This window comes from Ambystoma mexicanum, chromosome 8 (assembly GCF_040938575.1).
Source record: "Ambystoma mexicanum isolate Mex_15411 chromosome 8, UKY_AmexF1_1, whole genome shotgun sequence".
Lineage (NCBI taxonomy): Eukaryota > Metazoa > Chordata > Amphibia > Caudata > Ambystomatidae > Ambystoma > Ambystoma mexicanum.
In genome coordinates this window covers 445,965,019-446,541,734 of record NC_090929.1, presented here as the reverse complement: position 1 = coordinate 446,541,734, position 576,716 = coordinate 445,965,019, and the positions used below count along the sequence as shown (strand labels likewise).

At 47.2% G+C, this 576,716-nt stretch overlaps 1 protein-coding gene across 2 annotated transcripts; it reads left to right on the top strand.

Moving 5' to 3' along the window:
• Positions 1–158,675: 158,675 nt before the first annotated feature.
• SPSB1 (splA/ryanodine receptor domain and SOCS box containing 1) lies at positions 158,676–538,589 on the top strand. 2 transcript variants are annotated; one of them, XM_069610025.1, is made up of 3 exons: positions 158,676–159,077; positions 417,493–418,320; positions 536,831–538,589. In XM_069610025.1, exons 2-3 carry the CDS (start codon positions 417,627–417,629, stop codon positions 536,956–536,958), a joined length of 822 nt encoding a protein of 273 aa, XP_069466126.1. In that variant the 5' UTR covers positions 158,676–159,077; positions 417,493–417,626; the 3' UTR covers positions 536,959–538,589. The 2 variants fall into 2 exon arrangements, with proteins under 2 accessions (XP_069466126.1, XP_069466127.1); XM_069610026.1 differs by having other exon boundaries at positions 158,742–159,016.
• Positions 538,590–576,716: the final 38,127 nt, after the last annotated feature.

Below are 576,716 nucleotides of genomic sequence, written 5' to 3'. Positions count from 1 at the left end.
CCAAGTACTTTCTCCAGACATTTTCGCTCTCAACTTGTATAGGTACGTATCACACTCCTTTGGGCAGAGGGTGTTGAGCACTGGTACACATGAGATTTCTTGCACTGTGTGGTAAGAGATTGGTGATGGCGTGTTTGAACTAAACTGTGGTTGGTCTGTTTTTCTTAATGGATAATAGTTTCACTGCTATGTTTGGTGTGCCTCACAAGTAAATACTGGGAGAGGAGGAAGAGGGAGGTGGAGGTATTGAGCCAGTTACTTACTGGTAATCTTCATTACACCTAGTCCTACTCTTTCTCGCCACTTTACTTGCAACTTTACTTGCAACCCGCCTTGCCCACCCTGGTATGGGGTGAAAAACTGCCATGATGTGTTAGGAGGTATTGAACTGACACTTTGTAGGGCGCTGGCACTGTTATACTCTTAGAGGAGAGAGCTGGGGCATCATACATACCAACATTTTGAAGCACCTGAGAGCATATGTCTCAACCTTTTCCATCATCAGGGCAGTAGAAAAGAGAGCGATTTCATTTTGATGGGTGAGAGCCCATTGACGTACAAAGAGCCCATTGGTGTGCAAAGAGCCCATTGACGTGCAAAGAGCTTAGCGGGTGAGTGACCAGACTCCAAAGCGGCTGTCAACTGCCCAAAGTGTGTGAGTTGAGAGGTATGAGGGAGGGAGATTTTGTCACAGGAAGTGGGCAAAATGAATTTTCCAATAGGCTTGCATTGGCATTAAAATTATTTTAGGTGTGAGAAAGGGAAAAATAGCAATATTTTTTTATAAATAATTGCATGCCTCCCTCCTAAATCCGGAGGGTTGCATAGATGCCAACATTTTCCCACAGCTGGGAGGGATATTTTGTAACAGAAATTGGGAGAATACAGATTTTCCATACTAACATAACAGAAAGTCATGATTCTATCAAAGACACAGAGGCGAAGGATTATGCTCAAATCTACTCTTTACCTCTCAAGCAGCATTGTTCAAACAAAAATATAACATCACACAATTCAAAGAAAAATGACAACATCAAAGAAAACAGTGTTCGTGTAGTTTGCACTTGACAGGGTGTTAACTTCATGTAATATTTCACTCCAATCACGCTTTAACCTTCGTTGCCTTGGCCTCTGTCAGACTAAACTCCTCCTCTTTCCTTTGCTGTCATTGCCAACTACAAACTATGTGCCCCAACTGGTCAACGCTGCAACTTTAAACCATGCACATCCTGCTGTCTCAAAAGCCCACCGGCTTGCCTCTACACCAGCAGGGTAATATGAATAAGGCAACAACGCTAAGTGGAAGTCAGCTACCGGACAGGCAATTACAACCTAGCTAGTCGCTGCACCTAGTCTGAATGTCCATACTGCCACATACGACCTTGCACCTAGCGACTGCTTGGGTGGCATAATCTGTGTCTTTAATAGAATCATGACTTTCTGTTACATTAGAATGGAAAATCTGTATTCTAAGTCGAGATCGGAGGCTCGGATTATGCTCGTTTTAAAGCTTACTTACCACCAACGAGGACATATGATCAATCGGTTTCAAAGAAAAAATATTAAAAACGGATATGTTCGACCAGTATGCCGCCTTCATGATGTCTTCTAGCTGCGCTCCCATGCCAAATTCCTTGGAAGCCATAGTGCCTCTAACTGAATGGGTGCCGTCCCCCCATGCCCTTGAGGTTGATGCCTGCCTGCTGCATGCACCAGCGAACCCATCTGGCTAGCGTTGCAGATGAAACTGTGCTGAAGTGCTTCCACAGGGCGATAAACAGCTGGACTTCCCCCGGGTGGCCTAAACCACTTGGTCATAGTCTCATAAGCTGCTTGTCATGAATCCTCATTACCGCCCCCTTTGGACCTCTTGTTCCATTCAACAGCTTCCCAACATGGCGGGCGCCGCTCCTTAATCAACGGTATAGTTACTAGCCAGCCTAGATAAGCGCCCCGCCCCTGCGGATTGGCGCGTGTCAATGCGCTCACAATTCCTTACTAAGTGTTGTTCCTTGCGCTTGCTCCTAGGATTGTGCCTTCCTTGCTCTCCGTGGCTGAGTCTGTCTATCTTCACGGCTCTCCTTCCAAGACTACTATTGCAGTGGCCCTCAGACCGCTTACCTCCACCCAGGACTCCCGGAGCATATCAGACATCGACTGCAGCTGCTACTCACTACTTCTGCGGTCCTCCATTCCGGACTGCCCTTGCGGTCCCCCTCGGACTGCTTGCCTCCACCCAGGACTCCCGGAACATGCCGGACATCCACTGCGGCTGCGAATCACATTTCTACGGCCCTCCAACCAGGACTGCTCCTGCGGTTGCCCTCCGACCACTTACATCCACTCAGGAATTCCGGAACCTTCCGGACATTGACAGTGTGGCGTCCGAAGAAGCCCGTCCTTACCTCCACGAAACCCACACCTGCAAGAAACCCGGGCAGCCAGACCCATCAAGAAAGAAGCTTACAAAGCCGAAACAGGTGGTCCCTCAATCAAGTCGTGACAGTTTGACATGCCATTTGTCTGACAAGACAGCAGAGATGGATCCTTCCATGCAGGATCTCTTACGAGGAATGCAAGAACTCTCCACGGAGGTACAGAATCTTAAGGCAGAGAATGCTGCCTTGAAGCAACTGGTCCTGACCCGAGATTCAATCTATCAGGACAGCGCTTCCACAGGTGGAGTAGTGGATAAGTACGATGGTTCCCCTAAGATGATCTGCCCATTCCTGGATTCATGTCTGGTGCACTTCACATTTAAGCCATACTACTTTTCCACCCCTAGAGCGAAGGTGGGGTTTGTCATCGCACATCTCACCGGCAATGCCCTGGCCTGGGCTACACCATTGGTCTCAGGAGGAGATCCCTTGTTAGACAATTACAACGGGTTCATCCAGGCCTTTAAAGAGATGTTTGATCGCCCTGACCAGGTGTATACTGCACAAGAAAGGCTGTTAGAGTTTCGCCAAGGATCTCAGGATATGTTATCCTATGTCACCAGATTTAAACAACTTGCCAAGGAAGCTGAATGGTCTAACGAGGCATGCTTTACCCTGTTTCGTCGTGGCCTTAATGATGAAGTAAAGGATGAACTAGCTAGAATAGCTCGTCCAAGCTCCTTCCTGGCCCTTATGGATTTGTCCCTGCAAATTGATTTCAGAATCCAAGAAAGAAAGTCAGAAAGAAAAAGGACCAAAAGTTCCCCTCCCAAGATGTCTTTGTTGGCTCCAATATCAAAGGAAACCCCTATTACTGAACCAGAACCCATGCAACTGGGAGCGATGAGAGGTCCCATTTCAAATCAGGAGAGAAGCCGCAGATTTGACAGTGGGTTGTGCATGTACTGTGCTTCAGACAAACATCTGGTTAGGAACTGTCCCATAGCACCACCAAGGCGTTCGGGAAACGCCAGCTCCCAATCCTGAATGGAGCCCAGTTTCGGGAGAACAAGGACTGCTCCATCCCCCTGATCCTGGATCTTTCATCAAGATGCAACCTGGTAGTCCTTTAGATCACTCTTCTCTCTTTATTTGGAGCACCTCAGGCAGTTTTGGCTTTGGTTGATTGTGGTGCTATGGGCATATTTATGGACGATCAGTGGGCATCCAGACACGGTATACCCAGAGAACAAAAGGATATCATTCAGACAGTCAAAGGGATTGATGGCTCCCCTCTGTCTTCGGGTCCAATCACCCAACAAACCAGGAAAATCATACTTTCAATCCACAACCACCAGGAAAGCTTGCAGTTCGACATAATCAGAGTTGCCAACTATCCAGTGGTCCTGGGCAAGCCCTGGTTAAAGAAGCATAATCCATACATCAACTGGGCTGCCGGCTCTCTGTTTTTGGGCTCTGAATATTGTCTATCGCACTGTTTGACGTCTACCACCAACCCAGACCCATCCAAGGTGGACAAGAGAACTGACTCTTCTCTTACCATCTCTAATATCAATCATGTACCTGAGATTTACCAGCAGTTCTCTGATGTCTTTTCCTTGGCCATTGTTCAAACCCTGCCTCCACGTAGGCCAGAAGATTGCACCATCAATACTGAAGAAAATGCTATAATTCCCTTTGGCAGGATGTTTATTCTGTCAGTACCCGAAAAGAAGGCCTTAAGAGAATATCTGGATACCAACCTCACTAACGGCACCATCCGTCCTTCCAAGTCTCCTGCGGGGGCATCCTTGTTTTTTGTACCCAAGAAAGACACCAAGGAGCTACGGCCCTGTCTAGACTACAGGGGTCTAAACCAATGTACCCGAAAGGACAGATACCCCTTACCACTAATATCTGATATTCTGGAAGCACTCAGAGGCGCTGTGATTTTCACCAAGCTGGATTTGAGAGGAGCCTACCATCCAGTCTGAATAAAGGAAGCCAACGAATGGAAGACTGCCTTTTGAACTCCATTCGGACACTTTGAGTATTTGGTCATGCCCTTTGGCCTAGCCAACGCCCCGGCTGTGTTTCAGCGATTCATGGATCTGGTTTCTCGGATATGTTGTTCCTCTTTGTTATTGTGCATCTGGATGAAATTTTGGTGTACTCCAGGAACTCAACACAACATCAAGATCATGTCACCGCGTCTTACAACGACTCAGAGAACATCACCTATTGGCCAAACCAGAGAAATGCACCTTCCATGTTTCTACGGTACGCTACTTAGGATTTGTTCTGAACGCCCAAAAGGTGGCTATGGACCCTGCCAAAATTGAAGCTATCACATCCTGGCCAGTTCTCTGCTCTGTAAAACAAGTTCAATCCTTCCTGGGCCTTGCAACCCTTTACAGGAAGTTCATACCTTCCTTTTCAGCCATCGTTCAACCAATCGTGAAACTGCTCAAGAAGAATACGCCCTTTCTATGGACTCCTTCTCAAGAAGCCGCTTTTGTAAAACTTAAGGAGATGTATACTCAAGCACCCATTTTGATAAAACCTGATGTAAAAAAAACCTTTCTGGTAGAGACTGACGCCTCTGAATATGCGATAGGCGATGTTTTGAAACACCAAGCCCAAGATGGGCTCGAACATCCTGTGGTTTACGTATCCCGGACCTTGCTCCCATGCGAAACTCACTATTCAGTGCTAGAGAAGGAACTGCTTGCCATTCGTCAAGCCTTTAAAGACTGGCGTCATCTCCTCCTGGATACGGCTCATCCAGTACAAGTGTGAACAGATCCCAGGAATTTACAAGTCCTTCAATCCATGGAGTGCAGAAACAGCCGACAAGCACGATAGGCCTTCTTCTTTGCTCAATACCAATTCCAGATTACTCACATTCCAGGGAACTCAAATGTCATCTCAGACTCCTTATCCAGACGTCCTGACTGCCCTTTTCAGGAAAGGGCCAACCTACCTAAAATGTTCCCCAGCACTGTGTTCATCGCTAAAGCATCTGACATCTTGGAAGCCATAAAGAATGAAACTACAACCTCAGACCTTAGGAAGGAATTCCTAGGACTCAATTCCTGGGGTCTCGGGTACAAGGATGGGTTCCTTTTTCGGGATTCCCAACTAGTCATACCTACATAGTCATTACAGGAACGTATATTACACCTATGCCATGGCACCTATTACTCTGAACATCGTGGAGTCAGTGGTACTCTTGTTTCCATTCAAAGAAACTTCTGGTGGCCCAAGATGCTGAAAGATGTTCAGTTGTATGTCCGGACATGTGCTGTCTGCAGTCAGAACAAGACAGATAAAAAGAGACCTGCAGGACTGCTCCTCCAACCTGCTCCTCCTTCCCGACCCTGGGAAGTCAGAGCAATGGATTTCATTGTTGATCTTCCCCCTTCCAGAGGTCATACAGCCATAATGGTAACCATCGATCTCTTTTCCCACATGGCTCACTTCACACTGTTAGCAAAATTGCCTTCTGTCCCCGAAATGGCCGAACTCTTTGTAAAACACATATTCTGACTACATGGACTGCCATCTAGACTCATCTCTGATTGTGGACCTCAGTACATCTCTAAGTTTTGGAAAAACCTCTGTAAAGTGTTGGGAATTCAGCGGGCGCTTTCATCCGGATACCATCCCCAAACCAATAGTATCACGGAGCGGGTAAACCAGACCCTTGAACAATATCTACTCTGCTTTTCCACCAAGGTTCAGGATGATTGGTCTGTTCTCATTCCAGTCGCAGAATTCACCTACAATAACTCTGAGCACTCCTCGATAAAGACCAGTCCCTTCTTTTGCAACCTAGAGTTTCATCCATCTGTGCTTCCTTCGGTGCTTCCCTCTCCTAGTCCTGTTCCTTCTGTTGATTCCTGGACTGGTCAGCTGGTATTAGTTCACCAAGAGGCCCTGAACCATTTATTCTTGGATAGGGAAGATATTAGAAGGTTTGCAGGTACTAAGAGACACCCTGCTCCAGACTATGATGTTGGGGACAAGGTTTGGTTATCCTCCCGATATTTGCCCAGACACTTAAGACCCAACAAGCTGGCACCCCGTTACTATGGCCCTTTCGTTGTATCCAAGAAAATCAACCCAGTGGCCTATCAACCTCGTTTGCCTCCAACGTGGAATAGGATCCATCCTATCTTCCATACTTCCCTGTTAAAACCTTATCACAGCTCTACCAAGAATGCCCCCCGTCGTCCTCCTCTACTTGTCCAAGGTCAGATTGAGTATGAAGTATCCCGAATCTGCGATTCCAGGTACAGAAGAGGACATTTGCAATACTTAGTAGAATGGAAAGGTTACCCACCCAGTGAACGAACCTGGGAACCAGTCTCCAATCGTAATGCCTCTAGATTGCTTCGATGGTTACATCGGTTTCATCCTGGCAAACCAGGGGGAACGAGGCTTCGGAAGCGGCATACAGTCATGAATCCTCGTTACCTCCCCCTTTGGACCTCTTGGTCCATTCAACAGCGTACCAGAAGGTGCCCAACACCCTCCCAACATGGCGGGCGCCGCTCCTTGATCAACGGTATTGTTACTAGCCAGCCTAGATAAGCGCCCTGCCCCTGCAGATCGGCGCTTGTCAATGTGCTCACAATTCTTTACTCGAGTGTTTTTCCTTGCGCTCGCTCCGAGGATTGTGCCTTCCTTTCTTTCCGTGGCCGAGTCTGTCTATCTTCACGGCCCTCCTTCCAGGACTACTATTGCGGTTGCCCTCGGACCACTTACCTCCACCCAGGACTCCGGAGCATATCGGACATCCACTGCGGCCGCGACTCACTACTTCCGCGGTCCTCCATTCCGTACTGCTCTTGCAGCCCCCCTCAGACCACTTACATCCACCCAGGAATTCCGGAACCTTCCGGACATTGACAGTGTGGCGTCCGAAGAAGCCCGTCCTTACCTCCACAAAACCCGCACCTGCAAGAAACGCGGGCAGCCAGACCATCAAGAAAGAAGCTTACAAAGCCGAAAAAGGTGAGCCCTCAATCAAGTTGTGACACTGCTAAGTATTTGACCAGACAGAGCTCTGGCTGCTCGCTGCTCTAAGGATGCCGGATACGTCATTGACTTGATCCCCGTCTTTGTTCTTTTGTTAACGTGGAAGGTTACTCCGCCAGGAGAAAGGGATTAATGGCTGACGTCCAAGGCCCTTACATCCGCGACTCTCTTGCAAGAAATGAGGCATAATAAGGTTGTCAGTTTAGCCGACAGGGCTTTCTGTGAAAGGACCTCATTCTCAGGCCAGGAATGAAACAGCTTGAGAACCACGCTGACATCCCACAAGCAGGAGTACTTGGGCACTGGGGGTTTCAGTAATCTCACTCCCCTAAGTAATCTACATGCCAAGGCATGTTCCCCAATTGGGAGCCCCTCAACACGGGCATGTCCTGCTGATACTGACTGACCTAGGTGTGTTTATGGTCTGATAAGCTTTGCCTTGTGCCGCCAAGGCAGCCAAGAAATTGACCATGTGGACTACATCTGTTCTAGAGGGATGTACGTACCTTGCCAGACACTAGCTACGCCATTGTCCCCAAGTGACCCTGTACACCTTCTTGGTTCCTCCAGCCTAGGACTCTCCAATGAACCATTCAGTCCGTCTTGAAAGCCCTGGCAGTGCCCACAGGTCTCTGGAAAACGTCCATGCTATCAGGCTCAGGCTGCCTGACTGCACCAGCAGGCCTAGTTTATCTTGTTCCGGGGAAGCTGCAGGGGAAACTTGCAGGACATTTCTAGGAAGCCTGGGAACCAGGCTTGACCTCTCCAGTCTGGTACTATTAGCACTAGCCTTGCTTTCTGCCTTCTTGCTTGTGCCAGTGTCTTGCTATCATGATGAATGGCAGGAATGCATATCCTGTGTCGGGGCCCCAGTTCTGGGGGAAAGCTTCCGTCGCTGTCGCTTCTGGGTTTGGTCTCCAGCTGTAGAAGCGCAGGAGCTGCTTGTTCAGTTTGAATGCGAAAAGGTCCATCCCGCAGGGACCCCAGTGGCCCATGATTTCCTGAAAAAACGCCCGGTTCAGCCGCCAATTGCTGGAGTCCCTCGGGTATCCTGAGTCCCAGTCGGTGGCCTGATCCTGCAGCCCCAACAGGTATTCTGCTGTCACACTTATGTTGGTCCGCAGGCGTAAGTGCCAGAAATCTTTTGCTAGCCCCACCAGCATTCTGGACTTCATGCCGCCTAGGCGATTGATATACAGGATGGCTGAGATGTTGTCCAACTTGAGCAATACACAGCAATGTGCTCGCTCCTGAGTCCAGCATCTCACTGCAAAGGAGTCCACCAGAGACTCCAGACAGTTGATATGCAAGCTGAGCTCCTTCTCCAACCACCTGCCCCTGTTTGTCATCTCCCTGCAACGGGCTCCCCAGCCCCAACAGCTAACTAGGTCTGGGGAGGATCCAAAAATCGCTCTCCTGTCCAAGCTTCCATGTGGTAATACCACCAGGACAATTTCGTCCTCGCTTTCAGGGAGAGCGGTACCTTCGGATTGTATGAGAGTCCCCAGGGAGGTGCTGAATTTTCAGATGTTGCAGTGCACGGTAGTGGAGATGTCCTGGGAACATCACCTGTATTGATGAGGCGCGCTGCCCCACTAACCTCACCAGTTCCCTCAATGAGATCAAATTCTTCTGCATGCACACCTTCATCTCCTTCTTGATCATATTGCCCTTTGCCAGAGGAAGACTTAGCATCCCCTGAAATGAGTCCACGACAAAGCCTAGAAACTCCATCTACTGAGACTGAACGACGTGCGATTTCTCGCAGTTTATAAGGAATCCCAGTTCCTGCAGTAGCGTGGTTGTTTTGCCCGCTTGCTCCTGTAACAGTTGCTTGACATGGCACATCAAGCACAGATCGTCCAGGTAGGCAATGAGCCAGATGCATTGCTCCCTGAGACTGGTGATCACCGGCTTCAAGATTTTGATGAAACACCAAAGTGCTTACATGAACACGAAAGGGTGAACTCCCATCTCTGACCCTGGCAAAAAAATTGCAGTAAGCTGCGAAAAAAAATCAGTGCTATGGGCACTGAGAGATAGACATCCTTCAGATCTATGTAGGCTAGCCAATCTCTCTTTTGGAGAATGTCCCGCAGAGTTGAATCCCTTCCATTTTGAAGTGTTGGTACACTAAGAATGTGTCCCGTGCCCTGAGATTTATTACCTGACGATGCTTGAGCTACTGCTGTACCAAAAACATATTGCTCGCAAAGATTTGCTGCTCGGCCACCACTGGCGCAATGGGCCGCTTACACTGCAGCAGCTTGATCTCTGCCCCTAAAAGGTGCTCGCCTTCTTCTGAAAAGACTATGGGCCTTGGTAGTTGCGCCTGCACTAGTTGCTGACAAAAATTCTAAACGGAAGCCGTGCACTGTCTCTAAAACCTATCCGTCTGTGGGGAGTTCCTGCCATTTCTCTAAGCATTGCACTATTCTGCCCCCTACAGGAGGAACTGCGCTTGTAGGCTTGCTGTGTGATGCTGGCACTGCTTTCACCTGCGGTAACGGGTTGCTACTTGCTGCCAAGTCTTCAGCCTCTTCCTCTCCCTCTGCCCTGAGAAGAGAAGAAAGGGTTAGGCCTTCGCTCATCCTTCTCTCGCCAGTTGGCTCTTCCGGAACCGGCCTGTTCGATGTTGAGCGGCTGGCCAAGCGGCCCCTACCTCTGCCAGCCTTCCCAAAAACCGTACTGCCGAACACCTTCTTTAGCAAAGCTTCCGCCTTATCCAGTGCCACGTAGGTGTCAGCAAATTTGCTCATGTCCTTAAAGAAAGCATCTCCAAAAAGCTTTCCTTTGGTGGAAGCAGCCGCTTCAGAAGAGGCAAGTTCCCCCATTTTCGGGTCGATCTTCACTAGGATCGATCTTCTCCGCTCCATGGCTAGAGCGCAGTTTGCATTCCCTTGCAAACATATTGCTCGCTGCGCGCAGCACACTAAGACGCTCGGGTCTACCGGTTGTTGATGCGCCTTAGCCTCTTCAGCGAGCTGCAAGATCCTGGTGAGCAGTCCGACCAGAACTAGGCTCTTTTCCTGGCATGAACACCAGGACCTGTTGATGCCCTTCTTCATGTTTTTCCCATAACGGCCCAAGAAAGCGAGCATGCACTGATCGATGACTGGGTTGTCCGCTATTTTGTCAGCCAGATGCAGCCTGGGGCATTTGGCTCAGAGCTTATTTCTTGTCTAGTGGAGTGTGCATGCATTTAGTTAGGTAAGTCGCAATCTTCACTGACCTGGGCTGCACTGAACTGCCAGGGTTCCCACTCATCCCCCTGTTCATCATCTCTGGCCATTTTTTTTTTCAATGCTTTGCATGACTTTGCTGTGCCAGATGATGATTCTTCCCTCTCTGCCACACTACGATCAGAGGGATCCGACCAGCTATCCTCCTCATGCTCGCTTGAGCTGGACAGTTCGTCATTGTGACCTCTGCCCCTTCTGTCCCATGACCTCACTCTTTTGGAACTGTAGTGCGAGGCGAGCCCTGTGGGGTCTGGGCACTACAGGCCCTGCAAGCTTTGGTTCTTCCCCCTTTGATTGAACCTAACCTAGGCTCCCAGGGGATGTGTCCCCTCAACTCCTCCAGGCCTTATAACAGGGCTACAAATGTCCGCCACCACGCTCAGCTGCCTGCTGAAAGGCCCTAAACCAATGCAGATGGCCTGCTGGAGAACACGTCCCATAGAGGGTTGCAGCCTTGGGCTAGTGCGCCGCCTATCTGACTCCTCGCTGGAGTTATGCTCTCTCCTACTCATTGTGTAGTAGGGTGCTGGCGGTAGCAAATAGAGTGGGCTGTGGATAACTGCAGGTGATACCTGGGCCTGCCCCCATTCAACTGTGTTTGCGGCTCTGGGTACTGCTGACAGCAGATGAAAATGAATTCTTGGAACTGCGCCCGTTCAAGCACTTGCGATTGCACCCGTTCGTCGATGTGACTGGTGAACACTGAGGTCAGACTGCTTGTATATACTGAAGTGCTGTGCCTTCTGTTATCTAGTGGCTGGACCGGCTGTTGGCCAGCAGATGGCGATGCAGTGATGCCGCCGCTGTGCGCTTGCAAGGCGGGCAGGAGAATTCCGAAGTTCACTTATTGCCGACACCCCGCATCGGGGCTCGTCCCGACATACTGCACAGTCATAAGCCCCATCGTATCCACATTCCATTCTCAATCCCTTCTTCCCTTAGTGACCCCCCCCCCCCCCACCACCACCCATAACCAAAGGAGAAGTAGGACCAGTTGGCTGAGTGGAAATGAAATTGCCAAAGCAAACTTTATTAAACGTACATAAAGTGAGAAGTCATCTTACAGCTGTTCCGTTTCTCTGCCACGCCTCAGGATTCTGCGTTGAGCGTGGCATCCTAATCCCCTTAGCCCCCTTAAGATCCACGCGGACCCATCCAGGGCCGTTCCTCCCTAACTGTCCCTCTCTACCCATGGCCATTAACATGTTTCTTCTTTTCATTTATCTTTTTCCACTTCTTTCACTTAAATTTTTTCACTTTACTTTTTTCCACTTTACTTTTTCCACTTACATGTTCCCCCCTTAATTTCCGACTTTGCTTTCCCACTTACACTTTCTTTCCACTTTACTCTTCCCCCTTTCCCTTTTCCAATTGTACTCTTTCTTTCCCACAAAGGTTCTCCTGTCCATCTTCCCTTTTCTTTACTTGAATCTTCCCCAGCCAGCACTTTCCCCATCTTCATCCCCTTCCCAGCTCCTAAATGTCCTCCCCTAACCGTCCCAATCCCCACTCCTCATTGGCCCAAATCCCACTGCAATTCAATATCCCCATTCTTTACATTTCTAATTCTTTTCTTAATGCTGATCCCTTCTGTTCCCCAATTTCTTCCTATCCCAGCCATTTTCTGTCCCTCCTTCCCAGGTTTCAAACCACATTCCCTCCCTACCCCCAATTGTTGAATCGCCATTACTTCCCAGAGCCCCATTCTCCCCTAAACCCCTTTGTTCATCTCCCCTGATTCAGATTCCTTGTTTTTTCTCATTCTCCTTCTGCTACGCTCCGAACTCCCCCCCCCCCCCCCCGTTGGGGTTGGAAGGTCTTCCAAGCCCCCTTCCCCTCCCCTTTACCTGGGCTCTCCCATGAGTCTAATACGCCTGGGTGCCATTTATTCTAAGCTGATGGCTGTGCAGTCCACTTGCGGTATCTGCCAGTGCTTTCTTTAGGGATCCACTAGGTAACATCCGCTGGGCCAGTCTGAAAGAAAAACATATATTACATAGCTACAACCAGGAAAAGGGGCGGGTGGGAGGGCGTCACAAACAAAAGCAGGACCCAAAGAAGCTGCCCCTACTCGCCAGCCCCCTTTATATAGGGGGCTCCTTGGCCGCGGCTTTGCCCAGCATTGCCCCCCTGATGGTGCCCCATTCCCACTAACGCCCACCTCCCCAGGGCGGTAGGTTTAAAGGTCCTGTCCCATCCCCCTTTACCCTGGGCTGAGCCAAGTGGAGGCGTTGGCTTTAAGGGTGGCCCTGCCGAGGACCATTTTACAATGGCCCGGGAGCCTGGCAGACTGCTTGAGGCGCTTTGTGCGAGGAGGCGTGATAACTGATCGGACAGACAGAAGTGCGCCAAAAGTTCGGAACTGTGCACACCATCGCGCTTTTTGTGTGTTGTGTGCATTTTACCCCCTGTCTGCTGGGCTTATGCGTTGATAGTAGCGCCGGAACCCCAAGGTCCCGTCGAGCTCTGACTAGCTATAACTGCAGAGCTGCTCTGGCTCGGGTGCGCTGTGCTGCAGGCACCCCACCAAATGCCCTCAGTGAAACGACTTTGCTTAGTCAAGCCACCTTGTGTGAATGTAAAACGCTATCAAGTGCAAGCTGCAGAACACTTATTTTGGGTGTTGTTGTTTTGCCTTGAATTGAGTGATGTTATATTTTTGTTTGAACAATCTTGCTCAAGAAGTAAAGAGTAGAGTTGAGCATAATCCGAGCCTTTGGTTTTGACATAGAATTGAATTTTCCCATTGGAGTGAACTACATACTTGCCAACATTGTGTGACCAAAAAGAAGTGTGAATTTTCAAGTTTCAACAATAATAATTAGCATAACAATGACATCACAGGAAATTAAAACACATGGCCTTTGACCTAATGGCATCACAATAAATGACAACACCTGACATATGGACATGAACAGATCACAGATTGAGACTGGCATGGTCTAACCCTGATGCTCTGTCTCATTGTAGAGATCCCATTACCAAATGAGTGACCTGTGAGCACTCTGGCTAACGTTTAATATGTATTAATGATATTTCATAGTACGCTTTCAGTATAATGTGCTAGCAAGAAGCAGAATAAAGTGGGAACTGCATGTATGCTTGACGAGGGCCACTCTGGATCTTGCAACCACTTCAAGTTTGGCTTATTCAGATTTTGATGAAACCTATAGTGATAACCTGACAAAACCTGCACAGAAAAAAATCTCAGAGCTGGAAGGCACTATCCTAGTTGTTGTGAAGGAATCATGCAGTGATGCACAGACAACAGACTTACTGTTCAAACCAAATGTATTTATTAACTTAAATGTCAGGATGGTTGAAGGCCTAACTTGCCCTATACTAATGTGGGATTGCCCTACCTTAACAAAACTAAGGAACGTCTGAGTCAAAGAGTTCAACAGAAAAGTCTGTCTGTGTCCAAAACCTATCCCTGCCCTCACGGCTACAACTAACAAATGTGTAGGGATGTCAAAAATGTCAAAAGAAATAGTGTTCAACTCAAAACTCAAAGATCTGAGCTTCTTCGAGCTCACACTTTACTTTCAGCTCCCCCTTCCCCTAGCACAGGAATGTTCCATGACAAAGGGTCACAATTACCTTTTGCCAGTTCAAGGTGTTGTAGTTCAAAAATCACTTCTTGAGATTCCCTTCCCCAAGCTTCAAGCAATACAGTCAAAGTAACACAGTTCAAAACAAAAGGGGTCTTGAGACTCTGTTCTCAAGACGACAAGTATGACCCCTTTAAGTCTCAGGGTTCCCTTCCCCAAGACTTCAACTCCGCCATTTATACTTGTTGCAGTCTTTCCCAGAAGTCTCAACAAAAACACTAGGTCAGCCTGACCATCCCTCTGGCTCCCTTTGCCAGTTCATATGCAGTGGTTTCATTATGCTGTTGTTCTGTGTCCTCATATTTCACCATTCAAGGCTCTCTCGCCTAGGCGCAGTTGTTAGACCACACGGTCCACCCATTTCAGGTCGTGCAACAAGGGCCCTGGGACTCCTCAGCACATGCACAGGTTCCTTGGCACCTGCTCATTTGCACCAAGCAACCTTAACTTAGTTCTTTTTGTCAGCATCTTGGCTGTATAGTCTTGCCCTCTGTTGGGTCCTTATTAGCCTAGGGGTCCTGCCACCACGTGTCACATAGCTCCTGCCAAACTGTGGCCTTGTCGCACTTCAATTACTCATCAAAGTCACTGTGTGGCTCCCTTTAGCCTTCATATATTTTAACTTCAGGTTTTAGGTTTAATCCTTGTGTAACATACATTTAGTGTTGTTTATTTTCAGTTCAATATTCAATGTGTTTCGATGTTGCTTAAATTGTAAGATTTCATTCAGTACGGTATTTAATATTCACTTATTTGCTTCAAGGTTACGTTTTCATTTAGTTCGGTATTCAATACACAGGCCCTCCTGACACTAACCGGCCTCTCACAAGTCCTTCTGGCAGTTCCTGCGACTTCCTCTGGCTCCCTGAATTCTGGAAAACAGCCGACGCGAGATTGACTTGCCTGCCATGTGCTTCTCTCTCTGCCTGCTGGCTCGAAGGCTGTTTCCTTAACGCAAGCGGCATCCTCTTAACACCAGGCTTCACCTCATCATTTCCTGCTGCTCATACCTGGAGAGGGAAGCTCCCAGACCTGGGGAAAACATACAGCCCACTTTCTTCAGGTCCCACAAATCCTTTGGGATGATTGTCGCCGTGTCTGGCTTTGTCTACCATCCCACCACAGCTGCCTCCTTATAAGGGTTGACTGCTTCTTCCCCTTTCGCTCTCCCTCCTATCTGGCTGATTTGCTTTTATACACTTGCAGCCCCTTGACAGGTTGCAGGTGTGATTGTCCACATAGGCCTACCTGACCACAATTAAAGGGACATGCCTGACCCTCACAAATCCTGGCAGGCATCTTCTTCGTCCCAGTACTGTGAAGTGTTATATGTGGAAGATTGATGGGAACTGGCTTATAATAAACCATAAAGGTTGGGGGAGGGTTAGGCTGGACGTCAACAGGAAAAGGGGGCTACCATGTCTCGCCCAAGGGTACTCCACTCCCAGACCTCAATGACCCTCCACCCAAGTGATCCTCCCTCGCTTCTACACCCCCTGGGTCAGGATCCAAGAGCGGTGGCCTTTCCCTGGCCACCTGCTCAGAAGACCCAAGGGAAACAGGAGTGAGAATACACTCAGGTTTCTCACATACCCTTCGCCAATGTGGGTTGGACCAGGGGTGCTTCACACGAAATCCGTGAGAGGAAGTCCACGTTACCTTGCTCTCAGCCTTTCCGGTGTTCAACTGTGAGGCAATACGGCTGAAGGTCCAAGAGCCACTGCATTACCTGAGGACTCCTTCTCCTGACTAATCAAAACCAGAGGAGAGTGGTCTGTCACCAATCGAAACCTGCATCCTAAGAGGTAATACTTTAGATAAATGACGGCCCATTTGTTTGCCAATGCCTCTAGCTCATTGACTGAATAGTTATTTTCTCTCGGGAAGAGCTTTCTGCTGATGTATAGAATGGGATGTTCAAGCCCATCATAGTGTTGTGACAGAACAGCTCCTACTCCCATTAAAAAAAGCATCAGTTTGGAGGATGAATTCTTTGGCGAAGTCGGCCACACCCAAAACGGGGCTCAGACATAGGGCTTGTTTCAAGGTCATATAACAAATTTCATCCTCTTTTTTTCCCCCACCTGATATTCCTGGGCTCAGCATTTTTAAGTTTGTCAGTCTGGATGTTTCACTAGAGAAATTTGGAATACATCTGCGGTGTGACCCGATTAGTCCCAAATAGGCCCTCCGGTCTTTCTTAGTTTATGGAGGGGGGTATCCAGGACGGCTCTTACCTGCTCCTGCTGTGCTTGGACTGTGCCATAACCCACAACAAAAAATTAATATTTTATGGCCGACTGAGTCAGCTTGGACTTTCTGGGATTAGCAGTCAACCCCACTTTTCTCAATACTGTCATGATGGTATAGGTGTGGTACAAATGTTCTTCCCATGTCTTGCTATGTATCACAATGTCATTTATATAGGCTCTGCAAAACTGACTACACTTGTAAGAATTTATCCATGAGTCTCTGGAACGTTGCAGGAGCACCATGTAGCCCAAAAGGTAGGATCTTGAAATGAAACAACCCTATGGGAGTGACAAAGGCTTTTTTTTCTTTATCAGGCCCATGCGAAGGAACTTGCCAATATACCTTTGTGTTATCAAGTGGTGAAAGGTAGACAGCATTACCCAGCCCGCCTATTAGATTGTCAATACAAGGCATGGAGTAAGCATCAAAGGCAGTGATAGCATTTAGTTTATGAATAACTATACAGAATCTCCAACTTCCATCAGGCTTTGCCACCAACACAATGGGGGAGGACAAAGCGCTACTAGAATGTTCAATGATGTTAGCTTCTAGCATGGTTTTGGCTTCCTGCATTATGGTTTATTTTATAGCCTCAGGTAACCAATATGGTTTCAGTTGTACCACTTTACCTACAGGAGTGTGGATATGGTGATAAATACCAAGTACTCTTCCAGGTTCTTCTCAAAATACATCAGCATACTGCCTTATGAGCTCCTATAGATCTTGTTTCTGATTGTTTTTGAGGTCAGATGAAATTAGGGCCTAACTCTCTATGGGCCTCATTACGACCCTGGCGCTAAGGGGTCTGCGCCAGCGTTAGCTGCGCCGACCCCTTACCGCCAACTACGAGTTCCCGGAGCGCCATGGTCATTTTTCCGCCCGCTTTTTGCGGGCGGAAAAATCCATGGCGCTCTGGGACCTTGGTGTTAATTACGCCACCGTAATTTACGGTGGCGTAATTAACTCCTTCCCCACTCCCATTATACCCTATGGGGCCGAAATGGGAATGGGGAAGGGTAAATGGGTCAATGGGGACTTACCGCCCCGCCGACCTCGGAATGGGGCGGTAAGTCCGCCATCCGCCATGGCGTAAAGGGACTTTGCGCCATGGCGGAAAAGTCCGCCGATGGCGGAAAAAATCCGCCAGGGTCGTAATGAGGGCCTATGTCTTCTGGCAGGAGACAAGATAATACTATGGCTGGAGACTGTGGGATTTTCTTTCCACTCTTTTAATACATTTATATGATAGATTTGTGTTTTAAGGTGGCGGTCTGGTTGTGAACTCTTATAATTATATGGACCCGACTGCTCTGTTACTTCGTATGGTCCATGCCACTTGGACACAAGCTTATTTTCCGAAGTGGGCAGCAAGACGAGTACCTTTTTGACAAGGATCTGAGGGAAACCTTTTTATCGTAAGAGGTCTTTTGTTGTTCTTGCACCTTAACCATGTGAGCCTGCACCAAAGACCTTACAAGTGTCATGTGTTCTTTTAACCTATTCACAGGGCCTCATTACACGGATGGCGGTGGACCAAGGTGCTACTAGCACCTTGGTCCATGCTGGTAAAATACCGGCACCGCCTTGGTGGAAAGGAGAATTGCCGCCCTATTCCAAGGTTGGTGGGCGGTAATTCCCCCTTCCCCCATTGCCCTTCCCCATTCCCATTTTTGCCCCATAGGGCTCTATGGGAATGGGGAAGGCGCTAAATACGGTGCCGCAAATTGCGGTACCGTAATTAGCTCCCTGGTCCCTTTGCGGGTTGGTTTTTAATGCCTGCAAAAAGCAGGCGTTAAATTCGCCAACCCGCAAAGGGACCTCGTAGTAAGGCGGTAAGGATTTACTGGTACCGGTAAAATACCGGTACCGGTAAACCCTTACCGCCTACTGTATGTGAAAGGGGAATTGCAGCCTTCTCTCTCTCCTCCCAAGTTTCTCTCAACATATCCAGGACATCCCGTGGTTCTTCTTCACAATGGATTTAAATTGGGGAGAATCCTGTTGCGGCCTGAGGGGTTTTCCTAACTGCAAACAAGGTTGTATACGAATTATTCGAACTACAATTGTTCGGTGAATTGTGCAAAGGTCAATTGTAATTCAAATTGTGAAGGTCAATTGTTACATATATGCGGGGGGAAACCCCTGCAACCCCCGTTATATATACAACTATATATTTATACATATATATATATATATATATATATATATATATATATATATATATATATAAAACCAAACCAATATATATATATGGTCAATTGTGCAAAGGTCAATTCGGATCCTTGACTTTCGGTCAATTAGGTAATTGTAAAATGTTCGAACAATTTGGGTAATACCGCAAACAAGGCCCAGGGTATCATTTGATCTGAGTTTTTACCATCTTTTTCAACTAACCTTCTGAGTATGGTCTTAGGAGTCTTATTAAATCTTTCCACTAGGCCATCTGTCTGGGGATGATACACTGATGTTCTGAGGGTGGCAATGGGTAATAGTTCTTTAACTTCCCCCATAAGTTTGCTCATGAAAGTAGAGCCCTGATCCATCAATATCTTCTTTGGTAACCCCACTCAGGAGAAGAAAGGGAGCAGGTGTTTCAGGATATGCTGTGTCATGTTGGCTCTCAGAGGAAAGGCCTCGGGATAACGTGTGGCATACTCTACAATAACTAGAATGTATTTATTCCCCAGTTTTAAAGTTTCTAGGGAACCCACAATATTCATACCAATCAGAGAAAAGGGAGCCTCAATTATTGCTAATGGTTTTAAGGGGACTTGTGACAGTATATGTGTGCTAGTTTTCTGGCAGACTGTGCATGCTTGAAAAAAGGTTTTAATATCAGCGTGAATTCTGGCCCAATAAAATGTATTTGTTATATGTGCTTGAGTCTTAGACTGCCCCAGATGGTCTCCTGTCAGATGGGAATGGGCTATCTTTCAGACCACCCGGTTGTGACTCTTAGGATCACTAATTGGGTTTCTACTTGTCCTTCCGAGGTGGTATCTCTTCTATAAAGGAGCCCATGTTTCAGAAAGAAAAAAAGGTCCCCCATTTCCATGACCCTCTGGTTCTGATAGCCCTTGCACAAAGGCTCCAGCCAACATTTCTTTGAGGAAAAGCTAAGTCAGGAAGGGCCTCAGGCTCTTCCTCCATAGATTTCCTATGTTCAGCTTTGGGATGAACATCAGATGTCCCACCAGCCTCTCCAAAGCCTCGAGTTCCCCTGTCGGTGCTTTCCTCCCCAGACTTTTCTTTAAACTCTGGGAACACTACTCTCTGAAGCACCCCCTGGGCCACCTTATCCCCTTGGTGAATCTGAAATGGATCCTTTCTGTGATTTTGTAACAGGACCTTAACATCACCTCCGAAGTTGAGGTCTATTACTCACACCAATACATCAATTCCAAATCTCCATGCTAATCCTGCCTTGGTGGCCAGCCTAATGTATGTATCAGGGGGCGGAATGAATATAAATCGCTTCTAGTTTGTTACCATGGACACTAAAAATAAACAATGTATTCAATGATTCAAAATAATTTATAAAAAACAATTGGGGTGCAGGGGAGGTATAACTACCCTGGCATGAGACAGTAATCACAAATGTAAAGATATGAGCCCAATCTATGGGCCCTCCTGTCCCCTGCACTCTGAATTGCCAGTTGGCTGGTTTTCTGAAATGATTTAAACATAAATATTGTAAGTATATTATCACTCTTAGGTATAGTGCAATGTTGAAAAAAGTTCAAAACAAATCTTTCCTTTTTCTCTTTTATTATCATGTGTTTGGATCCCAGACATTTTATGTGCAGTCTTTAAAAAATCTTGCTCTATGCATTTCGGGGACCCATCCCCCTTCTTCAGGAGCTAAATTTAACATTAAATAAAAATTCAATTTACTCAAATGAACTCTCTTTAGTAAACAATATCAAAATCCACCACCATACCACATGAGTAACCACCAATTATGTGCCAAGGGTTCACATTCTAATATTTATAGAGTCAGAGAAAGTAACCAGTGTGTTGTTAGATTGCATCTTAATTATTTGGACACATATGGAGCTTTCAAATTTAAATTCAGGGGAAACCTGAGCATAACTGACTTTGGGCCTCATTACGACCCAGGCGGTAAGTTACCGCCTGGGCCGTGACTTTACCACCATGACGTAAACTACGTTTACGCCATGGTGGTTGGCGGACTTACCGCCCCATTCCGACCTTGGCGGGGCGGTAAGTCCCCAATCCCCATTTACCCTTCCCCATTCCCATTTTTGCCCCATAGGGCATAATGGGAGTGGGGAAGGCGTTAATTACGCCACCGTAAATTACGGTGGCGTAATTAACTCCATGGTCCCTTAGCGCCATGGATTTTAACACCTGCTAAAAGCAGGTGTTAAGTCAGCCATGGCGCTAAGGGACCTCGTACTCAGGCGGTAAGGGTCGGCGCTGTTTACGGCGCCGTAAACCCCTTACCGCCTGAGTTGTAATGAGGCCCTTTATCTCTTTTATGGGGGACATCTATAGCCTTTCCGACCACACTCGAATGGCTCTATTCCACACTTGGGCAGTTTCGAGTGACGTAATTCATGCAGTGCTCGCTATTTTCTGTCCGTGTGTGCACATACCTATTCACAGTATTCATGTGTGGTGTTCTGTATGGTACATCTTTTCTAATTCAACTGGTAATGAAAATGGGCTTGTGTGGAACAACTGCAGAGGAAGAGTGAAACCCTGTAACTACATCTTCTATACCTCTAACGTCTAGATTCTCAAGCCGACCTTAAATGAGGTCACCACGAACCCCCGAAAAGATTACCTGAAGGTCCGCTGCCAACTTGGCAGGACCCATATTTTGTGCTTGGTATCCATGATTGTAAGTCTATTCAAAGGGGACATGGAATTATGTTCAAGAGTCATGAGCTTCCAGTGTTTGGGATATCCGTGTACTGGTTCGTAACGTATAAGGATGTGTGCTCCTTTCTTACCTCTTAGGTTAAAGGCCGTTTCCTGATTGTGAATTCGCGTTTCAATACATATCCAAACACCAATGGGAGGGATACCATGTATACCATGATATTATCTATAACATGACCCCTCATAAAAAAATTGTCTATCTTCATGTCGAAAAGCCAGTGGCAATCTTACAGTGGTTTTGTGACTCTGCATTTGAGTTCTTTTCATCCTTAATGTTGGCCCTATTGCAAAATAGAGCCACTCAGATTGTATATATACTTTAGATTATAACTATTTTATTAGACAGATCTCCTAATAATATTAATTGTGCATTCCGCAGTAAACCTGAAAACTAGCCTAACCTTCCACAGGTCATATATTCAATTATAAGTGTAATCCTTAGCTATAATGTAAGAAATCTGTTTGTATACTGTGTGTATTTAATACTTCACTCACCATGGTAGTCAACTGAAGTGTGTAAAACCAAGAAATATTGGACCTCATATGAATAAATATCGTAACAGGCTATATGTATAGCATTAGGGTAACCTGGATATTCTGAGTACAGATTCATAACTGGCTGTAATTCATACAGCCAGTGTACATCGCCTCCTAGTTTCCATCTTTACACTTATACAGAGACTGTAGTTAGTGACCACATCATTGTACTGTCCCATAGGCATCATGAGTTATGTACTGTATTTCCACAGTTATTCAGTTATAAAGTCCATAACATAAAACAAAAAACAAATTGCACTATACTTAAGAGTGAAAATATACTTAAAATATTTCTGTATAAATCATTTCAGAAAGCCAGTCAGCTGGCAATACGGTGTGCAGGGGACGAGAAGGCCCATAGAATGGGCTCACATCTTTACATTTGTGATTACTATCTTGTGTCAGGATAGTTATACCTCCCCATGTCATGTTGATAAACCTCTAGACTGCAAAGAAGATTCAGGGAAATTTATTTTTAAACTTGAAAAAATCATTAGAAGAGAAATATCATTGAAACTCCATGCAACCACACTAGTTGAGTACTATAAATCACAAAAAATACCACAAGGTTTGAGGGTCTACTTTAGACCCACGTTGTGTAAGGAGAGGGTAGACTTTGTTAAAAAGTGGGACCAGATATTGAACAAGTGTTCATTAGACTTAATACTTCTTACAATAGAAGAATTGTCCAAGTCACTTAACTCTATTGGTACAGAGATGTCAGATTTAAAAACTCAATTAAGCACAATTTAAACTGAAACAGAACGTCAAACATTAATATTCGAGATAAACCTCAAACTTGCATCATATCAACAAGATATTGAACAGAGGAAACTAAGGAAATTCAAAAGGAGCACATTCAATTATTTAAAAGACATAGTAAACACCTGGCAAGGGTTCTTTGCACAAAGATCACAAAACAGGTTGCCACCCCTAGACCAGGCAGGTCAGGTTCAGATAAAAACAGTAATAATAGTTCTGAAGAAAGTACCCAAGGAGGGAAACCTGGGGACATAAGATCGCCAAGGAGAGGATCACCCTCAAATGTTAGTCAATAGCCAGGGCCATCAGTGCCAACCACGTTGCCAAATCTATCTATTGCTATTCCTTTTTTAGAAAAAAAAACAAGGAGAGGAAAAGAGACTAACTAGAAAAAGAAACAAATAAATTCAAAGGACAATATTGTTGTCAATATTTAAAGTTTTGACAGAAGGACAACTCTCAGTTCTGAACAAAGGTGTATGGTCTGTTCCTACAGCTAAGACTACATTGTTTGGGGAGAAAATCAATTTACATACATTTCTTTGAAAGATTTGGCTAAGGCTTTTCTTTAATACTCAATCATTCACAGAAGAATTTCCCACTGATTACCAAAATCTGGAACTACGCCCTACGAGTTATTTTGATCCATCTATCCAAAATTCCGTCTTGAATATGTTTGAACAGAAGGTAGTCATGGAGCTGGATAAGATCAATTACTATAAAAAAGTCCTATTCAATATGAAGAATATCAAACTTACACAAGTTGAAAGATTAGCGCCAAAGATGACGAACTTACAATAAAACCGGCAGGTAAGGGTGGCACTATAGTTGCAATGGATTCAACTTTTTATCAGGACAGTTGTCTGGAGCTACTGAGAGAATAAGAAACCTATATCTTGTTAGACCATGATCCAATAGTTGAAGTTAAAGGACTTATTCAAACTATTGTAGACAAGGCGTTTGAGAATGACTGGATTACAGATAAAACAAAGAGGTTCCTTCTGAATTGATTTCCAATTACTCCAGTCTTTTAGGGTCTCCCTAAAATACACAAACCTAGTACAACACCTCCTCTGAGACCTATAGTGGCGGGGACACAAAGTGTCTTTGACTCATTATCTATCTATGTCGACAGAATCTTGCAACCTTTAGTCCAGAAAATTCCCACTTACTTGCATGACACTACAGACTTTCTGAAAAGCATTGGTAAGATAGATAACCTTAACCAGGATTGCATCCTTTTTTCATTGGATGTAAGTAGCTTATATACTTCAATCCCTCACAACGAAGGCATAGAAGCCATAGAAGCCATAGAGTGGATGTTATTGAACTCTGAAAATGTGAAAGCCAACAAAGTGTTCATTATCGAACTAGTCACCATTATTCTAATGAATAACTACTTAAGATTTCAAGGTTACTTCTATGACCAAGCTTCAGGAACATTAATGGGGTCAGCAATGGCATATGCACATATCTTTATGTTTTGGTTTGAACAAACATTGATACTGGACAAACCAGAATGGAAGGAGAAGATTGTAGTTTGGAAGCATTGCATAGAGAATATATTTAGAATTTGGAAAGGCAGTAAACAAGAATTACATTTTCTTTAACAACTAAATGAACTACATTCCCATATTAAATTCAGCATTGAAATTGATGAACCATTTTACATTTTCTGGATGTGAGATTGACCTTGAAAGATAACATGTTGGTCACAACTGCGTATGAGAAACCGACAAATGTCAAGAGTCTATTAGATTATGCTAGCTTCCAACCTAGAGTGATGACTAACAGCCTTCCATGTAGTCAAATGCTAAGACTCAAGAGAATCATTACGGACCCAGAAACATTCAATTCTGAATGTCAAAATCGAAAGGACGGGTTCAGGAAGAGAGGCTACCCAGATGAAATATTAAGGGATGCGTCCAATAGAACTGAACCCACAGCTAGAGAATCTTTATTGAAGGTTTGTCACAAAGCAACAGAAACGCCTTTATTATATATATCCAAATACTCAAGGCAGAGTTTTCAGATAAACAGAAGTCTGAAGAAGAATTGAAAGAGCCTTCAACATGACCCGCAGCTGCAAAGAATATTCTCCAAACCTCCAATGATGGCCTACAGACGAGGCATTAACCTTAGGGATCACTTAGTAAGAGCTGAAAGGATAACGAAGGATAGACATATGACACTAAATACTCGCAACAAGGGCACCTCTTCCTGCTCAGGTTGTTAGAATTGCAATAATGTGATGAAGGAACAAACAGACACCCACATATAGGTAAGGAGATTAAAATCAAAGACTATTCTACATGTATGACATCAGGGGTCATCTACATTATCAAATGCCCATATGTATTGCTCTCCCCTGAAAAGTGGACGGAACAACCATACATCACCAGTGCAATTATAGAGCAAATACTTCAACCCATAAACAGACAGACACAATAACTCACAGCCACGCACTCTTTAGAAGATAATCAGCTCTTTATTCAAAGATTACAAGTACATAGAAATAACTCATAAAACTAACATGGACATAGATCACAGAAGAAGTAAAGAAGTCAAAAGAAATACATCACTGTGAGCGTAATCGAAGTCCTCATCTCATCCAGAAGCGGCTGGAAGACTCCGGGGGCAGCCAGGCCGAGAATGCCACAGCTCACAGGAAGGCCAGACGGAGCGTCCTTCTCTGGCTGAAGTCTCACCTGACCCCCTCTGGGTTTCCGCATATATAGGAACTCCACAAAGGGGAGTTAATTCTCGAACCTTTTGGAAATGCACCTGCGCAGTTGAGGAACAGCCGTCGGTTGCCAGCTGGGTCAATCGAGAGCTCCCCCCAAGGAACGCAGTGCCTCCTTGCTCTAAAAACATGCTCCATGGAGAACAGTAGCACGTCATAACAACATGAGCTTTTCCCAGCAGAAATGGCCTTGACTGCATACCAAGTTTGAAAAAACATGTTTGTCTCAGCACTGTGAATCTAACACTTCAGCAAAATGTGTGCAGCCTTTCAATGCGGAGTGAAGTAAATATCCAACATGGCTCCGAGCGCTCCCAGAATGCATTGCGCACCCGCGCCATTTTGATCCAAGCATAAATCAAGCAGAACAATTCCACCCTTTGGAGATTTATCTTCCGTAGCCAGGTGGCACTGGAACTGGTCTCTGAAACCTACGAAATGTTAAAACTAAATCAGGAACACATTGAAGGCAACAACAACAAGGAATTATAATAGACAGAATAATAAAAATGCAAGCAAAAATATAACTTAGTGTACCCCCAATATCAAGTATCCATGAAAATAACCAATCCCACCAGTTTTTATTACGATCTTGAGACACTTGAGAAATGAGATCCCTCAAACCTCGAATATGACTTTCAATGGAACGTGAGTGGTCACTCAAATTGAAGCAACACATACCTTCAAAGGCATTACACCCTAAATTATGTTTCAGCAATAGATAATCAACAGCAGCTCTGTTCTGCAAAGTAGCTTTTCTAATAACTTGACTATCCAGGAGTAATTTTTCTAAAGCTTGCGAAGAATGATTAAGACTTTTTACTACTAAACACGCTAATTTCATCAAAGATTTGTAACCTCGAGCAGCTAAACCCCAAACACCTACTAATGGAAGGGCTAATGCTAAAACCTCAGCTTCTGATAGCAAATGTACATGTGAATCACAGTCAGGAGATAGTCCCATAGATTGAAAGGTTGACCTTTTACCTCGAGTTATCGCTGAGTGTAAGGGAAACATCATTAGTCCTAATCGAGTCAAAGCACATGGGCCTCCAGAAATGTTAGCTGGAATATAAGTATATGTAATGTTACCACATGAAAAGAGCTATCCTGTTGGAAGTTTCACATGATTCAAATGACTAGCAGTTATCACTGTATGATTGCAAGACATGGTGTTATTTACACTGGTGCATTTGCGTGACATTCGCGAACACAGTCTCCTCTCGAATGTATTATGATTGTATTGATCGGTCAACTCTATTTGTCTGCATTTACCAATTTCTTGTGCTTTGCAGGTCATAATATAACACACATCACCTTGGGTTACGTTGTACGTAATCACACGTGTCAAATTTCTCCACTTCTTGTCGGTTTCTTGGCAGAACCTGCTGTACTCGTAGACTGAAAAAGATTGTCTAATGTCTGAGTCTTGAACTAAAGAATCATTGTGTGATGCCGAAAATATGCTTTAAAACTGCAACAGGCGTCGGCACCGCTACTAAACATGTAGTCAATAAAGCTTCAGCATTGGGCACATCAGTTAAACAAAAGTGTGATATATTCAGAACTTGCTGTGCTAAATAGATCCACATATTTTCTTCTTGAGTTATCATAGGAGAGTGTTTCCTCCGTCCTACAAAGGGCTCCTGCACAACTGGCATCAAGGTTGTTTTCACTTGCTCCTGATGTGTTTGTTGTAATTCACAGATCCATGTCTTCGGTCTGGCGGGCTTGTCGGCACTGGCATAGGGTTGCTTGGGGACATCATTATTCATCACTATCAGTATCCCCTTGATCACTGGCACTGATGTGACATTTTTTGCTGGTGACAGAAGACTGTCTAACCCTTCCAAATGGAGTCCATTTAGTGCCACAGTCACACCAACCAGACCCAGGATCTACAAAGCAAACCCAGAAAAGAGATATCAGTGTTGCACATCACTCTCTTGGGTAACATTTCTCTGTGGGTACATATTGCCATTTCCTTCTACCAGGCTCTATTACTAAAACCATTTGATCTTTGCCTGATGCAATGACATCTGCTGGCACTGGTGGACCACTTGGCTGTTCCACCCACACCTTTGCACCCGGTACCATGCTGTCTGAAGAGCCAAAACCGCGATCCTCACGGGTAGTTAACACTGTAGGAGGCTCCCCTTTCTTAATCATGGACAACTTAATGGGAATGACTATCAATTGGGCCACTCGATCACCCTTGTGGATTGATAACAATTGATCCCCACTATTCATTAGGATGACTTTAATCTCGCCTTGGTAATCAGCATCAATTACCCCTCCCAACACTTGAACTCCCTTCAATGCTAGGCCAGATCTAGGGGCAATCCATCCGATATGCTCTGGGGGAATCTGTACACCAATCCCTGTTTCAATGACAACTATTCCTCTTGGATCTAATCTGATTTCTTCATTAGAGTGCAAGTCTACCCCTGCTGACTCTGGAGTTGCTCGATAGGGAGCTAAAGGACCTGGTGTAATTTCCCAGTATAACAATGTTTCTCTGACTGAATTGGGTTGAACCTGCAAATTTGGAGTCATTAATCGCATCAAAGGAGTTCCATGTTCATACACAGGCCTGTTGTTCAACACTTGCACCGCTTCAAACACACGATCACGCCAGCCTGCCAAACTGCCGTCTCCAGATTTGCGCAACTGTTCTTTCAGTAACCCATTCATTCGTTCAATTAGCCCTGCTGCAGCTGAGTGGTAGGGAATGTGATAGACCCACTCAAAGCTCTTTTACTGACAAAATTCCTGTACTAATTTGCCTTTGAAATGTGACCCATTGTCACTTTGAATCTGCAAAGGCATTCCATAATGTAATATGATCTGATCTAACAACCTGATGATTTTCAATTGGGTTGCACGTTTGCACGGCAAAACCATCAAATATCCCGAGTAGGTATCCACAATAGTGCATGCATACTGACAACCTCTGCTGATTGGCATAGAACCGATATAATCAATCTGCCAAATTTGACCTGGTAATTTTCCTCTTCTCAATGTGCCTCGAACAATTTGAGGTATAGGTCTATGCAATTGGTGTTGGCACACAGGACACTGCAAAATAATGGTTTTCACTGCTTCTAAAGGAAGACTGATGCCTTGAGCTTGTGCCCACCTGATAGTAGCCTTTTCTCCAGGGTGCCCACATTTTTGATGGGCCCATTTGGCCAAACCCTCCATATCGTCCTCCCGAGCCTCTGCATCCACTGAGGCAATCTTGGTGTGTTCATCTGCAACAGAATTAAACCAACGTTCTAATGAATCTGTGGCACAATGCGCGTCCACATGATATACAGTGACTTCACTTTGTAATAACATTTCTGCAATATCTTGCCACAGTTCTTTTCCCCACAACTCTTTTGAATGAATCTTCCATCCATTCTTTTGCCAAGTTGGCAACCACACTGCCAATCCATTCGCCACTGACCATGAATCTCTGTACACATAACATTGACCAGGGGTCTCTTGTTTCAATGCTTGGTAAACTGCGTAAAGTTCTGCGAACTGACTGCTCTTTCCTTTCCCTGTCGTTGTCAACATCTTTTTGGTTTTGGGATTGTACGACACTGCTTTCCAGTACCGCTTAGTTCCCACGTATTGGGCTGAACCATCCGTGAACCAAGCATGCTCTGTTTGTTCCACTGTCAAATCACTGTAAGGTACTCCCCATTTCACGGGAGGCTCACGTTTTTCTGAGGGCGGTATGTAATCTGAGGGCGGTATGTTGGCTACTTGCTCATGTAATTTTGCCACTCCACCCTTTCCTGATTTGGCTCTGTCTTGAATGTACCATTTCCATTTAATTATGCTGGCTTCTTGAGCATGTCCTATTCTATGTGTTTTAGGAGAGCTCAGTACCGATTGCATGATTGGTATTTCTGGCCTCATCAATACATCATGGCCCACCGTCATTTGCTCGGTATCAACAAGAGCCCAATAACATGCCAGCAATTGTTTCTCAAACGGAGTATATGAGTTACCAGCATCGGGCAACTTACGACTCCAAAACCCTAATGGCACATGTTTCCTGTCCTGTTTCTGCCACACACTCCAGTTAGCATAATTGTCTTGCACAGACACATCTAATTCCACTTCGCCTTCCTTCAAGGGCCATAAATCAAGCACCTGCTGCACGGTGTCTTTCGCCATCTCAAAGGCTCTCTGCTGCTCTTCCCCCCACTGAAACTCATATTTCTTTCGTGTCATCTTGTAGAGGGGGGCCAATATCTCCCCTAAATGGGGAATGTGTTGTCTCCAAAACCCAAACAGTCCTATAAACTGCTGAGCTTGCTTTTTGTTTGTTGGAGTGGTGAATTCAAGTATTTTCTGTCGAGCTTTTGGCACCATTTCTCGATGCCCATGATGCCACTGAATCCCTAGAAATATCACTGTTTCAGCTGGACCTTGAATTTTACTCGGATTAATCTCCCACCCTTCCTTTTTCAATCCTTCCATAAGGGCATCTAACTGACTTTGCACGGTGTGATCATCCTTGCCCTGAATCAAAATGTCATCAATGTAATGAGAGATTTGTATGTCAGGTTTACACGGTATCTTGTTTAAGTGCTCTGCCACCAGCCTGTGACAGATAGTCAGACTGTGCAAAGTGTACTGACGTCCACCCCACATAAATGCAAACTGCTCTTGACACTCTTCAGCAATTGGCACAGAGAAAAATGCATTAGCTAAATCGATCACTGCATACCAAGTCCCCTCAAACTTTTGGACATTCTCAATCAAGGTAATGGCATCTGGGACTGCGGGCACTAAGGGAGGAGTATGCTTATTCAACTCCCTGTAATCCACCGCCATCCTCCACGACCCATTCCCCTTTGTAATGGGCCAGAGCGGATTGTTCCATGCGGTGGTAATAGGGCGTAATACACCCGCCTCCACGTACTCTTTGATGGTGTCTGAAATGTCCTTGTGCCCCCCAGGAATGCGGTATTGTTTCATTGCTACCCGCTTGGTTGCTATTGGCACTTGCACTGGGGGCATCTTCAATTTGCCTACAGTAATGGGGGTACAAATCAATGCACTCACCCCAAACTGGTACATTTTACTGCCAAGTCCCAAGGTTAGCCCTTCCAAAATGTCAAAGCCAATTATATACTCAGGTATCGGGACAATCAACACTAGGTTTTTCTGCCTCTTTATTTTGCCTATTTTCATCTCCACTCGCGTTTGCACTGCGGGGGTCTCCTTTCCCCCTAAACCTGTGATCGTAAACTGTTTGCCTTTAAATCGTGTCAGATTACCATGAATCAAAGAGGCCTCCGCCCCGGTGTCTATCAATGCTCGCACCCCTTGTGTATTTCCTGGCGCCCAAAAAATCTTAACATCAACATGAGGCCGTCTATCCACTTTTATTCGGGCAGACGCTGTCGGAACTTGGCCGAAGCCCTAGTCAAATTTCGAATGAGTGTGACTTGACTCCGCCTCTAGCATTGCACTCACCACCTTTCTCAAATCAGCGTATGTCGGCTGGTACGGGGAAAAGGTGTCCCCATAGACCCTTCATCTTGTTCTTCTGCAGGGGGAGCAGAAGGTGAGGCATCCCCCTGTGGTGTGGTGACTACTTGTTTCTTAACCTGTTTATAGCACTCTTTTGCTGCAAGTCCTTGTTTTTTGTATAATTCATACATTACTCTGGTTTCAATGCCATACATTTCTTCATGTGGCACACCATCTTTTAACAAAGCCAAAAACATGTCTTTTAAGGACACGTGGGAGTCTCTGCTATCTTGCCTCCTGCCTTCAGTTCTTCTCTCACTATGTCCCTCTCTCTCCCGTGGCATGTTATCGCTCTTGTCCCACTCCCCCAAATCTGCAAGTTGCCTAATGGCATCTGCTACCTCATCAGTAGCCTTGTCCGTCATACCTACGAGCAAAGTCATAATGATACTTTGTATGCGGGTGGTGCAGTTCTAATCACCATGTTGTGAGTTGAAACTGAGAGCGGCACGGCTCCCATGTGATCAGGAGCATCTATGTGAATCGCCTCTTTCATAGCATGCTCCCTGACTTTTTGAATTGCTTCTCTCAATGTATACCACTTCGTTTCTTCACTAGGCCAGTCTGTGGTAATGGGGTATTTACGGTTACATGCTTGGGCTATCAGGTGCAACAAAGACACCTGCTTATCTTGACCATTTGCATCAGGGGGCGGTCCTGCTCTTAAGACCTCCTGTACATTGGTGTCAATTGGCAGGGGTAAAAAACGCGGTGAATCAGTAGAATCTACCAACAACCCTGCAGAGCCCCCATCTAGCAATCTCACCATCCATGTCTATAAAGCTTCCCTTGATTTTTGCCTCAACGGGTAATAATTTCCCCAACCTCCTGTTGTGTGTAATCTTCCAACGTGGTTAAATCTACCATACCACCACCAGGATTCTGCGGGTGTGGTCCGGCTCGCCGCCTTCTAACAGGCTTCGCCGCCACTGTTTTCTGTTTCACCTCTGGTTTGGGGTCCGACTAATCTGCAGAACTACTTTCTAGACTGGTCGAATCAAAAATATCTCCATCCCACTTGTCTGGATCCCAGTCTGCGCCAGCGTTAGCGATTACAGTTGCCACCTTTCTTTTGTTGACCCCTCCCCGTCTTTTCCTATACTTATAACAAGCTACTCTGACTGCTGCCCTCTCGGCCACCGCCTGATATGTGTCGGCCTTATCTTTAAACAGTTTCATTTGAATCTGCTGCATTAACGCAGTCTGCCGTTCTGCAGCCAGCTCTCTCTCTAATCGCAAAACCTCATTTTTTATGTCCAAATTCCTTTTATGTATTTTCCTATAAGCATGCAAAAGAACCCAACCTCACCTGCCTAATGCCACACATTCTTTACCACGTTCTACTGAAACTTGTTGCAAGCATGCAATTACATAAGCCGGATCCGCATCCCCCAATCCTTGATCCCAAGTCTCACTTAGCCCGGCACCACAGGCCCATGCCTGAGCCAACTTATCATATGGGGCCTCATTACGACCCAGGCGGTAAGTTACCACCTGGGCCGTGACTTTACCACCATGGTGTAAACTACGTTTACGCCATGGTGGTTGGCGGACTTACCGCCCCATTCCGACCTTGGCGGGGCGGTAAGTCCCCAATCCCCATTTACCCTTCCCCATTCCCATTTTTGCCCCATAGGGCATAATGGGAGTGGGGAAGGCGTTAATTACGCCACCGTAAATTACGGTGGCGTAATTAACTCCATGGTCCCTTAGCGCCATGGATTGATTTTAACACCTGCTAAAAGCAGGTGTTAAGTCCGCCATGGCGCTAAGGGACCTCCTACTCAGGCGGTAAGGGTCGGCGCTGTTTACACCGCCGTAAAACCCTTTCCGCCTGAGTGGTAATGAGGCCCATGCACTCTTAGTCCACCCTGGAATAGTAACATCAGAGCATTCACCGCCACCGGGAAAACTCTTTTTCCTGAACAAACTATTAATTACTGCAAAATGGTACAAAACCTCTTTATATCTATATATATGTTTTTCTCACAGCAATCACTCCCACAAGCACGCACACACCAGCAAGGAAAGAGAAAAAAAAACAGCTTAACACAGTTCAACACTCACTGCCAAATTACTTTCGCTTGCAAGATAACCGAAGCCTATCTATGTTCAAACAGATTCTTGAATATTTGGAACACTTCATCACAAATAACCCTGCTCACAGCGCCATAATGTATTGCTCTCCCCTGAAAAGTGCACGGAACAACCATAAATCACCAATGCAATTATAGAGCAAATACTTCAACCCATAAACAGACAGACACAATAACTCACAGCCATGCACTCTTTAGAAGATAATTAGCTCTTTACGGCTATTTATTCAAAGATTACAAGTACATAGAAATAACTCATAAAACTAATATGGACATAGATCACAGAAGAAGTAAAGAAATCAAAGGAAATACATCACTGTGAGCGTAATCGAAGTCCTCATCTCGCCCAGAAGCGTCTGGAAGACTCCGGGGGCAGCCAGGCCGAGAGTGCCACAGCTCACAGGAAGGCCAGACGGAGCGTCCTTCTCTGGCTGAAGTCTCACCTGACCCCCTCTGGGTTTCCGCATATATAGGAACTCCACAAAGGGGAGTTAATTCTCGAACCTTCTGGAATTGCACCTGCGCAGTTGAGGAACAGCCGTCGGTTGCCAGCTGAGTCAATCGAGAGCTCCCCCCAAGGAACGCAGGGCCTCCCTGCTCTAAAAACATGCTCCATGGAGAACAGTAGCAAGTCATAACAACATGAGCTTTTCCCAGCAGAAATGGCTTTGACTGCATACCAAGTTTGAAAAAACATGTTTGTCTCAGCACTGTGAATCTAACACTTCAGCAAAATGTGTGCAGCCTTTCACTGCGGAGTGAAGTAAATATCCAACATGGCTCCGATCGCTCCCAGAATGCAATGCGCGCCCGCGCCATTTTGATCGAAGCATAAATCAAGCAGAACACCATATGGCCTATTCTATGTAGGACAAACAGGAAGGATGGCAGGAGAACGATGGACAGAGCATAAATCTAATGTCCGTATGGGCAACATGAAGTCCCCAGTTACCAGACATTTCAAAGATAAACGCCCCACAATTGCACATATGCAATTTAAAATAGTGGAAGTGGTACAACCAATTTCAAGAGGAGGAGTCTACAGTACTCATCTTCTCCAAAGAGAAATGCTTGGGATTCACTTACTGGGCATGATCCACCCGAAAGGAATGAATGAAGAATTAAGCCTCAATTGCTTTTTGTAAAACAGTCAGCCAAAATATGTACATGATCAAGAATATTTGACAAGTTTGTGAGTAACACATCTTATTGTGTATTAGTGACTACCTGTAAATTAAAATGGAGGGATTCCACACTGCAGTCCTGCCTATATTGATGTGTTACTCAATTCAGAGTATAGTATACTTGATATTAGGAGGTGACCACAGAGGTTATTGAGATGCATACATGTGTTGGGTGTTATAGATTTCTAAGCTGAATAACTGTGGAAATACAGTACAGGAATCTAGATGCCTATGGGATATTACAATGAAGTGGTCATTAACCATAGCCTGCGCATAACTGTAAGAATAGAAACTAGGAGGAATGTATATTGTCTGTGTTAATTACAGTGATCATCTGTGAGATGCACACTTTTTTTATGTTATGGACTTTATAACTGAATAACTGGAAATACAGTATATAAATCATGATGCCTCTGGGGCAGCACAATGATATGGTCACTAACTACAGTTTCTATATAAGCGAGATGCACACATTTGTCATATGGTATCTACTTTAGAACTGAATAACTGTGGAAATACAGTACATAAATCATGATGGATATGGGACAGTACAATTATTTGGTCACTAACTACAGTCTCTGTATAAGTATAAAGATGGAAACTAGAAGGAAATGTACATTGGCTGTATGAATTACATTGGTCATATGTGCTTAGGGTTACTATCCAGGTTACCCTAACGCTATACATATACCCTGTTATGATATTTATTCATATGAGGTCTGATATTTCTTAGTTTTCACACTTCAGTTGACTATCATGGTGAGTGAAGTATTAAATACACACAATATAGGAACAGATTTCTTAAAGTATAGGTAAGGACTACACTTATAATTGAATATATGACCTGTAGAAGGTTAGGCTAGTTTTCAGGTTTACTGCGGAATGCACAATTAATATTAGTAGGAGATATGTCTAATAAAATAGTTATAACCTAAAGTATATATACACATCTGAGTGGCTCTATTTGTCTTTCACAAAACCATTGTGAGATGGCCGCCGGCTATTCGACACTAAGATAGGCCATTTTTTTCTGAGCAGTCATGTTAGCAGTCATGTGATAGAGACGGCTGCATAACTTCACATTTTACATGGTTTCCCTCCCATTGGTGGTTGGATACGTATTGAATCCCGAGTTCACAATCAGGAAACAGCCTTTAAGCTAAGAGGTAAAAAATAACCGCACATCCTTATATGTTACGAAACAGTACGCAGATACACCAAACACTGGAAGCTCATGACTCTTAAACATAATTCCATGTCCCTCTTGACTAGACTTACAATCACGGATACCAAGCACGGAATACAGATCCTACCAAAGTAGCAGTGGACTGACAGCCAATATTTTTGGGGTTTGCGATTACCTCAATTAAAGTAGGCTTGACAATCTAAGTCCGTACATAGACGTTACAGGTATAGAAGATGTAGTTACAGAGTTTCACTCTTTCTCTGCAGTTGTTCCACACAAGGACGTTTTCATTACGAGTTGAATTAGAAAAATATGTACCATACAGTACAACACCCATAAAAACTGTAAATAGGTATGTGGACACACGGACAGAAAATTGATATAGAGGGCACTGCATGAATTACGTCACTCTAAACTGCCTAAGGGTTGAATAGAACCCCTCAGGTGTGGTCAGAAAGGATATGGATGTCCCCCATCAAAGAGATAAAGTCACGGTTATGCTCAGATTTTCCCTAAGTTTAAAGTTGAAAGTACCATAGGTGTCCAAATGATTAAGATGCGATTTAACATCACACTGGTTAGTGACTCTGAATCTGTAAATATTAGAATGTGAACCTGTAGCACACAATTGGTGGTTACTAATACGGTATGGTGGTGGATATTGATGGTGTTTACTATAGTGAGTTCATGTGAGTAAATTGAATTATGATTTCATATTAAATTTAGCTCCTGAAGAAGTGGAATGGGTCCCCGAAAACACGTAGAGCAATATTCTTTGAAGACTGTACATAAAATATCCGGGATCCCGTTGAATAATTATAAAAGAGAAAAAGAAAAGATTTGTTTTTAACTTTTTTGAGCATTGCACTATACCTAAGAGTGAAAATATACTTACAATATTTCTGTTTAAATCATTTCAGAAAGCCAGTCAGCTGGCAATACAGTATACAGGGGATGATAGGGCCCATAGATTGGGCTCACATAATTACATTTGGAATCAATATCAAGTCAGTGGGTATCAATCTTCTTTCACCTGGAGGAATTGTTTCATCCCCACTACTACAGACATCAAACTCAATAAAGCCCCTAGTAGCTACAGAGGAGTATGATGCACTGGCACCTAGTTTTTCAAACTGTAGGGTCCCCCACCTTGTATCGGTTGAGCCGCATCCCTCTCTTGACACCATTTGTGAAGGCATCACAAAGTAAGACACAGACTACAGACTTAAAGTACAAACAAAAGATATTTATTAACTTAAATGCCAGGATGGTTGAAGGCCTAACTTGCCCTATACTAAGGTGGGATTTCCCTACCTGAACGAAACTAAGGAAAACCTGAGTGAAGAAGTTCAACGGACAAGTCTGTCTGTGTCCAAAACCTATCCTTGCACTCACAACTACAACTAACAAACGTGTAGGGATGTCGTAGTCAAAAGATATAGTGTTCAACTGAAAGTTCTGAGCTTCTTCCAGATGACAGCTTACTTTCAGCTGCCCCTTCCCCAAGCACAAGAAAGTTCCATGAAAAAGGCTAATGGTTACCTTTCTCCAGTTCAAGGTGTTGCAGTTCAAAAATCACATCTTGGGATTCCCTTCCCGAAGCTTCAAGCAACACAAGTTCAAAGTAACACAGTTCAAAACAAAAGGGGTCTTGAGACTCTTTTCTCAAGACAAGTATGGCCCCTATAAGTCTCAGGGTTCCCTTCCTGTTTTGCTTCATAAGTGCATAGAAATAATTTAACAGCCCTAGCACACAGAATGAATAAATTGTGTATGCTGATAGGCAATTACTCACACAAAACACTCACCTAGAATGTAAAATGGCTCTTTATGGCCGTTTATTCTCAATCAGCATACATAACAAAATAATGCATTAACGAAAATAAATGAATGATTAGTAAATGGTTTTAAATACTTCACAGTTGAGGTCACTGCAGAACACCTCCTCATCTTAGACAGCATCACTCTTAAGCTCGGAATAAAGGCCAGGCACAAGAGATTCTCCCAGCAACGCTAATGGAAAGCCGTGCGTCCACACATGCTTGAAGCTTTTTCTGTCTGACTGCTTTCGGTGTGCGACGTTTTAAACATCACACAATTACGTAATGGCATTTTCCAGAACTTTCTAGCTTTCCACCTGTTGCCAATCCCCATGGATCCTCAGCCAAATGACCCGTGGCAACCTCAAGCGGTAAACTCTTCGCAAAATTCCTCCAACATCTGGAATCCAAGAGAACAGCCAATCCCACTAGTTCCCAGTGTGGTATGATGTTACTTACTTTGTCAAATCCTTGAAATTTTGGATGTGGTTTTGCACAGACTGCAAAACCACAGTCTGTGCAAAAATTGTCCCTCAAGTTAAAACACGTTCCTTCAAATGTGGTACAACCTAAATTATGTTTCAATAACAAATAATCAATAGCAGCACCATTCTTGGCTATCTAGAAGCAATTATTCTATGGCTTGAAAGGTACGATTTAACCCTTTCACTACTAAGCATTCTAACTTAATCAAAGATGTTTAGCCCCTAGCAGCTAATCCCCCAAACTCCCACAAATGACTATGCAAGAGCTAAGACTCTGGTTTCTGATAGCAGGTGTACATTTGAATCACAGTAAAAACTGATCGTTGGATTCTATGTAGTGCTGGCTTCAAAGGAAAGATGTATAGTTACAAACATTTGTCTCAAAGTTGAAGCAGGTGTTGGCATTGCTACCAGACATATAGTCAGCAGATCATTTGCGCTGTGAACCTCAGTTAAACAGAAGTACATAATATTTGAAACCTTTTGTGCAAGGTATGCCCACATGTTTGTGCATACATCAGTGGATATCTTGGGCGTGCTAAAAACGTATCTCCTACATCCAGTGTTAAGGTTCCTTGAGCTTGTACTTGGCGTTTCCTCAACGCTTTGTGAATTCTGTTCTTCGTGACTGCTTTGGTTGATGTGTCAGCGTTGGCATCAAGCGACCTCCGATCATCATTACTCAACGTCATCAGATTTGCATTTGTTGGATGCGCAAAAACAACATCTTGTGTTTGTTGCAGTGTGTCGTTTGACCCTTCCAAATGGTGTCCATTCAGTAGTACAATTACACCAGCCAGGCACAAATTCTAACAAGCAAACCCAGAAAAGGCATATCCGTGTTGATAATCACTCTCGTAAGTAACATTTGTTTGCAGGTAGGTAATTAAATTTCTTTTGACCAGGCTCCATCACCATAACTACTTGGTCCCTGCCTGACGCTATGACATCTGCGGGTACGGGTGGGCCACTTGGTTTCTCTATCCACACCTTTGCACCCGGTACCATATGATCTGATGAGCCAGAACCATGGTCCCCATGAGTAGTTAACACTCTAGGGGGCTACCCCTTTCTGATTATGGACAATTCTACAGGTATGACAATCAGCTTGGCTATCCTGCCTCCTACATGAATAGGCAGTATTTGGTCTTGACTGTTCATTAAAATGACTTTAATTTCTCCCTGATAATCAGCATCTATAACTCCTCTCATTACTTGATTGCCCTTCAATGCTAATCAAGATCTGGGGGCAATCAATTCCATGTGTTCTGGTGGAATATGTACTCAAATCCCAGTTTCAATTACTATTATACCTCTGGGTTCTAATCAGATCTCTTGGTGAGAATACAAGTCTACCCTTGTAGATTCTGGGGTTGTGCTTCATGGAGCTAAAGCACCTGGTATTATCTCCCAGCATAATAGAGTCTCTACTGCTGAATGAGGTGGCATCTGTAATGCAGGTGTTACCATTTGCATTAAGGGTGTTTCGTTTTCAGTCAATGGTCTGCTGCTGAGAATTTGTACAACATCAAACACACAATCACGCCAGCCTGTCAGACTACCATTGCCTGATTTGCACAACTGTTCTTTCAGAAAACCATTCATTCTTTCAATCAAATCCAATGCTTCGGGGTGTTATGGCACATACTAGAACCACTCAATGTTTTTCTCCTGACAATATACTTCAATCAACGTGCCTTTAAAATGTGAGCCATTGTCACTCCGAATTTGCAAGGGCACGCTGTAATACAAGGTAATTTGATCTAACAATTTAATAGTGTTCCTTTGTGTGGCTCTCTTTGATGACAGTACCATCAAATATCCAGAATATGTGTCCACAATTGTGCATGCATACTGACAACCTTTACTAATTAGCATAGGACTGATATAATCGATCTGCCAGATTTGCCCCGGCAACTTGCCTCTTCATAAAGTACCCTGGACAATGTGAGGGGTGGGTCTATGCTGCTGATGTTGACGCACAGGACATGGCAAAAACACTGTTTTCACTACTTCTGGAGGGATACTAATCGCTCGAGCTTGTGCCCACCTAGAAGTAGCTTTCTCTCCCATGTGTCCACATTTCTGGTGCGCCCACTTGGCCAAACCCTCAAAATCGCCCTCCCGAGCCTCTGCATCCACAGGGAAAGTCTTGGTGTGTTTGTCTACAACAGAATTGAAACAGTGTTCTAATGAGTCAGTAGTACAGTGCGCACATCCACATGATACACTGTTACTTCACTTTGTGTTGTGATAGCATTTCCCAGATATCTAGCCACAGTTCCTTTCCACACAATTCTTTGCAATTAATTTTCCACAATTTCTTTTGCCATATTGGTAGCCACACACTAGCCCATTAGCCACTGACCCTGAATTTGTGTTCAAATGACATTGACCAGGTATTTCTTGTTTCAAAGCTTGATACACAACATAAAGCTCTGCAAACTGGCTGCTCTTTCCTTAACCTGATGTTCTTAGGATCTTTTTGTGTCTTGGGATTGTATGACACCACTTTCCAGTAACGCTCTGTTATGTAAGGAAGGCATGGCATCAACAGTAAGACAGACACAAGTGATCACAGTTCAAGGGTGTTTATTGAACTTCAATAAATGTGTACGATAAACGCCTATCTAAATCTAAATCTAGAAATGGGAGCAAGCTATGACTATCAAATAATAATAACGCAGACCTAGTGGTGTCTTGTCAAAATAAAAGGGCCTATACTAAAAAACCTATTGCCAATCCTTAACTCTAAATACAAATAGTGAGGGAAATAATGTTATGAAAAAGAAAGAAGTGTTCAAAATGATGTCAGGTTTTCAGGCCATTGGCTTCCCTTCCCCACGTTTTTAGTACAGAATAAGGTGGTTCACTCGAGCATAGCACTGTCTCTGGCTTCGTTAACACAAGGTTACAGTTCACTCATCAGCATTAGGGTCTCAGGAGCACTAGTCTCCTTGCTTCTCAAAAGTCTCTTCACTCAAAGGGCCTGATGCAACCAAATAGATAACAAGTTCTTTTCCTTTCTGGATTTTCACAAGACTTCACATTGGGTGGTTCATTTTCCACCACAGACACCCCTCAGCCGGGCTCAGATCTTATTAGCATAGTTTCCGCACAGGCTTCACTCTGCCGGGCTCGAGCCTGTCTTTCACCTTTCACTTTATTGCACAATGTTCGTAGATTCTTCCTTTTCACGTGACTCACAGTTCACCCCGGACCCCCCTCTGCCAGGCTCAGATGCCTTCTACACAGTTAGTCTCCCTCAGCCGGGCTCAGACCACTGTCAATTTTTCATCAAGTATCGAAGACTTTTGAATGTGCACAGGGTTTGGCTTGACCCGTTGCAGGACCACTTTGATTTCCCAATTCTCTTTCTCTTAAAGTTTGCACCCTTTTGGTTGGATACCTAACAGTGTCATATCTAACTTCCAATTTCGTACTTATCATCAAACACAAGTGTCAACATACAATATATTACCCACCTCGAGACTTGATTGTTCCCTGGAGCTTGAGATTGTTCTACTTGAAGACTAATGAGGTTCCTCCTAGGGATCCCTTCACTACCCGCTCCAAGAGTGGGACATAAAGGAGCCCCCAGGGAAAATCCCCAATGGGGGGGAAAAAAACCCTGTGCTGGGCTGCTAGGGTTCATAGAATCCTGAGAACTGTTTGGATGATGTGCCTCAGCCACAAGGTCGTTGGTAAGTCATCAGTAGGACAGGAAACTGAGAGTGACAATATAAAAGGTAATAAACTAGTCAATACTTGACAGTAGAAAGGATAGGAAATGAGAATAGGGTGAAACAAGGATTACCTTGATGTTATTCGGCCAATCCTAAATGTAAGAGAAAAGCGGGTAGAGGCTCACTCCTAATCTTAATGAGCTAAAGAAGGATAAGATTATTAATCTTTGAAGTTTGTGCAAATAGTTTTGTCTAGAAACACTAAAATCGCTTCTCTTACCGCCTGAACCAATAACCCGAAGGAAAATCCCTTTCCGGTACTTCCGGGTAGAATCTCCTACTTCTTCTTGTGCAGTGGCTAGAATCAGAAGTGCTACGGGGAAAATAGGACATGTACAATGATAAAGAGTAACCAGAGAATGGTTCTCAAAACTAAAGGGATGTAAGAATAAGTATGTTGCAACGCACCTAAACGAGCCTCTGAAGAGACCAGTGTAGTCAGCACTAACAGAACCCGTAATGGTGGAAAGACAATCAGCTGGAAGCCCGGTTGGTTCAACTAAGAAGAAACAAAGGACAGCACGAGCTATTAGAGATAACAGTGTTAAGCACTAAGAAGTGAGGAAAGTAAGTAGTAGGATCAGATTGAAATCTAACACAAATTTACAGAGCGTACCGCCACTCAGGAAGAGAGAAGCAATGCGCATTGCCACAGGTTGAATGTCCGGATATGCTGTGCGGAAGCCTGGGGGCGTGGCCAACAATCTGTTGAAATCCGGCAAAAACGCTAGAGCATTGCAGCTTGTTCCACAACCACCCAGAACAGCTTGCGCAGCATAAGAGAATCGGTATACAGAACCGATAACCAAATTAGGTGTAACAAACAGAGACTTTCCAATTAGCACATACATGATGCCGGACCACTCTGTCTATGGTATCATATTGAATTTTTTTTTAAAACAATTTTTATTATTTTTTAACAACAATACAACCAAACTCGCAGTACGGTTAACATTATTACAATATTGTATTTCTTTAATAACATATACTGCTCCCTTTACCCCCCCCCCTCCCGAGCCTATTCTTCCACACCTTCTGTTCCTGCGCCTTGCAGGTGGAGTCTTTCATCCGAATTCTCTACTGAGTCGTGATCACTCGACCCGTCATGCATGAGCCCAAATATCATAGCTACTAGATACTTATAAGCTATCAAGGTTTATGCTTCCTCCTCCCCACCCGAGTTACTTGTCTCCTGCCATACTTCAGTTTCAGCTCCTGACCACTTTTGTATGTCTTTCCACCACACTTCTACTATCGGATCATGGCATGCCTTCCAGTTCATAGCAACTCTACGTTTCGCAAGTATATAGCCAGGTCTTTAAGTTTACTGACGTGCTTCAATTTATGTGGTCTGGGAAACCCTCCTATCAGGCACGCCCACGCAAATTCTATCATTAGCTTAACCCCTTTTGTGTTCAGCCTATCCGCCACTCCCCTCCAGAAAGTGTCAATCACTGGGCACGCCCAGAACATGCGCACCATCCCAGCATTATTCTTGTTACATTTGGGGCATGCTTGCTACCCTGCATTTGCAAATGTAGCTATTCTTTGGGGCGTCATGTAAGCTCTGTGGGAGATCTACAACTGTATCTGCTGCAACCTGGCATTTCTTGACACCTTCTTATGATATCTTTGGGCTCTCTCCCACATCCCATCTGCCATAGGGGTGCCCACCTCTTCTTCCCATTCCTGTCGTAATCGCATTGGTTTTTTCTCCACTTTGGACATAACCATCTCATATAGTCTGGATATCTCATGTCCTCCCTTTGCTATGTCGTATATAACCTCTAGGGTGGCATCCGGTTGGCCTTCCAGTATTATCTCTGACCACGTTTCTGTAACCTGCCACACCACCCTGTGGTACGAAATATACTGTCCCCTGTGTAATCCGGTTTCCTCTACCAAAGTCTCAAAATCTATAATCTTCCCATCTTGCCATACATCCCCCAGGGTTGCTATCCCAGCTGGTTCCCAGTGCTTCCTGATATTTTTCATTAGTTGGGCGTCTTTTCCCACCAGTGCCACATGTGGCACCTGCGGGGAGCATGGGGAAGGGCTCTCCATTACCCGACAGGCCCTGTGCCATATGTCCCATCTCATCAACATCATTTTCGGGCACTCTTTCATATTCTCTCTGGGCAGCCACATCATTTCTTTTAGAAAAAACGGTGCGCATTCTGTTCTAAACAGCCTAGATTCCGAGGTCGTTTCTTCCGATAACCATTTTGCTACATATTGCAATTGACTCGCTAAGTAATAGACCTCGTAGTTTGGCAGTTTTATCCCTCCTTTCTCATGCGTATTCTGTAGCTTCCAGAAGGCTATTCTATTTCTAGTCCCACTCCATAGGAAAACTCTACATATGCAATGTTATCGGGCAAAGAATCGTTTTGGGATCAGATGCGGTATATTACTAAAGTAATGCAATAGTCTGGGTAAGACCACCATTTTTAACATTGACCCTCTTCCCATCATCGCCAAAGGAAGCTTTGCCCAGAACTTCATGCTGCTCTCGATACCCTTGACCGCCCTCTCTATGTTGTGCAAGTGCTCTGCCTCCACCGTATGGTAGATGTCTATTCCAAGGTACCTAAACATGTCCACCTCCCACGGTATTGGCAATACTGGCAAGTGCTCTAGCGGGTTCCCCTTATATCTGCCCAGCGGGTACCCTCATGACTGTTTAGGATTTACTGCTATGCCGGACAGGAACGCAAATTGTTCCATCACCTCCAGCACATATTGGAGGTTTTCTTCAGGGTATTTCAAGTACAACAGTATGTCGTCTACATACAGAGAAATTAAATGTGGCTCTGCTTTAATGGTGATATCTATCACATTATACTGTTGTCTTAGGTATATTGCTAGTGGCTCTAGAGCTAAAATATATAACATTGGGGACCATGGGCAATCCCGTCTAGATCCCCTGCTAAGATGCCACCTCTCCGAGATTATTGCTCCTGTTTTCACCCTGGCTAGAGGCGCGCTATATAACAATTGGGCCCATTTGAGGTATGCTGGCCCTATCCCATAGCTGGTCAAGGCAGCCATCATCCAGGGCCATTTTATTGAATCAATAGCTTGTATTGAATCCAGTGATACGATTGCCATCTCTCCCTCTTCTTCATTTGCATACTCAATGACTCGATGGAGCCGCCTCGTAATATTCCTGCCTGGGACGTACCCAGTCTGGTCAGGGTGTATGAGTTTGGTGATAATTCTTCTCATCCTATTTGCTAGAACCGCTGTGAGTATTTTGCTATCCTGATTTAGCATTGAAAATGGTCTTTATGATCCACAATCCTTGGCTGGCTTATTAGGTTTCCGGAATGGTATAATTATTGCCTCTCGCAGGGACTCTGGGAGCTTACCCTTGTCATACGCCTCATTTAGCATAGCCAACAGCGGGGGAAGCACCTTGTCTTTATATTTTTTGTAAAATGTTCTTGGGAGTCCATCGGCTCCGGGGGTCTCGTTTGTGGGTGCTGCACCACTACCTCCTCCAATTCTTTCAGGGTGATCTTCTCGTTCTTCTGAACTAATCTGTGGCAGACCTATGTCTTCTAGCCTTTCATGTATTCTCCCACGATCACTCCCCACTTGATCGTCATATAGGTTTCGGTAAAATTCTACAAATTCTTGATTAAGCGCTTCTTGGGTGTCAGCCGTACTCCCATCATCTCTAGCAATCGTCCTGATTGTGGGTCTGGGGGGGTTCATTTTTATAGAGCCATGCCAGCATTATTCCTGGTTTATCCCCTCCCGCATGCACTCTCTCTACGTACTTCCTATAATTCAGATTAAACAGTCTCTCCCAGCATCCCACACATTTTTGCTTCAGCCCCAGTATCTCTACATTCTCTTCCTCGTGGTACCACCCCTTCCCAGCGCTTTCTACAACTCGTCCTCAGCCTCTTGTAATTCAGCCACTATCCCCCCTTGCAGCCCTTTGGATTTCGCTATGGCCATTCCCCTTAGTACTAATTTAAAGGCCTCCCACAGCACACCAGCGGATTCCACACTACCAGTATTGATTTCAAAGTAGCTTACTATGTCGTCTTGCAGGCTTTCTCTAAATATAGTATCTCTCAGCGCCTCAGCATGGAGGCACCAAGTTGGTATCCTTGTTCTCGGGGGTTGATGTTGCCATTCCAGTATCAACGGTGAGTGGTCCGATAGGACCCTCGCTTTGTATTCTGTAAGTGTTACCTCCGACATTAGTTCATGCGTGACAAACATGTAATCCAGCCTAGTGTGCAAATTTTGTGGGGCTGAATATTGGGACTATTGTCTCTCTGACATGTGTTGCGCTCTCCATGCATCTCCAAACCACAGGTCCATCAGCAGTGTCTGCAGCGCTCTGGCCGCTGGCGCAGGTCTATCTATTTTATTATCCGATCTATTGATTCTCGGATTCAGCGCGCAATTAAAGTCTTCTCCCCAGACCACTGCCCCTCCCAGCCACCTACCCATCTTACTATACAGAGACCTAAAATACGCCGCTGTATCTTGGTTCGGGGCATATGTGTTAATAATACTTATTTCTCTGTTTTCCACCAGCCCTCTTATCATTACCATCCTTCAGTCCTCTGCCATCGTGGATTGTAGCAATTGGAAAGGGACATGCAGCACCACCCATGTGATCACACCTCTGGCATAGGCCGAATATGTGGCGCCTACCATAGTTCCCCTCCATTTTTTTTAATCACTTCTAACTTATCGCGCGTGAGGTGTGTTTCCTGTATCAATGCTATATCTATTTTTTGACTGCGCAGGTACATCATAACCTTGTTCCTCTTCAGGTAGCTATTGAGCCCTCTTACGTTCCACTTAGCAATTCTGAGTTTTCCCATTATTTATCAATCTGTCTCTCACCCACCTACCGGTGAAGTTTCTATTCAAAACATTTATTCCCGCGTGTAGACTCATATAGGCTCGGTCCCCAACTCCAAACAACACACTCAACTCCCCAACACCCGCCCCACCCTCCCTTTTCCCATCCCCTTCCCGAACTTGCCCAAACACAATATCTACCCCTCCACCACTTCCCAGCCCTCCCAACTGTTGCCCAGCTCCATCCCTGGATCTCAGGCACCCCCGCATCTAGCCCTTAACCTGACAGCACGCGTGCTCGGGGCTCAGCGGGGTGATTCAGCCCTAGCAGATTTTCCCCTCACTCTATTTACTGGGGGGTAGGTCACGTCCCGTTTGCACCTCCTGCATTAGTAATCACATTGGAATATTAATATCAATATTTAACAGTGCCATCTATATTCCAGTCCAGTATGTCCAGCATCACCCATCTTGAGCAATCAATGTCATGCCACAAGGTAGCCCCCATTATATCTCTTTCGCGGCAACGCATAGCATTGTCACACATCACTTATCTTGTGCCTCTCGTCTCTGATACTCTTCAACGTCCAAGAGTCTTGCAGGATACAGAAGTATGTATTTAAGGCCAGCTGTGCGTAGTCTCCTCTTCACAGCTACAAATCCGTATCGTTGCCTTTGTACTTGCATGGTATAGTCGGGGTATGCAGTTATGGTCGCTGCCGCTCTTTTTATCATCCTTCCTTTCCTGAAGAACTCCAGGATCTTCTCTCGGTCTCTATAGTTAAGGATTTTCGCTGTGATCGCTCAGGGCGGGTCTCTGGTTGCGGCCTTCGCATCAGGGCTCTATGTGCGCGCTCAACTGGAAATCCTTGAGAGAGCTTGCCGGCCCCAATCTCCTGCATAATCATGCTTTCCGCGTAGTCCGTTGGGTCTTGGCCTTCCTCTCCTTCTGGAAGGCCCACCACACGTATGTTATTACGTCTGGCTCTTCCTTCGGCTTCTCCTGCTCGGTTCTCTAGGTTCGATACTTGCTGCTTTAGTATGTGGGCCTCTTTAGCATTGCTGGTGCTGGTTTCTGCGTTGGTTTTCACCGCACTTTCCAGACTAGTCGTCCTCTCCATTAGCGCCCTCATGTCTTGCCGCAATAGATTGATCTCTATGCCCATTGCGTCTATTTTGGTCTCCAGCGCCACTTTCAAGTCTGCCATTGTTGCCCCCCACGAAGTTTTCAGTTCTGTGATAGCAGCCAGAATCGCCTGGTCATCTCTCAAGGGGGCAACTTCCGCTGACCTGCTGGTGGGGGTCTGTGCCAGGGTGGTTGGGGTCTTAGAGAATATATCTATCATTTATTGTTTAGCCTTCGCTTTACCTCCTCTGACCGACATTATCCCACTCTTGGTGGAGTAATTGCAAGTCGCCAGCACCTGGGCCTTGCCCTGGAACCAAAGTCAGTATGGCTTTATGTGGTGTGTTTACCAGATTTTGGTCTCTGCCCCTCCGATGTCCGCCCGCACTGATATGTCCGTGGGGATTGTGCACGATGCGTGCCCACTTGCTCCTCCATCACATACAGCACCTTTCACCAGCAGTGTTTGTGTGTCTGGCCTCCACGCCCCAGCATGCGTTATGTTTGTTTTTGGACTATAGATACCGAACTTCGGGTGGGAGCGGGCGCCATCTTGTTTGAATCTCCACAGTTTTCCGCTGCTTTACTTCACGGCGATGCTTTGATACACGTAGGCCGCATTGTGCGCTGATCTGCCAGACCACCGGAGCATATTAGCTACGATCCTTGTTACAGCCGTTTACTTGCATCCAGGTCCCCTCCAATGTTTCAGATCCGCTTTTATTGGGCGAGCGACGCCGTTCCACGATGTGCCAATGCAGCTGTCCTAATGCTCACCCCTTTGTTCTCACATGAGCGCCATTTTGTATCTTTCGCTGACCGAAGCTTGCTATCTTCCTTAGCTCATAATACTGCACTTCGTGCACAGTTAGCGCCAGCTCCACGACCTCCATATGCCTCTCATATTCCAATAAGGCAGCACTCGGCAGGCTGAAAGTATGTTTTTTGGTCGGATCAGCGTCGGATCAGCAGGAGCTCATAGGGATCACGTCCTAACCTGTGGCCATGTAGCCACGCCCCGAGGTATCATATTTTAGCTTCAAAGTTCATTCACTCATCTGCTGTCTTAATAATCTTCTTTATATAATGTTGCCGCTAGTAACCTTGATTTCCACACAGACCGGTCTGGTATCAGTCTCCCCAACTCACCGGCTGTGCTGACTTCACTGGTGCCAAGAGCATTACCACAGCAGCAAACGCTTCTCCCCACCTTGACTATCGACGCGGGAGAGCCCCAGGTACCTTTGACACACAATGCAGGATTCTTTAGCTTTAATTCCAGGTTTTTACGTTTCCTACTTTTGAAGGCTCATGAAAGATGTGGTCTGTCAGTGAAAAGGTCAAGGGTATTTCCCTCGCAGTCCTCTTCAGTCTTCCACCTTGTATTAAACTGCCATCTTGGAACTGCTTCTTCCTCATGTGCTTGTCTTGCTCAGAGTGTGCTTTCGTGCTACGCCTTTTATCTGTGTGGGGAAGTGTGATGGAAGTCAGGTGTGTGCAATTATCAGTAATTGCCTGACCCTGCCTGACCATTGTAGTAGGACATGTGAGGTAAACGGCTCGAGTGTTAGTCTGTATTCCCTCACAGTGAGTTGTCGGTGAGAAAGTGTTCGTGTTGGGAAAGAGGTGGGGGTTGAGTCCCTACGTATCCCACCGGTTAGGATGGGGTAAAAGTGTTACAGGGAAGGAGATACTGCATCTCGCTGTGCGGTGTCCCACCTCCACTCCCGAAGAACCCCATCTAGGTGATCCTCCTGCACTTGTCCACCCCCAGGAACTGCATCCAGAAGCGATAGCTGTGTCCTGGCCACCTGGATGACAGAAACCCGGGTACTAGTGGGTGAGACACCTTCAGGTTTCTCACAGTTCCTACTCTAAGGAAGTCATGGTGTCAACAGTAAGACAGAGAAAAATGACCACTTTTCAAGGGTGTTTATTGAATTTTCACAAGGGTGAGATAAACGTCTATCTAAATCTAAAGATGGGAGCAAGCTACGACCATCAAATAATAATAATGCAGTCCTAGTGGACTCTTGTCAAATTAAAAGGGGCTATAATAAAAAACCTATTGCCAATCCTTACTCCTAATTTACAAATAATGTGGGTTCAAATTCATGAAAAAAAAGAAGTGTTCATAAAATGATAAGTCAGGATGTTCGGGCCGTTGGCCTCCCTTCCCCACCTTTTCAGCACTTGACAAGGCCATTCACTCGAGCAATGCACACATTCTGACTTCTGTGGCATGAGGGTACAGTTCCATTTTCACAGATCAAGACCTTCTGTGTCCAAGCCTATTTACTTCTTGCAAGTCTCTTGCCTCAGAGGGCCTGCTATACAAAAACAACACGAAAACATTATTTTCTTTTTCCAGTATTCAATTTGGGTGTTCACCCTGGATCCCCCTCAGCCAGGCTCAGATCCCTTTCAAACTTAGTTCAGATAATTCTTTCTCGAGTGACTCGCAGTTCACCCTGCACTCCCCTCAGCTGGGCTCAGATCCCTTTCATTCACTCAATTAGTCTCCTTGAGAACCAAATGTGGAGTACTTTAAACTATCAAAGACTTTCGAATGTGCACAGAGTTTAGCTCGGCCCATTGAATGACCACTTTGATCTCAATACTCCCTTTCTCACACTCCGCATCAATTGGATACCTAAAAGTGACTTTTCGAATGAGCACCCACATGGCGTCGGACCACTCTGTGTATGGTAACTTTTCTTGGCCTCCCAAAGTTCAATTATAAAGTTTAACTACTCCTTTTGCTTTCCAATTATGTCTGGTCGCTCTTTGCAAACGCCCCAGACACTGTTCTTTTTGTACAATGTTGCTGCTTGCAATCTCGGTTCAAAACACAAGCTGGTTTGGTATCAGTATTTTCGACTCACCGGCTGTTTTGTCTTTTCTGATGCTGCTTTGTTGTAGGAGCCAAGGATAGTACCATGGTGGAAATCACTCCTCCCATGCTTTGATTATCGATGAGGGAGAGCCCCGGGTGCCTCCGACATACTGTGCAGGTTTGATAGGCCTTAGTTCCTGGTCTTCGGTTTCTTACTTTCCAAGGCTTACGAAAGTAACGGTCTTTAGAGGTCACAGGTACTTCCCCACCCTTGCGACTCTCTCAGGTCTCACCGTCTTTCTCTTTGTATTAAACTGCCATCTTGGAGCTGCTGTTTTCGCGTGTAGTTTGCCTCGCTCAGAATGTGCTTTCGTGCTCTGCCTTTTGTCCGTGTGGGGAAGTGTGATGGAAGTCAGGTGTGTGTAATAATCCGTAATTGCTTGACCTTGCCTGTCTATGGTGTTGGGACATGTGAGGTATACGCCTCTGGTGTTAGTCCGTTGTCGCTCATGGTGAACTGCCTGTGAGAAAGTGTTTGTGTCGAAGAAGGGGGCGGGGGTGTTGAATTCCTAGGTATTGTACCTGGTAGGATGAGGAAAAGGTGTTATTGGGAAGGGGATACCGCGTCTCACCCTCTGGTGTCCCACTTCCACTCCCCGAGGACCCCTCATCCAGGTGATCCCTCTGCACTGGTCCACCCCCAGGAACTGGATCCAAAAGCGTTGACCTTGTCCTGGTCACCTGAATGACAGATCCCCGGGGAATAGCGGGTGAGACACCTTCAGGTTTCTCACACTACATAACGGGCTGAGCCATCGGTGAACCAAGCATGTTCTGTCTCTTCTACTGTCGAAACCCCATAAGGTACTCCACATGTCACTGGAGACTAACACACTTCTGTCACTTCCTGCGATATGTAGAGTACAGGTGGCATACTAGCCACTTGCTCATGTAATTCGGCAACTACGCCGTTCCTGATTTTGCTCTGTCTTGGATATACCATTTCCATTTGATTATACTGGCTTCTTGAGCGTGTCCTATCCTGTGTGTTTTAGGAGAGCTCAACACCCACTGCAGAATCATGATTTCGTGCCTGAACAGTGCATCATGACCCTGTCATTTGTTCAGTATCAACAAGAGCCCAATAGCATGCTAGCAATTGCTTCTCAAACAGAGTGTTTCCATCACCAGCCTTAGGTAATTTGTGACTCCAAAATCCCAAAGGAACCTGCTTTTTGTCCTGCTTCTGCCATAAGCTCCAGTTAGCATAATTCTCTTGCATTGGTACATTCAGTTTTACTTCTCCTGTCTTCAAAGGCCACAAATCAAGCACATGGTGCACCGTGTCTTTTGCCAAATCAAATGCTCTTTGCTGCTCCTCGCCCCACTCAAATTCATACTTCTTTTTCATTACTGTGTAAAGTGGTGCCAATATTTGCCCTAAATGTGCTATGTGCTGTCTCCAAAACACAAACAGCCCTATGAACTGCTGAACTTGTTTCTTCTTCACAGGTGTGGTAAACGCAAGTATCTTTTGTCGTGCTTTCAGCACCATCTGACGATGCCCATTATGCCACTGAATTCCCCAAAATACCACAGTCTCAGCTTGCTCTTGAATTTTGTTAGTGTTAATCTCCCAGGCTTCCTTTTTGAATCCCTCAATGATTACTTCCAACTGATTTTGCACACGTCGCTCATCCTTGCCCTGGACCAGAATATCATCAATGTAATGTAAGATTTGTATGTCAGGGTTGCATGGTATCTTACCTAAGTGTTCTGCCATCAGCCGGTGACAGAGGGTTGGTCTATGTAAGCACCCAATAGGCAATCTAGTGAAGGTGTACTGACGCCCACCCCATGAAAATGAAAACTGCTCCTGGCACTCGGCAAGAGAAAAAAGCATTTTCCAAATCTAACACAGCATACCAGGTTTCCTCAAACCTCTGTATACTCTAAATCAAAGTGACGGTGTCTGGGACTGCAGGGACTAAAGCATTAGTATCTTTGTTAATTTCTATATAATCCACAATCATTTCCCATCTCCCATCCCTTTTTCACAGGGCAGACCGGATTATTCCAAGCAGTAGAGACTGGGCGTAATACTCCTGCCTCTACATATTCTTTAATGGTGTCTAAAATGTCCTTATGACCCTTATGAACGCGGTATTGCTTTATAGACACGCGCTTCCTGGCCAAAGGCACGTGCACCGGAGGGATTTTCAATTTGCCTACAATAACTGGGGTACAAGTCAATGCATTGCTCCCAGTCCTAAAGTCAACCCTTCCAGAATGTCAAAACGGATTATGTATTCTGGTATCAGAACAATCCACACTTGATATTTCTGCTTTGACAAATTGCCTATCTTCCTTTCCACCCTTGTCTGTACCGCTGGTGTTTCCTTCTCCCCAGTTTGAGAAACCTGAGTGTATTCTCCCAGTAAAACCTAGAGAATCCCTTATTCAGGTGGCCAGGACACAGCCATTGCTGCTGGATCCAGTTCCTGGGGGTGGACCAGTGAGCGAGGATTGCCTGGGTAAGGGAACCCAGGGTTGGGCTCAGGGAATACCCCAGGTAAGACACGATATGTTACTGGGGAAGAAGACGAGGATGGAGAGATCCCTGAGAACTTTGTGGACTGTGCCACAGTTTGCCCCCTTTCTCCTATAAAATCTCCCGTATTAAAATCTACCAAACAAACCCCATCTAGAAAATTCCCTAAGAACACAAACCCTACTAGAGTTGAAAACCACAGCTCCCAGAAACCCTGCTTTCTCGCTTTCTATCCGAAAACTCTCAACCATTCTTTTTCATGTCCTTCTGATTATTCTTTTCCGAACACTCAGTCTACCCTGGCAAAATACTACCGATCCCAGAATCCCCTGTGTTCATTTCATGATCATAGGTATTCCTGTATGCCTCATGAACCCCAATGATTCTGTCCTTCTGATTATCATTTTGCAAACCCCCCATCAAATGTAACCAAATGCTATCATTCTCCTAAACCCTACAAACCCTACCCTTTTGAGATTCCCACAAACCCCAATACGAGGATGTTTCCTCCATGTAACAGCCTTTCCCGTCCAACCCTGTAGGATACCAGGAACTCTATCACCATCTTTTTCTGACACAAATATTTTTTACTGTCATAACACCAGGACCATTTACCTGACATGTCCCAATACAAGGGTCATGCCGAGTCAGGCAATTAACCCAGACCACACACACCTGACATCCCTTCCTTTTCCCCACAGGGATAAATGATGGAGCAACATAGCGCAATACGAGCAAGGCGAGTACAGCAGACAGCACGACGAGACGCCTATCGTGCAGCAGTTTAAGAGAAGGAGAAAGGCGGCAGGAACCGAGAGGATGGCGAGGAGAGAAGTGACCTTCCCCTTTTTGTCCCAGGGCAACAGAACGTTTGTGGAAGAGAGCCTAAGACCACGAACAATAGCACAAGTGTCCTGCAGCAGATGTCAAGGGTACACGAAGCAAGCCTATGCCGATAAGCAGGAGCGAGGTAAGCTCCTGATCCCGTGGTACTGGCCTTGACTCCAGAGAAGCCAAAAGCCAAGAGGTTCATCACAGCCAGTGAGTCAAGGGGAGAATCGATAAGAACCGGGCTGTGTTGAGTGAGAACCGCAAAGTGGCAAGTTTTGAACCAAAGCAATGAACTGTAAAAAGTGTGAAGAGGTGACCAGCTGCAGAGGGAAACCACGTGGGTGCAAAAGGAAAAGACTCTGGTTGAGCCCTATATGCGAGAAACTACAGTTACCAAAAGGCCATAGGAGGGCCAGAGAAATAGGTCAAAGTGGTCATACAGATGGTCAAGCAAAATCCCTGTATAATCGAAAGATTTTGTTCTACAAGCAGTGTGAGAGAAAGGGGGTGAAGCCATCACCCAAGCAAAAGACATTGAGAAATTGAGGGAGAAGAAATCCTGCAAAAGGCAAGGGGGGTCTGAGCTTGACCGAGGGAGATCGAGGGGAGAAGCCAACACCCAAGAAGATAAAGAGATGGGGAGTCTGAGCCCGACTAAAGGAGATCCAGGGGTGAAGCTGTGAAGCTGTCACCCAAAGTTGATTGAGAAAGGAACTGTGTTACATTTTGAAATATGAAACATAAAGGGTCAGCGCCCAGAAGAGGAGGACCCAGGGGTGAACCCAGTACCCTATCTGAACTGTGGATTACAATTGAGAAAGGCCAGCATCCACAAGAGGGGGGCCCAGGGCAAATCATTATCACCCTAACAAACCTTTATTTGGTTAAAGGAACTTTTGTTTTTGTTAGTTGAACACATCACGTGGGTCTGGGCAGTTCTTTGAGGGCGGGTAGGCGCGTGGCGGGATAGCCGGCTGCAGAGGTACGGGGGCTTGGTTGGCTAGGCATTTGTGGGTAAGACCTAAGGCTTTCAATGAAATTCTCTGTTTGACCGGTAGCTAGTGTAGGTTGGATCTAGATTCCGAGATGTGGTGGTTTCGCGGGATGTTTAAGGCCGCTCTGACGGCGTTATTCTGGGCTATTTGCAGTTTGTTCATGTTCTCTTGGCTAGTTCCTTGGTAGAGGGTGCCGTAGAGGCCCGAAAGCGTACTGTGCTCCAGGTCTCATGCTGGAGAGGCACAAGAGTGCACTGTGCTCTAAGTCTCGTGCTGGAGAGGACCGAGACCGTACTACGCTCAATGCTCCCATCTTACCCTGTATACAAAACGTGGGGAAGGGAGACCCAGGCTACTGCATCCTGACCTATTATTTTAGAACACTTCTTTCTTTTCTTGAGAACAATCCCACACCCCTTTTTGTATTAGTTGTGAAGTTTGGCAATAGGTTTCTTAGTATAGTCCCTTTTATTTTGGCACAACATCACTAGGACTGACCTATTTTTCATTTGATGGTTGATGCTTGCTCCCATCTTAGATTTAGGTTTAGATTAGGCGTTTTTCCAACCTGCATAAAGCATTCATTGTTCAATAAACACCCTTGAACTTTGATCACTTGTGTCGACCTTTAAATCTTGAAGGATTTCCATGACTGAATGGGGCCTTCTCACCGGTGTCTATCAAAGCTCAGACCTGTTGTGTGTTTCCAGGTTTCCAAAATATGTTAACATTAACATAAGGTTGTCTGTCAACTTTTATACAAGCAGACGCTGCCTGGGTTTGGCAATAATCCTGGTCAAATTTGAAATGAGTGTATCCATACTCAGACTCTAACATTGCACTCACCACATTTCTCAAATAAGCATATGTTGGCTGGTACTGGGAAGGGATCCCCATAGACCCTTCTCCCTGCTCCTCCTCAGGAGGTGCTGAAGGTGAAGTGTCCCTTTTTTGCTTCGTCACCACCTGTCTCTTAACTTGTTTATAGCGCTCTTTCCCAGCAAGCCCTCTCTTTTTATACAATTTATACATTTCTCTGGTTTCAATACCCTCAATCTCCTCTCATGGCACACCATCTTTCAACAATACCAAAAACATGTCCTTTCTTGACACTCTGGAGTCCCTACTATCTTGTTGTGACAGTTTAAATGCCTGGTCTCCCTTTGCTCCCCCTTCTGTCGAACTCTCCTCACCTGAACCTGAACTACCGGAATTGCTGTCGGGGTCCTGCAGACGCCGTCGAAGTAGATAATCCTTCTCCTTTTTCCAATGAGCTTGCTTGTCAAGGAGGGAGGCCACCGTGACCTCTGAAGAGAACAGCTGTCCGAGGACCTCCCTTCCGGAACCAAGCCTAAATAGGGGAAAAAACCCTGAATGGGGAAAAACCCTTGGACTCCTCTGGTTTGTAGCACGGAAGGCTTAGTTCCAGCAGAAAGTAGACTTTCAGATGGGTAGGAGGTAGGTAGTAGACTGGATCCGTATGCGTAACTGAAGGCAACACTGCAGCGGAACAGAGGAGTCCTGTCGTGGGAGCCGGAACACCCACCAGCCAAGGGCGCAAGCGGGGCGAGGACCGCAGGAGAGGTAAGCAAAGGAGAAAGGCGCCAGTTAAGTAGCGGAGAGAGAAAAGAAAAGCGCAGGGAAAGGGGCGGCACCTATCTGCGGGGACGGGGCCGCAAGAGAAGAGAAACAGAAACCGCCGAGGCGCGGCGGCAGCAGAGAAAACTGGAGGGGAGAGAAAGTAAGAAGAACACTCGCTGGAGGGCGCGAGTGACTGAAGCCTGGACAGAGCGAGGCAGGAGCGAAGAAACCCGGAAGAGCGAGAGCTTCCAAAGGAGAGTTGCAACGCAGGGACTGCTGGGCCGGGAGAGAAGATATACTCCCAGCGGCCCCGCGCTACAAGGAGGAAAAAGTAACGGACACAAAGGAGGGACTAGTACCTCCCGTACCTACGTCCCAAAACCCAGCGCGGAAGAAACCGCCAGTCGGAACGCCTGCGGGTGACACTTGTCTCCTGCCGTCTGTTCTTCTTCACTTCGCCCCTCTCTCCCTCTGGGTCTGTCCTCTCCTTTGTCCCATTCACCCAGATCTGCCAATTTCTGAATAGCATCTACTACTTCATCAGTTGGCTTCCCAGTCATGCCCACTAACAAAGTCATAATGACACTTTTATATGCAGGTGGGGCAGCTCTTATGATCATATTTGTGGTTGATACTGACAATGGCACCACCACCATATGTACTGGTTCATCTACATGAACTGATTCTTGCATATGTTCTCTAATTTTTCTGAACTACCTCATTCAATGTATACGGTTACACGCCTGGGCTGTTCGGTGCAATAGAGATACCTGCAAAGCACGGCTATTTGCATCTGGAGGAGGCCCAGCCCACAATGCTTCTTGTATATTAGTGTCACTGGAGAGAGTCAGGAAGCATGGGAATCTGTGGAATCTACTAGCAGGCCCTCAGCACCTCCATCATACATTTGCACCATCCAGGTGATTAAAGGCTCCCCTAACTTCTGCCTCAGTCGAATAATAATCTCACCAACTTCCTGCTGTGTGTAATCTTCTAGTATGGTAAAATCTACAACACCTCCTGCCGGATTATGTGGATTTGGGCCAGACCTGTGCCTAGTTACTGGTTTAGCAGTTACAGCCTTTTCATCCCATTTTAATTCAGATACTGCATCCCCCTGTGGGCTGCACTCTGAATCAGTTGAATTCCAGATATCACCATCCGATTTATCAGGATCTCAATCTGCCCATGTGGTGGCAATCACCGCCACAACTTTCCTTTTATTGACACTGCCACAGTGCTTCCTATATTTATATCGAGGAACTCTGACAGCAGCCCTTTCAGCAATTTACTGATATTTATGTGCTTTGTCATGCCAGATTTTCAATTGTAGTTGTTGCATGCGTGAAATGTGCTTTTCAGCTGCTAACTCATTTTCCAGGTGGAATACATCTGCCTCCATTCCCACATTTCTCTGATGCATTTTTCTGTAAGCATTCAACAGAATCCACCCTCGCCTCCCCAGAGCAGTGAATTCCTTTCCCTTCTGCACTGGAACCTGATGTAAACACAACACTACCTCTACGGGCCCTGCCATGCCCAAACCTTCCGCCCATGGCTCGCACAGCCCAGTACTGCAAGGCCATTCCTTTTCCAACTTATCATACGGGCTCTCAGCACAGCCAGCAATAACAAGACTAAAGCAATACCCACCAGCGGAGATCCCCTTATCTCTCTTCTTAAACAGGATATTCATATTTACAATAATTTACAATGGTCTATGCACAATAAGGTATTTACCGCAGCATGAGCACAGTCACACAAAGCGCACACACACAAACTGCCAATTAACAAAGCCAGGCTCTCACTTCAAAGAAAAAGAAAAAAATGTGCAACATAAATCTTGCCTTTTAACGTACAAGCCCAGAATCCTGGATGCCTGGAATTTTACAGTACAATGCAGCCCAATGTTCGTGACGCCATATGTTTTGCTTCAAAAGCGCATGGAAATAATTTAACAGCCCCAGCACACAGAATGAAGAAATTGTATATGTTGAGAGGCAATAACTCACACAAAACGTTCAGCTAGAATGTAAAATGGGTCTTCATGGCCGTTTATTCTCAATCGTCATACATAGCAAAATAAATGCAATAAAGAAAATAAATGAATGCTTAGTAAATGGCTTATAAATACTTGACGGTTGAGGTCACTGCCGAACACCTCCTCATTTTAGCTAGCATCACTGATAAGCTCAAAAAACAGGTCAGGCACAAGAGATTATCCCGGCAATAGGAATGGAAAGCCGTGTGTCCACAATCTCTTCCCATGTCATGGGAGCACGAAACACAGCATAACTTTCCTTCGGCTCCTGCAACGTTATTAGGTGTCAACCGGCACCTTTCTTCAAAACAATCTTTGAAGCAATGTATAATAAAATAAGCAGTGAGCCTCGCTGAAAAACGTGTTTGCCAGTGAAACAGGGTTCAAACTTCACATTAAATGCAGATCTCACTGAGGAAGAAAGTTTCAATTACTGCTCTGAGCGCACCCACAATGTATTTCACATAGACTCCATGTTTTAGTCAAAAACATTACAATTCAAAAGCATTACACTTCCCCAAGACTTCCCCTCCATCACTTGTACGTGTTACAGTCTTTTCCAAAAAGTCTCTACAAAAACACTAGGGCCCTCATTACGACCCTGGCGTTAACCAATGGTGCTATTAGCGCCATGGTTAATGCCAGTAATTTACCGGATCCGCCATGGTAACATGGGGAATTACCACCCCATTCCAAGGTTGGCGGGGAGGTAATTCCCCATTTACCATTGGCCCTTCCCCATTCCCATTTTTGCCCCATAGGGCTCAATGGGAGTGGGGAAGGCGGTAATTACGGTACCACAAAATGTGGTACCGTAATCACCTTCAAGGTCCCTTTGCGGGTCCTTACCTTAACGGCTGGTACAGACCAGCCGTTAAGGTCGGGACCCGCAAAGGGACCCCGTAATCAGGTGTTAAGAGATTACCGGTACCCTTACCGATGCCGGTAATCCCTTAACATTAGTGTCGTAATGAGGGCCTAGGTCAACCTGACCCTCCTTCTGGCTCCCTTCGCCAGTTAATTTGTAGTGGTTTCATTAGGCTGTTGCTCTGTGTGCTTATATTTCACCATTCAGGGCTATCTGGTCTAGGCACAGATGTAGACCACACGGTCCAACCATTACAGGTCGTGCAACCAGGGCCCTGGGAGTCCTCAGCACATGCACAGGTTCCTCAGCACTTGCTCCAGTGCACCAAGTTACCTTCACTTAGTTCCATAGGTCGGCCTCTTTTCTGTGTGTATAGTCCTGCCCTCTGTTGTCTCTTTCTTATTAGCTTTGGGGTCCTGCCACCACGTGTCACACACCTCCTGTCAAGCTGTGGCCTTGTGGCACTGCAATTACTCATCAAAGTCACTGCGCATCTTTATAAGCATGGCGGTCCGGGAACTACGGTACCGGTAAGCATGCCTTTACTGTAGTTCCCGGACCGCCATACTACGAGCTGTGCTCACAGGTGCCTGTCAGCCTGCCAGGTCTGGCCTGGCGGGCAGAGCAGCACCCGCAAGTGCAGCATGTTGGATGCACCGGCACCGTCCTTAACCGGCACCTGGCGATGCAGGAATTACCAGGTCCGGCAATGTCGGAATTACCTGGTAATTTCTCATTGAAGGGTGCCGGTAAAAATTCAACTCCGGCGGCAGTCGTGCCTTTTTTACAGGCACGGCTAATGACATGCTTATAATGAGGCCCACTGTGTGGTTCAATTTAGCCTTGATGTATTTTAACTTCGGGTTTTAGGTTAAATCCTTGTGTAAGATACATTTAGCATTGTTTATTTTCAGTTTAATATTCAATGTGCTTTGTGTTGCTTCATTTGTAAGATCTCATTCAGTTTGGTATTTAATATGCACTTATTTGCTTCAAGGTTAAGTTTTCATTTAGTTTGTTTTTCAACATGTTTTATATGCACTCCTTTCCTTTGTGGTTAAGTTGTCATTTAGTTGGTATTCAACATGCATTTATTTGTATCAAAGGTATGTTTTCATTTAGTTTGGTATTGCCTCATCAAGAGTTTGGTAGTAGCCCTTAAATGCAGTTGTAATGGTTTTACCACTGAATTTACCTTTCCCCCTAATATCGAGTCTGGTGTGTTTACCCCCAGCTCAGAGATGGGCCTAAACACACCGGAAAAATGCCAATTTATGGCGCAATTACTGCTGGCAGTGTTACATGTGGTAATTGTGCTGAACATTGCCCATTGGGTCTAATGGACACAAAGGGGAATGGGGAGTAACATTTAGCACCAAACCCGTCATCCAGCAGTAATACCGCCGGACGGGTGGGCGCTAACGCAAATAAAGTTGGGCAGTATCCCAGTCGGGATACCGCCCAACTCGCAATGAGGGCTAAAGACAGCTATTCACTTGTGGCCTTTGGGGAGTGCCCCGGAGCTTAAATGTCATCCTGACACTCACCGACCTCCCACAAGTTCTCCCGGTGGTTCCCGCGACTTCCTCTGGCTCCCGGAAGTCGATAAACCACCCAGCGCGAGCTCTGCTTGTCTGCCGTGTGCTCCTCTCTCTGCATGACGGCTCAAAGGCTGTTTCCTAAATGCAGGTGGCATCCTCGCAACACCAGGCTCCTCCTCAGCAGCTCTTGCTGCTCATACTTTCAGGGAGGCTCCCAGACCCGGGTAAAACATACAGCCCACTCTCTTTGGGTCCCACAAGTCCTTCCGGATGATTGCCGCCATCACAGCTCTATCTCCGGTCCCACCACAGCTGGCTCCTCATAAGGGTCGCTAGCTGCTTCCCTTTTCGCTCTCCATCTTAACTGGCTGATTTCCTTTTATATTCCTGCAGCCCCTTGACAGGCTGGAGGTGTGATTTTCCACTGATCCCTGCCAGAAAACAATTAAAGGGACATGCCTGACCTTCACAAATCATGGCAGGCATCTTCTTTGTCCCAATACTGTCAAGTGTTATATGTGGAAGATTGAGGAAACTGGCTTATTATAGTCCATAAAGGTTGGAGGAGGGTTCGATTGATTGTCAACAGGAAAAGAGGGGATACCATGTCTCGCCCAAGGGTACCCCACTCCCAGTCCTCAAGGACCCTCCACCGAGGTGATCCTCCCTCGCTTCTCCACACCTGGGGTCAGGATCCAAGAGCGATAGCCGTTCCCTGGCCACCTGCGCAGAGGACCCAAGGGGAGTAGGAGTGAGAATGCCCTCAGGTTTCTCACATTGTCCACTGTAGCTGAGCAGTATTTATTTCTGCAGTCAACATGCGGAGAGGCAAACACCAGAGTTCATGGGTGACAACTTCGTAAATGTATTAGTGGGGCTTAAGCAGTAACATGAAATCACTAAAAGCTAGGGGCGTGCCGGGAGACTTTATATTGTATAAGCTGCCAGGGAATTTGCTCCAGCCAGTCAATTTTGCATGAATGCAAGCTTTATACCCATATGCAATCATCCCATGTTTGAACGTCTGGCAAGCACCCTGTCCCCATTACCTTTTTTTCAGCCTTCCATGAACTCCACCATTCCTTCCCCACTTTCTATCCTCGGGATGGTCCACACATTTGGAAACAAAAATGTGAAAAACATTTTCAGTGTTCAACAGCCATATTTTTTGGCTTTGCCATTGCTACACTAAAGTCTTGTTTTGAGTGAGTTGTTTTAATACTGTCTATTGCAAACTGAATCAGCTTCTATGGACTTCCACATAAGACATGGGGGGGTCATTATGAGTTTGGAGGTAGCCATGCCGCTATTTGCGGCATGGCTGCCTCCAAACTCGGGTCCGGGTTCCCTGAATGCAGACTTACCGGGTCATTCCAACCTTGGAGGACCCGGTAAGTCCCCATTCAGGGAACCCATCCCCATTCCCATTCGAGACCCCATAGGGCTCAATGGGAATGGGGAGGGAGCTAACAGCGGGCCCGTTGTTAGCTCCTTGGTCTGCTAGCAGGACCCGCTATGGGCACCTGGTTTACTAGGCGCCCTTTGCGGGTCCCGCAAACAGACTTGTAATAGGGCGGTAAGGGGTTCACGGTGCTGGCATCATTGCCGGTGCTGTTAACCCCTTACCGCCCAGCTCGTAATGACCCCCATAGTTTGTGTAAATCACGCATTTTGGTTAAGTTTTGAAGCTGGGATTTGAACCCAACCTGCAATTTTTGCCAATGGCTACATGTCTAAGCATAGTAAATAGATGGGGAATACTGGGTTGGATATGCATAGGTACCAGATCTACAAGACAGCTGCACATCTATATGGAAGCTGAGATTTACCCCTAAATCTCTGCAGATTAAGAACATGAAGACTATAGCTTCCTAATGTGTGCGCTTATCTAGCAAACATTTAACAACTGGTAGATGGTGTGAATACAAATTCAATTTTTTAATTCAATGTCCAAATATTCTCTTTGAATATTCTTGTTTGCCTTTGCCGTCACGTGTTTTGATCCTCAGTCGTTTTCAAGGAGTGGCTATGCACAATAGGTGAATATACAAAGTAAAATAATAAAAAATGAAAAAAGCAACAATAAATAAAAAATATCCAATGCACAATCAGATTGGATTCCATTAACAATAAGCAATCATTGTTTGGTCGACATTACCATTTGTCCATAACAGTTGATTCAAATTTTGTCAGACGAATTTGAGGAAGGACGACAAAATAATATGTACATGAAATTAGAACATTGTCAAAAGCAAAATAATAAAGTATAAATTAAACAAACCTCACAACATGCTGCTATTGATATATTACAAGGGTACATCACTAATGTGTTAATTCCCATAACATTGCGAAATACTCTCAGCTGACAGCACTACGGAGCATTCCACAAGAGCGCAGGTATTTTATTTTTTATTTTATTTTGTGATAGCCTCAACAAAGTTGTTATGGCAAATCTATGCCGTTCTATACACTAAAATCAGCCATGCCAACCAAAAATGTGGTTTTACTTGAGAAACCCACATCTGCTGCACCTGATACGCTACGTAACGTTGAAGTGTGTCCTATACAGACTGGTTAAGAAAAAAAACACGCTGCCCGATCTAAATCTGTGGGCGCCGACATCAGGGATTTTTGGCCCCTAAAAAAAAAGGAAATGTCGTCCGGCACAGCTGACAGCTTTCCTGCACTGGCCGACATCACAATGGAAATGAGTGAACATCCCCAAAAGCCCAAAGCAAAAGGTAATCTCTCCACTCAGATTTCCGACGAGGACCTGCTATTGTATCAAACGCAGGCCGAGCCACAGAAATGTCTGCATACAGCCTCTTTGCTATCTCCCGCTACGAGGCCCGCGATGGTACACGCTGCAAATAACCCAGACTTACCAAAACTCTATTCACAAGATCTCAATGCCTCGCCAAATAATGGTGCCATCAGACTCAGCCTTTGGGAAAGCTGACATGCTCAAATGGTGAAGTGGGTAAACTTGATTTAAACAATAGTGAGCCTTGTACGAGTATAATAGACCACTCGTTAACAAATGTTGTGACTGAAACACAATTTGACATTGCTGATCCAAATGACTTTAACCTGTCCCATTCTCCAATAATGTACCAGCCTTCAATTAACCATGTGTTAAACTCGACAGTTTCAACAGATGTGTCATTCATTCGACCCACCCCGAGACCATCATTTGGGTTTAAAAGTACAAAAATACTGGTTTATGAGATATCTCTTGCTGCCATGAACAATGCCATTTTCGGTCTCACAAAAATGTACGAGCACCTTGAGACCAAGACCGACCTTAACAAATGGCCTTAAAAATAATCCATTTTGACCAAGTTTTCTCTGAATTAAACCAAATTAATTTAAGATTGCAGGCTATTCAAAATAATCAACCTTGTCACTGCCAAAACACTGCTTCAAGTGAAGCACCTAGATTATCTAAATTGACTCTCGGACGGTAACAAATGTAATACCTAGAATGTGAACATGGCCAAAATTGACTCTATTGTGCTAGAAGAGGTCTCAAGTGTGAACACTGAACCATGTTTAACTATTTTGACCAATAGAAATAGTGAATCAAACATATATCCAACATGCATACCGGTGGAAAGGTCGATCAGCAATGCCATTGGAAATAATAATAATGTTGATGAGGATTTCGTATCTAATGAAATAGAAACCGATCTGGTCTTCGAAGTATTTAAAACCTGCAAAGGATGGAAAACAAAATTTAGACGAAATAATGGTAATTGCGGTGAACCTAAAAAACCTAAGAAACTAATGAAACTAGGCCGCTAATGAAAAATCTAAAGCCTTTACTCAAATCAACAATAGCAAAAAAAAAAATTGTAAATGGATTAACTACTCCACCGCGTTCCAAACCCAGTGGATCTATACATAACAAAAAGAACTTGCTCCAGCAGGCGAGTATACGAACAGCTTGCAGCAAAACCTCTATTCCTACCTTGAATGCTCTTGAAACTGATCATCAGAAGGATATAGATCAGTATACCGAAACAAATGACCTAATGAACCTCTCTACTTATTCTGTTACATCATTACAGCTAAGTGGTGATGCCCAAAAAGTTGATCTGGAAGCATCATCAAATTTGCTTGACTTGGTGATTTTAAACCAAAGTGGGGATAACGATGATTTCCTAACCTTGGAACAAAAATGAATGCTTCTCCTAAATAAGAGGAAATACAAAAATGTCAATACACAAGGATAAAAATCAGAAGAAAGAAGGAAGATCCGACCTGAGCATAGAAAGTTCGAACTTAAAACCTCAAGCGCACCAAACACTCCATCTCTAAAAACAAAACAAGATGTTAATCCTAGTCTAAGGTCATCTAATATGTTAAACATGAGAATGTGTGAAAGAAATTAAAAATATCCCTACCCAAATATGTCAACATGAATGGCTGTTTTCAGGACTATTCCTGAACTAAAGGACATCCAGCCACATGATATTGAGATGATTTACATACATAGGAATAGAAGGATGGATACTGTGACTCTAACCATACCTTCGTACCTTCGCTCCTAGTAAAACAAATAATATGGGCCAGAAAGAAAGAAACTAATTGATCAATGTTTTGACATCTACTTAAAGCAAATGTTCCAAAAAATAATAATAATAATAAATGAACATCCTAAAGAGCATACTCATAGCAAGGAACAACAAGATGCGAGAGGTAATCCCAAAGCACTATTGATAAGAAAACGTGGATCTGGTCATTTAAAAAGAGAAGTGTTCTTTGAAGATGAATTAGAGCCAAAAGTTTAAACAAAATGGTCTTGGCTGCAAAGAGCCCTGAAAACAACTAAACATGGGAACAATGATTAATGTTTAATAGAACAAAATCCACAAACAATGAGAATTGCAGTATGGAATACAAGGAGCTTTTGACATCTCATGGTGCGAGAACAAATCGACAAATTAAAATATACACTCTATTATTGTTCTAAGAAACTTGGATAACATCAGAACCTACTTGGCCAAACTACAAACTATGCTGGACACCAGCCATAAAACAACAGAAAGTAATGCCAATTGGTGGGCTACTAGCAGCTTTGAAAATAGATTTTCCTGGAATTATTACAATCTGGTCAAATCTGCACCTGTGTATCAAGTTGCTAAAGCTTAAAATCGATGACCCTACACAACCTATGGCTCCTATATCTGCAATCCTCAAAGTATACTGGAACCCTGCAGCTATATCGGAGGAAGATTTCCATGAGTATGTCAACAGTCTGCTAGATGAAATAGACACTGAACCCTGTGTTAGCATGACAACTATCGTGGGAGACTTAAATACACGATGTATAAACCTAAATGGCACACCTAAAACAGCTAGGGCTAGAAAATGTATAAGACTAATGGAAGACAGAAATATGAAGATGCTAAACATTAACATCGAAGGGGATATACTGCCTCAACCTAAATGGAAAAAAATGTATAGACAGGCCATTCTTCACTATGCCTTTATAACAACTGGCAGTTTAGACATGGTCACTAAATTCACCATAATTCCGACAGAACTCAGCAACCATTACATACTAGATATAACATGCAGTTCTGGGACTAGACAACAAAGGGAGCATCATAAGTTCCCACTAGCAATCTCACAAAGTAGAACTAGAATAAAATGGACAGAGCACAAACTAAAAAGGTTGACTGAAACACTGCCAGGTTATAGAGACTTAAAAACATGGTCAGAAGTCCAACAGAACGACTATATTAAGGCCTTATCTTTATTTACTCAAACGACTGATATAAACAACTATCCTTTATTATCAACCAAAATATCTAAATGATTTAACTATCAGTAGAAAAAAACACAAACGAGGCGAGATATAAGGAATATTATTGCTACCAATGATGAGGAATATAAGACAAAACGTGCTAACATCAACACTAAATACCAAACCTTCCTAATTCAGTATAACAGCCTAAAAATACATAAGGATAATGAGAAAATGCTAGAGGCAATAGTCTCTAAATCCGGAGCACAGATTTGGAAGCTCTTGAAAGAGAGTTCGAAAACTGAGTGCTCCTCATATCTCACAAACATCATTGGTGAGCAAGAATGGATAAAGCATTTCAATGAACTATTCATGGATGTCAAGCTACCTAATGAAAATATCACACGCTGTAAAAACTTAAAAGAAGACTTAAAGATAAATCTAGCCAATATACAAATTCAGATTAAGAAACGAAGTAGTTCCCGCACGCCAGGACCTAATGGCCTTTCCAATGCGGCCCTAAAAAGCACACCCGGAACAATGGTCTGCAATTCTCCTTGAAATGTTCTCCAAAATTGCCCAAACAGGATTGATACCATCGCCGTTGAAACAGTCAATACTGATCCCGATATTTAAAAAAGGAGATTGAAAACATCCTGGAACAATGTATGCAAGACTGATACTTAGGGACTCATCAAAATGGCTAACGGAAAATAATCTCCTGGATCCTAATCAATCTGGATTTGTCTCAGGAGTAGGAACCTCACCAAATCTTCTGATATTATCTGTGCTTAAACATCATGTGATAAAAAAGAAATATCCCCTATACATAGCCTTTATAGACTATAAGCAAGCATTCGATTCCATATCTCAAATTGTATTATGGAATAAATTTAAATCTGCAGGCTGCCTGCTGCACTTGCTAAGTTTTTTGCAACAATTCTATTTGAATACATCAATCCGAATTAAATTGAATAGCGATGGTCTGCTGTCACAATCCATACTTACTAACATTGGCCTAAAACAAGGCTGCATATGATCCGCCATGCTATTCAATGTTTACATTTGTGACATTGGGAAACATCTGGAGACAATAAGATCCTTTCCACCGAAAATCAGCAAGTGCCCTGTTGGGAGACTGCTCTATGCGGACGAACTTACAGTGGCTGATCAGACTCCTATAGGACTGCAAAGATTATCATCTGGTCTGAAATCACATGCAAGAGAAAACAATTTGGTAATAAACACATCCAAATCAAACATAATGATAATGCAGGGAAACAAAATAGCAATAAATAAACAAGGTCACTATTGGTCGATAGAGAAAGAAACGCTTGAAACTATTTCTGAATATGAATATCTATGTGTAAATATAAATAATAGCAATTTGGATATGCCTTATAAAGAGGAATTGAAGCACAAAGCTAAAATGCTTTGTTCACAAGCCAAATTGATACAGCGGAAATACGGAAAATGTACATGCTTACATGCAAGGACATTCAAAAAACAGATAGCTATCCCAGTCTTGTCATATGGTGTGCAGTGTAACACAGCTGAGTGTCAGCCAAACTGGGACTACATTGAGGGCCTCTTTTGGAGGCCCATACTTAGGTTACCTAAAAGCTTTCCTGTTGCAATAAATTAGGCCTCATATCGCTAAAAGCAGTAGTTGCTTGGAATGCACTTCTGTTATATGGTAAATGTCTTAACCAGGAACAGTACAAATCAACTCTAGTCCCTATTATATCACAGGCACTTGAAACCCAAGGAAACAAGATGATACATTAATGGAAAGAATGCTGCATAGAAGTCATGGCGAAAGCCAATATAGATGATTATTTGTTAACCATGAATCCAAATTGTGTCAAGCAAAAACTATGGTTTCATGACTGGGGTATCATTCGGACACAATGTGAGAAATATAAAATCAGTAAAACTGGAATATTTGTTCATAAAAAGTACAATGATGTACCTAGATATCTGCAAAAGTCTCCAGATACGAATATCAAACCAGTATTATGAGATTACGTTTTAACTTGTGGCCGCTAGAGCAGTTTTAGATAAGAGATGCAAGGAGGAAGTGATATCCCCTACTTGTAGATTTTATGGGATAGACTGATGAAATGAAACGTTGCAACATGTGGTTGTGAGCTGCAAATCGTTATCCAAATTAAGACATGAATTCTTTTTTATGTTCTTTCGAAATTATAGAATCCTATCTCCCAATGAAATGTGGGCCATAATATTGAATGCACAATATGTATCTTTAAATATTGCTGTAATTAAATACTTGCAAAAGCTAAAAATGCAAAAGAGCTGAAAACTGGACCATATTGGGGAACATCTTAAATGAAACTCTGTTTTTATGTATAATGTGTTTTTTAAAAAGAATGTGTAAAAGTAGGAGGAATACTTTTGAAGTTTATTATATGTAAATAATACTTTGTACTGTATGTAAATATATCTTTTGTATAAATGCTTGTAATCAATATTTGCAAGTTGTAATTGCAACTAAATGAAATTTAAAAAAAATGCAGTGTGTTTGTTAATAAACTCTTTCCATTCTTCTACAGTTCTGCTGAAGATTCAGATTAAAGAAAGACATTCAAGTCATGCCCGGAATTCAATTCATATTTCAAACAACGTAATTTGCAGATCATTTTTGATTCTGCTTTTCTTAGCATCAGTTTCTGGTCACCCCCTCAGATTCCAGTTTGGACTTTGGATAAACCTATGAAAAGGATATCATCTTTATTGTCCAATTAGTGTTTACTTTACCAATTGACCGCCAGAGGCAGTTTATTGTCTTGTGAATTGAGACTTGATAGATGTTCACGGATCCGGAGATAGATGTTCAAGGATCCGGATATGTAATTCTCAGATTGTGCTACCAATATAAAGGCATTTGCATACGCAAATGATAGCAAATATCACACATGTTGATCTGCAATTTATCAGATCTTTAATTTGGATTAGTGTACCTCTCACAATTTGCTTGATTATCCCTTTCACCCGCCTCCTCCTCCTCCTCACCTGAATGTCCGTCTTCGGACGATTCGTCCGTGGGAATGTCTCTTCTTTCTCTCCAAGCTGGTGCAGGCTTTCTATTGAGGAATTTAGGATGGGCTCTTCCGGAGGCCACCCTGCCTTATGCAACTGCTCGGCAGTGGGGACCTCCAGGGAGACCACCCCACAAGCAGGGAAAAGCTTTGCCAAAAAACCCTGTTAGGTAGAACAATGTTTGCTGAGTCCGGAGATTACTGAATGGATTTGATGAAGTAGTAAAGTGATGGAAGTCTTGTTTGTAGAGAACTGCAAAGACCAGCATGCACTGATGTGATCTTCGTTCCGTTAAGGTATTGTGGTGTAAGGTGATCCAACATAGGATTGAGAGGTCCGACGGGAGGGCGGAGATAAGGAAAGTAAGTACCAATCCCAGGAGGAAACCAGGCTCCAGGCACGTCTCTGGGTCCGGAACGTGACTACCTCGGCTGCAAGGGATGCCCGCGGGATGCGCAGAAAGTTGCTCGGACACTCGAGAGGCAAAGTGAAACCAACGGGGAGGAGGCATTCCGAGGAGCGGAACAAAAGGATAGCAGGGAACAGGGAGAAAGCAAGGGAGGAAGGAAGGAAGTAAGGACAGGGGCACAAGAGTACGAGGAATAGCACTTGGACAGCATGTAAAGCCGAAAGCAAGGAGAGTTGCAATGCGCTGTCGAAAACTGCCGACGCACATAAATACATGTCACAATCAGGAAGTAAAAACACTAGAGTGCTGCATCCGCTTCAGCCGTGTAATGATACGGTTCAACCCTTCCTCCATTGATTCCACAACTTCCAGGGTCTGCGGATCATGGCAGTACCATCATGGTGCACATATTGAGTGGTGTCCGGGTGTGCATGTTTGCACATAGAACAGTTGCCACAATTATAAAAGCCTTGTGTACGAAATTTCAACCACTTCCTAGATCTAAACAAATGACTCATTTAGAGATGCTGATAATATATCGCTAGACAAATGATTGCCATGAATAGATGTTATTGCATTGATAATTTGAAATAAAGAACAGTAAGAACACGCATCAGGGTGAGCCTTCGTCCTCAGGTTATACTGTATTTTCAGATTTAAATAAGTCTTGTAAATGTTTAGGATTATTTGTCACATGAACTTATGCAATCGACATCTCTCACAACTATCTGTGTATTTCATAATGTTATGGGAATTTACAGATTAGTGATGTTCCCTTGAATTATATCACTAGCACTATGTAATAAGGTTTGTTCAATGTATACTTTAATATTTAGCTTTTTCCAATGTTCTAATTTCATGTATATATTATTTTGTCATCCGTCCTCAAATTCGTCTTGACAGAATTTGAATCAACTGTTATGGAAAAATGGTAATGTTGACCAAACAATGATTGCTTATTGTTAATGGAATCCAATCTGATTGTGCATTGGATATTTTTTATTTATTTTTGCTTTTTTCATTTTTGATTCTTTTACTTTGTATATTGACCTATTGTGCATAGCCATGCCTTGAAAATGACCAAGGGTCAAACATTTGTCAGCAAAAGCAAACAGGAATATTCAAAGAGAATATTTGGACATTGAATTAAAAAATTGAATTTGTATTCACACCATCTACCAGTTATATGTTTTCTAGATAAGCACACACAGTAGGAAGCTATATTCTTTATGTACCTATCTAAGCAGCTCTATTTCGTTCTGATGTGTTAATTTTTCACTTTCTTGGGCTAACATATTTTGCTTTTTAGAGATGACTTTAAAAAGTACAGAAATCGCAACAATTAACAACACATTTATAGAAACATTGTGAGCTAAAGGAATATGATTGTAGCTTGTGTTTCTCTATCCACAAATGAAAGACAGAAGGCAGGCCTGGTGTCTGTGCATTGAAGCCTGGGAAAGTTTGTATTTGTGGCTGCAAATGGTAGGAAAGACTTTGCTCGAGGAGCGCCTGCCTTCAAGTCAGCGGTGGCAGTCATTACCCATGAGTCTACATGTCTACAGTTTTACCCATGCTCATCCTTGTTTTTGAAAGCCATAAGCCATCTTTGCTTATTCCTGGAGAGGAGAAAAAAGGTTATCAAGAAAGAGAGAGAAAGAGAAAAAGAGAGAAAGAAAGAGAAAGTAAAAAAGGGAGAGGGAGGAAGAGGGAGGTAGGGAGAGAGTGAGAGAGAGTGAGAGAGAGAGGAAGAGAGAAACAGAGAGAGAGACAGAGAGAAAGACACAGAGAGAGACACACAGAGCGAGACCCTTTTCACACCAGGGCTGACCGGATCCTGGACCTTCCAAAAAACCAGAAAACAACAAAGAAAAATAAAATAAAAAATGGACAAAAGAAAAAACAAGAAAAAATTAAAACATTTAAGAAGTAAATTACATTTAAAAAGCTTCCAAATCTGTGCTCCGGATTTAGAGACTATTGCCTCTAGCATTTTCTCATTATCCTTCTGTATTTGTAGGCTGTTATACTGAATTAGGAAGGTTTGGTATTTAGTGTTGATGTTAGCACTTTTTGTCTTATATTCCTCATCATTGGTACTGCACACCACCCTGGCATGGATCCTCAAATGTCTCTCTTTTGGCTATGCCCTTACTAAAATGTTCCTAGTCTCGGGTGCTCTTAGGACATCCGAGAGATGCACCCAATATCTAACTCCTTTATAAGGACGTCGAGAGGAGTACATAACACCACCTCATACGGACCTTTAAACCTGGGGCTGATCAGTTCCCCAGATAATAATGGCCCAGTATGGGCAATGCTGTGGATGGAACCATGATCTCGCTTTCTACAGGGGTGGTCACTATTTCTGCCCCCCTTTACCGTGTCCCACTACCGCCCCTGGGGGCTTCCTTCCTGTCCCCTGGTCAATTATTAATGACCCATCACCATATAAAATGTCTCCATGAGCTGTTCATCAGAGTGAGAAAATAAATAAAACTCCTGTAAATAAACCGGAGTTGCTAAAACAGGGGCCGTGCAAATAACTTAAAGGGATAGCCCAGTCAAAAATTTTATTTAAAAAATAGATAGGCAACATTAAAAAAAAAATACTAGCACTTTTTTTTTTAAACTTCCTATGTAAAATATTGAGCTATTCAATTTTAAGGAAAAGGCACCCAGCGGTAGCTTTTGTTTACTACAGCTGGCTGGCTTTTCCTTCATTAGTGCCGCAAAAGCAAAAGCCAGCACAGGCGGGCATCCATTTCACAAAATGGATGCGCCCATGTGCTTTCTTTTGCGAATTTTGAGCTTGAATAGCTCAAAATGTTACATAGGAAGTTTTTTAAAAAAAAGTGCTAGTATTTTTTTTTAATGTTGCCTATCTATTTTATAAATAAAAGTTTTTACTGGACTATCCCTTTAAGTCCTCAAATTATCTAGTAATTTTGTCAGTCCATTAAAATGTACTTTGAAGTCCTCTGTCCTTCCCTGAAACTTTGTAACAGTGGCCTTGTGTAGACTGCGTAGTATAGGATCCATGCCCTACAAAAATTAACCTAAACCCAAAAAACTGCTACATTTCCTTCACAGTACTGGGCCTAGGGGCGGTGCGTACTGCCGCCGCCCTATCCGATAATTTTTTTTTTTTCCCCATTACAAAAATGAGTTGTCCCAAGTATAGTCCCTCCTGTTGGCAGTATTGTAGCTTCTTTTTATCCGCCTTGTCCCCTTTGTGAGCCAGCAATTTCGTGACGCAACGCAATCCCTCCTGCACTGATGATCCTTTTCACTACATACGAACCGATCATCCACATACTGGATGATTTGTGCTAAGCACCTTGCTTCAATGTAATCTGTACAGGGGTCACAGCTCTTAGTAACCCAACATTGTGTGGATTAACAGTCCATAATTGTGCTGGCACATATCACATGTCCTCCTCAAAAATAAACACATCTGAGTTACTACTGCCATCAGGGGGCACTGTAACTCCCTATACTTCACCATGATATCACAGGGGATGCAGATTCCCAAAATAATCCACCCATTTTGTTCACTGTCCTCAAATAACTCCTTATCGGTCATTTCCTTTAATTCTACTGTCGACTTTATACATAATATTGTGTGCCACTCGCACCCGTCCTGGTCTGTTCCAATCAGGACTACTCTTTTTTCGGACACTACTAGTCCTTGCAAATCTAATGACAATATTGTCCCTACCACCATCTCTGGTGGCACCATGAGTCGGAAAATAAAACCTGTAGGCACTCGCCAACACTTTGTCACAATTTGAGGCACTGCATTTACTAATGCCTTAATACCATAACAAAAAATATATCTGGGACCACAGGAACCGCATGGACTACTGACTCCCTTGCTATTGCATTGATTATTACCATTGCTCGAGCTACACAAATCCCTGGAGTGGAACACACTATCCCTTGATCTGTTTAGTTTAGTTTAGTTTATTATTTGATAATGCGCTCCAGACCCAGGGGTAGCCGGGCGCAGTAGTTACAAGAATACTTAGGCTTAGGTTTCATACATACAGAGGATACATACAGTAGATGACTGATACATTTCTGAGCAGATCCCTACCCAACAAGTTCACAGGGGAACTCTCTGAATATAACAAGGGCTCTTACTACTTCCCCTCCTACTTTTATATCCAGCTCCTCAGTCTATGGAACTCTAGAACGCTAGAAATAGCCCCAGAGACTCCCTGCATGGAAAGAATTTTTACCTGATAATGGAAAGTTCCCTTCCATGATGCATGATTTAGTCGCACCTGAATCTACCATAAATAAAAATTGCCTGTTTTCTATTTCCTCTTCCACCAAGGGCACCTCTTCAGGGTGTGCGGTTATCAATAGGATTGGACATGCACGTGCTTTCTGTGGGCTGTCCTAATCAGAATATGTATTTGTCCTGTGGAATGAAAAAGGGAAGCCCCGTCATTGTAACTCCTTGGAATGGGGCGCCTGTTCCCCCTGCCATCCTGTTAAACTGTGTTCCCTCACCATGCTGTAGTTGTTGCCCATGTTGCCCTTGCCTGTCGGCTCCATAAGGGGACTGATTTTGACCCTCTCGGCCAAATTGCTGTTGTCTTCTTCCTTGAGGCCCTTGGTATCCCTGTCCTGAAGGTGAAGGCCCATACTTAAATCGCACCCCAGTCCTTTTCCTGCACTCCCTTGCTAAATGCCCCCACCACACCAGCACTGTGATGGTCCCAATCCTCCTCCCAGAGGCCCTATCCTCATAAAGCCTCCTGCTCTTGCTCCTTGAAATCCTCCTTTTCCCCTTGGTGCTCCTTCATACTGCCACTGTGGGTTGAGGTACTGCCCCCTCACACCCCTTTGTCCCTGTCTTCCTTCGCCCCATAGTGCGGCAATTGTGGAATTCCAAATTTGTTGAGTATCTCCTGTCCTTTCCCCCTGAGCCGGTGCCTTCACCGGTGCTTGAATGACAACTTTATTTAGTTTCTTTTCCACTAGTTTTGCCTCATTAATTTGCCGCTTCTGGACTGTCTCCCTGTCCTGCTTCTTGATTTTCTTACAATTGTGGACTATTATACTTTGTATCTCTGCCCACCCTTTGGCTTCAATTCCCATAATTTTATCTAGTGCCTTCTGGACCTCTTTTGAAAAATGGTACTGTCTCAACTCTCCACATTTCCTGTAACTTACGAATAAACCTAACTGGGTCCTCATCATCATCCATTGTGCACTGAATTAAAGAATGTAAGTCAGGGGTATCTGGGTACATCCTTTGGAGGGCATTCCATACCCTTGCCCTTACCTCATCAAAGGCTACTCCATCATGTTCATTATCTGCAGGACTTACCCCAGCCCTTGTCCATATGTCCCCAGCCTGGTCCCCAACTATGGTGACCAGTAAACTCTTAAAGTATCCTACTGCTAAGGCTACCCCTGCTGTTTGTTTTTCAAATTCATAGATCCATTTACTAGCTCTGTCTATAAGCTGGGGGAGAGCTTTAATCAAATTGTTTCTGTCCTTTTGAGGCCATGGCACATACTGTGTTATCCCTACATCTTTATGTTTCAGAGGCATCTGCATATCTATTTTGTTTTCTACCCCTTTAGTATTCTTCTGATCTTGTAGTACCATGATTAAATCTGGTCTATTTCTTGGTCTGTCGCTCCTCACTGCCTCTTGTGGCAGGGATGGGTTTCTCACTGCCTCCTCTCCTTGATCTCCTCCTTGCCCTGCCTCTTCATTATTTCTACCACCTTGATCTTCCCCTCCGTTATCCCTTGCTTGTTCTACTTCTTGTCCCAGGACTGTCCATACACTCTGCCCATCAGCTTTTTCAACACAAACATTTCTTATTGCCCCAGGGTTTAACCTGAACAAAAAATCTCCTGACTTCCAATCCCCTGTTTTCTGCACCGGTACCCTTATTTCTGGTGCTACTTCTTCAGGCGCTTGTAACCTGACCAACCTTTCCTGCAATGCTCTTAGCTCATTGTCAATGTCTACTTGTGGACCCTCTGGGTACACTAATGCTATGGGCATATTAGAGCTTGTGGGTGAGTTATATGGAGGTGTAAAAGGCTCTCAAGTCCCCCCCTTAGTTGCTAATCCTGATAATCCTGTTGAGACTCTCCCCACCTCTGGAGGTTTATAAACTGGGTTTTTATACACTACTGCAGGTTTAGGCGTTACGGGGTATATACCCTTACATTGGATCTCTTTTTCACCTTCCTGATCTCCTACATCCTCAACTAATTCACAGAGATCTAGAATCTCTTCTCTTTTTTGGGACTTGTTCCCTTCATATGTTGCTGCTACAAAGATGGACATTTTTTCTAGCATGTTTCTTTTATGGGAGCCCTGCTCTGGCCAGGAACGGGACGTCTCGACTTCCTTTGTTTCTAATATCAATTGTTTATTTATTCTGTCACAACACAGTGGCAGAGCCCTATGCATGTGTTTTATTGGAGTTCCTTCCTCCATAATATTGCACGCGTCCCTAATGCTTCACTTTAACCCTACTGCTATGTTGTATGTGCTTCAATAATACAGATTAACACACTTTTCCCCCACCCACTTTTACACTTTCACCACTTTGATTTCACACATACACACACACACTGCATCTTATCCACCTTCCTTCCTTCCTTTTTTACCACAAACGACCGCACGAGAAAATATAAAAGACTAATATCCAGGCTCATTCCTCATATGCAGAGCCACTACGTAATACCACTTATTGCTTTTATCGTCATAAAAAGAATACTGTGTGGTACTACCTTCTCAACCTGTATAGTGGCTGAGGATCCCTTACCTCCCAGTCCTTATAAGCTGGGGATCCCTTTCCTTTCCTTTCCATTATAAAAAGTAGAAAAACAGAAATACGTGACAATTTCAATACATGACTCACTTATCACTAAAAGTCCTATTTTATACTTCATCACCAATACTACAACACCAAAAGTCCTATTCCACCTATTCCACTGACCTTGTACAAGCATATCACCATAATATCACCCACATCACCAAATCACCCACATCACCATTATCACCACTATCATCCTATCACCCTATCACCCTATCACATACATGTTCCCATGTTGTCATCACCTCCAAGAGTATACCCACGTGGGCATTGTTCACTTGAGTTTCCCTCTGTTACAAAGTCCCCATGCCGGTCGTTCTGGAGCCATGCCCTGCTCCAGTGAGCAGAAAGGATTTCTTTTAAAATTGCTTCTACTAAAGTTGCTCAGGATACATGGGTTTTTTAAGTTAGGAGTTGGATCACTACAGTTGGGCGCGGCTGACCTGCTTGGGGCTTCACAAAGCACAGGGGAAGAAACTAAGTATCACGTCGGAGTCACCACTGAAAGCGAGCCCCATTTTACAGCGGCGCACCCCTAAAATACAGAGGACCCATAATCACCATAAACCAGAATAAATACACCCCTCTAGGGAATCAAATGTCATGAGGCTGTCTTGCAGGTGATGACAAGACATTAATCTTTACAGATCATGAGGAATGTGGAAATGGCAGAGGACTCTGCCATTTGAGGCCAGCATTCTGTCGTCGTCGCTGGCTCCCTCCAAAATCCTCTGGATACTTTGCTGTGCCTGGCACTTAAATACCCTTCACTTGGTCACTGGATACCAGCAGAGCTCCTCCAAACTTGTTCTTCTTGCCATACAAGGGATGTTTGCAGAGGCTCCACTGTCGCATCGTCATGTTCCCTACTTAACATTAATGCTGTATTAGCAGAATACTTGCAGGCCGATTCATGGAATAATTAGCGCGGCGCAAGTGGGCAAAAACGTGCGAATCGCAGTGGAATAGCGAAAATCGCAGTGCAATTGCGAAAATCGCACGAAAAGCAGCCCACGTCGATTCATGGAAGGCCGTGCGCGAGAAAACCAGCGGATGTGCGATAAAAAAGTGCGCGGCGCACGTTGGCGCACAGGCCATCTAACAGCGTGCGCCAGGTCACAGCGAAAATCGCACAGGCCACAGCGAAATTCGCACATAGCGCGGCGCACGCAACAAAAGTAGGCGGAACACGGGCATAACACTCGGAATGGGGAACAACTTGCCAAAACGTGGGCGTCACGGGGGAAGTACAGGGCACAAGTGCGCGGAACGCCCACACGCTCGCCTACAACACGTATTCATGGAATGGAATAGGGCAAAAAAGCGGCGCTCAAACCAGCGCACAGGCACAAACATGACCGCCACAAGAAAGCAGGCGGTAGCGTCTCTGCGGCTGTAAGAAATGTGCGCCAAAAGGTGCGCCAACAAATAGCACCTATATACTGCCATGATGAATGTCCCATACTGTGGCCCTCCAGGAAAAATGACGTGCAAAGGGGTACCCACAAACACGGACACCCGCTGACAAAAAATACGTGTGCGTGTATACCGGGGTGCGCGGGAAGTCTAACACGCGATTTCAGCAGGGTACGTGCATCACAGGGGTTCGCGTGAAGTTATTCACGCGATCGGGCCTGGGGGAGCGGGCTACGTGTATTTCAGGGGTTCGCGTGAAGTTTCACACGCGATCGGGTCTGGGGGAGCGGGCTACGTGTATTACAGGGGTTCGCGTGAAGTTCCTCACGCGATCGGGCCTGGGGGAGCGTGCTACGTGTATATCAGGGGTTCGCGTGAAGTTTCACACGCGATTGGGCCTGGGGGAGCGGGCTACGTGTATTACAGGGGTTCGCGTGAAGTTCCTCACGCGATCGGGCCTGGGGTAGCGGGCTACGTGTATATCAGGGGTTCGCGTGAAGTTCCTCACGCGATCGGGCCTGGGGGAGCGTGCTACGTGTATATCAGGGGTTCGCGTGAAGTTTCACACGCGATCGGGCCTGGGGGAGCGGGCTACGTGTATTACAGGGGTTCGCGTGAAGTTCCTCACGCGATCGGGCCTGGGGGAGCGGGCTACGTGTATATCAGGGGTTCGCGTGAAGTTTCACATGCGATCGGGCCTGGGGGAGCGGGCTACGTGTATTACAGGGGTTCGCGTGAAGTTCCTCACGCGATCGGGCCTGGGGGAGCGGGCTACGTGTATTACAGGGGTTCGCGGGAAGTTCCACACGCGAATAGCCTGGGGGCGCGTGTATTCCAGGGGTGCGCGGGAAGTTCCACACGCGAATAGCCTGGGCGCGTGTATTTCAGGGGTGCGTGGGAAGTTCCACACGCGAATAGGCTGGGCGCGTGTATTTCAGGGGTACGCGGGAAGTTCCACACGCGAATAGCCTGGGGGCGCGTGTATTCCAGGGGTGCGCGGGAAGTTCCACACGCGAATAGCCTGGGCGCGTGTATTTCAGGGGTGTGCGGGAAGTTCCACACGCGAATAGCCTGGGCGCGTGTATTTCAGGGGTGTGCGGGAAGTTCCACACGCGAATAGCCTGGGCGCGTGTATTTCAGGGGTGCGCGGGAAGTTCCACACGCGAATAGCCTGGGCGCGTGTATTTCAGGGGTGCGCAGGAAGTTCCACACGCGAATAGCCTGGGCGCGTGTATTTCAGGGGTGCGCGGGAAGTTCCACACGCGAATAGCCTGGGGGCGCGTGTATTTCAGGGGTGCGCGGGAAGTTCCACACGCGAATAGCCTGGGCGCGTGTATTTCAGGGGTGTGCGGGAAGTTCCACACGCGAATAGCCTGGGGGCGCGTGTATTTCAGGGGTGCGCGGGAAGTTCCACACGCGAATAGCCTGGGCGCGTGTATATCAGGGGTGCGCGGGAAGTTCCACATGTGATTTGACAGTGTGGGTCCTCCAAGGTGTACCCTGTACACCCTCCACGGCCCCTGCAGGCAGCCCACACCACAGGGGACTACCCTGCATCCCTGGTCATGTCCCGCAGGCAGCCCACCCACCATGGGCATGCCCCCCAGCAAAGGCACATGTCTCCTTGAACTAATGACCACCAACTCATGTCCCCTTGCACCCCCACCCCCCAGCACTGTGGGGCACCTGCCAGCAGGCCCCCACCCATGTCCAACTCATGTCCCCCACCACCCCCACCCCCCAGCACTGTGGGGCACCTGCCAGCAGGCCCCCACCCATGTCCAACTCATGTCTCCCACCACCCCCACCCCCCAGCCACCAGGGTCACCCTCCACCAGGCCCCCACTCATGTCTCCCACCACCCCCACCCCCCAGCCACCAGGGGCACCCTCCACCAGGCCCCCACTCATGTCTCCCATCACCCCCAACCCCAGCAGTGCAGGGGCACCCTCCACCAGGCCCCCACTCATGTCTCCCACCACCCCCACCCCCCAGCCACCAGGGGCACCCTCCACCAGGCCCCCACTCATGTCTCCCATCACCCCCACACCCCAGCAGTGCAGGGTCACCCTCCACCAGGCCCTCACTCATGTCTCCCACCACCCCCACCCCCCAGCCACCAGGGTCACCCTCCACCAGGCCCCCACTCATGTCTCCCACCACCCCCACCCCCCAGCCACCAGGGGCACCCTCCACCAGGCCCCCACTCATGTCTCCCATCACCCCCACCCCCAGCCACCAGGGTCACCCTCCACCAGGCCCCCACTCATGTCTCCCACCACCCCCACCCCCCAGCCACCAGGGGCACCCTCCACCAGGCCCCCACTCATGTCACCCACCACCCCCACACCCCAGCAGTGCAGGGGCACCCTCACCAGGCCCCCACTCATGTCTCCCACCACCCCCACACCCCAGCAGTGCAGGGTCACCCTCCACCAGGCCCCCACTCATGTCTCCCACCACCCCCACACCCCAGCAGTGCAGGGTCACCCTCCACCAGGCCCTCACTCATGTCTCCCACCACCCCCACACCCCAGCAGTGCAGGGGCAGCCTCCACCAGGCCCCCACTCATGTCTCCCATCACCCCCACACCCCAGCCACCAGGGTCACCCTCCACCAGGCCCCCACTCATGTCTCCCACCACCCCCACCCCCCAGCCACCAGGGTCACCCTCCACCAGGCCCCCACTCATGTCTCCCACCGCCCCCACCCCCCAGCCACCAGGGGCACCCTCCACCAGGCCCCCACTCATGTCTCCCATCACCCCCACCCCCCAGCCACCAGGGTCACCCTCCACCAGGCCCCCACTCATGTCTCCCACCACCCCCACCCCCCAGCCACCAGGGGCACCCTCCACCAGGCCCCCACTCATGTCTCCCACCACCCCCACACCCCAGCAGTGCAGGGTCACCCTCCACCAGGCCCCCACTCATGTCTCCCACCACCCCCACCCCCCAGCCACCAGGGTCACCCTCCACCAGGCCCCCACTCATGTCTCCCACCACCCCCACCCCCCAGCCACCATGGGCACCCTCCACCAGGCCCCCACTCATGTCTCCCATCACCCCCACACCCCAGCAGTGCAGGGTCACCCTCCACCAGGCCCCCACTCATGTCTCCCACCACCCCCACCCCCCAGCCACCAGGGTCACCCTCCACCAGGCCCCCACTCATGTCTCCCACCACCCCCACCCCCCAGCCACCAGGGGCACCCTCCACCAGGCCCCCACTCATGTCTCCCATCACCCCCACCCCCCAGCCACCAGGGTCACCCTCCACCAGGCCCCCACTCATGTCTCCCACCACCCCCACCCCCCAGCCACCAGGGGCACCCTCCACCAGGCCCCCACTCATGTCACCCACCACCCCCACACCCCAGCAGTGCAGGGGCACCCTCCACCAGGCCCCCACTCATGTCTCCCACCACCCCCACACCCCAGCAGTGCAGGGTCACCCTCCACCAGGCCCCCACTCATGTCTCCCACCACCCCCACACCCCAGCAGTGCAGGGTCACCCTCCACCAGGCCCCCACTCATGTCTCCCACCACCCCCACACCCCAGCAGTGCAGGGGCAGCCTCCACCAGGCCCCCACTCATGTCTCCCATCACCCCCACACCCCAGCCACCAGGGTCACCCTCCACCAGGCCCCCACTCATGTCTCCCACCACCCCCACCCCCCAGCCACCAGGGTCACCCTCCACCAGGCCCCCACTCATGTCTCCCACCACCCCCACCCCCCAGCCACCAGGGGCACCCTCCACCAGGCCCCCACTCATGTCTCCCATCACCCCCACCCCCCAGCCACCAGGGTCACCCTCCACCAGGCCCCCACTCATGTCTCCCACCACCCCCACCCCCCAGCCACCAGGGGCACCCTCCACCAGGCCCCCACTCATGTCTCCCACCACCCCCACACCCCAGCAGTGCAGGGTCACCCTCCACCAGGCCCCCTCTCATGTCTCCCACCACCCCCACCCCCCAGCCACCAGGGTCACCCTCCACCAGGCCCCCACTCATGTCTCCCACCACCCCCACCCCCCAGCCACCAGGGGCACCCTCCACCAGGCCCCCACTCATGTCTCCCATCACCCCCACACCCCAGCAGTGCAGGGTCACCCTCCACCAGGCCCCCACTCATGTCTCCCACCACCCCCACCCCCCAGCCACCAGGGTCACCCTCCACCAGGCCCCCACTCATGTCTCCCACCACCCCCACCCCCCAGCCACCAGGGGCACCCTCCACCAGGCCCCCACTCATGTCTCCCATCACCCCCACCCCCCAGCCACCAGGGTCACCCTCCACCAGGCCCCCACTCATGTCTCCCACCACCCCCACCCCCCAGCCACCAGGGGCACCCTCCACCAGGCCCCCACTCATGTCACCCACCACCCCCACACCCCAGCAGTGCAGGGGCACCCTCCACCAGGCCCCCACTCATGTCTCCCACCACCCCCACACCCCAGCAGTGCAGGGTCACCCTCCACCAGGCCCCCACTCATGTCTCCCACCACCCCCACACCCCAGCAGTGCAGGGTCACCCTCCACCAGGCCCCCACTCATGTCTCCCACCACCCCCACACCCCAGCTGTGCAGGGGCAGCCTCCACCAGGCCCCCACTCATGTCTCCCATCACCCCCACACCCCAGCCACCAGGGTCACCCTCCACCAGGCCCCCACTCATGTCTCCCACCACCCCCACCCCCCAGCCACCAGGGTCACCCTCCACCAGGCCCCCACTCATGTCTCCCACCACCCCCACCCCCCAGCCACCAGGGGCACCCTCCACCAGGCCCCCACTCATGTCTCCCATTACCCCCACCCCCCAGCCACCAGGGTCACCCTCCACCAGGCCCCCACTCATGTCTCCCACCACCCCCACCCCCCAGCCACCAGGGGCACCCTCCACCAGGCCCCCACTCATGTCTCCCACCACCCCCACACCCCAGCAGTGCAGGGTCACCCTCCACCAGGCCCCCTCTCATGTCTCCCACCACCCCCACCCCCCAGCCACCAGGGTCACCCTCCACCAGGCCCCCACTCATGTCTCCCACCACCCCCACCCCCCAGCCACCAGGGGCACCCTCCACCAGGCCCCCACTCATGTCTCCCATCACCCCCACACCCCAGCAGTGCAGGGTCACCCTCCACCAGGCCCCCACTCATGTCTCCCACCACCCCCACACCCCAGCAGTGCAGGGTCACCCTCCACCAGGCCCCCACTCATGTCTCCCACCACCCCCACACCCCAGCAGTGCAGGGGCACCCTCTACCAGGCCCCCACTCATGTCACCCACCACCCCCACACCCCAGCAGTGCAGGGTCACCCTCCACCAGGCCCGCACTCATGTCACCCACCACCCCCACACCCCAGCAGTGCAGGGGCACCCTCCACCAGGCCCCCACTCATGTCACCCACCACCCCCACACCCCAGCAGTGCAGGGTCACCCTCCACCAGGCCCCCACTCATGTCACCCACCACCCCCACACCCCAGCAGTGCAGGGGCACCCTCCACCAGGCCCCCACTCATGTCACCCACCACCCCCACCCCCCAGCCACCAGGGGCACCCTCCACCAGGCCCCCACTCATGTCTCCCACCACCCCCACACCCCAGCAGTGCAGGGTCACCCTCCACCAGGCCCCCACTCATGTCTCCCACCACCCCCACCCCCCCAGCACTGTGGGGCACCTGCCAGCAGGCCCCCACCCATGTCCAATCCATGCCCCCCACTCATGTCTCCCATCACCCCCACACCCCAGCAGTGCAGGGTCACCCTCCACCAGGCCCCCACTCATGTCTCCCACCACCCCCACACCCCAGCAGTGCAGGGTCACCCTCCACCAGGCCCCCACTCATGTCTCCCACCACCCCCACACCCCAGCAGTGCAGGGTCACCCTCCACCAGGCCCCCACTCATGTCTCCCACCACCCCCACACCCCAGCAGTGCAGGGGCACCCTCTACCAGGCCCCCACTCATGTCACCCACCACCCCCACACCCCAGCAGTGCAGGGTCACCCTCCACCAGGCCCGCACTCATGTCACCCACCACCCCCACACCCCAGCAGTGCAGGGGCACCCTCCACCAGGCCCCCACTCATGTCACCCACCACCCCCACACCCCAGCAGTGCAGGGTCACCCTCCACCAGGCCCCCACTCATGTCACCCACCACCCCCACACCCCAGCAGTGCAGGGGCACCCTCCACCAGGCCCCCACTCATGTCACCCACCACCCCCACCCCCCAGCCACCAGGGGCACCCTCCACCAGGCCCCCACTCATGTCTCCCACCACCCCCACACCCCAGCAGTGCAGGGTCACCCTCCACCAGGCCCCCACTCATGTCTCCCACCACCCCCACCCCCCCAGCACTGTGGGGCATCTGCCAGCAGGCCCCCACCCATGTCCAATCCATGCCCCCCTGCACCTGGGTCCCAACATTCCCCAATCATGTCCGTAATGCCCATCCTCCCCTGCCAAAAGGCCCAACCAACTATCACACCCACCCACATATCAAAGGCAATTACATGTTACAACCCCAATTTAAATAATGCAATTGAACACATGTCTGTCACACACAATGGCTGCAAGTGAATGACAAAACACCCAACATGACATGCCTGAAAGCAATGAGATGATACGACACATTGAAGATTAAAAAAATAATATGTATTGAACAGCAAGTAGAATGGAAATGAAATAAGAAAAAACACAAAGCAAATCAAACAAAACAAGATGAATGTCCAAGAGAATAATCTGAAAAATTAAAATAAGCCAATGAAGAACCATGAAGATCATCCTGGGTCCATGAGCCCAACCAAATTAAACCTAACTATGACTACTAACTAAAAACTGAACTATATACAAAAAAGTGGTGCATTGTCCAATCGCAACCAAAAGAAAAATCAAAAAAACAAAAGAAACCTAACCCTAACTATACAACTATATACAAAGGCAGCGGGCTATTCGGACGGCTCACTGGTTGTTGTCATGGGCCAGGGCATCATCGAACTCCTGGTCAATGGCTTGGAGGCGGGCATGTTCCCTGGCCCCGAGGTCCCGCAGGGATAACGCAGTGTCAAGCTCAAACTCCCTGCGAAGACCCTCGAGGCACTCAGCCCGCCTAAGCGCCCTCCGCATGGAGTCCTCCGCCCTGACCATCGTGAGCCGTTCCTCCTCTGCCCGCTGCCGCTCCGCACCTATCCGCTGGCACAACCGCTCCCACACGGAAGCCACTCCCATTCCAGGGTTCTCCTGCCCTCCGGCCGATGCCTGCACCCCTGATGTTGATGGCCCCGAGCCATGATGCCTCCCACGTTGAGCCTGCTGCTGCCTCCGACGCAACTGCCTGTGCCAGCACGACGGCATCCAGGCTGATGGAAACCACCGACGCCGTCGTGCACGTGCCCTGCCCGATGATGCCGTCACATCCTCCATCTGCTGGGGTCCAGTTGCTCTGGTGTCCACCCCTGCTGGATCTCTGACTCCCGACTGTGGCAGGGATGGGATCCCCACCGAGCTGGCTGCATTGGTCGGGGCAGGTCCACAGGGGGCCCTGGTGGCATCTGGGCTGGAAGACGACAAGGAGAACGACTGGTGGATAGCCTGCACAGAGGAGGAGAGGGCCGCCACATTGGCCAACACATGCAGGAAACCCCCGAACATGGCCTATCCCAATTGGGCCACGTCGGCACGGTGCACTTCGTGATGACGTGCGTGCTCCTCCCGGGAAGCACGCACGGCATCACGAATCTCAGCCGTGCGCATCGTGACCCCAATCAGGACCTTCTCCGCACGGCCAGGGGTTCCCACGTCCGCAGGTGGAGGGGAGTCAGGTGACATGGACATCCCCTCTACCTGCGGACAGGCCTGGGACGGGGCATCCCTGCTGGTGCATGGTGGTGCACTCACAGGGTCAGGGACAGCGACATGCACAGGCCCCTCCACGGTGACCTGTGCTGCCTCCTGCCCCTGGCCCTGGACTGCACCACTTGCACCAGCAGGGATGCCCCCACCAGGCCCCATGTGTGCCCCAGTGGCGGCCTCCTCCTCCTCTGTACAAACCACCAACCTGGATGGCTCCTCACCGTCTCCCACCATAGCAGGCCCCTGTGGGGGCTCACCCACCCCTTCCGCTGCAGCCGTGGGGGCATCCCCGCCGCCTTGCTCCACAGCGCCGTCTCCGCCCTCTTCTTCACTAGCCGCTGCGTAGAGGGAGACAAAGAACACAAGCATCAGGGCACTGTACAATGGTCCCCTAGACAGGAAGCAATAGCAGATGAGCACCACTGTCAAAGTACACTTCCATCATGTCCCTCCACAACACATGGGTCAGTCCAGGCAAAACACACACAGTAACAGGCATGGTGCATGCCATGGACATTTCCATGCATGTCCAATGGACTCTTGAAACATTCAATGATATGTAACTCACATGCATCATGGCTCATGCCCATCACATGCACACACTTCACCTCAGTCACATCCATCTGGCCCCAAACACACCAAACACAGCGGATACAAGGGTAATTTGGCTGCTTTACTGAATCTGTGCATTGTCACACACATGTGTCATGCATCCATGGCATGCACAAGTCACAGACACGCAGGTCAGGCACACAGACATGGCTACCATATATGTACCTGGCATCAGCACCCATCCCTCACCCCCACCCATGTCCAGGTACAGAGACTGGCATGCTCTCATGTTCAAAATCTGCATAGGTCTCCCCATGCGGCATTTCAACACATGCAACAACCATGTGCATCACACATTACTGGTCGCACATGCATTACCATGATGTCCCTGCACACATACATGCATACATGGCCTATGGCACACATACAGGCAAGTATCATAGAACCAGCACACCGCAACATGCCCTGTCTCACACAGTAATGCATGGACACTTACCGCTCAACTCCAGACGGGCCTCCCTCTCAAGGATCTGGGCGTGGAGCGCTGGGCGTACGCGTTCCAGGACCCTCATCTGGATGGAACTCATGCGGCCCCGGCCCCCCTCCACGAGGCGCCGGGCCTTCACAAGGGTCCTGGACCTCAAGTCCTCCCAGCGCTTCTTGATCTTCAGGACGTCGCGGGTTGCCACCCCCTCCGCGTTGATGGCAACCACACAGTCGGCCCAGATCGTCTGCCGTCCTTCCTTGCTGGCGCGGGACGATCCATAGAGGGCATCATACTGCCCCAGGACATGCTCCACCAGGACACCAACTTCGGTGACAGTGAAGCTGGTGCCCCTCTGCCCCTCTGGCCTGGGGTTGCCACTGGTGCCAGATGTGGAAGTGCCCGACATGGCAACCCCAGAGGCAGGTGTGGGTGGGCAACTGGGTCCTGGGGCTGGGCTGTGGAGCGATGTAATCCCAGTCGGGAGTCTTCAGTTCCAGCAGGGGTGGACACAGCAACTGGACCCCTGCAGATGGCTGATGTGCAGGCACCAAATGGCAGGGCACGGTGGCAGCAGGCAGGCAGGCAGGCAGGCAGCAGCAGATGGCACGTGGGAGGCTGCTCGGGGCACTGGGGGGCAGTAACTTGGCCTTCTGGGCAGGAGCGTGGGCTTCCGTGTGTTTTCGCGTGGCCAGCTTGATACGGAGTGATTTGGCACGTGAAAATCCTGCACGTCAGCGTGAAATCCGAGGAAAGGCCCTTAGCGCGTAAGCGCGTCAGCACGCATACGCGATTCTATTGGACCAGAGTCCCTCAGCGCGTAAGCGCGTCTGTGACGTGACCCGCACGGGTGTTCCCCACTCAGCACGTGATGACGGGGCACACGTGGAGATACTGCACGTCAGAGTGTCATCGCGTGTAATTGGACAAAAGTGCGCGTACACGCGATTGGCCTATGTACGTGTATTTAATGGGTGCGCGGGCACTTACACACGCAAGTACGTCAGCGAACCTGTATCCCGTGGTGCGTGTGAATTTCCACACGCTATTGGACTGGGAACTGGATTCCAGGGGTGCGCGGGTCACAGGCTCGCCTAGAACACGCGCAAAGCATACATTTGCGGACTTTAACAATAACAAGCTCAGACGGCAGGATGAACATACCGTTCCTAGCAGCAGTGGCAGTGGGCTACCAAAGGAGGAGGAGGAGGATAGTCAGGGCCAGAATATTCACACCCAGAACCAGCCTTTTCGGGATGCCTGATGACCAGGTGTATGGGAGGTACAGGTTTCCACCACACATCATACTGGACCTGGTGAGTGAGTGGGAGGATGACCTCACATCACCCACCCTGTGCTCCCAAGCACTCAGCCCCCTGGAGAAGGTCCTCAATGTACTGCACTTCTTAGCCACTGGATCATTTCAGCGGACAAGTGCCATAGTGGGTGGGGTGTCACAGGCCACCCAGTCACGCTGCCTACACCAGGTCTTGAACATCATCACTGCACGCCCATCAGTCCGCAGGCACATATACCTGCCCAGAACACCTGCAGAAAGGCATGCTGCCGCCCTGGATTTTTACGCTGTGGCACGATTCCCCAAAGTGCTAGGTGCCATCGACTGCACCCATGTGGCTCTACGTCCCCCCAGGGCATCTGAGCACATCTATAGGAACCGCAAGCACTGGCATTCCATCAACGTGCAGGTAGCATGTAATGCCAAGGGAATCATCACCTCAGTATATGCCAACTATCCCGGCTCCACCCACGACAGCTTCATTTACCGAATGTCCACCCTAAGCCGGGACCTAGAAGCTGGGCGGCATGGCGATACATGGCTGCTTGGTGAGTATGTATGCCACTGCACATGCATGCATGTTGGATACTGAGCAAGGTCACAACCCCACCAATGATACCAATCACCACCTCCACAGGGGACAGTGCCTACCCTCTCAGCCCCCACATGATGACGCCAATTCGGAACCCCACCACGCCACCCCAGGTAAGATATAACACAGCCCACATTACAACCAGGGGCATAGTGGAGCGCACATTCGGAGTGCTAAAGTCACGCTTTCGCTCCCTTGACCGTTCTGGCGGGCAGCTGTTATACGCTCCCCCAGTAGTGTGCAGGATCATAGTGGCAGCATGTGTCCTGCACAACGTTGCAACACGCCGGGGCCTGGCCGTGGACATGGTGGTGGCCCCACGTCCCCAACCACATGCACAGCCGCTGCGCATGGGAGGGGAAAGTGCACGGGGGGAGGCAGCCCGTACACAGCTAGTGGCTAATTACTTCACATAGAAATCACACCCCTGTGGAGTGCACACTGCCCTGGCACATTCCATCTGACAATCAATGATGACTCAACCTGACACTGATCCTGAATGTCTGGAGAATGAACCGGGAATACCATGTCAGCCTGAGATTGTTCACCTGGAAGTGTCACAATGTGTGCATCCCTACCCACACAGACACCACCAATGCAGTTTTGTGAAGTTACACATTGAAGCAGCTAAAATGAATACCCACTTGCAAAATGCAACAAGAGGACAGTGCCATGTCAGCCAACCCAACCCCAGCACCGCCACACGACACACCGTGCCATGTCATGCTAATTGCAGGTAAACAAAGTAATCCCCACAACATGACATCAGTCTCACTATGTACAGTGGCACTATTAGAAACCTGCAACACCTGAAATGCTCACAGCAATGCCGGACCAACAACATACTTGAGCACGTAGTACCATTAACATGACATCACAAATGTTACATATTAGTAGTCTCACCACCTGGAAATGCCTGCACTCCCACCACTACCAACTGTGCAGTGTTGTCGCCATGTAGAGTTGTAGGTGCACTGCTGCCAACATGGTCCCCATCTCCAGACTAGAGGTCCTTGTGTGGACATGAGGAAGGGACCTGCAAATTGGGAGGTAGACACAGAAGAAGAGTTACACATCAATGCAACATGCAGTGTACAACACAACAGCAATATGCACTATGAATGTATACACAGTATTGACTACAGACTGGCCACACAGCTCATGGGAGTCCAACGTCACTGTGTAATTCACTGTCACTTGGGCACACCCTTTGCAAGCCCATGGAAACGGGAAGCAGGAGGGGTGTGTGTGACTCAAACCCAAGCATCTGAACCAAATACATTACAAGCCTGCATGTGCCCAGCCACAATGCAGCGTATGCCCACAGGAACCACGGAAGCCAACAGATCGTCCCAAAAAAATTGGGAATAAAAGAAATCAAAATAAAAATAAAAATAAGAAACAATCAAAAATGGCCATTGATGGGCCCGGGGGGTTGGGGAGGCCACCCAGGAGGTCAGAGGACAGGATGCACACCAGAACCCACCTGCGTGGATCCTGGGAAGATAAAACACCTCCATGGGCTCATGGCCCACACGGCTACCCTATTGTGGGAGTATCACTGCTGTCGCTATTATCACCCTGTGCAGCTGCATCCGGAGGTGGTTGCACTATGGGAGGCAGCCCACGCAAGGCCCTAGTCTGCTCCTCCATGGCTGCAAGCATGCGGGTGTGGTAGGTCTGGTTCTGGAGGATGAGTGTGCGGAGGTCCCCATGCAACAACTCACGGGATTCCCGGACCTCTGCCCTCGTTGCCTGCATCTCAGCTGAGAGCGTACGGGTGAGACGCTCCAGCTGCTGTTCTGTCCTTTGGTGTGTTGAAGCCTCAAGCTCAACAAGAGTCGTCCTGAGGTGAAGGAGCTCCTGCCTCAGGGCTTCCCTGTGGCCCTGGGACTCAATGGAGATGGCCTCCTGCAGAGTCGCCAGTGCCGCCCGCCTGTCCCTGTTGGACCCCAACATGTCCTCCCTGTGTGACTGGCAGATGGAGTCGGTTGCTCCATCAGCCTTTCTGGGGGGACAATGGAAGTGGCCACCCTATCCATGGCCTGAGCCATCATCTCGGATGATGCAGCCTGTTGGGTTGCCATACCGTAAATGGATTGCTCCCATGCGGTATTGCAGGGTGGCGTACGGCCACCACGTCGGCGGGCACCACACCTGTCTGGGGCAAGGCGAACTGCGCCTTGCTGTGCCGGCACTGCCTGAGGCTGCAGGACTGCATTCCCCCTCTGATCTGCTGGCCCAGGAACAGGATCAGATGTCGCGGAGTGTGACCCTGCATCCGTAACGACCGAAGGCGTAGCTGCCAACACTGACATCCCCATGGAGGGTCCTGACCCTGGTGCAGGTGGGTGAGACAGAACAGAATCCCTCCCTGGAACACTCACCTGCGACGGCACGTAGGTCTCATCCGAATCAACACCTGAGTACAGCTCGGGGGAGGTGCAGCCAGAGACACCCCTTGAGAGCACGACCTGCAGCACTTGTGGGTTCTCCCCCACCACCACACCACGTCCCTCACTGGTGGTTGGTCGGCCCTCGGACCCCTCCTGGGTCTGCACCATCTCCACAACCCCAGCAGTATCAGGTGCGTCTTCCCCTGCAAAGACATGAAAACAAAGAAATGGAAACAGGCATTAGCACCATGGCACACAATGAGGGCTGAGAAGCAAGAGAACCAGTACTTGATTGACACATGTCCCACATGACTAAAACCCTCCCATGCATGCACCCTCACTGCGTATGAAGTGCAGGCAAAAGGCACACACTGATGACACCAAGATGGAAGATGAACACATTTTCTGCATGCTGCCTGGCAGTGGCATCACACATTGGCCTGTGATTGCCAGGTGAAACACACATGCCATCACACAGATGGCATGTACCATCGCTATTGAGTGAAGATGGAGAGGAGGGCAGCACCTATTCATTCAGTCCAGTTCCCGCATGTAATTGCTTTTCTAATTCTAACAGGTCAGATTTTTCACCTGGAGCTGCCAGTCTGAAATGGTCCAATTGCACAGGGACATGTGTGTACAAATGATATCCAGGTAACAAAGTCACTCCACTTTACCATACCCATGTCAGACATGTGAGTAGTGGACAGCGACATGCCTAGTGAAAGTGGTGGAATGCAAACAAACTGACTGAATGAACAGTGAAAAATAAGCAAATATGTTGTGGCAAGGTGACACTTCAAGGGCAACTGGCGTGCAGTTGGGCTAGATGTCTACTGTTGGCAGAAGGGATACTGCTATGGCCAAATGCAGCTGCGCAGGAAGGATTGCATGAAGCACATGGCTGACCCATACGACTCAGGTGCACACACTCTCACCTGGCACACAAACAGAAGCCCTCACACACACACCATGCACATGGATGACACACACATGCATGTGCACTCACCGGACAATGCCTCGTAATCAGCCAGATCTCCCACGCCTTGGATCTGTTCCTCCGTGACGTAGGTCCCAGCGACTGACTCATGTGGAGTGAGTTCCATGTCTACTACTGGAGACCCACCTCCAGTCACTAGAGTTGCGGCATGACTTGAGGCCAGCTTACTCTTTGCCCTGCGCTTTAGGTCATTCCAGCGCTTATAGCAATCATTGGCTGTGCGCCTCACAATTCCAAGGGCACTTACGATGTCCGCAACGGTCTGCCAGTGTGCCTGGCGTTGTGCAGGTGTGGTCTTGGATCCTGCAACAATGACCATCTTGTTGTCATGTCCGGACACATACTCGACAAGTGCATTCAGTTCGTCATCCGTGAAGCTGGGCTTCCTGGACGGGCCGGACTGTGTAGCCGTGTCTGGGGCATCAGCCTGTGCCGGACGAGCACTCTTCCTCTTCCGCTTGGAAGGTGGTGGTGATCCTGAGTGTCCTGCGCCGCTCTGGACACTAGGGGCAGGAGCCCTGGTGGACTCTGTATCAGGAGTGTGGGATTGCACACTCAGCATGGGAGTTGGTGCAGGCATTGGCTCTAGTGTGATGGTGTCAGGGGGAATGTCAGCAGCATGGACTAGGACCGACACTGTCCTGGCTGGGTGTGTGAGGGCTGGGGTGGATGGAGCCGCAGCTGCCCCTGCAGCCTCTCCGCCCTGCCTCCTTGGTGCAGCAGATGACCTTGCTGCCCCAGATCCACGTGGCATGATGGCATCAACGTGCACCAGCGCACGTGTCGTAGCCCTGCTGACCTGGAAGTCAGCCATGGAGTCAGCCAGGTCTGGTGCCACAATGGGCTGGTCCAACAAGGGCTGAGCATGGATGGTGTCAGCCACATCAGCCTCAATGGGAGGGGGGGGGGGGGATTATGGGTGCCCGTGACTGGTCCTCCACACATGGGGGGACAGGCTCACCCTGCAAGTTACGACCACGTCCCCTACCGGATCCACCACGGCCACCACTTGTGGCTCTTCCACCTTTGCCACCCTTACGGAATCCTCGCCTCCCAGCCATGGCACTGATGTTAATGTGCGTATGGGAGTGGATGTAGACTATTGTCCTGGGCAATTGGGGGTCAAAGGGGTTGGGTACCAGATGGTAATTGTACCCTAGTGCTCTAGCAAGGCTGAATGTAACCCCTGGCGAAAGATGACGGGTCACGCAACGCACAGGAGGCCCAAAAAAGGGAGATGACGTGCACGCAACCCCTCCTAGACCACGTGTGCAGAAAGAAAAACCTGCACTACGCTGTGGCACCCAGAAACACAAGAATGAACGTATGCGTGTCACACGCAGCCTAGAATGACCTCTGAAGGGGTAGGCTACACACGGGGCAAGCACAGATGTTAGATACGTGCGTGACTCACCGTCTGCCTGGTAAACGAGCGTGTAAAAGGAGCACGTTTGGTTGGCAACACCCCCGCCAAAAGAAGATTTGTACGCTGTCTGAGGAGACAGGACAACCGTAGAAGGGAACACTGTTTGAGGGAACAGGCCCAGGTAAACCAGTAAAAGCGAAAGAAGAGAAAAAGCTGTCAGAGGTAACAGGGAATACGAACTTGAAACGCCGTGAAGTAAATCGCGTGTGAAACGACAAGAAGTACAGAATTCACCCACTCGCTCTCCACGAAAAGCACGTACAAGGAAGTGGTGTTCTACGCGTACCTTTTATACAGGCCCACACGTCCAGCGTCACTTACGCGGCGTGTACGCGCTAGGGCCATTTCCACCAATTACACGCTTTGTCACTTCTGCGTGTAGGGACATTTCCTCCAATTACACGCTTTGTCACTATCAAGCGATAGAATGCATGCGAGAAGTTCTCCTGGAATATGATTCTCAGGATCGCGTTCCACATAACTTCATCTTGGAACTTATGGCCATAGCTCTCAACAAAAATTATTTTGAATTTAATGGCCAGTTTTTCTTACAAGTAAAAGGTACGGCTATGGGGGCTGCTTTTGCGCCGAGCCTAGCGATTCTCTTTATGTTCAAATTTGAAACTCGTCACATTCTATCTTCCACCAATCCCTTCCGCTATTCTATAACCAAATGGAAGAGATATATCGATGACATCATATTTATTTGGACAGGCACCAAAGCCGAGCTAATACTCTTCTTTGATTGGTTGAATAACGTTGATCCTAATATCAAGTTCACCATGGAGTCTAGCAATATTCAGATCCCTTTTCTAGACTTAATAATTAAAGATGATTTTGGAAAATTGAAGTGTTCGCTTTTCCGTAAAACCACAGCCCGTAATACTCTCCTACATTACTCCAGCAATCACCCTCGACATATTAGGGATAATCTACCCTATGGCCAGTTTCTCCGGATCCGGCGAAACTGTTCCGAGTTATTTGATTATTATGAACAAGCAGATAAGCTTAGTAGTCGCCTTAGAGACAGAGGTTATCCTAAACGATTGATCACACAAGCGTACAAAAGGGCTCGGTTTACTGACCGTGACAATTTGCTCACGCCCAAACAAAATTCCAATTCAGTACTGGATAAGAACAATTCACAGATGACATGTGTATTGACCCATGGGCCTCAGACCTTCGAGATTAAAAAACTCATCTCGAAATACTGGCCCATTGTCAAAATAAATCTGCCAGATACACCTCCTCCCCGCTTTGCTTTCAAGAGGGGCAGCAATATTCGTGACAAACTTGTGCACTCTTCCCTTAAGAAAGCCGCCCCCAGAATAGGACTGTGGGACCTGAGGACCACCACAGGGCATTTCCCTTGTGGATCTTGCTCTGTCTGTCAATTCACCAGGAAAATGAAGGAGTTCAAAATTGGGCCAAAAACATGGACATTTACCACTATGACAAACTGCAAAACCGCACATGTGGTATACTGCATCCAATGCCCGTGTGGCCTTCGGTATGTTGGTCAAACTTCACGACCGGTACATATTAGAATATCAGAACATCGATCTAGAATCAGGTGTAAAACACTTACCGCACCCCTAGTAAGTCACTACATTGAGCTACAGCACTCTGCTAATGACATATTATGGTGGATTCTGGATGTGGTCAAAAATACGCCCAACATAACCCACTGCCTCCTACAGAAGGAGGCTCGATGGATCCATCGCTTATCCACTCACATTAATGGACTTAATGAGGATTTCAGTCCAATTTAACATGTTTTGGCTTCCATCCCACACCTGGGTTTTGCCTTGCGGGCGGCTGCCTCCTTCCAGCAGCATGTGTTCTGCTCCCCAGCCGGACGCTTCTCCGCAGGCTTCTGTCTGCTTTCCGGCGCGGCAGCTTCTCTTAGTTGACGTTACAGAGGCCGCTGTCATGGCGCCCTTTTGTATCCACCCAAGTGAGTGACATGCAGGTGGGGCAGCTCTCAGCCTATCCACACATCTTATTTTTAGGCCCAATGAAATGGCGAGTTAGGCCTCCTGCCCTCTTTAGGCTATATGAACATTCGTGCTCGCTTTGCAGAGTGTTGCGAGAGGGTTTCAAGAAAGGCTGTTCCCCTCGTACATCTGCATTATACTTTGGTCAAGTCGTTATAGGTAAGACGCGATTTTCTCGTGGGTTCTTTCCTAAACACAGTTTAGTGTTTACTGCATATATCCGTCCATTCTTCTAACACGATTTCTCGTGGGTTCTTTCTTAAACACAGTTTAGTGTTTACAGTATATATCTGTCCATCCTTCTAACACTATTCATCATTTTCTATTTTTCAGAGGCTGTACACCTTTTATGCCAGTGATATGGGACCACACTAGGCTACCCGACGCATGTGCTCTCCGCACTATATACTCCACAGACTGCACCTTTCAACTGTGCATGCTATCTAGTTACAGGATTTAATCCACATGTGAGTACATACCTCTACACTCCTCTCCCCATTTGTATAACCTCTATTTGTACTTTTCTTCACTTTTATTCTGATAAGTTCCCCCTTCCATTTCAGTTGTTGTTTTTTCCAATGTGAGTCCTGACCCGATGCAGTTACACCAAGGGCCCTGTTGGTTCCGCTCTTCAGGCATTACTGTTGTGGGCCCCTGAGCCCGTTTTCACGCCTGTATTTCTAACTTATCCACAGCCTACAAAATTGAGGTAATTGATTTCCTAATTTATTCTCTTTTAAACAACAAGGGCAACTTTACTCAAATTTTGGAGTTCGCTCCCATTATGCTTTTAAATTTAATTCCATTTTCTTTCATGTCTGCTTCCCCACAGGGTTAAACTGTTGTGAGGTTCTTTCGCCCTGAGGAAGGCAACTTTCAACTATGTAAAGAAACTATGGCCAGACAGGCGGCATTTCAGCCGAAACGTTGTTGTGATGATGTCAACCTTGATTTTTCTTGAAATATTTTTTTGACACCTACACGTAGGCAGACCTGTCATTAGGAATATTGGAGTTAGAGTTTGAGAGGATACGGTTGTTCTGTGTAGAGAAGGAAGAACTTTTTACCTTAAGAACCGTCCATATATCTTCTCTCCACAAGTACTCCATTCCTTTTTTATTTCTTCTTTGTGACTTTACAACAAAGAAGAACCTATTTTAAAAAATATTTTTTTCTGTTTCTCATAAAAAGAATAATTGATTGTTTTCTGTTCTTTAAACAAAATTGTGAATTACAACTGTGAGTGTTTTAACAATTTCTGTTATACTTCTTTGTTATTACAACCTTTATGCTCATCAGGATTTTCTTTGTCTAAATAATAAACATTTCAAATAACTTTCTAGAAATTTGCCCTTTTTGTTTTCAGAGAATTTCATAAAAATGCATGATACCAGAGTTTGGTACTTTTTTGAACAATTTAATCATGTTGATTTTGATTCATAGCAGTAAGGGATCTACGGTGTTATTTTGGTCTTTTGTCCCCTCCTTTTCTGCTCATGGGGCAAATCCCCCCCCTCTTTCTTTGTTTGCACTTCTGCGTGTAGGGACATTTCCTCCAATTACACGCTTTGTCACTTCTGCGTGTAGGGACATTTCCTCCAATTACACGCTTTGTCACTTCTGCGTGTAGGGCCATTTCCACCAATCACACGCGATGAGACTCTGACGTGCAGTCTTTCCACGTGTGCTCTGTCATCACGTGCTGTGTGGGAAACACCCGTGCGGGTCACGTCACAGACGCGCTTACGCGCTGAGGGCCTTTGGTCCAATAGAATCGCGTATGCGTGCTGACGCGCTTACGCGCTAAGGGCCTTTCCTCGATTTTCACGCTGACGTGCAGGATTTTCGCGTGCCAAATCACTCCGTACCAAGCTGGCCACGCGTAAGCACACGGAAGACCACGCTCCTGCACAGAAGGCCGAACTACTGCCCCCCAGAGCCCCGAGCATGCTCCCACCTACCATCTGCTGCTGCCTGACTGCCTGCTGCCCACGTGCACTGCCATTTGCTGCCTGCACATCAGCCAGGGGTGCTGTTGCTGTGACCACCCCTGCTGGTACCGAAGACTCCCGACTGGAATTCCATCGCTCCACAGCCCAGCCCCAGGACCCAGTTGCCCACCCACTCCTGCCTCTGGGGTTGTCATGTCGGGGCAAACACCATCTGTGACCACTGACAACCCCCGGCCAGAGAGGCAGAGGGGCACCAGCTTCAGTGCCACCGAAGTTGGTGTCCTGGTGGAGCAAGTCCTGGGGCAGTATGATGCCCTCTTCGGAAGTTCCCGCGCCGACAAGGAAGGACGGACTCGGATCTGGACTGACATCGTGACTGCCATCAACGCGGAGGGGGTGGCAGTCCGGGACTTACAACATGTCAGGAAGCGCTGGGAGGACTTCAGGTCCAGGACCCTGAACAAGGCCCGGCGCCTCTTGAAGGCAGCGGATGCCAAGGGGCGCCGGGGCCACTTGTCGGAAGAACAGATGGGGGTCCTGGAACGCATATCCCCAGCGGTCCACGTCCAGGTCCTGGAGAAGCAGACCCGTCTGGAGTCGAGCGGTGAGTGTACATGCATCCTGATTGTGAGCAGTGCGTGTGGTGATTATTCGGTATTGTGCAGGTTGCACATCTGTTTGTATGGGGTCGAGTATGGGTGGGGGTGTACATGGCCGTGGGGCTGACACATGCGAGGGCTGTAATGTGTGAGACATGGATGGTGCTTGTGTGTGTAGGCTTGCATGGCAAATGCAGTTGTGCGTGCACACATGTTTGTATGTATGTGTATGTAAGTAGACATGTCCGTGATGTCACACATGTATGTTGTATTGGGCTGCATGTATGAGCACTGTGTACATGTGCATGTGTGTGTATTTGACAAGGGTGCAACAGTGATGCAACATGGATGCATGTGACTGCGGTATGTGTAAGCCTGATTGGCAGATGTGACATGGATGCCCGTCTGAACAGTGCGACACTTGGCCGAGGTGTACACATGCATGCAAGTGTGGTGGTGTGTGTACATGTGTGGTGCACTTCCTGTGTTGCATGTGATGTCTGGGTCACCTTTGGCTGCTCATGCTGTTGTATGTGTATGGATGGTGGTGGCAGTTGCGATATGGCTGTGGTATGGCTCATGTGTGCGAGTTGCAATGACATGTGTGTTGGGGATTGTGATGACATGTCTGAGGTTTGCCAATGCCACTCATGTGCAACTGTCATGTGTGTATGTGTCCATTGTACAGTGCCCTGATGCCTGTGTTTTGTTTCTCCCTGTGTGCAGCGTCAACTGATGAAGAGGGCGGAGAAGGTGCTGTGGAGCACAGCGGCGGGGATCCGACCGCCAGCCGGAGATGCAAGGCCCGGCTCCCCTCCCGTGTTGTCATCTCGTCGGGGAGTGAGGAGTCCGGTGCCGCGTCCCAGGCCGCAGCTGCCGGGGGGAGGTCCAAGAGGCGGAGGTTGGAGTTGGACTCCTCGGCAGCAGAAGGGGCAGCTGGGACCCCACAGGGCCCAACAGGGGAAGATGGCACGGAGTCATCCAGGTTGGTGGGGGGTCTGGTGGAGGAGGAGGCCGTGCAAGCACCAGAGACGGGGTCTGGAGGTGGGGATCCCACTGGTGCTAGTGGTGCAGTCCAGGACCAGGGACAGGAGGCAGCACAGGCCGCCGCGGAGGTGCCTGTGTGCAATCCTGTCCCCGATCCTGTCCCTGCATCATCTTGCACCAGCAGGGATGCCTACGTCCAGACCCGTTTCCAGGCAGGGGATGAGCTGACGTCAACTGGCCTTCCTCTGCCTGCGGACGTGGCTATCCAAGTCCGGGTTGAGCCTGTCCTGGCTGGTGTGGCGTTGCGTCAACGGGCCATGCGAGGTGACCTGCAGTCTTTTCATGGAGAGACTGCACGTCATCTCGAATGGCTCGTTGACCACGTCAGCCTGCTGGGACAGGTCACCCAGGCCGGATTCCTCCGTCTGATGGGGCTTGCTCCGACCCCCTCCTCAACTGGACCCCCTACGCGCCAGTCGTCCTCTGTGCCATCTTCCCACCCATCAGTCACCTGGGTGCCCTGTGGAGCTGCCTCTGACGGTGCGGCCAGGCTGGTGGAGGAGGCATCCCTGCCACAGTCGGGAGTCGGTGGTCCAGCAGGGGTGGCCACATCAACAAGTGCACCCCAGCCGGCGGAGGATGTGCAGGCAGCAGGAGGCAGTGCACGGGCAGAGGCAGAGCAGCAGCAGCAGCAAGATGGTGGGAGCCATGAAGGCTCGGGGCTTTCGACATCGGAGGGGCAGGCATCGGCCGGAGGGCAGGGGGACCCAGGACAGAGAGTGTCTTCCGTGTGGCAGCGGTTGGGCCACGCCATAGGTGCGGAGCGGCGGCGGGCGGAAGAGGCGCGGCTCACAATGGTCAGGGCGGAGAACTCCATGCGGAGGGCCCTGAGGCGGGCCGAGTGCCTCGAGGCAATTCGCAGGGGGTTGGAGGAGGACACAGCGTCGTCCCTGCGGACCCTCGGGGCCATGGAACTGGACCGCCTCCGGGACATCGAACAGGAGTTCGATGATGCCCTGGCCCGGGACACCACAGAGTGAGCCGCTGGACTTGCCCGCCGCCTTTGTATATAGTTCTTTAGTTTTAGGTTTCCTTTCTTTCGTATTATGATTTGGAGTCGACGGACACTGCTCCACTTTTTGTATATAGTTGATTTTTAGGTAGATTTTTTAGTAGGTTTTCTTTGTTCAGTTGGGCTCATGGACCCTTGTTATTTTTGTACATAGTTCTTTATTGCATGGAGATTTTTTTACATTTGACTTTGGACAAAATTTTTTTCTATTTGGATTTCAAGTTTCATTTTTTCATACGGACATGCAGCTTACTTTTTTCTCATTCACATTGTAGTTAGTTTTCTTTCTTTAGCATTCTTATTTTTTTTCAATACAATTTTGTTTGCATACTTCACTGTGTGGTATCATCTCATTGGTTTCATGCATGTCATGTTGTGTGTTTTCCCATTCAATTGCAACCATTGTGTGTGACGGACATGGCTTCATTAGCTTCATGAACATTGGGGGTGTAACATGTGATTTCCATTTCCATGTGGGTGAATGGGTTACTTGGTAGGGCTTTTTGGCTGTGGAGGCTGACCATTACGCACATGATTGGGGATTGTGAGATCCTGGTGGGGGCTGCCCATGGTGGCAGGGCGGTGGGGGGTGGTGGGAGACATGATTGGGGGCCTGGTGGAGGATGCCCCTGGTGGCTGGGGGGTGGGGGTGGTGGGAGACATGAGTGGGGGCCTGGTGGAGGGTGCCCCTGCACTGCTGGGGGGTGGGGGTGCAGGGGGACATGAGTGGGGGCCTGGTGGAGGGTGACCCTGGATGCTGGGGGGTGGGGGTGGTGGGAGACATGATTGGGGGCCTGGTGGAGGATGCCCCTGGTGGCTGGGGGGTGGGGGTGGTGGGAGACATGAGTGGGGGCCTGGTGGAGGGTGCCCCTGGTGGCTGGGGGGTGGGGGTGGTGGGAGACATGAGTGGGGGCCTGGTGGAGGGTGCCCATGCACTGCTGGGGGGTGGGGTGCAGGGGGACATGGGTGGGGGCCTGGTGGAGGCTGCCCCTGGTGGCTGGGGGGTGGGGGTGGTGGGAGACATGAGTGGGGGCCTGGCGGAGGGTGCCCCTGGTGGCTGGGGGGTTGGGGTGGTGGGAGACATGAGTGGGGGCCTGGTGGAGGGTGCCCCTGCACTGCTGGGGGGTGGGGGTGCAGGGGACATGAGTGGGGGCCTGGTGGAGGGTGCCCCTGGTGGCTGGGGGGTGGGGGTGGTGGGAGACATGAGTGGGGGCCTGGTGGAGGGTGCCCCTGCACTGCTGGGGGGTGGGGGTGCAGGGGGACATGAGTGGGGGCCTGGTGGAGGGTGACCCTGGATGCTGGGGGGTGGGGGTGGTGGGAGACATGAGTGGGGGCCTGGTGGAGGGTGCCCCTGGTGGCTGGGGTGGTGGGAGACATGAGTGGGGGCCTGGTGGAGGGTGCCCCTGCACTGCTGGGGGGTGGGGGTGCAGGGGACATGAGTGGGGGCCTGGTGGAGGGTGCCCCTGGTGGCTGGGGGGTGGGGGTGGTGGGAGACATGAGTGGGGGCCTGGTGGAGGGTGCCCCTGGTGGCTGGGGGGTGGGGGTGGTGGGAGACATGAGTGGGGGCCTGGTGGAGGGTGCCCCTGCACTGCTTGGGGGTGGGGTGGTGGGAGACATGAGTGGGGGCCTGGTGGAGGGTGCCCCTGCACTGCTTGGGGGTGGGGTGGTGGGAGACATGTGTGGGGGCCTGGTGGAGGGTGCCCCTGCACTGCTTGGGGGTGGGGTGGTGGGAGACATGAGTGGGGGCCTGGTGGAGGGTGCCCCTGCACTGCTGGGGGGTGGGGGTGCAGGGGGACATGAGTGGGGGCCTGGTGGGGGCTGCCCATGGTGGCTGGGGGGTGGGGGTGGTGGGAGACATTAGTGGGGGCCTGGTGGAGGATGCCCCTGGTGGCTGGGGGGTGGGGGTGGTGGGAGACATGAGTGGGGGCCTGGTGGAGGGTGCCCCTGGTGGCTGGGGGGTGGGGGTGGTGGGAGACATGAGTGGGGGCCTGGTGGAGGGTGCCCATGCACTGCTGGGGGGTGGGGGTGCAGGGGGACATGGGTGGGGGCCTGGTGGAGGCTGCCCCTGGTGGCTGGGGGGTGGGGGTGGTGGGAGACATGAGTGGGGGCCTGGTGGAGGGTGCCCCTGGTGGCTGGGGGGTGGGGGTGGTGGGAGACATGAGTGGGGGCCTGGTGGAGGGTGCCCCTGCACTGCTGGGGGGTGGGGGTGCAGGGGGACATGAGTGGGGGCCTGGTGGAGGGTGACCCTGGATGCTGGGGGGTGGGGGTGGTGGGAGACATGATTGGGGGCCTGGTGGAGGATGCCCCTGGTGGCTGGGGGGTGGGGGTGGTGGGAGACATGAGTGGGGGCCTGGTGGAGGGTGCCCCTGGTGGCTGGGGGGTGGGGGTGGTGGGAGACATGAGTGGGGGCCTGGTGGAGGGTGCCCATGCACTGCTGGGGGGTGGGGGTGCAGGGGGACATGAGTGGGGGCCTGGTGGAGGGTGACCCTGGATGCTGGGGGGTGGGGGTGGTGGGAGACATGATTGGGGGCCTGGTGGAGGATGCCCCTGGTGGCTGGGGGGTGGGGGTGGTGGGAGACATGAGTGGGGGCCTGGTGGAGGGTGCCCCTGGTGGCTGGGGGGTGGGGGTGGTGGGAGACATGAGTGGGGGCCTGGTGGAGGGTGCCCATGCACTGCTGGGGGGTGGGGGTGCAGGGGGACATGAGTGGGGGCCTGGTGGAGGCTGCCCCTGGTGGCTGGGGGGTGGGGGTGGTGGGAGACATTAGTGGGGGCCTGGTGGAGGGTACCCCTGGTGGCTGGGTGGTGGGGGTGGTGGGAGACATGAGTGGGGGTCTGGTGGAGGGTGCCCCTGGTGGCTGGGGGGTGGGGGTGGTGGGAGACATGAGTGGGGGCCTGGTGGAGGGTGCCCCTGGTGGCTGGGGGGTGGGGGTGCAGGGGGACATGAGTGGGGGCCTGGTGGGGGCTGCCCATGGTGGCTGGGGGGTGGGGGTGGTGGGAGACATTAGTGGGGGCCTGGTGGAGGATGCCCCTGGTGGCTGGGGGGTGGGGGTGGTGGGAGACATGAGTGGGGGCCTGGTGGAGGGTGCCCCTGGTGGCTGGGGGGTGGGGGTGGTGGGAGACATGAGTGGGGGCCTGGTGGAGGGTGCCCATGCACTGCTGGTGGGTGGGGGTGCAGGGGGACATGGGTGGGGGCCTGGTGGAGGCTGCCCCTGGTGGCTGGGGGGTGGGGGTGGTGGGAGACATGAGTGGGGGCCTGGTGGAGGGTGCCCCTGCACTGCTTGGGGGTGGGGTGGTGGGAGACATGTGTGGGGGCCTGGTGGAGGGTGCCCCTGCACTGCTTGGGGGTGGGGTGGTGGGAGACATGAGTGGGGGCCTGGTGGAGGGTGCCCCTGCACTGCTGGGGGGTGGGGGTGCAGGGGGACATGAGTGGGGGCCTGGTGGGGGCTGCCCATGGTGGCTGGGGGGTGGGGGTGGTGGGAGACATTAGTGGGGGCCTGGTGGAGGATGCCCCTGGTGGCTGGGGGGTGGGGGTGGTGGGAGACATGAGTGGGGGCCTGGTGGAGGGTGCCCCTGGTGGCTGGGGGGTGGGGGTGGTGGGAGACATGAGTGGGGGCCTGGTGGAGGGTGCCCCTGCACTGCTTGGGGGTGGGGTGGTGGGAGACATGAGTGGGGGCCTGGTGGAGGGTGCCCCTGCACTGCTTGGGGGTGGGGTGGTGGGTGACATGTGTGGGGGCCTGGTGGAGGGTGCCCCTGCACTGCTTGGGGGTGGGGTGGTGGGAGACATGAGTGGGGGCCTGGTGGAGGGTGCCCCTGCACTGCTGGGGGGTGGGGGTGCAGGTGGACATGAGTGGGGGCCTGGTGGGGGCTGCCCATGGTGGCTGGGGGGTGGGGGTGGTGGGAGACATTAGTGGGGGCCTGGTGGAGGATGCCCCTGGTGGCTGGGGGGTGGGGGTGGTGGGAGACATGAGTGGGGGCCTGGTGGAGGGTGCCCCTGGTGGCTGGGGGGTGGGGGTGGTGGGAGACATGAGTGGGGGCCTGGTGGAGGGTGCCCATGCACTGCTGGGGGGTGGGGGTGCAGGGGGACATGGGTGGGGGCCTGGTGGAGGCTGCCCCTGGTGGCTGGGGGGTGGGGGTGGTGGGAGACATGAGTGGGGGCCTGGTGGAGGGTGCCCCTGGTGGCTGGGGGGTGGGGGTGGTGGGAGACATGAGTGGGGGCCTGGTGGAGGGTGCCCCTGCACTGCTGGGGGGTGGGGGTGCAGGGGGACATGAGTGGGGGCCTGGTGGAGGGTGACCCTGGATGCTGGGGGGTGGGGGTGATGGGAGACATGATTGGGGGCCTGGTGGAGGATGCCCCTGGTGGCTGGGGGGTGGGGGTGGTGGGAGACATGAGTGGGGGCCTGGTGGAGGGTGCCCCTGGTGGCTGGGGGGTGGGGGTGGTGGGAGACATGAGTGGGGGCCTGGTGGAGGGTGCCCATGCACTGCTGGGGGGTGGGGGTGCAGGGGGACATGAGTGGGGGCCTGGTGGAGGGTGACCCTGGATGCTGGGGGGTGGGGGTGGTGGGAGACATGATTGGGGGCCTGGTGGAGGATGCCCCTGGTGGCTGGGGGGTGGGGGTGGTGGGAGACATGAGTGGGGGCCTGGTGGAGGGTGCCCCTGGTGGCTGGGGGTGGGGGTGGTGGGAGACATGAGTGGGGGCCTGGTGGAGGGTGCCCATGCACTGCTGGGGGGTGGGGGTGCACGAGGACATGAGTGGGGGCCTGGTGGAGGCTGCCCCTGGTGGCTGGGGGGTGGGGGTGGTGGGAGACATGAGTGGGGGTCTGGTGGAGGGTGCCCCTGGTGGCTGGGGGGTGGGGGTGGTGGGAGACATGAGTGGGGGCCTGGTGGAGGGTGCCCCTGGTGGCTGGGGGGTGGGGGTGCAGGGGGACATGAGTGGGGGCCTGGTGGGGGCTGCCCATGGTGGCTGGGGGGTGGGGGTGGTGGGAGACATTAGTGGGGGCCTGGTGGAGGATGCCCCTGGTGGCTGTGGGGTGGGGGTGGTGGGAGACATGAGTGGGGGCCTGGTGGAGGGTGCCCCTGGTGGCTGGGGGGTGGGGGTGGTGGGAGACATGAGTGGGGGCCTGGTGGAGGGTGCCCATGCATTGCTGGGGGGTGGGGGTGCAGGGGAACATGGGTGGGGGCCTGGTGGAGGCTGCCCCTGGTGGCTGGGGGGTGGGGGTGGTGGGAGACATGAGTGGGGGCCTGGTGGAGGGTGCCCCTGCACTGCTTGGGGGTGGGGTGGTGGGAGACATGTTTGGGGGCCTGGTGGAGGGTGCCCCTGCACTGCTTGGGGGTGGGGTGGTGGGAGACATGAGTGGGGGCCTGGTGGAGGGTGCCCCTGCACTGCTGGGGGGTGGGGGTGCAGGGGGACATGAGTGGGGGCCTGGTGGGGGCTGCCCATGGTGGCTGGGGGGTGGGGGTGGTGGGAGACATTAGTGGGGACCTGGTGGAGGGTGCCCCTGGTGGCTGGGTGGTGGGGGTGGTGGGAGACATGAGTGGGGGTCTGGTGGAGGGTGCCCCTGGTGGCTGGGGGGTGGGGGTAGTGGGAGACATGAGTGGGGGCCTGGTGGAGGGTGCCCCTGGTGGCTGGGGGGTGGGGGTGGTGGGAGACATTAGTGGGGGCCTGGTGGAGGGTGCCCCTGGTGGCTGGGTGGTGGGGGTGGTGGGAGACATGAGTGGGGGTCTGGTGGAGGGTGCCCCTGGTGGCTGGGGGGTGGGGGTGGTGGGAGACATGAGTGGGGGCCTGGTGGAGGGTGCCCCTGGTGGCTGGGGGGTGGGGGTGCAGGGGGACATGAGTGGGGGCCTGGTGGGGGCTGCCCATGGTGGCTGGGGGGTGGGGGTGGTGGGAGACATTAGTGGGGGCCTGGTGGAGGATGCCCCTGGTGGCTGTGGGGTGGGGGTGGTGGGAGACATGAGTGGGGGCCTGGTGGAGGGTGCCCCTGGTGGCTGGGGGGTGGGGGTGGTGGGAGACATGAGTGGGGGCCTGGTGGAGGGTGCCCATGCACTGCTGGGGGGTGGGGGTGCAGGGGAACATGGGTGGGGGCCTGGTGGAGGCTGCCCCTGGTGGCTGGGGGGTGGGGGTGGTGGGAGACATGAGTGGGGGCCTGGTGGAGGGTGCCCCTGCACTGCTTGGGGGTGGGGTGGTGGGAGACATGTTTGGGGGCCTGGTGGAGGGTGCCCCTGCACTGCTTGGGGGTGGGGTGGTGGGAGACATGAGTGGGGGCCTGGTGGAGGGTGCCCCTGCACTGCTGGGGGGTGGGGGTGCAGGGGGACATGAGTGGGGGCCTGGTGGGGGCTGCCCATGGTGGCTGGGGGGTGCGGGTGGTGGGAGACATTAGTGGGGGCCTGGTGGAGGGTGCCCCTGGTGGCTGGGTGGTGGGGGTGGTGGGAGACATGAGTGGGGGTCTGGTGGAGGGTGCCCCTGGTGGCTGGGGGGTGGGGGTGGTGGGAGACATGAGTGGGGGCCTGGTGGAGGCTGCCCCTGCACTGCTGGGGGGTGGGGGTGGTGGGAGACATGCATTGTTGATCAGTAGTGCAAGGTGACATGTGGGTTGGCTGGGGGGCATGCCCATGGTGGATGGGCTGCCTGCGGGACATGAGCAGGGGTGCAGGGTAGTCCCCCGTGGTGTGGGCTGCCTGCAGGGGCCGTGGAGGTTGTGGAGCATACACCTGGGAGGACCCACACGGCCAATTCACGTGTAGTACTCCCCAGAACCCCTGAAATACACATACCCTGCAGAAATCGCGTGTGGAACTTCCCGCGCACCCCTGGAATACACATACCATGCTGAAATCGCGTGTGGAACTTCCCGCGCACCCCTGGAATACACGTACCCTGCTTGCACGGGGCCAATCGCGTGTGGAACTTCCCGCGCACCCCTGGAATACACGTACCCTGCTTGCACGGGGCCAATCACGTGAGAGACTTCACGCGAACCCCTGAAATACACGTAGCCCGCTCCCCCGGCCCGATCGCGTGAGAAAGTTCACGCGAACCCCTGTAATACACGTAGCCCGCTCCCCCAGGCCCGATCGCGTGAGAAACTTCACGCAAACCCCTGAAATACACGTAGCCCGCTCCCCCAGGCCCGATCGCGTGAGAAACTTCACGCGAACCCCTGAAATACACGTAGCCCGCTCCCCCAGGCCCGATTGCGTGAGAAAGTTCACGCGAACCCCTGTAATACACGTAGCCCGCTCCCCCAGGCCCGATCGCGTGTGGAACTTCCCGCGCACCCCTGAAATACACATACCTTGCTCGCACTGGGCCAATCGCGTGTGGAACTTCCCGCGCACCCCTGAAATACACGTTCCCCGCTTGGCGTTTGCTGTTTGCCAGCCCGGTGAACTGGTCCAGGGTTAGCGCAGCCCTTTGCGATGATTTAGCGATTTTGATGGCTTTTCCTTGCGCGAGGGCGTTCTTCGGGGCGTTACTGGCGCTGCTGCAGGGTCGCTGCGATTCTCTGCGCCACGGCTGGTTTGGGAGCCTAAAATCCATGAATACGCTGTGCGCGGAAATCGGTTTTAGCGCACGTGCCTGGCGCAGTCAATCGCATGCGGACACTCTGCGCCAGCCGCTTGCGACACTTTTCTGCGAAATTCTATGAATTACCCTCTTAGTCGCTCTTGTTCAGCAAAATTTACTATGTTATAAACATTCATACATAAACACATCTTCTCGCCATTCTCTCAGCACTTACTCCATAAAATTATATTTGATGTGGTCCAATAATTCCTACAGAAAAACACTTTTCTACTACTGTGTTGTGCTGAATCCTTTTTTCCCATAGTATTCTGTCGTGCTTTGAATCAACCTTTGTTCAACCACTCCGTTTCCTCTTCCAGCCTTACTCAGTGACGCAACACTGCACACGGGCTCTGCAATCTATTATTATTATTATTATTATTATTATTAGTGCAAGCACATTCCTCTTTGGCAGAGAGCCTGCTTTTTACCGTGTGTTTTGAACAAAGCTATTTTACAATGTACAACAGTTTTTCAAATTAATTCAGCTACATAGTTGTTTGTACTTAGATTTCAATCCTAATAATCTTTATTTAGTGACTGCTACGCTTGTGTGTGATTCATTTTGCATGAAAAAGCTTTCTCAGTGCTATAGTGCTTAGAAGTCTTGACTAATTGTCTTGACTAATTGTAAAACGCTTGGGGGGTGCAGGGAGGGCTAGCCAAAGCCGCCCGCTCTTCCCCAACAGATTCCCTGGAATGAAGTCAAAAGAACCCTTAATTAGAAAATCAGAGGCATGCCTCTGCTATTGACACTTTAAAAAAGCACCCTTATACGCATCAACTTCCCTGAAAACAAGGAGACTTTACTAAGTGCTACCAAAGGGGCTTGAAGGCTGACTGCCCCAGTCTCTTGAGCCCCAGAGCATTTGTTATTGGTGGGACACAAAACATATGGGCCCACATAATCCAGTGTTTATACCAAAGTTATCATGTATTAATGATACTTCATCATGGCACAGTATACTCAGCATCAGTAGCAGTAGAATGGGTCTCTGCAGAGACTAGGCTGTGCAGCCACTTCAAGTTTGGCTTATTCAGATTTCATTATTTTCATTTTTGCAATGTGTTTTTCAAATATGTTTGACTTTGCCTACCACTGAAGCTTTCTAAAATACACAACTGATCAGATTGCACAAGATGTTGGCATGTTTTAAATGACTTGGAACCAGAGTGCGCGCCTGACCTTCTTTTTCTACTTAATGTTACAGGAGACCCGGGCTCCAGAGGCAGCAGCACCGGGGCTATTATGCCCCCACTTTGGAGAGCCATATTCATGGTTTTCCCCCCTCCCCCAATTGTGGGTAAGATTTGTGTTTGGAGGGGAGTTGGTTCCTGGTCTCCTGAATGAAACACTTGTGCCATCACTACAATAACCAGAATCCTTTGAGACTGAAATTGAAAAAAGTAATTAGCAACACCTGAAAAGGAACACAGCTAACACAGCCTCCCTGATGAGAGTTTGAGACTTGAAAGTACTTGGAGGAGTAGAATTAACTATTGTGCTTTGGAACTGTAGCAGTTGGGATTTAACCCTGGTAATTTTTGAACATTGTTGGGACTATTTGCATCTGGGATTCAGCCCGGTTATTATTTTTTGGAACTGTGTTGGGATTCAACCCTGTTATTACTTACATCAGGATTAAATGACTTGGAACCAGAGTGCGCGCCTGACCTTCTTTTTCTACTTAATGTTACAGGAGACCCGGGCTCCAGAGGCAGCAGCACCGGGGCTATTATGCCCCCACTTTGGAGAGCCATATTCATGGTTTTCCCCCCTCCCCCAATTGTGGGTAAGATTTGTGTTTGGAGGGGAGTTGGTTCCTGGTCTCCTGAATGAAACACTTGTGCCATCACTACAATAACCAGAATCCTTTGAGACTGAAATTGAAAAAAGTAATTAGCAACACCTGAAAAGGAACACAGCTAACACAGCCTCCCTGATGAGAGTTTGAGACTTGAAAGTACTTGGAGGAGTAGAATTAGCTATTGTGCTTTGGAACTGTAGCAGTTGGGATTTAACCCTGGTAATTTTTGAACATTGTTGGGACTATTTGCATCTGGGATTCAGCCCTGTTATTATTTTTTGGAACTGTGTTGGGATTCAACCCTGTTATTACTTACATCAGGATTAAATGACTTGGAACCAGAGTGCGCGCCTGACCTTCTTTTTCTACTTAATGTTTTAAATGTATGATTTTTAATGTTCGTTAACACCAATTTCAATTACCTAAATTCACAGACTCTCATCCCACAGAGCAGGCAATCAACGTCTCCTGGAGCTCTTTACCAAGTACTTCTGCAGTGCACTGCCCCACTGAGGCCAGCACTGATGGCCTACTCATTCTGGCTGGCGCAGGCTATACAGTGGTGAACCGCTCGGCCACTTGCCTTCCCGGTGGTGACCTGACCTCAGTTATGCCAAGAGTGCAGATCAGATTCACAATGCTTTAAGCTATGGCAATGGACCTGAGCTCATCAATCAAAATAATCACTTACCAGCCAGCTGCCCGTTAAACACACAGAATGATAAATGCGTTGCATCATCTGTCCTGGGCCCAGCAACCTGAGACTCACATAAGTTAAATGTCACTCTAACAAACAGTAGGATCTGACACCCAAATCTGTAGGCGGCAGGAATGCATAAAAAGCAAGTAGCCTACTGTCTAAGTCGGTAGGGTTGGCAAGTATGGAATTGGGGTTACAAATATTTTAGGAGGGAGACAGTACAAAATAGCACCCTTTTTGAAGAAAAGGGTGTCTACCCAGCGACCGACATGGCAAACACGAGGACCCCATACACTGGGCCCATTCCATGTAAGTACATCCATGTCCACTAGAAGATGGCTGCCATTTTTTTGCCGGAGGCAGAGTGCCTCATTTGTGTAACCCGGACCCCTCCTTACAGCCTGATTGGCTGCTCATCATCTATTATGACCAATCGAGGTAGCCGGCCCCTGCTCCAAGGCCCACTCTAAGGCCTTTGTCTCTGTCTGGCCTGTCCAGCCTGGATGGCGTGCTGTGCCACAACCCCTCCCCCCATGTCCCTCTCCCTCACCTCTTCACCCTTCTGCAACGCTGGTGGCTCTCTTTTAACTGCCTTCTTGCAGCCTATGTGCCATCCTGCAGCGTCTCGAGCACTGCAGCTGCAGATACATAGCTTCCTTGCATGCTTTCCTTCTGACTACTTTTAACGTGAACGGAGGGTTGAATTAGGAGGTAATCAACACCATTGGGATTTTCTTTCATATGTGTACTCTCTGGACACCTGAACTGTGGTGTGCTTCTACATCCTTGCAGCCACCATCCATTACTACATAAGCATTCTCCCACTTTCCTTTCTACTACCCACATCTGCTCACTATCCATTCCTCTCTTCCCCTTATCTTCCCTCCCTCCTTATTCCCTTCCATTATGTCACAGCACTTGCACTATCTGTATGTCGTCAGGCCTAGTACGGTAGTTCTGTTCCATGTTCTGTCCGTTGTTTGTTTGTTATCACTGTCTTCGCTCTTCCATGTTTGTACCATTGTTTTGACTTAGCACGTGTCTGAATGACTCTAGGCCTAGTAAGATTGTTGCCTCAGCTGCATTTACCCTTGGCCCCTCCCCTACCTTGAAGCACTTGTAGCTCTTCTCTTGTGTATCAGCGCTATACAAATCACTCTGTCTGTGCTACCTCCCCCCCTCCAGCCGCTCCACGTTTTTACCCTATTTTGTGAAAGGCACTTTGAAAAACGAAGGATGGTCGTCAGACCTGAAAGAGTTATCTACACTGTTATATGTTTCATATGCACTTGTTTCCTGTACCTTACTGCCCTGAGCAGACTTCTAATCATTCTGAATTTCAAGGGCTCTGAATGACTGTTTGTGTTTTTTCCCAGTTTCCCCTCCTCATTGAGCGCTTTGAAACACCTGTAGAATTGTGTATAGGCGCTATATAAATAAGCAATACCAGTACCAATACCAAAAAAATCAGGAGTCTCCCGCCGAAATCGGGAGGATTGCCATGTATGGGAGAATGGATTCCTGAAGTGAAGGTTGGGACCGCACAAGTAAGTACTCTGTCACGAGGAAGAATAGGACTAGGAATATGAAGACTACCAGTAAGTAACCAGCTCATTACTGGGAAATATTTACAACCCTCCAGTTAATAAAAACATCCACCAGCTTCTATCGGAGTTCTGGGCTGTCTGAAAGATAGCATTTCCGTCTTTTCAGTTTTAAAATGTTAATAGGTTTTTCATTCAGCATGACATAAGTTGTCAGGTGATTGTTTCTAACATTTTATACAATGATTTCTGGCTCGTGTGCTTCTTCCAGAATTTGTCCATATATCTTACCCTTTGTCCAGAATTCGTCACCATAAATTGGGTGTTTTTTCCACAACTTTTATAGTGACTATAATTTACATTGCTACCAGGTTTGCCACCTTATGTGGAGGTAAAGTACTGATTTTCCATACTAGTGTTATAGAAAGTCAAGATTCTATTAAAGACACAGAGGCAAAGGATTATGCTCTTCTTTCTTTACTTCAGTCTCCAGTAGCATTATAAAAACCAATAATAAACATAAATCAACACAAAAAAGAAACTACATTTTCCAATAAAATAGTCTTTTTTGTAGTCCATTTATGATAGGTTATGTATTGGAACATGTGATAATTTCAACTAATCTCCTCTCTACAAGTTCATAACCTCAGCTTGCTTTCCTTGTCCTTCCTCTTTCTTTGTCTGTCTCGAAAATTTTAAATTGTACACCCCACCCAGGAGATGCTGAAACGTAAGGATTTCTTCCTCCTAACTTTCTCAGGATCCCGCTGCCTTAGTCTCTGTTCCTGTCAAATAATCAAATAACAAGGCAGAGGCTAGATATGATAGGGTGGGCAATCGTTTGAACACAATTCCTTGTAACACATTATTGCAGAAACATTACATCAATATATCAATTACAATTCAGATAACGATTGATTGGGTGGGATGATCCTTCGCCTCTGTGTCATTAATAGAATCTTGACTTTCTATAACGCTAGTGTGGAAAATCGGTGGTATTCTATGTAAGACCGGAGGCTCGGATTATGCTTGTTCAAAGCTTACTCACCACCAACATAGACACCTGATCTATCGGTCGAAAGTAAAAGTCCTTGAACGTTGACTCATTCGACCAGTCGGCTGCTTTTAAAATGTCGTCTAAACTTGTTCCTGCGTAATATGCTTTATACACCATTGCTCCTCTAATTGAATGAGCCCCATATGCCCGATGTCAATACCCGCCTGTAGCATATTCCATTTAACCTTCCTAGACAGGGTTGCCACAGACACTGCAGGGAATGGTCTCTTTAAAGCAATCAACAATTGAGTTACCCATGACTGTCTGTCATATCTTCATAAGTCTTCAGACAACGTACCGAACATAGCTTTGGTTGATCTGGGAAAGCCATGCATGAAATGGTTTTGATACCTGCCTTAGTTCTCTTGTTAGCATAAAACGTGACCCCTGAGGGGCTGAATGATTTTCGGTCCACTTCTAATGTTCTAACGTCCGACAGCTGTTTACATGATATGAGCCAAAGCAGGGTAACGTGTTTTGCTGATAATGCCTGCCTCGAAAGCTGATCATTGTCTGGCCAGTTAATAAATAAATTCAGGATTATATTAACATCCAATTTTTGCGAGTACTGGGCATTGGTGGCTTCAACAGCCTTACCCCTCTAAGGAGTCTGCATACTAGCGTGTGTTCCCCTACTGCATGCCCTCTATCTTAGGGTGTCTAGCTGATATGGCTGATCTACAGGTATTCACTGAGCTTCATTGGGACCACCAGGACATTACAAGTCCCGACAGATCGAGAGGTCAGGTGCCGGCAAATGTTAATCCCCATTCCCTTGGAGCCCCATAGGTCTAACATGTCAGCCCGCAGGGTTGTAGTGTGGTGGTCAACATATTGCAGACCGCCACACTCCTAATGACCCCCACTTTCCTTTATGCTTTACCCTGAGCCGCCAAGGCCTTGAGAAAATTAATTACCCAAATTATATTTGCTCTAGAGTGATGTATGTGCCGTGCAACACACCAGCTATTCTATCGTGACCCAGCTGACCTGTAGGCCTTCCTGGTACCTGGTGTCCTTGCCTCTTTGATGCCTCTTTGATGAATTTCTCAGCATCTCCCGAAAGTCCTGGCCTCTGCCAGGCTCTCCGGAAACCGCCCAAGCTATCAGTCTCTGGTTGCCCTCTTCTATCAGGGGATGAATCTCGCCCGTTGGACCCTGAATTTTCGCTCTGAATTGCGGCAGTAGTAGTGGCTTGTCAATTGATCATTCTTGCAAGTCCGGGAAACATACCTGACTCTTCTAGTCTGGGGTCACCAGAACTAAGAACTAAACTTGCATGCTGTCTTCTGATCTGAGCTACCATTCTCTGAATCATTGCGAACGGTGGTCATTTGTACTCTCTCTCCAATCCCCACTTCTGATGAAAGGCGCCTGTCTGTTCCGCTGCTGGTTCTGGTCTCCATCTGAAAAAACACGTAAGATAAGTATTCAGCCTGGATACGAAGAGATCTGTCCTGCATGGACCCCTCAGATTCATTAGGGTCTGAAATATTGCCCCGTCTAGTTGCCAATCACTGGTGTCTCCCAAGTGTCTCAAATTTCAGCCTGCCACCTCACTCTGCAGACCTGGGAGATATTCTGCTGTCACACTGATCCTGTTCTGTAGGCACACGTGCCAAAAATCTTTCACTACCCCTTCTAGCATCCTGTACTTTGTCCCGCTCAACCTTTTTATGCATCGTACTGCAGAGACGTTGCTCATTTTCAGTAACACACAACAGTTCACTCTGTCTTGGGTCCAACACCTCACCGCAAAGGATCCCACCATTAACTCTAGTCAGTTGATGTGGAGCTCTAGCACCTTCTCTGACTACCTGCCTTGCATTGTCATCTCCCAGCAACGGGCTCCTCAGCTCCATCGGCTGGTGTCTGAGTCTATGATGGTGTCTGGGGATGAGTCAAATATCGCTCTCCCGTTCCAATCTCCATGTGCTCTGTCCTCGCCTCCGTGGAGATTGATACTCTCTGTTCATAAGATAAACCTCTCCGGAGGTGTTGAATATTTAGGCATTGCAGTGCCTTGTAATGTAGCGGCGTGGGAAAAAACGTCTGAATGGATGAGGCCAGTCTCCCTACTATCCTGGCCAGCTCTCTGAACGAGATATCTTCCCTCGCTAATAATGTCCTGATCTCTTTTCTGATCAAATTCACCTTTGTTATCAGCAATCTGAGTGTGGCCGCTCTCGTGTCTATCACAAAACCTAGAATCTTGAGCAACTGGATCGGCTCCCATTTGGATTTTTCCCATTTTATTAGGAATCCCAAGCACTGCGGCAATTCAGGTGCTACCTTTGCCTGCTGTTCTAAGATTACTTTGTCCTGTCCCATCAGACAGATATCGTCTAAATATACTATCAGCCTGATACCCTGCTCTCTCAGGGAACTCACTACCATTCTCATCAGTTTCGTAAAACACCAGGTGCTGATGCCAGACCGAACGGGAGACACATGAACTCCCACTTTTGCCCTCTCCACCAGAATTGGAGGAACCTTTGATGCTCATTCGTGATTAGGATCGTTAGATAGGCATCTTTGAGGTCTATCATCACTAGCCAATCTCCAGTTTGTAGCACGTCCCTTAGGAGATGGATTCCTTCCATCTTGAAATGTCTGCAAATTATGAATGCATTTAGTTTTCTCATGTTTATCACTGGTCTGGTTTTCCGTTTGCCCTTTACTAAGAATATATTGCTTATAAAACCAGCTGAGGAGTTTGGCGCCCCTTGTGATAGCCTTCTTTCGTTCTAAATCTAAGATCTCTTTGTCCAACATAGCTCCGTCTTCTGTGCTGAATACTATAGGTCTTGGGTAATCTGTTTGAACTTGGGTGTGACCGAATTCTAGTTGGAAACCCTGTACAGTCTGTTTGACCCATGCATCTTCTGATAACTCTTTCCACTTCTCCGAGAATCTTGCTGTCCTCCTCCTACCTCTGGGGTCCCAGGCCCTGCTCACCATATCAGCGCTGTCTGGCCCAGTTGCACCTGCATTTGTTTGCTTGCCTCTGTTGCTGCCTCTTAAGCCTCTTCCTCTACCCCTTCCTCTCCATCGAAAGAAGGGGTTGGGTCTGCGCTCCTCCTGATCTCTCCAGTTGCTCTGGCTATTATAATTGGGCCTTTCTGGCGAGTAGCAGCTGGCCGAGCAGGCCCTGCCTCTGCCAGCCTTTCCAAAAACCTTTGGCCAAACAGCCTTCGCAATGAGGTCTGAGCTTTGTCAATAGCGGCATAAGTATTAGTGAATTTCACCATCTCTTTTATGAAGGCATCCCCAAAGAGCTTGCCTTTTGTATCCGACGCTGACTCTGAGGTGGCCAGCTCCCCCATCTTGGGATCTATCTTAACTAAGATATACCTCCTCCTTTCTATTGTCAGTGTGCTGTTGGCATTGCTGAGTAAGCATTTTGCCCTATGTGCACATCCAGACAAAATTTCAGGGGTCCACTTATTGTTCCGGCTGTTTCACCTCCTTTCATTGATGTCTGGTGTTCTGCAACACGGTCTGGCACATGTGGCCTGGGGCACTACGCCCAGAGTTTGCTCATAGCTTCATTTGACAGAGGATTACGAATCCTTTTCTTAATGTAATTGACAGTCTTGGTGGGGGACTCCCACTCCGTCGACCTGGGACGTATGAGAGAGTCTGAGTCGAACACCTCGCCCAGCTCTTCTTCCTCCCTTTGCCTTTTTGTTTTCTTGTCAGCCTTATGCTTTCTTGTAAGACTCGGGATGATAACTCTCGCTCCACAGAGCTTTCCTCTGATGGTAAGTCCAACTCCCCATTGTCCACTCCCTCCGAAGTGGACTCTTCGTGTGTATAATATCTGCCCTTTTGCCCCTATGACCTCACTCTTCTCTCACCACTTCTCTTTTTTCGTTGTGTGCCCGGGGGTTCTGGCTGCTGCAGGCCTTACAGACTTTCTTTCTTCGTCCTTGCCCCGCATGACTTATGTCTGGGGCCTATGACCTCAGGGCTTGCATCCCTTGGGAGAACGTGATCAGGTCCTCCACCAAGCTCCTTCCCTGGCATAATGATCCCAAGCCTGCACTCAGTACTCTTTGTACTGCCTGCCCCCTGCTGGGTTCTGCCCACTTTCTGCTTTTATGGGGCTCCACATAATCATTGCTGGAGCTGTGCATTTTGATACTCTGGCGGGTCTCTGCAGGAATCTTGGGCCTGCCCCCATCAGTAAGCAGCTATGTGGGTCTGGGGTGATTTTAACCAGTGCTGTGCACTCCGAAGAATGTCAAGTACTGACTTTTCCCTGCCTTCACTGCAGGTGACTTGTAAGCTGACACTAACAGTAACAGTGTCCTATGAAGTCGAGCCACTAGATGGAGCTGTCTCACCTGTTGGGGGCCGTCCCGGATCACCGGGCAGCCCCGTACTCGGGTCGGGTGGCACCCGACAGCCTAGACACTTGGCGGCGCCCATGCCGCATACTCAGGGGTGGGGGCTCATCCCACCCGCTCCGAGACACCGGAGCTCCACACACGTGGCCAGGTCCACCTGGCCACCGCGGCCCCGGCTCAGGGGGCACCCAGGCCGGGGTCGCTCCCCAACCCGCCTCACATGGTTGGGGGACCCACAGGGACGGCGTTGCCCGGCAGGGGCACCGTCCGGACGGCGTTGCCCGGCAGGGGCACCGTCCTTAAGCTGGGCCCCGTCCGTGGGCCCAGCACCAACAGCGTAGCACCAGCCTGGTGCCGAAGGAACGACGCTGGAGCCAGGATGGGAGTGACTGGCCAGCCGGAAGCGGCTGGCTTCTTTTATTATGTTGGTCACGTGGCTACTGCCACGTGACCCATTACAACATCCTGGGAGCTACCATGCTCCCAGGAGGGGTTCACATGCAACACCACTCCATTTTTTAATAAACAACAAAACAAAACACATCCCGCTAACTACCCACTACTACTCCTACAACCACTCTACTAATACACCCTTTATTAACCTGGGTGAGTGGTTTCACTATTGCTGAACGCCGCCCTTGTTGATCCCCCCTGGCACCATTTAAAGCATGGCCACAATATGCAGGATCACAGCTTCCCACCGCCACTTGAATGGGCCGTTTTAAGCACGTCCAGGGTCTGCAGGATCCCAGTCTTCATGGGGGTGGCTACTGAGTCCACATTAAGCAACTGCGGGTCTGCAGGAGACCAGTCCGGCATCATCCATGGGCAGCTCTTCAGGACAGCTCAGTTCACAACTTAGGGCCGGCAAAGCCGCACCTGGGAAAGCCCAGGGGCCACATCGGCCAAGTCCAGAGTCAGAGGGCAAACCCGCCCTTTCGCACCTCCCCTTTCACATGGGGGTTGCTGGCGTTGTGTTTGGCCAGTATCACAGCAGCCACTTCGCTGCTCTCTGCCCGGGGTGGTGGAGGGGCCGACGGCTTCCCTTCTTTGTTGCGGCAGAGCCGCACCTTCCTCCTCACAGCGGGGCGGCACCGGTCTTATTTCGTTCGCGGGCCCAGTTGGAGTCGGGCCCGCACCCGTTTTCCCATGCGGCGATGTGCGCCGCTCTTCATTGTGGCAGGGCAGAGACCATCGCGTGCGGCTCCTGACAGTGGGGGGAAATGCAGCTCCCACCCCCGGATGGGTAACGTGCGGGGCTCGCACACAGGCCGCCTCCCTTTGTTCTCCTCATTTGCAGGCCCCGTTGGAATCGGGCCTGCGACATCATCCCCTTTTTTTTTTTTTTTTTCCGCGCGCGGGCCCAACTGGTTTTGGGCCCGCCTCATGTGTCCCTCTTCTGCGGGCCGATGGGGGCAGCCGCGCTGTGGTGGGCGGCCAGCTGGCATGCTGGGGGAGGGGCCGCTCACCTCTCCATCCGGCGACACCGCGTGTGCTGGTCCTCCACTGCACCGCTCGCGGGCGCCCTCTCCCTTCCTGTTGGTGGTGGGGGAGGGGTGCAGCCACCCACGCGGCCTACGCCGCAAACATCTTCCGTCTCCCTCGGGGGACGGGCGGGCCGCTCGCCCACCATGTTTTCCTTGCGGGCCCAGCTGGTGTTGGGCCCGCCTCCTTCTCCGTGCGGCCGACGCCGCAGGACACCGTCACTCCCCTCTCGGGGGGGGGAAACGGCCACCCTCGATATGCGGCCGATGCCGCTGGCATTCCAGTCCCCACGGGACAGGGGGGGACGTCTTCTGCCCTCCTGATGGTGGTGGGGGCCGATTGCCTTCGTCCCGCGGCCGATGCCGCGGACCTCCTCCATCTCCCTCAGGGGACGGGCAGGCAGCTCGCCCCCATGTGCACATCGCAGGCCCAGTTGGAGGTGGGTCTGCCACGGCACTTCTTCTCGGCGGGCCCAGGTATAGAAGGGCCCGCCACACCATGATGTCCTCCGGGCACACGGGGCCCGTTCCTTCGTCGCCATTGTTGGGGGCCGTCCCGGATCACCGGGCAGCCCCGTACTCGGGTCGGGTGGCACCCGACAGCCTAGACACTTGGCGGCGCCCATGCCGCATACTCAGGGGTGGGGGCTCATCCCACCCGCTCCGGGACACCGGAGCTCCACACACGTGGCCAGGTCCACCTGGCCACCGCGGCCCCGGCTCTGGGGGCACCCAGGCCGGGGTCGCACCCCCAACCCGCCTCACATGGTTGGGGGACCCACAGGGACGGCGTTGCCCGGCAGGGGCACCGTCCGGACGGCGTTGCCCGGCAGGGGCACCGTCCTTAAGCTGGGCCCCGTCCGTGGGCCCAGCACCAACAGCGTAGCACCAGCCTGGTGCCGAAGGAACGACGCTGGAGCCAGGATGGGAGTGACTGGCCAGCCGGAAGCGGCTGGCTTCTTTTATTATGTTGGTCACGTGGCTACTGCCACGTGACCCATTACAACATCCTGGGAGCTACCATGCTCCCAGGAGGGGTTCACATGCAACATCACCTTATAAGGTTGATCTTCGATAGCCTCACGGCATGTTACTTGCTTGATCACTGTGGCTCCCAGTGCCTCTTTATGCTATTTCTGAGCTTTTCCTACTTGATGACTTTTTAATTACTTTTAAATTCCTGTCCTCGCCCACGCTGATCACTATTGCACACCACCGGATGTCTCTCACGTAAGTGACACAGAAGAGGCGCCGGAATCAAGAGGCTGTCGTGCTGCTTTGCCTTCCGCAAGAGAGCGTCCTCTGCAGAGCTGAGTCTTGCAGCGCTGAACCCTTTCAAAGGCCCGTTGCGCCTGCAGACCCTTCGGGCTACACAGCGATGTTTTGTCAATTGCCTCGCCGTGCCTCTGTAAACTGCGCGCGTGCAGTGCTTTAAGTGGGATAAGAAATTGAGGGGGGCCCTCATTTGGGGGAGTGGCTTGCCTGATGGGCGTGGCCTAAAACCTGAAGGCGTGGTCTAACGAAAAGCATGTAAAAATGAACAGAGGTGGTCTTGTCTACACAACTAAGCGCATACTGCAACACTGCTGGTACAACCAAATCGTGTGGTCCTGGGCAAATCATTTAATTGCACTGTTGAGGGTGAGGCTTTTTAAAAAGAGAGAAAGTTGACTGCTTAAAATACAAGCAGTCCTTGTATTCGAAATTAAGTGTGGCGCATGCTAACATTCATATCTTGTCTGGGTGTGGTCAGACGTTTGCATCAGGGAATCTTTGTAGATTCAACACATGAACGGATTTGCAAAATGGGCAGGGCTGGCACAAGGACAACCTGTTGAGTTTTGTTAGTTTGAGTGCTAGCACAGGTGCAAGTATAGTCAGAGCCAAGAGCAGCCACGTTTCGTCATTGGGACAATTAGCAATGCAGAGGCAATCACCCAATTTCTCGTTTTAGTGGCAACGAGAAGTTAGGTATTGTGGTGGTGCTTACAAAAGTGCAAAAACGGACTCTTACCCAATGAGAAACACAACTGCTGAGCAAGGACCAGGGAAGGGTCAACCACGGCAATGGCTGCATCCTTAACTGTGTGAAACGCTGTAAATTTAAAAATGCATAATTATGTCAAAAGGGCGAATTACCGGCGGGGCCACTCAACACTGCCTGAAGCAATCCTCACTCACCTCCAGCCGCGATATCAGTGAGCTCCTCCTCTGCCCCCACCCCTTGCCGTCATGGGGTTAATGGGTCAAACATTAACACCCTTTTGTCTCCACCCCTGTTGTGCCTGTTGCTCTCAGCACAGGGAGTGGAGACAAAGGGGTATTAATGGTGGGTGGAGACCCTGAGCTGTGACTAAAACAAGTGTCAGCCAGCCCCAGCTTCGCGCAAATTTGAGCGAAGCTGTGACTGCCCTGCACTTGTGTCAGTCACAGCTGCCTGACTTTTTGACGGCGCGCTCATCTCCCGTCGCGGCTGTGGCGTGACGGGACAATGACACATCGTCAAGTGGCGGGACCGGAGGGCCCTGGCAGGGCCCCGGCTCCGCCTCACTTTTTGGAGACTGCCGGGGCCCGGCCCCGGCAGGCCCCGGCCCACTTTAAGCACTGCGCGCGTGCCTTGCCAATCAATATCACCAAATAACATAAAACAAACACTTCCATACCCACACAGTAATGAGAGTAAAATATAATAGTACTTAAGTGCTACGCAATCAGCAAAGATACTGGAAGGACAAGGAAAGGAAGCTGAGGTTATGGACTAGTAGAGAGGAGATTGGTGGAAATGATCACCTATTCCAATAGATAACCAATCATAAATGGTCTACAAAAATTAACGACACAAAGGCAAAGGATTATGCTCTACTCTTCTCTTTACTTCTCGAGCAGCTTTGTTAAACAAAACAACTGTCAAGAACACAATACCATAAAACTACAATAACCATATAAAACAAGTCCTTTTGTAGTATTCACTTGATACGGTAAAGAAGTCCATGCACCCATGCCCTCTTATCACAGTGCACCTGAGGCTAGTCTACCCCTGACTGTGGTCCTCTTCCTCTTTCTTTCACTGCCATCAATTTAACTTGGCGTGCCGACTAGAAAATGGTTCAAACCAAATTAACTTATCCTGCTACCTCACAAGCCTGCCAGCTTGGCCTCCGCACCTGCATGAAAAACAAGAACATAACACCAGTTACTGAAGGCTAGAATACTGGGCTAGCAATTGCAAACCAGAAAACTGTTGCGCTACAACACACATACGCCCACGAGCACCTCTACACGATTGCCTTTGTGGGATAATCCTTCGCCTCCGCGTCTTTAATAAAATCATGACTTTCTGTAACGATAGTATGGAAAATCTGAATTCTATGTGAAGATTGGGGGCTTGGATTATGCTTGTTTAAACCTTACTTACCACCAAGGTTGACACTTGCTCAATTGGCCTGAAATAGAAGGTCTTAAAGACTGATTTGTTAGACCAGTTGGCTGCCTTCATAATGTCTTCCAGGCACGCTCTTACGCTGAATGCTTTAGAGGCCATAACCCCTCGGACTGACTGGGCTCTGTAAGCCTCGATATTGATGCCTGCCTGCTGCATGCACCCCCACACCTATCTATCCAGAGTGGCCGCGGACACAGCTTTAAAAGGCTTCCATAAAACCAGCAGCAACCGGGACTGATCCTGCGGTCTAAACATAGCTGTCATAGCTTCGTAAATCACTGAGTCACTGCCTTAATCCCGATTTTAGTCCTCAAGGTGAGGTGAAAGGTCACCCCTGAAGGCAATAAAGAGTTGTTGTCCACTTCCAAGGCTGTGACGTCTGACATCCACTTACAAAAAATGGGGCAAACAGGGTCGCAAGTTTAGCCAAAAGGGCTTTGCGCAGGTTCTCATTCGCTGGCCATGGCTGGAAAAGTTGCAGGACTAGGTTCACATCCCACATTTGGGAGTACTTAGGCATTGGAGGCTTCAAGACTCTCAATCCTTTGAGCAGTCTGCACACCAGAGGATGCTCTCCAATAGAGAGATGTCCTACATGCTCGTTCCCTGCTGCGAAGGCCGAGGGTGCAGTGTTGACCGTTCTGTATACTTTGCCTTGCACCGACAATGCGGCTAAGAAATTTACAACATGGACTACATCTGCTCTAGCTGATTGTAATGTGTGTGCAAAAATGTGCTAAAAACATGGCGCCTGTGCGCAGCCATTTTGGACATTCACTTCCAAACCGCAATGAAAGTCTACGTTGTGAGCTCAGTTAGCAGACATGAGTTCTGCAACAGGTGCGATATTATATTATGAAGCAGGTGAGCTCAATGTGGAGGGTAGCTGTTGTATTGTTCGCTCAAGGATGAGCCAAAAAGGGAGTCAGAGCTATGCAGGTGCAGTGGTAAGGGGTGCTGGGAACAAGTGCACGGGAGACGAGCTGGGTTTTTCCACTTCTTTCTGGATTTTTCCACTCTTTGCTTCCCATGCTTGCTGTCTGTCCTTCGGCCTGGGGCAGTTTTCAACCCATGAGGGGCAGGGATTTGTCCCCCATAAGAGGAGAGGTATTCCTCATGAGAAATCATAGAATTGGAACAATGGGTGATGAAGTCTCGCTAATAGGGAGGACGCTCCACTCCAGACCCCGTTAGCACGTGTGATCTCTCTGCCTAGCTGCCTTGGGATTGGGTAGTGTCGTAGTGGCCGAGATGACTTTTTCTCCTTCAACTGCACTAACGCTGATGTAGAACTTGTTTGTAACAATCCATGTCTGTGTGTCTATGTATAAACAATTGCATTTATTCCAATAGTATTTTGTATGTTTATACTTTGTATGAATAAAAGGGCATGTAAAGAGCCCATTATATTCCAATTGTTGGTCTAAGTGTGTATCATTGCCTCCCTGAGACCAAGAACTTTTGCTCTTTGTAACAAAGTGAGTGGTACTAGGGTCCTTACACGTGCCAGAAAAGCAAAACATAATGGCGCTGTGAGGAGGGTCTTTGTGCTGATATTGATGTCAAAGAACTAGACGAATTTGGAGCTTGGACTTAAAAAGGCAATTTTCTTTTGTGTTTGTGAAGAGAGTGGGTGTGTTTTAAGGTATTGTTGATAGGGATGTTAAATATTCATTGACATCATAAGTTCCCTATTTAGAAAAAAAGGAAGTTCTGCAGGCAGAGACTGTCCTGAAATGACGATCCCAGGGTGGACGAGTCCATATGACAAATTGGTACAGACTTGGGCGTGTGGCGCAGGTTTGAGTGAGACCCGGGATACGAGTATAGGATGGGTGAGTCCGGCCGAGGCGGCGGGTTGCCTGCAACAGGTACCTGTGGAAAAGGGAAAGTAGTGTTCAGCTTTAAGTAGATGAGATTAGATTTTGTTGCATGCATTCAGGAGGGTGCATCAACAGAATGTAGAATTGTAGGCGAGTGTCCTAAGACTGGAAAAGAAACTGGTTGCCGAGAAACAGATTGCGTTATTGCAGCAACTTCAAATGAAGTTGTATCATGACAAGGCGGATAAATATCAAGCAGTAGCCGAGCAAGCTGCTGTAAGAGTTGCCCGATACAAATATCGAAAGAGTGAGGGAGGGTAAATACCCTTAAGGGAGCAACAGTGGGTTCCTCCGCAGGGGTTGATTGGGACCCCGACCAATGGGACAGAGATGTATTCGACAGTACTAGTTCAGAGAGTGGGTTGGAGAGGGAAGTGCCGTCCAAACCAGAACATGGTCGGAAAGAGGTGACTGTTATACCAGTCATGTCTAGGTAAGCTGGGCAAAATCCGAACAATCCAGGAGGTGGTTTAGTGGATTTGACAACATTAGAGGATTATTCTCAACAGGAGGTTGGGGAAATAATTAACCGGTTGAAACAGAGGGCTGGTGAACCTCTGTTAACCTGGATGGTCAGATTATATAACAGAGGTGCAACAGGTCTTCTTGTGGACACGACGGATGCCTCAAGATTTCTGCCATTGTCACAGGAAATCCATATTCAGGAGGTATTGCGTGCAGGGCCACCTCATGAAGATGACGGGAGAGAACCGCAAGTGTCCTTGCTACAGTTAGCTGCTCAAGGGTCTAATGGCATGTATCTGATTACATCGGATTGGCCTAACGAGGTGAAGAAATGGTACACATTGAGAGAGGCAATTCAGAAGATTAGGGAGCAGGCCATGAAAGAAGCCATCCATGTTGAGGATCCCGAATATATCGTGGGAGTAACATAATCGGTCTCAGCCCGAAATACAATAATTCGCACTGCTCCTCCGGCATATAAAAATGTCATTATGACTCTGCTGGTGGGGGATTATCAGTAAAATAACAATTGAGGTGGTGGATGCTATCAGACAGTTGACCTAGGGGAGTGGGACAAGACAGAAGAGAGGCCCTGTGAGAGAGAGAGAGAAAGAGAGAGAGAGAGAGAGAGAGAGAGAAAGAGAGAGAGAGAGAGAGAGAGAGAGACAGAGAGAGAGAGAGAGAGAGAGAGAGAGAGAGAGAGAGAGAGAAAGAGAGGGGGGGCGCAGTGATAGACAGACCCCTGTAAAGAGTTTTGATAGCCGAGACTCTCGTGTGTCCAGAAAAAATATGTTGTTGGCGCTACTAAAAGATGGAGTTCCACGAGAAGACATAATCGAAACCCGAGAAATGTACCAGCTTATAAAAAGTGAGGGCTTGAAGGAAAGGAGTGGTACAAACAAGTGAAAAGGCAGGATGTGAATAAGCCGAAAGGGGGACAAGGTCCCTTCTGCGCCACCTGAGGAAGAGGCGGATGAAGAGTCCATGGGGACGTCTTCACCATATCAGCTGACCTATGCTGATTTACAAAAGGTTGTGAGTGCGATGTTGGCGACAGAGTCCAAATACACGCAATCAAAATACGAATAGGATTGTTGTCAAACTCTGGTAGAGTCTGCCTGAATTAAGGTAGATATACGGCCTCATGTGAATGTGAAATTATTTTGGCAATCGGGGAATACGCAAGAGGTTTGTGCCTTAACTGATACCGGGGCAGAGGCCTCATTGATTCATGGGAATCCTTCGAGATTTAGTGGCAGGCATTTTATTATTACTGGATTGGGAGGGAAAAGTGACCCCCGCAGTCCAAACCAGAGTTGACATGAAAATTGGTCATTTGAAAGGAATAAAAACCAAATATCGATTTTTCACATACCTGAATACATTATTGGCTTTGATATTCTGGAGGGTTTGACACTAGGATTGGGAGGTAAAACCTATCAGTTTGGGGGTGAGTGCATTGACGTGTACCCCCGTCATTGCAGAAAAGTTTTAAAAGCCCCCGTGCAGATTCCCTTCGCTACAAAACAGGTATATATGAAAATATATCATATTCCCGGGGGGCAGAAGGAGATTACAGACATGATTAAGGGATATGTTGAAGCAGGCGTGCTACCTCCTGTAACCACGGCTTGGAACAATCCGGTCTGGCTGGTTAAGAAGCCGGACGGGAGCTATAGGATGACTGTAGATTATTGTGGGTTGAATAAGTACACTCCTTCATTAATACCCGCAGTTCCAGATGCGGTTACCTTGGTTGAAAATGTGCAGAAGTTCAAAGGAACTTGGTACGCGGTGATAGATTTGACAAATGCATTTTTCACCGTACCGATTGCAGAAGAATGTCAAGAACAGTTTGCATTTTCTTGGAATGGGAGGCAGTATATGTTTCAACGTTTGCCCATGGGGTACATGCATAGTCCAACAATCGGTCACTAGCTGGTGGCAGAACATTTGGATAAAATTCCGTGCAAACCTGATGTACAGATTTTGCACTATATCAATGACATTTTAATACAGGGAAAGGATGAGCAGGGTGTGCGGATGCACCTAGACATCATTATCGAGGGACTGAGGAAAGAAGGATCGGATATTAATGAGACAAAAACCCAAGGTCCAGCGGAGACTGTGATTTTTCAGGGAATTCAGTGGCATAATGGCCATCGTGAGATGGTGCCAAAGGCTAAACAAAAGATCTTTGAATTTTCTACACCTAGGAATAAGAAACAAGCTCAACAGGCCATAGGGTTGTTTGGGTTCTGGAGACAGCATATACCACATTCGGGGCAGATTTTTGCATCTCTCTACAAAGTGACAAAGAAGAAATCTAACTACGAGTGGGGAGAGGAGCAAGAGAAAGCATTTCATTTAGCAAAAGATACTATACAGAGAGTGCTCGACTTATGGCCATTGAAGGCAGGGGAAGTGCAATTAAATGTGTCTGTACAGGAAAACTATGCCAATTGGAGTTTGTGGCAGAAACAGGACAGAAAGCGTGTTCCTTAGGGATTTTGGAGTCGTACATTACCCGAAGCTGGTGACCGAGACACTCCCTTTGTAAAGCAGTTGTTGGCATGCTATTGGGCTCTTGTGGATACAGAGCAAATGACGGTGGGTCACGATGTATTGATCTGACCGGAAATTCCGATCATGCAGTGGGTACTGAGCTCTCCTAAAACACATTGAATAGGACATGCTAGCATCATTAAACGGAAGTGGTACATTCAAGATCGTGCCAAAACGGGAAAGGGTGGAATTGCAAAATTGCATGACCAAGTGGTTGGTGTTCCATTGGTTAATTTGGAACCCTCAGAGGGGGCTGAAGTTAGTGAGTCTCCTGTAAAATGGGGGGTCCCGTATGGAGAGTTGACAAGTGAACAAACTGAACATGCTTGGTTCACTGATGGTTCATCCAAATATTTGGGGAATGAGCAACACTGGAAAGCAGTGGCGTTCAATCCCAAAATGAAGAAAATATTGACCACATCAGGGAAAGGGAAGAGTAGTCAATTTGTAGAATCGTATGCAGTGTATCAGGCATTGAAGAAGGAAGTGCCTGGTTGTTGTTATGTATACACAGACTCCTGGTCTGTCGCAAATAGACTAGCTGTTTGGCTGCCCAGATGGCAGAAGAATGGATGCAAGATTCATGCAAAAGAGGTATGGGGAAAAGAGCTGTGGCAAGATATTGCCGAAATGTTGATGCATAGTACAGTAACCGTGTATCATGTAGACGCTCATTGCACAATAGACTCATTCGAACGTTGATTCAATTCTGTTGCAGATGAACATGCCAACATTTCAGTCATGGACACGAGGTCTGAGGAAGATGATCTGGAAGGGATTGCTAAATGGGCACACCAGAAAAGTGGGCATCTTAGAGAAAGCGCTACTATCAGGTCGGCACAAAATCGAGGAATAAGCATTCCTTTAGAAATGGTGAAAACAATGATTTTGCAATGTCGAGTGTGTCAGCATCAGAAACAGAGATCTATTCGTCATGTAATTCGGGGTACATTGAAACAAGGTAAATTACCTGGACAAGTTTGGCAGATCGATTATATCGGTCTGATGCCAATTAGCTGAGGATGTCAATATGCGTGTACGATTGTGGACACATATTCTGGATACTTGATGGTGTTGCCATGCAAGAGAGCCACGCAATTGAATACTATTACGTTGTAAGATCAAGAGGCTGTGTACTATTGAAAACCTTTTACAGATTCAAAGTGACAATTGGCCACATTTTAAAGGAAAATTGATTCAGGACTATTGTCAGGAAACGGGCGTTGAATGGATCTTTCATGTCCCGTATCACCCCAAGGCTTCAGGATTGACTGAGAGAATGAATGGCTTGTTGAAAGAACAGTTGTGGAAAACTGGTGAAGGTAATATGAAAGGGTGGCGTGAGCGTGTTTTGGATGCGGTGCAAATATTGAATAACAGACCAATTGCCAATGGTGAGACTCCATTAATGCGTATGTTAATGCCAGCCTTACGACTGAAGCCAAACAGAGCGTTTGAAACATTGAGGTACTGGGAAATGTTACCTGGGGCTCTAACTCCCTATCGAGCCACACCAGAGTCTGCACAGATAGATTTACATGCGAGGGAGGAGATTAGAATTGAGCCCAGAGGAATCAGTGTTATTGACACAGGAATTGGAGTGCAAATTCCATCGGAGCATATGGGATTAATTGCCCTTAGATCTGGATTAGCATTGAGAAGAATCCAGGTATTGGGAAGGATTGTTGAGGCCGACGATCAAGGAGAGATAAAAGTAATCCTAATCAATAGTGGAGAGAACGTGTTACTTATCCATAAAGGTGATAGGGTGGCACAATTCATTATTGTACCTTTAAAGTTGTCTATGGTGAGAAAGGGAGAGCCACCCACTGCGGTAACTACACATGGGGATAAGGGTTTTGGTTCATCAGACAGAATGGTTCCTGGAGCAAAGGTTTGGGTTGAAAAACATAATGGTCCGCCGGTTCCGGCAGATGTGATTGCAGCAGGAGAGGATCAAGTTGTTCTTGTAATGGAACCAGGGAAGAGAAAATGGAGTCATGTTTCCGCTGGCAAATGTTATTTACGTGAGTGATGTACTTCATTGATATCTTGTTTTTTCCAGATTTTTTTCTTCCAGATCCTGTGTGTGATGTTTATACTTGTGGATTTGTGTGGAGCGCATTCGGGAGGGTCTGGGGAAATGCGAGAAGAGGTGGCAAATGTCTCTATCCTGCAACTGGATTCGAGAATCTGGATAACGACTGACAGCTGTAATGTCACCACATTGCCTGAGGCCGCATTAATTGCGTTGTATCATGGCTTCTTGAGGAAAAGGCGTGGACATGGGCGCAATGTTTTTCCCCCTTCTGTGACGGCTGTGTCTTTTGTGTGCTATAGATATGCTGTGATTGTTGAGCAGCCTGACAATATATGGGTCTTTCTGGCCCGTCGTGTGTTGAATATCTCACACTTTTGCTTGGCTGATGTTCACAATGCTGCAAACTTGATTTCAACGTGTCTGGTGGGCGTGCCAACGCCGGCCCCTGTGTTGAGGTACATTTTAGGAGTACTTCATAATGATTCTCTTATGGAGGATTCTGACGTCAGAGGCTCTTTTTCTGTCTATGAGTACTGTAAATGTTGTGCTGACACTGATCACAGATGGAGAAATATGACATGTACTGTGACTTAGGATATTGCTCCTGCTGATGTTTGTTATTTGATGACTTGTGATCTCCAGCATATTGGCAAATGTCAACAATTGGACTTGAATGATGATCGGGGAGGCACTGATTTTGAAAGCCGTTTGTGTACTCAATCTAAGAATGCTTGTGTTAATGTCTCTAATACAATGTTATGTAATTTTACTATTTTTGACTGCCGTCATCTGAGCCATGTGAAACTTTCTACAGGTTGGTTGTTCTCCTGTGGTAACTTCACATATTCATATATTCCTGCTGACATTTCTAGTGGTCCTTGTGCCTTCACATGTCTTAGTTTGATCATGTTTCCTTGGCAGCCTGCTATTTGTAGCTCTATGCGTGCTTTTTATCAGATTAGCTTGTGCCCTGACTGTGATTCGAATATGCGTTTGTTGTCTGAAACTGAGGTTTTGGCGCTTGCAGTTTCCTTGGTCGGTGTTTGGGGTTTAGCTCCTGGAGGCTATAAATCCTTAATGAAGTTAGCTTGTGTGGTAGTGAAAGGGCTTAATGAAACTTCTCAAGCGTTGACAAAGCTGTTAGACAACAGACATTTTAGAAAGGCTATTTTACAGAATAGGGTTGCTATTAAATATTTGTTTTTGAAACATAATTTGGGTTGCAATGCCGTGGAAGGGATGCGCTGTTTTGATTTGGAAGATCATTCCCGTTCGATTGTGAAACACATTGGTGGGTTAAGGGACCTCATTTCTCAAGTCACTCAAGATCAGGTCGGGAGCTGGAGGGATCAAGTATTTTCATAGATTCTGGGGGCATTTCGTTATATTTTTGTTTGGGTTTTTGCTGTACTTATTGTTTTAAATGTTGTTGTTGCATTTCCTGCATCCAGAATTTAGTGGGGATGTTTTGTCAGTTTCAGAATCCGTCTTTTGTTTCATTGAGATATGGCAGTTGATTGTCCAAAGGGTGGAGTATAATGCGTGTGCGAAAATAAGCTAAAAACATGGCGCCTGTGAACAGCCATTTTGGACATTCACTTCCAAACCGCAATGAAAGTCTACGTTGTGAGCTCAGTTAGCAGACATGAGTTCTGCAACAGGTGCAATATTATATTATGAAGCAGATGAGCTCAATGTGGAGGGTAGCTGTTGTATTGTTCGCTCAAGGATGAGCCAAAAAGGCAGTCAGTGCTATGCAGGTGCAGTGATAAGGGGTCCTGGGAACAAGTGCACGGGAGACGAGCTGGGTTTTTCCACTTCTTTCTGGATTGTTCCACTCTTTGCTTCCCATGCTTGCTGTCTGTCCTTCGGCCTGGGGCAGTTTGCAACCCATGAGGGGCGGGGATTTGTCCCCCATAAGAGGAGTGGTATTCCTGATGAGAAATCAGAGAATTGGAACAATGGGTGATGAAGTCTCGCTAAGAGGGAGGACGCTCCACTCCAGACCCCGTTAGCACGTGTGATCTCTCTGCCTAGCTGCCTTGGGATTGGGTAGTGTCGTAGTTGCCGAGATTAAGTTTTCTCCTTCAACTGCACTAACGCTGATGTAAAACTTGTTTGTAACAATCCTTGTCTGTGTGTCTATGTATAACCAATTGCATTTATTCCATTAGTATTTTGTATGTTTATACTTTGTATGAATAAAAGGGACTGTAAAGAGCCAATTATATTCCAATTGTTGGTCTAAGTGTGTATTATTGCCTCCCTGAGACCAAGAACTGTTGGTCTGTGTAATAAGGTGAGTGGTTCTAGGGTCATTACACGTGCCAGAAAAGCAAAACACAATGGCGCTGTGAGCAGGGTCTTTGTGCTGATATTGATGTCAAAGAACTAGACGAATTTGGAGCTTGGACTTAGAAAGGCTATTTTATTTTGTGTTTGTGAAGAGAGTGGGTGTGTTTTAAGATATTGTTGATAGGGACGTTAAATATTCATTGCCATCATGAGTTCCCTATTTAGAAAAAATGGAAGCTCTGCAGGCAGAGACTGTCCTGAAATGACGATCCCAGGGTGGACAAGTCCATATGACAAATTGGCACAGATTTGGGCGTGTGGCGCAGGTTTGAGTGAGACCCGGGATACAAGTATAGGATGGGCGAGTGCGGCCGAGGTGGCGGGTTGCCTGCAACAGGTACCTGTGGAAAAGGGGAAGTAGTGTTCAGCTTTAAGTAGATGAGGTTGGATTTTGTTGCATGCATTCAGGAGGGTGCATCAACAGAATGTAGAATTGTAGGTGAGTGTCCTAAGACTGGAAAAGAAACTGGTTGCCGAGAAACAGATTGAGTTAATGCAGCAACTTCAAATGAAGTTGTATCATGACAAGGCGGATAAATATCAAGCAGTAGCCGAGCAAGCTGCTGTAAGAGTCGCCCGATACAAATATTGAAAGAGAAGAGGGAGGGTAAATACCCTTAAGGTAGCAACAGTGGGTTCCTCCGCAGGGGTTGATTGGGACCCCGACCAATGGGACAGAGATGTATTCGACAGTACTAGTTCAGAGAGTGGGTTGGAGAGGGAAGTGCCGTCCGAACCAGAACCTGGTCGGAAAGAGGTGACTGTTAAACCAGTCATGTGTAGGCAAGCTGGGCCAAATCAGAATAATCCAGGAGGTGGGTTTGTGGATTTGACAACATTAGAGGATTACTCTCAATAGGAGGTTGGGGAAATAATTAACCGGTTGAAACAGAGGGCTGGTGAGCCTCTGTTAACTTGGATGGTCAGATTATACAACAGAGGTGTAGCAGGTCTTCTTGGGAACACGACGGACGCCTCAAGATTTTTGCCATTGTCACAGGAAACCCATATTCAGGAGGTATTGCATGCAGGGCCACCTCATGATGATGACGGGAGAGAACCGCAAGTGTTGTTGTTACAGTTAGCTGCTCAAGGGTCTAATGGCAAGTATCTGATTACATCGGACTGGCCTAGCGAGGAGAAGAAATGGTACACATTGAGAGAGGCAATTCCGAAGCTTAGGGAGCATGCCATGAAAGAAGCCATCCATGTTGAGGATCCCGAACATATGGGGGTAGTAGCATAATCGGTCTTAGCCCGAAATACAATAATTCAAACTGCTCCTCCAGCATACACAAATGTCATTGTGACTCTGTTGGTGAGGATTACCAGTAAAATAACAATTGAGGTGGTGGATGCTATCAGACAGTTGGTAGACCTAGGGGAGTGGGACCAGACAGAAGAGAGACCCTGTGAGAGAGAGAGAGAGAGAGAGAGAGAGAGAGAGAGAGAGAGAGAGAGAGAGGGGGGGGGGCGCAATGATAGACAGACCCCTGTAAAGAGTTTTGATAACCGAGACTCTCATGTGTCCAGAAAAGATGTGTTGTTGGCGCTACTAAAAGATGGAGTTCCACGAGAAGACATTGATGGAATCGAAAGCCGAGAAATGTATCAGCTTATAAAAAGTGAGCGCTTGAAGGAAAGGAGTGGTAAAAACAAGGCAGGATGTGAATAAGACAAAGGGGGACAAGGTCCCTTCTGCGCCACCTGAGGAGGAGGCGGATGAAGAGTCTATGGGGAAGTCTTCACCATATCAGCTGACCTATGCTGATTTACGAAAAGTTTTGAGTGCGATGTTGGTGACATAGTCCAAATACACGCATTCAAAATACTAATAGGATTGTGGTCAAACTCTGGTAGCGTCTGCCCGAATTAAGGTAGACAGACGGCCCCATGTGAATGTGGAGTTATTCGGGCAATCTGGGAATACGCAAGAGGTTTGTGCCTTAACTGATACCGGGGCAGAGGCCTCATTGATTCATGGGAATCCTTCGAGATTTAATGGCAGGCATTTCACTATTACTGGATTGGGAGGGAAAAGTGACCCCCACAGTCCAAACCAGAGTTGACATGAAAATTGGTCATTTGAAAAGGAATAAAAACCAAATATCTATTTTTCACATACCTGAATACATTATTGGCTTTGATATTCTGGAGGGTTTGACACTAGGATTGCGAGGTAAAAACTATCAGTTTGGGGGTGAGTGCATTGACATGTACCCCCGTCATTGCAGAAAAGTTTTAAAAGCCCCCGTGCAGGTTCCCTTCGCTACAAAACAGGTATATATGAAAAAATATCATATTCCTGGGGGGCAGAAGGAGATTACAGACATGATTAAGGGATATGTTAAAGCAGGCGTGCTACCTCCTGTAACCACGGCTTGGAACAATCCGGTCTGGCTGGTTAAGAAGCCGGACGGGAGCTATAGGATGACTGTAGATTATTGTGAGTTGAATAAGTTTGGGGGTGAGTGCATTGACGTGTACCCCCGTCATTGCGGAAAAATTGAAAAAGCCCCCTCTGCAGGTTCCCTTAGCTACAAAACGGGTATATATGAAAAAATATCATATTCATGGGGGCAGAAGGAGATTACAGACATGATTAAGGGATTGTCATGAGCACTGCTCCCGAGAAGCCAAGTCAAGCCAGGCATCCCCGGAAGCAGGCTCACGACCCTCGTCCCCGGCTCCAGCAAACCGCTATTGGGGCCCTTTGGACCATGTCCTGGCGCCTCTGGCGCCAGGCTCATAAGGAACCTCAGTCCCGGCGCCAGGGGCGCCGGGCTCATAATTCTTGCAAAGGTGCTTGGGGGGACCTACCTGTAGCAGACCATGCTGCATACTCACCTTTGCAAATGCTGGCAGGATGAAGTCCCCAGCCTTCTGCTGGGAGGAACTATTCCCTGAACTGGGACTACTTTCTTACCTGGGTGGGGCTGGTGCCACTCCTTAGCTCTGGAACACAGGAACTCTTTTACCTGGGCGAGGCTGAGGAAGAAGACACCCAATCACTCCAACACTATTTAAACCACACCCGATTGGGAAAACGTGCTTCGTGTTATTCTGCATCTGCAGCAGGACGCTCACCGAGTCAGCTCCAGCATTCCAGTGACATCTCCAGCTTCAGCTCAGCAACCTGTGGAAGAAAGACACGAGAACTATACTTACCATCCAGGAATCCAGACACCGGCAGAACCTGCAAGCAAAAGAAACATAAGGTTAGCAAGTTGCAACACGTTCGCAGCCACGCTCGCTTACCTGATCCATCTGTGCTTTCACGGATTCTTCGCGGCCTTCTCTTCAGCAGCCTAACGGCACCTGTAAAGACAAAGAACATTGTTAAGTAAGAATCGGGTGAAGGCGGCCGCATTTACTTTTCTTACCTGCTTTTGTGCGCGTATTAGGATCTCTTCAACCGCAGCAGCCCGGCACCTGAAAACAAGAAAAGACATTATTTAAGTGCCATTAAAGACTGCAAGAAAGCCTAACACTTACGTGTTTCCCCCACGTGCATCCGCGACTGGGAAAACGCCCGCAACATCTCAAGACCTGAAAACAGAAAACCAGGGACATTATTGAGGTGTCATTGAAATTCCCATACCTACGTACAACCGCATGTGTTGCGCTCTCAGGACCACGCCCTCAGCATCCAGGCACCTGAAAAAGACAATGCAAAGACTTCATTAAAGGTGCCCATCTCTTCAAGACTATAAACTCTTTATACCTACTGGCATACGCTCGTGCAGTAACGGCGGCATCACCTTTTGGCATCTCAGCACCTGTGCCACTTCTAAGGCCACAAAAGACTTTGAGGATCTCCAGTGACGTAACTGGAAGCCACGCACCCCTGCATAAGTCGCAGGATGGAGAGCCCAGTATTTATACGCCTAAGGTGAGAGATCACCAGGACATTGGACTTTCGGAGAGTTGGCGATTAGTGAGGAGGAAGTCCAGCCAAACGGTTATTAACCCTTTTTCCTTCCGCCTGCAGAAACCTTACCCTGCAAGCCAGACGGTCAATAAGAGGAAGCCCAGTCCAGAGAGTCATCCGAGCTCTACGCTTCTCAATTGAAGAGACTATAACAGTTCAGCCGGGACCAGCGCCTCCGTGGGAATCAGGTGAGCTTTACAGGGATATGTTGAAGCAGGCGTGCTACCTCCTGTAACCACGGCTTGGAACAATCCAGTCTGGCTGGTTAAGAAGCCAGAGGGGAGCTATAGGATGACTGTAGATTATTGTGAGTTGAATAAGTACACTCCTTCATTAATACCCGTAGTTCCAGATGCAGTTACCTTGGTTGAAAATGTGCAGAAGTTCAAAGGAACTTGGTACATGGTGATAGAATTGGCAAATGCATTTTTCACTGTACCGATTGCAGAAGAATGTCAAGAGCAGTTTGCATTTTCATGGAATGGGAGGCAGTATATGTTTCAACGTTTGCCCATGGGGTACATGCATAGTCTGACAATCGGTCACTGGCTGGTGGCAGAACATTTGGATAAAATTCCGTGCAAACCTGATGTACAGATTTTGCACTATATCAATGACATTTTAATACAGGGAAAGGATGAGCAGAGTGTGTGGATGCACCTAGACATCATTATCGAGGGACTGAGGAAAGAAGGATGGGGTATTAATGTGACAGAAACCCAAGGTCCAGCGGAGACTGTGATTTTTCAGGGAATTCAGCGGCATAATGGCCATCGTGAGATGGTGCCAAAGGCTAAACAAAAGATCCTTGAATTTTCTACAACTATGAATAAGAGACAAGCTCAACAGACCATAGGGTTGTTTTGGTTCTGAAGACAGCATATACCACATTTGGGGCAGATTCATGTGCCTCTCTACAAAGTGACACAGAAGAAATGTAACTACGAGTGGGGAGAGGAGCAAGAGAAAGCATTTCAGTTAGCAAAAGATACTATACATAGAGTGCTCGACTTATGGCCATTGAGGGCAGGGGAAGTGCAATTAAATGTGTCTGTACAGGAAAACTATGCCAATTGGAGTTTGTGGCAAAAACAGGACAGAAAGCGTGTTCCTTAGGGATTTTGGAGTCGTACGTTACCCGAAGCTGGTGACCGAGACACTCCCTTTGTAAAGCAGTTGTTGGCATGCTATTGGGCTCTTGTGGATACAGAGCAAATGATGGTGGGTCACAATGTATTGATCTGACCGGAAATTCCGATCATGCAGTGGGTACTGAGCTCTCCTAAAACACATTGAATAGGACATGCTAGCATCGTTAAACGGAAGTGGTACATTCAAGATCGTGCCAAAGCGGGAAAGGGTGGAATTGCAAAATTGCATGACCAAGTGGTTGGTGTTCCGTTGGTTGATTTGGAACCTCAGAGGGGGCTGAGGTTAGTGAGTCTCCTGTAAAATGGGGGTCCCATATGGAGAGTTGACAAGTGAACAAACTGAACATGCTTGGTTCACTGATGGTTCAGCCAAATATGTGGGGTTTGAGCGACACTGGAAAGCAGTGGCGTTCAATCCCAAAATGAAGAAAATATTGACCACATCAGGGAAAGGGAAGAGTAGTCAATTTGCAGAATTGTATGCAGTGTAAAAGGCATTGAAGCAGGAAGTGCCTGGTTGTTGTTATGTATACACAGACTCATGGTCTGTCACGAATAGACTAGCTGTTTGGCCCAGATGGCAGAAGAATGGATGCAAGATTCATGCAAAAGAGGTTTGGGGAAAAGAGCTGTGGCAAGATAGTGCCGAAATTTTGATGCATAGTACAGTAACAGTGTATCATGTAGACGCTCATTGCACAATAGACTCATTGGAACATTGATTCAATTCTGTTGCAGATGAACATGCCAACATTTTAGTCATGGACACAAGGTCTGAGGAAGATGATCTGGAAGGGATTGCTAAGTGGGCACACCAGAAAAGAAATGGTGAAAACAATGATTTTGCAATGTCCAGTGTGTCAGCATCAGAAACAGAGATCTATTCGTCATGTAATTCGGGGTACATTGAAACAAGGTAAATTACCTGGACAAGTTTGGCAGATCGATTATATCGGTCTGATGCCAATTAGCTGAGGATGTCAATATGCGTGTATGATTGTGGACACATATTCTGGATACTTGATGGTGTTGCCATGCAAGAGAGCCACAAAATTGAATACTATTTAGTTGTAAGATCAAGAGGCTGTGTACTATTGAATACCTTTTACAGATTCAAAGTGACAATTGGTCACATTTTAAAGGAAAATTGATTCAGGTTTAGTGTCAGAAAAAGGGCGTTGAATGGATCTTTCATGTCCCGTATCACCCCAAGGCTTCGGGATTGATTGAGAGAATGAATGGCTTGTTGAAAGAACAATTGCAGAAAACTGGTGAAGGTAATCTGAAAGGGTGGCGTGAGCGTGTTTTGGATGTGGTGAAAATATTGAATAACAGACCAATTGCCAATGGTGAGACTCCATTAATACGTATGTTAATGCCAGCCTTGCGAATTAAGCCAAACAGAGCGTTTGAAACATTGATGTACTGGGAAATGTCACCTGGGGCTCTAACTCCCTATCGAGCCACACCAGAGTCTGCACAGATAGATTTACATTTGAGGGAGGAGATTAGAATTGAGCCCAGAGGAATCAGTGTTATTGACACAAGGATTGGAGTGCAAATTCCATTGGAGCATATGGGATTAATTGCCCTTAGATCTGGATTAGCATTGAGAAGAATCCAGGTATTGGGAGAGATTGTTGAGGCCCACGATCAAGGAGAGATAAAAGTAATCCTAATCAATAGTGAAGAGAACGTGTTACTAACCATAAAGATGATAGGGTGGCACACTTCATTATTGTACCTGTAAAGTGGTCTATGGTGAGAAAGGGAGAGCCACCCACTGTGGTAACTACACGTGGGGATAAGGGTTTTGGTTCATCAGACAGAATGGTTCCAGGAGCAAAGGTTTGGGTTGAAAAACATAGTGGTCCGCCGGTTCCGGCAGATGTGATTGCAGCAGGAGAGGATCAAGTTGTTCTTGTAATGGAACCCGGGAAGAGAAAATGGAGTCATGTTTCCGCTGGAAAATGTTATTTACGTGAGTGATGTACTTCATTGATATCTTGTTTTTTCCAGATTTCTTTTTCTTCCAGATCCTATGTGTGATGTTTGTGCTTGTGGATTTGTGTGGAGCGCATTCGGGAGGGTCCGGGGACATGTGAGAAGAGGTGGCAAATGTCTCTATCCTGCAACCGGATTCGAAAATCTGGATAATGACTGACAGCTTTAATGTCACCACATTGCCTGAGGCCGCATTAATTGCGTTGTATCGTGGCTTCTTGAGGAAACGACGTGGACCTAGGCGAAATGTTTTGCCCCCTTCTGTGACGGCTGTGTCTTTTGTGTGGTATGGATATGTTGTGATTGTCGAGCAGCCTGACAATATATGGGTCTTTCTGGCCCGTCGTGTGTTGAATATCTCACACCTTTGCTTGGCTGATGTTCACAATGCTGCAAACTTGATTTCAACGTGTCTGGTGGGCGTGCCAATGCCGGCCCCTGTTTTGCGGCACATTTTAGGAGTACTTCATAATGATTCTCTTATAGAGGATTCTGAAGTTAGAGGCTCTTTTTCTGTTTATGAGTACTGCAAATGTTGTGCTGACACTGATCACAGAAGGAGAAATATGACATTTATTGTCACTTAGGATATTGCTCCTGCTGATGTTTGCTATTTGATGACTTGTGATCTCCAGCATTTTGGCAAATGTCAACAATTGGACTTGAATGATGATCGGGGAGGCACTGATTTTGTAAGCCGTTTGTGTACTCGATCTAAGAATCTAAGATCTAAGAATGCTTGTGTTAATGTCTCTAATACAATGTTCTGTAATTTTACTATTTTGACTGCCAGTCATCTGAGCCATGTGAAACTTTCTACAGATTGGTCATTCTCCTGTGGTAACTTCACATATTCATATATTCCTGCTGACATTTCTGGTGGTCCTTGTGCCTTCACATGTCTTAGTTTGATCATGTTTCCTTGGCAGCCTGCTATTTGTAGCTCTGTGCATGCTGTTTATCATATTGGCTTGTGCCCTGACTGTGATTCGAATGTGCATTTGTTGTCTGAAACTGAGGTTTTGGCGCTTGCAATTTCCTTGGTCGGTGTTTGGAGTTTAGCTGCTAGGGGCTATACATCCTTAATGAATTAAGCTTGTGTGGTAGTGAAAGGGCTTAATGAAACTTCTGAAGCGTTGACAAAGCTGTTAGACAACAGGCATTTTTGAAAGGCTATTTTACAGAATAGGGTTGCTATTAAATATTTGTTTTTGAAACATAATTTGGGTTGCAATGCCGTGGAAGGGATGTGTTGATTTAGAAGATCATTCCCGTTCGATTGTGAAACACATTGGCGGGTTAAGGGACCTAATTTCTCAAGTCACTCAAGATCAGGATGGGAGCTGGTAGGATCAAGTATTTTCATGGATTCTGGGGGCATTGCATTATATTTTAGTTTGGGTTTTTGCTGTACTTATTGTTTTAAATGTTGTTGCATTTCCTGCATCCAGAATTTAGTGGGGTTGTTTCATCAGTTTCAGAATCTGTCTTTTGTTTCATTCGGATATGGCAGTTGATTGTCCAAAGGGTGGAGTGTAATGCGTGTGCGAAAATAAGCTAAAAACATGGTGCCGGTTTGCTGCCATTTTGTTCATTGACTTCCAAACCGCAATGAAAGTCTACGTTTCTGTGAGCAAGTTAGCAGACATGAGTTCTGCAACGGGTGCAATGTTATATTATGAAGCAGATGAGCTCACTGTGGAGGATAGCTGTTGTATTGTTCCGTCAAGGACGAACCAAGAAGGGAGTCAGAGCTATGAAGGTTCAGGGATAAGGAGTGCTGGGAATGAGCGCGCGGGAGACAAGCAGGGATTTTCTACTTCTGTCTGGATTTTTCCACTCTTTGCTTCCCATGCTTGCTGTCTGTCCTTCGGCCGGGGGCAGTTTGCAACCAATGAAAGGTGAGGATTTGTCCCCCATAAGAGGAGAGGTATTCCTGATGAGAAATCAGAGAATTGGAACCCCAGGTGAGGAAGTCTCGCTGAGAGGGAGGACGGTCCGCTCCAAACCTCGTTAGCATGTGTGATCCTTTTGCCTAGCTGCCTTGGGACTGGGTAGTGTTGTAGATGCCGAGATTAAGTTTTATCCTTAACTGCCCTAACAGTGATATAGATCTTGTTTGTAACTATCCTTGTCTGTGTGTCTATTTATAACCAATTGCATTTATTCCAATAGTTATTCACATGCTTATACTTTGTATGAATAAAAGGGCCTGTAAAGAGTTGATTATATATGTTGGTCTAAGTGTGTATAATTGCCTCTCTGAGTCCAAGAACATTTTGTCTGTGTAATGAGGTGAGTGTTCTAGTGTCATTACACGTGAAAAAAAGCAAAACATGGATGCACGTCCCAAGCCAAGCACCACCTACACCATCTCTCCCAGGCGACTCTATAGGCTTTCTTAGTCCCTGGGGCCCGGAATTCTACAATAAACTGTTCAGCCTCTCCCGAGATCCCTGGGAGAGACCAGGCTCCCTGGAAACCGCCCATGCTATCAGAATCAAGTTGTCTGCCTGAACCAGCAGGTGCAACTCCCCTGCTGGACCCCACAGTAGGACAGAAACCACAAAGCCGAATGGGCTGCCAACAGGACAATTCTACCAGGCTGGGAAACTAGGCTTGCCCTCTCCAGTCTGGAGTGATTTGCAGTACACTCGCTTTCTGCCTCCTCACTTGAGCCAGCGTTTGCGCTATCATCATGAATGGCGGGATGCCATACTCTGTGCCCGGCCTCCATGCTTGCAGGAAAGCACCTGTCGCTGCTGCTTCCGGGTCTGGCCTCCAGCTGAAAAAATGCTGGAGCTGCCTGTTTAGCCTGGAGGCAAACAGTTCTGTCTGGCAGGGCCCCTCTGGGCCATGATCTCTAGGAACACTGCTCGATCAAGCTGCCACTCGCTGAAGTCCCTGAGGTATCTCGATTTCCAATCGACCACCTGATTCTGCAGCCCGAGGAGATACTCTGCTGTCACGCTGACGTTGTTCTGCAGGCACAGGTGCCAGAAGTCTTTTGATAGCTCTGCTAGCATCCTGGACCTCGTCTCCCCCCAGCCGATTGATGTAGCGAACTGCAGAGACATTCTCCATCTAGAGTAGTACACAGCACTTTACTTTGTTCTGCGGAGTGCAAACCGCCACAGGAGCTCCGTGGGCCCGAATTGCAGATCGGCCCTTGTGGTGTCTGTGCAGCCGATGTCTCCGTGCTCGGCATCCATCGTCCCCCACCTGTCTTTACCCCCTTCTTGTACCACCTCAGGGACACCGAGAGGGGGAAGGGTGGAGGACCACCTCAGATGTCCGTCCCGGACGGATCCTCTGCCTGCCGAAGTTATGCTCTGTAGTTGTTTATTCTCAACTTGCGCCACCTCCTTAGAGGCCAGTCAGTTGCAGCATACCGGATCCCGCAGTTGAGATGCCGGGCCTCCGTCGCCATCCCCATGAGGGCCGGGTGAACCCGGGCTCCTGCAGTTCGCTGTTCTCCGCCCGCCGCCCACCACCAGGATCAGGTGTGGAGTTGTCCCTCACGGCTCCAGAGCGGCTGCGTTCGCGGGTCGGTGCCTTCTACCTGCACCACCCGTGCTGTGCTGCACATCAGGCTGCGGCCCGCGTTCACCATCCACCGCAAGGCCGCTTCAGTGTTGACTCACCCCGCGCAACATAGGATGCTGCGGTGGGGCTCAGATGGCCCTGATTGTCCTCGATATTTCTGTAGAAGTATGCAGGGGTAATCATTTCTCCGCCGACCAGTAGTTATTCAAGTTTTATAGCAATAAACAGGATATTTAATTAAGATTATAGCAGCCCTGGCGGATAGCAGAACTTCACGTCTGCATTCACCGGCTGCTAGCCTCCCCCCCCCTTTTGCTCCTTCTTAATGCTGCATATTGGGGAAAGGGAGGGGCAGATACAATGAATTTTGCCTGTCACATTTTTTCCAACCTCACGTACCTTTTAAAACAATTTGATTTCCAACCCCCTATTCCCTTAATAGTTGTCTCCGTAAGCATGCCTGCTCCTGCTGCTGACCTGGTGGCTCCGACCTAGCAGTAGTACAGGTGATAAACAAGGGATGCACGCACAGTGGTAGGGTGCTACGCTTACTAGGCATAAACACAGGCGAAACACATCCCTGGGGTGCACAACATAGCGGCTAATGCTCTCTCTCGTTTACAGTTCAGGAAATTCTGAGAGATGGATCCAAATGCAAGCAAGACAATAACCCCATTCAGACAACAACTGTGGGATGCAATTGGGAAGATCTGACCACCCTCGTCAGTACAGCCCTCGCTCCAAATATGGCAAACAGGTCCAAAGACTGCTTGGACACATTTATTAAGTTCAGGGAAGGACTGCAAGGGGATCAGGGAAGGGTATCAGTGCGATCCTTTATCGGGTGGGCTTGTCGCACGCACAAGACCAGAGCGTGGGCTGCATACCACTTGGTAGCAATAGCACATTACCATAGGTTAGGGAGAATGACCGATCCAACTAAGGAGCATTATGTTATGTTAGCAATGAGGGGATGGGCCGACAAACAGGGAGGAAAGAGGATGTGAGACAACCCATAGACCTTATAAAACTGCAGGACATGCTCAGAGGCCTGGGGGAATATGTAGAGACAGCTTTGAAACCTGCATGTTTGGAGCAGCTTTTTCCCTGGTATTCTTCGGGGCATTTAGAATCAGCAAACTGGTACCATGCAACAAAGAAGGTGGGGGGACTAGGCTTCCTCAAGATGGATTATGTAACAGTGTCAGGAGAAACAGTACAGCTGCTCCTAAGAAGGTCAGAAACTGACCAGATGGGAAAAGGAAAGGTGATACTGTTACATTGCGTTAAGGGCAGCCCTTGCTGACTGGTGTGCTGCCACACAGCATATTTATCATGGAGACCCCTCAGCAGCGTGGGGGACCGCTTTTAGTTCATGCACAAAGCTCAGCATTGAGCAGGTTTCAATTTAAAGAGGTGATGGATTTGGTGTTGAAACACATAGGGGCAACCAAAGGGGTCTTCGGCAACCACTCTTCTAGGATCGGAGCTGCCACGTCACCAGCAGGAGCAGGCATGCCTATAGAAACTATTACGAGAATAGGGGGCTGGAAATCAAACTGTTTTAAGGGGTATGTGATAGGACAAAGTATATTGTATATCCCCCTCACTTTCCCAGATATGCAGCACCAAGAAGGAGCAGAAAAACAGTGTGGGTAGTAGGCAACTCATTTGGGACGAGGGCCAGGACAAGGTGGAGAACAGAAAGGGAGCAAATGACCACAAGACACTTCCAGGTCCAATGGTGGGGAATTCCAGGGATGAAATGGGCACAGATGGAAGATCATGTTGAGAGGCTATTACAGAGGTACCCCAAACCTGAGGTACCCCAACACCTGGGCGGCAATGATCTTACAAGCCTGGTGAGAGGAATGTTGCTGAGAGAAATGATGGGAGCCTTGCAGAGTTTGGGCGCCCACTCGGCAGACACAGAAATTATGTGGCCAGAGATTATACTAAGGAAAACGTGGAGGGGGGAAGAGTCACCTCCAGCTATCGAGAAGTCTTGACGGAGGCTGAATGGAGCAATGGCCATGGGGTTCACTCAGATCCGCCATGGGTTGATCAATCTAAAGTCACCAGAATACTATGAGCGCAATGGGGTGCATCTGTCAAAGAGTGACATGGATCTTTTCTTTTGGAACATCAGCACAAAATTGATGGAATTATGATATTGCAACGACAGGGAGGCAACGATGGGCTTTGACCCATCTGTGGTGTGGCGGTATGTAAGCGACCAGTTGAACTGTAAATACCATAAAACGAGCTTGGTAAGAATCAGGAGGCATTTTTGCTCCTCCTGGGATCAGCCCCTTCTGAGGACCAGCAGTGAGGGGGCTTGAGGAAAGTAAGAGAGCTCAGCTTCCCCTGTCATAAACGGCACTGCTCCAGCCCAAGATCTCCTGCTAGGGCTGGTGGATTGAGGACTGACTCTGACAATTCTGTAAAAAGTTATAAAGAAGGTGCAGGTATGGGAGGCATATAAAATATGTTATGATCCAGAAAGTGGCCAAGTGTCCAGGTTATGGCAGTGACGTCGATGGGGCAAAGCCCCCCTTAAGTAGGCACAAATGTAGCCGTGCCTTGGCCCACTGAAGGATATTGGTGGGCTGATGCCCATGAAAACAGGTGGCTAGCCCATGAAAATGTGGGGGGTGGGTGTCTAAGCTCATGAAAATGGGCTGCAAGCCCGGGAAAATACAAAGGACTGGGTGAGGGGGGCAGGCTGCCAGCCAGAGGGCTTTTGTCCTCTCTACGGATAAAAGGGCAGTGGCAGATATCCTCTTTGGCGGCTGGCCCGCCATGCGACCCACATCAGGGAGATGTTTTTCCTCCCACCCACACCACATGGAAAGAATTTCGGCAAGGAATGTAGATGTAGCAACAACCATTGCAGTCGCAGGGCGGTATGTAAGCGACCAGTTGGACTGTAAAGACTATAAAATGAGCTTGGTAACAATCAGGAAGGGTTTTCGCTCCTCCCGGGTTCAGCCCCTTCTGAGGCCCAGCAGTGAGGGGATTTGAGGAAAGGAAGAGAGCTCAGCTTCCCCCATCATAAACAACACTCCTCCAGCCCAGGATCTCCTGCGAGGGAAGGCGGATCGAGGACATTTGCATGGGATGCACAGACGGTAGCCAGCTCTGATTAGGATGTGAGCCGTGACAGGCGATATCACTCAATTTTGCTCTGGCACTGAGCTTGCGTTGCCGGCAATGAGGGAACAGGCAGTAATGTTGAGCACAAGTATGCAGGCGAGCACCGGAACTCTGAATCCTGTCATGCCCGCCTGTGGACTTCCATGGAGCCTGCCCCCTGATGCTGCTCTCAGGCGTCAGAGCTCTGGAGCTCCGTTGTGCCCCAGAATGACAGAAAGCGGTTAATGTACTGTGCTGCACTGCTTGTGAAACACTTTGTTGCAGGCAGGGGAGTTGCTAGGTCTGGAAAAGACCCGGGGCTATGCTGATGTCGGAACTGTTGGGACTGGGGGCTAGCTAGTCTTTTGGCTGTAGCTCCTGAGATTCTATCCGGGGCTACAACCAAAAGATCAGGGGCTATAGCCCCCTTAGCCCTCCCCTAGCAACGCCCCTGGTTGCAGGCAACTAAGCTGTAAAGCACACTCACACGCAGTTCAATTATTCAAGTAAAGAAAAACAAGATGCACTTAGCTGCTGCTCGAGCAGCAAAGAAAGAGGAAGAGGACCAGCCAGTTAGGGGTGGTCTAGCAACAGGTACACTGTGATTGGAGGGCAAGGTCACATGGACTTTTTCTCCCTAACAAAAGAAAACTACAAAAGGACTTTTTTTTACATGGCTATTGTAGTTTTTTGGTATTGTGTAGTTGACAGTTGTTTTGGTTAACAAAGCTGCTCGAGAAGTAAAAAAAAGAGTAGAGCATAATCCGAGCCTCCGGTCTTCACATAGAATACAGATTTTCAACACATTCGTTACAAAAAGTCATGATTCTATTAAAGACTTGCAGGCAAAAGATTATGCTCAACTCAACTCTTTACTTCTCGAGCAGCCAACCAATTATATTCACATAAACCAAATGAAATACAATTTCCATGAACATAAAGGAAATTTGAAGTTTGCGTTCTATTGGTTAAACAGTAACACATGATCTCAACTGTTCAATCATGTCTAAACATTCCAATATAAGCATCGCCTTCATCCTTATATCTTCCTCTTCCTGAAGCTGATCGACAACTGAACTTGCGTCCCAACCTGTAAACGCCTGAACTCTCTTGATCCTGTTGCTCATTCTTCATGTAACCACTGGTTTGGACTCTGTACCTGTCGAAACAATATATAACAACAATGACATAACTATACCAGGATGAGTGGGCAATCGTTAAAATACAACAGTCATATGCATTGATGAAAAACATTACATAATTAACAACATATCTTCAGTCATGTCTCAATTTTGCGATTCAAAGGGTGGAATAATCCTTTGCCTCCAAGTCTTTATAGAATCATGACTTTCTGTAATAAATGTGTTGAAAACATGTATTCTATGTCAAGACTGGGAGGCTCGGATTATGCTCGTTTAAAGCTTACTTACCACCAACGCAGCTACTTGATCTATTGGCTTAAAATAAAAGTCTTTCAAAGTTTTCTCATTCAACCAATCTGTTGCCTTCAAGATATCCTCCAGGCGTGCTCCCATCTTAAAATCTGTGGATGCCATTGCCCACCTAGTCGAGTGTGCGCCAACTGTTCCACGTCAATCAATGCCCGTTTGATCCATGCACCATTTTACCCATCTAGCTAACGTATCTGACGCTACAGCTCTAAAAGTTTTCCTCGCTACTATCAAAAGTTGAGATTCTCCCGGGGGTCTAAATTGCTCTCCCATGCTTCGTAAGCTTTAAAGCACCTGACTGGACATAACCTCGGTCTCTCTGGAAAGGCAGCATAATCTACCATCCTGATCCCTGTTTTTGTCCTTTTTTCTATGTAGAATGTAACACCCGTAGGTGAAAAAGATTTTCTGTCTACCTCCAAAACTTTGACTTCTGACACCCTCTTGCATGAAATCAGGCACAGTAGAGTGGTCAGTTTTGCCCAAAGTGCTTTCTGGGATAAATTTACGTTATCCGGCCATGCTTCAAACATTTTAAGCACAATACTCACGTCCCACATCCGCAAATATTTCGGCGTTGGGGGTCTCATGCACCTAACTCCTTTTAATAATCTACAAATCAAGGGGTGCTCACCCACGGGTTTACCCTCAACGTATTCATGACCAGCCGATATCGCCGACCGACATGTGTTGATCGCTCTGTACGCTCTGGACTGCGCCGCCTGATTAGCTAAGAAGTTCACCACATAAATTACATCTGTTTGAACGGGATGCATATCCCTCTTCATGCACCAACTATTCCACTTACACCATGCGACTGGGTAAGCCTTCCCGGTACCCGGGGCCCAGGATTCTCTGATGAACTCCTGAGCTTCCCCCAAAAGGCCTGATTTGGCCCAGAATCTCTTGAATTCGCCCAGGCTATCAGGCTCAATTTCCCTGTCTGAACGAGTGGGTGATGCTGCCCTGCAGGGCCCAGTACTATGTCCTGTCTGAGCGGCAGATGAATTGGAGTGTTGTAGATGGCATTTCCAGTAAGTCCGGGAACCAAGCCTGACCTCTCCAATCTGGTGTCACAAGCACTACTCTCGCTCTCTGTCTCCTGACCTGAGCCAGCGTTCACGCTATCATAGCGAACGGCAGGAACGCGTATTATGTTGCTGTTCCCCAAACCTGGAGAAAGGCATCCGTCGCCCACGCTTCTAGGTCTGGTCTCCAACTGTAAAACTTGCCAGCTTCCTGTTCAATCTCGAAGCGAACAGGTCCGTCTGACATGGCCCCCTCCGTCTCATGATCTCTTTGAAAACTGATTCGTCCAGCTGCCAATCGCTGCAGTCCTTCAGGTATCTCGAATTCCAGTCCGCTATCTGGTTCTGTGCACCTGGTAAGTGTTCTGCTGTTCTGCTGACTCTCCTTTGAAGGCATAGATGCCAGAAGTCCTAGGTGAACTCTGCTAGCATCTTGGATCTTGTCCCCCCCAGTCGGTTGATGTACCTGACCGCAGAGACATTGTCCATTTTGAGGAGTATGACGCATCTTGCACCTTCTTGTGTCCAGCAGCGGACTGCAAATTAACCTGCTAGCAGTTCGAGACAATTGATATTAAGGGCTAGCTCCTCTTCTGACCACCTTCCCGCGGTAGACTCCCCAGCCCCATCGACTGGCGTCCGACTCTATCACGAGGTCCGGGAGAAGCCAAATAATGCCCTGCCATTCCAGGCCTCCATGTGGTGGTACCACCACTCTAACTCCGTCCTCGCCTCCTGTGAGATCGGGACTTCCTGATTGTACAACAGGCCCTGTTTGATATGTTCTATCTTCAGTCGTTGTAATGCTCGGTAGTGGAGCGGTCCTGGGAAAATGGCCTGAATCGAGGATGACAGTCACCCTACCAGTCTGGCTATCCCTCTCAAGGATATCATCTCTCTCACCATCATGCTCTTTATGTCCCTTTTTATAGATTTCACTTTCTCTAACTGTAACCTGAGCGTTCCCTGGACCGTTTTGAGAATGAATCCCAGGAATTCCATTGACTGGGATGGGACTAGTTCCGATTCCTCCCAGTTTATCAAGAATCCCAGTTGCTGTAACAAGTCTGTCGTCATTTTGACCTGTTTACATATACGTTCCCAGTCCTGGCACATGATGCATATATCGTCCAGGTAAATAATCATTCTGACCCCCTGCTCTCTGAGGTGTTCCACTACTGGCTTCATCAATTTGGTAAAGCACCAGGGGCTGAGGCCAGCCCGAATGGGAGACATACAAACTCCCATCTCTGATCCCTCCAGATGAACTGCAGTAGCTGACGCTGACTTCGGTGTATAGGTACCATGGGGTACGCATCTCTGAGATCTGTCCGAGCCAGCCAGTCTCCCTTCTGGAGTATGTCCCTCATTAGGTGAATTCCTTCCATCTTGAAGTGTCTGTACACCAAAAAAGAGTTCAGTGCACTGAGGTTGATCACAGACCTGACCTTGCATTTTCGCTTCACTAAAAACATGTTGCTTACGAATCCTTGCTGGTTTCCTACTGCCGGACTGATGGCCTTTTTTAGTCTCCGCTGTTCTATCTCGCTGTCTAGCAATACCTCGTCTTCTCTGCTGAACCTGATTGTACTGGTTCCTGCCAGAATTCAAAGAGAAAACCTTGAATTGCCTGCAAGACCCAGGTATCCGAGGATATTGTTAACCATCTTTGCATATAAAGTGCCACTCTCCCCCGAACCCCCACTGGAGGAATCCCTGCGTCTAGCACCCCTTCTCTCACCTGTATTATTTTGCTGCTGTTGCCTGCTGCTGCCTCTCCAGCCTCTGCCCCTGCCCCTTCCCCTCGAGGGGAAAAAAGGGTATGCTTGTCGATCTTCTTGTTCCCTTCATTAAGCTCTGTGTCCGGAGGACATGTAGTAGGGGTACCGTCTGGCCGAGCAGCCCTTACCTCTGCCAGCCCTGTTGAAAACCTTCCTCCCAAAGATATTCTTCAGGGAGGCATGTGCTTTGTCCAGTGTGTCGTATGTGTTGGCGAACCTTGCCATGTCCTTGATAAATGTCTTGCCAAATAGTTTGCCCTTGGCTGTTTCTGATGGTGCCAGTTCTCTTAACATAGAGTCTATCTTCACGAGTATAGACCGTCCCCTCTCCGATGCGATTGAGCTATTTGCATTGCCCAGTAGGCAGATTGCCCTTTGAGCCCAACCTGAGAGGATCTCTGGGTCGATAGCTTATTTTCTCTGTTTAGATTCCTCTGCCAGTTGCGATATTTTTGTGATGGGTCCCACCACATCTAGGAGTTTATCCTGGTACGACCTCCATGAGCGATCAATGCCTTTTTTGATGTACTTGCCGTACCTTCCCATGGATTTATAGTCATTGCATCGAAATCTTTACATCTAATACCTTTCCATCTAAAGCATTTGCATCGAAAAATGAGCATCAAATGCATTTATTTTCTTTTTTTGGGGGGAAGGCTCCCAAACCCCCGTTTTTTAACCTTTAAAACCCACCACAATACTAATTAACCCTTTAACACCCCAAAAAATCAATTCAATGCATTTTTCTCGATGCAAATGGCTTGATGCAAATGCATTCCATGAAAAGGCATTAGATGCAAAGACCAGATACCCTTCCCATGAAAATCAGCATGCGCTCATCAATTTTGGGTGTTTCCACTTCCTCATCTGGAACTTTGGGCCTAAGGCATTCTGCCCTCATCTTACTTCTGGCTTCTTTACCCAGGGGGGCCCTGAGTCTTCTTTTTAGATAGGCTGTAATGTTCTCTGGGGGCACCACTCCGATGACCTTGGGTGCACCAAGGCATCCGGGTCGAATTCGTCTCCTTAGGGCTCCACAGGCCTGCTCTTCTTGTTTCTGTGCCTTCTGGCATCACTTGATGATGAGTCCTCGGACTCTGGAAAGCTCCTATCCCCTGTTTCTTCACTGCTGATGCAGTCTGCTTCAGGGGTATCCTCTGAGCTATCTTGGCTGTATCTGGCCCTCGACCTTGCCTTCCTCTTGCCACCTTTGTTTTTATGTGGTGAACCCAGGGGGGAGGGAGTCTGGGTGCTACGTACCCAGCAGGATTTTTCCTTCCCCCTGTGCATCTTCAAACTTCTCTCCTCAATTCTGCCATACCCTGAGAGAAAGCTATGAGGTCTTCCATGATACCCCTGCCCTCATTTGAGGGGCCCCTGCCAGCACTCATCCCTTTCTGAACTGCTTGTCTCATTCTGATGCCACTCACATGGGGACCCTCTGAGTCCCCTTTTGAGTACTCCCCGCTCATGCCTGTGCTGGGATTTTAAAACTCTTAATGTGCAGTTTGCCTGGGCTGTCCCCATCAAAATGTTCTCCAATGTAGCTAGGCAGGTCTATTACAATTCACAAGTCTTACTTTGGCTGTGCCCGTCTGTACAAGGAGCTGTTCAAGTGACTGGGGTCTTTCCGCCGGTTCCCTGCAGCTTCTGTCAGTTTTCCCTGGGACTGTGCCTGTCTGCGCTTCTCCTGTATCAAGCAGTCTATTTTTAAATGATTGTGGTGCGCCTTCACCACCAGCAGATGGCGTGTTAATGTGACCGGCTCTGAGTTCTGCACTTGTTTGCCTCTTTGCAACTGACTACTGTTTTATAGTTCAACCTTATTAAGCCCCACAGGATTTCGTTCTGCTTTTCACTCTCTCTTTCTCACACACCGAAGATTTTCCGAAGCGCCGGAACCTCTAACGGTCCCGTCGCGCACTTCCGTGTGGCACTGCCCTCTAACCCTGGAGCCTTCAACCCGTCACGTTATCTACCTGCGGATCTGTTCCGAAAAGCCCTGATCGAGCAGCACGCGGGCTCTCTCTCTCGGTCTCTATACTGTATAACATCTACAATGATCATTGCATTACACAGAAAATATTGGAATTCAAAATGTTACTTATCTCAGCTGCTCGAGCAGCAAAGAAAGAGGAAGATATAAGGATGAAGGGGATGTTTATTTTGGACTGTTTAGACATAGCTCTCAACCATTTGTGTCACATAGGCGGGTGAAAACACCCGATTTTATTTTTGGCGGGTGAGAGGCCCATTCAAATGAATGGGCATGCAGGAGGCTTGGCGGGTGAGTCAGCTGTTTAGAAGGCGGGTGACACCCGCCAAAAGCGTGTGAGTTGAGAGCTATGGTTTAGACGTGATTGGACAGTTGAGATCATGTGTTACCATACTTGCCAACATTCTGTTACCAAAAAGATGTAGGATTTTTGAAGTTTCAAAAATTAAAAATTCCCATGACAATGACATCACGGGAAAATACATAACATACTTTGTTGGCACCATTGAAGTATTCTAAAATAAACAACCCATCAAACAGCACATTATGGAAAGATGTTCAAATGTTAAAAATGTATAATTCTGAATGGTAACTTAACACCAAATTCAATTACCTTACTTCACAGAAGGTAATTACACAGAGCTGGTGGGCAACGTTTGCCACTGCTCTGTAGCAGCAGCCCAGGCAGTGCATATTTATAGCAAGTTGAACACTGAATGACATGGTGACTGATAGTCTGATAGGCAGATGTTGTGTGAAGGTGTTACACTCTGCCACTTGCCTTCGCTGGTGGTTCACCTAAGGGTTGTCCTGGCCAGAGTGCAGGACAGTCAAGTAACTGTCAGGTCAGTGGATTGGCCTGAGCCCAATCAAAGTAATCACCTACCAGTCAACTGTACAGGCAGACTGATTTAATGTATTGCATGCTTTGTCCTGGAGCTTGCCTTATAGTCACATAAATTACTTGCCACTATAAAAAGCAGTAGGATCTGTCACTGAAATCTGTAGGCAGTAGGACTTCTTAAAAAGCAGTAGCCTACTGCCTAAATGTGTAGAGTTGGCAAATATGACTGTTACTGTTTAACCAATAGAATGCAAACTTCAAATTTCTATTATGTTCACGGATATTGTAGTTCATTTGACAGTTTGGTTTAATATAATTGGATACTGCCCGAGAAGTAAAGAGTTGAGTTGAGCATAATACAGATTTTCCACACATTCGTTACAGAAAGTCATGATTCTATTAAAGACTCGGAGGCGAAAGATTATGCTCTCACTTCTCTTTACTAACTCGAGCAGCAACCATATAAACAATATAAACATGGAAAACCCATAAAACTACAAAGTCCAAAAAACCCAGTAATTTTGTAGTTCGTTTTCCATAGGATAAGCAGAAACCATGTGATCCCTTCTTCCAATCAGTGTCACTTCTTCCCTATAACATCCCGCAACTCTGAAGTCCTTCCTCTTTCTTTCGCTGCACCGACAAACTCGTGCCCCAACCGGTAGACGACTTGTTTCGGCCAAATTTTTCAAACTGTCGCTTTCTGTTCCGTTCCTGAAACAAACGTAGATCGTTAGAAATTCCTTCATAGACGGGTGGGCAATCGCATAGCAATACCATTACAAAGCAAGACAACAAATTGCATATTTTCAACAAATTGCATTATTACAGCAAGATAAAATTACATACACCGTAGCGATTGAAATTGGGTGGAATAATCTTTCGCCTCCGAGTCTTTAATAGAATCATGACTTTCTGTAACGAATGTGTGGAAAATCTGTATTCTATGTCAAGACTCGGAGGCTCAGATTATGCTCGTTTAAAGCTTACCTACCACCAACGATGCTACTCGCTCCACTAGTCTAAAATAGAAACTCTTAAAGGTCTCCTCGTTAGACCAGTCTGCCGCCTTTAGGACATCTTCCAAACGAGCCCCTGCCAGAAAGGCGGACGATGCCATAGCACCCTGTGTAGAGTGTGCCCCGAACTGTTGTACGTCTATTCCTGCCTCGGCCATGCACCACTTCACCCATCTAGCTAAGGTGGCTGATGCTACTGCTCTAAAAGGCTTCCTAATTGCTATTAGTAACTGGTTCACGCCCGCGGGCCTCACTTCATCTGCTTTGCGTTCGTACGCTTTCAAACACCTAACTGGGCACAGTTTAGGCTTGTCTGGGAAGGCCATGTATTCTACAGACTTAATATTTGTCTTAGTTCTCCTTGTTATAAAAAATATTACTCCTGAAGGGGAAAAAGACTTACTGTTTGTGTCTAACGCTCTCACGTCCGAGACTCTTTTACAGGAAATGAGGCACAGAAGGGTAGTCAATTTAGCCCATAGTGCCTTCCGGGACAAGAATTCATTGTCCGGCCAACTCTGGAACATTCTTAGAACTATGCTCACATCCCACAAACGAGTATACTTGGAAGCTGGGGGTTTCATACACTTAATGCCTTTCAGAAGCCTACATACCAAGGGATGCTCCCCTACTGGCTTGTGATCTATGTACGCATGGCCTGCTGAAATTGCTGACCTATAATTAATAATGGTCCTGTAGGCCTTTGCCTGTGCTGCCTGTGCAGCCAGAAAGTTCACTATGTGTATCACATCTGTATATACGGGATCAACCTGTCTCTCCAGACACCAATCACTCCATCTATGCCATGCCACTCTCTATGCCTTGCCTGTCGATGGAGCCCAAGACTCTCTGATGAATTCCTGAGCTGTGCCTGAAAGTCCTGGCTTAGACCAGTTCTCCCTGAAATCGCCCAAGCCAGAAGGCTTAGCTTCCCTGACCTGACTAACGGGTGAATCTCTCCTGCCGGATTCAGCAGAATGTTCTCTCTGGTCGGCAGCCGAATAGGGGCTTCGAACGACAGTTCCAGAAGGTCCGGGAACCAAGCTTGGCCTCTCCAATCTGGTGTTATCAGAATCACTGTTGCTAACTGACGTCTGACCTGTGCCACTGTGCGTGCTATCAAGGAGAATGGGGGAAAACCGTATCCCCTTGCTGGTCCCCAGACCTGGAGAAAGGCGTCCGTTGCTGTCGCTTCCGGATCCGGTCTCCAACTGTAAAATCTGGGAAGCTTCCTGTTCAACCTGGAAGCAAAGAGATCCGTCTGACATGGACCTCTGTGGGGCATTAGCTCCTGGAAGACTGAGTCGTCCAGTTGCCGTCGCTGGAGTCCTTCAGGTGTCTTGAATTCCAATCTGCTATCAGATTGAGCTCCCCCGGCAAATGTTCTGCTCTCACGTTTATCCCCTTTTGGAGACAGGTCTGCCAAAACTCCTTGGCCATCTCCGTCAGCTTCTGTGACCTTGTTCCGTCCAGTCGATTGATATATCTGACTGCCGAAACGTTGTCCATTTTTTAAGAGAATGGACGATTTCGCCGCATTCTGTGTCCAGCACCGAATCGCGAAGGAACCCGCTAGAAGTTCCAGGCAATTGATGTGGAGACCCAGTTCCTCTCTCGACCATCTCCTCCCTGTCGACTGGTCTCCGCATCTGGCTCCCCATCCCCAGCGGCTGGCGTCGGACTCTATCACTAGGTCCGGGGAAGAGCCAAATATTGCCCTGCCATTCCAGGCTTCCATGTGGCAGAACCACCATTCTAGCTCGAGTCTCGCTTCTTGTGATAGTTTCACTTTCTGTTCGTAAGAAAACCCTTTCCTGAGATGACTGATCTTCAACCTCTGTAGCGCCCTGTAATGCAGGGGGCCTGGAAATATCGCCTGTATCGATGACGACAGACGTCCTATAAGTCTCGCTATTTCCCGCAGAGAAACTTCCTGTTTCGCCAACATGATCTTGATTTCCTTTTTTACTGAATTTACTTTGGTCAGGGGTAACCTGAGAGTGCCTTGTGCTGTCTCTAAGTTGAACCCCAGAAATTCCAGATCCTGAATAGGCTCTAGCTGTGACTTCTCCCAATTTATCAGGAACCCCAGCTGTTGTAATAACCCCGTGGTTAACTGGACCTGTCGAACTAGAACTTCTCTGTCCTGGCACATTAGACATATGTCGTCCAGGTAGATAATTAACCTGATCCCCTGTTCTCTCAGGCGTGTCACTATGGGTTTCAAGAGTTTGGTGAAACACCATGGCGCCGATGCTAGCCCGAAGGGAAGACATTTGAATTCCCACTTCTGTCCCTTCCAAAGGAACTGAAGAAGTTTTGTCTGTTCTGGCCAGATAGGAACCGTCAGATACGCATCCCTGAGGTCTATCCTTGCTAGCCAGTCTCCCTGTTGGAGAACATCTCTTAGAAGGTGGATGCCTTCCATTTTGAAATGCCTGTACACTAGAAAGAAATTTAAACCCCTCAGGTTTATCACTGGGCTCACTTTGTGTCTTTTCTTGACTATAAACAGATTGCTTATAAAGCCCCCTGGTCTCTTTGAGGCTGGACCAATCGCATTCTTTGCCTTTAGCAGATCCACCTCCCTGTCTAGCAGGGCCTCGTCTTCTCTGCTGAAATGTATCTTTCTTGGTCGTACTACTTGATATGGCTCCCGCCAGAATTCTAACTGAAACCCTCTTACGGTCTGTCTTATCCAGGCGTCTGAGGACAACTCTTCCCATATTTCTACATATCGTCTCACTCTCCCCCCTACTGGAGGAATATTTGTATTTGACCTTGCTAGCGCTTTCGCATCTCTCACCTGGGGGACTCTGGTGGTGTTGCCTTCCGTTGTTCCTCCAACCCCTGCCCCTGCCTCTTCCCCTAGAAGGGAAGAAGGGGTTGGACCTTCGATCTTCTTGTTTCCAATTTCTGTCCTTGTAGGGACCTCTGTACTGGCCACGGCTGGACGAGCGGCCCCTTCCTCCTCCAGCCTTGTCGAAAACTCTTCGACCGAAAATCTTCTTCAGGGAAGATTGGGCCCTGTCCATCGACACATAAGTACTGGCGAATTTTGCCATGTCCTTGATAAACAAATCCCCGAAGAGTTTGCCCTTCGCGGCTGTGGCCTGCTCGGAGGTCGCCATCTCCCCTAGTCTGGAGTCCAGTTTCATTAGGATCGACCTTCTCCTTTCGGTCGCCAACGCTGTATTCGCGTTACCGAGCAGGCAGAAAATTCTCTGAGCCCAGCCAGATATAATCCCTGGATCCATGGGCTCCTTCTTGGCCTTTGCTTCCTCGGCCAGTTGCCAGATCTTGGTGATTGGCCCTAGCATATCTAGTACCTTGTCCTGACAGGACCGGCAGGATCTGTCGATGCCCTTCTTTACGTCCCTGCCGTACCGGCCTAGGAACGTCAAGATCCTCTCATCGATCTCCGGGGTCTCCGCTACTCCGTCCGGGACCCTTGGTCTTGGGCATTCGGATTTCAGTTTGGACCTGGCCTGTTTGCTTAACGGTGTCCGCAGGCGCCTTCTAAGGTATTCTGCGATCTTCTCCGGCGGGTCCCATTCGTTGGACCTGGGGTGGATAAGATCGTCGGGATCGAACTCTCCCTTGAGCAGATCCTCTTCCTCCCTCCTGCCTTTTTTCGTAGGACGGCTTCCCTCCTCCTCCGGGGAGGTTTGGTCTTCTGAGGAGGTGTAAAATTCGGACCTCGAGCTGCTCCTACAATAGTCGTCGTCCGACTCGCTCGAGCTAGAGACCTTTCTGTGGGATCTCGCCTTCCTTTTCCCCGATTTGTGGGGTGAACCCGGGGGGGTCTGGGCGCTACGGTCCCTGCGGGTTTTGTGTTTGCTTCCCCCTCTCTTTTTGCGAGCCTTACCCTGGGACAGATCCGCCAGGCTATGCAAAATGCCCCTCTCTTCCCGGGGTCTTTCGGCACTCTGCAGAATCTGCACCACCTCGGTCATACGGCGCCCGCTGACATGGGGCTCGTCCGAGTCGTCGGTGTAGTCGCTCATGTTTTGGTGCCTCTGTAACACTGTTAAGGTGCCTTGCAGTTTGCTTGGGGTGCCCCCGTCAAGATATGTACTGGTAGCTAGGCGAGACCTCGTGGTAATAACAGTCTTACCTGGGACTGAGCCCGTCAAGCAGAGGATAGCCTCTGTTCACCTCCTCCCCAGTGGCAGAATGAGGGGTATTGATTTTGTGCTGTTTCCCAGCTTACAATTTTCTGAGCAGGTTTGTAGCCTGCGATATCAACTTCGGCCACTAGGTGGCATTCCAGTCTAGGCACAGAGCCGTGCCTTTTCAGTCCACACACGGTTGTCCATTTGGAAGACGGAGTTTGGTGTTTTTGAAAGTCGGGCTTGGGATATTATCTCTGACGAGCTCCATGAGACTCTGCTGGTACTTTTTTCCTAATACGTAAGTTCGCAACGGCGCCGGAACTCCTGAGGTCCCGTCGCGCCGTTGCGAACTTCCGTGCCTGTAGCGCCCCTTAGAGGGGAACCGACGCCGGAACGAGAGTCCTGTCGCGTCTTCTTCGCGGATATGCTCCGCCAATCCTACGCGCTCGCCTGCAAACGTGCACGTTATTAGTTTGTTAACAATACAGTATCAAAGTCAACATTATCAATAAAATATAAAGGTGCTGCTCGAGCAGCAAAGAAAGAGGAAGGACTTCAGAGTTGCGGGATGTTATAGGGAAGAAGTGACACTGATTGGAAGAAGGGATCACATGGTTTCTGCTTATCCTATGGAAAACGAACTACAAAATTACTGGGTTTTTTGGACTTTGTAGTTTTATGGGTTTTCCATGTTTATATTGTTTATATGGTTGCTGCTCGAGTTGGTAAAGAGAAGTGAGAGCATAATCTGAGCCTCCGAGTCTTGACATAGAATCCGAGCCTCCGAGTCTTCATATAGAACCCAATGGTACTCCATCTTGTATTGCTCCAGTAAGTGTATCCATGGTAACCTGTAATTATTAGCCTTCTTCTATTTCGACATCTCACGGTTCCGAAAAGCTACGTTGTTGGTCCGTCTTCTGTTTCACGTGTATAGTGATTGACCGTTGCATTGGCCTACGATCTCTTTTTCTGTCATTGGAGGGCGGGCTACCTTTATAGCGCATGTCTACACATGAAGGTAGTTTTAGTTCACAGGGAGTTGGTTATCGCAAACCACCGCTATTTGAGCACATGACACAAACTGGGGCGGAGTCGAACTAATAGCTCGCTATTTGAGCACGTGATCGAAAAGGGTTGGGTTTTTTATTGAGTGACAGTTGCGAAGGGTCGCGTTCTCCCCTCTGTGCATTCAGATCCTGTACGGTGCCGCTAACCCCGTGGTGTCGGGAGAGTAAAAAGGCATTTCTTACGGAGCTTGAACTGCCCCACCGCTTGACATGGAGCCGGGACGAAGAAGGTGAGGAGGTCTCAACGGTCTGCTGCTCTGGCCGGGCCTAAGGAAGAGTGGGGGCAAGAAGGTGGGTGACGCTAAACCGCTACCTTCAATGGTGAACGCGTCCGTTACCCTGACTAACGGCAGTAGGGGAACGGGTAGTGGGCGAACGAAAGGAAGTTTAGGGGTAGGGGGTGTGTAGGCGAGGGGGAGACGTGTGTTTAGACATGTTGATGAGAGACGAGTTGAATGTTCGGTTAACAGGTGAGGCGGTGGGTTGGCAGGTAAAGCTATCTTTTGGGGGAGAAGTAGGTGTAGGGTCAGCTGGTGGTGGAGTGCTGTAGTGTGGATGTATGAGGGACGGGAAACCCCAGACCTACTGAAGAGTGTAAACGGGGTTAATAGACATGGGCAGAGTGGCCTATACGCTGACAGATGCAGTAAGAACTTGAGGTGTGTGCAGTTGAGGAAGCTATACAGCGTGTTAAAGCGAGGACAAGAGTGAGGTGTCTGAGGTTCAACGAGGTAACCGTCTCTTTTTTGGTGTCTTGCGAGAGCTATCATGCCGTGTAGCATGGAGGGTTACGTTTGCTTGGGGCTGGAAGCAGCTGAAGTGGTCTCATTGTACGAGCAACTGTGCTGAGGGTAGAAGAAATAAGCTTGCCGAGATAATGCTATTGAGTGACCTATGTGAAGAGGGGGGAATGCCGATATCTCGTCTACAAACTCTACGTTTGAAGGTATTTGAAAATGTAGAGACCGCTAACGCCCCGATCGGGAGGGGTAGGGGGACAAGAGTAAGTCGATCTAGATTGCTAGAAACCGGCTGCGTGCACACTCAGATAAACATTGATGTGTTCGTGTAGCAGCGTCTATTTCTACTGGGTGTAACCAGTGATGGGTGTGCTTAGTAAACTTTGCGTTCATGTCATGGTCCTGCAAGAAGTTGTCAAGGATGTTTGGTTTGGTGTTTCGAAGGTTAGTTTGCAGCAGGGCTTTTAAGTCCCCATAACTAAGCAACCAGCACAACTTTTCCTCAGCATAAAAGCCTCAAACCATGCGCATGAGACTCGTGCTAGTTTAAAAGGGAACACACTGTACATTGGCCACTAACAAGGATGTAAGCTGAGTGTCCAGAATTTGCTGTGTGTAATACAGCAGTCTTACGTCCGTACGTTCTGGTAATGCAAGTGTGGTTTATTTTTAGACTGAATTTCTTTGTAGGGTTGATTTGTTCCTGGGCCACAGCATTCCCCACGTGCGCAGCATGATGTTGCTGGGCACCTTTCTATGCTCCTTGATATTTTCTCAAGGATGCACACTTGGTATCTTCCTAGCCATTGTCGTGTTTAAGGAAATCCTTGGGGTATGGCAATCATCTAGGAGACCAGAACCACGTGGGAGGATTGTAAGAATGGGATGTCGCTAATCAGATAGGGAAAATATCTTATATGCATGCAAGAATAGGCCTATCTTTTTATGACATTAGGGGTGCTGTGTAACACATTTTTGTCATTTATATATTGCTGTTCCCCATTTGTATATCCTCAATGCACTTTGTGGTTGGAATGCCTTCGGGGACCCAAGTCAAGGTAGGGGAAAGTTCTAAGAGGAGGCTTAAGATGCTTTTGTGAATTTGATCGAGATTAGGATTTGAGGGCTAGCTAGGCTCCAGTAAACAACTCAAGAGGTCAGGCAAGTGGGCGGGTGCTGCGGTAGGTCACGACAGAGCTTGTGAAGGAGATTCAATGTGTTCAGCTAGACTGAATTTTGTCATAGGTTGTTTTCTAATGGCAGAGGTGTTGAGGCAAGTCTGGTGTTTCAGTGCAAAACCGTTGTGACCAGCTAGACCGAATTTGACAGTCTAGCTGCGTTCTAGAGTGTGAATGGATAGCAGTGCCTGCTGTGGATGTCCACCCTCAATGTTCCTGTGTCAACCAATATTACACTCGTAGACTTTTGGGCACTATGGACAGCCTACCCTACTAGTCTACCAAATATAATAGATTGGGTGACGTAGAACATCTTATAGGAGGGACAAACAGGCTACCATAGAAACTAGGTTAATAGTATTGAGTGCAATAGACAAGTTACCTTTAAAGTCTAACTACATATCACCCGTGTTCTTCAAACGCTAACCAAAGCAGTCTAATAAGCACAGAGACATGGATATCTGCTTGTGACTACTGTGATACAATGCCTAAATTAAGCCGTTATATGTGCAATGGAGGGTCACCAACGTATATCGAGGTATTAGAGAGGGAGGCCGCATTGAGGTTTAAGAGAACTCGGCTGGGACCAAACACCCAGATTTAAGAGAACACAGCTGGGAAGATGCATCTAAATTCACTAGACGGCTAGGAAAAAGTACCCAGCATTGGCGATCACAGCAGTGGAAACTCATCCATCCAGATTTAAGATAGCATAGCAGGCAAAAGCACCCAGACTTGTGAACTCAGCAGTGGAAACGCACCTAGATTCAAGGTAACCCAGCAGGCAAAAAGCACCTAGACCTAAGAACACAGCAGTGGAAACGCACCCAGATTCTAGATAACGCAGCAGGAAAAATGCACCTAGAATCAACACAACACAGCCACGAAAATTCATTTAGATTTAAGAGAACACAGGCAGAAAGCATCTAGATGAAAGAGGGCACAACAGTGGAGATGTACCTAGATTCCAGAGGCACAGGAGGTAAAATGCAACCCAGATTTAAGATGAGTGATGAAACTGCACCTAGTTTCAAGAGACGCAGCTGGGTAAAATTCCACCTAGAATTTAAGATATCAAGCGGGGAGAATTAATTTGTAAGTGATACACACCCATAGGCCTCAGAGCGCAAAAGTGGGGGAAGGAAACAGACTGGGGGAGGATAGATAAAGCCAAGCTGAAAGAGGGTCTTCACTGATTTCTTATAGATCGTCGGAGGAAGATGCTCTAATATTCATCAGGAGTGCGTTAATGCCCTGGATGCGTGAATGTCCTAGGATTAAGAGGGCCCAGTAGGACGTATGGACCTAATGGGAGAAACAACTAGGTTTGAAACACTGCGGTAAAGGGAGAGATGCCTAGATTAGAGATGCTCCAGTAATTCGGTGAAACGCCTAGAAAATGAAAAACGACAGCAGTGGTAAAAGCCCCTAGATTGAGACACAGTAGCAGTGGGAGAGATGCCTACATTTGAGACCATTGCAGTGGGAAAAGCACCTAGATTTGAGACGCAGCAGCAATGGGCAAAACACCTACATTTGAGGCATACTGAAGTACAGCATAGCAGTAGGGGGGAAAGCTAATTACTAGCTAACGGGTAGGTGGACTGTTATAGTAGGTAATAAGAGGGGTGGGGCTTTACTGAAGTACAGTAATGGCTGTACTCCCCACCCAGACTGCACCTACCCAATCTGTCCCTGCTGGTTGACTGGCAAGCATGGGCTGGGGCTGCTTACTCAGGAGCTGCCCCTTTGCCTTGTGGCCCTTAGCAGAGGCTGCCATGAGGTGTTGATTTGAAGGGGTCAAAACAGCCCCCTCAGAGGGTGGTGGGCGGGGATGGAGGCAAAGATGTGCAGGGAGCTGCAGATGGCTGGGAGCGGTGCAGAAAGCACTGGAGAGCGTGAGATTGGGCAATTTAAGGTTTTTTAATCTACTGCACATGGATCACTGAGGCCAGACAACATTAGACTGCTGGTGCAAGTGGCGCTTGGCAGTAGCAAAGGGGCTAGACTCTCGTCCACTTAGTTGGCAATCGGTGGCCAAATCGAAGGTTGGAGGATGGAGGCAGGGATGCGCAGGTAGCTGCAGGTGGCGATGAGGAAGACGGATCTATATATTTGCTAGTCATCCCTCGCTTTTACCCCGTTGCTCTCACCACTTGGTTGGCTGGCAGTTCTCTCTTCTTTTTCTTGTACCTTCCTTGAATTCTCCTTTTTATCTTTAAATACAGATATTGATTACCTTTTTTCCCTAGACTTTGCATGGTTGGGACCAACACCCTCTTTTTTGCACTGTTTATGGACTTCTGATCAGTGATGGATCTTCTGTCTCTTTGATGGGGTGGTGAGGGGGTTATATCCTGCACTTTAGTGTGTGTCACTCGCAATCAAAACCTGATGCTATCCAAATGAGTATGACTTGTGATTTGCAAATGTTTAGTGTTGAGTAGCACGGCCAGTGTTCAATATGTTCTCAAAGTTTGCAGTTTTGAATCCCAGTCTTGTCCATTTGTGAAATATTAAAATTCATGGTCTGCATTATGCTCTGAAAATACTTACATTGGTCCTAATCTTTCCCCGCCCTTTCTCGTAGGTGATTTCAGGGCTGGCTGGACGTAGTAGGGCCCATTTTGAAATTTGCACCCTCGTACTGTTCATTCGGCTGTGTGGTGCATATATTATGTGTATATATTATAATGGAAATGAATCTTGCACACCCCAAGCAGTTGATTTATTTGTGTTCATCATTGAAGGTGCATAACTTGAGTGCTACCATTAACTAAAAACTCCAAGCATATTCGCTGCCCCACACCAAAGAGGGCACTTGTGTACGAGCGCAATATAAATAAAATATCATATCAAAGCAGGGACAAGAACACTTGAAAGAGGTGTTTGTCCAGCAAAGGCTCCTTCACATGCCTTCTTGGCAAATATGTACAGATCACCCTTACTTAGGGGCTTTGTTTTGTGGCAAAATCCTAGATAAAGCAATGAAGGAAGGGGGAGAGTTTACTGAAGAATGCAATTCGTTTTTTTGCAACTTTGAAAGGGCAGTAGGTGGGGTTGAAGCTTCTGTGTAGGGCAGTGGTATTCAATCCTTATTATGCTGAACCCGCCAAGAGTAAAAATATTGTTGCCGGTCACCCTCAATAGATATATCTTCTTGCTTTTTACGATTAAAAGCAGTCGCTGCTTTCCCTTTTTGAAGAGCCTTGCGTCCCCTCTGGATATCCTTCAGTTTGAAGACAACTGGAAGGGCCGCAATGCTCGTGACTCTTTAGAAACCTGGTCCGAGAGCATTTTTGTTTGCGGGGGGGGGGGGCAGTGTTAGGGGGGTGTTGTAGAGCAAAACTGGGCACAAGTTGTAATGGGAAGGGAGGATGTGGGCGCATGGTTAAATTTGTTGGCTTAGCTATTGAGATCTAACAATGGAAGTTTGCAGCTGAAGGGAGCATGTTTGTGCTACGTAAAGAATCAAAACAAACATACTACAGAACTCTGAAATGGTGAGTGGTTGTCTGATTTGGATGGTGGAATAACAAGTGATGTTGGACTTGGGTTTCCAGAGTTTGAAATTGAGGGCAGCTGGGAGCTATTTAGCTCCTGCTTTTTGCCTAAAAGACTGGTTGGCATAATGCGAACATCTACCAGGAGCTACTTTTGACTCCCCAGGTCCACTGATCTTTAGCAAACATACCTATGTGAATTTTGACTCTGTGTTTGGGCAATCTATAAATAAAGATTAGGACACATCTAGGGCTGGGTGATATGGACCAAAAGTCATACCTTGATATTTTGTTTCTGAATGGTGACATACGATCTATATCTAGATAGTTTGTGGGTTACATTTTTAGTTGTAAGCCAACTACATGTGAGATGTCACAAACAACTTTTCTTTATAAGACATTGATCAAAATAAAGTGCAAATCCAGGATTCCACTTCACTATCAAAATGTAAATAACAAATTGTAGTGAATGCAGTTTGTGTGTGTGTCTCAATATATTGTCTTATCCTATTTCGATTTTGATAATTTTTTTTGCTAGCAAAAGTAGCAGTTCTATGAAGAGGCTCTATGAAGAGGTTCTGTACAGACATAACACAATCATTAATTGTGGAAAATGAATGATCCTGTTGGTTGCGGTTACGCCGTAACCTGGCGTGGTGCAGTTCGTTGCAGTGTAACTATCTCGGAAATCGTGCATCCTTGGGCCTTGAAACTTGTTTTGTTCCTTAACCGGTGCCTATATGAGGAACAAAACTTCTTTCCCTTCCCGGTGAACATGGAAAAGTTTCACATGATGCGGCAACAATATGGAACCTTTTGGAATGCTACCTGCCTTTACCTTCGACTCACAGGTCCATTCGCCTCGAATACATTTCCCTTCCCAGTGACCATGGTTTATTGCTTTATCGGCAGGCCACAAACCCACTTCTGCTGAAATACAGGGTGAAAAAGGGGTGGGGTGTCCAAATGTTGGGTAGCCAGTAAGGATCTTAAAAGGTATCTATGCAAAATTTGGTGTAGATGGTGAAACGTTGTGAAATTTTATAAGGAACAATGCTTTGCTAGGCCACAAACACATTTTGACTTGTATATATCCATTCACATATTCCAGCCAAGTCACATATTCCACAACGTCATCTAGTAGCAATCGCTGGAAGTAGACTTCGAGTTCTGAGCCACAACAGCAAGCCATTGTGGGTATGCAGCTGAAATGCAAACTTTCTTCTGGAATTTCTTTGTGTAAGAGGGCAGTGCTACTTTATACATATCTTAATCAACCCAAGGCAGACATTTGCAAGGCTGCCAGGACTACATACCTGGTTTCACCCTTATTGGTTAATCAATGCAGTATAGTCCTGACATCATTGTGGTTCGGGTAAAAGGTTTTTTCAAACCTTTTTAAACCCGTCATACGTGTCATAGACGCATCTATACAACATTTAAAGCAAAAGGTCATGAATAATAGACAAAATGTTTGCTGCTTATGTGGAACTTATATTTTTCAACCGCCTCGTTCCCCAGTGGTAGCTCCTAGCAAATGCTGGCTACCCAGGAGCAAGAAAATATAAAGGGTGCCTGGCGGAGTCCTGATATGCCCAGGAGGGTACCTGTATGTAAAAAAACTTTTAATCAGGGTGAGAGATCCTCAGACAGCTGTCAGGTGTTCAAGCTACATGGGACATGGGATTGAACAAGGTGCGACCCAGGTCTGTGGTAGGTCCGGGGGTGCTAAACACAAAAAGTGTACACAACACTATCTACAAAAACATATATACAGGGGTTGTGCCACAAGACATCGACACGGAAGTGTTTCGGCCAGACTGGGCTGGGTAAGAGCCGAGGTGGTAGTGGCCTTCATCAGGATGGTTGCTTGATAGCGGTGCTGTCTGTACAGGTATCGTCTGCAGTGATGCAGCGGGGACGCTATGCTGGGAGTCCTGTCATGGGTGCTGGACTCTTGGATGCATGTCTGCCTATGACATGTCAGGCCTCGTGCAAAACGGGTCACTGATGCTACTTAATACAGCCTTTGTTTTCAAGGAGCGATTGCAGTGGCAGGCGAATGCGCTCCTCGCGGCAATGGATTCTTAAATCCATTGCCGTGAGGAGCGCTTTCGCCTGTCACTGCAATACCTGTACAGACAGCACCGCTATTAAGCAATCATCCTGATGAAGGCCACTACCACCTCGGGCTCTTACCCAGCCCAGTCTGGCCGAAAAACTTCCGTGTCGATGTCTTGTGGCACAACCCCTGTATTTATGTTTTTGTAGATGGTGTTGTGTACACTTTTTGTGTTTAGCACCCCCAGACCTACCACAGTCCTGGGTCGCACCTTCTTCAATCCCATGTCACTATTCACTTGTATTGCATACTTGTGCACCGCTGTGGAAACAGCTCCTCAACAAACAATGAGGACGATACTCACCGGTATTTTCCTGTGAAAAGAAATGTCTGTCCAAATAAACTGTCGCGCTTAGCGAAGTCCTGTAAATGTTTAAATATATTCATCTGTGCAAAATCGTTTTTGAAGACCAAATAAAATGGCTTCAAAACCTAACAGCTGTCTGAGGATCTCTCACCCTGATTAAAAGTTTTTTACACATGGATACCCAGGAGCTACATTTAGCTCCTGCTAATCAAAATGTAATTTCGGTCCCTGGGTTTCGGTGATTAATGCAGTGATTCGTTTTGAATAATGCACACTGTTTTATTGGTCTCTAACCTTTTTAGTGAAGCTTTTTCTTGCAGATGGAGGACTGATACAGGGTTCGAAATTGCTGGGAGATATTTAGCTCCTGCTTCTAGCCTAGGAGGGCCTAGTTGTCGTGAAACTGCTACCAGGAGCTACTTTTAGCTTCCTAGTTTAACTGGTGCCTTACAAACATTTAGTACCCATTTAGATGTCCTGGATCAAACCTAATGTGTAAAGTAAAGGTTTACCTCTCCTGTAGAAATAAAATGTGTGGTATGCTGTACAATTGCTCTTGTTTTTCCAGCAGTAGCTCCTGCCAACTGGGTGCTTCCCGATGCCCAAGAGCTGGTTTCAGCTCCTGCTTGCTGAAACATATTTTGAACCCTGCATATTGGGTGATGTCTGTGACAGGATGAGGCTGTTGGCCACTAAGGAATCACGTCTGAATACAGTTGATGTAACCCATCATAAATCCAGAAACGTCTGACAAAAGTACTTCTGCTCTGCAAAAGTACTGAGATGAGTAGTGGATATGCCTTCTCAGTGCTACACTACTAATAAAAAAGCAGTGGTCCCAATCCTAAATGTGAAATGGGCACAGCCTGACATGTATACCTCCTTCAGTGCGTTTGGTAACATGGGCAAAATGGCAGGCTATACTGTTCAGGAGGGTTGACCTGGCACAATGTAACAGACAATAGTATGGTGGTACAGAATAAAATGTGAACCAAGATTCCATCAAAATAGGAACTTGCATAAAACTAACAATGCACACAACCAATGAAACACAAATAACCCACCCTTGTACAGGAAACAAAAATGTAGACTGAGAGCAAGGGGCAGCTCTTTGGGCAAAGGTATGGGGTGCATGCATCATGTGAACCACAAATGTAAGTACTTTCAAGTGTCTTCAGGTAGTTGTGGTGTTTTCCCTAGGGTCTGTTTAGGCATTCCAGGGGAACAGGACCACTGCAAATAACTTGTCGTGGTGGTTAGAGGGGTGTGCCGGGCTTCTTGGTGATTTCATGTAGCAGAGCAGTTTGAGTCACACCGTTCTCTGGTCCAGGTGACTTGGGAGACATGGCTTTCTGTTGATCTAGCTGGCCTTCGAGATGGGTCGATTCAGCAAGAAAATCATGCTTGTGCTGGGTCGAGTCAGCATTTGAGATGAGTGAGTCGATGGCTTCCTGTTGGTGGCAGTTCGTTTGGTGTAGTTGGTGCTCATGTTACTGCAAGTTGGGTGCTATCACAGCGATTTGCAGTTCACTGCGTTGAGTCTGCATGAAGATCGCTTGAAGGTAAGAGTAAAGACTGGAGGGGCGTGTCTGTACTTCTGAGGAGAGGCACAGGACCCCAGCCAAGATTCTCTATTCGGTAGCTATGGTCGAGCAATCAAGGCCTAGATTCTCAGGAGGTGATGCGGGCTGGTTCTTAAGTACAGTGTAGTCCCCAAGCACCCACAAAGGAAGGTCCCCACACTGCATCGGTTAAAACAGTCTTTATATAATTAATATTCAAAGGTATATACGCTATCACGATAGCGCACTGTGTGCTCAGAAAATCAACAATGGTAAATATATACAGTTCTAAAGTGGTACCACAACGATTATTAGATCTCATTAAAGTGCATTAACTATACTGTAAAAATGTCACACAGATCATTACAAAGGAAACCAGCAGTAGAGCGAGGAAGGAAAGCAAGATGGTTGAACAATTGGCAGAATGCTGGCCCCGTACCACTAGACACCATTCTGTGTGGAGATTCCCCCCCACCTGGGCAACCTGTAAGATAAAGATACAAACCAGTCCATATATTGACAATAGACTTCCCAATAGTTGGGCAACCCCAAAGTACCTGGCGCTGTAGCGTTCCTCGTCAGGGAATTGATGGCCCTTCTTGAGTGCCCTACCTTTAAGGCGGAGTTGCGGGTCGTCGAACGTCCGACGGAGAACTGGTTGAGCTATGACAGTGAAGTGGCAGCTTCTTTCCTAGCAGTGCTTGTTGACTGGGAAGCGTAAACGTCTTGCAAGGAAAGAGGCTTGCGGGGTACCTTGGTGTCGATAGTTCTGGACCTCAGAGTTTAAAGAACTGTGGCCCAGCAAGGGTGTCAAGTCGGCGTCTCTGTGGTCTTTGGGTGGCGGGAAACCCACCAGGATGCTCCTCGGCCCGGCCTACTCCAGCAGGATACAGCGGCGATGATGCAGACGAGAGCGTCCTTGGATCAAATGAAGTTCTTAGGCAAATGGGAGCATGGTGGCTCTGGTCGGCGACGGCGGTCATAGACCGTGTCAGACAACAGTCCGGGTGCTTCTCTGTGATTCCGTGGCGGTCCCCGTCTCGGGTCGGCAGCCTGTCGAAGGTCTGTTTACCAGGGAGCTTTGGCAAAGATCAGCTGCTGCACGATGGTCCCTCGTAGCTCAGGAAGAGGGCGCCTTACCAGGTCCTCTGGGTCAGTCCTTGGAGACACAGCAGCTTTCAGATTGTGAAGGAGAGCAACAGCAATTCTTCTCGTCCAGCTGGGCTTCAAGGTCAAGCGTCAGTTTCACTTCAGTTACTCTTCGTAGTTTGGACTTCAGCTCTGAACACGATTCCTAGCAGTGGGAGGTCCCCAGATATACGGTTGATCTCCCATTCCGCTGGGTCACACTCAAGCATCCAATCGCTACGAAGAGCATTCATGCAGGCCGGCATCCATTCGGGTGTATAGTGCATTCAGTGCCATTCATCACTTCTCTCCAGACACTCGCAACAAGTTATGTGTATTGGGACAAGTATTGAGCCATTCAACACTCCACACTACATTCATACCGGTTTCGGGCAGGGCTGTCTCAGTCATTGTGTTATACACCAGATACTAGACACCCACAACAAAGAATGCATATTAGTCACACTCCATTCACCCAGGTCCCACCCACAGGCGTGCCCACAACATACGGTCGTTGGGAAGGCTCCAGCCAGTCTGGTCAGCACTTCCCCCACACTACCATATATGGAACTTCCACCCAACAGCCAGTCAGGGGGAAGGGACAGAGTCACGGCTTCCCGGGACTTCGGGAAGATTAAGGTAACCGGCGATGGAAGGCAAGAGGCCATAGGGGCCATTTTGTCTCCATCAGGAATCTACCGATTCCAATGACAGGGCCTGGGCATACCAAAATGGAGGACACTCGGGGCACCAGTGAATTCAGCACAGAGCTGCCACCAGCCAGTACCCTGATCTGTGGGTCACACACAGGTGCCCAAAAACATACACTAGGGGCACAGGGTTGTACCCCCTCCCATGAGTGCCATAAAGGTATCCCATGGGTCTGTTCACCAAAACCAAAGGAGAGAGCTGCACCGCCAGGAGTCCCACATGAACTCCTGCGCAGAAAACACGACAGAACACACGATAAAAAGCAGTAAAGGACAATGATACTGAGGCGCTGTCCCTCCGATGCATTTCCAGCATCACAGTAAGCACTTAGATGATCGTAGAGTGCTGAAAGCAGCACAACTGGTCCTGTTGTCACTGTGGGGAAGGCCCTGCTTTTTTGGGCCAGATCTCACATTGTAGTTGTGGGTATACCGAAGTCAGCCAGCAATTTACCCAAACCTTTCATGAATGTGTCACCTCACCAAGCTGACTGACTAAAACCTACAAATGCTTGTGGCTGCAAATTATTTAACCTCCTTAGCCTCCATGTCATAACCAGACATGGCTTATATTTACAACGGCACAAAGCTACTGGAGCTCACAACTTGAACCAGAGGTACAGATGATGATGCCCATCTCTGCCTGTTGGAACTTGTGTACCAACAGCTGTTCATCAGTGCGCATGTGACATTCGAACTTGCCTTGCTAGCACTGCACGTTAGGCGCAAGGAATGTCCAGTGACAGAAACCTGAAAGTTACATGGGTGCATTTTGCTCTTGACTTTCAGTCCTAATGTGATGTGGCTTTGGGAAAAAAAATCTGCCCGTTATTTGTTGGCCTTGCTGTGCTTGGCTCTGCAAGAAGGGGAAGTTTGTAGGATATGCGAGGCTAGGGTGACACACGTGGATCCACATCTCGTTTCTGATTACACCAAAATCACAGACGCATATTGGCAATCAATTTGGGGTTGTGAGCGTAGTGACTAATTTGAGCTTAAACATGGCAAGATTAAAGTCTGTCCTAACCACTGGGTCTGTGTTGACCATATGTGGAAGATCCTGTGTAAGGTGGGGGAAGGGGTAGGGGATCAACACATGTTTGGTAAAGGAACATTCACTCCCCTCCATGAGTGAGTTAGTATGTATCTCTGGGTACACAATTGACTGTTAGATTGGTTGTATGGAGTCTGATACACGCTGGTCTTTTTCAGTGTTCTTTATTGGAGGGCTCTGTGGGTTCCCAATGCACACATTTTATATGACAGTATTTTGTTGAGGACACTAAGATCCAAAGTCTGTTTTGGCTTTGGAGAAACTCTATTACTCCAAGGGTTGCTTGAGCAAGGAAATAGTTTCCCATGTTTTTATTGCAGTTCAGTGTGCATTTGTCTAGCTATTACTACTAGCAAATGTTCCAAGTGGCTGCATAAGTCTCTGGGTTTACTACTACAGATCTTGGTGAGCACAGTTCTTACCTCTAGCTTGAACAATCTAAACTGTTCATGGTGGTGCAACTTCAACCATCGCTTTATAGCCGTTGATGATCCTGCTCGAGTTGATCCTAAAGAAACTTTTTTTTTTTTCCTGGAAGAAACATTGCTTTGCAGCTCGGACTTGCGTGTGTGCAGCTTCATCAGGAAGAAGTACGTGCATTTCTCACGGAGTCCGGCGACGAGTCCAGTCTGCACCAGTCTCTACTCTGTTCTTGCGAGGAGCTGCACTTCGAGTCGCAGTCCAGTCCTGTTTCTATTCTGACTACCTTAAAAGGACTTGCCGGCATGGCGCGGAGTCCGGCGATGAGTCCAGTCCGCGCCTGTGACATAGCCGCTTTACCTCAGCTCAGCTTCCACTCAGCCCCGATGACGCTAACAGCAGAAGGGCCCCAGACTCGAAAGAAAACTCCAACAGCGACGAATGCTCATCCATGGACAGCGATGAAAGCAGCAGCTGGAACAAAGGTAAGCAAAACCGCTAGTCGAGCTTTGCTCGCATCGCTTACCTTACCAGCGGCTCTATCAGAGGCTCACTTAGTACAGCCTTCCGTCTGCCAAACACCTAATCCATGTCCTGAAGCTCTGAGACGTGAACCATAAACGAAGAGCAACCACTCATCCGTTTCTGTTCTAATGACTGTCCCCTGCACACAATTTCAGACACTGCCACCGCAGTAAACCTACTTGTGAATCAAATCCACCAGGGAAGGCACGGGGGGCTAGTACCGTCGCTGAGCCAGGAGCAGCTCGATGTTTCCGACGGTGATGTCCCAGAAGCCCCTGTGTCTGTGGTCTCCCATCTTGTCTTTGCTGACACTCCGCTGCCTCTTCAACCAACTAATAATGCTGGTGAAGATCTGGCAGCTCATACTGTCAGCCCGCTTTTTGCTGTGCCAGTGCTCCTTACGTTGAGCACCCCTGCGGCTGCAGCTCAGTCGAGCACGGACACATGATGTGACCTTTCGAGTCACCCAGTTCATTCAATGTCTGATGCACCAGCAGCTCAACCCTTTCAGCCAATACAACTCCTGTGCTACATCAACCACGTCGCCTCTCCCTTTACGGTGAGCGACGACGAACTACTAAACTTACCAAATGATGAGGCAGTGCAATGTTCCTTAACTTGTGTTCATGATGTGAATCAAACAGTACCACCTGCACAGTCGAAATCACCTGTAGTGGTTCTCCCAAAAAACTTGCTACAAAGCCTGCATCCTTTAAGACCTGTGTCCAGCCACCTTACTTCCTGCCTTCACTCCCCTTGGCAGCGACGATTGCGGAGCGTCCAACAGACCGAGATCACGCGTACCCTCAAAGCGAACGCCTCCTTGAAAAAACTCACAATCTACCAACGCTTTTAGGAGGACAACCAGCAAAAGAGCGCGATGAAAATTCCACGCTATATCATACACCCGAGTTCTCGGGCCAAGGAAACCGTAGCGGCTATGCATGTCAAGCGCCAGAGGAATCAGTTCCGCCGAGAGCTTCGATCGGACACTCCTCAAATTTGCACCTGCTCGCAGCATCACAAAAGCCATCCGGCCTGGATTCTAGTTCTTTTGCTAGGGCAAGACGCTTACAACGAATTGCGGAAATAAAGTTAAATCCTCAACATTTCCCAAAACCCCAAGACAAGTAAGCTGCCGAAGCAAGCACTCCACTCCCCCTTAAACAAGTCTTTTCATGGTGAATCCCCACCGTCTAATCTACCACAAACTCTTGTCTCCCATTAATTCAAAGTTTCATCTGGATTGCTCCATCTCGTCTTCAAATGAACAAGACGCAACTTCTGCAAAAACCTTGTATGCGAGCATCCCAATTGAAGCTATCACGCAAATTCATAACCATGTTCTTGCGGCAACCGCAGTCGCGCTGGCACCTTTTACCAAACTATACAAAGCCCTACAAGGTCAAATATCTGATCAAGGAGCGATAATTCAGAACATGGATCAAAAAATAGATGATTTTAATCTTTTTACAGTCTTTCCTCAAACACAAATGGAAAAAAATGCCGACCAGTCAACAAGATGGCAAGAGCGTCTAGGCGACTTGGCCGCAAGACACCATTGTCAAAACGATACACTTACAGAAGGCCTGTTAGACGCTGTGAAATGGATGAGAAACGCTAATCCGAACATACAATTGCATGCAACTCCATCTTGTACAAAAAGCACCTTACCTGTTTCAAATGACGACGTACAACTGCTAAATGAGTCAAACCTTGCGGCAACCAGCGCGATTTCCTCTTCAAAATCTGATACTCTAGTTTTAGTACCAACGCAATCTGAATGAGCCATCCATCAAGACATACGATCAATGCTGACCCTCCAGGAAATGATGCCCACCCCTCTGATGGGAGCCGCAGCGACCTCAGAGGAACCACTTGGTCAAGCGAGTTTTCAACCGACCTCATTTAATATATTCAGCGGCCCTGCCAAAACTATTGCCACAACTAAAACAATCAAGAAAGGCCCTAACCTTGTCAAAAAGAAATGCACTGACAGTGGACAAAAGGAATCGCAACAAAAAAATACACGTCAATGTAAAAAAATTCATAAGAATTTTGACTACACCAAAAAAACCTGGTTTGTTTGAGCGTAAAACTGCCCACCCACAAACAACCTCTCTACAAACTCAAGTGCCTGCTCAACCAAAAGGTCAGAACAAAGTCTTGTTTAAACAAACGGCAAAACGCCGACATATAGACTCGGACATCCAGAGTCTGGACAGCTCGGCTGAAGATATCTCTGTAGATCTATGTAATTTATCCACATATTCAATTGGAACCGAAACAAACCACGCCGCCTCTCATGAAGCCATTCCAACAAATGCTTTTGACAAATCGGCAGAGAGGTCAATCACCCTGAATGAAAACCTGCACAAACGACGTTCTCGAGAAGCTCCCAAAAAAGGAAACTTCAAATGTCGCAAAGTTCTCGTTTTCACCTGTTAGCTCAAAGCTAACAATGAACCAGAGGAAAATTGACCTACATTTTCGTACTAGAGCACATGGCGATACTACCTCAAAACTCGCACCAAGTTCATGGAAACTCCGACTCCAGAACTTTCAATCAGATGAACATGAATTAAATCTGAACAGAGCTAATGTTCTAAAACTATTTGCGTGCGTTCCTCAACTCCGGACAATAACGACCGACCTAAAAATTGAGTATGCAACAGAAAAATCCACCGACCAAGTGCTGCTACATATAACCTCCAGGTGCTGTGAAAAATATCTTACTTCAAGCAGTCGAAGAGCTGCTCGTCTTTGGATTCGACATCACTTTGGAACCTGTCTTGAAAAATCAAAAAAGGAATCCTGACCGGGAAGACAAATGCAAATAAATCTGAGAGTAATACCTGTCGGACGTCCCTACGGAAGTCTTTATCGTTTCCACATAGATCTCGAAACGACTTGGACCGCAAAGCTGTAAGTGATGGAAGCAGACCTGCAGCCAACCGAAGAAACGACCAAAATCATTAACAATGAGTCACACGGATGAAGCTCAGTCTGATTTCCTTGAAGACCCGTGGCTTCTTGCATTTGTTCAATAATTTTGCAGAACCTTTAGACGAGGTCTTCATAATCTGCCTCCAAGAAACATGGCTTCGCAAAGCGCCCACCAGAGACTGATTCAGTATTTTCTTGAACCCTGCAAAAAAAAACCTCCAAAGGTCGTCCCTTTTCAGGTTTAATAACTCTGGTGAAAATTTATAATTGGATGACCCCTATTGCTGCAGTCAATCCGAATCCCTTTGTGCAGGCGACGATTATTCGATGTGACACGACGATGTCTAAGACCCACAGTCACCTACTTGTAATCAACAGCTATTGGAACCCAGCAATGATCTCCTACAGATTTCATTGCCTCCATAAAAACTCTGACGCCTTCCTGAATTATATCGACCGATCAGTGATTATATGTGGCGATCTGAACTGCAGCTGGTATTGATTTAAATCTTCAAACCATGGAAAACAACTAGATACCTGAATCTGAAGTATCTGAACGAGGTCAACTTTGGTCTCGAGCACTTGCCTTGCGTAACTGTCAGATGGTCAACGGTAACACAAAGGGCGACCAACCCTGCAAGACAACTTGGAAGCGACTCCAATGCAGAAATACTTTAGACTACATTTGGGTCTCTCAATCTATTCGAAAGGGTGGAGTCACTCGAGGTAGTCCCGAAGGCTGCAAGTGATCATGACATGCTATGTTTATCACTAGATCACAAAACCTTCCCTCAGCCTGAGACATACGAAGCACCTCTGTCAATAAATGCTGCAGGAAATCGGCTAAAAACCAACGGCCCGCAAATCCTGAAACTAGGCTCTGGTCTTGCTGACTCCAACGATGTTGAATATGTTCTGATGCTCGCCGTGTTCTTGCCAAAATATTCTAACTCAAGTTTATACGGCCATAGCACAAAACATATATTCGGCAATGAAATCGCTGCAGCAAAAAAATCACTAAGGAAAGATCTACGGTTGATGATAAAGTCTCAGTGCGATCAAAAAGTCATACAGAAGGACATAAAAGATCGATCGCCAGGCCTATAGAAATTGGCTCAAATCTCACTCTGTGATAATCGAACAAGACAGAGCTGAAATTATGCTAAAGTTAATAATCACCAAAAACACATGCGATATATGGGCTTTATTAAATAAATGAACTACAAAAACAATTCCAAACATGTCAAATGAAATTCCCAGCTCGAAGTGGGTTGATTACTTTACAAAGGCATATGAACAGCCGCTTCAAGACCCACAAGTCCTTTCGTCCAACTCTTCTAAAGTTTGGGATATAACACCTTCCCATGAAGATCTAGAACTGGCAATTCAAAAACTAAAGAATTCAAGAGCAGGCGGTCCAGACCAAATTTCCAACATCACGCTAAAAAAATATAAGCATCACTGGGCCAAATTTATGGAAAGTCTGTTTCGTCAAATTTCAATGTCAAGAAAAACGCCTGCTTCATGGGCCAAGGCTATAGTGGTACCATAAGAAGGGAAGCTGAGATGACCCTTCGAACTATCGGCCCATTGCCCTGCTGGATACGATGGGAAAAATATTCAGATCGCTTCTCCGACTGAAGCTGACGGCATGGGCAGCCAAGGAAAAACAGACTGTCGACAAACAGGTTTCGTCGCACAAGTTGGTGTTGACGTAAACCTCACCCTACTAACCATTTTAAAATTAGAAGCCTTAAGAGCAAAGAAAAAAATCTTTTTCGCATTTGTCGACCTTAGACAAGCGTTTGATGCAATAAACCGTGGAAACCTCTGGGCTAAATTACGAGGGTGGAACTGTCCAGCTCAAATTCTTGACCCCCCTCATAGCTCTGCATACTAACACTAACATACAAGTGAAAGTGAATTCTCAAGGTGTACTGACAGAGCCAATTCCTATGCACAAAGGAGTCAAGCAAGGATGTCCACTTGCCGCCGAACTATTCAAATTATTCATCTCTGATCTACCAAACTGGCTGGAACCTGCCCAGTTCTTCTCCAGATAAATGGAACTTCCATTAAATGCCTCGTATACGCTGACGACATCGTGCTGATTGCTCTAACTCAGACCGGCCTGCAACATCTATTCGTCAGTTTGAACGAGTATTTAAAGGCCAATGATCTGCAACTTAATATAGAAAAAACGAAGATCATGTGCATTGGAAAAAGTATATCGAGAAAAGACAAACTTTAAATGGGCAATTGAAAAAGCGCAGTTAAGTACCGTAACATCTATTCGATACCTGGGCATCATGGTTAACAATTCCCTTTGGAAATCTGCATGGTCAAGCGACCTATTGGAAAGAGCAGACAAATTATGTCTACAAGGAGCAAAAATCAACAAAGACTTTGGGAAATTCTCAATAGCGCCATTAACAACATTTTACCTGCAGAAGTTCATCCCCACCATAACCTTTGGTGGGGCGACAGGGTGGAATCTTGATCATTCCCTGTGGCAGCAGCTCGAAGGGAGGTTCTGGAGACGAGCATTGGGTCTTCCCAAATATATCTCAACGGTAACTTTGAGATACGAACGGACACAGAATTCTCTCTATATGACAATATTATGGCAATCTTTATCGCTTCTGAGGAAAACATTACTCGGATCACGAATTCCACCATACGAAATCCTTGCAAATGACAACGAATATCCACACTCGAGCTTACTTCAAACATGGAAGTCTAAAATAAAAACCATTGTGGAAGCCGGCAATATATCTACTGACGAGCTGATCGATCGACATCAGCATGCAAAAAAAAAAACTTGAAATCTGGGACTGGATATCAACCTACGAGCTCGGAGCAACTTGTAAAGCTACTCTCCCAGACCTGAAGAGTATGCTGAAACTACACTCCCTACCGAAGTATCTCACAACTTGTCCTTCACGCTACCATAGGAATCAATTTCTGAAATTCAGACTGAATGTTCTGGACACCAGAGAATCACTGTGGCGACACCGATCTAAAACCACTTCTTCTGACAAATGCAGGTTTTGCAACTCAGGCGAAGTGGAATCATTAAAACATCTAATAACAGCTTGTACTCGGCTTACAATTCCCCGAGAATTACATCTGCGCTCCTATAAACCCATCTTGTATGACGCAGATGAGTGGTGGGAAACGGTTGCGACTGGGAGAAACATCAAGCTCACATGCAGCATAATCAACTTCTTAGATGCGATATTGAGCACAGATCAAACATGAGGAAATGAACCAAGACTTTATTATGTGCGAGGAAAGAGGGACCAGAAATAAAGGGGAAAAGAAAACTGTCTCTTCAAACAGCGGGGAGCTGAGCACGCTAATTTAGCTTTGACTGGAGCATAATAGCTAAATTTTGAGTTATCGTAACAAGTTTGATACTTATCGAACTGTAGTTTTACAATAAAATTTTTTAAAAAATAAACTTCAACCAAGGCTCCTGTAATGGCCTCACTACTGAATAGACATAACAATTTGGGCTAAAGGCAATGTATTTATTTCCTTTAAGTATAAACAAGAACCACCTCAGGGTCTGTTACTGTACAATAGTGTTTGTTTGTACAGTGATAGAATTTAGTGAACGCTCGGTTACAAATATATTGGACAAAATCAAGTTGCTTCTGCTTACACCTATGACTACTCGTACCCAAACGGGGTTTCAGATGGTTCCCAGAATGGATCAAATAGATTGGTATACTTGTCACTACAGATGTATGTCGACAACCATTTGGCTGTGGCTGATTCTGCTTAAGCCCGTCTTGAGTGTTGGGGTACCCTTCCACTTTCTTATTGGTCGCATATCCATTGTAAAGATGGTAATCCTTCCCAAATTTCTATTTTTTTTTAATGTACCAATTGGGCCACCTAACGTATATTTCAATAGACTTAAGTACAAGGTTAAGCAGATTAATTGGGCCTGCAAACTTGACAGTTGTGTGGAAGATATCACTGGCCATCTTGAGGAAGGTGCCTTAGCTGGTCCAGATTTGGAAACGTACTATCAGATTGCTCAGACCAGTAATTTAAACACTGGTATGGCACAGCACCTTATGCACAACAGATGGCACTGGGAAGGGCTATAGTAGCCCCCTACAGACTCACTGCTTGCCGGTGGGAAAACTGTGCATACAGAGACATAAGATGCATACAGTGCACACATAATTAGGTGCTGTACAATTGCTCCGAGAGAAACACGACCATCCAAGGCCATTACCTACAAGCGTTATGTTTAATAACATTTAGGGACTTGACAGTTCGTTAGACATTCGAATTTGTAGGATATTGGCTGCAATCTGTAGTCCCAATATTGGTGATTGGTTTTGAGTGTTTGGATTTATCTCGTTGGCTGAGCAATAGGGGAGGTATAACACTCGAACAAATGTATTATAGGGTTAAAGGGGACTTGAGAACCAGATTTGGAGAAGATTCGAGTTACATATGCTCGTACATTAAGATAGTCTCCGTGAATTATACACACTTACATTTTAAATTTGTCCAACCAAAGGTCACCCGGTAAAGGGTAAAAAATGCGGCCCGACTTGGGAGCATGTCCAAGTTGCAAGACATTAGATGCCGTCTTTTTGCATATGGCACAGAGTTGCAGTTTATTAGATGCAGGTCTGGAGTCATCTTGCTGCTGATTGGGCGGTGCCTTTAACTCTGAGGTTTCTGCAATGCTTAACTTGTGATGCACCAAAACAATGCCATAGATTTATTTTTTTGGGCACTGCACGATTGATTACTAAGACGTATATACATTTGTTGTGGTCGCAACATACCCCTAACGGTGGAATGGTGGTTGAGAGATCTTGTGTGGTGTAATGAGCAAGAAGATGCATATAGAGAATTTCCTGTTCCTGTATCTCAACCTTAGATTACTGGCCTTTACTTGGTTCTTCTCTAGGGGACTCTGGTGTCTCTGAATAACCATTGATGCTATTGGTTGTATTGAGTGTACTATGAAGATGCATGGGAGACGGATTGCTATAAAAACAAACTGTCTTCAATTAATGTCCTTTTAGTGAATATTCCTGTACATTGCTTGCAGTTAAATATTGACGTTGTGCATATATTTTCTACTCCATTGTCGGACTGGCACTGACGCACGTACACTCTGTAGTAGTGTTCCTATTGTGGTTTCACATAGATCTTGTTAACTCTTGGATTAGATTAGATATTTCTCACCCTAACAGTACTTTCTATTGTTTACTGTAAACTGAAATGTTGCTTATGTTGTAACTGTTTGCCTGTAAAAGATGCTATCTATGATGTTGGACACTAAAACAGTTTTTAAAAAAATGGAACCAAGTAACATCAATGAAGTCTTCTAAAAATTTGAGTAATGGCAATGGAGTTAAAACCATAAATTTTCAATACCAGAGTTCATGCATATAAGAAATAAGGGTATTAAGGAAAAAACAGTTGATTAATACTTGTAGTTCTTTTAAACAGAATTGGGAAATTCATGCCAGAAAATCTTTGGTGCAGACAAACCAGTGCTCCAGAAAAATTATCAACTTTTATCTTTGAAAAGATAATACACAGGAGGAGGAAATGGGGATATGCTAGTAGCAAGTGTAATCATTGTTTATGCTGTATTTATGTAAAAGCAATATAAGAAATTATATGGATTTATGGCCACATTTACAGTAATTAGATAATTTACAAATCAATTCCGTTATTTGTTCATGTCACTTAATCCGTTAGCACAACATTTTTCAATACGACACACAAGCAATCCAATTCCACCAAGACATTGATTTATCCAAACCCTTTCAGTTGGATGAAATGAAAACAAATGAAGTTTAGGGGAAGTAATTTCAGCAATGTCAATATTGTACAATGGTCCAACAATTGGGTTGTATAGATTGTTGTGTTTTGACTTTAAAGGTTTTTTTGCAAGGATAGCCAAACTTTCTTCCAAGATCCTAAAACGTATCTAGAACTAAAAATAGAATGTTTGAAATCTGTTTGGTTCTTTACAGGACCAACAAAGAACCTTGGAATTCGTTTTGGGGGCAATATAGCACAGAGGCTGCTACCTTAACTCAAACCATATTTGTTTTCTATCTGGGTTAGGGACGATGAAACTGCTACTACTTGGACATTTCTGATTTGTCAAATTGATCAGTCTTTGCTGTCTTGTGATGTTGCTGTCTTGTGATTAATTTATCAGATGCAGCCCCAGGTAAGTTGCATACATGCCTGTTGTACTACTTAAAATTGCACCCTCTATTGGACATTATACCTGTGGGCACTGCACGGTTTGCCAATTTACTATCAAAACTACTAAGTTTGTCTTTGAAGGAAAGACTTGGCCATTCCATCAGGTTTGTAGTTGTAATACATCCACCATCTTAGTGTTGGTGGTGGTTTCTTTTGTGTGCGCAAAATGCTATGTAGGCAAAACTAAGACCTGTGCAGATTTGAATAAATTAACATTGATCCTCTATTTGTAATGGGATACTAACAGCACTGCTAGTAGCACATTATTGCGACACAACCTAGCCAGAATGAAACAGAAAGGCTAGTTAAAAAAAAAAAAAAAAAAACAGACATCAGAGGCAGTTCGATCGATGACAAACTAGTGAAACTGAGAACAATTTGGAATTTGAGTTTCCATGTTGAGGGTCTTCATGGTCAGTTGGGAGGACTGCATGTACTGGTATCAAATGGATACAACATTGACTTTTTCCCCTCGGATAGGGAGGTTGTGAGTCTCTTTTTTTTTTTTTTTTCCTTTTTGATTCCCTTGATCTTTAGAATAATTTTGCCGTTCCTGTTGTTCGGGGGTCAATAACGCTGGGACAAAGGAAAAAGCTTTACATGAAAGTAGTATTTACCTGCATGTAATGCTCTAGTCCTTGCACGTCAAGCCACCACATCTAATTATGTGATGAGACTTGCTCACACGTCAAAGTATGGCGACTGGAGGTACTGATACGTTCATTACAGAATTGGCATGGCAGTGTCATGTTACGTAACAGGTTTGACATGACCATACACCAATGTAATATGGCAATTATAGGTGCCGACGTATTCATTGGACAATTGCTGCATTGATTCTATCAGAGGGACCCTTCCACTGCAAGGATGGCAAGCATGTTTTCCCTCGGAATTAAGAGTAGTGAGCACACCTGAAGGATCCATCAAACTATTACTATAGTGTACCTGCCATTTTTCCAGGCAGTAAATCCCAGTAATTGGACGAACGCTGACGAGTGCAGAGTCATGGGCAAATAAACAGCAACATGTCCCTTGTAAAAAGCATGAGGTAAATGATTCTACTTTTTTTTTGTTTTACAATACCCACAAGTCGCTTTGGTAAAATGACTACATTGTTTCAGCTTGTAGACAATTAAGCTGACGAAAGACTGAACACCCCAATAGGCGTTCTGAGGTACTGACTATATTGTACAGTAGTTGCACTTTTCTGCCATATGGAGTCTGCTCCTATCTCGAGTTAATATGCTGTTGTAGTATTGGCCCTGATGAAGAGGCTTCTGATGCTTTCTTGAAACTAGTACCCCAACACTTACGTTTGTAGAAACGATCTGATTGTACACCCATGTAATGGGTCAACATTGATGTCTCTTTACTAGTTGGCCGTGGGGTGTTATGTGAATTAATGTATGTATTGAATAGCACTTGATGTACTTTCTAAAGGGTTCTATGTAATTTCATCAGCAGTTGTTATTTTGATGGGTTTGTTTTATGAAGATTTAACAGAAAACATTTATTTTTCGGGGAGTTGCCCCATCCCCTATTGTGTTTTTAACTATTCCCGATCCTCCACTCCTTGTACACTTTCCCAAACTCCCTATATATTGAGTTGTTTTAGTAAAAATGTTTTTAACCCTTTGAAAAAACGACTGTCGATGAAGACGTTGTACCTTCTAAAGAAGTATTGAGACTTTAATCCACTTAGTGGAATATGTCTGCATTAAGTATGCTTATGCAACGGCATTACCATACACATTGAGTCTTCGAGTGTATTACATATTCAAAAGGGACACTAGTTGGACTGACTACACGATTGGTAGTGCGCGTTATGCCACGTGAGCTAGAATAATTTAAAAATGATTTTTGTAGTTTATCACACAATACAAAGACTTTGTTATTCAGTCACTTTCCCTGGTCTTCATATTATGGTTTCTGGTGTGCGTATATATGTACTAGCTAAAATTATACAGCTACTTCCATTAAAGGAACAGTAGAGGATAGACCGGTGACTGCATATTTCTTCGTGTGCTGCATGCTAACACCAAAGGCTTCAGGATTGCATTTATTTGTCACGCACCCAAGCCCACAGGAACCGGGCCGCACATCAACACAAGGACATTTCAGTGGTCGGGACATGAACCAAGGATCAATTAAGAAATTACTTCTTTTTTATTTATTTATTTATTATTCGTTTTCAGAAGAGAAGTTGTTTTTTTTCCTGGCCTAGGTCCGTGGGCAAGATGTTCAAGCCTGAGCCATTTGAACTGTAAAGCACCAACCATTCCCCCTTGCTCTGTTAACAAAGGTTAACTAGGCGTTGGGTATTACTGCAGCACAGGGGTCTGCACGGTTCTTATTGCTCAAGACTGTTTGAGGCAAGAAGGTGCATTGCCATAGAGGCCCTTGTGGGTCAAGGTGGTTACCTAATATACTGTTGCAGCCACTGTCAACCAGTGTTGTTCTTTCCTAGCACATGAGATGTGCTCTCTGCTCAGGATATTGGTGACAATCCTTGCTGCCTTATTTTGTATCTGATCTTATGGATGCAATCTTTACTAGCACCACTTAGGAGTGCATTACGATGGTCTACTCTGGCCTTAATGCTGGCCCTGACCAGGGTTTCACAATTCTTGTGCGTCACAAAGGGTTTAATTTGCCTCCACACCAGTGTTACTGGGATTTCTTATCAGCTCTATCCACATGTTCATCTGCTCCAAGGTAAACCTCTAAGAAGACACAAAGGGTCTTCACCTTATCCAACACTGGGATACAACTGCTTAACATGAAGGCTGGAGTATTTAGGACCCAGTTTTGCCCTGGCCTGGGTTGATCCAAAGATCAGTTCGGTTTTAGCACTATTTAAGCACATCCAGTTTGCCATCCATTCACTCCATCAGCCGTTCAATATCCTCGGCGTAGTTGGTAAACTGTATCCCCCCTTTTTACTTGTTGGTTAGATGGGTCTGATGTATACATTAAACCGGGCCGGCAACAAGCATCCACCCTGTAGAACTTTGTGCTTGTTCAGAAGTGGCGTTTCCCAATACTGTGGACCTTCTGTTCCTCAGGACATCCCCTAAACACTAGCATCACAGGCAACTGTTCAACAGGCATTCATGATTTAACAAGCCAAATGCTGCCGACTGGTCTATCAAGACTAGCAGCCCGATCTTGCTTCTGTCCAAGGTTGTGTTTGGAGATCCAACACGTCACTTTCTGTCTTGTGGTTTGTCCGATTGTCTTGGATGTAGTATACCTGAACATTCTAGATGTTCCTGTAGCAGCGATCTTGTCCACTATCTTCAGGAGAAAGGGGGTGTTGGTAATGGGTCTCAGATTGGTTGCTTCCTTAGGATTCAGGACAGGTTTTTTTTATCAGCGGGGTAACCATGACTACTTTGTGTCACAGACCAATTTGTGGATACAGAATTCTTTGACCAATTGTACAAGGAAAGGGATGAAAGGTTTTGTTGCCCCCCCCCCCCAAATTCTTGGACAGAAAGACTTAGCCCGGGCAAGAGGTGGGGTGCATATTGTGTGCTCTCCATCTCTTCCATAGTGACAGGTTTGAACTGGAACTTGGCTATTTCTTTGCTTTACGTAACCTCCAGCGTTTCATACATACGAGCCAACATCCAACTGTTGGCTGGTTTAAGGATTGAGATACTGGGTTTCTATGTATACCTCTGCGCATATATTTATACAGTATTCGTATAGTTCAATCTTGCAACATTTCATTTTTTAAACGTAGGTAAATGATTTCAGTTCAGGGTTTTTCATTTTATCTATATTATTGTAAGTTTTATTGACATTCTGTCAATGGTATAGTTTTATACATTAGTAAAGATTTATTTTTTTTCGGCTTGATGCTATTATAAACAGTGTTTAACATTGAGAGTTCATGTTAACTTGGTGCCAACATCATTCCGCAAGGAGGCACGTTCATTTGTTTCACCCTTGCCTGGGCTTTCTCAAGGCACTGATCATTTTTTACTTGTACATACTGAATCATATTGAACAAGTTTCAATCATTTCAGTACAATATCCAGAAAGGAAATATTTTGTTCAGTTTCAATAAGTCCATTGACAATATTCTTGTTCATAGTTCATGAAGGAACATATTTCCGTAGGGCTGGGGTCTTGGGGGCAAAGGAGAGAAAGATGGGGTGGGGGGGTTTAGTTAGTCTGCAAACTGTTGGTGTTTTAGGAAGGATTCATCAGCAGTTCACGTTACTGTCAGTTTCTTACAGGCTAGCGAGTTTCTCCCCTTATTCCGGTCAGTGTGTTCCACTGCCCTGGGTTCTTGTTATGTGAAGATACTGCCCTGTTGTGCAGTCCATCTTCTGTGTTACACTGGTTAGGCTTCATGGGATGGGATTAGTTATGTCCCTATTCCTAAAAGTAGAGGTTGTTTGTGTGGTTAGTATAACCGTATTGCTAGTATGGGATATTTTAGGTGCTGATATATAGATATATATTGAAACTTCTACATCAAGTAGGGAAAAACACGCAAGAGGAAGAACAGACGGGGGAGCAGAGGCCAAGGCAAATCAAAAAAAGGACAATCGGGAGCCCCGCAGAGAGACTGTGGCAAGACCAAAAAACAAACGGTAATGACGACTCAAAATTCTCAAGTTGTCAACCTATCGGAGAAAACACCAATTGATATAGAAATTAAAGTTTTGTCTAAAGGGCTATCTTTCTGTCTAACCTCCAATTTTGATTATGCCCAATGTAGAGTGGACTTGCATCTGTTTGTTAGAAAAACCAGATTGACCAATTTTTTGCCAATATAAACAACACTGAAACCTCCAGTAATACAGGATCTGAAGTACCCTCGGAATTAATCATTAGATATACCAACACTATGTACCTTAACATCATTACAAGAAGATGAGGACGCGACTGAACCCAATCCAGCTGAATAAGAATGGAGTTCAAACATACCGGAGAATCTATCCACAAGCCTGCCAGCACCTAGTCCTCTAAGGAAAAAATCAAAATTTATCCGTCCAACCAGCAATATGGCACACATAGATTTCTTTGAGAACTTAATCATATACGATTTGAAAAAAAATGGCCTCCACGAATTAGAAAATGAATCCCAATGTAACCTCAGAAGAACGTGCAGCAATAAACAACTTGAAACAAGATAAGTCAATTGTCATCCGCTCTTCGGATAAAAGAGGAAACATTGTTATTCTAAAGACATACGATTACAAACTGGAGGCCATGCGTCAACTTGAACAAACTATGAAAAGTTACCTGCAGATCCATACAAAACAGAATGACTTAACTGTCAAACTGGCATGCAATGGGATTAACTACACAAGAAATGACATTTCTAGTAAAAGATTTTCCAATTTTACCAATCATACACTTTATACCCAAAATCCACAAATGTATGAGCAGGCCAATAGTTGCATCAATTGATTCTTTGCTTGAAAACACATCAAAATATCTGGATCAATTTCTCCTTCCGTTTGTTCAAACATTGCCATCCTATATCAAAGACATGTCAGACTTTCTTCAGCAAATTGACCAGATGCCATGAAAATCAGGATATTTGCTTATAAAACGGGATATTTCCTTATAAACGTGCATTGAACATCAAGAAGGCATGGAAGCTGTCAGAAGGTACTTATCCACCAGATCATTAAGCTGCAGAGACCATTCCCAGATGCTACTGGACCTGCTCCTTTGTCTCTCTCACAATGCCTTTGTTTGATGGGCAACATTATAAGCAACTATGTGGAACTGCTATGGGTACAACAGTGGCACCTACGTATGCAAACCTTTTGATGGGAAGCTGGGAAGTAAAACTGTTTGCCGAAGAAACCCTGCATATATACACCAACAAGGTGGCCCTATGGCGTTGCTACATTGACAACCTATTTATAATATGGGAAGGCAGTGACACAGAATATGTTTCTTCAATGTTTCGAATGCACAGGACAGCAATCTCAAATTCACAGAGCAACACGATTCAACAGAAGTGGTATTAATTACAACGGAAACTTACTGCAAACCGACCAGCACTAATTCTTTACTTCACACAGAAAATGCACATCCAAGATGTCTAAAGAATAGTATACCGTATGGTGAATTTTTGAGAATGAAAAGAAATTGCAGTGATAACAAAACATTTGTAGAGAATGCAATTACAACAGCAGCCAATTTTGCGGCAAGAGGCTACAAAAAGTGGACAAACAGCGCATTCATTGTGCCAAATAAACTCAAAGACATCTTAAGAAAAAACAAAGTGAAAAGCAAACTGAAATCACAGGAAACCAAATATGAAAATATACGTTTATTGCAACCTATAATAACGGAGCTAAAGAAATTCAGAAAATCCTTGCCAAACATTGGTTTTTGCTACAGAGAGATCCGGATATCAAAAAATGCTTTCAGACTAATGCCAGTGTGACATTCAGGAAAGCAAAATCATTACAATCAGTTATCGCAAAGTCTCTTCTTAACCCCTTTACAATCTACAACTCAATGGTTGGCGAGCAATCAAGTCAGTTTTTATAAATGCATAAAATGCAAGGCTTGCAAATATGGGGTATCCCTCAAACATTACATACATCCACGAACTCAGAGGAAAGTAACAATTACCAAACACATCACTTGTTCAACAACTTACGTTATCTTTGCAATTACATGTGATTGCAATCTTTGGTATATTGGAAGCACTAAGTAAGAAGTGAAACTTCGTGTGTTGCAACACCTCTGAGCCATCAAAAATGGAGTTCCATCTTACCCCCTTGCAAAGCATTTAGAAGAAAAACACTATGGGGACATATAATCTTTAAAATACTTCGGAATAGACCGGATTTCCCCACACCCGAAAGGTGGTAATCGGGAACGAAGACTGAGACAAACCGAATGCAAATGCATCATTGATTACCACACCAAAAACCCGGGAGGCCACAACAAAGATGAGGAACTCTATACCTTTGTGGGGGATTAGAACACTCTGTGAATAAACTGTTGTAACATATCAATTATCCCATGCTTGGAAATATGAAACTATAATACCATTTCTAGAATTTGATACTTTTCAGCACATTTTTCGTATATACTTTTTACATACTGTTTAATAAGTGAGGCGCTTTGTTAACATATTGCACTACATGAAATAATCACAGGTTTCTTTTTTCAACATTGAATAGTCCATTTTTAAATTCCCTTTTTTGGATTTGGGAGGTAGAATAACTATGGAATTGTAAAAATCTGGCACTTCCAAACATCTGTGCTTTTAATCCCCAATTAATCAAAGGATTGTCTAATGAGATTGATCAAACATATTGTACATTTTATTTGATATTTTTACATGGGAATTTGCCAAATCTATTGTGTATTTTATTGATATTTTTATATGGGAATTTAATGTACTATGGAATGCACAAATCGTATGTTATTGTATTGGTAAGCACTATGCACTTTACTGAGGTTGTTACAAACAATAGAGCTCCATTTTGCACAAATATTTATTTGGGAAGATAGACTAATATATCGGCCCAACTAATGTGATATCAATCATAATGGCATGTTGTACTTTTCTGAAGATCAATAAGTTACAAACTGCATGATATGTTGTATAACCATAATTTTGTTTTGAATTTGTAAGCACTATGCACTTTATCAACATAATTATATGGCAAAAACGAATATATGTGAATCCCAACGAGTTTGTGTCATCTGCAACAGATATTTATGTGAGCACTATGCACTTTAAGAACATCCGCATATGGCAAAAACGATTAACTAGTGAATTCAAATGGAACCAAGTGTAAAAAATGTATATATTGATGTGTAATGGTCCTTATATTGTGAGCACCATGCACTTTATCAAATGCACCAGGCACCTTAGTAACACTAATGGGATATTAACATTGATGTGTAACTGCTTTTACATTGTGAGCACTAGACACTTTATTAAAGCACTAGGCACCTTAGTAAAACTAATGTGATATGACCATAACGTTGACTTAATCCTAATGTGACATAAGGCATGCATTGGTAAAGACAGAATTAACAAAGATACTTTGCTGTTTATATTAGACATGTTCTTACCTCCAAATGGGTGCGTAATGTATAAATAGAGCAATAATATCTATCATGGCACCCATGTAAACAGGGAATGGCTTTAAATACACTGTTAAATGGAAAGTAAAGGACATCATTTGTAAAATAAGAGAAACCGGTCTTCTATGTTCACAATCTGACGAAGCACGTAAGGGTGAAACATGTATTTGTGCTCTCCTGACCTGCTTGTCCACTGTGTTTTGCAAAATAAAGGATGTTTGACGGAGATCTGCATCTGGCTGATTTCTATCTGTGAGGAGAGTGCCGCCTAAAAAGCCTTAACCAGCTTTTACCTTTCTTTGTTTTCGATATATATACTATTCCCTTGTATTTACGTAATTTTCCCCGTTTTTAATTTTCGGGGTGGTGGTGGTCGAGTTTCACCAGTGCATCTTCTTGCTGAAGTAGTCCTGTGTACCACGATCCAGAATTTTGGTGATACCTGTATTTTGCGCCTGTTATCTTGTTTTTAATTTAGTTTTGCCTATGTTGATATAGGTTGGTGACTATTTTCACCTGGTTTGTGCGCCTATTTTAGTAGTCCGCTTTCTCACCCATCAAATTTTGAGCAATCAACCAACGTGTATTCCCCATTGGTGTTTATAGTATAGCCAGGTGCTGTTTTTATGGTGTAGGTGATACCAATTTTGAGTGAGGTATATCCATTTTCTACAGTTATCAGACGGCAGTCAAATGCTACATGTTAACCCTGACGTTGTTACGATTCCGCAGGCCTCATACAAACTCAAGTTGTTTAAATTTCCTGGTTTTTATGACCGTGCTTGTGAATCATGCATTCCGCATAGACCCGGTTTCGTTTATACGTGACATCAAGCTGCACTGCTAATTTCCATGCGGATTGGTTTGGTTGTACGCGACATTAAGCTGCACTGCTATTGCATAGCCGTTATGTGCGCCTGTGCTGATTGGTTTTGTTTGATTGTGACATAATGTATTGCTATTGCATTACAATTTTTGTGCGCCCATGCTTTTGTTAGTCTAATCCGAAGGTGAACATATTTTGCTTAGTATGTTCTAGTACATGGGCATTATCAAATTGTATTCATTGTCTATTGCCGCGGTTGGCATTAGGTTATATTATAACATTTACACTTGACGTTTCGTTCATGCTTAACTATTGGGGGTTCCCACTGTAGAACAACTTCTGCTACCCTAGAAGTGTCCTATTGCAATGTGAATTAGTCACAATCCGTCACGTGTTGGAGGCATTTTAGTCATGTGATTGTGCCGTCATTGGCCTTACGTTGTTGAGGTTAGCTATAAACATGTTTTCAAGGGATCTGTTGAACACGTAATGTTAAGTAGGGAGTTCTAATAACACATTGTGTTTATTACATTCCTATCACGTTTTGAGGCATATTGGTCATGTGATTAAGTTTCTCAAGGTCTCACGTTGTTTTGGTTTATGAACAACGTTATTTTGTTCTGCATCTTCACTCTTTAAATGAAAGTGCAATGTTATATGGCTTGGTCTTACTGTTACTGGCTGTTTTTCTTTTTTTTTTGTTGGGGTGGGGGGACAGTCCGGTGAGTTTTAGTCTAATTTATATAAATTGGCATGGTAGGGGCTTCTCATAATGCCAGCAAGTTAGTCCAATGAGCTGCCTCTTTGATGTCAGGTTAAGTCGGTTAATTGACCTCCAGGCAATACTTGCATATGTTCATATATTTTTTGCAGGAAGTGGTGCATTTCTGTATCCGTGTTCAGGCCATCTGTTATAGTTCTTAAATCACAAATTAGTCTACATCTGTTGCCAGCATTTCTCTCGTTCTCCCATCCTTTCATGCTCGCTTATATATGCTTTTCTCCAAAGAATTTGATATTCTCTTTATTTGGATGGTTTAGGTTCCAATGTTCTGAGAGCAGATGGGGTTGTCTGTTCTTGTAATTGTTCCATGGTGTTCTGATTCCTATCTTTAATTCACGGATGGTACAGCCAACATATATTTTGTTACAAATACAGATTACATAAATTACAAATGTAGTCCGCAGTTTATACATTTATTATGACTTTTCATCCATTGGCAGTTTTATAACTTTGTGTTATTCAATGCATATTTACACATGCTACAATATGTGCATTTGAAGAAGCCCTGGAGTTGTTTGCCAGTAAGGATATTGGTCTGGAATTTTCGTCTGTCTCACTTCATAAAGCTTGGGCTTAGTTTTGCATGTAGGGTTGGTGCTCTAGTGTAGATTATGTGGTATCTCATATGTATTCTTAGATCCTAGTCTAATTTTAGGAGGTGCTGCTTCTTTTGAAAGATCTTACAAATTAGTGTTTCCTGTACATTGTGTGATCATTCTTATTGTATCGGGTTGCTTTGGTCCCTGTTTTTATTATTTTTTATTTTGGTTTGGGGTAGTCTGCTTTGTTCCCACGGTCTACTTTATGTTTTGCTTTTTCTATATACTTTTTTTGTATCCTCTTGATTCAAACCTTTCATTGATGGGTTTCCATTACGTTCTGTATGTGTTCAGTTGGCTACAGTTTTCTTCTCGCTCTTGTGAATTCGCTAATTGGTATGTTTTGTATGGTCTTGCGAAGATGGCAGCTGTCTCCCTGTAGAGTTGCATTTACTTAGTTTTTTTGCAGGATGTTCTGGTTTCCAATTTGCCATCTTCTATGTATATGTAGGGGTCCAGGAATGTTACTTCTGGCTTACTGGCTTCTATTGTGAATTCTAAGCCGAAATTGTTCTATTGAGTGATTAGAATTCCATCACTTCAGTATCGTTTCTATTCCATATGATGATGTAGTCTATGTATCACTGCCATTTTACTATTTTGTGTGATATGTTGGGTCAAATTCTACTCTTCAAATTCACCTACAAAAAAGTTTTGCCATGGGTGGCACTAAGCAGGTGCCCATGGTTTGCCCTTTGTTTGCTGGCATATGGTTTCATTGAATATGAAGTTGATTTTCTAGTACAAATTTCACCAGTTTCTTGATCATTTCTATGTGTACAGTAAGTGTGATGCAGATATATTTTGATAGTCAATCGTTTTGATGGCCAGATTGTGTACAATGCTCTTACACCCATTGTAACTAGCATATAATCATTCTGTTTGGTACTGTTCAGAATTTCTAGCATGTGCATTGTGTCCCGTGTAAGATTTAAGCTTTTCTACTTCTGGTCTTATGATCTTATCAATACATTTTTTGAGAAATGTTTGGCAACCCACCGTATTCCGCTTACTATAGGTCTCACATCAGGCAGTTGGTCATATTCCTTGTGCATTTTGGTTAGGAAATATATGGTGGGGATTTTTGGTTTGGTGTTCCTCCGCTGTAATTGTTTCTTATGCCGTTTGTTAGTGATAGTAGCTCCTTGATGCTATGGTTTATACAAATTATTTTGAACTATTGTAGCATCCCAGTGTCGCTAGGTGTTTGTCAGCCATTGTTAGTCTATTTCTCCCTGTCGGCTTCCTTTATTATTTCTTAGTCTTCAATTCATTTAGTGCTTATTTTTCTTTTGCACTCACGATTTTGTTTCTTCCTGTGATGTTTGTCTCTTAACAGTTCAATGTCCTTTGATACTGCTTTGTGAAAACAGTCTATGCAGTTGCCTTGTTGGATGACCTGGATGAATTTAGATTTAGATTTGGGTTTCAATCCACGTTCTCTCAGTGCGCTGCTGTGTATTCCTAGGTGGTACAAGAGATCCTCTTCTGGAATTTCCTTGTCTTCTAGGGATAGTAAGACTGGTGTTTATAATTTTGATGGTCCGGTCACTGATACGGAATTCAAATACTACTACTTCCGCTAGTGGGTCTAGGTTGTGAAACTTTCAGTTTGATATTGCGTATGAACTTGAATGTGTCAATCTGTAAGATGGTATGATCTGGGTCTATGCTAGGTGCAAAGGATTGGCCTTTAAGTCTGATCTGTTTCATATTCTGTTGGATAGAACAAAGAACCTAGTTGTGAACCGATCGTCTCTATCCTGCGGTCCGATCTGGTTCTTCCTGGTTGGTCTCCTCTTCCCCTGTAGTGTGGTTCGTGGTTGTTGTAGTATTTATTATTGGGGTATTTAAAATAAGTAACTTTCGGAATCTCGCTTGTTAAGTCTGTTTCCTTTGTGGTAGCATTTGATTTCTGCAACTTTTTTTTTTAAATGGGTGCTTGTTCTTCCGATTTTGTTCCTATTGGTCTCATTTTCACTTTCTCCGTATGAGCTTGTGGGCGATGTGCCTGGTGTATGATTTTCTTTCATCATATTTCTGTTGGAATGTATAGACTCTGTCCTGTCTGTAAACTTTTATTGTCTCTTGAGGTTTTTCTTGCTTTCCTTAGTTTGATTTCATCCTGGTGTTGCGTATGTATTCTATCCCTAGTCTTTCATCTGGTGCAGCCATTTCCTGAATTTCTTTCTGTGCTTTTTTTTTTGTTCCCTGCCGGCGTGGTCTGCCAGTAATTCTACCATTTTTGTCAAGCTCGTCACCCATTCTTCCACCAGGTCTGCATCTTCATTGTGGAAATTGGGAAATATTAGTGTGCATAATCCTCTTGGTAGCTGTTCATTTTTCAGATGGTTCTGCATGGTTTCTTTCTCATAATATTTATTTTCTGATTAATCACTCTAATTTTATCGCATAGAGATTCCGATGTATTGGGTCTGTTTTGTAAGCTTTTTCTGTGCTCCTTTTTGGGGAGAATATGGCTCTCGTGTCCATGTCTGACTCTGTATGTCGTAATTTCTCCTGTATCTGTATCTGTGGCTGCAATGGCTAGTTGTAAGTGTTGGTTTAGAGTTGGGTGAATCGTCCATGCTCTCTTCCCTCTTAATTTTATTTTTTCCTCTATATTCCTTATTTCTTCTGACTTAATCCCCTTGTGTGATGGTCAGTGGCTACACGTCTACATATGTTAGGAAATATTTCATAATTATATGTAATTTTCCCTCCATGTGTACACCCCAGACTTTTTGCTGCTGTTTAGACACCATTGACTGACTTTTCCAGAGAAGCACAGCCTTCAGCTGCACTCCTCTGGGCCTTCGCTCACTTTTAATGGGGAAACTGACATGTGCTTAATACAGTCAGCACTGGGAGACTGTTTCCCTTAGTCCTTTAAGCATGTTGCAACTTTTGTGCAACATGTAACGAGTGTGCAATGTATGTTACCATACAGCACACTTGGATCTAGTCATTTCCCAAAGGCCCTAAATACTCTCGTTGAACTTTGATGAACTGTGCAGGTGTCATGGACCGGACCGGTGGCAGCTATCTTTTCGCATTCTTTTTAACCCCTTCCTGCCATGTTAACCGCGTTTGGCGAGAATAGGTGGCCTGGCTCCAAATGGCCATGCCACAAGTTTTTGTCCTGTCCTTTGGCCATCTTGCCCCTTCACCATCCCCAGGTCGATTCGACCCAGGTCGGTCCTTATTTGGTCATTCTCTTTTCCACGAATCCCAATGCTTTTGCAGGCTTCTGCATGCCTTGTGTGTGTGTGTGCCTCCAGGATGTGGGCTGCAACGTCGGAGTCCAATACACATCCTGGGTGCCAGAGTCTGGAGTGCCCTGAATGACTGGGACCACGGTGGTCCATGATTGGTCCATGTATGGAGTGTTTGAGAGCAGAGCTCCCATTGGGTCCTCTTTGTTTTGGCGCGAAGGGAACTTTGGATAAGAGGAGGCCAAAAACACCCATCCCATGTCGCTCTGAGTTATCACTGAACAAAGGATAGGATCCAAGTATCTTGCAAATATGAAGCTGAGTCGAGGAACCTCTGGTGACCCGCTGGAAGGTTTGGCACCCTAAGTCGGCTGTCGTCCTGTGGGAACCCTCTGCATCTGGTCATCCTAGAAGGTTTGCAGAGATGCTTCGACCCATTGGAATAGTGGAACCAACTATTCTCAGCACCTTCACCAAAACCTGCAAGTAAGCTTTCTTGGAAGTGTCCCTAGGCCAACCAGTGGGCTGACAGCTTATGCAGAACCTTTGCTCTGTCTCTGCCATCGTTACAAGGGGGCCCTCGACACTTGGTATACTGCTAGCTCTGTGTCCACGGCACCCTCGCACCGAATTTCGTACACTTGGCATTCCCAGGTCTGAAGTGAGACGAGTGTGCCAGGACCGGAGTAAACGTGGTTACTGGGTTGCCCTGCTGTGGCAATGTCTTGCAAGTGCACTGCATTTGTGACCCTCTTGCCCCTGAAGCCTGCTGCAGTGAAACTGGGTCGATTCATCCACCCGGAGCAGAGAAATCACCACTGTCCCATTGGGAATCGTCGCTGTAACTCAGGAACTGAAAGCCAGACTTCCTTTATCACGTTCGAACCTGCAACCCGAGTGGACTGATCGGGGAAGTTTGGGTCCAAGTGCGCCTGGTACCGGTTAGTACTTGTAACACTAACCGGTGGCCCCTGGTGCCAAGGACCCTTTTTTACGCACTAGTTGCCCCTGGGGTCACTCCTTTCCACTGCGAGTGCGAACTAGTGAATCCATCCCGCTCTCTGGAACTGCCTCTGCCTTCAAGCGGAGGTCCTCCCTGAATAGTGGGAACTTGTTCTTCATCGCCTCATCCACCTTCCTGAGCTGCTAGAGACCATATATTTTTCTCATTGGCACAACCGCGTGCGCTTGCATTGCATGTACTATTGAGCACAAGGCTCCTCGAGTCTTGGGGCTTGGAATGCCTCTTAGTTAGGTGTGTTGTCCATGTCAAAAGGACCTAAAGACTATCTGCACTGCTAGTTTCCTTCCCATCTAGGTTGTCGACGTATTTCGTGCATTTAACCCCTTTAGACCCAAATGGTTGTGTGTATATGTGGGTTTACTTAGTGTTACTGATTCTTCTGCTATGGTCTGTTACAAAGGCCTTGTAATAAATGTGTCTATTTTTGATATAACACCTGTCTGGAGTAATTTTTAAGTGTCCTTGCTTTGTGTGCTCATTGAGGTCCTTCAGTCACCCTCACCCCTCCTGAGACCTAGTCTTGACCGCCTGCCATAGCTACCCTGATTGGTATGTCTTGTCCAGAGGTTACCCTGTTCCAAGAAACTAGGCTGGCATTCTGAACCTCTGCCCCTCAGGGTCAGAGTTCAGAAATCCATCTTGACACACGAGTCAACATCCACCTATTGGTTGGTTTAAGGATTGAGATACTAGGTTTCTATGTAGACCTGTATGTATGTGTGTATGTATAATTCTATGCAACATTTAGTTTTTTAAACGTAGGTAAATGATTTCAGTTCAGGCGTTTGTCATTTTATCCATATTATTGCAAGTTTTATACGTAAAGAGAATTATTTATTTTTTTTGCAGCTTAGTGCTATTAAAAGCGATGTTTTACATTGAGAATTCATGTTAACTTGAATGTCACTCCGCTAGGAGGCACACATTTGTTTCGCCCTTGCCTGGGCTTTCTCAAGGCACTGATTACTTGTTCAATATGATTCAGTATGTAAAAGTTTCAATCATTTCAGTACAATATCCAGAAAGGAAATATTTTTTACAGTTTCAATCAGTCCATTGACCATGTTCTTGTTCATAAAGGAACATTTCCATAAGGTCAAAACAAATACACGTACCTCCTAGCGGAGAGTGATGATATGAATACAATGACAAATCATCATTTTCCTAGTTTGTCACTTATTTTTTTTGCTCAGGCACGCTCTTCCTGCCTTATTTCTTTGAGGTCAGTTAAGGATGCAGTAAACCAGTTCTGATGACACAATGATTTTTTACTTAATCGGTGCAACTCTATCCATGGGTGTGTAAGTGCTTGCCAGATGAATTCGCCAACCTGCTCAGGGTATCTAGGTCTGGCTCTAGAAGCCCAAAGCGGGCCAAGTCAGTCGCATGGTGGTTGGATCAGGGGTGTAGGCCAAGGGAATGGCATCACGCAGGGTACCAGGGGTAGAGGTGGAGGGGGTGTGTATCGGCGGGGGATTTGGAAGATGAGTCTTTTTTTTTTTTGTTTTTAAAAAAGGTTTATGGCAGGATTGCTATGAAGGAGAAAAAGGGGATGTCCCACAAACACAGAACAGTGCTCAAAATTTGTGAGCACTGTTGTGTCTTCATGGGATTTGCTGGCACTTCAGATTCCTAGCTCCCCGCTGCCGGCATGTGCCACATTGTCAGCAGCGGGGAGCTAGAAATCCTGAATTCAAGCTAATCCTGCAAACACGGAGGACGGTGCTCGCGTCTGAGAGGATCTCTGGGCTCCAACATGAACAGTGTGGTGTTCCTGGCAAATTCCTCATAACATCTAGTTGCCAAAATGGCTTTTTAGTCAAACTGAGTGGGGGAAACTGGTAAATGGTGCAGCGCATGGCTTGTTTCAGCTGGATCCCTATGCAGGGGCCATGCCTCAATACAGTGTGATCTGCTTACTCCATGTATTGGTTGAGGCATCTGTGAATAAATACAGGTGAATAGACCTGTGTAGTAAGCATCACATGGCCCTGGGATCAGCTCTTCCCTCTCTCCACTTAAATAAGTTCTCTGCTTTCAATCAACACTTGAATGGTCATTTTAAATAATTTTCAATAGGAACGTTTTTGAAACATGCCTATATATATATATATATATATATATATATATATATATATATATATATATATATATATTTTTTTTTTTTTTTGTCAAACCTTTTTGTGAACTACCCCTTTAAAGAGAAACGGATCAATGTGAAGGCATGAACTTGGATTGTATTATATTCTGAATACATATTTTCCACACTGAGATGCACATGGTATCTTTCGCATTCAGAGACGGCCGCTAGTTTCAGCTTGTTTCCAGAGAGCTTCCTTGGAGACAGTCATCCAAGATGGCTGCCTCCATTGAAGAGCTCAGTTTGAGATGGGTAGGATTAGCCATAAGTATTAGCATGGCTAGGGGTAGGGAATGGGAGGGATCCATTAGACCCTCATTCAAAGCCCATATTTGAAGTGCTTAGGTCAAAGGTCTTATTGTAATGACAATAGTGTCAGCTTAAAGGTAGCCCAACCAGTGAGTTATTTATTAGCCAGAATGGCCACACCCCTGCCACAGTCCGACTGGCTTTTTTTAAAACAAGTTGTATGCTGGCAGTGTCACCAGTCAAACTTTGGTCGAGCCAAGCCTCCTGCTCATGACGTCCATACCATTGTCATACAATGTAGTCATGTATTGACATGTTTGCCTAGTGATTGCGTTTTTGGAGGCATCTTTTAATTGTTTGAAGCTTTAGGGCTACAATCCCACCCCTACGTCAATGGGATTGTCTTCAGGGAGAATAATTTTTGTCATCAGTGACTATTTGTTTCACGTGGGTCCCAGAACAGTCTTCTCTTGACTGCCGAGGTATCTCTTGAGGCATTGTTTAGGAGGGAATCTGTGTTTCTCCTGAACCTTCAGGTCGCTCGAGCAGTGGGGAACCTGGCAATTACATCTGTGCAATTGTCAATTGTCTGTTATATGAACATGAGGGAGTTAAATTGCTGTTGAAATTACTTCGGCTGGCCTAATAACTTCCATATCGTTATTCATAGGACGAACGCTCACTGCATCTGCCATTTTTATCGAGCAGGTTCTGGGTTCTGAGCATTTTGCATTTACATAATGGCAGATAATGTCCTTACGCGAACCTCCTGATAAGAGTCGTACTGGGCCTTTTTATGCATGAAAATCTTGTAAATAAAACGGCTTTATTATTTTCCTGCGTGCATTTACACATGTTTAGAGCAGAGGGCAGTGCAAAGGTCGGGTTATTTGACAAACCAGAATGCTCATTTTGATTTTTATCTTCATGGCTGTAATTGCAAGCCATGGAGAAAAGCCTCAATGTATTTCTCTGAAGCCTTTAAAAAAAAAAACTGCACGACGTGATGGAATTCTTTCTGTTCAACTTCTGCTGTTGTGTGCAGATGCTCACAGAGCAAATGGAAGCACCGTTTTATTTTTCCCAGCATTTTAGGATTGTATAATAAGATGCAAAACTAAGTTGCAATAGATAATCCTTTGTAACAGGTGTTTTTTTCTTTTTTTCTCCAGTGAAAGCAAAGCAATATTGCGCAATTGTATTTTTCAGAGTTACTGTGCTGTGTGCATAATCATGCGGAGGCAGATAGTTTTTACTCTTATCATTTAATTTAAACTAATTATAAAAACTGTGTTAAAGGGGTATTCATGGTCTAGTTTACATCCATTCAACCTTGCAGTCATTGGGTACATTACTATAGATGGTCATTGGAAGCAGACTCTTGGGTGAGTGACTGTCATTACACCAATCATAAATCTTCAAGACTACAATTAAAACATCCAAAACCTGATGCTCCAGGAAGTGCAAGGGCTGTTCAAAAACAAATGAGTTAAATTTGTAACTGAAAAACTCTGCAAAACCGGTCTGTGATAATCCACATAAGTATTTAACTTTATGTAGTGCTTCATACATGGTTGGTCCAACAGCTAGGCGCTGATTATTTATTATGCATCAATTGATACGCAGTTTACTGACCTGAAGTATGTTGGCCAATAAGATGGCTCAGCCGTTTAAGCGCTTGTTTTCAAGCATGGGGTCTGGCATGGATTCACATGCTCATGAATATTCCCTGTCAGGCTGGGAATCCTCGGTAAAGAGAATCTGTTTTGTTTCTGAACTGTCTTTCTACTAGTAACCAATCGCTGGTCTCTGGGTCATACTGCCCCGAGCCAATGACTGCCCTCTACCCAAGCACCTCCTCTGGCAGCCATCTTCAGATTTTGAATGCACGTTCAAGTGTTGGGAGTCCTTGTGCTATAGCTCTCATTGCGTTTTGCAATTTTTCAGAGTTTACTTTTATTTTTTCAATCGAGCCTCAAGCTCCACCAATTCTACTTCCGATCAACTAGGACCCGTGTCTGAATTTTTCTACGCCCCTCAAGGGCACATTTTTGTCTACTTTTCACTTCTTGGAGTATTCCGGAAGATCTTGAGGCCTACCCCCCCCCCCCCCCCCCCCCCCTGTGTACATGGCCCAGGACAAAGGAAACCCGATGCCTGTTGGATCCAAACTGTTCAGGAGCTCCCCTGGATGCGGATTACAGAATGTCTTCAAGAAAGATGAGCACTATCGGTGCCTCTACTGCCTTCACGGCAAATCGCACGTGGAGAAGACTGTGCGTTTTGAAAGAGTATGTCCGAACGGACAATGTGGGATCGTCTTACTCGACTCACCAACTGGCTGGAGGGGAAGAGCCCAGCAGCAGGTGAGAAGAAGAGTAAGTCCGGGCGGTTTTCTAAGACCTTTGAGGGCGCTCCGGCCACGGGGGCCCAACAAAAGGCAAAGCACCGACGGTTCGGGCTCCTTGGCTGCCAGGCAGGGTACGATGTCACAGACGCCACGAGCCAACGCTCTGGCTCGGTAAAGAAGTGGGTAAGAGAAGCCCCAGTCGATTCCCAATGGTGGCAGCCAAAGGGGAGCGAGGCGGCGACCCCCCCCCCCCCCCAAGGTGAAGGCCTCGGGCACACCCAAAGTCACGAAGGCCTGCTAAGGCCTCAATCGAAGGAGTCGTGTGGAGGCTACCCCAATGGAGGCGACTTCCGGGCCTAGAGTTTCCCTGCCACCCCGGATGGAATCCTCTTTTCAGCCTATCCATAAGACCCCAGGTCGAGAAAGACTGGGGGGTTTGGGTGGGTGGAACCGTAGTCATAACGGACACGGATACCTCCTCTGAAGATGAGCGTCGCAAAGATCCTGGGCAAGATGTTCGAGGAAGCCCGTTCCTACGGGAGGGAGACGTGGAAAGCGACGGAGCCGACAACCGTGGAGGTGACGAAGACCCTACTCCCTGGCCGTCGCTCCTGTCGCAGCCTGTGCCACAGGACAACTCCGGAGCAATCTTGATGCTATGCTAGACGGGAACGGGGACAGACGACGGTGGTGATGACTGGATGGATCTCCTATCACCTCCTGCCTGGGCCTTCTCTCCCCCCCGCACCCTGAGGAAATTGGCTCCTTTCACGCCATGATCGCCAGGGGCTTCGGAGCTCTTGCAACTTTGTCCAGAAGAAGGAAGGTTTCCTCTACCAACGACGGGAGGCCAAGAGAAAGACTGTCCTCTCAGTACCGTTATTAGACTAAATCTGGGGGGGAAGGACTATCGCTACTCAAGAACCCGTCCACGGCTCCTGCGAAGAGGGACCAGTATGAGAAGTACCGGGACCCAGATGCCGCCCGATGTGCCTCAGAGCTCAGCTGTCCCCAGACTCTGTGGTCTCCGCAGCGGTCAGCAGGCGCGACGGGATCAACTTCCACATCCCCACGGGATGGCGAGGGGAGAAGCTAGACGCCATGGGGTGACGAGTCATCTCGTCTGCAGTGACGACCATCAAAGCGACCAACGCCCTCGCAATCGTGGCGCGCTACGACAGGGAGCTGTGGTTGAAGATCGCTCCCCTCCTGGACTTCCTCCCAGGCGACAAAAGGGTGGAAGCCTTTGAAATCCTACAGGAAGGCGAGGTGGCTTCGGACCACGCCATCACAGTGGCCAGACATCGCCAACGCCAGCTTTCGCCAAATGGGCAACAGCGTTTGTTTTTGCTGGCGCAGTTGGCTTAAGGCCACCGATTTCTGTCAGGACGTGCAGACCAGGGTATTGGACATGCCATTCGATGGGAACAACCTGTTCGGCAAGGCAGTGGACGAGTCACTGCAGGCCATCAAGGCAGACACCGAGACGGCCTGGGCCTTAGGTTCTCTCCATCGAGGGCCACCCTTTCGGACCTCCGGAGGCAAGTCCCAAGGTGCCTCCGAAGGATTTGGTGGCGGTTCCTCGTTGTACCGCCAAGCAGCCTGTTCATCGTTGCAGGAAGCCTATGGAGCAGCCGCAAGGCCGGGATGTCGTCATCGCCAGGGAGACCAAGGTGCCAAGGCCTCGGCGAAGCAGGATTGAACCGGCCGCGGCGTTGGGCCTCCACCGAAGCACCCTGGTGGGAGGCCGGCTGGCGACATTAGTACGCGTGTGGGAGTCGTTCTGACCGTTGGGTGCTGGACGCGTTGGCCCACGGGCACACTCTGGAATTCCAGTGTCCCCGTCTACCACCTGTGGCCAGGAAGGAAAACCACGTCCCACAGCTACTTCTGGAGGCACACGCTATGCTGAATTAGGGCGTGATGGAACTCGTCCCGCAGAGGCTCCAGGGCTCCATGTACTCGTGGTACTTTCTCGTCCGAAAGAAGACCGGCGGTTGGCGACGCATCCTGGACCTTCGTCGTCTAAACAAATGCATGAAGTCCCAGAAATTCTGGATGGTCACCCTCCAGCACGTGCTGGGACAGCTGGAGGAAGGCGACTTCTATCGTCACTGGACTTGAGGATGCCTACTTCCACATCCTCATTCTCAAAGGACATCGCAAGTTCCTGTGATTCGTGGTCCGAGGGTCTTCAAGTGCCTGGCACCAGTGGAGGTGCAGCTGCGGGATTCCAAGTTTACGCCTACCTGGACGATTGGCTAATCTGAGCGAAGGTTTATAGTGAAAAGACAGGAAAAAAAAATATCGGGGGGGGGGGGGGGGAAAAAAGGTCGAACCAAAAAATCTCAGAAAAAAAAAATCCAATATTTTTTTTCAATACGTTTTTTTTTCAAAATGGGGGGGTTCCCCCATTTTACCCCTTTTTTTACCTGACCCCAAAAATACATATAAATAAATAAAAAATGTTTTTTTTTTTTTTTTTTTTTCTCCCCCCCCCCCTGATATTTTTGTCATTCGATATTTTTTTTTCGGCTTTTTGACTGACCACCCTGAGCGAAGTCAAGGGAAGTCGTCGTCGATCACACAGCGAAGACCGTCCAACTGCTCACAGATCTGGGATTCTCGCTCAACTTCGCGAAATCACACTTGGTACCGTTGCAAAACCCCCTGTTCCTGGGAGCCAGGCTCGACACAGTGGCGCGATTGGCTTTACCGTCTGAGGAAAGGACGAAGGCCATCCTGGGCAAAGTACAACGGCTGACCATGAACGTGGCCAGGGTGAAGGTCCATCAAGTCCCTACTCGGCATGATGTCTTTGTGCATCTACCTCGTGCGCCTATGCAGGTTGCGGATGCGACCACTGCAGGAGTTCCTCGACGCCCGTTGGTTAATCGGCTGGCAGCTTTGAAGACAGGATCTCACTCAAGGAGACTTTCCGCCAAGCGATCCGGTGGTGGGGCACCCGCACGCATCTAGCGGCAGGCATGGACTTCCAGACCACGGCACATCAGTAAACTGACGGATGCCTCCCTGGAAGGATGGGGATCTCCACGCAAGAGGCCTTTGGCTCCCGGGCGAGAGGTCACTACACATAAATGTTCTCGAGCTCCTAGCCGTGTTCTGGGCCCTCGTGTCGTTCCTTCCGTCCCTAAAGGGCAAGGTGGTAAGGGTCTTCACCGACAACACCACCACGATGTTCTACATCAGGAACCGTGAGGGGGCACCAGATCCCAGCCCTATCCAAGGAAGCGCAGGATCTTGCCGTTGAGCAAGGGATGTTCCTGGTGCCCTTCCATCTGGTAGGAATAAAGAAAACCATCGCTGACTCACTCAGCAGGGAGCTGCGCTCTTGCTACGAGTGGGGAACTTAAAGTGCATCTCATATTCTGACGATGGGCAATCCCCAGATAGACCTATTCGTGACGGCGACTAACTCCAGTGCCGGAGGTTCGCCAGCAGGTTTCCCCAGCCAAGGAGCATGGGCGATGCCTTCTCATTCACCTGGGACGGCCTGTACCTGTACCTGTAGGTGTCCCCCACCCCCCGTTGCTGTTGCTGCTGAGACTCCTCAGTCAACTCTTAAGGTCCTGGTGCAGGCAGGATGGTCCTTGTCACACCGGCGTGGCCAAATCTGGTTCCCGGACCTTCTGGACATGTCGCCGTCTCGCCCCTCCCTCTCCCTGGTCAAACTACCGACGGACGCAAATCTTCTCGCCAGGGAAGGAGGTGCCATCCTCCATCACGACCCAGGTTCGCTGAACCTGCAGGCCTGGCTCCTGCAGCACTAGAGTTTGGAGAGTATGATATCCCGGCGGACTGCAATGAGTTGCTTGCAAAGGCCAGGGCGCCCTTAACTCTCTAGTGCTATGGACCTAAATGGAAGAGGTTCTCTGTCTGCTGCTGTGCACAGAAGATTAACTCTCTGCGGATTACGGCCCCTCAGGTGCTGCCGTACTTGCTATCGCTGGCCGAGGCGGTGCTTGCACATGCCTCCAAGATCCATCTGGCGGCTATCTCCCGCTACACCAGAACTCCGGGGCGGTCATCTCTGTGGTCTCATCGCCTGGTAAAGGACTTCATGAAAGGACTGTTCCGTTCGTTCCCGCTGGTGAAGGCTCCGGCGTGGGAACTCAATGTGGTGTTGACCAGGCTCATGGGCCACCATTCGAGCCTCTGCATTCGGCATCGTTGAAGCGCCTGTCGTTTAAGACAGCATTTCTTGTGGCCATCACCCCCACACGAGTGGGAGAGATCCAGGCCCTCTCCTGTAAACCCCCATACCTGACATTCCACGAGATGAGGGTAGTGCTGAGGACGCACCACTCCATGCCCAAGTTGCCGTTGGACTTGGTGTTACCTGTTTTCTTCCCGTCGCCTGAGGGGACTTTGCACTCGCTGGATGTGGCTAGAGCGCTGAAGTTCTACATGGACAGCAGAAGAGTCTTCGGAAGACATCACAGCTGTTGTAAACTTTGGACCCTCTCGAAGGCCTCCATTTCCAGATGGCTCTCCGGCTGCATCATGCACTGTCACTGGTTGGCAAACTGACCGTTGCCTGGCCGTCCAAGAGCCCATTCAATCAGAGCGATCGCAGCTACTACGGCGTTCCTGTCTGGTGTGCCCCTGCTGCACATCAGGGCTGCTACATGGAGGTCGACTCACACCTTCACAAGATTCTACTGCGTCACCCGGGATTCCACGGAGGAGTCCAGAGTCGGCTAGGCAGTGCTGCGCAACCTGTTCACTTGAAGGTGAGCCTGGTGAGGAGGTAAGGGATGCTAAATGTTGAGTTGTTGAAATGCTTCATGTTGAGCCTTGCCACCTCAAGTGGTTGCATGTGTACTGCTATGTACGCTTGTATTCATGAGCATGTGAATCCATGCCAGACCCATGCTGGAGAAGGAACAAATTGCTTAACTGTAACTGTTCTCCAGCATGGGTCTGGCATGGATTAACATGCAAACCCTCCCTCCTACCCCTCTGTGGCTCTTCTCTTGGTCCTACTGCCACTTTACGTGCTACCAAATCTGAAGATGGCTGCCAGAGGGGCTTGGGTAGAGGGCAGTATGACCCAGAGACCAGTGATTGGTTACTAGTAGAAAGACAGTTCAGAAACGAAATGTTGTTTTTTTTTTTTTCTTCTTTACCAAAGATTCCCAGCCTGACGACGGGGAATATTCATGAGCATGTGAATCCATGCCAGATCCATGCTGGAGAACAGTTACAACTAAGTAACTTGTTCCTTGCCATCTGTGCGTGATCTGTAGTTTGCAGGTTCGAATCTCCCCAACACCAACTCTGCCTTTCATCCTTTTGAGGTTGCTAGGAGTACCGACTTCGGTTTGGTGATTGATCATTTTGTCCTATGTACAGCGCTTTTGACCATGAGATTAGGTATAGAATTTAGCATGGAGTTCTTGCTTCTCTGCACTGTTGTATCATAGCATTGGCATACCATTAGGTAGTACTGGATCCAGGAAATTAGGACTTCGTAATCAAAAGACAATTCTGCTATCGAACCTCCAACTCACAATACAATTAATGTTTTCTTAACTATAATTTACAAGGTTTGTGTTTTACAACATTATTAAATAGGAGTCAAATGGCCAGACCTTGGAGAAATAATGACAGGTGTATTCTGTCACAATACAGAAAGCTGCCACATGTTATGGTTTTCCATAGTTTTTGCACACGTCTACTGGATGTCGCTTACATTTTACTTGTGAAAAAGAGGTCATTTTTACTGTCTTGAAAGAGTTTACTCTCGAAGTTTAAAAATGGGTAGTAAAATACCCCTGCCTCAATCTTATGTAGAGCACTGACCTTTCGTTTTACCTTTTGCTTTTGCCGCTAAAAGTTAAACAAGATCTCAGTGGAGCTCCATGATGAGTGTCGGGTGGGGGTGGTTCAGAGTTAAACAACTTAAAAAGGAAGGGATGGCGTACCTGTAGCTTGCTAACGTACGCGTCCAACTCAACAGTGCATAATGTTCATGGTAGCTCTTCTTACAGGGGCTGTAGGATAACACTGAGGAAGGCACCGTGGCAACGTGCTGGTCTTTGAAGCAAGACCACGCAACAGATTTGAATCCCAGATTCCTGCTTGGAAACCAAACCCTGGTTAAAGTGCGTTTTGATAAAACTGTTCAAAACAATGTAGAGGTTGGCTTAAACCTGCTTAAAGTACTGTAGGGAGGACATCAGGAGGTGCACGTATGGTGGCTGCCTGATTGTGTAGCTCCTGTACCACGGGGAAGGGTGCGCTGAGCCCCCACTCAGTTCTCCATTCAAGGCAGTAACCAGCCCATGCCTCATGTGAGGCTTTGTAGCAGCGGCAGACGAAGTTTGGAGGAGATTGCCGCCAGCGACAACATTGGGCCGACAAGCATTACCTAGAATGTGGCAGCTCCCAGTCTGTGTCCTGGGGTGCGTGCAGGGACTTTGGCTCGTGTGCGGTTGTGCCCTGGAGCTACAGGGACCTGTGGAGAGACTGCCTGGAGCTAATGCTGCAGAGGTGGCCTGGGACTGGGCGAACAGCCGCTTTGAGTTTAGCAGAGCTGCAGACTTGGGAGTGTAAGCCTGAGACCCGCCCTGGAGGCAGTGAGGAGCTGGCCATGCAGATAACGTGTTGGGACCAAATGACAAGAGGGCTTGGGGAATCTCCCATGTGTGCACCCTGGCTGAGGTGTCTGCCTCCCTGTGAGGGTGGGCCCTGGGGCCACCTTGTGCATGTGACCTTCCTGCAGGGGAAGCCTCCTCACTGAGACTATTGGGTCTGGTGTATACTCTGGCCTGTTTGGATGTGTGGACTGTGGTTTTTGAGAACTGCCCCTTGTGGAGTTTACTTGGCGGAGTCCCACGTCCTGCGGCGGATTTTCATGGTGCGGGAGTACCTGGTTTCCTGGGGCCCTTGTTTTTCCAGCCCGGCTGAACCTCACCACTTGCAGCTTTTGTTGGGGCTGTAAGGGTGGTGTCCTGTTTGGGGAGCTTCCTGCCTTCCCTGGGGCTCTGAATACTATTTTGCTGTTGCCTGGACCATTGGCATCTGGGTCTTTCCATTGTTGCAAGTGACCCAGGGTGGGGGTCTTTGGGGTCCCTGTCTTGTTGGCCCTAACCCTGATTGACTGGAAGGCTTCCCTTAGCAGTTTGATTTTGCCAACCTCACCCAACCCATAACGGAACAGGCCAGTAGATCATGGCGTAGGTGCCAGATGATGCAGTGTCTACTAAGGACATAGCAGTCTTGTTGGAGAGATCAGGGGCTCATTGCAGACATGGGTCTCCAACACCTTGGATAAACATGTTGATAAAATTGATGGATTGCTTATTCTGGAGACTAATCAAACCTCCCTGGACACAGTGGCACGCCAAGTTGAACTGGAAAAGAGGGCCTCTGAAATGACACTTAAAATGGATGACTTTGAGAACCGAGGGAGGAGAAACAACCTGGGGATTCGGGGGCTGAAAGGGACATTAGTATAACATCCATGAGATGGTTAAGCTTCTGTTTGACAGTGATATGACCGCCAAAGCCACAATTGATGGGGTTTATGCTGGGCCAGAGGGAAGGGGTCCGAGGCTTGCCTGCTTCCACTATTGAGGAAAAGCAGAGTATTCTTGAAGGCAAGAAATGAGGGGCCAGTTTCCCTTGGTTCCTCCAGGTTAACTGTTTTCCAGGACCTTTCAGCCTTTACTTAATATGTGCCCCCTCACTCTATGGCTTAAGGGGAAGTGTGTTTGGTATTGCTGGGGATTTCCCTTTTCTATTTCTTGTATGAGGGCCATAAATATAAGCCCATCACTGAGGATGTTCAGAGGGTTAAGATAGAACTCCTGGGTCTTGTGAGGCAGGTGTATTTGGAGTCTGATTCTAAGAAGGGTGGGGTTCCTCTTCACAAACTGTGGATGGAAGAGGTGATGATGTGGAAGAGTGGTGATGGTAGAGATTTGCTGGTCTCTGTACTCCTTAAGGGGGTGTTTTTAAGTTTGCAACAATCTATAGGCCACTAACCAAGGCCAATTAAGATTTGAACGCAACAATTATGAAGGTGGTGGGAGAATGCAATGGGTACTTGTAGTGGGGAGGTGACATTAATATCTGGGTGAACCCAGTGTTGGGATAGACTGGTTCTGGGGGTGTGGCTCCCACGGTTTGCAGCTGTTTGGACTCAGTTTGCATAATGCATGGTTTGCCTATTCCACCCTCATGATAGGGTTTCACCTTCTCTTTCATGGGGCATATACTTGCATTGACTATCTTTGTATATTTTTTAAATGGAGGAAATGGTTTGGGGCAGATCACAGGGTTGGGGCATCAAATTCTCTGGCACCAATGGTTTAAATATCACAATGTGCTTAAATGTGAAGTATTCAGCAACAATGGTCAAAACTACTAGCTGCATAGTGAAGTAACTCATCAAATTGGCCATAGCAGTGCCCCATTTTGACCCAAAACCTGGCCCACACTAGCATTTTGCATTTTTGTTTTGGGCATTGCCCTATATGGATGTGCGAGGGGGCATCGACCCAGTGGCCCCCTCACCCATTATGGAGGAGCCAGCCCAGCGATTGAGCACTCCCTCAGCTGCTTTTTCCAGCTGAGGAAGTGTTTCTGGGCTGGCTGAACTGTTAAAGGGAAACCCGGTTTCCCTTTACAGTTCAGTTCCCCAGCTGCACATGCTCACTGAGCCATGCAAGGCTGGGGGCGTTTTGCTTCGCCAGCCTTGCATACCTAATTGGAAATGCTAGCTGGGGAACTGCTTCTGTATGTGCGAGGGGAGCTCTTGCTCCTCGCACATACGGACAGTGCAACCTGGATCTGTGCGTTTCATCACCCACACGCAGACCCTGCACGCATGTGCAGGAGCCAGGAAGCACTTACTTTCAGATTCCTGTTCATGATGCAGGAGCTGGAGTGCTGGAGGAAACTTCAGGACCGGGGCACAAGGTACGTTTATGTTCATTTATTGAAATGTGTATGGATGCATGTATGCTTTTGTTATGACTGAGTGTATGCTGGTGTGTGTTTTGGTCCATTGAGCTGATGACGAGTGGGGGTGGGAGTAGGGGAGAAAGGAGGGCTGTACAACAAAGGCATTTTAAAAATGCCTTTGTTGCACAATCCCCCTACAGACCTGCCAAAATCAGCTCTCCTTTTGAGGTGCTGTGGAGACCAGGGGACCCGGATGGTTATCTTTTTTACTGGACATCTAATGTCCAATCATGCTCCCTGTGCCACCCCAACCCGTTGCATACACACAATCATGATTTTGTTAGGCACTGTGGGGCCCAGGGCACTGGGATGGTATCTTTTTACTGGACATCTATCATAGATGTCCAATAAAGTCATGCCTGTCCCTGGGCACCCCAGCATCAATTGCAAACTGTTTTCTTTTTACCCAATTTTTTGAAATAAGTATGCTCTAAAATGCAACATTTTAACCCATTATTTTAAACCAAGTCCCAGGGGGAAAACCCCCCGAATCGCCCATGATTGAGCGTCGCGAGGGAGCACAAACCAGTCGCTATGGCCCATCTGGTATTTATGCCTCTCCACTTAGCTGCCAATGGCCCAGGGATTGTGGTGGGAGAGCCCAGGGACTGTGGTGGGAGGATGGGCAGGTACCATGGTGCTGGGTAGTAGTGGGATGAAGGAGCCTGCGATGGGAGCATGTGGGGGAGCCCAAGGACTATACTGGGAGTAGGGTGCTGTGACTGCGTGCAGTAGTTCATGGTTATTTAGACTTGCTGTCAGTTTGGCATTTTTTGGGGGGGGGCCTGGCATGACCACATTTTGGTCAGGGGTGGTGGGGCCCCAGACCCCCAAAGTTTGAAGAGTTGTGGGACAGTGTACTTGTTCGCAAGGTACTTCCAGTTGGTCAGCAATCATGTTGGGACGGGGGGGGGTGGGGTTGTGTGCTCTACACTACCGTGGTGAAGTAACAAGTCGCTTTGGAAGGATCCAGTGTTTAGGGAGAATTTCAGGTGGCTATTACGTAAGATTTTATTTTGAATGATAGAGGTGGTGGATATAGTACAGTCTGGGATGCCGCTTGAGTGACGTTGAGGGGACTGTTGATTAGGGTGAGGGTCTGGAAGAAAAGGGAGAGAACCTTGCTAGAAAAGTTGTGCTGGGAATTGCTGTATTGGAAAGAGATGTACAGACATCGGGAACTAGGTGGGGGGATTGGTGGATGAGGGGTAAAAGGGAGGAGCTGCAGGTTTTGGAAGAGGGTAAGGTTGTCCAGAAGCTATTATGAGAAGGGGATAAGGCTGCAGTATTGGTTGCCCGCCTTCGTGGACATCGGGCTGAAAGATTGGCCACTGCTTTGCAGGGCACTGATGGCTGAGTGGAACAGGCTTCCGACTGGTTTGTGTGTAGCTTCGCTTCCTTTTGAGCGATTGTATGCAGCAGGACTCTGGGGGAATGGAGGTCTACCTGACTGGGGTCGCTCTCCCTGTCCTATGCCCGAGGATGTGGCAAATGTGGACGTTCCTATAACCGAGGTGAGGTTGTGAATGCTATCCGCCAGCTTCAGCTGGGGAAGGCCCCGTTCAGGACGTGTACATGCCAAGATTCTATAAATCCTTTACTACTTTACTTGTTTCTCATTTAACTAAGTTGTTTAATGTCTTCTGGCTCGGCTCCAAAGGCGCCCTTCTCTGAACTTCTTGTAGACCTATCTCACTTAAAGTTTATGCAAAGATATTCACTAAGGTATTTGCCTCTAGGCTGGACATGTACATGCCCCGACTTGTCAGTTTGGATCCGGTGGGATTTATAAGGGGATGCGGCAACACTGTGGAAAAAACTACACCTCATGGACTAGGGGTGGCCGAGAAATACCACGTTGCTTTCAATTGATGCAGATACGCATTTGACCTTTCTTGAGACAGTGTTGCGCAAGTTTGGGTTTCGAAGTAGGGTTTTGAAGGGAAGGATGGCTTTTTATTGAAGTCCGAGGGCATGTGTTGCGGCAAATGGAAGGTATTTCTGCTGGGTTGGCCCACGGTTTGAGACTGGGTGGTCCCCTTTCACCTCAATGTTATGCTCTTTCTTTAGAACCACTGGCCTTAAGGTTAAGGAAGGGTCAGTGAGTGGAAGGTATAGGGGTTGGGGAGGTGGAGTATAAACTGATGTATGTATGCGGATGAGGTTTTGTTGCCTCTTCGGAACCCGTTGGGATCGGTGCTAGCAGCAGTTGAACTGATTGGACTTTATGCAAAGTTTTCTGGGTTCAAAATGAATGGGGCTAAACCTATTGTTTCCCTTGGGTAGGGAGGGGGATCGGCACACCAGTGCATTGGGCGATTTGGGAATAAGTGTGGGAAGGCCAACTGCGTTATTTGGGGGTTCTTAAAAGGGAACTGCTGGGGTTGTTTTGAGGTCAACTACCCATCCTTTTTTTGGAAAGGTTATACAAGGCCTTGGGAAAATGGGAACGACTCGCCATAGCATGGATGGAACGCCTGAATGCTAGCTAGATTTTCCTTCCTAGACTTTTGTATACATTTCATATGCTTTCTATCTGGTTCCTGAAGCTCTTTAGGGAAGTGAAGTGACCTTTGTTATGGCAAGGGAAGAGGGCACGAGTGGCGTATGGTTTGGTGCTTCCAAGAGTGTGGGGGAGTGGGTTTCCCAGACCTAGATTTGTATTATAAGGCGGCTCAGCTTTGGGTCATGGTGCCTCGTTTGAGGGAACAGGTGGAGCGTCGGTGAGTGGGTTTGGATAATTATCACCAGCGACTGTGAGGGAATGGTTTTGGGTGCTGTCGAACCAGATCCTACGCAGAATAAGGGAGCATCCCATTCTGGCTGTCCTTTGGACTAGCTGGCTCAAGAGGCCTGAGATGCGACTTGGCCTTCCCCGTTGAGCCGTTTGTAGGCCCGGAGGGTGAGGGGACCTTATTCCAAACTTGCAGAGGTTTCAGACTTTGAGGCGGGTTTGATGCCAGTGGGGCAGTTATGAAAGGGGGCAGTTTATCCCCCTGCCCTATCAAAATTGGAGGAAGCGCTGGGAAGTGGGACCATGTCTGTTTTCTCCTGTCTGCAACTGAAGGAATGATCACGGCTTCTGTTTGGAAGACACAGGTGCAGCAGGATCTTACTGACGGAGAAAGTGCTTGACCTCAGACCGACATGAAGGGGTGGATGTCCCGCCTGTATGGTTCCCTGACAGAGGCGGGGTAAGGGAACACCAACCAACCAACTTCAGGGCCCATGGGAAAGACTCAAGCATAGCATTGGAGGGAACATTGGTATAGGTTGTGTTCTTGGGGCATTTTAGGTGTTGGTTGCCTGCCAGTATAAACTTCACGCTATTAAATTATTGCATAGATGGCAGTACAACCCGATGTACCTCCAAGATATTTCCTGGGATGAGACCGCTCTGTTGGCACGAGTGTGGTGTGATGAGGTGCTTGGATGGATAAGAGATGGATGGTGTTTCACGAGAACAGATGCAGTTAGTTGTGCTGTTTGGTCTTGAGATTGAAGGAGACTATTGGGTCCTAGCTCACTTGGCACACTGTCTGCTGTTTGCAGCAAAGGCATGCTTGGCTATGCATTGGAAAAGGCTAGAGCTACATTGCAAAATGAAATGGGTCAATGCGGCTAAGAATCTTGGTGATGGAAATGATTACTGGAAGGGATTACTGCAGCCATTCAGTCAAGTGGTGAGTGTACAAACAGAATGGAGCGGTTCTGTTCCTGGTTCATGCCACCTTGGGTTTTTTGCTGTCAAGATTGGGGTGGTGAGGTGCCAGAGAAAGGGTTTTTGGAGGGGTGGAATTTGGCCCCTCCCTGATATGCAGGTGATCGAATTACCAGTGTTGGGCTTTACAACTAAGGGATGTTGTCGTTTTTACTTAATGTCTGCCTTCCCTTTGCTCTCCTCCTTTTTTTTTTAATGTTTTTTTCCTTGTATCTTTTGTCCTTGGATATCGCACATGAAGTTTTTTTTCAAAATATATATTTTAATCCATATTAAACAATAACAGTAGCAAAACAGAAAAGGAAGAAAACAAATCAAACAGTAGACAACGGAATCAGCACCAGATTGTGAGATTGTGAAGGCACAGTTCATTATAGTGGAAGAATGGAAATTAAAAGGTGGAATTTAGTATGCAGTTCATTCATGGTAATATTCTGATAGGGAGGCGTTAGTGGGGGGGGGGGGGTTATTTCTAAGCTGGGCCGGGCTATAGCTATGCAGACTTCAGTTCAATCAGCAGACATTGGGCGGCTTCAGTGTGAGAGCAGGGTAATGGTCCGCATAGTCCATAAATGGGGGCCCAAGTGTTCAGGAAGGGATTGAGGTTGCCCAGGCGGGATGCAGTGAATCTTTCCGCAAATAATGTCCCAGCACTTAGTGGGATGCAGGGGCCCTCTTGGTGCTTCCATAGATGGGTGAGGGTGATCTTAGCTGCCAATAGTAGATGGATGCAGAGGCGGGCTGCGTTTCCTGACATCGGCAGGTCCCTCTCCCCCGGGTCTCCCAGTAAAATGATTCCAGGGTCCCATGGGATATTGAGGCCTGTTATTGCTCGGATATGTGTCCGAACCCCTTTCCAATAATGCGCTGCTTTTGGGCAGTCCCATAGGAGATGGAAAAGCGACCCCTCTTGTTCACATCCCCTCCAGCAGTTCGGTGAGGGCCGCACACCCGCTTTGTACAGTTGGGACGGTGTAATATAGTACCTAAAGCATATTTTATATCCTCCTTCCTTATTAGTGACGCACTGGGTGCTCCTGTGAAGTCTTGTCCAAATTTTGTCTCAGGGTTCAGGGGGCGCCCCAGATTGCGCTCCCAGTTCAGCATGTACCTTTCCTTTGATTCCGGGTTGGTTTTTTCCAGGAGTTTGTAGAGGGTAGAGATCTTTCCTCTTGGAGGGGATGCCGTTAGTGATAGTTCGAGGGGTGTTAAGTCCCTGGAGGCTTGTTTTCTGACGGAGCGTTCCAAGATCCAGTGCCGGATTGGAGTATACTGGAATCGTTCCTCCTCGGTTATATTCAACTTCGCTTTACAATCCTCAAAGGAGAGCGGCTGGCCTTCATTTAAAATGTCTGAGATTCTGTGGAGGCCCTGACCATTTGACGAAGCTTCGGCAAGCAAGCTTTTGATTCCCCACTTTCTATTTGCAGCTTTCCAATTGTCCACTGTGTTGCAAGTTGCTGGAAGCGGAGATATTGCGGGAGGGGTATTCTGGGACTGGATGTGGGGCAGGTCTGATAAGGGGGACGTGCACCATGCTTCTTCCAGTTGCAGCCAGGCTGGGCGATCCCCTGAGCAAGTCCAAGTGAAGGCGTGCGTGAGTTGAGCTGCGCGCAGATATCTAGCGATATCCGGGGCCCCTAGACCTCTGAGTTGTCGGCTGCGGGTCATGATTTTCCTGGCAATGCGGGGTCTTTTGCCTCCCCAAATGAATTTCATGATAGCGCGCTGCAAAGTTACAAGATCTGCTTCCGGGATATGATTTGGGAGCGCATGGCAGTGATATAGCACTCTGGGGAGCAGGTTCATTTTTACCACAGCAACCCTGCCCAGCCACGAGATCTCCTGTTTGTGCCATCGTTTCAGGTCTGAGCGTAGCGTTTTAAATACCTGAGGGAAGTTGTGTTTGTAAATTAACTGTCTGGATTTGGGGATGTTTACGCCCAGATACTCCAGCGAGGTATGAGCCCACGGGAATGGCAGATCGGGACATAGAGTATTTGCCTGGCGCCTTGGGAGGTTGATCGGGAGGACGGAGGATTTCTCATATTTCACCTTGAACCCAGAACATGCACCAAATGCTTCTAATTCTTTGAGTAGAGATTGCAGCGAGCTGGTTGGATCAGTGATTGTGAGAAGTACATCGTCGGCGTAGAGCGCCACTTTGTGTTCAATCCCGCCCACCGTGACCCCTTTAATATTGGGGTTGAGGCAGATTCTCGTGGCAAATGGCTCCATCGATAAGGCAAACACCAAGGGAGATAGTGGACACACCTGGCGGGTGTCTCTGGATATAGAGATGCTCGCCGATTTCCTCCCATTGACTCGGAGTTGCGTTGATGGATGTGTGTAGCATGCCATTAGCCAGGTTGTAAAGTTGTGACCAAGGCACATGTGAGGGAGTATTCCGAATGAAGTCCCAGTTCACTAGATCAAACGCCTTATGTGCGTCGAGGGAAATTACTAGGAACAGAATTTTCATTCTGTTTGCGGACTTGATTATGTGGAGTGTGCGCCTGATGTTATCATGAGTCCCTCTGCCAGGAATAAAGCCTGTTTGGTCATTGTCAATTATCTCGGGGAGAATCCTGGCTAATCTAGCTGCTAGAACCCTGGAATAGATTTTCCCGTCTGTGTTCATTAGGGCAATTGGTCTATATGAGGCCGCTTGCTCCGGGTCCTTCCCCCGGCTTCTGCAGTAGGATGGTAGTTGATTCGGCCATGGAGTGTTACCTTTTTTGTGGATAGAAAATAGTACTGCTAATTGTGGGGTCAGGATGTGAGCAAATCATTTGTAAAACTTGGGTGTGGTGTTTTTAATTGATTTGATGGCTTCTAGGATTTCCTCTGAGGATATTGGGGCTTCCAGGGAGTCTAGGGGGGGGGAGAAATCGTGGGGGTGAAAAGATTCCAGATAGCGTTGCTGTTGGGCTCTATCCTCCTGCGATGTGGGTGGTCCTTGCATGACTGCTTTATGGTGGTCCAATAGGGTTTCGATTATGTCTGGGGTAGTAAATTTGCTTAATCCATCCGGTCCTTTAAGGCGAACTATGTTGTTTCTGGTGTGGGTTTTCCGCAGTTTGTACGCTAGCAACCGGTTCGCCTGGTTAATTTTGTGATAGTAAAATTGTTTCGTATATGCCAGAGCCTTCGCTGTGCGGTCGGCCCAGTGCATATCGAGCCCTTTCTGCCTTTTTTCGCTCCCTGTCCACCTTTCTAGAGTATTTGGTCTTGAGGTCATTTTCTAGGGAGGATATTTTGGACTCTAGTTCTTGTGTGAGAATTTTGGAGACTCGGAATTGCTCAGAGGCTGCACTAATTAGTACTCCCTTAATGACTGGTTTCATGGCCTCCCATAACAGCCCAATTGGGGTTTCGGGGTTCTGATTTTCCTCAAAATAGTTGATCAATGCTTCTTCTGTCTCGCCCCTGATCTAGTAATAAGGTGTCTTTAAGTTTCTAGGAGGGGGAGGGGGGGTGGTCAGGGCCTCCCAAGATGGAGAGATCTGCCGAGACGGTTGCGTGGTCGGACACCATTCTTGTGTGGATTTCGATAATACTAAAGCATGGGTATAAGGTGCTGGTGGCAAGTAGTACGTCAATTCGGAAGTGACCTCCGTGTGCGTTTGAGAAGAACGTGTAATCGTGAGTGTCAGGATTGGCCACCCTCCTTATGTCAACCGTGCCTGACTCATTAAGAAGTCTGGCAAATGCAAGGGCCTGGCAGAAGTCGGGGTGGGATGGAGGAAGGGACTTGTCCTTTGTGGGGTCGGGGACTAAGTTAAAGTGCCCCCGCACCCCCCGACTAGGAGATACCCTGTGGTGAAGGTTAATAGCGGAGGGAGTAGCTCATCTATGAATTTGACCTGGTTTGCATTTGGGGCGTAGATCCCCCGCAATTGTTATTGGCTGTTCTGCAATGAGGCCTTGAATAAAAAAGTATCTGCCCGATGGGTCCTTTTTTGACTGTGGGGTTGGATAGAGGGAATTTGTCGCTTAATAGGATCGCCACCCCCCGTTTTTTTCACCACTAGAGGCAAAGAAGCCCTGTTTAAAGTGCTTGAATTTGATTCGGTGTTGCTGGCAAGAGATGAGTCTCCTGAAGAATTACTATTTCCCCGTTTAAAGCCGCCAGCCTGTGCTCCACCGATTTGCGCTTTCTGGGGGGAGTTAAGGCCTTGGACATTCCAAGTCAAGATGCGGATCCCCCTAGCGGCGTTCAAGCCTAATGGCTCTGGGTGTGAAGCATGTGTTGCGTGAGTGATTTGTGCAAGGGCTGTAGGGCATTAGTCTTCCTAAGGGAGCATGTTGGAGTGCTGTAATTAACGATGTCTACGAATAGAACTATAACTATTAACTGGGGTTTCGGGGGAGTTAAACAGTTCCCATGGCTCAATATTGCCGCCTCCCCCCCCCAAAACTGAATGAGACCATGAAGCTCATTCGTGGGGTTACTGGTGGACCCCGTCGTCGGGAATTGCATCCCGCAAATGAGCAGAAAACCCGCCCAGAGCGTGGGGGTAAGCCAAGGGCTGTGTAGAGAACAAGGGCCTGGGGCTGTGCGCCAGGGTGCGAGTCCGATGGTGATCCCCGGGGTGCCAGGCGTTAACCCAGTACCCTCTGTGTGAGATGAGGGGAGGATAGAGAACAAAGAGGTTGGAGGGTGCAAGGGGATGCTGGGCGGAGAGACATCGGTCTGTCGAGCCAGCCACAGGGAGATATGTGGGTGCTTCTGATCAGTCCAGATTGCGTTGCCTCCGGGGGCCCCGCGGCCTGCGCCGCCGGCCAGCACGGGACCAGCGATTGGATGTAGGCAAGCCGAGTTGGGGTTGAGCAGGTTGCATGGTCAGTCCTCATTTGCTGATTTTATTCCCAAAAAATTGATCTGCCTTTGTGGCTCCGGATTTGGTTGCGCACCCCCTCCCATTGGAAGCTCAGATGTGGGGTGACCCCACCTGTATTTTCTTTTCGTGAAGCCATTCCGTGAGGTTACGAAGGGCTTTTCTTTTTTGGAGGGCTATGCTTGCAAGGTCTTGGAACAGTGCGATGTTTGTTTGCGTCTCTGAAAGTGATTTGTTTCGAAGACCTGGCACCTCTCCATTTCCTCTTTAACCCTGAAAAAGTGAATCCAGGCAAGGATATCTGGTGGAGCGGAAGAGTTTTGCCTAGGCGCTATGCGATGGACTCTGTTGATTTCCAGCGGGGCGCCGTCGGGAAGAGTTATAATGAACCTGAGCAGGTCGTTAACGAAGCTCTCGAGATTTGTGTTGGTGATTGAAGCGGGAATTCCGCGGATGCGGATATTATTGCACCGGGAGCGGTTCTCACTGTCCTCCTGCTTATACTCGAGTGCGTCGCATCTGGCCTCTAAGGTTGCTATTCTATTCAAGCCGCACTCCAGTTCAAAGGTGTTATCGCATAGGCCATTCTCCACCTCCTCGGTGCGCTTCTCCACTTCCTCCACTCTTTTGTCTAGAGATGCGATCTTTTTGGTGATCTCCTCTGTGCCTTTATGGATCTCCTTGGTGAGGACTGCAAGGAGGTCTTAAGTCTGTTTTGGTAGCAAAATTCTCGACCTGCGGGTGCTCCAGTGAGGAGAGGGCGCTGGGAGTTGCTGTGGTGGTAGGGTCGGTTTTGCTCACCTTGTTTTGGCCCGGGTTGGACATCATTGCTGCGATATCTGCTTGTTTCGCCGCTTTTCCACTTTTCGCCATGGTTTTGCCGCGTGGTGGGGGCGGATGAGGGAGGCCTGCTGTTGTATTGATTAAGAATTTATGCAAAGATGCCAGGTATAGCCCAATTGAGCAGGGATGGTGCCAGGGAGGAATGGCTAGCTCCACCTCAGAGTCGGGTCATCCGGTGCGGGCGATGACTAGCATAAGATGGCTTTGTGGGCTGCTCAGTGGCCTGTCAAACTTTGCGGCGCTAATAGGAGGACCTGGGAGGTCAGGATCCGCTGGTGAGGAGAAGTGATTGGCGTGATAGATGGGGTCGAGACCCCGCGGAAGTCCGGCTGGAGGTGGAGGAGTGGGTAAAGGAGATCAGCAGGTCCGGGACAGGGCCGCCAAGCAGGGAGTGGATATGATCCAGGCGAGCTGTAGAATGTCTATTGGAGGATGTGGAGATGTTGTGCCAGGCGCTTCCCCAAGGAACTCCAGAGTAGGGTAGGGTGCGCAAGTGCTGCTGTCCCTGGCTTCAAGAGGTTGTTGATGTTGGCTTGTAAATTCGCGGGCGAGGGTGCTGCCTTAGGTGCTACTGCTCCCCCAGGAGTAGGTTTAGGTGTGCGGCCCCTCCAGGTGGGCCCCAGCTCATGCGCTGACCTTGGGGTCCACTGGGGCGGTGGGCAGTGGGCGCCAACAGGAGCATGCAGGTCCAGAAGGAAGGGGGGGAGCAGCAGGGCCGTCCCAGTGCCAGACAAATCTTGTGCAGGGGAGCTCCCAGGCTGCTGAATCCCAGACCGCCAAACAAGAGCTAGGCGTGTAGGGAAATGCTGCAATTAGGGCTAGTTGGTGCACGGGAGATGGTGGTTAGTTGTGGGCGGCCGCCCCTCATAGCTGGGTGCTACGCCGATCCAGGGTGGGTGTTCTCCACGCCCGCACTCGGATGTAAGCAGAAGTTGGAGGCACAGCGCTGGGTGCACTCACCGCAGGGGCTTGGGGCCGTTGTGCTGCTGTGCCTCGGGTCCTGATGGATGCCGCCTGGAGTCTGCAGGTTGTAGAGGAGAATCTCCTGGTCCGTTTGTGGAGATGGCTGACAGGTCTGCGGGCCGCGTTGGATGCTAGGGATGGAAGCGTAGGAGCGCCCCTCCCCCACCGGGGCCTCGATATTGCGTAGGTCCATAGGCCTTGGCTGAAGGGTCCCGCGAACTTCTCCGAAAGCCCAACGCGGTGTGTGGCATGCATTGGGGAGCCGTCGCTGTGCCTGGCTGGGTGAAGGTGTGGGGAGCCGGAGCAGGGCCTGGCGCCGCCCGCTTCGCAGGCAGGGGGCACCGCGGGTGCGCGGAGAGCTCTCCTGGTGGGCCCCGGCCTCTACCCAGCTGCTAGGGATCCTTGGGACGGGCTGCACTGTGTTGGGCGCAGTCCCCGGGGCCGGCTCGGTGCTCCGCGGCGACAGCCCCAGCAAGAGGCGATGCGCCCGCGCTCGGCCTCTGCTGTATGCGGTGGCTGCCAGCTGCAGGTTCCCCCTCAGTAGTGCCGGCGATCTCCAGCTGCTGCAGTTATAGGGCACATCTCCAGGGCTCTGCTCGGGGTTCACACGCTGGCGCTGCTCAGTGGGGGTCGGAACCGAGGCACCTCATAGCCCACGGATGGTTGGTGTTGCTGGCTGGCGTTAATGGAGGATTGCCCCTCCCCCATTTCGGCTGCGATCGTTGGTGAGCCCGTTCGCCATTTTGGCTTACTCCAAGCTGATCTGTTGGGAGAGCGCGAGGCTCTCCCGGCCACAGGGCTGCTCCATGCCACCTCCAACCCTGCTCAACAGAAGCAGCAGGCATTCATGGCACGGGTGAGCCAAAGGGCGGCTCGGCGACAACTTCAATCCGCAGGAAATTCGCTCTGACGACGGGGCATTCCAGGAGCACTTAAGGAGCCATACCGCACGGTCAGCTCCCGGCTTCGCCCCACACCCCCCCTCATGAAGTTAGTTTTATTGTTTGTATAGGTCAGGAGGTGTTCGTTGCCTATACCAGGTGGGTGTGGGATCTCTGGGAAAGAGGAATTGCAGGGTTTTCTTTATGCAATCGATGTGGTTTTGATGGCTGCTTCTCTTTGTATTTTTGAAAAATGACACTTCAAATTTAAAAAAGTACTGTCCCCAATGAGCACTTGCATGCTTGCTTTTTGAAAGATTACTTTGAATAGACCTTTTGCCTCGTTACCTGGAGTCATGAGCACTTGCATGCTTGCTTTTTGAAAGAAAACCTTGAATAGACCTTTTGCCTCGTTACCTGGAGTCATGCCTGGCTTTTTGCATCTTTACAAATGTGACCTTGGTGGGTTCAGATATTGAATCAGAAAGTTTAACTGCATGATTGAATAAAAGACGATTTGGCATGCATCCTGTTGATGGAGGCTACATCTGGTTAAAGCATTTGCGAAGCCAGTGTGATTGACCTTCTGTGATTGACCTTCGTATACTGACACCGGGGGCAACATTTCAGGTTGTAAACTGCTAGTCCTCCTTAGTGACTTGATTCTACACATTGCATCAGTGCTCCAGCCATTTCCTATTCAGGTTGGACAGCATTCGAAAACCATGATAGCTACTGTCCTTTAATGTTATAATCTGTGGAGACACATTGAAGGCCACCTTTTTCTTTGTTGGGTTTGAAAACTTCATAATCTGGGTCTTCCCTGGATTGAGTACATTTCCATCAGCATAAGTGCACATCGCCGTCAACAATTGCTGTATTCCCCGAGCCAAATCGAGTACAAAGTCAGCGGTCTATGTCAACTAAATCTTTCGAACGGCAATCCTAAGGCTTGCTAGTGCATGCTCCATTACAATTATCCAAGTACAGGTTAAAAACGCAGGGTGCCAGTTTGCAACCCTGCCTTGCTCCCATTTCTATGCTCATAGGGGAAGATGAGACCTTGTACATCAAGGCTGACCTGGATAGATGTATTCTCGTGTTAGTAGACAATTGCTGCTAGAAGACCAGGTGGAATGCCCCAAGATCTTCTCCCAGAGACATGATTGAATTAGTGTTGGAATACCTTGGAAAGGTCCACCATGGCTGTATACAAAGGGCACTTTCCTGCCTCCCAGGCACTGTCCCGAAGCACGTCAACAATTGGGCCATTTAAACGGGTTGGCATACCCTTCCTAAATCCTATCTAGCAGCTATCCAAAGCGCCTCTACCCCGCTCTCTAGCTCCCGCAACACCGCACCCGCAAAGATCTTACTGTATCAGAAGGTAGTTGATCGAGATTACCCTTCTGTATTGGTATAATAATGGCCGTCTTCAAACTGTCCGGGCACTTTCCAAGGGCAGTAACATTTTCAAATTGTGCAAAGAGGACCCTAGACCAAGCAGCCTGATTTAAAAGATTTAGTTTGTTAGGCCATTCGGAACCGCACCTCTCAATGGGGATTTTTTTTTTATCAGAAGCCCCACTGTCTCCATTAATGTCAGACCATGGTATCTCCTGGTGGTTTGCATCAAGTTCTTTATCAGATTTACTAAACAGTCCCAATGTGCTGTAACCACACCTTCTGAGACACTGTTACGTAGGCTCTGCAGCTGGCTATTTTTCCCCTTCACTAATGCCCAAACATTTCTAGAATTCTTTCAGGGTATTCGACATGGATTCACCTTGCCTTTGCATTTGTTCGATTTTGTTCCAGTTGCTAAATTCTAGCATCAGCATTTCTTTTCACCATTTTCCGAGCCAGGGATAATGGATTTTTTTAAATGTCAGGTTTTTCTGAGATTTCATAGTGAGTTGTATTTGTTTTATTAGGCATTTGACACTCCCCATTTGGGGTTTGTCCAGTTCCCATATAAATGATTTAAAGTGATCCGGGTCGCAGCCCCAAACTAATTGATCTGGGGTTATGGTCATTGGCTTTTTCTCTTAATTTTCTGTTCAACCTTTGACCATTCCCATTGAACCTGGCCAGTCTACCACCCTAGTTTACCACTACATTGAAAGGGTAGCCCCACTTGGGCTCCTCACTTGGAAACGTGAAAGTTGCCATATATAACTTTTATTTGTTGCTTGCTTTTATCTCACTTTCTCCACATCTGTCAAACATTTCTCTGGAGATTATCCTATAATTGAGGATAGATCAAGATTTATCGTTCTCCCACCCAGAGCCGGAATTGGGTCTCCCTCCCTATTCCAAATTAAAAGATCCCAGTCATCTAAGAAGTGGAGCCACTTCTTTCTATTCTCCAATGTTAGTTTTTTTATTTCCATGCCTTGAGGTGGGTAAAATCCGCACACATTGGTATATACTCCACTTCCTCGTGTTCTAGTCGGTCTATGAACACTTCGGCAATCTGTCCCAAATGTTGAAACGTGTCGCAACACAGGATTGTAATACAAATGTGTTACCAGTAGACCTCTTAACACGCCTTCCGAACAAACATACTTTAGCTGCAAGAATGCTGTAATATTTACATTTTAGTTTTTTTTTTATTTTGGCATTCCTCATTGCTATGAAAAGGCCCCCAGACGGGCAGCCTAGTAAGTTACCAATTGCCAGCTGCTCTAATATGGTAAACTTCCATTCTTAGCCAGGTATCATGTAACGGGATTTTCATAGGTTTCAGGAATGTCTTTGCTGGTAACGTCATTTGTAAAACTCCTGTGCCCCCTTGTGTTTCAACTAATTACATTTATGTACGCCTTTGCTAAAGTGAGGCTTTCTTAGACTAACTTCTGAAAAATGTCTTAGAATCTCTGGTAGTATTGACCCCACATTACTATTGGCATTCTATTCACCCTTACTTCCAAATTCTGCAGGTATAACCTCATGACTTTATCTGACAACCTTCCTCTGACATTATGGTCTCAAACTGTTTTTGGTTGACACCTTATAGCCTTTGCCTAGGAGATTATGTGCAGCTAGGAAGGCGTTTAGGGGTGCAGTCCCTATTCTACTATGTTCGTACAGTTTTCGTAGGGAAAATGGATGATGAAGTCTAATTCAAGGGTGGACAGGAGGTATAGCTCTGGCACATCTTTTTCAATCTTCAAAGTACACGGATTGGATCCCTGGTCTACGTGTAAAACCAAACATGTGGGCATACAAATAAAGAATTGGCAAAGTCCTTCTGGGGTCTTAAGATTTTCGGGTCTTCAAGGTAGTGATCCCGATCACATGTTGGGCCCCTATCATTGCCATGGGTTCCGAATTGATATAAAATCTGTGATTTATTATATGTAATGAACAAGTCATTGTGTGCTCGAGTTACTTGCTTCCTTGTTACTGGAGCTGCCTCAGCTGGAGAACGTTTTTTTTTCCCATATAGAAAATGGGGGCCCATCGGACCGCAGTGTTTATCCCTTTTTGTACAATGTTGTCTTTCCAGAAGTATCTCCACTTTCCGCATTGGTCCTTACCATTTTTACTGGGCAGCTCGTTATTTCAAGTTCTCTGTGTTAGTCTGTCTGTTGGTATTTAAGTTCTTATGTGTCTCCTCGACGTCTATTACCACATCTTCCTGCAGAGGCAGTTCATTTGCCTTGCTCGCAAGCTGTTTCTCATGCATCCCTTTCACTCAATGCTTTACCTGAATGTAACTGCTGCGGACTAGCAGTTGTACTGGATCCATCATCCGCCCTTTTATCCTTCATTGTTGTCTTGTCTTCGATCACATTTTAATCATTGGAAGATCCTGATGTACTTTCAGGAGCGCCTAAAGGCTGTCGTTTCTGTTTACAACCAGAACAAATTGAAACTATTAAACATGTATGCTCCATTGCCTGCCATCATTGACGCAACAACAAAATTATCTTGGCAGATTTCTCACAGAAGCCAGCTCACTAACTCCTGATGAGTTGTCGATGGTGATGTACGGTGAGAACATTTTGCGGGTTTGTGCAATAGTGAACTTGTTGGATGTACTCCTAAGAACTCGAACAGGGTGAGAACACCCAAGATAACTAGCTAGCAGAGATTTGATCACCAACTAAGCTAGGCTGTACCGGGTGGCAGAGATTAGAAGGGCAGCGTCTAGCGACTGTGGTGTGATGTGATGGCCTAGGTAGTGTTCAACGGCAAGTTTCACTCATTTTAAGTGTTTAAAAAATATATATGGTGCTGGAAATTGGTCAGTGCGACTTGGCTTGATGCTGGTGCTCAGTTGTGGGTCTCATGAAGCCTTGCTTTGTTCCCTTCCTGTATTTGTAGGACATTGTTCCTTATCTTTCTGTGGACTTCTTACCTGGATGCTGTCCACGGTGAACACCACCATCTTGGACTGCAGAGTTTTTCTGCAATGCGGGTGATGTGCAACTAAAGGAGGATTCATGTCCTGTTGCTTAAGTACTTCATATTTCTTGTTTCTTACATTTATTTGGCTCTGTCAGGAAGTCAGGACTTAAGTAGGGTGGAAATGGGCTTGCTAGCAGCCAATATGCTTCATGTTGTCTGGATGCAGTCACCCTCTGTCGTATATAGACAGATTAGATACAATGGTTGTATCCAATGTTGAACCTGCACGTTTGCTGGAAGCATGTTCATCTAATGACTTATTTCATGTTTCTTTAGCAGCTGCTGTGCCAACCATTGGCATTTAGCAGAGCCTTCTTTAATGGTGCTGTGAGGTGGAAACCACATTTTAGTAGCCTCCTGGATTTGTATGTTGTGTGCTTTCATATTTTGTTTAGAAATGTGTATGGTTTTATGGAGATTTAATGCCCTGTATGTTGAACTGTATTTTAAATTGGGTGGCTTGCTAATTAATGCCTTCTGGCCTGTAATTTTCCAGGTTCTTGCATGTACATTAGGTAGTGCTTGTACATCTATGCAATACCACATAAAATCTATAATAGCAAGTGTCAATCTTGGTTTGGTGTATGATTGGCAGTGCTGGCTCACGGGCGACTGTCTCCCAGGCAGATGCCAAGTTGTACATGTTGGTTCACGAAACTGCAAGCCACTCCTTATAAGTTGAAGCCTTCTACTAGATTAGGCTTGGAAGTGGCGGTAAGTTTCCACATAAGGGTCCTTTTGAAAGTGTGATAATTGGCCGCTGGCCATTACAATTAGTCTTACTGCTGGGCTTGAACCTTTGTGCAAACTCCAGTGTGTATATTTAAAGGCGCCATAACTGTCACAATCATATGTAAACTTACTTTGGGTGAACTGTGGCTGACCCTGTCCACTGGTATCACATTTGGCTACATCTATTTTTATCTTATTTGGCTGTGATAAGGACTTGTAGCAGTGTTCATAAAACAGAAATCTACTGTGGCTTGTGTGTACTTGAAGGCTCTTGGTTTGAATGGTTGCAGATTCTGTAAGCGGAGCCTTTTGCACTTATTACAGTTTTAGTTCACTTAAAGGACACTTCGCTTGTGAATGGCTCTCGAATGCCAGAGCGGTATTTAGATTAGTCGCCCCATGGGAACCATAGGGTTCTTACTCGGCTTCGTTTGGCACTTCTTAACTGCGTTACGGTCTCTGGTTGTTGGCTTGGGCTGTACCATTGTCTTGTCTCCGAATTTGGGACTCATGTGAACTTTTTCCCTAAATATGAAAGACACTGATCCTGTTTGAAAGTCCATTGTCGTGAATGTAAAGTGCCTCTGGTTTGTGGGGATTCCAAGTTGTTTCCAGTTGACTCTTGCACTTTGTGCACTCCGCACCACATGAGAGCCCTGTAATCCATTACTTATTTTATTTGCATTAGTTAAGTTTTTGGTAATTCTTTATAGGATTGACTGACACAGAATAACTCTGTTCTTACAGAGTTATCCGTCGTTGAGCCCGCTGTAGGAGCAGCCCCCGCTGCCCCCGAGATGCACAGAGGAAGAGGTAAGCTCCAGGGATAATATCAGCTGCCTCAGAGCCCTAATTATCCTCACAGCACATCTTCGCCTCATCCGCTCTAAAATCGCTTTTATTGAAGAGCACCTGTCTGCTATACTCTACAAAGGCTGCTCACCTTACTTACCTGCAGCCTCCAAGCACATATTGCCCATGTGTTTGCATTCCACTCGAAATTCGTTTGTCAGGCAATTTAAAGATGGCCGCCGTAATTTAAAGATGGCTGCCACGCTTTGGTCCCCCGTGCCTGACCTTGTCCTGAATGCCTGCTTGACCTGCATCCTGCCTCCGGATTGGTGCTGACTGGCAACACATCGTGCCTCCAATCACCGGCAGGCGAGAGCCGGCCAATGAGGTAAGGCCCAGAGAGAAGGCCATCCCCCTGACTGAGCTGACCGAGCGCAGCCACGCAGCCACGCAGCCAGGCGACGTCCTTATGCCCAAAAACATCTGCAATTCATCTTGCCTCTAGTGCCCCTCCGGCTAACACAACCAGCTGTGCTTGACCACCTGCAATGGAAGGTAATCCCCGCTACCTGCACCACCTTTAATGTACTTTGACTCTGAGATACAGCGCTCTCCTTACCTATAGTGCTCGCCCCCAGTTTGCTACCAACGTGCTCACCTGCAGCACCCCTGTTTAACACCTGCCATACTGCCTATGCTTTACCTGCTATGCTCCCTTATTGCGCCTGCCTCAGACTAATGTGCGCGATTCTTGAGTTAGTCTGCCTACCTCCTACATTATCCAAACCTGCTGCGCACATATTCTGATCTGCTCCACATGTATGCTACATCGCTCTTCTGCCTGATATTGCTCGAGGTGCAATGCCTGCTTGACCTGCCACACTTTTGAATGGTGCCTTGTGTACTCTGCACTGCTCCTTACTTGATGTAAGTGTAGTGTACTTGCATAACCTAACCTGCTGTGCTGCCCTACTGATTGGTGTCCCATGTATGTTGGATTGCTCTTTGCCTGATATGCCCACATTTGCTGCAAGCCTGGTATCTGCTTTGCCTTTTGTACCTCTGCTATGAATGTACCCACTCATCCACCCAGTACTGCCTAGACTGCCGCATTGCTACAACTGTACCCTGTGACCTTTTTGAGACCCTTTTGGTCACCTACCATTGCACCCTGTGACCGTTCCTAGACCCTTTTGGTTGCCTACCATTGCACCCTGTGACCTATCCGAGACCCTTTTGGTCGCCTACCATTGCACCCTGTGACCTATCCGAGACCCCTTGGTAGCTTGCCACTGCATCCTGTTACCTATTTAAGTCCCTTGGGTTGCCTGCCTTGCACATTGCTATTGTGATTCTTGAATATCATGATCCATATCACTAGATGAACCCCTGGCTATAACTAGCCACCCGCAATCTATATTGCAACATCCGAGCCAGACATCCTAGCGAATTAAGTAAGGGAAGTAACTTGAACCATTTAACTACTCTAACTACCATGTGTAGAAACCTGACCTCCCTGACCCTCCCAACTACAATCATGGCCTTTGCTACCTACAGCACTAGCCCTCCCACCCCCCCACAGACAGAAACTTGAGACTTAGGGCAAGACTACCTTGCATTTATGAACCCAAAAGAAATAGCGCTAACAATACTGTTAGATCCCCAACTATACAGACACACTTGGATGAGCAAATTCAAGCCACGAAACCCTCAACTCTGACCCCGAATCCCACTCCCTTTCAAAAAGACACCCAAGTCGAAACAAGCACACAGATAAATCTGCGAGCTATCCTATTCCTAAGAATACTTTATCACTTACTGGATCCCTTATCAACGCCAGATCCATGGTAGCCCATGCAACTGAAATTGCTGACATACTAAACAGCAACATCGACCTCCTTGCCGTACCAGAAACTTGGCTCCACGACCCTTCCTGATTACCAGACAATTACCAGATCCACAGATTAGATGGACCCAATGCTAAAGGCGGTGGCCTAGCCATCATCTCTAAAACTACTTTGCCTATCAGACTCACCACCTCACCTCCCTGTGCTTCCTGCGAAGTACTCTCAGCAAAATTGCAACTCTCTAATAACCGCACGCTAACTATTCACTTGATCTATAGGCTCCCAGGTCCCTTGGGAACCTTCGAAGATGACCTTACCACCCTCCTAGCTAACAATACCCAAAATCACTCGCAAACGCTGTTGCTGGGCGACTTTAACATTGGCTTCAATGAGCCAGATAATAAAAATGCCCTCTCTATAACAGCTATCCTAAACGACCACGGCCTTACCCAAAAAGTCCTCACCCCCACACATTTTAAAGGTAGAACCCTTGACTGGTTATCTGAACTTAACTGCAACATAGTCATTACTCACATCATCCCTCAACCATGGACTGACCACTATCTAATAAATGTCACTGCCACACTTGACCTCCACAGCCCTATAATGATCAAAATGATACCACCACTCCCCACCAGAAGTAAAAAAGACATTACTACAGAAAAACTCATCCCCCTCCTCCTGCCTATCAATGGCCTGGAGAACAATACTGACCCAGACACCCTAGTAGACACCTTTTAATAAAGCTATGTCTCATGCACTAGATACTATTGCATCACCCAAACTACGCAAAGCTAAACAAGAAGCCCACCTTAATGCTTGGTTCACACCCCAACTTAAGGACCTTAGAAAGCAGAAACGAAAACTATCTGGCGCAATTCGCCTACTGACGACAAAGTTAACTTAACCCAATTCACCCAATATTACAAGACAGATTATCAATACAAAAAAAAAGTTTTCAATGACTAGAATTACTAATGCCAAATCTAATACCAAGGAACTTTTTGCCATCCTCCGGGAAATGGTATCCCCCATCCAACCAACTGACACGGTCCCCAAGGACAAGATCGGGCGTTCTGTATGTTAGTGCACCATATCGAAAAAATGTCCACCCTCCAGCTTCTTAAAATAACTAATAGACGCCCTCTCTCCTACTGATCAACAAGCACCTCTAGTGACTGAACCTAATACTATCCCCCCTTTTAGCTTCAAACCCATCCCCATCGACACTGAAAAGGTTCTCCTCTCACTGAAGCCCTGCAACTGTAAGGGCGACAGTTGCCCAGCTCAAAGAATAAAGGACGCAGCCAGAGATTTAGCCCCGTTTATCTCGAAGCTCATTAACTCCTCTTTCAAATCCAACAGTGCCAGCTAACCTAAAAGAATCCTGGGTCCTCCCCCTTAAACCCTTGATCCATCCATCCCAACTAATTATAGGCCTATCACCACTGTACCTTTCCTACTAAAAATCATCGATGGAGGAGCCCATCTCCAAATTCAAGATTACTTAGAAGCTAACCATCTACTAGGCTCGCGCCAATCGGGCTTCCGCCCTCTCCATGGCACTGAAACAGCCTTGTAGAAAATCGAGGAATTCAAGGATAGTGGGAAAACAGCGCTGCTACTCCTACTGGACTTGTCAGCAGCTTTTGATTTGGTGGAGCCTGCAGTTTTATGCAACCACCTCAAGCTTGCTGCCAATTTCACAGGGGAAGCTATAGCATGGGTCCAATCCTTTCTAGCCAACCGGACCATGAGTCTTTTCCACCTCTACCTGTGCCGATCCCATCCAAATTACATGTGGAGTCCCACAGGGCGCCTGTGTCTCACCCACTATGTACAACATTTTCACCAAGCCATTGTTCGACAAGTTGGACAGACTGGGTTTCACCTACACAAATTATGCAGATGACACCCAGATCCTCATACCCCTTTCGGGCAACTATGAAGTGGACCTGGCTTTGGTGAATAAAATATACATCTTCATTCAGGCATGGATGGCCACCAATGGCCTCTGCCTGAACGATGATAAAACTGCAATCCTGCTCCTCGGATCAGACCATAACCTAACTAAACTGACCCCGGACTATGCCTCATTTAACATCGACAATAATACTATTAAGGTTATGCGAGAGGTAAAAACTCTAGGTTTTTACCTCGACTCGGCTCTCACCCTTAAAAAGCAAGTGAACTCCCTCGCCTCTACAACCACTTACACGTGTAAACTCATCCGTGCTGCCAGACCATTCCTGTCCAGTGTCAGCTGCCTCACCTTGGCCAATGCCCTTGTCATGTCCAGACTGGACTATTGCAACGCCCTATACTCGGGTGTAAATAAGTCGGTCATTGATAAACTCCAGAGATTACAAAAATAATGCCCTAAGAGCAGCTTCGAATATCCCACGTAGAGAGCATATATCCAAACATCGGACTGAGGCCCACTGGCTAAAGATAAAGTACAGAATCCTCCTTAAAACTATTTCTCACATCCAAAGGCCTCAACAATCAAGCACCCCTCTACCTAGCTGAAAGAATCAACTGGTGACCCTCAAACCGACTGTCGAGATCTGCCAACACTTTCTTACTTGAAGTCCCGAGCTTCAAACTTACCACAGCGGGTGGATCTAGCTTCCCTGTTAGAGCTGAACAATCATGGAACATACTCCCACCTGACCTCAGACGCCCATTACCCTACACTAGATTTAGATGTAACGCTCTCAAATGGCTGCACAACAATGATATGTAACGATATTCACCCTTATCTAGCCGATCATGCTATGCATATGTTAAGACGGTATTCTTCTACGCTTACCCACTTGATCCTATATGTACTGTATCACTTGTATAATTTGTTGTAAGTTACCTCTGTTTTGTAATAGCCTGTGTCAGGCACTGTAACTAAGTTTCGAGTCTACTTGTATGGTTGCGCCCAGCTGCCCAAGGGCTTGGAGCGCATTATCAAATAAACAGATAAAATAACATGTCCTATTGAGTATCTAGGAAAGATGTTTGTTTCTGGTCTCATTTGCATTGAATCTAGACTTTTCAATCTTTTGGCATACTGTACTGGAATTTTGTGAATCTGTTGCAGTGTAGTCCTGTTAAGGCAGTATTACATGTGGCCACATTTTACATACAATTGGAAAGCATAACTGTATCTATATATCATTTAATGACTAGGCAATGTGCTGTGAGTTGGTAGCATCTATAAAGAAGTGGAAGTTGTCTTGGACTTACCACATGAAAACAGTGAATTTGTATTTAATTGTATTCAGAATGTACAACCTAGAACAAAACCTGTTTAAACCTTGAGCACAAAGGACAAAGCACCAGTGCATGGAATTTCACCAGCGGGAGTATTTCTTCCTGAAAACGAGTAAGGAGCCAGATTGCCAACAAGATTTGAAAAAATTTAAACTGCTTGGCTGGAAATCTGGCTCTGGACCTTTTTTAGGTATGGCCTGGCTTACAATCTCTTTATGTGGTGGAACGTTGAGCAGAGATGTGAATTGGCTTATTAAAGTACAATAGCTTTAAAGGCTTGCTGGACAATATTCAAGCACAATTTAGCTTCCAAAGCAAGCAGGAGTAAATGTTTCCTCGATACAAGGCATGCTGCTGCATTCAAGGAGTAACTCAAAGAGCGGAGGGCACGTTTTGTGAATTAAAATTTGTTTACCAGTCAGTAAATTGTTTAGTATGTATCGCTGGGTAATTCATTTTGGTTTGGGGGATTTAAACCGGGTTTTAATACCTAGAGCAAAGCAGAGGAAATGTGACTTATGAGGATTTAACAACAGTTTTTCGGATCTCTATGCGTTCGACCACCCAGCTTTTAGTATGTCACCCCTCCCATGATCATTGTTACCTAGTGTCCCATGGATAATATTTAAACAAGGTTGACTGCAATTTAAGAAACTAAACTACCATAGACCTAGTTCAAGAATGGAAAAATACCGAATATATCGGTTTGACATTGAATGTATGTCAGTGTGCAATATAGTTGATGGGTCAAGATTCTGTATCTCAAGGTGAAGCCTTTACAAACACGAGTCTGACCTGTGCCCCGGAATAGGCATCACATTTTTATTCTGGAATCGCCAAATGTTACTAGATTTGGCGATCTTAATGTAGTGTATAAATGTTACAGATGCCTGAAGTTGAAACCTGCCATTGATGGTGCCTGGGTATGTATTGGCAGTACTGAACAGTGCTGTAGCTCTGTTCCGTTCTTAAGCATAGATGGCAAACACTGCTTCCCTCCAGCCACGCTCCCTTACTGTACTCTAGAGATTTTTCATTTTATGGCATATTTTGCTTGGTCACTGAAGGGTAAATTGCATCGTCCTCGTTGGTATGTTCCGAAACGACTGTATTTGGAGCTCCTAATGGCTTGAAATGGAGAAGTACTTTGTATTCCCTAGACCCACCTCCTGTGGCGTGCTGTGAACTTCACCAGCAAGCACTCCTCTTTTCTCTTAATGAAATATGGGCTACAATTAAACTGCTATAAACTCTTATTTCTAGGTTTTAAAAAGTTTCTTTTGCAGAGGTGAGGGGGGAGTGGCTCTCGAGTAAAAATACTTGTGCGATATGGTGTGATGCTAGAGTTAAAGAAAATGCTGCCATTCGCAAGTGACTTATGCTTGCATGCCTTTGCTCTTGTAGCTCCTGCATCGGTGCAAACTGAACTAAGCATTTTGGTGTGTATGTTTATTTAGGATTGGTGGTAATGTATTGTTATACCACTCACTGCTGCCATTTTCATGGTCTCAGGCACTCTTTGTTGTACACTTGGCACCAACGCTGGCTCCATACCTGCTATTTGTGGGCTGGGATTGGCCGAATGCGTTGCAAGGCTCTTATGCACCAAATCTGTATAGCCTGACTCGTTTAACCTGGTCCTGGGTCTTCGATCAACAAGCATTTTCTTAAAGCAGCCTCAGTAAAATGTTGTTGCACTGTAGTAATAGCTTGGTTACGCTGACTGGTGTCTTTAGAGCGGCCCTTAGATGCAGCGTGTGGACACTGTCTGTGGTCGGGAATACAAGCCCTCTGCAACTTGCAACAGTTTTGGATGGGAACTAGTCTCGGCCACTGAAATGATTCGTCTGAAGAAAGCATGTCCTAATTATGTACCTAAAGTGCTGAGCAGGTGATCGAAGATTCCAATACATGGTTCAACATTGATTTACAGCAGTACTTTTTAAGTCCTGAATAGAATGATTCACATTAGCCATATGGATGATTTTGGGCTAGATTCAAATTTCGTCTGCGAACCCATGCGAAGGTTAGTGTGATTAAATGCATTACAAAACGTGGCCAGTGACAGTACACTGCATGTCAGTGATGTGTCCACGTTGCATCAAATAAAATGTGAACCTGTACTATCCAGCGTCGGTGAGGGCTTTGTATAGGTAGGAACGCCCCTTTGAAGGAAAATGATTAACAAACGCCACCCTCCTATAGCGTGGTACCCTAAATAAAACTATAGCAGGACAATTCAGTGAGGCAATGCATAAGAAATGGGGTTCACCAAAGCCACGCTGAACAATTGTGGAAGGGTTGCTGAAGGCAGAGAGGGGCTGTTACTGGAGTGGCTATGCAGAGGACGATGTGGGTATGAAAATACACAGGGCTGAAATGTTACTTCCCAGTGAAGTACTGGTTCAGTTGTGGGTTGCTGTAACAGTAACTGCACAATAATTTCTACTTGTGTGGTTTGTCAAGCTCTGCAGGGTGCCCTGCCAACACTAAAATTCTTCTCTGCCTAATGGGCAATGCCATGGTGGAGTTAGACCTTGTGCTGGGTCACTGACAGGCTGAATTAGATGGGCTCTTTCGTGTGGCGGGTCGGAGAAATCCAGGCTTTCCTGTGAACTTCCTTACTGCACTTTAATCAATCCAAGGTGATCCTTCGCACACATCCTCCTTTCATGCGACGGTCCCATCTTCGTTTCACTTTCATGAGCCACTGGCTTTGCCTGTGATCTGTTATCTCCTGCTGTATTCTCCCCATGTTACCTGCATGTGGTTCGGCCATACATTTTTATCTGGCTCAAAATGAGGACTTCTGAAAGTCATCTCATTTTGTAGTTTTTGGTCCTTCTGCAAACGGCAAGTCCCCTTGAAATGCATGCTGACCATCTTGTTTAAAACTGTAATCGGCTGGCTAACTGGCCCCCTTTCTGGCAGGCCTAAGGCACTCTACAAGAGCTGTTGCTACTACGGCTTTCTTGTACAGTGTTTCCCTGATTGATATTTGCAGGGTAGTCACATGAGGTCTGCATAGTCATGACATTCTGAGTTGATGGGAATCCAGGGAGCCGGCCTCGGTTGGCCAGGCAGTTCTACGCAATCGATTTGGGTGATTTGAGCATTTCCTTCAGTTGAGCTATGACTCTGCCCTTTGTTTTATGTATGTACTGCTTTATAACCTTATTCAAACAGCATGTGAATCTGTGTAGGATCCAATGCTGGAGGAGGAATAAGTTACTTGCCTGCAACTCCTGTTCTCCAGCCTTATTAGGGTCTCATGTGACCCTCCTACCTACCCTGCTTGACTTTTCTTGCCTCATAGTGCCACTGTACGTCTGCTATACCAAATCTGAAGATGGCCTCCAGGGGTGGAGCAACGGGTGATCTGTCCGTTGGGCAATATGACCCCAAGTGACTCATTAAATTGACAAGCTGTTTAAACAAAAATGCATTCATGCTTTCAATATTGAACAGGGGGCTACAGGTAAGTAACTTATTCCTTCTCCTTACTACATTTTTATGGTGATTACTCCCCAAAACTGCCAAATAACTGTTCGCAACCATTGGCCTCACCCTCTTGCCCTTTTCAGCACTCTGCATTAAACTTGTATTACTGGATAATTTAAGCATATCCCCCAAAGTGTTGTCCTGTCTAGCTTCTGTCAGATCTATATCCTCAGTAACCAACTGGGGGCTATTTTATGATCTTGGAATTTTTCATTGGATACTCGAGGTAAAGCAACACAGGGATTTAAATGATTGGTAAACATAACCCAACTTGTGATTTTTGCTTTTTTAGCAGTTTTGTCAAGATCAGTAAACCGTATCAGGAAATTCTCTTGTGTGGAGGTCACATCTATAATCTTAGTCACTTATTTTTTTCCTGAGCCCATTCTCTCGTGGATATATACATTTCAGTAGGCAGTTACTTGGCAAATATTTGTGAGTTGTCACGCGATCCTCCTTCTTTGGATGCCTCTGCCATCCCTCCAGTAATATGTGGGATTCTCGTTTGTAGCTTGTGGTGTTTCCGATGATATCCTATTCATGGTTACCTCCTTACATTAGTCGGATAATTTTTGACCACTTTAGTGCCTCACTTTGCAGACATTTTAAATGTGCATTGCATTACACAATTTAACGAAGACCTTTACCATAAAATGGCAGACATGTAGCGGTAAGCTAGTTGACGAAGCTGGTGTTGAGCACTTGCTGTTTGGTCGCACTTTACCTGATGGAAGCATAGGTGAGGCCTGCAAGCTGGCACTAAATCTGTTCATCCAGTCTGTTACTGTACCCTCTTCGAAATAATTGAAACAAGCGACCAGAACGATTTGGTGCAGCTTGACAGTTGCGCTGTGGGGTGTTCTGCAGAGCATGTGGAGACTAGTGCACGCAGTGATTGGTGCTGGCGGATATTGACGGCGGAGTCTTTCCCGAATTTGGGTATTCTGTTTGGAATCCTGCTGCTTTGCACGTCCGCTCAGTGCTCCTTCCCGCTTCAGCACCCAATGTCCAGGGGCGATCGACATTTGACCTGCACGACTAGCCTGACAAGCCCGTTTGACTGCTGCTGAGCATCCACTGTGTAGCCAACACAGCCAGTGTCCTGCTGTCTCATTAGCGGGGGCCAAGACTGTTTAGTGGTCTGCGGGGGACCCAGGTGGTATCTCTAGAGTGCAAGAAATTCTGCTGGCTTGGAGTGAGGTGGAAATCTGCTGTTGCGTCTATCCTTCACATCCGTTTTAAGGTGTTTAGTGCTCTCTCACGCTGAATGCGCCTGTGTGCACTTGTAAGTGGCAAAAGGGGGGGGGAGCTGGTGCAAAGGCGGCTTGCATCGCTCTGTGTATGCAGTTTAGTGGGCATGGCTATGCGATGCTACAAGTCACTCTTGCCCTCTTGCTCTAGTTGATGCTTAAAAATGCAGGCGCTCTGCAGTAAATCCACTTAACTTTTTTTTCCCCGCCTAGAACATTAAATACTAAAATAGCTTTGGTCCCTTTGCTTGTGACTAATGGAGGCAATATACCTCTGTGCATTTTTGCTACTGAAAGAGGGTTGCTACTGCAAATGACTTGATGAGGCAGGGAAGTCTACGAGCAAAATTCTTTGTCAGCACAGTTAAGAGTGAACTAACACCATGGTGGCGTGTGAGCTGGATATTGCTCCAGGAAGTAATCTATGTGGGATGTTTTTACCCATGCATCCGAGCCCTACCACAAAAACTGTGCAGTACTGGCATTGAAAACATCATGATGGCCAGAGCTTCCCAGAAAATGCCCAGGGAAATGCATGAAGAATAGGCTGCCACCCATTTTTGCCAGTGTTTTGGGCACAGAAGGGCACTGCTTAAAACCACCATTGGACTACCCACACAGTAGCCTGAAACCATTGGGAATGGCAATGATGATTGCCAAAAGCAACCTAGAACTGTGGGGAATTCATTTTCTTAAATCCCAAAAATGGTTGCAATACCAGTACTCACCACTATCAGAAAGCCGGCGTTTTAAAACCCCCAGACTTTTGTGTAAAACTGAATAAATGAACCCAAAGCAGGCCAAAGAAAGACTTACTGAGAGGTGGATACAATGTAAAGTTATATTCTGAAGTGACTTGAATGTTCATAACAAGACTGGCTGAGCTCTGCAGGTCTGCAGCAGCCTAACCAAAAATCGAAAATGTTTAAATTAACTTGAGTGACCTACTTTTGAGTGTCACATAGTTTGTCACTGTTGAAATGTCATAGTTTTGAACTTAGAATCAGCATTCTAGTTGCATATGTAAAAATTGTCTTGACTTAAACTAAGGAACAAAAAAGACATTTTATCTGAAACATGGCTTAATGAAACTGAATTCTGCTTGACATCTACCCCCACATGAGTTAAAACCTGCTCAGCCACTCTTCCCCTTGCCAAAAGGAGTTGTCACATCTCTGATTAGATTAGGGGTGGAGCAGCTACAGGGAGTTGAACAAAGGCATGTCCTGGACCCAGGCAGAGGGTTTATTGGGGGGAGGCCATAAATGGCTTCCTCTTGAACAATGGGCCTTCCAGGGCCCAGGCAGATGGTTTATTGGGGGGGACCGTAAAACAGCCTCCTCTTGGCAGAAGCTGGGAGGGGCAGGGTCTCTGAGCTTGGCAGAAACTGGATAAACTGGTTTCTCCACCTTGTGCTGGGGAGAAAACACACCCCTTTGGGGCCAGAACATAAATCTAAAAAGATGGATCATTCATAGAGCGGACTTGTGAAAATTTTATAAGTGATATCATTATTCTTGTGATTTTTCTGTGCACATTTGAAGACGTGTTAGGACCCGGTGGTATGTTCAGGGGGGGATTTAGCGGAAAAGAGGATATTACTCTAAATGTATGTATGTTAAAAATCTGACACTCCACCACCTAATGCCCACATGCTTTGCGAACATTTGTGTAAATGCGGGGACAAATCCAATATTGGTAACCCTACCAAAAAGTGAAATATGTTGGCATTTTTGAACCCAAGCTCCTAGAAACGACAGAATTGGAACAGGGTCTACCATCAGTAAATGCATGATGTGTGTGTATGCAATGCCAAACAACTGTCTATCGGGGAAGTATGTATTTGGATCAGATATAGATTGTGTGTAAAGTTGACAGGGGTGGGTTCTCTGTATCATAAACAGACCTCATCATGATGACACTTCATTTCATTCCCCCAATCAAGGGGAAGAGGAGGGAGTGGCCAATGACAAGTGGAGAGGGGTAGGGCCTAGAAAGCTAGCCTCTCCACCCACTTTCAAAACACATAAAAGCAGACAGTCAGGACAGATGGAGACATTCAATTCCATTTGCTGCGGAGCATGCTGCCGGACCATACCACATCCAGAGATCCAGACTTCAAATCCATCAATCTCCAGAACCTGTAGCAGTACCTAGAAAGCAGAGCAGTATCCAGAATCCAGAGAGGCTAGACCAGCAGAGCTGACCCAGACCGCTGTTAGCAGAACCAGAGAGCTGACCCAGATCACTGTGAAGTGCCGAGACCAGAACCGGAGTCCAGTCCAAAACCTGACCAGATCCGTGGCAAGGCCTAATTCAAAAATATATTGGGAGTACCTAGCAGAACTGTGCAGAACCAATCCTAGTTAAAATAATATAATTCAATCTATTTTAAATCTACCCAGAACTGCCTCCTAACTGTCACCTGTCATTTTCTAGCTGCAAGCTGTAACCTGTCGCTTTGAACTTTTAAAATTTCAAATCCGAAAAACTACCTTTATTTAATCGTCCGTATCTCGAACTATTTTACAACGAGCATAGAACCGACTTCCTACTCCTTATACTTTCTCCGTAATCGCGATTCTCGCACCGGCGAATTTTGCCGCGATTTGGCCTGATTTCTTTACTTGTAAAAAGATGTAAAAAAGATAGCTGCTTTTGCCTGAACTACTAAATTTCGTTTGCCTCTTAAGAACCATCCATGAATCATTGCTAGAGTGAGCCTGGACTAATATCTAGATACCACGAACCCTGAACCTCCTGAAGGGAATTAAAAGCATTTTCAGCATATTTCTCACTGCATTGGCACCATATTCAAAGCACTTGGGTCTGTGTTTCAAAACTCCTATCTGTTGTATAAGCTGCTGGGGGGGAATTGAACTGAATTCTATTTGATTGCATTCCTAAGAACTGAGTCCCATTCTATTCATCTCCTTACATTGCATTAAGGGGGGTGAATTGTCCAAGAAAGTGATTACATTGTCTTTTGCTGAAATCCTATCAAGTTATTTTCTGTACTGCATTTCATTCCACATTGCATCCATTTTGAAACCATAAAAGTATTGTTGCTATCTTATCCATCCTATAACCACTCATCATTGATTATAAAGAAGTGTGCTAGTGCCGGACTATCCATTGATTACTGATGAGATTAAGTGTGATATTCAATTATTAATTTATTATAAAGTGTGATATATATTTAAATTATCAAATAAACCTTTTAAACTTGCAAAACAGAACTACTTCTTGGCTCAGTGGGGTCAGGGGGATTCGAAGAGAGGGGTGTTATATAGGGGTAGTCATCCAGAACTCATGAACTGGACGTAAAGATATATCAATAAGGGTTTCCATTCAGTATCCCAGACTAGGCATTGACTTAGCTGTAGTGTTGAATTGAATCCTCTTACATCTATTACAGCAATGCCCTTGCAATCCTTGTCATTCTCAAGAGGAAGAGTTAAATATGGCAGTGTTCCTTCCATTGGGGTTAATTGCCTCAGTCATGTGACCTGTATAAAACTACTGGGGCTCCAAATCTCAAACTCAAAGAGAATGCTTGATTTCTTCCCTAATGCAGGTACCGGCACAGATACGAACTGCTACTTATTGGTGCAGGGGTATTGCTATATGAATGATGGCAGTATGGTAGAGATTATAAGATGAGTATCAAGACTGATCCTAATAAAGCTATATTGGCAGATAGCTGAGCCATCCATTGCAAGGCACTAATACCTAGTGATGTTCATCCACATGAGGTGGTCATTCTTTCCTTTCTAAATGAGTATTTATCAGCGCTTCTGTTGAAAATATAGGATCCTCATTGGAACATGGGATAGGCCTGATTCTAATCATCACTTGGGGGGCGGGGGGGGTGCGGTTGAGGGGGTAGGCTTTGAGCAGTTTTAGCTCACTGCTTGATTTCGGAGCAGCGCTTGGTATTGAGCTCTTTCGTTTCTTTATGGAAATATTTGAAGCTATTGGCTCATACTTTTCAGTTGAGTGAAATAAAATTAGGTTGCAAATATCGAGAGATCTAATTGAAGAAATTAAGGTAGATTCCGAGAAACAATGTAATGAGCACATTTTCAAATACAGTTGGTTGCACTTCTATTCTATGCAAATGAATATTTTACCGCTGTAAATCGCAGTTTTACTCGCTGTAGTGGGGAAAAACCGGTGTCCAGTGCTCTGGATGATGGTTCATTCTGATGAGCGTGTGTGCCTTTCTCAACGCCAGGGCAAGTTGGTAAGATTTATCACTGATCCAAGTGATAACGTTGTCAGCTTCAACTCCTAAAAGTTTCATTTGTTGCCCTTGAGCTGTCTGGTTTTGAGTTCTGCAATACCCAAAAGATGAAGTTATCTCATGGACTCTCCTTGCCAAAAAAAGCTTCAAAGAGTAAACCTGGGAGGAAAAAACAATGCCAGAAAAAGCTAAAGGACCTTTTTAAGAAACCTCCATCACGGAAAAGGAAGCTGATGAAGCGTGTCTGAGTTATCCTCCATACTTTCAGTGCTGGATTCCTCTCTAACCCCTAGGAATAAAGAGATCTTTACACACTGACAATATGGACCTGATGGTTAACAAAGTAAACTGCCAAATGGAGCCAGCTATTTCTGATTTTCTGTCCAGTGTGCACTCACAGCGATTGGAGCCAATTTTCAATATGAAAAGGAAATGCCCTGTCACAAAGGGAATGATATTGGTGTGCAAACAGGGTTTATTTTGTCAGTGCCATCAAACAGGATGGTAATTGTGGCCCGGGAGTGATTCCATCAGCTGCAATTGCTGAATTATCCAATTTAAAGAGGCGATCTGATTTACATTGTACTGAGAAGGTAAGTTGCACGCAAACTGAGGGACTTTGAAATGTCTCAATGGAGGCGGGAGGGGGGTGCAAGGATAAGAAAAGGATGCCGTATGTAAGGGGGGTGGGGGTTGAATGCCTCAATTTAGGGAAGCAAGGGTACGAAGATGGATGCAGCATGTCCTGTGGGTAAGTGCAAGATACTTGTGTAAGATCTAAAAGTTCCCTCCGCTTTGTTACATCACATTGGATTGAGGGTCGCCGAGGGAGCTTTAAGTAAGTTATTACAGTTGTATCCCAGTCAAGCTGTGGCAAGAGCCTGCAGCACCCACTTCTAATGCCTCTGGAAATATTGGTATTACGGAAGTTGGTTTGGCTTCTAAGAATCGTCCAGTAGAGCCCATTCTCACAAACACTATATTTCTGGAAGCTGTCTCACTTCTTGATAAGAATGCTGTAATTATGCTACTAAGCAATCTCATGCCATCACAGGGGCTCTGCATCGGAACATGGTTGACACGCGTCTACATTAATCTGTGGAATTTGGATACTCTTCTTATACTGCGGCATGCCTCTCATTCCATCCGATAAAAATATGCTTTTCAAATTCACAAGAAGCTACATATACGTTTAGCCTTTTCAATGACCATTAATAAGATGCAGCGGCCTACGCCCCCTACCTGGAAGCTATCGGTGTTAATTCTGAAATTTTAAGAAGGGAGCCAGAAATGACCCTAATGAATTGGACAGATAATGACCAAAGAGATGCTAGAAAGGCATATATGGTGCTGGGAACTACAAGTCTTTAGATTCTTTCAAGAGATTCCTGCTCTACATAAATTACCCAGTAATGCTTTAGCAAGTTTCTTGATGGTACTTGCACTAATTTTGTGGCGGTTGGTTTGAGGAATGTAGAGTTGGAAAGTAACTAAACAAACTAAACAAAAAGGATGAAGGTCCATTGTCATTAAGCATGACCATGAATTCTCAACTCACAAGGGATAGATTGTGTCCTAAGTAGTAGGGATCATGATGCGGATGTGACCAAGGTATTTGATTTAATTGGTCATACAGGGTCCGATGAGTTGTGCTGGTTATTGGGTATTTTACTGTTAGTTTTAAACTGGGAGACGGTGGTCAAGATCAATTGGCATGCTAGAGGTTTCATAAGGTTCATGTGTAGTGACGCTAGGATTGAACTATTTAGTACATTTTGATTTAGTTACGTCCAGGAGACCTGGCTGATCTTGAGCCTGTACATGGGCTGTTTTTCTTTAGTACATCAATATGCGCAGAGGCAAAATGGAGGTCGCCCCACTGGTGGTTTATTGCTTGCCACCAAGAATTCTGTTAAGTAATGTCTAGGTGATATTGGCTGAATATCCCCCTGCTTATTGCTATTGGTATTCTGGCCCGTTAGGTCGGGATACTGATACTCCAGCGTTCAGCAATTGAAAAAAAGATGGCCACCGTGCAACTGGATACATAGTCAATTCTCCATTTCCATTGTGACCATTCAAGAGTTAAAAATAATAAGGAAACCAAGTATATAGCCGCCATGGAACAGGAAGAAGAGACTACACTTAGTCTGTTTTCCTTTTCCATGGCAGCCATTTGCGCATTAAATGTGTGACAGGCTCTATCGGGCTGGTAACGACTCGGGGAGGGCCAGTGAGCTAGCTTGTTACAAGCTCATTGACCCTCGCCAGGTACTGTTATTTTCTATTGGAATCCTGTTGCAACATTAAGCTTTTTCTAAAATGGTCATCAATTTTAGCAGAAGCTATGATCTTGAATGACAATTTTGGCTAGTGATTTATATTTGTTTTGCTCATCGAAGTCTCATATGTGGACCGTCAAGAGTGGAAAGGGTTGTCTATCAACTTATTCAATAGGCTTCGAATTCCAGGGCAGCTATCCCGAATGGGCTGACCATCACTAAAAGCTAAGACTCTTTGGTCTTGTTTACTATTCTTGCTAGTTAACAATATTATTGTAACAGGACATGCCCTTATCCTAGAAAAACCTCCAATAATTGTTCCCATGTATAAGAAGGGTAATTGTGCCGACTCGTCCAACTATAGTCCAATCGCCCTCATAGATGCAGATAGTAAGATCTTCGCTGCTGTGTTAATATTGGAACATTTTGTTGGGTTTCTGAGGGAAACAATTTGGCTAAAGAACAGGTTGGATTCAGGAAGGGGCATGTCTACTAGCGATGGTTTTATACCTTCAATTTTGAGATGGTGTATGGGCTAGCAAGGGTTAATGTGTGTAAACAGTGTATAGATTTAATCGAACACCTATGGCAAAAGTAACAGCTTTTGGTCTACTGCCGTCTCCATCGTTGGACAATACATGATTATACAAATATACAGATCAGGATGGATATGCAGGGAAACCTAATAAAATTTAAGACCGACTGGAGACTTGGGTAGGGGTGCATTTTATCTCCATGCTTCAAATTGTATAAGGCGGATATAGGGGAGGCCTTCCAAAAACATGAATTTGTGAGTCCAGCATGGGCGATCGTTGTCTTCTGGATGGCATACACTCAGTATTATAGGGTTTGATGGTACCCTAATTGGCCTCCAGTGCCTCATATCTGCTTAAGCTATATATGCTAAAGATCTGGAAACGAAAATCCTATAATCAGTTTTTCAAATAAGGTTAAAAACTGCAAACCTTTCAGATGGTCTATTTGAGGCTAAAGAAATGCAAGCTAAAGAGGTTATTTAGATTATTTTAGTGCCCAACCAAATGTGGAGAATCGATCAGTTAGTCCATCACATGCGTAAACTATATTGTAAATACTGCAGATTTGGTTACCTCTACTTGATTCTATCAAACAAGTGATTCCGGTTATTTTGCATGAAGCCTATGAATTGACAAGGGAATGGCCGCAAGGCAGGATTTGGAAGCTTTGAAACCTTCCATTCTTACCTATGGCCTCTCCGTTTTGAGTTGGGCTGATCACTCAAGGAATGGGCTGATTGCTGTATTCTGTCCATGTATAGTTGGGTTTGACATTACCCAAGGCATGGGTTGATTGGCGTATTCTGTCCATGTATGGGGAAGATAAGTCTAATTGTCCCTCTCTTCTTGAGGATTGAAGGGTATGATGTTTGGATCACCCATCAGTGAAATTGAAAAAAGGGCAGTCTTGATGGTAGTAGGCAAATGTTGGGTTTGCAGGAAAACACAGTTTGGACTTGAGCTTTATTTGCCACTGATTGGCCTGTACACTAAATTCTTTGTTGGATAATCCTTTGGGCTGGGTCCTGAATATCTTAAGATTGCCAAATTTCTTCGATTCGTCCTTAATCTTTTGAATACTGGGGAGATCTTAGTAAAGTGTGTAGGTCCCAGTTAAATGATGGATTGTTTTTTAAATATTTTTTTATTTTGCTGTTTACATTTTTATTGAAATATTTACAATGCAATGCAAACAAAGGCCAGACAAAGCGAGAATACAGATGTTATGTCTGGTCCAGGAAGCTGCCCCAGATCGTACAGACCGCCCTTTTTTTGCCTGCGCAGCACGACTCTCAAACATCTTCTGCAGGTCGTCAACTCATGCCATCGATGTGGGAAGTTTTGTACCCTTACAATCTCTACACAATCTTCGCAGAGATAAAGGCCCTAAAGAACCGGTACTTTTGTGGGTAATTCATATCTTCCAAAAGTTCATCCTCAAGACAATAACATCAAAGGCCAAGTCTGTTCTCAAAACCTTGTTCATTGTCTTCGTGACTTCACCCCAGAACGCACGCGCTCCCACATGTGTTAAATGATCCCAACCTATGACCACACCCACACAGGCGTCGGAGCCAATCATACCTCTTGCACTCAGCCTGGTTGGTGTCCAATAAAAACTTTATTTACTGCACCCTGTCACCCACGTTCAATGAGTCAGGGACACTTCTGCATAGTTTTTTCCCACCTGCCCTCTGACATGTCTGCGCCAATTGCATCTGATGTCCTCAGTAAATGTTCATTAGAATTTTTCCTGCTCTTCAAAAGCTTTTACATTGCAGACGCAAAATGTCTTTCCATTACAGTTCAATATCTGTTCCTTGAGCTTTTCGTTCAGTGATATTCCCAATCGCCACCCGCATCTTCTTTATTACCCATAGAAGCAGGCGTGAAGATTCAACATTCTTGAAAGCCTGCCAAAGGGGATCCAATCATTGTTCTCAAATGGGTCTCCAAACGACTGCATACCGCTTAGAAACCAGTGTGGCCAGAAAATTGTCCTGTTGATCAGCACCTTCTTATTCATACAGATCTAAGTTCTTGGATGTTGCTGGGCCCTCAATTCTTCCCTCAAGTGCATGCCAGGTCCAGCTCAAAAAAAATCTGTCTGTTGCAGGTGAATGAACTATCAGTTGTCAAGGGGCCTCTGGAGCCAGCAGCGTGCTCATATTCGATTCTGCTCATTCCCAAACACCAGGCGATTCCTCCAGAAATGTTTACAAATGAATTGCTGAAAAAGCTAGATGGTACAGTTCAAGGTCTGGAACTCCTAAGCCGCCACATTCACATGGCAGCTGTACTTTGTTTCAGGTGGCTGTTTCCGATCCCATAATAAGCTCTGCAACTGTCTTTCAATCTCAGACACTTTACTTCTTCACGGCAGCATACTCCGAACATTGTGAGGCGCCAGTCATCTTGATAGCATTGACTTCCCCCAAAGAGACTTTCATCTGACCACCTTGCCAGCTCCAGTGTCCTGTTCAGCATCTTTTACTTTACTTTATTACATTTATAGTGCGCAGCCATGGACCCATGGGTGTGAGGGCGCGGACAATAGACAAACGTGACAAGAAACGAGCAGAGACTGTCCAGGGAACAAAGTTCCCAGAGAGGAGGATATCGCATGGAGTACTAATTAAAGAGGTAGGTTTTAAGACCCTTTTTGAAATTGCTCAAGACTGAGCAGTTTCTCAGATGGCTGGGTAGAGCATTCCAGAGCACCGGGGCCATAAGCACAAAGGCACCCAATTCCACTTTTTTGGTTTCAGACCTTGGCTGGTAGTGAAGGTTGTGGTTGTTAGAGCGCAAATTACTAAGGCCGGGTTTTTCAGTTGCCTCATGCTCTTGTCCATGTTTCACCCCCTTTGTCAGCCACACAGATATAGGCCATCTTTTTGTGACACCAATGTAAACCGAACCTGGTAACATGTTGGCCTCTGCACGATGAAGACAACAGGCATAGCCTCAGATTTTGACCGATTGATTATAGACTGAGAATGAAGTGAAGGCCTATCTGTTCCATCAATACCGGCAAGGAAGAATCCATATCCATAGTCAAAAGTGGCATGCCATCCGCATAAAGCCATACCTTCTGTAAAGCCTCCCCGGAATTGACACCTTTTTTATTCTTTCCGAACTTATCTCGCTGCCAGGGCTCCATTGCCAACACAAAAAGCAAAGATGTACAACCTTGGCTAGTGCCCCTCATTAATTCAAACTTTCCTGAAGACCTGCCATTTGTGTTGGCTACCACTGTTGGCTTAGTATATAGCAACATCTATTCTTTTACCTCTTGTCCAAATCCTAAGCACTCCAGCAATGCAAAGGGGAATCTCGCTCTATTCGGTCAAATGCTTTTTCAGCATCAAGCGAACGAGCAACAGCTGATGACTGACGTTAGTGTAACGTCAATATCCGTTTCCACAAATTGGTGAACAAACTCCTCCTGGTCACAAACCCATGCTGATTCTCATCTACAAGATGCTGTAGCCTCTCCTCAGTGAGTGCTTTTGCAAGTATCTTATTGTCGGTGTTGATTAGACTTGTAGGCTAAAAGCTCGACATATGCGTAGGGGTTTTACCTTTTTCAGCAGCAATGATATGGATGCATGCCATTTCGACTGAGGGAGACCCATTCTTTCGAATGGATTGTGTCCTCCCATGTATTCCTAGTCTCTTATTTTTCCAGCTTTGGAACATTTTTCTCAACAGAGGGCGTTGTGTGCTGTCTCATTAAATCCATCTCCCTCGAGGGCCTCCATTCGACTTTTTAGACAGGATTAGTATAAGTAGTGCACGCAGAGCCCGTTGGCTTTAGTTCCGTTTTTCCAAGCATTCGCTGTGAAGAATTGTCTCACTTTGGTTCTTCACTGAACTTTTTTACTAATTTTCTAATACAAAAATTAGCAGATATTGCATGCAATCCATTAAATGGGGGAGATAAGGATCCTCTTGGAATATGTGGTATCAAGAGATTTTTTAAGAAATGTTAGCGCACTTGTGTTAATGATCCGACTATTGGAATGTTGCTTTTGATAAATAGCTTAAGGATTACATTTGTAAAACCAAATGCTAATAAACTGTATTCACTGTTGGCTCCCTCAACGCCCAAGACCAGCTTCAAGAAATTCCAAGATTTGATGGAAAAGAAAATGTTGATCACTGACCCCCCACTGCATATGCCTGTGGTGTCTCGGAACTCAACATTGTATCTCCGAGTGTAACTCCTGTCAGGCGATGACCAAGGTTCGAGAGATTCTCCTCAACAGGAAAAAGTCTTAAAGATCTCAATCTAGGTCGCTCACAATTCTTGGTCTTCCAAGAAGACCAAGAAATACCACAGGTCACCTTTGACCTCTAGTGCAATCAAATGTCCATAAATCGGACTCCCCGGCAAAATGGGATGCCTTTTGTAAAGAGATGTTAATCTTCGAGAAAGCGGGCCCGGCCCCCTCGAAAGAGAAGCAGAAAGGCCATGCCCCCGTCGAGCTGCTTAAAGATGGAAAAGGTAACTTTTAAGACCAAATCATTTGAAACTGAGTTTGAGGCATAAGCCGGAGTTGCATCGAGAACCAGCTAAATCTCGATCCAATGAACTTGTCGAGTGCTTCGACAAGCCAAGAGTCAGTCCTTCGACGATCTCACCAAGGCATAAGTCAGCAACTTTGACTGTCTCGCCATCAGCATCTGAGCCGTCGATGCCAGTGTCGAAATCGACTACTACAAATTTGAAGTCTACGACACCAACTTGAAATTCTTCGAAGTTGTCGATGCCCCCAATAACACAATTATCAAACCCTTACCAAAACAGGATTTACCCCAAATGTGGCAGATGAATTCAATTCTGACAAGTCTAGAATGATGGACTTGTACAAAGACATAGTCATATACTCTTAGCAGCACTTATTGGATAGGCCATCCCTAACATAGGGTATAGCACTACTTGTAACGAAAAGTAGAAGGGGGGTAACTTATTCCGATTCTTGCAGATACAAAAGTTTAAAAATCAGACTTGGTGTTTTGGTAGCAACTAAGAAAATGGGGCGTTTTACATTAGACAATCCCCAGCTCTAGATTTTTCTAGAGCTTTCTATGCACAACATTGAATTCTCTTTAATTTTATTGACCAACGTGGTGCTAGCTACTAGAAAAATCTAACACCTTGTACTGATGTGACACTCATAAGAATCCTAAACAGTAGGGTCCTTTTTCACACAAACTTCATAAAACAGACCTAATACCTTACTCGAGCCTCATTGAATTCTTTCAGTCTGTCAGGTTGCTTATTACATAGATCATAAAGCATGAGACCAGCTCATGCCATAACCGGCTTGACAGGTTTCATAACCACAATTTTTTAGGTCATCTTCAGGATGTTAATTTCTACAGGGGGGTTGACTCCCTTGCGGGAAAAACTTTTCTCCCAATGGTGTGTGTTCTTACTCCTGCAGAGAAGTGAAACAAAACAAAAGGCCCCTTGATGTGTAATACTTGTACTTTGTTACTCTACATACAGTGCTGGGAAATGTGTATCTGAACATTCTGTATGAATATCAACTGATATAACAAGGCTTTATAACTATACGAAGACTACTTTGTATTCAAACTAGCGCCTTTTTGTAGCACTCGACAAGGGGGAAGGGGAGGCGTGCTCAGGAGTGCTCCTCTTCTGACTCATGCAGGCATTGTGTGCAGAAAGGTTAACCTTATAACCCTCTTGTGCAAGAGGTATACAGAATGTCTTACTGCCATGCAAAGAAAATGTGGCACAGACTTTTGGTGCCAATCCTGGTGCACAATATGCAGTTTTCCTAATTGGATGCGGCCAAGATGGAGATAAAAAGAACAATGGAAGAGAAACTTCCATGTAACTGGCACTTTTACTTTCACACTGAAATTTTTCAAAAACACACTAAAAGATGCAGATGCGTATCCTGGAGGTGCTTACCAGCTCTTGCTATTCTTCATCACACGTGTCGTGGGAGCAAAAGGCTGGAGGCGCCGTGAAATCGGCTGGGTAAGCGGCTGATGTGCTGCTTTCCTGAATGGGAAAAAAGACCGCAAACATGTCGGCATTGCTAGGGGAACTAAAGCTTGTCATGTCCGAGTGCCGACATGGAGTGCCGACATGGTTCGTCGGCAGGGCAGGCAAGATGAAAAGGGGAATTGATTCCTACCCTGGGTCCTGACGTGTGTTTAACGCTGTTGGGTCTGCTGCTCTGGTCACTCTGCAGCTGCTGTTCGTGACGGGCTGTGTGAGGCCGCTATTGTTTGTTGGTGGCTCGCATACGTGAGAGCTCTATGGTTGCACCGCCATGTTGGTACTGGCCTAGTGAGTCGCCATCTTAGGTCCGGCTACTGAAATGTAACCAGTGTTACGGCAACTACGTTGACAACACAATCTGGAAGAACCAACATTTGCTCTGAAACTAAGAACAAATATCCGACAAATTAGTAACATTACGTGAGGACAGAGAACAATGCTCCAACAATTTGGCAAAGCAGTTATCCTACAGGGCATTCCCCATGTGGGGATTGCTCCATGTGCCCACAAACGGAACGCACAAAGGAAATTTATCTTGTGTTATGCACTCCATGGATACGACATCTTACCAATTGTAATACGTTAGGAGTCATATATTTGATAGTTTGCCCATGCCACCTGAAATATCTAGGCATGACAATGAGACCTATTAAAAAACTGATGATAGAACATCGGTCTTGCCTGAGAACTAAAAATCTCACAGCCTCAATGGTCAACCATTTTATATCAAAAGGACATGGCCCTGAAGATTTTAAATGGACTGTCATTGGAAAAAATACAAATTCCCAAACGAGGTGGCAATTACCATAACATTCTCCTGAGGAGGGAACAAAATTGGATTTTTAGATTAAACACGCATAGAGGTGGTTTGAACGAACAAATCCAATGGAACGAGTTGGCAGGTCTCCCACGTTAACCCAACTTTGGTGAAATGTATTTTCTGTGGGTACTTAAATGTTATGATTTTCTGTTATGTGAGTTTTCACAGATCTATGATGAGGGCCTCCCAACTGTAATAACTCTCCCTTCCTTGCTAATTATGTTATGTCTACGAGTTAGTTGCTAACACAATGTGCACCCTGTTAAAACCCTGTTAAATCTATTTGTGGTAAAGTGTATCCTCAGTGGGTACTGAGTTGGTATGCTACCATCTGCGATGTGAGAACCCGCACAGTGATGGCTAGTTTTTGTAATTGTCTGGCATACACTGTCTTTGTTTTTGCTAACAAAACACCATGAATGTCATTCATGTGCCAATGTAAAATGTCCTGTAATGAGATGCCCTTAATCTTTATAGAAACAATCACCATTTTAGATATACAGGAGATACATTCTCGATCTGCCTAGATGCACCACAACATTAGGGCATTTTTCGCTAGGGCCGCTAGATACGTTCATTCACATCTTGGTGTCAGTTTTGGGAATTTTTTTGTCCTCCCGCGTATTCCTCTTGCGATATTCATTTTCGCCAGCATTGCTGCTTCGGAATTTTTTTTTTTCGGTAGCGGGCGCTGTGCTCGAGGTTGTGGCGTCAATTGTCCCTCGACGGGCCGTGTCAACGTCACTGTTGGTAAAACTAACTTGTGCTGCCCCGGTTGGCTTCAGTTCCGTTTTTCCCGATTGGTTCGCTCTCATGAACGGCGTGCTTCGAGATTTTCTGTCAGAAAATGTCTTCATCAACCGCTTCTACACCCAAAACTGGGTTTAAGAAGTGTATTGACTGCGGGTCAAAGATGTCTATCACCGATCCTCACTGTATCTGTCTTTGGTGTCTGGGTTCGGATAATTGAACCGGCGACTGTGGCTCCTGTCCGTCAATGACGGAGAGGTCCCTCCGTGAGAGGAAAAGTAAGTTAGCGGTGGGGCGGGAGGCGTTAAAGGCCACTTCGAAGGTCTTGTCGAAAAAGCATAAGAAATCGTCTGATTCAAAGGAATCGGACATCATAAAAAACACTCAGATCCCGATCTCGTAGTAGATCGAGACGATCTTCTTCGTCTTCTAAAAAACTAAAAGGAGGCCTAGATCTCCATCATCGGATACATCGACTGAATTGGTTCGATGTCCAACAAGATCGGATTCCCCTACAAAATGGGAAAATTTTATAAGAAAAATGATGCAGGTCTTTGAGAATGCAGCCTCGCCCCCTCAAACCTCAGAAAAGCCAGACCCCGGTAGCTCCACGGGACGACGCAGGGAAGTCAGGAACTACGGCGGTAAAACCCAGTAGTACCCATGAAACTCGAGTTGACAAATCGTCGGGAGATCCTCGAGGATCCAGTTTCTCCGATCCTTCATAAAAAGCAGAAGTTGTCTAAGTCGAGTGCAACTTCGTCGACTTCATCGGTGCTGACCGCTTCGACATCGAAGCCTATACTATCTTCTACACCCTTATCGAAGACTTCCTTCGACAAAAAATCGGGAGGGAGAGAAGGTTTACCCAAGTCCATTTTATTTTTTTTTAATTTTTTTTTTTAATTTTTTTAGGTCCATGTCTTCAATTTTTGAAGAATCTGCCTCGGAGGATGAAGATTTTACTCCTTTTTGGAGTAAAATATGGCACTAGACAAGTTCCAGAGGAATCTATAAACCCTGAATCTAAAATGAGACCTATGCGAAACTCCATTCTGCTAGTGGTGTTGACACATCACCTGAATTAGTTTGCTGCACCTGATCCTGCAGAACATGCAGACTCGGGGTACAGGAGTTTGATGAACAGGGTGATGAAATATATGGGTTGGGGGGGGGTAGGGGGGAGAGCCTCACCTACTTTTGAGCAAGATGATATGACCGACATAAGTCTGAGGACCCCAGAAAGATCCAGTTCTTCCTTTCAATAGGGAACTTCAAAGAACAGTTGAAAGGAACTGGGGAAAAACCTGATAACATTGCTGCAGTAGATGGCAATCTTCCTAAGAAGTGTAGAACTTCTACTTCTCATCCAGAGTATCTCAATAGACACCCTACTCCAGAAAGTCTGGTTATTCAGGCTGCTACTATTTCGAGACACAGCATACCGAACCATACCTCCGGATAGGGAGGATAAGAAGGTTGATGCTTGGGCTAGTAAAGTTTTTACTTCAGGTAACATGGCCTTGAAATCAACGAATGGCACCTGTACCCTGGCCAGGTTCACATACCCTGTGGGAATGCATTCAGGCGGCGGCTGAACATATTCCAGAAGGCAAGGAAAGGGAAGGCTTCCTGAATATAATCAGATGGGAAGGAGGCAATGGGGGAATGTCTCCTGTCTGGGCTGGATACTGATGATGGTATTAGCAGATCCATGGCATCAAGCACAGTGCTACGCAGATTTGCGTGGTTGAGAAAGTCGGGGTTTGCACCAGATGTGCAGACAGACTTCTCAACATGCTCTTTCATGGCTCGAGGCTGTTTGGTAGTAAGGCTGAGAGAATAGAAAAACTACAGACCTCAAAAGCGGCAGCTAAATCCTAGTGCCTCCATGCGAAAGCCTCAGGCCATATGCGGGCTCATTTTCCAGGATTTTCAAAGGGGCAAAAGGAATGTCACTCATGGTGGACGAGGAAAGACTACAAAGCCGTCTTCAGGAACGGCATCTATGCCCTCAGCTGCTCCTGCAGCCCCCTCCAAATCACTGAGGTCTTATCATACAAAACACCAGTGGAAGGCAGAATCTCTCAGCATCTGAAAGAATGGTGGGGCTTTACTTCAGATGCTTGGGCACTGGAAACAGTAGCTCAAGGTTATTGCCTTCCCTTCCTAAAAAGACCTCACGATCATCCACCGGGAGCCAGCTCTACCAAAATTCCAGACCCGCTCCTTTTGCAGGAAATTCTAACCCTGCTAGAGAAAGGTGCAATAGAACATGTACCTGTAGCGGAGAGGAACAAGGGTTGGTACTACCCTTATTTTCTCATCCCAAAGAAGGACGGAGGACTGAGACCCATCTTGGACTTAAGAAAATTGAACAAGTTCCTCAGGAAGGACAAGTTCAAGATGGTAACCTTTTCTCAGATCCTCCAGGCTCTCCAACTCCAAGACTGGTATCATTGGATCTTCAGGATGTTTATTTTCATGTGCCAATCCATCCCAACCTGAGGTTCGCAGTTGGCGGTTCTCACTCTCAGTTTCGAGTTCTGACTTTTGGGCTGACCTCTGTTCTGAGGGTTTTCAGCAAGCTGATGGCGGTAGTGGCAGCGAGTCTCGGGAGAGGGGGGGGATTCACGTCTACCCCTACCTGGACGACTGGTTGATCAGAGCACGTTCTCCAGAACAAGCTCAGGAACATCTGTCGATCACCTGCCTCTTCCTCCACAATCTGGGCTTCTCCCTCAATTTCAAGAAGTCCCACATAATACCATCCCAAACACTCCAGTTTATCAGAGCAGTCTTGGACACTTCCTCGGGCAAAGCCTTGCCGCCCGAGGTAAGAGCTCTCCACATCCAGCAGATGTTAACAAAATTCCAGAAAGACCAGCATCTGCCGGCCTTTGATTTTCTGAGATTGCTTGGCCTCATGGCATCCTGCATTTTTCTGGTGCCAGAGTCCAGACAGAGAATGAGATCCCTTCAATGGGCACTCAGTGGTCCCAATTCTCGGGGAGTATGTCAGATCTTCTGCAAGTCCCGAGCGCAGTTGCTCAGTATCTATTATGGTGGGCTTGCAATGACATTCTCAAGGGAGAATCTTTTTGGCAATCATGGCTGGAGATGACGGTAACAGACGCCTCACTCATGGGGTGAGGAGCTCACCAGCGATCTGACAATCGGCGGTCATTGGTCTCCATAGGAGTCAAAACTACACATCAACCTATTGGAGCTGAGGGCTATCGGACTGGCGGTGAAGGCCTTCCTGCCCTCTGTACAGGGAAAGAATGTCCTGATAATGACGGACAACACAGTGGCCATGTACTACCTCAACAAGAGGCGTTGGATCACTGCCTCTGTGCAGAGAGGCAATGCAGCTCTGGTTCTGGGCAATACAAGAAGGAATCTCTATCGGAAGTTCACCTAGCTGAAGAGCAGAACACGGCGGCAGATGCCCTGAGCAGGCAGAGCAGATTCCCACGAGTGGGAGTTAGCTCAGGAAGTCCTTCTGGAGATCTTCGCCCTTTGGGGAACCCGTCAAGTGGATCTGTTCGCAACCACGGTAAACCAGAAGTGCGATCAGTATTGCTCAAGGGAATTTCCCACAAGAGGAGCTCTAGGAGACTCGTTCGTGGTGGATTTGGATTTCCCCCTACTGTACGAGTTTCCTCCAGTCCCCGTGATTCCTCAAGTAATCAGGAGGTTGAGAAAGTTCAGGAAAGCCATGATCCTAATTGCCCCAGACTGGGCCAGGAGGACGTGGTACCTGGACCTCCTGGACCTGTTCATCTGCCCTCCAATATGTCTTCCACAAAGAGGATCTTCTCTCGCAAGAAGGTCGCGTTCTCCATCCACAGGTCAAGACACTCAACCTACATGTATGGTTTCTGAGAGGTTGAGATACAAGGATTGGGATCTTCCGGATGACGTAATGGAGATTTTGCTTTCGGCCAGAAGGCCAGCAACGAAATCCTTGTACCAGTGCCGTTGGAACAAGATCAGTAACTGGTGCAGAGATAGAGATGTGGACCCTTTTCAATGTGGCACCCCAATGGTGCTTGATTTTCTGTTACACCTAGCCAATCTGGGGCTCCTGATTGGAACGATTAAAGGATATCTTGCTGCGCTCGTCGGAAGAGGTTTCTTATTTTAAAATTCCATTAATCATACAGTTCCTGAAGGGACTTGCCAATGTATATCCTCCAATACCGTTTCATGTCCCAACTTGGGATTTAAACTTAGTTCTTAAGTTCCTAACCTGTATACCGTTTGAGCCTCTGCACTCCTCTCCATTGAGGCTTTTAACACTATAGACTGTTCTGCTTGTGGGATTAACATCAGCCCGCGGGGTTGGTGAACTACAGGCTCTCATGTAAACCTCCATATACCATCTTTTACAAGGACAAGGTAGTTCTTAAGGTTAAATCACCTTTCTTACCGAAAGTAGTTTCCGACATCCATTTGTCACAATTATTTTGCCAACATTCTATCCTCCTCCTCATTTGGGAAAAGAGGAGAGATTGCATAGACTGGACCCCAAGAGGGCCCTCAGTTTTTACATCTCAAGAAGGGCAAAATTACGTCAAGATGACCAACTCTTAGTGGGTTACACAGTTTGTAAATTGGGGTTGGCAGTGACAAAACAAACTATATCCCACGGGATCATTCGGGCTATATTGCAGTGCTACAGATTAGCAGGTAAAGACCCACCAGATGGGCGATGTGCTCACTCCACTAGGGGAATGGCACTTCAGCGAAGAGGGGAGTCCCTGCAAAAGACATTTGCTCGGGTGCAACATGGGCATCAATGCATACCTTTATCAAGAATTACTGCTTAGATGCCTCCTCCATTGAGGGGTTATTTGCCAGGGCGGTACTTCACTCCGTCCATAAACAAAAACTAGCACTCCCACCTCCAAATTGATCACTACTATGGGAGTCTATCACAAGATGAGGAATACGTGGGAGGACACCATCCATTCGAAGAACAAGTTACTTACCAACTGTAATGTTCTTTCGACTGGATGTTCCTCCCACGTATTCCTCATCGACCCTCCCAGCCTACCCCGCAGAACAGTTTACGTTTTCTTACAATTTCTTCTCACGGTGGGCCTATCAGCCACAGCATACGTCTGGATGTTCCAAGAGTATTTCCTCGCAAAAACGGAACTGAAGCCAACGGGCGCGGCTCGAGCTACTTATACCAAGTGACGTCGACACGTAACGGAGCCCGTCGAGGGACAATCTACGCCACGACCTCTAGCACAGCCCCCTCTACCGAAAAAAATTATCCGAAGCAGCAAAGGCGAAAATGAATATCGCAAGATGAGGAATACGTGGGAGGAACATCCAGTCGAAAGAACGTTAGTTGGTCAGTAACTTGTTCTTCTCCAATAAAAATAGGCCATTCAGCAGTGATCTGAAGACCTGACACCGGAGAGTTTGGTGATTCAGGCAGCCACGTCCACAAAGTAATCTGCATACCCTTCTATCCCTCCCGATGGGGATGACAAGCGAATGGATGCTTGGGCTCAAAATATTTACTGTTGGAAGTATGGCTTTGAAATCAGCAACACTACTTGTGCCTTGTTAAAATGTAAGCTTCCCCCCGTGGGTTTCCGTAACTATGGTGGCTGACCACATCCCGGAATGAGAAGGGACTGCTTCCTGGCTATCAAGGATCGTAAGGAGGCAATGTGAGTGCCTCCAATTGAGTCTGGATACTGCAGATGGCATTAGCAAATCCATGGCAACTCGTACAGTACTGCACATGTTTGCGTGGTTGAGCAAGTCCAGATTTGCACGATGTGCAATCTAGACTCCCAGTATGCCTTTTGACAGCAAGGCTGTTGAAAGTCTGTGGAAAACCTGCAGACCTCGAAATCTGCAGCTAAGTCTTAGTGCCGTCATTGGAAGGACTTGCATTCCTACCCCAGTGCATCCTCTTGGAGGATTAAGTCCTTTCGATTCTACTCAGTTGGGAGAGGACAGGCCAGTCCGAGGCCAGAAGATTCCCTCATGGTGGATGAGGGAGAGGTACTAAATTGACCCAAGCAGTGGCAGCTTTGCCATCGGCCACTGCTTCAGCAGCCTCAGGCCTTAGCCCACATGACCCCAGTTGGAGGCAGACTTTCTCAGCATCTGCAAGAATGGCAGGGCATTATTTCAGATGCTTGGGCACTGGAAACAGTAACCCGGAGTACTGCCTTCCCAAGGCCTTTTTTTAGAAAAGGATCATCCACCGGGCAACAGCTTTCAAATTTCCAGATCTGCTTCTTGTGCAAGAAATATTTAACCTGCTAGAGAAAGGTGCAATAGAACTGGTACCTGTGGTGGAGAAGAACAAGGGTTGATACTCTCTGTACTTTCTAATTTCAAAGGTCTACCTAGACGCCACTTTAAATATGTCAAAACAGGTCAATTCTCTAGATGCTTCCACCTCCTATACATCCAAACTCATCTGTCGCAAATTCCTCTCGCTGGAAAACTGTCACTTTAGCAAAAGCACTCCTACTCCCCAAATTTGACTACTGTAACATCCTCCTCCTAGGCACGGCCAAAAATAACATACTCCAACTCATGCAAAACAAAGCCCTCCGGGCGGCTCTAGGCATAAAAAAAATGTGAGCACATTTCTAACATTAGGAGAGACAACCACTGGCTCCCCATTCAAGCCAGGATGAGATTCAAAACCTTAGGCATCACACACAAATGCATTGCTAACAAAGCTCCTAAATACCTCACCAACAGTCATGAAGAAATCGCAAACTGGACCACTTGGATCCAATAAGAATTCCAACCTAGAAGTACCCCGTTACAAAAGAGAAAAAGCAGGGGGGCTGCAGCTTCCAAGTCCTCACCCGCAGACATTGGAACTCCTTACCCACTAACATCAAAAATGAAAACTCCCTCCCACAATTTAAAATGCTACTGAAAACATGGCTATTCAATACTAATTGTAGTTTAGACCATAGTCTAGCTCAAACACAATCTGCTGTATATACGTTGAATGTAATGCTAACTCTGCTTTTGTATTCCGATCTACTCTTTTGCAAGCTTGTATGGTATTTACCCACTGTCTGTAACTACGCCGTGATACCTCAGGGTCTGGGTGTATAACAAATGTAATAAATAAAAAGGACGGAGGGTTGAGACCCATCTTGGGTTTAAAAAAGTTCCTCAGGAAGGACATGTTCAAGATGGTTACCCTTTCTCAGATCCTTCTGGCCCTCCAGCTCAGGACTGGATCATTGGAACTTCAAGATGCTTCATGTGCCTATCCATCACAAGCACAGAAGGTACCCGAGGATTTCAGTTCTCACTATCAGTTTTCGGGCTGACCGCCGCCACAATGGTTTTCACCAAGTTAATGGCGGTTGTGGCAGCGAGTCTTCGAGGGGATTCACGTCTACCCCACCTGGACGATTGGTTGATCGGAGCATGTTCACCCGAACAAGCCCTGGAACGTTGTGGCGTAACCTGCCACACTCCAGACTGGGCTCCTCCCTCCCACAATTACAAGTAGTCCCACATGATACCATCACAAAGACCAGCGTCTCCCAGCCTTTATTTTTTTAGGTTACTTGGTCTCATGGCATCCCACATTTTTCTGGAGCCATAGGCATGCTCGAGAACGAGATCTCTCCATTTGGCTCTCAGACTAGATGGTCCCAATTCTCAGGCAGGATGTCGGACCCGATTCAGGTTCCAAACAGAATCACACAGGGTCTCCTATGGTGGGCCTGCAAGGACAATATTCTGAAGGGAGAACCTTTTTGGCAACCATGGCTGAAGATGACGTAGTCATGGACGCGTCATTCACAGGGTTGGGAGCCCACGCCAACAATCTGACAATCGGCAGTCGTTGGTCTCCATTGGAGTCAAAACTACACAACCTTTTGAGCTGAGGGCAATCGGACAGCGCTGAAAGCCTTCCTGTCCTCTGTACGGGTAAAGAATGTCCTGATAATGACGAACACAGTGGCTATGTACTCTAAGAGCCATAGGATCACTACCACTGTGCAGAGGCAATGCAGCTCTGGTTCTGGGCAGTTCAAGAAAGTCTCTATCGGCAGTTCACCTAGCCAGAAAGAACACCACGGCGGACGTTCTGAGCAGGCGGAGCAGTCTCCTATGAGTGGGCACTAGCTCAGGAAGTAATTCAAGAGTAGCCCCCCCCCCACCCCGCACCCCCCTTGGGGAACCTCTTGTGGATCTGTTTACAACCAGTGTCCACCGGGACCAGACGTGCGTACTGTTCTGCTCCAGGGAATTTCCTTGTTCGTAGTAGTGGACTGGTAGTTTCCGTCTGTACGCGCCCCCCCCCACCTCCCCCCAGTCCCCATCATTCCTCATGTGATAAGAATGTTGAAGTTCCGGAAATCCATGATCCTAATTCCCACCCCCCTCCCCCCCCCCCCCCGCCCCACCCCCCCTGGATTGGGCCAGGAGAACGTGGTACCCGACTCTGCCCTCCAGTACGTCTTCCACAAAGAGGAACTTCTCCCGTGAAAGTAGGGGTTGGGTTCTCCATCCAGAGGTCAAAACACTAATCTTCACACATTGCTTCTGAGAGGTTGAGATGTAAGGATTGAGACCTCCCAGGTGATGTAATGGAGATCTTGCTTTCAGCCAAAAGGCCAGCAACAAAATCTTTGTACCTGTGCCGTTTTAACAAGTTCAGCAGCTGGTGCATGCGTGAGAATGTGGATCCTTTTCTGTGTGATACACCTATGGTGCTATATTTTTTGTTACATTTAGAGAATTGGGGGCTCCAGATTGGAACAATTAAAGGAATCTGGCAGCGCTGTAAACGTGCTTCGTAGGAGTTGTCATATTACCCCTCTGATTATTCAATTTCTAAAATGTCTTACTAATGTATTTCCACCAATTCCATTCCAAGTCCCTCTATGGGATCTCCATCTGGTGTTAAAATTTCTAACGTGCATTCTGTTTGAACCAATACATTCGCGCCCTTTAAGACTTGACTTTAAAAATTATCTTGCTAGTAGCAATAACGTCAGCCCACAGGGTAAGCGAGTTGCACGCAATTTCCTGTCAACCCTGTACACTGTTTTCTATAAAGACAAGGTTGTCAAGGCGACTACAAAGTAGTCTCAGACTTCCATTTGTCACCAAAAATGTTGCCGTCTTTCTACCCACCCCCTCATCCTGGAAAGGATGAATGATTACATAGTCAGGACCCAAAAAGGGCTATACATCTCTGGCAAATTTTCGACATGATGACCAATTTTTCATTGGCTATACAGGTCCTAAATTGGTTTGGCTGTGACGGACCCTATCCAGATGGATTATTCTTGCTTTTGGGGGATGTTATAGATGAACGGGTAAAGACCCGCCCGAAGGTTTGAGCAAACATTCCACAAGGGGCATGACAACTTCTGCTGCTCTTAAGGTTTTCCAGTAAGCGATGTGCAGCGGCCACTTGATCATCTGTTTTCACTTTTCTTCCAATCACTGACAATTTGGGATGGCTGCCATTCATTCAGTCGATTATATTGAATGACAACATAAGTCATACTCCAACTACCAACATTATTACTGCTTTGGGAGTCTAGCAAAAGATCATGGATACTTGGGAGGACACAATCCATTCGAAGAACAAGTTACTTACCCATGGTATTACTTTCGATTGGAGGTTCCTCCCACGTATTCCTCATCGCCCCTCCCAGCTGACCCCACTGTAGAATGTGCCTTTCTTTACAATTTATGCTTTCTCTGAGTCTATGGTATGCCTTATAATTCCTCTATGGGAGGCGGGGGAACTGAAGCCAATGGGCGCTGCATGCACTAATTATACTAATGATGTCGACAGGCGAACTTGGGCCCTCAATTCAACAAGACAGCACACAGCGCCTTATGTCGAATTTAGCCAAACCTGGACAGATATCAAAAGATGCGGCATTGAGGAAGTGCAATTGTGTAAGTGGGATTGTGCTGTCTTGCTGCTTGTCCTGCTGCCTCCTGTTTGCATCTTTTCCAACAGCTCCGTGAGAAAAAAGCGGTCTCTGCTTCTTGCTGATTGGCCAATTCCCATTGGACTATTCACTCGGTACGAACTTTTGCGAGTGAAGTTTTTGTGCCTAATCTTCTTTGATCAAATTACAACTCCCCTCTATCTCCCTTTGTTTTAGAACCATTGTCCCGCCTCCTCACCCAGGAAGTATATCAGCGTAGCACATGCGCATTGCACGCTCGCATTGAGGAAGTGCGATTGTGTAAGTGGGATTGTGCTGTCTAGCTGTCTAGCAGGTCTAGTGGTGGTGCGCATTCATCCTGTTAATAATTTTTGAGACCACTCCCATGTCTTCGAACAAGTATACATTAAAAACAGGAATGCCACCAGCCGCATTGTCCCGAATCAAATTGCCCAACACGTTGACGCCCTTGCAAAAAGAATTCACGCTGACAAGCTGCACAAACCACCTCAACGACGGTCTCAGAAAGGTACGCTGTGTTCAGTTTCCATAACGTCTGATATTAGAACGTTTTGTAAAGAACATCATCCTCTTCACGATGGTAATAGTGGTCCATTGTGTTGAGGAGCCCACGGGTTTCTCAGTGGCGCTGGGAGCTCATAATGTTATGCCCGACCGTGTGAATCTAGTGTGTGAAAGTGATCATGAGGTTATGGGCAACGTGGGGGTTCAGAGGGTGTTAATCCAACAATGAATTGTGGTGAATTGATTTCCAAAAACACATCTGATCCAAATTTAGTTGCCCCGAAAGAGTCCATTCTACTGACCGCCCCCACAGACATGACCCTGCTGATAGCCTATCCTGATGGCACCAAAATGTTGGAGGGGCCAGCGCGTATCAGTGACCACATCAGAAAGGCCGACCCTTGCCTCCCAGGTGCGGCCATTGTCTAATTAGCGCCGTATCACCTCCCCCATGTCTGGGGCCTAGTGTGGAAATTCTGAACCCTTTGCCCTGCACTGTATCTGCACAAAATAGACTGACAAGCCTATGCACAACTGACAATAGCGGGTGAAGTGGACGATGAAGCCTTAGACTTCTTGAACACCTCCCGCTCATCTCACAACCGCACTCACGATCTTCTTTACATCTGCTCTAACACGGGTGATTTAAGAAAATCACATCGCAGGGAATGACTCTAAACGCTAGTCCGTTGAAACCACCTCTGGCCCTGTGACCAATCCAGTTCTGCTCCCACCAATCTAACTCAATGTACATCCGAAAGAAATCATATTCACTTCGTAGATGAATCAGTATCTTTCATAGCCCCGACTCTGCGTCGATCTCGCTTTGAGGCAGCATGCGACTCATACTGCCCAGAACACACGTTTTTCATTCCCCGAGGCCCCAGCTTTGAACAACACCTTAGCTGCAATGAATACTGCATTACTGGCAGTGGCCAAACTGTATGAACTGCTAGATACTGAACTTTCAATGCAAACAGCCAAAATTGACCAGTTGTTGACTAATCATTGGCACATCATAACCGGATACCGCCCCTACTAATGAACCTAGCTTGGTGCAAACCGTGTCACTCAAGCAAGGTGCCCCTGATCAGTCCTCAGAGCTGGATCGATCAAGACATATGCTCTCAATTGGCCACCTCTGAAGAGGTAAGTCATGCAAGCATCCACCACCACCACACAGAGTGTAGGCATGAATTCTTCTAGCATTCATAAAAATACATCTTTGACTCAATGCCTCAACGCCAGAGGGCCTCCTCCGAGTGTGGTAATCGTGAGCCAGCTAGGACTATTTCCAACACGCCTCAACCCTGGGGGTAAGAAAAACATCTTTGTTTTTAAAAAACCAGGTCTCGTGGTCTTTAATATCAGAACATTGGCCGCGTCAACATTAGAGTCTGCGCAACCAACAAAGCATTCTTTGAAACGAACAAAAAAAACAAAACCCAGGAGAACAAGGATAGTCAGCCTACTAAAATATTCTAACAATCAATACAGGGCACCTCAAAACCAGTAATTGAGTCAAATAAAACTGCACATTTAACATCCAAACCATTGGATGATTTGGTAGCCTTATCAAATGACGCTGTTACAGTGGGGAGCGTGCCAATGGTTCACGAGACAAATGTTACAAAAGTTTCAATCTCCGAACAGGACTTGCGGTTGGGACAACCCAACAGTGTGTCCTCACTGCAGAGCTCTAACATTCCATTATGTACAGCGCAAAATACCTTACTTCAAGACATATGACAGGAAATCAAATCATCCATATAAGTTTATTTGACTCCGATTCAACCAGAGTGTCCCAAATCTGCAATAGACCTTGTAGCACCAATGTCTGTTAACACAATCAATGTCCAATTGTCAAATGCCACACTTGGAAACCAGAATTCATAGTTTGCAAATAGGGTCAATTGTGCCCTCCCATCGTCAATCACAAGAGGAATTGAACCCCAATTCTACAATATTCACCCCATAACAAGTGGTTGTATCCATGTCCCCCAAGTATATTAGCTCCAAAGAAACTCAACCTACCATGCAAGACTTGCAAAATTAAATTAAATCTTCAATTGAAGCATATATCTCCCAAAATCAAGAAAGGAAAACCTCAGACGATGCTCTGTGGAATACCCAGAGCATCTCTTCAGCACTGAGCTCTCTCCTGAGGGGTCCTCCTGAGGGGTCCTCCTGATGAGTCGGTCATCGGGTATATTCAGGTCCCCAACACCATAGCATCAATCGACTAGGGCCCATGGAAGGAAACTGAGCCCCCACAAAAGAAACTGAGTCGCAATCGTTTAACCATGCATCCATAGATCAAGGATGTAAGCAGAAGACTGCCCATCGACTGGTCATAAAATGTAGAGAACATCCATATAACACATATGATCGTAACAGGATGAGCATACTTAACATCTGTGCAGAGCTCCCTGAACTAACAAATATTGACAGTGGACATTGATTTAGTAGAGTTCCCTAATCAAAATAACTTATCTAAAGCGCAAATGCCTTAGTGGCTGATGCATTCTGGGGATCTAGGAAAGCATTATTTGACATGGGTTTTTTACTGACACGAGATTGTATCAGAAGAGCAGTTTAATAAGAGGTATACACCCAGGATCTTCACAGCATATAGCAAAGATTTCCAATTCAATACTGATACTCAAAGAAAATGGTCGCAAGCATAACAATCCATAGGTACTGACAATATAAAACTTCGTGGAACACCAGAGGACATAACCATTTTCTAAATTCAGTAACTGGAGTGTGAGCTAATCGTGAACATTATTGCATTTCAAGAGACCTGGTTAGTGGCCCCACCGAACTGGGACTCGCGTGGTCTTGACAACCCCAGCGATACAAAATGCCCTGGTTCAACCAAAAGGAGGGTTGCTCCTCGCTGTTAGAAAAAGCAAAAGCTTTTACATCCATGCTTGTAATGTTCCATCTCTCAGCTTTCACGTCACAAAATTATGCAGAGAACTTCCAATTATAGTGGTTATAAATGTCTTTTGGAGTCCCCAGACACTAAAAGCTGATTTCTTTGTACAATTAATTTCAGTTCTCGATGCACTGACATTGGATGCATAAGTGACCGACACCGTAATATTAGATTTCCATCTCCACCCCGGGGTAGACACAGAAGTCAAAGGTAGTGAAGCAATCTGATCAACACTCATGAGGGAACAAAACTTCATAATACTAACGTACCTGGGGACATTCCATCACAGCATACCTGGCACAGGGAGTCCCAGAAAGGGACTCTTGACTACATCTATATCAGTCACTCATTCATGAATGTCATCAAATCTATGAAGGTAGTACACTCTTAGTTAAGTGACCATAATAGCCCATGTTTGGTGTTTTCACTTCCCATACCTTTTTGCCAAATGCAAACAAACCTCAATGTTACAGATCTCATTCCAAATAATGGAGATAACCGGCTAAAATGGTCTAGATCAAAACTGGAGCATTTCAACTCATGCCTGCGTGACCTATTTCTCAACCCAAATCAAAATCCAGAAAGGGACTATGTCTATGCAATGCAAATATTCGTCCAACCAATTCAGCGGGATCTGTCGAACACAGAAGCATCGTCATATTTTCGATGACCTGCTTCAGAAACGAAAGGCACAACTGAGAAGAGAAATTTGTAATCTAATTTCCTCAAATAATGGGGACAAATTCATTAAAATGAGACATTTGAAGGCGAGCTATAAAAGGTGGCTTAAGGCAAGACGCGTCAATAACAATATACGCGATGGAGAACAAATGTTAAGTCACATCGTAACCAAATCAACAGCTGGTATTTGGTCCCTATTGAATCAAACCAATAGCAGTCCTGAAGCCACAACTCAAATGAAGTAAATGTCAAATGAATGGCAGCACTACTATCATAGTCTCTATGCCTCACTCTTTACAAATATGAAAAGGCATCTTATCAAAAAGGGTGATGGTCATGAATTCCCAGCTGAAGTTGAGGACATATTGCATTGTACAGGCAAATTAAGTTGCTCCTGTGCAAGGGGTCCTGACAGCCTCCATAATGGCATGTTTAAGCAACACCCACAGGAATGGGCGGCGATCCTATACCAAATCTTTAACAATGTCTTTAAAACTGGCCTTATTCCTGACACATGGAGGAAATCAATAATTCTACCTATATTTAAAAAAGGTGACCGCACAGACCCTAAATTATTCAGATCTATAGCTTTGTTGGACACCCCGGCTAAGATGTTTACTAGAGTACTCCTGATTTCATTAAATCAATGGTTAGATGATAATAACATCCGCGATCCCTTTCAAACAGGGTTTCTCCCAGGACTGGGAGCAGCAGTAAACCTAATCAGCATTGTACATCGTGCACAACATCAAAAACAAGCAATATACATTGCATACATAGATTTTAAAATGGCATTTGATGCTGTTCCTCGAACTCTTATACAAGAAACTTGCGGCTCTTCCGTGTCCCTGGGCAATTCTTAAATGGGTGAATGCCTTACCTTCAGACACCACAATCCAGATAAGATTAAACAACGATGGATGCGATACAAACAGACCGAGGCCTGAAGCAAGGCTGTTTATTGGCCTCGGCGTTTTAATTTTTTTTATTTCGGACGTGGGTCAAGCTTTTGAGTGCCATGTCAGATTCCCCAAGGCTCATGGGGGGGGGGGGAGGGGTACAGGTACAATGGTTACTTTAGGCTGATGACATGGTGTTTGTATCCCAAACATCAAAGGGCCTACGTACCTTGCTACAGGCATTAGATCACTATGCACAGAGGAACTGCATAACAATCAACATCACTAAGGAAAAAGGAAGGCTCCTCTATCTTGGCCCAAACAAAAGTTAACTTTCATCAGTACCATCATATACCTATTTGGGAATCTGTTTCTCCAATCAGTGGAATATCGGTTATCATCAACTTGCCCAGCAATTACGAACAGCTGTGTCTCAAGCCAAAATTGAGGCAAAATTTTGCAGATTCTCCATACTGCCCCTAATAACCTATTATAAATTTACTTCTATTCTGACTTATGGCTGTGAAGCAAAACAATGCCAACCATACAATTTCTGGGCCCTGAAAGGATCCTTTTGGAAACCGGTTTTGAGGTTGCCAAAGTCTGAGTCAATACCAATCATAAGACATGAGCTGGGGTTGCTCTCTTCATGCCTTGGCAAAATGGAAGCTTTGCTCGCTTTATCGCAAATCCATTTTAAGCGAAACAGGTCTATTGAAGATTCTCTGGTTATCTAAAAAAAACTCTACTGATCCATTTCCCAGGAGTTGGCGTCAGAGCGCAGAAGGTCCTAGATGGGTCAGATCTCAATTATTGCTAGAAAATCCTAATAAAGCGAAATTGAAATTATGGAGTCATGATTGGATTAAAACTAGAGCTGCATGTTTTGGCTATAAAAATGTGAAAATCCCTTGGATTTAAAGCGTTATAAGGTTATCTAGTCAAATTTCCCAATTCACGACTTCGAGAACTTTCTGCGCTTCAGACTCAACCTTTGGGCTACCAGAGAAATTCCAAGCAGAAGAAAAATGATTGACAAAATCGGCATTGAGCATCGTTGGGATCATACTGTTACCGAATCACTTCAACATCTATGCACAGAATGTATCATGACAAGTGTAGAAGGAATCTTGCAGCTTAAACCCCTGTTTGAAGGTCAATCTATTATGACAAGTGACAATTTGTGGCGTCTGCTTTTTCATACAACAAAGAAAGCTGTTGGGTATGCAATACTCAACTTGTTATACCATCTAGGCCTGAAAGGGAAAAATCAGTAATTTGCATAATCCTCTCAACTCTAGTACAGGACTAGCATGCCCTAGTGACCAATAAGACTTGGCAAACATCTTTATTAAAAAAAAAAAAAACCTGACTCATTACAGGCACTCTATGTAGACACATTTGTGACGTATTGTTAAATTTAATACATTGGGAATAATACCTTGTTCAAAGGAAACGAGATTGTAAAAGGAAACTTGATCAAACTTGTAACTAATGAAATTGTTTTTATTTTCCAGTTTTTTTAAAACTGTAATGAGAATTTTCTTTCCTCTTTATGTAATTGATGGAAATGGATGTAATGAATTTTCTTTTGTAAATGTTGAAAGGTCATGATTATTCATGACCAAACCAACTGATCTTAATTAAAAAATAAATAAAACAAGATGAGGAAGAAACATCCAATGGAAAGAACATTACCGCGGGTAAGTAACTTGTTCTTCCTGAAGCTTGCAACATCTCCTACAGCAGCTCAAAAACCTTACTCTGCATGAACTTGAAGAACTCTACTGGGAGACTCTCTGGGCCAGGACACTCCAATTCCCCCAACCCCCTCATTCAGGCGGTCTGCTCCCCTCTTAGTTCATCCACTGTGAGAGATAAATCCAGGCGGATCCTCTGGGTCCAGTAGACACTGCAGACCACTTGCTTCAATACTTTAGGTCCTAAGTCAGGCTTCACCTGCGAAGCATACAGCTTCTCATAATAATCATGGAATTCTGTATTCTCGTCTGGCTTGTACGTCACCACCCCAGATGCACCCATGATTTTGTGGTCTTTGGATGGTGAAACTAAAAAAAACATTAAAACCTTTTGATAAGCTGTCCTGCGACATGGTAACTCCGCCTGAAATAACTCGATTTTCTGATTATTTAATTTGGCCCAATATGGAGTTTTAGTATAGGTTAAGCGCGGGTGAGGAACCCTTTGTAACATTTGGAGTTTTAATAGTGTCGTAAGTAATGGGTCTTTTGATTTGAATATTGTATCAGATTAATTGTTAATGTGTATGAGTTGTATGTACAGTACATACAACCCATTTTCTCCTTTTAAAGGTGTTACATTAATGTTTTCTTTGATTAAATTCTTAATATATGAAAGGTCAATAGTTCTAAAACAAAGAATCATTTTGAGTAGAATTAAGATGGATGTAATTCTGAACAACCTCTGTATTCAGAACCTCTAAGCATTACCGCTTCAACACTGGTCTCTGCAGACAGTTGCCAATTTAAATCCACCACCCGCGGGCTTCTCGCTGATTAACTCTGTACGACAAAGATCTGGGAATTTGCAGATTAGATGAGGAGGCAGTCCCCGTTTTATGCGAATAACAAACTTTTGGCTCGCAACAGGCTGCCTCCTATCTAGCAGCCCTCACTTCACATTCCTTAGGATTCGGTTGACCAGCTGAGTGCTGTCTCGGAACCGCAAGCGAACTCGCTCCGGTGCTATGCTCGGTGGGCCAGGCTGGGATTTCTTGCTTGTTGGGTAATGCATAGTAATCAGGGCCTGAATCTTTGGTCCCCCCACCACATCACAGCAGCCACTCTTCACCTGACCCCATCTGACTTTGAGCAGCCCCATAAGTGCACTTTGAGTTATGGTGAGCATGAGATGTGCCCCAAAGCCCATCCCTTCACCTAAATGTGGTGGAGGGGTTGTGCAGAAGCTGCAAGAAGGGGTAGAAAAAACACATGACAGTGAAATGTTTATTGGGTGTTGAGTGGGTCTGGGATGGCAATCCCACAAAACTGCAATCTGATCTGTCTACCAAGTAAGTCAGCACCTTGTCTTGGCATGAAATAATGGTGTAACATGACACGAAACACCTTTGACATAAAGGTGCAAAGCTTTAATTTCACTGTACTAGTTTGACCACTAAATTCCCTTCTGTTAAAACATTCACCTCTATTCAGTCTGTTCTGGGCACTCTGCTCCTGCTCATCAGTCGGTTAACTTTCTGGAATTTCTCCTGGGATACAATGTATAAAGCTGCCAAGGCAAATAAGCCACCAGATTGCAGAATATCTCCGAATCCTGCTTCCAACATTACCGTATATATGAACTAATTCTCCAAATCTGTCTCTGCAACACAACCTACCACAACGTTTTATTAGGCACGTCCTCCCTTTTGCATAACTATGCCCCCCCCTGTCCCTCCGTACCTCCCCCACCACCAATAGGACTGACAGCGGGGGCACGCAACTACTCACGTAAAACTTCCAGGTGGGTCTAAACCTTCAAATGTTAGGACGAGGCATGTGGCTGGAGTGGTCAACTTGTGTGGGGCGTTCTCTGCCGAGGCAAGTTGCTAACTTGACATTAGTTTCCACAAATTGTGCAATTTAAAGCACATCAGGCCACTGGCGCTGCTTCTTAAACGTGTGGTCAGCTGCTAGTTCATGGTGAAGATCCAGCTGCATTGTAGCATAATCCCAAGCCAACAGTTGTGTAAACCTCATGGATATGAACTCTGCTGTAAAATGTTACGAGTCACTTTCTGTGAGCATTCTTGGCCAATGTGCTTAAAACACCTAACTTCTCACATGATTTCTGTTAATGCTGTGTCCCAAGCAGCCATAACTATCCCCCTTCACGTATGGAACAAAGCATTTAAGGACTGCTGTTAAACGGTCTCCTGTCCCTTCCCAAGCACACTCCTGACATGCAAGTGGGTCGCGTACATCACCATCCCCATTGTAATTGCCTATAAATGTATGCTTATGAAAAGCAGTTGCTAACCATGAAATGCTTCACTGTAGTAATTGCCGGGCTTTGTTAACATCGCAGCCCTGGGCACTGCTTATGTCGGTACATGTCTGCTAAAGGTAGAGAAAAAGGGGAAGGCCTGATTGTCTATGGCCCCTCAGGCAGTTTTGCAATACAATAAGGAATGAGTCCAACTAGACCAGAGATGACAAATAACTATTGTTTTAATCAAAATAGTTTTTTGTTTATTATCCAAATACACATGTCATGAAAAAATCTGCTCTGCAAACCAAATACAATGCATCCTACCCAAAACCATTCATTCATCACTCATCCATCCAAAAATAATATTTGCAAAAATTGAATAAAACAAGGTGATACTTTGTATATACCACAAATAGTAAATCAGCCAATTATAAGTTCAACACTCAGTTATTTTACAATGTGCCCCTCTGTTGGTTTTCGGGGTTTTTTGAAAACTGTTGTCAACATGTTTCGGTTAAGTTTTCATACGAGGAAGAGGCAGTCCCCTCGTGTATTGACTTGGTGTTTAACCTTCTTCAGGACAGGAGAGCAATCGCCGGATTGGCGTTGCCTCCTGGTAAAAAAACCAAAAGTGAGCGGTGTGTGGCAGGAGAGCCTTAAATCTAAAAGTAAGAAAAAATAAAAATTGTCATCTGTGTTCACTCAACGAACTATTTACTTAGTGTCTACATATAGTTACTTAGTATGAAAACTTAACCGAAACATGTTGACAACAGTTTTCAAAAAAACCCGAAAACCAACAGAGGGGCACATTGTAAAATGGTTTTGGGTAGGATGCATTGTATTTGGTTTGTAGAGCCGATTTTTTTTCATGACATGTGTATTTGGATAATAAACAAAAAACTATTTTGATTAAAACAATAGTTATTTGTCATCTCTGGTCTAGTTGGGTACATGTCTGCTGACATCTCTGTAGGTGACCGAGGTCAAATTAACATGACCCAGAATTTCGGTGGGGAGTGGCAAAAAGCAACATTTACCCAATGATCGTTCTGCGCCAGACCATACACCACTGTATTGGTTTGTAGCTTAGGTAGCCTGCTTTCCCATTGCTCATGTTCTTTCGTCAAGTATACTAGGCTCTGGATACGCCTGATGGTCACAGTATGTTCCACAGACAACAGGAGTGCTCTACTACGATGGTGATTTTGCACAGTATAAATGCATATTGGCCCAACATGATACTGGGACAACTTCATATTACCAAATGGTCTGGGGGCTTCTATTTGATCAGTTAAGGCTGTTTAAATTTTAATTTACAACACCCATGCAACAGGTTTTACATTGTGAATAACATGTGCAGGTTTGCAAGTTGTTTGCTTGTCAAATAAGCGTGAAGCTTTGTCCTTTTTTAAAAAGTTTTCATGGTTACCGAGAACCATACCTAAAATTACGTTTTTAGCAAATCTGTCTCAAATGCACCAATACAAGTTAATATTTGATCATTGAGGTTCATAGTCTGCATATTGTATTCTTAAAATAACCACTTTTGCAATATCTACTTTTTAAAATGTCATTTTTATATAGCGCTATTTCCCCATGTGTATCTCCATGTGCTTTGCGCTTTGTGGTAGGGATGCTCTCGGACAGTCCAATTATGTGGAAGTGTACGTTTAATTTAAGATGCTTGTGTGCATTCGGCCAAGATTAGGGATTGGGGCAGCTAGCTAGGTTCCAGTAAGCAACCGAGAGGTCAGGCACATGGGCAGTTTCTGACGGAGTGCTAGTGCAGGATACTGTGTGCTCAGCTAGACCAAATTCTTGCATAGATTGTCTTTGTACGTTAATGGCAGAGGTGTTGTAGTACATCAGGGGTTTCAGTGTGGACGGCTATGCGAGCTGCTAGGCAGGATTTGACATAGCCATAGCTGCATTCTAGAGTTCATGGATGGGGAGCCGTGCCTCCGGCAGGTGTCCAGACGTGGTGCGATGTATCCATACTGTGGATGGATATTTTTTAGGACTCAAGATGGTAGACTCGAGTACTTCTGGTGACAGCTATGGTCGCACACTCGGCTGCATGTCCCTACCAAATCAAGGGGCTTAACCAAGCACAAATGCTGCGCCGGATCGGAGTGTATTGCAGGGTTGGTAGAGAGTTTGTCTTGGAAGAATACCGGGTTGGTGGTGTGAATGGCAGTGAGTAAAGCACATGGCTTGAAAGGTAGTACATCAACCAATACGGAGCCAGTCGAGGACTGTGTGGGGCTGATGTGTTCTCTGGGAGGGAGGCCAATGAGCAGGTGTGCTGCAGCGTTTTGGATGCTTTGCAGTTTCCGAAGTTGGAACACTGGTGTGCCAGAGGGCGATTAAGCCCTAGAGTGGCCAGGTGATACGTTGGGGAAGGAGTAGTTTTTCCGCAGGGTCAAGGATGAGGTGGTTGGTCGCCATCCAGTGGTCAATATCCAAGACATGGATGTGTCCAGTCAACAGCTTTTACAGCGTAGGTCTCCAGTTGATTGTTGCCGCCAGCATTACATGCCAATTTGCAGACTTCTAAACAAAGGTGAAATGCCCTTACTGCTGCGACCCTGCACCAGTCTCCTCCCTTGAGCATACATTGCTACTGCTCCCTTCTATATTCCCTTCCGGTGCTGACCTGCATAGAAGCGCTCTGAGTATTCAGGCGGTTTTCACACAGCCTCCCGCGATGTCTAAATGCACTCCTAAATCACACGGAATATAGGGTATGTACCTCAGGGCCCACACCACAGGGAGTGCTCTATCAATCAAGCTCCCCTCCCACTGTTGGTTGTATCTAGTTTTTCCCTTACCTACACTTCATGCCCTCCCTGCCATCTACAAAAGTTTGGAAGGTAGTGCTTAATACTGCACCTTTTCATAAAGCAACTGTTTCTCCCAACAGTCAGCCTTTCACAGGGACATCAACCTGCACTTCAAACTGGCCCCCAGGCTTCTTCCATCCAGTGACGCCCCTCCGTCCCATCACAGTGGCGCACTAGAAGCCCCTACTATTTATCAGAAACAACTCTACTTGGGGATTTTGCACAAGGTCAGTGATACTTCTATTTGGAAGAATTGTCTTCCTCACCTTCGTTTTATGGTATTCCATCCCCCCCAGAGCCTATTCTCTGGGTGCCCTCATATTTTTACCTTCAATATAGTTTACACGTGTTCTTTAGAGACACGATCCAAAGCGCCCTGAACTGTAGCCGAAACGTCCATGGACCCATCAGTCTCCTAGCTGCAGTGTCCATGGTACATCTAGGGACTTCCACCCTGGCGTAGACCCAGGATTGTTCACTTTTTTCCTGCAGCCTGACCTACATTGGGTGATAGACCAGGGCACGTTCATAGACTAATTGATGTTGCACTTTTTTAACTTGCATATTCGTTGAATAATTGTGACAATATTTTTTTAAATGTCTTCTGTATCAACAACGGACATAAAAATTGCCTTTGAACTAATTGGCGGAACCCACACATCGCACAATTGTTTGAGTGTATAAATATGCTGAGTTAAGCATATGTTTAATTGCTAAGAATGGAATAATTGGCACCATAATGCTTGACCCTATGTAATTAAAAATAGAAATTAATGACGCAGCCAATTAAGAGGGCTGTTTTGACAATACATGTTGTAGCCTACATTATTTGCATAGGACTTCATGAACCTAGAATTAGGCTCTGGGTGGGCTCTAAAGACAGATTTAACTCTAGCCAATGGCTTTGATATTATTACATACACCAATCATAGTATATTGAACGAATAAGTGGCAGGATCCCTTTGTTTCATATACTCATGACGGATCTGGATGAGTTGAGCCTTGTGGTTTTTGAATATTAAGAATGATGTGGTTATAGTCTGTGTAATTGTAGCACGTGAGATTGTGGGAGCGAATGAGTTTGGGGAGTGTGCTGAGATAGATATTGAGAAGGGGGGCTGGGGATGCTCCCTGTGGGACCCCTTTTGGCACTTGGCGAGATAAGGGGTGGAGAAGCATGATTTGCAAGCCATTAGAGATTGAGATCAATGTGAGGGCACAATCTTTGATTACGATATCAAAGGCTGCAGAGATAAAGGAGGAGTAGTACAGGGTGTCCTTCTGCAGCCGCTGTTTTAGGTTGGTCCCAAATGGACGCTAGGAAGGACTTGGTTCCTCTGAAGGGGAATCTGAAGACAGATTGGGTAGGGTCGAGGAGGTTTTTGGCTTTGAAGTGGCAATGTTTCTTGTATGCTGTGTGGTGCATGAGTTTGGCAATGAAACGGGTATTGGAAATTCGGCCTGTAGTTCTGGGGAAGAAGTGGGTCGAGCACAGGTATTTTGAAGAGGGGTTTGATATAGGATGTTTTGGGAAGATTCTCGATGTGAGGGATTGGTTATTGAGCATGCAATACTGCCTGAAGGTTGAAGTTGCTATGTTTTTAGAGATTGGGTGGGCAGTTTTGTGCTAGGAGCGCGAGGTACGCCTGGTGAGATGGAGGTTTCTATCGGGAGGGAGTTGGCACGGGAGGTGGCCAGGCAACGTGAGGTGGCATTGCTATTTTATAGATGATGGCAGTAGGTCTATCGGTCGCTATGCTAAGTTCTGATAAGGCATTGCATCGGGATAGTGGAGGGGTTGAGCAACCTGGCGATATGAATTTAGAGATTATATGCAGTTCCTTGATTGGGTTGTGAGTTAGCATAGAATGCTTTTTTATGATTTCTGATCTGTGGGCCCTTGTTAGCCTTTAGGGTTAGAGGGGTCAGGTTGGATCTCCAGGACTGTTGCAGATCAAGCTTGAGTGGAGGGTGAGAGTTGGAATTTTAGAAATGGGGATTCCTAATCTGTGGTGCTGGTTAAGGTGTCCTTGGTAAGCTCTGGAATTTGGTGTTTGTGTAGGATGACTAGTCCCTGCCTCTTGATCTTTTCTGACAAGTCAGGTTGTAGCCAGTGGGGGGGGGTATGCGCAATGATTTCTTAGTCCGCAAACCAGCTCACCAGGTATCTGATGAAAAGGCTGTCTGGATCTGGGTTTTCGTCTGGTCAAAGATGTTAATTTTGTTTTTAGAGATAGACCTAGTGTTGAGATTTGGTGGGATGTAGTAAGCAGGCGGGTGTTTTTTAGCAGAGGGAGTAGTGGTGTGTTGGAGATGTGGGCTGTGTTTGAAGGCATGAACTTGCCCAGGTTGTTGTGGGGATTGGAGAAGAGGGGTGTGTGATGGGACTGAGTAGGGATGGAGGGATTGGGATCTGGGGTAGATCACAGGTATTAAGTGGGGCTTAAGGTTGCTGAGGCCTGGGCCTTTTCGGGAGCCTGCAGGTGTTGAGGATGGGCTACCCTAAGACTGGGAAGTGAGAATGGGTGGGAGGGTGGCATGTCGTGCTGGAGAGCGAAGATGCAGATGCATATGCAGAGGCCAAGCGGTAGCGGCGGGGGTGGTGGTGTTGGAGTAGGAGTGTTGGCAGGTCTGCGTAGGTGGGCAGTGCAAGATGCTCAGGGAGGGTCGAGGTTTTCAACTCTAGCTTTCCAACATGCTGCTCTGGCTTGGGCGGGGCGAGATCGACATGGAGGTTGGAACGGGGGTAAGGGGCGGGGGGGGCATACCTGAGTGTTGGATGGGGAGGAAGCGCTGCGCGACTGGATGGAGGGCTGGGAGGTTGCACTGTGCGTGGGGGGATGGGTGGATTGGGCATCGTTAAGGACACTGGCGCACCAGTATGCAGCTCTGATTTGGGCAGTATGGGGCATGGTGTTTATCTTGTAGGTGGTATGCACCCTTAATTTTTCACCCATGTATGGATGGTGCAGCTAGAGTAATGAAGGGGAGGCCTGATCACGAGGTTTTAACTGTGATTGTTCATTACTTTTAATGAACAGGTGGGAGTGGATGAGTGCACATGGGGTTGAGTGGAAAAAACACCTACATTTGAGATACAGCAGGAAGTATAAAACGTACTTTTGACATACCTGGAAAGTGGAGGCGTGGGAGGAGAGGGGGTGGAGGTACTATGCATGAGTGGCAAAACGAAATGGAAAAAAAATGAACTTGGGTTTACAGCAGCTGATTGCCCAGCAGGCACTTAACAGGTTGGCCGGCAGTAGGAAAACGTGAGAACAAATACGGCAAGTACACCCTCGGTGTTTCTACACGGCCTCTGAGCCCAATCAGGGGATGGAGGGAGAAGGCAACCAGGAAGAGTGTTGTGGAAGGAGTGGGATAGGTGCTGCAGGGGTGAATCACAGGTAGATGCTGCAGATCGAAATTGGGGGGAAAACCAAATGAAACTGAACTCACAGCAGGTCTGATTGCCAAGCAGGCACTCTCCGGGTTGGCAGGCAGCAAGGAAAAATAGTGACCTCTCCACCCTGATTACGCCATCCAAGTGCTGGACTTTTAAAGTGAGGATTGGAATTTCTGAAGACTGTTGGTGCCAACTAAATTACACTCCTTCCTTTACAGGTACTAGGAAGTAATTGTATGTGCAGTAACAAATGTGACACGTATAGTAGATTGTGTTATATTTACCTGCCTTTGTTCATATTTCATGTGGTGTTCCGGGCCTATAATAGTATAATTTTGGAACTGTACAATTCCGTGTTTTACTGTATGGACCCCTTCTGGACCCATGACCACACTCACCTCTCCTCAGACTAAGCCTTGACCACTCTCCACATTGCTTTGATTGGTGTGGCTTCAGCTCCCAGGAGTAATACCAGTTAATCCAACAAAGGCAGTGGTCGAAGTGAGCGAGAGCGGTCGGGAGCGATGCTCCACTACTTTTTTAAATTACCTTTTACAGCTCCTATATTTTATTTTAAAAAGAAACCGTTCCGGAATGGTTTCGTTTTAAAATAAGTGTAGGAAGAAGTTGAAACTTGCAGTTTCAGTGCACTGCACTGAACATTCCCTTAAACAGCAGGTGCAAGTGTTTGGGGTGTGTATTGTGTGTGGGAGGGGACGTGCCAATGGGGTTTGTGGGGAGTGGGTGCAGGCCAGCAGGAAACATAGTTCCACTACTTCAACAAACAGGCCAGAGTTTAGAAATCTTCACAATAGTCTGAAGGACTGATCAGTTTCCCCATGATGACTAGCAAAAAGCCAACTTCTCTAAAAGGTCGGGACATATCAAAAAACAAAAGGTTTGGGGATCTATGGAAATATGGAGGGAAAGTTGCCTAAATCAGATCTTTCCAACAGTCTTCAGCAGTTATTGGGGACAACCTGTTTGGCTGCCAAACCTTCATCTTAAATCCCCCAGTGGGATTGGTGTGCTGGCAGAAGCCATCCCCTGTGAGATTATATAGGGGCAACCCTGTTCCCGAGATTAATGCTGCTGAATGTTTGGAAGGTGAGCAGGCCTGCTTACTTGCTGGAGGATTTTCCGCCATTTCCCCACCATTTCTGAATTTTTAGGCCCTCTTCTGGCCACGCTGTCTGGATGCAGTGGTCTGGGCATAGCTCTGGTTTTTGGCTGCTGGGTTTCCTTCAAGAGATTTCCTCATCTTACTACTGGTCCTCACCTGCTGGGGCCCGACACTCCATCCTGGGGCCACTGTCCGGTCTGCTTTAATGCTGCTTACTGCATTTTACCACTGGGGTCCTCTGCCTAGGTTTTGGAGGCTGCAGTTGTGAAGGGCTTTGGGACACAAACACCCCACCAGAACTGCTTGTCTAGGCCATAGCTAATCTCCACCACAGTTGGCCTGCTGCATGGGCAGTTTTTGCTGGTGTGCAATCGAAGTTTGCCGGCGGGGTGGGGGGTCGGGGAGAGGGTCTGCTGTTTGCAGATTCCTCCATCCTGGAGCGATCTCCATTGCAGATTCCACTGTTGGACGGTGCGGGGCCCCAATCCTGTGAAGGACACTTGTTCTTTTTTGGAGCAGGTGTCATTGGCTCAGTGTGCAAGACCGTTGGTGACTGGATCCGTCATTTCACCCTGGAGAAGGGCGCTTTTATGAAAAATCGTACATAATTCTGTAAAGAAAATGTGCTGTACTTGCTCACGTCATTCTAAGGGATGTCTGTGGATTTTGACCATCTGCATGGTGGATGTGCACTCGCCCGAGTTTTTTTTCAATTTTAAAAGAAATTGAATGATGGTAGATGAACCTCCGGAAAATGTGTGGGGCTAATCCGTACACATTTTCTTATGCTCACTGCATGACTTAAACATACACTTGTGTACCCTGAGTGGACACAGCCTACAGACACTGTCCCCCCTGTCATATTTAGTTGGGGTATGACAGCCAGGAGTACATAAAGGCATCTTTGAAGGGGAGGGCAAAACCTTCTGCCTGCCATGTTCAGCCTAACTAACAAAGGCTCCATGGATCAGCCCTGTCCTTTGTTAGCTCTGCTGGTGGCTGCTTTGCATACTAATCAGTTAATTCTAGCAGGCCTACAGGAGGTTTGGGGCGCTGGTCGCACGACTAACAAGACACTGGAAACCCCAACAACCTTTATGCATCCATCATCCTGAAGCCAGCTCCTACCTCTTAGTATCAAGCACAGTAAACTGTCCTGTATGGGACAGCTATTTACAGTAGTGATCCCCGGCAAGGGGGGCCCGCCAATCAGAAGTTATGAGAATTTGCTCGAAGTCATCTGGTCTCTTCACAGCTTCAAGGGAGACCTGCCACTTTAATCTGGAACCGCAGAGCTGAGTTCACCAGAGACACTTTGATCCACAACCGACAGGAAGATGGGTGGGACTTGGTATTGCATGTTTTCATCCCTTTACCTTTTCTGTTGCAAAGCACTCTGGTTATGACCTCATGCATATAGGAGGTTGTTGGTGGGACCCAGGATTGGTTAATTGAGGTGTGATTAACCTACACCAATCGATGTGGTCCATTTGACTTTTTGGTCGGATATTAAGACTTTGCAAGGAGTAGCAAGAAGAACTCTACATTGGACCCTGACTGAAGATACAGTATACCTTGCATCTTCTGCCAGCGTAGGAAGTCCAGGACTGTCGAGACTGAAGCAAGATCCCTACCCTAAACATCTCCCAGGGAACAGAGGGATATACTGACAGCTCCAGAACAGCTCCAGAACCAGTACCCAGCAAGCACACAGCGTGCCCGGTTCGTCTCTGCAGCAAGCGTCCTAGTTGTGATGCTAGTCTCCAAACCAAGGACAAGGAAGTAGCCTGCAACTCTCCTCAGCTTTGGCCCGCCCACCTTAAAGGACGGCACAAGTTCAGTGAATAAGCTAGGAATGCATCACATCCATCGAAGTCTGCCTGCAACTGACTGGACCAGTGACTGTTACGCCGCAGTCACTCTTGCCCTCTGAGATGCCTCGACCAGTGCTTCAGACCCACCAACCAGCACTGTCAACAATTCCTCACCGCGAGCCGCCATATAGGCCAGCCTGCAGCAGTCCATAGAGCCTTGCTCGCTGAACTGCCTGCCGCCTAATAACCCGCTGCTGTCTCACATCTTTAACTCTTTCTCAGAAGCTGCAAATCGCCCTGAAACAAATTCAACACTGAGCACCAAGAATTTCTACAAGCACAAGTAGATGTGTATAAAACCTTCACTGCACAGTCTTTTATCATTGGGTAGTAATTGTATTTTTGTTGTGTTGCAACTAACCAACGATCCATGACCTTGCGGAGATGAGCCGGATGTTCCGGCCACGTCACCAAAATTGGACACGGAGGTTCATAATGGACTTGTTTCCGATCTGTTCGAATCCCTTCTGGTGTATTGGAGGTGAGGGACTGATGGATTGTTTAGAAATTGATCTTCATCCCTGGACCACTGGTGCCCCGGAAGTTGATTCGTCACGATGAATGTCACAAAGACCTAACATTTCAAGTTTCGTTTTGCAAGAATTAAGTATTTTTATCTTAAAATATCCTTTGCCATTAAGGGTTTTGATTTCGATATGTTAAGGAAATCCTGTACAAAATAGTTCCCTTTATTTTATCCTGTCTCAATGGGTCTCACTCGTCACAAAAGTGAACTCGCATTTCACAATTTGGATATGAAAGGTTCACTGCAGATTAACTCGCCCCTATTGCCCATTTACTGTTAATTGCTTCCTGCAGGGCAGCCCTTAGCTGACAATAGGACTGCAGAAGTACAGTCAACACTACTCTGGTCCCAATGCACAACATCGGATCCGAGTGGACTCCAAATCCGTCTGCTGGGCAAACATGTGAGCGGGAACACGCCATACAACCCCCTGAAAAAACGCGTATGTGTGCACACCTACTTTAATTGTCTAGTACCATTCTATACCAGTGCCTCTGTGCTGTACTTCTTGGAGGTATGCAGATAAAATCATTAGAATATACTTTATTCACACGCGGCTTAAACTTTTATCGGGTGCCTCGGACCGCGACCAAATGATGGCTTTGAATGTTGGCAGCTGTATTGCTTTTCTTGCTTGATCTGCCTGCATGCCAAGTTAACCGTGCAGAGCAAGGATCCAGGAGGAGTATGCAATAGGATCATTGCGCGGCCTTCGTGGCTTTTATTTATTTTTTTAGGCGAGGCTGGCAATTTTTGAGCATCTTTCAGCCGTGCCACGCTCGGCAGCACACCTTCACTTGTAGAGTACTCTGCAATTCCCTGAGAGTGGAATGTTGCAACTAGATGGGAACGGAACTCGAAACCACCCACTACCCTCCCCGCTCGCCTTGATCCCGGACGAAGTATGTAAAGAATGTGACTTTTCGCAATTGGGGTGAGGGGGATGGGGGGGGGGGGCGTAATTGCTGCCCCTATTAACTTTGGCTGCTGTTGTCCAATGGGGAAGGCAGGGTTCGAAATGCTACCTTGGTGGCAGGGCTGCAGTTGTCTAAGCGCTCATACAAAGGCCAGGCACCCACCTGTGCTTTGAGGAGGGTAGAGGGGCGGGGTCTAGGGGTAAAGGCCAGTCTTTGTTTTGGCACCAGACAGTGAGGCAGTTAAAAATGACTATTGTACCATTTCATCCGCCAATGCTCCACTGTCCAGTTAATGGGCTGCGTACGTGTTAATGCTAGAATCGCAAAGTATTAACTTGCTGGATGATATTGGAGCACTTGCAGTGGCACATGCTTTCATAAGGACTTGATCAAACTAGCACCTTGCCCGTAGCAAGTTACTTTTGCTAACGTATAAAAGGCTGCTCATGACGAATTAAAGTAAAATACGCAAGTTGGCGACTTTGTATCGTCTTATGGTACTCACCCTGACATGCAGTTGCTTGGACTGTCTGTAGGCTCGAAGCTGTGGCCTTACTTTTGTACCTGCCACTAGATGACTATTAGAACGTTTTAGTTTAACGTAGGTGCGACTGTAGCAAAGCGTCTACTTGTGGGAAATAGCTTTCTTTGTAACATTCCATTTCACTTGGCTGATCCCTTCGCTGGACTTGGATCTTCTATGAAGGATATGTTGGAAGCGGTGGCATGATCTATCATATGCGATAATGGCATGACTACATTTCTTGGTAGTGGTAGATTGGCCCATATGCTGGTGTACTGTTTGTTAGGAAGCAGACTTTAAGTGGTCCATTTAGATGGTTGGTGCACAGGTAAGTGGTACTGGACTATGCTCAGATGGTGGACCTTTGGCAGCCATTCCTTCTCCAAATGATGGCCATGTCTATCTGTAGAACTTGTTTTCATAGTGTGCCGTTCTAAGAATGTCTATTCGAAGGTCTTACTGGTCTCCGTTTTGGTGCATCAGGTGTTTTCTTTGTCCTGCTGGGACAAAACTGCTTTTCTTTGAGTTTGCAGTGGCCACCCACCGCAAGCCAATGGCTTTTGATCCAGTTAAAGGTTGCCCAACCACTACACCCCATCCCAAAAAATGTGCTTTGAGAATCTTTGGCATCCCCATTCAGCTGCATGGTCTCTGCCGACCAGCGAGCCTGTGGGAGGTTCAGCGAGTGAAGTACAGTGCAATCTCGTCCAGCAGTGAACGCTTCACTAGAAACCTGCTCTGCCAAGAAGCTCTGTGCCGACTGCTTTTATGACTACAAGGCAGTGAAAACGCCGAGGAAAAGCTGCCCCACTGTGTACCAGCAGAGCAGTGCCACTGGAAGCTGTAGCACTACCTGATCCAAACCAGAAATAAACTGTAAAAGCATCTGGTGTTGGTTCTCAAAGGTAGGTTTTGGAGTTTAAACTAATTTGCTTGCTTAGCAAATTATCCCATTAGAATTGCTTTTTTCTCCCAGCTTCAGAAATGCGCACACTTCAGAATCTCAGCTGTATCCCTTACTAGGTTAGTACCATTTATAATTTTTTAAAACTGTTTTTGAACATTAATGGCTCATTTCGATAAATACTCCTGAGACAGCAGAAATTACTTGGAATCATCAGTCGAGTCGGTGGAATCCAGGGTATCAGATTGTGTTTTTGATAACAAATGGATGCATAGAGGTCCTAGGACTTGCATAGGGGTGCATCATAGCACAGTATTTGGTTTCCACATCGTGACCATGCAGGATATCCGATTTCCAGTGCTCATGCCTGGGTGGGTAATCCCTTCCCCAGGCCATGTCCGCCACCCTCTTTGCTAGTACACAGAGACCCAGGAGACGTCTGATGTGGCCAGCTGTCTCCTTTGTGTATCCCACCAGAGCCGTAAAGGAGGAGTGCTCTCCGATAATTTCACTTCATGTGCCAAGCACCTGTATCAATCAAATATTCGAGGGCACAGCCATGATGAATGTAAAAAGGTGTCCGGGGACAACCCACATTGGGGGAAAAAAATGTATGTAGGCCTACGGGAGTGAAATAAAACTGGTGTAGGAATGTATTGTATTTAGATCTATTGAGTGCAACCTAAGTCTGCATACAGGAATAGTACCACATCACATCTGCGATGGTGGTACCCAGCGATTTCTCCCACCTGCTGTGAGCACTCAGCGCAACCTGCTTTACTCGACTTGAAACCAACTTCACCTTGCCCATCAACTCTTAACATGAAGGAGAGGTGCTACGGGCGGCGCCTCTGCGAAGGACGGAGACCATTCTTTCAAGACCTTTCTCAGCCTGAAGTATAGGAACAAGTCCAGTGCAGTTGCCCCACCCAAGAGCTTGCACTCCTCTATACTGAGATTGGCCCAAGGGGAATACATCTTTCCATTGGTAAATATTAATCCTGCAGAGTATAACCCACTTTTGGGGCAATAGAGGAGTACATATTTTCCTCGTGATTTATGGCCAATATACCGCCAGGCTTTGCATGTGCCTTCTAACATATTTCTTGCTCTAAATGTGGCATGGTTAGTATCGCCGCCCTCGAACGATGGAGCTGCAAGGGCCCTCTCTATCTGGGGATGGATCTTTCTGCAGTGAGGGTGTGCAAGTAGGACAAACCAAGCTTGCGCTGCCTCATAGTATGATTTTAAAATCTGCCAGTGCAAGCCTGCCCTTTTGCAGTGGAGCTATCGACCTAACCCAGCACATGCGCAGAGGTTTACTGCACCAAATAAACCCAGAAACAGACTTCAATCCAATGAAAAAGGCCCTCTGCACTTCTTACCGCACATTCAGGAAAGTGTACAAGGCCTTCCGAAGAATAATCATTTTAACCAGGGATATACAACTGTACAATGACAGAAGACGTTTTCATTTCAGCTACAGTCCTAGCCTGAGCAAACTTTGCCATATCGTTTTTCTGATGAGTCTTATTAGATCGTGCAAGCTCGATACGGAGTTAGCGTGTGCCCTCTTCATGCCACTGGAAGCCCATCCCAATAACTCCCCGACTTAGCAGGGTTGATAGCGAGGCTGGAGTAATGCCCACACTCTAATACATCCGCCATGATGGGTGCCAAATTAACTCCCATGTCAATGACTAACCGGATCAGATCGTCTACATATAACAAGATTAGTAGCCTGTGCGTGTAAACAAACGTATGCCTTTATGCACATTCCTGTATCTAATTAATGTGCTGTGCTCCTTCTCTCAGAGCTTTGATCCTCGAAGGTGCTGTTCCCCGAAAAAGGATCCCCCAATTTTCTTCACATCTAATTAATTGGGCCAACTGTTCCACTGTCAAACTGAAGAGCACGGGGAGAGGGCAACCTTGGCTTGTTCCGTGACCCATCTAAATAGGCCTTGATAACCGTCACTTAACCAAAGACATGCGACTGAGTGGTGTATAACTGATGCTAGCGATGTAAACTAATCAGTCCCCTATACCCATGCGTATAAACATGATAGGCCATTCAAGTCAAATGCCTTCTAGGCATCCTAAAGGGCAGCGACCACAGGCTGATCAAATACCGAGAGCAGGCCAAACATTATGCAGTCGATACGATGCAGGCTTCCCGGGAATAAAGCCTGCTTGATCTGGCTTTACTGTCATTAAAAGAGCTAGCCGACCGGCCCGCATTCCTGCTCTTCAATCATTTTATTAACTAGATCGGCGATTACAAGAATCATTCCTCTACCTTCTTCCCTGGCTTCAAAAAGAACTGTAACTACAGCCTCCCTCACTCTGGCAACCTCCTATCCGCCAGAGCCTGATGCCACATCTTCAAAAGTTGTGGCACCAAAACGTCTTCGGTAGTATATCTGTCTGGATCCGGGCCTTTTCCAGACGGCAAAGCCCTGATTGCATTTTGAACCTCTTGAGCTGTGATGGGGCTACCCAACCATTGTTCAACATAGGAGGTAAAAAGAGGTGGGTGGAGAGTATGGAAGATGATGCTAGAATGTTTCACATCAGAATACAAAATGTTTATGAAACACATACAACAATCCATCATGAAGACCATATTAGAAAAAACACAATCCACATATCGGGTCCATGCATGAAATTACACCTTGTAAACACCAGTACAAGTAATGATGGTGCATATAATGAAAATCAATGACCTGGTTGAGCTATAAGGCCCTAATCGCATCAACCTTACCCTATCATACTTTTCGTTCCTCAAGACTATACATTTTGGACCTTCTTCAGGGGTACCAGAAACCAGATTGTGTGTAGGAGGAGGGGGCACATTAGAAGTCTCAATTCACCCAACCTTTCCTTTCTTCCTGAGTAAACGGTACAAAGCTATCTGATCAAGGTACTCTTGAAAGCCTTGGCAGCATAAAGATTACCATAATCCACCATGGTCAGAGTAATTTCACCTATGCTGCAGGACTCCTATTTGATGTTGGATGGCAGTAATGGGCTTTAGGAACCCCCACTTTTTTCACCTCTTCCAGTGAGCACTCAATTTCTCTAGCTCTTTTACGCCTGTATAACTAGATTGGTAATGAAACCTGCATTATCCTCAATTTGTTTAAGCCGTGATTTGCTGCTGGCGAATGCACGCCTGATGGCTGAAGTATTCCCTCCTCTTTGGCGATACATTTCCCCACAGGTGACACATTTGAAGGCCTCCCAAAGGACTGAGTGAGCCCACCGTCTCGTTTGCCCGGAAAAAAGAAGACTCCCCTGGATAGTCCCTAAATATTGCATCAGTAAAGATCTCGTTCTTGAAGATCCAACTGTTCCCTCTTAGCAAGGATTGCGACACTAACCGTCACGGGCGCATGATCTGATAATGTATGTGCCAAAATGGTGCTTTACATAACCCAACCTGCCCCCTTCTGAGATTATATATTCTAGTCTAGACGCAGACTGGTGTACTGACGATCTAAATGTATAATCCTTTACATGCAGATGACATTTCCCTCCAGACATCGGCTTCATTGGCTGAGCAAATCTGTTGAAGTTCTGCATAGCTTTAGAGGGATCTGTGTACCCCCAGTTCTATCCTTGGGAACTAAAACCGCTTAAAATCACAGGCCCAGATGATGCTAGATGAGTACTTAAAGCCTTTCAACCCATTCCAATGTTTCTAGGGAGTCCGTGCTGGGGCCATAATTGACCAATGTGACAACCTGACCCTGTATCACCCCTGTTAATCGGCACACTACCCTCAGTCTTCACCATATCTACAGAACAAAACCCTAATGCCCCTTGCACAGCAATACAACATCCCTCGAGTAATGGGAATAGGAGGAGACCAATGACATACCCAGTATTTGGCAAATTTGTATTCATTGAAAAGGGTGGCCGAGGGTGCGTGAGGTGTCTCTTGTAATACAGCGACGGTGACATTGCATAGCGGTATGCACAACAAAACTTTCTGCACTTTGGTGGCGCAATTTAAGACCACGTGTACAAAGTCATGCAATGTACCTTGTACGTCATCATTCGAAACCCACATGGTTAATCACCATACAAACCTCTGGCCACCCCTTCCTGAAGGGGCTCCACAGAAAAACCTTCAGCCAAATCCTTACACAACTTTGAGCAAGTCGGTGCTATCTTTGAGAGCAAGGTTCGCTGCCTGAAATGCAGCACAAAATCCAAAACCTGAAAGGAAAAAAAATAAACAACCAGCAACCCAACCTGCCAATTAAATCCCACCCTCCCCAACCAGTGACTGTACTGTCGTCGCATGAGGACCATGCTAGAGCCCTGCCAACCCTGCTCGGCCCATCGGAACAATATTCTCCGTTGTGCGATATAACTGCATTAAACAGTTGTACTAGGGACACTCATCTCCTAGGTGCCAACAATTATTGCCCTCTTGGCAGTCCTAGGGGTACTCTGGATCGAATGCAGCAAGTCGAGGAGATTGAAAACTGTGCTCTTCCCTTTTTGTTCGACAGAGCTTTGCAGGACAGCTTTGCAGGGAAGTGCATTGCATACTTTAGACCTTAATCCCTTAGTGTCTTGACGTCGAAGATTTTCTGCTAGATTGCACCTTGTTAGGAAGTCTGGGAATAAACTCACAAGGGCACCCTTTTCTCTGTAGCAGCACATGGTGTGTCTCTATAGTTGAGCAGGTGGGCTATGATTGGTCTGGCAGGAGCTCCAGGGACAGCCCCATTTCTCCTGGGAAACAGTCAGCGCTTCTAACCACAAATGCTGATGAGCAGCACTCCTGACCGAGCGTCTTGTGTAGGATTGATTCAACCAAAACATCGTAGGCCCCGAAGCTGCAGTATTGGGGACTGCAATTTATCGTAAGGTTATTCCTGCAGGATCTGGATTTGCAAGCCTGCTGCTGTTAATGTTTTTGGTGCCTGTGCTTCTGGCTACCTCTCAGGAGGACGCTGAAGCTTAGTCTTCCACTGGATGAACCAGATAATCGGTTATCCACAGCCTGTCCCATGTTTATGAAGTCTAACTTGTGTATGATTCACCTTGCACGTTAGTTTGTCTAAATTAGCAGCCAGTGATTGAATGCCAGTCTGTACCTGTGTGAACATGTCCTTAATGTCCTGCATAGGCGCCATGGGTTGCGGGTCTTCATTCCCGTCCGTCAGTCTCCAAAAGTGCATTTTTCTTGCTCTGGGTGGGGGTTGCAAAGTTGGTTTGCAGTCTGTTTTACTCATCTTGAAGCGAGTCGGTTTATTTTGCAGTTTATGGGCGATATTGTCAGGCACCAATCTAGATTAGTCTGCTCTTAGATGACTTCAAGATCCTCTGAAGACCAGCATCTTGCTGTCTGCTACAGTCGAGCCGACACACTTGAGACCCAGCTAATCCAGTGACGCCACTGCTTCTGGATCCAGTTATTTATGGATATTCTCCTCCTACAGCCCATGGTTCCACACACAGAATCTATCTGTCGTGTCACTGCCCTGGACACAGCCCCCACGTCCCCCATGATGATGATGATGATGGTGGTGTTGGGTGAACGTATAGCCTGGCCTGTCTGGTCTGTCACAGAAGCAGGCCACCCGCGTCTCATGGCTCCTGCTCGCCTTCAGCGCTGATGCCGTGTTTGGAGTGAATCGCCGGATCACTCCCCGAGCAGATTTGTACAGGCATGGAAAAATATATTCCCACAATCGTGGGTATCAAAAAGGAGTTGGATGCACATAGGGTTCCACGCTGCATTAGCCCTCTGTATTGTGTATTCCACAGCTGCAAAAAGAGGGTTGATCTGGAGCTCAAACAGAAGCGGCCTTCTTGGCCGGGCTCGCAAGCCCCCCCCCATTACTATGATGGTACTATTGGAATACATTCTTTTACAATCCCTTCTCCTGCCTTATTGGTGAGCTGGTTGAGACTTCGCCATGTGCAACTGCCTTAAGTGTTAAAAAAAAAAAAAAAAGCTGTACCACTGCATTGTTAAGGCAATCTGGCCGGCCCATGCATGGACACTGGATGCCTACCACTGACTTTGCTGCGACCCCGCTGTCGGTTGCTAACCACCACGCACTTGTACAGCACCATCCCATCCCTGAAGTGCTACTGTGCACTCTCCCCACAATTTCAGAAGTAGTCACTATCGATGGCCAGGCTAATCTTTTCTTGGGTGTTTGTCTTGCCCCTACGGTCAATGATTGCACATAAGCGCTAGGTTGCAAGTGGTTGATTTTAAATGGTTTATTGTGGTAACAATGGTGATTCTGCATCTGAACAGACTAAGATTAATGTTGTAGAACTCTGTCAGCAGGGAGTTCGACAGCCAGCTTTTAGGACTTTGAAGTTGTCTGACCATCCTCGCACCTGCATGCAGCAGACCTTTCTACACAATTTGACGTAGCAACCGAGTTTGGGATTAGTGATCTGCAAAACAGCATGGAGTGGAACCCGCCCCCCCCCACAATTCCCCCCTGTCTGTAGAAAAGCACACTAGATGGCAGCTACCTGAATGAGGTCTGAGGAATTTCTGGGAAGAAATCCTATTCGTAAATCTGCCCCAACCCTAAAGCCTGCCTCAGGTTGCCAACATTATCAATTGCTTGTTAAGCCCCAATATGGATATCCAATTGATAATGTTGGCAACCAGTCTGTGGTACTGTTGCATTCAACAGGCATACGGGTAGATGGCGCAAGAAGTTTATGGACCCTGGATAATGGCATTACTGTTGGTCCCAATTGCTGAAGGAGGGTGGCCAAACGCTGTAGAAGTTGGTGACATGAGGCGCCTATACTGGTACTGTCCATTACATTCTGGTTATCCACACTGAGCAATATAGCCAAAGGGAGCTGGGTGAGGGAACCATCTTAGATACCCTAAGAACCTGCAGTGCGCAGCAACTCTGTGGCCCAGCACTTTGTTATGCCATTGTGCCTGGTTATTTGGCACCCTCCTGTCTAGAGGCTTGCACCTATGGCCAGGGATGTATGTGATTTTAACAATAAAATCACTGCGCAGCCCACAACATAGAATTTTGTTCCTTCTGTTTTGTACTCTTCATCATAATGTGCGGGGACACACCCAACCCCTCCACCCCATTATGCCACAACCTTAATACTCCAACCCACCTATCTTTTTTTTTTTTTTAATGAAATGTGCTAAAATTTGTTATTAGAAATTTGAAGTGGGCTTCGCAGTGATTGCATTCAGTGTAATGGGGTAATACCATGGCCAGCAGGTGGAGCCATGGCTGAAGACATAACTCTATCCTGCTTACCTTTTTCAGAAGGGGTTTGTTGGACTATCAACAAATAACCTTTCTTGGTGAGGGCTGGTGGAATGGGTTGAAGTAGGGCTAAACCACGTGTTGGGGAGATGGGTATATGACTGGTACTATGGGAGATTAACTTTTACGGCAGGTGGGAAAGGTTTATTAATTTAGTAACTAGGCTTCTGGAACTTGAGTCTAGGACGTCTTCTGGAGCGGCCGTTACAGCGCTGGCCGTTTCACTGCGTCATGTTCGGAGCTGGTCCCCTTTCAGCACGCACTTTTGGCCATGGGGACTTGGCTGTAAGGCTGTTGATGGGCGTTAGGCTAGCTGCCACTTTTACTCCTTAAATAAGCAAATGGTCCCTACAAATATGGAGTAAAATTGCTCTCAAGAGAAAATAGGAAAAGTTTCCTTCCACCACATAGCTCTGTCGATTTGTTGGGACCAGAAGCACACGTTGTGAGACGGTAAGACAATTACAGCCTCATTTGAAAAAAATGTATCTTACTGTGCATTAACTAGGTGCAAAGAAGTACTTGTACAAAAATATTTGAACATCTTTACTCTTATGCTGCCCCCCCCCCCCCCCCAATGTTACTCTTGACAAAACCGGAATTAAAATGCTCCCAATTCAAACTGCCTATCAGCGCTCTGTTTCCTTGAACAAAATGCCATCCTATACACCAATAAAGTGCTTTTAGATAGTTCAAGAACCACAGATGGTGAAGCTGCCTGTAAGGGTACACTCGATGCACAACTGGTTGCTGTTTCTCCAGCATGGGGTCTGGCATGGATTCACATGCTCATGAATATTCCCCGTCGTCAGGCTGGGAATCCTCGGTAAAGAAAAAACCAGTATCAGTTTCGTTTCTGATCTGTCTTTCGTAGTAATAACCAATCACTGGTCTCTGCGACATACTGACCACAGCCAATGACTGCCCTCTACCTAAGCACCGCCTCTGGCAGCCATCTTCAGATTTTTACCGCACGTTCATGTGTTGGGATCCTCGTGCTATTGCTCTCGAGCGTTAGTGCTTTTTTTCGCGCTTTTTCACAAAAAAACTTCGATTCTTTCGGTCAAAAGAGCCTCAAGCTCCACCGATCCTACATCCGATCAACGGGGACCCGTGTCGGATTCATCTGTGCCCCTCAAGGGTGAAGATTTCGTCGAGCTACGCTTCGGAGGACTCCAGAAGCTTCTCAGGCCCGGTCTCGGAGATGGCCCAGGAGAAGGGAAGCTCGACGCCCGGAAAGCTGTTCAGGGTCTGCCCTGGATGCCAGCTGCAGAACGTCTTCAAGGAGGACGAACACTCTTTCTGCCTTTACTGCCTTCATGAGGACAAGACGCACGTGGAGAAGGACTGCGTTTTGCGGCAACATGTCGGAACGGACCATGAAGGACCGCCATCAACGTCTCGCCAACTGGCTGGAGGGTAAGAGCCCGTCTGGCGAGAAGAAGAAGAAATCCGAGCGGTCTTCTAAGACCTTTGAGGGCGCCCCGGCGACGGGGGCCCAACATAAGGCCAAGCACCGCGAGTCCGCTGGCACCGGGAGCGCCGAACGGTCGGGCTCTACGGGCGCCAGGCAGGGCGCACCCTCCCCGGCACCATCAACCACGAGCCAACGCTCTGGGTCGGGTAAGAGGAAGGCCGAGCACCCGGCGAAGCTCCTGGAGAGGCCCCGGTCGAGCTCTAAGGCAGAGGAGGAGCGTGGCAGTGCCCCCTCCCTCAAGGATAAGGCGGTGAGCGCACCTAAGGTGGTGAAGGCCTTGATCCATCCGACCAAGCCCTCTATCGAAACGGTCGCGGCGGCCCTGGCTCAGCCTGTGGTGGCTACACCAGTGGTGGCGACCTCAGGGCCCAGAATCTCCCTGCCTCCTCGGAGGGAGTCTTCCTTTGTGCCCATCGATAGGACCCCCGTGAAACCCTCCGTGGGAAAGAAGGGGGGGCAGGGCGTCGTCGTAGATTCGGCCTCAACCTCAGAAGAGGAGCTGATCGAGGTCTTAAGCCACGGCCTAGGCGTGGAAGAAGGCCAGCCCGTCGGAATGGACCCCGACGCAGGTGACTACATCGTCGAGGATACCGACGGGGCCCCTGCTCGCCCGTCGGATTCCCCTCTGCCAGCGCCGCAAGACAACTCGGCGGCCATTTTGTTGGCCATACAGTCCTTATGCTCCGAGATAAGGACGAGGCTACCGTTACCGACAGAGGAACCTCTCCCGTCGGGGGATCCAGAACCGGGACCTTCTGGTGTTCCCCCTACCAAGAAAAGAAGGATCCATCCACCACCTCCTTTTCAACCGTCGCGCCCCGTCCAGCCCTCCTCCCCGTCCACCCGAGGGGATGATACGGGGACTGACACGGCAGCGACGGGTACGGACGACGAGGCATACGACGAGGATTTTCCGTCGTCGCCTCCCACCAGGGCTTCTCCGCCCGACGAGATCGGATCTTTCCACTCCATGATCTCCAGGGCGTCCGAGCTTTTCCAACTCTGCCCTGAGGAGAAGAAAAAGGAAGGCTTCCTTTATCAGCGGCGCGAGGCCAAGAGGAAGACGGTCCTCGCAGTGCCTCTGTTGGACGACATTTGGGATGAGGGCCTTTCCCTCCTCAAGAACCCTTCCACGACGCCAGCTAGAAGAGACCGGTACGAGAAAAAGTACCGGGTCCCGGACACGGCCCCCCTATGCCTCCGGGCGCAGCCTACCCCGGACTCCGTCGTCTCCGCGGCAGCCAGGAAGAAAGCGGGGGGGGGGTGCGGCCTCCACATCGACTTCCCCGCCGGACGGCGAGGGAAAGAAATTGGATGCTATGGGACGTAGAGTCATCTCGTCGGCAGCGACGACGATTAAAGCGGCCAACGCCTTGGCTATCGTGGCCCGCTACGACAGGGAGCTCTGGTACAAGATAGCTCCCCTGCTGGATTTTCTGCCGGACGACAAGAGGGCGGAGGCCCTTGAGATCCTGCAGGAAGGTGAGGTGGCGTCGGACCACGCCATCACCGTGGCGACGGACATCGCCGACACTGAGTTCCGCCAGCTGGGCAACGGCGTTTGCCTTCGACGTCGTGGATGGCTCAAAGCTACGGACTTTCGGCAGGACGTCCAGACCAGAGTCCTGGACATGCCCTTCGACGGGAACAACCTGTTTGGGAAGACAGTGGACGATTCCCTTCAGGCCATCAAGGCGGATACTGAGACGGCCAGGGCCCTTGGAGTCCTGCAGCAACGACGAACGCCCTTTCGGAGCGGCGGAGGCAAGGGCGCCTCCAAAGGTTCCGGCGGCGGTTTCGCTTCCTACCGTCAAGCGGCCCGCTCGTCGTCGCAAGAGGCCTACAGAGGACGAGGCAAGTCTAGCGGACCCCGCCGTCGTCGCCAAGGAGGTCAAGGCGGCAAGGCCGCGTCCAAGCAGGATTGAACCGGCCGTGGGGTCGGGCCCCCACCGAAGCACCCCGGTGGGAGGCCGGCTGGCGGGCTTCGTCAGCGTGTGGGAGTCCATCTCCACCGACCGTTGGGTGCTGGACGCCCTGGCCCGGGGCCACGCGCTCGAGTTTCTAAGAAGGTGCCCGCGCGTCCCCCCCGTGGCCAGGAAAGAACTTCACGTCCCTCAACTTCTCCTGGAGGTAAAGGCGATGCTCAGAAAGGGCGCCATCGAACTCGTCCCAAAGAGGCTTCGGGGCTCCGGAGTCTACTCGCGATACTTCCTCGTGAAGAAGAAGACGGGAGGATGGCGCCCCATCCTAGACCTGCGACGTCTGAACAAGTTCATCAAGGCGCAGAAGTTCCGGATGGTCACCCTCCAGCACGTCCTGGGTCAGCTGGAGGAAGGAGACTTCCTATCGTCGTTGGATTTGGAGGATGCCTACTTCCACATTCCCATCCTAAAGGGGCACCGAAAATTCCTCAGATTCGTGGTCCAAGGGCGTCATTACCAGTTCAAAGCCCTTCCCTTCGGACTACGGTCGGCACCCAGGGTATTCACCAAGTGCCTCGCACCGGTGGCGGCGCAGCTGCGCCGCGAGGGGATTCACATCTACCCCTACCTGGACGACTGGCTCATCCGCGCCAAGACGAGGGAGCTCGCCGTGGTCCACACGGCAAGGACCGTCCAACTCCTCACGGACCTGGGATTCTCCGTGAACTACGCCAAATCCCACCTGGTGCCCGCGCAAGTCGCACTGTTTCTGGGAGCGAGGCTCGACAGTGTCCCTTCTGGCCTCCCCGTCGGAGGAGAGGACCAGGACCATCTTGGGCAAGGTGCAACGGATGTTGGTGGCCGACGCGGCCAAGGTGAGGTCCATCAAGTCCCTCCTCGGGATGATGTCTTCCTGCATCTACCTCATTCCCATGTGCAGGCTCCGGATGCGCCCGTTGCAAGAATTCCTGGATGCGCGCTGGATCCAGACGACGGGCAGCTTCGAGGAAAGGATCAAGCTCGACGAGAGTTTCCGACGAGCGATACGGTGGTGGGGCACCCTAGCGCATCTGACGGCGGGCATGGACCTCCAGACCCCAGCCCACCAGGAGACTGTGACCACGGATGCCTCCCTGGAAGGGTGGGGAGCGCACACCGAAAATCTGCACGCAAGGGGACTCTGGCTCCCGACGGAGAAGTCCCTGCATATCAACGTCCTGGAGCTCCGTGCAGTGTTTTGGGCCCTCAGGTCCTTCCTTCCGTCCCTCAAGGGCAAGGTGGTGAGGATCTTCACCGACAACACCACCACCATGTTTTACATCAGGAAACAGGGCGGAACCAGGTCCCCAGCGCTGTCCAAGGAGGCGCAGGACCTGTGGCAATGGGCCGTCGCCCAAGGGATTTTTCTGGTGCCGTTTCATCTGGCAGGGATAAAAAACACCATCGCCGACTCACTCAGCAGGGAGCTGCGCTCGTGCCACGAGTGGGAACTACGGCAGGATCTGGTGGATCGCCTCTTCCGACGGTGGGGCACACACCAGATCGACCTGTTCGCGACGGCGACGAACACCAAGTGCCGGAGGTTCGCCAGCAGGTTTCCCCAGACGAGGAGCATGGGCGATGCTTTCTCGTTCCCCTGGGAGGGCCTGTTCCTCTACGCGTTCCCTCCCTTGCCTCTGCTAATCTGGCTCGTCAACCAGCTCAAGAGGTCACGGTGCAGGATGATCCTCGTCGCACCTGCGTGGCCGAGGCAGATATGGTTCCCGGACCTTCTGGACTTGTCAGCGTCCCCGCCGATCAAGCTGCCGGCGGACGCGGATCTACTCTCCAGGGAAGGAGGCGCCATCCTCCACCACGACCCGAAGTCGCTGAACTTGCAGGCCTGGCTCCTGCAGCGCTAGAGTTTGGAGGATACGACATACCGGCCGATTGCAGAGAGGTTCTTGCAAAGGCCAGGGCGTCCTCGACTCTTAAATGCTACGGACACAAATGGAAGAGGTTCTCTGTCTGGTGCCACGCACAGAAGATTAACCCTCTACGGATTACGGCTCCCCAAGTACTGCCGTACCTGCTGACGCTGGCCAAAGCTGGTCTGGCACACGCGTCCATCAAGATTCATCTTGCTGCGATCTCCCGATACACCAGAACCACGGGGCGGACGTCCTTGTGGTCTCATCGTCTGGTGAAAGAGTTCATGAAGGGACTGTTCAGATCGTTCCCGCCGGTGAAGGCTCCGGCCCCGGCGTGGGAGCTCAACGTGGTGCTGACCAAGCTCATGGGACCTCCGTTCGAGCCTCTGCACTCGGCCCCGTTGAAGTTTCTATCGTGGAAAACAGCTTTTCTTGTGGCCATCACCTCCGCACGACGAGTGGGAGAGATCCAGGCCCTTTCCTGCAAGGCCCCGTACTTGACTTTCCACGACACGAGGGTAGTGCTCAGGACGCACCCCTCCTTCATGCCCAAAGTACCGTCGGACTTCCATCTCAACGAACCCTTGGTGTTACCTGTGTTCTTCCCGTCGCCTTCATCGCCGGCTGAGAGGACTTTGCACTCGCTGGATGTAGCTAGAGCGCTGAAGTTCTACGTGGACCGCACGAAGGGTTTTCGGAAGACGTCACAACTCTTTGTGAACTTTGGACCTGTCAATCAGGGGAAGGCTCTCTCGAAGGCTTCCATCTCCAGATGGCTCTCCGGCTGTATCATGTGCTGTCACCGGTTGGCAAACCGACCGCTGCCTGGCCGCCCGAGAGCCCATTCCACCAGAGCGATCCCAGCTACCACGGCGTTCCTATCTGGTGTGCCCCTGCTGGACATATGCAGGGCTGCTACGTGGAGGTCGACGCACACCTTCACGAAATTCTACTGCGTCGACCGGGATTCCAGGGAGGAGTCCAGGGTCGGCCAAGCAGTGCTGCGCAACCTGTTCGCCTGAGGTGAGCCTGGTGAGGAGGTAAGATGCTTAATGTTGAGTTGATGTGATGCTTAATGTTGAGCCTTTGCCACCTCCCGTGGTTGTGCATGTGTGTACTGCTATGTATTCTTTATTCATGAGCATGTGAATCCATGCCAGACCCCATGCTGGAGAAGGAACAAGTTACTTACCTGTAACTGTTGTTCTCCAGCATGGGTCTGGCATGGATTCACATGCGAACCCTCCCGCCTACCCCTCTGCGGCTCTTCACTTGGTCATACTGCCACTTCACGTGCTTCCAAATCTGAAGATGGCTGCCAGAGGCGGTGCTTAGGTAGAGGGCAGTCATTGGCTGTGGTCAGTATGACGCAGAGACCAGTGATTGGTTATTACTACGAAAGACAGATCAGAAACGAAACTGATACTGGTTTTTTCTTTACCGAGGATTCCCAGCCTGACGACGGGGAATATTCATGAGCATGTGAATCCATGCCAGACCCATGCTGGAGAACAACAGTTACAGGTAAGTAACTTGTTCCGTCCTGCGCATACAGTGCAGACTGTATGGCCATGGCCCGAAGTGGACACATAAAGGGGACCTGTGCCAAATGTGCTCCCTTGACACTGTCGTCATAACCCGTGCATCTGTCCATTTTGTGCCAATAAACATACTTGCTCAATTCTTTCGTTCCTTTCACCCTAGTAAGGTGCAGAATGAGACTTGCCTTTTTGGCATAAAAAAGGCCACAGATTTATTTTCACAACATCATAAACACTGCACACATTACTGAAAATAGTTCTGAAGGTGTGGCGACTGCTCCGTGTCAAACAACCTGCATCCCCCTTTTTACCACAAAGTCCACAGTAGGCCCAACTCTCCCAACTCTTCGTGTCTGAGCCCCACCTGCCCTTGCAGGTGTTCCTGGGCTGGGAGAGCGCTGTTTCTTCGGGGGAAGCTGAGCCCTTATTGTTGCCACCAGACGCCCCTGCCGCTTGGGCTCCCAAGAGGCGAAGACCCTTCCGGCTTCCTCATGGCTCATTCGGAGTCAGTCTCTTGTTATTGGTCGCCCAAACACCGCCACGCCACAGGTGGGTTACTGTCCACCGTGGCCCCCCCTTTCCTTTACAATTCCAAGAGCTTTGTGCACACCTTCTAAAAAGAGTTCCATCGCCAACAAATGTACTCAATCCTTTAGATAATATTCCGGGGATTTCAAGTTGATCAAGCCATGCCTGATCTATGGAAAACCTCTCCCCTTGCACAATTTTGACATTGTGCAATTCAGTTTCCTCCTTGATTTTTCTTCTGCTGAGAGGCTCTCCGCGCCCCTCCATTCCTGCCATGGAATTAGTTCCGACCACACGATCTGGGTCTCACCCAGCTGTGCTGACAACTCCTGTAATGAAAACATCATCTCCCTCATAAAATCCCCCGTCCCCATGCTTGTCAAGTCATTACCGACTAGATGATCAAGACCTCTGGCTTTTGCTGCTTACCCAGCAACTTGCGAATATGCCCTTGCAGCTGGGCCCATCTCATCCCGTGCACCCTGTGCCACCATATCCGGTATTCGCCGGCCATCAACTCTTCCTGTTCTGCCATCCAGCTTGCCATGGCCCTTGTCACAAAGGAATGCCCTACCACCCAGACGGACCGTCTCCTCCTCCTCTGTGCTGCTGCTAGTGGGAAGGAAATGAGGGCAGCAGGTTAACTCTACATTTTTTCAGGTCCGACGTATCTTTTGAAACACCCAGACGTCCACCTCCCTATTTGCTTGATTTCCTCAGACCCCAAGCCCCCTGCTGCTCCTGAAGTGGCTGCCCCTATCCTAAAGGAATGTGATCCGAACACCCCCTCTGTTAACCCCATTTTCTTCAACGCCATATCCATGAAAGCGGCTCAAGGCGGACCCATCCCTGTGCATAGTGGAAACCCCTTGTCCGAAGGCAGCCTCTGTTGGAGGTAGTGTGCCAAGGCTGCCACCGGGCAGACTATAATCCCTTGGATGGCCTGGAGTGTCGCCATACTCCCCTTCCCTCTCTGGTTTGTTTTTGACCTTAGACAAATGTTTACCTGACCCTCCGTAACCTGGACATTGCCTAATCGTAGAAACCCGGAACCCTTGCCATCCTTGTTCTTTGGTACTAGCTCGCGCACCCCGAAAGCCTGAAAGAAAGCTACTGTGAAGGCTGCCGTGAACAAAACCCTCTGAATCATTATGGTATACCACCTTCAAGCATTTAATTAAGCCATACAGTTTCACGTCAATGGGCTGCCTTTCATCTGGTTTCTTGACCACTTGCTTTGCCCAACCTTTCACAGCCTTTACAATGGTTAAGCTCCTTAGTGGGGTCAACTTCACCACCTAGCGTAGAATAACGCACTATCGCTGCCATGTAGTATGCCATCCAAGCTCTGGTTTCCCCAGACCGCCAACAGCATCCCACAAAGGCCCGCAATGGCAAATTCTTCTGCCCTTCCGACAGAATTTAATTTAGAAAGGCCAAGAATCGCTCCCAGCGCACCTTGTATCTTCTCACTGTGCCAGGTGCTAGTGCTATGTGTATCAGAACTCCGATCACCCCAATCATGCCCCACCACTGAGCCTTGAATGGAGTCATCACCTTGCTTGCTTCTGGATAGTTCCCCCAGAACTTCTCCCACTGTAAATAAGCGAGTGTCAGTGGCTACGTTTTTGACCCCTGGAAAATGTTGTGCCCTGACTTCTATGTTCAATGCAAGCAAGCTCTTGGTGAGTTCTCTAAGCAGTTGTAACACCCTTGAATTGCTGGATGACCCTTGATTGATGATCTGGACCACAGCCAGATTGTCTGACCATAGTAACACCTTTTTGTTAAACTGCCCCCCCCACCCATTTGAAAGGCTACCACAATGGGAAACGGCTCAAGCAATGTGATGTCCCTAGTAATCCCCTTTTGATGCCACTCTGTTGGCCATGCCTTACCACACAAATTGCTGTCCAAAATCGCCCCAAAACCGTGAGCACCTGAGGAATCTTTGAATAGTTTGAGCCTATTGCTGCTGGCCCACTCTCCCTTCTATAGCAATACTCCATTGAATGCATCCAAAAATGTTTCCCACATCTTGAGATCCTCCCTTACGTCGGGTCCTAGCCTGACATGTTGGGAGGCATGCTGCAATCCCGCTGTTTTAAGCTCGATACTCTTGCAAACACTTTTCCCACCGGGACGACTTTTCCCGCAAAATTGAGGTTACCTGCCAGTGCTGAAGCTCCCTCAGGGTCACCTTGTTCTTACCCCTAAACACCTTGATTGTCTTAATTTCTGCACCTTGTCATGGGGCACCCTACACTCGCCCTTGACGGAGTCCATTTTGATCCCCAGAAATGTCAAGGTTGTGACCGGGCCCACTGTCTTACCCTCTGCTAGCGGGACCCCCATAACCTCCATTAATCCCTAAAATGTGCTCGAGTGCCCTGCAGTCCCTAGTCCCGTCTTTGCCGATGAACAAGAAATCGGCAAGGTAATGCAAGACCCCGCCCTTTTGCACCTTTTTGCTTCAATGCAAACTCCAAGAAGGTACTGAATGCTTCAAAGTATGAACATGAAATGGCACAACCCATTGGCAAATATTTTACATAGAAATACTCGTCCTGTACCTTGAAACCCAGAAAATGACTCCTTGTGGATAGGTAACAACCGGAAGGCACTCTGTTGGGCTTCCCCATTAGGGCACCCTTCCCCACCGATCTTACCATCTCTATAGCATAGTCGAGAGGGATAAAGTACCCGGCACAACTCTTCAGCTGTGCCATCATTCACGGATTCCCCTTCCAGGAAGGAGAGATGGTGGATCAAGCGATACTGTCCCTCCTCCTTGAACCAACCCTAATGGTGATACCACAAAATTCTCCATAGCTGGGCAGGAGAAAGGCCCAGCAACTCTTCCCAATTTGATTTTTTTCTACTTTCTGCACCACCACCTCCGGCATCCCCAATGCCGACCGCAAATTGATTGCTCCCCTGCCACCCTTAATCCCTGAGAAGGGGATCCTGAAACCCCACCTCAAACCTTTCCATATCAATTTTACAACTGCACTGTTATGGTACATATTTAAAAAAGGACTCGATGCCTGGAGGTTAACTGGCATGGGTAAACACGTTTTAATTACACTCTGACTTTCCTTTGGCAAACCCTGGCATGGGTGGTTGGTCTTTACTCCCGCTTTGCTTTCTTTTTGGGTTTGGACTTGCTCTTATGTTTCCCTTCATTGGAAGAGGAGCTGCGGGCCCCTGCACTTCCACCCGTTTCATGCCTAAATCGACACGCTTTGCCAAAGGGGCAGTGCCTATCAGCAAATTTCCAACTACCAGGGGGAGCAAGCAGATTGCTGGAATGGCTGTTTCAGGAGGTGTGCCTGCGAAAGGACCCCCCCTCCCCTGTTGAGAGTAATCACCCCCCCCTGCCTCTCCTGACAAGTTCTTTTCCCCTTGGGCTTTGTCCCCAGATTCTCTGGCAGGTACCATCTTATCTATGTACCCCCGACGTCCATCCCAGGACCTAGCGGGCCAGACTTGCATTTTGAGCCTAAAACCCCAGTCATACGCCATCCTTCACCCCCATATTTCAGGTATAGGTTGTGGATATATTGCTCATATGTAATCCATGCATCCTGCGGGAACGTCTCTAGCATAATGGACATGTACATTCTAAAAGCCTTCAGCCGATTGTGGATGGTTGGTTCCACCTTGGGTCTCTCCCTTTCCCTTCTCTTTCTGACAAATCCCTTGAGCCTTCCCCTAAGTGTTCCATCCCCACCAAGTCCAAGATTTCAATAAACTATTTTCTCCAAAGCTTTTCCTTAGTGGCCCATGAGATGTGCCATACCAAGGAGTTCACTGCCACCCGGACAGGAGTAAAGCCTGGCATCGGTCTCCCATACTGGGTGACATTGCCCCATACTCCACCTTGCCCCTGATTGATTGCAGTTGCTGCAGCTGACTGTGCTCCTTGGTTCTCCCCACTAAAGGGGGTGACCCCAGGCCCTGACAACCCTTGTCCCCACCAGGCCAGACTTTGCTGTGTTCCTTTTGTTGCCCCTGCCTGAGGCAACTGGCTACCCCCTTACAGGTCATGCGCTGGGGAAAGCCACAGCATGATACCCCCCCTGCCCCTGGAGCCTGATTCACCCCTTGACGGTGTACAACTTCCGCTTTACTTGCTGACTGATTAAAAGCATTATCATTACCACTTAATACTTGACCATTTCCCCCTTCCCCCATGCTTGCATACAGTCCATGAACATACCTTTTAACCATCTCTAGGGATGTGGGCCCCTCCGCAGCTACTACCATCGGTCTGGTTACAGGAGTGCTGGGCGTACTCCCACGGTTCTCTGGAGCCTCAGCTGGTGCAGATGCTGGTAAGGCTACAGCCTCCTGAGCCCTCCCTTTTCCTCTGGCCCCAGTTGGTCTGGGCTTCTTGCTGGTCTTGGCTTGCTGTTTGCTTGCCTTGGCCCTCTCCGTCAAGGTTCTCTTCCTTTTTTTGATATTGGCACCTCTTCCTCCTTGCAGTGTTCCCCTTCTTCTCCCCACACTTGTATCTCCCTTAATACTTCTTCATTGGAGCTGTTCTGAAACATTAGAGGGGAGTCCGCCCTTTGGCTGGGACCAGCTGCTTCCGGACCCTGATGAGGGACCATTGCATTCATCCAGTTAGGCCCATGTGTAGCTGCCGCCAACCTAGTCATGGCCAAAAATGCCTCCAGATCCACTCTTCCCTCTCCCCCCACCGCAGTGAGGTTCTAACAAACCACCTTATACTCGGGCCTTTGCACTTACACAACAGAAGCACTTGTAAAAGGAATTCAAAGCGCTTACAATTGTTGGGATGATTCACCCAGGTGGCCCGTGGCAGAAGTAGTTACTGCCTTGCTGTTTTAGCTCAGGAGTTCAATCACCTCCCGTAATGCATCTTGCTTGTATCCACAACTTTCACCCCTGGCGGCCCTTTGTAGCTTGTTTTAACACACCATTTATACGGGCATGAGATTTCCCAAATGTTTGTGGCCCGCTGCAGTCGCAATCTTCGCCAATGTTGCTATTTCACCCCTTGGCGGCCCGATTCTCATACAGGTAGGCACTCCCAGCTTCGTTGTAGCCTTGCACATAATCTGCGCCTTTTCAGGCCCGCTCCGAGGTCGTTGCCGACTGCACCGCTCAGCTATTCCGGCTCTTCCCTCAATCCTGCAATGTCTTTCTCTCGGTGCTGCTGTTCCTGCTGACCTCTGATCGGCTGCACCTGGCTCCGCTCCTTCTGGCCTCCCGATGGCTGTTTTGTATGGCTGCTCGATTTCCCCCCTCCCCCCCCGACGCTCCTCTGGTGTCGGGCCGTATGTGCTTCCCGCCTCAATGTTCCAAGCAGCGACGGCAGCTCCCATTCCTGTACGGCAGCCCCAGGCACCAGCACCGCGGCTGCACAATTGTCTCCTTCGTTAGACGGCTGCTCTTCCGCTTTTTCGGTCCTCTTCGCGTCCAGCAGCACTTCATGATGATCCGCAAGCAAAACGAAAATTCCTCCTTCGGGTATGGCGGGTTCCTTCTGCAGGGGCAGGATGCTTCCTGCAGAGGCACGCCGGTTTTAAGGGGCACCCCCCGCCCCCTTGTCTTGTTTGCCTTTCGCGGGCTTTTGAGCGATTGGCCATGTTTTGGCTGGCACCTTACCGGGGAAGGGGGAAAGGGGGAGGAGGACCCTGCACGAGTCATCGGGGTGCCTCCTCCATTTTGTAGTTTTTCCGTCATCCCCTGCAAAATGGCCGTGTCAAAGGGTCTTCCTTTATGTGATCTGCTTGGTTTTGTTCGCATGATTTGATTGACATGCTTTGAAGTGTCTGCCATCTAGTGGTTGGGCTGCAGTCATTTGATTTTCTAAGTAGAAAAATGGGCGTTGGAGAGGGCATTTTCCTGTAACTTTACTTTTGGCCAGGGGAATCATTCAGAAATTTAGGCAGCAGCAAAATATCTTAACCCATTGCTCTGTTGAACAGTGTGCAGATGTCTTCCATGTTTGTATTGTGTACACTGTCCCCTTGTATGAAATTGTGGAGGTGTGGATTTTAAGATGTTTGTACTGCCTGAATTTCTGAATGATACAGCCTGACTTTTTTTCGATTTCCATTGTTCCCTCAATGTTTGGGGTTCAGGGACTGCTGTTCAGTATACACTATCCGTATCCTACATGTACCCATGATGAGCGTCGACTTCAGAATGTTTTAACGCTACATGTTGGCAGCAAAACTCATTGCAGAAAAGCGGTTCATGGCCATCTCTTGTGGTCGCCAACTTGGATACTGAAGTTGTATGAAAGAACTGGTCGACATGACTGCATGCAGTAGGGGAGAGTGGGGGAGACTGTTTTTATAAACTCCTACATGCCTAGGGAACGGCTTTGCTCCTTTGTATTACACTAATTAAGACAGCGTTGATTCCCTGAGGCCTACATGAAGAATGCACCACTTAAATTCTGCCCAACAAGGCACCATGCTGAAGACCACTGCTGGGTTTGCCTAGAATTCAAACCGAAAATGCAAGCGCTTATTCAGAAGGGCTGGGCCCCCTAAGCCATGCAGGCAACTAATGTGCAATTCTAAGGTCTTGATTTCTGACGGGGGGGGGGGTCTGACCGACACACCCCAGTCAACACAACAAGCAGGTGCGTTCAGGGAAAGCCTTGGGGTTGATTGTCCCCCCCCCCCCCCCCACGCCCTCCCCAGCTTGGAAGCTCAAGTTAGTTATGAAGTCCTCTTGCAATTGACAAGACACAAATACCAACCCTAACTGACTTCCTCAAAACAGGTTACTTGGACTGTGGCATCGAGCAGCTTCTTCAACAAAGAAACCGGCCAGAGCGGAACACTGGCCCTGTCCAAACATGCACATTTAGGGAAAGAAGGAAACCTACTCCACCGTCTACACCAATGGTTGGCTATTCGGCACCAACAGAAAACGTGAACTGAACTTTGGTTGATATCGCCAACTCGGAGCGGGGAGGAAGGGGACAATCTGGCCAACGACCAAGATGTTGATGCCAAAATGTTTGTTTCCACACAGACATGGCTGCACAGCCTCTGAGCCAACTGCTCAGTGCCAAAAAGAGTTAGTGATGGAGAATGTTCGATATAGTATTTGTATCGTTCATGAAAGGCATGAGACCCCTTCCAAAAGAGAAATGAGCAATACAGATGGCTCCCTAAGTAAATGGCAAGATCACATGTGTAGATTTACCAAGGTCCTTTCTCTGACCATGCCCAATTGACACTGGGGGGGGATTGATTTGTATCAGGAGTACCAGGACTTTGACCAGGATTTATTTATTGTTTGCTTGTTACTTGCTTTTTACAGCCAGTAAAATAGTTTCAAAGCAGCCACAGGGCGAGGGGAGGGAACGAGAGTGAAATACATTACATAACAGAATATTTAACAAGAGCAGCGAGGGGAAAGCAGGGAGGCCAAACCTACTATGCCATATGCGTATTCAGAATGTATAAGGGCAGTAAGGAAGAGGGCAGAGGGCGTAAGTGCTGCGGAGTCCGGGATCATGGTTGACCCCCAGATGGAAGCGCTTGGTGAGTTACCTGGCCAGGGACCACATTTGGAGTAAGTGCAAACCTCCAGTGCTGGACTGGAGTTGGGCTGATTTTTATTTTTTTTTCCGGGGCTATTATGCATTCTCTGGGGTGGAGTGCGGGTGGGGGAGGGGGCGTTCAAGCACTCGGTCACAGCAACTGGGATTAGCAGAGAAGAGGAGGTAAAGAGGAAAGTCTTGAGGTGCTTCTGGAATTTATGAAAGTCCTGCTCAAGGCGCAGAGGCAGGGTGCGGGGAGGGCCTGCTCCATAGGAGGGAGCCAGCTGAGGAAAGTGATCAACCACCTACCCTCTCTTTAGCAAAACGCTTTACACACAGAGTTGGTGCCAAAGGAGCATAGTGGTCTAGAGGGAGAGTATGTAGTAAGATAGCTGATAGTGTGGTCCCTGGGCCCAGACAGCCTTGTGGATGATGCAGAGGGATTTTAATTTAATCCGTGCAGTACCGGGAGCCAATGAAGACTTTTTAGGGCAGGGGAGATGCAGTCCTTGGGCTTAAGCCACCGATAAGTCTTGCTGCCCTATTCTGGATTAGCTGGAGGGCGTCAGAGTGGAAGGTTTATTTAGGAGGAGGCTATTGCAATAGTACAGAGAACCAGGGCTTGGGTAACATTTAACCTCTGGGGGGGAAAAGGGAGAATTCCCTTGAGGGAAAAGCTGAAAGTGGGAGTTTTTGGCAATGTCATGAGTGTGACGGAGGAAGGAGAGAGGAGTCGAAGAGGACTCCAAGGTTTATGGCTTCAGAAGTAGCAGGGGGAGAGCCCAAGGAGGAAGGCCCGAGTGAAGGGAAGGTGGAGGGGCAGCAGTCACAATGGCAAGGATCTCCGGTTGAGGCAGAGATTGTTGGAGGTGCACCAGGACAGGATGGCAGATCGGCAGTCTGGGATGGAGGGTGCAAGAGGGTCAGCTGAAATTTGAAAAAGCTGTAGTCTGTGTAAAACTGGAAGGTGGAGGAGATGAGGTATGCAAGCGGAACAAGGTAGTTGTTAGAGCCAAGGGGAGTGAATGGAACCGTGGGGGACACCAGTTGGAGAAGGAAGTAGGAGTGAAGGTATCCAGGATGACTTGGGAAGAGTGGTTAGTAAGCAAGGATGTCAACCAGTCCAGTGCCCGTCCCAAAATACCAAGGGTATCATGGAGCCTTTGTATGGGGAGTGAATGGTTGACTTTGTCAAAGGCAGAGGAGAGATCGAGAAGGATGAGGACAGCAGGGCAGTTGAGTCCAGAGATGCGAGCAGTTAGTCACTGGTGTTCAGAAGAGCAGTTTCGAAGGGATTGTGTCCTCTGACGTATTCCTCATCTTAGATATATCCTTCCAGCTCTGCCGGCCTCGGAAACATTTTTTCTCTCTAGAGGGCGCTGCGAGTCGACGTCCTTCGAGTCGACGTCCTTCGAGTCGATGTCCCTCGACAGCCGCCGTATCGACGCCGACGTCATCCTGGCTATAAAGGCCGCGTGCAGCGCCCGTTGCTCAGTTCCGTTTTTCCGCGCGTACTCAGTGCCTCGGAATACCGTTGCTCAGTTTTGTCAGTTAAACCTATTTACCTTGAGTTATTCGATACCGTACTCGATGGCTTATTCGTCGGAACCGACCACTCCTCGATCCGGCTTCAAAAAATGCCGAGATTGTGGGAAAAAGATGTCGCTGACTGACCCTCACAGAGTTTCTGTGGTGTTTGGGAGCTGAACACCATTGTTCGGAGTGCGAGGACTGTATGTCCATGACAGCTAACGCCCTGAAGGAGCGTAGGGGGAAGCTGGAGAAAGGTAAGACTTTTAAAGTTTCTTCTTCGTCGACGAAGTCGAGACATTCGTCTCCTCGTCACCATTCGCGCTCCAGATCTCGGAGTGGGTCTCATCACTCCTCGATCGAAACACTCGAAGAGGAGACGTCGAAGATCCCCTTCTCAGTCTTCCTCTTCCTCTGTTTCGCCAAAGAGAATCCCGTGCCCCACGAAACATAGTTCCCGGGCTGAATGGGAGGAATTCCGCAAAAAATATGATGAGCGTCTTCGAGAAAGCGGCCTCGACCCCCTCGAAGACTGCCGAGAGCGATGCTCTGGTCGAAAGACCCGATGGTCAAAAACGCCGCGAGTCGCAGTACCCGGCGAAGGAAACCTCTCGAGCGCGTCACGAACCCTCAAGCAGGACTATGACCTCCAAACCTTCCTTGAAGGTTCCGTCGACGAAAGTTCTGTCGAGGTCGATGTCTTCTTCGCCGTTGTCGAAGGGACCTTCGACACACGAGTCTGTCAACTCGACACCAGCGTCGACACCGATGTCGACGCCAAGAAAAGTCACGGTTACGACACACCCAGTGTCTATCCCTAGGTCCTCGACGTCGATGGCTTTGTGATCGTCGAGTAGAATCCCAATTCTGTCGGTCTTCGAGGCCTCCGCCTTTGTTTTCGACGCCACGCTCGAAGCCTTCGTCGACGACATCAACGTTTTCGAGGCCGATTATGACAAGTTCGGCACACTCAGCCTTGGAAATGGGGTTTACACCCTTTGAGTTCAGAACAATTGAGAACTATGTCCTCAATATTGGAAGAGGGTGAATTGTCTGAACAGGAAGACACATTTGAGTTGCAAGGACCTGTAACCCCAATTGGAGAGGAATTTTCCTCTGAAGAACGCAGGTTAAAGGATCTTCATGACCCACTTACATGAGGCAAGTGTGTTAGACACCTCCCCTGAGGTGGAGGTTGCTAGGCCAGACCCGGGGGAACATGCTGAAACCCCCTATAGAGCCTTAATGGCCAGGATCAGAGTTTATGGGGTGGTCTGCACCTTCACAATCTTTCCAACAAGATGACCTCACGGATATTCTTGACAAAGGCCCACAGGAGGATCCTGTGGTGCCTTTTCATAAAGCTCTTCAGAGGAAGATCATGACAAACTGGGAAACCCCAGATGCAGTACCAGCAGTAAATAAAAAACTGTCTACAAAGTACAGGGTATCTTCTACAGACCCAGAGTTTTTGTCTAAACACCCATCCCCAGAAAGTCTGGTGGTACAGGCAGCCTCCTCTACCGATGTCAAGACGGCTTATCCTACCGTCCCACAGGACAGAGACGATAAAAAATATGATGCTATGGCAAAGAAAGTCTTTTCAGCATGTAGCATGGCGTTAAAATCTGTTAATGCTACTTGCACCCTTGCTAGGTTCAGCCATACACTTTGGGAGTGTGCTTCTACAGCGGCTGACTGCATCCCGGAGGGAGAAGAAAGGGATGCGTTCCTGAATATTATACAGGACGGTAAAGACGCTATGTGCGAATCCCTCCAGACGGGCACTGATTAGGCCGACGGTATCAGCAGAGCAATGGCGGAAAGTACATCAACCAGGAGATTCGCTTGGTTGAGAGTCTGGTTTTGCCCCAGATGTGCAAGCCAGGCTCTTGAACATGCCATTCGATGGCTCTTCTTTGTTCGGGAAAAAGGCGGATGACGGTTTAGAGAAACTGCAAACTTCAAAAGCAGCAGCAAAATCCCTAGGAGCTGCAATCCGTCAGACTCCTTTTCGTCCCACAGGAACCTCTGCAAGGGGCAAGTCCTTTCGCTTCTACTCCGCATTCGGAAGAGGTAGAGGACGACTGGCTCAAAGGGGACAAAGAAGAACTACCCGAGGTGGCCGGGGTAGATATTCAAAAGCCGCAGCAACAGCAGGTGCCTCTTTACCATCGGCATCTGCATCAGCCGCCCCAAAACCACTCTGAGGACTTCCCTCACAGGACACCTGTAGGAGGCAGGTTGACTCAACATCTGGCGGTATGGCAGGCTATCACGTCAGATGCTTGGGCATTGGAAACAGTTGCCCAAGGTTACTGCCTGCCTTGCCTACGTATACCTCAGTCATCCACCGGGGATCAGCTCTCAGAGCTCCAGATCCGCTCCTCTTGCAGGAAATTTTGGACCTGCTAGAGAAAGGTGCCATAGAACCGGCACCTGTAGCGGAGAGGAACAAGGGCCGGTACTCCCCTTATTTTCTCATTCCGAAGAAAGACGGAGGACTGAGACCCATCTTGGACTTGCGAGAATTGAACAAATTCCTCAGGAAAGACAAATTCTAGATGGTCACTCTTTCTCAGATCCTCCAGGCCCTTCAGTTCCAGGACTGGTTGGTATCTCTGGACCTTCAGGATGCTTATTTCCATGTGCCTATCCATCTCAAACACAGGAAATACCTGAGGTTCGCAATTGGCAACTCACTATCAATTTCGAGTGCTGCCATTTGGGCTGACCTCCGCCCGAGGGTCTTCACCAAGTTAATGTCGGTAGTGGCGGCAACTCTAAGGAGGGAAGGGATTCACGTCTACCCCTACCTGGATGATTGGTTGATCAGGGCTGTTTCTTCGGAACAAGCTCAGATCCAGCTAAATCACGTGTGCCACTTCCTTCACAGACTGGGCTTCTCCCTCAATTTAAAGAAGTCACAAATGATACCATCGCAGAGACTCCAGTTCATAGGAGCGATCTTGGACACTTCCCTGGGAAAAGCCTCGCCACCAGAGGTGAGGGCTCAAGATATTCTACAGATGGTTACCAAGTTCCAACATGCCCAACGTCTCCCAGCCTTCGACTTTTTGAGGTTGCTAGGCCTCATGGCATCCTGCATTTTCCTAGTGCCAGAGGCTCGCCTGAGAATGAGATCCCTCCAGTGGGCACTGAGGACTCAGTGGTCACAATTCTCAGGGAGAATGACAGATCTTCTTCAGGTTCCCGACAGAGTAGCTCGAGACCTTCAGTGGTGGGCCTGTCAGGAGAACATTCTGAAAGGAGAAAAGTTTTGGCAACCCTGGCCGGAGATAACAGTAGTCACAGATGCCTCACTCACGGGGTGGGGAGCCCAAGCCAACGACTTGACCATCAGCGGTCGTTGGTCTCCATCGGAGTCCAGACTACATATCAACCTGTTAGAGCTGAGAGCCATCAGACTTGCGCTGAAGGCGTTCCTGCCAGCTGTACAAGGGAAAAACGTCCTGATAATGACGGACAACATGGTGGCCATGCATTACCTCAACAAAAGAGGAGGCGTAGGATCACTACCCCTGTGCAGACAGGCGATGCAGCTCTGGTGTTGGGCAATCCAAGAAGGAATCTCTCTATCGGCAGTTCACCTAGCCGGAGAGAAGAACTTGACAGCGGACGCTCTGAGCAGGCAGAGCAGTCTCCCACGAGTGGGAGCTAGCTCAGGAAGTCCTTCAAGAGAGCTTTGCCCTTTGGGGAACCCCTCAGGTAGATCTGTTCGCCACCAGCCTCAACAGGAAATGCGACCTGTTCTGCTCAAGGGAATTTCCCCCGAGAGGAGCTCTGGGAGACGCGTTCATAGTGGACTGGGAGTTTCCGATTCTGTACGCGTTCAAACCGGTCCCTGTCATTCCTCAAATGATCAGGAGGTTGAGAAGATTCCGGAGAACCATGATCCTAATTGTCCCGGATTGGGCCAGGAGAACATGGTACCCAGACCTTCTAGACTTGTCCATCTGCCCTCCAATTCGACTTCCACTCCGAGAGAACCTACTCTCACAGAAGGGAGGTCAGGTTCTCCATCCAGACATCAAAACCCTCAACCTTCACGCTTGGCTTCTGAAAGGCTGAGGTACAAGGATTGGGACCTCCCTGATGATGTTATGGAGGTGTTGCTTTCGGCAAGGAGGCCAGCAACAAAGTCTTTATACCGCTGCCGTTGGAACAGATTTTGCAGCTGGTGTAGAGAACAGAATATCGACCCTTTTTCATGTGGTACACCAATGGTTTTGTCCTTCCTACTCTACTTGGCAAATTCAGGCCTTCAAGTTGGCACCATAAAGGGCTATCTCGCAGCGCTATCCATCTTTAAGTGCACTGCGGAAGAACCATCCTATTTCAAGTTACCCTTGGTAATAGTTTCTTAAGGGGTTAACCAATGTTTATCCCCCAAGACCATTCCAAGTTCCCCTATGGGATTTAAACTTAGTCCTAACTTTCCTGATGGGCACACCTTTCGAACCACTCCATTCTTGTTCGTTAAGATTCCTTACCCTTAAAACTGTTTTATTAATAGCACTTACATCTGCTAGAAGGATGAGCGAATTACAAGCTCTTTCTTGTAAACCCCCTCACACTATCTTTCACAAAGACAAAGTTGTCCTGCAAGTGAAGCCTAATTTCCTCCCAAAGGTGGTTTCTGAATTCCATATCACTCAGAAGATTACCCTACCATCTTTCTATCCTCCTCCTCACCCGGGGAAAGAGGAAGAGAGGTTACACAGGCTAGACCCTAGAAGGGCTTTAAGTTTTTACATCAGTGGACTAGCCAGGGTAAGACAGGCAGATCAGCTGTTTGTAGGTTACACAGGTCCCAAGCTGGGGTTACCAATAACTAAGCAGACCATTTCCATATGGATCATCCTAGCCATTCTGGAATTTTATAAATTGGCAGGAAAAGAGCCCCCTCAAAACCTTAGGGCTCATTCGAACAGAGGTATTGCAGTTCATCGGCCCTCAAAAGAGGTGTGCTGGTTAAAGACATCTGTGCGGCCGCTACATGGTCGTCTGTCCATACCTTTACACGATTTTACAATTTGGATTCCTCCTCCAGTCAAGAGACTAGGTTTGGAAGGGCTGTACTGCATTCTATTCATCAATAGAAGACAGCATGAAGTCAGTACTCCCTCCTCCAATAATAGAATACTGCTATGGGAGCATATCTAAGATGAGGAATACGTCGGAGGACACAATCCCTTCGAAGAACAAGTTACTTCTTACCTTGTAACGTTCTTTCGACGGGATGTTCCTCCGACGTATTCCTCATCGACCCTCCCATCCATCCCCGCAGTTCTACTTCCCTTGTTGTTGCAGCTTACGCCCCTTCAGGGTGATTAGTTTAGTCCAGAAAGCATATTTGTGGGCTACAAAACGGAACTGAGCAACGGGCGCTGCGCGCGGCCTTTATAGCCAGGATGGCGTCGATACGGTGGCTGTCGGGACATCGACTCGAAGGACGTCGACACGCAGCGCCCTCGAGAGAGAAAATTTTCCGAGGCTAGCAGAGCTGGAAGGATATATCTAAGATGAGGAATATGTCGGAGGAACATCCCGTCCAAAGAATGTTACAAGGTAAGAAGTAACTTGTTCTTCTGTGCCTCTGGATGATCTGAATCCAGATTGATGGTCGTGGAGACCGGTTGTATACAAATTGTTTGAATGTCAATTGTTCGAATAACAATTGACCTTCTGCACAATTGACATAATTTAAACGGTCAATTAGGATATATATGCGGGGGGAACCCCCCTCCCCCCCCGCACCTTAACCCCCCCTCCCAATCCCCTTATATTATTATTACACCAACCCAACCCATAATATATATTAAAATGACCATACGGTCAATTGTGCAGAAGGTCAATTAGGACCCCTATGTTTTGAACAATTGTGTCATTAGAACAATTGTAAACAAACAATTTGGGTAATACCGTGGAGACCATCAACCAGTTCAGTGATTTGAGTTGGGACAATGCCAACTTCTCCAGCAGCTTCCCCAGGAAGGGTGTGATGGGAATAGGGCGGTAGTTGGCAGGGCAGGTAGGGTCTGCTGAAGGTTTTTTAATAGTGGGCGCACAAGGGAGTGCTGAAGGGGGAGGGGAAAGATCCAGTGTGGGAGTGATTGCAGAAAGTGCAGGGCCTAGAGAGCCAATGATATCCCCTGTGGTCCTGGATGAGCAAGTGGAAACCTGTTTAGAAGAACCTTCATGGAGCGGACAACTCTGGTAACTTATTCAGGTGTGATGGGGGAGAATGAGGAAGGAGGGTGAAGGGGCAAGGGGGAGTGGGATGGGTAGGGAGGGTGGGTAACAAGGATGTTCAGGATGTTCTGAGTTATGGTGGCGAAGCATGTGGCCAGGGTGTTGCAGATGGCCTGTGAAGAAGGGGAGGAGGAGACTGCAGAAGGGTTTGCTAGTTCCCTGCAGATTCACCCTAAACCGTTCCTGAATGTGGGCGCTCTTCTTGGCACTGAGGGGGAGGAGTCTGTATTGCCTTTGGAGCAGGCGGCAGGTCAGTTTGTCAGAGGGTGAGCCTGAGCCGCCTTGCACTTTCGTTTTAGGGCTGCAAGGTCGGAGTCATACCAGTTAAGCTTAGAGAAGGTTTCAGGCGGATCATCATGACTGGGGTAAGAATGTCAAGCGTGTTGGTGATGGAAAGGTGAAAGTTGCTGAGAGCAGAGTCTGAGGTAGTATCAGAGTTGGTGGGGGGGGAAATAAAGGGGATGAAGGCAGCAGCGGACACTATTTCATCGGGCGGATGTTAATTAACAAGGTTGGCAGGGCTTTTTGGGGGTGGTCTGAGCCAAAGGGACCCAGGTGGGAGAAGTGGCTTGACCAGGAGAGCGGGGTGACTAGTGGGCGGGGGGAGAGAATAGGTCAGTGTATGAGGGTGTCCAGGGTGTGTCCAACTGAGTGGGTTGGCCCAAAAGGGCGAGGTGCAGACGTCCGTCAAGAGTGGATGCCGTGCCAAGAGTCCAATTGGATGTTGAAATTGCCCAGGAGGAGGAGGTTGGAGGTGGAAGAAAGGCAGAGCAGAAATCGGCCCATTCAGAGAACAGGGTGGTGACGCCTGGAGGCGGGTAAATGGTAACAATGGTCAGGGTGGAGATGGAAAGATGACCCATTTTCAAACCAGATCAGAGGAAGAGTAGAGCTGGGTGGGTAAGATGGAAGCAGGAACCCACTCAGGGAAGATTAAGGCAACCCTCAGCAGTGCAGTGAGGTTGAGGCTTGAGGGTGATTTTGACGCCATCAGAGGTTGGAGTCCAAATCAGTGATTGCGTTGGCATTGAACCATGACTCGTAAGATCGAGAATGTCTAGGCCAATGTCTTCAAGAAGGAGGCAGATGTATGCATAAGTGTTTGTTGGCTGAGCGGGCGTTGAGTCGCCAGATGGAGGTCTCTGCTGTTGAAGGATTTCTGAGGAGTACAGGGGTGGTACACCAGCCAGCCGGGAAGAGTAGTAGGAGGAGATGAAGGAGAAGGAAGTTAATGAGACTGCAGGATCCGGTCAAAGAGGTTGGGTTGTGGAACCTGAACCGGGATAGTGCCTCTGTGATTGACATTCTCATCCCAAGGATGAGAAGCCGGCCAAGAGGACTCCCCACTTGGTACCACCATTAATGGTAGAGGATGTGGAAGGAGCGAGAGTGGAGATGAAATGAGTATCCATAGATTTGAGGAGGGGACCGAGGATATCGGTGAAAACCTCTCTGGAGGAAGCGCTGACATCGGTGTCTGTGATGGGTAGTCCAGGGTTTGCACGCAATTCCCCCCCCCCCCCCCCCCTCTACCAGACCTCGTGCGACATGGGGGGAGGAGGGGAGATGGGCAATATTGTAGTAGTTGAAGAAAATAGGAGAGATGGAGACATGAGGGCAGCAGAGTTTATTTGTGGAAGGAGTGGCTGCACAGGCCATTTCTAGCTAAGCTCACCAAGTGGCCTAGTGGAAGTAGTCACCAGGCATAAATGCAATCCAGAAAGAGATAGAATATCAAGGGATAAGAGGTGCACAGATGCAAGTACACAACCAAAAAATCGAATTTTGGCACAGATGCAATGCAAGGGGTGCACAGAAGTAAAAAGATGATTATATAATTCATCCTCTGGATGAGGTCGACCCTCTGGTCTTTCTCCCACAGAAGATAGTTTCCAAACCTAAAGAGGGCAGCTGAGCGCTAGGGCATTCTTTTTTTAGAGGAAACTGAAGAGGATTTACTTTAACTTCTTTTTTTTTTTATATAGAAGACCTTCTTGAGGAGGCAAAAGATGGTATCCCACTTTCAGCAATAAAGACGACCATTTGATAACTAAACCAGTCTCCACTAAACCTGTTAACCAAAGGGTGGAGAGAAATATTATCATCCGGATCCCATGTACATCTGGGCAACTTGCCCATGAGTTTATAGTCGTCATCACGGACAAAAAAAGACAACGCACCAATCGTCTGCCACCAGAGTAGACTTGTATACTTTTGGTTGCAAAGCCCCAACCTCTTCTGCATATTGCGTGAGATTGGTAAGGCAACTGCACTAATGTCAAGGTAGCACAGTGTGATGAACTGGAGTTGGAAAAGCATATCACTTCAGAATTTCTGCAAAATGAGATTAGTGGAGGTTGGGAGAAGACTCCTGATACTGTAATCCAGAATACTAGGCAGAGGAAACAGCGGGACGACAAGTCGCAGGAGCAACTGTTCTAAAGCGCCATGCATGTTGAATCGGACACAGGCAAACCCACAGAGGGGGGTGGGGGGGGTTGAGACCCTTGAGGGTCCAGAAAGGGATGTCTGAGATAGCTTTAGCCTATAGGGGCATAGGTTAACCACTGTTCCTTTCATCCAAACACATATTCTCAACTAGCAGCCTATTTCCAAAAAGCTTGGGGCAGGACAACACACCTTTTCCATCCCCCTCTAGATGGCAGCTTGGAGGAAATCTCAGGGGTAGAGGACAAACGTCCAGAAGGTGCCATCAGCCTCAAACAATTACCCCAGCATCCAGGTGCCCTTCCATGCCCCCCAGCAAAGGGGTGGCAGGGAGGGGCGGAGCAGTGAAATTTCATCTTTCACCCATACATGGGAAGGGATATCAGACCAGTGGCTGCTAGATGGCCTCAAGAGGTTTACAGTTGGTAGGAACTTCTTGCAGAGGCTCTACCTGTTTTGTATGGACCCTCAATTGGTCAGTCTCTTAGAGGGCCTATTCATGACCACTTGAAAGATGCATACCAATATTTGTTCTGCCACAGAAAATACCTTATGTTCAAGGTAGGGAGATGTCACTATTACTTCAAGGTACTACCTTTTTTGGATTCGCCTCCGCACCTTGTGTATTCACAAGTGCTTGCAGTGTTGGTGACGCACACTGGGAAAACATCCCAGTAGATCTCATCTGGAGGACTGGCTCATACCGGGGGATTTGCATGTGGACTGCATACACAACAGAGAATGGTGGACCTACTATTGAGGCTGGGTTTCCCCATCCACTAGACTAAATTCAATCTGGTACCATTCCAGACAAAACGTTCCTGGCACAATTTTAGATTCAGAACCAGTAACTGGTTAGCCATCCATGGAAAGGGTACAAGCATTCCTTTACCTAATGCCCCATTTGCCAGAGAGGTGTCTGGTAACCGTTAGATAGGTCCTGAAGGTACTAGGCCTGATGGGGTCCTGCATCTACATAAACCCCCTAAACATGAAGCCTCCACCAATGGCCGTCAGTACAATGGTCCCAAGTATCGTGGCAATTGGACGATTTAGCAGTGGTAACCAGAAGTGGCACATGGTCTACAGTGGGGGACAAAATAAAATCTAATAAGGCTGGCCTTTAAAACTCACTGTACAGGCTACAATCGCAATACTCATCAATGCTAGGTTGGAGGTGGGTGCCAGTGTCCAACTTCAGTGCGCAGGTTATGTGGTCTCGGAGAAACCACACTGCACATAAACTTGCTGGAATGTTTCAGGGTAGCTTTCCAAACGGTACTTTAAAGGCATGGTCCAGTAAAAATGTTTATTGTCCCTACGGGTCGGCCATGTTTTTTTAAGCCAAAGTGGCTAGATTTTAGTAAACTTTCCTATGGACCTTACCCGAGTTTTCGTCCATTAAACGCACGCGAAAACAGGCACCACGGAACCGCCATTTTGTGATAATCCTATCACTTGGCGCATCGCCCTGGCTGACCTGCTTCTGCGGCACTAAATCAAATCCCCCGCCCCTGAGCCTGTCATCAGCAGACTCGTACCGCCCATTTCACAACGCCAAAGCACGTCTTGTCAACAATCGCTATGCCTCAGCTAATGACGTGTCGCCATGGAAATGGCAGGACGCCTCTTTCCTCAATAAGTATAAACAGACTGTTTCCCAACACACAGCAGCAGATTTTCGATTCCATTCCTCTGTTACTTTGAGTATTCTGTGACTCGTTTCTGTGCTCTGGTGCGCTACCTTCACCGCTTGTAGCCTGTGTGAACACCTGTAACATCTCTGTAAATTATTTTACTTTGTTTACCACACAATGGCTACAAAAATGCCCTACATGTACGAGCCCGAGTATACTGAGGAGGAACTACTGGAAAGGGAAGCATGCGAAAACGATGGGGATTCGGACGGCAGTTGGGAGGACGATTCAACAGATGAAGAGCCTGGGCCTAGTCGCATGGACGGCGTCTCCACCTGGTGCACATGCAATCGGTGCAAGCTAATGCCAACCGAGGACGAGAACTGCTGCTGCCGAGAAAACTCGGGATGCCTGGCCTACCTTTCGGAAGGCGAGCCACGACCGCAATGCATCACCGAGCTGCCAGACTTCAGGGCAGCCTGCCTCACGTGGGCCGTGTTGAGAATAATGATGGTGCTTATGCATGAACTTCGCAACTGTTCGTCCTCGTAATCCGAGTAACGAGTAAGTATACTCTGCTTGTTATGCCACTCCTATTTCATGTTCTTCTACTATATCCAAAATTATATATTCATATCATAGTAACGCATGAAGTCGTTCAATAGTGTGCATTGTCTAGATAGCATTTGTCCGTGCAGAATGCCATTAGTTACAAGAATTGTCATTGACAAACGTTTATTAAACTTATCTTGGTCATTTAAAAACAGTTTGTTTCATTCCTTTTCACAGGTGGTACAGGCTGGTGGCCGATCGTTCCTTTACATGGTGGCTATACGGGAGGCTTGGACACCGCGTTCGAAGAGTGATACCCGCCTGTGTCGTTCGTGCCATAAGAGAAACGTGCCCGAGTGACAGCGGCCAGTACAGGGGATTTTCTCTCGCTGTGCTGCAACCCGACCTGTATAATCTTTAAAGTCTTGTATTTTTATGTCGTGAAATTAAGATACAAAATAAAACACCACATATAAATGGTTGTTTCGATTTTTTTAAATGAATGAAGTGTCTCCATTCAAGGATGGACGTCGGACATCTGTGCTCCGAATGGGTGAAGGTCTGGTCGCTGTGAAGCAGGGTGGTCACTATCTAAGCTAACATAAAATATTCTCAAATGCATGCACTAAATAACACTTGTTCAAAGTCTTTCAGTAGGTTATGTCTTTATAAAAGTCAAACATATATCTATACTAACAATTACCATTGGATTATACAGGCCTTAGGGTCTTGACCACTATAATACACTGGTTGAAGTGTGGGTCTGTGCTCACAAGAATCTCCGGTATGTGGCATTTGTTATTGATAAGCAACGATATACTATCAAAGGCAGTTCGCACCCGTGGATGAGCGCTGGCATGTGGGGCTGTCTGGGGCGCAAACGGCCAAGGTGCCAAACCTGTACACCTGTACACTTCAAAAGGTATCCCACGCCAAGGGGCCATCGGTCACATGGCCTCCTCAGACCCCGTGTCTCCAGCCAGGCCTCCCCTTGAAGCAGGCCGCTCCCCTCCAATCCACATAAGTGCGTCTCCATTCAGCAGTCTTCCTGTGCATTATCTGCACGCCCCAGGCCCATCCATCCCACCCCCTCTATCAAAGGCGGTTCGCACCCGGGGATGAGCGCTCGCAATGGGGGGGCTCTCACGGGCGCAAACGGCCAAGGTGCCAAACTACATGTACACTTCAAAAGGTATCCCACGCCAAGGGGCCATCGGTCACATGGCCTCAGACCCCGTGTCTCCAGCCAGGCCTCCCCTTCAAGCAGGCCACCCCCCTAAGACCACGACATACATACGTCATTCATTCACAAACACACCCCTGTTTCTAATACTTTATTAACCACTTGATATGTCTCATGAGAACATCTTTGTGCTTTGCAAGTCAACTCCTGAACGTGCTACCTGGCAACCACTGAGATCTACGCTAATCTGCTCGTCGTGCTTTCCGTGAACTTCTGTGACCGCTTAGAGCAAACCCATCAGTGTGCTACTTGTGGCCACCCACCTATTCTCCTGCAACATACTGCTCTGCTTGCTGAATCCAACTGTTTGTTGGTCAAGGTAAGGCCATGTATCCTAGTCATATTTCGCAGATTTTTAAATTTCTATCTATTTGCAAGTAGAGTACACAATAGTGCTATGTTCATTGGTCTCATTGCTATTGACTTGAGTTTCCATTGCTATGCCATCAATAGATCTATTTATTTTCATCTTTGTCTATTGTCATCGAGTTGCATCCTTCGGGGGTCCAGTCTATAATGTAAGCATGTTTCCTTCTCGTGCAAGACAGAACATCCAAGGGACGAGTCACATGTTCAGATTTTAGTCACATCATTTATACATTTCTGCAACTTATGCAAATACTAAGCCGCACATAATGAACTGGTATAGTTCCGGCGACCAAAACAAACCTTGCATTGATCATTGTATGATTCATTTACTTTTGTATCAATATCAAAGCTTTATTCATGAAGATTGTATAATAATGTCTATTTACTTTTCAGATTTATCAACCATGCCTGCCTGTTCAATTAGCGGTTGCCCTTCGAAGACCCATGCAAAATCTGAAGGCACTACAATGCATGTATTCCCGAAAACTGTTGATGGAATAAGAGAATGGGTCAGACATTGCGGATATCCACTGGATGAGCTGGAAAGTAGAGTCCAACAAGTCCTACAGGACAAGAGGGGTGATCGATACCGCATCTGCAGCCGGCACTTTTCCTTGGACATGTACACAACATCTTGGGTAACAAAGAACAAATGCTATTCCCACTCTATTCGTCCACATTCTGCCACCGGTGAGTCAAGTGTCCGGATTTAGCTTTAGGCCTTGCGGTAGTGTGTAGGTAGCCGAATGGATTAATTGATATTGTAGGTGTTCTATCCCTTGTAATAATTTCGATATTGATATGAGTGTATAGCTTTTTGAATAATGACATTTATCAATATATTCTTTTTCGATTTCATAACCCACAAACGAAGTGTGTGTGTGTGTGTGTGTGTATATATATTTATAAAATGGGAACAGGGAACTGTGCTGTATTGAGTTTTTTTTTTTCAAGTCTTCTGTCGCCTTACATGGCTATTTTTAATATTGGCATTTCATTATCAATCATTAATTTACCTTTACAACTTCTTGACTATTCCCTTGCATCTGAAGCAAGAACATTCTACATCCTTGACGTGGTCGCAGTGATGAACCACTTCTAGCGCATATGCGGTAATCTTACTAGGCTAATCCGCTACATACTTGTTTTATGCATGTCAAGTAATAGTTTTATTCTATCGTGTAATTATTTTACCGAATGTTTGGTTAGTGCTTTCCAATTGATATACACCTTAGTTATCGTCCACTGTTTGTTTTCAGTTATAATTAGTGTTATCCATACTAATGCAAGTACTGTCTTTCAGGGAGATGCTGAAGCGTCCGCCACATCTAAAACATTTCTAGATGTTCTTCACCAGCAGGAGGTATGGATACTGACAGCTCCATCGAGCGTCATCATCAGAGCTGGAATTCTTGTCGTTTGATTGTTCTACACAATATTTCATTCGTGGTAAGCCGTTGATATGTACCTGTGCTGTCGACCCTTAGTGTGTTATGTTTTCACTATTGTAATCCTCACTAATGCAAGTACTGTTTCAGGCAGTTGATGCAGAGCCTGACATTCAGGTAATTCCAGGGGAAGTGGAAGGAGGACCATGCGTATACGAATCGGCGCAACACCTTTCGGAAGTGCGCACTACATTTGCAACATCCATAGATACTCTTCAGCAGCACGAGGTATGGCTACTGACAGCTCCATCATGTGTGATCATATAACGTGATTCCATTTGCTATACTTTCTTCCCTATTAACGCAAGTGCTGTGTTTCAGGGAGACGACGGAGCTTCCACTACAATCACAACATCCCATTTAGATGATGCAGATGTAAATAAATCGGAGAAATAACTCGATGAAATGTGATCATATTTAGATTTTCCTTGATTCTTTTAGACAATGCATCATTTGTGGTTATCTCTTTATGTACCTGTGCGTTCGACCCCAATTGTGTGTTATGTTTCCAATATTAAAAACCATACTAATGCAAGTACTGTGTTTCAGGGAGATGCTGATGCCTCCTCTCCAATACAACCATTCATGGCAGTCCATGCAGAGCCAGAGGTCTGGATACTGACAGTTCCTTCGAAATAGATCATCACTGGTTGAATACTTGTCGTTTGATTGTTGCACACAATGTTTAAATCGTGTTTGGCTATTGAGATGTACCTGTGTGTTCATCCTCACGTGTGTTTTATGCTAACAATATTTTGATACATAGTATTGAAAGTACTTTGTTTCAGGGAGACGATGGAGCCTCATTCCGTGCTGTCTATGCGGATACAGAAAATAGTCGTTGCAGCGCAAGAGGAAGGGAGGACATACGGAAACGAATCGGAGCTACAGCATGCAGATGTTGAAGGTCGAGTCAAAGTTGCAAAGAAAAAAACCAAAAAAAGTTAGTTACAAACAGTTCATAACTTTAAAAAAAATGTGTGCTGGGGACTATTTTATGTTTTTTTCCAGTCAATTGGACTACACTTTATCTTGTGTTTAAACTGAACATCCCTTTTCCAATCTCTCCTCTAGTTACCCGTGGGTGTCAGAGCTATACATACATACATACAGTGAAGCGAATGAGATGTTGCTTGCCAGACCATGTACACTATGGAGGAACTATTAATCGAGGCGAGGCGTGGCGTGTTCAGGCTCGAGATGCTCATGTCCAATGGCCAGAAGATGAATTAACTGTTTGGAGAATACAGCAAAGTTGCATTGGACCATTGCTACAGTGCGACCGCACCACCACAAGAAGATATTGAATGTATTGAAGATAGCTCTGAAGTAGTTGCAGATCAGTTCACACAATCTACACCCGCCAAAAAATTGCCACCCAAAAACATGTCGACATTGTTGTGTTCTCCCATCAATGTTGAAGTAGCAGATGTCGAAATGACAGAGAATGAACCAGCCGCAGCATCCATAGACGCCTCAGAACTTGATAGCAGCGATATTACTTTCCAATGTGTTGAAATCTCCCCAACGTCACAGGCCGAAACAACTTTGACGCAGGATGACAGTCTAATGAAAGAGAGCAAATACATTGTATTCGACAGTTGTTTGATGGAAATTAGAAGTATGCTGAAATGTGGGCATTCAGTTAGAGGGAAAGTATGTGGGAAAGCAAAAACAGAGGTGATGGCTGGAAGGTTTAGACTGAATCTTAACCACTGGCATTGCTCGGGGCAACCCTCCAGACCATCGTTCTTCACCTGCCAAGCCATTACAGAAGGGGAAAGACCATATGCAAATCAGGCTTGGCCCCACCCCAAAAGGGGAAGTCCAGCCCGAACTGCTAGGTCACATCCCTTCTGCACGAGACCAAAAGCATCCCCAAACATGTTTCACCTTTGTTGAGGCTCATCAGTGAGGAGTAGCTTGGGTCTCTAGGCCCAGCAGGCACGGGACCCAACAAGGCTGAAACATGTCTGGGGATGCTTGTGGTCTCGTGCAAAAGGGATGTGACCTCCAGTTTGGGCTGGACTACCCCTTGGGGGTGGGGCCAAGCCAGATTTGCATATGGTCTTTCCCCTATGGTAATGGCTTGGCAGGCGAAGAACGATGGTCTGGAGGGTTGCCCAGAGCAATGCCAGAGGTCAAGATTTATTCTAAACCTTCCAGCCATCAACTCTTTTATTTTGCTAAAGTATGTGGGCAGCCATTGATTAATGTAACTCGTCAAATAAAAAGCAGTAACGTCAAAATAAATGCTGCCTGTCGATTAAATCATAGGTTCTCATGGTCTGCACAAACGATGCTGGGGAAAATGCCAGCAGGCAATCTACTGTGTGCAGCTGCATCACTTTTTAGTGGCTCCAGTTTTAGAAAGTTAGAGTCTTTCTTTCAGTTTGTGGGACTCCATTTCATTTCTAAATCGCTGTACTACATATACCAACGTGATTTTCTATTTCCGGCCATTAGTGATGCTTGGAAAATTGAACAATTGTCTCTAGCAAGTACATTCGAAGGGAAACGTTTCAGGCTAGCCGGCGATGGACAGTGCGACAGCCCTGGATTTTCTGCCAAGTACTGCACCTACCACTTTCAGGACATGGATAGTAAGAAAATTGTGAGTTTGGTGGTCGTGCAGGTAACACAATGTACATCCTCAGTGGCCATGGAGAAACTAGGATTTATAAAATCAGTGGAATATCTACAATCAAGGGGAATGCACGTCGACCTCATAGCCACGGACAGACACGTTTCGATTCTCAAGACCATGAGAGAGCAGTTCCTGCTTATTAATCATCAATTTGACGTATGGCATCTTGCTAAATTAATCAGTAAGAAAATCTCGGCTGCAGGAAAAAAAAGGTTTTGAAAGTATTTTGCAGTGGTCCCAGTCTATCACCAACCATCTTTGGTGGAGCTCAAAAACTTGTGAAGGGTCAGTGGAAATACTACTTGAAAAATGGCGGTCACTGATGCACCCCTGTACCAACGTTCACCGCTGGTCAGAAAACCTACATTTCCCCCAATGTGAACATGACCCTTTGTCCCCAGAGGAGGCAAGGAAGAAGTGGTTGATTCTATCTTCACCGACACACAAAGCCATTGAGAAGATTGTTTTAGACAAAACTCTATGAAGAGATTTGAGAGGACTGACCGAATTCTGTCACACAGGAGATTTGGAGGTGTTCCACAATATGTGCCTAAAGTACAGGCCAAAGCGCTTGCATTTTAGCTTTCGGGGCATGAAACATTGCACTCTACTAGCGGTCTTGGCCCATAACAGCAATGGCGGACGTGAACAATCTAGGACTAGGGGTAAAGTAAGGATGCCTCGCTACACTAAGGTGTTTTCAAAACGATGTAAGCAATGGGTGATCAAACCAGTCTATGATGAAATGCAGTTCGACTTTGTGAAAGTCCTTATTGTTGCTGTGTTAGAGAAGCACAGATATGGAATTTTGGACGTTTCTGTGCAGAGCAGTGATCCATTGCAACTGTGCCATGTCCACCAGAAGCACAGCTGGTTGTGAAGTACAAATCCCGGTTTAAATAATTGCAATACGATTGTCTTTTTGTAATTAAATGTTATTGTACTGTGTACCTGTAACCCTAACCGCTACCTTCACCATCATGGGTGGCGAACAAGCTGGGTGTCCTCTTTGAATTCTCTCTATTCACCTCATATATGTGTATGTATATATTTTTCTCATGTCTCATCTCATGTAAATGTAAATGCTGCGCACTGTTAACGGAGGGGAGGCTTGCGTATTGCAAATAATAAAACAAACAATAAATCTCACTTTTAACTCCTTCTGTGGTACTTTATACTTTCCCTGACCTTCCGCCAAAAATTAAATGTCTCCATAGTTCTGATTCTTTGGGGCTGCAAAGCTCGCAGACAACGGGGACAAAATTGGGGGCCTTAGAATGCGCCAAGCGGGCCGTGGCATTTGGGAGAGAAGCCATTTCGCATTTGCACATTGTGGCGCACTACATAGAGGGATTCTAAACTTCAAGTTCTCACAGATGCCTTTACTACGGGATGTTGCACATAAAGAATGCGAAGGACAGCGGTTTTGATTTTCAGCTCGCGGCCAGAAGAGGCCCACAAGTCGCACTGGAAGGATAAGGGTCTATTCTTTGACCTTGAGACGGGGACCATGCCGAAAGAACTTCATTTGAGGGGGGTGCGCAATAACGTAAGACGATAAGGCAGAAAATTCAGAAACTAGACAGTTTCATTTCAGTTCAGTATACGAAAAATCGTTGTCAAGAGCACGGTCGGATTTACAAACTGCATTACGCAGAGACACAATGGAAATTTCAAATATAATGTGAGTAAATCTTTAGACGCTTTTATACCGGAATGAAGAATTAATGAATGGATGCATGAATAAATGAATGAATGAAGAGCTAGGAAAAGCAAGGAAAACGTGTTCGTAGTGGGCACATGGGCATGCAGATCCACGGGTCTCACCGATCTCGGTCCTTGTCCCAGCCACTTTTCCCTGCACTGCCTACCTGCACTACAGGACTGTCTCTGTATCCTTCAGCCCCTTCTCCCGGCATTTACCTTGCACTTGCCACCAGCTGGCCCTATTATTTATCTTGTATTCTACTAACCATGTACAGCACTTTTATCCCCCTCTCCCCTTGCGCGATCTGAAAGACACCTGGCCTAGTAGGATCTTTGTCTGTCTGCCCTTGTTCCCCCTCCCCTGCCTCGTCGCGCCTTGAAACACTTGTGTATAGGCGCGTTACAAATGCCATATCATATATCATATCATTCCACACGCATGTAGACTAACTGTCGTTTCTCATTTTGTGTTGGCCTCGATTTTATTTTGTTACTTTTTGCATTGATTTTAGAGCCGAACATACTCCATTGAACTATCCTTGCAAGCAAATAGTTTCTGATCGGCCGTAATAAATAAAATATTTTTTTTGTTTTCATGACAGCTATTTGATCCCGTTCTGCTACTGTCATCGGTTTGAGACACCGGCAGACGGATTCTTCAATAGACACCTGCAGCTTCGTGTGAACAACTGGAGCACGTTAACCATATTATGGGACGATCGGCAAGGGCCCACATGCCCTTACGTTGTACTAGTGGCTAGAAGCAACATATCAACCTTTACGCTGGCCTAGAGCCTACTTGATGGAACAGCCTTGCGGTTCACCGTGCTTCCAAAGTGCTTCTTTTAACGAAAAGCAACACCCTGTGTACCATAAAGGAACAGCGCGTGACTCAATATAAACTTAGACTGATTTGCGGATACAGATAAAAGAAAATAAATGGCTTTTGGAGTTCATATGGCAATTGCTGAATATTCTCTAAACATTTAATGTCAAATGTACTTTAAAATCAAACCGCAACACGGTACATTTGGTAAAGTACAGTTTCATATTCCGAATTGTGGCGCACTGTTTTGTGAGATGGTCTGTGTTGGTTTCCGGGTTCTGTGTGGAGTCACGTAGAAGACTGGGTGCGTTTGCCTACGCAGCACAGGAACGTCACGGAGAGAGATGGGGAATATGAATGTTTTGATAATGTCAGGCTCAGGGGCGGGGAATTTGATTTAGTGCCGCAGAAGCAGGTCAGCCAGGGCGATGCGGCAAGTGATAGGATTATCACAAAATGGCAGCTCCCTGGTGCCTGTTTTCGTTTGCGTTTAATGGATGAAAACTGGGGTAAGGTCCATAGGAAAGTTTTCTAAAATCGAGCCACTTAGGCTTAAAAAAACATGCCCGACCCGTAGGGACAATAACATTTTTTTACTGGACCATGCCTTTAAAACAAGAGTGTGTTGATCAGTACAGAAAATGCCACAGCATACACAAACCAGCCAGGAGTGACACTTTCAAGGACACGGTTAATTTGGGTCCAGAAATTGGCACTAGTGCATCACAAAGATTTACATACAGACCTAGCACCTCCAAGGCAATAATCTGGCAACCAGCCTGAGGAGGGTTTTCCAACAAAACCATAATGGGAAGTAGATAATTGCACATTTTTGAGATGCGGGAGTGCCAACAACCCACTGTCTGTTCACAACCGCATATAAAAAAATGCAATATAACAAAATGCCAAAACTTTGCATCTATGTACCCACAATAGGGGTCACTGGGAAATTCCCCCATGGATGAGTTAGTCAGGGACATTACTTGCACTCTGCTTCCCCCATCCACAATTACTCCACAAATTGGTCCATAAGGTACTACACGAGAGTACAAATTGATACCATCCCCTTCTAAAGATGGCAATTCCACCACCTTCCAAACTACACCCTGTCCACACCCTGCTAACGCAACAGGGCAAACTTGCACATCCTTGCCCAGACAATTGGCTTTCCAGCATGGCTTCTGAAGCCCTAGGGCGGTCACCTAAAATTGCTCCCAAGAAGTATGGCAATATTAAAGGCCATGAAACTAAATACTAGACGTTGCAAGTGGAAGCAGTTGGTTATATGGTGGAACCAAAACAATAATACCATAGGGTGCACACCTATCACATTGTCTTGTCTCCTCTTTCTGCTCGACTCTGGGTTGGTCTACAAATCTTAATTCCCTTAACCGTGCTAGAAACTTATGCTACAACTCTGCACCAGACCCACTCAATGAACGCTTTGTGGGCAAACTTACCTAGTGTTACACACTCATGGGAACACCATTTGAACCTCTGCACAAATACACATTGAGCTTTTTAAAGTGTGATTTCTAATAGCTGCTGCATCCATCCAGAGAGTTGGCGAGCTGCAATAATTGTCTGCATCTTTCGTCTCCAATCAACAAATTAGTGCCGCCAACGCACCCACACTTGTTTTAAAAAAATCTATACATTCCCTGTCAACCAGTCCATAGAACTACCATCTTTTTCCCCTAATCCATAAAGTAGCAAAAACGCACTACACACGCTGGATGTATGTAGAGCGGTTATGCTCTTAAAACACAACAGAATTATGAAAAACAAATGCATTCTGTTTTTTGCTACTACTAGAGGGTGTCCCAGTTACCAAGGCCACCATTTCTAAATGGATTGTTGCTTGTTTACCTAGAACAAGCACATAACTTTTTTTAAATCTAGAGCACATTACACATGTGGCACAGCAGCCACTCTGCCACTGGAGGAAATGTTCAATGATGTCCAGTTCATGCTTCCACAACACTGTGTGGATACATGGACTATATCGGATTCACACATGGGGGGGGGGGGGGGGGAGGGAGCAGGCAGTACTCGTGTTTATTTTCTTTCTACTGTCCCTAGTCTCCCACCTTCATCTGATACTGCTTGCTAATTTGTGCGAGCAAACCACTAGATGGTGGGTAATGCAAAGCATGTGATACTAAAAAGATGCAAGCATCAGACTATTACTGATTAATATGTCATCTACATACTGCACCTTCTCTAGAGGGGTCACATTACCTGGCGTTTCAGAGCTGCTGCAGTCTTTGCTCACAATGATGTTATGATGGCCCCTTGAGAGCTATTGCATTGTATTGAGCCTTCTGTTTGTGGTTACCAAATGGCACACAGGTCTGTGCATGAGCAGTGGACACTGACTAGCTCTCTACAGAATGTACTAGGCACATTACAGCAGCTCTGCCAGTAAACGAATTTGAGCTAGCCTTGGGCAGCTCTAAGTGACACTACGCATGCCCACACGGAGTAGACCATGTACAGATAGCTTGGATCTGACCTTGATTGGTTGTGCTGTAGAGGAGCACCCTGCTCACACTTACTAGACTGGAGATGTGGCATAACCAGCTCTTCGAGATTACATGCATTTAGTTCTTCCCAATTAATTTTGTACTTTTTAATGATCTGCCCCTTCCCCCTCATAAGCAAACTATACACTATAGCTTGTATGACTAAACTGAATTACTATAACATTCTTGTCCTGCTGGCCAAACAAAGTACCGTAGTCTCTAGACCTTCAAAATAGTGCTGCCAAAGTAAACTGAGTCCACAGTGCATCAGTATTGAAGAAACTGCAATGGCTGTGTAAGGATAGGCTTCTTGTAAGTCTTGCAGCAGGCCATGTCGAAATGATCCTAACTAATTGGCAACCTACGCAGCTAAGTTCGTCTGCTTTATTTTCATAAAGCTGTGCAGAAATGAAAAGGTAACCAGCCGAATATATACTTTAACAGACGGGTTCAGTTGTATCATTACAGGTATGTAGGCATACGCCAAATGCAAAACTGTTTGGGCAGTGTGGTTCTTCATGGACCCTTAATGACCTTGCAGCTATCTCCTGTGCAACCACTTATCTTTTCTTTTTAGTTCCTAAGGATTCTACCTCATTGAATACCCACCCGCCCACTATGTACAGTCCCACTAGACTCGCCCTCATCTGGGGCCAACCTGCTATGTCGGTACATTTCAAGCCTCCACCCCAGCACTCCTTTCATGCTTTCCTCTTGTGCTCTGTGCCATACTACAGTTTCTGCTAGTGACATCTCTTCAGGTCTGCCCACCAAGCCTCAAGTCTTGGACCCTCTGCCGTTTTCCATGCCATTGCAATCCTACGTTTCGGAAGTATGCAGACCAAATCTTTTATTTTGGCAATGTGCATTTTGACCTCTGCATCTTGGGAACAACCCTAGCAAGCAATATTCTGGGGGCCACAAAGGCATCTGGATGCCCCCTTTTCTACTCTCCATCCCTTCCCCACCACATTTCTGAATCTGTGGGCACGCCAGAACACATTCATCATGTCTGCACTGTCTTGTGTGCATCTCTGCCTGACCTCACTCCCCCATTATGTATGATAGCCTATGTGGTGTCATATACGCCTGGTGCATTGCATACAATTGAGTTAATTTGAATCTAGCATTTCTTGAGACGTGCTTGGTGTATGCCAGCACCCTTTCCCATTCTGCATGTGTGAAGACACTCCCTGTGTCTGTTTTCCATTTTCCTCGCACGTTCAGCCCCGTAGTGCCTAGGCTGCCTAGAGACAATGTGCCCTCCCTTTGCATTGTACATGGTGTCTGGTGTTTCATTTGTTACTATCTTTGCTTGCGGGTTCTCCCATTTCCTCCTGATCCTCTGGGTCATTCCCAAGTCCAACAGGAACTGGCCTTCGTGAATGCTGTGTTCACTGACCAGGTTGTGGTAACGAATGATTTTGTCTCGCATTGTCACCCACTGTGGCTATCCCTTTACCTTCCCAATGCTTCCTATACTGTCCAATCGCACTACGTTGCTCTCCAATGACACCTATCAAAGGGACATGCATGGAGCAGGGGTCAATGTTCCCATGAGTTTCCAACACCTATTTCCCTGCCCAATTTCAGTAGCCTGCAGGGTCTGTTTTAGATGTGTCTTCTACCCATAGGATTTATTTTAGAAAGTCGCTTCAGCTGCGCAGTATCCTGGGAGTTCTCTCAACCAGGTGACTGCTGCAAATTGCAGTTGTCATGCCAGGTGGTATCCCTCAAATTGGGGCACCCTTATCCAGTTCTATTTGTAGTCAATCTGCAGTGTGCTCGGGGCGCTCCTGTTCCCCCCCCCACCTTTTCACAGGAATGTTCTAATTATCATGTCCGTTTGTTGGAAGAAAGCTTTGAGTATGGTGAATTAGTATAAGAGTACCACCATCTCCAGGAGCCCTGCCCGGCATCCCCAAGGGTAGTCTTTCCCAGAACCTCAGGTCTTGCCCCTTCCTTCATCGTGTTCATGTTCTCTGGGTTGTGCCACACATTGATGCCTAGGTAGCGGAAGGTGTAGATCACTCACTGTAGGTCTAATTGCGGTAATTGTGCCTTGCGGAGGCCCTGGAGTCTCGCTAACGGGAACAGGCAGGGCTTCCCATGGTGTGTTTTGATCCCTGAGAGCGTAGCTAATTGGTCAATGTCTAGAAGGTGCAGCAGGTTATCTTCAGGCTGGCTTATATATAGTAACGTGTCATCCACATACAGAGAAATCTGATGTACTGCCCTATCGATCACTATCCTAACCTTCATACTCTTCCCTGGGAAACATGGCTAATGGTGCCAGCGCCAAAATGCACAGCATCAGCAATAGTGGGCAGCCTTGCTTAGTGCCCTTATGAACCTCCCAACGCTCTGAAACTTGTCGGTCAGTTCTTACCCTCATCATGGGTTGTGAATACATCAATCTGACCCATCTCAGGAAGGTTTCGCCGACCCAGATGCGTTCTAGGGTCGCCAGTAGACTGTCCCAACGAACCATTCCTTTCACGGCGTCCAGTGAGGTTATCGCTGAGTCTTCCTTCCTCTGGTTTATGCTGTCTATTGCATGGTGTAGCCTTCGCAGGTTTCACCAGGTGTTACGCCCAGGGACATACCCAGTCTGGTCTTCATGGATCAAGCCCGCTATTACTTTCTTGAGCCTCTTCGGCAGTACTGCTGTTAGAATTTTGCAGTCCTGGTTTACCATTGACAGTGGTCTGTATGATCCACAACTCAGTGGGCATTAAGAATTGGCACTATAATGGATTCCTTCAAACTATTGGGCAGTACCCCATGGTCATGTGCTTCTGCGTAAATCTCCAGCAGGCTAGGAGCTAGTATTTCAATCGGTTGTGTCTTTGGTGTATAGGGGTTTGTAGAAAACAGCGCATTGATCCCGAATTGTGTCCGGACTATTGCCCTGTTATCATCCTCTATGGCACTTATGCCCCTTGATTTTTCCAGTTTACATAACCATGCCACCTGTCTCCCTACTCTTCTCTTCCGCCTGCTGCATTTTTGTGTATTTTGCAAATTCCACTCTACCCAGTGTTTCCCTTTCCCCAATGCACTTTTGCCTTGGTCTTATTAACTCCTCTGGCTCACCCCCTACCACTTCTCCGATGCTTTGCTTCAGGGCGATGTGACCTTCAGTAGCTTCTCTTTTCTAAGACCTCCCGTCTTTCCTATCGTTGCCCTCCATATGACTACATTGAATGCGTCTCATAAGGTGCTTGACTGTGCCAAGCTGCATGTGTTAGGGACAAAAATACCCCCAGATTTGTTTGCCCAGGTAATCGTCAAAAGTATTGTCCAATAATGCCTCTGCCCTCAGCTGCCAGGTGGGTATTCTGGATCTCTGCATAGTGCCCTGCCAGGTTGCCATTTGGGGGTGCATGATCAGAGAGCACTCTGGGAGAACTTGCACAAATAAATGGCCAAATGTTCTTTCTGGTAAAAATGTAATTCCCTTTGGTACATCATGTGGAGCTGAAAAATGTGAGTACCACCGTGTTTCACAACGTCGTTCTCCAGACATCTACCAGTCGGAGATCCTGCAGGAAGTCGCCAAGGGTTCTAGTTGGCGGTGTAGTCTTCTTGTACTTCCTGTCTGACCTATCCAGGGTTGGATCAAGGGAGCAGTTAAATTCTCCGTCCCAGATCCATGTAGATTCCCTGTACGCTGGGAGCTTATAGTATAGTGACTTAAAGAATGCTGTAGCATCGTGGTTTGGGGTGTACGTGTTTATGAAGACCTCCCTGTAGCCCGTGTACTAAGACCAGCCTAGCCTCATTGTCTTATGTTGAAATGGCTGAAGGGGAACAGTTGATGCAACCCAAATAAGAACTCCCCTCACGTACGCTGAAAAGGGCGAGCAATTTTTCCTCCCCATTTCCTGGCCATTGCGGCTTGTCTGTCTGATCGGGAAGGGTATTTGAGTGGCAATGCTACAGGAAACGCCTCACTACATATAGGCATGTACTATCTTTTTACATAGTTGAGGCCCCTAACAGTCAAAGTAAATACTCGCAGCCCACTAGTTGCAATGCCAGACCTTCAATCCAGGGCCACCTGTTTCCCACTGCCCTGTCCCGCTATGAAGGGAGTCGGACCCTTTGGTCTTGCTCCACAACCACATATTTTTCGCCCAATCTGAGATCCCCATAGTGCAACCTGTCCCATAACCAAACATTCTCCCCCACCATGTCCACAGCATGCCCCCTGAAGGTCAAGCTCTTTCCCCAAAAAACAACCTGCAACTCTAGACGCTTGTCCAAGCCCCCTGGATCTCCCTCCTGCCTCCAGGCAGGGTGCGATTATGCAATGCAGTTGCCTCACTGTCTCAGCGCCTCACCTTTGTGCTGCTCCTTTCCAAATGCCCATCAGGGTCACACCAATTTCCTCCCCCGGTTGTACTCTTTCTAGCACCTTTGTGGGCTTATGTTTGTAGTGAACCTGCCAAAGAGTTGCAGGACACTGGTGCTGTGTGCTCCTTAACACTCCTATCCAGCCTGCAGGATAAGAGCACCAGCCTGCATGAATTGATGGTGGCCTCTGCAGCCCAGATACAAGTGCTCACTGCCAGCCCGCTCTGGTCTTGGAGGGGGCGTGCTCCAGCAATCTGCTCACTCCTAAGAGGGCCTCCAACACCACCATGACTGGCAGTCCGGCGCTAATGCAGGGCAGTGTGACGCCCTCTCCTGTCTTCATCCCGCCTCAGTTGGCACCTAGGTGGCGGCCACTCTTTTCTGGACTCTGGTTTCGGTGCTCTCCAGCTCTGTTCAGGTGCCACGAGATCATCTGACTGTGCACCGGTGCTTTTCCCCACTCAGAGCTTCGTCCTCGTATGCTGCACACAGCTCACCGAGGCTCCGCAGCCACCGTATTGGATTTCGCAGTATGCTTCTTTCGAGGCTCCGTTCTCCCTAGATTTCAAGAATCCCACCTCGGCGTGTGCACGGTTTGGGTCTACACAGCTTCCGATGCTAGATTTTTACAGTTGGGCAGGAAAAAGGGACACGGTATGTATTCCAGGATCTTGCAGGAGCTCTACAGAAAGCTGACCTTACTGCATGGCGGATAGCCACGCCCCCCAGCTAAATATACCTACTGCATGGTGGATAGACATGCCACCCAGCCGAATATACTTGTGCACAAAATGAGGCCACCCTCTTAGTCCGAACACGGTAGCCTCCATTTTTCGAAATCGTTTTACACAATGGGGTTTATACAGAAAACCAGTTACCATGCACTCATTTGGCTACTTGACAATGAACATTCAAAATGAGCATCCCCTGCCCTTGGGGCATGACTTGCAGTACCATGCTAGGCTTTTACAATTTCACTCTGCCTATCCACATGCCCTTCTTCCCCACAGCATATCTTTCGATCATATGTAACCTCTCCTGCTCTGGTGAATAGAAAACCCTTCAACCATGTTTTGGTGAAGCCTGGTCTTCATGGGTGGCATTTCACAAGTCTCTGGGCTTGTCTGCGCCCTAGATAGACTAATTTTGAAGCTGTGCAGCCTTGTGGACTTCCAATGTGTTTAGCCAACCGCAAACTGTGATGGGTTTTACCAATTCTCCCTAGCTGTGTCTTTATTTCTGTCTGTGGCTCATGTACATCTAGGGACTTGTGGGACATAAAATACTGGTTTTTTCCTCACCAATAAGAATGTGAGACAGCCAAATAGTGTTGGGCAGCAAGCAACCTCTGATAAAAGGAAAATCATATTTGGCCTGTATATCTAGGTTTTGAAGTGGAAGCAATGGGGCACTCTCCAGGTCTTGTTGAAATGTCGTCATTTTCATCATACCCCACTTGCCCAGAGCCCAATCTCCATCCCAGAGGGGCGGGGTGGTCAAACTGTCCACCTGTGGATGTGGTAGGTTTTGCAACAGATTAGTACTGCACCAGGAGCAAGGCTCTGGAGTTTGATCTTTGCATTTGGTCAAAAGAAAAGGCCCAGAGTACTTGACTGGTGTTCTTCCACTCTATTCTATAACAGATTATTCACCTTATTGACTGGTATCTCTAACTTACCTTCAATTTTCTCACTAAAACAAGAAGTGTATAATTGCAATATCATGCTTTATACCCATAGAGGAACATGTAAATAATGCTCAGTTTAATGTGGCAATTGTGCATTTTCTTTTTTAAACCTGTTTTAATTCTGGGAATGTTAAACAAGCAGTCAACAATACTAGTAATATTGTATTAGTATTTTGTCCTAGCACCCGATTCTCCTACTGACTTGGGGATTTAAAGCCTACAACCGATGCATTGTGCTGCCACCTACAATATAATATAGCAGTTAAACTTTGGATGTACTCTACTGTCGTGTCTAGCGAGCCAGTACATGTGATTTATCCCAACCATTAAACACATTAAATGGAAAAGGCTAAAAAGACCTACCACAAGCATATATGGCTTTGAACGTTTAACATAAAGCATTTAAATCCACTGCTGGGTTCCTCCATCATACACTAGTGCATATGTGGTCCTCTTAGCCTTGGAAACAGCAGAGAGGGATAGGGGTGTTAAAATGCAAGTTTCCCATACTTCCAGCACATCATGGCTGTCTCCAAACACCAGAGAACATTTGGCAGCTAACCTTGCAAATGCATCATGGCTGCTCATTGTAAAAGGTCATGGAAAAACAAAACCTGTGAAATTGGTAAAATGACTTGCTTCAATCCCCTAATTGCAAGAATAAAATTATAATTAACACAAATTGGCTGCATGACAATTTTGAGGCCCAGAAACCAGTTCTGCACTGGTAGCTATATTCTAGCTAAAAGACCTATCCTGTATGGTTCAATCTGTCCAGCATTGAATCTGCTTACCAAGAAACTCCAAAAGCTCTTAACACACTCCTTTTGGAGCAAGTTTTATAGATGAATGAAGGTCCATCTAAACTCCACCAATCCTGACCTGTTGGAGCCTAACCATAATTCGCACCTGAGGCAGATTGACCAATCAGTCCGCCTTTCCAGGTGCGATTGTGCATTCACCACCCGAACCTTGTAAATTAAGTTAAAAAAATGGCTGCTGCCATAAAAATGGCAAAGGGACTGTGTCCCTTTTTGGATGACGGTGACCATTTTGCAACCAGTTTTCCATTGCCACTCGCATCCAAAAAGGGATCCAGTCCCTTTTCTTTAATGGTGGTGGCAATTTTTTTAACTTTTTTTTTGGTTTTTTTTTCTCCGACTGGATGTGCTTGCGCTGAGCTAATCTCCCATCGGAAAGAAACAAAATGAACTATTCGCACCCTGGGAAGTCTTGGTGTGAATAGCTTTCACGCCCGAGCTGGGGGCAGACATGGCATGTAACGGCCCGCAGCCTGAGCTGAGTTCTTTGCTCGGGGCCAAGTTCAGTGTGGCAGGCCGTGAAATGCCATGTCCGCACCTCAGCCAGGGTGTGAAAGCTGCATTCTTTCACTTCAGCGATCCACTCTCCATAGTTTGGCTTTCTTAAATAACATGGCAATGTCATGGCCTGTAATCGGAGTCTAATCAACAGATCTGTTGACCCACAGTAAAAATGGGACCAGTTGGCTGGTATTTACCCAACCTTAACGTTGGTTTTTGGAACTCGCTGTACTGTTCAATAAATGGTTATGCAGGGAACAATGTTTAAAGTGTTGGGCTAGCTTTCTTTTCCATATGCAATGGCTTATGTCAGATTACACTACACGTAGTGGTAAATCTAATATATTTTTACAATTTCGTTTATTATTCAAAGGCATTTACAAAAACGTGCATGATTTTAAAGTATTACAACAGATTGAATTCAGCTGTCCCGATGCGCTTCAATTTATGAATGCATCTTACATTAAAACAGTCTAGAACTGCAGCAGCATGTCTGGGTGCAACTGTACCACTATAAATGAGAATGGGAAAGCCTTTTCAAATCTAACAATTTAATGCTGTCTAAATACCGTCTTGCATGGGAAACTGGCATATAAAATGTTCCTTACATCTTTGTTTTTATTTTTCATTTTTACAAAGGAAAAGTATTTTTGCTCTTAAGTATTTAATTTCAAAAGGTCTGAGTATACACTACCGATGGGAGACTAGCAAGGAGTGAAATTAAGGTTGGATGAGCAGGAGCTAAAAGCTTTTTTTATTTATTTGTATTTGGTTCATTTACAAAAATACAATTTCGTAGAACCTTTACAAAAGTTAAAATCTACGTACAAACACGTATTCGCACATACATTCAATCAGAATCATAAATTCATTTATATTTAAAATTTGAGCAACTCCTTTTCAATGTATTTGCACAGGCTGACCAGTTCAAATATCAAAGGTTAATGCATCCCTTGCATCATGCGTGCCCATAAAGAATGCATGCAATCCTCATATTCCACATGCACATATTTCACGAGTCGGTTGGTCGTCCTATTCTTAAAATATGGACATTCCAAAATAAGATGTTTCATGGACTCCACCGGCTCATTACATGGAGGAAAGCGACAATTTATTGCCTTCGTCTCAACAAAGTTAGACCAATTAGCGGTTCTCTCTCTGGTGTGAAATAAATTAAACCTATATCTCATATATACCTGTCGCACATAATTGCATGGAAACAGTTACATGTGAAAACCTGGGCATACGTTGTTTAAGAAAGGCACCATACTCTTTATACATTTTATATGCTAATATACTTTCAATAGTGCCTTTCCAGTCTTGTTCAAATAACTTTTTTGCGAACGCAGGGCGATAATATACATTCTGTCGTAATACCTATAGATTGTATCAGATTTTGCATATGGGACTGATATCTTTTGAACGACATAGTAGTAGGAGTGTCCAATAGCCCATTCAAGTCGGCGTATAAAGAGTTTTTAGGGGGAAAACATATGTTTGCATAGCCAGAAAGTTGACGCCATTTCCAACGTGAGGATAGTGCAATCAGCCCTAGTTCGTGTCGTAACACTGCATTAGGTAAGTACATTGGCAAGTGCATGGCAGATTTCATCAAAGTTCCCTGAATCGAGTCTAAGATTCCTGTAATATCACTGAGGCACATATCGATGGAATACAATATGACAGTTTAAATTTTTAAAGTTAGGAAGTCTCATCGGTACCAATGAGAATTTGCAGTATTTTGAATATATCAGTTTCAATTGTGATAATAATGGGCGCAATTTTTTTTGACTAAATCCTTCCAATATTTAAATGAGTTGTAAGCAGATAATTCATAGCCCAAATATATCGCGCTAGAGGAACAGTAAATTTTAGTCTGCATAATTTCCCAGTGATATCTTTTACTCTTATTCTTCACCCCAAACTTTAAAATAACTGTTTTTGCAGGGTTAGGCGTTAGGTTATGTGCAACGGCAAATTGCTGGAAAAGCTGTAACTTGCTTTGCAGCCCAGCCGGAGTAGGATCAAAAATGTCATCTGCAAATGCAACCCACTTCAGCCGCATTTGGCCTATTTTCACAGAGAACAAATTATTAAGATCCGGTATCAAGCCTTTACCAGCGACCAGGCGCTACCACAACGTGACAAGGAGATGGTGCCTAGCATTCAGGACTCTTTGCACTTTAAATTCAGTATAGATGTGCCCTAATGTATGTTTTATACATTGTTCCAAATGCCAAGTTAAATTCACATAGGGGTTCTGCATAAGTGCTTGATAAGGTGTCAATCTCACCAGGCACTTCTGGGCCACAAGCAGAGCTAAATGGCTCCAATCGTCCCTCAACCCTGGTCTAGGGTTGGCAATGGTCTTGGCGCTTCAGGCAAGCAAGATGCATTAATAACCTTTTCTTTTGTTCTTGCCCAGTCCTTGTTTGCGCAGGCTACTTTGTGGTTTCTTCTTTTTTAGCCCAATCTCACTCTACTGTATAGTGTTCCGATTGGTTATGTGAGGAAATGGCGAGACTCTATTGGTCGGCCTTATCGGAGCAGGTAAAATGCTGTGTTCATTTGGAATCTGGCTGAGTCCCTCTTGTTTTCGATGCTGGCTCTGCTCAAAGTAATGTAGTCTACTAGAGAAGGGTTTCAGCAGTGCCTTCATCAGCTGCTACTTTGGCACTCAAAAGTCGAAGGGACTTTCCCCACAAATCACTTGTCAGTTCTCTGGCTGGCGCTTCCTCCTTCAGTTTGGCAGTGGTGTTAGTTGAAGACTATTGTGTGCTTTTTCACGCAGTGCTTAAGGCTGGTCGTCGTTCTCTGCTGCCTTCGCCAAAAGTCTCTTTGCATAGGGTTCTTATGTGTTAGAGGTGACATATGTTGGATGACAGACCTTTGGTTTTGAGTTTGGGAGTGGGGGGGGGCTTGCTTCAGAGGCCCTTCAGACCAGGTTGTTCTGATAGTCACAATATGGACTCGGATTTATGGTGCACCAAAGATGGCTTTCATGGGAGAAGTTTAGGAAAAAGCGGAATTTAGGTGGATAGACTAGAGTGCAGTGTTTCTATGTATGATAAAACTGTTTTGTAAATGTATTATGGATTACCAAGCTGCAGACAGTTAATGAGCATACAAGCTAAATCTGAGACAATAAAGGTGTAACACTAGTTGTGTATGGTTAAGTACATTTCTAGGTTTACTGGCGAGAATGCACTAAATAAATGGGCCCTACATTACTTTAAAAATTCAAACAAATTCTGAAAGTTGGTATTGGCAGACACCACTATCTACCATTCAAAATACTTCTGCTCCCTGCAATGCAGATTCCTCGCATGCAGACATTTAGGAACTTTAGTGCATTAAAGTCTATACGTGTAAAATGAAAGGTCTCCAAACGCTCAGCGTTGTCAAAGGCGGTTTCTTTTGATTACATTTAGAGTAACCAGAATGTGGGCTTTTAAATTGCTTCTCCTTACAGTAGGTCAAAATCATTGTTTTTGTAGGCCGCAAAGGGGAAGATGCATTGGTCAGCCATGTGTTTTTTTAATGCCTTAGTCCTATAATGGGAATTTAGTTTGCCAGTGTTCTACATTAAAATTCATGCGCCCGGAAAAGCTGTTTAGAAACTGCGTTTGAGCATGGTTTGCTGCAGAACTATAAAGCTAAATACATTGATCTTACATTGAGGCTATCTTGTATTGACTCACATGCTGTACTAGCTATAGCTGAGAGTTGTGAACTCATGTTCATACCGAAGCTCCTCCTGGTTGTGATTTCTATTTAAGTTGTGGACCGAGTATCCAGAATATTTCTGGATCGTTTCTATGTGCTCCCACTGGTGCAATGCCACTACCCTCTCACCATGCCTCCTCTACCCTATATATATTTGAACCGCAGCTGCAATGCATATTGCCTGCATTGTGAAACTGTCCTGCACAGGTGCTATCTCTGTCGTAACTGCAGTTTTCACCAGACCTGTAACGCTGTACTGGCTTCTTCGTACTTTGTTACGTTTGTCTGTCTTCTAATTGGAAGGGATATAGATTGCCTGGTCAAAACTACTTAAATGTATAAAACATGCAGCACCCTACCTTATAGACTTTCAACCCAATGAAACACTAAAGAGGAGACGGTGCCTTCTTTCAGTGCTGTTGCTGACCTGGCAGTGACTTTCCATTTTTTTAAATATACTTATATACTTTATTTTACCTGCCACCTTGTTAAACTTTTCAGTAACGGCTGCAGGGATTGCAAAATTTACTGGCCCATTAGCACTGGCGAGTAGTTTTTATGAAGGGGGTGAGTAACATTTGCATGGTACTCTACCTTGCTGGAGAAATGGGGATGTTAGAAACATATTTTTAATTGACTGCAAATGCTTTGTTTGCAGTAAATGGCAAAAACAAGGTTCACTCTGCATGCTTGACAGCATTGCAGCAAATCCGAAGTGTCCTTATAGCGACATGCACCATTTTACAAAAAGCACTGGTAAATATTTTGTCGCCAGTCAGGTTGGTGAAGTGCATTTCTCTTAGCTCGAGTATGCATACTAAAGAACTCGCCCTGCAGGCCTAATGGGATTTTTAAGAATTTGCAAGGCCCAAGCTGTATCTTGGTGGCCGGAGTGGGCCTTTGTGAATTTGAGACTCCATGCCAGACACAAGACTATGTAAAAGCTAGTGCCTTTTTGTCTAAAGCTGAAGCACACAAGCTCTTGATGGTTGAGAGGAATTCGACCATCTGCAGGGTCGGTGTGCTTTCACCTGGGCTTTTTTGAAATTTTATATGAAATTGAGTGATGCTAGATCAATCTCTGGAAAATGTGGCTAATCCACACACATTTTCTACTATGCTCACCACACAACATACACATGACAGTCAGTCCTCTGTCATATTGAGCTGGAATCTGACCTGTGGAGTACATGATAAATCTCAAAAGGGAAGGGCCAAAAACTTCCTCCTGCCATGGCCAGCCTAATTAACTATCAAAGGCGCCATGGATCCGCCCTGTCTGTTTTTTTACCCTCTGCAGAGGGTGGCAGCAGCAATTCATATTAACCTACTAAGAGTATACTTCAAACAGGCCCACATGGGGCCTGCCTGCAGAGGTTATCACAGGAAAACCCCAACAACCTTTGATATATGCACTGTCAACCTGAAGCCAGCTCCTGCCTCCATGTCAAGGGCAGTGACCTGGCATGTCGGGAACTATTTATTTATAGTAGTCATCCCATTCAGAAGGTAGAGAATGTGCTTTGGCGGCAACCAAAAGTCTGGTCTCACTGTAGCTTCAAGGGAGACCTGCCACTTTATTCAGGAACCACAGAGAACGCAATTAAACAGACCCTTTGATCCACAGCAGACAGGTGGTACTTAATATTACATGGTTTCACCCCTTAAATTTTTTGTCACAAAACTTATGACCTCCTGCTTACAGGAGATCGTTGGTGGGGACCCAGGATTGGTTCATTAAGGTAGGCATTCACTGTGGCCCATTTGGCTTTAAAAAGGGACTTGAGACCCACTTTTGGGCAATTATCTGAAGACTTTGCATCGGGAGTAACAAGAACTCTGCATTGGACCCTCGCTGAAGGTACAGTCTGCCTTACAGCTTGCGCCAATGAAGCAAGGCCAGGATTTCCAAAGAGGGTAGCAAGTTCTGCAGCATTTGGTCTGACATGGGTTCACATGCTTATGAATATTCCCAGACAGGAATCTTTGGTTAAAGTTCCACTTTCACTGAAACTGTATTTCCCCTTTTAAACCAAGCACTGTCCTCTGGGTCATACTACACCATCCAATGACTGTCCTTGCCCTAAGCCCCCCCCCCCCTCTAGCAGCCATCTTCAGGTTTTTTGCGCACACTTCAGTGCTGGGAGTCCTCGTTTGCTCTCCGAGCTATTCGTTTTTTCAGTTTTTGATGGAACAAAGTTTCTAAAGTGCCTGTGTGCTCTCCTCTATCTGACGACAGTAGTGATCCGCTATAGAACTTGTTTGTGGAGGACCAGCACCTACAATGACTACTGCTTGCACCCGGACCACAAGGAGGTGGAGTGTGAAATGTTCTTGTTTTCCAAGAAAACTAGGGACAGGCACAGTAGACTAAGCGGCATGGCTCAACGCTAAGGCATCTGGCCCATGCAGCAAGCGGGGGGTCATGCCTCACCTGGGGACCTGCCGGTCCGATTCAAAGTCTTGTGAGGCCACCTCCTCTGTGGGGGGCCCAAGATAAGGTCAAGAACCACAAGTCTGAGTCCACCAGGTTGGCCGTGGATGCGGGTCCCAAGGTGGATAGGGTGCAATCTACATCACCATTCGCCTCCATTGCCAGCCGGCTAGCGAGCTCCTCCCGAAAACATCTTTCACAGGCTGTGGCCCAAGCCATGGACTAAGACCTGGAGTCCTTACACATAGTCCACTGGAACATGTAAGAGTAGGAGGAGGCCGCCGACTGTGGTGCAGGGTCTAGTTTTCCTATTCTGCCAACTCAACCTAAGGACATTGTTCATGAGCAACATAGGGATTGGTGACCTGGGCTAAAAGAAAACTAATGTATGGATGTCGTAGGGCTGGGACCATTTAATTTCAGCTCATTTTTGCGAGTCTGCCTGGAAGAACTACAAACCCAATTTTCCCTTCTGAAATGCATTTATTTACTTAAATGATCTCACTGGTGAACGTTGGGGGTGGGTAAACTTCTGTGGACCATGAGCCCTTTGCTGGCTGCACTAGGACCGGCAAAACAAGAAGTGATGGATGGAAGGTTTAGAATTATAACTTATGGCATTGCTCTGGGCAACCCTCCAGAACATCCTTGTTCACCTGCCAAGTCATTACAAAAGGGGAAGACCCTTTATTTAAGAGGTCTCTGGGCGCATGATCCATAATGCAAAATCAGGCTTGGGCCCACTGCAAATGGGGCAGTCCAGACCAAACCGCTTTGTCACATTCATTCTGCACGAGACAGGACACTTTGCTGAAGTTGGAAGCTGCAGCATCTTCCCATGGCACTGACCCGATCCCTCCTGCAATCCCCAGCATCTTCAACCTGCACGGGTTCTGCTGAATAGCACTGCAATATTTGTCCTGGTGACACCAAAAAGCCTGGTTTGACCCTGTCCAAAAAACTTTAATAAAAGGTACTGTCGGTGATTTTCCAGTTCACTTTTGGGGACCATTGTGACTTATGGCCCCAATCTATATATTTTTTAGATTTTCTACAAAGGCCTTTTCTGTTTCTTGTCTGAACACTCCTGCTGATCAACCCAATTTTTCAAAGTTCTGAATTCTGTGTTTTACAGGGGTGGATTTGTTGCACTATTAAGTCCCTTTATTTTAATAGAACCTTGAATGGGCACTTTTTTTAGTTCGGGCTATTACGTAGCAGAGCTACCTGTCAGCTGAAACTATTGCATTAGAGTACAGAAGGGGAGAAATGGCATGAGTAGGGACACAGAGCGTGAAGGTGTCGTCTGTTTGGCTGCCCATGGCTATGCTAATCCCTGTGGCCATTCCCACCCAGTTCCTGCCCTTCTCAAAACACCTCATGGGAACTAATCCAGCCTTACAATTTAACTTTGGTCTCAGTGCCTGCCCATGTTTTTATTCTTTTTTTTTTCTCAAAGCAGTCTTCTGAGTTAATGACTTGATTGGAAGTTGTAAACACATTACTGGTGTAATGTCTAAACCAGGTCTACCTTCAGCCACTCTAGGCACTAGAAGTGCCCTTTATTGAAGTCCTGTTAAAAAGGAGCCTTGGGAAAGCCATCTGTTCAGGCTTGTGTATAGGTATTAAGAATTTGCCAGGACTGCCATTAAATGCCCAGGAACTCAAACCATTTTGCGCATGCTACCATCGATGCCCAGTTAATACCACTACGCCAGTGCCTGGCAAATGCCTTTCCTATGCCTACATAAAAACCCCATTCGAATGGATTGTGTCCTCCCACGTATTACTTATTTTTTGGTATCTCCAATATCAAGCTTCTGCTGATTTGGAAAAAGAATTTCAGTAGAAGGCACTGTGCTTTAACAAGATGTTTCTCAAGGGCCTCTGTCACGAGGATGTCATGGAAGGCATATATACACACCACGCGTTGGCTTCAGTTTTGTTTTTCCGAGTAAGCTTATGCTTTGAGATCTATGGCGCGCTTCAGAATTCCCTTGACTTATCAGTCTGGCACCGGCTACCCTGAAGACCGGGTTTAAAAAATGTCAGGACTGCGATGCCAAGATGTCACTGACCGATCTGTGTCAAGTATGCTTGTGGAGTCTCGTGTGGAGCACAAGACCTCTGCCTGTTCAAAGTGTCAATGACTGGAAAAGCTCCGAAAGAGCGCAAGGGGAAATTGTCGGTAGGTAGATTCCCTAAGAAATCCCAGTCGAAGAAACCGGACTAGTCGGAGGTTCTCCTCGAAGAAGGAAGGTAGAGGTCCATGTCAAGGGGTGGCTCCCTCCACTCCTTGCCTAGGTCGAAGAGGCACCCTAAATCACCTACTTCAACGTCCTCGTTCGACTCCTCTCCTGAGAGCTATAACCTGTCCCACTATGGCCTCCACTCTTGCCGAATGGGAAGCAGTCAGGCATGACACGTTTAAGATATTAGAGAGCCAGAAACCCTTGAAACAGGCAGGCCATGCTCCTACTTCACCTTCTGAAGCTGCTAAGGAAAGGGCCTAAGCCTAATCCTGCGTACCCACAAGCCGGGACGAAGCCAGATCCCTATCGAGAGCCTTAGAGGTTTTGACACGATGAGAAATCATCAAGGGATCCTTCGAGTCATATGTCGAAAGACCAGTGGAGGTCTACGCCAGCTGCGAAAATCGAAGCCGTCAGCCTCATCGAAGCCTCCAGGGCCGCCGAAGTCAAACGTCTTTATTGAAGACAGATTCCTGATGCATCGGGCTCGAAGCCTTAGACACCTTTACCAAGAAAGGATTTCATTAAATCTGAGGACAATGAGCAGTCTGATAATAATGCACCTTTTGGTTTGCAGTATGGCACACCAAATCTCCCTGATGGTTTCATATCGGAGGAATCCAGACTGAAAGACCTATATGAAAATGTGCAGAAAGCCAGTGGAGTGGACACTTCACCGGAGTTCGAATTTTGGAAAGCCTGAGTCGGATGAGCATGCAGATACCTCTTACAGGCAGTTGATGAACAGGGTAGTGGATTATCTGGGATGGAGCAGACCTGACCTCCCTTTCGGACAGGATGACCTTACAGATTTCATAGATAAGTCATCAAAAGGATCCAATGTTACTTTTTTCACATTGCTCTTCAGAAGAGAGTGAGTGCCAATTGGGAAGCAGAGTCCCACAATACCACCGGCTAGGGATGATAAAAGGGTAGATGCCTGGTCAAGAAAAGTGTTTTCTGCTGGGAGCATGGCTCTTAAATCAGCCAGCTCAACATGTTCCTTGGCAAAGTTTTCAAACTCCATGGGACTGCATTTCTTTGGTTGCTGAGCATATTTGCGAAGGGGAGAACAGTCTGTTTCTTGGCCATTGTTAAGGATGGCTTTGGATTCTGCTGACTGCATTAGCAGAGCCATGGCAACAAGTGCTGTAATTCGCAGATGTGTGGTTTTGGAAATGTGGATTTTCACTGGACATGCAGTCTAGACTTAACATGCCTTTTGACGGGTCTCATCTTTTTGGCAGTGTGGCTGAGGAAATCCTTGAAGCTACAGACCTCTAAGGTGGTAGCCAATCTTTGCGTGCCGGTATTAGGCAGCCTCAGCCTTTTCACCCTAGTGGACCATCTTGGAGGGGCAGATCCTCTCTACTACTCGGTTGGAAGAGCAAGAGGAATGGCTGGTCAAAGAGGCCAAAGAAGATTCCCTTGTGGTGGACGAGGGAGAGGTGCAAAGTCTGCTCAAGCAGCTGCATCTTTATCAACAGCCACTGCTTCAGCCGCCTCAAAGCCTGAGGTTTTGAGTCCCTACAACCCGTGGGAGGCAGTTTCTCTGCATCTAAAAGAATGGCAAGACATTACTTTGGATGCTTGGGCACTAGAAACAATAGCCCAAGTCTACTGCCTCCACTTCTTTGAGACCTCTGAGCCATCCACTGGGGAGCCATTATTTGAAGGTTCCAGATCCGTTCCTAAATTTTGATCCTGCTAGAGCAGGGTGCTATAGAGCTGGTACATGTCCTAATGACTGACAACACAGTGGCCATGTACTACCTCAACAAGTGGTGTAGGGTCACTACCACTGTGCAGAGGCAATGCAACGCTGGTGGTATGCTATTCAAGAAGGAATCTCCCTATCAGCAGTTGACTTTGCTGGGGAGGAGAGCACGACGGCAGATGCTCTGAGCAGACAGAGGACAGTCTCCCACAAGTGGGAACTATCTCAGGAAGTACTTCAAGACCTATTCACCCTTTGGGGAACCCATAAATGGATCTGTTTGCATCCAGTGTCAACCGGAAGTGCGAACTGTACTACTCAGGGAATTTTCCCAAGAGGAGCTCTAGGAGACGCGTTCGTAGTGGACTGGGAGTTCTCCTCCTGTGTGAGTTTCCTCCAGTCCCCGTCATTTCTCAAGTAATCAGGATGTTGAACGTTTGGGATATCCATGATCTTAATTGCTCCGGATTACACCAGAAGTAGATGTACATGTTCGGGTGTGCCTATTTCACCATTGAGGTTCACTGTTGGTTTAGTAGTTGTGTGGGCCTGTATGGCCGTTTAGCCACTACCCACTCATCACTGTGCTTCTGCAGAGCAGTAAGTAGTTCTTTTAGTGCAAGATGCCAAAGGTCCTGATTGTAGCTTGCACGCACGGGTGATTCACACCTGGAACCATCCAATATGGACCGCAATGCTACGAAACCTACATTTTGGGGGTGGCCCTAACTGGTGATATGGGGGGGGGGGTCCTCTTCAGAAAATGTGTGTAGAAAACTTGGAGGCTCCACCCCCCCCCCCCCGGTCTACCGGCAAGATCTGATGTGGGGGACCAACTATGAAAGTACATTTTAAAGCACAATATGCAGGGAGGTGATGGATGCTTTTCTTGAAAGTAGCAGCTTTTAATGTTTAACTGCGTTTGTTAAAGTACATTCTCCTGCACAAATAAGCCAAACTTTAACACCAGTTTCGGGAAAGGCTTCCCTCACCGCTGCATAAAAAATTCAATTGCGCACATCCAGGGTGCACCTAGGGTGACATAGGCGGGGCTAACCCTTCAAATGTTGGGAGAGGTGCCAATTTCAGTTGTTGTGGGGCAGGGACAAACTATTTGTGTGGGGTATCTAACTTCTTTACGCATTCTAATTAGACTCTCCTGGTGCAGCTTCTATGTTACAAGCAGTTAACGCTCCCATTTAAGTCTGAAAGCACCCACTTAAGGAATTCAGTGAGAATGAGTGGTCTTCTCTCTACCCTTTCACTCCCATGGTATGATGGTACTAACCGCACATCTCAATTTTCTAAATGTATGCATCTGAATGCAGGTGCTAACATTCAAATTCTTTAAGTAACAAAGGTTTCGACAAAGCACTTAACATATACCCAAACCCATTCAAGAAGATCACTCAAGTCTCTGGTGCTTCTGACCTGTACCAGCCTGTCTGCACATATTCATTTTCCATACGTGTGGAATGTTGCTGTTCTTGGGCCTCGCACCATGTCTCAGCACCATGTTAGCTAGGTTTGCAGGCCATGTTTTGCCACTTCACTATTTCCTGTACCCGTCTTACACCCTTGCATAGCTTGGCCCCACACCTAACTCAGTGACCGTATTGTGTTATTTTGCACAACCCTCTGTTGCTGTAAATTGACAGTTAATTTTCTTTGGTTTAAAAGCGTCGCAGCTCTGCGCATCTTGCCACCGTCGGGGGCACAGCTGAGAATGCTATCTACCATGGCAGTTTGCTGTTTGCCCCAGAAACGGCCGAGGCACGGGCGTTTGGTTTCTGTATTGGTTTTTTGGGACCACCTCCAGACCGACCGCTTTATTAATACCCGCCCCACCCGCTTTCCTTCCTGATGGGACTTCATAGATGTTATGTCGTGGTGGCTCCCCTTTGATGCCCAAGTGCCCTGATTGGGTGATGAGTGGGTTGAAGGGCCGAAGTGCCTTGTGCTGTTTAAAAGATGCTAAAGACCCCTTTTGTTCATCCCTTGCTGCAGGCACCTTATTGGCTCCTGATGTTGCCCTGCATGTTTCCCCACTGCTTATAGCCTTGGACCTCTACCTTCATGGCTCCGTGGCCATTGCGGGTAAAAGGACAAACTGCTATTCGCTGTTAACAAAGACCCTGCACCGAAGCCCCGCCCCTCTGCTCACATTTCGTGGGGTGCTGGAGCCAGATTAAGTTAAATGACGTTGCACGCCGGACCATGGAGCTACACTGTGCAAGCAAAAGCATAGTCAGCTCTTGGGGTGAGCTTTGACTGCTGAGTCTGCTACTCTTATAGGGGTGCAGCTGGGGCCTGTTGAGCATACAGCAGGTTTGTAGTCTTTTAGGCTGAGTTGCTAGAGCTGGGCAGTCCATGCAAGGCTCAGGCTGGCCTGGCCAAAACAAAAGGCCTGAGGTGGTAGAAGCGAGTACCTGGACAAAATGTGTGCCATGCCCCACCTAACGGCAGTTAGGAAGTTAGTAAAATATTGCTAGGGATCTGCTGCCTGACTTCATGTCGTACCCATCACAATTGGTTTCAATACAATTTTCAGTAAGACTTTTCTTTTCTAGTCAGTGCATGCAAAGAAATTGCTCTCAGGAACAAATGTTTAATTCCAACATTGACAGTCATTTTTTCTCATAATGGCACTGCTTGATATTCATGAATTTCTTTTCTTTTTAAACTAAAACTGGGCGAATGTGTAGAGCTAATCTTTTCTCTTGGCTTTGAGGTCATTGCAGTCCCTTTGAGGAGTAGACTACAGGCAATTTAAGTGGGTTATCTCGGTAGGGCTTGGTGGGAAGATGTCCCTTTTTTCTTCAGACACTTGTCCATCCATCTAGACCAACACTGCTACCAGCCAAGCAGACCATTAGAAGAAAAGTGGCGAGTTTGCGCTCTTACCTTTCTTTTTGTAGTATGGTATTCGTCAAATCTTGTATTTAAATAGAAGCGGGCTGAGACGACCCCCCAGTAATATGGGGGATTAGGGGGAGCGACCTTAACTTGCTGCTCTGTTCATGCCTTGCACGTTTATGCCCCTGACACTCAACTGTCCAATGTATTAACTCATTAGATAGCAGCAAGTGTTGAAATCTTGTCAGACTGATGTGGTATTTGCTGCAAAAATCTGAGCGGTACATTGGAAATTTGATAATCTAGTAAAAAAGGAAAGGCGACTTTGTAAGCAATTGTGCACTCTGCTCAATGTGCAAGTTTGGACTTCCGGACTCTTAACTGTTGTGCAAAAATGACTTATTTTTCCACATCCTATGTGCCAAAATAAAGCACTGTAGTATGACTTGCTGCATAGAGGTTGTGCTGTATATACCTGGTCAGAAGGCAAAGACTGGTTAAAGGTGAGGGTGCAGCAAGATTGTTTAGCTAGGTTTAAGGGACCATAATGCATAATACAGCTATTTGTACCGAGCAACACGCCCATAGGCTTCAGTGCGCTCAGACAAAAACCATTCACATTACATGGGCTAGATGCCTGAGTAGGGCGAGTTATAAATCCACTTTGATAGCTGTAAGGAATTAGTCTAATCCTTAGAGTTGGTTTTTATAGCTTTCTTAAAGCCTGCCAAACAAGTGATAGCCCGGATATCAAGGGAATTCCAAAGGGTCGGTTCTTCCGACATCCGCGCAGGTATCCCCAAAATCGGGGAACAAAGCTTGTCCAGTCCATTACAGCGAATGATTGCAGGACCGGGATCATCTGAATCTGTGTCAAATAGGCAAGAGCTTGGTTCGCCATATATTTATGGGTAAGAGATGAGATCTTATGAGGGATTCAATGGTGGATCGGTAGCCAATGCAGTGATCGCCTTGCCTGCGTAACATGCTCTGCTCTTACTGCCCCCCTTTTGGGCCACTTGCAGTCTTATTGATCCTGGAGTTTACCAAAGCCGTGGCCAGCATACAAATGTTTGCTGTAGGTTGATCTGCTTAATCAACTTGGTTGTGTAAGCACGTGCCTTGGTATGTAGGACATATTGCTTCATGGAGAGGCTAGAATCCAGATGCCCCCCACCCGAGTCTCTTCACACAATGGCTGATCTGATTCCTACAGTCTGCAATTGTAAACTGTGTATATTCTGCATCGAGTCTCTTAATACGCTGTGAGGAGCCCAACAAAATAAGATCAGTTTTGCTATCATTCAAGGCCAATGAATTAGAGGCCATCCAAGCCTGAATCGGCATCATAAATTTGGTTTAACTTGGCTGTGTCGCCCTTATGTTCTCCTGTAAGTGCAACGAACACATGGATGTTGCTTGCGTAATTGGTATAACCTATGCCAGCGGCATCCAGGAGATCAAAGATTGGACGCATATAAACATTAAACAGGATAGGATACATGCATGCTCCTTGGGGTACACACGTCAACCATTGAGGTGAATGGAACTTGTAGCCACTCTAGCTTGGTGTGGACCCAAGAATGCGGCCAGCTAAGCAGTTGCTGCCTCAGAGCAATTTACATCATATCATAATCTTTCAATCAAGTCACCAAATCAAACGTAGCTAATGGGGCCCCTTACCTTTCAAGAGTCAAAAGAGTGAATGCAGATAACCGTATGCGCCTCTATATTCCTCAGGATAGTGCCCACCCTGCTTTTGGCCTATACACTATAACCATTTTAATCTGCTTGGGCAGTCGTGGGTAGTGGCTGCAGGTACATATGCGCAGGGCAACTTGTTCTTGATAGTATAAATCTGCCTGGGTCTTTGTGCAGTCGGCACACTTGGAATGGGGCCTTCTGAATAATCTGCACACTATACCAGTTTGTATTGCCTGCAGATCTTTCAAGAGCGCTGAACTGCCTTCATTTAAAGCCTTCAATTCCTACAGCTGTTCTGGAAGTTATGGCCCCTGTAGACTACGGCCCGAGCGCATTGAAGGCATTTTGACATGCCTGTAATATCTGGTACAGCTAGAAGGGAAGCTCTATAAAGCTAATGGAACGGGTCCCTCCTTGATGGTATGTGTATAAGAGTTTGTACATTCGACTGGCTCAGTCACAGGGAATTTTCTGTAGGTACACTCCATTCTGCCAGTACCCTTGGAATTAAACCGTTCCGTATGGGCTATACCAGTTCGTATAGCCTGTAGGTTGTTTGCACTTTCCAAAGGTTAAAATTAAATTAATGGCCCTAATCTGCAAGGTTATACCAGCTCATAATGGCCAGGAGGCTATAGTCCATGCCTGATCGAAGCAAGGGTGCTGAGAGATTTGCAACATAGTTACACTAGGTCAACAATGCTCATTTCTACAGTGCGAGTGTGCTCCATGCACCGGTGACCCAACTCTGCATCTAGGACTTATGGCCAGTACCACATACAGTTGACAATGTTGGGACTTAATGGGTCAAGGATTTAACCTGCCATGGAAAATAACATGGTTGTACTGCCCATTGGCAAAATGACTGGTTCTCAGGGCTGCTGTGACTCTGACAAATGATAGATGAGGACTGGCTGCAAAAGGGAGTAAGCTAGGTTTGCAGTGTAATCTTATGGATATTTGTCAACGCCCACTTTTGATATTTGATTGTGTCGAGTTGACTTTCTGTGAATGTGCCTTGCAATGCGTGTCATTTGGTTTATGGTAATGTGCATGTGCTATTTTGAGCCATAGTCCCCTCTGTGCTCCCTTTCAGTATTGTTCCTCCCTTTCACGGTTTTCATTGGCCCATCGCCTTGGGCCTACAGACTTGGACACATTATCTGATCTTGGTCTAATATAGCTACTTTGGTGTACTAGACTGGTGCTGCTGGATTCTCGTTGGGACATTATAATAACGATGGCCTGGGGTTTGGGGATACTATTTGGTAGTTTGTAATGCCAATTTACATTTTAAAGACCAATTTAAAAAGTCGGCGCCTTAATCATTCGGGGTGTTGCTAGGTCTGGAAAAGATCCGGGGCTATGCTAATTTTGGGACTGTCGGGACTGGGGGCTAGCTAGCCTTTTTGGACCCCTGAGCTTCTATCCGGGGCTACAACCAAAAGACCCAGGGCTATGGCCCCCTGAGCCCCACCCTAGCAACGCCTATGGTTGAGACAGACGTGGAGCTGGATGTTACGCAGAACTGAACCCTATATTTCAAAGCATTCGTAATACATACATCTTTTACCCGCCCGGCAAGTAGTCTTCAATGGAAACTACTGCTTTGAGGAGGCTACTTTTTGTTCATTTCTGAAATGCTGTTAAATGGAGTATCCAAGGGGCGGCTGCGTGGGGGTTTTCACTTCGAAATACAGGCGTCACGTTCATATAACCGCGACTCTTAACATGGCGCAGTAGATCAATGAGATCCTGCTTGGTGTGCTGGGCACTGTAAATCGGGACGTTGTCCATTTCCCCTGGCCTGGGGACGCGTTTACGTCTCCTCGGTGGCTTGTTTACGGGGTGAAGAGCGGCACTCTCATGTATCCGGACTCGTGACCAAAGCTCACTACTGCTCATTTGGTAATGTAAAACTGTCCAAGTTGACGGTTTTATTTTAGTTTCGGCAAACGCATTTCTAACCACAGCTGTCTATGCGCCCCCTGGCCCGATTGCCCCATCCATTCTTCTGTTGGTCCCACGACTCCCACGCCGATTGTGGCTGCTGTGAACCTAGTCCTGTTAACGAATAGTTATGGCATGGCGGCCTGTTGACCTACCGCTTTAGAGGTCCTAGTTCCTTGGAGCCTCGGCTGTTGCGAGCCTGTCGGATACGAATGGTACATTATGCAGGTGCTGTCTCGACTTCAGACGGAGCTGCCAAACCACAATCTGCGCTTTTTTTTCCGAGCAGAGAATACTTCGTCTAGCCACATCTGAGCCTCGTCAGGGGCTGTCCTTGAAATAACCCGTCTGGACGTCTTGGAGCAGACAGGTACGTCTAGGACTCGTCCGGCAGAGGGTTTGCTTTACATTTTTGTCCAAATTGGGTACTCCTTTTGACCGCCTCCACTGTTTCAGCGTGCTATTTAGTGTGCGTTTTAGAACCTAGTGCTCGCATACACGTGCCTATTGTCCTACGAACTGCTGGTGCATGAGAAGTGACCCAGTTATTGGGCTGACTTGGCACCTTCTATTCAGTTCTTGCAGCATTGAATATAAGTGAAATATCGACTTGTCTGTTTTCATTTAAATAGGATGGGGTGACTTTGTAGGAGGCATGTTTACAAGCAGAGTATCGCTAGAGTAAAGCCCTCAAGTTGTGACACTAGGAAGTAACGTTTAAGGGGAGCGAACTTTTTTTGTGGTTGGTGGTAGATTACAAACTTGTAAGAATAGACCTGCACCTCGATGTCCTTATTTTCGTTCCTATGTTGGTCGGTGTTTACCATTCAATATTTCTTGCACTCAATACGGATATCGGACTTCACCGAACAGTCTGCTTTTTTGTGTGCTTGTCTTAACGTCTGTTATGGGGTCGCTCTTCTATACTTGTGAGGCATTCCATCTAAGGATCAGACAGACCTAAGCATAATGAAAAGCCTCATTGGATGCAAAATACCATGGCAGTAACTTTAGGGGGTGGGAGACTAGGGCGTTGGTCCACCAAAAACGTTTGTGTCAAATTTGGCACACTAATTTGGCAGGGGCCCGTTCATTTAGATGTCATGTTCAGCAAAGTTACTCTGCTGCAAAACACATGGTCTACGTAGCTGTGGAAACTCTATGCAGTACATTCACCAGGCCCTGACCAACAGTCTTTCTCAGCACAGTGCATATTCGCAACTGCGTCTTCATGCCTAATTTATTTGAAGCCTTGGTAATGAGTTTTCATTAGCCACTCTTGTGCCGTTCTTGGCCCTGTGCGATGCATTTTCAGGCTTCAGTATGTTATGTTAATTTGTACCACCCACTGTAGTGGTTGTGGGTGAACCGCATGCACTGATGTACCAGCAGTATTACTACAAAATATCGCAGACCATTGCTGTGAGATAGGAAACCTCAAATTGAAATAAATTTAGATGGAAAAATAGATGGTTTTGGTTATTTATTAAAATTGTGGGGGTTCCCTCCCCTGCATAGCTAGATTTCACGGATTTCGTTCCTCTTTACCCGTGAATTGTAGACTTGCCATAATGCCTTTGAACTGGATGGACCCCAGCTGGCCCATGAGACTGGTGGGGTTTCCAAACAGCTCTTTAGGATGAGTAGCAGCACCCTCGCGATGGATGGGGAAGCAGATTCAAACTCTTGCATCATATGACAACTCAGTAGTTTGGCAAAGGGAGTCCGTTTAATGACGAGTACAGAAAACAGGGAGTTCAATTAACATCCGCAAGTGCTCAATCTTCCTTCTCGCTAACTCAAATTAATTTCAGAAAAAACACAAACTTTATACCAAAAGGTTGTCGTGATTGACGTGTGATCTTAAAAACCTAACATGCAGCTTGATAGGAAGGTAACTTTAACATGGGTACTATATCTGTATATGGTAACGGGATAGGGGATTGGATAATGTCAGGTGGGGCAACTAAGCCCTTCATTCAAACTGGCCACTGTAAACGTCAAAGTAAGACGTCCCATTGGCTCTACGCTCTATAGGACCATAGATTACATGGTCCACTATGACTGGGTTGGCATCAATCCCACACATACTTTTCCACTTGCGCTTAGCAGCATGCAGAATAATTAGGTGCACCCCAGCTTCCCTCTAGTTTGTTACACCCATTCATCACCTCAGTGGCTGTGTCAATTACTGCTTTGTAGTTTGGCCTTAAGTCTGCTTCTTGGTCTGAGAAAGTTAAGGACTATGGGTACGACAAGGCTCCATGCGTAGGTGTGAAAGACTCATCCCTTTCTGCTTGCCTTGCCACGTGACTAGGACACTGAAATCGGCCTCTTCATGCAATTTCGTTTATTTGATTTAATTCTGTCAGTCGTTGACCATCTGCGGCTTCTCTCGACCTTGCTCAACAGGAGTGTTATTATTCTCTTTAATTGTAGGCATTGCTAGCCTATTCCAGCCAGATGCGACCTTGGCTGCTTTGCATGGTTACCTTCAGCTGGGTTTCTCTCAGTCTTTAATTCTTGATTTGTTTGCTGCGGCCCTCTCATTGAGACCTTTTAGTAACCTCTATTCAATTAAGCTCATGTGCGTAGTGGATTTTCACTAATATATAAAGTGCTTTTGAGGTAGATGTGTATTTGGCGCTTGCAGCAATCTATTTTTCTAAGCATAAGCCAGCTCCACTATTTCTTTGCTTTTTGCTGTTTCTTGCGTATGTACAGGTTTAACTGACTTAATGTCTTCATCGGGCATATGGCATAAGTTTCTTCCTCTTGAAATCAACTGTTTCACCTTAGGCTCAAGATGACACTTATCCGTGGTATTTCCTCTGTCAGTATTCACAGGCCATATCTTCTATATGTGCGTCAGTCCAATTTGTTATGATGTCAGCATTCGTCTTCTTAGTGTCTTCTTGGTTTCTTTGGGTATTCCATTCTGACGAACATCCTTTGTCGTGTCTGTAAATATGGATTTCTCAGTGGGTACCTTGCTGTCCAGATTTGCTTAGGTGTCGGTACTTCAACAGGTGCTGTTATTCCGATAGGCACTGGGCAGAGCCCAACTGCAGCTCTCTGCTGGTTTATCTGTTCTTCATAAGTCACATATTTTGGCGTGAACATTCCTGGCACTTGGAAGGGGGTGGCTGGAGTGCAGATGATGCCTGGCACTTCCTCTTCACTCCCCCTATGGTTGATGAATTGCCCAGTCTTTCTTTTTTTGCATTCACTTTTCTGTCATCCTCTGGATCTAGACATCTAGGTCTGCAGACATGTTCCTTTGGGGTCCATATCTTTATCACTCCCTTTTAAACATCCTGTTCTTACGTGCTAGTCTTTGTTCCATGTCATTAGTCGACATTCTCCATTTGGATTGCAATAGATCCATTTTCCCACATACATTCTATGGATCTTAGGATACCGAAACTTTGAAGGCCTGCATTTATGCACCAGAAGGAACAAAGTCTTTCCTAATCGGTCAGGTCTTTAGGCTTCCATCCTGACTCAACGTCAATCGTGATTTTCATCCCTGTGGCTTTTTTCTGTTTTCTGGCACCGAGATATTATCTTGATAACGTAGAATCCAAGCAATATCACCACCAGCAGGGCTCCTAGGAACTTTAATGTATCTGCCATCCCTTTTGGAACCCATGAAAACGGTGATCCAAACCAACTGTCATCGTCCACTTCATCAATCTGATTCTGTACTTCTGTCAGCATACCTATGGCTTCTGTTAAGGTTCCATGTTCGTCATCGTGAGATGGTATAAATGTGCAACATGATTCGCCGATTTTTGCACAAACACCTCCATCCATAGCTGTGATCATGTCTAGGACATATCTGTTCTGGAGAGTCATTAGTCGACTCGCTCTTAACTCTTCTTTGATTGCATTGAATACCTTTTGTGTTGATGGTCTACAGTAATTCCCATCTGGTTATCTGCAACCATTAATTTGCTCCAATCTGAACTCTTGGCATCAAGATTGTCGAACACGGAGGTCAAGCTGAACAACCTGTGTTCATATGGGATTGCATGAAAGGCTTCTTCTGATTTGGCAGTGAAGTAATTCTCTCTTCATTCGGCTAATCTTTTCCACAGATCTCTTCTTCCTCATGTGAGCATCTGCTTTTGGGAAACTGTCAATATTCAGGTCACCTTTTGGAATCTCCAACGCTGGAACACTGACATTAACCAATGTGCATATACCTGCCCAGTTCTTTGGCAACCTAATATAGGCTTTGGATCCACATGCCCAATAATGATCCATGATCACTGCAGTACCATGTACCATTCCTGTAGCATCAAATTCGTCCACAGTTCTTATTTTCTCCCATTTTTCTTGTAGCATTGTTTTTGAAGCAGTTTGGAAATCTCCAATGGCATCATCTGTAGGGGTCCTCCTGTCTTCGACCCATGTTAGCAGTCTTGCCAGTCTCGGCCATAATCGTCTGCATACCATCTGTGCATTTTCAATGGTTTCCTTCGTGTCCATCATCCATGCTCTGCAGATCACTACTGTCTCCCATCCGTCTGGTGAAAGCACTGTTCCCCAGATTTGCATCTGACCTCTGTTCCATCTTCGTGCTTCTTGCTAGAGGATTCTCGGGTATCTTCATCAACGATCCAGGCATTTTCGTCTGTATTATTTGAGTAGGAGAAAGTTCAGTAAGTCTTTATCACTCTGGTTCTTTCTGGCTCTGTTTATAAGTGTCCATAGTCATTCTGCCAGTATCTTAGCACTTGATTGTTTTGTAGGGCTCAAGCTTGCTCCTTTCATCGCTGGATCAGGCATGATTGTCAGTGCTGTCTCTATTTGCTTATTCTCTAAAGCCTTTTGTCTCCTTAAAAGATCAGCTTTCTCCATCTGTCAACTTCTCTTAGAGTGGAACTTCTCATCATTGTTTTTCCTTCCTCCATTCTCTGGAATGTGATTTAGAACATATTGACACTAGACCAGTTGTGTATGTACTCATTGTTTGTACTTGTATCTTTCATTAACCCCTTCTTGGGTTCACTTCGTCGACCCTGTCTCCGGTGTTGCGATTCATTCGTTACCCCAAGTTCCGTGCATGTCATTTATCACATCCATCTCAAGTTCAGTCACTCCAGCGTTCTTTCTAGGAACTGGAATGACTATGGTCTGGTTACCTTTTGTAGGTTGCATGCGTACATCATTAGGTGGGTGCACGGGAACATGAACGCTCTGTGCACCAATGAAAAATGCACTTCTAATCGTCAATGGCAGTAATGATGATACATTTTATGCATGTGTAAATAGTACATTTATGTAAGTTCACAGCATTTGTTCCTTGGCCAATATGAATCTCTCCTCATGAGAGAGGACAACGTTACTGCTCTGGTTTCCCATCTCGATCTAAGGAGCAAAACAAACTTTTAATACATGTTAACCATTTGCCATTTTTATCTGGATTCTGCGGTCTGTTTGCAGGTTACAGATGCTAAACTGCTCATCTTTGTCTGAATAGACTCTCATATCTCTGGAAACAGTTCTTTTTCTAAAAACAAGTTCCAAATGAGGCAATAAGTTCAGCAAGTCTTTTAATTTGCCTGTTCAAAATAAACCAGTTCCCAGTCAATGTCTCCGTTTCGCTCCAGATATGTCATTTCTTTTTGTCAGCATAAACAAAAGCGAAGTCCTTGGCAGCACCTCCACGATCTGTTCCTCGACGGAAAGTTTTACGCTCTTCTCCGGTGATTCTGCTGATAAAGTTCATCCTGCGTTATACCATGCAGGAGCATACTTATCTGTACAGAGTTCGCTGGATCTCTAATGAAAGTGAGGACAAACACTGGCATGTCTCCCCACAAGATCTGGAAAGTCTTCAATTAAGCGAAAGAAAATGTTACTAGCTAGTCTATCTTCTCGTGACAGGGACATTTGTCTTGTCCTCACTATATCCCGGAAGCAAAAGAAACTGCTCTGCAATCACTTGAGCAGCCTCCTTATTGTCTTTTCATTTTCAGGATCTTGAAAGTTATGCTTGTGATTCTTCCTACCAACGAGGGGCATGACCTCAATACTAACTCGAAATAGATCAGAATGTCTTTGGTGAGGTCACTATTGCGTGACACCATGAGTAAGTTCAAATAAGGCTTCTGTATTAAGTCACGATACTGCATTCTCTTCCAATTTGCGTATCTTCGATCAAAGTCTGGCATATCTTTCAAGGCTTCAGTGTGCCTCAGTCCAAAGTCTAAAATCAACAAGCTATTTTGTGGCTTATACGTGCAATTCTTCACCCTGCAACTACGATGCACAGTTTCTGTTTTTATATCCCTTTCCCCTTATTTTGCTCAAAGGAAGTGTCCAAAATTAAGCCACAACTTGTGCAAAATGTTCCTTGTCTCTGCTTTGCTGATCTTGCGTCCTTCCTTGTCATGGATCTCATCTGCACGTTCTGTGCTTCTTCCCCGTTGTCTGTACACTTGACGTGGTGGGGTGCAGGCAGAGGGTCTTCTCTGATGTATGGCTTGATGTCACCCAGAAAGATCCAAGCTCTTCTTCCCTGTAGCTTGACTGCAGAGGGTGTAACATCCTCCAATCTAAAGGGGCCGTTGAACCTTGGCTCGTCCCACTTTTATTGTGGTTTCTCACCAGTACTGTGTCCCCAGGGAACATGGGAGGAACATGTAATTTCGGTCCTGGGTCTGTTGTATCTCCTGTGTTCTGTGCTGCCCTGCACCCTTCTTGTCATCGCTGCAGCTGTCCTGAAATTACAGTAAGACAAGATGTCCTGCAATTCAAGTAGTTTTGCATTTCCAATCCTAACACTTCTCCTGTTGGCTGGGCATCATATCTAGCTCTTTTGAGGTGTCAATGGTGTGTATCCTTATTCCCATCGCAATTTGTGCGGCGCGAGATGGTCCGAACCAGGCTGGTTTCTGAGTGCATACAGTGCCAGTGGAAGACATTGTAGCCATACCTTCTTCGGAGTAAGCTTCAACTTGGCTATTCTTTCCTTCAACAAGCTGTTGAGCTTCTCGGATATGCCATTCCCTTGAGGATGATAGGCCGTAGAAAACTGCTCTATACCAAGCAACAAGCTAATCTGTTCAAATTCCTCATTACCAAAATGAGGACCATTGTCTGACGTTATCCCTTCACACTCCCCATCTGGGAAAACCCTCCCTCAACAAGAATTTGGCCGCACAGGTAGAGTCTGGGTGTGTACATGAACCTGCTTTTATCCATTTAGAGAATGGGCACACCACAATTGGATACATGTACCCATTACATACGTGAATCATATCGACATAATCGATATGCAAGTGCTGAAAAGGCTCATTAGGCCTTGGGATAACTCCTCTAATTACACGTAGTGTATGCCCAGCCGTGAACTGCTGACAAATTATACAATTCATAAAAAATGCAACATGTTCTGCCAAGTTCGGTATGAACCAGTCTTCAGCAATCGGTGCTGCTAGATTCTCCTTTGTCATGTGTGCTGGATGGTGTAACTGTTCCAGTGCTATCTTTAATAAGGCTATAGGCATCACCAGTTTACCAGTGCTGTCTTGTCACAAGCTCTGAGGGGTTTAAAGAACAGCCTTGTCTCTTCATAGGTTCTTTCCTTCCTGTGGTGCCTCCCCTTGGAGTTCTTGCACAAAGCGAACCTGAAGGCTTTAGCAATTTAGCAAGTCCTTCTCTCATACACATCAGGTATTTCCACACATGATGATTTTGTCTTTAGTTGCACACGCTTGGCTTCAGTGTCTGCTGCTTGATTTCCACGTGAGATCAAATCTGTCCCTTTCATGTGGGCGGCGCATTTCACGACCACTATGCCCATTGGGAGCTATAGTACCTTAATGAGCCTGTCCAATAAGGTTGCATGCTGCACTGGTGTGCCGTCTGCACAGAGGTAGGCCCTCCTTTTCCAGCGCGCTAGGCCTGCGTGCACTGTTGACGTCACATAGGCAGAGTCACTGTAAACTGTCACTTCCTGGTCTGCGTGATTCTCTAGTGCGAGTATCAACACCAATAATTCTGCAGCTTGTGCTGAATAATGTGAGGGTAACGATGCACTAATGAGTACCCGAAATTCCCCATTTGCTGTGTGCTTCATCACAGCAGCACCTGTATATCTGTCAATCATTTTGATCAATGGTCGAAGAACCATAAGCGAAGACTATTTATTTTTCCTTCTGCCAATGCTTTTTCTTTCACTCGGAATCTCATAGAATTCTTCAGTGTCTGGCTCTGCTATAAACATAGCTGGGTTCACTATTTTGCATCAAACTATTTCAATCGTTGGATTTGATATGACCACTTCATAAGCAGAAGCTCTGAGATTTCACTGTGCCTTTTGGTTTCTCTAAAATGGCAAATACGTGCTCGACAAATAACTTCATTGGGCATCCCATCACAATGGTTGTAGCCTTCTCTATGGCGAACGCTGCGGCAGTTAAACATTGTTCACACGGGAAGTGACCCCTCATCACTGGGTCCAAATTCCTACTGTAGTATGCAAGGGGCTTGTATGTGAGTACTGCTGTCATAACACTGACATTCATGTGTGAAAACGGGTAGAATTCCTCTGCATAATTGGGAATCACTAAAACTGGTGCCATGCAAATGGCCTTTTTTTTTATTTCAACAAACCCTTCCTCCATGGTCTCGGTCCACGCAATTCTTTTCTTTCGTTGCATGTGCTTTCTTCAAGGCTTGTAACAAGGGTCTGGTATAGGAACTGTGGTCAAAGACCCATGCCCTGACATAGTTGCATAAACTGAGAAAACTCTGCATTTGTTTTATCGTGTTTGGTTTGGCTGTCTTTGAAATAGCTTCAGCTCTTTCAGGGGTGACCCTTCCCCCTCATGTGAGATTAGCTGGCCTATATACAGCACTTCTTGTTGACAATATTGTAACTTCTTTGTCAACTTTATATCCTTTCTTCGCCAGTATAGTCAATAGCTGAATAGAATAGTGTCTGCACTTTTCCTCTGTCATGCTGCAAATTAGCATGTCATCCACGTATTGTAAGACAACACTCTCTAATGCGATATCGCTCAAGTCCATCTGCAGGACTGTTGAAAATCAAAGGAGACTTTCGGTACCCTTGAGGCAGCCTTGTGCTTTTCAGACTAACTTGTCTGAATGTAAACTGTAAAATCTTGTCCGTCTTTGTGGAATGGGATTGAGAAAAATGCATTTTTCAAGTCAATCACCATGAAATACCCCGCTTCAGTGGGTATTTTACACAGGATCGTGGGCAGGTTGGGGACTAGAGGGAACTCTGCCTCAACTATCTGGTTTAATGATCGTAAATCTTGCACTAGACTCAGACCCCATTCCCTTTTTTCACTGGGTAAATCGAAGTATTGCATGACAACTCTGACATCACAAAGATGCCCTGCTCAATCATGGCAGAAATTGTCTTAAAATTCCCTTCATCTGCCTCCCTAGTCATGGGATACTGTCATGCGTTTGGTAAAATTTCTCCTGATTTCAATGTTATCTTCACTTCTCCTACTCTTTAGTAGTAAGCCTACGTCTGAGGGGCCTGTAGTATACACTGAGACGGGCACCTTTGCCATGTCGTCCTCGAAGCATTCAGGATGTTTTTGTGCCAGCATCATTTTCTGAGGTACTTCTCTTTTGATCATTTTCACCAAACAAGTGACAATGAGATGGCAGTTGCGGTTAATCTCATCTGTTTGTTCTTCATACAGATCGTCATCAGTGACGTCAGTCAATCTGTAACCTTCCCCAATGGCGATTACTGCACACCATTGTCTGCCTTCATCACAACCGTCAAGTAGAGCCATTTCTCTTTGCACTATGGCTGCTTGTATTGTCAAAGAACACACTTGTCCCTTTTCCTCATGCATAGGTATCCTTGGTCTGAATAAAAACTCATCTGGGGTTCTCATGGTGTTGGCTACAAGGCCTGGTAGCCATGACATTAATATGCGCACTCATAAGCAAATATTTCTGGTTCCAATGGAATAGCTCTCATAGCCATTTGTCCTGAGTATGCACTAATCATTTCACATACTTTCAAATAATGCATTCCTGGAGTTGAACTTTCTATACCCTTCTCTGTGAACGAGATTGTCATGTTTAACTTTGTCATTAGGTCTCGTCCCAATATATTCACTGGGGCTTGCCTTCAATATAGCAGTGGCACATTCGTGTCGCATTCTCCTATGGAGACAGGTATTATGTAAAAGGAACATGACTTGTTGCTCCTGTGAAGAGTATTTATGGCATGCCAGACAAAAAAACTTGCCTTCACGTATACACGAGCATGTCGCACCTATGTCAACTAAAAAAGAATATTCTTTATCCCCTATACAGACATCTACCCTTGGTTCATTGTGAGGGTTTGGTGTAACTGATAGGATAGAACACATCAGGTCTCCTAGTGAGCTGTCCTAATCAGAATAGGACAAGATTATATATAGAATAGAACAGGTTTCCCCGTCACTTGTGGCATTTCTCATTCCTGAATTCAGTATCTGTCCTGTACCTGTTTGTGATGGTTACATTGGCGACTGTTGAGATTGTCCCTGTGGAAAATTTGTCAATTTCTGGGGTTGCAAACTTTGCTGTACTCCTGGCGCTTGCTGTTGTGATTCTGCGCAACTCCATTTCCACGTTGTAGGAACGCAGATGGATTCACCATCCCTCTTGTGAGTTGATTGTTTTGCACCATGCCTTGACTTCTGCATGTGCGTGCTAGATGCCCTGTCATTCCACACGTCCAACATGTTGGTCTGATTATTTGCCCATTTTGCATTTTTGAAAACCACCTTGATCTAAAAACCCCCCTGATTACTCTGCCATCCTCTTCCTCGAAAGCCTCTTCCCCTTGGGTAAAGGCTGTTATTATTTTGATCAGACTGCCTTTGATTATTAATCTGCTGCCTGTTATCATTGCACCCTCTATGGCATAATTTGATTTTTTTTTTCTGCACCAATTTAGCCTTTTCACCTTTTTGTGCAGCACCCTTTTTGCCATGTTTCTCTTGCAGCAGCCTGCAATAGTGCGCGATGGTCAACTGTATTTCAGACCATGCCTTAGCCTCAATCCCTACCAATTTCTTGAGCTGCTTAACCTGTTCTGGCAGCCCTTGGAATAATATATGGTAAAACACGTATAGTTTTTCCCCAAGAGTTAGGAGTTTCCGGCACCCGGGCGTCTTGGAAATTCTGAATGTAAAGCAAAGGATCAGCTGACTCAATGTTGCATGTCATTAAAGCTCTCATATCAGAAGTGTCCAGGTATAGCGTTCTAAGTGCTTTCCATACCGTAGTTCTGCAATTGTTAAATTGCGCTCTGTCATATGCGGTATTGACTGTCACTCCAGGGTAACCTGCCACACGCATCGTCTGCTCTATCACCAAGTATGGCGATGAAAAGGCCCTTAATATGCCCTATAGCAAACATGTTCCCTCCTGTCATTTTTTCCAACTCATGCATCCATTTTCTGGCTCCCAATGTCCATATTGGGAGCTTAAGTTTCAGGTTTTGTCCATGTGATGCCAGGGTATATATTGTGGCCTTGTTCCTCCTTTTTCTAGTAAAGGGACACACAACATCCTTTTCCTCATCATTTTTCTGTCTACTGCATGGGTAATATTCCTGCATTGCAGTCTACCTGGCAATGTCCTTAGTCTGCTCACATAGGGTGGTGGAAACACCCCCCTCTGACCATATGATACTCCTTCATACCAGTCTGTGTAGCTGACTCTGTCTTAGGTGCAGACCCACTAGAATCTGACATTCTTACTGCCTTCCCCTAGAGAAGCATTTTTCGCATCTTCTCTCGTCTTCCTTCTTCACATTCTTCTCTTTCTGTGTCAGACATTCTGTGCCCAACTCTTGCAACTTCTCTCATCCTCCTCATTTCTGGTTAGTCAGCCTATCTAATGACCGCTCTCTATTTCTGCTACTTTGTTAGGCGTCCTCAGTATCGTACAACTGAGTGCTCTCCAGACACTCATCCCCTCCTTCCCTTTGGGGGTACTCTTTCTAGCCCCACCTCATCATATATTCTTTCATCTCTCTGATGCTTCTGGTGTCGAAGTCATCTTCGATATTTGCCATAGACGTTCCTGGTACTGAATCATACTCAGAAGAATTCTTCTATATCTTCCGAGCCTACTACTGGATCAGGATTTAATCTCTTTCCAGATATTCAAGATCCTGTGCTCTGTCTTCGCTTTTGTTCTATGTTGTCATCAAACTCTCTACGCTTCCACACTTACACACTTCCTCTCTGACCATATCTTCTGCTCGTTTCCTCGCAACTCTTCGTTCATTTGCCCTTGATTTCCTCATCCCTTCATCTTTTTCTTTTCTCCCAGATCTTGTTTTTCTATCCCCCTTTGTTCTATTCTATCTCGATCAGCTGTTCTCTGCTTATGATTGCGTTTTCTTTGTTCTGCCTTTTCCTGTATTCTGACCTGTTCATCATGATATCACTCCTTTTGTTTCTGTCTATCCTTTTTCTTAGCCCCTTCGTCTCTTGATTGGTTTTCCTTTTCCCTCCTCTAATTCATCCAGTTCTCCTTTTGTCTCATACTCAATGCCTTTACCATCGAGTTTCAATAAAATCTGACCTCCCATCCATGCATTCTGTGCGAATGCCATCTCATCAGTCCTATCCTTATCTCCTTTCTATCTCTTTTCTTCTCTTCCTGTATCTAGAGATGTACTTGCTTGTGTTTGGTTTCCTTTTTACGCCTCTCCTTGTCCTTCGGGACTTTGGATGTAATCTGTCTTTCTCTAGGCTTTTGTCACTACTTTGCGTAGGTGACTCATATGCTGGGTTGCTATTTCCTGTGGCTGCTTTAAGTTCTGAGTGGGTATAATCCTTCGTCTTTACTAGCTTTGCTTTTCATTTCAGATGGGTGTGGGTGGCGCAGAAGGCTCTTTACCCCCCTCCCTGTGCATATATTCAATATCCAATGTATCGGTGGCTCCTCCCTATTTTTCTTGTTGATACATCTTCCAAAGTTCTAAGCTAGCTAGGCATTTGTCTAACTTGTGGCGTGCAAATATGTCATGTGCTGTAGGACCATTTTAGATAGCGAGCCTCCCTGGGGCCATGGCATAAACATTTTGTCTGTGGTCCCTTTAACCAATTCTGCACTGTACTGTTTAAGCTTAGGTGTATGCTTCGGCAGCTGTTTGCACATGTGTGCCAATGGCTCCCATGCTTAACCTGTTTATTTTCTCCTATATACAACACTTTACATTTCACAACCAAGATCAACAATATGAGCGAGCAATCGTCGCAAGTTGTTTTTTCAACCAATTTCACCTTTAATTTTAACTAAAACCATCAATACATGCCATGCAACATCATATCACAATCGTGCAATTTTCATGCTATTTTAGTTTTGACCTTCTGACATCTTAGATAAAAAAACATAAAACAGACAGATGCTGACCGGCTACTCAGATTCTAATGCCATCTGCTTCCTCCGATGCATTCTGCCCCTAATTGTATTCCGACATTGAATTTAAGCCCATTTCTTTCAGATCGTCTAATCGATTCTGGTCTACCTCGTCCTATCAATGCAGGACTTTAAATGAAGGTTTCTTCTAGCGCTCTTTTAAAACCTAGGAAAATGGGCATGTACTCCTTACCTCGGTCACTCACGGTATCTCTATTGCTGGGCCACCCTAAAGTAAAACAATATATATATCTATATCGCGGGTGAACCGCACTCCCGTGGGCCAATGGTGGATGCCAAACTCCAAAACAAATTGACAAAACAGACACCATGTAATAAATACAGATGTAAAGTTTTAATGGTTTAAAAGGAAAAAAGGTTGAAAAATATCCTTTTATTTTGCAGACCATGCACAGCACTTGACTGTCAATAAAAACCACCTAAAATGCGGTGCTCCATAATGTATGGCTTAATCTGACGCGTTTCGCGGTTACCTCACCGCTTGTTCACAATAAGTGATCCATACAAACAGTTTAAAAACACCCCATGTGACAGGAAGTTTGCCATAGAGAGAGGACTGAGTGGGCCACAATTTCGGATCGGCCATTTTGGAACGGGTTCAACCAATCAATGTTTCTTCGTGTTACATTTTACACTTTCATTTGGAAACCTATTTCACATATGAAAATATTCTTGCCGTTTAAAATCAATTACCATAAAAACAGACAGAGTGCAACGTGCAAACAATTACTTAAAGTGCATAGTGCATTACCCATTTTTAATATATTTGGGTGGGAACATTCCCTATGCAAGCCTTGCAAAATTAAAGTGCAAAATGGTATTTATAAAATGCATAATGCTGTTTCTGTATGTAAAGTGCTTAGTGTATATTATTTTTGTCCCACCTCCTTCTGTTAGCTTCCCTTCACTGGTTTTAAGGAATGCAACTTTTTGCCAAAGAATTCAGTATTTTTCACTCAGTTTGCATGTTTTTCCTCTCCGGATGCTCTGGATCACTGCCTTTGTTACCGCCTCTGTGCTGCTCGTAGAAGTGGGAAGGGATTTTTGGGGGGAAGCAAAGGTTCCTTCAGGGTTTTTAATTAAACTAACCACTATCTACGGGGAGCTTCTGTGTTTCAGCCGGATGGCAAAGAACTCGTGATATTGCAGAGGACCCGAAGTTACTTGACACCCATTGACCGTCAACATATTTAATCTAACCTCTAATCTCTGCTTCCAAGTGAACTGGATGGACCCCAGTCCGTCCATGAGACGGGGGGTGTCTCCAAACAGCCCTTTAAGATGAATAGCAGCACCCTCAAGATAGATGGGGGGATGGGGGGATGCAGATTCTTACTCTTGAATCAAATGATGACAACTCAATAGTTTGGCAAGGGAGCCTGTTAAATGACAAGTACAGAAAATGTGGAATTTAATGAACATCAGCAACCGCTCGATCTTCCTTCTCGCTTAAACTCCAATTTCAGAAAAAACACAACCTTTATACCAAAAGGTTGTCATTGACGTGTAATCTTTTTAAAACTGAACATGCAACTTGATTGGTTATAGGAAAGTAACTATAACATGGGTACTATATCTGTATATGGTAATGGGGGGGGGATTGGATAGTGTCAGGTGAGGCAACAAAGCCCTTCCTTCAAACTGGCCACTGTAAACATCACGAAGTACGACGTCCCATTGGCTCTATTCTCTATAGGACCCTAGATTACATGGTCCACTATGATTGGGCTGGCATCAATCCTGCACATACTTTTCCACTTGCGCTTAGCAGCATGCAGAATAATTAGCCAGGTGCAGGGAGTAAGTCTGCACCCCAGCTTCCCTCCAATTTGTTACAACATTCATCACCTCAGTGGCTGTGTCAATTACTGCTTTGTAGTTTGGCCTTAAGTCTGCTTCTTGGTCTGAGAAAGTTAAGGACTGTGGGTATGACAAGGCTCCATGCGTAGGTGTGAAAGTCTCATCCCTTTCTGCCTGCCTTGCCACGTGACTAGGACACTGTGAAATCGGCCTCTTCATGCAATTTTGTGTATTTGATTTAATTCTGTCAGTCCTTTGCCATCTGTGGCTTATCTCGACCTTTCTGAACAGGAGTGTTATTTTTCTCTTTAATTGTAGGCATTGCTAGCCTATTCTAGCCTGGTACGACCTTGGCTTCTTTGCATGGTTACCTTCAGCTGGGTGTCTTTCAGTCTTTAATTCTTGATTTGTTTGCTGCGGCCCTCTCCTCTTGAGACCTTTAGTAACCTATTCAATTCTGCTCATGTGTGTAGTGGATTTTCCCCTCATCCATAAAGTGCTTTTGAGGTAGATATATGTATAGTTGGCGCTTGCCGCACTATTTGCTTACTAAGCATACGCAAGTTCCATGATTTCTTTGCTTCTTGCGTATGTATACATTTAACTGAGTCAATGTCTTCATCGGGCATATGGAAGAAGTTTCTTCATCTTGAAATCGACTGTTTCACCTTAGGCTCAAGATGTCACTTATCCATGGTATTTAGTCTCTTTGGCAGAATTCTCAGGTCATATCTTTATGTGCGTCAGTCCGATTTCTTGTGACGTCACCATTCATCTTCTCTTAGTATCTTCTTGGTTTCTTCGGGTGTTCCATTCTGACGAACATCCTTTTGTTGTGCCTGTAGATATGGATTTCTCAGTGGGTACCTTACTGTCCAGGTTTGCTTAGGTGTCAGTACTTCCAATAGTTGCTGTTCATCCGATAGGCACTGGGTAGAGCCCAACTGCGGCTCTCTGCTGGTTTATCTGTTTTTCATACGGCACATATTTTGGAGTAAATGTTCCTGGCACTTTGAAGGGGGTGGCTGGAGTAAGGATGATGCCTGGCACTTCCTCTTCACCTTTTTAAGGGAAATAAATCTACCCTTAAGTTGACAAAAAACGATTTTGTTGTCTGGGACGAAGTCCCATAATCCCAGAAGTACTGGGAGAAAGAGGGCTGAAGAGCAATGTTGCAGCAGTAGTCTGCAAGCAAACCTCATAGCCCAAACCTGAATTATGCGTAGGAGCATAAAAGGCCTCCCCCGGTGCAGGCCATTAGCTTGAGATGGTGCTGTGACTGGAGTGATTGCAGCAGTAGCAGAAAGAATCAGTGTTGGCAATCGAGACAGAAATGGGAGAACCAAAGGGATGCCAGGACTTTAAACCTGCAGATTTCAACTGCCTGTCCCGTGCAGGTTCTGTTCTCCCAAGCTCTGAAGTTGAGGTTGCACAGCAGAAGGCGTAAAGAAGCTGTTTTTTCCCCATGTGAACCTAATTGCAGAGAGTGTGCAACAGGAAGCATGCTAGAGACCATGGCCAGAAGGTGCTGAGAAGCTGTGGGTCTCGGGCGCAAGAAGGGCGCCTTAATTACATGGCTGCATTGGAGACCCCTTCAACAAGGAAGGCTGTGGCTCCAAATAGAAGCCGAAATTTGTAGAAGTCTCAAGTCCTGCAGCACACGATGGAAGGAATAAAAAAGCCGGTGAGTCTTACCAGGCATTCTGATCCTTGCCCGAACACGGACGGCAAGAGTATCCAAATGCAATCACTTGCAAAAAGCAATGTGAAACTTAGTTGGTTAATGGATCACTTGAGGTGTAGCACTCGTGTAGAAGTGAATATTTCTTTCACTCTCAAACTGTGAAACTTCTTTAACATCTTGTTGAAAAAGGAATGTATCATGTGCTTAATAAAGATTGAGGAAGGGTGATCTCTGAATCTATATTAAAGCAATTAAACCAATCTAATAAGCCAGGTAGCTGAACATTACTATTGCAAGTTGTAAAGAGCAAGCATTGCCCAAGCCAAGAGTGAACCAAGGGTCTCCCCAATCAGGATTTGAAACCAGACTTTCCCTGTGCAAGCATTATCTGAAGCCAAGAAACTGACACAGCTTCTGAGTAAATTAATCCTGGCTGGCAGAATATAAAGTGGTAAAGGAAAGGTTGGGGGAAGGGAACCTTGCTGCATGTAATTGTTTAGAAGCTGACGTAACTTATATTGCCAAAGCCAGTAGGAAGAAAAGTGTATCCTAAGGGCGATTGTGGGTTGTCATTGTTGCAGACAGAGTGGCAAAGAGGCTGCCCCTCTAGAAAAGGGAATATAGTGCCTTGCTTACCTGATGGTGTTGAAGTGCCATAAAGTGAATCTTGTCATATCTTGAAAACTGTAGTCGCAAAGTAGTTTTGGTGATGACTTGGTTGTCAGTAGATTTGATAGTTCAGTAGCACAATTGAGGTGAAATACTGAGGTAGAGGAGTTAGACCCTTGCGGTGAAATCTTTCAGAAGTTACTTCAAGTCTGAGAATTGCTCAGATGGAAGTAAACGTGCAGTGAAGTCATCCTGACCAAGATACAAACTGTGATTCCTAATATTATAAAGAGACTGTTGACCAAAAGGTATGTTTCTCTAATTTTACCAGCAGTTGCGCTTATTTGATCCTAATCTGGAACTGTTGTCTCTTGGACGATTGGAAGTTGTGGCAAACCATTTTAGCTGGAGATAACACTATTTGATGTGGAAAGTCTTTGTTCCAACAAGTTATTCAGTTTGAACTTTGTTTAACAAAACTATACTTTGACTCATTGAAGGAACAAAGAACTGAATTGAGACTTTACAAACCCGCATTTCCTTGTTTTTTTTCTTTAACACTGCAACTGAAATTACCTTGAAACGTGGGGAAGTGAAGTCGACCCAGGTTACTATGAAGGACTGGAAATATAGTTGTGAATTGCCATATTTCTTTATGTATTTGATGTTTAAGTGTGAGGGCCGGGCCATATATCCTGTGCTAGTTTTCCTTTAGTTTTGATAGGCAAGGAAATCCTTGTCCGATTAGGGCTAGTGAGGCGTTTAATAACATGGCAAAGTTTTAGAAATCAATCTCAGTGTGGCCTGCCTCACACCAGGTAAATTAGGGTATCCATCCTCTCTGGTATAATGATGATCTCCTACCGATAATTTTAAGCAATAGTTTCTTGAATATCTTTGATTTGGGTCCATTCATGCAAGGTTTATGACTTGTGGCATAATGTGGAAGGCATTCTGTTTTCTCTGGAGGCCCAGAGGAGTGGGGTTAAAAAGCAAGTCCACTGCAAAGGCTAACCAATGCATGGCAAGTGAACCCAGTCTGGAAGGAAAGCAGTTTAACCCAACCCAGCCGTCCAAATTTGCCATGTAGAAGTTAAGTTTGGGTGCCAAAATGCAGCCCTGTCTAATGCCTGTGAAGACAATATGCCATCTCAGTGACTTTAATAGACATGTTCTCATGGAGGAGCATAATGAGCCTTCGGGGAGGACCCAGTTTTTCAGCATGGACCATAATCTGTAACTCCAGGGTTTGAAATTTAGATTTGATGAGCAGGAGCTAAAACCAGCTCATGGGTGTCGGACATCACCCTGTAGGCAGGAGCTACCTGCAATGCTCCTTTAACTTTGTCTATTTAGTATTAACCATTGTGTTTTTAAAATGTGTTAGATGTGTTCTAATTCTTCTTTATTAACATTCTCAAATACTGAAAGTTAATGTCACATTTACATGTTTGGAAGGCGCCAGTTGGCCCTGGGAGCCAAAAGTATCTCCTGGTAGCTGTTGGTTTCCGGCTAACCAGACTATTCTAGAAGCAGAGCTAAATAGCTCCAGCTGCCCTCAATTTCGTACCCTGAACTGTATTAAATGCACTCATGTCCATACTGGTGATGTGTGTTTGTATGGGATTCACCCAAGACTGGGCATGGAGATTCATTGTCCCATTTTAAGGAGGTTCCCAATCTTTTGGAACCCAATTTGATAATTCAGGATAAAGGAAAGTGCTTTGACCCAGATGTCGGTGCTTTCCAAGGAAGGGCTGAAAATACCTTGCTATTTCCCAGGCAGCTTTTGTCCCCTTAAAGATTGAAATATATGAAGGGTGCCAGGAAAAAGGTAACATCTGTTGTAATTATGTCCCTACATAAGTTTTGCAATATCTGACCACAGATCTGGATCTCTTTTAATAGTGATGGGTGCTAAATGATTTGGGCCTAGAGATTTAGAGGCTTTAATTATGGGTATTACTGTAAGAATATTGTCATTCACAAATTCGCCCTCCCATCTTCCCAAGTTGGATCAACATACGAGACTCCCGACAATGAATTCCTTATGGAGGCTTACATGTCCTTGATGTGCACTGTCCATGGGTCTTCCTCCAATGATGAGTTGGGGGTGTTGCATTAAAGTGGATAATTCTTTACGGACCCCCAAAACTATGCTGTACTCTTCCCATTTAAACAGTAAAATATTCTTTGACTGTCTTTGATTTTAAGTGGCATTTTCATCCCATTACAATTAGTTTAAGACTAGCAAATTCTTTTACTTGTCGGGCTGTATGCTCCTGTCCTTAACTTCCCCTAGTAGGTGTCTCGTATTGGCTTTTTACTCTTTGGGCCTCAAGTGCTGTGAAAGTGTGCTTTAGAGGTATGTTAGTCGCATTTTTACTTTTATCGAGGCTATTTGATACACACGTATGTGGTCTTATAGTTTGCTACTTTAAACACGTTATTGCGCTCATAGTAGACCTAGTTTGAGAAATAAGACTTAAAATGTTTCAAAGTTCATCATACACTTGGGACTTCGACACTGGGTTAAGGCAGCCAAATTGGGATCCCAGGAGAGCTCGTAATTGCTGAACTATACATCAAAGGTAATGGTGGCATGATCACGGATTATTGAAGCAAATGTTTTCTGAGGAGCTTTTCGTGATCAATCCATGAAGAGGACTTTCCTCTTTTCCAGGTACACTTTCACCACGAGTTAAAGCTTTTAACAGAGCAAAGAAGCTAAACACCCCATGATGTCAGAATCCACCCAGGTCTCTCCACCTAGTCTGCACAGTGGCTTGTTCTACCATTTACCCTTTGCTTTGAGACAGTCCAAAGCACAACTTGAGTTAAAGTTCCCAGCTACAATTACATTGTTCTTGTGACCATTACCAAACCTTTCCTCAAATATCCCACCTAATACGTCCAGAATAGTCTGTCAACATCTATTGGAATCCCTCCAAAATTAACAATCCACTCCCATAATCTCAAAAAGGATCAGGAGGAAGACTCAGACACAGTAAAGGTTCAGTATAAGGTACTATCTTTATTAAACAAATCAGAGGGGCTGTGGGGGACCTGTCCCTAAGTCAGAGGAGCATCCCTACCTCAACAAAACAAATTGACCTCTGTGTTGGGACACTTTTCGGTTTAACATCCTGTGTCCAAAAACCCTAAACGGACCCTTACACACTACGCCATATAATGTGTAAAAGGGGATTTCTGTATGCTATGCACTTTTTTTTTTAGCTTTCTTTGAAACTTCTAAACCTGAAGTTCCAAGGTGCAGAAAAGCAAAGAAATAAAAGTTCAACAAAGGGAACGTACTCTTTCTTCTGTTCTGTTCTGTTGTCTGGTACTTACAGAAAAATTTCAATTGCTACTCCACTAGAATAAGGGGCTCCTTCATACCCTTAATGGTTATTACAGGGTAATGATCCTTCCCTTGAATCTCCTTTAATCCCAGTTAGTTTAAATGTCCAGCTTCACACTCTGAATGAAAAGGGGAAGGGTCATAAACCTTTGTTAGTTTGATGGAAATACTGTTCTTTCTATCCCTGGTATACCCTCCTGCCATGTTCTTGCTTATCCTTAATTTGTACAAGTCTTCCCTTTTTTATATTCCTTCTTACTGTTCATTGGTTTCTGATTTACTTCTTCTCACTCCTGGTTTACTCTCCTGCCAGGATGCTTCTTGCATGTAGGTCCCAGACTTGCACAATGCTGGTTCACTATCCTCCCAGGGCATTTGTTATCCACAATTTTTCATCCAAGAAATAATAATCTTCAGAAACTGGGTCCCTGACCCTTTCTTGGCACTGTTTGCAATTGTATTCGTCTTTTTCCGGGTATTCTTCACAAGTAATGGGTCGCCAACCCTTTTCATTACTGCTTTGCGTACTTGTATTAGTCTTTCCTAGTACTGGCTTGCTGACCCTTTAACACTGTGTATTCCTTTCCCAGATGTGGGTCACTGACCCTTTACTATTTGTACTTGTATCAATAGGCTCAATTGTACTCTTTTGTGCCTTAAAGTGATGCATCATCCACCCTCAACCGCCCTGGTAACATGTTCACCCTCCCCGTCATTGGTGCTTCTTGCGTCCCTCCTTCCCATTGTGTTCTGAATTATTGCTAATGGACAAACGAGCTAAGACCGTCACAGATCAGGCAGCTTCACTGACACAGGTAATGGCAAAGGCAAGAGACCACTAATGTCCGTTGGATACAATGTACACATTTCCACATAAGACAAAGGCTAGTGTCAAGAGACCAATGTAGACACTTGCTGAAGAGAATATAGTGCCTTGAATGAATAACGCACGTGGGTTTAGCTAAACACACGCATGTCCTGTTGCTTGGCTTTAGCAAAAGGCGATGAACGGGATATGGTAACTTCCTCTTTCCAGCAGAAGAAACCTTAACCACAAAAGGGCAGCTTCCTGTCTCAAACGGCAAATGGTGAGTTCGAGAGATGCCTTCTTTTTTTTATACTAGTTAGACCGGAAGCCCCAATAGACACCCAATGCATGCACACAGTTAATGTGTGAAAGAAAGTGTCACTCTGTACCTCTTCAAAAGCTCAGTTAATGTAATGGAGTTTGAAGTTGTCTAGGAGCATATGACATAACTTTATTCTTTTCCCCGAGCAGAAGCCCATCCACTCTAAGGGAAACAGCCAATGGTCAAAGACAGCACCCGTCTTGAGTTTGCACATGGGTATATCATGTGTTCAAGCAAAGCAAAATATGAATAATTAGATTTTAACTTTCCAGGTGGTGTAAATGATGCATACATGATAGGCAGACCAAGCTCGTCTTAAGATGAAGCACAGGCTGACTGGGTAACAAAACACAGCACAGCAGGAGAACTCGAACCCTGGTGGGCTGGGAAGGTACATCCATCGCAGGTCCCCGAGCAGAGGCGCAAACGGGCTCGATTGACAGGAAGCCGTGGTCAATTTGTATGCAACAGAGCGAGTCCTGAAGCGGGAGTTTAAATGTGGAAGTAGAACTGTATGCATTTTGTGAGACTGCAGGCTTTTGGTATGTTACACCACTCCCTACCATAGCATAGTATAGACCAACATAAATTCTGTTACTCAAGCTGGTATCCTAAAATGATTACTTGTACTTAACTGTAAATCATGCTCTTGGCTTATACACTAGTGCTCCTCATATGGCAATATGCTATGTTATAATTGCTGCTTCCATAGCAGGTGCAATGAGAATTGGAGCTTGTAGGAAATAGATTTTGTTTTAAATAGTTTTATATTTCTGAGTAATGCTTCAGAATGATGTCCGAGTCCAAAAGAACTTCACAACATTTTCCTGGCTGGATAATTGTCAAGGGGTGCAAACAGTCAAGGAGACTGTCCAAGCGCTAGAATAAACTCCTTGGGCACCCCTTATTATAAAATTACTTGATTCCATGCCCACTTCACGCAGCCCTACCTGGGGTGTTTGGGGGCGGGGGGGGGGGGAGCAGAAATCACACACTACACGGGCAATTCAGTCAGTTGGGTGGCTGGGTGAGTGTCCTGTCAGCCGGTGTGCTTTTGCCTTTCTTTGCGCCAGGCAGCTCCAGCGGACCACGGTCCCAAGCGTTGCACTCCTCTTAGCTCGGTTCCCCTTCATGCCGTTTGGGACAGCCTCCGCACTGCTTCTCAGTTTGCTCAACTCCTGCCTTCTGACTGGCATCAGAACAAATTACAAATAACTTCAGTCTCTGCCTCAGTCAGGTGCCGTTCTCTACTGTTTCTCTGCTTCGGGTCAGATGTAACTGTTTTTAAACTTCGAGGCTTCAATTAACATTTTCCAAAGACTAGAGCACAGTGTTTGTTTACTTCTGTTCTTCCTCATTGTTCTTATCCTCGTCTTAGTATTAACAAAAATGCAGAAAGTGAGTGTTGGTCATGGAAACTGTACGTTACAATAAGCCATACAGACATGGGGTGAAGGCACATGGGTGGTAATAGAAATTATATCTAAAGGGTGGTTTTGGTTCAATACTTTCCTACCGCTGGTGTTTGTCCCGTTCCCCCCTCGCCCCTGTGGTCTTCACACAGATGGCCACCCCCAGGGTCAGTAGAGTAGCTGCTGCCTTTCCCTGGCCACGGGAGAAAGCCTCCCCCCCCCCCCCCCCCCCCCGAGATTCAGTGTCTAGATCGCTAGATTCATCACAGCCCCCAGGATTAACCTCTTACATTCTATGGCCAAGAAGTCTGCACAAGAGGCAGTGATCAATGGGTTAACCCTAATTGGACATTTCTATCAGGTTTATTCAAAATGATAAAGAAAATGCCCTATTGCTGGAGGAATGTTCCTTAACTATCCAAACTGTTTGTCTGGAAGTCCAACTTGGTCTCTCCCTGGCCATCCGACTGTACTACTAACCCTTAGAACTAACCTTTGCCAAAAGAATGTCCATCTTGGCTGCTTCAAGAGGCTTTATTTCTTCGTTCATACACCTCAGATGGAAGGAAAGTAAAGTTATGCTCTAGAAACCAGTTCATTACGATTGGTTCTTCTGCGTCATGGTTGAGCCATCATTGCTTGCAGCCAAACAAAAGGAGGGTATGTTTTCCATGAGGCATGCCCATATATGCAGAGAAGGTGGCTTGCATAGGGATTTCCCTGTAGGAATGAGTCCTTGTCACCGAAGAGGAAGTCTATCCCAGTGAGGGCCCACTTTACCGGACTCTTATGGAGGGTCTTGCGCAGTGCTCTCACCTCCCTAGCCTCAAAGGGGTTGGCTCTACTTTTGGCGAATACTCTATTGTGTACTCTGTGTGTGGGCAGTGAAGTTTTTCTATTCTCTGTATAGCACTGAGGCGAGCCAAAAACCAATAGTCTTGTTTTCCTTCAGGACAAAATCCTGCCTTGTTGCCATCAAATGCTGTTCTCTGACCTGGTCACTGCATCACATTTAAATGAGTGATGACAAAGATAATTTAAAATTCCTTATTTGAGAGTAATGTGCTGCAGAAAAGGATTCACACTGGAGGGGAGTTGAAAGGTTATACAAATCAATAACCATTGATGTAAATTGGTTCAAATGGTCCCAGACCAGGCTTGCCATTATAGAGAAACAAATGAATGAGCAGAGCTACTTGAAAAGGGGTATGAAAGAGTTCCCAGTCAATCATTTGAACCTGCCTCAGTAAATCGGTAGGGTGCGCTCGTTGATTTGGCTGTTCTCAAAACCAATTGCTCTGCCATTTACATTTCCATCTGGGCAGGGAGGAGTAGGTATCTTTCCTTTTACCGTCCAGCAACGTGCTTGTTTTTGGCAGGCTTAGTATTGATAACGCAGGGTGTACCACCTTTTACTTCCAAAGATTGTAAAACTGCTGGTCTATTAGGGGTTGTAGGAGACCTAATCTATAGTCTTGTTCATTGTTAAAAGAATCTGGCCATTTTCTACGGGCTTTACTCTAGTCTGCTCCCTCGTTGATCTTGTAACATTTAGTTTTTCTTTTGTGATTCAATATTTGCCTTCCCTTTTAGCATTCTGGAGCTCTGTTGTCCCAACATTTATGGGAGTCACTCATTGGAAGTTGGCTATTTAGGTCGATCACCTCGTTGGAGCAAGATGAGGCTCTGAGAAACTTTGAACTAATTGTATTGGTTTTTGGTTCTGGGAGCATTTTCTGGTTTTGTTAGCTTGCTGTTCATTTGAATTTGCCTGTTAGACCTATTGGACCAAGACAAGAGACGCTCTCTTCTATGATGGCATTAGTAGGTAGCAAAGGATCTAGAGTTTGAAATGGGTCTGTGATGAGCTAAGCCGAAATGGCACATTAGTCTCCTGTGATACAGCTTCCTTAATATTGTCAGAGCTGGACCAGTGACAAACTAAATGACGTGTTGAAATACTGTCCCAACGAATCCAATGTAGGGCTTGGACCTTCGTTGCAATTAAGGTCTCGATTTGTTTTTTAGCACCCTGGTGTCAAGACATATGCATTTGCGATACAAGTCAAGTGGTCTATGGGCAGCTACTTCGAGTGGAAATATTGGCATCCATAATTGTATTGTGGCACATTCTAATAAAGGATTCGTCCAGGACTGGGAATCCAGTTTGTTTATACCCGGCATGTGGACTTCCACAAGTGTTTTCCCAGCATTCTGATTTTCGCTGGTCGGTAAAAAGTCAGTATCCCTGGTGTATACAGATTGCAGTGTCACTTCATGTTCACAGAGCAGCCCAGTGGAAGTTTGGTTAGCGGAGGGTGAAATTGCTATTTGGGTTGTCATTTGAGCTAGTTTAGGTTGCCATCGTGGACTCCAGGCTGTATTCTGCTCCACAAGGCAAACGCCAGTAAGTAACTCCTAACCGACACCTCTGTAGTGGGTAGCCCAGAGTTGGATTGTCTTGTGATCTAATGTCTTGGTGGATTATTAGTTACCAGACACACAGCTCTCCACTTTGTCACTTTAGATCATGCAAAGAGATCTCCCCACTCACCTGCATCTGAAGACTAACACTTGCTAAAACGCCCTCAACCATACTCTCAAAAATTCACCACAGTGAACGGCAGTTCAGGTAATATTGATGAAGGTATCACCCACTTCTCTTTAGCGTAGTGTGTGTATAGTTTGAAGGAAGTGGTGGGAGTAGTCCTGGAGCCCTAGAACTCTCCTGTATGCCTGAGCTCAAGTGACTCCAGGACCTCCAATTGCTCAGAAGCAGCTTGCTTTACCCAAGATTATCTCCTGGGCCATCTCGCACTTAAAGGTGCACAATGCAACCACAGCATACAGAGCATCTGGGGCCCTCCATTCACTGCTCTGCCTTACGAGCAAGGATTAGAAGAGCTGCTTCAGTCGTTGCTGCTGCAGTCCCAGACTCTGCTGCGCCAGGCGAGGGAGCTAGAGGAAAGAACCAGCAGGTGTACAGAGTGCAACTCGGTTACAATTTGTTACTACAGAAAGCTGTGAAGCTGCACAAATGGCAATGAGCAGGGCAATTAACTAGTCACTTCGGACAACCTTGGCACAATTAAAGCTAGCTCTAAGAGTTCCTGTGTCGAGTGGTAGCTCAGTGGGAATGGCCATGGGGATTAGCAGGGCCATGGGCAGTCAATGGGTGGGCAAATCAACAAACGCCTACAGGCTGTGTCCCGCCTAAATGCCATTTGTCCTTATCGGTACTTAAAATAGTTTTGTCTTGTAGATGGCACAAGCAACACCTAATGGCCTAACTAAAAGCCAGATAAAGATGACTTAAGTACAGGAAAAAATAGAAATATCAAATGTCAATGCATTAAAGTGTCTGAAGTGCTCATGATGGGCAGCACAAGGCCACTAGCTACCTAAAACTAAGCATAAGAAACCTGTAGTGCCATACAGACGATGAACCAAGGCCAGACCTGCCAGTATAATCCTATATTTGAAGTGGACGTTTTGTGTTGTATTGGTACAAGTGAGAATATCCTATGACCGACCAGAGTAAACTACCTTATTTGACTACATTGGGCTTGAATTTTTCCTCCATAAACTTACATTTCAAATGGATTGCGTCCTCCCACCTATTCTCACCTTGTATTCATATCCAGCTTCAGCAAAATGTTTTCGAGGGGATTGGGTCCTCCGACGTATTCCATATCTGACGGGTAATGTCCACAGCTGTGCTGCTTCGGAAAATCTTCGGCGTCTGCGTCCTGCATCGATGATGTCGATGCGCCGTCCCCGAGGACCTCCTCTGATGGCCGACGTCACCCGATGTGATAAGTAGGACGCACGACGCCCATAGCCTCAGTTCGTTTTTTCTGCGAACGCGTTCGCTTTGTGAATCTCGGTACGCCTCGACTCTTTGGAGTTTGCTGTATTCTTCTCGGTTCGTTGAACCTGTTCGGTTTTTTGTGAAAACCTGTTCGTTACGATGTCTAGTTAGTCTTCAACCCCGCATCCGAGCTTCAAGAAATGCAGGGACTGTGGGTCCAAGATGTCGGTCACGGACTCGCACGACACCTGACTCTGGTGCCTCACGATACGGAACGGACAACTGTGGCGACTGCCAGTCGCTCACAGCCAAGGCCTTGCGGGAGCGCAAGAAGAAGCTGTCGGTAGGTCGGGTGTCTAAGCCCCGGAAGTCGGTCTACGGGGCTTTCGACGGATGACTCGAGAGGCGACTCTCTGCGTTGTTGGAAGTCCAGTGGGGTCTCCTTCCAGGAGTCGGTCTCGCCACTCCTCCGCCTCTTCGAGACATTCCCGGAAGCGCCGGCATCGGTCGCCTTCCTCTTCCGAGGACTCCGCCCGTCGGCGGGTTGCTTATCCCACCATGCAAGTGACACCGGAGGAATGGGCTTCTTTCGGTAAGCAGATGTTAGCGATTCTTGAATCGCAGGGCACCGTTCCGTCCGCACCTCCGAGTGGGGTCGATCGGCACTGGTCGAGAGACACCGCTCGTACGCCTTCGGGCTCGGGTGGTCGGCCCGGCTCGCGGGAAAGGTCCCGCTCATTCCAGGTCCTGGTCCTCGACACGCTCGAGACCGCGTGATCCTGTGCCGTCTTCGAGGAAGACTTTGACGCCTGTGGCACCGAGGTCGTCGCTGATTTCTCTCGAGGCTCCGCCTCCGAGGGGCTAGTCGACGCTGTCGGCTCCTAGGCTGTAGAGACACGCTCGGAGCTCTGGCTTCGAGGCCTGTGTCGACGCCGTCAATGCTGGCGGCGCTGCAGCTGACGTCGACGCCGATTTGCTCAACGCGATTTCTCTCGACGCGGACTCGTTCGGTGCCTCGACACCTTTCGAGGCGGTGGTGTCGGAGGGGCCCCGTGGCACGGGGTTAGCCCCTAGAAAGGCTCTGGCTAAGGTCAGGCATAGCTTTGGTCTCCAGGTGTGTTCCTCTAACCGCCTGAAGTACATTTCAGAGGGTGATGAAGGCTCTGATGAAGGCTTGGTTCCGGTTACGGTACCAGATGAGTTTATCTCAGGCCATAGCCAGTTTGATGACCTGAGGCAGTCACTGCATGATGCCAGTGGACTGGACACCTCTCCGGAAGTGGATTTTTGTAGGCCGGAGCCTGGCACTCATGCTGATTCTTCATACCGGCGCCTTATGTCTCGGGTCACCGAGTACTTGGGTTGGTCGGCTCCCCCAGGGGAGTTCGTTCAGGATGATCTCACGGACATCCTTGATCTTGGTCCCGCCACTGACCCGGTATTGCCGTTTCATATGGCTCTGCAGAGAAGGGCGGCGGCGACTTGGACTGCTCCGGAGAGTCTCCCGGCAGTGGGCAAGTCTTTGTCGCGAAAATACCATCCAGCCAGTAGCGACCCCTGCTACTTGTCCAGGCACCCCACTCCAGAGAGTTTGGTGGTGGAGGCGGCTACTGCCCCGGGAAAGCAGGCGTATCCTACCATCCCTCCGGATAGGGACGACAAACGTTTTGACGGCTGGGCGAAGAAAGTGTTTTCTTCAGGTGGTATGGCGCTTCAGGCGGCCAACTCCATATGTGCGTTGTCTCGTTTCACACACACTCTGTGGAACTGTGTTGCATTAGCGGATGAACATATTCCGGAAGGGGACCAACAGGATGGTTTCCTTGCTATGGTTCAGGATGGCAAGGATGCCATGTGTGAGGCCGTTCAGTCGGGTTTGGACATGGCAGATTGTGTCAGCCAGTCCATGGCGGCGAGCACCGTAATACGCAGGTTTGCGTGGTTGCGGAAGTCTGGGTTCGCTCCTGATGTGCAGTCCCGGCTCCTCAACATGCCCTTTGACGGTGAACAACTTTTTGGCTGCAAGGCTGACGAGAGCCTTTAGAGGTTGCAGACCTCCAAAGCTGCAGCAAAGTCGTTGGGTGCTGCAGTTCGACAACCGCCGCCTTTTCGTCCTCGGGGACAACAATGGACGGGAGGTTCCTTTTGCTATCACTCGTCCTTCAGTAAAGCATAAGGACTTGTCAAAGAGGCCACCATAAGAGTGCCAGAGATGGAAAACAAGGTACTCGAGGTGCCAAGGCCGCTCCGGCAGTTGCCTCTTTGCCCTCAGGCAATGCCGCAGCCGCTACCACTCAGTCATGAGGCTAGGTCCCATGGTTCGCCAGTTGGGGGGAAGGCTGGCGCAGCATCTAGAGTGGTGTGCCATTTCTTCAGATGTGTGGGTTCTGGAGATCATAACCCACTGCTACTGTCTTCCCTTTTGGCAGAGGCCTCACGACAATCCACTTGGGAACCTCTTTGAAGAGTCCGGATCCACTCCTTGTGCAGGAAATTCGAGCCCTGCCGGAGAAAGGCGCCATAGAACTGGTGCCTGTAGCGGAGAGGAACAAGGGATGGTATTCCCCTTATTTTTTGATTTCAAAGAAAGACAGGGGATTGAGACCCATCATGGACTTGCGCGGTTTGAACAAACTCCTCAGGAAGTACAAGTTCAAGACTGGTTGGTGTCTCTTGACCTCAAGGACGCTTACTTCCATGTGCCGATCCATCCCAAGCACAAGTACCTGAGGTTCGCGGTTGGCGACTTGCACTTTCAGTTTCGGGTCCTGCCGTTCGGATTGACCTCCGCCCCAAGGGTTTTCACCAAGCTCATGGTGGTGGTGGCAGCGCATCTCAGGAAAGGGGATTCACGTCTACCCCTACCTGGACGTTTGGTTGATCAGGGGGAGCTCTCCCGAGCAAGTCCTGGATCATCTGTCCGTCACCTGCCACTCCCTTCACAAGCTGGGCTTCTCCCTCAATTTAAAGAAGTCCCATTTGACGCCAACACAGCGGCTCCAGTATATCGGAGCAGTGCTCGACACATCCCTGGGGTAGTGTTTTCCTCCCCAGGTGAGGGCTCTTCACATTCAGCAGATGGTGCACAAGTTTCAACTTGCCCAGAATTTCCCAGCGTCCGAGTTCTTGAGACTGCTCAGCCTCATGGCATCCTGCATTCTTCTGGTGCCAGAGGCTCGTCTGCGGATGAGATCTTTGCAGTGGGCACTCAAGCTCCAGTGGTCTTAGTCCTCCGGCAGGCTGTCGGACCCTGTTCAGGTGCCGCCCTCGTTCGCCCAGGACCTTCTGTGGTGGGCCGTCGAAGGCAATCTGATGAAGGGGGCCCCATTTAGGCTGCCCTGGCCGGTGGTGACGATCGTGATGGACGCATCCCTCACGGGATGGGGAGCTCATGCCGACGAGTTGACAGTCAGCAGTCGTTGGTCTCCGGAGTCCAGACTCCATATTAATCTGTTGGAGCTGAGGGCCGTCAGGCTTGCCCTGAAGGCTTTTCTGCCGACACTGCAAGGAAAGAGTGTCTTGAGTCTAACGGACAACACAGTGGCCATGCACTACCTCAAAAAGGGGAGGGCAGGGTCACTTCCTCTGTGCAGGGATGCGATGCAGCTCGAGTTCTGAGCCATCCAGCAGGAAGTTTCGATCTCTGCTGTTCATCTGGCCGGAGACGACAACGCGACGGCGGACGCTCTGAGCAGGCAGAGCACGATCTCTCACGAGTGGGAGCTGGCTCTGGAGATTCTCCTGGAGATATTCGCCCTTTGCGGGACACCTCAAGTGGATCTCTTCGCCTCCAGTGTCAACCGGAAGTGCGAAAGGTTCTGCTTGCGGGAATTTCCTCCAAAAGGAGCCTTAGACGCGTTCGTGGAGGAGTGGTGATGACGCGTTTCCTCCAGTCCCCGTCATCCTGCAAGTACTGCGGAGGTTCGGTTCCCTGATGATCCCCATTGCTCCGGCGTGGGCCCTGAGGACGTGGTACCCGGACCTTCTCGACTTGTCCATCTGCCCTCCACGTTGTCTTCCCTACCGAGACGATCTGTTCTCACGGGAGGGGGTGGGGGGGTTCAGGTTCTCCATCCAGAGGTCAGATCCCTCAACCTTCACGCTTGGCTTCTGAAAGGTTGAGGTATAAGGGTTGGGACCTCCCTGAAGACATGATGGAGGTGTTGCTCTCGGCCAGCAAAAAAGTCTCTGTACCGTTGCCGTTGGAGAAAGTTCTGCGACTGGTGCAGAGTTAAGAATGTGGATCTTTTGGAGTGTGACATTCCCATGGTTCTGTCTTTTTTTGCTTTCCTTGGCCCACAGGGGCTTGCAAGTGGGGACCATTAAAGGTTACCTGGCGGCGCTGTCCATTTTTAAGCGCTCGTCTGAAGAATGTTCCTATTTTAAGATTCCTTTAATTTCTCAGTTTTTGAAAGGGCTCACTGATGTGTTCCCTCTGTCACCTTTTCTGGTGCCCGGTTGGGATTTGAACCTTGTTCTGTTTCTTATGGGTGCTCCGTTTGAGCCTTTGCATTCTTTCCCTTTGAGACTGTTAACTCTGAAAACTGTTTTTGGTTGCGGTTACTTCCGCTCGCAGACTGAGTGAGTTACAGGCACTTTCAGTTAAGCCACCCTTCACTGTTTCATAAGGACGGGGTTGTCCTTGGAGTTCGTCCTTTTCTTCCGAAGGTGGTTTCGGAATTTCATTTGAGCCAGAAGGTTCTTCCGGCGTTCTATCCTCCTCCACATCCTGGTAAGGAAGAGGAGAGGCTCCATAGGCTTGATCCTAGGAGAGCGTTAAGCTTTTATATTTCGCGCATGTCCCGGGTCAGAGTGGACGATCAACTTTTCATTGGTTACGCTGGAAAGTGTTTGGGACAAGCTGTCACGAAACAGACTTTGTCTCGTTGGATTATTTTAGCTATCTGAGTGTTACCGCTTGGCGGGTATGGACCCTCCGGCTGGCTTGCGGGCCCATTCTACCAGGGGAGTGGCTGTGTCTACTGCCCTGCAGAGGGGTGTTCCTATTCGTCACATCTGTGATGCAGCCACCTGGGCTTCAGTACATACTTTTGTACGTCACTACTCCCTCGATTCCATCCGAGGGCAGGATCTGGCCTTTGGCAAGGCAGTCCTTTATTCCGCAATTTGATTGGGCATGCTAAATTTGTGTTCTAAATTCTTTTTCCCACCTCCTTGCTTAGTACTGATTTGGGAGTCTGTCATAGATATGGAATACGTCGGAGGACCCAATCCCCTCGAAGAACAAGTTACTTTCTTACCTGGTAACGTTCTTTCGATGGGATGGTCCGAAGCCGTATTCCATATCGCTCCCTCCCTACCTTCCCCGCTGCTGAATTTCTTTTGCGATTGCAGCTTGCGTTCCGCAAGGCCTTGTGTGTCTGACTGGCAGATAACTGGTGGCACACGCTCTGGGGGGAAAAAACTACAACTGAGGCTACGGACGTCGTGCGTCCTACTTATCACATCGGGTGACGTCGGCTGTCGGAGTAGGTCCTCGGGGATGGCGCATCAACGTCATCGACGCAGGACGCAGACGCCGAAGCTTTTCCGAAGCAGCACAGCTATGGACATTACCTGTCATAGATATGGAATATGTTGTCAGACCATCACATCGAAAGAATGTTACCAGGTAAGAAAGTAACTTGTTCTTCTGTTCAGCAGAGGTCACAGTCAACCCGATATACCTTGAGGGCCTCCATCTAGGTTGATGTCATTGTCTAGTACATATACCACACGCAGCGCCTGTTGGCGTCAAGCGCGCTTCATTTTTATTCAGAAAATTGATTCGAAATGACTGTCTTCGACTCCTACTACTCAACGACTGCCTTCAAAAAGTGCTTGAAATGCAGCTCCAAGATGTCTATTACGGACCCACATAAAATGTGTATTTGGTGCCTGGGTGTTGAACATGAAACCCTCTGACTGTTCTTGTCAGTCTGACAGCTAAGGCCCTAAAAGAGCATACAGCTAAATTGTCAGCGGGTTCGACTTGTTCAAAAATCCCCTTTCACACCTTCGAAAATTGGGTCTTCACATTAGTTTTGAGATTCAACTCCCCATAAACAAGATCGAAGAAACTATCACTCCAAGCACTCCTCCTTGTCCTCTAAACAAGTCGAAGAAAAGGTGTTGATCACCTTCCTCAGGCTCTTCTCAGGAAAGGAGCATAAGCTTCCCGACTAAATCCTCGAAGGATGAGTGGGAAAAGTTCTATATGCAAATGCTTAAAATCTTTGAAAATGAGGCTGCGTCTTCCGGAAGCATAAAGGAAGTGGCCATGCTCCAGTCGAAGACTAGCATAAAGCCAAGGCAAAAACGTGCACACCCTCGAGCCCGGGGTCATAAGCCCAAACACTTCAAGACACTTGGCATACTCGACAATACATCTAAAACTGTTCCATGTGTTAATATCCCCGCAAAAATATTGTGATACAAAACAATCGCCATATGTTTGCGGCGATTTTGACCCATGGACCCTGCGAGGGACACCCGCGCAACCCCTGCTCCCACAAATTATCCCCCCAAAAATATTGCCTATGGCGAGACAAACTGCCATATGTACGGTGATATTTTCGGTGGGGATAGTTTGTGGGGATACCTCTAAAACGTCTCCAGGGTGCCTTGAAGCACACGTCAAAGACTAAATCTATTCAATCGACGCTGCTTGCGTCGACTGTCTATGCCGAAGTTGTTGATGGTAGCCAAGTCAAACATTGATGCTAGCAGTCGAGGTCAGACTTTACTTCAACCTATGGAAAGGGAAAATATCTATAAACCCTTACTAAAAAGGACTTTTTAGTCTCAAACTTCTATTTGAGGGATTTGAAACATCAAATGAGACTCCACCTTTTTGGCCTTCATATAGATCCTCTTACTTCACAGGGGAATATCCCTAATGTTCCAGACTGTTTTATCCCAGATGAAACCAGGATTGGGGAACTGCATGATTCTTTACAAACAGCTAGTGTGGTCAATACCTCACTTGAATTTGATTTTGGGAACCAGATCCACCTGAACATGCTGATGCATCCTACAGACTATGGGTATAGACTGTTAAGGTTGGACTAGACCTACTCCACCATTTGAGCAGGATGTCAGCGCTATATTGGACAAGGGTCCACAAAATGACCAGATACTGCCTTTTCATGTAGCACTACAGAGAAGGGTAATGATTAACTGGGAGATTGCGGAGTCTCCTGCAATAAATGGAATTAGCACCAGAAAATACAGGCCATCCAGTAGTGATGCAAGCTACCTGTCTAAACATCCAACGCCTGAAAGCTTAGTGGTTCAGGCAGCTATATCTGTGTCTAAGCAAGCTGCATACCATACTATTCCCTCCAGATGGGGATGATAAACTGATACCTGGACAAAGTGTTTTCTGCAAGTAGCATGACCTTAACCTGCTAGGTCAACCTGTGCATTAGCAAAATTTACATACACACTATAGGACTGCATAGCGATGGTGGCTGATCACATCCCTGAAAATAAGGAAAGACTGGATAAGGGATGGTAAGGAGGACATGTGTGTCTCTGCAATAAGGTCTGGACACTGCTGACCCTATCAGCAGCGCAATGGTAGCAAGCACTGATACGCAGTTTTGTGTGGTTGAGGAAGTCAGAGTTTGCACCTGATGTACAATCTAGACTCCAACATGCCCTTTGACGGCCCACTCTTATTTGGAATAAGGCTGACGAAAGCCTTGAAGCTGCAGACCTCAAAGGCGGCAGGCAAGTCCCTAGGTGCTATCTAGTCAGCCACAGCCTTTTTCTCCCCAGCGGATTCCTTTCGCTACCACTCTTCAGTTGGAAGAGTGAGAGGACGGACTGGTCAAAGAAGATTCTCTCGTGGAGGGAGAGGTGCAAAGCCTGCCCAAGCAGAAGTCTTTACCATCAGCCGCTGCTTCAGCCAACTCAAAACTTGAGGTCTTGACTCGCAACACCCCGGTGGGAGGAACTGTCACGGCATCTGAACGAATGGCAAGGCGTTACATCGGATACATGGGCACTGGAAACAGTAGCCAAAGGTTACTGCCTCCCATTCATAAAGAGACCTCTATCATCCACCGGAAAGCCATTTGCTAAATGCTCCAGACCCATTCCAGTTGCAGGAAATTATGACCTTGCTAGAGAGGTGCTATAGAACCACAGGTAAAGGATGGTATTCTCCCCATTTCCTAATCCCCAAGAAGGACAGAGGTCCGAGTCATATTGGACTAGAGATACTTGAACAAGATCCTCAGGAAGGACAAGTTAAAGATGGTCACACTTTCCTGGATCCTTCAGGCCCTCCAGCTCCAGGATTGGATGGGATCATTGGGCCTTCAGGACACATACTTTCATGTGCTAATCCATCACGCACAGGAAGTACCAGAGGTTTGCTGTTGGGGGTTCTACTCCGTTTAGATTTCTGTCATTCGGGCTGACCTCCACCCGAGGGTTTTCACCAAGTTAATGGCCATGGTGGCAGCGAGTCTCAGGAGAAGAGGGAGTCACGTCTACCCCTATGATTGGTTGATCCGGGCACGTTCACCCAAACAAGCCCTGGAACATCTCAGCGTAACCTGCCACTCCCTTTAGACTGGGCTTCTCCCTCAATTGGAAGAAGTCGCACATGATCATCTCAAACAATCCAGTTCATTGGAGTAGTCCTGGGTGCATACCTGAGAAAAGCCTCGCCACCAGAGGTGAGGGCTCAACTCATTGGGTATTCTGGAATTTGTCACCATCTGCACTGTCTCCTTTTTTGCAGTTGCTTAGCCTCATTACATCCTGCATTTCCTGGTATCACAGTATTAGATCCCTTCAATGGGCTCCCAGGACACTGGTCTCAAATCTCTGGCAGGATTTCGGATATAGCTTCCAAGCATGGGCTGAAGGAGAACCTTTTTGGCAACTATGGCCGGAGATGACAGTAACGGATGCCTCACTCACTTGGGTGGAGAGCACATGCCGACGATTTGACAATCCAGTCAGTCTCCATCGGAGTCCAAACTACACATCAACCTTTTGGAGTTGAGAGTAATCGGACTGGCAATGGCCTTTCTGCTCTCTGTATGGGGAATTAATGTCCTGATAATGAGACCACAGTGGCTGTGTACTACCTCAACAAGAACGGTGTATGGTCACTACTACTGTGCAGAGAGGAAATGCAGCTCTGGTTCTGGGCAATTCAAGAAGGGATTAGCGGTTCACCTAGCTGGAGAGGCGAACATGGCGGCGGACACTCTGAGCAGGCAGAGCATGGTCTCACCCCGAGTGGGAACTAGTGCAGGAAGTCCTTAAAGAGATCTTCACCCTTTGGGGAACCCCTCTAGTGGATCTGTTTGCGATGAAGTGTGAACTGTACTGCTCCAGGGAATTTCCCCCCTAAGCTCTAGGAGGCGTTTGTAGTGGACAGGCAATTTCCTTTCCTGTAGGAGTTTCTTCCAGCCCCTGTCATTCCTAAAGTCATTGGGAGGCAGAAGTTTGGGAAATTCATGATCCCAGTTGCTCTGGATTGGGCCAGGAAGACGTGGTACCCGGACCTTCTGGACATGTCCATCTGCCCTTCAATACGTCTTCCACAAAGAGAGGACCTTCTCCTGTGAGAGGGTTGGGTTCTCCATCCAGAGGTCAAGACACTCAACCTTCACGCATGGTTTCTGAAAGGTTGAGATGGATTGGAACCTCCCGGATGAGGCCAGCAATAGTCCTTATACCGCTGCCATTGAAACAAGTTCTGCAGATGGTGTAAGGAAAATGTAGATTCTTTTCAATGGGATACACCCTAGGTGTTCATACACCATAGGCGTTCTCTTTTTAAAAAAATTATATTTGGCAAATCTGGGGCTCCAGATTGGAACAATTAAAGGTTACCTACCACCGCTTTCCATATTGAAGCGCAACTCTGAGAAGGATTCATATTTCAAAATACACTTCAGTTTCTAAAGGAACTCACTAACATGGTTCCACCAACTCCTTTCCAAGTCCCAACCTGGGACCTTCATTTAGTCTTAACATTCCTGATGTGTGCTCCTTTGGAGCTGCTGCACTCATGTCCATTAAGGTTACTAATGCTCAAAATTATTGTTGGCCAGAACTTCAGCTTGCAAGGTGAGTTAATATGCAGGCATTATCCTGGCAACCTCCCTTTACATCTTTTTTTAAAAATAAAGATCAGGTTGTTCTAAAGGTCAAACCATCATTCCTACCAGAAATGGTTTCGGGTGACCATTTAGCACAGAAGAAATTGCTTCCGACTTTCTTTCCACCACCTCACCCTAGAAAGGAAGAGGACAGATTTCATAGGCTCGATCCTAAGAGGGCTCGAAGTTTCTCTATTTCGAGAATGTCAAAATTGCGACATGACCAACTGTTTGTTGGATACACAGAACATAAAATAGGTTTATCAGTAACCAAACTAACACTATTGAGATAGATAATACTGGCTATTTCAGAATGTTGCATGCTAGCTGGAAAAGATCTGCCCCCCCCCCCCCCCAATAAGGCTTAAGGGCTCACTCCACTAGGGGCATGGTAAATTCCTCTGCTCTGCCCTTCAGAGGGGAGTTTCAATGAGATATTTAATTCATGTTTACAAAACATTAAGATGCCTCGAACAATGAGGGAAGGTTCAGGAAGGCAGTTCTATGCTCAGACTCCCAAAGCAGTATTACACTTTTGGGGACGGGTGTATCATAAGATGAGGAAAAGGTGTGAGGACACAATCAATTTGAAGAACAAGTTACTTACCCATGGTAGCTTTCTTTCGATTGGATGTTCCTCCCACGTATTCCTCATCAACCCTCCCTACCTCCCCCACTGTAGAATTTTCCAGACCATTAACTGCACGCTCTTTTAGAGTCTGATAAATTAAAGGCACTTACATGTGATATTATGCATATGGGCAGCATAAAAACAAAGCAATGGGCGCTGCGCGTGGTATATGTACTCAATGACATCCACCGAGACGGAGACCCTCTAGGGAACATCTGGTTGACAGTGTCGACACACAGTGCCCTCTTCCGCAAAGAAAATATTTTTCTGAAGCTAGATACAAATGAGGAATATGTGAGAGGAACATCCAATTGAAAGCGTTACCAGGGGTAAGTAATTTTCTTCTGCCATCGTAGCCTTCAGGAAAAGATCTCTTAAATCCTTCGATTGCTTACAAAAGCTTAAATTATAAGTTATTCACTGTAGTGCGTAACGTACTTAGTCCATAGCCCAGTTCCTCCATACTGCATGGGCGTCCCTCCTAGGGACGGGAGATGGAAACTTTTTCACCAGAATAAAAAGTCCATCTTCTCCCCCTTCAAATTTAGAGGCGCGCAGGGGTGTGGCCCTGGAGAACATGTGCTCCCCTGACTCCACCCAACGTGCCACTCCTCAGTCCCCGTAGACTCGTCAACAAAATTGACACCAGTTTTATTAGGGGGGGGGTGATGGTGGGACGCATGGAGGAAAGGGGACTATGGACTAAGAGTACGTTGGTGTCACTACAGAGAGTAAATTATAATTACTCTTGCGTCCCCTTCCCTTCCCTCCATACTGCATGGGCGATTACAACTGAATGTAGCCCCAGGGTGGAGAGGTGACCCTCCTTTTAAGAAAACAAGTTCCTTAATACTGCCTGCCCGAATGCCACGTCAGATTTGGAGCCGGCATCCAAACGGTAGTGCTTGCAAAAAGCAGAGGGTGGCCCACGAGGCCGCCCTGCGGATGATCTGCCATGGGAAGTCTCTGGAATGCCACAGCCTAGGCATCGTGGGCATGCAGGTTTTGCTAGAAGTGGCTTGTGATGCCCCTCATAGGCCATTTTTAATGGCTGCAACCATCCATCTTGCTATGGAGTCATTGGAAGCCTGATATCCTGGCCTTGACCCGCCAAAGGTGATAAATGGAGCCTCAGATTTGCGAATCTCTTGGTTCTATCGGGAGTACTATCTTCTCATTTAGGTGGAACCCCAAGACTGCTTGACCACCTTGTCCCTGTGAAAGGTAGTGTATGGCTCAGAGGCCACCAGACCCTGTATCTCGCTGACAGGACGGCAGACGTACCACCCACCAAAAGGCTGTCTTCATGGTGACTAGCCCGATGTCCGGACGCCATTGGCTCAAAAGGTTTATGCGCCAAGGTGCTTAACACTATATTGAGGTCCATTACGGGGTGTGGCTTTTCGATGGGCGAGTAGAGCCTAGTGAGGCCCGTCGGATGTCTTTTAACCACTGGATTGGCATAAGGTGAACTTCCTCCTGAGTTCTGGTAGACTCCGATTGCTGCCAGATAGGTGCGGCATGTCTATCTGCACCCAGAGTGTACAAGGTGTGCAGGGAGCATTATCCAGTGTGCAAGTGAGAGGATCGACTTCCTAGCCTCCACCCAGTGGCAACACCTAGTCCACTTGCTTTTGTACAGGCTCCTAGTAGCATTGCTCCTAGCACCCTAAATGATGTCTAGGCTAGCCTGCGAGAGGCGCAGATGCTTCAGTGTGACCTGTTCAGGGAACCACGCTGCGAGGTTTAACTTCTGCGTGGCGGAGGAGGTATGATGGACCGCTGCTGGAAATCTCACCCGGAGGAGCCACTCTAGGTATGGATAGACATGGTGATCTTGGGCCCTGAGAAGGACTGTCACTTCATTCATAAGCCTGGTAAAGACGGTCTGGGCTGAATTGAGGCAAAGGGTAGTACTTTGTAGGTCTCCCTTGCAGTGTCGCCGCAATAAGCACTGTGGTAACCATCTTGAACTTTTGAAGCGAGAGGGAATAGTTTAGGGTTGAAAGGTCCAACACAACTCACGCCAGCCTGGTGGTTCTTGTGTATGGCAGAAATCCTGGTGTAGAAGACCATACCTTGCTGGGAGGCTGGGACTACTTCCACTGCCTGGCTCTCTGAGATCGCATTTATGCCAAAAGAGTTGCTGTCCCAATCTGTGGGAGTGGAAGGACCAGTAGGCGGTAGCCTGTGGGCACTACTTATGGGGATCCAGTGGGTCCGCAAACCTTTCGCGCCAATTGTGTGCATGGATGGCAAGCCTGCCCCCTACCAGAGACACATGGACCCGGAGGGGAGCATCGTGTTTTTTTTTCCCCTTATTCCACGCCTTGTGCTGTATGCGGTGTTGACTCGGAGATCAATCTGGCTGCCAGGACCGTCCTTGGAAGCCCCAGAACCCACCGAAGGCCCGAACCTTGTCGGAACGTTTGTGCGTTTGACTGCAGGTCTTGGGCGTTGACTTTGTGGATGGATAAGGATTTTGCAGTCTGGGAACTGTTCTTCTTATCAAGCTCCTAATCGGTGGTGGAATGAAAGGTCTCTACCCTCAAGTGGAAGGTCCAATATCTGTTCCTTGATGTCAGAGTTGAACTTGGTAGCCTGGAGCCAAACAGTCCTTATGTCCATGATGATGCAGATGGCCCGGCCTGAGGTGTTAATGTGTGCCACTGGACTCCATGATGTCTTGAGTCACCGTCTTTGCCTCTGTCATGATCCCAATTGCTCCAGATTGGGCCAGGAGGACGTGGTGCCCGGACCTTCTGGACATGTCCATCTGCCCTTAAATACGTCTTCCACAAAGCGAATTTGGGCCTTGAAACGTGCCTGTGCACCAGATGTTCTGGAAGGAAGTCGATTTCCCTCCCCACACCTCGCTGCACCTTCGTCAAATGTGGATGCCATGCTCGCGGCCATTAACCAGGCTTTGAATAGACCTTCTTTCTATACGCCTCCAAGATTTTCTCCTTGCCTAGCGGAGGCAAGGATGAGGTGGCAGAAGAAGCCGCGGGAATCACTGCAGAGTCTGATGGATGGTGTGCCGACAAGAGTGTATCCCCCTCCAACTGCCTGTACTTGGCGTTGAGGCACCTCTTGGTGGGCTGCGCTGAGTGGGGTTTCAGCCATAACTTTTTGGCAAAGGCAACAATGTCCTTCATCGGAATCCCTATTCTAGCTGCAGGGCGTAGAGTGAGGACTTTGGCCAGGACCCCCGCCTCTGGTTGTTCAACCTCGGGTTGTGGAAGCCTCAAGTATTCAGCCAAACCTGCAAGCCGATCATGGAAGGCCCTTGTTGAAAATGGTGTTGGGTATTCGTCCTCATCAGTGTCCACCGGGGTGAGGGGGGGGGGGGTCTGACTGGTCTGGCGCCGGGGGAGGAGTGGTGGGAGCGGAGGCTGAGGTGTGGGGACCGGAGCCAGAGGCTGCTATGGAACTGCGTGAACTGTAGGAGGAAGGGGACCTGGAATCAAAGGACTTGGCGTGGGCTGCACAGGGGCATGAGGCACCAGAGCCATTGGAGGAATGACTATGGGTGCTGGCGGAGGGACTGGACGCAGCATGTCCCTGATCACATCCCGAAGGATGGCGCCCATCTAAGGGGACCTCATCAGCGTGAGGAACTTCTAAAAAAAAGAAACCTCTCCTCACAGGCTGGTGGGATGGCAGGTGGTATTGAGTAGCAGGCGGCTGCTGGTGCCTGTGCGTACTCTGCCTTGCGGCTTGCAGGGGTATCTGCCCTGCAATGCCGAAGAATAAGCTGTAGGCCACGTACCTGGAGATGACAAGTGCCACCTGGACACGATCATCTACCTGCTCATTGTACAGGGGTGGTGTCAGATGAGCAGCCATCTTGTTGAACGGCATGCCATGTGCCTGCATCATGGTGCCTGGCTCGCTGGGGCCATTCTCCTCCAACTCTTGGTAGTGGATCTTGAGGCCTACCCTGCAACTCAGGATGAGACCTAGTAGGTGTAGTGCCCTCAGCTGAGTCGCCAGGCGCCCCCTCAGACATCTGTCTAGTAGTAGGGCATAGCCCCTCGGGTGGACACCCAGTAAATGTGGCCCCTCCGCACTGTTTCCGGAAGTATCTAGCAACCCCCTCGGCCTGGCGACCGGTAGCTGAGTGAGCCTCGCTACCTGTGCTGGTGAGGACCTGGATGGTCTCTTGCTCAAACGTTTCCTAGGAAAGGAGTCGTCCTTATGGGGTGCGATGGGAAAATAGCAGCCCTGCCCTGGGCCTTGAATTTTGCTTGAAGTTCAAGTCCTCTTGAGGCAACTTCTTGAAGAGCTCCTGGTGTAGGTGTGTTGCACACAGTACAGCCGTGGTCGGGGCCCAGGCAGTGCAGTCAATGCATGGGGGTCAGATGTGGGGAAGAGCCCTTTGCAGGCTGGACACCTGCTGAAGCCCAAGGAAGTTGACATGCACCAGGGATATAGATTACATTCCAAGGTGCTATTCTGCGAGGGTCCATGCAAGTCCTAGCTTTATTATACCTGCGCCTAAGGTACACCGTTGGGACTACGTTTCAGGGGTTTCCTGCAAAGGGACTAAAAGCACCAGCAATGCAGAGCTTCTCCCCCCGCCCCTCGCAGACCCAGAAGGAACTGTCGTTACAAGGTCCTGCTGCCAAGGATCATCTTCAAGGGCTGCGGTTCACTGGTTCAGGGCTAAATCGAGAGCTTTCCTGATGATCCCTCTCAGTGCTAAATTTATCACTGGCTTGTCTGAAATTCTGATTAGGTGCTAATTAAACCACGACTTCTCTTGAGCATCCCTATAGCTCGAGGGCTAGAGAGCACCAATGCTTGTCTTACGTTTGACACACGCATTTCCAAGAACAAAAAATTGGTAATTGTAAGGACACTTCCGCCATCCTCCACAGTTGGGCATTCTGCAGTGTCTTTTGATAAATCACATCTGTTACTTATCTAGAACGTTTCCGGGAAGAGCATGATTTTGCCTCCATGTAGAATGGTCGGCCCCCACTTGAATCTTGCCTGCTGCATCCTTGCTCCTATATTTTGTGGACCCTTAGTTGGCCAGACCTGCATAGCAACTTGCATCAATCAATTGCCCCAAGTCCCCCCTACCCCTCCAATCTTCCCAAATCTGGTTCCTGAGCTGTATGGTGCTGCTTCATTATTGACCAATGTTGGTGCCTCACCAGTTACTGCTTCAACCCTTACTGCCTCAATCTATTATGCCTGAACCTTTACCACCTCTGCCTTCTCTACATGTGCAGGCAGATCTGACAGAAGACTAACCTGAAGGAGTGTCCTTCAGCAAAGGTATTTCATTTGTCTTTGGTGGACTTCTTCAAATGCCTGAGCCGGGGGTTCTGGCAGGGGCTCTTGTGACTTGAGAGGGTACGAGTGGGCGTAGGATAAGATGTTCTGGTGGAAGCAAGCAAAATATGAACCAAATGCCATTGGGTCTAGACTAAAAATAAGAAAACTAAAGTCAAATTAGCCCGGAGTTCTGAACAGATTCCGCTCAACCTGCCTATAGCCCTCCTGCCTAGTATGTGCAGACAGTAGGCCACTGCTCCATCAGGGTCGTTTCCCATGCAGCGCATTGCTGTAGAGGCAATATGTAAACTTTAAGCTAATTCACCAGACCAACACTGCGTTTCTAACAGCATTTTGTGGCATGAATTGGTAAGATTTTTACCAGACAATGTGGAGCAGTTTAAGGGAGCGCTGTCTGATGCATGAGGTTAGGCTCAGGATTTGGTTGTCTGCAGCTCACCATAGACACTTGGCGTAGACCTCTGCAGACCTGCTGGTTTTAATGTGACCAGGTTTACGAAAACAGTACAAGAAAAGGATTTAGACTTCTTTCAATGGGTTGGATTTTTCATAGCTCCACTGATGAAACATTGAACAAAGGAATGTAAATATCCTGCAAAAATCACTCTGTATTCATCCTTCCGTTGGTTTCATCAGACCTCTTCCTAACAGGATTTTGGTCCTGTTCTTTTGATGGGTTTCAAGACACAATCGCATCAGTTGAGCAGGTCCCCAGTGTGCATTGGAAGTCATGACAAAACTAGTGCATATGTTTTTTCCTTTAGCCTTGTTAGTCGAACTGAAAAGTCCTCGGTGACACATTTGCTGGGTCCTGCTCTTCGCGTAGAAGCATGGAGGACTATTTGACTCTTCGGTTTTGTCCCCAGTGAGTCTGGGTGTTGACTAGCAATTCTGCCCAGTCTCACGTCCCACCCTCCACTGATAAAAAGGGATATCCTTCCCTTCTAGTGGAGCAACATGGCGGCAGTGGAGTTGGAATAGGTTCTAATTGAACCACGTGGGTTGATGTGCTATTATATACCTGCAGTTGTTTCAACTTTTATCTTTCCACGCAGTAATGGATGATTACTCCAGCACAGATGGTTACTGCTCCAGAAAGACTATCTCTGTTCAATAGATCTCAGATGCTTGCCTACATATCCCAATACGGCCAATTTACAAGCATTTTTTGTTTGAGTGGTACATCCTGTACAAGGGCCTTTCCTTCAACTGCTGAGCACTTGTCTCCATGGTGTGTTTAACGCTTTCCCAGACAATGGATTAAGGGGGCCTATCTTTGCAGAATAACACCTAAATATTTTCTGTTAATATTGGACTAACACAATCTTTTCATTGCAGTCAGTGAACACTTGCGTTCGATTCTTCCCAACATCAAACAGATGGAGGCTCATACTTTGGTACCACAAGGTAGTTGCAAAAAAACCATAAGCAATTGGCCCAGAGACTGTTGGGTCTCATTACTCTTGTATTTTGGCGGGCTTGCTGCTTGCCAAAATGAGAACCCAAGTTTCTAAGGTAGTCCTTTTCGCAAACCTGCTTGCCAAAGACCAAGAACCTCCCCATTCCGAATCCAACTTTTTGGAAGTGTCACATATTTTAGTGTGGCTTCAATTTAGATGCCAACCATCCGTTCACAATTGATCCCAGCATTGCAACTGATTACTCTGCTTTTTTGTAAGACTTGATGTCTGACCTGCGCATAATTGTGGAGAGCAAGGACAATCTAAATGTCTCGCTGTGCAATTTTCTTAGCCCTTAGGGCTCTCGTATCTGGAGCAAGCTGGCCATAAGGCAGAAGGACTCCTTTCACATGTTCTATGTGAGGAAGACTGCTGATGAGGTTGGCAGTATCTTTGAGGGTGGGCAGAAGAGGGTAATTTGCTTAATGCTATAAAACTCCCAGGCCAGTTGAATAAAGCGGCATAATGTCAGAGTGGTTTAGCTTCTTGATAATGGGTGCTGAACCCGGAAGTAACATGGCTGTTCAGATCATGGGTTGCTCTTCCCTTCCCCCTCCCCTCCACCCACCCCCAAGCAGAGGGGAGTTGTTTGTTTCAAATCATTCATTTTCCCTCTTGGTGTGGGGGTAAGTGTGGGGGCGCATCAGCTCTCACAGCAACCTACTGGAGTTTCTGGGGCAAAAATGTTTTTTGAATTTCAACAGCCCATGATTGACTAGTCTACTGATGGCAAAAGATACATAAGCTAGGTTTTGGTTCTCTGATATGAACTGGATATCCACCGAACCACTGTGCTTTCTGATTTTGCCCAGACTGCTCAGGAGAGCGTGACCATTAATCTCTCCCCTCACTTAGTGGCCTTGGGAACCTGAGTTACTAGTGCTGAAACACCTGGGACACGCACCTAATCCAGGTTGCCAGGAAACCTTCCCCTCTGGGCTCAGTATAGAAGCAAGTGGTGAGCTTCTTTTCTTGCTCTCTTGATACAAGAATCCTTTTGTACCACTTTGCATGATTGACGAAAAAAGTCAAAATGATGGATTGTTGCATGACATACCTTTCTGCCATAGGGGCTTATTGGAAAATAGTTTCAATTGTCCTTAATGTATCTAGTCTAGCATTGAGGGCTTTATGCAGTTATTGCCTCAACAAAGGTTCTTCATTCACAATGGGTCTCTGGTATTGGCGGCTTTCTGCCACAAATCCTCCTAGCAGAGTACAGTGGACATGTCACATTTTCCTGAAGGCTAAGCTAGTGTCATGTCTCATCTGCCAGAGCAGGTTTAGTGGCCTAACTTTTAGTCCTCACTGTCCTTCATTTCTAAGATAAATTTGAGTTTCATATAAACTAGGATATTTTTTATACTAGCTTTTCTCTAACCCTTTGTCTGACTGCAGGTTTTTTTTGTATTGCCTAGATGTCTGGCCAGGCACTTGAGTTGCCTGGACAGTAAGATTTTGGATCTTGAGGTTGTTGACCTTTGATGGTCGGAGTAAAGTAAATCTGCAATCTAACGACAATAGTGATGTTTCTTGCATAATCGAGAGTTGCTCGGCAAAAGCTTCCCCCTCCAAATGGGCTGCATGCTCACCAAATCCGAGCCAATGCTGCTTTGGTTGCTTTTCAATTACCTATGCCATGAGAAGTTGTAACTAAGGTGGCTGCTTGGGCTTCCCAGTCAGCCTTCTGTTAGCATTTCAGGGAAGAACCGAGTAAGAGTAGGATGTGCCCAGCTTCATATCCAAATAACCTTTTATTTTTATACTCAAATGCTCCAGTCTGTCTCAAAAGGACAGTCTCCAAAGTATGTAGAAAGGGGGACTGGAATAGGAGTTGGAGCAGTCACTGGAGGAAGTAACACTTTGGAACGGTGCAGTGAAATTTGAATGCATTGAATTTATTTAAAGATTAGAAATTGGCAAAAACAAGTTATAGATGAGCATAGTGTATGTGTACAGTTCTTACATTCCACACATGGGTTGAGATAATCTAAGTATTCGGAGTGTATTAATTTAGTGAAGATGCCCACTATGAGCTGATTTACAAGTAACTAGTCCATACCTGTTAACAGCTATTCTGTTAACTGTTGAGATTAATGGATCAATTTAAAATCTGTCTTGAATGGAATGAAAGTTCATATTCGACATTTTGAAATGTCTTCATTCTATTTCTAGACCAGGGACTTTCATTATGCTAATTAACTTCTTGCCACTAACCAAGCTTGCTGCTAGTTGGTTTTGGGAGAGAGCTCTACAAAGACCATTTTCAGATCCCTTCCATCTTCATATTCCACTCAAGCGCATGCCTACCTGGAATGCCTTGGATGCCATAGCTTCTCTAGCCAAATGATCGCAGAAGCCTCTTGACTACTCACCTGAGAGGATCCATCTAACTTGCAGAGAACACACTGCCCAATTCGGATGAACTGCTATAAGCAGTTGTCCCATTGCATCTCTGAACAGATATAGCTTTCAAATGGATTGTCCTCCCATGTATTCATCTTATAACTCCCTTCGAGCGTTTGCTTCTTCTGAATTTTTTTTTGCAGTAGTGCACTGTGCGTCAAGTTAGTCTGTCCCTTGAGGGCCTCCATCCCCTCTCGAGGATGTCTTTGAAGTAACTGGCACAGTGCATGCTATATATACTGTCTGTTTTTCTGCTAAAGCTTTGCTTCGGATTTGATATTTCTATCGCAACTATTATTGTTTGATGTCTACCTTGAAGACCGGGTTTAAAAAATGCATAGGCCGGCCACCAGGGGGCACACAGATGAGCAGTCACTCCGTGAGCTCCTCAGCCACAGGTCCAAGGTGCGACTAGAGCCCCCTGTCTCGTGAGCCCCCCCACTCCCCCCGAGAAAATAAAGCGATGTCGACAGAAGACCCCCCATGAGAAAAAGCGGTCATCCGGAATAAAGGCCCACCGAACACCTCCCCCTCTGCCCCCCGTCCAAGCGGAGAGTGGTGTTGTGCATATACTGCAAGCCCGGCATACCCGGCAAGGCTCCCCAAGGCAGATTCCAGCCTGCATGAACCCCGGACTCTTAAGTCTGAGCCCCATCAGCCCGCGGTAAGCAAATGCCTCCCGGGGTGCTGCAGAGCCTGAGCATCCACTCCACCCAGCAGTGCGTCATTCCACAGGCGAACGGGCCCCTGACCCTTCTGGAGACCCGGGGGGCCCCCCCTCATAACACCCAACGCTCCCCTTCCCAGCACGGGTGTGCCACTCGCGGGTTTACAACACGTGGCGCCCGAAGGCAACGTGCGGGGAGGGGAGAGCCCAAAGTGCCTACCATGCACACAACCCTACCAGCCCAGCTGCACACACAGAACTTTGAGCCCGCACTGCAAGCGGATAACGAGCCTTCACAGAACTGCATGACCAGGTACCACAGGCCAAGGAATAAAGAGCACAGTGCCGTTTAACCCCAAATTCAAGTGCAGACGATCCAGCATCGCAGTGCTTAACCCATGCGCACTTTCTGGGTAGGAAGCAAGAGACATAAGGTGAAGCCAGCTCACATACCTAACTAAAAACCACCCCGGAAGCACCACACATGTACAAAGCAGCATCATCTACACCATCTAAACGCCCCTCCACCATCAGAGGACCGCACTGTGATCCCGCACCTCCCTGGGACGGACACAGCACGAACCAGCATGAAGGAGAAGCTCCCCCAGGAAGTTCTCGGCCACGAACAGGCCCAACAGCACAGTAGACCGCCCAGAGAGCCTCTGTCCCAGCCTTCCACCCATGCAGTAGGCCGCACACCAACCCACAGACCTGGAATCCTTCTGGGGCCACTAAATCACGCAATGGCACACAGGGTAAGGCCCCCAAACCAGGGGTGTGTGCGCGCCTCCTCTGACCCAAGAATTGCCTCATGAACGTTAATAGCAAACTAACAAGGTACGCCTATGCTCCTTCTCCCCCGGCCTTTGACTATAAAGTCAAAATGTCAACAGACATCGCGGAAACGGGAGCAGCTGCCACCAAGGGTGATATTGCGGCCCTTTTAAACGAAATGAAGAACATGGGAGCCAATCTGGGCAGCAAAGTAGATAAGATCACTGAGAGAATGGAAAACATTGAGGAGAGACTGGAAGGTGTTGAGAATAATCAGGCCTCGATTGACACCCTTGAAACCCAAATGGACCTGAGGATATGAAAAATCGAGAAGAGGGAGGAAGAAATATGGCTGAAGATGGACAATTTAGAAAATGGAGAAAGAAGAAACAACCTACGATTCTTCAGAATACCGGAAGACGAAGGAGAAACTGAGGAAGACCTCAAAACACACGATATCATCAATTTTGACAGCAGACGAGGACATCGACCCTAAAACTGAACGAATACAGAGCGGGAGGACCACTCGGCGGCCCAAGATCGGTCCTTGCCAGAGTCCACCAATACCAGGATAGAACTAGGATCCTGGAGAAGACCAGATCTGGCAGGCCCCTCACACTGGGAGGAGCCCAGATAACCATATTCCAGGACTTATCCTCGTTCACCTTAGCTCTGAGACGTGTCTGCAGCCCCATGACAAAATGGCTCAAAGAGCAAGGCACACGATACAGGTGGGGATATCCTTTCTCCCTCACCTTTGAGCACAGAAGCAGAAGGATACTGCTGCGATCCGAAGAAGAGATCAGAGACTGTATCACAGACCTCCTCGGTAAAGATCCAAGAGGGGGAACAAGGGGAAACTGAACAGAATGCGATGGGAGCTCCAGGGCTCAAGGAGAAAGTGAAGGGGTCAAAGTACAGATGAGGCAATAATACACCTGAAAGCAGAAAATGAAAATCCATCCCAAGGAGCTACATGTGAAAACGGACAACTGAAGAACACTATGGGCATTTATCAAGAACCTAGTGTCTTACACGCCCTCCATATGGGTACAAATCGATGAAGAGTCCCCCCCTTGAAGTAAGGGGGGGACAAGACTGCTGAGGAAGAGACCGAAAACCGCACGCAACATTACACTTGAGTTTATCACTTAAGTTTCGCGATGTTGGAGGGAGTGGAGGAGGGACAGAAAGGGGGCTCTCATTCTTAAAACAACGGTAATTGTGATAAGGACCGTGAGGTAACGGTCCCCACCGGTGGTCCGACACTGGACTGAACACTTCTATCTAGTCCAATCCAGACGCCACCAAGCAATGATGCAAGCCCTCAACGATGCGCCGAAAGACGAAGAAAAGCTGGTGGTCAAGGGGTATCATGATGGATGCCCCAAAGGGGAGATAGGGGGGAGGTTGGTGAAAACACCAAAGCTCAAGACGCCCACAAACGCTTACAGAACATCGCTACTACCTCAGCGCCCCACAAGAGAGGGGACCTGAAGAACCAAACTAGAAAACACAAATGGTTGATAACCACGAAACGACAAGCGGCAGGCTAGGCACAATTAAAATTGGCACATTAAACGACAAGGGACTAGATTTCCCACACCAAAAGGTCACTAGTGGCCAGAGAATTCAAAAGGGCGAAGCTCGACATACTCTTTGTGCAGGAAACCAGATATAGCAGAGCAGAGGAAAGAAGGGTCCTCTATGCCAAGACAGGTACCGAATACTGGAGCTCTGCACCACTTAAAGCCGGGGTTAGCATCCTGATCGCCAAACCATTCTGAAATCATGAAAACCTGGACAGATGTAAGCGGCAGGGCACTCGTACTGGTCGGCAAGCTACAAGGTACCATCATCACGTTTGCATCTGTATACACCCCCAACTCTGGGCAGTCCAGGTTCTTACAACATAGTCCCTAAAATCATGCTTGAAGCAGAAGGTGAAGTAATCATAGGAGGCGATCTCAATATGTGGATAGACCCAGCGATGGACAGACCAGCTGGAAACCCAACAGCCTCTACTTCACCAGAGGCCGGTCGCACACAAGTAACAGAAATAATAAATAGATGTCTACAAACTTAGACGCATGGCTTTGCATGAACCCTCAGCAAGCAGGCTTCACATTCTACTCAGCGCCACACACCACATACTAGAATCGACTAGATCTACCTCACACGAGTTAACTGTGGCGATGTCAATATCCAAAATATCTCCTATAACATGGTCAATCACTCAATCGACTGGTGCTCCCACACAGGTTCGAAATGGCGCTGCAACGAAACTCTCTGGAAAAACCCGAGATCAAGTCAAGAAGGACATCGACCAGTATTTTGAGCAGAACAATACAGGTGAAGTTTCGGTGAACACGGTATGGGAGGGAGGGAAAGCCACATGGAGAGGGATACTCATTAAGGAAGGAGCAGCGAAGAAAAGAGAACGCCAACTCATAGAAAACATGCTCAGAAATGAAATCACCCAATTAGACTACAGCGCCCAGTCCGCTGGCCCTGATAGACCCCAAAGAATAGAGGAAGCTAACAGCAAGAGAGGAATTGCGTCCATTGGAACAGACCAAATCGTGCACAGGCTACAATACCTAAAACAAAAACAATACACGAAAGGAGACAAGGCAGACGCTCTGCTCGCCGCCAGACTTTGCGGGCAGCGTAAAGAAACATGGGTGTCAGCTATAGAAAGTGAGTCCAACTCCAACGTAGATCACCCCCTGAGCATTCCAGAGGCCTTTGCCAGCTTCTACGAAAAGCTATATACCTCAGATTCCACATCACACGAGCATGCAATCACAGAATACATGAACAAGATATCCCTCCCGAGCCTGCCCCAGGACGTAGCTCAAACTATTGACGCTCCCATCACCGGCGAAGAGATAGAAGCAATCGAGGACTCCCAACAGGGAAAGCCCCTGGGAACGATGGCTACACAGCCGGCTTCTATAAAACCTTCAACACACTCCTCCCTTTCATGGTCGAGCTCTTCAATAACATTCTCCAATCTGGTACTGCTCCCGAATCCTTCTCCGAGGCGCTAATTACATTCATCCCCAAAAAAGGTGAAGACCCCAAACTGTGCACATCCTACCGTCCCATTTCCCTCCTAAATACAGATGCCAAAATCTATGCGATTTATGGCTTTATGGCTGGCATATGCGATCTATGGTTAGTCGCATATGCCAGCCATAATCCACAACGATCAGGTGGGATTCATCCTTGGCAGACAGGAGCGGACTCCACTCGCAAGACCCATCTAATACATGAAGTCAAGAAAATGACGAACACACCTGTATTGTTCTTAATCGACGCAGAGAAAGCGATTGACAGTGTCGAATGGCACTTCCTTGAGGCCACGCTGAAGAAAATGGGCCTAGGCACCGCCCTCAGACGAGGAATCGAAGCTGTTTACACCTCATAGCGGGTATCCGTCACGTTGAACTCCCAGTACTCGCGCTGGTCCCCCAGACCAGAAGAATGAGACCGGGATGCCTCCTCTCTGCCATACTATTTGCACTATTCACTGGAACAGAAGATTAGAGTGAGTGACTGAGTCGAGGGACTACGTGCGAGCGGTCGCAAATAAAAGTTGGCCCTGTACCTAGTTGACATTTTGCTCCATGTGCAGAATCCAATGACATCAGTCCCCCAGGCAATTCATCTTATAGAAGAATACGGAGCACTATCAGGCTTCAAAATTAACAAAAGCAAATCCATCCTCTTCCCACTGCACGAACCGTCGCCGGATCAACAAATAGAATGGGAACAATTGGGACTAATCATTGGCGGCCCGACATTAAGATACCGAGCTGTCAATCTGACCAGAGACGTCGCGGATATATACGAAGCCAACTTCCCCCAACTCCTCACTGCCCTTAACGCAGACCTCACAAAGTGGCAACCCCTCACAATTTCTTGGATGGGACGTCTGAACGCCGTGAAAATGGTTAGTCTCTCACGCTTCTTGTACCCCTTTCAGGTACTCCCGGTAACAGCTCCAGAGCACTTCTTCAAACGAGTGAGAAGGGCAATAACTAGATTCCTATGGGCGGGGGGGGGGGAACCAGAACATTGAACGATATTAGGCGGCCCAATTAAGAATCCTCATCACCCATCATAGAGGCAGGAAAGACCTGCAATAGATTCAATTGGACAATGATAACATAACCCCGGCAACCCTTGCAGAATGGATAGGAGTCCCCCGGCCACAGCTCACGACTCCGCAATCATCCAATATTGGTGACAATATGGAATATATGGAAAGAAGGAAGGGAATGGTGGGCGTAGCCACATGGCCCTCCCCTCTGAGCCACCTCTGCGCCCCAGGAATCAGAGGAAATCCCAGAAAACCCAAGATACCAAACTTGGTTTGACGCTGGACTTGAAAGAGTGGTATGAATTTGTCTTTTCTCCATAAATGACCCAATCATAGAACTAGAAGAAGCCCTCCAGATACACCCCATACCGATTTTCCTATACCTGCGCTTGAAAGGCATCCTGTCCAAGAAGGAATGGAAAAACAAGATACGAAGAGAGCTAATGCCTTTTGAAACAATCCTGGACACGACCACCACAAACAAAGGCATGATGGCATGCGCCCTAATCTGCATCGACCAAGCCCCAAGCCTCCGTCTAAAAAAAAAAGGGGGGCGAGGGGGAGATTTCGGCAGGGAATTTGACCAACTGATGTGGAACACGACTTGCAGCACGCCAACCCGGATATCAATCGCCTCACAATACAAACTACATGCAATAAAGCTACTCCACAGATGGCAGTACGACCCTCTCAGACTGTCGAATGTACCAAACCAACAGTCCGAAATGCTGGAGACGATGCTGAATGTAATCTAACTACTGGCACATGTGGTGAGACTGTCCCAAAGTCCGCATATACTGGAATGAAGTTCTAGGATGGATTAAAAAGACGGCATCGAGAGGAACTCTGCTCCCCTCCTGATGGTTGGCCTAGAAGAGAAGGAGCTCACCAGGATTAAAGGGTTGGTGTCATCGCTGCTGTTAGCCGCTAGAGGGTGCCTGGTCATCCAATGGAAGTTCTCACACCTCCCAGTTATAAAAGAATGGATCCATATCGCCAGAAATATCCACACAATGGAGAAAATCATGGCAGCCCACCATAAGGCGGCGCGACACGAAGAAATATGGTGCGACTTCGTCAGTCAGTATATACGAAATGAATAACCAAACGAGCTGAAAAGCAACGACCGGCGAAAGCAACATCCCTGAACGGAACAACTCCGGACACGTTTCAAGAAACCTAGCCTGCCACGAAACCTAAGCACAAATTAAGCGCAGGAGAACAAAGTCCCACTCTGTTAAGCATGAACTAAACGCTTGCTGATTAACTGGTAGAATCTGAAACGCCGTTGGGAGGGGGGGGAATTCAACACCCAAACCCGGACGGGGTGGGGAGGACAATGATAGTCAAATGTATGACATCTACCCACTCGAAGTGCCACACTGATGCACCAATGTGAATTTAATATGCATGTAACTATGTGAACTCCCCATATGACATAACCAATAAAACTTTCTTTTAAAAAAAAAGAAATGCATAGACTGTGGATCAGCAATGTCAATTACCGCCCCTTACTGCATTTGTTGGCTGTCTAGGCATGAAGGGGAAGCTTGCTGTGGTTGGGCCCGCTCCCTCCTCAGAAATCCCCTTCCCAAACGCCTTCGGAAAGACTCAGATTAATCTAGGGGTGAGTCGCCACTGAGAAAACATTCCAAAAAGCATTCTCGTTCTCCAAGTGGCTCCTGCCATTTCTCTTCGTCAAAGATTGAAGAAACATCATAGGTCTTCCATCTTCAGACTCCCCTCCTGAAGGCAGAGTTGCCTGCCCAGGTAAGTCGTCTTTGAAAGCTGAATGGTAGAGGTTCAGGCTTCAAATGTTAATCTTCGAAAAGGTGGCCCTTTTCCTGTTGAAGGAAAAGATGAAATCATGACCCTGTCGTGCCTAACAAGGCTGATAAAGCGTTTAAGAAAGCTAAAATACACACCCTTTAGCCTGGGTGAAAAGCTGTCGATGCCCGGAGCACCACAGCCTCCCTTCCCCCCACCCTCTAGCCCTTGAGATCTATTCCTCATTCCTCAGACTGAGTAATGGGTCGAGCCCATCAAGGCCAGTGGCGTTGGCATCTAAATCTTTGCCCTTGAAGGAAATGGAGACCTTTGTCTTTGCCAAAAAAGGACTTCAAGTCACCTTCCTCTATTTTTTGATGAAACTGAACCCTCAGACCAGGATACACCATCCGTTGGCCTAGAATATGGAACAACTAATGTTCCAGAGGCGTTGTGTCTGAGGAGTCATGAATGCAAAACTTATGAGAACCTTCAGAGTGCAAGTGGCCTGGACACTTCCCCTAAAATTGATTTTGGCACGTCTGACCAGTCTGAGCACACTGAAGCGTCACGCAACTAACGAATAGAGTAACCGAATACCTGGGTTGGAGAGACTAGCTGCAGCCTAGGAACAGGATGACCTGACATTCTAGACAAAGGTCCACACAAAGACCGTTTTGCTGTCGTACTGCAATACAAAACAGGTCATGGCTAACTGGAGGCCTCTGACACAAATCCTGCTGTTGGTTAAAAATACAAGCATTGACCCTGAATACCTATCAAAGCACCCTATCCCGGAAAGCCATGTAATTGATGTGGATGTAGCAGCGTTCACCACAGGCGGCCTACCCTACCAGCCCTCCAGATAGGCATGACAAGCGTTTTGACGCACTAGCTAGTTTATTTCAGCAAGTAAAATGGCTCTAAAGTTAATCAATGCAGTTGAGCACTGGCTAAATTTACCCTGACCTTGTGGGATGTATTGCAATGGTTGCTGAGCATATCGCTAAAGGAGAGGGAAGGTTTGATGAATATTGGGAAAGACGGAAGGGACACAATGTGCAAATCCCTCATCAGGTTTGGACTGTGCTGATAATGTTCGCAGAGCCATGGCGACATGGCACAGGTTAGCATGGTTGAGTCTCGCTCCAGGCTACTTAACATGCCCTTTGACACACAATTGTTGGGCAGCAAGGATGACAGACTTTAGAAATTAGACCTCAAAAGCAGCTGACAAATCACTGTTGCTGTGAGACAGCAGCCTCAACCGGCTCACACCACTGCACCGTCTTGGAGGGGATTGGTACTTTCGCTACTATTCCTCATGAGGAGCGAGAGCAGAGGCCAGAGAAAATTCCCTTATGGTGGATGAGGTGCACAGTCCGCCCAAGCATCAGGCTGCTTTGGCCTCAGCCGCTGCTTCAGCTGCCTCAAAACCACTCTGAGGCCTTAGTCAACAGGACTGCAGTGGGAGGCAGGTTCAGTCGGCATCTGGAAGAATGGTGAAGCATTACTTTCAATGCTTGTGCTTTGCAAACAGTAGCCCAGGGTTACTGCATCCCCTTTTTACGAAGGGCTCCAGATTATCCACTGGGGAGCCACTCCCACAAAATTCCAGATAATTTCCTCTTGTAGGAAATGTCGAGTCTGCTAGAGAAAGGTGCTGTAGAACGATTACCTCTGACAGGAACAGGTGGGTGGTACTCGCCTTACACTTTGATTTGAGAATTGCGGCCCATTTTGAACTCTAGATACCTGAACAAGTTCCTCAGGAAGGAGAAGTTCAAAATAGTTGCCTTTTCTCTGACCCGTCAGGCCCTCCAGATCCAGGATTGGATGGTATCTTTGGACCTTCGGGATGCTTACTTTGTCACTTTCATCACAAGCACAAGAATTGCCTGAGGTTCGCCATTGGCGGTTCTCATCAACGGTTTTGAGTTCTGCCATTCAGGGTTTTCACCAAGTTGAGGGCAGTAAGTCTCGGGAGAGGGAATTCCTCCCCTCCTGTGTGATTGGGTGATCAGGTCCCATTCTCCCGAACAAGCCCTGGAACATCTCTGCATCACCTGCCACTCTCTCCAAAGATTGGGCTTCTCCCTCCTCACTCAATTTCAGGAAGTCCCACACAATGCCTTCCCAAAAGCTCCAATTCATTGGAGCGGTCCTGGATGCTTCCTCTGGGAAAGCCTCAGCACATTCAGCAGATAGTCACCAGATTTCAGAATGCCCAGCATCTTTCGGCCTTTTATTTTCCCAAGGTTACTCTGCCTCATTTTCTGGTTTCAGAGGCTCGTCTGAGAATGAGATCCCTCCAGTGGGCCCTCAGGTCCCAGTGATCTGTAATCAGGCAAGATGTCGGATCTACTTCGGGTTCCAACCAAGGTTGCACAGGATCTCCTGTGGTGTCTGTGAGGACAACCTTTTGAAGGGATCTTTTTAGCAGCCATGGCCGGAGATGACAGTAGCTAGTCACCTCAATCGCAGGGTGGGTAGCCCACACCAATGATCTAACGGTCATCTGGTGTTGGTCTCCATTGGAGTCTACACATCAATCTTTTGTAGCTGAGGGAAATCTGCCTGCTGTATGGTGAAAGAATGTCATAATGACTGACAACAAAGGAGCCATGTACTACCTGAACAAGAGGTGTCACTACCTCTGTGGAGAGGCAATGCAGCTCTGGTTCTGGGCATTATCTGCAGTTCACCTAGGAGGAGAACAAGGCGGCGGACGCTCCGAGCAGGCATAGTATGGTCACACGTGGGAACTAGTTCAGGAAGTCCTTCAAGAGATTCTCCCTTCAGGGAACCCCTTTGGTAGATGTTTGCCTGCAGTGTCAACAGGAAGTGTGAGCTTTTCTACTCTAGGAAATTTCCTCAGAGGAGCTCTTGGGACGCATTCGTAGTGGACTGGGAGTTTCCATTCCTCCAGTGCCGTCATTACACAAGCGATCAGGAGGTTAAAAGTTCAGGAAATCCATAATTCTTATTGCTCAGGATTGGGCCAGGAGGACGTGGTATTTGGACCTTCTAGGCATGTCCATCTGCCCTCCAATATGTCTTCTGCAAAGAGGACCTTCTTTCGCAAGAGGGGTGGGGGGGTGGTCTGGTTCTCCATGCAGAGGTCAAGACTCTCAACCTTCACACATTGTTTTTGAGAGGTTAAGATAAAAGGATTGCGACCTCCTGGAAGACGTGATGGAGATTTTGCTTTCGGCAAGAAGGCCAGCAATGAAATCTCTCTAGCTTCTTCTGCAGCTGGTTCAGATAATGTGGATCCTTTTCTATGCAATACACCTATATTATCATTCCAAATACATCTGGAAAATTTGGGGCTCCAGGTTGGCACTGAAGGGATACTGGGCGCCACTATCTATCTTTGTGCACGTCTGAGCAAACATCTTGCTTTAAAATGCCAATTTTAGTCCTATTCAAAAGCGTCCACGTGTTACCTCCCGTCCCTTTTTGTGGTTCCCGTTTGGGATTTAAATCTGGTGTTTAATTACTCTTGTGCTCCATTTGAGCTGCTTAATTCTTGCCCATTCAGGCGGCCGACATTGAAAACCTCTTTTTAATGGCCATAACGTCTGCATGCAGGATCAGCCAGTTACAGGCATTGTCATGTAAGCCACTTTTTACAACCTTAAGTTGTACTAAAGGTCAGACCTGCTTTTCTGCTCAAGGTGGTTTCGGAATGTAATCTGTCCCAGAAAATAGTATCGCCAACTTTTATCATCTACATGATCCTGGTAAGGAGGAAAAAGGGCTTCAGACTTGACCCCTAAAGAGCGTTAAGCTTTTTTATTTCTCGTATGGCTGATCTGAGACCAGATGATCAGTTTGTTGGATACACCAGGCATGAACTGGGTCTTGCAGTTACAAAGCAAACTTTATCCTGTTGGATAATTTTATGCATTACCAAGTGTTCTATACTACCCGGTGTCCCTGACGGCTTGCGGGCTCATTCCACAAGGGGAGTGGCCACTTCATATTTCTAGCAAAGGGGATGCCGGCATAGGACATCTGTACAGCAGCCACTTGGTCATCTGTACACACTTACAAAACACTATGGTCTAGACCAGGGGTGCACAACTGATTTTGACAGAGGGCCGAAAGTACCCTACATGATGGCTATAGTGGGCTGAAAGTAAATGTGGGTGGGGCGTGGCGTGGCAGTCTTTTTCAACCCCTAATTTTTATTAAACACTATGCCCCAACGCCCCCACCCCTCAAGCAAACACTATGCCCCAGGGCCCCCACTCCCCAACCAAACACTATGCCCCATGGCCCCCACCCCTCATGCAAACACTATGCCCCAAGACACCCACCCCTCATGCAAACACTATGCCCCAAGGCCCCCACTCCCCAACCAAACACTATGCCCCAAGTCACCCACCCCTCATGCAAACACTATGCCCCAAGACACCCACCCCTCATGCAAACACTATGCCCCAGGGCCCCCACCCCTCATGCAAACACTATGCCCCAGGGCCCCCACCCCTCATGCAAACACTATGCCCCAAGGCCCCCACCCCTCATGCAAACACTATGCCCCATGGCCCCCACCCCTCATGCAAACACTATGCCCCAAGGCCCCCCACCCCTCATGCAAACACTATGCCCCAAGACACCCACCCCTCAAGCAAACACTATGCCCCAAGACACCCACCCCTCAAGCAAACACTATGCCCCATGCCACCAAGCATGCACCATGCATACATACTCATACAGACCCCAACCACAACTCGGCACACAAACCCACAAGCATACACCATGCACCCATACAGACCCGAACCCCCCCAACCCAGCACACAAACTCGCAAGCATGCACCCATACAGACCCGAACCCCCACCCCAACTCAGCACACAAACCCACAAGCATACACCATGAACCCATACAGACCCGACCCCTCCAACCCCCTCCTCCCCCCCAGCATCTCAACAAAGACTTCACTTGCACACAAACGCATTCAAGCAGACCCGACACACACCCCACCCCCGCATCTCAACATACACTGCACTTGCACACAAACACATACAGGCAGACCCGACGACCCCCCCCCCCCCACCCTTCCCCCTTCTGCATCTCAACACACAATCCACTTGCACACAAACACATTCAGGCAGACCCGACACCCCCCCCACCCCTCCCCCTTCTGCATCTCAACACACAATCCACTTGCACACAAACACATTCAGGCAGACCCGACACACACCCCACCCCTGCATCTCAACATACACTGAACTTGCACACAACACATTCAGGCAGACCCGACACACACACCCTCCGCATCTCAACACACACTGCAGACATACAAATACAAACCCACCAGACACACTCCCCCACCTCAACATACATACAAAAACAAACAGTCAGGACGGATCCGAGACACACACAAACATACAGCCCCACCACCATGTACTTACCCAGATGTGCTGGAACGCTGGCGAGGCTTCTGGCACTACGGCTGGCGTGGGCGTGACGAGGCTGAAATGCCTTCCGGCATCAAGCCTTACTGGCCATGCCAGCCGTAGTGCTGGCACTCTATTGGTGCAGCACACATGCACTACGCGGCTCGGAGCTGCGTGGTTCGTGTGCACTGAACCAATGAGGGCCAGTGTTTTGTCTGGCCCGGAAGACTACAAAGACTTTCCTAATGGAGGGCGGCCGATGCTGCTTGCGGGGCCGCCCTCCATTAGGAAAGTCTTTATTGCTGGCGGGCCGGACCAAACGGCATGGTGGGCCGCAACTGGCCCGCGGGCCGTATGTTGTGCACCCATGGTATAGACTGTGTCAGGACAGGAGGCAAGATTTGGAAAAGCTATGCGTCGCAGCATTGATGACCAACCTTAAATTCGTAAGGGCGGAGTGAGGGATCATAAGATGCTTGCGTGGGAGGACACAAGCCATTCAAAGAACAAATTACTTACCCCTGGTAATGTTCTTTCGACTGTATGGTCCTACCATGTATTCCTCATCGCCCCTCCCATCCAACCCCTCAGTAGAATTTCCATTGAGTGTCTAGTCTCCTTTTGACTCGCGAATGCTGGTTATTCTGTAAACAGAGGGCAAAAATCTAGGAATTGAAGCAACTGATTCAGTGTGTGCTATGAACTGTTCATGACGTCCGTCTTGAGAGGGGATGGAGGCCCTATGGGGATATAGAGTTGGAGGCACACATCGCCCACTAACGCAAAACCTTTCTGAAGCTGCTGACGCTGGAAGGGAGTGATCATAAAATGAATACATGGGAGGAACAGCCAGTCGAAAGTACATTGCTAGGGATAACTTATAAGCTTTGAGACCAAGGTGAAGCCCCACACAATTTCAGGTAGTAAAGCTACTTCTCTAGAGTTAAATTTTGTTCTAGACCTATGAAAGTGCACTCTGTAGTGTGCTACTTCTGTGATCTAGCAACTTGAACATCTGATACTCCTGCAGGATATCTGGCACAGGAGTTCTCGGTTTACCTAGCCAAGGCTATTTGAGAGAACAGAATTCTTGGACCATGCCCAACCAGTGCAGCACTAGTTTATATCCTTTTGCCCCACATATACTGCTGGCAGAGGCACTAACGCGCAAACCCTCATTTAAAACGAACTGGTGCTCACCAATTGGACCATTTTCCAATTTGTGCTCTGTGGCAATCGGACCTGTAGGTGTTAACTGCCCTGTAAGCCCTGCCCTCTTACACTCATGATGACAGACAAAATGTACACTGTAGCTCTAGGGGCTGAAACTGGATGCAGACACTGTTCTAAACTCCAGCAGTTCCAGACTAACCAGGATGCATATCTGGATCTAAAAGACCAACTCAGAAAGGCTAGCCATGATCTCCAAAAGGCCTGGCATACTCCAATGTGACGCAGCAAAACTGAGTTGATGGCTGGAAGGTTAAAATTAATCGAACCTCTAGCAATTGCTCTGGGCTGCTCTAGAACAGCATTCGTCGCCTGCCAAGCCATTACTGAAGGTGAAAGACTATGCAAATCGGGCTTGGTCCCACCCCAAAGCAGTTCAACCTCAACTGCTAGATCACCTCCCTTCTGCACAAACCACAAGCAACCCCAGACATGCTTCAACCTCATTGGGCATAATAGTGAGGTGTAGCTTGGTCTCCAGGCAGAAACCTTTAATGCTGCTTCCACGTCCCCTTGTGCGATTGTCTACTGCCTCATCCTGCCCAATGTTGCATGGTCACTGTTGGCTAAGGGTCTTGTATTCAGAGAATATTGGCCCACATAGCAACTACCGCTCCATGCCGACCATGCTGAAGAATACTTTCTGATTGACTTTTGTGCTTTGTCAGGCGCTGCATGCCCCAACAAATGTAGCCATCTCTTTATCGAAGAGAAAGCCTACTATATGCTGATGGCATAGTATTCCTCCCCACTCCCGCCCCGACTTTGTCTATTTTCTTTAGGCCACTTGTTCACCTTTCTGATAGTGTTGTGATTTCCCAGGAAACTGGGTGCACCTTGCCTGCCAGCGTCTGCAGGCTGTGGCCAGTCAAGAATATTTTGGACCACAGGGCAACAGCTTCTCCTGGCACAAGTGCCATGCCTAGCACTTTCTTGGTGTCCCGTTCTTGCCCTAAAACGATAGCCTTTGGGATATATCTGGCAGTGCTACAAATGTCCTCATCTAATGCAGATATTCTGCCTTTAGGTGACTTCACCTTTGGCAGAGGCATTACTGAGCCTTGCCATCGTGTACTCTGCCGCTGTTGGAGAATCGGACTTTGGATGCACCAACTGTTTGGGATCAAACATGGTCGCATGTGGCTGCAGATGTGACCAGCAGAGCATATGCCACTTAAAGGCTACAAGTGCGATGACAAACATTCGTTGGAGGGGGGTAGGTCGGCCATTTTCTTTTAGGATTGACTCCTAAACTGTTTAATTTTGATAAATGACAGTTGACCCACTGACTTGGCACTATAAATCAATGCAATTTGAAGACTATTGCCTCCTGCCTTGTCTATTGTCTAGGAGTGCGGTTATAACCAGTCTCTTTAGTGGGACAAATAGCCAAGTTTATCGAGCAGTTGTGTCAAAGTACTATCTGTATAGTACCACACTACAGTACAGTAACGTCTAGCACTAGTGTTCTCACGTCATTAAAGTGGCACCTGCACCAAAACAGAGTGACCATAATCAATAGTTTGAGGGACCCATCCAAGTGCATGGGTGGCTTTGGTCTCAGAAAATTACTGAGTCATTCCTGTTCAGTTTGGTCTTGTATACTAGATGTAGTGCATTGGTGCAGCTCTGATGCACATCAGGGTATCTGGTTTATGTATGGTGTATAATGCCTTACAAAGAACCTATTCACTGTGGCTAGCATCTAGCGGACAGCATTGCGGCTTGAGTAGAAACATCACTTGAGAAAGATGTGGGACATATGAGCAGGAAGAGGTCCGGCATAAACCTTCAGTCCCATGTCCAAGGTTTGGATTCAAGGGATTGCTTGGTAATGGTCCAGAGCAAGATGGACCCTGCAATAGGAAATGGAGGAACAAGACTATTTTCTGTTGCTTAAGAAGCGCAGACGGCAAGGTAGTTACAGCCGGGAGGAAGCACTAAGGCCTGCAGGTGTAAATTGGGTTTGAAGAGCAGGGCGGTTCAGGATGTTGTGGAGGCAAGGAGGGCCCAGGTTACTGGGGGTGGATGGGAAATGGTGACACCCGGGTAACTAGGGCAGTGCTGGGCAGTCCATGGCATAGTCCACCCGCGTTCGTGCCCAGATACCGGACCTCAATGTAAATTCAATGATGCAAGTAAAGTAGATTGGCCGAGCACCCTTCCCGTCCTACGAGTGCCAATCAGGTGGCTGCAAACGCTAACAATCTGCCAGTGGCTGCCCACGTTCTTAATCACAGCTTCGCCTTCCGTGTCTGTTCGCCCCCACCCTGGAGATCCCTTGGACTCCTGCTTCCACCCCCTCACCTACTCATCCCCTGCCCCAACCCAGCTTACCTTCAGGCCTTATGGCTGCTTCCTTCTGGCTGGTGCCACCATACTGTAATGGTCAATTACAAATTTTCCGTTTCCTATTGCAGTGTCCATCTTGGTTTGTGTTTTATGATGGGAGATTGTACATGCCTAACGGGGGTGAAAATGGATTTAATCCCCCAATATGTTTGGGGCATAAACGGGCCATTAATGACACGGAGCCCTCCCAAAACTTTGCCTGGCGGGTTATTCCCAGCCATATATTGTCGGATGATGGCTATATTCAGTAGCGTGAGTTTTCTCTCCTGTGGGCAGGTAAGGAATTGGCCCTTAACAAGATGGAACTGCGCTACTGCAAAAAAATGGTCATGCCCGAGCACCGTTCCATGTAAACCGGAGGCCCAATCCCCACCTCCCAATTTGAAGCCCCCACCTGCTTCGAGCCTCCTGTACTGTTTGCATTCGATATGCAACGAGGTCAAACTGCACCTGAAAGGCATTGCTCACAGGGACAACCCAAACAATGAAGTGGTCCAAAGCTGTAGATGCCTCATGCTTTGCGCACATTACTGTCGGTGACTATTCTGACATATAAAATGAGCGAAGGAATGCACTTTTGAATTCACATCAGTCATGTTTAATAAATTGGTGGTCGGTTTTATGTTCCCCCAAATGCATTTTGTTTGTATCAGCCAGCATCTTGGTACCTACACCACAGACGATCCGCTTTCCCACACCTAATTCCCCCATAAACTTGCAGATACTGGGGGTGGAGGAAATGTCAATTTCCAGCGCTCCCCGTGGGCGGTTTATCTAATCGTAATACAGGCAATGTATTTACCTAATGCGGAACCAGCTGCAGGCAGAGCTGTCGAGTTTCTTGTGGCCATGCAGGAGTTCATCCCACCCAGTTTGCACCCCTCACCTCCCAATAGAATTATGGGACTTGTCGGTTTCCCATACAAAATGTAGGAACTAGATTTCAAATAAAAAACCAGACTGGATGGCATTCTCAAGCATGACTACGGGAAAGGAGAGAGCTGTTTGTTTCTAAGCGTGTCCAACAAGGAGAACGTTTGACATATTGTCATCCAGTAACCTGCAGTGAGTTTTGACTTTCAAATGAGTGGCCCAGTGCAAAAGTCGAGGGTACACACTGGTGGACTGAGTCCGTCCACTTTTTTCAGAGGGTGGATTCGGTCCCCCCAGCTAAAATGTGAAAGTCTTCCTTGAATTTACAAATTCAAGGAAGACCACCTCGGGGATCGAACGTAGTGGTCAGGTTTGCAGGCGGGACACTTCACCACTGCACTATAGAACCTGATGAAAAAGAACATGCAACTAAAGGTGAAATGTCGCTTTTCAGTACTGCAAGTTCCAGGGAAAACATGTGTATTGGTTCTTGGAGTTTGCAACATGTACACCTTTTACGTTTTCAAAAACACTTTAAGAAAATGTACTTAGTTTTAAGAAAATGTACTTAGTTTTGTGTGTTGGGTGTGCAGTTTAGGTGGTTATGCAAAGCCAATTTAATGTAATGTGCATATTTCACCTTGATATAATTTCTGGTGATATCATCCCTTTGCGTTTGTTGAGCCCCCCACTTTTATTTTTAGGACTTGACCTCTGGTCGGGCCATCACCATATTAAGAACCGCCCATGGCGTGGTTTACAAATTACTGAATATTTGCCGGGCATTTGGCATGATCTGCTTGCTGGGCAGTCCTTAACTGAGAAAGGGCTGTTAATGGATGAGAGGTGAAATTACATTTTACTGGGCCGGCCAGCAGGAAGCTTTGAGCTTCAGGCACGACGGCTCACCGGTTAGCCCATCTTCTGCAACTCATTTTGTTTGTTTTTATTGTAACAGGCGACTGCCAAAGCGGCCTGGTAGCTGATACGGTATGAATATTTGCCATTTAACAATCCATAGGGAGAGGCGACTAGGACGAGGTGAGCTACACCGGAAGCTCATTTAACTGAGTGAGTGCGACATTTCGCAAGGCCGTTAGTCTTTCATGGAATAAACTGTTTTCTGCCCGTTTAACCTCTGAATCGCGGATAGAAAATAAGTTTGTAAAATGTACTTCAATCTGGTTTAGAAGCGCTTCTCCAAAGTCAGCACTTCTAGCGAATTGCATAATCGTGACCTGCGTGTCTGCCATATCTCCATGCCTGAAGTTCAGGGAGGGGGAAAGCCATTCCTGATTTTGGGATGTGGGTTGGTGTGTGCAGGTTGCTGCTAATGTTTAACTTGCCCCGTTTAATGCAATCTATCTTTTCCATTAGGTAACTCTGCACTACGTCTGACGCGCATCCCCGCAGTGCTGGCGTGGAACTTGCTGTTTGATTGGACGTCGTGCTGGAGGGGCAGGGCTGATTGATCCTGTTAGCAGCTGCATACTTTGAAATTGGAGCAGAATATGGGTCAGAAGGTCACTGTGGGAATAAAGACTGTCGACATGCGAGACCCAGGGTACAGACCATTGAAGCATGAGCTGCAGGGACAGGACTATTGCACACCCGCTCGCCTGGACCTCCTCCTAGATATGCCATGCGTCTCGCACCAGGTCCAGCTCCTGCACTCCTGGAACAATGATGACCGCTCTCTCAATGTTTTTGTGAAGGAAGACGACAAACTCATCTTCCACCGGCACCCAGTGGCACAGAGCACAGATGCCATACGGGGCAAGGTGGGCTATACCCGTGGCCTTCATGTCTGGGAGATCTCTTGGGTGATGAGGCAGCGAGGCACCCATGCAGTGGTCGGAGTGGCCACAGCAGACGCACCCCTTCACTCTGTGGGGTACACAACACTGATTGGGAACAATGGGGACTCCTGGGGCTGGGACCTAGGACGCAATAAACTCTACCACGATGGAAAGAACCAGCAAAGCAAAACTTACCCTGCGTTCTTGGAACCTGATGAAACTTTCATTGTGTCCGACTCCTTTCTAGTCGTTCTGGATATGGATGATGGCACACTAAGCTTCATTGTGGATGGACAGTACATGGGTGTGGCCTTTCGTGGACTCAAGGGCAAGAAACTCTACCCTGTCGTCAGTGCAGTTTGGGGACACTGTGAAATCAGGATGCGCTACTTGAATGGACTGGACCGTAAGTACTCCAATTTGGTATTTAATAACGGTTTGGTCATCAGAATGATTGATTTTTAGTTTGAGGCATAGATGTAGCAAAGGTCGTGGGTGTGAGCGTTTTTCGTGTTTGTCTCAAAATCTAAGCTGATTTGTTTGGAATTTAATTTCTGGCTAACTCGGATCTACGGACTCAAATTTTACAGTTGGATGTCTGGTGGGAATACCTGGTCCAGACAGCTGGGACCTTAAAAAAACTGTGTGTGCTCTAGTAATGCCTCCTAATAACGGGTCTTATGTGCTGAGACAAACTCACAACGGGCAGACTTACATTGGCTGTGATGACAGCATGCAAACGAGGCTTGTTGAGTCTGTGTGCTACTTTGTAAAGGAACATATTTACTGGCATAGTGCTGTACCCTGTATGTGCCCATGCCACTCCTAGTGCTTTCTCCTGAGACTGTTCGTGCAGTTAGTCTCTCCAAAATACTTAATAGGAAGGTGTCTTGTGGGTGCCTCCTTGGCTTGTTCGCATCGCTACACAGCATGGGGACCACTAAGATTCCACCGGTCTGCCTGGCCGTGTCACTTGCCTGCCCACCTTCATGCAACTCAAATTAAGCATTCACCAATTTCAACTCCATCCCAATAATTACCACTTAAATCATGTTGCCAACACCAAACTGCAGTCTATCCAGAATATCAACCAGCTAAAATGTGCTGGATGCAGTCCATCTCAATTACTAATTTGTCTCGTATAGACAAACCACCTTTTGGCTTGCTAACACCAACACATCCACAACTCCCGTTTCATTTTTCAGGACCCAAAGTGCGAAGAGGCTATGGAAATGATAGAAGCATATCTTTAAGATCCAGTCACATTGGGCAATAACTAGTTACTTGGAGTGGTTGGCAAACTGGGGACACTGTGTGAGGTGGGGTAGGGAAATGAGTGTATCATTTATTGTGCAGAGTAAATTGTTAGGACCAGCTGAATGAAATGGTGTTTGGTGTACAGAGGTTTGCCATCGCTGAGGGGATAGTGCAAGTGCCCTGCAATAAGTGGAGTGGGCGTATTGTGCAATGAACGCATAGTGATCATTCCTTGCTGATGGTTGGCCATTTGTGTTGTGCTGCTGATCATACAAATTTAGTTTAACTCGTGAAGCAAGGGTTGTTTAGTTGGTACCAGAATTATGCATGACATCTGCATTCTCTACCCACAGACCTTTAGTGAAACTCCTTTGCTTTTTTGCAAGTGTATGTTTGACCTCGGTCCATGTTTTGGGCTCTCCATTTTCGACATATCCCTTCTCCTTAAGTACCTTATGGTGTGCTGCAGCTACAACTTCTACGGGTTGCTCTAGGGGATGTTCCCTATGCCTCGTGGAACGTCTGTGCGAGTGGGACCAACTATCTCCCCATTTTAGGCACTCTCAGTGATCCAATTAAGTCGGGCCCAATCTCCTTACCCTGTTCTCCTTTGGCCATCTATCGAGATGGGCACATCCTCGGTCTCGAAGCCACCCCTTCCATTTAGATGCCTCTTCTCCCCTGCCCTCCACCCAGGTTTGGCCTTCTCCCCACTACACAGTTGTGCTCACTTCATGGTGTGTGGATGTTCAATCGTTTACATTCTGTTCAGAGCTGAAGAGCCAGGTTTTTAGAGTTTCTGAATTTTAGATGGGCGTTTATAGTTCGTATTTCTTTCGGGAGGGAGTTCCATAGTTTTACAGCTGGCTTGAAAATGCTGATCCATGTGGTTATGTTCTAAGCGGATGGCATCACCGGATCGTAGTGGTCTAATTGGCTGATGGTGATTTTCTTTGGTATGAATTCCGCTCCTAGGCTGTGGATTGCTCTGTTATGCAAATTGTTTTGAATGGACATTTCTTTTGTCTGGGACCCAATGTAGCATCCTTGGCACTGGTGTGATGTCCCTTTGTGAGTTGAGAAGCCCGGTGGCTGCGTTCTGTATTTGTTGTGGTTTACTCAGCAAGTAGTCTGGCATTCCTAGGTATAAGCTGTTGGCATAGTCTATTCTGGACATGAGGGAGAGGATGGCCAGTCTTGTGCATGAAGGTGAAGGAGAGGAATGGTATGATCCATGTGATCATGTGCACATGGAAGAAGCATTTCTTAATAATTGTGTTTACTTGCAATTCTATGGATAACTTGTCCATCGGGATTTCTGTTTTTGACAATTTTGGATGGCATGGGTGGTGCTCCCAGTCCATGGGATGTATTGATTGATTTCTTGGTTGTTGGATGTAATCATGATTTCGGTCTTGATTTTGCAGTTATTGGTGTTCATACATTGGTAGTTCTTTTTTATATAGATGTTGAGAAGCAGATATCTAGGATCCTTGTGGTACTCCACGGGTGTCTTGCAGTGCAGATTTCAATGGTTTTATCCAAACAGTTTCTGGTCTTTCAAAGATTTAATCCAGAGCAGCGCCCTGTTGGCAATTCCCATTTCCTCCAGTCTCTTGATGAGGATGTTATGGCTGACTGTCGAATCTCACAGGGAGGTAGAGTAGTATCTGTGCCAAGTTTGTGTTGGAGTCCGCATTCCTTATTAGGTCATCCCATATAGAGTAGTGCCATCTCCGTCCCTCTCATGGGTGTGAAGCCTATCCACCAGTTGGTATGTTCTAGTCCTTTGCTGGATAAGGAATGTTTGAGATCGGTCTGCAGCTTGTGAAGTCTTCCACAGCCATGTTGTATCCTTGAGGAGCAGTTTGATGTAGGCAAATTTGAATGCTTGTGGTACTCCCCTGTTGAGTGATTGAAGAGGTTTAGATGGCATTCCGATCCTTACATGTGTAAGGATGGATTTATAGAGGTCTTGTGGGCAGGGGTCCTTTTGGGAGCCTGCTTTTTATTTTATTAGTATTTTATTTTTTTCTTCAGCAAGCTGGGCAAGTGTTTCTCATGACATTTGGGCGAAGCAGTTCAGTCTGTTCTGTGGTCCCACAATTGGTAGGGGATGTTGCACGGTCTAGTTGATTTGTCTACATTGATCCAGTGTATGTCTAATATTATTTAAAATGTGTTCAAATGAAGTAACTGCCTTGCACTCGTCAAGAATGGGCCCGGAAGTCTCAAGATTAGGAGCACTATATAAATAAAATGATCTGCAATATCGCATATTTTTTGCGAAGGCACCAGTGTTATTGCATCCAGGGATTTCTAATCTTGTATATTTATTCCTGAATGTTGGTGGCTTTTGTGATCCGATCGTTCTAGTATTTTCTTTTCGCTGGAGTTTACTTTTTGTATCCTTGTATTTGTTTTTGATAAGTTGTTCTTTTGGTTTGGTCAGCTTTATCCCCATTCTATTTTTCAGTTCGTTTTTTCATTGTATTAAGATGGGGCATGAACCATCTTGCCACAGCTTGCTTTTGTGATGGGATGAGGGTTTTTTTCAGGGAGATGCTGTCAATTGTTTTCACGATCCATTTCTGGATTAGGCCTGCTTTTTCATCTCAGTTACGTCCAAGTTTACAATCGCTTGCTTCGATGATTCTAGTTCTAGGTTACTGCTTTTGACAGTATTCCAGTTTCTTTACCAGATTGGGGGTTCATTTGGGTGCTTTTGATGGTATTTGGGTTACTAACTGTATGAGATCGTGGCTCCATAATATTTGTATTGGTGGCACAGTTGATCAGTTTATTATTGGCGAAGACTGCATCTAGATTCCTGCAGCGAGCTCCTTTCACAATCGGTCGTCTAATTGCCTCAAGCTGCTTAGTTGGTGATTTCTGAGAGTTCACGTTCTCTTCTAACCATATGTTGAAGTCCCTGAGGATGATCGGGTGATCATTTGATGGCTAGGTATGCGATTGCTTCTACCAAGTTGTCTATAAAGGTTGTCGTAGGTCTGTGGTCTATAGATTAGTATAAATGTGATGTTTGTAGGTCAATTGGCAGGTAAAGGACGAGGGATTCGTAGTTCGGGATGTTCAGTGGGACAGCTGTTTTTATTTTTGGGTTTTTGTAGGGTACTGCAAGTATATTTTCCTTTTCGGTTTACCTGTATGCATTTGAAGTTGTCGGGTAGATATCTGTGTATTATGCCTTTTTGTAGTCGTCATCTAGCCAGGTTTCTTTGAATAAGATGTCCATTCCACCATCGCAGAGTAGATCGTAGACCTGTTGCGTGTTTGCACATTGATCTTGCGTTAATGATATTGCAGTGTTTTTCTTTTATAGTGTCCTGTTGTGTTCTTGTTTGTGTGGTCTTGTTGGTAATTTTCCTCATTATCCTCGTGATGCAGGTTGTTCTGTCTGTTTTGCCATCGAGTAATTTGGCGATGTTTCGTATTGGGTCCTTGACTAAATCCTGGTCCTTCTAGTTGCCGTAGGTCCACTTGAGTTTTGGTGATGTGTGGAGGTGTATTTTCCCCATCTTTCTCTGCATGCTGCTGCCCTTTTCCTGTGGTCTTGGTATCCTGCTGGTGTTAACATTTCTGGTGGTTGGCGGCTGTTGTGGCGAGTGGTCTGTTGCAAGGTATGGTGCTGGGTATCATTTTTATTTAGGTATTTTTTTACCATCGTGCCTATGGCTGTGCAGCCTTGTGTTTGGAATTTGCTGTGGTGGCCTGGTGTAGTTTCATTTCGTTTATCATTCTCCCATTTTTCTCTCTGGCGTGGTATATTCTGTTTGCGTAAGTCTTCTAGATTTTACAGTTTGTTACAGGGGTGCTAACTCTCTCACTTTTTCTGAGTTATTGTTGGGTTTGTTGTCTGTTTTGCTTTTAGGGTCCCTTTTTGGTAGTGGCTTTCTTGGTGGCTTCTGTTTTGTAGTTGTCAGACAGGGGTTGTTTGACTCAGTCAGGGGCAGAGGGGGACTCTGGTTCTACTGGGCGTTATAGACCGATAATACCCCTGGGTGGGGGTTGGGGTCCTAATGGGGTGGGGCTAGTAGATGGTGGGCCCTAATGGGGTGGGGCTCGATGGTGGCTCCTGAATGTGCATGTAGGTGGCCTTAACCTTTGGGCGATCTACGAAATCTTCCCTCCTTGGACTGTCTGCTGTTAGTTTACTGCAACCTTTCTGCTAATTGCAGACGTTGCCAATATTGGGCCAGTGGCTGTCTGCAGACAGGGTATTTTTGGTCCGTTTACTTGCTGAGAGTTTCAGCTGCATTATAATGCTTAGCTCAAATGCCAACTAGAGGCCCAGCAGCGGAGCACCTAGGATTGGAGCACAGGACTAGTGGGAAAACCCCTAGATAGGAGGCCCTTTAGTGTTGGCGAGACCCCTAGATTCTAAGCACAGCAGTGGTGGAGCAAGTAAGTTGGGGCATCATACTAGTGGGAAACCTAGTTGTGGAGCACTTTGGTTTGGAGGGGCAACACTTGGCATTGTAACAGAGCTGTAGTATGGAAACACCACTGTAACAGTGCTAGAGGGGAAACTCCTAGAATTGGTTGGGTCAGTGGGTGGCGGAAAGCAGCTATGCAAGAAACACCCAGAAGTAGAACAAAGCAGCAAAGGGAAGAACACCCAGACCTCAAACAAAGGAGCAGTATGGAAACACTTGGAACTGGAGCACAGTGCTGGGGGAATGCACCCAGAATTGGGGGGGGGGGCAGCAGTCTGGGGGTGGGGAGGCGAGGGGGTGAAGTACCCAAACACAGCAGCAGTGTTTAGTGCTGGGGGAACACACCTAGAGTGGAACAAAACAGCAAAAGGTGGCAAGGGGGGGAAACGCCCAGCTTTCAACTGGGCACCAGAGGTGAAGCGCCTAGATTTGAAACCTTGCAGTAGTATGGGGACCCCTAGAAGTGGCACACAGTGCTAGAGGGGAAAACATGCCTACATATGAGACGGCAGTTAAATGGCCAGAATTGAGACCTGGGAAGTGGGGGAAAACACCTAAATATGAGACTGCAGTAAATGGCGCACCACCTAATAGTGGGACACAGTAATGGGAAAATTACTTACTAGCTGGCTAATATTGGTGTGCTGTTATGTAAGGTAATGGTGATATGATATGGCATTTTATAACACGCCTATACACAAGTGTTTCAAGGCGCTGTACTGGAATACAGTAATTTCTGTCCTCTCCACCAAGACCACACTGTCGCTGCTGGTTGACAGCAGCTGGGCTCACAGGCAAACACGGACTGGAGCTGCCCTTAACTGGAGGGTTTGTCCAGGGTGGGTGTTCTAAAGGGGCCTAGCGGGCCAATCAGGAGGTGGTGGGCAGGAAGGGGGGGTGGGTGGAGTCAGAGGTAAGTAAGTGGAGAAAAAGGAAACCAGAAACCAAACGCCATAGCGAGCAGAGGCAGGCTCTGGTAAGCACACCGGAGCTAAATGTGCTATAAAGTATATTGCTCAAAGAAATGAAGGACCACCACGAGCATTTGCCCTTTGTAAAACCACACAAGTGGTGATCGGCTGCAACGGGGCTGAGGCCCTCACAGCTGATGGTGGTGGACACTAAGAGAAGCGGGTGGAGTTGGAGGGAAGGAAGCAGACAGGCAGAAGCAAATTGTAAGATCCTATTGTAGAAAATGGACTGATGGATCAAAACCAAATTTTCTTTTTTTAGGTGTGGTGTCTGTGTAGCCACAGCAAGTGTTATGATTTGGTCTGGATCCTGTGGCTTATGGGTGTAAATTGAGTTTTCTGCGTACCATTTGAGCACGTCTCTGGCTACAGCAAGCAGAAGACTGCTGGAGTATCACTTAAGGGTTGGGCTAATACTCCATCGCGCCAAGGACTATTTAATAAGAATAAACCTTTATAATGGTGGGTGTAAGAGCCAGCAATGGTCATAGCAGGTGACGCCAGCCCTAGATCACCAACAGAACAAACCTATGAACAGCTAAGAGACCAAAGCGCTACCAATTAATCTCCTTTCAAAAGTAATCACATCTGTTGTCAACAAAATTGTCGGTACAATTTAATTAGCCATTTTTGATAGGAAGCCAATGCTTTTTTTCGACCTGAACACCTCGGGTCTTCCTTGGGGCTAATGCAATCCACAAAACAATCATTGTACAACAAGGCAAGTCAAACGTAGACCTATACATTACCAATGTTTTCGTGATCACATAAACCATGTGGTGATGCATCCAAATATGAGTTCAATCATGACAAAACAGAAAAACAAGCAGGTGAAGAGGTTTTGGGGGGCGAAAAAAGAAAAGTAAGAATATAAAACTGTCACTAGTTGTCCATTACAATCCTCCAATACACATGTCGGCACCAACCCTACCAGTGCTTGGCTATGTGCCTTAATGTATTTGAACTAAAGTAGCTTCTGTGATCATCCACCACTACTGCAACCAAAACACTTACTAAACAAACCCATGTTCTCAAAGTTGGATCCCAAATTAACTGCAGGCATGCTGTGGCAACTCCAATGAATGATAAATGTTCACCAGTACTATTGGAACCCAGTTCTCCCCTTTTGTAAGCGGGACATTTCTCAATTTACCTTTCTCAGATAAATTGTGCGCGGCCAATTCGAAGGTCCACTTTCCAAGGTTGTGCTTGTATTTGAATAGTACAACTAATAGTTTTCCACAAAGTCATGGGAGAATACCTAAATATACATATGTAAAATGTGATTGAAATCTCCTTATTTGGGATCCAATTGACCATAGCGAAATTAACTTTATCGCTGAGCCAAAATGCTCTCATTCCTGGAAGAAAACTTCTAATTAATCCATCTGTATTAATTATCCAATACGCCAGATAATCGTAGGAAAGCCAATGATGAAAGGGTGAAGATCATTCGCTTCAGTTCGCCCCCACCATGACACACAACAGGCTATTTGGATCCCTTACCTCTTAGGAGTTTGTTTAAAAAAGAGAAATCTACCACGTTTGTCCATATTCTATAAAGTCAAAAAAATCTCGAGGAAACTATTCTGCAAAGGACATGTACAGAAAAGCAGTGGCTTCCTTATTCTTAGGTTCTGTTGACCCATATGCTCAAATACTGCATTATAAACCAGTAGATCTTGTTTCCTTGCCAGGCTTACCCTTACCTTTAAGATGGGAGTTTTGGGTCTATCGGCCAAAAGTTTGGGAAACGCGGCTTTCAGCGAGTAAACTATCACAGCCATATTGTTTCTGCAAGCTTATTTAAAATTGAAGATCGCGTCGGAGTGTGCAGGACGTTGGGCGCATAACATCAGACATCACAAATTTCCATACCAACACAAATGGAACCTCTGCCATTGTAAACGTGAAGAAAAGGATTACGCAGCAATTAAAAATGCATCCCACGCATATATCAAAAGGGCAGAGCTAATGCCTCCGATTCTTGGTGATCAATCACTAGGTCACCATAACAGTATTTTTATACAGATCAGCCAATGTTAATTTCAAAGTGAAACCACTAAATATACGAGCCCACGAGTGCCATCTATACGTTGTTTGCACTCTGCACAATTATGGGTAACTAATAATGTTTTCACTGCAGTCTCAATTGGATCAATGGTTGTATACTCTTTTCTGAGACTATTCTTAATTGTTTTAGAGCCATTAACTTTTAACCCTGCATGCCAAACACTGTGCGAGGAGCGACAAACGCCTCACTTTTTGTACCTTGGTTCCTCCGGCTAAGTCTAAATCCTTGATTATATGTTACAAAATGAACTCTGATCTCAAACCGCTATTCAAACTCGATTGTATGCTCTGCTCCAATGGTAACATTCTTATTCTACCCTTATTGCCTAAGGTCATTCCCTAGTTTATCCAATTTATTGACCAACCTCACAGGTGCTCCAAATATCCAGTGTAATGCTACAATGTTGGTGGTTGCATACCAGAGCGAATGCACAACGCATCCGTTCTACACCATTATCTCAATATTCATCTATTCTTGAAAGACTATATAATGCCAAATGGTATTCCATAATTTAAACACAAATGTAGGTATTAGTCAGATTGTTTAGATGTACATTGAAGCATGCTATATGTGCTTATCGAACATTTTCTAGACTTAACTTTTTATTTGGCGTGCATCTGTTAAACATTGCCACTTTAACAGTTTATCCTTTAGGAAAACCCCCATTTCATGATTGGAGTTCAGACCTTTACAAGCAGTCCTATATTTACAGATGTCTTTGCTTCAGCTTTCCTCAATGCCCTATGTCGCCCCCTCTGTGGTCCTTGGATACGGGTTTTAAACCAATAAACCTAATGCCTTCTTTATTTGACATTCCTGCCAGTGTGTGGATAAGGGCAATTTTGGGTCCTTAGTTCTGAGCACTCAGATGCTCCCTTATGTGTATTCTGGGCTCCCGTAGTATGCTTTCGGAGTGGCAGCTGCTGCCTCTTTCCTGCCTGGGGAATGCTGTGCACTGTGATGCTTTTTAGGGATCGTTGCCTTCCATCCACCAGAGGTGATGAACCTCTTTCACGCCACCCTCGGGGACCTTGGATAATTGAATTGAGCTGCTCTCTTCTAAAGGGCGAAAATGTTTGCGTTTCATTTGTTAGAAACTTTTTTAGGCCTTGGACAGTTGAAAATATGGGCTCACATTGTCGGATTTGCTGTGCCAAGAACATGCCAGAAACTGACAGCTATTCTGTGCTCCATTGTGAGACCGTGTTAAAAACTGGAAGGTGCTGAAGTTTTGGGTAAGGATTTCTGGTTGGTGTGGGATAGTAGTTGGATTTCGGCAACTGAATTTTTGGACTACCATGAAGAGATTTTTAGAATTCCGCTGGCTGGTTATTTCTGATCCAAGTTAAACTGGTTTTCAAGATGTGGTTTAATGTAGGTTTTGAGTCAGGATATGTAATCTCAAACTTTAAATGCAAACTAAAATAGGACATTAAATGGAAATGTTTAGCAAATCCACCATGAAATGTAATATATGAAAGTAAGACTATTGGCTTTTAGCTAGGTTTCTGATCATTGTATAAAGTTTAAACCATTTTATAGATGAGTAATCTTGTCCTTTGGATTTGTTGTGTCCTGTGCACAACTTATAAATGTGCTTTTTCAGCCTAGTATTGATGACTTTATTTTATGCCATTACTCGCAGCATAGCACAATTTACTTCACCCATTGGCAAATTATTGGCAGAGATTGCTGATACTACTTTGATCTGCTTGAGGTGGAGTATGGGGGAGGAGAAATATTTTTTAATTTGAGGTACTGGAGGGGCGCACTGATGCTGGGGTATGAGTAGGTTTCTGGGGAGAGGTCCGATATTAGATGGATATTTTAGACCAGTGTGGAGGAAGTGGTGTCCTACATTGGACCTAGGGAATTTCATGAAGGAAATTTGACAGTTGCCCACACTTTAGTTTGTTGCCTAATTGTTGCAGAGAAACTAGCAGTACTCAGATCAGGCTGGGCCTCCTGGTTGCAGTAGAACAGCAATGCAGGCTGTTCACAGTCGCCCAGCCATCTCATTTAAGGGGCTTTAATTGGTAACCAGCAGTGGATAGGCTTTATCCAGTCTCTAATCCGGAGACCCTCTTCAGCCACACTGTGAAGACAGATGGCACTTTTGCACTACATTCAAAATCGAAGTACTCCAATCGTGGGGTTAGGGGAGGTCTTTACCGGGATTGGTCAGGAGCACAGTTGTTTTGAATGCTGAGATTGAAGGTGAAGGGCACTCTGCCTCTGCGATTGACTAACCACCCTCCCCACAGCCCCAGGGCTTCAGCGAAGTTTGGCAAGGAGTTGCTTGGAAGGTGGCAGGATCTAGTGCCCAATCACATGCACTCTGCACAGGCATACTACCTTTTACGTCTGTACAGACTTTGCCGCTTTAACTGTGCCTTGTGCAATCTTCTCAAACATTGCTTACCTGCAAGCTCACATGCTATTCTTACTGTGGAATTTATTTGAAAGTGGCCTCATATTGCACCATGCAATCTAAGTCCAACACCCTAGGATGGTTTGACAAGTTTTCTCCACTGAAATATGGGTCGAATAGTGAATTGTAAAGCATTTAATAAGTTGTATAAAACTTTCTTAAGCGAAACGCACGAAGCTTCATGGATTTATTCATGGGCTTTACGGAATGAGAAGACAGGAATGGAGGTTGCTGAGTCTGACACTAGCTGAGCAGGAGTGGTTGCCACACCACCCCCTGTTGGCCAGTGCGCCTCTCAGCCTCTTGCTGGTGCCCTATCCCCCTCCCCACCACCTTCCCGGAACCAAAAGCTGTCTCTGCTACTATTGGTGTCTTGGACAGGAAAAGAGAACCTCCATTTTATGGAAGACCTTATTTCAATTTTTAATGGGAGCAAAGCTAATTTATAGCTGAAACTTGCAAAGAACTTTAAGGATGCATTTTGTATTTTATTGTAATATATGGATGTGCAGAAATTGATATTACTGGGATCGTGCATAATGAAGGGTTAATTGATTGTAAGGTTTCATTTTAAACCAAGAACACAATAAGCCAAGAAAAGTGGGCAGAATTGTTAAGGGTTTGCTGCTGTATCGCTAGACTGCTCACAGGCCACATCAAGGAGGTAGAAGAGAGGGGAGTTGAAGTGGGTGCCAAGTGGATTTGCGTATTGAATCTGCCTTCTACTGTGAACATGCAACACATGAACGTTTTAAGGATCCTTCCTAAACCAAACCTTGAGTGACCTGAAGCCACATGTGCACTCTGCCGAAAGTTGCAAAAGCTGAATGAGAAGAACGGTTTGGAGTAAACTTGACATAATTCCGATATTTAAGAGTAAAGTATTTGACTGTTAACTGCTGAATTTTATGCAGATCTGTGCAACCTTAGCACTTAAGGGGTTTGTCCTGAATGCCCTTCAAAAACCATTTATGGGGGAGGGACCAAAGTATTCCTTCTGCGAACTTCAGCCACTGCATGAGCAGAGTGACACATCTGGCCCTTATCTATTAGTAAGCTAAATGGGTACCCCATTTAGGAATCGTTGGTCCCTTTGACTCAAGTGTGCTGGCACATTGGCGTGTCTACAAATTAATGTTGAGGGCGTCAAACCAGGGGGCACAAATGGAACAAAGGGGTGGGGGTGATAGCAGATCAAATAAGGGTAAACCTGCCAAAATGGTTGAGTAAACTTCTTTTTTACCGAGCTGGTTAAAAGTGACATTAAGTTTAGAGTTGGTTCAAACATTTTGTTCAACTAAGTTAACACACACAAGTTGGCTCCATTTTCAACAGTTGCAAAAAGGCCCTCAAACGCTTCCAAAATATTTGTTTTCATTGAACACATTTAATCATTTGCTCTAGGTGTAAAACAATGAATGCAAAATTATATAAAGGCGATTAAGTCTGAACTGCCTGCCCCAATCCCCCGACTCCCCTTCAGCTACCTTCAAGGTCCAACCTACGACACCCTGATCGGCACCATAGCCTTGCATATTGCAATACCATTATCGCAGTTCAAATGCCTTCCTTAAGGTGCTCCCTCAGTGCTTTAAACAGAATCCATTATAATGTTCCATCTGACCATAGCATTCTTCCCTTGCAAGTGCTAATGTGTTATTCAAAGAAATGGTAATGTGTTTCAGCAAAACCACACCCCACAGGTTTGAGACTACGAGGGGGTTAGTTGTAAGGGACCGGAGGCTATGACTTGTGTGGCAAGTGCACTCCGGATATCTAGATTTAAAAATTCAAGATTTACTAGTGCAGAGCACTGGACGTGATGTAGCTGGGTGAGCTGCTCCCCAGTTCGTGTGGGTGAAATGGTGCAAGCAGTCACAAATCTGACGTGTTGGTCATTCAGTGTGCAGGTGATGGTAGATTGAAAAGTTGTGGAAGGGTAGGTGATTTTGGGCTCCTGAATTCTACTGATGGATTGAATTGGAGTTGAAGTTGGTATCCATTTTGAAGAGATGGTGTTACTTTCTTAGGTTCGATTTTAGGATTGTGGTGTCAGTAGTGTGTGTGTGGGAGAGTTGGAGATTCTTTCGCCTACTGGGTTCCTCCGATCTCCATGGTGTTTGTTTTGTGCATCTGTGTATTGCACAGGTTACTGAGGTGGACCAGAATGGCTCAGTCTCTATTTTGTCCTGTAGAGTAGAGCTCTGATCAGTCTGATTTTGACAACAGCCATCAGAAATCTGGACAGAGTGGTCCATCCCTTGGGAGTTGCAGGACCCTGCTGGTTAATCTGCATGGTTCTGGTGTGTCTTGGCATCGAAGTCTGGGGTTAGAGGTTGAAAGTTAAAGGTTGAAAGAGCTCCTGCACAGCACCCTGTAAAGGATGGGCCAAGGTTTGCGTTCTATAGTCTAGTTAGCTGCCAGGTTGAGGGCGTTTCTGAAGGCTACATGACACTCTGTGAAACTGTGCATTGAGTTCCACAGTTGGTGGTTCAGACAGCGGAGTATTTTCAATGTATATAGTTAATCAACTTCAGAAGGTTGAATGGCCAAGTCCACCCTGCCGGAATTCAAATCTTAGTTCAGGTTGCACTCATGTCAAACTTAGTCTGAAATAATGCAGTCAGAGAATCCTTGGTTTGGAAATCTTACAATTACTACAGGACTGTAATCCGCATGCCTTCTCCAAAGTTAAGCATAGGTATAACTTTGGACTTGAGTAACTAGCAGAGCATACCTGAGCTCATGGGCACAAATATCCATGGAAACTACAATGTGCTTTCGAATTGGGGGTCCATGTTGCAAGAAAAAATTACAGAAAGGTTGAGTATAGGTGCACACCTCTGGTTCAATAAAGATTGTTAGGTAGTTCGAAGTTGTATTCAGATAATTTTAGGTGCTGGGGAGGAACTGGAGTCATGGCACAAAACCCTGACACATAAATCGAAAAAAGAAAAGGATTCAACCTAGGAATCCTCCCGTCCCCTGCACACTTTTGGGTGTTTACTTCATAAAAGGAAATGTCAATAGACAAAATTATACACTTTTTTTATATATCACAAATAATGTGGTTCAATTCTTTCGACATGAAATTTACAACATAAAGAAGCACAAATGGTATCAAAAGATCACATCAAGTTTGGAGGGATTTTTTTTTTTTGAAAAGCAAAAGGATTTTTTCTGAAGAAAGATGTATACATATGGAGTCCAATTCACTTGGCGACGTGTTTCGAGGATACTTTCCTCTTCTTCATATGGCCCAAATTGGATTCTTAACTCAAAGAGAAAACATTAATTCAGTTGCTTGTAAAAGCAAAAACTATTATTCAATTTCAGTGAATTATACAGTTACATAGTGTGCATATGTAATATTCCATGACTTTTGATAATACTGAATCTCCTCGTTAACCGAAATTCAAAATTACTTAACATTCTTATATAGTGATTAGGTTAGTATAATGTTCATGAAAACATGAACATTGGCTCTGTACTCATCATTCTGTGGTACTGGCAAGAGTCATTCAATTGCTGTTTTCAGAGTCACCGGTTTTAAGTAACCGTGGGTTGTGATAGAAGCATGAATATTGAATAGAGTAAGGAATGGTGAAAAAGAAAAATCAAGAGGAAATATATAATTAACTGTGTATATTACTGGTTCCAATCTCAAGCAAACAAAGTGTTAAGAGGGGATGACTATTGTCGATATTCAGAAAGCGCTATGTCTGAAAATGAAAAACTAATGATCAAATATATTAACGTGAGACTAAACGAATAGACGTACCAAAAAATGAAACGTGATGAAATAAAGATGAGCGGTGAAAGGGTCACGGTATAACTCAATATGATGCCAGCGGATGGTGGCAGCATTCAGAAGTCCAACCTATGTATATGGGTTTAGGAAATGGATCAAGAGATCAGTGAAAGACTGGCACAGACAGTTCTGGTAAATAAATAAGTAGTTGCCATAACACGTACCTCAATGGTGTGTCTAGCTCAGTAGACAGGTGGAGGAATATCAATTCAGCAGTATTGCTGTAGAGACGGCAAGTCCAGGTCACAGTGAGCACTGCAACAAGCGTGCAAGGGCACCTGCAGAGTAAGGGAATGGGGTTTAGGAAGTGAAATATCCTAGAGACTACGTGTCTAACATAAGTGAATGTGGAGACACTTACCTAGAGTGCAGGAAAGAACGATCTACGGGATCTATTTTTGGAGCTGAATCGGATTCACGGTTCCGCATCCTTCCATAGCAGCCATGGAAACGCCATGCGCCATGGAGGATCATGGGTAGTGTCAGAAAAGAGGACTGGGATAACTGTAAAGTCAGTAGAGAAAGGACTAAAAGTACGGCCATTTTAAAGTGGTCAAAGAATGGAGCTATACTCAAGAGTGGCAAAGATAAATTACTGTATAGACCAAATGGTCATAGAAGGAAGTCAAAAAAATGAAAGAAGAAATGGTCATCCAAAATGTTTAAAAAAGTAAAAAAAATGATGAAAATATGCCCCCCTCCCATAAGTAGAGGCGGTGGCGGAAATAGGAAAATTATAGATATAATAGTGTTGTCAAGCCGTCAGAACGGTGAGTAGTCAAGCCAATCATAAATCAAAATTGTGGCTGATTCAAAGTTCAATTTAGATAAGTTAGAGCACAATTCATCATACTATAGACCTAATTTCCGCAACATATGTAACCTTTGTTGGACATAGTCCACCAGTACTCCGTTAAACTATGTCTGAATTTATGTAGATACTTATCAATATGAAGCAGTAAAAAATATATAATCCTAACTTCGAGACATGAATAAACACATTTGGTTCTAATTCCCAATATTACAGGTCTGTCACTAGTGTTGTATTGCTTCTAGATCACAGGAAGCAATTTAAGGTAAAGTCCTCGTTCAAACCCCAGGGCTGCAAGGAGCCAATTTTATCGATCCAGTATGCCTCTTTGTAATAGGAAGGACTGGTAATCACCTCTTGTGGGTCGTTTGACGACTTCAAGTACCTGAAATTTTAATTGTGCAATAGAGTGCTTTTGTGAATTGAAGTGGCGAGCCGCTGGTGAGTACTGGTTATTGCATCTGATATTGGACTTGTGTTCTGTCAATCTCAGTTTGATCGGTCGTGTAGTCTGGCCTACATAGACTTTTCCACAAGGGCATTTTAATAGGTAGATCACTCCAGATGAAAGGCCGGTAGAGAAATGTCTAAGCTTAATCTTTTGTCCGTTTCTCGGATGAGTCACTACATCGCCTTTAATCACGTTGTTGCAGTGTGTGCATCCCAAGCAGAGGAAGGTTCCCAACTTTTTAGTAGTTAAGAATTGTTGATTGTCCTTGGGGATTTTTTCTGCTTTCACAAGCTTCTCTGATGTTGTTTCCTCTTTTTTAAAACACATCATTGGTGGAGTAGGAAATAATTTTTGCAAAGTTTGATCGTTGTGTAATATGTTCCAATGTTTTTTAATGCATCTTGAGGTCTGGAAGCTTTGTCTGGAGAATTTTGATATAAACAGTGGAGTGTCCTTCACATTTGATTTAGTTAGTAGAGCCGCAGAAATTACACATACTGACCTGTTTTTGGCTTCTTCTAGGATCTCTGGGGGATATCCTCTATTTTGAAATTTGCTGACAAGGTTTGTACATTCTTTGTCCAGGTCTTCCGGATCCGAGATCATTCTTAAGTCTCAAGATTTGACTATATGGTAGGCTTTGAAGCATAGTTCTTGGATGGAAGCTTGAATAGTGCAACAAATTATTGGCATCAGTTGGCTTATGGTAAATAGATGTAGCAATTTTATTGTTAATGATGTTCAAATTTACGTCCAGAAAGTGTAGGTAAGGGTTACCAATTTCAATGGTAAACTTAATTCTAGGGTGTACAAGGTTGATGTATTCAAAGAACCTATTTAGTTCTTCCTGTGTGCCACACCAGATACAAAAAATATCAATAAACCTCTTCCATGAAGCTTTGTTTTCACTGCACAACGTCGGTCTTAAATAGACTCTTAGGCCTCTAGGGATTTTTTTAGCTTTATAGTATTCAACTAGTGTACTCTTGTGTAATTTTTGGGGAATCTCCCGTCTAATAAGTTTCTCTAATTTTTGGATAGTTTTTTCAGTATTATCCTCACTTTGCAGTGTTTTTTCTGTATCCTTAATGAGTCCTAAGATGCGTGTTGCTTCTTCTGCACTGAAGGCTAACGTGGTGGCATGTTTGTCGGTGAGTTTAAGCCTAGAGAAGGACATTCTAGACAGATGTTATTTGAATTACGTTTGTTCGGGGTGCAACCTATGGGTTGTGCCACACTAGGTAACTAGTGAACAAAATAGAGAAAGGTTGAGTATAGGTGCACACCTCTGGTTCAATAAAGATTGTTAGGTAGTTTGAAGTTGTATTCAGATAATTTTAGGTGATGGGGAGGAACTGGAGTCATGGCACAAAACCCCGACACATAAAACGAAAAAAGAAAAGGATTAATGATGGCGTAATTTTTTCTTGCAACATGAAAGTATAAAACGTCTAGGAGGCTACATCTGGGTCTAGGTGTTGGCTGCATAGGGGAAGAAGTTGCCAAATATTGAAATAAAGGTGGAGGGGAGGTCAGGGACAGTAGAAATGAGGTAGTGCAGGAAATATAAGTTTGTGTACAGGGCTCGTAATTAAGGTTGGATAAGTGGGAGCTAAAAGCAAATCCTGGCTATCCAGCGTTAACCAGTGACTAGGAGCTACCACTGGGGAACAAGGACGGGGCTTGCAAAAATCTACTAGCTCACTAGCATTGGGAGTAGTTGTTATGAAGGGAGAGTACCATTTGCATGATTTTCCGTGCTGGCAAGTATGGGGATGTCAAACTGATTTTAATTTACTGCAAACACAATTTGTTTGCAGTAAATGGCAAATGCAAGTTTCGAGGGGATTGGGTCCTCCGACGTACTCCAGATCTATGACTAATCACCACAGCTGTGCTGCTTCGGAAAATCTTTCGGCGTCTGCGTCCTGTGTTGATGACATCGATACGCCGCCCTCGAGGACCTCCTCCGACGTCACTGGATGTTATAAGTAGGACACATGACTGCCGTAGCCTCAGTTCCGTTTTTTCCACGAACGTGTTCGCTTTGGCGATCTCGGCGCGCCTCAACTCTTTGGATTTTCTGTTCTTTCAGTTCTTCGAACCTGTTCGGTTGTAAGATGTCTTCCTCTTCCACCCCGCGTCCGGGCTTCAAGAAATGCGGGGACTGCGGGTCCAAGATGTCGGTGAAGGACTCGCACGACGCCTGTCTCTGGTGCCTCGGGGAGGCCCACGACAGACGGTTGTGTCGTCTTCCAGTCACTTACATCCAAAGCCTTGCGGGAGCGCAAGAACAAACGGTCGGTAAGGTGTCCAAGCCCGGAAGTCTAAGTCCACTGGGCTCTCGACGGACGATTCGAGGGGCGACTCTCCGCATCGTTGTCGTAAGTCTGGGGGGGGGGTCTCGGTCCCGGTGTGGGTCCCGCCACTCCTCTGCCTCTTCGAGGCACTCCCAGAAGCACCGTCATCGGTCGCCGCCCGTCGGCAGGTAGTTTATCCCACCAAGCATGCGACTCCGGAGGAATGGGCTTCCTTCGGTAAGAAAATTCTGGCGAGTCTTGCATCGCAGGGCACCGGTCCGTCCTTGCCTCCGAGTGGGGTCGGGCGTGACCGTACTAGAGACACCGCTCGTACGCCTTCGGGCTCGGGTGGTCGGCACGATTTGCGGGAAAGGTCCTGCTCGGACAAGGGGAATCATTCTAGTCATGCCCATTCCTCGACGCGCTCGAGACCATGTGCACCTGTGATGTCTTCGAAGATGATGTCGACGCCTGTGGCGCAGAGGTCGTTGATACTCTCTCGAGGCTCTGCCTCTGAGGAAGTCTTCGACGTCATCGGTGCCCAGGCTGTCGAAGGACACGTTCGGGGCTCCGCCCTCGAGGCCTGTGTCAACGCCGTTGATGCGGTCAGTGCCGCGTTCGGTGTTTACGCCAATTCACTCGACGCCTTTCGAGGCTGTTTCGATGAGGGTACCCTGGGGTACGGTGGCACCGCCTAGAAAGGCTCTGCCCAAGCATGGCTTTGTTACCCATTCTGTGCCCACTTTCCACCATCTTGATTACATTTCGGAGGTGGATGCGGGCTCTGATGATGGCATGGTTCCCGACACGGTGCCAGATGAGATTCTCTCGGGACATAGTCCGATTGAGGACCTGCGTCAGTCACTGCCAGACGCCAGTGGTCTGGACACCTCTCCGGAGGTGGAGTTTTGTAGGCCTGAGCCTGGCACCCATGCCGACTCCTCGTACCAGCGCCTTGTCAAGGGTCACCGAGTACTTGGGGTGGTCTGCTCCCCCAGGGGATTTTCTTCAGGATGACCTCACGGATATTCTCGACCAAGGTCCACCAGCTGACCCGGTACTGCCATTCCATATGGCTCTACAGAGGAGGGTGGCGGTGGGTTGGACTGCTCCGGAGAGTCTCCTGTCAGTGGGCAAGTCTTTGCCGCGAAAATACCGGCCAGCCAGTAGCAACCCCTGCTACTTGACCACACACCCCACTCCGGAGAGTTTGGTGGTGCAGGCGGCTACGGCCCCAGCAAAGCAGGCGTCGTATCCTACCATCCCTCCTGATGGGGACGACGGGCGTTTTGATGGTTGGGTGAAGAAAGTGTTTTCTTCAGGGGGCATGGCTCTTCAGGCTGCCAACTCCGTATGTGCCTTGTCCCGTTTCACGCACTCTGTGGAACTGTTTCCTTAGCAGCTGAACATATTCCTGAAGGGGACGAACGGGATGGTTTTGCTATGGTCCAGGATGGCAAGGATGCCATGTGTGAGGCCGTTCAGTCGGGTTTGGACATGGCAGATTGCGTCAGCCGGTCCATGGTGGCGAGCACCATAATACACAGGTTTGCGTGGTTGCGGAAGTCGGGGTTTGCTCCTGATGTGCAAGCCCGGCTCCTCAACATGCCCTTTGATGGTGTCCTCCTTTTTGGCAGCAAGGCTGAGCCTTGAGAGGTTGCAGACCTCAAAAGCTGCAGCAAAGTCGTTGGGCGCTGCAGTTCGCCAACCTCTGCCTTTTCGTCCTAGGGGACTGCAATGGAGGGGTGGTTCCTTTCGTTATTACTCATCCTTTGGTAAAGCGAAAGGAGCTGCTAGTCAAAGGGGCCACTGTAGGTGTGCCAGAGGTGGAAAACAAGGTACTCGAGGTGCCAAGGCCGCTCGAGCTGTTGCCTCTTTTCCCTCAGGCAGCGCTGCAGCTGCTTCAGCTCAATCATGAGGCCATGTCCCATGGTTCGCCAGTTGGGGGAAGGCTGGAGCAGCATCTTGTTGAATGGCGTGCCATTACTTCAGATGTGTAGGTTCTGGAGAGCATAGCCCATGGCTACTGTCTTCCTTTCCGGCAGAGGCCTCACGACAATCCACCAGGGAACCTCTCTTTGAAGAGTCCGGATCCGCTCCTTGCGCACGAAATACAATCCCTGCTGGAGAAGGGCGCCATAGAGCTGGTGCCTGTAGCGGAGAGGAACAAGGGATAGTATTCCCCTTATTTTTTGATTTCAAAGAAAGACTGGGGATTGAGACCCATCATGGACTTGCGCGGTTTGAACAAACTCCTCAGGAAGGACAAGTTCAAGATGGTTACTCTTTCTCAAGTCCTCCAGGCCCTTCAACTTCAGGACTGGTTGGTGTCTCGACCTCAAGGACGCTTATTTTCATGTGCCGATCCGTTCCAAAGCACAAGTAGTACCTGAGGTTCGCAGTTGGCGACTTGCACTTTTAGTTTCAGGTCCTGCCGTTCGGATTGACCCCTCTCCCCCCCCGAGGGTCTTCATCAAGCTCATGGTAATGGTGGCAGCGCATCTCAGGAAAGGGGGGTTCACGTCTACCCCTACCTGGACGATTGGTTGATCAGGGCACGCTCTCCCGAGCAAGTCCTGGATCATCTGTCCGTCACCTGCCAATCCCTCCATAAGCTGGGCTTCTCCCTCAACTTGAAGTCCCACTTGACGCCAACTCAGAGGCTCCAGTACATCGGAGCAGTGCTCGACACATCCCTGGGGCAGTGTTTTCCTCCTCAGGTGAGGACACATCACATTCAGCAGATGGTGCAAAAGTTCCAACATGCCCAGAGTCTCCCTGCATTCGAGTTCTTGAGATTGCTCGGCCTCATGGCATCCTGCATTCTTCTGGTGCCAGAGGCCAGGTTGCGGATGAGATCTTCGCAATGGGCACTCGAGCTCCAGTGGTCTCAGTCCTCCGGCAGGATGTCGGACCCCGTTCAGGTGCTGCCCTCGGTCGCCCAGGACCTTCTGTGGTGGGCGTCGAAGGCAATCTGATGAAGGGGGCTCCATTTTGGCTACCCTGGCCAGAGGTGACTATAGTGACGGACCTATTCCTCACGGGATAGGGAGCTCATGCCAACGAGTTGAGACAGCGGTCGTGGGTCTCCGTCTGAGTCCAGACTCCATATCATTCTGTTGGAGCCGAGGGCCATCAGGCTTGCCCTCAAGGCTTTTCTGCTGACTGTGCGAGGAAAGAATGTCCCGATTCTGACGGACAACACAGTGGCCATGCACTACCTCAACAAAAAGGGGGGGGGCAGGATCACTTCCTCTGTGCAGGGAGGTGATGCAGCTCTGGTTCTGGGCAGTCCAGCAGGAAATTTCGGTCTCGGCAGTTCATCTGGCCGGAGAAGAAAACGAGATGGCGGACGCTCTGAGCAGGCAGAGCGCAATCTCTCACGAGTGGGAGTTGGCACAGGAGATTCTCCTGGAGATCTTTGCCCTTTGGGGGACCCCTCAAGTGGATCTCTTCACCTCCAGTGTCAACCGGAAGTGCGACAGGTTCTGCTTGCAGGAATTTCCTCCAAGAGGAGCCTTAGGAGACTCGTTTGTGGTGGAGTGGTCATGCCCACTGCGGTACGCGTTTCCTCCAGTCCCCGTCATTCCGCAAGTGCTGCAGAGGTTACGGAGGTTCGGTTCCTGGGTGATCCTCATTGCTCCGGCATGGGCCAGGAGGACGTGGTACCCAGACCTTCTCGACTTGTCCCTCTGCCCTCCACGTCGTCTTCCCTACCGAGATCTGCTCTCACGGGAGGGGGGGGGTCAGGCTCTCCATCCAGCGGTCAGATCCCTCAACCTTCATGCTTGGCTTCTGAAAGGTTGAGGTATAAGGATTGGGACCTCCCTGAAGACGTGATGGAGGTGTTGCTTTCGGCCAGACAGCCGGCTACAAAGTTCCTGTACCGTTGCCGTTGGAGAAAGTTCTGCCCTGGTGCAGGGTTAAGAATGTGGATCCTTTTTCATGCGACATTCCTGTGGTTCTTTTTTGCTTTCTTCGGCTACAAGGGCCTGCAAGTGGGTACCGTTAAAGGTTACCTGGCGGCGCTGTCCATATTTAAGCGATTATCTGAAGAGTGTTCTTATTTTAAAATTCCTTTAATTTCTTAGTTTCTAAAAGGGCTCACTAATGTGGTCCCTCCGTCACCTTTCCAGGTGCCCGGTTGGGATTAGAACCTTGTTCTCAAGTTTCTAATGGGTGCTCTGTTTGAGCCTTTGCACTCCTGCCCTTTGAGACTAACTCTTAAAACTGTATTTTTAGTTGCGGTCACTTCCGCTCGCAGAGTGAGTTACAGGCACTTTCAGTTAAGCCACCCTTCACTGTTTCACAAGGACAGGGTTGTCCTTAGAGTTCGTCCTTTCTTCTGAAGGTGGTGTCGGAATTTCATTTAAGCCAGGTTATTCTTCCGGCATTTTATCCTCCTCCTCATCCTGGCAAGGAAGAGGAGAGGCTCCATAGGCTGGATCCTAGAAGAGCTTTGAGCTTTTATATTTCACGCATGTCACGGGTCAGAGTGGACGATCAACTCTTTATTGGTTACGCTGAAAGGCGTTTGGGACAAGCTGTTACTAAGCAGACTTTGTCTCGATGGATTATCCTGGCAATTTCTGTATGTTACCCCTTGGCGGGTAAGGACCCTCCGATAGGCTCGCGGGCCCAGTCTACCAGTGTTATGTCTTCCTCTACTGCCCTGCAGAGTGGTGTTCCTATTCGTAACATCTGTGATGCAGCCACCTGGGCTTCGGTCCATACTTTTGTACGTCACTACTCCCTCGATTGTATCCGTGGGCAGGATCTGGCCTTTGGCAAGGCGGTCCTTTACTCTGCAATTTGATTGGGCATTCTAAATTTCTATTGTCTAAATTCTTTTTCCCACCTCTTTACGTTGGTACTGCTTTGGGAGTCTGTCATAGATATGGAATACGTCGGAGGACCCAATCCCCTCGAAGAACAAGTTACTCTTACCTGGTAACATTCTTTCGATGGGATGGTCCGACAACGTATTCCATATCGCTCGCTCCCTGCCTTCCCTGCTACAGAATTTCTTATGCGATTGCAGCTTACGTTTCCCCAAGGCTTTGTGTGGTCAGATTGGCAGAAGACTGGTGCCACACGTTCTGGGAAAAAAATACAACTGAGGCTACGGGCATTGTGCGTCCTACTTATAACATCCAGTGACGTCAGCCGTCGGAGGAGGTCTTTGAGGGCAGTGTATCGACCTAGACGAAGGATGCAGACGCCGAATTTTCCAAAGCACCACAGCTGTGGTGATTACGGTCCTATATATGGAATACGTCGTCGACCCATCCCATCGAAAGAACATTACCAGGTAAGAGTAACATGTTGTTCTCTGTGCATACTTGACAGCATTGCACCAAATATGACTTATAAGCACTTAAAAATGTTTCACTAGTCACCTTGGGCAATTGCATTTCTCTTAGGTCAAGTGTATAAACTAAGGAACTCGCCTTGCAGGTCTAGTGGGAATTTTAAGAATTTGCAAGAAAGGAGCTAGTAAATGGCATTTGGTCAGTCTAATTTCCACATGAGATGGAAATGTATCATTTTGTCCCTATGGCCCCTCATGCTTTGCATGTCATAGATGTGTTCTAATGTTTATAGATTGTCCCAAACCGTTGCATTCAGATGTTTGACATTGGTTGGCCTGGGGAGCCAAACGTAGCTGTTGGGGTCAAGCTAACCAAGCTCTTCAGGGCTGCAAGCAGGAGCAAACTACCTCCCATCTTCTCTCAATTTCGAACCCTGGGTGTAACTTGCAGACACTGCACCTATTCTGTAGGAGAGCTTTCACTCATACTGACATGCACTCATGCTGCCTGTTGTGCACTTAACCCTTTGTTTTTTGGGGTAGTGGAGGACGGTATTGTAGTAATACTGCTTTGCAGCAATTAATGAGCCTTAGTCTTACTCCCCTTAGCCTAAAGGCTTTAGCTCGGTTATGTGCATACTAATGATTTTAAGCAGTGGCGGCTGGTGAATTATTTAATCCACACCTGCGTCTCTGCGGCTTCAAACAGCTTTGCAAACTCTTTAAAATCTGCAAGGAGCTGGCCAATCCTGCTGCAGACTCCACCTCTCCTGTCCCCTCCCATGCCCTATGCACAGCCCTGGCTTCTCATTTCATCTCTAAAACTCAGTACATCCTTTCCCTCACCCTCCTCCCTTTACTTCCTGCTCTTCATCTGGCCCTTCGGCCACCCCTTCTTCTCTGCCTTTCCCCTGTTCTTCCCAGAAGAAGTTTCTAGACCAGTCCAATCTGTGAAAGTCTTGTCAAAACAGGTTCACCCCTGTTCCTCCAAAACCATCAAGGACCACATGAACACCCTAGCTCCTGCTCTGACTGACTTCTGCAACCACTCCTTCACCACAAGCTCTCCACACCAACCCCCAAAGCACTCCCTTGTGCACCCTCTTTACAAACCCTCTGCCGACCCCCTCCTGCCCGGCTAACTAGCGCCAAATCTCCACTACTTTCCTGGCCAAACTCTTGGAAAAGCTGCAATCTCCCAGCTTAATCTTCACACTGAATCTGTTGGTTGTCTCCATGACCATCGATCTGGCTTCAGACCTGCCAGAAGCACGGACACTGTGCTCCTGAAAATCTGAAGACCTGCTCTGTAACCTTGACTACTTTACCCCCTGTTCCTCCATCTTGCTTGATCTCTTCTGCCTTTGACACGGTCATCCATGCCATCCTGCTCAACCGTCCATGTGATAACATGGGTATCACTGATCATGCCCTGGCTTCGCTGACCTTTCCTCTCCGGTCGACCCTCCCAGGTCCAACTTTGGTCCTTCCTCTCTCTCTGTGGTGTTCCCCTGGCGTCTAACCTCTCTCGCTATCTGTTCAACCAATACCTGGCACTTCTTGCCCACCGCATTGCTGCTCTCTGCCCCAAGTTTCAGTGCTATGCGGATGACACTCCACTCATTTTCAGGCTCCTTTCCGCCACCTCTTCTCATCGGTCTATCCAGGATTGGTGTGCTGCCAGTGATCTCAGTCTTAAGACCGAGATTCTCCTCATCGGCACACCTGCTACCTCCTTTCCTGTCACTCTGTGCGGCTTCTTGGCCCTCTTCCTGCTCCCACCTGTGAGGCTAAAAACCTCAGGGTAATCTTCGACTCCACACTCCTCCTCACATCAGACGTCTCTAAGAAGTCACACTACCAGCTGCACCTCATCAGAGGTATTCGTCCTTTCATCTCCTTCCCCCAGAAGATCACTGTCTCCAGAGCTCTGGTTCTCTCTAGGCTGGACTACAGCAACAGTCTTTCTAAATCTGCCTGCCTCTACTCTCCGCCCTCCAACTCATCCAAAACAGGACTGAGACTTGTCCTTGGCCTCAGGCCCAGGGATCATATCTCTCCAGGACTGAAATCTCTGCAGTGGCAGCGAGGATAAAGTTCAAAATCCTCTGCATTGTCCATAAGGCCTTTTGGGGCCTCAATACCTTCAACTCTCTTCCTGCTCGAGCTCTTAGACTGAGGGAGTCGGAAGCGGATTAGCAGTCGCATCTACAAGCTACGATTTGGTGATGGATCTTTCTTCGGCTGGGGCCTCCCTCTGGAACAGCCTCCCTGCCGCTCTGAAACTTGAGAACCACCTCTGGTTCTGGAAGCACCTCGACCTTCCGCTTTGCTTCTGCTTTCTCTCCTCTGCTGATCGCCTGGCTGAAACTGTAACTGCACTGGTTACCTGGCTACCCTCTGATCTCAGGCCCAGGTCCCCTCCCCGCCCGTTGCACACCCGCACTGCCCCCTGTCAACCTTTGCACTCTGGGGTTATGTATCACTACAGCACCCTACCAGCACTTGACACCTGATGTGTGCCCTTACCCTTGCACTTGCCACCAGCTGGCTGCACCTATTTATTCTACTCTTATCCTATGTGCTGCACTGCCTCTCCACCTTTCGTACCCCTCTGAGCTCTCGTGCACTTTTCGCGATCTCCATGTCACCTGGCCTAGTAAGATCGTTCTGTCATCCCTCTGTTCCCCCTTCCTTGCCACTTCGGCCTTGAATCGCTTGTGTATAGGCGCGTTATAAACGCCATATCATATTTCCCACAAATAAACCAGAGCAACAAAGTGCAGCGAGGGAGCCTGGACCAACGAATCTGGGGACTATGCTATGCTCCTCCCCAGAGATTTTTTGGAATGTGTTGAAATGGTGCCCAACACTTTGAGATTGAGTAAAAAGCCAGACAAACTGGTATTGTAGGGTAACTCATGAAAATAAATCCAATAGATGAAAGTCACGAACAGTGGAAGCATTTCCCAATGGCCACTATATATGCCAGTATAAAAATATTCTCACATGGCTGTGCCCATGCTAGCTGCACCAATATATACTAGTATTACTATGCAAGAACACTTTTTTGCTTTTGCACATAATGCAATTAATACTAAATTAAAACTGGCCAGGCTGGTTCAGCCAACATGATAGTATCCCCACATGAGCGCACACTCCTGTTGGCTTGGTCATAGAAAATGCCATGCCACTATATGAAACATGTCCAAATTAGCAATGCCAGTGTAGGCCCATAACATGCTTTACTTTTGATGACCAGAAAATGCCATGCCACAGTAAGAAATTATAGGGTGTTTGGTGCACCCAAATATAACAGCTGCCAAAGAGTCCAACCAGGTAGCACATGCTTACTTTATCGCAGATGCGTCAGTAAGTAGCTAGGCTGGCTGCACAAAAATTAATTTCATAAAATGTGGTTGATTAGTCATAGGGGCCCGTTAAATGCTATGCAACACCCTGCCAGACCTCATGCAAAAACCCCATGGCCCAGCACATATTAAAACGCACACAAATTAACACGCACACACTCATGCAATCACACTTTCATACACACTCAAAGTACATTTCTTAATTGTGCCTCTTCCCCGGAGACGCTACACTGCCTCCGTCACCATGAACCGAAACTAGGATGCAAAGAGCACCTTTTTGTTTCCTGCTCATGTGCGGAGTACTCCTGACTTGCTGCCCCAGGCTTTCTGAGTGGGGGTTGGGGGGGGCAACGCCACCTTTGCTGCCTCCTTGTTTAATAAAGATTGCACAGATATGAAGATCACTCCCTAAAGCTAGAATTTCAAGGCTGAGGTGTTCTTTCCTTGATCTCCCCACCACCTGCTGGGTTACCACAATTCTGGAACGGACACCTCATTTTCTCCTTGGCCTACTTTCTTCAAAAGTTTTCACAATGGTTGGCTGAGTTCTAAATATGTGCCGGGGACATTTGACAGTCCCCCCCCCCCCCCCCCTCCCCCCATCTCCAGGTACTTAACTTCAGCATTCTGGTTACACCCTGGTATCTGCTGGCTTTTGAGACTATTCATAAATGTAAACTACTCTCCCACTATAGTGTGCATATCTCACGTTTGAATGTGCGCTGTGAATCCCTTCTGTGATGACCTGTATGTCTTCCTGTGCTTTGTAACAAAGATGGTAATCACTTCCAACATCTGCTAAATTTCAAGGTTTTTTTTAAGGCTAGATTTTCTTTAGGGCCTACTCTCCATAGCATTTGGCCCTTGCCACTGTTGGTGTTTCCCCAAATATTGTTCTGAGGGTCTTAGCCTGAAGCCCCTGGGACCACTGGCCTTTGCCTTTTTGGTGTGGTGTGTCCAATGTGCTTGTTGCACCAATGATTTTTAAGAACAAGCCCAATGCCTCCGGCCTGCTTGTTCAGCCCCCTCCTCTGTGCAGGGTAAAAAGACTATGGCCATGCCCCAGAGGTCCATAGGCTGCTCAGTCTATGGGGCAAACTAGGAAGCAATATGGGCAGCGACAAATCTTAAACTGTAAAATGTTTGAGCAATGTATGTGTCAAGGCAAAATTTACCATTGTAAATCTGGTTCCAAAAAAGAGGCAGTACAAATGTTTGCATTGAAACATGTTTTGGGTAATTTTTCTTTGTACATAGTTATTCATGCACTGCTACTGGTCCAAACATGTCTACATATGGGTGGCATAAAGGATGAAAGGCACCTTTTGAATGGATTGTCCTCCCCCGTATTCCTCATCTTTGATATTCGATATCCAGCTTCAGCTGCTTCAGAATTTTGTTTTCGATAGAGGCGATATACATCGATGCAGTTGAATCAAGGCTCTGTCATTGAAGGCATATAGCACGCGCAGCACCTGTTGGCTTCAGTTCCGTTTTTCCACGAAGACTATCGCTTTGAGAAATACAACACACTTCATTTATTATTCGCGAGGATGTCTTCTTTGACACTGACTAGTCCGAAGACTGTTCAAAGTGTTGATTGTGACTCCCACACCATGGAAGTCTATGGTGTCTCGTGGTGGAGCATAAGACCTCTGCCTGCTACAAGTGCCAGTCTGACTGGAAAGGCCCTGAAGGAGTGAAAAAGGAAATTGGCAGTAGTTCGAAACCCCAAAATGTTTAAATCTACCCTGACCAAAAAACTTTCCACCAACGAGACGAGAGGCCACTCTCCTTGGTAGTGGCTCCCACCACTCCACGTCGAAGACCAAAAAGACACCATAGGTCGACTTCTTCAGACACCTCCCCTGGGAGGCTATCTTGTCCCACAAAAAAACTCCACCTGCCGAATGGGAAGCATTTGGAGTAGAAGTGCTGAAAATATTTGAAAAGCAAAAACCCACGGCAAGCCATGCTCCTACCACACCTTCTAAAGAAGCCGATAAGAAAAGGGCTCAAGCCAAATCCCCTGCGCCCTCGATCCCGGGAAGGTGGCCTGATACTAATTGAGAGCCGTCAAGGCATTGTGAAGTCATCCAAGGATCCTTCAAGTGGAAAACATACACAGGTCGAGGTCGTTGACGCCTGGTGCGTCCTCAACATAGTCACCCTTGCAGGTGGCATCTATGCCAGCTGCACCACCATTGCCAGTGTAATCGCCATCCTAGATGCCGACTGCACCCTAAACGTATGGCGCTATCTAAGTCAAGGGTTTCAGTGACTCAGAATGGCAAATCCAGTTTGTCAAACCCTAGATGCCTGGAAAAAAATGTTCCTTTACTAAGGAAAGAATATTTTAAGTCTCTCTTCAATATGAGGACAATGAACCCTCGGAAAACAACGCACGCTTTTGGTCTCCAATTTGGCTCACCAAATGTGCCTGAAAGTTTCATTTCTGAGGAATCCAGGTTGAAGGACCTTCATGATGATTTACAGACACCAGTTGGGTAAACGCCTCACCTGAGCTAAATTGAAGTTCCAGAGGCTGGGGAACACGCTGATGCCTCAGTGTCACGATCCATGCCCCTGACCCCCTCGGTATAACAGCCCCCTGCCAGCAGTGGGGCTAAAGCCCTTCACACTAGCCCCATGGGCCTTAAAATTCAATCGGAATCATACATGGAGTCAGTCCTGGTGCCTTTGTCGCCAGGCTCATTATCAGGAATAAAGCAATGCCAATTTTGGACCTTAATCCAACATGGAGGCTTATTACACAGCTCAGTTCTTTAGAACCAAGCTATGCAGTCCAGTCTTTTGGGTGTGGCTGGGCCTGGAACTACTTGGCCTGGGCTATTTAAACCACACCCAAATGGCAGAACACACTTTGAGTTATTCTGCACTCCTGCCGCGTAACGCTCAGTGTCCAACTCCTGCTCATCTGCTTCTCCGGCGGCCCGATCCTAAAGCCCTAGATCCGGATTCCATTAATAACCTGGAAGAAAAAGTAGTATAGAATCCATCCTGCGCTTCACTTACCTCCCCATCTCCGGAGTTCGCTGCAGTGAGTCCTGGCAGCACCAGCTGCTTCTCTTACCTCGCCCATCTCTGGGTTTCACTGCAACCTGGAAGGGAGAAGGAACAAGGTCAGCATTAACAAAGCACTTAGCTGGGCAAGCAGCGCTTCGATCACTCATCACTCCGGAACATCACTGCAACCTGTACAAAGAGGAGAACACAGGTTAGCAATTAACACCAATAAACAGCGCAGCGCTCTGCATCAATAACTTACCGTGGTCTTCACAATCGACGCGGCAACTCTGAGATCGCAACCATCCTTGTGAAAACAAACATTGTTAGGGAACAGCATAGTGGCGCAAGACGCCGAGAAGACCGAGCAGAGGGAAAGACGGAGACAGAATAAAGACGGAAAAGACATGACTCACTTGGAAGACAGCAGAGTCACAGCCGGTCTGGACCCGACATAAGGGCACACGGGCCAGTGAAGCAACTAGGTCCACAGAACGCCCGCACCAACCACGCGTTCCTGCACAGAGATGCAGGATGGCAAGTTCAACGTACAAAAACCTAAGGTGAGCAATAACCCCAAGGGAGGGGGATTTGGACCAGAGGGAGGTGGGAGTCTACCCATCACATACACACCATTATCCATTCTCCTGTTTTAGGCGGTACCCAACGTCTGGCACATAACCAAGCAGAGGGGGGTCTGGGATAGTGCTTAGACCTCCATTCAGTATCATGTGGTGCCCCTGTGGATACCAGGTGAGCGTAGCATATAGGCAGCTAATGTCCAAGTTGGTAGAATGAGGTGGAGTAGTCCTTTTTGAGCAGGATGATCTGACGGACATCCTGGATATGGGTCCACAGATGGATGCTATACTGCCTTTCCAAAAAATGGTGGCTGGAAATTGGGCGACGCCAGAAACGAGTCCAGCTGTGAATACAAATCTGACCAAAAAATATCGCCCTTCCAGTAGTGACCCGGACTACCTGTCTAAGCACCCCACGGAGTCTGGTGGTACAGGCAGCTTACCCTACAATCCCTCCAGACAGGGACAACAAATGTAGATGGATGGGCAAGGAAAATATTTTCTGCAGGCAGTATGGTACTCTAATCGGCCAACTCCACATGTGCCCTTGCAAAATTCTCATTCACTCTGCATTTCCATGGCGGCAGAGACCATTCCCGAGGGTTCTTGGCCATAATTGGAGATGGCAAATAAGACGGGTGAGTCTCTTCAGTTCGGTCTGGCTTCTGCTGACTGCATCAGCAGAGCCATGGCTACTAGCACAGTTATACGCATATTTGCATGGGAGGAAGTCTGGTTTTGCACCGGATGTGCAATCCAGACTCCTCCATGCCCTTTGACAGGTCTCACCTTTTTGGCAACCAGGCTGACAAGAGCCTTGAGGTTGCAGACCTCAAAGGCGGCAGCCAAATCCTTTGGTACCCCTATTAAGAAGCCTGGGCCTTTCTATTTGGAGGGTAGATCTATTTGCTACTAATCAGTTGGAAGAGCGAGAGGAAAGGTTGGTCAAAGAGGCCAATGAAGATGCATTCATGGACGATGTGCGAAACCAGCTCAAACAGGAGCATCTTTACCAGCTGCCACTGCATCAGCCACCTCAAAACCTAGTTGACCAGTGGGGGGGCAGATGGTCTCAGCATCTAGAAGAATGGTTTTCCATTATTTCGGATGCTTGGGCATTGCAAACCATAGACCACGGGTACTGCCTTGCTTTCTTTGAGACCTCCGAGCAATCCACCGGGGAGCCACTCTTTGAAGATTCCAGATCCGCTACTTGTGCTGGAGATTTTGACCCTGCTAGAGAAAGGTGATATAGATCTGGTACCTGTAGCGGAGAGGAACAGGGGATGGTATTCTCCGTATTTCCCAATGCCCAAGAAGGACATGCTATTCTCCATATTTCCTAATGCCCAAGAAGGACGGAGGACTGAGACCCATGTTGGACTTGAACTTGTCCTTCCTGAGGCACGTATCTCAAGTTAGTACCACTTTCTCAGATCATTCAGGCCCTCCAACGCCAGGATTGGATGGTGTCATTGGCCCGTCGGGATGCTTATTTTAATGTGCCAATCCATCTCAAGCAATGCCAGAGGTTCGCCGTTGGCGGTTCTCGTTAGTCTTGAGTTCTCCCATTCGGGCTGACCTCCACCCGAGGGTTTTCACCAAGCTGATGGTGGTGGCAGCGAGCTCAGTGAGGGCTTGAGGAATTACCATCCACCCCTACCTGGATGATTGGCTAATCAGGGCGCGTTCGCCCGAGCAAGTGCTGCATCATCTCATGACCTGCCACTTTCTTCAGACTGGGCTTCTCCCTTAATAACAAATCCCATATGACACCTTCTCAAAAGCTTCAGGTCATCAGGGCTGTACTGGATACTTTCTTGTGAAAGAGCGCTCCACCCGAGGCTTTGAAATATCTTGCGGAATGTCGAGTGTCCAGCATCTCCCAGACTTATTTTCCTGACGGTTGCTCTGCCTCATGGCATCCTGCATCTTTCTGGTACCAGAGGCCTGCTTGAGAATACCTTCAATGGGCCCTCAGAACTCAATGGTCCCAAATCTTACGAAAGAGATCAAACCTATTTCATGTTCCAAGCAGGGATAGCACATGATCTGTGGTGGGCGTACAAGGACAATTTTGAAGGGAGAACCCTTATGGCAACCATGGCACAAGATAACAGTAGTGATGCACGCCTCAGGGTTGCGAAGCCCACACCAATGATCTGACAGTCAGTGGTCATTGGTCTCCATCAGAGTCCAAACTACATATCAATCTTTTGGAGCTGAGGGCAATCAGACTAACACTGAAGGTCTTTTTGCCCCCTGTGCTGGGAAAGAATGTCCTGATAATGACCAACACAGTGGCCACATGCTACCTCAACACGAGGTGTAGGGTCACTACCACTGTGTAGAGAGGCAATGCAGCTCTGGTACTAGGCAATTAAAGAAGGAATCTCTCTAGCGGCAGTTCACCGAGCCGGAGAAGAAAACACGGCAGCGGGTGATCAGAGCAGTCTCCACGAGTGGGAACTAGCTCAGGAAGTCCTTCAAGAGATCTTCACCCTTTGGGGAACCCCTCAAGTGGTCTGTTCGCGACCAGTGAAGTGCAAACTGTACTACTCCAGGGAATATCCCCCAAGAGGCGCTCTAGGAGAAACGTTTGTGGCGGACTCTCGTATGCGTTTCCTCCAGTCACGGTCATTCCTCGCATGATCCTAGTTGACCTGGATTGCGCAAGGAGGACGTGGTACCCGGACCTTCTGAACGTGTTAATCTGCCCTCCAATACATCTTCCTCTAAGAGGACCGTCTCTCGCGAGAGGGGAATTCTCCACCCAGAGGTCAAAACACTCAGCCTTCACGTATGGTTTCTGAGAGGCTGGGATACAAGGATTGGGTCCTCCCGTATGACTTAATGGAGATTTTGCTTTTGGCCAGAAGGTCAGCACCAAAGTCTTTGTATCATTGGAACAAATTTTGCAACTGGTGCATAGACCATGTTTACCCTTTTCTGTGCAAAACACCTGAGGTGTTATCCTTTTTGCTATCCTTGGCCAATCTAGGGCTCCCGGTTGGAACTATTAAGGGCTATTTAGCTGCACTATCATCTTCATGTGCTCACCATATTTCAAGATTCTCTGAGTGACACATTTCCAAATGTTAATTTGGTATTAACATTTCGAATGTGTGCACTCTTGAACGTTTACACATGTCCATAAAGGTTGTTCTCTTTAAAACCATTCTCTTGGTAGCTCGAACTTCAGCCTGTACACTGAATTGCAGACACTTTCAAGCCACCCTTTACTATCTTCCATAAGAATAGTGTTCTGAGTAATAAGCCTTCATTCTTACCCAAAATCATTTGATTTTCACATGAGGCAGAACATAGTTTTACCTTCTTTCTATCCCCCACCTCATTCTGGCAAGGAAGAGCGGCGGTTACACCGTCAAGGGCTTCGTGCTTTTATATATCTAGACTGTCAAAACCTTGCATTGATCAGCTTTTCATTGGCTATACAGGCCACAAACTAGGTCAGGCTGTTACAAAACAGTACTTATCCAGGTGGATCATTCTGGCAATCTCGCAATGTTAGACCGTCGGGCAAGGACCCTCCTGAAGGATTAAGGGCCCATTCCACCAAGAGCATGGCTACCTCTAGAGCCCTGCAAAGTGGTGTACCAGTAAGTGTTTGTGAGGCAGCAACATGGTCTGCTATTCAGAACATTACTGCCTGGAGTCTTCCCTCAGTCACGATGGGAGCTTTGGAAAAGCAGTCCTTCATTCGGTTCATGAAAACAATTCACTAAATTCTTACTCCATCCACCTAATCCGATACTGCTTTGGGAGTCTATCAAAGATGAGGAATACGTGGGAGGACACAATACATTTGTCGCTAATACACCCCTTATTTGTAGGGCTGGTCCTACTTCAGAGGTGCAGAGATGGGAGTAGCTACCTGTCACCGAGCATGGCTACATGACATAATTTGCATAAGATACATATGTCCAACTCCTGTTTGTTAGGAAACAACCATTCACCGGGTTAAGTGTTAAAAAAAAAGGCCAGCTCGATGACCTTTAAATCCCAGTTTGTCCGAGCTAAACCAGTTCTTCAGAAATCTTTTTTGTAAAGATCTTTCCCTCATCCTCCTTTTCAGGATAGGAAATATATGCAAACTGATCCTTCACCAAAAGCACCCATGGAAGGACCTTAGGGAGCCCATTTCTTTTCAGTCTTTCTAATTACCTTGACAAATCGTGGTCATCTGACTTGGTGCTGCTCTGCTTGTGGATATAAAAGAAAATGTATTGTTGGCTCTAATGTGAACTACTGGATACTTAGCTGAAAAGCCTTCAATGCTAGAAATCACATTGATTCCAGGACATTGATATCGGGTACCCAAGGGTCATCCCATAAACCATGTGTCAGGGCCACAATCTGCATTCAAAGATGTACCCACAAACCTGGTGCAGACACTGCAAGGTGCTGGAGTATCCTTCTACTCAACAGCAAAACCATTGTAGTACTCACTTTTGAAAAATGCACTATAAGGTCAGCAGAGATGCAACCTGAAAAGCTCACCTTGGAAACCTGTTTTGGTATGGACTGTCCTCGCATGTATTCCTCATCTTTGATATTCTCTTACTCCTACGTCCCGCCCCCTTTCCTTCATACTTACGGGACATCTCTGCGTCCTGTGGGACGGGACCGGAGCACTTTGTAAAAAGCATCCACTTTTTTTTCAAAAATGTGTCCCTCTTTCCTGCCCGCGGCCGTAACCCCGCCCACCTTGGCTGCACCCCACACATCGCCCATCAGTCCTTTTCTCCGCACGATCGGGGCCGGACACATTTGCATCCTCGAAGATTTTCTTCCCGTTTTCCTCTGGCTCTCGCTAGCATTGGTTTACTAGTCTGTCTTTTAAACTAGATTTTCCAGACTGTTCATTGTGTCACCGTCGCTTCGCGAGGGCGGATCCCCATCCTCTTTAGAGTGTTTGGGTCCGGAACACTGTTTTTACTTTGACTCCCTTTCGGTCCGGGCACTTCAACGTCGGTTGGAGCGGTGGGAGGTGGTGTTTGGACGAACTCCTCCTTATTTTCAGGGGTTCATCGACGAGAAGAAAAAACGCCCGGTAAATTCTTTACTTTTCAGAGCATCCCGGCCGGGGGATACCTTTCCGGGTTCCTCTCGGGCCGGGAGGGGCGTTGATCGCTCTGTTACTGGGGTTCGCCCTGAGGTGCCTGTCGGGCCTAATAATTCTACCAGAGTTTTCTCCGAGGGTCTCCGTAAGGGGCATGTCTTTACCCGAGTACGCTCCGAGGCCCCTCCTGTGGGGGCTGCTTGTAGACCCAGTTCTACTGAGTCGTGGGGTACCGTTGCTCTGAGGCCGCTCTTTCGGCTTCCCTCAAACAAAACCGGGGTGCGCCCCGAGGTCTTGGCTGGGCTTGAGGTTACTGAACGGATGTTCGAGGCCCGTGCCGATAAGGCTTCTACCGGTCCGAGGTCCCTCGTACAGAGGCTAAGGCTACCAACAGTTCTGAGTGGCCGGCCAAGGCCCTGTCGGTGAAAGCGGTTGCTCACCGTTCCCGCTCTTGTGGTGACACCAGATCTGTTGAGGGGGCAAAGAAAGTTTCTTCTTTTACCGGCAGTGCCGAGGCCCTTCCTTCGAAGGCTCAGTTGGCGGTTGGTATGTTGCAGAAACATTCCAGGCCTCATAGTGCCGGCTCTGCCGAGGTTCCTTATGTTAAGGCTAAAATTAAGACCCCTGACCCATCGACTGGGACCCCTGACCCATCGACTGGGACCCCTGACCCATCGACTGGGACCCCTGACCCATCGACTGGGACCCCTGACCCATCGACTGGGACCCCTGACCCACTTCCTCACGTGCCGCAGTTCCCCCTCAGATGAGGACAAAATGGCGGCCGTTCCCGCCACGACCACGGTGGCCATTTTAGGTACTACCCCCTATAACTATGCCATCGGCCCCTGGTGTAGGGTTGGGTCCTTTGGGTGAACCTAAGGTCCCTTGTGCGCATCCTTACCGGCCGGTTTATGATTGGAACGCCTGGATGCCTCTTCCGCACAATGTTTCGTTGCCCGCGGGGGCGGCTCCCTTGATTTATGTGGATACGTCGGTGGAGGGGCCGGTGTGGCACCCTTCCCCGTTACGTCCCTGGATTTGTCCACCTCATGAGAGGCCTCCTGAGGACGCCTTTTTCGGTAAATTTCAAGCGCTTATCCGCACCGACCCCATGAGGGAATATTTCAAAGGGCTTTTCAAGGAGATATGACCACCTGCGCCTCCGGCTCCACCCGTTCCGCCGGTGGTCCCGCCGGCGCCTCACTTGCCCGTGGTGCCTCCCCCTGTGCTTCCGCCTTTGCCACCATTGTCCCCAGTGGACAAGGCAGTGCCTGACATGGCTCAACAGGATCCTGACCTGTCAGATGACCCTCAAGGCGATCAGAGCTTTCCCTGACCGGGTGCTGGACATGGGTTTCTTAGATGTTCCAGTGCCCGAGGCACCCGCTCCGCAGGAGGGTGTGCTTTCTGAGCCGTTCACCTTGTTTCCTTTGGCGCGTACTGGCCTGTTCTTGCAGAAGGACGTTCTGGCCGAGGTCCGAAGAGTTTGGGAAAAGCCACAATCAGGACTTTTTGTCAATAAAAAGATTGACGCGCGGTACAGGCTGCATTCTTTGGAAGAAGTGGCCTTGTCTTGTCTGCCTCCCTCCTCCACAGTGGTGGCTGCAGCTACGTTGCAATCCAGGCCTGCAGCATCCTCCTCCGCGACGGCTACTCAGGTCTTGGGAAAGGAGGACAAGCTCCTGGACTCCCTAGGGAGGAAAATCTTTGCCAATTCGGCCTTACAGCTCAGGCAGGCCAATGCAGAATTGATTTTTGGCGGAAGCTAACATGCGGATGTGGAGAGGTCTGACGGAGTTTGAGGAGCACATTCCGGTCGAGAAGTTGGAAGATTTCAGAGGGGGCCTTTCCGATGCCAGGGTCTTGGCCCAGGATCTCCTGGAGGCTGCGGCTCATCACGTAGACACCTCGGCTCGGGGCCTGATGCTTGGGGTTGATACCTCGTGGCAAGCGTGGCTGCATGCCACTAAGTTTTCGGAGGAAGTGCAAGACAAGGTTCTGGACCTTCCATTCGATGGTAAGGAGCTTTTTCACTCTTCTACTGATGTAGAGCTCATCAAAGATAGCACGGCTAAATCATTGTCTGTTCTGGTTAAAGCTCCTTTCAAGTCTCAAAGGCCGTTGTCGCAAAGTCGACCTTCCTCTGGTTTTAGGGGCTTCCTTGACCGCAAATCTGGCAGAGCGGATACTCCTGCGGGGAATAACCGCCGTAGACAACGGCGTATGCGTTTTTTCTCCCACTCCTCAGCCTCCTCATCAGGTTCAGGTGGCACCGCCACCGATGAGCCTGCCAAATGAGCGTTTTACGCACTCGCACGAGACCCCGGTGGGAGGACGCATTGCGTCTCATTGGGAGGCGTGGCAGACCATCACAGAAGACAGATGGGGCTTGTCAGTCGCTCGAGTGGGCTTCCGCTTACCTTTACCCCCTACCCCACCCCTCAACCCTCCTTTTCAGCTGTCGGGCTCACCCTCCCTCAAGGCCGAGGTTCAGAAACTTCTGCACCTCAGAGCTGTGGAACCCGTTCCCTTTGGGTGGGCGAGGGGAGGGTTTTACTCCCGGCTGTTTACGGTGCCCAAACCCAACCAGTTGGCCTGCGCACCATCCTAGACCTTTCCCAGTTCAATCTTTTCCTACCCCAAGAGAAATTCAAGATCACGCCCGGCCAGATTCGCTCCTCTTTGCACATGGGCGATTGGCTCAGCGTGGTTGATCTTCAGGATGCATACATGCATATCCTGATTTGGAATCCACACAGGATACCTCCGCTTCTCTTTGGGAGAGGAGCACTTCCAGTTTCGTGTGCTTCCTTTTGGCCTCAGCTCGGCGCCGCATATCTTCACGAAGATTATGTCGGTGATTGCGGCCTATCTTCGTCTCCAGGGTATCCATGTGTATCCCTATTTGGACGACTGGCTCCTACGCAGCCCTTGTCCGTTGGCAGCAGCGGGCAACCTCCAGTCTCTCCTTCAGCTCCTGTTCCATCTTGGGCTGTCGGTGAACTGGCGGATATCATCCATGACGGTCTCACAGGACCTGACTTTCCTGGGTTTTCGTTGGAACATGATCGACTGCCGAGTGTATCTGACCAGGGACAGCATGGCAGATCTGTTGGCCACGTGTCAGATGTTTGCGCAGTCAGAGAGCATGTCGGCATGGTGGTTCCAGAGACTTCTGGGCATCATGGCTTCGTGTGTACTGGCTTTCTCTTACTCGTCTCAAAATGAGACAGACCCAGATGGCTCTTCGAAGTTCCTGGCGTCAGGCTGTGGACCCGGATTCCAAGCGGATAATGATTCCGGATTCCATGAGTGGACCTGGACTGGTGGTCATCTCTCAGCAACCTGTCAGTGGGCACGGGGTTTCAGGACCCAGCCCCCATGGTGACAATCACGACGGACTCCTCCCTTTTGGGGTGGGGTGCGACGTTAGATCTTCAGGTCTCGGATCGCCGGTTGCCTCAGGACAAGCTCCTGCACATAAATCATTTGGTGCTTCTGGCGCTCAAGGCGTTCAGACCGCTCATTGTCAACAAGGTGGTCCGCATAAGAACGGACAATGTGGTATCAATGTATTACATAAGCAAGCAAGGGGGAACGAAGTCTCCCCCTCTCGTGGACCTGTCCATCCAGATTTGGGAGTGGGCCGTGCTTCATGGGGTCTGGCTGCTTGGAGTGCACATCCCGGGCCAGCTGAATGTCCCTGCGATGCCCTCAGCCGGCGGACAGTGGTCAGCTACGAGTGGGAATTGAAGGCGGAGATCCTCTCATGGATTTTCTCATGTTGGGGCACACCGGAGGTGGACCTCTTCGCCATGGGGGTAAACAAGAAGCTTTCTCAGTATGCCTCCAGAGGGGGGCTGGGAGCCTCCTCTCTTGGGGACGCTCTCGAGATTCCATGGCACAACATGAGAGCTTACGCCTTTCCGCCTTTCCCCCTAGTTCATCGAGCAATTTGGAAGTGGAAGAGCTCTGTCAACTGTTCTCTTCTACTGATAGCTCCGTGGTGGCGGCCAGGTTTTGGTTTTCAGAACTTCAACACCTGTCGGTGTGTCTGCCGATCAGGTTACCAGTACAATGTTCTGTCATTGGTGTTTGGAGAAAGAATTGGACCCAAGGGTAGCAACGTTTGACACGGTGCTGTCCTTCGTATCCTCCCTAGCAGAGTCAGGGGTTCATGTTCTGTCTTGCAGGACTTATCTCTCAGCGGTTTCCGCTTACCTCTCTACAGACCGGTGTTCTTATTCTCGAACTAACCCGGTGGTGAAGAGACATTTTGCTGGCTTGACATGCATCTAACCTCCGTTTCGTAGTCCGCACCCGCCTTGGGACCTAAATGTAGTCCTGACGGCGCTGTGCCATAAACCCTTTGAGCCAATGGCTACGGTTGACCTCCAGTACGTGTCCTGGAAAGGGTCCTTTCTGGTCGCCGTTACGTCAGCGAGGAGAGTGAGTGAGCTCCAGGCATTGTCGGTGGAGCATCCTTTCTTGGTCTTCCACAAGGACAAGGTAGTCCTTCGGACAAACCCAGCTTTCCTACCAAAGTTAGTGACTGAATTCCATCAGTCGATTTCCCTTCCGGTCTTTTTTCCGAACCCTGCCTCGGAGGCGGAAAGGGTTCTACACTGCCTGGATGTCCGAAGAGCTCTTAAGTTCTACCTGGACAGGACTTCCGAGCTTCGGAGTTCTTCCCGACTTTTTGTGACCTTCGGTAACCCTCAGGGCAGGCCGGCGTCTAAGGCATCTATTTCCAGATGGATTGCCGCCTGTATCATGGAGTCTTTCACCGTCCAAAAGTTGAAACCTCCTAAAGGTATCCATGCACACCTGGTGTGGGGCAAGGCAGCCGTGGTTGCTTTACAGAAGTATGTTCCCTGGGAGTCCATCGCTAAAGTGGCTACTTGGGCCTCCCCATCTGCTTTCTGTAAGCATTGCTGCCTCGATATGAGCTCTAGAGCTGACGCTCAGTTTGGCCAGGCTGTGCTGAACAACCTGTTTCAGTAAGGGGTATTTCCATCCACCCATAGTTCCTGTAAGGATTGCTTGGGAATCTCCCATAAGTATGGAGAAAAGGGGACGGGACGTAGGAGTATTACCAGGTTAGTCACCGTAGTGACCACCTTACTCCTAGTCCATAGTCCCCTTTCATCCATACGCCCGCCAGCCATCCCCTCTAATAAGGTTCCTCTGTTATTGCTAATGGGTCTTTGACGCTGCGATAGAAAAGGACTGATGGGCGATGTGTGGGGCGGAGCCAAGGTGGGTGAGGTTACGGCCACGTGCCGGGCCCCGCGCAGGAAAGAGGGACACATTTTTGAAAAAAATGTGGATGCTTTTTACAAAGTGCTCCGGTCCCGTCCCACAGGACGGAGAGATGTCCCTTAAGTATGGAGGAAAGGTGACTATGGACTAGGAGTAAGGTGGTCACTACGGTGAGTAACCTGGTAAATCCTGCTTACAGCTTTTGAAAGCTTTTCACAGCAGAGGGTGCCGTGTGTCGCCGACCAGTGTCACTCGACTGCCTACATCAGCTCTTGACCATGGCATCGGTCTAATTGGCAAACACTGCGCCCTTTGCCTCAGTTGTTTTTCTGCACCACTGCTTCAAAACGGTTCACTCGCCTCAGTGATGTTTTTGTGTATTTTTTGTCCAACCCGAAAACCGGGTTTAAAAGAGGTTCAGATTTAAAGATGTTTGGATTGCAGGGCAAAGATGTCTCACAGACCCACTCTGGATAGGTCTTTGGTGCTTGGATACAGGCCATAAAGTTGATGGCCCAAGGCCTTCAGTGGAAGGCGAACTTGTTCTGGGTAGGCCTTCTCACAAATCCACTTTGACCATCCCATTGAAGCACACTAAGCATGAGAAGCACTCTGGGTTGAGGTTTCGTCACTCTTCATTATCCTCGGAAATCCAGGAAGAGGCCCCATCTCTTGATCACCTTCTGATACTTTATACTCCCTGTCTGGAAATCTGGAGAGCTTGCTAAGCAGAACGGCTTCAAAAGCAGAGTTGGGAGAATGCCGACTAAAAATGTTGGTGGTGTTCACGAAGGCAGTAACAACTACCGCTTCGGTTCAGTCAAAGAAGGCTGACTAGGCATTGTTGAAATCTTCTGTTTGCGCACAGAAGAGCCTGGGCCGATCTCAAATGGTCCTCAAGTGCCATTAATGGACTCGACATTGTGTAAAAATCAAAAACTCCTCTTGCTCAGTCGACTGTTCGACATTGAGCCGCTCGAAGAAGACCTTGTCGAAGCAGTTAGACTTTTCATTGCGCCCACCTAAGCTTTTTATGCCACAGAAGAAAAAGGGCACTTTTTATAAGTGAATGTGCTCCTTATCTGTGAAGAAGTAACAAAGCCCATTGTTTGTCCTGGACTGTGGAGTCAAGAATGAGGGACCTGGTTGACGCTCAAGATGGAAGTGGTTTTGACACATCTCCGGAGGTGGAGATTGGTTTTCCAGAAGGATCTGGGCATGCTCATGCTTCTAGATTAGTGATTTGTTTGTCTGGGGTAAGGCTGCTGTGGAGTTTTAACAGCAGGACTTAACGGACATCCTTGATGTTTTGCAAAGGATCCTGTCCTTGTGTTTCATACAGCAGTGAGAATAGTTCTGGACAATTGTAAAACTGTCTACCTCTGCATTGAAGAAGTGCTTTAACAGAGCGAGGTGTGGAGAGCACGTGGTACAGCGGTGGAGAGCAGCTGACCACAGCCTGCCAGCAGGAAAGGAACAGTAGTTGAGATTAGAGGCCAGAGGACCATGCCGAGCAGCTGTGATTCAGAAGCAGTGATAGCTCATATTAGCAGAATACCTGTCCTGAGTAGCTGGGATGGCGGGGTCCCTCCAACATGTATGTGGGTGGCTCCTGTGAGTGCACAGAGGTCATGGACTACAGGGAGGGGGGGAGGGCAGGGGGCCCAGGTGGTGACTGAAGGCTGAGGCATATTGCCTACTGCCTGGGACAGGTATGCTTTGCAGTGATGTAAGCTGCATAGTGTAATAGGCCCACTTATAGGTTGTGTCCAGTACTGGGGGTCTGCCCGCGTGGTTAGGAAGATCTATGCTGAAACCTGCAAACTAATTTTTATTCTAACCAGGTTGTTCAAATTAGTACCACAAAGTCCGGCAATGATTCATATTCTCGAGAGGCACTTTGTTGTATCGGTTATTGATCATTTTACTATTCCCCACTGTGTATTATCGCCAATTTATTTGCTAGACATTGCTCAGTTAGTTAAATCCCCTGCAGCTGGGATCTCCTTATTCCTGCAGATCTGCTTTTCAGCTTTTTGGGCATCGTTGGATAACCATGTTGGCCATTATATCTACCGTATGTTCTGGCGTATAGGATGACTGGGCGTATAAGACGACCCCCAACTTTTCCAGTTAAAATCTAGAGTTTGGGAAATACCTGACTTTTGAGAAACTTTTCCTTGGTTAAAAAGTAGTCTTATATGCCGGAACATACGGTACTATAATGACTTGTTTCTTGATTCATGTCTATTTGGGTAGTTTGAAATAGCATACATGGAATACAAAACAGACACCACAGGCACTGCGTAAGCATGGGGCCTTTACAAGGTATCAGGGTAATGTCCCCATACATAATGTCGCCAGGAAAAGCCATTGGCAACATTATATACGGTGACATTACATATGGGGACGGGTTGCAGTAATGTCCCCGGCTCCCAGTTAAAAACAGGCTTTGCGGGGGTGTCCACAGCATGTTCAATGTAATGATGTCCCCGCAAAAAGCAGCTGCTTCGAATGGCTTGTCCTCCCACGTATTCCTTATCTTTGATAAATCCACTTCCAGCTTGCTGGCATCGAACAATTTTTCACAGTGGGCGCTGCGTGTCCACGTCCCCCGAGTCGGTGTCCTTCGAAGGTCTGCGTATCGGCACCAACGTCACCATAGGTATAAATAGTCTTGCGCAGCGTCCGTTGCTCAGTTCCATTTTTCCACGCTTCGTGAGCCTCGGAGACGCAACACTCTGTTCTACACTATTCTTCAAAATATCTTTGAAAGATTGTGGAAAGATGTCACTAACGGATCATCATAGGATCTGTTTATGGTGCCTGGGGATCAGAGCACCAGTGTTTGGAATGTGAGGACTGCATGTCTGACGGTGAAAGCCTTAAAGGAGCGTAAGGGGAAGTTAGAAAGAGGCAAGGCTGTTAAATCTTCTACCCCTTCAAAATTGTCCTCGGCTGAGTCGAGATATTAGTCTCCTCACTGTCAAAAGAAACATTCCCGATCGAGATCTCAAAGCGGATCCCATCACTCTTCGAGATCGAGACACTCTAAGAAGAGGCGTCCTAGATCTCCCTCTTCCTCAAATTCCCCAGAAAGGGTCACCTGCCCCACTAAGCACAGTGCTCTGAATAAGTGGGAAGAATTTCGTAAAAAGATGCTTGGGGTCTTCGAGAAAGCGGCCTTGACGCCCTCGGAGATGCCTAGAGGTGATGCCCTGGGTGAAGGACCTGAAAAAATAAAAAACGCTGCGAGTCGTTAAACCCGGCGACCAAAAATCCTTGAGCGTCATGAACCCTTGAGTAAAGGTAAAATGTCATAGCATAAGGCTGCGTTGACGACGCCATTGTCGAAGGTATCTTTGCACAAATGTCATCACCCGTTGTCGACCCTGATGAAGGATACGTCCTTGAGGCCTCAAACCTCCACTACGCCACAGGCATCAGGTGTCTATGGTTCCGACCAAGGCGTCGACAACCGAGTAGGATTCAGGTCCTCTCGAGTACATTGAGGCCCTTTTTGACGCCTTTTATGGGTTTGTCGAGACCTAAAACTTCTACGTCGACAACCATGACGTTTTCACAAGCAGTAAACACCAATTTGGCTCCTTCTCTGGAAATGGGTTTTACCCCTTATCCAAGATCTGATTATTTCAGAGCTTTATCCTCTATATATGAGGAAGGGAAGGCCTGACAAGTTTACAAAGAAAATACCCATTCTAGAGGAACTAATTTCAGAAGAAAATAGATGGAAAGATCTACAAGAGTCTTTACAAGATGCTAGTGGCATAGATACCTCTCCAGAGGCAGAATTTGCTAAACCAGAACCTGGAGAACATGTAGAAATACCTTAGAGCCCTTGCGGCTAGAATTATGCTATTTATGGGGTGGACTACACCTGCACCCTCTTTCCAGCAAGATGATTTTACTGATATCTTGGATAAAGGGCCCCAAGAGGACCCCATCGTCCCTTTTTCATGCTGCATTGCAGAGGAAAATATCCGCAAATTGGGAGACACCTGTATTTATCCCTGCAGTAAATAAAAAATTCTCTGCTAAATAGTGTCTGCTTCAGACCCTAAATATCTAAGCAAGTACCCAACGCCAGAGTTTAGTAGTGCAGGCAGCGACGTCAAGTAGTAAGTCTGCATCCCCCACTATACCGCTAGATTTGATGCCATGTCAGTCTTTTCAGCATGCAGTATGGCGCTTGCACGCTAGCGAGATTCAGCCACACCCTTTGAGAGTGTGCTTCATCAGCGGCTGACTCTCTCCCGGAAGGGGAGGAACGAGAAGCATTCTTGAAGATAAAGGATGTGATGCGAGTCCCTCCAAACAGGCATTGACTCTGCTGACAGCATCAGCAGAGCCATGGCGGTGAGTACCACAATCCGCAGATTTGCGTGGTTGCGAAGTCTGGTGTTGCTCCCGATGTGCAAGCTAGACGTCTAAATATGCCCTTTGACAGCACTTCTCTATTTGGCAAAAAGGCTGATGACAGCCTGGAGAAATTAGACATCTACAGCAGCAGCGAAATCACTTGGGGCTGTGATCCGGCAAACTCCAAATTGCCCCATCGGTACATCCTGGGGGGTTTGGGGGGAGGGAGGGGAAAGAGTCCTTTCGTTTTTACTCCACATTCGGAAAAGGCACAAGACAGCCAGCTCAAAGGGGCCAGAGATGATTCACCCATGGTGGACTGGTCAAAGGTACCAAACCCGCATCAGCAGGTGCTACTTTACCCTCAGCATCTGCGTCAGCCGCTTCTAAACCCCTCTGAGGTCTCCCCTCACAAGACCAGTAGGAGGCAGGTTAACTAAACATCTGACAAAATGGCAGGCTATTACGTCAGATGCTTGGCCATTGGAGACAGTTGCCCAAGGTTACTGCCTGCCTTTCCTACAAACTCCTCAGTCATCCTCCAGGGAACAACTATTTGAAGTTTCCAGACCCGCTCCTTATGCAGGAGATTTCAAACCTGCTAGTGAAAGGTGCCATAGAACCGGTACCTGTAACTGAGAGGAACAAGGGTTGGTATTCCCCCTATTTTCTAATACTGAAGTAGGACGGAGGATTGAGACCCATCTTGGACTTGCGAGAATTGAACAAATTCCTCAGGAAGGACAAGTTCAAGATAACCCTTTCTCAGATCCTTCAGGTCCTCCAGCTTCAGGACTAGTTGGTATCTCTAGACCTTCAGGATGCTTACTTCGATGTGCCAATCCATCTCAAGCACAGGAAGTACCTGAGGTTTGCAATTGGCAACTCTCCTTATCAATTTCGAGTTCTGCCATTTGGGCTGACCTCCGCCCGAGGGTCTTTACCAAGCTAATGGCGGTTGTGGTTGCAAGTTTAAGGAGGGAAGGGATTCAAGTCTATCCTTACCTAGACTGGTTGATCAGAGCAGTGTCCCCGGAACAAGCTCAGATTCAGCTAGATTGTTTGCCATTTCCTCCACAAGCTGGGCTTCTCCCTCAACTTAAAGAAGTCAGATGATACTATCACAGAGACTCCAGTTCATTGGAGCAGACCTGGACACATCCCTGGGAAAAGCCTTGCCATCATCTACAGATGGTCACCAGGTTTCATAATGCCCAACGCCTACCAGCCTTCGACTATTTGAGGTTGCTCGGTCTCGTGGCATCCTGTATTTTCCTAGTGCCAGAGGCCCGCCTGAGGATGAGAGCTCTCCAGTGGGCGTTAAGGACCCAGTGGTCACAATTATCAGGAAAGATGTCAGATCTCCTACTAATTCCAGACAGAGTAGCTTGAGACCTTTAGTGGAGGACCTGTCAGGAGAACATCTTGAACAGTTTTGGCAATCATGGCCGGAGATAACAGTAGTCACGGATGGCGCACTCTCTGGGTGGGGAGCCCATGCCAACCACTTGACCGTAAGCGGTCGTTGGTCTCCATCAGAGTAAAGACTACACATCAACCTATTAGAGCTGAGAGCGATCATACTAGCTCTGAAGGCTTTTCTGCCATCCGTACAGGGGAAGAATGTCCTGATAATGTCAGACAACACAGTGGCCATGCACTACCTCAACAAAAGAGGGGGCATAGGCTCACTGCCACTGTGCAGAGAGGCAATGCAGCTCTGGTTTTGGGCAATTCAAGAAGGAATCTCTATCGGCAGTTCACCTAGCTGAAAATCTCGACAGCGGACGTTCTGAGCAGGAGCAGGCAGAACAGTCTCCCACGAGTGGGAATTAGCTCAGGAAGTCCTTCACAAGATCATCGCCCTTTGGGGAACCCCTCAAGTGGATCTGTTGATCACCAGTATCAACGAAGTGCGATCAGTATTGCTCAAGGGAATTTCCTCCGAGGCGCTCTAGGGGACGCAGTCGTAGTGGATTGGGTGTTTTCACCTCTGTACGCTTTTCCTCCAGTCCCTGTCATTCCTCAAATGATCAGGAGGTTGAGTAGATTCCGGAAACCCATGATCCTAATTGCCCTGGATTTGGCCAAAAAATGGTACTCGGATCTTCTAGACATGTCATCTGTTTTCCTCTTTGCGGAAGATGAATCAGATCTTCTCTCGCAGATGGGAGGGAGGTTCTCCATCCGGATATCAGGACCCTCGACCTTCACGCCTGGTTTCTGAAAGGCTGAGCTCCAATGATTGGGATCTCCTGGATGACGTAATGAAGGTGTTGCATTCAGCCAGAAGGCCAGCAACAAAATCTTTATCCTGCTGCCGTTGGAACACATTTTGGAGCTGGTGTAGAGAAGAATATTGAACCCTTTTCATGTAGTACACTGATGGTGTTATCTCTTTTGCTATATTTGGCAAATTCAGGTCTTTAAGTTGGCACAATCAAGGGCTACCTCGCAGCGCTGCCAATCTTGAACCCTGCGGAGAAGCCTTCATACTTCAAATTGCCCATAGTAATTCAACTTCTGAAAGGGTTAACTAATGTCCCCCCATACCCCCCCAACTCCCTTTCAAGTTCCAATGTGGGACCTAAACCTAGTCTTGAAATTTCTAATGGGTTCACCATTCAAACCCCTTCATTCCTGTTCATTAAAGTTTCTCACTCTTAAAACAGTCTTTCTAGTGGCTTTAACTTTGGCCAGAAGAGTGAGCGAATTACAAGCTTTATCTTAACCTCCGCATACAATCTTTCATAAAGATGAGATTGTGCTCCAAGTGAAGCTGAACTTTCTTCCAAAGGTGGTCTCAGAATTCCACATCACACAAGATAACCTTACCCTTGTTTTATCCTCCCCATCCAGGGAAAGAGGAAGAGATATTGCACAGGCTGGATCCAAGGCGTGCCTTGAGTTTTTACATTGGCAGACTTGCGAGGATTAGGCAAGCAGACCAATTGTTTGGTATGCAGGGCACACATTAGGTTTACTTATTACAAAACAAACCATCTCAAGATGGATTATATTAACCATTAGTGCTGTACATTGGCAGGAAAAGAGACCCCTAAACATCTCGGGGCTCATTCAACCAGGAATATCGCAGCCTGTTCAGGTCTCCAAAAAGGAGTTCAAATTAAGGACATATGTGCGGCTGCCACATGGTCGTCCACGCACATTTTCACTAAATTCTACAGGCTTGATTCCTCCTCTAGCCAGGAGACGAAATTTGGAAAAGCTGTGTTGCACTCTGTGCATCTACTCCCGCCTCCTCTATATACTACTGCTATGGGAGTCTATCAAAGATGAGGAATACGTGGGAGGACACAATCCATTCGAAGAACAAGTTACTTACCAACTGTAACGTTCTTTCGACTAGATGTTCCTCCCATGTATTCCTTATCGCCCCTCCCATCCTTCCCTGCAGTAAAACGTCCCTTGTAGTTGCAGCATAGCTCCTTCAAGGTTAACCATTTTATGAAAAGCAAAACGGCACCTCAAAACGCAACTGAGCAATGGATGCTGCGCGAGACTATTTTGTACCTATGGTGACATCTGCGCCATTAAGGAGGCCTTCGAGGGACACTGACTCGAGGGACGAGGACGCACAGCGCCCTCTACTGGGAATTTTGTTTTCTTCTGAGGCCAGCAAGCTGGAAGTGGATTTATCAAAGATGATGAATACGTGGGAGGAACATCCAGTCGAAAGAATGTTACTGTTGGCAAGTAACTTGTTGTTCTTTGTCAGGGGACAATTTTGCAGGGATGTTACATAGAACCCTTTACAAGTTACATGGGTAGTAAGATCGCTGTATAAGGGTTATTGCATGTTGACCTGGGAGACAGGGAGGGTGTATAACTTTACATGTGCATTTTCCATGTACACGTTGCTCTCAAACATTGCTGGCATTTCTGAAGTCACACGATGCTGTTGAAGGGCCGGGGCGGCTGAGACTGGGGGGAGGAAGATTTAGAGAAGCGTTCTCTTGCATTGTATCTTTCATAGATACACATGCTTGAATATTCTGTCAGACTGGGACTGTAGAGCCCCATAGGGCCTGTCTAGCCCTTCACTTATGTAGGCACTCCACCTACTTTGGTACTTTTAGGCCCCAACCAATGAGGTGGCAGCCTCCCTTCAGATTCTAACAGCATGTCATGCTGAAAGGAGTCCTCTTGTTGGTTCTCCTCGGGAGGCTCCTCAACTTCAAGAATACTGTCACCAACTTGTTTCAGGTAAGTGAGGGGAAAATATGTAGGGGAAGAAAACTTTATTTAAAGCCTTTGCTACCTGTGGCTCAAAGAATGTTTGAGGATGAGCATTCTGAATGCTTTTACTGCCTAAACACTCACCACTCTGTGTAGGGTTATAAAACTTGCAAGGGTTTGAGTACAAAAACGTTCAGACAGGCAGACGTCTGGTGGCTAAATGAAGGCCACCCACCCCCTTGCCAAGTCTTCTAGAACCCTGGCAGGCCATAGGCTCTCAAAATGAATGCCTATCCCAAAAAGAAACAAGCTCCTGGAGCACCAAAACTGATCATCAAAAGGAGCGAAAAACCTTGTCAACGGTGCAGACCTGGTCCATGGCTACGAGTGAACGTCCGTCGACAGCAAGCTAGTCGATGACCGACTCATCACCAAAACACGTCCCGTGGTCGGTTGATGACTGATGGCAAGGCAAAGGACCTACCCCTACTGACTGAACCTTGTCGACGGAAAAACATTGCTTGTTGACTGGCACTAGCCTTACAATGGACAATGTAACACTGGTCCACAAGCAAGAATCTGACAGACAAGCCACGCTAGTCGATGGCAAAGCCCTCGCCAGATCGCCTGCCGACGGATAGGCATGTACAGATGGAAGAGCACTTGTCGAGCAAAAGCTCTATGAAAGGACAAAGCACGTGGGCAAAGTCAGTCGACTATAAGAGGAAAGTGCTAGTCGACAAACCACCAACTGCAAGAATTGACTAATATGACAGCATAAACTGATGGCTAAACCATGCTAAAGCAAACCAGTGAGCCCATGCACGGCCATGATACTACACAAAGGCCCAAAACACCACAGCCTCACTCACGCAGGGCAGGATGCCATCTCAGCCAATCACAGCCCCAATCTTCCCTTTAACATACTCCCAGGTCATTCCTGAAGAGATTCTACAATGAGGTGGAATCCAAATTTGAAGCACTCCAAAAAGGGTCGGCAGGTTTTTTCAGATGACTGATGGAAAGCGGTTTAAGACTATAAATTGCTCTCTGGTCCATCTCCCACAGGAGCCAAAAGATCCTATTGCACCCATGCCTCCAATGCAACCTTCGAAGCCGTTCTTAAACGTGCAAACTTTGCTATCAATACAAGTGCTGTCCACATTGCAAAATCTATTGTCCCAAGTGGATACCAGACTCCCAGTGGCAGCACAAGCACCTACATTGACAATCCAGGAGGTGCTGGAAGTCCCCCAAGGAGAGGGATCATATCCCCAACAAGAGAGCCCCATAGCACAGAAGTAAATCTCTCCGCAAAGCCACCATGAAACGCCAACATGTATACAGGTCACCATCCCCTAGAGTTGACATTCCACAAAAACAAAGCATTGGGAAGCACCTGCACAAACCGGGAATACTACGGGCAGACTAAACCCCAATACATAGACAAGTGGACCAAGAGGAAGGAGAGCTCATGCCCACCGACACTGATCAAGAACCACAAGATGCAGATTCCACTACTAAATCACCGACACCGGATGATCGGTGGGACACGGACGATAGTCAAATGAATAACCTGGGAGAGGAACCCCAAAAGCAATTTCCACTGGATGGAATTAGAGCGTTCTACACACTAAGGATAAAAGCATGCAAAGAATTTGGTCTACTGCCTGCGGAGGACAGTGCCTTCTTTTTGACCACATGCACAAAAGGAGAAAAATCACCAATATCTCTCCACTCCCCATCCTCAACCATGCATGGAAGGCAGGGTTACTTATACTGAAATACCTGTTCACTGAACCAGCATTCAAAGGAAGGCTGTAAAAGAAATGTAATGCCAGATTGCACCACTAATTGCCTTACAGCCCAGCTCTCGGTAGTGTCCGCAGCAGCAACTAGAAAGTTACACACAAACATGCAAGTGTACATCATTCCGCAGAGCAAGAAGGCTGCAAAATAGATGTGCGCTAGGAAGGAAAGGGCTGTCCATTGGAGCCACGACAGTAAAAGCGGCAAATGTGCTGGCTATAACAAGTTATGACCAGAAAATATGCCACCTAATAACCACTGCTGGACCGCTAAACGAAAGGTGTGCAGACACGCTCGCTATACTAAAGGATGGTGAGGAAGCTGCAAACCACAGCATAGATATTGCTGTTGATTTGGCTGAAACTGGCTTCAAACAAATCAACAATGGGGTGGTGCTACAGCAGCAGGGGTGGCTGCGCTACACTCACTTTTTGCTGTATATCAGGTCTAAAGTTCTGGACGTGCCGTTTGAAGGTGTATCTTTTTGGCCCTAAAATCGACAAAGCACTCAAAACAATAAAAGCAAACACTGATACGGTCAGATCGCGAATCACCTTAAAAAGCAAGCAGGCCTTTCACACCTGAGGAGCAACATCAACATATTCCTCAAACACCAGAGGATCGAAGGCATACTGACGATCGTCGCAGTACTCCCCAGGATACAGGGAGCTCTCCCAAAGTTTCCAGCGACAAAGGGACTACAGTAGCAGCTAAAAGAATCCACCTGCTCCCACAAGGGCAGGACAACCACACGCATCACTGCACAACAAGGACGACGCTAGTGGGGGAAGACTATTGCACCACTGGCCCAATATAAAGTGGGTGTTAAAGCCACCTAATGGGATGCAGCAAGCAACCACTAAATATTCCACCAATTAACATGGCGTCCCACACCTAAAGGTGCTAAAACAAGAAGTGTTGAATGTTGGCAAAAAACTCCTTTCTAAAAGTGCTGTACTTTCCATGGAAGGGGGTTTTCTCCTGGTACTTCGTAGTGAAAATACCAGACGGAAACTGGCACCCGATACTAGACCTGCGAAAGCTGTACATATGTATCAAAAGGCAGCGGTTCAAAATGGTAACGCTTCAACAAACCATTAGAGCAGTGTAACCAAACGACTTCCTAGCGTCGTTAGATCTAAGACGCTTACTTCCACATACTACTTCATCCAAAACATCAAAAGTACTTGTGGTTTGCATTAGGAAACCAGCATTTTCAGTTCACGGCGTTCCCGTTTGGGTTAAAATCCACTACATGAACATTCACCAAATGCCTTGCACCAGTTGCAGCAGCCCTCTGAAAGAGGGTAGCATATATACCCATATCAACTACTGGATCGTGTGAGCAAGCGTCGCAAAGGCCCTGCAAGTCAGTTTCGGAAACACTTGTACAGCGTCTCGGATTCGAGAAACTTTGAGAAATCCTAGCTACAACCTTCCAAAAACCTAGTTTTCCTGGGAGCCCAATTTGAAACATCTGTGGCTCTAGTATGTCCCTCTTGGGACACTACGCACACGCCAGTCATTGGTTCCTCCATTCAAGCCAAGAGTGCAATTCACCCTAGGGAGATGCTTGAAACTTCTAGGGACAATGTATTCCTGCATTCCGCTTATACCCAACTGCATAATCACCATGCGCCCGTTACAAGAGTTCTTAGCAACCAACTGGGCGAAATCAATTGGATCATGGGAAGACTAAGTACAAATTACAGACTACGGTGGTGGTCAGCCCTAAACATCACCTGGGTAGTCCATTCCAAGAGCCCGTTACAGACAATATGCTCCTGACTGCCTCCCTATCAGGATTTAAAGCCCACGTGGGATCCCTTCACATCAAGGGCAAGTGAACAAACAACAAAACCAATCTCCACATAAAAATTTTACAGCTCGTGGCAGTGGTTTATACCCTAAAGCCATTTCTACCAGTACTCGCACTCCACAGTAAAAGTGGTGACCATAGAACGACTATGTATTACATCAGAAAACGGAGGAACAATCCCAACGCTGTCCCAGGAGGTGAAATACATTTGGCACTGGGCAGGTTCCAATAGTAACACTGCAAGCCTTTCACATACTGGGGTGAGCAACAAAATTGCTGACAACTTAAGCAGGGTGACCAGCCAATCCCACAAGTGAAAGTGCCATTCGATCGATGGGGAGGCCAAAAACAGCTCTATTTGCAACAAAGCAAAACACAAAATGTGTCCATCGCCAGCAGGATGCCACAGAAGGATCAATGGAACACTTAGTTCCTGTGGACAGGCCTATTCACATATACCTTCCCATCGTTCCCAATCTCGGGAAAGTGTTCCAAATGATGCAGACTTACCCATGCAAAGCACCCAATTGGCTGAGGCAGACGTGGTATTCAGATGTCTGGCAATTGTTCAGGGGGTGCCCAGATTCAGCTGTGTAACCACCAAGCAGTCATCTCACGATAACAGCAAGGTGCTACACCACAGCCCTAAAACACTGGGTTGACAGCGTGGCTCATGACTTCAGAGAATTAGAACATTTGAGTATTCGCAGTGCATGCACGGCTATTCTGAGGGCTGCACAAGCACCAGCCCCAAATGGTTCCTACTAGAATAACTGGAAAAGGTTCTGTTCATGGTCGAAAAGCAACCAAATGTTAAACTCCTCAGCAAGTCCAGAAGCTGTTCTTCCATACCTTCTATCTTTAGCACAAGGGGGGCTGTCTCACACTTCCATTAAGGTACATCTGGCCGCCATCTTGAGATACACCAGAGCAAGGAAAAAACCCTCTTTAGCAACCGCCTAATAAACATTTCTGAAAAGGCCTCTGTAGAATATTCCCTCCACTCCAGGGAAAATGTTTCTGCCATAATGGAGTCTCAATGTCGTACTGTCTGGCTCATGAAAGTGCAGTTTGGACCACTGGCAACAGCTCCAATAAAGTTCCTTTCATGGAAGGTTGCGTTCCTAGTAGCCATTACATCGACGGGAGTAACAGGGCTACAAGCCCTCATGATATCCGAGCCATACCTGCGTTTCTAAAGAGTTGTCCTCGCAACCGATCCACATTTATTTCCAAAGGTACCTTCCATCTTCCATAAACTTTCTTCAATTACACTCCCAGGGTTCTTCCAAGAACCAAAATCACCAGCAGAGATTGCATTGCACTCTTTGGATGTTAAGAGCGCTCAAATATTACATACACAGAACTAAGTCAATAACTTCCTCCACACAACTGTTCCTGGCGTATGGGGCTCCAAACAAAGGGAAAGCCATCTCAAAACAAGATCTCAAGGTGGATATCCTCCATCACCTGTCATGCAAAAGAGAATTCTTCCAGCGCTAAGGCAGCTTCAGCAGCAATTCTTTCCGGGGTGCCCCTGAAAGACATTTGCCAGGTAGCCACCTGGGTGGTTCCACACAAATACACAAGACGTTGCTGCCTCCAGGAGCAGCATGATGCTGACGCAACATGGAGAGAAGTCCTGCAGCACATCTTCCAATGAGGTATGCCTTTTTTCTCGACCTAGCTCCATAGTATGTATACTGCTACAAAATCTGTTAATAGCATGTGAATCTATGAAAGATCCAATGCTGGTGAACGGGTATGTTTCTTGTAATCCATTTCTCCAGCATTGGTATGTTCTATAGAATTTCGTGCGCCCTCCAGCCATCTCCGGCAAGAGAAAAGGCTCTTTGTATTTGGCCATATCCAGCATGTACTGAGTAAAATCTGAAGGGAGGCTGCAGGGCAGGGGCTACACACTCTGACCATTGGTGGAGGCCAGAAGGAGGGAGTTGGACCACAAAATAAACCACCATTTTCCTATACTTACTAAATGTAAAAGGTAACCGAGGATTCCCAGCTTCACTGGGAATTTTCATAGCATGTGAATCTATGAAAGCTGCCAATGCGGGAGTAATGAGTTGCAGGTAAGAAACGTACCCCTTATGCAGCCTAAATTCAACATGCAGGATTTTTTTTTGGTTGCAAGGTTTGAATTCTGTTACCGCCATATGTAAAGAATGACCCGGTTGGAGCTCTTGCTGGGCCCTTTTCAGCTGTGACCAGCAAACCTACTTTTTTCATTGACATCCCACGACTTGCAGGTTTGCCATCTCTTATGTATTACTTGGACCAGATGAGCTATTCACGCCAGGCACGGCTGTGGGAATTGATCAGAGCTCTGCCTACACTTTTGAGACTGGGATTGTAACACATTTATGGCACAGGTCCACTTCTTAAACGGCCTTTTCTGAGAGCGTGGCCTGGAGCGCCGATGATAGTCGCTCTCTTGTTGGCCTCCGAGGGGTGCCTGCTGCTTTCACGCACTGAGGCAATTTCAATGTCGGATTAAACGTTTTAACAGCTGGCGGCGATGTAGGAGAGAATGGGGCACTAACTGATGTAGACCGTAACTTCAAAGGAGAAGTTGAGACCGAACTATTCTACGGCCTCCCTACCGCAATATCAAAGATGGCAGACGGGGCCACGCGATCTGCTGACCGGCACCAGGAGAGGTGAGGTGGAGGTACCTGTAACCCTGCTGGGTTGCCTGCAACATCTTGGCGTAGGCTCCCCCGGACCCTTCCCTCGCTACCTGGATTCAAGATCATGCCTCGGACACCTGGGGAGGACGACACGGGGGGCTCCCCATGGCGATCATCTGCCTGCGCCGTGCCTCCTCCACCAGGGCACTTTTGGAGTCTGACTGCCCCAGGGGAGCCAGGCAGAGACCGGGCGGGTCTGCAGTGCCCCCGCGGCCACCCCACTGGATGATTTGAGCAGGAGGCGGCACTGCAGGTCCGCGGCCCTCCTGCGAGGATCTGCAGCTGCGCTCACCATCCCACCACCGGTGGACAGCCTCAAGCCTGGAGGCTCTGTGGGGACCCCGACGACGATTGAAGGGGTTGAAGTCACGCAAATACACCCCAGCTGCAACAAACAGCCAGCGGTAGGTGAGCCCCTCCAGCAGCCCTTCTAGAAGAATTACGCCTGCTCTCCATTGGGCCCGCCTGAACTGTTTTCTCCCCATAACTCTGTTGCAATTGAGGGCACAAGCAGCATTGTGGCCTGAATTGTGGAGGTGGGGGGCCTGCGGGACCTGCTCTACCATCAAGGGCCTCTCCAGCTTCTGGACCCTGACCCCACCTACTGGGTCCCTCTCGCCTGACCCGGACGCTTAGATGGGGACTTTCACCCACCCATACCCCCTGCTTGGCTCAGATCACGGGCGCATCTAACCTGCAACAAGAATGAGCCCTGCCAACCCGCCCCCCACCACCACAGTTTCGTGCAATAGATGCCCTGGGGATCACAACTGGGACCGTGGCCGGGAAACCCTGAAGCCCAGCACAACGTGCAGCAGTAATCCTGATTTCATCAAGACCTCCCCGCCCGCCGCCCCTGCTACGGCTGAAAACGGTGTACCAGGCTGACCATAACCACCGCACGCACGCAAGCAGCTAAGCCTAACCGCTTCACTCTGGCCCAGGTCTCTCTGCGGCCTGGGCTGGATGTGGGCTCTTCCCCCACCCCCTGCCCCTCGCCTGAGCCACTCCTGGGGCGCCCTGGCCCACTGTTCGACCCCACTTTCCTTCTGGGTGGGCTACCCGGCCCCGCTGGTGACTTGTAGGGGTGAAAGCCCCCCCTTGCTAGCCGCTCTGCTCTCCCCCTGAGCCGTGGTGCAATGCTGTTGGCTCTCGTTTCACAGGTTCCCACTCATCCATCCTGTCCCATTAAGGAGTCTCCACACCTCCCACTACATGAGCAAAGACACTATGGCCAAGCAAACCAGGTCCAATAAAAATACGGACATAGCCACCATGTTATCGGCGGATGGGGGGGGGGGGGGGAAGAGGCAGTACCCCCCACCCCTGGCTCGGCACCACAGGTGACCATGGATGACAAGGGGACCCTAGCAACCAGAAGTGACCTACTCTCCTTTATGGCTGATATCAAATCCGAATTTAGGTCCTGCATGACTGAGCTTTCTACAAAACTAGAGCACACTGATCAGAGGGTGACGGAAGCAGAGCAAAGATTGGGGGAAGTCGAGGACCAGGCCAGGATCACACTACGGCCCTGGGTGAAATTCAACATTCCATTAGAGCCTTACAGGACTGATGTGAAATTCTGGAATTCAAACAAGAAGACTTGGAAAATCAAGCCCGATTGTAATATACAAATTCGGGGCATCCCTGCCTCGATTCCAGTTCAAAACCTAACTGAATACGTGGGGGACCTCTTTCAGTCCTTGCTCCCACACCTGGACAAGTCCCAGCTCTTGTTGGATTCCCCCCCTCGGATGTTATCATTAGGGTACACTTTCACTACGAAGGAGGCCATCTCCAATCAGCCGCACTCGAGACAAGCTCTTTCCAGGGCTCTCCCCTCCAAATATATCAGGACTTCTCCCTGCTCACGCTACAAAAAAGATCCCTCCGACCCCCGACCCTCTTTCTTCAAAGCAAGCAGGTCCGCTATAGATGGCTCCAACGGTGTTGCAGTTCACCTATAAAGGCACGTTAAGGAGAATCGGCCATCTCGAACATGCCGAACAAATTATGCATCCAACTTCGCCCGGGACCACCTCCTCTGGGGCTCCCGAAACGTCCACAGGCAAAGATCCTACGCTCTCTCCAAAAGAGAAGCAGACTCTATGGACGAGAGTTCCAAGAGACCGGAGAAAGAGAACTTGGCACCAGAAGAGGGCACATAGGCATAACAATAGAAGGCTGAGAATTCAAATGAGGGACCCTACAACCCCTACCTCCCTACAAGCCTATCCGACGCAGCTCTGTTCCCCCTTTAGGACCCAGACCTCTCAATACGCCGCCTACAAAACAGCACAAGAACGGTCACCATGCTCGTGGCAGCGGGCGCTCCCCCCACGGTTCCTGCCCACTTCCGAGGTACAACCCATCTACAAGTCCTTGGAATACCATACACCGTTTGATCATAGTACAGCCATGTTGGCTTACTGTGGTCACTTGGCCTGGGGTGGTGCCAGACTGACAAATCTGGCCCCCCTGTTAGTTAATACCAAGCCCCCCTGTTAGTTAATACCCAGCCCCCCTGTTGGAGGCATGGGCAAAAATTCCAAGAGCAGGATGGTAAGCAGCCTCAACCTTTCTCAATCCATGGCTGATTCATATCCAACCCTCCCCCCATCCCCCCCTTTGCCTGAACCCAACAGCAACCTCAAGCCTAGCCCAGGAACATTGTACTCTGAAATTCGTCTCCCTTAATGTCAGGGGGTTAACAACGCCCCCTCTCCCCCCAAACGTAAATCAATCTTACAGAAGCTCCAAGACGAAGACAGCGGTGGCCCTGTTTCAAGAAACACACCTACTACCAATAGACTTCGGGGGCCTGCGCTCGCAACAATTCCCGAAGCAATTTACCACCTCAGGTGGTACCAAGAAAGGGGGCACAGCCTTTCTCTTTAGGAAATGGTTAGACCCCCACATCTTGGAAACAGAATTCTACCCGAGGGGCGATTTGTGGCAGTGAAATGCCTCCTGAGGGACCAGCTATATACCTTCACTTCAATATACGCCCCCAATACGGGGCAAGTCGCTTTCTATGAAGCCTTAAGCACCACGTTGGCTTCCTTTTGTAGAGGGTCAAATCATAATGGGATGTGATTTTTTTTTTTTTTATTTTTTTTTAACGAGTCCCAGATCCCACAAAGGCCAGATCGCACCCATCCTCCTCTGGACACGTCACTCTGGCCCTTGGACTGCTATGCCTATTTGGGACCCTAGAGGTCGTGGACTCGTGGCGGGTGCTGCACCCCTCAGACAGATTATGTCCACAGAACGTTCTCAAGAATCGACCTCCTCCCGACTTCTCCACAGGTGCTTGCTTATACCAATGAGGTATCCATTGGATCGAGGATTCTATCCGACCATGCCCCGGAAACCCTGGAGATCCACATTCCTGACCTAGCGCCAACGCAGATGGACACTATGACCTGATACTTAACAAGATGCTGATAAGAGATGCTATAGCAACTTCAATCAAGAACTTCAAGGAGAACCCTAACGAAGACTCTTCCCTAGTGAACACCTGGGATGCTATGAAGGCGGACATCCGGGGAGACCTAATGGCCCAGGGAGTGGCATACCATGGGACAGGAGGTAAACTCGCCTATACCTCGAAGAACTCAAAGGCAGAAGACACCCATAAGAAAAAGGGCTGGTCCCCCAAAACAAATCAAGCTATTCGGACGACACGGAAAAAAAATCAAAACCCACTACGCTAACACACCAACTACTGGCAGAAGGAAAACCATTTTATTATGTAAAGAATAATAAAGCGAACAAAGTACTAGTGGCTAAACTTGCCAAACAAAAAAGGAGTAGCACGATTATTGGACTACAAGACACGCAGGGCAATACACTATACTCCAAACTGGAGAAACTACAACTGGCAACAAATCACTTGACACAGGTAATGTCCGCTCCACCGCGAAGCCTGAAGGAACAAACAGAATACCTCCAGAAAGCCGTCCTCCCCCAGCTGAAGGACTCAGCCCGAGACATCCTGGATACACTGATCTCGGGTGACTAGGTGGAGGAGGCCATAAAGTCTCTTAAGACCAAAGCCCCCAGACCCGACTGATACTCCACCAAATTCTACAAGATTTTTAGGCACCAACTACTGACGCCATTGGCGAATCTAATTTAACTCCTTCTGGGAAACGGGCACGATAACCCTCTCCGTGCAAGAATCCATTACCGTTCTACCCAAACTGGGGGGATCCAAAAAACACTGCCTCTTACAGACCAATTGCCCTGCTGAACATTGATGCGAACATCTACTCCCAAGATCCTTGACGTGCCTTTCCAACATCCTGCCCGACATAATCCATCCGGACCAGACCGGATTTATCAGAAATGGAACCACAGGCGATCATTCGCAGAACACTGTACCTGGTAGACCTGGACACCCGGGACTCCCGGGGCCTAGCACTTCTGGCCCTCAACGCTACCAAAGCATTTGACATAGTGGACTGGACCTTTATGAAACTCACCCTGGAAGCTTTTCGATTTGGGCCAGAGTTCTGAGCCATGGTACTTGCAAATTAGAAATCACCGAAAACTCTTCTGTGGATCAATGGTGCCTTCTCTGCCCCAATCCCTTTGACCAGCGGGACCAGGCAGGGTCTCTATCCCCGCTTCCATTTGCCCTGATTATGGAACCCTTCGCCCAAAGGATCAGACTAAACAAGCTCCTCATTACTGCCTACAAAATGAATCTCCTCCCCAGATTTTTATGCCTGCTCATCACTCCCAGTCGCTATTCCACAGCCGGCCCTCCAGTACCTCAGAGGAAGATGCTGCGATTTATATGGAGGGGGGGGGGGGAACCAAGGATTCCCAGAAGACAATGCTAGGCGATGCAAGACTTGGCGGCCTGAGAGTACCTGACCTGCAGGGATACCAAATGGCTGCACAATTGGCATGCACTCGGGCGTGGGAGGTATTCTCTGGGCGCACCAGATGGGTGGAGCTTGAACAATCCCGCCTATCCCTTCCGCTAGGTTTTCTTCCACACAGTGGAAGACTGAGCCCCTCCTCACCGGTATTTCATAATCCAACTTTCTCACTTGGAACAGACCCCCAGAACTTTAAAAACTGGATCTTGGGGGGCCTCGAATCTCTGGAACAATTGTTTGTGGGGGAAAAACCTCGCACTTTCAAACAATGCACGGAAGCCTTTCAGCTTCAGGAGACTTGACAGGTTCTCTTACATCCAGCTCCGTCATTGGTGCTCCCACCCGCAAACATGCCAGGCATCAACCCGTCCCCCCACAGCAATGGAGCTGACCCTTGTGGATCCCCAGACTCAAGGTAAGATCTCCACGCTATACAAACGTTTCCAAGGAGACTCTCTCCACCAAAACGCGATGCATGGCACAATGGGAGGCAGATAGAGGCCACCCTATAGAGGATCAGATCTGGGTGGATATATGGACTCTGGCCCACTCATCGGCATGCGTTACTAACTGGGAGTGCGCCTACAAAATCCTGCTACGTTGGTGCTACCACCCCTCGGATACCCCCCACATCATCCGAGGCTCCACCACATGAACCAGACTCTTGACCCGGCATACTGGCGACAATGCGGATACATGGGGTCCTTTCCTCATATGTGGTGGACTTGCCCAAAAGCCCAACAATTCTGGTAACAATGCTTAGCTGCTATTGAGGGAATTACTCAAACGGCTCTTCCACTGGAGCCAGAACCTATCCTGCTGGCCGCCCCGGTTCCTGGAATTTACCCGAGGACGCGAGCCAAAGCGAAGTTGTTATCCCCATGCCTTCTAGCGGAAAAAAACAGCCTGGAACAGTTAGCGCAGACCACAATCCAAAGGCCATGTGTTGCTTATCTTGAAATGCAAATACGTATCTCCAGTCTTGATAACGCTTCATGGCTGAGGCACTCATTGGCATCAACGCTTTTTTTGTGTGCAAAAGTGAACCAACTTGTCCTTTTATTTTTAATCTGGCCTTTCATGCATTACTGCACACCTGTGCTTGTGAGTGTGACCAGGAGACCCTCCATGCCCCTACTTGAGGATGGCCATTCCATCCCTAGATAAAATGATTACCTGGTTGCTGTATTAGCCTCTAAACCCAAAGTAAGCGTTCTTCACCCCCACCTTCCCTCAATGCTTTGCATGCAACTCACGCAAAGGAATAAAACCTTTTTCTGCAAGCTTACTTTTGGCGGATGTTACTGCTACCAAATTGACGGCATCAACTTTAATGCGAGATGGATTGGGTTAACTGTGGCATTCACATGTCCTGTTGTGGTAATCCTTTAGAATCAAATTGGTGTACGGACAAAGCATACACATGTTCTCCAGCAAAGGGTGTGGCATGGATTCATGTGCTCATGAATATTCCCTGTGAGGCTGGGAACCCTCTGTTAAAAAAAGTTTAATTTTCACTTTTAAAAACTGTATTTCTCCATCACTGTCCTCTGGGTCATCTGCCCCATCCAATGAGTCCTCTCCTAAGCTCCACCCCTGGTGACCATCTTCACATTTTTTACCACACGCTTCAGTGTTGCGAGCCCTCGAGTTGCTCTCCGAGCTAATTTAGTGTATTCGTTATATTATTTGCAAACCTAGTTTTTGACCGATTTTTGCATTCTTTAACGAAGGATGGATACCGGCAGTGGGGCTCCACTACTGGCGAAGGTCTTCATCCACCGTCAGATCACCGAAGTTTCGAGAAGGACTTGCCTTGGGGACTACTTCATGCCCTTTCAGCATGGCTGAGAAGAAAGGTTGCCATCTCTTCAAGCTCAGCGCAAAGTGTGGTTTTAAGAAATGTCTTTGTGGAAGATGGTAACCATAAATGATTATACTGCCTCATCTGAACCATGATTAGGAGGGATGCAAGGTGTGCTGTTTTTTCTTAAAGAAAACCAAAAAAGATCATTACAGCAGACTGCCGGCATAGCTCAAATCGAGCAAGGCCTCTGACGCAGGGTCAAGCCTTAACCAGGACCAGCCGGTCCGAGGAGTGTTCTCCCTCTGGGAGGAGAACTAGATCCTTTGAGGATTCCCCACATGATGCGGGTCTCGATTTGAACAAAAGGCGTTCGCCATCATCCTCCACCATGAGCCTACCAATGAAAGGAGCATCTTCAAAGAGAAAGTCTCTAACCCTGTCCAAACTGTGTCCACAGATAGTCTGACGAGGGAAAGTCCAGGGAGGACTTGTCAAAGCCAGCTAAGGCTTCAACCAAGGCTAAGTTAACTGAGTCGACACCGCACAGTTACAGCTTGCAAGCACTTTGTCTAAGTCCACGACGTCCACTGTGGCTCTGAAAGAGCAGTTACGGGAAAAAAGTGGCGGCCACCCTGCGGGTATCCTTGCCCCAAGGCCAGATACAGCTGCATAAGCAGCAGCGAAGGAACAGGTGCCAGGGATAGACCAGACGGCCGCTTAAACAAACAGCCTCCTGAGATGGGGGGGAGGGAAAAGGAAACTGTCCCACCTGTGGAAACCTCCCAGGTATGCAGACCGCAGCAGATCTACGCTAGTACAGGCTAGGACAATGATCCGCACAATGGGTGCTGCTCGGACCACTGAGGGGAGGACCTGAGGGAGAACCTCAGTCCCCTGTGCAGAAGAGGAGACGCATTTGCCCGGATTCTACTCCCTTGGTTTACCCCTAAACCTAGGGATGGGTCTCTGACACTCTATCCACACTGCGCACATTGGTCACTGAAATCAAGCCCCTCCAGAACCTCGCAGGGTGAACTTTCCCTATGGAATAGAAAGTCCAAGGGGGACGCAGGTCCTCTGCATCCTCAGACCCTCTCTGCCACCAAGTCATCACAAGACTCCTACCAGAGCTACGGATCCACACAAGGACACGGGAACAGACATGGCTACCATGGCTACTGGTACCGACCAGGACTATTTCATTGTAGCGGACGGAGAGACCATGGATGAGCCCCATAGTGCATCCCCTCTGGACGAAGTTGTATCTTTTCATTCGGTCATCTTGAGGGCCTTGGAACTGTTTCAATTAGTTCCTGAATAGATGCAGGGTTTCCTGTACCAATAAGGTGAGTCTAGGATAAAGTCCATGTCTGTTCCCTTCCTGGACGACATCTGGGAGTAGGACCTAGCCCTAATGAAAAATCCAAGTACGGCCGATCAAGCAGGACGGAAGTACAGGGTGCCCGATTTGGGCTCAGCCCTTGCCGGGTTTGGTGGTCTCAGCCAAAGCTAGGAATCACTCGGCGAACCAGTCATCAGCAGCCGTGGTACCTCCAGACCAGGAGGGAAAGATGGATGCGATGAGCAAGAGTAGAAACTGCAGTGTAAATCATCCCATCAAGGCAGCCAACGTCCCAGCCATTTTTGTCCCATTATGACCTGGAACTCTGGTACAAGCTGGGCCTCACCCTGGACTTCCTGCCCGAAGACCAGAAGGTTGAGGGTTCCATGTGATATTTTCGCTGCAAAAATATTGCCATATTTTTGCGCGCAAATAACACATGGACCCTGCGGGGGACACCCCCACAATCCCCGCACCTAATTTTGCCACCAAAAATATCGCCTATGGCCGTTCCTGACAACCATATGTTCGTGATATTTTTGCTGGCGAAAATATTATCTGATACCAGGTTGAGGCATTGGAAATCTTTCAGGAATGGAAAGTGGCCTCAGATCATGCCATCACGTTGGCAGTAGACATCGCAGACAGGTTTTTGCCGGATGGGAATGGGGTGTCTATGCTGTCAAGTTTGGTTGAAGGCCACACATTTCCACCTGGACGTTCAGACTAAGGTGCTAGATATGCCCTTCGGAAAGGCGGTCGACTAGTCGTTGCAGGCAAAGATCGAAACGGAAATGGCACATTCCCTCGGAACTTTGCAACAGTGTCGATCCTCGTCCTTTCGCTCCTCCAGAGGAAAGCCAGGAAGATCTTCAAAGGGTTATAGCACCCCCTTACAGGCAGCCTTCACGCTCTTCCACTCAAGAAGCATACAGGGCGTGCGCTCAAGGCTCAGTGGCTCTTGGGGCTCTAGTATATTCCAGATATTTTCTTAGTTAAAGAAAAGACTGGGTTCCAGGACGTTTCTGGATCTACGTAGTCTCAAGTCCCAAATGTTCCGGATGGTCACGTTGCAGCACGTGCTTGGCCAGCTGGAATAGGGATATTTTCTGGTGTTGGACTTGGTGGACGCCTACTTCCACAACCTCCTTCACAAGAAGCACTGCAAGTTCCTGCAATTTAGTAGTCCAGAGCCAGCACTAACAGTTCAAGGCTCTGCCTTCTAGCCTGAGGGTGTTTACGAAGTACTTGGCCCCGGTGCCGTCACATCTTCATCTGCAAGGCATCCACCTGTACTCCTACCTAGACTACTGGCCGGTGCGTGCCCGCTATCTCTGGCAAGCAAGCACAGGGCAAAAACTGCACGCCTGCTGACGGAGCTGGGGTTCTCCATAAACTATCCAAGTCTTGCTTGAAGCCAGCTCAGGATGCTCTATTTCTGGGCACAGGACTCAACGGTGACGTGCTTGGCGTCCGCCCCCCCTCGCCCCCCCCTACATCAACCTAGTTTGCTTCTGCATGATTGCACATGAGGCCTCTCCGGGAGTTCCTAGATGCGAGGTGGATGCAAGTGTCGGACATTTACAAACAAGATTGCCATCAACGATTTCTGATGAGCCATACATTGTGGGTGGGGGAGGTGCGACAGCACCTCGTCCAGGGAGCTTTGTTTCAGATTCCTCCTTATCAGGAGACGGTCACCATAAACCCATTACTAGAGGGGTGGGGAGCTCACACCAGACAGTTGCACGCCAGATGCCTCTGGTAAACTGGGGCCTATACATCGTCCTGAAGCTTTGGGCTGTGTTCTTGGCCCTAAAGTCTTTTCTGCTGTCATTGAAGGACCAGGTTGTGAGAATCTTCACGGGCAACACCGCAAACTTGTTCTACATCTATAAACCGGGGGCGACCCGGTCTCTGGCACTCTCCAAAGAGGTCCAGGACTTTTGGCAGTGGGCCATTCGTCAAGGCATGTTCCTTGTGTTCGGTTTCACCTAGCAGGAATCAAGAACGCCATTGCAGACTCGCTCAGAAGGGATCTGCGTTCTTGCCACGAGTGGGAGCTTTGCCAGGACTAGGTGAATCTGCCATTTCGACAAAGGGTGTTGACCCCCAGATCGATCTCTTCACGGCGGCGAACACAGAGTGCCAGAGACTTGCCAGCAGGTTCCCTCAGCCAAGGAGCCTGGGGGACGTGTTCTTGTTCCTGTGGAAGGGACAGCGTTATACACTTCCCCCTTTTCCACTCCTCTTACAATTGATCAGCACTCTGACAGTGCCACTGCAGCATGATACTTGTCGCCCTGGGGTGGGCCAGGCAGATCTGGTATCCAGACCTATGCCTGTCAGAGGCCCTGTCCATCAAGCTACTGCTGTCCCCGGACCACCTTGTCAGTGAAGGGGGTGATGAGGGGTATGGGGGCAGGTGGGCGTTTCTGCATCACAACCCGGAGTCTCTGAACTTTAGGGCAGGGTTCCTTCAACCGTAGAGCTCGGAGGTTATGCTTTACATGCAGAATGTAAGGACTTCCATCATTGACAATGCTGTGGCCCTGGCTAGGAAGTGCTACGGACGTAAATGGAAACACTTCTCTGTATGGTGCCTGACTCGTAAGATTACCCCTCTGTGCCGCAGCACTGCAAATTCTGCCATATTTGCTTTCCTTGGCCAAAGCGTGACTGGCTGCTATATCCAGGTCTCCGGACAGACCATCGCTGTGGTCTCACAGGCTTGCCAAGGAGTTCCTCAAGGTGCTCTTCAGGACTTTCCTGCCAATGAAAGCTCCTGCGCTGGCTTGGAGCTCAATGTTGTGCTAAGTAAGCTCATGGGAGTGCCCTTCGAGTCTATGCGTCAGGCTCTGCTCAAGTTTCTCTCGTGGAAGGCGGCTTTCCTGGTGGCTATCACCTCAGCCATGTGGGTATGGTAGATTCAGGCCCTGTCTTGCAAGCAGATTTATTTGTCTTTCCACGCTTCAAGGGTGGTACTGCGTACACACCCTACCTTTATGCCAAAGGTACCGTCGGAATTTCACCTCGGCGAACCCTTGTTACCCGTCTTCTTTCCAAATCTCATCACTGACGGAGAGGGCCTTGCAATCGCTGGACATTGCTCATCCCTTGAAATTCTACATGGTACGCACAAAGGATTTTCGGAAGACTACTCAGTAGTTTGTCAACTTTGGACTTCTAAATATGGTAAAGACCTTATCAAAGGCTTCCGAGGTGGCTCTCTGGCTGCATCATGCACTCATCGACTGGCAAGCAGGCCGCTGCCTGGCTCTCCAAGCCCATTCCATCAGAGACATTGCAGCGACAAGTGTTCTATGGTGTTCCCCTGCTTGACCTCTGCAGGGCTGCTACGTGTTTGTTATGTTACATTTCTTTATAGAGCGCATGATTCCCCGAAGGCATCTTGGCGCTAAAGTTAAGGGGGGGAGCCAGGGGGGACAGCGACGGATACAACGGACCTGGAAAAATGTTTTAAGTGAGCGACAAAGGATGAGCAGTGGCTCGCAAAGGAAACTGAAGCTTATTCCAGGATCTTGCAGCCGCCACAGAAAAAACACAACCTCCTATCTGAGAAAGCCTGACCTGGGGGGCAAGAAGCAGGAGAGCAGACTGAGACCGGAGGGCACGTGAAGGAAAGTATTGAGAATTTTCTGCTGCCGATATTCCGATCCCACTTTAAAGAAGGCGCTGTGAACAATGCAGAGTGACGAACAGAATCCGCTTCTCCACCGGAAGCCAATGCAATTGTCTAAGCACAGGGGACATGTGAGCCCATGTGGGGGACGAAGCACTGCTCTAGTCGCGGCATTTTGAAGCAATTGGAGCCTATTTATAAGATAAATAGGTTGGCCAAAATTGAGTGAATTGCAGTGGTCAACTGCACCGTAGACCAGTGCAGCGACCACAGGGGCATGAAATTGGGCAAGAATTGACAGGAAGGTCCAATCATACCTTCATGAGGTTCTACTACGTTGACTTGTTTTCTTTTACCAAGGGTTTCCAGCCTGACAAATATTCATGAGCATGTTTATCCATGCTAGACCCATATGGTGAACAGTTACAGGTAAGTAAGATTATCATGCTGCTCTTTTAAACATATACCCCGAGGAGTGGTAAGCCGCCTGAATGTACTCCCCACCTTCACAATACTGGGAGTAATGGGGGTGCCTAGGCACTTCATGGCAGTCTCAGTTGATGGGGGGTGGGGGGGGGGGGAGATTTCCATTTTATGACAATGCATGCAAATTGTGTGATCACCCAGTCTTAAGATGGGGCACCAACCAATGGTGCGATTAACCATGTTATTTATGCCTAACTGGTATATGATCGCAATAAATGTATTGTCTTATTGAACCGGAGGAAACCATGGTGGTACCTGGGCACATGCCTGGCAAATGGTGAATGCCTGGCCAAGGTCTCTGTAAAAGACCAAACTATTGGCTTAGTGCGTCGGAGAATTCTAATGAACGCGCAATCTCTACGTAGCAATCTATGGCTACAGCTTGGCATTCCACATGCAGAGAGGAACGTATTGGCAGATTGTAAGCATTATTTTTTTTAATTTGTTTATTGGCCAAGTAAACTCAGGGCTGCATACAAAGACATGTAAAACACATTACTTTAGCATTTAAAACACCTACCTTCATACAAGTTTATATTACTGTTCATCAATTCGTATACTCAACCTAAAATGGGAGAAAAAAAACGCTAAACACATTTTACTTCAAAACTAGCAGCAGAGTGCGCCTTCATCCCAAACTACATTATCAATTCATATACCTTTACAACCATCGTACAACAATCAATTTGCATTAACCGCTTTCTGACAGGTCATCTTGAATACCTAATGAAGTGGCAATCTCATGAGCTCGATGTACCCCTCAGGCAATTTTTCCATAATGCCTTCGTATCCAACAATGCCATTTTGCCCACATGCTGAGAGAAGGGAATATTTTGATTTTTAATCACTGCAGGACACATGTTTCAAAGGTTCGATCGATCCACTATCCTTGCAGAAACGGCAAACTCATTTCCCTTGTCCATTTACCATGATATACTAAAATGACACATCTTATAAAGATTCCAAACAGAGGCGGAACAAATCCTGCCTCAATTTTTGGCAAGGGAAACAATTCATATGTTGAGCCAGGTCACCCACACATTTGTGTTCATGAGCAAGATGGGGTACTTATTTTTTAATGGAATTTGTTAAATTGGCCCACTCAAGCTGCTTTAAAGACCTTTTTACCATATTGGGATTATTTATCTGATCCATGCCAGATAGACCCAAATCTGATGGCATTTGAACAGCCCCCCAAATTATTTTAAAGATTTAATTTGTCCCTGCATCAACCGACCATGATCATGGCATAGTTTAGGCCGGAAGTTGTAAACTTACGAAACATTGACAATTTTTTGCACTTTATCACACCAATAATTACACCAAAGCCCAAGTCAAACAAGATTGATGTTGGCACAGTTTGGGATTCTCAGAACGCGGTGCCATAACACTCCATTCTGACTAGAAATGTTACCATCCAAATGGGGTAAAGCTCAATTCTGCAAGTACTTTTAGTGATTATAGTCCCAAGATAACATTTAATTGCAGGAACCATCGAGAATTTACAATACCTTCCTTTAAAACAAATCTGTGAGATTAGTTAGTCTGTGTTTTATTATTTTTTTTTAAATTTTTTTATTTTTTATTTATTTTAATGCCTACTGGTGATTAGGAAACCCAGATAATTGATTTCGGTAACCTTTTCCCAAGTCTGGCCACCCAGAAACCAATTTACCTTTGGCTTTCCCTCGCCTTTAGAGAAGTAAATATCTTAAGTTTATTTAACTTTAACTTTTTCATTTAAATATTTTTAAACAATGTTCACCTTTGGAGGCCCAAAGTGGTGCAATCAATTAGCAAGAAGTCATCCGTGTATGCCATATAAAATGCACTCGGAGGGCCCAACACGGGAGGTACAAAGGATCCTGAATCTCTTTTCCCAGACATCCAAAACACAGGTTAAACAGACCGGGGGCCCGCATAGACCCCTGTCTCAAACCACTACATACTCGGATTTCCCTTGTCAAATCCCCCTGTAGGTTCAACCTCGCCTGAATTAGTTTATTTGTGTAGTCTCCTGATCAGTTTCAGCAAGCCAGGAGATATCCCCCAATCCGAAAAGCTTGTCCAGTTTGTTTTGACTCACCATATCAAAGACCTAACCTGGGTCTATAGATGCAACAAAAATTCTTATACTTTGTGAGCTGTTTACAAAGCTTCATAACCCCATTGATTCAGTCAACTGGCATTTTCAAAAACTGTTTGCTAGCGGCAGTCACCCAGATTCCACTGCCCAATCCTTCAGTTTGTGCAAGATTGACGCAAAGATTTTACTATCTGCATCAATAATGGAGATTGTGCATTCGTTTCTAGGATCTCAGCAAAGACCTTGTTTGTATATGGAGGTTATATGTGCGATTCTCCAGCAAGTAGGAACATCTTTTTCCTTTATCTCTAACAAAACCGAGCAAATCCCAAAGGTTGGGCCTTTATTCCAAGTCACATATTTGAGTTTTTTTGGCCCAGGGGCCTTAGTCACTTGCCCCCTTTTTTACATTACAGGATCATCTGAGGGTAAAAATCTATCCTGCAGCTAGTCAGTGACCCCATTTTCCCTAGGTTTCTTCTGTAGCATCCCTTTATCCATAGAATAGAAACTCTCAAAATGAGTGCTCATTCAGCTTCCGCCGCTGCATTAATTTGCACTGCCATTTTCAGGCATTTCCCAGATTTACAATAAAGAATTTGCCGGATTTTTTTCTCTGAGTCCAAGATGCTCATTGTGTCATGATTTGCTCTCTGCCTCTCAACCCAATTTTTGTATTTCAGTGTAATTTTCTCACTTTACATATTTTCGGAAGATGGCAGATTTATTTTCTTTACTGACCTTATAAATGCTTTAATTTCCTGTTTTTCCAATGCTAAGCTCTTATCATATACAGGGGTATTAACTATATCCTGTATAGACGTATTTTCTTACTCTCAAGATTAAGCAAGATCGTATCCACAAATATATCGATTGCGAATAGACTCATTTTATGCTGCGAATCGGTTGTTACCATCACCTTTTCAATCACATTATTGAATCTTTCAATGAGGCCTTCATTCCATGTGACACTGTTTCCCCCAAGATTGACCTTTACCTTTGATTCACACTTTTCACATTTGGTACACACCCTGGGCAAATTTTGGATACAAGATTGATAACAGTGGTCACTCCATGTAGTTGCCTCTACTGTGAATTTCCCACGATTAAAAAGGAATTGATCCATAAAAACATCATCCAAAATAGAGCACAGATTTCCTCTGTAAAATGTTCTATTTCATCCCCTGTTGGCGATCCATTCCCCTTAAGTAGCCCCCAATGCCTTAATGCCACAGACCATTGATCAGCATTACAAGATTTCTTTGCCTGACTTTGAGAATCCAAGGGGTTCAGGAATCCACTCTGCCAATCAACATGTGCAATTAAAGTCACCCACCAAAGCAATATGGGAGTTTGCCCATCTAGCTCTCCATCTGAATACTATTTTCCAATAGTTTCATGAAGTATTTTAATGGTTTCACTCCCTCATGCTGGTAAATATTGATTGATAACATGTGAGATCAAATGTGGATTTTATCAGTGGCAAACTCCATAGTCAATACACCCATCTCAGAGGAAAACGCCTTAGCTGACAAAATGCCGGACCCTTGTTTTATCGGGGTGGTCAAGCCACCCTTAGCTCTTCCTGCACACACTGCCTGAAAAAAACCTCATTACCATCAATACTGTTGGGGGGGGTGTGGGGAGGGAGAGACCAGCATCCAATGTTCTTGAAGACATACAAAATCATGTGCTTTTAATATCACATTTAGATCTTGATTTTTAAATGGCGCACTAGGACCTCAGATTTCATGAGTGCAAACCAACATAACCATTGCTAACTAGAGAGAATGTTGAGCTCCTAAGTTGCTCCGATTATTAGTGGTATTGCACGTAGGAGCCTAGACCAATCTTCATTCGGATTGCACCCACTATGAACTTTTTCGGAGATGCATTTTATTCCCGTATTCCCCTCAGCCCCCCTACCCCCACGATTTCCTTTTTACTGTGAATTTGTTTAGCCTCTTCTGGGGGCCACTGGCTCCCCTGGTTTCTAGTGTCTTTCACTCATTTCAAAACCTAAGGCACACAAATGTGAAACTTCACGCAAGATTATATTGGGCACCAAATTTGTCCCCACATGCACAGTAATATTTGTTACAAGTGGATGACCGAATTCCACTCCCAATATCCCTAGTTCCTATACCATACAGATTTGGCATTTCCAAAAAGAGTATTGGGATTGCTGCTCTGTTCAAGAACAAACGGGGGATCTTCCTTAAACTCTATCTTAATAAAGCATTAACCATTCAAGTCTTTCCCTCTTAGGTTGCCTTCCAGGGGACTGATAAAACTCTAACCGGACTAGTCCCCTCCATAATACCTCTCCCCTTCCTCCCCCCAGCGTCACTTATGTGAAAATTGATGGTTTGTGGAGAGAGGTTTAGATATTCCACACAATTTATCATAAGCTGTCTGCTGCCCCCCCATTAGTGAATTGTTTTGACTACAGCTTTTTGTTCAACCATTTCTTTCATCTTGACAATCAGTTCAACTGTAGCCCTCTCTTCTCAACTTGCGCTTCTTAACCTTTGTTGAGGATGGTTTAGTGAGTAGACAATTTGGTGGAGTAGGCCCTCTGAGTCATATTGGGGTTTTCCGAGGAGGAGGCTCTTGTTGGGTTTTGAGCAACTACTCTTTTCAATGATTCAATTATATCCATGAGTTGCAACCCCCCATTTTCCATTGGCCCTGTGTCCTCCACAATTTGTAGCCCCCAAACGTCCCCTCCCCTAGAAGCCATTGGGGAACAAACATGTATGTGGGGAGGAACATACTTTTCCTTCCTGTTCATCCTTATCTCAAGGGGAGCAGACTCCTCCTTTTGGTTTTGCTTGAGACAGTATAACGCATTGTTCTTTAGCTTGAATGTAATTCGGCCCCAGAGTGCTTATGGAACCCAAAGGTTCACCCCTAGCAGCAGTACCCGCTGCTATATTTGTCAGAGAGGGCTTCCCTAGTAGGCCCTCGACTTGAGACCCAGCATTTGTATCAGTTTCTCGATCCCAAAGAAAATGTCTTTTTAGCAGACCCCCAACCGCAGATGTAGAAGTAATAGGCTGTTGCTGGTCAGTTTGTGATTCAAAGGAAGACTGCCACAGTCAAGGCCTGACATTGAGGCATCAGACTCTGATATTGCCACTTCGGAAAAGCCATCATTGATGGCTTTCGGTAAAGCAACAGGGTTGGGGGTTCCCCTTCAAAAAGCCTGTACCTTTGGTACTTCCACAGCCCTTTGGGCTCTCAGTCAAAGGATAAGATTTGGCATAAAATTCTTTTTAAAGACAAATTTCAAAGGAATTGCTGGGAAGATTGCCTATTGTGAGTGGGCCTGCAATTTTTTGTTGTCCTTCTCTTGCTGGTTTAGATGTTTTGATCCCACTTTCCTTAGTGGGGAAGGGATTGAGACAATTACCTATTTTACCAGATGGGTATTGATTTGACCAAACGACTCACTTATGGAGCACCCCAAAGTAAGCATGTAAGGGTTTGGGTGAGCTTGAGAAATTTCTCTCCTTTAGCATTTCAATTGCCTGGGTCAGGTACAACAGACATCTTTGTGGTTTAGTGGAATTTGGTATGAAATGGGCTTTCAAATCGGCTTAGAGACTGCCTCCAATTTCTTTAATATAGAAGCTAGAGTGGATCTGTAACTTATGCTTGATTCTCTCATATAGCGATGTAAACGAGGAGAGTATATAATTTAGTGCAAATAGTGTTTTTCCAGCACTTTTTTGTGCCCCTTAATCCCACCTGGAGAAGCTTGTACTCTGGCCTCGGTATGTCTCGGCCCAGCAGTCAAAATATGATGTTGCTGTTGTATCAGTCTCTTCCGTCCTGGTAAGAGTACATGGCAGGAGAATAAGAAATATGAGCCTGGGCCAGTGCCCCCATGACTGTGTACACCAACTGATCCTGCTTCTCACATTGATCAGTAATCACACGAAGGGAAACAATAATCCACATATATACACACACTATTATTTCACAGGTGTTAGTCATTAAGGTTTTTTTGAAGAGACCTGACCCAATGCTCCACAAGAGTCATCAGAAAAAAAGAAATGTACGCTTGAGTCTTCAAAATTAAATGATTTTAATTCTAACAGTTAAAATAGTTATGAATATTGATTTAAAATGCACAAAGATTAAGCAAAAGTTAGAACAAAAGATTAGTGTAAACAGGAGAGAAACACTGTTAAACAAAACACATTTAGAGTCAACAAATGTAATAGATAATATTATGGTTGGGACAGTACAGAAAAAATTCAAAGTTCAAGAAAATACTTCATTCTGTGTATCCACCGCTTGCATGCACCAACAATATCACTCTTTTTAGAGATGAATCGTCTAACTAGTTGTCACATTGATCAAACAGTTACTAGATTGTTTCCCACCAATGCAGTCGTAGCCCCATCAGGGTTCCCTCCCTCTTTTAGGTAAGATGTTCCAGTTTGTGGAGGGATTCCCGCAACCTACTTTTCCGGTCCGGGGGACTCAGGTAGGGAAAGATTTGTGGCCATCTTAAGTATTTGTTCTGCAATAGTCTCATCCGAGTGTTTAGCCAAACTCCGTAGAGTACATGATTTTACCAACAGGAGATTAGGGAATCACTCACCCTTTCACGTATAATGCAGGTACCAGGAATCTTCATGGAGGGCGCAGGGCAGAATGGGGTTTGTAGGCACTATCTTCCACACAGGAGCCGCTTGGTTGGCACACCAAAGCACACATCGCAACACACAGCGCTGACCAGTGTTTTGTTGATCTTGACCCTCCAGAAAACAGACTATTCCAGTCTGCAACGATCGCTGGAGCAGTCTGCTGTGTACAGTGTTGCAAAAAAATGTCCAACACACTGCATTATAGAACATGATTAGGAAGTTTTATTTAATCTCCTTGGATAATTTTGACACCTTGAACCCTGATGGGTAAGACTCAAGGTTCGAAATTGAGATTGAATAGGCAGGAGCTAAAACAAGCTCCTGGGTGTCGGGCATCACCCAGTAGGCAGAATCTGCTTTGCAACAATTAATTTTCTCAAATACTCAATGTCACATTTACATCTTTGGAAGGCACCAGCGGGCTATAGGAGCTCCTGGTAGCTGTTGGTTTCAAGCTGACCAGGCTCTAGTAGAAGTAGGAGCTAAATAGCTCCCCTCAATTTCGAACCCTGGAAACTCATGGCCATGTATTTGGTGACTTTGGCGACATTGCCACTTTAATGTTTTACAATGTTCTATTCCAATGCTGGAAGTTATAAGCAGTAAATATGTTTTGACATTACCTTAGTCGCCTTACAAACTCAAACATTTATTTGTGTATAATGTTGGTTGATTTACAGTAAACGAGTGGAATGTAAATATTAAATTAGTATCTTTAAGAGAGCCTGCATTGGACATACTTTCTTTTGCAATATTAACAGTACCGGGTTGTGTGCAGTTTCCCAGCAGTTTAGCAGCTCTATACCACTTTCTCACACTTTTTAGCGGCGCAGCTCAAATAAGTCGGACAACCAGATTGTTCCTAGTTTATATAGCAAGCTCTGCGCCCAATGCCTCAGTTCTGCCTTTCCACATGCACAGCACTCTCTCAGAATGGTTCAACTTGCCTCAGCGAATATGTTCAAAATGTAATATTACTTTTCTTATGGTTTAATCAGGGTCTAAGAAAAAAAAACAGGCATTAAGAGATGTGCAGACTGATTTGTAGATGATCTGAACAGGATATTTGTCTGGTGCCTCGGTGAAAACCATGAAGTAATCTAATGCGGCTCCTGCACTAGATGACCAGAAAGGCTTTGGAGAGGTCGAAGCTCTTAGTCGGTTTTGAAAGCTCCATCCTCCACTCCTTCAAAAAGAAAATTCTCCCAGTAGGAATTGAACTGGCAACACTCTAAAGGCCCAAAAACGTTCCAAGAGATCAAAAAAAGCCATTGTTCGTCATCCGATTCCTCGTCTCAGCGGCCAAATGGGAACAATTTTGTGAAGTTGGAGATTTTCAAAAGCGTATCCTCCTGGTCCCTCGAAAGAGCACTGTTGATCCCAGAGCGTCTTCCAAGAAAGTCAGGGAATAGAGTAAAGCTTCGACCCGCATTATTCTTAAATTCTTATACAGCGCAGCACGCCCATAGGCCTCAATGCACCCAGACTGACGATACATAAAACAGGCATAGTTTATCAAAAGTATGCAGAGAATTGAAAACCAAAAGATCAGCCACAACACTAAGGCTAATTCTTAGAATTAAAGGGCAGTTTTAATTGCTTTCTTAAAGCTGGCCAAACCTAGAATATCTCTAATCAGGAGAAAGAGATCAATAAAACTAGCGCACAGGTTTCAAAACGGATAACACCGAAATTCTTCAATTCGAAGCGTGGCACAGTAAGTTTGTTGCAAGCATTGAAGCGTAAAGAACCCTTGACGGGGGGCCTTCAAGAGGCGCCGGTCCAGATGGCTGGGTGATTTATCATTAATACATCTAGATCTGAGTCAATCTTATGAGAAATCAAATGATGACCCGGTAAAAAGTGTAGGGATTTCCTCGCCTGTGTATGTGCAGCTCTAGCCAGCTCACCCACTGTTCTAACGGCCCCATTATATTACCTTTAGCCGTTCCCACCAGAAGGCTGTTGCAATAATCAATTCTGGAAATTATCAGGGCTGTAGCCAACAGCCAAGTTAGGGGTGGACTGCTGAGGCTTACTCTGCCTAATCAGCTTCCACCTATAAGCACATGACGACTTAGTATGAAGAACATGTTGCTTCATCGAGAGGCTCGAGTCCAAGTAGACTCCAAGAGTCTTTACACGGGCTGACCAAAATATTAGTCTGCAATCCTGCTGTCTACCTTGAATCAACCCTTGCCAAATGTTGGCTAGAGCCCACCAGAATTGGTTGTTTTACTACCATTAAAGGGATGGTCTAGTAAACATTTGTATTTAAAAAAATAGATGGGCAAAATAAAAAAAGAAATACTAGCATTCTCCGTTTTAAAACTTCCTATGTAAAATTTTGAGCTATTCAAGCTCAAAATTCGCAAAAGCAAGCACATGGGCGCATCCATTTTGTGAAATGGAGGCACTCCTGTGCTGGCTTTTGATTTTGCGGCACTAATGGAGGAAAAGCCAGCCAGCTGTAGTAAACAAAGGCTACCGCTGGGTGGCTTTCCCTTCATTAGTGCTGTAGGCGGAGGACGGGGACCGGAGACCAGATCAGGAAAGCTGCAGCTGAATCTCGGTAAGTGCTATTTATTTATTTTTTTAAAACCAGCACAGCTGCAGTTTTTTCTAAGTTTTCTGGGCTGGAGGAGCCCGGAAAACTTAGAAATAAAACCGCAGCTTTAAAAAAATTGTATTTATGTTTGCGGTCGCTTTTGAAGCGACCGCAAACATAAATACAACGTTATTGTGTTGGAAAGAAAAACCGCCGCGTTTTCCAAGTTTCTCGGCCTCCTCTGGCTCGGAGGAGCCTGAGAAACTCGGAAAGAAACACCGCAGCGTTTTCCACCACAACCGCGGCGTTTCTGCCTGAATCCGCTTTCCCATTTGGGGCTCTCTGGCTCCCCACGGGGAGCCCGAGAGCCCCAAATGGGAAAGCGGATTTAGGCAGACAACGCAGCATTTAGCATTTCCCATTTGGGTCTCTCGGGCTCCCCACGGGGAGCCCGAGAGCCCCAAATGGGAAATCAGCTGTAGGTAGAAACACTACGCGGCATGTAAACATAACCGCGTTGTTTCTGCCTGCTGTGGCTTTCACTTTGGGTCTCCGGTGCTCCCCTGGGTGGCTTTCCCTTCATTAGTGCTGTAGGCGGATTAGTGCTCCCCTGGGAGCACCGGAGACCCAAAGTGATAGCCACAGCAGGCAGAAACACACGCGGTTGTGTTGGAAAACGCTGCGGTTTTTCTTTCCAAGTTTCTCAGGCTCCTCCGAGCCGGAGGAGCCTGAGAAACTTGGAAAGAAAAACCGCTTCAAAAGCGACCGCAAACATAAATACAACGTTTTTAAAGCTGCGGTTTTATTTCTAAGTTTTCCGGGCTCCTCCAGCCCGGAAAACTTAGGAAAAAAAACGCAGCTAGTGCTTTAAAAAAATAAATAGCACTTACCGAGATTCAGCTGCAGCTTTCCTTCTCTGCTCTCCGGTCCCCGTCCTCCGCCTACAGCACTAATGAAGGGAAAGCCACCCAGCGGTAGCTTTTGTTTACTACAGCTGGCTGGCTTTTCCTTCATTAGTGCCGCAAAAGCCAGCACAGGAGGGCCTCCATTTCACAAAATGGATGCGCCCATGTGCTTGCTTTTGCTAATTTTGAGCTTGAATAGCTCAAAATTTTACATGGGAAGTTTTAAAACGGAGAATGCTAGAATTTTTTTTTGTTTATCTATTTTTTAAATAAACATTTTTACTAGACCAATCCCTTTAAGAGCCAATGAATTGGAGGCTATCCAAGTCTGAATCGGTGAGCAAATCGGGTTGACCCTAGCCCCATCCGTCTCATACTCCCCATTGAGTGCAAAGAACACCTTGGTGTCATCGGCATAATTGGTATAACCAATACCGGCAGCATTTAGGGGATCAACAAGAGGGTGCATATGTTGCATAAAATAGGGGAGGAACAGGCTCCCTGAGGTACCCCACTTGTCAATAATTCAGGAGGCAACTGAAACCCATCCATAGACACTCTGGCTTGACGTGGGCCCAGGAATGAGGCCAGGTACGAGCAATTCACGTTTTTTCAGTCTCAAGTAGAAGGCTGTGGTCTACCAAATCAAAAGCTGCTGAAAGATCAAGCAGCATTAATAAGGCGGCCTGACCATTGTCCACTATATGAGCAAGATAGGCTCCTAGATCCAACATGGCGGTCTCTGTACCATGACTATCCCTAAAGCCTGATTGACGAGCTCTCAGCAATCAGTGTCTGCCTACATGCTGTTGATGGGCCACTCCATCAAGAAGATTCAATGGGTTGGAGTTGAAAGGATGGCGGTCCCCTGCGCAACCAGCCAGAGTTAGTAGGTGGATGTAATAGTAACTGTGTCCTGGTACATGGTTTGTCGGTGAACCAAACGTCGAATGTTCCCAGTGGGTTAGTTGCTAGCTGATGTGACGAACCTTGCTTTGTAATGGTGCTGGCGGTAGGTTAACGAAGGTTGTATTCTTGGGTCGCTTAAGTTGTTGGATATTTAGAAATAAAGTAGAAGTGACTCCTGACTAATTTTCTTCAATAAGGGTTTAATGCGGTAAGACACAAGGATCACAGGTCTAGCAAAGTGTGCTAGTTTAGAGGTGAAACAAAGGCCCATTTGTAGAAGCCTACAGGTTTGGTACTGGTAAGCCAGTTCTCCAGCATGGGGTCTGGCATGGATTCACATGCTCATGAATATTCCCTGTCGTCAGGCTGGGAATCCTCGGTAAAGAAAAAATCAGTTTTAGTTTTGTTTCTGAACTGTTTTTCTCCTATTAACCAATCACTGGTCTCTGGGTCATACTGCCCCTAGCCAATGACTGCCCTCTACCTAAGCCCCTCCTCTGGCAGAACATCTTCAGATTTTTACCACACGTTCAAGTGTTGGGAGTCCTCGTGCTAGCACTCTCGAGCTTTTACTGCGTTTTATGATTTTTCAAGGAGTTTAATCTAATTTATTCGGTCAATTGAGCCTCCAGCTCCACCGTTTTTACTTCCGATCAACAGGGACCCATTTCGGAATTTTCTACGCCCCTCAAGGGCAAGGTTTTCGTCGAGTCCCGCTTCTTGGAGAATTCCAGAAGGTCTTTGGGGCCTACCCCGCGTGGACATGGCCCAGGACAAAGGGAGCACGACGCTCGGATCTAAGCTGTTCAGGAGCTGCCCTGGATGCGGATTGCAGAGTGTCTTCAAGGAGGACGAGCATTCTAGATGCCTCTATTCCCTTCAGGAAGACAAAACGCATGTGGAGAAGGACTCTGCGTTTTGCAAGAACATGTCTGAGCGGACCATGAAGGATCGGTGTATCCGCCTCACCAACTGGCTGGAGGGGAAGAGCCCAGCAGCAGGTGAGAAGAGGTCAGAGCGGTCTTCGAAGACCTTTGAGGGCGCTCCGGCGACGGGGGCCCAACTAAAGGCAAAGCACTGCGAGTCTGCGGGCACCGGGAGCGCCAAACGGTCGGGCTCCTCGGCTGCCAGGCAGGGCGCACTTTCACCAACGCCATCAACCATGAGCCAATGCTCTGGCTCGGGGGGGGGGGGGGGGGAGGAAGTTGGAGAACCCGGGTAAGCTTCAGGACAAGTCCCGGTCGATCCTGACTGAGACAGCCGAGGTGGAGCGAGGCAGTGACCCTTATCCCCCTACCCCCCCCACCCCCCCCACCCCCAAAGTGAAGGCCTCAAGTGCATCCAAAGTCGTGAAGGCCTTGATTCACCGGGCTAAGGCCTCTATCGAGGGAGTCGTGGCGGCTCTGGCGAAGCCTGTGGAGGCGACCACGGGGCCCAGAGTTTCCCTGCCATCCGCGGAGGGGATCATCTTTTCAACCCATCGATAAGACCCCTGTGAAAACCCTGGTGGAAAAAGAGGGGGGGGGGCGGTGGCCATCACGGACACGGATACAGCCTCTGAAGAGGAGCTGGCTGAAGTCGTGAAGATCCTGGACAAGAGGTTCGAGGAAGTCCGGTCCCACAGGAGGGATCCCGACGAGGCGGACGAAGAAAGCGAGGGTGGCGCTGACTAGGTTCCCGTGGAGGCGGAGGATTCCACTCCCCAACCGTCGCAGCCAGTACCTGGCCTACAGGACAGCTCAGGATCAATCTTGATGGCGATCCAGGCCTTGTGTACAGAGATGAGGACAAGGTTGCCCTTACCCCCCAATGGACAACCCAGCAGCAGCGCCTGGACCGTCGGGAAGCCCTCCAAGCAAGCAGGGGAGAACTCATCCCCCACCGCCCTTCCAGCCGGCACAGCATTCATCTCCTTCCCCGGATCCAAGGGATGACACGGGAACAGAGACGGCCACGACTGGGATGGATGACGGTGGTGACGACGGGATGGCCCTTCCATCACCACCTCCTCGGGCCTCTCCGCCCGACGAAATTGGCTCTTTCCACGCCATGATCGCCAGGGCATCCGAGTTCTTACAGCTCTGCCCCGTAGAACAGAAGGAAGGTTTCCTCTATCAACGGCGTGAGGCCAAGAGGAAGACGGTCCTCTCGTCCCCTTACTTGACATCTGGGACGAGGGGCTGGAGCTCCTGAAGAACCCATCCACGGCCCCTGCCAAGAGACCTGTACGAGAGTACCGGGTCCCGGATTCTGCCCCTATGTGCCTTGGGGTGCAGCCCACCCCGGATTCGGTCATCTCAGTGGCGGCCAAGAAGAAAGCGGCGGGGGCGACTGCTTCAACTTCGACCTCCCCGCCGGACGGCGAAGGGAAGAAATTGGACACCATGGGACGTGCATCTTGTCAGCGACGACGATTAAAGCGGTCAACGCCCTTCGCAATTGTGGCCCGCTACGACAGGGAGCTGTGGTTTAAGATTGCTCCTCTGCTGGACTTCCTCCGGGAAGACGAGACGGCTGAGGCCCTGGAAATCCTGCAGGAAGGTGAGGTGGCGTCGGACTACGCCATAACGGTGGTCATGAACATTGCTGACACCGGCTTCCGCCAGATGGGCAACAGTGTTTGCTTTTGCTGGCGTGGTTGGCTCAAGGCAACCGATTTCCACCAGGATGCGCAAACCAGAGTTTTGGACATGCCTTTCGACGGAAACAACCTGTTTGGCAAGACAGTGGACGAGTCACTGCATGCCATCAAGGCCGACACGGAGACCGCGCGGGCCTTGGGAGTTTTGCAGTGATGGTCGCCCTTTGGGAACTCCAGAGGCAAGAAAGGTGCCTCCAAAGGATTCGGCGGCAGCAGCGGCTACTCAGCGTACCGCCAGGCAGCCCGTTCCTCGTCGCTGGAGGCCTACAGAAGACGCGGCAAGTCAGGTGGATCTTGTCATCAAGGAGGCCAAGGCGGCAAGGCCACTGCCAAATAGGACTGAACCGGCCGTATCATCGGGCCCCCACCTGAGCACCCTGGTGGGAGGCTGGCTGGCAAAGTTTGTCAGCGTGTCGGAGTCCATCTCCACCGACCGATGGATGCTGGATGCCCTGGCCCGCGGGCACACTCGTTTCTAACGCATTCCACCCGTGTCCAGGAAGGAAAACCACGTCCCTCAACTGCTGCTGGAAGTAAGGGCGATGCTGAAGAAAGGAGCCATCGAGCTCGTCCCAAAGAGGCTCCGGGGCTCTGGTGTACCCGCGATACTTCCTCGTAAGAAAGCAGACCGGCGGCTGGCGACCCATCCTGGACCTTCATCCTTTAAACAAGTACATAAAGTCTGAGGTTCTAGATGGTCACACTCCAGCACGTGCTACGACAGCTGGAGGAGGGCGACTTCCTATCGTCACTGGACTTGGAGGATGCCTACTTCCACATCCCCATTCTAAAAGGACATCGAAAGTTTCTCAGATTTGTAGTCCAAGGACGGCACTACCAGTTCAAGGCCCTCCCCTTCGGATTGAAATCGGTGCCCAGGGTATTCACCAAGTGCCTAGCAACAGTGGCGGCGCAGCTGCGCCTGCAGGGGATCCGCGTCTACCCTTACCTGGACGATTGGCTCCTCCGAGCAAGGACAAGAGAACTCACTGTCGAGCACACAGCGAAGACCGAGCTGCTCACGGATCTGGGATTTTCCATCAACTTCGCGAAATCCCACTGGGTCCCGTCGCACTGTTCCTGGGAGCCAGTCTCGACAGCGGCGCGATTGACCTCTCCGTCGGAGGAAAGGACTAAGGCCATCCTAGGCAAGGTGCAACGGCTGTCCACCGTGGACGTGGCCAGGGTGAGGTCCATCAAGTCCCTTTTCGGCATGTCCTCGTGCATCTACCTCATGCACCTGTGCAGGCTGCAGATGCATCCACTGCAAGAGTTCCTCGACGCCCGTTGGATGCAAGCGGCGGGCAGCTTCGAAGACAGGATCTCCCTCAACGAGACCTTCCGCCAAGTGATCAGTGGTGGGGCACCCGCGCACACCTCACAGTGGGTATGGACTTCCAGACCCCAGCACATCAGGAGACTGTGACGACGGATGCCTCCCTGGAGGGATGGGGAGCACACACTGGAGATCTCCACGCAAGAGGCCTTTGGCTGACGGAGGAGAGGTCACTACACATCAATGTCCTGGAGCTCTGAGCCGTGTTCTGGGCCCTCTGGTTGTTCTGTCCGTCCCTCAAGGGCAAGGTGGTGAGGCTCTTCACCGACAACACCATGATCTACATCCGGAAGCAGGGAGGCACCAGATCCCAGCCCTATCCAAGGAGGCCCAGGATCTGTGGCACTGGGCCGTCGCCCAAGGGATGTTTCTGGTACCCTTCCACCTGGCAGTAATAAAGAACACCATCGCTGACTCACTCAGCACGGAGTTGCGCTCGTGCCACAAGTGGGAGCTGCAACAGGATCAAATGGATCTGCTATTCCAACGATGGGGCAATCCTGTCGTGGATGACAGCGTTTCTTGTGGCCATCACCTCTGCACGACAAGTAGGAGAGATCCAGGCCCCCATACCTGACTTTCCACGAGACGAGGGTGGTGCTGAGAACGCACCCCCTCCTTCACGCCCAAGGTGCCGTCGGACTTCCATCTCAACGAGCCCTTGGTGTTACCTGTTTTCTTCCCGTCGCCAGCCGAGAGGACTTTGCACTCGCTGGATGCGGCTAGAGTGCTGAAGTTCTACGTGGACCGCACAAAGTTCAGACAGCTCAGAAACAAAACTGATTTTTTTTCTTTACTGAGGATTCCCAGCCTGACGACGGGGAATATTCATGAGCATGTGAATCCATGCCAGACCCATGCTGGAGAACAACAGTTACAGGTAAGTAACTTGTTCCTTCTCTGCGGCTCTAGGAGAGGGAGCCATGAAGGATGGGCTCAGGATCGTCCTGGGCGTTTTGGCCTTGGTGTATGTCAGTGAGGGCTTGTTCGGCTTACCAGTACCAAACCTGTAGGCTTCTACAAATGTGCTTTTATTTCACCTCTAAACTAGCACACTTTGCTAGACATGTGATCAGTGTCTTAGCGCATTAAACTCTTATTTAAGAAAATGAGTGGAGTCACTTCTCCTTTATTTCTAAATATCCAACAGTTTAAGCGACCCAAGACTACAACCTTGGTTAACTTACCAGCAGCACCATTACAAAGCAAGGTTTGTCACATCAGCTAGCCACTCTATCAAGAACTTTAAATAGGAAAGGGACTTTAGTGATGGGAGAGTAATGCCCACAACCACTGTCAATTGTTTGTTTCTTCAAGATTGAAGATATCCATACCTTCTTGATATTGGCACTAGATTCTCAATACCTGTCAGTAATGTGCAATGTAACCTATGCATTCTTAAATCGTATTGGCTGGGCAGACATCACCTGGGAACACAGATGTTTCAACTCCCTCACAGCCTTTATAATATCAGTCATTAAACTGCCTGAAGCAGAATTCGAGAAGACCAAGAGGTATGTTCGTCTGGGCATGGATCTCAGCGGAACTATCCGCCGAGCTTGTGGGTATCCCGCAACCAGCTTTAATTGTTGCTTGAAGTTTAATTTTCACAGAGAAGCCCCTTTGGATCTCTGTGCGCTAGGCGCTACTTAAGTCTTTCCTTCCAGTTCTCTCATAATAACATAGTTCTTTCTGACTGGACCTAGCACTATTTATCCTTTTTGGGTTTAGCAGAGAGAATAGCTTGTTTGTATTTTGCACCTGCCGATTTCTAAGTAGCAAGTGTGTTCTCACAAGACTTGGCTCTCCAGATACTCAGCCTGCCTCTTGAGTCTCATGTGTTCCATGAGATCTATTGAAAACCCAGTCTTGCCCAGTGTTTCAGTTAACTTTCTTTGGAGTCGGTGGCACCAGTGAATCAATGGCATGACCAAATGCCAGTCGAAAGGCATCAAAGGTCTACTCTAGCGGTCATAAACCAAATTAATGCTACTGCCATATTTGCAATCCTTTTGTTTAATACATTCTACCTACAAAGTTATTACATGAGGTATAGCCTGAATTTGGAAAAGCATCAACAATATTTTTAACATACAAAGTACAGATCACTAAGTGTTAGCATCAAAGCACACAGATAAATGTACATAATCCTGATAGACTATGATCTATGATGGGCTTCGGTCATTTTCTCAGCATGGTCGGGCTGGATGCTTCAACACAAGCAGGTTCTTTTTCCCACCTTTTCTGTCTCCTATCAAGATTTTCTTTCACCTTACCTCCAGCTGTGTGGGCCTTTTCGCCCACTTATGCCAGGACTAGGGATTTTCTTCTGTGCTTCGTGTGAGCGTAGCTATTCGGCAGTGGATCTACAGGCACTCTGTTTAGAGTGCCTAGGCCTAGATCACAGCTGGGACGCATGCTTCACCTGTGACGCGCTTTGGGCTCAGTCCCTTACTTAACGTCTTCAGCTCTGGGAAGAAGTCTTCATAAAGTGCCTATGCACATTCAGGAAGTCATCACAATGAAGAAACATAATCCTGTAAGTGACTTCCATTTTAGGACACCCCGGTCTGGCAATCTTTCGGAGAGGTTCCCAGTCACTCGTTCCCCTCGTGGCTAACTTGGATTCCGAGTTTGCTCCAAGGGTGGGGTAGAAATAAAGTAACCAGTCTCTACACAGGCTAAAAGTACTACCAAGGATCCACTATTAGGGGCTAGATCTACTGGAGGTCCTCCTGAGGTTCCCTCTAAGGGGGCTAAGCCTATGTCTGGCATTGCAGAGGCTACACACGGAGGTAAAAACACTGGGGAAATCTCAGAGGATCCCTTTTTGTGGGCTAAATCTGCTACCTGCAACACCGAGGCTCCTTGTACAAGACCTAAACTCGACAGGGAGTCCACAAAGAACTTTCTGCTAGTGTTAGTCTAAAATGGAACTGTCCTCTTCAGAAACACCCCTACCCCGTGGCTTCAACAGTCTTTCGTACCAAAGGATCAGCCCAAGTCTACTCCTAGTGCCATGTTGCGGCGGGACCCATCAGTGTCTTTTCAGAGTGCATTTGGCAGGCGAGTGGAGTAGTCGGCACCCATGCAGATGGCTTTACCACATACCGTCTTTGCCCATCCCTTCATCCTTACTGTTGTATATGCATTCGTGGATATTTAGGCCAAATTGCCAACCAATTTCTTCTAGACCTACTCCGCCTCAGAGCAAGTCTAAGTCCTCTGCATAGGTAGCAAGTCTTGGGAGGCTTTCTTTCAGATGTTCCAAACACTCATGCTTGTGATGTTTGGCAATCTGCTTGGATTCACATGCTGTACATATAGTCCAACATCTAGCGGTAATTGCAGACTATTCTTCAATCTATTTTTCGAAGATCGAAAAGGGACGTTGACATGGCTGTGACTGTAACACTATCCTGAACGTGACATGTAGTGTACACGAAATTCTTTATGCCTTTATTTACCAGTTTGTTTGTTTTTCTCACCTATTTAGTTTCTTTCTATCTAGTTGGTCGCTAATAATGCAGATCACATGAGTTTTATATGGCTGTTTGCTATTTCTTCAGCGGTTCGGTTGGCTTCGACTGCTGATCTCGTCTGCCAGTGATCCATCCAGTGACTGCTTGGCTACTGTTTCCACATGGCCTTGAGCCTCTGGCCTGACGTTTACAGTAAGAAGTGGGTACCTGTTCTTAATGTCTTCTCTTGAGAGTGCATGTTTGCCACCCCTTCTCTCGCTCTCCTTTGGCTGCCGTGTCCCTCTGCTATGGAGAGGATTCCTTTTAAACTTTGCGTGTTTTTGCAACGGCAAATTCCCCTTGAAAGGAACCCATCTCCGATGCAATCGGTGTCCATCACAACGAGCAAAACTGGAAAGCCTGTTAGCGCTTTCAGCCCAAGACCCTGAAAGACAAACGTACGGAGCGGTGGGCGGCCAACAATATGCCAGCAGAGTTGCACTCACGCTGGTGCCTCAGACGAGGAGTCTGTCGGCAGCTGCAGCTACGATTTTGGGGGCAGTCTACCTAATCATGGAGCCCTCGTGCGCCCCGTGTCTGTCCCCAGGCAAGCATGCCATGAGGAAGCCACATCCTGGTGACAGAGGCACACGCACCACCTGCTCCAAAGCAATCAACCCCTAGCCTTCCCACGGCGGAGCCATTTAAGGCTTTTGTGCCCACAGGCCTGTCAGTCCTCATTGGGGCCTTCCGACACTCCAACGCCTACGCAGGACTGTAAATCCTCCTTATTTACGGGCGCATCCATTAAATCTATGGCCACCAATTTATCAAACACTCCCAAAGCTTCGGAAGAAGCTTTCCAAAGCGGTTTCATGTTTCGAACCCCAGGAAAGCCTCCTCCAGACTTTTTTTTTTTGAATGGACTAGGGACACATTTGAGGCTTGTATTAAAAAGATGGCAGAGTTCAGTCATTTCTCAGGTCAATTCGATATTTTGAAGACCTGGGGATGTTGACCCCTGTCATGTCACTCTTAAATTAGAGCGTCTAGTACCCAGGTGCTCTATTCTCATCCCTGGTTGAATCCCATCAGGACCCCTAGGTGGATGGGTTTGTAGATGACCCTGGTAACTCCATTCAAGACACTTATGTCAAGACTCTGGCTAACACCACCAAGATCCTGCATATGAGGACCCTGATTGAACCTGTAGATGACCAGGGCATGTGGGCGAACACTTATACTCATGACTTTGATCTGTGAACACTTTTCTAGACTCCACTTTGTCCCACCAGAGACTCTCCCATTGACAACCAGTTGATGTTTCAATAACCGTCTAAAGAGGGCAGCTGACCACTTTCAAATAACCAAACAAGAAGCCGTCCCTGATTTGTACTTCATGGAAAATATCCTCCAGGAAAAGGCTGGTCAGCCAAGCCCTCCTTGTTGAAATCAATCAAGATTCATCTGGCCCCCCTCATTGCTCACACTTGGGATGAATCCCTGTGTGGAGAAGCCTGGCTCCTTCGGACACGCTGTACATCAGGGGCTTGGCCATCTTGGACTCCCTGGTAGTCACTGCTGCTTGGAAGAGGGCTTTGGTACCACTGTCGCATCTGAATACCCTCCTGGCAAGGACTACAAGAAATTGTACACCCTTGGCAACCCTGCCACCACTTCTGCTGCCTTCTCCACCAGAATAGCCACCACCATGCTCCTAGCGAGCTATAGTGACATTCAGTGGGGTCTAGTCTAAGAGGTACCAGAATCCGCTTTCACCCACCTTTTGGCCTTGGTTGCAGAAGGACGGCAAGCCACCCAGAGTTGCCTTAAAAATATCTTGGACTCTACTGAATCTGCAGAGCGTGTCTTTGCCCAAGGGACTCTTCTCAAACTCCACACCTGGCTCAAATTCAGGCTTTAAACCAGAGACCCAAGCCTCCCTGATCAACCAGCCGATGGAGGAAGATGACCTTTTCAGGAAAACAGTTGATGACGCTCTGGAGACAAAGCTTGGCGAAGCCCTCGTCCGGCGAGACAATTTCAACACCTGCCGGCCCTTTCACAGGCAGTCCTTCTCCTGCTTTTACCAAAGACCATACGGTTCGGGGAGTGGGGCTCCAAATGACCCGCTGGACAAACCTCCTCCCCCACTGGTTTCCAATCACCTCAACAAAGATTTCATACAACGTGCGCTGTAGGATGCCAACGAAAATGGCTGTGTAGCTGCGCCGTGTATAAGAGGTCCTGTCAAAAATCCCCCGTAACCAGAGTGCTAATATAAAGGTGCTGCGAAGGAAAAGAAGGCGGAAGCGAGTGTGCACCAGAAGGTACCCCTGAGAAGATCCAGTGACCAGTGGAGATGTAGAAAAACCGAGCTGCAGAGACGCCGGGTCCGCGCTGGAAGAAACGTTTGTGCAGTCCGCTTCCCCTCCCCCCACCTACTTGTAACATTCGGCCCTCGGAGCAGTGAAGCCCTCGGAGCGGAGCAGGACCGCGGTGTCGTAGTGTGAGCCCTCCAACATGGTACAAGACGAGCGCTGCAGGACACATGGACACAAGCACGGGAGTTGTCGCAAGTAAGTCGGAGTGTGGGCGCCCCCTCCCCGGAGGCCGCCGTGTGCGCTGTGAGTGAGCGTGGGCTGTCCGGGTTGAGGGTGCGCCCCCTCTGCCCATTGACTGTACATTGGGTGTTGGCAGTGAGGGGGAAAGAGAAACACGCACATTACTGCGGGGGGCCCAGCCTGCATAACCATAACTGTACCGCAGGCGTACGGGGCGAGCAAGGAGAGGCACAGAGCAGAAAGACACAAACTCCTCCCCCCTATACCCCCCACCCCCTCCCAGTTGTTAACCCACAACCCATAAAAGTGAATACCTCACAGTGCAGGGGCACAGCGAGCAACATACTCTGAGACAAGACATATATAAAACGCCCTGTCTTAACGTAAGGAACTCAACTGGAGCAAGATAAGTGGCCCTTAACCTGGGTATGGGAACTCAGGAGTACGACAGGGAAAGCTGTGGAGCCACTCTACACAGAACATAACATAAAATCATAAATGAACCCAAACCAGAGGCGATTGCCCACAACTACACTCCGCCTTCATCCAATATGCCCAGAGGTAATACAAATAAAAAGCGCCCCATGGATGCATTTATAAACGTCGCAATGGACGACAAATGCAGAGATTTCACGACCCGGCACACCTGAACCGAAAAATGTACCAGACTCACCGCCGCACCCATACATGGTGGCACTACAGGCAGGGTTTGCTGCAGTAAGCGCCAAACTTGACTACATAGTGTGCACCATATCATCCATCAAGGCAGACCTCCAAAAGGTGAATGCCCGGGTGCTGGAGACTAAACAGGATAAGCACAGTTGAAGACACACTCACAAGTCAGTGTAAAGACATGGAAACCATCAAAGACCTGAAACAAGTCCAAATGAAGTTTGAGGACTTGGAATCTAGGTACTGGCGTAACATCAGGGTGGGTGGGATAGCAGAAAAACAAATCAATGTTCTGCAGAAACTGAAGAATGCACGATCCACCCGCGTACTGTCGGATAACTCCCCAGTTCTCCTAAAGCTGGCCCTGAAAGATATGGAGCGTACTACTCGTACATGGCGCATGCCTCCTGAACTACTGAAGGATGATGCAGTACTTGAATCACTAAGTACTGAAATAGAGTATTTCTTTGAACGAAATTCGGTAACCGTGCCGATCCAGAACTCAATTTGGGAAACTTTCAAAATATGGCTGAGAGGCCAATTGAGGGGGACAACATGCAGGGCCCCGAGACATCAGAAGGGACTAAAGTCAAACTGAAATAGAACTTGGAGACCTGGAGACTCAACAACCAGAGGCCACAGAAAAGACACACCTGCAAAAGATACAAGTACTATCGGAAAAATTTCGGGCCCTGGCCGAAAAAGAACTATACTATATAATCCAACCAATGAAGGCGAGGAAATACGGAGGGCCACAAGGCGAGTAAGGCCATGGCAAATTTAATTGGGGCAGAACAAAGATCTAGATACATTACAAGCATCAACGACCCCGATGGGACAGTGTAAACGACTCCAAAGGCAATTAATGAAGTGTTCAAGCTATTCTATGTTAAACTCTACACCAACGCGGACAGTGACCTTAAGGGAACTACAAACCTATATGGAGTCCTTTCATGTGCCTAAACTGGGGGAAACCGAAAGGGCACTGCTGGAACTCCCATTGACAATCTAGGAAATCGAACAAGCGATAACAGACCTACATGCAGGTAAAACCCCCGGATCAGACGGTATAACGCTAGATTTCTACAAAACATACAAAGCCGAGATGGCTCCAAACCTGCTGGAAGTCTGGGAAGAGGCGCTCAATGGGGTTGAGCTACTGAGCACCATGAGGGAAGCGATAACAGTCCTGTTAAAACCACACAAACCTCCCCAGGACCCCGCATCTTACCGCCCGCTGTCATTGATCAACTCGGATGCCAAAATCTACGCCAAAGCAATGGCGAATTGGCTGATCCCGCACATGAACAATCGAATTCATACGGACCAAACAGGATTTATCCCTGCCAGGTAAACGGCACTTAACTTGACGGTTTTTCGCAAATGGACCCATACGCTAAGGTGGCAGCAATCACCCTGGACGCTGAAAGTGTTTGACTGTCTTATGGAACTATGTTAGCAATGCTGAGTAAACTGGGGTTTGGACCTGTATTTATTGGGTATATCCGTCTGCTATATACGAAACCGGTAGCAATGGTAAGGACCAACACCATTCATCACCCTTTCAGCTAGGAAGAGGCACCAGACAAGGTTGCCCCCTGTCCCCACTCATAATCGCACTCACGATAGAGGGCATGGCTGCCAAGGTTAGACACCAACACTTGTGGAGGGGCATTCGCATCAGGGCCCCCCAGCTCCTTTCACTATATGCAGATGATACAATGTTGTATGTACGTTGCCCGGAAACCCAATTGCCCCCAATAATGAAGTAAATTAACACCGTCTCCATGTATTCTGGATACAAAATTAAGTCAGAAATAATCCCACTGACAATGGCCAGAGTACAGTCACGGGCTACCGCGGATTTCAAATGGTCCCCTGTAAGTGTGCAATATCTGGGAATAATAATGGCCACCGGCAGACACTATACACAATTACGAACCCTATCTAAAACTCCTACAGCACAAACTAGCTGTATGGTGGAAACTTCCAATATCCATGTATGGGCGGGTGGCCTTGCTTAACATGGTGGTGGTATCCAAGTTGTTATATATGTTTTGTGGTATCCCCATATGGCCCGGCAGACTTCTTTCAGAAAGACTAGCAACAAACTTCGTATGGGGAGGGAAGCAGGTACGACTTAGTTGGCCCAAGATGTGCGAAAAATATGAAACCGGATTGGCAGCCCCTGATTTCGTGCTATACTACTATGCAGCGCAAGCACACTTTGCGAAATACTGGGGGAACACCGCAGAAAAACACGCACATGTGCGGGCAGAGATATTTGCAGTAGCCCCAGCTAATATCCAAGCGATGCCATTTGTAAAAAGTAAAGTGAACATCAGAGGTGGACCCTGTGAACTCATCAGTACGTGCTTGGACAGCACTATTCGCAAGGGTGGGCTGCAAAGACCCATACTGGCCATACACCCCCTTGTGGCATTACCCCAATTTGGAGCCGACATTTGACACAGCCCTACAGCGCAAATGGGACCCGGACAAAGAAATGAGAATGGAGATTTATACCCAGATGGTAAATTTGCAACACTTACAATAGTCCATGATAAAGTGGGGTTGGGCCTCACCACCACGCTGCAGTACCACCTTATGAAAGCAGCTTGCAGGAAGAAATGGCCATCATTCCCCGACGCCCCCAATTCATGAATTCATATCTGAAGTCCTGTCACAAGAGGGCTTCACAGGATCTATAGCGAACCTGTATGGTGCAGCTCAGAAACATCCCCCATCTGGGAATAATATAAAACTAAAATGGGAACGGGATCTAGGTAGCGCCATAGGTGTCCAATGGGCCAGATACTGTCAACACACCAAAACCATCTCGATAAATTCCACCTTTAGGCTAATCCAGTTCAAAATGCTAAACCATCTGCACATGACCCCCAAAAAAGATCTCCAAGTTTAACCCTACCCTCCAGATGGCATGTCCCAAATGCAATACTCACAACGCAAACTCAATACACATGTACTGGGAATGTCCCCCTGTGAAAGCCTTTTTGGGGGAGGTGGCCGAGAGCATAAGTGACATTACTGGTCTAGACATCCCAGCTATCCCACTTAAATACCTTCTGGGGGACATAGTTAAAGCATCAGTTAAAATCCACAGACTGGTGGCTATTGCAGGTGCAGTGGCCAAAAGAAATATACTACAGCTATGGAAATCAAAGAAAGCCCCCACCCACAAAGAATAGCTGAAGAACCTAATATACATCCAGGAACCAGAGTAACAATACATCGACAGTGTTACACTTACCAATAGACCAAAAGACATTTGGGCTCTCCTGCAATCCTACCTCAGATGATGGGGAGGATAGCTCGGAGGATTCCCCATGAAATTCATTAGACTAATGTAACTGTACTTGTGTGCTGTGGAAAAGAAATTGTCGCCTTTCCAGTAGAACTGTAAAATTCAATGTCAAACTATGCATAAGTGTGTCGTGCCTGTCAGAAAAAAAATAAAGGTTTTTTTAAAAAAAAATTCATAGGGGAAAACGCAGTGGCAGAAGCTCTTCTTCCAGAGGCTCCCTGACTTCTACCTCCAAGTAACTTGGCGGCACAGGTCCCCTCCCACACTTCCCCAGTCAGGAAGTCTAGCATCTTTTACCCATCTGCGAGAGGGGATCACATCAGATCAGTGGGTACTAAAGACTGTTGCCCATGGGTACTGCCTCAAATGTCTTCATCCTCCCGCTCCCATCCACCCGGGAGCAGACTGTCATGAGACAGTCTGCACATCCTGTTGGATGTCAAGGTACTGCTGGAAAAGGGCACCATAGAAGTAGTCCCTAATCACCAGGTAAGTTATTTATTCAATTCAGTATACTTCCTTGTACCCAAATCTGACCATGCACCCGGCTTTAGATCTTCGTTCTGCAAACCAGTATGTCAAACCTCAGAAATTCAGGATGACCACTCTTGAGGTAATCTCATTGCTGCTGCATGGGATTACATGGCCATAATGGCGATGAAAGATGCATACTTTCATATGCTGGCGCACAAAAAGTACCTCTGGTTCAAGATGGAGTACTCACTACCAGTTCAAGATTCTGTTCTTCGGCATTTCCTCAGCCCCAAGGGTGTTTACAAAAGTACTAGCGGTAGCAGCGGCTCACCTGCGCAGGCAGTCAATCCCTGTGTAACCTTAGCTTGACGCCTGGCTCCTAACTGGAGACTTGTGCGGGACATGCCTGGGGAAATACCCATACAGTAGAGCTCCTGTTAATTCTTGTTGATAGAGAATCCTAGAAGTTTGTTTATTGAATTTATATAGCGCTTTAAGCCAAAGAAGTCCAGTCTGGTTCCCAGCCAATATGTTGCTAGGGGCCCTGATTTGGCTAGAAGACTTGACTGGTTTTCCCCTCCAACAAGGGGGTTAAAAACCTGCTGTTCTAGATCCCTCATCACCTGGTAACTGTTCGCAGGGCCTTGCAGCTGCTAGGATGATGGCTTCCTGAATCTTCCTAGTTCTTCACGCTCGTTTGCATATGCGCCCCATGCTGGTGTGGCTTTCGAGCCGATGGTGTCAGGCCAACGGGGCGATCTAGTGGTTGTTTCGACAGCCCCTGTTCAGTCTCTGCAGTGGTGGTCAAGGGAAAACCTTCTGCAGGGTAAAGCCTTCACCACCCCCTGCTGTAGAGCCCACTCACCACGGTCCCATCTGTCTGTGAAGGGGGCCCACCTCCAACAGACTGCACACGGCATATGGTCCCCATCGGCAGCCAATTGCAACAATCTGGAACTGTGTTCAAAGAACTGAAAACCTTCCAGACGCCCCTTCAGGGGAGAACAGTTCTCGCCCTTACAGACAGCACTACAGCCATGTACTTCCTGAACAGGGGAGAACTCCTTCTCTAAGGCTATCCCAGAACCTCTGGGAATGTGAACTCAAACACATGTTCCTTCTAGCGCAACATGTTCCAGGGGAACACAATCTTCTGGCGGGCATGCTCAGCCGAGACTTTGACCTAACCGTAGATAACGAGTGGCACTTGCAAGAGCATGTTCTACTCGACGTATTTGCAGAGTGGAGTTTTCCAGACATCAACCTGTTGTGACTCTGGAGAACACCCAATGCCCAGATTACACCTTGAGGTACCCTCTAAGCGCTCCAAAGGGAATAGTCGCTGGATAACTTGGTCCAGGAGATTTGCCTATGCTTGCCCCCCACGGCCCTAACCCCATTCGTCTCCTCAACCGGATAGTGCACCAGGCACGATACTGGTGGCACACATGTAGACCTGGCAACCATGGTTCTCACATCTCATGAGGATGTGTTCCAACCCCCCCCCCCAACAAAACTACCATGCTCGTACAACATACGATCATGAGAAATCCTACACCCGTGCCCCCAGACACTCAACTTAGCGGTTTTGCTCCTGAAGGCATAGTTTGGCCACCTCCAACTCCCCCCAGAGATGTACGGACATGCTCTGTTAAGCACACAAACCAAACACAGGCATTGCTATTCCAATAAGTTGAAACGCTTTATCTGCTGCAATGGTAAGGACGTCCATCCCATTCACTGCTCCCACAAAGATATTGTTCTGTACCGAACACGCCTATTAGAATCAGGACTTGTTTTCAATTCTCTAAGAGTCCACCTGGCCTCTCTGCATATTCCGTATCCCACAGATTAATGGGACCTCCTTTTGAACCAATGCACAAGGCTAGCCTTCTAAGTGTAAGACTGCCTTCCTAGTGGCCATCATCACCTTGATAAGGAGGCTGAGTGGACTACAGGCCCTTAGATCAGGGCCCATTTGTGGCTATTCACAAAGACGATGTGGTTTTGCGCATGTTTTGCGCCTAAATGCATCTCCATGTGAATGAATTAATCGAGCTTCCCACTTTCTTTCAAAACCCCACTAACATGGCAGAAGGAAGCCTCCATACACTAGATGTGAGGAGAACTGTAATACTACCTTGAAAAGACTAGGCCACTAAGACAAACCAATTTGTCTGTGGCAGCTGGAAGAGAAGGGGACCCAGTCTCTAAATCATCGATTTCCAAATGGATTGTAAATTGCATCGCACTCTTGCCAAGAGGGATCTACCCTTTACGTCTAGAGCTCACTCTACTCTGGGCACAGGGACTACCATAGCATTAATTGCAAATGGTCTTCTAGATTCCATTTGCAAAGCAGCAACCTGGAGTTCATACTTTCACCCCACACTACTGCTTAGACACCCACTCCAAGTCTGTTTCTCAGGTGGGACAAACGGTAGCAAGACATCTTTGCGACTGTTTCTTCACATATCCCACCACCATCTCCTGATCGCTAGTCTATGACCAGCATTTGATCTAGGCAGATTCACAAACCTCGGACCTACATTACTCGCTGTAATCATATTTCTGATGGTTGTATATACTTAGTCACATGCGTCCACCCTTCCTCCCCTCTTGGAGTTGAAGAAACATAAACCTCATACACCTACTTTATGTCCTCACTCACACCTCTGCAAGGTTCCCTCAGAGCAGAACAAAAATGGTGGGACCTCAACACTTGAAGGATTTTGGGCACACTACACGTCAGATGGTGTCGCCCATGTTGCCGTCACTTTTTGATCTTCGAGAAAAAGATGCAATACTCCGCAATTACCACTAGATGTCAAACTATCTGCACAGCATGTGAATCTAAGCTGCTACATTACTCACTAATTGTATTTCTGATGGTTGTATGTCTTTCCGAGCCAATGAGGGTGTAATTCAAGAGCATCTTTAGGGCAATAATGCCTGCTCCTGCACTGCCTGCCTAATCTGCCTCCCCAGGTGAACTTCAGCCTCCTCCAATGCTCCTGCCTGCACCCTTTGCAGTCCCTCCGCCATGCTCTGGTCTAGCCGCTAGAGCAAGACCCACAGACGCCATGGAACAAGAGGTGATGGCTGGAAGGTTCAGAATCCATCTTAATCTCTGGCATTGCTCTAGGCAACCCTCCAGACCATCTTACTTTCCCAACCAAGCCATTAAAGGGGAGACTTGCGCAAATCATTCCTGCCGAACTGCTTGGTTGCATCCCTTCTGCACAAGACCACAAGCATCGCCACAGGTGCCAGCAGATCTTGATGCAACTGATTAGGGGGTAGAGGTTCCATGGCCAGTTGCAGCCTTTCATGACAGGCTGATGGGAATTATGGGATTCCTGAAGATGCCAGTTCCTGACCTGCTCCCTCTTCCCCCCACCCACCACTCAATCACCAACCCCTACGGAGGAAGGAGTTCTATCAGGGGCGGGGGTTACAGTCCATGAAGAAATCTGATCGGACAGTCATTGTCCTTCAGAAGGATGTGTTGGGGAAGAGAATTTGGGCTTGCCTCATTTGGTGACTCCCACCAATAAGAGAATATCTTTGTTCTAGGTTGGTTCAGTTGGATGTTGTTGCACTGTCTTGCCCACAACCATCGTTGTCTGTGGTAGCAGCAGCCACCTTATTTGCAGACCCAGCAGCTCCGTCATCTTCTGCCTCTCAGATGTTAAGCAAGGAGGATCGCACCCTGGTAGCTCTGGAGGGAAAACTTCTTTAATTCAGCACTACAGCTCATGCAGGTTAACACCACAGCGCTACTTGCAGCCTCAAATTGGAGGCTATGTTAAGATCTAGTGGAGTTCAAGAGGTTTATTGCAGCGGATTGCCTAGATAAGTTGAAGGGCGGCTTAGCAACTGCTAAAATGGTTTCTCAAGACCTTGAGGTGGCGGCACACCACGTAGATGCGTCAGCACAAGGTATGGCGATTGGCACAGATGTGTGCCTACAGGTGTGTCTGCACTCAGTTAATAAAGGAGATTCAGGGCAAGGACTTGGGCCTCCTGTTCGACCGGCTTGATCAGTTTTACAGCTCACCGGATGTATTTTAACTGTATAGTTGCTGTCTTGACAGTCATCAAAGCAGGTGCCTTCCTTCAGGGTTAAAGCTCGTTCCAGATCCTTCTCTCAGTTCAGGGGGTTTCAAGGGCGCAAGGTGAGATTGCAGTACAGGTCGCCCAGCACCCAGAGGGGAAAAAGCAGCAGAAGACCACTACCAGAGGGTTTTTCTCCCAAGCTGCTTCGCTGCCTCACACTTAATCAGCCGCGTCTGCTGACCAGGCAGTCAAATGTTTGCTTGGCCCCATGCAACTCTGGTTGGTTTCAGAGGGAGAGAAGAGTTTCCCTTAGCTGGAGGACCAGTTTATCGATCATGGGTGCTCTTGGTGACCAGTGTTTGAGACTCCCTGCACCCCCCTCTTTTTGTCCCCTTTGAGCCCAGTTTGGGGGGGGAGGGGCCTCTTGCTCACTGCTGAAATCGCCAAGCTTCTCGAGTTGAGGGCCATCACCAGTTACAACTCCAGAAGTTGGACGGAGGTTCTATTCCCGTCTGTTCAGTGCCAAAGTCAACCAAGCACATTTGAAGTCGGTCAGATCCAGAATGGTGCACAATCTGTTCCTCCCCCTTCAGAAATGCAAACTCACTCGTGCACAAATCCATTCAGCCCTTTAACAGGATTCGATTTGCGCAGTGGATCTAAAGGATGCTCATTTGTATATCTCCATATGGGTCCTGCACTTCAAGTCTTAGGTCCTCATTATGAGGTGGGCGAAATGGGTTTAACTGCAACGGTAATGGTGCTGGTAAACCCATTCCGCCCTATTACGAGGTTCCCTTGCAGGACCCGCTCAGAACGTCTGGTCAGACCAGATGTTCTTTGCGGGTCCCGCAAGGGGACCAGTGAGCGAATTATTGCGCTAATTAATTAATGAGCTGTTATTAACAGGCCCGTTATTAGCTCCCTCCCCATTCCCATTGAGCCCTATGGGGTCTCGAATGGGGATGGGTTTTTTAAATGAGGAATTACCGGGTCCTCCAAGGTTGGAATGACCCAGTAATTCCTCATTCAAGGAACCCAAGTTTGGAGGTAGCATGGCGCCAATAGCACCATGGCTATCTCCAAACTTGTAATGAGGCCCTTAGATTTTAGATGGAACTCCCTAAAAAAAAAATGTGGAAAAAAAAAATTCGATCCTTTGTCCTGTCGACCCTTTCACTGTCGATCCTTTGACTGGCAACCAACTATCCCAACACATCAATTATGTCTGGCTGAAAGCCTTCTTGCTAGCCTTTATGGAATTTCTCCCAAATATCCAGGGCACAACAGTCTCTAAGGACTGACCATGCAGTCTCAGTGTTTTGCACCAACAGGGGGCACTCTGTCTCCCAATCACTCTGATCCTGGAGGTATGGGAGTGGGCGGTCTGGAACCACATATGGCTACAGGCGTGTCACCTTCTGGGTGCGTCAAACACAGAAGCAGACCAACTCAGTCACCTTACAGAGGGAAACCACACATGGCAGCTTTGCCCCTTAGCGGTGGAGGAGCTTGTCTGCAGATGGGGCTTTCCCCAGGTGGACCTCTTTGCCACAAACCTGAACAGTTACTGCCTTCAATTTGTTGGCAGGGAGTGTTCCCTTAGGGAGGCTCTGGAGATCCCTTGGGAGGGGATGGTGGCTTGCGCTTTTCCACTTGCTATTGCTGATTCACAGAACCCTGTGGAAATTTCAAGACCTGTTCTCTCATAATTGACTCCTTGGTGGGCAGCCAGGTGCTGGTGCTCAGATTTAGTCAACCTTGACAATGAGACGCACTTGCTGTCACTTTGCCAGGACTTGTTGATGACACATACACACCCCTCAAGTGGGATTTGAATGTTGTCCTGGCATTCCGCCACAAACCGTTCGAGCCAATGGCATCTGTGGACATCAAGCTGGTGTCATGGAACACTGCCTTTTTGGTGGCTCTAACATCAGCCAGGAGAATCTGTGAAATACAGGCCTTGGCGGCAGACAAACCACTTAGTCCATTCCGTTGTGACAAGGGGGTGCTACGTTCATGCACCCTTCCCTTCTAAGATTGTTTCAGAATTCCACATTTATCCAGAAATGTGCCTTCCGTTATTTTATTTTCTCTGCAAGCCAATCTTCCAAATCGGAGGGTCCTCCACTATATATGGAGGGCTCAAAAGTACCTGGATAGGAGCAGGGAATTCTGGAAATCCCTTAAGCTTTGTAGCTTTTGGCAGAACGAATAAAGGCTCGTCTGTGTCTAAAGCAACCATTGCCAGAGAATTGTGGCAGCAATTCTGTCATGTTCTTCCGTACAGAAGCAACGCCAAAGGAGCTCAACTCATCTAGTCGGGGCAAAAGCAGCCTGTCATTGAAGTGATGCTGATTTTACTTTATATATTCAAATTTATGTATTCAAATTATTGAAATGCCTTAATTTGCACCTACCCCAAAGTGTTCGAATTCTGTTGGAATCCGTTGTTAATGATTTTTTTTTAATTGAAAACCAAGAAATTGGCACCACAAATGGACGCCCGTCATGCTTGAGCCTTACATGCCTCTGGGGGTACACACACAGCCCCACCCCGTGTTCCCTGGTAAATTTGGCTCTAGCACCATTCTAACTGGCTATGGTTACTTACTCGCGCCTTTTTCAGTACAATCCTGATTTACTCTTAAGCCCAGGTAATCATACGTCTGGCCTGTCCCAGGTACTTCGCATCCATGTTTGTCAGCGATATGGGCTGGTGAGCCATACAAGTTTGGATCTTTCTGAGACTGCAATAGGACTGTAATCTGATCCACTCACAATGCCACTAAAATGCATAAAAAAAACCATTATGTGCGTTCGTCATATGTGGATTATCACAGAAAAGAGAGAACACCAATTTGCGTTTCTGGCTGTTGTGTACACAATGCACTTATAATTTGCAGGCATTCATTGGTTACGTGCTGTTAGTAACAATGTGCGTGACCACATTACAATTATACATAAGCATAGTATAATAGCGTCAGCTTATGTATAATTGTAATGTGGTCACCCACCTAATGGTTTTTTATGCATTTTAGTGGCATTGTTTGAGAAAAAGAAGGTGGGTGAGGCGCGCACTCCCGGTCCTGGTCAATTGAACCTGTTGCAAAAAATAAGTAGCTGGGTCACATCCCAAAATGGACAAATATTCACAGGGTTAGATCCCTTCTGCTGCAAATTAGGTACTCAGTATTAACAGGGTTAGATCCCTTGCTGCAAATCAGGTACTCAGTAATAACAGGGTTAGATCCCTCAGCTGCAGTTCTGTGGTCTGTAGTTGTTCTCCTCCTAGTGCTTTCTTATCTCAAATAATCATCAGGGAGGCTGTTGAGCAGGTGTGTCTAATTAGACTCAAAAGATTCTGGTAGCTGTAGTGAAAACGTTTTTTTCTGTTCAGGTGACAGCAACCGACACCCCTCCAAAGCACAAGTCCTTCCCAAATTTGGGGGAGGGGAGAGAACCATCTTTATGATTCTCCAAAGTAGGGCACAGTCACCCCGTGGCGCTGCCTCTGGGATGTGACCCAGCTACTTATTTTTTGCAACAGGTTCAATTGACCAGGACCGGGAGTGCGCGCCTCACCCACCTTCTTTTTTGTACTGAATGCTATGGGAGTCCCGGGCTCCAGAGGCAGCGCCACGGGGTGACTGTGCCCCACTTTGGAGAATCATAAAGATGGTTCACTCCCCTCCCTCAAATTTGGGAAGGACTTGTGCTTTGGAGGGGTGTCGGTTGCTGGTCACCTGAACAGAAAAAAAAGTTTTCACTACAGCTACCAGAATCCTTTGAGTCTAATTAGACACACCTGCTCAGTCCCTGATGATTATTTGAGATAAGAAAGCGCTAGGAGGAGAACTACAGACCACAGAACTGCAGCAAGGGATCTAACCCTGTTAATACTAAGTACCTGATTTGCAGCAGAAGGGATCTAACCCTGTGAATATTTGTCCATTTTGGGATGTGACCCAGCTACTTATTTTTTGCAACAGGTTCAATTGACCAGGACCGGGAGTGCGCGCCTCACCCACCTTCTTTTTTGTACTGAATGCTATGGGAGTCCCGGGCTCCAGAGGCAGCGCCACGGGGTGACTGTGCCCCACTTTGGAGAATCATAAAGATGGTTCTCTCCCCTCCCCCAAATTTGGGAAGGACTTGTGCTTTGGAGGGGTGTCGGTTGCTGGTCACCTGAACAGAAAAAAACGTTTTCACTACAGTTACCAGATTCATTTGAGTCTAATTAGACACACCTGCTCAACAGCCTCCCTGATGATTATTTGAGATAAGAAAGCGCTAGGAGGAGAACAACTACAGACCACAGAACTGCAGCTGAGGGATCTAACCCTGTTATTACTGAGTACCTGATTTGCAGCAAGGGATCTAACCCTGTTAATACTAAGTACCTGATTTGCAGCAGAAGGGATCTAACCCTGTGAATATTTGTCCATTTTGGGATGTGACCCAGCTACTTATTTTTTGCAACAGGTTCAATTGACCAGGACCAGGAGTGCGCGCCTCACCCACCTTCTTTTTTGTACTGATTGTTTGAGAAAAAGCTGATTAAATATGTTAAACTTGCTATTTTGACCGTGGTGGTATATATAATTCAATGAGACTTCCACTTTGAGGACAAAACTCTTCAGAGTAGCCTCTATGGTGTGGTAGAGGTGGGTAGCTAGTGGTGATTGTGTTCTATTTTCTTATGCATCTTCCTCTCACACCACAGCCCCCTTGAAAAAAATTGAGGATTACTTTTTTTGCTCAAAACACTCTTACCCTTGTCATAGATCTGGTCAACCTTCTCGTGGACCTGGTATTAGCCGTGCTAGCCAGTGACCCATCTCGTCACCCTCCATGGATCCAAACAATATATTGTGTATAGATTTTCAAACTTCTTCCTGATTCTGAAGCGCTTGCACGAGATCCTCCCCTCCTGCAGCCCCAGCCGCTTTTCTGTTCCACTTGACTGAACTATTTTCCTTACCGGCACTTATTTGGATATGCAGATACCCCTTGTGGTTACTTTAAAGCTTTCCCACATCGTCCACTGAATATTTTGCTTAAAAGCCATTAACTCCTCTTGTGCACCAAGAAAATATAGCTATACATTATGGAATGTGATTGAACAAGCTGCAGAAAACATTTCTGATGGAGATGCATAATAAAATTGTATGACCGGATTAATGATGGAAAGGAGGCTTCCTGTCAACCGGGACCAGATGCCTTAGATTACTGTGCTAGACCATGCATCTTGCCAATGTATTGGGCTTTTTTGCATAGCTGCATATATCGCGGTTTGCCCCAATTTTCAATCCAGGTTTAGATGGGTCCAAGCTATTTGGCCCCATGGTGGATGACACTTGAGAAACGACAGGCCTCGCGGGCTACAACGGAATCTTTGGGGGAAGCCAGCCACAACACCCACTCTCAGAATTGGAGAGGACAGTCCTTTTGATGTTACTACTCCTGTCAAAGAGGAAGAGGTCAGGCAGTACAAAAGCAAGGGTAAAAATTTACCTGGGGCCCCAAGAGATCGTGGAGGGAAAAACTGCCCCGGCAGTAACCCCCTCCTTGCCCTTGGTCATAGGGGGGTGCAGGAATGGGGGTGCTTTGGCCTTCGGCTCCGAAGTTGAAGTTCAACATATGTGGTAGATGGTAATCTGATTTCAAAACTCTCTATCTACCGGCGTTGGATTTTCTGAGGTTACTAGGCCTCATGGCATCATGCATTTTCCTGCTGCCAAAGGCCCATTTGAAGATGAGATCACTCCACCGGATCCCCAAGTCTGTTCAAGCAGGATAACAGACCTTCAGGTCCCGAGCAAGGTAGCACAGGTCCTCCTGTGGTGGGTCTGCAAGGAAGCCTTTTGGCAACCCTGCCCAGAGATGACTGTAGTCACAGATGCTTCCCTCAGGGGATCTGGAGCACACACAAGCAGGCTTTGGTCACCATTCGAATCAAGACTACACCTAAACCTTTTTAGAGCGGAGGGTGATCAGACTGGCGCTGATGGCCTTCCCCCCCCCCCCCCCCCCCTCCATCCAGGGAAAGAACATCCTGATCATGGTTAACACAGTGGCCATGCATTACCTCAAGAGTTTGTGTAGGGATTAATGATGGAAAGGAGGCTTCCTGTCAACCGGGACCAGATGCCTTAGATTACTGTGCTAGACCATGCATCTTGCCAATGTATTGGGCTTTTTTGCATAGCTGCATATATCGCGGTTTGCCCCAATTTTCAATCCAGGTTTAGATGGGTCCAAGCTATTTGGCCCCATGGTGGATGACACTTGAGAAACGACAGGCCTCGCGGGCTGCACGGTGCGATCTCCCACGAGTGGCAGTTAGCTCAGAAGTTCTTCTAGAGGGGTTTGCCCTCTGTGGAACCCCCTCAAGTGGATCTTTTCCTATCAACAGGAAATACAACCTGTTCTGCTCCAGTGAATTTTCTCAGGAGCTCTTTGGGGGTTAGGGGGGAGGAGGTGAGAGACGTGTTCTTAGTGGACTGGGAATTCCCACTCCTATATGCATTCTGACCAGTCCCTATCGCGCCTCAAGTCATCAGGAGGTTGAAGTCCATGATCCTGATTTCCTGTTTGGTCCAGGAGGACGTGGCACCCAGACCTTCTAGACCTGTCCATCTGCCCTCCATACAGTCTTTCCCAGAGGGTGGATCTACTCTCAAGCGGGAGGCAGTCTTCTTCACCCAGGAATCTGTACACTGAACCCTTCATGCCTGGTTTCTGAGGGGCTAAGATCTGCTTCTCAGATTTTATGGAGGTGTTGCTTTCGGTTAGAAGCCCAGCAAGAAAAGCCCAATACCACTGCTGTTTTTGCAGCTGGTGTAGAGGTAAAGTCCCAGATCCTTTCTCTTACAGTACACCTGTGGTGGTTTCTTTTTTACTGCACGTAACACATCAGGTGCTGGAGATGCCTACCATTAAGAAATACTTGGAGGGATCTATATTCAGACGCATGCCGAAGCAAGGCTCATATTTTAAGATGCGTGGATTCTTTTTCTGATTCCGTACTGGGATTTGAATTTTCTACTTTAGTAATGTGTGCATTTTGTGGCTTCATTCTATCATCGGGTTATTAACCTGGAAAAACTTCTTTTTAGTGACCAATACGAGCTACAATCCCAATACCACTTGCAAACCAGCATGAAGTGTTCTCTAAGGAGAAGCTAGTTTTGAGGGCTTGTCCCCAATCCTTCCCATGGTGGCTTATCAATTTCATTTAACACCAGATTAGGTTGCCACTGTTGCACCGACCCCCCCCCCCCCCCCGTCCACCCACCCCCCTCTCGGATGAGGGTACACAGGAAAGCTGACATTCTTGAAATGAAAAAGCAATCAGACAGGATGACTATTCATTGGTTACACAAGTTGGGCCAAGCTAACATGATCACCATGGATCATTTTATGTATTTTGAAGTGCTAATCCATTGCTGGGAAGGGGCTCCCTGATAACTTAAGAGCTCACTCCATCGGGGGAGTGGCAACTACTTCGGCTCTACAAAGAGGTGAACCAGAGTAGAACATTTGCAAAGCTGCGTCTTGGTCCTTGCATACGTTTTCCAAGCATTACTGCTTGGACACCATGTTAGGCCAGGACGCTCGCTTTGGAAGAGCGGTTCTGCACGATATGTGCTGAATGAAAATGTTCAAAACATCCACTTCTCCCATCTCCAAAACTGCTATAGGAATCCAGGGGAGGACCTAATCCATTAGAAGAACAAATTACTTATCACCTAGTAATGTTTTTTATGATCGTTATTTGTCCCATGGAGTCCTCATCGTCCTAGCCTACCCCACCGCACATTTGTGTTTGGGAATTTAAAGACCGCTGAGCAGAAAGAATGGGGAGTGGGCTGTAGGGAGGGGGGCGAGGACTAGGTACTGGGGCCTCTGGCACAGTGCATTCTATTAATACTAGTTGTCCATCCGGACGTTGCACACATGAATGCTAACGGTCAGACTGTTGCCACATAGCACCCATTCTGTCAGTTTTCCAAGATTGCAAAGCAGGATACAAATCTAAAGTGAGGAATTCATGGGAGGAACATCCATCCGAAAGAACATTACCAGTGGTACAGAATTCTTCTGTTTGGACTGGTCCCATTGTTAACTGGATTTTTGTTTTTTGCACCAAGGTTGCAGAGTTGTATTGCAACCCTCTTGTGATTCAGTCCCCTTAACACTGGGAAGGGTGGAGGTGATGTGGTAGCAAGCAGTTTTTTCATGTGGGCTGCTGACCTGTCTTAGACCCAGCTGAAACCCACTGACTAGGCCTACAAGGCTACTGTTAGCCCAAGGTGCCACCAGAACACTGAGGGCATGGCTACAAACCACGTCCATTCCTAGCATGCACAATTTATTTTTTAATGAAATGGTTGGAATAACAGGACATAATGGTTCCAAAGATGGTAATCTGCCGATTTCGGTTCATAATGCAACTAACTTTGCCACTGCCATGAACCACTCATGATGCCTTGTCATTGAATGACTGTGTACAGTACATAGAGCAAATGTTATGTTTTATACTTGGCATCGTTACCACCCAAGGGCATTCTCCAGGTGATTGTGCGTCTCTGCAAGAGTGGGTGGTGGGTAGGTTAGTGGTGAGGGGATGGGGTTCAGAACCAGGATGAACTGGCGCTGGTGAGGTTTGCATGTAAGAGTTCGTGTGAGAGGCCTCATGCATTGTAACCATATGGGTAATATTTGGTGCCTCAGGTGTTTGGTTTGGGGTTGTGCTGGGTTTGGTAGTGCCCAGTGGTTGGTGTCCATAAGGGATCCAGAGTCATGGGTGGTCGTAGCTGTAACATCCCATATCTTGGTGTGTAATTGCATTGTTGATTATGTGGTGGTTCATTCTAGGTGCGCTTCAGCATCTAGAGATGCTGGGTGTGAACATAGTATTGATTCTTGGCTTGTTTGTGTAGTGCGGCTAGTCCAAGGTCTGGTGTAGTGCCGTCAGTGATGGAGGAGCAGGAAGGGGAAGATGGTTAGTAAGTCTGTTGGTTTGTTGGTGCCTTTGGTACGACTCTTGACGGGAACTAGTCGGGTTCTTGTTTGCGGTTCTTTGGCTGAACTAGTTTGCTCTCTAGTTTGTATGGTGTTTTTGCTGGTGTCCTTTTGAGGCTTTAGTTGTCGTCTGAATAGCCAGGTTTTGAGCAGTTTCCTGAAGATGTCTTATGTGGTTCTAATTTCTTTGGTCATGGTGTTCCAGATGTTAGCAGTCAGACGTGAGAATGCTGTTCTGCTGAATTTCCTTTTTATGGTGTTTTTTTTATTTTTATTTGTAGCTCTTTGCTGGATCTTAGTTCCCTTCCTGGGCGATTATCGGCAACCTTGTCTTGGAGGAATTCAGCTCCTTGTCTGTGCAAGGCTTCGTGGGCGATGCAGAGTGCTTTGAATGTGTGCTTTTTTACTGGTAACCAAAGAAGTCTTTTCTGTGCTGGTGTGGTCTCGTCTGTTCAGTATTGATAGGATCCGGGCTGCTGCATTTTGTACCATTTGGAGTTTATTGGTGAGTCTTTCCAGCATTCCTATGTAGAGGCTGTTTATTCTTGTGAGTAACAGGATTATGAATGTGGGTTCTGTGGGGGAAGGAGAGGTAGTGGTGTAATCCACCAGAGCAGCTGTGGGAGGAAGAAGCATTTTTTGGCAATATGCATGGTCTTGCGGTTCCAGGGGGTAGTCTTGTGTCCATGAGTATTCCTAGGTTATTTACTACATAGTCCCTGGTTGCGTTCCCATGCCGATCGGCCAGTCCAGTGGGTTCCCTCCATCGAATGTTGCAGGTGAGAGCATTATTTCGAAGGGATTGTGTCCTCCGACGTATTCCTTATCTTTGATAATACGTTTCCAGCTTGCTGGCCTTGGATTGGAAATTTTTTCTGTAGAGGGGGCTGCGCATCGACGTCCGAGTCGATGTCCCTCGACGGCCACCGTATCGGTGCCGACGTCACCGTGCCCATAAATAGACACGAGCTGCGTCCGTTGCTCAGTTCGGTTTTTCCGCGCTTCGTGGGGCCTCGGACTGTCGTTGCTCAGTTCAGTCAGGTTTATCTAAATCTATTTCGACGAATATTCACTTATCATTCTCGATGGCTGCTTCATCAGAACCGATGTCGCCGCGATCCGGCTTAAAGAAATGTTGAGACTGCGGTAAAAAAAATGTCAATAACGGATCCACACAGGGTCTGTTTATGGTGCTTGGGGTCCGAGCACCATTGTTCGGAGTGTGAGGACTGCATGTCCATGACGGCGAAAGCCCTGAAGGAGCGAAAGGGGAAGCGCGAGAGAGGTAAATCAGCCAAATCCTCCTCAAAGGTTTCGTCGGCTGAGTCGAGGCATTCTTCTCCTCGCCGTCAAACCCTCCCATTCTAGATCTCGAAGCAGCTCCCACCATTCGTCGAGATCTAGACACTAAAAAAAGAGACGTCGAAGGTCCCATTCCTCGTCTTCGGTGTCCCCAGAAAGAGTTTCCTGTCCCACCAAACACAGTTCTCAAGCTGAGTGGGAGGAATTCAGAAAGAAAATGTTAAGCATCTTCGAGAACGCAGCCTCGACCCCCTCAAAGACAGCTGAGGGTGATACCCCGGGTGAAAAACCCAAAAAATCAAAACGCCACGAGTCGCAGCACCCAGTGAAACATTCCACCCGAGAGCGCCATGAGCCATCGGGTAAGAAGGCACCATCTTCGCCGTCGTCGAGTGTTCCTTCGCCGTCGTCAAAGATTCCTTCGCACGGGTCGGCGCCATCGACGCCGTTGTCGAAGGGTTCCTCGACGCATCGGTCGATTGACTCGTCAACGAAAGAGTACCAAGGCTCCACAGCCAACTGTGTTTTCCAGGGCCTCCGGCACGATGCCGAGACCATCGTCGATGCCCTCGAGTAGGATCCCGATCCTCTCGAGTTCTTCGCGACCCCTTCCAGTTTATTCGATGCCATTTTCGGCGCCTTCGAAGCCTGTTACGTTGGCGTCAACGGCTTCGACATTTTCTCGTCCAATAACGACGAGTTTGGCTCCTTCGGCCCTAGAGATGGGCTTTACTCCATTTCAGAGATCAGAATACCCTGGTCTTTCTTCAATTTATGAAGAAAGAGAAGACTCTGACCAAGAAACTTTTGGTTTAGAGATCCACACTGCCTGCTGCAGAGGATTTCACCTCTGAAGAAAGGAGGCTGAAGGAACTACAGGACTCACTTCGAGGCCAGTGGACTTGACACTTCCCCAGAAGTGGAATTTGTAAAGCCAGACCCAGGGGAACATGCCGAAACAACACCATATAGAAGAACCCTGATGGCAAGAATAATTGAGTTTATGGGTTGGTCTGCGCCTTCGCCGGTTTTCCAACAGGATGATCTAACGGATATATTGGACAAAGGCCCACAGGAGGACCCGGTGGTCCCCTTCCATGCAGCCCTACAAAAAAAAATTGCATCCAATTGGGCGACTCCCGAAGTCATCCCAGCAGTCAATAAAAGACTGTCGACAAAGTATAGGGTAGCGGCTGCTGACCCTGAATACCTGTCAAAACACCCGACCCCAGAGAGCCTTGTGGTTCAAGCGGCAACTTCATCCAGCAGTAGGACTGCTTACCCTACTGTCCCACAGGACAGGGACGACGAGAGGTACGACTCTATGGCAAAGAGTCTTCTCTGCCTGTAGTATGGCGCTGAAGTCCATCAACGCCACCTGTACGCTCGCCAGGTTCAGTCACACATTATGGGAGTGTGCTTCATCAGCGGCTGACTGGATACCCGATGGAGAGAAGGAAGCCTTCCTTAACATCATTCAAGATGGCAAAGATGCCATGTGCGAGTCTCTTCAAAATGGCATTGATTCCACTGACAGTATCAGCAGGGCCATGGCGGCTAGTACAACAATCCGCAGGCATGCGTGGTTGCGAAAGTCTGGCTTTGCTCCAGATGTACAGGCCAGACTTTTGAATATGCCATTTGACGGCTCTTCGTTATTCGGAAAAAAGGCTGATGACAATCTGGAAAAGTTAGACTTCTAAAGCAGCAGCAAAATCCTTAGGAGCTGCTATCCGCCAAACTCCTTTTCGCCCCTCAGGAACCTCTGGGAGAGGAAAGTCCTTTCGCTATTATTCCGCATTCGGAAAAGGCAGAGGACAGCCGGCTCAAAGAGGCCAAAGAAGATCCACCCCAGGTGGACGGGTCAAAGGTACTAAGACCGCAGCAGCAGGTGCCTCTTTACCCTCAGCATCTGCATCAGCCGCCTCCAAACCACTCTGAGGCCTTTGCACACAAGACACCTGTAGGGGGCAGGTTAACTCACCATCTGACGGAATGGCAGGTTATAACGTCAGATGCTTGGGCGTTGGAGACATTTGCCCAAGGTTACTGCCTACCCTTTCTAGACATCCTTCAGTCATCCACCGGGGAACATCTCCCTAAAAGTTCCAGATCCGCTCCTCTTGCAGGAAATTATGGACCTGCTAGAGAGAGGTGCCATAGAACCGGTACCTGTAGCAGACAGGAACAAGGGCTGGTACTCCCCTACTTTCTCATACCAAAGAAGGACGGAGGACTGAGACCCATCCTGGACTTGCGAGAATTTAACAAGTTCCTCAGGAAGGACAAGTTCAAGATGGTAACTCTCTCAGATCCTTCAGGCCCTCCAGCTCCAGGAATGGCTGGCATCTCTTGACCTTCAGGATGCTTATTTCCATGTGCCAATCCATCTCAAGTACAGGAAATACCTGAGGTTCGCAATTGGCAAATCTCATTATCAATTTCGAGTTCTGCCATTTGGGCTGACCTCCGCCCCGAGGGTCTTCACCAAGCTGATGTCGGTAGTGGCGGCAAGTCTAAGGAGGGAAGGGATCCACGTCTATCCCTACCTGGACGATTGGCTGATCAGGGCCGTATCTTCGGAACAGGCCCGGACCCAGCTAGATTATGTCTGCCTCTTCCTTCAGACTGGGCTTCTCCCTCAATTTAAAGAAGTCACAGATGATACCATCTCAGACTCCAGTTCATTGGAGCGTTGCTGGACACTTCCCTGGGAAAAGCCTCGCCACCAGAGGTGAGGGCTCAAGATATTCTACAGATGGTCACCAAGTTTCAGAATGCCCAGTGTCTCCCAGCCTTCGACTTTTTGAGGTTGCTAGGCCTCATGGCATCTGCATCTTCCTTGTGCCAGAGGCTCGCCTGAGAATGAGATCTCTTCAGTGGGCACTGAGAAGTCAGTGGTCACAATTCTCAGGGAGAATGTCAGACCTCCTCCGGATTCCGGACAAGGTAGCACACGACCTTCAATGGTGGGCCTATTCAGAGAACATCTTGAAAGGAGAACTGTTTTGGCAACCATAGCCGGAGATAACAGTAGTCACAGATGCCTCGCTCACAGGGTGGGGAGCCCATGCCAATGACTTGACCATCAGCGGTCGTTGGTCTCCATCGGAGTCCAGACTACATATCAACCTATTAGCGCTGAGAGCGATCAGACTAGCGCTGAAAGCTTTCCTGCCATCAGTACAGGGGAGAAATGTCCTGATAATGACGGACAACACGGTGGCCATGCACTACCTCAACAAAAGAGGAGGCGTAGTATCACTGCCACTGTGCAGAGAGGCAATGCAGCTCTGGTTTTGGGCAATTCGGGAAGGAATCTCTATCGGCAGTCCACCTAGCTGGAGCGAAGAATTTGACAGTGGACAGTCTGAGCAGGCAGAGCAGTCTCCCACGAATGGGAGCTAGCTCAGGAAGTCCTTCAAGAGATCTTCGCCCTTTGGGGAACCCCTCAGGTGGATCTGTTCGCCACAAGCACCAACAGGAAGTGCGATCTGTTCTGTTCAAGGGAATTTCCCCCGAGAGGAGCTCTAGGAGACGCGTTCGTAGTGGACCAGGAGTTTCCACTCCTCTACGCGTTTCCACCAGTCCCTGTTATCCCTCAAATGATCAGGAGGTTGAGAAGATTCCGGAAAACCATGATCCTAATTGCCCCGGACTGGGCCAGGAGAACGTGGTACCCGGACCTTCTAGATATGTCCATCTGTCCTCCAATCCGTCTTCCACTCAAAGAGAATATTCTCTTGCAGAAGGGAGGTCAGGGTCTCCATCCAGACACCAGAACCCTCAACCTTCACGCTTGGCTTCTGAAAGGTTGAGGTACAAGGATTGGGATCTCCCTGATGACGTCATGGAGGTGTTGCTTTAGGCCAGAAGACCAGCAACAAAGTCTTTATTACGCTGCCGTTGGAACAAGTTTTGCAGCTGGTGTAGGGAAGAATCGACCCTTTTTCATGTGGTACACCAACGGTGTTATCGTTTCTACTCTACTTGGAAAACTCAGGCCTTCAAGTTGGCACTGTAAAAGGCTATCTCGCAGCGCTTTCTATCTTCAAGCTCACTGCGGAGGAACCATCATATTTCAAAATTCCTCTAGTGGTACAATTTCTCAAGGGTCTAACTAATGTTTACCCTCCAAAACCATTCCAGGTTCCATTATGGGACTTAAATTTAGTCTTAAACTTCTTAATGGGCACTCCATTCGAGCCACTTCACTCTTGCGCATTGAGATTTCTCACACTTAAAACTGTCCTACTTGTAGCACTAACATCTGCTAGGAGGGTGAGTGAGCTACAAGCTCTCTCCTGTAAACCCCCACATACAATTTTCCGCAAGGACAAGGTTGTCCTTCAGGTGAAGCCTAATTTTCTCCCAAAGGTGGTTTCTGAATTCCATATTACTCAGAAAATTACCTTGCCTTCATTCTACCCTCCTCCCCATCCGGGGAAAGAGGAGGAAAGGCTACACAGGCTGGACCCTAGGCAAGCTCTCAGCTTTTACATCAGCAGAATGGCTAGGATCAGGCAAGCAGACCAGCTGTTTGTAGGATACTCAGGTCACAAGTTGGGACTAACAAAACAAAACATCTCCAGGTGGATTATGTTGGCCATCCTGGAATGTTATAGACTAGCAGGGAAAGAGCCACCACAAAACCTCAGGGCTCATTCAACCAGGGTTATCGCAGCTTTTTCGGCTCTCCAGAGAGGGGTACCGGTCCGGGACATATGTGCGGCTGCCACATGGTCATCCGCACATACATTCACAAAATTTTACAATCTGGATTCCTCCACTGCTCAAGAGACCAGATTTGGCAAGGCCGTATTACACTCGGTCCATCCCTAAAGGGATACATAACACAATCACTCCCTCCTCCAATTACATACCACTGCTATGGGAGTCTATCAAAGATAAGGAATACGTCGGAGGACACAATCCCTTTGAAGAACAAGTTACTTCTTACCTGGTAACGTTCTTTCGACTGGATGTTCCTCCGACGTATTCCTTATCACCCCTCCATCCATCCCCCGCAGTGATAACTTCCCTTGTGGTTGCGGCTTTCGCTCCTTCAAGGTTACTAACCGATTCAGGCAAGTCTTTTCTTATACTAAAAAACGGAACTGAGCAACGGACGCAGCGCGTGTCTATTTGTGGTGGGCATGGTGACGTCGGCGCCGATATGGTGGCCGTCGAGGGACATCGACTCGCCGGACGTCGACGCGCAGCGCCTTCTACAGAAAAAATTTCCAAGGTCAGCAAGCTGGAAACGTATTATCAAAGATAAGGAATACGTCGGAGGAACATCCTGTCGAAAGTACGTTACCAGGTAAGAAGTAACTTCTGTTTTTTTCCAAGTTCAGTTCAAGGTTGTAGGATCCCTCAGGCAGTTGTTGAGGCTGTTATTTTGTTCCTTAGTTCTTTGTTTTCACAATGGTTTCGTCTGCATAGTTGTAGGCTGGAAGTCTGTGGGTTCGGATGATTTTCATAAGTGGGCACATGTAGATGTTGAAAAGGAGAGGGGCTGGATCGCTGCGGGACTACGCAGGATATATTTTTGGTGATTGCGGTGAACGCTGTTGGGTAGGTTCTTTGGTTTTGTTAGGAATTAAGTTAAGCCACTTTGATGGATTGTGGCATACAGGAATCCGCGCCAATCATTTTATTATTGTTGCGTGGCTGTGTCAAATGCTATGTCCAGTAGTATGCGGGCCGTTTGGGCATAATAGTATGCGGTTATTTTCAGGTCGTCCCAGATCAATAAAAGTGCAGATTCTGTTCCTCTCATTGGTCTAAAGCCAACTTGTGACCGGTTGAGTTCCATTTGCTTCAATGTATAAGGATTTTGTACACTTGGCTCTCCAGGATCTTTGCTGGGTAGGGCAGGTTGGATATTGGGCTGTAGTTGCTTTGTGCTTTTTTGATTCCTTTATCAATGGTTTAATGTATGCTTATTTGAAAGACTTTACTATCCTATTCCCTCTTTGGAGGGATAGATTCATTAAGTACCAAATGTTGCTTTGTTTCTGTGGTTGAGGATTCCTTTGAAGAGTTCAGGGAGTTGAAAGGTTGGTGTCCTTGATCAGTGTGACAAAGGTTTCTTCTGTGATTGGTTCTAGGCAGGTGAGTTTTGCTGTATCTGTTTTGCCCAGTGTCTGTGGCAATCGTAGTTGTAGTTGCCCGGTCTAGGTTGGTCTCCTGGATTGTCTATTTTTGATCTCCGGTGGTTGATCTGGTCACAAAGTGCTTGTGTCAGGATGATGGAGTTCTTGTAGGAAGGTTTTTTTTATATCTGATTTTGAACAGTTCTTTCTGTGGATTGTTTGCCGATTCTTTTCTTGTGGCGTAGTAGAATTTTTTTTTTGCTTTGAGGACTGTTGAGTTGTATAGTTTGTTTTCTTTGGTATTTTATGACTCTGGTGTATTCTCCATTTTCTTTATTTTGTGGTTTAATTTTTTTCAGTAGTTCTGTGAACCATTTTTCTCACTGTTTCTTTTGGTGTTACTTTGTTTTCGCTGGTGCCAGTTGGTCGAGGGCCTTGGTGATCCAATTGGAGTGTCTTTTGGTGGGTTGTTGCTTGGGCAGGTTGAGTCTAGAATGTTAGGGCCTTGTTCTTCCAGTTGCTTTTCTTGCTGGTATGGTGCACTTTCCAGCCGGTAGGCAGGTTTGGGATGTGAGCTAGAATGGTGTTATGGAGTGGACACTCCATACCATTGGTGTAGGTGGCGTGGATGCACCTAGTCCTTCCCTGCAGAAAATTGCATTTAGGGTGCATCGTGCTTCGTGGGTGGATCCATTTACTAATTGCTTAAAATGCGAAGGTTCCAAGAGTATGCAGAGTGAGTGAGTGAGTGTGCTGTGCGACATTTGGCTTTTTGGAACCATATGTTGCAGTCTCCCTGTATGGCTAGGTTGTCGTGGTGGGTTGATACAATGGCGGCCGTGTCTGCTAGTTTCTATGCGAAATTGGGGTTGTAAGAAGGTGGCCTGTAGATCAAGAAGAATACTATGTTGGTTTGGTCTTCCATCTTGATAAGAAGGCATTCATAGGCTTCTGCATTGCTTGTGATGAGTTCAGATGTTCGGATGTGTATGTATGATTGCGATTCCGCCTCTTCATTTTTTTTTTCTATTGGCGTGTATTTTATAATTGTCTGGTATTGCTTAATTCGCGATTGCTTTAGTTGTCTGAGCAGGTTTCTGTAGGAAATGGCACGTCTGTAGGTCATGGATTTCTAGTGAGTGTTTTGCCATGGATGTAACCAGGGGAGTTGCTAGGTCTGGAAAAGACCCGGGGCTAAGCTGATGTCAGAACTGTTGGGACTGGGGGCTAAGTAGTCTTTTGGCTGTAGCTCCTGAGATTCTATCCGGGGCTACAACCAAAAGATCAGGGGCTATAGCCCCCTTAGCCCCCCCCCTAGCAACGCCCCTGGATGTAACATTGAGAAGGCTGCAGGGTAGTCTGTAATGTTCGATCTGCTGTTGTCAGATGGGTTTCCGTTGCTGGTGGATTTTTCCTGGTTTAACTTGTTGGGTGGTGTGGTTCTTTGGTGATCGGTCTCTTTGTTGAGTAGGCTAAGGTTTATGATGGTTTTGGTGGTGAATTGTTTAGGTACCCGTCCGTTGTTCCAGTCTTTGGTGGTGGCGTGTAGAGGTTGATGGATTCCAGCTTGTCCCCGATTCTGGTTGTGGTATTGTCCATGGTGTAGACCGGGTTGGGATGGTTTATTAGTGGTGGCGTTTCATGTCCTGGTGTGGTCTGTTTTCGTAGCGCTTATTGCTGGTCGGTTTCTGCCTACCACGCAGTTGTATGTAGAGAGGTAGCGAACAATAGTCTTTGCTCTGTTTGTATGTCTCCTCGGGCCATCTGGCCCTTCCTTAGCGGTTTGGGTATTCTTATTTCTGTTGTCTGTTCTGGCTTCTTTGTCTTTCGTGTGGCTAGGCAGTGTTTGGGTTGTGAGTTGTATTCCTTTGAGTGTGTGTTCTCTATGGATTGATCGGTTTCCTCGTCCTTGGGGTTTAGTCTTTGCTGTTTGTGGTTAGTTGTTGCTTGTAGTTATTGAGGTTGTGGGTAGTTTAGACCATAATTGAAAGTTCTTTGTGATTGTTTGTTGCCCTTTCCTTTCTGGCTCCTATGTGGTTTTTTGTTCATCTTGGGGCTCTTGTGGTTGTTGAACCAGGGGTCGTGAACATTCGTGGTTCATTCTTTTTAGTGGTCTTTTGTTTCCACGTCCGATGTACAAACCTGCAGTGGGTGAAGTGTGTGGTTGGAGACGCAGCGATTGCTTAGCTACTGGGGATTGTGTGGGGTTCAACAGTCAATACAATAACCTCTAGAATCGGGACACCTGGATCTGGATAGACGGAGAGGGCTTAAAGTGGCACAATGGACAATGCAGTTGCACCTAGGTTTGGTACACCTGGACAGAGGCCGAAGGAGGGTAGAACAGTCAATGCAGTAATGCCTAGAGTTGGGATAACTGCACAGAGGGAGTGGGGCCTAAAGAAGGGGCACAACAGTCAATGCAGTCACGCCTAGAATAGCATACCTGGTTAGAGGGAGAAGGGCACAACAGTCAAAGCAATAACACTTGATTTGGGACACCTGGGTAGAGGGCCAGAACAGTAAATACAGCAACCTTAGACCTGGGACACCTGGATTTATTTGATTGAAATAATTCTGTTAAATAAAGCACCGTAGAAATGCTCAAAGCGCCACATGGCTAAATGGGAAGGGATCAGGGGAAATAAACGATTCCTCCTTCCCTTCCCTGCTAAACCCCACAGTTGCTGAGATTGGTGACCAGAGCCCTTATGTGTCTTCCCTGGGTCCTTGCCGCCCACACTCTCCTTCAGCAACCGCCCACTCCCAGCACTTGCCTTGGCACCCACTGGCCTGCACTTATTTATTGGCAGCTGACCACTCTCACCAAGTCACTTAACAGCTGTTTACTCCCTAGCACTTCCCTCGAGGTACAACTAGCACTTACCCATACTAATTTGTCCCTTCTCTCTGCACTTGCACGTTCTGAATGCTTACAAGGCCTAGTAGGTCTGCCTCTTATTTGCTTTCTCTCGCATGTCATCCCCTTCTCGCATGTTGCTCTGTGGGTGCTTCGAAGCACAATTTGCTTGATGTGTAAGTGCCTTACAAATGCACAATAAATAAATGGCAAATACAGCAATATACACTAGTGGTCCTACTAGGCCTCGTGGCATTCGGCCATGCAAGTGCATTGGTAGAAGTGCAGGGGATGGAACGAGGGACAAAGGAGTGGACAAGTCTGTTGGGATATAGGAGAACCTTAAACTAAGTACTGGTACAGGAGGCTCACTGTGGTGCCACCAAGAAGGGGCCTGCAGTGCAGTGTGCGGAGGGGTGCTGGGATCCTGTGGGATTCATGAGGATCAGGCCAGTCAAAGCGTCAGTGGGGTGATTGGCAGGGCAGGGAAAGGGGTAGAGCAGTTTTGAGCAATTTCCAGAACTTGAGGTCTGGCTCAAGTCCGACGGGGGCAAGGAGGCTGTTACAAAGGGAGTCACCAGCTGAGGAGACCTGGCCCCACTCTACTTGGAGAAGCATTTGTGCATAAGAGTTAGAATTAGAGGAGCCTGGTGATCTAGCAGGGGACTATTTAGGGAGGGAAAGATGGAGATAGCATGGTCCCAGGCCCCAAAAGGCCTTGTGGATGATCAGAGGGTCTTTAATTTAATCCTTGCCGCCACCGGGAGCCAGTGGAGAGATTTTAGGGCCAGAGAGAGTCCCTGGGATGAGGCCAAGGGTAAGTCTTACAGCCTTATTCTGGATTAGCTGAAGGGGGCGAAGGGAGGAAAGGGGGAGATTGAGAGAAGCTATTGCAGTAGTCTGGCCCAGAGAGGACCAGGGCTTTGGAGACATTGTGCTTCTGGGGGAAGGTGAGAAGGAAGAATGCCTGAGGAGGTGGAGCTGGAAGTAGCACTTCTTGGTAAGGTCCATGATGTGAGGCGTCAAGGATGGAGGAGAGTTGAAAATGACCCCAATGTTTTTGGCTTCAAAAGATTGGGAAAGGGTGGGCGGTGGTAGAGGGCGACGAGAGGAGTACACTGGTATCCCATTGAGGAGGATCTCAGTCTTACTGGCATTGAGAATTGACAGAGTGAGAAACGTCTGAAGGGTCACAACAGTCAATGCAATAACTTTGATACGTGGGCACAACAGTGAGTGCAGCAACCAATAACCATGCAAAATCGAAGCTACCTGTCTGGTTCTGGTCACTTAATGCGATTTTGAGTCCCTGCACAGCCCAATGGACTTTTCTTTGGGCAGACTGTGTAGCTTAATTAGCAGTACAGTGGTAAGCGAGTTATTATTCCTGCAGGGACCATAACTGGTCGACTTGTGGTTTTGTTTTATGCTGCACTTGCAAAGGGCTTGCTGCCATCCTTTGGTTGTACAACTTCTTTTGACTATTTATGAATTGGGTATGTTGGTGGCAGGACCACGCCCCATCAGATAAATTGGGTCTTGCAAGGCTTCTCGTCTGCAGGATACGACTGAACCATTCCGCAAACCTATGGGCCAAATGCAGCTCACTTGGTTCAGCATACCTGGAGGTTTGGTAGCTAATAGGTATTGATCACTTGTCTGAATCAGCTAACTCTCGCTTTTCTTTTGCAGCTGAGCCATTACCCTTGATGGACCTGTGCCGGAGGTCGGTGCGCCTTGCTCTGGGTAAAGACAGACTAAGTGAGATCCACAACCTTCCGCTACCAGCCTCTCTGAAAGGCTATTTACTCTACCAATGACCGAATGGTGTCTTTGCATGCCTACAAGATGGACTGGTCTAGCACCTACAGGCCAAGTAGTCTACTGCTGGTTGGTCCTTACGCCACCTTTAAAGTTATATGCAAGAAGGGCTTGGACTATCCGGATTTGTCCTCCCATCCAGCATGTCTCTACATGAAGGTTCTTGAATTCATGCTGCAATTCAAATGTGATCGTCACCCTCCCTAACGGAAGAGAGCTTGAGAAGAATGTAGCTTTTTGGTGAAGCTTATCGCAGCAGCATGCTTGTGTTGGATTGAAGTATGGCCATATGTACCACGGGTTACAAAGATGGAGTTGTCAACTGCCCACAGCTGAGATCTCCACTGCATAGCACCTGGCTGTACACATTTTTGTGCTTTATTCCATGCAGTGCTTCTCCTGTTTTTGGCCACTGTTACTTTTCCAAGCTTGGTAATTTATTCAGAATGCAGTTTGTCTCTGTAGATGTGTGCTGTTTTAGTTCCATTGCCCTCACACCATTTATAACACTATGTCTGGGGATGCCCTCTGTCTGCTTATTCAGTGTCTTCGCTTTATTCTTTTGAAGTTGGAGAAATGTCATCCCTCACAACTTGCCTCAATTTATTCATGTGCAATACGGACTACAAATCCTGACTGGACCTTTTTAGAGAAATCAGTACTGCAGGAGCTCTGGGCTACTGGAGTAGAGGATGTGGAAACTCATTGCTGCTTTTGCTCAGAGGGTACTGGGTAGATCACGGAGGATGTGAGTATGATGGTGCACTTTATACTGGAGGAACACTGGGGACGGGGTATGTTTGTAATGGATTATCAAAGTTTTGAATGCAACGACTCGACCCACGTTTTGATTTGGAGGGTGGCTGGCTTGCCTGCCCCATCCCACACGTTGTCCAATTTGCCCAGCTATGTCAAGCCTCACAATCTCATTGCACGGATGCATATCCTGGATGCCAAAGATAAATGGCAGTTACGTCCCTTTCTGACTACTCTTTGAAATTCAAAGCCTGAGTGAGTCCATACTGCAACCTTTTTCCAGTTGTGGTCCCTAGTCCCTAAACTGTGCTTTTCCATGTTACTGTAACACAGAGGAAGCAGCTTGTCCCACCCACAAGTTGACTGTCTGCGGTGTAACACTTCTGCAATTTTCATCTCTTCACTCTTAATTGGATTATATAACCTTCCTGCTCTGGATCACCCGATTTACATTGCAAATTTTTTTTTCAAGGTATGATGGATCTTGCCATACAGGTACAGCGGGTGGATGAGTTGCATTGTTTAGGTCTGCTCCCTGGTACCGTTTTTTTAAATGAAGTATATTTTTTAAATGCACAAAGGCCTAAAGAAATGGGTTTGACATGGGTTGCTCGTTTTAGTATGGTTTTATGCCGCGGGAAGGCTTGGGGTATTCATTTCCTTTTCTTGTGGGAATGTCTAGAGTTGTCGTGAGATTGCAAGACACTCCTTGCCTTTTTTTACTGCAAGCTGTCTTCCACTGAAGTGGACACAGGTCCTCCAAACCCATTCTCCTTCCAGAACTGTCCTTGCTTGTACAGTTTTAAAACGTATTTCTACTTTATTGCTGTAGATAATGTTAATTTACCTAATAAAGAAATGTTTATTAAATTAATCCTTTGACTTGCTTGTTTGTCTGACAATTTAACATTCACGGTTCAATTTTGCTAGGTCTAGTCTATCCTTTTATTCTAAAGTTTCCAATTTTCATAAACTGCAAAGTTCTGATGCTTGTTAATCTGCTTAGAATCACATGCTGTGCATATGGTCCGACATCCAGTGGTAACCGCGGAGTATTGCATCTTGTCTTTCGGGGGACCGAAAGGGGACGTCGGCATAGGCGTGTCAAACACTATCCCTATCGTGACGTGTAGTACCCAAAATCCCTCACATGCCGAGGTCCCTCTGATTGTTTTTTTCCGCCCAGATAACTGGTCGCCCTATAGCGGAGCTCTTCTTGAGACATTGTTTATCTTACCGAATTGTCGGTTATTCCCCGTTAAGTCACTTCGCCCATCAATAACATCTTCGACAAAGACTACGGGGGGAATCGTCTACGGCTGTGGGTTCCGGCGTCTAAGCCAGCGTTCGGACTACAGTAGGCTCGGGGTTTGCCATACTGTTATTATGTCTTTAGTCTTTTCCACTACTTTCCTTTTTGGTCTGGTCACCCTTTCCTTCTGCTATGGAAAGGACTGCATTTAGATTCTGCCCTGTATGTAGGGTCAGATATCCATGGAAGGACTAGCACACGCCGTGTAACTCTTGTCTCCCCCTAGAGCACGACGAGAAGCGGTGTTCGGTGTGTAAACTCCTTAAACCCTTAAGGAGCGCCGGTTGAAGCGGTTGGCCGCGTACGGAATGTCACACGTGGAGTCTCCCTCCTCAGCCACGACACCAGCCAAAAGTGACCCGGGTACATCGGATGACCAAACGTCCAACGCGGACGTTAGACCTTGATGCGGAATATTCTAGGGCCGCCACGCCCGTCCCCGACCCTTCCAGGCTCGACTGCGGTCTTGTGACGGGGGCGTACAATCGCACCGCACAAAGCACACAACCCAAGCGCCCTCGTTGACAACTTCGTCGAAGGCGAAAGCGCCAACGGGTCCGCCGGAAACTTCGGCTGCGCCCACGGATCTGTCTGATCCGAAGTCTTCCCCGCATCCACAGCAGCGCATGACTGGGCATAAGAAACATAACAAGGGTGCTACTCCCCAAAACTACACGCGCTGAAGTTTCAGAACAAGAAACTTCGGATTCCAAGGCCTGTACAGGCCCGAAAACTACGAGTAGGCCTCTACCCGAGAAGCCATTCGCTGGCCCTTCTGGAGCCCCGGAAGACATTTTCACTGCCGACACATCATCGGAGCTGTTGTCTCACGAAGATTCGGTGACTATCCATCAGAGCATCAATAGGATTGCTACGGCGGTGGGCCTAGTACCGGTTCCGCCCACAGTTATGGGCCAATCCGCCGAAAAGTTTTCCACCGATTGGGAAGATGATCCCGAAGACTCTAACGAAGAAAGCCAGTTACCCCTCTCAAGCACCCTGAGGAGATCCTCTCCGTCTTAGGACAGAGAACACGGTTCCTACTCAGCTAGGTCCATTTGGGTCATTCAAGTGGACCACGGTGCAATTAGAGGGGTGTATGGATCGGCTGGAGCAGTTGTTCAGGGCTTCTGATCAACCTCCGCCGAAAAAAGCTCGGGTAGACCCTAACCCTCAAACACAAGATGTCCAACACCTAGATGTCCAACACCAAGTTGGCTATCAAGATGTCCAGATGGACACTTATAGAGACATCTATACAGAAGAAGTCTTCTTTTCTGGACAACTATGGGGAAGATCAAGGGGCAACAGACAACTGAGGACTCCCAGCAGAACGATCACAACTGATATCCGTTGTTTGGACTCTCCCCCATCCACCCCGATTCGACAAGCTTCGCCGGTGGATGATCAAATGGCTTTCAACAACATGTTGAAAAAAGCAGCCTAATTCTTTAAAATTGCCACGCTGGAAGCCTTGCCCGAATAAGATTTCGCTGAGGACATTATTAATGAAAAGCCTCCGGCAAGCCAGTCTATCCCTCTCTTGAGCTCTGTAAAGAGACTGCTGGCCCCTTCCTTACACCCGCTCAGACTAGGGCTGTGAACCCAAGGGTCAAAACCTTTCTGACCCTCCCCCACCGACCCGCTTTATATCAAAGGACACGCAATACCAGACTCGCTGGTGGTGACCAACACTGGGAAGAGAGCAGGGGTTCCCCTTGCCACGGGAGAGTCGCCTCCGGACAAGGAGTCCAAAAGGTTGTATGCCTTAGGCAAACAGGTTACGTCGGCGACGGTCTATACCGTCTGGTTTGCCAATAACACAACGTTACTGGCAAGCTACGTTGACGCCCAATGGAACCTACTCCAAGAAGGCCTTCAAGAGGTTCCGGAACCAACCAGAGCCAAGCTTCTCGCCATTGTCTCGTAGGCCAAACTTGCCAATCAGAATGTTGTAAAAAATACCCTGGACACCGCAGAGACAGCAGGCCGGTCTCTCGCACAGGGTACTCTCCTAAAGAGGCACGCGTGGCTGTGCACGTCGGGTTTCAGGCCTGAGACCCAGGCATCCATTATCAACAAACCCATCGAAGAGGCCAACCTCTTTGGGAAGGCGGTAGACGATGCGTTGGAGACAGCCAAGAAGGAGCATGAGACTAAGTCGCTGCACCAAATTTCCCAGAAACCCTCTTCACAGAGGTGCAGTAATTCTCGGCGGTCCTTTCGAGGACAAGCCTGCGCCGCTCAAAACAATTTCGGCACGGGCAACATCAACTCAACCTGCTGCAAGCCCCACTTACTAACCCCAGAGGGGTCAGAAGCGCGGTAAGAATAGAGGCAGTGGCTCCAATTCTAGAGGAGCGTCAACTTCGGGTCAGAAATGACCACCAAGTCCAGGTCCCCTCCCATATCTCCCCGGTCGGGGGGCGATTAACATCTTTCCTCAAGGCATGGGAGGGGATAACTTCAGACCAGTGGGTCTTAAAGACGGTCGCCCACGGTTACTGTGTGGAATTCACCCGGCCTCCACAGTTCAGACCGCCGAAACATTGACGCCTTTCACCGGAACATCTGCAGATCCTGATCCAGGAGGTGGAAGCGCTGCTGGAAAAGGACGCCATAGAAGCCGTCGAGATTCTTCAAGGAAAACGAGGGTATCTATTCAGTGTACTTCCTTGTACCCAAAAAGGATCTCACTATGCGTCCTGTTCTAGACCTGCGCCCAGCGAACAAGTTCATAAAGCCCCAGAAGTTTTGCATGGTAGCACTGCAAGAGGGGATCCCATTGCTAAAAAAGGGGGACTTCATGACAATATTGGATATGAAAGATCCATACTTTCATATTTCAATGCTTCCAGCGCACAGAAAATTCCTAAGGTTCGTGATTCAGGACAAACGCTACCAGTTCAAGGTACTCCCCTTCGGCATAGCCTCGGTGCCAAGGTGTTTTACCAAGGTCCTGGCAGGGGCAGCGGCACACCTGCACCTGCGCAGACTTTCAGTTCCAGTTTACCCTTACCTCGACGATTGGCTCATCACGGGGGACTCGTTCGACGTTTGTTTTTTGAACACCCAAAAAACAGTAGACCTACTGTTTAGCCTGGGATTTTCTATCAACGAAAAGAAATCCAACTTAGTCCCCAGCCAAGTAAAACAGTTCCTGGGGGCTCGAATTCGTACGGAAGACTGTTTAGTCTTCCCTTCCAGCGAGAGGGTTCAGAACATGCTCTCTCAGGTTCCTCAGTATGTAGCCGGTCGGTGTCATGCATATACTTGGTTCCCCACGCACGGCTGCGCATGCGTCCCAGACAAGAGTGGCTCAACAGCCAGTGATGTCAGGCCAGCGGACCATGGGAAGATCTGTTGGTTGTCTCGCCAGCCCTCGCTCGCTCTCTGCAGTGGTAGTCGAGGGAGAACCTCTTGAAGGGGAAAACCTTCACCAGCCCTGCAGTGGAAGCCACTCTCACGACAGACGCATCTCTCACGTGGTGGGGGGGGCCTCACCTGCTTCAACAGACAGCTCAGAGTGTGGTCCCCTCAGGTAGCGTCCAACCACATAAACCTACTGGAGCTACTAGCAGTGTTCAAAGCATTGAAAGCCTTTCAGGAGCAACTGCAAGGGAAGACAGTGCTGGTCCTAACAGACAGCACAACAGCAATGTATTACCTGAACAAACAGGGGGGCACGCACTCTCCAGGGCTATCCAAGCTGTCCCAAAACCTCTGGATATGGGCTCTCAAACAGATGTTCCTGATATCCCAACATGTTCCAGGGGAACTCAATCTTCTGGCAGACGGACTTGGCAGAGATTTTCCTCTGCCAGAGTACGAATGGGGACTGCACGAAGACATTGTATCCAACGTCTTCGCAGAATGGCGGTTTCCAGAGATCGACCTGTTCGCTACTCAGGAGAACGCGCAATGCCAAGACTATACCTCCAGGTACCCCCGGGAACGGTCTCTGGTTAACTTGGTCGGGGAAATTTGTCTACGCTTCCCCCCCCCCCCCCCCCCCCGACTCCCCTTCTGAACAAGATAGTGCACAAGATGCACCAGGAACCAGTCACCATGATTCTGGTGGCTCCCATGTGGGCCCGCCAACCTTGGTTCGCACACCTGATGGAAATGTCCCTCTCCCCACCAGTCAAGTTGCCCTGCCCGTACAACATGTCTCAGGACAGGGGGGAGACTCTGTACCCATGCCCACAAACTCTGAATTTAGCAGCCTGGCTCCTGAGGTCTTAGAGTTTGGACATCTGCAACTCCCTCAAAGATGCATGGACATACTGAGGGAGGCAAGAAAGCCTTACACACGTTATTGCTATGCCAGCAAATGGAAACGTTTTGTCATCTGGTGCAGTTCCAAAGGTGTCAATCCCACCAATTGCTCGCCTTCACACATTGTGTTTCATCTAACCCATCTGTTGGACTCTGGGTAAGTCTTCAATTCCTTAAAGGTTCACCTAGCGGCGTTGTCAGCCTACACCACGTCACAGCAGAAGGTGTTGTGGTGGAAAATACCTGTGATTAAAGCCTTTATGGAAGGGGTTAAAAGAATGTATCCCCCCCATCACTCACCCAGCCCCTGGGTGGGACCTAAATGTGGTTTTAACTAGGCTCATGGGGGGGGGCCCCCTTTTGAGCCTATGCATAAAGCTAGTCTGAAAGACGTGACCTACAAGACCGCCTTTCTGGTAGCTATCACTTCTATCAGAAGAGTTAGCGAACTACAGGCCCTCTCGGTTTTGGACCCCTTTGTTACAGTCCACAAGGATAAGGTAGTTCTGCGCACTCATCCCAGTTTGCGCCCAAATTTATTTCAAAGTTCCATGTGAACCAGTCAATCGAACTACCCACGTTCTTCCAGAGACCTACTAACATGGCCGAAAGAAGCCTTCACACACTAGATGTGCGCAGGGCAGTCATGTTTACATGGATAGAACTAACCACTGATGAAAACTAAACAATTCTTTGTTTCAGTGGTAGCTGGTAGAGAAGGGGACCCTGTCTCTAAATCAGCAATATCAAAGTGGATTGTCAAATGCATCACACTGTTACACTCTTGCAAAGAGAGAACAGCCCTTCAAGCCTAGAGCACATTCTACTTGAGGCACTGTGGCATCCATAGCATTCATTGCAAATGTTCCCCTAGAGTCCATTTGCAAAGCGGCAACCTCAAGTTCTGTACACACCTTTACAAAACACTATTGCCTAGACCAAGGTTGTCCAACCTACGGCCCGCGGGCCACAATGCGGCCCTCCGAGCCATTTCATGTGGCCCGCTAGGCTGAACAAAGGAAATACAAACAAGCCGGCATGGGTTGTGATTTCCATTGGCTGAGAAACAGCCAATGGAAATACTGTTGCCATGCAAGGTACGTCATATTAAAAAAGAAAACCTTGCATGGTCACAGTATTTCCATTGGCTGTTTCTCAGCCAATGGAAATCACATACGTCATGTTTATGGGCGGAGTGAAAGTGTAAGGTATACCATGCCGGCACCACCTTCACACTTCTTGCCCAGCCCAGCATCACGCCAGTGACCAAGCGAGGCCTGCTAAGTTTTCTTTCTGTTTTCTTCTTCTTTTTTTTTTTTTTTTGTTGGTACACCACGGCCCAGTTTATTTATTTGTTAAACATTTGTCGGGTCCACGGACCTGACAAACATTGAATAAATTAATAAATAATTCGGGCCGTGGCAGCGGAGCACTGTGACTGCCTCTGGTGCCCCCTTACAGGGGGCACCAGAGGCAGTTACAGGCCCAGTGCATTTTAGGCAGCACAATGTTTGTCGGGTCCTTGGACCCAAATTATGTGCCGTGGTGGGGGACTGTTACTGCCTTTGGTGCCCCCTTTAAGGGGGCACCAGAGGCAGTAACGGGCCACGGGCCAGTTTATTAATGTATTCAATGTTTGTCGGGTCCGTGGACCCCATTTTTTTATTTCCGCAATATTGGTTGGGCCATGTCCACGTCTGGACTAGCCAGGGTACCTTAGGGTGAAGCCTTAAGTACCCAAACATATATGAATTGGGGATAAATATTCACTCTTGTAGTTGCAGTGTTTCACTTAGTGTCACATGTGTTTTGTTAGTTGGGACAATCTTGAGCCAACATGTCCAATTCAACCTGACATATTTCCATATGGTAGCATTTTATTTATTTGTTTTTTTATAAGCTAAATGTAATACCGGAGTTTGGTTTCTAAGTGCGGGTCTGGGATTTAAACCTCTGTTGCTCTGCGTGGCCTTGCTTCCAAGACCAGCAGGTTGCCCCTGTGCTATCCGCCGTTTTCCATTGCTCCGTTATCGTGATGTGGGACACCTTTATGGAACATGCATTATGGCACCATCATGCACCTTCTGGGTATCAAGGATAGTGATCAAATCATGTAATGTTCACATACCGAATCAGTGGGTGTAGTTGGTAATTTCCATAATATGGTAGTCTTGAGTAATTGGTTCATGGACTGCACAAAGGTGGACCTTGTAGCACCCAGTGCCAGAGAGCAGGCCCTCAGAAACAGAAACATGCAGCGCCTCAGGGAGATGACCGGTGTACCGAAGCCTACTAGCAGCCTGTGTTGGCCTGGGTATCTTCTGGAACTTGTTTTTGTTTCATTTCGCTGTGCAGTGTTTCCCTTTTGATTAAATGCATTATTTATGGAATGGGAGACTGCTGGAAGGGGGTACCAGCCTGTGTCCGCACCCACCCCCACTGACTTGCATATCACATGCCAAACACTGCTTCTCTACAGGCATTGTTATAGATTTGTGGGACAATACTATGAGTGAGGCTTTTTTAATCATGCCATACAGTGTGGCCCAATGTTCTGCCTATATTAAAACCGCAACATTATTACTTAGTAATACAAGTAAGTTTGAATTGATTTTATTGTAATGGGCCTGTGACAACGTAGCTTTCATGACTAAAACCTACCCAACTCTCAATAGATGGCGAATCAGAAGAAAAGAAAGATTGATGCTGAATGTCGTGTTTTCAAGGATAGTTGGGCCAAGGATTTCTTTGTGTGTGAACAAAAGGGGAACATCTTGTGTCTGATTTGCCAGGAAAAAGTAGCTGTCTACAAGGAATACAATGTCAAACGGCATTATACTACAAAACATGCCACTGAATTTGACAACCGATTGGCCAGATTAGGATTGATCGGGCGAACTCGCTGAAGCAGGCCCTGATCGGGCAACAGTCGTTCTTCAAAGCTGGCAGACAGAACTCTGAGGCAGCAACCAAGATAAGTTACTTGATATCCGAGGCCATAACGAGGAGAGGGAAACCATTGTCCGATGGAGAATTTGTCAAAGATTGCTTGGGAATATTGACATCTGTGGCATTCCCTGACAAACAAGCAATGGTGGAGAAAACCAGTCTCTCACATCAGACAATTGCTAGACGAGTAGATGACCTATCATCAAACATTGCAGACTCACAGATGAAAAGATTGGGTGCCTGTCAGTTTTACAGCTTGGGGGTGGATGAAAGCACAGATGTGAGTGATACCGCCCAACTAGCGATCTTTGTACGAGGAGTGACAAAGAATTCCAAATTTTTGAGGTGCTACTTGACCTATGTTCAATGAAAGGCAAAACAGGACAAGACATTTTCAATGAAGTGAAACATGTCTTGTTGAAATTCAATCTGCCAGAGGACAAACTCTGTGGTCTGACAACTGATGGGGCCCCTGCTATGATCGGCAAACACAATGGATTTGTCAGTTTAATGGCAAAGTCAGTTCCCCAGAATGGCATCACGCATCACTGCATCATTCACCAGGAACAACTGTGCGCAAAGGCCTTGGAGATGACGCATGTGATGGAAAAGGTTGTTTCTACGGTGAATTTCAGAAGGGCAAAAGGGCTTAACCATAGACAGTTCCAAGCATTTCTTGCGGAGATGGGAGCAGACCATGATGATGTGATCTACTTTTGCCAAGTTCGTTGGCTTAGCAGGGCAGCCACACTATCCAGATTCTGGTCACTGCTTAATGAAATTAAAACATTCATGACGAACAAAGGGAAAGATGTCACCTTCTTGGATGATGCGAGCTGGTTGAATGACTTGGCATTCCTTGTTGACATAACAAAATATCTTTCGGACCTGAATATAAAACTGCAAGGGAAGGAACAGTTTGCGAACAAGCTGTATGAGCACATCCAATCCTTTGTTCATAAGCTGGAATTGTTTCAGAAACAGCTGAATGAATGAAAAAAATGCTACTCATTTCACAGTACCGATGACTAGATCTGCTCACAGCATCAACCATGACAAGTATTCGGCACTGGTTGGGAATCTTTTGAATGAATTTAAAAACCGATTTTCAGATTTCAGGGAGCACAGTGATGAGCTGAAGATTTTTGCAGATCCGTTTGGTACTAATGTCACCAATGCTCCTGACATGTTTCGAATGGAATTAATTGACATGCAAAGTAATGGTGACCTGAAGAGAGCCTTTTCTGAACATACCCTACATACATTTTATAGTAAATACATTACATGGGACTTTCCCAAATCTGCCTAATCATGCACTTCGGTTCATTGCACTTTTTGGCAGCACGTATTGCTGTGAACAGGTTTTCTCAAGATTGAAGAGCATAAAAACAAAATCAAGTCACTTTTGACAGATGGACACCTATCCGGAATACTCTGCATTGCCACATCAAGTGTGCCATCGGATATTGAGCATTTGTGCAAGCAAAAACAATGCCAAGTGTCACACTGAAAATATGTGCAGTGTTAGAATTATTCTTAACTATGCTGAATGCTTTACAAGTTGCAACTTTACAAGTGACTAATCCTGCAATAAAAAGTCCTTCATACTTTTAGATTGGGCTTGCATCGCGTTTCTTCCATTGGGTTCACCTTTGGGTGATCAATTTTCAACAGTATCTTTTGAATGGGATTATGCTTCTTTCATTACCACAGAAGTAATGAACGTTTATTACAGAGATAAGCTGCCAAATGTATTGGGCACACTGCACATGCTCAGGCAGCATCAATCATGCTTTGTACAGGACAATGCTGTCCTAAATTGGGAACTAGCATAGACATGTTGCTACAGAGGCATATTTTGGCCACAACCAGCATGCCAATGTGTTACATCAGTGACAGTGCTGTCTTACACTGTGGACACATTGATCATTAAAATGTGGTGTTCTACAATGTTCTTGTCTGCTGTTGGTGACATGGAATGTACATGTTCCCCTTTAGAACTAATTGTAAACTTATGGCTTTTTGGCCACTTTTCCTGCTGTAAAATGGACCATTTCATCCCCATATTTGGAAAAATATCTGGGGGGGGGGGGAGAGAAACCCTCCCAAACCCTCCCTAGATCGTCATATCTCCCTCGCTACGCTCAGTCGCCCCCACCGTTTCAGTAAAATATCACACACTGGAGGAAGAAATCGCAACAAACTAACCTTTGATCACTGTCCCTGACACATCTTTCGGACTGCATGGCTATCACTGCCTGTGATGCAATTGTGTCAAAGGTCACACACCATCGATTTTGAATATACTGCTTTGGGTGAGGGTGTTGACTTTGGCTCGCCGACCCTCCGGGTGACAAAGTTCATGCTTCGGCCCCACATTCAAAAAGGTTGGACAAGCCTGGCCTAGACACTCATTCTAGGTCTGATTCTCAGGTGGGACAAGCAGTAATAAGACCTCTTTTTTCTACTGTTCCTTCTCACAACCCACCTCCAACTCCAGGTACTGCTCGCTAGTCTATGGCTGGTAATCGTATACCCTAAAGTTTTCCAGTTGAACCAGCTATTTTAAGTGTGCTATGCGTCAGCTCCAGTTTTTAACTACATGGCAACCCCCCCCCCCCCCACCCCTGAGTTGTTGAAATGTTTTTCTTCAATGCCTGTTTCATTCATATTTTCTAGGCGGAAGCATTTCTCCAGTATGTAATGTGATTAGCACAGGGGCACTGGCCAGAATTGTGAACAGAAGTGCCTCCATGAAAGGTGTCAGTAATCTGGCGATTTGAGTAACACAGGTTTAACTGTTGAAGAAGGGACACTAATACCCTGGCCTTAATGCAATCCATAAGAACTACAGGGTTCGAAATTGAGGAGCTTGGGAGGTATTTAGGTCTTTGGTATGGACTGTTTAACTTGATGCCAACAGCAATTGGGAACAAATTTTGGATGCCCAAGTTAAATGGTGCCACAAACCTATGTGCCTGTGAATGTTTACAGAAGGTGCATTATGTAACTTTTAAATGGCTCGTATGTACCAGACACAGTAATAGCAAATTAATCAATATCCACTTTCAGCCAAAGGACCATTAAAGTGTATGCACTAGTTGGATGCAAATAACATAAAGACACATTTGTACAGTTCAATAAAAGAACCTTTGGGACAGAATATCAAGCATGACTCGTCACATCTTTTTAAAATATAAAAAACGATTGTTAAATAACATACATTTAAGAAGGCATACTATTTGCTCAAATGTGATATTTTTGAGAGCTCTGATTAATGCAAATGGAAATAATTCGGAAAAGTGGCCTCCACGTTCATATCATGGTTAAAATTAATATAGAGATCAGTCTGCTTTTCTACTCAAGATCTGTTTTATCAATCATTGTTTCTCCTTCGCCAGGCCTTCTCGGCAAAGGAGATGGCACATAAATGGTCATGCTCTTCAATTAATTAGTTTTAACGTTGTTAGTTATTACCAGTTTGGAGTGTTCTCAAATCTCCAAGTATGTGCAGTAACATTTTTAGGTATTGATTTCACAACAAACATGTTAAAGTGCTAGGAGGCATGTGCATGTTTCGCCCTTCCTCAGGGTTTTTCAAGGCACTAATAAGACAATTTAATGGAATAGCTATAGAAAATAATGCTCGTATTGCAAAAACCATTTTCCTTTTTCGCAGTAGCTACAGCGTGGGAGGAACGAGACTCCACAAGAGGAGAACCGTAACCACGGACACGCAACCTATTAAGGAAAGAACCCATAGCACACCAGGTACCAATACCCAGTTATTAAACTGCAACAATCACTATGAACATTGGCCACCTGGATATTTTAAAAGTAATGGCCTAATGCCAGAATCAACAATCCACAAATGGAAAAACCTTAACATAAGCTTAAGAGCCACACGACACTTGTCCACTTAACATCACAAACTACTGGGAAAACAATAGAGAAAATTAGTTTTTTGCAATATGAGCATTATAAAGCAAATGTGTCAAATTTCATGTTAAAAGTGAACCTATAGCTATTCCATGAACTCTTAGTGCCTACAAAAAGCCTAAGGAAAGGCAAGACACACGCCATGCCTCCTGGCAGATTTTTGTTAGCACCACTTTTCTAACATGTTTGTTGTGAAATCATTAACTAAAAATGTTACTGCACATACTTGCAGATTTTAATGAACTCTAAAATTGGTAATAACTAACAGTATAAACTAATTAATTGAAGAGCGAAACACTGAAGTGTAATACCACGTGCACAGGCATACATAGAATCCCAAACTTGCATTTACTAACCTTTTGACTGGTCGGTGGATACCAGTCTCTATGTAGCCATGCAGCTATTGGCTCCAGCATAGTTAAAATATTCGAAATCAAAGGGAGGAGCACACTAACTAACCGATTCACCTTACTCGATGGTATATAAAGTATTTCAAAACAAAAAGGCATCTATGGAGGATTCAATTAAGGGCCAAGCCTTCACGTTCCTTTTCGGATTTCACCATACTGAGGACTCGTACAAAAATGTAATGTTTCAGGTCTATCCAAACTGAAGGGACAGGTACCCACTCCACCATCCTTCCATGTAGACGTGACAGTTGCTAATGGCACGATGCCCAATCACATTATGTAAGGGTGCTCTTTTTTTTTTTAATTTGTTATAGTTGAAATTAACCTTTTAAATATAAATACATACACATTTACACATTTAAATCATAATCATTTATAATTACACAGTCAAAATATTACAAAAATTCACAAAGATCAACATTTAGGTATTAATCAATGAGTTCCAATCGCTAGATGAATGTGTCACAAAACAAATCACTTCGAATCAAGATTTAAACTTGCAAGAAAATGTACTGTTGCAATCTGTAAAGGTAGATGACCAGAGCCCAAAATTAGGGACCAGGACAGATCTTGTGATGCAAGCTGTAAATAATTGCAATGTCGTGCAAAGTGAATTTCGCTCAATGGACGAAGGACAGTGCATTCAGTAATGAGGTGCCTCATGGTCTCGCTTATGTCCTTCAATAAACAAAAACGGCAAAAGTTTTGTGTCTGGTTTAACAGTTTTCTCTTTGCCAACAAATCTTTGGTACCCCACAGGTTAAAGCGCAGTTTCAAGATGGAATGCCGGTACTTAGGCGAGGGGCAACGTATTAAGTATGCCGGCAGTGTGTGCATTTTTTTGTGAGGAAATCGCTTTGCATCAGCATCAAAATATGCAAGACATCCCTGTCGAATGGCAATCCAATCTGCATAATATATTTTCAATTTTGCCTCATCTGGATTATGAATCGGGTTTAATGAAACCTCTGCTACAGTTGGCACACGATAGATGGACGTTAACCATGATTTAATGAACAGGTGCTTACTTCCTAAAAAAAGGCGCATTTGTGCCAGTTGAGGATGGCCTGTAATGAAAACAGACCAAGCTCATACCTTAACCATACAGCTGGTATGCAGTTTGGCAGATGCAAAATACAACGCCAATAATGCCCCTCCCATTGTGTAAGCGAGTGGGATGGTATGTCTTGGAAGGTTTCAAGCCCATATAGTATTGCCAGAACTATTTTTGCTGTCCAGAAGTGCCAAGCCGGTAGTACCGAAAATTTGCCATATTTATGCATTAAGATGCTGGCCTGTGATGTAAATGATGTCAATCTTGATTCTAGATGCAAGAGATGACCCCTTGGGTGTTTAGCAGTGTCAAACATAATGGCTAAGTAGTCATAGTGTGGGACTCTAGTGATCGGTAGATTGTTCATTGACCAAACATAAGAAGTGCCACGTCTTTTGGGACAAAATACCACAATTTGTGTTTTGACGAGATTCACTTTTAATTCGTTGGTCACAGTATATGCCGAAAAGGCATTTAATAGTCGCTGTAAACCCACTTGTGTTCTAGAAATAAGAACTAGATCGTCTGCATAAAAGAGGGTTTGTATGGAATAGCCATTCAGTTTTGTTGAATCTGAGACGAATTTCGATAGATCATGTCTTGCGTCTTGAATAAAATAGTTGAAAATTGCAGATGCTAATAGACAACCCTGTTTAAGTCCTCTCGAAGTTGGGATTTGTTGTGATAACGGGCCGTCTAAGGTTAGTCACACCTTAATCGACGTATAAGAATGAAGGACATATATTATATCCACAAGCATTGCAGGACATTGATCTCTCTGTAGCTTTGCCAACAATAATGCACGGCTAACGGAATCAAAAGCTGCATGGAGATCAATAAATGCAAAAAAACAGACTGTTCATCTTGGAGACACTGCATTTTGATTGCATTTAGAGAAAAAGGTTTACTGATGTCCCCATGCTTGCCATGAATCCTGTTTGAGGGTCGTGTAAGTTTGCATGAAGTGTCCAGGCATTGAATTCAGAGAGGATCATTTTTGCAAATGCCTTCCCAGGCGCATCAAGAAGGGCGATCGGCCGGTAAACAACGGTCACCCGTCTTGAAAATTGGAATAGAAGTTTTCCAAGAGGAGGGTATTTTACGGGTGCAGAGAATATTTTTGAAAATAAGATGTAAAATATGTGCCCATTGTTTTGGATGGGTCTTGAACATAGTATTCGATGACCCATCTGGGCCTTGTGCTCTAGATGAGCTAATTTGAGTTATAATTGACAGGATTAGCCCTTCAGACAATTGAAGTAGCCAGGGAGCATCTGTAGCCGATGTATATTCATAATTAACGAAAGTTGGATGGTCATATAATTTTGAAAAGTGCGTAAACCAATCTTTTTCGGAAACACCGTTGATTTGAGCGTCACCCTGTAAATTGGAATGATGATTGAGCATCTGCCACATTTGAGCAGAGTTTTTATGCCTCATTGCAGCCAACATAGAAATGCTATCATGCTGAAATCGATGGGCTTTCCTCTGTCTGAGCCAATTTTTATATCGACATTTGGCAGTGTTCAAGAGTTGATGACAAAAAGGACCATTCTGGAAGAGAATGTGTCTCCTGGCCTTCCGATATTCCGCTTTTATGTTCTTAATTGCTGGATAAAAAAAAATGCGGATGACGAACGCGATTGGATTTTACAATTGTAATGGTTTGTTTAAAGGGATTTAAGAGATCTTGATATGGTCTGCCTTTAGTGTGCCACTTATCTTCCAGGATGGTCTTAAGTCTTAATCCCCTGAACAGTCCATTTAAGCCGATTTTTAGCAGTGTTGACAGTGGCCGTGGCAGTGTGCATCTGGCGATGCGCTCTATCTTCACAGGACCATGCAAGCTGCGCTACGAGTAAACAATGGTCGCTATTTGGATGGGGCATTATTGAAAGGCAGTGGACCTTTTGGAACAATTTTGAACTCATATAAATATAGTCCAGCATGCTTGTGCTGGCTCCCCGATGCCAAGTGAAATTGGAATGGGTGTCACCTTCCACTGACCCATTCAATCTATGTAGGTTTCTGTCGGCCATCAAATTAGCCCACTGTGAAGCTGCTGGAGAAGGATTAGAAATGTCACGACAGTCTAGATCAAGATCTCCTGAGACAATAGTATGTTTTAGAGGTTCGGGCAAACACAAGATTCAATAACTCTTCTATACCCGCAAAAAAAAACTGCATCACTCATGATGAGGGGATTGCAATAGATATTCAAGAGGGCTAATTCTTGTGAGTGGCCCGTGACAAGTACTAACTGGATCTGGGCACCCACCGAGGCTCTTGGTAATGGTCGCTCGATGATGGAGGTATTTTTCCATTAACTATTTTGTATGTACTAGTGTAAGGCTTGTATGTGTACACGGCTCAAAGTGCAGGTTTTTTTAATTGACACAGAAGGACCACTATATATCCTAAGCCAACGGCTCCCTCTAGCGGTGACGGTACTGCAACGGCCAAACCTACAGGGGCAACTTCCATCTGGCCTTTTAGTACATTGCTAGATTAGATCATTTATATCCCATAGACGGAGGAATTGTTACCGACTGCCTCATTACAAAGTCTGTGTGTGCATCCATTAACACTGGTTCAGTAGTTGCAGTGATAATTTCGGGGTGGAACCATAGTTATTCAAGGTTTAATACTTTCATATGTTGCTTAGTGATTGAACCATGGAAGGCTTAGTACACTGTAATGGCAGAGGATCTTTCATTGCTGCTCTAAATGTTTCCAGCATGGCTGATGACCATAGATGTACACAATAGTGTTTTAATAGTGCTTTGATCATTAATGGGAATAAGTCCCACCTCCATATAGAGTGGGATATTGGGCGTAGTGCTCGGGGTCCATAACATTTAAGGAATTTTGTTTACCGCCAGGGCTTATAGCCTGGGGCACAGTAAACCGCTATGGCGTGTTTGAGGTTTTTATCATGGTAATTAAAGAAACTTGAGATGCCGTAGCTGTAGCATTTTCTCTAGAGTGATATCTTGGCCGCATCTGTTTGAGCCACCTGCCATCACTTGAGGGCCTAATCCTTCGATAATGTAAATTTGGGACTTTCTCATTGACAATCAAGAGGTTCACCCTAGAAAATAGGTTTAACTTTTTACTGCAGATCGTCTTGAATTTTGCCAGGTTGAGCTCTAGGCCACGTGTGGCACAGAAATCAAGGTGGGTAACCAATCGAGAGAGTTCTGAGAGTTCTGACAGTGGTTGTGAAATGATGGCCAGGCCATCCCCAAATAAGAGCATGCCGATCTGCTCTCCCCTCAGGACGGGTTTTTTATGGGAAATGTATCCAGCCATCCGTCTAACAGTAAATTGAACGGGGTTGGGGCTAGGATGCAGCCATGTCTCACCCCTTTTCTACTGGGAAGGCATTGGTGGTTTCTCACCCAAGCCCCCGCATTCTTGGTCGTTTTGCCGTACAGGTCCATGATGCATACACCTAAGGGATAACTCTATCTCCAGTGGTAACTGGAGTAAGGACATGTGCAGATACATGGAGAGGTTCCCACCAGGAATTATCAACAATGTATTCATGCAATACATTAAACAATGAGTTGGACCATAGCCTCAGCTCCCCCGATGGTCCAACAGCTACTGCAAGAAATCACAAATAGGTCTTGCATAAAGAGCCTGAATGAAGCAATTAATGCAACGAAAGATGATGAAATAAATATTGTATTTTTCACTTTTTTTAGCTTAGTACAACAGAAAAATGTGAGTGTTCATGGCAAATACAGAAACCAAAGGAAAAAAACCGTACCCGCACCTATTATAAGGTTGGTAATAACGGGTAAGGCTCCAGATATCCTTGTTGGGATAACCATACAGAGGCTAGGCTAGTCTGAAATCATAAGGGGTTAGAAGCAGACAATTGATGTCGCTAACACTTCACAGGTCTGCATACAGTGGCGTACCCCCACTCAGTAAAGGGATGCTATGCACTGGGCTAGAACAGAGGAGCTACTAAAAATGTGTGGCTTGGGGCCGTTGCGAGAAGCATGGCTCCTTAGAAGCTCCTGGGATGCTCCGGTTCTCGAGCAGAATATCGCTGGCTCCTCCGTCCATTTTTGCATAATGCTAAAGTTACGGCATGCCTAGGAATCGGGGCATGATTCGCCTGCAAAATTCAGTTATAATCCACTGTATCCTCAGTGGTAATTGCAGCAGGAACTACCGACTTGGTGCAGCGATCGCACAGAAAATGGCACCCACAGCAGTCCATCGCTGGAACACTGTCACTGCAATGGAGGAGGAGCCCTCCGAGCAAAGCAATACCCACAGCCGGGCCTGACTTGCTGTGGGCGTGCCTCCTCGCGCAGGGGCTGCCTGGTGTCCTCTGCGCGCGTGGCCGTTGCACCTCGCTGCACAGCATACGGCGCCCGCAATCAGCATTGGAACCCTGACGCGACAACTTTGGGCTGGACAGGCTGGCAGAGGACCATCCGCGGCAACATGACTCCAGTTGCTCCGTCTCCCCAGCAAAGACTCACCCGACGCCTGCTTCAACAATCTGGAGCTGTTGAGCACTCCCTCCCACCTTCACTGCCGGTGGTGCAGCTGTAGCACCTCACAAAGCAGTTCTTCCAGGTACGGTGCCCATCCCGTTTTGGCTTGGCCCTGCCACCTTACCCTGCCCGATATTCACTCTGGCTTGCCTGATCGGGTCCCCCCACACGTCGCTGCCAACACAGGATTCGCTCCCCCGTGGGACAGCCTCCAGTTTCTCTCCCGTGGGGTCTGCAAGCGCCACATTTTACCAGCAGGAGGAGCGGAGCGGGGTGGGGCAGAAGGGGAGAGGGGAAGAGGGAATTGGCACCCTGGCTGATCCCACGAGGCGCAAGACTAGACTACCTTCCATCTGGGGACCCCTGCAAAGTGGTGAGGCCTGCTCTGGGGTGCCTCTGGTGAGGGCTGCAGCACTACCCCCTGCACCCGCTTAATGAAAGTGAGCTCTAAAGGCTAACGGAGAAGGAAAAGAGCCTGCAGTGCTTTTTTGATACACCAGCTACACTGCCCCAATCCTGGGGGGCCAGCTGGGCAGACTTGGGGACATTGACCGAGCGCCTGCTCCGGAAGCTTCCCGGCAGACTTAGATGCCGGGGTTCCACGCAGAAAGGCCCTTCACAGGTGCTCCTCGCGACACCCTGGTGCTCAAAAAGCTACTCTGCAGCGTAGGGCCTGTGGTCCCCCCACCCCCCTATCGCTCCTGAAGGAACACCAGCCCCTCCAATTGCCGCCAGATATCGCATCGCCCAGTCTGACCTGGTGAGCCTGACTAAGAACTGACGGGGACCGAGGTTTCTTGCCGCTGCTGCGAAGAGTGCACTCCTCTATCCCTGGAAGTGGATTTGGACACACCTCGCCCTGCGTGATCCCGGTTGCCCATCAGGAGGATCACCTTGGCTTCCTTCTGAGTGCTGGCAGGGGCGAAGGAGCAAACGAAGCACAGATGGACTTATTACAACTCTACCCATCCTCCTTTAGGCCGCAATGACAAAGTGGCAAAACCTCCAAGCAGGTGGACATTGCAGTGCTCATGAGTGGCACCACCTTGGAGAAGGCAAAGATGGACGACAGGCTGAGTGAGTCTTCCTCGGGAATCAGCCTGACTCAGAGCGCCACAGACACGGAACAATCCGCCACAAAGTCAGACTTGGGGCCGCAAGCAGGTCTTTTGACTAAGGAGATCCAAAAGGGCACTGAAGTCTGAAAAAAGATCAAACTCCTGGACAAAAGAGTGTCGGATGTAGAAACCTGCATGGCGGAGTTGGGAGAATGAGTGGTGTAACCAGAAATTCAAATGGGAGCAAAGGCAGGACAGGATAGCTGCCCTGGAGGCAAGGTGCAAACTGCTGGAGGCGGAACGGGAGCAAATCTAAAATCGGTTAAGGCGCAACATTTGCCTCCGAGGTATTCTAACAACTGTCCTAGACTCGGACCTTGAGTGTCGCATCTATTTAGATTCATCATAACCCTCCCAGACGGTGCCCCGCTTGAGCTTGACCGCGTTCACAGAACAGTCCCAAGACAATCGACATTTCCGACGTCCTGGCAAGGATCCACTTTTACAAAGTAAAGGAGGAGATTGTGAAAGGAGCTAGATTGATGCAACAAATCAACTTTAGGGGCTCCACTATCACGCTCTACAAGGATCTTGCCAATTCCACCCATCAGAAACCGAAGGCGCTCAAGGTCTTAATGGAATGGCTGCGGGAAAAACGCATCCGATACTGCTGTGGATTCCCAACATCAGTACAATTTACTTGGGAGGGAGCCCAGCGACAGATCCACTCATTGAGAGAAGCTGAAAAATGTGTGGGCAGTGGAGCTCACAGAATCCCTCCAAGGAACGGACTGTAACGTCATTAACTAGGGTCAGCAGGAGATGCAGGATCCGAGGTCCCCACTGGAAAACACCCAATCCAAACTGAGCCCCTCAGTCGCTGTCCACGCTCCCGAGGTTGAAGAATTCACTACGGGAGACTTTAGGGTTTCTCATACTCATACTGTCCATGCTGACATTCAGGGAGATTGTGATGGCCTAAGTCCTAGGGCTGGGTCAAGACATGGAGCGGAGAGGAGCTAGAAATCTGAGGCTGGCTAGCTGATGTGGGAAACTCTCATGGCACGCTGCATCCCCTTCCTCTGCATCAGTTGTTGCCGCTCCTCCCTGTACTGTGCTGGGCCCGGTTGGCCTCAGTTGCTCGGTGCTGGAGACCACCAGTTGCCCTGTTCGGTGGGATGCATTTGTTCCTACTGGTTTGCATAGTTGGGGGAGTGGGGGGAGGAACAGGAGGGGTAGGGTTTAGATTGGAGAGTATTGGTTCTGGTTTACCTCTCCACCCGCATTTAGCTAAGAAATGCAACACATTGACATTGACATTGATTGCCATTCTAGAAACACAATGTCAGAGTAACTTCCATGTAGCAGCATGCATGATCTCTTGCAGGACTGCATCCGTAGTTGAACCTACTATCGTACCTTATGCTGTCGATTGATGAGAGAGAATCTGAATCCTCACATGGAACGTCCAAGGCCTTAACTACCCAGCAAAGCGTAGGTCTGTGGAACAGAAGCATGGGCCATTGGAGGGTGACGTGGTCCTTCCCCAGGAGACACATCTATTGCAAGCGTATTAAATTTAGGAGATACAAAAGGTGTTCTTCGCCACCTCCGGGGAGAAAAACAAGGTGTAGCAATTTTACTAAGTAAGAGGGTCCCCCTAACCAACATCAGTCAAGAGAGACCCCAGTGTGAGATTCTCCCGGTGAAGGGACACCTCATAGAGCGTCCCGTTACCATAATCACGGTTTACTGCCCCAACGCTAACCAGGACAAGTTTATTGCTGACCTGATCCCAACGATGCTGACCTTTGCGGAGGGGGTCCTGATTATGGGTGGGGACTTTAATCGGGTTCCAGATGCCCTGGTCGAGACAACTTTCCCCCGACCAGAACTGATTACATACATGCCCTTTCCCTTGCTAGTCTCCTTAGAGAAACCGAGACCGTAGCTGCATAGAGACTGCACAACAGCGGGTCGAGGGACTACACTCATTACTCGCGCACATAGGGGCTTCTGTCGTATAGACCTACTTGTTTTGTGTGCCATCTACCCAAGCCTGAACAAAATAGACATTCACACTCTGACAATCGCAGACCATGCCCCAGTCTCTGCAAATCTTAGCATAAATGGTTCCTCTTCGCTCCCCCCAGATTCTGGAATGTGTATGACGCCATCCTTCTAGACGAGAGTATAAAAGGGGGAAACCTGCGAAACTCTCACTAACTAATTCACTGAGAATGCAACTCCTGGCCTTAGATATTATCTGGGACGCCATGAAGGCGGTGTTTGGGGGTAGCCTCATCAGCGCAGGAGCAGAGCAGAAGAGGATCTCGAATAGCCGCAGCCAAATTAGAGAGTGAGGTGATATCTCTGGAAAAGGAGTTGCAGTCCCATGGTTCCCGCAAAACTGAGCGAGCATGGAAGAGAGCTAAGACGGCACTCGAAATGCACTGGGCTGATCGCACTGCCAAATCGTTAGCCTACACAACAATTTTATTACAGTAAAGGAAATAAAGCGAATGTAGTACTCAAGTATAAACTGCGAAGAGGTCACAGTAGGAATAACGTCCTGAGTCTTATCGGGGCTGATGGTAGAACTGTTTATACTGAGGACCAAATGGAAGAGCTGGTAAATCACCACAGAGCAGTTATGTCCGCCCCCCTGCTCTCTGTGAGAACCTGACCAGCTACCTATCCACCCATAACCCCCAACCTGCCTGTTAGCCCTAGAAAATCCAATTACATCAGAGGAAGTCATGGAAGCCATCAAGTCTCTAAAAAATACTGCACTGGGCCCTGACGGCAACATTTTATAAAACCTATGCCTACATCCTTGCCCCACAATTAACTACCTTATTTAACTCCTTTCGGTCTATGGGCTCCGTCCCTAAATCAATGGCGGAGGCGTTAACGATTCTTGTCCAAAAAACCGGGCAAATATACAAACCAGGCGTCCTCTTACAGACCTATAAGCCCTCATGAATAATGACGGGAACATTTTCTCAAATTTTAGCGTCATGGCTGAGAACTCATCTCCCAGACATAATCGCCCGCGATCAAACAGGATTCATACCAGGAAGGGGAAAACAAGACAGTATCAGACAGACTATAGATCTTATAGTGTGCGCGTCCAGGACTGGGGTGGGGATGGCAGTACTATCCTTAGACGCGCACAAAGTGTTAGATCTGGTGGACTGGGGGTATATCAGTAAGGTATTAGCACACTTTTTGGGTTTGGCCCGAATTTCTCAAGATGGGTGATGGCTAATTATCATCCCACCACACAGCTCTGCGTCAACGGTGCTAGACCTGAGCTGATCAATGTAACTAGAGGCACCAGGCATGGTTGCCCCTATCGCCACTGGTTTTCGCCTAATCTATGGAGCCATTTGCAAACAGGATTCGGCAAAACCCCAAAATAAAAAGGCTCATGGTGGGGAAGCACAAGTACAATATTCCGCTATATGCAGACATGCTCATCACAGCAACTGCGCTGAGCACATCCTTGGTGCCCCTATGGGAGGAAATTGAGGAATTTGGCCTGGTCTCCAGGTTCAAGGTGAATCTAGGTAAGTCCACAGCACTGGCAGTCAATCTCACCAAAAAACAAGTCCGCCCTCAGTCCCACATTACCAATCCCATGGCCTGAACCCAGAATAGCAAAAAGGATTATGCTCGTGGGAGGGTGTTAGGAGGAATGGGAGTCCCGGATGTAACTAGATATGGGCTCACAGCCCAACTCTTCCCATGCATACACATGGTCCCAGTCGATTACTAGCCTCTGTGGAAACAGTTGGAAGAAGCCTGGTGCCTTGTTCCCCCGTCGGAGCTCCCTCCCCTACCGCCGATAAAAGCACACGCAAATCAGGGCCCCCTCTCGGCAACAATTGTGACTGTTCATAGTTGGAAGACTGCAGCACGAAAATTTGGTGGAAAGGCCCCGGGGGGCCACTCGGCCTGTTTGGAATAACCTTGAGTTCTCCCTGGGTAAACCCCCACACGACTTTGCAGCATGGAAGGAGGGAGGGCTAGGAAAGCTGTCGGATATTTTAGAGGGTGGCTCCCCCATCTCTTTTGAACGGTGTAAAGAAATGTTTGGGGTAGGGGAGGACGAGAGGTTTCACTATGCCCAACTTCGACACTGGGTCTCCCTGAGAACAGTCAGGGAGAATGGGGCCAGAAAATTAACGGCACTTGAGTTCTCTACCGCCCCTAAGGGCAGGGTCTCGACACTCTACCGTCTGCTGGATAGAACGAACACTGAAAAAGGAAATGTACATGCTATACTAGGAGAGAGACCTAGGCTGAGAGATGGAGATCGAGGGAATGGGGAAGATCTGGATCAGGCTACACAAGAGCACATAATGCATCTCAAACAGGGAAGGAGGCTACAAATTCTGTTATAGATATAACTTTACCCCAGCTCAGCTAAACAAAGCCAATCCCGGAATTCCCCCAAGCTGTTGGAGAGGATGTGCAGCTAATGGCTCCTTATTCCACCTGGTGCGGTCTTGCCCGAAAGCCGAGACATACTGGAGGGAGGTGACAGACCACATAAAGGCAATCACTGGTCTGGCAATTCAGTGGGATCCTGGAATTGTACTTCTGGGGGTCACAGGTGGAGGGGAATTCCCACTATCTGGGCAGATATCGCAGCTCTGTACACATCTTCTAGCCGCGACGGTTGCAATGGCCAGACTTTGGAAAAAGTGGACGGCCCCTCTGTTGCTTTATGGTGGTCAGCGTTGGGGAAATTGTGGTGGCCGAAAAGGTAACGGCTATTTGGTCAGGAAACCTGAACTATTTCTCGAACACCTGGGCGCCATTCATGGACTATGCCGAAAAATACCCATGCCTTACCCAAAGGCCCCCCCTCTAACCCGCTGGCTCCAATGAGGACTGAATTGGCAGTAAGGGGGGCACCCGGGGTATATTGAACTATGATCAGGGGGCCCTGTGGGAAAGTGACTATTACTAGGTCCTCAGTCACCTTGCAACCAATCGCTTATGTGGGGTATTATTTGTCAAATTGTGTGATTGTGTAATACTATGCCAATGACAATGTGTTTTCTGTGAATACTTTAATAAAATGTTTGATTGAAGAAAAAAGTGTGGCAATGCAACATTGAGGGTGGGGGGGGGGGGGTACATCCCACATGTTTTGGCGGTCTTAATCTTTGCCTTTGTCAGGAGCAGAACAGAGGAGTGACCTTGTGAACATTAATTTGATATTGAATACATTTGGCTGAGGAGCCACAAACTTAACTATGAGGTACCTAAAGTAAAATCAGTCATAGACCTGTGACAAATTGACATTGGAAACAAAGGTTGAGGAGGATTCCAAGATGGCGTCCAGCAGAGGACGTGCATGGGCGTCTCTACCCACCGGACTGCACCAAAAAGCACATTAAAATGCAACGTGGATGCCAAATTAATTTAATCTCCTAAAACAGGAGATGGCATCTGGGGGACGGAGCACCCGAAAGGTTCGTGGCAAAGATGAGAACAAAAGAAGCCATGGGAGGAGCATGCAAGGAGGCAAGCAGGAAGCGAGAGCCCGACTGCATTGATCTGAGAGATCTGGGAGGAGCCGGGCGGGGATAAGAGTGGAAGGGACAGTGGAGCCGCAGAGGGAGGAGGTCCCTGTCTCCGTCCCCCCTCCATGCCGGACCAGAGCGAGTGGCTGACTGCAAAGGGGACTGAGGAGCCACAGGAGGGATGGGAACACAGCGGAGCATCCCCCGCCCCCTCCCTTGGGAGGACAAGCGAAGGCGAAGAGTCCCGACAGGGTGGCAAACAAAGCCAGAGAGACCATCAAAGGCACACAAGAACTGGACGGAAGCAGCAATCCGCCATGCCCCCCAACACACATGGCAAAGTCGGAGGATAGTGTGAAGAGCTGCTCTGCGGGAGGAGGACCGGGGAAGAAAGGATATCGTGGCAGACGTGGCCAGCATCTGCAGAGCGCACAACTGGGGGGGTGAGGAGGGTGGTATCGAGACAAAGAAAGTCAACTGCCAGCAGCAGCACCCAACCACTCTAGCAAGTTTGGACGAAGTGCCAAGGTGGAAAAGCAGGGAGGGGCTGGGGAGGCCCACCAAACCCCAGAGTAAGGAGAAAAGGAGAGCTGAAACTGGGGAACAGTAACCCCAAACAGTGGGAGTGGAGGAGGGAGAGATCCAGCAACACCCCCTCCCAAGAAACGGGGGCAAAGAAAAAAAGAATTGACGCTGAAGGACTGGCCTCTGAGTGGGCAAAGACGAGGAGTATAAGCCAAGGGGGGATAGCCGCAACACCAATAAGCAGGAAATAAGGAGACGATCAGCAGCCCGTCCTAAGAGCCTGGTCGGGGAGGCAGGGGAAGGGAGCTGGGTGGGAAGGGGTTAGACTCACGAGGCCCCATGAGGGGATCAGTAAGTGCAGTAAAGGAGCGACAAACCCATACACCCTAAGGTCCCCAGCAGCATGGATTGACAAACGCACTAGAAGGGCAAACCCACTCCGTAAATGTCCCGGCATCAAGAAGAGCTCCACTAAGCACCATGTAAGGCACATACTAAAGCAAATCGGAGCCCAAGGCGCTCCAAGACCAGTGGGGGAGAGCGGCAGAGGCCCAAGAAAAGGGCTCGCCCACCACAGAGAATGGGGAGAACTGCAAGAGGCCCTACCAACACCCACATGTCAGACGAGAGCAAAAGCGGCAGCAACGACTCAACAGTGCCCTTGGAGCAGGCAAGAACCAAATCTATGGTAACTGGACGACAGGGAACACTAGCCCCCAAGAAAGGGGATGCACCCCAAAATCAACCCACAGGCGAGAAGAGAAGGAATGATGGCAAGCAAGGCATGCAGGGCTGGTTCAAAATTTCAGAACCAAGTCATGTCACCTTCCAATGGCAATTTGACAGGCTGAAAGCCGAAATTCAGCAGTTGCTACAAGAAATGGGTATAGACGTGGCAAAACTAGAGGAGAGAATGGACATGTTAGAAAGGATAGTTTAGAATATGGATGAAGACACGCAAAAAAATTATGAAACCGTGGAACATTTGGCATGCCTTGTGTGAAATCTCAAGCCAGTGCTTGGACCTAGAAAATGGCTCAAGGCGAGCAAACCGAGGAATAAAAAATCTACAAGAAGCAGTAGAGGGGAATGAATCTAAGACCTGGGCACTGAAATACACTCAAAGCTCCAGGAGCAAGTAAAAGCCATGAACATGTATTTAAACCTGCAGGTACCGGCCCATAAAGATGGGTACAAACGTTGATATCCTATACTCCAAGGGGAGCCCCCGTTAATGGAAAGTCCTGAAGATATTTTGGACTCTTATAACCCTGCTATTTTAAATGTTCCATCTGGTTAGCCCAGAGTCTACTCAACCACTCATCAGTCCACCCCAATAAACCTTATGGTCGGTCTGTTCACTCCTGAAATACAAGCTCAGATTTCTAAACCCTTTGCTGGCCGTGGGCACATTTTCAAGGATTTCCGAATGGAACGCTTAAAGGAATAGTGCACTCAAAAATTTTATTGTCTCGCGCGTTCGGGCATGTGTTTTTAAGCATACGTTGATCGATCTTACAAACATTTTCTATGCACCTAACCGTAGTTTTCCTCACTTTTGCAAATGCAGAATCTGGTAGCAGGGCGCGGCCATCTTGTGCTCATCTTATCCGTTGCCGCATTGCCCTAATGTAAACTGCCCTGGCGGCACTAAATCAGATCCCCGCCCCTGAGGATGACCTTACTAGTCACGTACAGCCCATTTCACAACGCCAATGCACGTCTCGTTTCAACGTTCTCTGCGCTCCAGCAAATGACGTCTCCATGGAAATGGCAGGACACCTCCTTTCCTCAATAAGTATAAACCGACCACTTCTCATTTGACAACAGCAGAGTTGCTTTTTCAATCTTTTTTTTTTTGTGTATCCTGTGGCTTGTTTCTGCTCTGTTCAACGATCTTCCTTGCTCGTAGCCTGTGCAAACAGATACTAGTACTATCATTACTATATATTTTAATTTTATCGCATAATTGCAACAATATAGCCCTACCAGTATGAGCTGGAGTATTCTGAGGCGGAATTACTCAAAAGAGAAAGCTATGGAAACAATGGTGCTTCGGACGACAGTTGGGAGGACGAATCACCAGATGAAGAGCCTGAGCCTAGTCTCATGGATGACGTCTCCACCTGGTGTACCTGCAATCAATGCGAGGTCATGCCAACCGAGGAACTACTGCTGCTGAGAACTCTGGATGCTTGTCCTACATATCGGAAGACGAGACACTGCCGCAATGCGTTGCCAAGCTTCATGACTTCAGGGCAGCCTGCCTCACACGTGCCGTGTTGAGGATTATGATAGTACTTATGAACAAACTTCGCAACAGTTTGATGTCGCAATCCAAGTAACGATTAAGTGTACTCTAGATGTGATGTCACTTAGGCCACTAACATTTCATGTTTGTCTCCTATATTGTCGTAACTTTGATCCATCACTGCCAAATTAATGTAGTCTTGCAATTCTATACATCACTCGCAATTTGGGGAAATCATAGTGGTCATCTTATGTGTCTTTTACGTACAACCACGAAACAATATTTCTGTGTCCCAAATGTAATGGAATGCATAGTTCACTTTTGTAATGTGTCCATACTTTAAAACCCAAGTTGATTGATCTGTGAAGTAACATTTATACTGGCAACAATGCCATAGGATACAAGATTGCTTTTTCAACTTTGGTTTGATACACTTCTCTTCATTTAAATACAGTTTGTATCTTTCTCATCCACAGGTGGTACAGGCTGGTGGCTTATTGTGCATTTACATGGTGGCTTCATGGGAGGCTTGGACACCGCGTTCGAGTAATACCCGCCTGTGTCTTTGGTGCCATTAGAGACACATTCCCCAGAGACAGCGGTCAGTACAGGGGATTTTACCACACTGGGCTGCAACCTGAAGTATATAATGTGTAGTACATTTGTGCCATCAACAAAATAAAATGGGACTTAACTTTTTTGAATAGTTATTTGGTGGGAACGGCTAAGGTGCCAAACGCCTTGTACACTTCAAAGGTATCGAATGCGCAGGGGCCATTGTTCACATGGCCTCCCCAGACCCAGTGTCTCCAGACAGGCTCCCCTGAAGCAGGCCGCACCCCTGCTATCCACATAAGACCACGCCATATACACGTCACTCATTCTCATATACACCCACTTTTCTAATGCTTTAAAAAAAAACTTGATATTTATCATGGCAGCATCTCTGAGCACTGGAAGTCAACTCGTGATCGCACTACCTGTTCTCCTACTAACTACCCTGCTTGCTGAATCTGTTTGTTGGTCAGGTTAAGGTTAGGTCACCTAATCATCTCTTCTTGATCTCTAAATTTCTATCTATTTTGAACAAATGTACCCAGTAGTGTAATGTTCATTCATCTCGTTGTCTTCTGTTTAATTTGTTCTGTTCTCAATATATAGCAATTGTCATCAGTGTCAATTGGGATAGAATTGCATCCTTCGCGTACCGTGTCTATAAGTATGTTTCCTTTTGATGCATGAAAGTACATTCAACGGATCAATAACACTCTATGATTTGCGTCCCATCAATCAATACTGTACGAAAGTTATCCTAGTGTATAGTCAAATACGCTACACAGGTTTTGCTTTTGTGACCAAAACAAACATTGTATAGAAAAATGTATGATCCAATTCCATCTTTCTCACGCATTCATTTAAAATAATTTTTTTACTGTGTACTTTTTTACAGATTTTTCAACAATGCCTGCTTGTATGGTTTACGGTTGCCATTCTAAGACCCATACCATACCCATACCATACCTAGGGGAAGGGCACAATAATGTGTATATTCCTGAGGAATACAGATCTAATAAGAGAATGGGTCAGATATTGTGGATTTGTTCTGGGCGAGCTTGAAAGTAGAGCCCAGGATGTCTTGGACTTGAGGGGCGATCGATTTCGCATCTGTAGCCTGCACTACCCAGAATATGTACGACCAATTGCAGTACACAAAAGCATTGACTCAGAATGTCCCGTAAATTGCTTCCAAATGAAATTCCGACTCTATTCATGCACACGCTGCCTCAGGTGAGTCACAGTTCATTAATTAGCTGTAGGCCTTGGGCTACTAAACAGGTAACTACATGAACGGAATGGTTCTTTCGGTGTAAATGTTTCGTACTAAATTTTGCTTGTTTACCAGATTGTATTGCTTTATAACTGTACCCCATTTTGCTAGACATCTGTCCCTGGTTTTAGGAGCATCATAGAAAATGATGTATGAACACAGAAAAGTTTGCCCTAGTACCCTTCGAAATAAGCATTTTTTGTGATCGGTTGCTTCACATGTCAATTCTTTTAGGTGAGCATATTGACTGAAGCACAGACTGTCGGAAGTGACGACATCACGGACACGTCCAGTATACCAATGGTGAGCCATACACACTTGCTGAAGCTCATATTGAGAGTAGGACCTTCCCACATATATAATGCAAATCTAATTTTACCTTTACCACTCTGTGACAACGCACTGAAAATGAAGGAGCAAGATTCTGCATCCATTTCTTTTCCGGAGTCGTCAACAACTTCGCGTGCCTATTGGGTAGTTTTATTTTGCTTTTCGATTATGTATTATGCATGGAATTTTAGATGATATGACATAGTTTACGTATCCTGTCGCTTGTTTACATAATGTTTCACTCATGAGTTTTTATTTATATGTACCATTGTCTGCATCAGATTCTGTTCAATTTCACTGTTTTCATCCATACTAAAACAAGTACTGTATTACAGGAAGATGCTGGTACTTCGACTACAATTAAAACATCCTTTGGAGCTGGTCCAGAGCATGAGGTGACAGTTCCCTTGAATGAAAGAGTAAATCCTACATCTGATATTAGACGGTGACATTATTATAAACGTGCATCTTTTCAAACTGTTAAAATTTCAATTCTAATGTTACAATTTCTACCCTAACGCTGAATACAATTGTAAAATGCTTGAGTGCAACATTAAAATCAGTAGGTTTTGCACAGTGATCTCTGATCGGGTACACTAGCCATCAATCAGATTGAAATACAAAATGTATATTTTGACTAAATGACGTACACTGTTTACGAGGGTATTCATGTAAGTGATGTGTGCGATGCAAGAATTTGATTTAAAATACGATTGACTTTTTTTAATGAATATTCTGTTCAAGGGATGTATACAAGGTCGGGAATTAGAAGAGGAGACACATGGATCAGAGGTGGAGGACCAGCTTGCTGGTGCGGTCGTTACAGTGAAGAACATGGTTTCACAGACAATCAAGAAAACAAAGGTAATTAACAATTGTGTTTATGAAAAGTGGTTTGGGCTGGTATTGTCTTCATAACATGTTTTTTTTTTAAATCTAAAGTGATATATACTGTATGTTAGATTTACATTGAACATGTTTTTACAACCCATCTCCTACAGGCCCAGAAGGAAGTATGAAGACACAGACAAAAAATGAAACCAAAGATGATGCTTGCCAAACAGATTTTACCATGGAACTATTATTTGAGGCTTGGCATAGTCCGGTCAATAAGCAGACTCTAGATGATTATGCCCAGTGGCCAGAAAATGAATTGAATGTGACCGGCGAAGCAAGTAAAGTGTTTTTGGACCATTGCTACAATGTGAGAACTCGAAAAGATGAAGAAGAAACTCAATATAAGGAAGGTGCTTTTGAATTACTCAGTGACCACGTCGCCCAATCTACACCCGCAAAAAAAGGGCTACCCAATAAACAATCGACATTGATGGTTTCTCCAATTCGTGTTCAAATGACACACGCTGAAATAACAGACGCTAAAGCCTCAACGCAATTGACCGAGGAACTTGCCAAAGATCTCGACTTCAGTGTGTCCAGTTCGGCCGATATGTCCACCACAGTTGAGTCACAAACCACATTCATGCTGGATGATGGTCTAATAAAAGAGCACAAATACATTGTATTCGACAGCTGCCTGGCAGAGATTATACTGATGTTAAAATGTGTCCATCCAGTGAGGGGGGAGGGGAGTATGCGGGCAGCCATTAGTGAATGTGACTCGTGTATCACAAGGCAGTAACCTGAAAATCCAAGCCACCTGTGGGCATCTCCATGCTACATTTTCATGGTCCACTCAACCGATGCTGGGCAAAGTGCCAGCTGGAAATCTGTGTGCAGCAGCTTTACTTTTCAGTGGCTCTACTTTTAGTAAGTTGTCCAGTTTGTCAATTTGTAAATTCTTTTCTAAAACGCAGTACTACAAATATCAACAAGGATGTTTATTCCCTGCTACTAGTGAAGCTTGGAAAATTGAGCAAATGTCAATTGAAAGGACGTTCTCCGACAAGCGGTTCAGGCTAGCTGGCGATGGACAGTGTGACGGCCCCGGATTTTCAGTAAAATACTGCATTCCATTTTCAGGACATGGAAACTAACAATTGTGAGTTTGGGGGTCGTGCAGGTGTCTGAATGTAAATCCTCAGTGGCCATGAAGAAACATGGTTTTATAAAATCCCTGCAAGATTTTCAATCAAGGGAATGCAAATAGACCACATAGCCACCGACAGACATGTTTCAATAGCCAAGGCCCTGCGAGATCAGTTCCCAAACATTCACCATCATTTTGATGTATGGCAAGCTGCCAAATCAATCAATAAAAAAAATCACAGCTGCTGATAAAGTTCTGAAAATATTTTACAGTGGTCCCAGTCTTTGAGCAACCATCTATGGTGGAGCTCCAAAACCTGTGGTGGGTCTGTGTAAATTCTACTTGAGATGGTGCTCATTAATGCACCACTGTTCCAACGTTCACGCTTAGACAGAAAACCTACATGTTTACCAATGTGCACATGGACTTTTATCGGAGGAGCAGGAACGCAAGAAGTGGTTGGTTCCATTTTCTCAAGAGCTTTGTGTAGAGGTGATCGTGTTTGATAACTATCAAGAGATCTGAAGGAACTCACAGAATTCTGTCACACGGGAGATTTGAAGGTGTTCCACAATATGTGCCTAAAATACAGGCCCAAGAGATTGCATTTCGGCATTGACGGGATGCAATATCGGACAATACTAGCGGTATTGGTGCATAACGAGAACGTAGGCAGAGGACAATCGAGGACTGCGGGAAACTTTGGGATGCTTCGTTACACAATGTCCTTTACGAAAAGAAGCAAAAAAATGGGTGGTCAAGCCAATATACCAGGAAATGGAATTCAATTTTGTGAAAGATCTCACTTTGACTGTTTTGGACATACATACTCATGGAATCACTCATGATTTTGTTCCTAAGACACATACATTGCCACAAAACATTGCAAACGTGCCCTGTCCACTGAAAGCAGACCTCGTGGAACAGTTCACTTCCTGGTTCAAATGATTAGCAGTTATTTATTTGTTCAATGCTTATATAAAGTGTCCAAATAAAGCGTCCAAATTGTCTTTTGAAATGTATCCTATTTGTCAATTGTTTTTGCAAGAAGTGCCTTTTGTTGGATGCCATACAGTGTAACGCTGTGCTTTCACACTTCCCGCTTTCGTCACGCTCTTGCGGGTCCTTCACTGATCAGGGGAGGGTCAGATGGATATGAGCATGAAAGCAACTTTGGGGTTCTGCAGCTGCCTTACATGTCCAAATAGCTGAATAAATACGCCTCCCACGTGAGACCTATGAGACCTAAGCAAGACTAGAAACTTGTCACGCAAGAACTACTGGCTGTAAGCAAAACAACGCATCAAAGGGGGTTGTTGGTGAGAAATGGGTGCATTCTGACCTATATTTTTAAGGGGGCATGTGTTGGGGGTCGCTGCTATCGGATGCCTTATCAGAGGGGCCAATCTTTGATTTGCGGCCTTTGGAGTCTTACGATTTCAAACAGTGTGGTAGGTGTCAGTGTTACCAAAATATCACTGTTCCTGATTAGGTATATGGGAGGTGAATTTGAGGTGGTGCGTGGGTAGGGTCTGGGGACCAGATGCGTTCAAAGAGAACAGGGGTCATGTGTTCAGGGGACCGCAGCATGGCTCGAGCGGGTTGGAGATGGCATGAGTCGGTGAGCAGAGACGGATTGTGCACTAAGGTTGGAGCAGGGCTTGCTCTGACCTTCTCGTACAAGCACATTTTATCAGGGCTCGAGACTCTCAAAAAGGATTAGCTGCATTGCTGTGAGAACAGGAGACTGGCTGAGCCGACAGGTGGTGGAGGCTGGCTGTGCGAGGCACTGGGAGAGTGAGCAGCTCAACAGAGGGACTCTAAAAATAAAGCTTTTGGAAGTGGACTAACTGTTTTCATTAAAGTAAATTACCAATGTGGTTGAATATGGAAATCGGCGGATGTTCTCTGAGCGTTTATTGTGAAATAAAAGTACATTATAAATTGCAGAGTATTGCGGTTTCTTTGGAAAAAAACATTTTCAAAATTGGGATGCGCTGTGTTAGAGGATGTGTTGATATTCTGGGTTCTGTGTCAACTGACGTCACATAGTTGATGACTGGGCGCGTTTGTCTACGCTGCCCAGAAACGTCCTGGAGATAGGCAGAGAATATCGCTAGGAATGGTGATGTCAGCCGCAGGGGCAGGGGGTATGATTTGGTGCCGCCAGGGCAGTTCACCTTGGGGCGATGCGGCAACGGATAAGATTAGCACAAAATGACTGCGTCCTGCTGCCTGAATTTGCATGTGTAAAAGTGAGGAAAACTATGGTAAGGTGCATAGGAAATGTTTGTTTAATCGATCAACGTATGCTTAAAAACACATGCACGAACACGCTGGACAATAACATTTTTGAGCGCACTATTCCTTTAAAACCAGTACTGGTGCATTTCTGCGTTGACGAGGAGACTATACCAATATTCAGAGATTCCTAAAGATGCAAGAAGATCCTGTTCTATGAGGTACTTTAGTTCATCGGCTGCTGTCATCTCGTTTCTGTTGACTTGAGTCAATTGTTGCCAGTAGTGCCCACATATGCATTTACTGCTTAAGGTGCATGCAGATTTGCCAGCCAAAGAACCTGCTACTGCTAGGGATTTGAAAACTTTCACTGATAGATTGGTGCAAGCTAGTATTGTGATTCGTCCTCGAAGACAAACTGGTTACAGATTAATGTATGTAAACAAGCAGGGGGAGAAAATCCTGTGGGATATCGCGAACATTTGAAACCGTGATTCAAACCGCATTTTGGGATTATTGTTGCTGCGCTTGTAGTGCCTGTAGCAGTGGTGACTCCATTTATGATGGGTTTACAACCTAAAGTATCCAAAGGAATCAAGGCGGGGATGGTAGAGAAAGGGTTTGGTTGAAGTATTATTGGCTGAACTTTTCTTTTAAGAAAAATGAACAGACCGAAACCACTGAAGCCACGCTTATGGCATTTCAAATAGGTTTTACAACCTCATCTGCAGATGCTTCAGAATGTGGCTGCTAGATTTATCATCCGTCCGCCTTTTGGTGCCCCGATGACTCCTCTGTTGAGACAACTTTTTTGGCTCCCCGTCGCTCACCGAATTCTGTTTAATTCCATGTGCATAGTGCACCGAGCCTTCCATGGCATGGGAGCAGATTATCTGCAAGCAAAGTTCATTCCCAACCAACCTACTCATACTCTGTTTACAAAACACCTTGTTTGTGGCAGTACCTAGTTTCAGGTTAGCCCGCAAGGGAGGCTGCGCCTTCTTGGCCGCTGCCGCAGAAGCATGGAACAACCTTCCCCTTCCCTTGCGGGACACAATTGATCACTGTCTTCTGTCGGAAACTAAAGACCCTGCTTTTCTAAGATCTGCTACGCGCAACTACTACTTGCCTCTTCAGCGCCTTGATGCCCCTTGGCAACCATGCGCCAAACAAATACAGTTAACATGACCTCTGCGGGGAAGGTTCTGCCCCGTTCTGGGTGGGTGAGGGCAGGGAAGAGGAGCACCAGAGTCATTTGAGCCAGGGCAAACTACTGAAAGATATTGCACAAACAGGTACCGGGACCAGTGTAACTACTTTAAAGAGTTTGCCCACTGCAAAGCAGAGTGTTCTGACCGGCCTCAGTATGACTGCCAACTGAACTGAGCAGAATGGCAAAGTCTCTGCCCACCCAACCCCCCACTACTACCAATTGATGTATAGGATTGCCATGGGGTCTCTGAGCTTGTTGCACCACTTAGATCGATTGGTCCTATGGTGCCGTATTTTGACTGGATTGCTGCTGGCTACAAGATCTTGTTTTTGGTTGACAGGATCATTGCACTCCACACTAAAAGCCTCAATGTATCCTGATAAAGCATTTATGTATTTATTGTTCACTTGTTAGGCACTTATACATGGAGCAAATACTGTTGCAAAGCTCCCACAGGGCAACATGGGGGGGACAGGGGATGATAGACAATGTAATTACAACAATTATTAAATACTTTGATACAACAAAATAAGACAATGGGGTGGGGAAGACGAACCTGTGCCTTGAGTGTTCAGAGTGTGCAAGTGCATAGGGAGAGGGGCATGGCATAGGTGCTGTAGTGCCCATGGAGAACATCAGGTGAATTGCTATGAAGAAAGTTATGTGAATCCTCCAGTGGTGGAGGGTGAGCCCAGGCAAGTGCAGACGATAGACAGCAGCTGGGATGATAAGATGTGGGAGGTCAGGGCCCCCGAGGATGCATAAGGGCCCTGCACACCAGTCAAGCTACTGTGTAATTAGCAGGGGAGGGAGGGATGGAAGAGGTAAAGAGGAAGGTCTTGATGCTTTTCAGGAATTTAAGGAGGTCCTGCTCAAGACAAGGGAGGGGGAAGTTGTTCTAAATGAGGAAGCCTGCTGAGGAAAGCGTCAGACCACCTGCTCCGTTTAGCAACTGCTTCACACGCAAGGAGTTGGTGCCAGAGGAACGAAGGAGTCTAGTGGGGGTGGAGAAGTTGGTCAGAAAGGGTTGCAGCTAGTGGTCCCTGGCCTCAGACCACCTTGTGAGTGATGCAGAGTGATTTGAATTTAATCTGTGCTGCGATCGGGAGCCAGTGAAGTAGTCGGCCCTGTGGCTATAGGGGGTGCCAATACTGCACCCTGCGTCCACCTCACTTATGATTGGTTCAATTTCTGACCAACTTGCATTTTTGCATATCCCTTCTCCTGTGCACCTGTTTGAATTAGATTTATTGTATGAAAGAAGCTGCTCTATTTTGCGGTTCCCCTGATGGAGTAGAGTTTGATCTCCCTGCTCACAGAGAGCTCAAGATGCTAGCAGTATTAAAGGAAATTGCCCATTTAAGCCCTGGGCACCAGGCTGAATGCTCCTGTCCATTGCAGTGGTTGTCTGACCGAGTCCCAGCCACTCTATGGTCAACCCATGCAAATGACACTCAATATATGGTTAATACTGATCCGGTTATAATCACTTTGCATCCTGCTAAGCCCTTACCATGTTCACCTCTGTATCCCATTTTCTGACAAGCTGAAGATGGCATCTGTCCTGTGATGGAACCCCTTTGCTAAGGCATTATTGTACCTATCTGCAGTCCCTGCAATACCTACAAAGAAGCTGTGTAAAGAGGTTTCTCCAGCATTGGATCTTTTATAGATTCATATGCTTGAATATTCCCTGTTGTCCAACTGGGAATCCTCTTTAATTTGAATAATTATGAACTATATTAAGAACTTTCCCTTGGGGGCATGCTACACACCCAGCCCCATAGGGGCTGTGTAGCCTCTCACTTGTGTAGTCTGTCCAGCTCCTTTGGTCCTTTGAGGCCCTAACCAATGAGGTAGTAGGGCTTAAGCTCCACCCCAATTGGCCATCTTCAGATTTTTCACCATGGTCTGCTCCGAGCTTTGTTCATTTATACAGCATAAAATCAAATGTTTCTCTACTTCTCCCTTCAGTGGGACTGCCTTCACTTGCTTAGTGTTCCTCAGTTCTGGTTACTTTTTTCTTTCTAAAACGTCGAGTGTTGATCTGCCTGCCACCTCATGGCCGAGTCTTAAATGCAGGCTGCCAAGGAGAAGACCTCCCTCTTCAGGGACTGCAGCAAATGTTGCAAAAGTTTAATCTTCATTAGGCCCTCACAAATTGTGTATTTGACTGTACCGCCACGAAAATCAATCCTGTAAAATGTGTCAAACCTTTTCTCCGAAGACCCCTGCTACATCTAGAAAGCAGGCAAATGTCTTTGGACGAAGAATCCTCAAACTGCACCTTAATCTTCCACCAGGCACTCTTTAGAAGCAAGCTCCAAAGAGAATAGCTGCCTTGAGGTGGAGACTTCACTCTGTACACTAATGAAAAGTCTGTTCTGGGGGTCGGAAAAGGTTTCCAAAGGCTTGCAAAAGGAAGAATAGCTGAAAAAGGTAAACCATTTAGAATGTCCTCTTCGTCAACAGAGCTGTCGTCCACGGGGGACACAGTCCACAACTAAACACTACTTGCCGCCCACAAGCGGCCCTCCGCCATCCAAGACACCTGCACCGTAGACTGAAAAATCATAGTCTGCCAAGAAATCTGTTACCTTGTCAACAAAAACCTTGTTGAAACGGTCTTCCACTAAGCATAGTCCTCCAAGCACTCATCGACAAAGTCCTAGTCGAAACCCTGTCGACTAGCAACCAAAACTAGAAGGCCCTCGACAGCGGACATCGAGGATCCTCCTGTGCAAGTACTACAGCCAGAGAATGCACAAGTGACACTAGAATCACAAACTGCACAAATGGGGTTCTTGGAAGACACCGCACAGCTGCCTCCTATAACAGATGGCAGAATGGCCTGACGACATCCTGCAGGAGGAGTTCAGAGGGGGAGGAACTGCAGCCAGTGCAGCCTAAAGAGCATAGCCCAAACTGGCAGACAGCCATGGAGGACAAAGCTAGAAGCAGGTTGCCCATGCCCCGCATTCCACACCATTCACCACCTAGGCAGCAGTCAACCGTCAGTCACCAGAGGCAACAATCGCAAGGGAAGTGTCACCCAGACCTCGGAGAAGGAGACATGCTTCCTCCCCACTCCGGTCCTCACCCCAAAGGACCAGACAACCCAGAGCACCGTCTGTCGCCATGACTGCAGAATGGCCGGACCACCCGATGGAAAACCTGAGGGAACCGGATGATCTTGACAGATGTCAACACATGACGAAGAACCTGAGGGTGAATTACCAGAAGGTGCGCCTGACACTGACCCAGATGATTGGGAATCGGTCATCATTGTGATGCAGAAAACAGTTCTCCATGGAGAGCCTCCCCTCCTTTCACTCTATCGCTAAGTCGGCTGAAATTTTCAAAATCCAGGTAGCTTTAGAAGAAAATGCATAAGTCCTCTGTGAACATGGAGACAAGAGGCTCCAGACAGTAACCACAATCGTATATTGGACACATTAAATATTAGGCTTCTGATTTGGCACCATTCTGCCCAAGCGGTCACCCTAAGCCTGACTCCGTAGTCATGGCTGCAGCGAGGAAGACTGCAAAACCGGCCTCCCCTCTCA

Bases quoted from the DNA above. Each gene is read 5' to 3' on its own strand.
- SPSB1 (XM_069610025.1), top strand. From the start codon at position 417,627: ATGGGTCAGAAGGTCACTGTGGGAATAAAGACTGTCGACATGCGAGAC. The intron at 418,321-536,830 runs GTAAGTACTCCA...TTTCTTTTGCAG, and splicing joins CTACTTGAATGGACTGGACC to CTGAGCCATTACCCTTGATG.